This window comes from Elgaria multicarinata, chromosome 6 (assembly GCF_023053635.1).
Source record: "Elgaria multicarinata webbii isolate HBS135686 ecotype San Diego chromosome 6, rElgMul1.1.pri, whole genome shotgun sequence".
In the NCBI taxonomy this organism is placed as follows: domain Eukaryota; kingdom Metazoa; phylum Chordata; class Lepidosauria; order Squamata; family Anguidae; genus Elgaria; species Elgaria multicarinata.
In genome coordinates, this window is record NC_086176.1 from 95,554,409 (window position 1) to 96,131,124 (window position 576,716).

The 576,716-nt window shown below is 42.4% G+C and overlaps 2 protein-coding genes and 1 pseudogene across 2 annotated transcripts; 2 read left to right on the forward strand and 1 right to left on the reverse strand.

Annotated features, from left to right (window-relative positions):
• The first annotated feature begins 34,825 nt into the window (after positions 1-34,825).
• Positions 34,826-75,956, forward strand: EMB (embigin). Its single transcript, XM_063128087.1, has 10 exons — positions 34,826-35,060; positions 50,784-50,876; positions 56,608-56,679; positions 60,969-61,167; positions 61,873-61,961; positions 67,124-67,263; positions 69,534-69,819; positions 71,392-71,425; positions 73,588-73,663; positions 75,264-75,956. Exons 1-9 carry the CDS (start codon positions 34,970-34,972, stop codon positions 73,643-73,645), a joined length of 1,062 nt encoding a protein of 353 aa, XP_062984157.1. The 5' UTR covers positions 34,826-34,969; the 3' UTR covers positions 73,646-73,663; positions 75,264-75,956.
• Positions 75,957-205,576: 129,620 nt separating this feature from the next.
• Positions 205,577-448,781, forward strand: HCN1 (hyperpolarization activated cyclic nucleotide gated potassium channel 1). Its single transcript, XM_063128088.1, has 8 exons — positions 205,577-205,986; positions 253,064-253,487; positions 340,543-340,704; positions 364,781-364,999; positions 397,325-397,471; positions 414,125-414,365; positions 442,496-442,660; positions 447,590-448,781. The coding sequence occupies exons 1-8, from the start codon at positions 205,577-205,579 to the stop codon at positions 448,429-448,431; spliced, it is 2,610 nt and encodes an 869-aa protein (XP_062984158.1). The 3' UTR covers positions 448,432-448,781.
• LOC134400965 (5S ribosomal RNA) lies at positions 349,269-349,381 on the reverse strand (annotated as a pseudogene).
• Positions 448,782-576,716: the final 127,935 nt, after the last annotated feature.

Sequence of the window (576,716 nt, forward strand, 5' to 3'; positions counted from 1 at the left end):
CTGGCCTCTGCCCCACCAGTCAAATTGGCCACTGACTGCTCCTGCTTTTAACCATTATGCTACCAAATAGTTCTCATAAGAACACAGCTCACCTGGCTTGTAGAGGATATATTATAAATAAAGAAGTAGATGTTTGATAGGACTTTGTCAGGACTACATTGATAACCACCCAAGAGGTGGATGTGATTCAAGGGCAAACAACACATCATCAATATTCTTTCTGCCTAGATAGTTTTGTTTCTGAATTTGCATCATTTATCCACACAACGTTCTTGGCATCACTTGGACTACTTGTTCCAGTAAGGTCCCACTGAAATGCTTGGAGCTACGCTGTGCTAGTTATCTTGCGGAGATTAACAGATGAGTTTGAAAGCAGATGAAATCAAGCATATTGATATATTGCTCTGATTTCACTGTTCTTCATTTTCAATCCTCCTCCTTTAAGCCAAATCACTCACCCATTCTCAGATGGAAGGAACCACCCTCCTCTCCTTGAAAAGCCTGACAGCTCTTCTGTGTGGAGCGAGAAGCATAATGGATAACAAGGGCAGTTTAACTTTGCGACATTGAATGCAACATTCATTTCATAAACGGCGTCTGGAACGCCACCTGTCCTAGTTTATAATAGCACCACCATCACTCCACATTCATTCTGCTAGTTGCCAGAGAGTGTTTAAAAACAACAACCCAAATGCATTTCCAATGATCGTTAGTGCTGGAAAAGATTTTTTTTAAAAAAACAATCATTGCCAAATCTAAAAGAGAAACAAACTGATGACAAATTGCATGCATAAAAAATTCAGGCAAACTGCTGACAATAGAACCACTTCAGCAATTTTTAGTGCAGCTTAAAACCAGTCGGTGAGCAGAATTTTAGATGCAGGTGTTATTTTGCTTCAAGAACCACTACAGTGTTTCCATTACCCGTGGCGTTATTGTTTTACATCTCCAGTCAATACTTGGTGGTTATTTTCAACTGCTCTTGACACTGTGTGGAGCAAAACTGAAATTTTCAGAGCAGATTAAAGAATAAGCCTGCCTTTTCTTGAAATATTAAAGCATGGCCTTGTGATAAACACGTTTAACACTGCCGTTTTGTAAGATGGCCATAAACGGTTTTGTTTATTGAACCTCGGCAGAATTTGGCAGTGTTTTATTGTGCGGAAGTGATAGGGTAAGGAACAAGTACTTAGAGAGAGAGAGAGAGAGAGAGAGAGAGAGAGTTGTTACATTGTTTAAACAGGGAATAAACCCTAGCAAACATACAATATAACAAGCTGCCTGAGAGTTATAGTGGATAAAAGGATGCAGCGCCATTGGCCAGGCAAAGCAAAAAAAAGGCAAAGCTTCAGGTCAAAAGAAGGCTGGATAAACACATGCTGTGAAGGCTGGACCAAGACATTTAGCTGCCTGAAGCAAAGTACAGCATGCCCTGCATCCGTTGGAAGCTGGTGGCCTTTGATGTAAGTATGGTGGTGAACCTACCCTGGGTTTCATTCAGAACTCTGAAGCAACTATCCACAGTGCTGAAGCACCTTGGATAGCTCCTTTAGAGTTCTAACCAGTTCTGACTGAAACCCAGAGTGGGTTTACCACCCCATTGATATTGGAGCCACTAGCCTCCACTGCCCCAACAGAATCAGACTGGTTTGGCAACGGAATCTTTAACACTGGCAACATGACAGTATCTTCCACCACACCTGATGGTAGGTTAGGGTGTGGGCGCTGTATTCTGTCCTTCAATAGAGGGGAATGGTGGGGAAGCTCAAGAAGGATGAGTGGGGAGGCTGCCTCTACAACCCCTTCACCCCCTCAGCATTCTCCACCTCACTTTGCCAAATGGTAGGGCTGGCCCTGCATGCAACAGAAGTGGGAGCATTCTACTGTGGTAAGAGTGGGCAGAACAACTTCAGGCTGCCAGTGTGTGTGTGTGTGTGTGTGTGTGTGTGTGTGTGTGTTATATTTAAGTGCTTCTGGAACCCGAACCCTTCCCCATCAGTAACCTGTTGTTATGGTGGAAGAAACTAAGGGAACTAGAATGAACAAAAGGGTAGAATTCCAGTTGGCCTCTTTTACAGAGGGTAGTCCTCTATTCCAGGCATCCCATTCAGGGCTACATTTCAAAGAGTTCTACTTCTGTATGTAAAAAATAATAATAACCTCACTTCAAAAAGCAAATTATTACATGAGGGGGGAAATTAGCAGTCTGCCGGCACAGAGGTATTTTTGTTCTCGTTCTCTCTCTCTCTCTCTCTCTTAACAGGCAGGTGTACTCAGAAATGTGTGTTCCTCTAAGCAACTTATAGCACAGTCCTAAACATGTCCACTCTGAAATAAGCTCCGTTGACTTCAACGGGGGCTTCTCCCAAGAAACTCTGGATTGAAGCCTTAGGATCCTCCCACCTCATTCTGCATGTTGGCCATGCAGAATAAGGCATAAATGCAGGTATAAATGCATGAGAGGTTAAAAAAGAAAGAAAAAGGAAGAAAGCAAGTCTGTGTCAGGGAGCTTCAGAAATCATATTCCCATTTGCTGCTGAGGTTGCAGAACCAGGAGGAAATAGATATGGAAGATATATAGTGGAGGTGTCAGCCCTCAGCAACTATCAGGCTACGTTGGTAGTCTTATGGCCAAAACATATAGGGTATGGGTGTCTGGCTGCCAATTCAATTGGGTCAGAATAGTCCAAACCAGGCAGAGGTTGAAAATCCAGGAAAAAGAGGCTTTACAGCACCAGTTAAGTCACATGAGGAGATATGGTACCAAAGTGTTATCTTTTACAGAGGACAGTCTTCCATTACAACCAAAGCATGGCTTATATTAAACAATTAGAGTACAATAGTGATGAGGTCCAATCCAGTGGAGGCTCATGGCTCTAACCTCAGTGGGGCTGTGGAACTTCTTAGGGTTTATTTTATTTATTTATTTATTTATTTATTACATTTCTATACTGTCCAATAACTGAAGCTCAGGTTTCAGTCTCAACTAGTCAGAACTCTAAAGGAACAATCCAAGATGCTGAACTCTACCACCCAAATGAGTTCAGCACATTGGATAGCTCCCTGAGAGTTCTGACTGAAACCTAGAATGGATTTAGAGCCCCACTGACATCAGATCCCCCAGCCTCTACTAGTCCAGCATAGTCCTCAACATCATTCACTTGCATGGATAGACCAAGCATAGGAGGGTACCTGCAGCAGACCTGAGCTTAGGCTTGCCATGTGTGCTCTATTTGGAGGCTGTTCAATTCCAGTTTAAAGATAAAGACCCACAAGAACTGTTGCCTATCAACAATTAGGACCTGGGCACCAGACCAAAGAGACAGGCACACAGGGCACCTGGTCATAGTCTTCCAAACTATGGTGAGATGTATTGTATTTCTATTTACATTGTAATAACTATTTCTACATTCTTATCTGTACAGGTAAATTAGCATATGTAAATATTATGGAAATTGGCACCTTGTTTTGTCCTTTTTTTGGCAATTCATAAGTGCCCATCCTGGATATGAGTTTGGGGCATAATAGCATCTGAATGTCATGGATTGGCCCTTGGGAGTCTGCTTACAATGCTCCGGCACTGCAGCCTAGATGGTGTCCTCATAGTACAGAGAGCTTATCTACCAGGCTTGCAATGAAAATTGTGGGCAGGATCATAGCTCAGTGGTAGAGCACCGCTTGCTCTGTCCCTGGCATCTCTATTTAAAAGATCAAGTAGCAAGTGATTGGAGAGATCTTTGCTAATTCCAATGTTCCAGTGCATTGGCAGTAAATCTCTCCCGTTATTACCAAATGCTGGGGACAAGCCCTAAAGAAAATCTGTCTCCTCTCCATTATTACCTGGCTTGTGAGCTTCCCATGGGCATCTTATTTATTTACTTGCTTAATGTCTTTTTGAATCTCTCCTTCTATCCCACTCAACGAGTGCTCATGGCGATTTAGAATAAAACCATAAAAGCAATCTATTATAGCAGTGCCACATGAAACAACCTCCCTAAAAACCGATGAAATACTTCCCTTGTCATAAGACAGGGGAAGCTTCTAAAACCAAAGAGCAGGACTAATCACTAAAAGCTCATTGGATCAGTGACATTTTCACCAGCCGTCTAAAGACCAATTTATTTATTTATTTATTTAATTACATTTATATACCGCCCCACAGCCGAAGCTCTCTGGGCAGTTTACAACATTTAAAAATAGTAAACATTAAAAGTATACAATTTAAAACACACACACACACACACACACACATAAAAAAACAGTATAAAAACAACAGTATCCATTTAAAAACAACAATTGTGGGGTCCATTAAAAACAAACTTAACGTTGTTAAATGCTGTTAAAATGCTGTTAAAAATGCCTGGGAGAAGAGAAAAGTCTTGACCTGGCGCCGAAAAGATAACAATGTTGGCGCCAGGCGAGCCTCATCGGGGAGATCATTCCACAGTCGGGGGGCCACCACTGAAAAGGCCCTCTCCCTTGTTGCCATCCTCCGAGCTTCCCTTGGAATAGGCACTCGGAGGAGGACCTTAGATGTTGAGCGCAGTGTACGGGTAGGTTCATGTCGGGAGAGGCGTTCCATCAGGTATTGTGGTCCCAAGCCATGTCCCAATCACGAGAAAGCCAATTTAACTTCCCTGGGAAGGGAGTTCCACAATCAGGGTGCTGCTACACGTAAGGCCTTGGCTCAATCCCCCACCAACTTCAACTTACTAGGAAGTGGGACACATAAGAAGAGAGGCCTCTGCCAACACTGATGCAGTTTAAAAATATATTTCCCTGAATTTGCATCTACTCTTCCCATGACACACATAGCCAATTAATCTGGTGTAGACTTGATATAAATCTCACTTTGTGAGGCAAGTAAAAAAGGGGTTTTAAAGCAAAACAAAATCCAGGACTGACAAATGTTGGGGGCAATGTCATGCATCACGCCCATGTGTGAGGTACAGTAGGATTGCAGTAAATTCCACATGTAGATTGGGCCTGAGTCTCATTTAATAAATATAGGTTCATACAGGAGGAGGTAATCTTTCAAATACTCTGGACCCAAGCCATTTCAAGCCTTAATAAGTAAGAACCAGAACCATGAATTGGGCTTGGAAACAAACAGGAAGCCAGTGAAGTACATGGCACTGTACAAAGCGCAAAACAATAAAACAACTCCCTGCCCAAATGGCTTACAAACATAAACATAAAATTTAATAAAAGGGAAAGGGGGAAAAGGGGGGTTAGGGAAGGGAAAAAATTAGAACCCAGTTTTCAAGAAGAGATACCAAGTGCTTTAGAAAAAAGAAAAAAGAAACGTTTTCAACTGAGCCTTCAAACCTGAGATTGAAGGAGTAGTCCCCAGATGCTCCAGAAGGCAGTTCCTGGAATATGGAGCAGCTAGAGAAAATGGACTAGAGAATATTATATAACCTAGACTTCTGGCTGTCCACTGCTAGAGACAGAGCGCCGGACTAGTTAGTGACAAAGCTTTTATATGACCCAACAATGAAATCCCTGAGGTTCAGAGGAATAAAAGAATGCACCTCTGATCATATGCAGAGTGCTTTCTGTTTCCCCAGTGAATAACCACAAACAACCTGCAGCAGGCTGGCGACCTAGGATCAGGTGAAAGGGTGTGGCTTTTCTGCGGGTTTGTGACCTCTCCTTTCTAACTTTAGAAAGATTCCTGCATTAAGCAGGGAGTTGGACATGATGGCCTAATAACTCTACTATTCTATGATTCAATGGCCCTTTCTACACCCGGCTTTCCCCCCGGGATCATCCTGGGATCATTCCTGTGCATCCAGATGATGCACAAGGGATCCCAGGAGCAGGCAGCGACCATCCCTCCATTTTTCCGGGATTTCTGGGACCACTAATGTCCCGGTTTTACCCGTGGGCACCCGTCCTGGCTTCCTCCCTCCTCCCCGCAAGTAGTGGGGGTCAGCAAAGGAAAGGAGTCCATGGACATCGGGGGTGGGGTACCGAGTGCTGCTTTTTGTTTCTTTGTGTTTTCCACTTACTTTTGCCCTATCCCTAAAAAAAAAAAAAGGGCCGACCCCACTCACCCCTGACTCCTCCCGGCCCGTTTCCTTCCTTCTATTGATCCCCACTACTCACGGGCAGGAGGGAAGAAGCCGGGACGGGCGGCCACACATCCCACGGTCTCAAGACGATCCCAAGACCCCAGGAAGAATCGGGTTTTCCCAGGGAATAATTCTCCCTGGGAAAACCCATTCTCATCCCTTATTTATTTATTTATTTATTTATTACATTTTTATACTGCCCAATAGCCGAAGCTCTCTGGGCGGTTCACAAAAATTAAAATCATAATAAAACAACATTCTAAAAACACAAATACAAAATACAGTATAAAAAGCACAACCAGGATAAAACCATGCAGCAAAATTTGATATAAGATTAAAATACAGAGTTAGAACAGTAAAATTTAAATTTAAGTTAAAATTAAGTGTTAAAATACTGAGAGAATAAAAAGGTCTTCAGCTGGCGACGAAAGGAGTACAGTGTAGGCACCAGGCGGACCTCTCTGGGGAGCTCATTCCATAGCCAGGGTGCCACAGCGGGAGTCCCTGTGCGTCATTTGAATGCACAAGGACTCGGCTGTGACCAGCCCAGATTTTTAGGCTGGTGTAGAAACGTCCTATGATTCTATGACCTATAACAATAACAGACACCATTTGCAGGACCAGAGTGCCAGGCTTGTGCACAGCAGCAAGCAGTGGAGGCGGATTGCTCCGATGTCAGAGGGGCAGTGAATCCGCTCCGGGTTTCAGTCAGAACCAGTCGGAACTCTGTAGCAGCCTCACACCTCGGATTGCTCTTTTAGAGTTCTGACTTGTTCGGACTGAAACCTGGAGAGGATTCATTGCCCCACTGACATTGGAGCCCCAGCCTCCAGTGGCAGCAGGCAAAACATGAACATGAGTAGAAATGAAACCAGTGAGTCCATTTCCTGTCCAATTTTAGCAACAAGCTGCTTTCCAAATTAGAAGTGACTGCCTCATTAATAAGCATCAGAAAGTGAAAGCCTCTTGTGCCCAGATCCCAGAATGAAGAGACAAAACAGCAGCAGCAGCTGGGTTAATTAATGGCAGCAACTTTATTGAAGATTAACTATTAAGAGCTTGGAAATACCCCTGGTTTCCCCCAACCTGGTGGCCTCCAGGTGTGTAGAACTACAACACAAGTCATCCCCAGCCATGGACTGGGACCTAATCTACTCCAAGCAGGATATTGCACTATGAAAGCAATATGAAAGCGGTCTATGGTATGTGTCAATAGGCCCCAACAGTTGTCAGTGTACTTAAAGCAGTAGTGTGGCTCCTGCCTTTTATATGCCGCCTTCATGCCGCTTTCATAGTGCAATATCCTGCTTGGTGTAGTTTAGACCTGGGAATACCCGGGTTCAAATCATGACTTGTCTATGAAGCTGAATGACCTTGGGCCAGTCAGCAACTTGCGCCCTAACCTACCTCTCAGGGTCATAGTGACAAGAAAATAAAGATGGGCGAAACACCACCCTGAGCTCCTTGGAGGAAAGGTGGGTGATAAATATAATAAATTAAACAAATAAATAGTTAAATGAAGCCCATCTCCCAGTGTGCAGGTATAAACCACTTGGCAGTGGAACAGTTGACCATTTCATGCACAGGGCCCTTTGTCTTGGAGCCCAAGAACAATAGACACTTCCTGCACATGTCTTTTCCCTGTCCTTATGGTGACCAGGACCAGATCTTCACCAAGCAGGATATCATACTTTGAAAGCAGTTTGAAAAAAGTATATGGAATGTGCCATGGGCCCCAACAGTTGTCAGTGCACCTCCTACTTTACAGAGGAGGGCTGGCAGATGGTCCTCATATAGGACAGTTGGCCTGTTTGATAGGCTGCCCAGTCTACGTCTGCTTTGAAGGCAAAGAGCCATAAGGAGGGAGAGCAGCAAGGGCTTTGAAGTCGTCCATCAATACAGTAGTTAGCCCTGTGTCATGTCTAACCCTACTGCCCCTGTTTTGGGAGAAGATGTTTCAAGTAATCAATCAGAATCTGATTCAGAACTAGAAGACTCAGCGCCAGACACCAGCCAGCCTGTACCAGAGGGGGAGGAAGCTCTCACGGGCAATTCCCCAGCTTATCTCCTCAAGGCCAAATCCTACACACTCAGTGGGAAGTGAGGTTTCTTCCTGAGGTGAGCGTTCCGACAAGCTAGCTGATTCTAGGGTCTGCCGAAAGCTGAAATGCATGGTGCAGAAGGAAGGCGTGAGAAAGTTGGTTCGATTATGCCAGAACCTGCCTCCGCACCAGGCGCTCCGAAGTTATGGGCATTTGAGAAGTAGCTTCCTATTCTTCTTGACTGGACAATTGTCTTGCTTAAAGCTTCATCCCATGTACCTGCTTCCCTCGGATTATCCCCGTAGCGCTAAGCTTTCGCAGTTGTTGTTGGTTTTGCTACTGAGCGACAGCAATCCTTTGCATACCAAGAAGTGAATTTAAGAGGGGAAATGTAAAAAAAAAAATTATTTATTTATTTATTTATTACATTTCTATACCGCCCAATAGCCGGAGCTCTCTGGGCGGTTCATAAAAAATCATAAAAAATCAATGGATGACCCAATTCAATTCAAATTTGGTATGCTTAAAGCTCTCCCTAATAACTATTACTGTGCCAATTTTGGTGACTTTATCTTTAAAGCTTACGCAGATGTAAGCATTTCTTTAAAATCCTGCTTCTTGCCCCAGTGGCGGCTCGGAAAAAACGCTCAAGAAGCAGGGGCTAAATATGGTGAATTTTTTTGCTTTATTGCACAATTAAGGCAGGATGCCTGGGAGTACTTCACAGTCAAAGCAGATTATAAGGTGGAAAACTTCTGAGTCCTTTGCATGCAATTCGCAGTGATTGCACAGTATAACGCTGGTGTGATAAAGCTCTTAGTTTGCATAGTTTTGCCTAGGGGGATGTTTCTAAGAGGTTAGACTCCCTTCAGGTAGAAGAGATGTTTATTGCTTAATAAAAGCTTTGCGGATTACTTAGCAAGCCTCGTCATTTGCCTCCCATCAAAAGCAGGAGTGTTCTGAGAAACACGACACCCTGTTGGCATACAGGTCACCTAGTCCATCTTCTCCACTATGATGGGATGCCTCAAATGTCTGTATTTACTGTATTTCTACATTTGCACCTATGCATATAATTTTCTATATGCAAATGTTATGCAAATTGGTGTCCTACGCTTTTGCTGAGGGTACCCTCAAATCCAGAGCCAGCCCTGCTGTTGACCAAGCTGTCCGCTGCTGGCACTCTCTCTCTCTCCCAGGAGGATCTCTGTCTCCGTTTGGAATTTCGACATGAGCTATGCTACTTTTATCTCCTGGCTCCGACCCACAATCCCTGAATCCCTGTGGGCTCCAATGCAAGACAAAGGGATGCATTCAACAGGGAACAATTATGTTGTATTTTCACTTCACGGGCAAGTGACATTTATGTTCCTGTTCACTTAGAGGAGAGAGAAACAATTGACCTTCCCCTCTCATTCTGGGCTTCCTGTCATCCGAGCGAGCAGTGGCTATTCCAGAAGAGGCTCGGGCTCAGTCATTAGCTGGGATGTGCCCAAACCTGTCCCTTTCTTTCTACAGCTCTGTTTCCACCTTCCCGCATGCTGGCATCGAATGTTCAGGACACTGATTTGCAATCTCCCCGGTGGAGATTCAAATCGCTTGTTGCACCGCACATGCTTATTATGATTCACCATTGACTTAACGGCACATTATGCTTCCCCGTTCGAAAGCACACACATTTCTCTAAGCTGTGTAATGCTGCTCTGAATAATTGTGGTGCATCACATGCACAATTGGCTTTATTGTGTATCAGCTTGTACATCCAGCCACTGCTGCTTTCCCCCCCCCCCATTATGCCTCCTGTGGATTTGATGAGGGTAATTTCAAACCTACTGCCTTTTCAGGGCATTTATTATCTACAACAGTGAGAGAACAGTATTGCTATGGAAGTAAAAGAGTCAGATATTTGCCACATCTCTAGTTCTTTGGCAGGTCAGGTCAAAAGCCACTTATCTATTGCTGTGTCATGCTGCTCACAAAGGTGGGCAGCCTGTAGCCCTCAGCAGCTAATTTAATGCAGCTATCAGCCTAATTTCAAAAGCATTCTTATCTGCAATAAAAAAGAAAGAAAGGATGAAGCAGTGGGAAAACATGGGAGGATCACAAATGGACAGTGACGGTGGTGTTTTCTTCATGAAGCTTTTAACTACTGAGGCTTCTGCTTCCAGATTGTTTGCAGGATTAATATGGGCTCCTTTACATGGTCCTTCACCCCAGACATTTTTTTTCACTGACTTTCTATACAGTTCATTATACGACCATTAGGTGATGCTGTAGTATAGTGGAATTACACAATAACATTAGATTTCTTTGGCATTATACAGGCCATTCAGAAAAACACACCACTATGGCCTTAGCTAGACCTAAGGTTTATCCCTGGATCATCCCGGGGTCATCCCTGTTCATGTAAATGACACACAGGGGATCCCGGGAGCAGGCAGGGATGACCCCAGGATGATCCCTGGATCAACCTTAGGTCTAGCTAAGGCCCCTTTCTCATTAGGGAAAAAAAAACACATGATGATATTCACAAAGCATGGAAGAGATCCTGGAGAATAATGATGTTGTGTAAAAGACCTGCAAACTACCATGGCTGAGCAATCCTGAGCACACGATCAGAAACATGTGTAGAAAGCCTCAGTGTATGGAGATATTCCCACCCCCATCTCCCACCCCCCGCTGATATTCTGTGAATGAGACAGGTTGTTTGCACATTAAAAGCCCCGTCTGGAAGCATCCAAGGTGCATCAAAATATAACTGCCTTTCTTTGTGGCATCATGGCTCATTTTTAAAGATACAAATCTCTAAACTCTGAAGCAGGGAAAATGAAATGCGCATGGTGCTAGTTTAAGAGCCTGACCTTTCTAGGCAAATATCTGTGGCTCTTTCATTTTATAGCCTCCATGGCATATACAAGCAACAAAAACAAAGCAAAACCCCATGAAAAACATCTGTTCAAACTCACATCCACTTAAGGATACTGAAAACTGAACAAAGGTTTTCAACGTCATCTGTAATTTTCCAGAAGGGCACAAAATAAACTGAAGTATATAAAATGAGCCACTACCTAACCACTATAAACTTGTGTAAAGCCCATGTCGCCATGCACGCTAATAGTCTGAAGGGAAAACATACTGTTCCTTGACTCCCGCTATGTCGGTCCTCAACAAGCTGTATGGAATTTACATTCCTTCAATGCAACCAAGGACTGTAGACCCTCACGTCGTCACACCCGTCACCATTGAACAGTGTTTGCTTCTTCCCCTCAGGCCTCAAACCTAACTCCTTCACTCTTCCCCCACATTTTAAAAACCAGCTTTCCCCAGGGCCGCTTCTTTTCCTCCTCCACTGCCACCTCAGAGCATTTGCCCCCACCTCCACCACCATCCCTGCTGTCAATATGGCCACTCCAAGAGTGTATATACCATCTAGAATAAATATGTACAGCCCCAATTTGCACTGAGCACACTGCACATTGGAAGGGAATGATTAAACTTTCCATCCACCATTTTGTGGACCGCCCAGAGAGCTCCGGCTATTGGGCAGTGTAGAAATGTAATAAGTAAATAAATAAATAAATTTACTTCCAGAAATCTGCCTCAAAATGTGGGAGTTTTGTTTTGGTTTTTGCTTTCAAAAATAATACCCCAAGGAAGTGCACTTAAAAAAAGAGAAGTGAAACTGGAGGATTACATTCTCATCTAACGAACCCATAAACAACCATGAGTAAAGAATCATGTGTGTACAATAAATGCCTTGTGTACAAAAGCTATACGTCATCATAGGCCTATTCAAGGCTTTGTTTCATAGAATCATAGTTGGAAGGGACACGGTTTCTGCTTAAAAATGTCTAACAAAGGAGAGTCCACCACCTTCCATGATTTAGGTTCTAATAAACCAGTTGAAGGTGGGGGTGGGGTGGCAATTTGCAGCCATTGCTTCCATGCCTACATTCAAGGATCATGTTTACATGGATCCTATGCACATCCACCCTAATGAACATAGCCTTCTGTACACACGATCCTTCTGTACACAGTGTTGAAAATCGGGTTGGTAAATCAGGCATATAGGAGCCTATGTGCATTTGAATGTACATACGTAGGCCTCATATACACCAAGCACAATATTGCAGTATGAAAGCGGTATATAAAAGGAAGGAGCCACACCAAGCAGGATATAGCACTATGAAAGTGGTATATAGTATGTGTCAATAGGCCCTAACACCTCAATACTGCTATAAAGCAGTAGTGTGGCTCCTGCCTTTTATATACCACTTTCATACTGCAATATTCTGCTTGGTGTAGATGAGGCCTTAGGTTCCATGCACACATGACCTTTGAACACATGAATGTTAGGGGTGGGGTAGAGCAGGCACTACCTGTAGCACCCACCTCCACTAAGTTGCTTTGTAGTCAAATGAACTTCTAAATAGAACTTATGAAGTCATGAGAAATCAAATGATGTGCACGCATGTGTGAACCAGCCCAGTGTGCTGGGTACTGTAAAGAAATTAATTTATCCTTGCACTGCTTAACTTTTAGAGCATGACATTTAAAGATATCTGTGTTAAGTATAAAATTCCACGAGTACTTACTAATGATATAATTAACGCTTGTGCCTCCCTAGGTATTAGTATGTAGTTAATAGCTATATCTGATCAGTCCCTAGGGTGTATTACCATAAAAAGGGAAAGCCCTCAACAAAGCCTATTAATCCTAAGTTACTCTATGTAAATGCCTGAGTGGTTTTTAAATTGTGTGTGTGTAACACCATTCTATCTGCCCAGAAACCAGGATTCTAGTCTAGGAAGCAGTACCAAGAGAAATTACTGTTGCTGCGTGTGTTGAGATAAAGAGTAAAGGGGATGCTATAGATATTGCCTTTCTGCTTAGTTTTGCTCCCTTTCCTATGACCACCAACCATTTGCAAGCTTCCTGGCTTTGGTTCAGGTTTACCCCATTTTATAAGGCTGGAATGCATCTTCTGAGGCTTGGGCTGTAGCTAGACCTAAGTTTTATCCCAGGATCATCCCAGGTTTGTCCCTGCCTGAGCGCTGGATGCCCTGTGTGGCACTTAGATGAACAGGTTTGACCCCAGGACAATCCTGGGATTAACCTTAGGTCTAGCTGCGGCCTTACTTACTGGCAGTAAGAGCTTTCAGATAAAATATGCTTTTATTTTGGGCAGTTGGGACTCACCCAAAGGAAGCTGATGGCTCCGATGTCAGTGGGGCAGACCAAGGCCCTTTCAGAGTTCTGACTGGTTCTGACCGAACCCCAGAGTGGATTCACAGCCCCACTGACATTGGAGTCACCAGACTCCACTGGCCCCACCATTTTTACCATCCGCCCTGCCCACTGCTGGAATGCAGCCTCACTGTGAGCTGCTCCGAAATGGAATCCAACAGCCCTGGTTTGCAATTTGGACACAGAAAGGTCTTTCTCTACACCTGTTTTCTTTCAGGACTCTTCATTCCAGGGCTTTGTTCCATACAGGGTTTGAAAATGTGTTCTGTAAACTCCTTTGAGTGCTTCAAGTTTTGAACCAGAAGGTGGAATAGGAATATTCTAATGTCACGTGACGTGCTCTCATTAGACCCGTGTACAAACTTGCACACGTTCTAACTAGACCTACACACCTGCTTATAAGGAATTGTTAGATATTGGCAATAGAGCATCTGTGGCTAAGTAAGGCGATTCTTACTCAAAGTAATCCAAACCATTGAAGAGGATAACACCACAATGGCACATTTATTGAGGTTCAGACAGATGCAAATGCACTAGCAAGTTCTGGGGAAATTAGCTGAGCAAGTGGAGGCTTAGAAGTAGTTTCAAGACTGAAAAGGAGACTTTCTGAGACTAAGGGCTCATCTACACCAAGCAGGATATTCCACTATGAAAGCGGTATATAAAAGGCAGGAGCCACACTACTGCTTTATAGCAGTATTGAAGTACACTGCAGGATCTACACTACTGTTTTATAGTGGTAATGAAGTGCACTGTCAACTGTTTGGGCCCATTGACACATCTTCGTCAAGCAGGATATAGCACTATGAAAGCGCTATGAAAGCAGTATATGGTATGTGTCAGTGGGCCCCAACAGTTATCAGTGCACTTCAATACCACTATAAAGCAGCAGTGTGGCACCTACATTTTATATACCGCTTTCATAGTGCTTGGTGTAGATGAGCCCTTAAAGGATACACACACAGCAGGGGAAAGAGTAGAGGGAATCTCTAAAAGCAGTGTACCTTTCCCTGGGCTGGAACTCTTTCCTGTAGACATGAACTGGTGAGCGTTGCAACTCTTGGGCCTCATCTACACCAAGCAGTATGAAAGTGGTATATCAGAGGCAGGAGCCACACTACTGCTTTATAGCGGTACTGAAGTGCACTGACAACTGTTGGGCCCCATTGACATAGACCATATACTGCTTTCATACCACTGTATCCTGCTTGGTGTGGCTCCTGCCTTTTATATACCACTTTCATACTGCAATATCCTGCTTGGTGTAGATGAGGCCTTGGTCTCAGGTCAAGAAGAAAGAAGGACCAGTTGCTTTTGCTCTGGGAAGAGAGACTCAGCAATTTTGGCAGCAATGTAGCACTATGAGGGGGGGGGAACACACCTAGTGGTTTCAGCAGCACAGCCCCATGCCTCACTCTCAAGCCCTGGGGGTGGGGTGGGGGGCTACACTATTTAGAGAAAAGCAGTGACATCACTGCTCACAAGCACCAGAAGTGATGCTACTTGCTGTGGGAGAAAGACATAACAAAAGAGTGTATTTTGAGATAATGGCTGTACTTGCCAGAAACACCCCTTCAACAAAAGGTGACCCTACATGCCAATGACTGTTTTAAAGACCGGTGTCCAGACTATAGTTTAACAATAGGAACTCATTAGCACATGCATGACTAGGAGCTCATCTACACCAAGCAGGATATTCCACTATGAAAGTGGTATGAAAGCGGTTGTCAGTGCAGTGCAATACCGCTATAAAGCAGTAGGGTGGCTCCTGCCTTTAATATACCGCTTTCATAGTGGAATATCCTGCTTGGTGTAGATGAGCCCTAGGTATATCTCTTGCCATCTCGCATTCATATTCTGCTCAATTTTACCCCCACCTTTGTCTCTGGGGAATGGATTTTAGAAGGTCTATTAGAAAATGTATTACTTGACCTAGCCTTGTGTGATTGCTCTCAGTCCCATTCCTGTGCCTCAAGATGGAGTCAATACTGCTCACTGACAAGAGAGCTACTATACTAAATTTAAAAGAAGTAGTAATACATATATGCCTGCATTTGCACATGTGCAAACTCTGATGAACATGTGGAAATTGCACCCAGTAATCCTGCACCACCTGCTACCATATGAATGAATTGGGCTCTGAAGTGTTTCCTATGGATAATTCCATTGCTACCTCTATGAAAAGTTCACATGGAAGCAGAGGCCACGTTCAGACGATCACAGGGGTGAAAGAACCCATTGTGGGTTGTTCCATCACCCCTGTGCTTGCTGATGCAGTGTGGGTTGCCATGTTGTCTGAACCCAGGGCACCGTGCGGTAGGGGTCACTTCATACCCATCTCACAACCCCTACTACGTCATGGGTTGTTGGACGGGTATGATGCCCCACACCAGGTTTGGCGATGGCAACCTGTGCTGCATCATGACCTAGTCACAGTTAGCCCATGCGCTAGTAACTTCCCAATTAGACTACTGCAATGCACTCTATGTGGGGCTGCCCTTGAACCACCCAGAGAGCTTTGGTTATTGGGAGGTATAAAAATGTAATAAATAAATAAATAAATAAAATGACTCAAAAGTTGCAGCTAGTGCAAAATGCAGCCGCTAGACTGCTCACTGGAACATCCTATAAAGACCATATAACACTGGTCTTAAAAGAATTACATTTAAAAGAGCTCCGGCTATTGGGTGGTATAGAAATGTAATAAATAAATAAATAAATACATTGGCTACCTATATGCTTCCAGTCGGAATTCAAGGTGTTGGTAATGATGTTGTGCAGACTTCTACTGTTACTTTCTACTGTTAGTTTTTCCCTACCCTGTGCCTGCTTACCCTTCCCTGTGCCTGTTTGCATTCTCTTCCCCTCCTTATTGTTTTACTATGATTTTATTAGATTGTAAGCCTATGCGGCAGAGTCTTGCTATTTACTGTTTTACTCTGTACAGCACCATGTACATTGATGGTGCTATATAAATAAATAATAATAATAATAATAATAATAATAATAATGACGTTTAAAGCCCTAAACGGCTTGGGACCTTGATACTTGAGGGAGCGCCTCTTCCTATATATGCTTGCCCAAGTTTTGAAATCTGTTGGAGGAGCCCTCCTCTGCATCCCACCAATGTGAGACATACATTATGGTGGAACATGGGAGAGGGCTTTCTCTGTCGTGGCACCCCATTTGTGGAATACTCTCCCCTTGGAGGCCTGACTGGCACCGACACTGGCTTCATTTCAGTGTTAAGTTAAGATTTGGCTTTTTAACAAAGCTTTTAGTGGCTAAATTCTCCGTGGTTATACATAGTTTTAATTGTTTTTATTGCTTTTATAATTGTTCTACCAATTTTATTTATGTTCATATTGTTCTGATTTGATCTGTACGCCACCCTGAGAGCTTAAATAAATAAAATTGTGGGTAATTATTCAAATTACGGTGACGTGACTTGCATGCGCGGGGTGGGTGGGAAGAACCCGCGGTAGGTTCTTTCGCCCTCGCAATTGTCTGAACCTAGTCAAAGCATCCGTGTGGAGAGAGCGCAGGACTCTGGATCAAGCCGTTCACTTTCAGAGCAGTAAGCTGGGAGGTTGGCTGGCCTGCACCCAACACAATAGCAATAAGGAAAGAAATTGAAACTAATTTTGCACTAATTGCTATTGATCACTTTGTTTACAGTCTTATGTGACCTATTAATTGTGGCTGTCAATAGGAACTACACTTTGTGTTGTGGCCTGACTGTTGGGAACTATTCAGTTGATCCAATGGAGGGCCAGCTCCAGAATTGTGGGTACCCTTGGCAAAGTGCCGGCTGGCAGGCTCCTTCCTACATTGACCACCCCTCTGGCTGTGAGTTTACCTTGTGGTGGCAGTGGCTGTAAGTCTAGAGTGGCCGCTTTCACATCACACAAAAAGAAAACACAAGAGGGCACCGATTTGCATAAAATGTCCAAGAGCTAATTTGTATGTATTTGCTCACGTTTAGAAATAATTAGTATAATTAAAGTAGAAATTCAGTACATCTCAGCATAGCAGGGTAGATGCTGTGACCAGTCTGTTTCCGGATGATGGGCGTTTTCAAGGCCCTTTCTCCCCCCTTCCTATGGTCCTTTATCTTTAATCCAGACTTGGGGTAGAAACCAAGAGGTTGTTTACACCTGTGCCAATTCTCTTATGCCCTGCCAATTGCATTGCACAAGTGGCCTCCACTACTTGTGAACCAAACTGCAATGCTTGTGAACCAAACTGAAACACTCATTACTGGACGGAAATAAGTCAATAGAACTTATATAAGGGACCTCTGCCAACCTGCCTCCTTCCAAAAAAATTAGCATTTCCATTCATTTCAGGGCATCCTTTACAAAATGCTAAATCTCCCTTGCATAAACTGTGGGTCCTGTTTGTGCAGTGCAGTTTGGGACCCAACACTTGTGGGAGGGAATCGGCAGGGCAGAAAAGACTCTGCAGGGGTATAAGAGCCCCCTTGGATTCTACCCTTGGATGGTTCAGCCCTTCAAATAGAGGCCACTTTAGAATAGAGGACTGTCCTCTGTAGAACAGGACATATGGGCACCCTAGCTGGTGGTTTGGAAGCTAGCACTCATGTAGTATTGCTCCAGGGCACTGTGAGAATCTAATATTGCCCCCGCCCTCAAAAAAACCCAATGCCCTAAAGCATATCCTTGTCAGGTACACTGGAGCATTCTGGGAAATTTAAAACAGTGACTTCCCTAACCCAGGGCAGATATCAGTCAAACGGATTCTCTTGGAGCCCTGATAGGTGATCGAGGATGCTGGTTGCACATGCTGGGCCCAGTTCAACATATTTTCTTACACTGGTTCATGGTCAATACTTTCTGTTCTTTCCATAGGTTCTTGGTTCAGATTTATTTATTTATTATTTATTTATTTATTAAAACATTTCTATCCCACCCTATATCACTGGAATCTTAGGGCGGTGTACAGATAAAATCAGAACAGTATAAACATAAATTATCTATTTTGTGTACTGCTTAAGCATCTACCCATGAATTACAAGTCAGACTATATCATTCCCCTCCCATGTTGCTAGGATCTCATCACCCCCGAAACAAAAGTTCTGCTCATTCCTTTGACAGGCATTCGCAGTATGCACAGCGCTGTGAGTAGGATTGTACCCCCCTGCCCTGCCCCTGTCTTCTGTGCATCCTAGGTGTGAATGAACCTTCACACAAAATAGACAACTGCAAGCACATAGATCCTTGCAGGGCTTCCAGTAACATAAGGGTGCTTTCAGATAGAGCACTCCTAGCATGACAAATCAGAAGACATTGTGCAGCTATTTTACTCTGGAATGGATTTTCCACAGTCAGAAAAGAAAAAAGATGTAAGAAACAATGGAAAAACACAGGAGGGTTATTTGTAAAATTATGGGAATGAGGAAAGGTGAAGGCCCAATAAAAGCCTCATCAAATATTGTATGTCATCCAGAGACACCCCAAGAGAGGTTAAGCATATATAGTTATATCATAGAATCATAGAATAGTAGAGTTGGAAGGGGACTAAAAGGCCATCAAGTCCAACCCCCTGCTCAATGCAGGAATCCACCTTAAAGAATACCTGACAGATGGTTGTCCAGCTGCTTCTTGAAGGCCTCTAGTGTGGGAGAGCCCATGACTTCCCTAGGTAATTGGTTCCATTGTCATACTGCTCTTACAGTTAGAAAGTTTTTCCTGATGTCCAGCCGGAATCTGGCTTCCTGTAACTTGAGCCCATTATTCTGTGTCCTGCACTCTGGGATGCAGATCTCTGTTTACACCAGAACCTCAGGCTTGGAGGTTAAATTTGGCCTTCTTGGGGTTCCAATCTAGCTCTCCCGGTTGGCCACACCCCTTCCCCAGGTTCCACCCCTTTTCTCCAACCACCATCTTTCTCCCCTATTCCAAACAGTTGAGATGCTTCTCCTAACATTTTGTTGTGGGCAGTAAGATCTTAAATTAAATACGCTGGTATTTTGGCTCCACTCTTTTTGCCTTCAGCCCCCTCTACCAAATGCCCCTCCCCAGACTGTTTCTCCAAAATGGAATCCAGCCCTTGGGCTGCAAGAGGCTTAACACTTTTGGTTCATACCTTCCGTTGAATGCGTGGACGTCACAAAGCAGAACAAATGGATTTGATCCTGCTTCCCCTTCACATGCTCAGTGAATCCATTTTAATGTGAGAATAGGAGCTAGGGTGACCAGTGAATATATTATATTTGGAAGAGGAGGTGGCATCAGGGCAAACAATGTTGAGAGTTCTGATCTAAATGGAATACTGACTGTAGGTAAAACATAATAGGATGTCAAAGAACACTGCTAGGGTCATAATCTTGTGCAGCAGTCTTTTCATCTTCCTATTTTATAGGTGAGTCACTGAGGCTTTTTATTTTGAAATAGTCTAAAAACACAAATACAAAATACAGTATAAAAAGCACAACCAGGATAAAACCACGAAGCAGAAATTGATATAAGATTAAAATACAGAATTAGAACAGTAAAATTTAAATTTAAGTTTAAATTAATTGTTAAAATACTGAGAGAATAAAAAGGTCTTCAGTAGCATCGAACTGGACACCCCTTCAAATAGAGGATACCTTCAAATATCGTATGTCAAGTAGGACACTCGGCCCCTTACACATATTTATTATTTCATTTATATATTGCCTCCCTCCCTCTTGTAAGCTCAAGGTGCCATACATGGTCCTCCTCCTCCTCTCCATTTTATCCTCACAACAACTTATGAGGTAGGTTCGGCTGAGAGTCACTGACTGGCCCCAAAGTCACCCAGTGAGCTTCGTGGCCAAGTGGGAAGTATACCCAGTTCTCCTGAGTCCTGGTCCAACACTCTAAAAACTACACCACATATGTTGATATGCCCTGTTTGTTATAAAGCCTGAACAGGGCTTAGGTCTGTTTAATATGCTGGGCTAGTTTAATGGAGGGGGGCATCTGGAAGCTGGGTTGACCTTAAGGAGGACAGTGCACAGTTAATTCACCATGTCTGAACACAACTCAGTTGAGACACATCCAGAAGGCAGAGAATGGCCTACAGCCGGCCAACTCGAATAACCTACACTTTCTTTCTCCACACCTGCATGGTGCACACCCCTCCACTGCCACCGTGTGGCGATTCACCGATGAGCCAGCCATTTTCAGTGAAGACTTTTCCAGGCCATGACAACCCATTCATGCGATCATTTTAATGTACAGAGGACCTGTGCCTGTTACAGGCTTCATGATAGGCAGAAAACTAGAGGAAAGCATTTAGCATCATGGAGATGCTAGCTTGGAAAACGAACAAAACTCTCTTTGATTTCTGCCTGTCATGCTTAAGCTGCATGGAACAGATAAAGTCATATATCGGGAGGAGAAGTCATTTTAAATACACATTGCCTGATGGAATTGATATAAATACCTTATTTTGACAGTCTGTCTGTACTAATTAGTTGCTGAATGCCTTCAGCACCACTAGAGAGAATTTTTAAAAAAATCTATTACTTTTTTGGTATTAATAAAATTGAATAAATCCTGCCAGGTCCTGGTGAACAGCTGTGGAGACTGACATCCCAATAGGACTTCCTCTCAGGTAAGTGTGAATAGGACTGAAGCTACAGGGGCCTGCATCTTTTATGAACTAACACTGCATAAAGCTCATAAACAGGGGGATGTCAAAATGGGGATGTGAAGTTAGGATGGTGAGGATTTACGTGGGCCGGTAGCCAATATAAATATGCAGAGCGATTAGTCCAGAAATGGGGACAGCGCTTTTAGCAATACTTAATTCTTGCAAAGAGGTTCATGGACTGTCAGAAAAGAGGGAGAGCTTCAAGATGAAGTGGAAGTGCAAAGTGTAACACATTATTTATTGAATAAAGTATTATTATTTAATGGCCAGTCAGAGTAGGTTTAAAGGGTGTGGGTGTGTGTGGGTGGGTGTGGTGGTGGTGGTGGGTAACACACTAGCCCTCACTCCTCCTCCTCATTTATATATTGAAAACATCTATCCCACCTCGGGGAGATCATCTCATATTGGGTGGTCAGGTATCCTAATTTACAGAGGACAGTCCTCTACTTTGGAGAGCTGGCAGAGGACAGTCCTCTACTTGAAGGTTTCCTCTATTTGAAGTGGTTCCAGTTCAATGCTGGTTGAAAGATAAAGAACCATTAGAAGGGAGAGCGGTATGGGCCTTGAATTTGTCCATCAACGTTTAGTGCCCAGACACCAGATTGAGCACCCAGATAGATGTTATGTAAATTGCTTTTTGGGTGATGCATTTCCTCTTTTTTGTCAGTGTGCAAGTAGCCACTCTACACCAAGCTTTCTGCTCCCATTTCTTGCCCTCCAGTCTCTTTGTCTTGGTCCATACAAAAGAGGGCAGGGCTCCTGCAGCTTTAACTGTTGTGAGAAGAGGGAATCTCAACAGGTGCTGCATGCATACAAATGACACCTACAGAAATACCCTTTTCTATACAACTGTTAAAGATACAGGAGCCCTGTCCTCCTTCTCATATGATCACCCTAGACTGCCCCAAGATGACCGATGGATCCAGATGGTTTTCTTCCACAGTGTGGAGCCAAATGAACCCCCTGATTTTCCTGGGCAGTGCAGGTGATGAAACGAGTGGGACAGCAATGGACATCAAAGAGGGCAGGGTTTCTTCAGCTTTAACTGTTGCAATGAAGAGGAAATTTCACTAGGTTCTGCATGCATATGAATGACACCTGCTGAAATTGAAATGCTGTTTTCAAGACATATGAGGTGGCAATATTTCCAACAGTTCTTTTCCTTTGTTTGGCAACTGGAAAATACTTGGTGGTATTTTGTTGTTTATCTGTGTATATATACGTGTGTGTGTGTGTGTGTGTATGATTTTTGAGTAAAACTTGTAGGTTTTGTCCTGAGCTTTTTACATTTGTTTTGGTCTTGAGTGGCCAGGAAATAATTCATCTTGTTTTGACTCTGGTTACATGGAGAACAAACCTATCCATGGAGGAGAAGTCTATCAATATCTACTAGTCATGATGGCTCTATATTACGTCAAGTAATGTGTCCATGAACTCCAGTTCTGGAGAATGTGATTGGGAGGGTGCTATTGCACTCATGTTATGCCTGTGGGGTTCTCGTGGCCATCTGGTTGGACACTGTGTGAATGGTCTAGACAGGCCTACGACCTGATTCATCTTGGCTCTTCTTACATTCTTATGTACTTTTTCATAAATTGCATTTGATACTATAGGTCTGTGACCTCCTGACCTAAAGCCAACCTTCCCCAGCCTTGCTTGCAGAAAGGCTGATAACACTGTGCTATAATTAGTATTTACTTTGCCATAATAGATGGGGTGTCCCCCCTCCCCAGAAGCTATTGTTGTGGAGAGAACAAGCTGTCCTTAGGTCATGTACTGGTCAAAGGTATATTTATGAAACTGCAGGATTACTCCTTAAAAAAACCACTTCTTTCCACTAATTAAAGAGTGGGAGGTCTCTTCAACTGCATCCTTAAGTTAATGTGTAAGCACTGATCAGCAGATGAAAGCATTGTTCAGACTTCTCGCTTCTTCTTTTGTTAATTGACTATTGTTTCCTGAACTTCCAAGAAAGGACCTGCTAATGGATTTGAAGTAGGGTTAAAAGCTACCTCTGGGCATCTTCTGAACACCCAACCTACTCTATGTACATTAGTTAATAATCCCTTGTGTGCAAATACTTGTATTTAATTTAGTTAAGTAATCTGGAAGCTGATTACTCATTCCATATTTTGTATGTCTTATGAGTGTTTTTGTGATGTGGTGGGCTATGTGTGTATAAAGATGGAGCTGATATTGACTTTCTCTACTCTGGATGAAGTCCTCTGGATAAAACTGATCTGGTTAATTAGTACCATCTGATGTCTCTGTATGCCTGTCTGTTTCTCCCTTTCATAAAGGAGGAAACACCTTAGTCTGTGACTCAAGATAGCCCGAAAGACCCTAAACTCTTAAGAGAACGTGCCTCCTTGCAACAGGTCCTACCATCACTGACTACATTTCAAGACGCTTTAAAATACATCCCAGTCATTGCTTAGAGTGACAGAACAAAGTGTGAAACAATCAAGACACTTTTATATATTACAGATGAGAAGACAGTGTGGTGTAGGGGTTAGAGTGATGTATTGGGACTCAGGAGACCTGGGCTCAAATCCTCATTGAATGACTTTGGGCCAGTTGCCAGATCTCATCCTAACCCACCACACATGATTGTTGTGAGGATAAAATATGGCGGAGGAGGACCATGTACACTACCTTGTGCTCCCTGGAGGAAAGGTGTGATATCAATGTAACAAAATTTAAAAATAAAGATATTGACAATGATTCAGTCAATCAATACTGTCTACAGCCCTCTTCAGTACTGTCTATTATTATTATTATTATTATTATTTATTATTATTATTATTATTATTATTATTATTATTTATTTATATAGCACCATCAATGTACATGGTGCTGTACAGATAACACAGTAAATAGCAAGACCCTGCCGCATAGGCTTACAATCTAATAAGTTGTAGTAAACAATAAAGAGGGAAGGAGAATGCAAACAGGCACAGGGAAGTGTAAACAGGCACCGGGTAGGGTGAAGCTAACAGTATAGAGTCAGAACAAACTCAATATTTGAAGGCTATAGGGAAAAGAAAAGTTTTTAGCTGAGTTTTAAAAGCAGTGATTGAGCTTGTGTCTACAGCCCTACAGTCATGTTCCTCTCATGAAAGTGGATATGAGTGCACCACCTCTGTCTTCTGTGTCACATCACTATACCAGTCCTCATCTTTCTCCATCTGCTGGGAAATAATAATAATAATAAGTGAACTTTTCTTCACATGGAGGTGCCTCATGGGATACATCACCAGTCTGATCTACCATGTGGAAAGCAATGCATGTGGAAAGCAATGAAACTGGCAAGAGGGCATAGTTCATTCCCATGTGATGGTAATCGAGGTGAAGGAGAGTACCCTAAAAGCACCATCCAGCCAAAGTGGATGCAGCCCTTTTCATTCTTCCTTAATTTATACTCACCCTTTGGCTTAGGTTAAGGTCCTCAAAGCATTTCCTTCCCCATTCCCTGAAGTCCCATCTATCTCAGTGAAAGAAACTTAAGCACCTACTTAATTTTCTTAATGAGATAATGGGACTTGAAGGCGCTTCACTTTGGCTAGAATGTGCCCGGAGGCTGATTCGACAACCTTAGATAAGATCCGAATCAGTCTGAATCAGCATATTTCAAGGACTGAATATCCAAATCTGCTTGAAATGCAGGCATCGCCTAGGTGGGTCTGCCTAGCCTACCCATAGCCATTTCCCCATCGCCTTTGGGCTATCTTTGCCATCGCTGCCATGCCAATTAAACTATCGAGATTCCATAGCCTCTCTCAGGTGTTACCCCTGTGAAGGGATCTCCACATGCACAAGAGGTAAAGAGGCGCAAGCACTGGTCCCAACCGTGCTCAATGTAGGCTTCCATACATTGTGATACTCTGAGTGATTACGAAAATGTTTCCTTGGAATGACTGTAAGAGCAGTCTTATTTGAACTGGGCCACTATCTGCATGTTTGCAAAGTATGGAGACCACTGCAGAAATGGAAAGCAACCCACTGGAACTTATTTTAGTGTGAGTTGACAGAAGTGTCAGCCTTGATTCATCTTCTTGGGTCATTTGTGGCTAAACAACTAATCTGTCTTTTGGCCACTAGGTGGCACACACACGAAACACTTCTAAAACTCAGATGTTTGGTTCTTGAAATTGATAAAGTCACGATGTGACTTTTATCCATCCTATCTACCTTTTTCTTTTCACCCTCTTGATTATTTCCAAAATTTATGATATCTTGAAGTTCCCTTAAATGTTAAACTGATGCTCTTCTGGCTAGTATAGAATGGCTAAACTAAACGTTCTGCTAATCATGCATAGTGTAGCGCAGCATTTTAGTTTTCCTTACTCTTGCGTAAGTGTACACACCCTTTATTCAGATCAGGACCATGATGCTCTGGGAAACGGGGTAAACTCCCCCCATTTCCCCCCCCCTTGAAATTCTATCCCCACCCAACCCCAGAGTATTAAAAAAGAAAAAAGTCTGGGTGGAATTTTGTGTGTGGGGCGGAGGGCAGGGACTGCTTAGGGGGAAAAGATTTAAACAAGCAACCTGGAGTGCCATGACCCCAAACAAAATCAGGGCCCCATGTGCTTACAGAAGCATAAGGAAATCAGCATGCATAGCTACACTATGCAGGATTAGCAGAACATTTAGTTTCGCCTTGAATTTCATCCAATGGGAGGAATTTATATTGCAATCATGATTCATGATTAAACCATATTGATCCTGTCTGTCTTCCTCAATTATTTAGCATATATTTGTTTATAGGGGTTACAAGACAACTCCTTTTAAAACTTGTATTGATGTTTTAAGCCCTTAGGACTGCATGGGAAGTCTGCCAGGACATTTTAACAGGCCTTTGAATTCGGACAGGAGCCATTTTAAATCCCTGATTTAGAGTTTTTTAATTGCTTCTCCTTTCTTAATAACCCTTCCCTTTTAAGTTTGCTTTGTTCTTTTAGTCACTTGTATATTTGATGTCACAACAGTCTGGCTCCAACAGATGCCAAAAAGAGTGGTTTTAATGGAGTATGCTTATAAATAAATGTCTGAATGGTACTATGTTGCCTTGCAATTTGTATATACACTGGTGAGCTGAAACAGCTTTAACAATTCGCTGGATGTAAAACATTTCATCAGTGCGCAGTTGAGATGCCAGAGAAATCTGCAACAAGTTCAAATGAGTTTGGATTTCTATGAATCTGAGCAGTGGATTTGGAACCGGACTGTTTTTTCCACAAGTCACAGATTTGCAGGTTTTTGTTTTTGTTTTTGTTTACTTTTTGGGGAGATTTGTATGCAAACGCACATAAGCAGGAGTGTAAACAGCAGCAAAATTCTCATACATCCCTAAAAAAGAATCCAGTTCTGTCAATGAGCAGAGAACAGAATGAAGATGCCTGACAATCCATAAAACATAGACAGTGGTTTTAACAAAATCTGTACATCCTTATTAATAATCTATTGATATCAACTGCAGAGAGGCTAAGTATTAAAAACCATATCTCTGGAGGAGGATGTATGTGTATGTAAAGTCTCAAAACGTATGCATTAAAGTGCATCCTACTTTTACGTGGCAATACGTTTAGTGTTCAGAATGCTTGCCAGACTTTACGGTGAATAGTGGGTATTATAAAATGCAAATAGGTGTGAGAGGGTAGGGGATTGGTCCATTTACTATTCACTCCAGTTACAAATTGGGACATCAAAGGAGGGAGGTAGCAGCATGCCATGTTGCTCATCCCCAACTTCATAAACTTTACATACAGTTTTCATAAATCCAATGTGACACCCAGGTGACCAGTGTCCTATTTTGTAGAGGACAGTTGCAGGGTTAAAGCCAAGACATTTGCTGCCTATGGCAACAAAATGCATAGTACTCAAGGCTGGCCAAGTTAATTTGGCACGTGAGGCAGTAAAGTGGCAGTAAAAATACAATAAAAAGAAATAACAATTTTCTGTCTATTCATGATACCCAATAGGAGATGCCAATTTATTTATTTTGGGTTTCCTGGCCTATCTCAGGCACTCATGTACACAACGGCGGTTTCACTGCATTTGTGGGTCCATATCCTTCAACAATAAAAAAGCAATAAACCGCATAAGTAGACGCACGAAGAGAGAAGAGGAGGGTGAGAGGGTAACAGAAATAAAAACTGGATTTTGAAACGCTGAACTCGATAACTAAAAGATGGAATTGCAATGTATTTCAGTTCCCCTATTACAATTCCATCATATGGAGCATGTTTTTCACATCTGTGTTTGCTGTAAACCCTTCTTATACACAGTATAAAGGTTGAGAATAATATAAAGTTAAGGGGGCCAGCCTTTAGCTGATCTGAAGGATACAGCCCCTCCCAACAATGAAAGTAATATGACTTGATGGTTTACAAGGCAGAGGTAGCCTGAGATGAGAATTGGAAGCATGAAAGACTTCTGCACATAACTCTTCCTCAAGCCACAGCATGCATGCTTCTTGCTAAGGTATTGTGCACATTGAGTGTGTTGCGGAAGGGAAGGGAAGGGAAGGGAAAGGATGGGAAAGGAAGGGAAGGGAAGAAGGGATTGCTCTGTGTGTCTGATGTGGAGGGGAATACTTTCAGCGGCTTCTTTGCCAATTATTTGCTCCACAATTGCTACACAATTTGCCAACTATTTGCTCCACAATTCAAGAAGGACGCAGACAAGCTGGAACGTGTTCAGAGGAAGGCAACCAGGATGATCAGGGGTCTGGAAACAAAGCCCTATGAAGAGAGACTGAAAGAACTGGGCATGTTTAGCCTGGAGAAGAGAAGATTGAGGGGAGACATGATAGCACTCTTCAAATACTTAAAAGGTTGTCACACAGAGGAGGGCCAGGATCTCTTCTTGATCCTCCCAGAGTGCAGGACACGGAATAACGGGCTCAAGTTAAAGGAAGCCAGATTCCAGCTGGACATCAGGAAAAACTTCCTGACTGTTAGAGCAGTACGACAATGGAACCAATTACCTAGGGAGGTTGTGGGAATGCCTCCCACACTAGAGGCATTCAAGAGGCAGCTGGTCAACCATCTGTCAAGTATACTTTCAGGTGGATTCCTGCATTGAGCAGGGGGTTGGACTCGATGGCCTTTTAGGCCCCTTCCAACTCTACTATTCTATGATTCTATGATTCTATTAAAGGATGCAATTCTATACACATTTACCTGGGAGTAAGAACACAGGTGCTGTGTGGTACATCCTGGTAATGCACCATCTTGAGAGATGACACAAAATTGGGTGGGATAGTTAATACCCTGGAAGACAGAAACAAACTTCAAAGTGATCTTGATAGGCTGGAGTGCTGGGCTGAAAACAACAGGATGAAATTTAATAGTGATAAATGCCAAGTTCTACATTTAGGAAATAGAAACCAAAGGCACAGTTACAAGATGGGGGATACTTGGCTCAGCAATACTACAAACGAGAAGAATCTTGGAATTGTTGTCAAACAATTTAGGGTGGATTCCTGCATTGAGCAGGGGGTTGGACTTGATGGCCTTGTAGGCCCCTTCCAACTCTGCTATGATTCTATCCCTGGAGGGGGCCTAACTCAGTGCTAAAGTACCTGCTTTGCATGCAAGAAGATCCCAGTTTCAATGCCCATCATCTCCAGGTAGGGCTAGGAAAATTCCTGCCTGAAGGCTTGGAGAGCCACTGCCTGTATACTGGCTTAAATGGATCAATGATCTGACTCAGTGAGTGTCCCAATTCTCACTTAAGTACAACCCCCTGTAGCCTAAGACTGGAGATAGTATTTGTTAGGGCAATTTGCTAAGTCCACAGCTTCTCTACAGAGCTTTCCAGCAGTCTGTCAAGGGTCAAGCAGAAGCTACTTTTCTTAGAAATGACCATACCTGTATACAATGTTTGAGGATTACATCATGTTGAAATATACTTTTAGGATAACTCATCTGTTCCATCAATTTGAATCACATTTTAATGCCTTCATGATTCCCACCCACCACAAAAATCTTATGAAATTAAAATGTATCAAGGAGTCTCAGATAAGGTAAGATTAATTCTGAATTAATACTCCCCTCCCCAAGTCTTAATTCAAAGATGATGATGACAATGATGATGATTTAACCATAATATGACAATTCCCTCCCCCCTCAACTTCACACAGATATATCAGTTGATAGAGCTGGATCCAGAGATCTGCCCATGGAAGGGAGCTGCCTTTCCCAGCCTTTTCTCCCCATTAGCCCCCAGAGCAGGGTTGGGGTGATCCCGCAGAGTGGGGGAGGGCTTTAGTTCAGTGGGTTGAGGGGAAAGAGGGGAGATTCCAGAAAATCAGGCAAAGTCCCCTTTCTGATCCATTCACTGAAGGGGCCTCTGCCTTATTTTCTCTTAGTTCTCCAATCTTCTTCCTCATACCACAACCCACTCCACTCAGCAGGACCCCCCAATCATCAATGGTGTATTTTGGGGCACACCTCTGAGAGCTGGTATTGAAAGAGGAAGGAAAGTCAACTTCTGCTCGCCCCCTTTCATGAGCAGAGCTCTGGATCCAATATTGTGCACATGGACTTCCATGCGCACAACAGGTCATCTTCTGGCTCTTCTGCCCCATACACATCTCCCAAATCTGCTCCAGAGGACCCCTAAATCTCTGGAGCTATTTGGGGTGCATCTGGAGGGTGGAGGGTTTAGGGTAGGAAATTCTGTTTCACCAGTGGTTTCTGTTCCACTGGAGGACAGATGGCATTGAGTCGAACTCACAGTGTTAAACATTTCCTACCCAAAATTATTAATTAACTATAACCGATAAGTGAAACTTTAAGTACACTTTTGAACTGAAGTCATGAAGTTTTACAATCCAAAACTGTGAACGTGAATGTTAGATCTTTATAGCTCATCGCTGTAACTTATCTCACTCTGTCACCCTGAGAGGTAAAGTTTTTGACTTAAAGTCTTCATGTTTGGTTCCTTCCCTAATAGCATCAGTTCTTTCCTTTATCCAGTTCTCTGGTTTCTTAATTATTCCTTCTGCAAAATATCTAATTGTTGACTGCTTGCAGCTTCATGAAAACATCATTTTTGCTTCTTTGTGGGGAAAGAATAATTCCATTCCTCAGTAATTATTTCCAGCACATTAAAAACCATGATGCAAACATTGTGTGGTCTATCATAAGAACATAAGAAGAGCCATGCTGGACTAAATCAAAGGGCCATCTAGTCCAGCACTCTGTTCACACAGTGGCCAAGCAGCTGTTGGCCAGGAACCCACAAGCAGGACACAGGTGCAACAGAACCCTACCACCCATGTTCCCCAGCGACTGTATATAGGCTTATTGCCGCTGATACTGGAGGGTAGCACTTAGCCATCAGGACTAGTAGCCGTTGATAGCCTTCGCCTCCAGGAATTTATCCAACTCCCTTTTAAAGCCATGCAAATTGATGACCATCACTACATCTCGTGGTATGTGAATTCCACATCTTAGCTACATGTTGTGTGAAGAACTTCCTTTTATCTGTCCTGAACCTCCCACCAATCACCTTCAGGGGATGATACCGGGTTCTAGTATTATGGGAGAGGGAGAAAAATGTCTCCCTACCAACACACTCCACACCATGAATAATTTTGTACAGATATGGATGCTCAGACATAATTTGCCTCCTCTATTTACACAGTCTGAGTGTTCAGTTCCTGGTCATGTGTACACCAAGTAATAAAGAGAGTCACTTGTGCTCAGTCCTTACTGAGACCCTTTGCACTGGCATTATTGATGAGATCCCTAAACAAGTTGTTTCTTGTATTGGAAAAGCAGAATGGATCCCAAGAGCTAATAGCATGACAGGGAAAGGTTAGCCTCCTCCCCACTCCCTGCAAAATCTTCAGGACATGTTGCTTTTGTTAGAGATAAATCCTAGCTGCAAAACACAGCAGGCAACATATCAATTGTCTGCTATTTTCTTTCACAAAATGCTCATTCCTTGCTATTTCTGATAGACATGTGGGTTGTTATTGTTGTTGTTTGTGTGATCTTCATGCTGCTAATGTAATTAGTAGAAAATATAATTAGCAAAAAAACCCCGTAGACATAGAGTTAAAGCCATGGATTTTTTGGCCCATAGTGTCTTGCCAGAATTGTCAACTGCTTCTCCCGTCCTCCAACCTCTGTGGGTTATCTCATTGATAAACACAGTGATGTCCCCCAGCTACTTGGAAACCATCTCCTAACCATTAGCTCCCATTTATGAAAAAAATAATAATCAACAACTTTCTCCTGCCCCCCACCCCGCCCCATCCAGATTATTTATCACAAATGGTCAGTCTGAACAAAGTTGTGTCCATTTAACCTGAATGATGTCTGTCCAACATTAGTGTGCATAGTTAATCTTTAGTTTTGCTGCAAAGGGTAGGACATTATTTTGATCCAGATTAACTGCTAGAGGGGAGAAAAAGGGAGGAATACCCAAAACCAAATCTGCCTAAATGCAGATTTGTATAAAATAAGGGCTATTTTGTAGAATGCATAGCATAGCACCAAACCCTGGTCTACACCTAACAGAGAATCCCCATCAACTCCATCATCCTGAATCTGTATTTTACATATATTTTGAACACTGGTTTATCACATCTTAGTTTACATATTAAAAACAAACAAAACAAAACCAAAACAAAACCAGTTGCCTTAACTTGAAAGTACTGTGTTATGAATCTAAATTAAGGGGTAAGGCAAGAATTGCCTTGTAGGGGGAGTTAAATCATTCCGCACATGCTCAAGAGACAAGCATGTTCAGGACTTAAAACAGGTGTCATAGTTTAATCCTGGTGAGCTCTTTTTAAGTCTTGTGAGGGTTTTGACATCCAGAAGAAAGTCCATCTTTCTGTCTGTTGTTACTTTTGGAGAGGATTCTTAAGAACTAGAACATTGCCACTGTCAGTCTTCTGACAATGATATGCAACTTGTCAGTAAAATCAACATCTTTTCCAATGTAATTCCAGGTTGTGATCAGGGACGATCTGGGAAATTACATGCCCATTAATTAATGAGCCAGTGTGGTGTAGTGGCTAAAGTGCTGGACTGGGAGTCAGGAGATCCAGGTTCTAGTCCTCACTCAACCATGGAAACCTACTGGGTGACTTTGGGCCAGTCACAGACTCTCAGCCCAACCTACCTCACAGGGTCATTGTTGTGAGGATAAAATGGAGAGGAGGATTATGTATGTCGTCTTGGGTTCCTTGGAGGAAAAAAAGGCAGGATATAAATGCAATAATAAACAACACTTGTTCAGATAAAATGTATGTGTTTATTTCATTTATACAGAAATTTCAATCCCGCCCTTCTAGTAGAATAAGATATAAAAACAAACAGTAGATTTGATAAAAACACAGAATCAGATACCACAGATAAAACACAACCATTACTGAAAAAGCCTTCAATGACCATTGAAAGCCAGCCAAAGAATGGGCTACCTGAACTCCATGGGGCAAGATGTTTCATGGTGTTGGTGCAGCAAAGGATTTATATTTATTTATTTATTTTAGCACTTTTATCCCACCCTTTATCCAAAAAGGCTCTCAAGGCGGCTTACAAAAATATTTCTTAAGACAGTCCCTGCCCACAGGCTTACAATCTAAAAAGACATGACACAAAAGGAAAGGACATTGGGAGGGAGGAGGGAAAAACAAAACAAATTCAGGCACTAGATTCTTAGTTGCAAAGTTCACCAGCTGCTTCCTTTCCCTCTCCCTTTAATGGTCTCATACAGATCAAGGCATGATGGAGAGGTGCCTGGCTGCTGCTTCCTCTTCCACTGATGGCCTAGGCAGCAATAGTTGGTAGCAGGAGGGAGGAGGCACTCAGCTGGAGATGGACCCAGGCACGATGAAGAGGATGGGACAGATGATTCCCCACGCAAAGATTCTATGAAAAGAAAGCAGGCAAAGGCTGCTGTTGAACAGATGGTGCCTCACAATGAACAACACCCTTAATGAACCTGGGATGGTTTTATTTAGATCTTTGTTTCCGCTCACCTTCTGTGGGCCCATTCATTCATTCCTAAACAGATTTACGAGGGAGCAAGGCCCACATTGGGCATGTATGGTGTCCTTGTGTCCTCTTTTACTGAGGGCAGTCCTCAGTTAAAAGGGCTGCCAGAGGTCTGTCCTCTGTTTGAAGGCACCTTCTCTTTGAAGGGCTGTCTTGTCCAAATCTTGTTTAAAGATAAAGAACCAGAAGTACTGTTGGCCATCAACAGTACTTGGCTACTAGTCCTGATAGCTATGTGCTACCTCCAGTAGGATAGGCAGTGAGTCTATGCAGACTAGTTGCTGGGAAACATGGTTAGGAGGATGTTGTTGTACCCGTGTCCTGCTTGTGGGTTTCTGGTCCACAGTTGTTTGGCCACTGGGTGAGGGTGAACAAATGCTGGATTAGATAGACCCTTGGTCTGATTCAGCATGACTCTTCTTATGTTCTTATCTTCAACACTATGATAAGATGTACTGTACTTCTATTTAAATAGCAATTATTTCAAAATTTGCATCAATGTATAAATTAGCACATGCAAATATCATGCAAATGTTATGCAAAATTGCTGTTCTTTTTTGGGGGGGGGTTTGATGCATTTCCTCTTTTTAGGAAGTTCATAAAGGGTCACCCCAGGCACAAGATGACTTAATTACAAATAAGCATGCACAGAATAGCAACATAGGAAACTGCCTTATATCTGGGCAGATTATTTGCCGAAATATCCCAGTATTGTCTACTTGAACCTTGCACAACCTAGTGCCTTCCTGATGTATTGGACTAAAAACCCCATCATCCCTGGCTGGGGATGATAGAGACTATAGTCAAACACATCTGAAGGTCACCCATTCATTCATTCATTTATTTCATTGCTATCCCTTCCAATAGCCAAGGCTCTCAGAGTGGTTCACAGAAATAAATCTAAAAAAATACAACATAACAAAAACATAAAATCGTTAACATGCAAGATTTAAAGCTAATTTAAAACAGATTTAAAAAAATAAGATAATGTGACCTCATAAAACAACATATTTAAAAACCAAACTAAACAAAAAACACCCTCCAGTATATGGCAAATGCCTGGAAGATGAGGAAAGTCTTAACGTGGTGCCAAAAAGATTACCATGTTGGTGCCTGGCAGACCTCAATGTGGAGGGCATTCCACAATCAGGGAGGCTATCACCAAGAAGGCCTCTTCCTTGGTGTCCTCCTCTGAACTTCACTTGGAGGATGCACTTGGAGAAGGGCTTCAGATGATGAGCATAGTATACAGGTAAGTTCATTCTAAGAGAGGCGCTTTATCAAGTATTGCAGTCCTGAGCCATGTAAAGTTTTCTAGGTCAAAACAAGCATCTGGATTTGAGCTTGGAAGCCTACTGGCAGCCAATGCAAGCAAGCCAGAATCAGTGACAGATGTTCAGTTCAGCCTTTCCAGACTCTGCTATTGATCTGGCAGCAGCATTTTGTGCAATCTTCAAAGGCAGTCCCACGTAGAGTGCACTGTAGTAGTCTAACCTGGAGGCTGGGCAAGGCTGCCTGTCAGCCCCACCCCCTCCATCACCTATTCCCTGATTCTTTTGATCTGGGGATGCCAGCGACAGAATCTGGGGACCCTGGGTGGAAAAACCCCACCGTTCATTTTTTTGCTTCAGGGAAAGGCGGTGGGGTCCTAAACAACTGGAGAAGGGGAAGACCCGTTTGTTTTCCCCTCCCTCTGCGGCTCAAGGGCCCAACGGGGCGAACGATTCGCTGGTGCTGCTGCGGACTGGCTTCTTTTGACGTCAGGATCCTGTTATTAGTCCAGCAGCGTCAGGGCAACGGGAGTTTCAGAGACGGAGAGAGCGCCTGTTGCTGGAGCTGCGAGTCGCCAGTAGGGGCGCTGCGGAGGAAGGTGCCGAAGCCCATTGCGGAGCGATTGCAGGCTCGCCCCGGCAGCAGCGGCAGCAGCAGCAGCAACATGAGCTTCGCGGAGGCGCGCCTGGTCCCGCTCGTTCTATTCCTAACCGCTTTGCGTTTCTCGGATGTCAGCAGCAGCAGCAGCACCCCAGGTAACGCGTTTGCTCCCCTCCCGCGCCCCCGTTTGTCTGGGCGGCTGGAAAGGCTACGCAAGCAGCATCCGGGCGTGGACGAGCCCTGGGTCTCCTTCCAGGGAGCTCAAGTCACCTTGAGAAGATTTGTTTCGAGTCCCCCACCCCACCCCGTCCCCCGCAAAAGAAAGGGGGGAGAAAGTCTTATGAATTCCCCCCCTCCCGGGAGAAGGGGTTCGATGCTTTAGGAGGTGGCGGTGGGCGCTTAGGAGAATTGATCTTCCCCCGGTGCGGAGTAGAATTCACCCAGACTGCCTCCTTTGCGACATTCTGAAACGATCCCGCCCATCTCTCCGTGGCTGAAAGCCACAAAGCGTAGGGTGGTCCTACTTAAGGGTAGACCCATTGAAATGAATGGGACTTAGGATAGTCAAGCCTCACCCAAGTCAAGTCCGTCATGCCTAACCTACGTCATGCCTAAGTGAAATGAATGGGAGTTAGGTTAGTCATGCCGAAGTCCCGTTCATTTAATGGGTCTCTTCTAAGAAGGGCTAACGTTAGATGCTAAGCGTAATTTCCACCTTATGAATATTTATTTATTTATTTTATTACATTTATATACTGCCTCACAGCCGAAGCTCTCTGGGCGGTTTACAGAAGTTTAAAACAGTGAACATTAAAAGCAAGTATACAAAATTTAAAACCATCGAGAACATAAAAACAACAATTTAAAAATAACTATTCTGGGGTCAAAGGCAAACAAACTCAGCATATGTTGTTAACTGCCAGGGAAAAGACAAAAGTCTTGAGATATATTAAAAAATCAAATTTGAGCCCTTTTTTTTAATCGTTACTTTTATATTCCACTATTCTTCCAAGGGATTTAAGGCTGTACACGTGATTCTCGCCCCACCCCACCCCTGGTTTTATCCTCAGATGCGTTTTCTGGGTGAGTGGGGATTTGAAACTGAGTCTCCCCTGGCCTAGGGCAATAATCCAACCACTATGCCAAATGCAACCCCAACCTCCAACTAGATGCTTTCCAAATGCATTGGACTACAACTCCCATATCATACCAGCAGAATTGGAATGATGGCAGTTGTAGTCTGACACATCTGGAGGGCACCAGGTTGGGGAAGATCGGTGTAAGAGATTCCCAATTTTGCAAAAATCTTACTTCCTTTGCCTTAACTAGTTTGTGAAGATTCACAAGTGAAGATTCCAGCAGGTGGTAAAGTAGAGGCAGACAATGGTTGTTGTTTTGAGAAATTGAAGTGTGTGTGTGTGTGTGTGTGTGTGTGTGTGTGTGTGGTGGTGGGACCCGGAAGCACTATTTCCTGTGGAATTAACTTAGCAATGTAAGGGTGATGATTACAGGTTGTGAATAGTTGGCTCTGCTGACTTTGCATACATTTGCATCACAGTCCTCATGTTGACTCAGAAATAAGTCCTGTTGAATTCAGCAGCAGCTGAAACCCAGGTAAATACACATAGGATTAACACTTTAAGCTTTAATTGAATGATCACAGGGGATAACATTTTTGGGGGGGGGTAGTTTTTGTTTTTGCATTTCATTGCGATTTGACACCCCCATTTGACACCCCACCCCCACAGCCAACAGAGGATAATGCTTCCTGCCTTGATGAAATGGATGCCAGCATGTGGAAGCTTATGTCACACAGATGAGTTAGGCCTTAAACATGCAACCCTGTGCATGTTTAGATAGAAAAAAACTCCTACAACTCTCAACATTCCACAGCCAGCATAGCTAAACTAGAGCTGTGTGCAAGTGGACTCTCGAAATTCTTCACCCAGTTTGTGGGTGGAGAAATTGCAGGGGAAATTCACCGCATTTCTCCACGGGAAAGTGAAATTCTCTAACAATTTCACCCAGGTAGGCATTGGCAACCATTGGCAAAGGTTGTAGAACAACTTCTTCTTTTTCCCCTAAGGTGGTTTTTTTTTTTTTTTTTTTTTTTTTGTGGGGAGGTGGGGTTGCGCTGCCAATGCATCTAGCAACAGCATCAACTGTGTTGGTAGCCTGGCCCTCATTTTGCATTCTCCACAATGCCCCATAAACCTAGCATCACTCCAGGGCATTGAGCGGAAGGAATGCCAAAAATAATGTTAAAAATCTCAGAAATTTTCTGAGAAAAAGAAATCTTCTGAGCAATTTTGGCTCAGCTGTAGTTGTCATTCTTCAGGTCTCAACACCTTCCCCAGGGTCTTCCAAGTGTTACATTTCTGAGCGGTGATTTTGGATACATATTGCATCTAATGCAAGTCCTGGCTCCCTGCCCCCCCCCCCCGCCCCTGCCTCCAAAGGTCCTGCAACAGGTGTGATTTTGGAGGGGGAGGGATCTTGCATCCATCTTCAGGAAAAGGATGGAGCTAATTCTGTGCCAAAATCCAACCTCCAATTTCCTGAAAGTTTTCTTCCACCATGAAAGAGGCTTCCATTTTTCTGCCTCATTCTCAGGGCATTTTTATAATTTTGAATGTGTGTTGGTGGTGTTTTTGACCTTACCTAATTGCTTTGAGGTGGCTGAGGGCACGGTCTGTATTTTTTTTTCCTATTACACATCTCACCATTGCTTTCGAATTGCCTGCACTTCCTGATGAGAAAAGGCCCTATGGAAGGGGTGAATTCATGATGTCTTTCCTCTGGGCAGGAAGTGCAGGAAGTCAAGGAGGCTGCACTCTGTGAGATATATGATTGTACAATGAAAGAACAGGATACTGACGCACACTCCACAGCTATCTCATAAGTAAGTTAAGTACAAGAACCATGAAGCAAACCCAAGAGCATTTCTCCGAAATTTCTATTCCTTGGACTTCCTTTTCAAAAGCAATTTGTTTTCTATCAAAGTGAATGAGAAGCGTTGACATTTTCATGGAAGAAATTTTTGGCACAGCACTATGCTAAACATACACAGGATTATGGCTTAAGATGCCCAAGGATTCCTTTTTATTTCCTGCAAAGTATGTTCCCGTTTGTTTGCCCGTGCTCTAGTCAAACAGGCTTTGCAGGTTTTGGAAGCACCATGAAACTCTTGTCCAGTCCAGTCACTGATGCTTGGAGGGGACAGGAAAATGCTGACAACGATAGTACCACACATTCCTTGTGCTAGATATGATCAAGGAGACATGTAGGAGAGACACAGGCCAGAGATAGCCCCTTACCCCTGGACTGGAGACCAAGTCCAACAAGAACATTTTGAAAGAGTTAGGTATGTTTAGCCTGGGGGAAGACAGACAATGAAGAGGTGAAATGAAAAGTTGGCAGTCTTCACATATTTGAAAAGATGCCACACAGATGGTGGAATGCATTTGCTTTCTGTTGCATCCTAGATGGGACACAAACCAATGGATAAAAACTACAAGGGGTTTCAATGAAATGTTTGGAAGGTAGATGGATGGGTTATTTAAAATGAATCCACAGACGGTTTGCATTTCTTTACCAATAAAAAGACAATGCACATACATACAAACATGCTTCAGGAAGAACTTTCTGATGGAATTTGTTGCTTGACAGGGACCAGAGAGCTTCAAAAGGTGCTGGTCACGCCTTCATTAGAGGTTACTAAACAGAGGCTGGGTGTCTACCTATCAGGGATGCTGTAATAGCAGACTTCTTGCATTGGCAGGGGGTTGGACAAGACAACCTTTGACGTCCCTTCCAACTCTATAATGTTATGATAATGTCTACTGTAGACCCCCACTGTGCACTGAGGGCTCCGTAGCACAAGGGCTTGAATGGGTTTCAGTCTTGGGACAGGCCAGACTTTGATACAGGTGCACAGATCCACAAGGATAAAGACTTCTTAATGAGTCCCCTTAGGAAGAGGACTTAGGGTCCAGCAACCCACTGCTTCAACTGTAAATACCTACTCTGCTTTCTTATATTGAAGAGTCCTGACTCAGAGGCAACTTTAAGACTAACAGGTTTACTATAGAATAAGCATTTGTTTACCTGAGACCACAACAACAGATCTTGAAGCACATTTTCTATAGTTGCCCGCACTCACAGACACACACAGAGTATATGCACACAAGGTTCCCTATATTAATCTTATATTCCTCTTGTATTTATGGCCACTTTATCCAACAGTGTATACAATGTTTCTCTATACCCATTTGTGAATGTGTATAAATATATATGCCAACTGAGGTTAACAGTCCACCAAAGCTTCTACCGAAATACATCTGTCACCAAAATTTCAGATGCCTCATGATACCTTTATGCTGGCGCCCCTCCCCATAATTTAACATCGCTGACCCTCTGAACGTTATATTACAGCCCTGTTTGGCACACCCATTGCTGATATCTGGCAACCATTTGCCCCCACTCTGCCCCAGGTTTGCATCATAATGGAGCTCCTAAAAAAAGTGTTATTAGTGCTTCGTGTTTGGAAGCGAATTGAGAAAAGATTTCACTGAATCACTCATTAAGTGATACAAAATAAAATGGTTCCCTCTTTTATGGACCAACATCTGTTAGGATTTGCTACAGTTATTAATTAATTAATTAATTAATTAATGAGCCTGTTCATAAGACACCTTAAACTCTGATGGTTAAGGCTTTTGGTTAAGCAGCAGGGTTTAAGGTGTCTTGTATGATGCGTTTTGCTAAACCCTGCTCACACGCTAACTCCAGTTGGACCATCTGCAGCAGGGTTGGTGGCTTTAACTGTGGCTTAAAGTGTTGTTTGCGATAGCACAGCTTGAGGTTAGTGCTAACCCCAGAGAACCACAGTTTTGCTAGCCATAGAGCCTGAAGTGCCATCTAATAGTCCCACTCTTTCCCCCTTTTTATGTGAATGTTAAAAAAAAAAAACCCAAAAAACAGAAAACAAATCGTGAAAAGGAAAAAGGAACAGAATGCCAGTTTCCGGGGAGCACAAATGAGCAGGGTTATTGTCTTCATGCCCCACTTATGGGTATCCCAGGGACATCCTATTAGCCACAGTGGAAAGTCGGATGCTGGACTAGAGCAGGGGCAGTGGAGGCTGGTGGCTCTGATGTCAGTGGGGTGGTGAATACGTCCCTGATTCAGTCACAACCGGTCAGAACCCTAAAGAAGCCAGCCACCATGGAGAGCTCCTTTGGAGTTCTGACTGAAGCCCAGATTATATTCCTTGCCCCACATCAGAGCCACCAGGATCCACTCATGATTGGTGCAGAAACTCAGGCCTTGGAGCCAAATCCAGTCGTCTCCCCTGCCTCGATTCTAATTTGGCCCTCTGAGGTTCCCTTAATTGTTTGATGGTGTCCTGGATTTTGTGTAGTCCCCCCCCTGCCCCGTTCTATGAGGTTGAAAGGCCTCTTCTAAGCCTCTGACACTGGCAATAAGAGCTTTCACCTAAAATAGACTGGAATTTTATGGTATTTTGTACTTTTGGGCCCAGCCCATTTTGCCTTCAGCCTCTGCCCACCACTGGGATGTGGTTCCCGAAAGTTCTTTGGAATGGAATTCAGCCCTCAGGGCTGAAAGGGGTTCTGCACCCCTGGGACTAGGTGGACCTTTGATTGGTACTCAAAATGATGGGTGGATAGGAAAGGTAATGGAATCTACAAGCCCCATCCCAACCTCACTCCTCTCAATTTTACGCAAATCATGCCCTCATTTGGCTTTTTAAAAATAGTAGCTAAGGGAGCAATCACAGTAGGCAAGGGGCCAGAACCCTCTGTCCAGCCACCAATAATTTGAGGGCTGCCTTTGGTATGATCCAGTAGGGTTTTTCCTCTTAAGAACCTAAGGTGAATCTTGCTTGATAACAGCGGCCAACCAGAACCCTTGCAAGCAGGAGGCGAGTTCAGTAGCACCCTCTCCCCATGTTCCCCTGGTATTCAGAGGCTTAACTCTAACCAGTATAACCTATTTTGTTTCAGTGTTTGTTTTGGAACAGGACGGCTTTTTTTATTCCAAAGGAATGTATGTTAAAATAAGAACTGTGGGTGAAATCGTATCCAAGGCTTACAGGCGGTGTTCTGCCTCTAATGACACATTAATTTCAGCGGCTTTAGCAAAGGCCAAGATAATCTGACGATAATCATTCACCTTGCTGTGCAATAGCCTTTGTGTTAGGCTAGGGCTGCAATCCATAAACCAGGAAAGTATTTGGGTTTAAGGTATTATGATCCCATTATTCCAATGTTAGCTATGCCCAACCTTAAACCACATTATGGGAGAATAAAACACATTGGGGCTTATTCTTGTGCATACTGTGTTTAGTTAATTGGCATGAGCCAGGTTAAATACAAGCTAAACACCATAGATTGTGACTCATGCAACTTTATTGGTTAGAGGGCCTAAATTCTATTATCTTGGGTCTTCACTTTGGGTACGATCCAACCGAAAGTTATCCAAGGACAGATCTCATTTGAAATGAATTGTATCTTTGCAAAAGGTTACAGGGCTGAGTTTCGCTGCTCCCTTCTCTTGTATAAATATGATCAATTCACTTTAGAATAATAATAATAATAATAATAATAATAATAATAATAATAATAATAATTTTATTTCTTACCTGCCTCTCCCTCTGGATTGAGGCGAGGAACAACATAAAAAAATATATAAAACTGATTAAAAACATATAAAACTACTACATTATTAAAATAACAGCCAGGCATGTTAAAATTTGACTGGGTAACCCTACCGGAAGGGAACAGTCTTTGTAGGGTTTTTAAATTCAGAAAGACTGTTGAGTTGGTGGATCTCTCCCGGCAGGCCATTCCACAGTCTGGGAGTGGCAGAAGAGAAGGTCCTCTGGATAATGGTTGTCAGCCTAGTTTTCACTGACTGAAGTAAATTCTTCCCAGAAGACTTGAGTGTGTGGGGTGGTTTGTACGGCAGAAGGCGATTGCGACGACACCGACCTTATACAGAGGGCCTGGCCTAGCACACCCTTCTTAAGCCAAGTGCTACCTCTTGAAAAGCCTGAGGAAAGGGTAAAAACAACACAACTTCTCCCCTATATGTGAGGGAACAAGGTAAAAGGTTTTGGCAAATAGGTTCTATTACTGAGGTACGGAACAGCAGGTGCATTTTTAGATGTTTTTTACACTGTGTAATATAGCAGGTAATCACTCCAAGCTGACACATGGTTTGTGGTAACAGAACACAAAGTAAAGTTTATTGAAATTTAACAAATCTTTAGTATTTCAATTTAAATCAAACCTGCATGTTTTTATATTCAAAATAACAACCCCAAGACCCTTAAAATTCTCACTCCTCACACCAAACACTCTCACGAAGCACAAGCTAGACTAAAACTCCTAGACTAAAACCAAACCTCCCACCAAACAAACAAAACTCCAACTCAATCTCCTCAGCCAACCTATTTATACTCCTCCCCCCTCTCTCACTGCATCACCAGACACAACCACTCAATCAAACATTCTGCACTCACTAGACATACAAACACCAGACATACCTTAGGGACAGAAAGGTGGATATCGCCACAGCAATCCTTATGTCTTTGTATAATGCAAATTTAGAAAGAATTATTGTAATTTAAATAAAAATGCAGTACATCTCATCACACTGTGGGCAGCTGTGACCAGGTGGCCTGTGTACCTGCCAGTTCAGCCTACTGCCCAGCTGTTAACTGTTGATGGCAACAGTTCTTAGGGTTCATTATCTTTCAACTGCAATTAAACAGGCTGTCCACTGTAAAAGAGGATACCTGGTCACCCTGTCAGTTAGCATGCCAACTCTTATCATCCCTTCTCACAGCCTTTACCATGTAATGTTCCAAAACATCTGGTGCTCTCCAGATGTTTTGGAACATTATCCATGCTGGTTTGGGGTGATGGGAGTTGAAATCCAAAACATATGGACAGTGCCAGGTTGGAGGAAAGTGGCCTTAGCCTATTCAGATGACATGACTGGTGCAACCGGTCCCCTGGGGAGCAGGTCTGTCATGGCAGGTTCTGCTTCCAGGGTAGGCATGTTCAGTTGGCCACCTGAACAGGCCTTACGCATGCACATGCATGCTACAAACCCAGTTAGTTTGCTGCATTTTTGCACCCATGATTGCAGACATGGTTTCTCCCTTTCCTTACCCCTTCTGGACCTTAACCTTATCTGTTACAGTCTGTCCTGGGGCTAAAACGTACCTCTTCGGTGTGAATGGGACAGATGGTGGGCAGACCTCCAAGAGCAGTCGGTCTTCGGCAGCGCCATTTTGGACAAAGCAATGCCACCTCGAGCAAGCCCCCTGCATGGAATATCCATGCCAGGTGCCATCTTGGAAACACTTCCCTGCTTGAGGAGGCCAGCCAAGGTGCGCGGCCAGGGGAGGAGCCCAGCCTGATGAAATGCAGCAATTTAATTTTAGTGTCAGGAATTTTTTTGTTTGATTTGTTTAAAAAGCTAAGTATTGCTCTGTGATTATTAATTATCTCTCACACAAGGTTGTCATGGGGATGAACAAGTTGCAGACAGTAAAGCAGTTGTGCAGTACTAATGCTATGGAAATAGTAAATAGGAATAACTAACATAGAACTATACTTACAGGTTAGTTTCTTCACATTCCATCTGTCTTGAGTGTTATGTCAATCTTAATACTCATGTACATATCTACTTGGAAGTAAGCCCCACTGAGTTCAATGGGATTTTCTCTTATATAGTAAATTCACATAGGATTGCTGCATTAATCAACACTCTGCTAGACATTATGCTTCGGAAAAATACCACTAGTGTTACAGGGACTAATGAGTTATTATTAAAAGTTGGCTTTGTGACCTTTAATATTTTTCATCTGAAATATTTTAAAATCTTTAATAAACTTCAGTTTCCTGCATAAAGTTATTGATTATAACATTTTAGATTTTTTTTTAACTGGGTCTCTGTACTTCATTTAAGTGTGTTTGCATTTGTGTCATCTCCTGAATTTCATTTCATTTCTTCATCATACTGTAGTATCACCCAGAAGCAAAACACAGGATGTGGTTATGAAGATGACGAGATAGGGCTATGCAGATAGAAATCAGCTTAATTCTAAATGGATCATATTAAGATCTATGGGACTTGCAATAAGCAAAACATTTGGGGGGAGGAAACTTGCCATCCTCACCCGCAGTCCCCAAAAGAAACCATAGTCACCAAGAATAGGGGTAAAGTTAAGACCTTGTTTGTAAGTAATAGCAAATCATGGTTTAATTAACCATGGTTTGTTGAATTGTGGGTTATTGTTATGCGTTAATCCAGAACCATGGGTGAACCATAGTTTGTTGTTGGGTTTTGAACTGTGGGTTGTTGAAGCCATTGGGTTGTTGTTACATTTGAACCCAGAATTGTGGGTTGTTTATTGGTTGTTTCACCTGGCTACACAGGCAGCAGACAAGAGTGGTAAAAAATAACAACCCAGCCTCTTTACATTGTAGTACTGCAGTTGGGCTTCAGTGAGGGAGCAGGTGAAGGAAGGGGAAACAAACTACCGAGGGACTGAGAAAACAAACCATGTTTTAAATAAACCATGAGATAATGTTGTGTGTGAACCAGTTTTAAGTCTCTATTCCAGTATTTATTTATTTATTTAATTAATTAAAACATTTGTATCCTGCCCTATATCACTAGGATCTCAGAGTGGCATACAGATAAAATCATACAGTATGTAACATGAATTGATGTTATGAAGTCATCTCATTTCCCTCTAGTCAGATCCTTATAATATGTACAGCCTTCTTTCCATCTCCCAACATAATGAACACATTGACCCAGTTTGCACATAATGCCAGTTCATGGGTTGTATAACCCATGAATTGGCAGGACCACCAGAAGTAAGCAAGTGCTCTGTGTCCCATACTCTCACTGCTCCCCCCTTTTCATCTGCTTTCAGCAACAATCCAGGAATACCCTGTCCCTGGGTTGTTTGATGTGACATGTGAACCCAGAACCCTGGGTTGTTGAGGGACAAACAACTTCAGTTTGAACCCGGGGTTCATTTTTGGTTTAAAAGTCTGGATTGTATGTTGCTTAACAATCCTGAGTTCTGGGTTCACACATTGCATCAAACATCCCAGGAAAAAGGTGTTTCTGTGTTGTTGATGAAAGTGGATGCAAAGTTTGCCACACATCAAACTTGTAGAACCATTGTTTTTACAGAAATTGACCTCAGATTCTGATTCATTTGGATTGAATGCAGCAAGGAATTTCTGAAACAGCCACACTGCTTAAAATATATTGTGACTGTCTTCACAGTTTTAGACACATGAGTATAAGTCTGGCTATATAACTCAGCTTCCCCAAGCTGGCAGCCATTGGATGTGTTGGATCAGCTGGGAATGATGGGATGTGTGAGTACCAGAGAGTACCAACTTCATGAATGCTTGTGGTACCTAATTACCTACCATACCCAGCTTGGGTAATTCTTCTTCTTAATGAGAAATGACCAGAAACATGCCAAGGCCTCAAAACAGCTTAGCTCCGTGAGTGAAGGCCAAACGACATGTCATGTTAGCTACATAGCATGTAGCTGAGCTGAGCCTGATAGTTGTGCATGTTCCTGATTCAGATTGGGACCGGCATTGCTCTGGGAGGGGTGGATTAAATCTCCCCCCATGCCCCCCAAATTCACTCATGGGGTGGTGGTTGTTAAAAGAGAGACAGAGAGAGAGACAGAGAGAGAGAGTAAGGGAGTGAGTGAGTTTCCGTTGACTCCAATGGATACTTTTTAAAAACCCTCCTGAAGCCGGGAGGGTTTAATTTTAGGCAAAAATGAGCAGGAGAAAGTTGAATCCTTTCCTTTTTGTGCGCATTGGTCCTGACCTCAATCAGGATGGTGTGCAGTTACACTAGAGGAAAACAAAGTACAAGTCGCAACTACACACTATGCATTTAGTGTAATGTGTGATTTGGCCCTGAGTTAGCCAGGGTCATGCCAAAATGAAAATCCCCATAGGTCCTCCTTCTTTCTCCTTCCTTCGATTGTGCTTTTGCACCCTTGACTCTGGTTCTTGCCCATAAGTTGGGATGTAGGGATTTTAAATCTCTTCTGTCCGTGTTTCGCAGGTGGTGAGGTGTCCTTTCTTCCCTTGTCCACTCATTGACAGAGTTGGATGTTTTTTATAATAATTTCCTTGCGCAGATGTGCTAACCTGCATTAGTTAACATGCATTAGCACGAATGTGAATTTCCGTCAGTTTCCCCCAAAATGAAAAAAAAAAGTGAAAATGTGCACCCCCACCTAAATCCACATTCATCCTATTGGGGGAAATCTGCATTTTTGGTCAATGTGGTCCCCCACCCCATTTTGTATTTTTGTATGATCAAATTTGCATACAATTCTGCAAAGTAAAACAACAACAACCGTCTGCAAGTTTGCAAGACTTGGAAAAAGCTGATCCACTGTGGAATTTGTGGGTCAGACTGATAGATCCATCCTGAGGAGAGAGCACCAGGCTGATTTAATTTCCCAGTATGTTATTGACAAAGGCATCATTGGCTATGATGATCTCAGATAGGTCATTTTGCCTTCCTTCCACTTTGGGGACCTAACCGAGATGATCTCATCTGCCTGGTGCTGGCACAGCATGTTCTTTGCGGGTGGCCAAGGAGAAATGGAGAAGAAGGGAAATGGAGACAGAACTACAGCTGACAGAGGTGAAGGATGCCATCTGCTGTGTGACTCTACAATGCAGGGGTGACGCATTAGTCCTGCTAGCATGCAAAACGGTGTAATGTTGAAGGATTCCTTCAGTGGCTCTTTGGAAAGCATAAGGAAAGTGGATGAGTGGGGAAGAGCGTTGTGGAAATCTTTTAGATGAAAGACGTTTGCTTTCCCCGGATCCTGTCTCCTGTAGATGACCCTCCAGCAGTATTTCAGGAAGCAGCTTGAAGCAAAGTGGGAGGGAAAGAAAATAGTGCCTGGTCTGGAAGGGGAGAAGGGCTTGAACATTAAAGATAGGCATCATCCAAGGGAATAAGCATGACACTGTACAGGCGCTTGGAATTTCTGAGACTCAGCAGAAGCTTAATGCTCCTATCTTTTCTTTCATTTTTATCCAGCCTTTTTTTCCAAGGAGCTTAGGACAGTAAATATCTAGCCAGAGGAGGCTGGTGGCTCCAATGTTCACGGAGTGGTGAATCTGCTATGGGCTTCAGTCAGAACTTGTCAGAACTCTTAAGCAGCTATCCTTTAGAGTTCTGATGGGTCCTGACTGAATCACGGAGCCTCGACTGAATGTGGTTCTCCTTATTCTTTTTACCCTCACAGGAGCTGTGAGAAAGGAGGGAGGTTGAAAGATCAAGACTAGCCTGAGATCATCCAGTGAGCTTCTTTGCTAAGCTTGCCCATCTCTTAAGATCTTCTAAAGAAGCCCTTCTTCAAGGACTCTCTCCAGCAGAGGTCCGCGAATAGGCTGGCCATGCAGCCCATTTTAGACAGGACACTCCTGAGTTTGAAGGCATGCCTTCTTCGAAGAGCTGTCCAGTCCAAATCCAGTTTATAGTTAAAGAGCCATAAGAAGTTGTCCATCAACAATTAGCACCAGGACATCAGACTGAGTAGCACTGAGGCCACCCTGTCACAGTTTTCCCTGCAGTGGTGTGATATTATTATTATTATTATTATTTATTTATATAGCACCATCAATGTACATGGTGCTGTACAGATAACACAGTAAATAACAAGACCCTGCCGCATAGGCTTACAATCTAATAAGTTGTAGTAAACAATAAAGAGGGAAGGAGAATGCAAACAGGCACAGGGAAGTGTAAACAGGCACAGGGTAGGGCAAAACCAACAGTGTAAAGTCAGAACAAACTCAATATTTGAAGGCTATAGGGAAAAGAAAAGTTTTGAGCTGAGTCTTAAAAGCAGTGATTGAGTTTGTAGTTCTCAAGTGTTCTGGAAGAGCGTTCCAGGCGTAAGGGGCAGCAGAAGAAAAAGGACGAAGCCGAGTAAGGGAAGTGGAGGTCCTTGGGCAGGCGAGAAGCATGGCATCAGAGGAGCGGAGAGCCCGAGCGGGGCGATAGTGTGAGATGAGAGAGGAGAGATAGGCAGGAGCTAGGCAGTGAAGAGCTTTGAAGGTCAGTAGGAGAAGTTTATATTGGATTCTGAAGTGAATTGGAAGCCAATGAAGAGATTTCAGAAGTGGAGTGACATGGTCAGAGCGGTGGGCCAAGAAGATGATCTTAGCGGCAGAGTGGTGGACAGAGACCAGCGGACTGATGTGAGACGAAGGAAGGCCAGAGAGAAGAAGGTTGCAGTAGTCCAACCGAGAGATAACCAGTGCGTGAACGAGAGTCTTGGCAGAAGAGACAGACAAAAATGGTCGAATCCTGGCAATATTATACAGGAAGAAACGACAGGATTTAGCTACTGCCTCGATGTGAGGAGTAAAGGAGAGCGAGGAGTCAAATATAAAGCCAAGACTACGAGCTTCCTTGACCGGAGTAAGCGTGACATCGTTGACAGTAAGGGAGAATGAGAGGTGAGGAGAAGGTTTAGGAGGAAAAACTAGCAATTCAGTCTTTGCCATGTTAAGTTTCAAATATATTTTGAAAATATATTTTATATCTATTTTAATTATAGTAATTATTTCTAAACTTGCATTTATACATATACTTTTTATATGTAAATTTTATGTAAATTTGGGCTTTTTTTGGTGATGCATACAGATATTCCCTGGACAAAGTGCTATTAGCGGTAGAAGGTACTGGACTGTACATAAAGAAAGAATTAAACCTCAAAGTTGCCTTGTTTTGGGGGGATTGAGAACATGTGAGTATGTGTCAGTGACCCAGGTCATGTGTCATAGTGGTGATTCCTGGGTTGTTTAACCCAGGTGTTGAGGGACAAGTAGAATTCACAAGCCATGGACAATTGTTGGGATAACTATGGGTTTCTTAACCCATAAACAACCCAAAATGTCCAGGTTTGCATATCATAAAGTAACCCAGGAATGGGGTGTTCCTGGGTTGTTAATTAAAAGTGGAAACAAAGAGTGTGGCTCATATGATCAGCTTGTCCCCCACAGTTCCTGGTTAAACAACTCAGGAAATGCTGCCATGATGTGTGAATCAGATCAGTATATTTTGACTCATTTTGTGCATTTCTCAGGAAATGCAGGAGTGCCCAGAAATAGCTCTTTCCATTCCATTTTCATCATTGTCTTGATTTATAAGGGGGGGGGAGACTTTTTTCTCATACCCAGCCATAATAGAGAGTCACGGCACCAATGTTGCATTTTCCATATTACTCATAACCATTAATTAGTGTTTGTAGCATTTAGCTCTTACAAAATAGTTTTTAAATTCACTGTAACTAAATTGTCAGAAAAAAAGCTATCTCCAGGAATATCCTGAGGACTTCTGTTTTGAGAATCCATGAGGTGTTCTGAATCTCTCAAGACTATGTCATTTACATCTGCCATTTACGCTATTCGATTAATTTCTAGCATTGCCAGTTGATTAACCGTACAATTCTTTAAATGCCTACTCAGAAGTAGTGATGCCACTGAATTTCATACTTAGTTGGTTCATTGGTCAAACCCCATGTGTTTGTAATGTTCTGCTTGGTAGTGAGCTTGGATCTCTGTCTTTGAACTATGTTATTAATTTCAGAATAGATTGCAAGCTTTGGAGCATGCACAGTCTGCATCTAAAGTATGGCCTTTCTCTGCTGTGCTGAATAGGTTGGTTTAACCTTTCTCTTTTAGGAGGATGATGTCACTTTAACCCTTTTGGGAGAAGTTGGCATTTGAGCTCTTCCACACACCAATCATGTTTGAAGAAACCCATATACCATGAGGAATGGTGAATAAATGTTGTGTAGAAAGGCCACGTGGAAACAGCCAGCCGTCGGCCAGGGACCAACAAAGCTGGACACGGTGCAACAGCACCCTCCCACCCATGTTCCCCAGCAACTGGTGCACACAGGCTTACTGCCTTGAATACTGGAGATAGCACATCAGGACACATGACAACACAGCATGACGACACATCACACAATTCTAAACTATAGCTCTCAAGATGCAATTTGATATTACACATGTGCAAGATCTCATATACACAGAATGAGATCTTGAATTAAAGGAGAACTCTGATCCAAGATTACACAGATGAATTCATTACTTTCCAACTAAATAACATTCATTTGGGGTAGATTTGCCTATTACTACTCTGAAGTAAGTCCCAGTGAATTCAGTGCAACTTTCTGACAGATAGATGGGTGTAGGATTGTAGCCTAAACCTCATTTTCTTTCAAATGTTCTACCCATTTGGAGTACAATGTGTCACTGCAGTTTTACGAGATTCTAATTTTAACCCAAGGAAGCTGTTAAAGACCATTCTCCACAATCTGACACTTCGCCACTTTACCACAGGATCAGATGGTGGCCATTATCAAAGCATTTGGAGATCTGCTTGCTATATCTGCATAAAGGGTCCACTCTGTTCTTAGGAAATCTAGGACCTCTATGATACTGAGTCTGTTCAGATGACATGCTGAGCCATGGTTAGGCTGCTAACCCTTTGCAGCAAATAGTTAGTGAGCGTGTTTAAACTGTGGATATGTAGCCACCATGGTTAGGAATGGTTCACATGATGCACTGAGCCATAATGTTTAGCTCAAAATGCTAGTGTGTAGTCTGAACAGGGTCATTGGTGTGTGGATGTGTGTGGGTGCGGTGTGTGTGGGTGCGGTGTGTGTGTGTGTGTGTGTGAGAGAGAGAGAGAGAACACAATTATGTCATCTATACTATTTATAACTACAATATTTTCACTTTTTTTTAAAGCTACTTCTGTGACAACAGAAAATGTCAACCAGCAAAATTCAGAGAGCATTTCCAGCAAACCAGGATTCAGTACAGCAGAATATACCACCCAAGGTAGCAACCAATTTCTTCCTCTTTTTTTGTATAACTACTTTTCAGTTGTCACATGCACATTGTTTATAGCAGCAGGGTTGGGGAACCTAGGACCCTCCAGATGTTGTTGGATGACAATTCCCAGCATCCTTTACTGCTATACAGACTGTGGCTGAAGGGACTCAGAGTCCAAGGACAGCTGAAGGACCATGAGTTCTCCACCACTGCCAAGATAATCTCACTCTTTGGAAGTTTATACCTTTCCAGTTCTCCTGTTCTTCAGAAGAGAAAAATAAGGCTCAGGAATGCTTTTTCGCATGACTTCTGTCTTTTATGAATATTATCTATTTGTCACTCATACCAGGAGAAGTGTCATGGACTGATGGACTTGCATTTTTCAGTCCAGTCAAATACACCAGGTAGCTTTGCTGTAAACATTGTACAGGAAAAAGTGTCATGTGATGCAGCCCCTAGTGAGTACAGAACAGCACGTAGCTAAATCCTGCAATCCGTACACCATTTCAGTTGGAGATTGGCACACTGCCACCATGTCCTCCTTGCCTCTTCACAAATGTAGAAAAACCAGATGTTTTTACCTGGATGTTCACTGGCTTGGAGGCCCCTAGGCCACAACATACCCTCAAGGATGTGAATCAGGAGCCACAATATTTTGCCTCTACCCATTTCCTCATTGCTCTCACAAAGATATTGAGGGAATATGGAGGCCCCCATCGGTGGCAAGAGGACATAAGGTAGGCACTTGTGAATCACCGAAAAAGAGGACAAAAGAGGACTGCAATTTGTCTAAAATTTGCATATGCTAATTTATATGTATACATGTACATTTAGAAATTAACATTACAATTTCAATAGAAATATGGTGCATCTTGTCATAGTGTGGAAGACTATGACCAGGTGACCTGTGTGTCTTGCTCAGTCTGCTGTCCAGATGCTGCTGATGGGCAATTTTCAAAGCCCAGCGCTTCCTTTTGATGGCTCTTTATGTTTAACGTAAACTTGACAGCCCTTCAACATAGAGCACTGTCTTCTGGCAGGCTTTCAAATAGAGGACTGAACAATGTAAAAGAGGACACATGGCCGTCATATGACTGCCTTCTGGCAGGCTTTCAAATAGAGGACTGACCAATGTAAAAGAGGCCATGTGGCTACCATGTGACACAGCAAGCCTACAGCTTCTAGGGAAGGATCTTCACTAGAGCCCCTTCACTAGAGTCAGTGGTGGGCAGTACTTTTTCAGGATACAATGGTTTCCACCGAGGCATACTCTAATGAATCCAGTGGAGGACCTACTGTGTTTATAATGCAATCGCACGCCATCGTCATACAGACTTGCACAGTATTTTAATTGTGGGAGAAGTTGGGGGAGATTGAAAAGTCTTGTGACCAAAGCTGTACCGCTTTGTGACGCACGTTTGTGCCACACATTGCATATTGAAGTGGGAGGGGTGAGCTCTTGCCTCTGGGTATTGTGCGTTTGCGTGTGTGACTCGGCTTACAGAATGCACACCTGCGTTGGTGCAAAGAAACGTATAAAAATGACAATTCAGAGCTCTGCTGCTCAGTACATATGCAGTCAAAAGTAGTTGCCCCCAAAATAATACAGGGGAGGAGGAGGAGGACGATGAGGAAAACGATGTGGGAAGGGGGCTATTCTTGGGTGCCAGCCCCTCGCAAAATGCCCCCTTGCTACAGCTACCTCCCCCCACACGTCTCTCTCCTCCTCCTTTTGTTCCCTGCTTTTTCCTCAGTAACAGCAGCAGTGAGTGGCCATTTTGCTAGGCAGCCATGCGAGAATGAGTGAGGAAGGCTGAGGGAGTGGATGGGGTGGAGGTTTCCTGCCCACAAATCCCATTAAAATCAGTGCAAGGAAAGAGCAGGGAACAAAAGGAGCAGGAGAAAGCATGGATGGGGGAAAAAGGCTTCAAAGCCACTCCTACCAGTAAAAGTTATAATACTGCTCAGTTGAAACACGCATGTCGTTGTAAAGCATGGAAACCTCAGACACCAGAAAAAACGTTGTAAAGGTAGCTTGGTAAAAGTGGTATTTTGACCCTGTTCAGGCGAGATGCTAATCCACTGGGGTTAAGCCCTTTAAATTATATATAAAAGTTTGTTTCTAAATCTGCATTTGTTCATACACATGAAAATGTGCCAGTTTTATGCATGTCAGTGTCCTCTTTTTGGTGATGGACTTGCATTTTTCAGTCTAGGCAAGTGTACTGGGTAGCTTTGCTGTTAATATTGTGTAGGAAAAAGCCTAGAGGGCCTAGAGGTTATTGGGATCTACAGGCCTCTGGGAATACTTTGTCCTTTTAAACCATTTGGTCCCATTTTCGATAAGCCTTTTCACCAAAGTGGCACAGTCCAAAGAAAAGTGTCATGTGTTGACTGTGCTTATTGTGTAACCTGGCCCTCAGTTACATTTCAGGGAAATTCAGATGTTTGTTTCTCAACTTGGAGGCTTCCTGTACAGATTTCCTGTAGCAGGGCAGGGTTGTTGCCTCCAGACTTCCAGGAAGTATCTAAATGAAACAGAGTGTTGTACTTAAATGGTCCTTTGCTCTGACACAGTGGGGTTCTTCTTAAGTTCTTAAACTCCATTCTACAATCCATCGGGCGTCTCTTCCCCTGCGGAACCATTAGCCAAGGTGTCCAACAAACAATTGCCCTTCCAGCCTCTCCTAAATCAAGACGCCCAATACTTGCTCCCAAACGTTTTATCTCATCTACAGGAAGGGAGGAGCTTTATAACAGCAATCCAAATATTATGCAAAATTAAATCTTAAAAGGAACCAGTCCCCTGAAAAATCAGAATACTATTTTTTTTAATGATCTAAAGCTGGATTTCTAAACTAAGGCGGCTTTCTCTGTTCCTATTATTAAGTACATTTCTGTCCTACGCTTCCTCCAAGCCAAATAGGGAGGGCATCAAGGGATCCCCTCTGCAGTGTTTTCTTCACAACCACCATGTCAGGTGGGTTTGGCTGAGAGGTCCAATGTCACCAATTAGCTTCATGGCTGAGTGGAGATATGAGCTTGGGTCTCTCTGATCCTATTCTAACTTTCGAAACACTGGGTTTGTAATCTTCAGATGTGATTGGATGTGAAGCCAATAGGGACATAGGAAGCTGCCTATACTGGCTCCATTCAGCCTAGTATTGTCAACAATGACTTGCAGCAATGGCTCTCCGGGGTTTCAGGTAGGTGATACCAGGAATTGAACTTAGAATCTTCTGCACACAAAGCAGGTGCTCTACCAGTGAGATATGGCCCAATTATTCCCACTGTACCCATAAAGAATACAGCTTCATTCACTGCTGTATTTGTATTCCTTCACACATTTGCAACTTGCTTACTCATGCACATGCAGCATTTCTGATTGGGTGGAGAGGTGCTGATGTACATACAAGCATGTATGTGTAGGCATGATACAGGTGTGCCAATGAATGTGCCTGCCATGGGGGACAGAGCATGCCACCACCCCTCCACTGTACCTGCACTGATTGAATGCCGGCCCTAATGCCTGACAAGGGCTGTAGCTAAACTGAAATTCATCTTCTGAGAGAGGAAGTATACATTATGAAGACCACAGGGCTGCCCCTGAAAACTGAAGCTAGTGTGGTGTGGTAAGTGTTGAGCCAGGGTTGAATAGACCCAGGTTCAAATCCTACTCATCCCTAAAACTCACTGGGGGCCTTGCTAGACGAGGCCTTAGCGCGCCTTGAGACCCGGTTTCCCTGCTGTGCGTCCAGATGACGCACAGGGGAATCCGGGCCCAAGCTGCACTGAGGCCTCCTCCAACGCGCCATAAGCAAAGTCGCTTATGGCGCGCCTTTTTCGCAGCCCCAGCCTCAGGCCGGAGCTGCGAAACGTCTAGGAAGGTCTGCGGCTTTTTGCGGCTACTTGCTCGCGATTAGCCACGAAAAGCCGCGGACCTGGCACAGCGCTCATATGAGCGCTGTGCCCATCGGCCCGGGGGGGGGGGGAAGAGAGGGGCAGGGGGAAGGATGGCAAGGGGGGAGGGCAAGGGGGAGGGCAAGGGGGGAGGGCGGGTGAGAGAGTGCCGCGTGCCGCCGCCCGAGCAAGCAGGTGAGCGGCGCTTGCCTGGGCAAGGCCTGTCATGGGGCGGCATTGCCCGGGCAAGCGCCGCCACCCGAGCAAGCAGGCGAGCGGCGCTTGCCTGGGCAATGCCGCCCCATGCCAGACCTTGCCCGGGCAAGCGCCGCTCGCCTGCTTGCTCGGGTGGCGGCGCACGGCGCTCTCTCACCCACCCTCCCCCCTTGCCATCCCCCTTTGCCATCCTTCCCCCCCCCCCCCCCCGTTTTAAAAAAAGGACTTACCAGTCCGCAGTCTTCGGGCCGCATGCGGCCCCTTTAAACTAAACTAAAAAAAAATGGCGGATGCTGCAGGGATCCGACGTCCCTGCGCGTCCGGCATCTGGAAGCTGCGGCGGTGCGCGCTAATGTCAGCGCGCTGCCGCCCCGCCTCCCTGCCGGGATAAGCCGGCAGGTCTAGCAAAGTCCTACGTGACCTTGGATGAGCCCTTCTCCTTTCGCCTGACCTACCTCACAAGATTATTGTGAGGATAGCAGGGGAGAAAACCATGTGTGCCACTCTGAGCTATAAATAATAAGTCTACTTTCAGCTGCACAATATCTGCTAGAACTTTCCTGCCACCATTTTATGCAGTAGTAGGAAAGCTCACATGTAAAGGTGAATCATAGTTTTGAGTTTCAGATATGAGCCACAGTGGATTCACTTGCTCTCTTCTCATCTTTCACTGTGACTGTGAGGAACTCAGAAGGTTTCGTTTCCATTTCATACTAATCGCTGCTTGTCGTGACAATGAATCTGAAGGTTCATTTTAATTATTGTTATTTGAAATAAGCCAATCTTAGTCCATAGTTTATGACACTGTCCTTGTTTCATGAATCATAGTTAAGATTAACGACACTTTAAGGTTCAGATGCCATGCTTATGCTCCTCATGGCTGTAGTGGTGAAGCGTACAAGTAACTCATGCTCATAATGCTCAACCATGGTTTGGCGTTACGTGCTAACTTGGCCATTGTGTTTCTTGGCCCCCATCAGATATAGCTAATGGGTTGGTCTTGGATCAACTGTGCTAACAGAGGTGGACCTTGTGCGCGCCCCTCTTTTCCACAGCAGCCCCTCCAAGTCCCAGAAAATGCTACACAGAGAGCCATGAGACCTTACAGAATGGGGTTCTGTTGTGTAGGGGTGGGGACAGGGACATCCCCAAAGATTGGGTGGAGGGACCTTCTGCGAACAGAGCCCTTCCTCTTGTAGAAGATCCCTTTCCTTTTGTGAAAGGCAGATCCTGGATCCAAGCCAATGTGTGGAGGAAAACATATAGCATAACGACATCATAATATGGGGTAAGTTGAAGTAGGCATTACAGAAGAGTTGCGAGGAACACTTTAACATGAGGCTGATGTTTTCACTAACAGTCCTGTGTTGTTTCTAAAATGTGTACTTTCTTTGTGTTGGCTTTTTTCCTGTGGGGCGTGCGTGTGTGCGTGTATATATATATATATATATATATATATATATATATATATATATATCTTCCCTGTGTATGTGGTTTTATTTATTTATTTATTTATTTAAAAATCAGATTTATTTAAATAAATTGACAAAAAACAAAATTAACTTCTACAGAATCCTGTCTACATGGATATAAATCCAGTCTAACTTTTTCTTTTTGGCAGATCCACCCACTGCTAAGCAAACGGAGGAGAAAACTGACTTCAAATTCATGAAGGATAATATTACCATAAGCGGTATGTCTCTCATTTTCAACTTTAACATGGGGCTTTGCTAGACCTGCCGGCTTACGCCGGCAGGGAGGCGGGGCCGAGGCGCGCTACCGTTAGCACACCTCCCCCAGCCTTCCACACACACGACGCGCAGGGACGTCGCGTCCCTGCGGCGTCCGCCATTTTTTTTTTGTTGTTAAAGGGGCCGGGTGCGGCCCGAAGACGTTGGACTGGTAAGTCCGTTTTTGGTTATTTTTACGGGGGTGGGGGGCGAAGGATGGCAGGGTGGGTGGCCCGGGGGAGGGCGGGGGAGATTGCGCTGTGCGCCGCCCGAGCAAGCAACCGAGCGGCGCTTACCCGGGCAAGCGCCGCTTGGCTGCCATCCTTCGCCCTCCCCTCTCTTCTCCCCCCCCCCCCGCCGATGGACACAGCACTCCTATGAGTGCTGTGCCAGGCAGGGCCGCGGCTTTTCGTGGCTCCTCACGAGTAAACGAGGAGCCGCGAAAAGCCGTGGAAGTCGCTAGACGTTCCCCAGCTCCGGCCTGAGGCCGGAGCTGGGGGAAAAGCGCACCATAAGCGCATTCGCTTATGGTGCGTTGAAGGAGGCCTCAGCGTGGCCTGCCTCCGGATTCCCCTGTGCGACATCTGGACGCACAGCAGGGAAACCGGGTGAGAAGGCGCGCTAAGGCCTCGTCTAGGAAGGCCCATAGTTTGGCAGCAAAGAATCTGCTTTTTAATAATAATCATAATAATCATAATAACAACAACAACAACAAAAGTTTCTAGCTCATATGAAGGTAAGTTGCAAAGCATCTGATTAAAATTTGTTTAAATACCTGAAAGCCAGGATACCAATGGAGTGGGAAATACTAATGTTCAAAGCTGAGCTGAATTTGTCAGTTTCAACTTTCATATTGACATTTGCATTTTGGACATGAGAATATTAACATCTGCCTAAGGTACATAACACTGCTTCTGGATACATAACTGCTTAGAGGCAGCTGTGGACTCACCCACAAGACCTCGGTTTCCTGCAAACGTTTATTTTTGTATTAGTTCCAAGCCCCATGGTTTTCTTCTTCCCCTTTCTGGGTCACTCCGTGGTGAATCTCTCTTAAACCAGTTTGTCAAGTTTCCACTTTCTGCCAGGACAGACACAAAGGTAGTTTCACTCTCCTTTCTGTTACGTTGAGAACTTGCAGATGTATTTCGTAGACAGAAAGAATGAACTATATGAGGAAGGCTTGCTCAACTTAACCCGGTGTATCTACGGTATCTTATTTCCTTAATTTTGTTTTATTAAAAGACTTATATTCCGCCTTGCTGTCAAACAGAAAAATCCAAAGAGGCTAACAATAATGAAATTAAAGTCAGGCATGCATCAGAAAATAAATAAAATGAATAGAATCTACAACACAATCGAAACTGAGGACAGAATCCAACAAGGCACTTACGCCTCCCCCAATTCCTTTCCACCCTGCCAATTCCCTTCCGCAGTTGGCGAGTTCTGCCAATTCCGTTGCGCAAGTGGGACACGGTCTGCACACAAGGGAGATTTAGCGCTGCCATGGGAAATCTCCCAAAGGAGTGGAAATGCTCCTTTCTGGAAGGGGGAATGTGACCTCTGTCAACCTGCCTTCTTCCTGAAACAAGTATCTCTGCTCATTTCAGATCGCTCCAGAAAGGCTAAATTGTGCATCAGAATTGGCAAGGCGTAAGAGAATCGGTGGGCACATAAGCACCCCATTGGATTGTACCCTAAGTAGCACAAATTAAGTTGTGTGCAGCCAGGGACTTGGCAGGTGCTGGGAGTGATTTTGACCACTCCTGGGAGGAGTCGCTGATGCTTCCAACATCTGCTGAGTCTCTTTCACCATTCAGGGAGAGGCATGGGACTTTGTGCTTCCCCCAGCATGGAGAAAGGCAAAATGGCCAGAGTGAGGGGCAATGACATCAGTAGCAGTGGTGACAATTAGCATATATGAATGTTATGCAAATCACTGTTCTGAACCTTTGGTGGTCCATTTCTTCTTTTTTGGCAATTCTTAAGTGGCCATCCTAGATAAACTCAAGGATCACATTGTACTGTTGAGTTATACTGGGGGGATGGACAAAATGAAAGCTTCTTTTGAGGTCCCTGCCTCTCCTTATGCCATGTCAAAAGCAGGCCACATCCAACAGGGCAGCCATATTCCCAAGTGCAAAATGAGAACATAAGAAGAGGATGAAGCCAAGGGTCCATCTAGTCCAGCACTCTGTTCACACAGTGGCCAACCGGCTGTCAACAAGGGACCCACAAACAGAACATTGTGCAACAGCACCCTCCTGCCCATGTTCCCCAGCAACTGGTGTACATAGGCTTACTGCTTCTGATACTGAAGATAGCACATAGCCATCAGGACTAGTAGCCATGGATAGCCTTCTCCTCCAAGAATTTATCCAACCCACCTTTTAAAACTATCCAAATTCGTGGCCATCAGTACGTCTGGAGATGATTCTCCAGATCAGTGTAGGGGCTTCTGCCTGGTTGAAAGTCACTTTTAGCTTGCCAGTGTAAGAGAGAATTGCATCAATTTCCAACCTGGCAGACACCTCTTCCCATGTGAAAGAAACAGTATACAATTACTTAAGTTCCCACTTGCACAAAAGGATTTATGGGTGTTTGCATTGTTTCTGTAACCTGTACTTTAACCGGCAATACAATAATAGGGCATATTCTAGAATTAGGTGACTTGAGAATGATAAACATGCCCATTACATTTATTCCAGTTTTCTTCTGCAATGTGAAAATGCAGCTCCATCTTTATTATAGCTTTTATAGTCCCTCTGAAACAACATATAAGAGAACGTATAAGTGAACACTTCAAGGCAAGGGGCATAGCTCAGTGGTAGCACATGTGGTTTGCATCCAAATAGCCCTGAGTTCAACTCTTGGCATCTCTAGATACAGCTGGGAAGGAATCCTGTCTAAAACCCTGGACTGCTGCTGCCAGACAGGGTGGGCAAAACAGAGCCTGATGGATAAAGCGTCTGATTCGGTATAAGGCAATCTCCTATATTCCTATGAAACACACTTATTTTTCAAACATAAGTGATAACGATGGGATTTCAATTTCTGGGGCAGGATCTACACTACTGCTTATAACGGTTTATAATGGTTATGACAACTGTTCAGGCCCAGGACACTTTACTTATACTGTTTTCATAATGTTTTTAAAGTGTTATATCCTGCTTGGTGTAGATCGGGCCTGAGTCAATAAATATTAAAGGTTCAGCAAGGGAACTGTTCAAGCAATTTTTTTTTAAAAAAAAAATCATGTTAATATGTTAGCAGTTCTTTTCAACAAGCCACAGTCATTTTTGAATATTTGAAAACCATGATTTCAAGTACGTCTGTCATTCCCCTAAGATTGGGAAGTGATGATAATGTGGAGTAGACATGATTCACTTAAAAGACATTCTCCCTGTTCCAGCAAAAGAGATCAATGGATTGAAACAGGCTTCCATATCGCACACTTTGATCATATGGTTGAATGCCTGCATAGAACAGTTGCTTCCTATTACATGGACAAAGAAAGAAAGTGGAGCTATACATATGGTTTGTCTGGTTGGTTTCATACATGCAGATCGGATGTATGTGTGATAGACGGGATCCTCATATAGTGATGCCCAAATCTGAGTGCTCAGAGAGGAAGGCTTCATACTCTCCTGTCTCCCACAAGTGTCCCTCTGCCCCAAGTGTCTCCCATTAAGTCAGGAATGGAAGGGAGGGAGTGGACGTTGGCGCCGTGGTAAAGATGTAATTTGTGTACCACCGCTCACTACAAGCTAAAGGAGAGCATTACAATATGACTGCCCAGGCTTCCAAGAGATTTCTTGATCATCCATAGGCAAAGTAGATCAGGTGACAAGAATAACTAATATTTCATGGTCAAACATGTGCTGTTTGATTTGAGCATGCAAAGTACTCTGTCAGCCAGCATTCCTCATCACAGGCTCATCTTCATCTTGATTGGCTCAAATCCAAAGAGATTTGATGTAAAACCTACTTGTGACTGATTGTCTATAGATTGGGAGTATGCACCTGGAAGCAGGTAAATTCAGTGAAAGAATTTTTAGGTTACGTGTGTTAGGTAGGACTGCAGTGTCTCAGAAATACAGAGCTGTAAGAACATTCTCCTTGCAAAATTGATCTGGATTTATTTGAAGTCAAGAGTTGAAAAATACCACCACTAAGGGTGTGTGAGTAATAATTTAATATTTTGAATTTCTTTCTTTTCATCAGATAACTGTTGTTTTAATTTGTTTTCCAGCGGAATCTCCCCAAAAGTCAATGACAAAAAATATCACAGTAGTGAGTCCAACTGAACTTGAACTGCTGTGTAGTTTGCCTCTTACCTCTTCCACAGAAATGGAAAAAATTGAGGTTGTTTGGAAAATGGGTAACAAAACCATCCAAGAGGACAGGATCTACAAGAATGAAACTGAAACTAAATGGTGCTCTCGATATACGTGAGTAGCTTTTGAGATTTGCCTGGCGTTGCTGTAAATATAGAGAGGAAGAAACTGTTTCAGATGATACAGACAGGAGCATCTACTTGCCTTCCCCTTAATTTTCCAGCACATGATAACTCAGTAGAGTGTGGGAAATGACTGCTATAAAGCATTGTGTTTGGAGTGAAGTGAAATGAGGGCATTACTATAGAAGATGCAAGACTACTGTCAAGAATGACATCCCCATGTCAAATTTTCGCTTTCTTATTCATAATGTATAGTAACATTTACACTGTGCCATAATGTCAAATATTTCCCATCAGTGCAGCGAATGATGTAAGTATGACATCATGACATAGCATACAGTAAGTGTTGCTACATTTTACCTGCATGAGGAGGAGAATTCAACACAGGGCTGCCATTTTTGATGGCAGCCACATGTCTCCCATAATAGGTAAATATACCAGGAAAGTTCAATTTGTAGTATTTGATCTGTGATGATCCATTCGTACTAAATATTTCAGCCATCAACTGATGAACCTGCATCTGTTTGAATAAGCTAGAGTTTGTCATTTTCCCTAAGTATGAAATATCACAATTTTAGCAATGTTGCATTCATATGATCATCCTATTGTTTTCAGTTTTGTAGTTTAATCTTGCTTTTTTCATCCTATTTTTAATCAGTTCTGTAGTATCAATTATTCTTTTAACTATCCTTTTAAGGGTATACGTCAGAAACAAAGACCAATTGGGAAAGTACACTTGCATTTTTAAAATTAAACAGGAAGTAAATGCTACATTTCGTTTACAAGGTAAGTTCCCAGAATTTTGCATTTTTTATGATCATATTTATTCTTATTAAAAACCTGTGGATTAATTTTGTCAGTATTCAGCTAATAGGGCCCTGTTGATTATGCTGTTATTGGAGCACAGGAATAAAATCTTATAAATAAAAACTTGGCACAGCTAGAACACCTATATAAGTGAGAAACTGTGAAAAGAATTAAAAAAGAGCTTTTCTCTCTCTTTTAAACAAAAAATGCTAAAGCCCAGCCCATATCCTTGTTTATTTCTTATTTATTTACAACATTTCTATACCACTCCATAGCTGAAATAGATTCTGGAGCAGTGAACATAAGAATTAAAACAGTAAAAGATACAAAAAATAAAACAGTATTATTATGCTAAAAAACACAGAATGCCAGTCAAGGAATGCTTCCTGGAATAAGACTGTTTTCAGGAGTCACCAGAAAAAAACCACAGTGTTGGCAGTGCCTGACCACCAGGGGCAGGGAGTTCCACAGAAAGGGGACCATCCCGTTGAAGGCTCTTTTGGTGAACTCCAGTAAGGCCATAGGTCCACAAGGAACCACCAGGAGCATGCCCTATGATGACGTTTGTGTTAGTAAGGGAGGTTAGTAAGGGAGAAGACACTCTCTCAGATATCCTGGTCCCAGGTTCTTTAGAGCTTTAAACAGAGCTTTAAACCTAGGAATAGGCAGCCAGTGCAGCTCCCTCAGTAAAGACGTTACATGCTGGAAAGGGACAGTTCCCAACAACAGCTGAGCTGTTGTGTTTTGCACTAGCTCCAGCTTCCGGAGCAGCCTTAAGGGCAGCCCCACATAAAGTGCATTGCAGTAATCCAGTCTCGAGATTACTAACACCTGTACCACTGTGGCCAAGCTATCCCTGTCCAGAAGAGGCTATAGTTGACAAACCTGCTGAAGCTGGTAAAAAGACACTGTTAAAGATACTGTAAGAGTTCATCTGAGCCTGGCTCAGAATCAAACCCTGGGATATCTGTATACAGTTTGCATGTGCTAATTTACGTGTGTCGATGCAAGTTTAGGAATGGAATGGAAGGGATCCACCAACTCGTGGGAGGTGGTGGCTTGCAGGATGTTCATATGGGAGAAGAATTGATGTATATATGTACACAGCACACATTGATTGATACATGTATTGAATGTCGGCTTCAGGCTAAGCACTATGCAGAGCATAGGGAGAACACAGAATGAAATAACTTTGCCTTTGTTCTGTCCAGATTGGAATGGTTGATTGAACAATATAAATAAATGTGATACATATCTCATCTTCTAAGTTGAAGGCAGCTTGCATGAATTAAAACCAGATTACAGTATGAAACTTAGGCCTTAGCTAGACCTACGTGCTATCACGGGACAGGGGAGGGAAGATCTTGCATTGTGTTTAACGCGAGATCCCTCCTCTGTCTACACGTGACATGCGATGACCTCAGCAGGAGAGGCGTTGCGATGGCCATTTTTTTAAAAAGACCAGCAGTGCACGAACGCTCATGCACTAAAGGTAAGTCCTTTTTGAAATTTAAATTATTTTTCCCGCTTCCCCCACCCTACCCCCGATGGGCACAGTGCTCTTGAGGAGCGCTGCACCCCGTTCCCAGCTCCTCACGAGGAATTGCGCGGAGTCGGGTCAACCCGCAGTACCTGTCAACACATTCTGTGGACTCAGGCTCAGCCCAGGACCATGGAAAAACCAGGGCCAAAGGGGAGGGCTATATCCTGGGGCAAGGGAGGGATGATCCCTCCCTGATCCCGGGATCCCCTGTGTGTCATGTGGATGCACAGGGACGATCCCGGAGTTCACCCCGGGATAAAGCCCCATCTAGTAGCAACTGAAATGATGGGTATGAAGAACATTGCATCAGAAAACTGGAATGGTCCTTCTGCAGGCCCTACTTGCACATCTGTGCAATCTGGCAGATGTTTTTCCTTTCCATTGGTATTTCATCCTTTTTCCAGGAGCTCCCATCATTTTATCTTCACAACCCTGTGAGGTGGGTTCAGCTGAGAGACTTCAATTACCTTCAAGTTGACTAGCTCATGATGTCACTGGTCATTGTTAGGGCCACATATAGGAAGGGTGGCTGCAAATGTGAATAATATGATAAAAGATATACAAATGTTGTGAATTCAAATGTGTTTGATTCTGAGAACAGTCCACGCAAATGTATAGCTGGGATAGAGTAGTGGCTAGTCATATGTCAGGGCAGCATAACCAGAATGGAGTGGGGGGCTGAATTGCTCACCCACCCCAGATGAAGGCCAGATGACATCCGTGGTCACACCCAAGCCTCTCTCAGGATGGAGAAAGGGGTTTGGCTGGAACTGGGATGAGACAGTTCCATGGGATGAGAAAGTTCCATGGACCGAGTGCAGAACAGGCCGGATGATGATGATGATGATGATGATGATGATGATGATTAATTTGTATCCCATCTTTTGCCCAATACAAATGGTGTGGTGTGTCCAGTGCAAGATTTTAGACTTCTTTGTTGGATTTTATGGAGATAGTCTTATAGCTACAAAAAGAAAAAGAAAAAGAAATCCTCTATTTCTGTCTAATTTCCTTACTTCTTGTTCTGTATTTGATTCTGCCCTGTCCTTCAAATCTACCCAGGATTTGCAACAATTTTACTGATGCTGTCCCTTTTTAATGAAATGAGATAGTAATAAAGGTACCTTGGTGTAACATGATAGTTAACTGAAGATGCAAGTTGCTGAATTATTAAGATGTGACTAAATATAGAAAGATGATACACATTGATGAATGTCACTTAAATATTAATGATGTTTTGCCTATATATATATATATATATATATATATATATATGTATGTATGTGTGTGTGTGTGTGTTCTTAGAGTTAAGCAAGTATGTTTTGAAGACCTTAATTTGTGAAAACATTCACTATTAATGCTAGTTCCATGGATCTTTATTTCAAACAACACCCTGATCATCATCTTAAAATGGAGCAGCTTTGCATGGTTAGAGTTTCATTGTTGCCCAGTCAAATTTTGCATTTAAGCTATAACAAAATGGCAGCCAACTATGGGGTTTCAGTTATACAGTCCATCAATTTGGGTTAGCTGTTCAAACCTATTTCTGAGTCTGATGATTTTGCAGCACCGAGAGATTTTTCTGACTAGGATAATATCTCACAATGCATTATTCATTTGCTGGGGTGCCTACTCATTACAGGACCTCATGAGATCCTTCCACAGGCATTCTAGTAAGTCTGCTGGGTGGGAAGTTTCAAGGGTTCTTCAGATTGGGGGGAGAGAGGCATCTATCCCCTCTCTTCCTCTCTTCCTCAGCTGGGAAAGAGCTCTTATGTTGATGCTTGCCGGCAAGATTTCTTCCTGATTTGGAGGGGATGGAGACCCGCTCCCCATTCAAACATTAGTGCCTCATCTACCTAGATGTCATGTTAATTCCCCTCTAATGTGCCTCTGGAAAGAGGGGGTTGAATCTATGTTTTCATGGGGCAGTTTTTAATATCTCAGTGTTGCTCAAGAATGTTTTGTTTTAGTTTTAAAAGCTCCCTTATCAACCTGTGGGGTGGGTTGGCTGGATCCCATCCAACATTTCCAATTAAGATAATACGTATGAACAGTTCAAGTGCTGGGATTCCTTCCTTTTCTGAATAAGTTTGGAAGTGATGAGGAGGACTTGTTTAGCTTCAGCAATAGGGCTGTTCCAAACTGTGCCAAAATGAGAACAAAAGGATGGATGCCTGTGTGCTGTCACGCTCACCCCATTAGGGCTGCCACTTCCACTGATCTCTGGTCCATCACATAGTCTGAGCAGCAGAACATGGCCAAATGGAAATTTCATTAAAATGAGGAACCATGACAAAAAGAGATTGCACTCTGCTGACGAACATTAATCAGACTGAAAAGTGGTAATAATCATCAGGTATAATTTATTTCATGGTTTATTTGCTCAGCTCTAATATATCGGATCCAAGCAATATGTTTAACGTTGATCTTTTTCTCAGCTGCGTGAGCCTTCAGTTATGTGAGCAAAGGAAACACAGTGAGGGCCCTTTGAATTGTTCATACTCAGCTTCATTCAGCCTGATTCCTGCATGCTTGTTTCTTTGGCCCTGGTTCTTACATTCAACTAGGAGTCATGCTACAGTGGAGGATGGAAATGAGGCCACTCTACACCACCATGTAGATAACCTTCAGTGGGCCTGTTCAGAAGACACCTTGAACCCTGCTGGTGAAGGCTTTTGGTTAAGCCGCAGGGTTTAAGGTGCCTTGTGTAATGCATTTTGCTAAACCCTACTCACGCACTTACCACAGTCAGATCGTCGCCTTCAGTCTAAACGGGCCACACAACGTTACAGGCATTGCGCCTGTCGCGGCCACCATTTTTTTTAACGGGCCAGTGCTGGAACACACTTGCGCTCCAGCGAAAATTAAAAGGAAAATACAAAAAGCCCCGACCCTCCTCCCCACCCCCAAGGGCCCTGGACTCTCCCCATCCCGGTTCCTTCCCTCTGATGACCCCTGTTACTTGCGGGGAAGAGGGAAGAAGCCAGGATGGGAGCCTACACCGCCCGCAGTCTTCAGGATTCTCCTGGGACTGCATGTAAAACTGAGGTCTCAGTTATCCTGGGGAAATGGAGGGATCATCCCTCCCTGATCCCGGGATCCCCTGGACACACATTTGGACACTCAGGGATGATCCTGGGATGATCCCTGGAAAAACGGCTGGTGTAGAAAGGGCCATAGAGAGCGGGGCTGCATGTCAAGTATGAAGCCCACCTTCACTCCAATCTTCAATCATTTCACACTGTACACATTTCACATGTATGCATTTTGCCCTTACTTCTCTTTGCCTCACTTACAGACTTGGGACGATTTTGAATGGGGAGAATTGTTTGAACTGTAGATGCTGCTTTTAAAGTGCTGGTAATTTTATACTTGCTAATCCAAGTACAGAAATGATTTCCCAAATCTATGCAAACATTAGAAATAAATGTTTAACTACAAGCTCAGTGAAAATATAATGAAGAGAACAGGCTTGCTTATTATGCAACCAAATCTGAATAACTGTTTATGGCTCATACTGTGTATATATATATACACATTGCAGGAGGTCTGATATGTCATTTCACAAGTGTTCTCTGTTTGTTTGTTTTCTTAGTACCTGAAGTACACATAAAATCGGAGAACGTAATCACTTACGTAGGTTATTCTGTGATCCTGACGTGTTCAGTTGGCGATGAGACAGTCTGTTATAACGCTTCCTTTTGGACTTGGTATAAAATGAACGGAAGTGAAAAGGTAAAATTCCATCTCATTGAGGCCTTAGCTAGACCTAAGGTTTATCCCGGGATCGTCCCGGGGTCATCCCTGTTCATGTAAATGACACAAGATATCCCGGGAGCAGGCAGGGAGGACTCCGGGACAATCCTGGGATAAACCTTAGGTCTAGCTAAGGCCTGAGTGTGGGGCTGGGGGAACACTACTAATTCAGAATATGTTAAAGCAGTACTTTTCTGGTGTAAAGCTGATTTCATATCTGAATTTGAATGGTAATTCATTTGATCCAAATTTTAATGAGCTGGGCTATATATTCAAATAAAATAATACAGGGCTCTAAGAGACTGTGGGATCACAAACCCCTTCTATGCAGCCTAGTAAGGACAGGGTGAGCATTGGATATGGTGGGTGTGCTTGGCTGTGTAAGGAACCCAGTTAGCGATGGGCAAACTCACCAACATCCGATTCGTCGGACACTCACACCATCGCTGACACTGTCCGCCCCCCTTGTCAAGCCATACAAGCTCCTTCGTTTGTGCCTTTGCTCTTACCTAAATGGGACCTTTACGGCCATCATTTACACAAAGGGGGTAAAGGCGTAACTTTTGGAGCCTCTATTTTGGCGCACAACGGAGGCTTCAGATGAGGGTGTATTAGGGTGACCATATGAAAAGGAGGACAGGGCTCCTGTATCTTTAACAGTTGCATAGGAAAGGGAATTTCAGCAGGTGTCATTTGTATATATGGAGAACCTGGTGAAATTCCCTCTTCATCACCACAGTTAAAGCTGCAGGAGCTATACTAGAGTGACCAGATTTAAAACAGGGCAGGGCACCTGCAGCTTTAACTGTTGTGACGAAGAGGGAATTTCACCAGGTTCTCCATATATACAAATGACACCTGCAGAAATTCCCTTTTCAATACAACTGTTAAAGATACAGGAGCCCTGTCCTCCTTTTCCTATGGTCACCTAGGGTGGATGGCTGCTGAGCGCTCATTGGGATTTGCAGGTGCTTGGAATGTGAGTCCATGAATGTGTTGTGGGCACCCAACTGGATCTGTGGGGAGGCAGGTGCTGGGGAGACGTCAGACTCCTGGCCTCAGCCATGCTCCTGCCACACCCCTGCCTCTGCTCATATTGATATAAGATGTGTGTCTAGCTGCAAGAGTCTTTGGATAAGTTTTTTTTTACTCTAGAATAGGTGTGTGGGCTCCAATCTGGCTCTTAAAAGCCCCCTACCTTCCACACAAAGATCCTGATCCAGTTGAGTCCCCACACACCTACTCTAGAGTAAAACTGTGGTTGGAGGAGATGGAACTGCTGAACATAGATTTAAAGAAATGTTTGGGTTTTTTCCCAGAGGAGAGCAGGGAATGATAACTTCTGCCATGATGGGAGAAAGATATTTGGCATTTACTCTCCCAGCTAGAAATTATGCTCTGATCGTCTTCATATTCTCTCTCCCCCTCTCCCTCTCTCTCTGTGTGTGTGTGTGTGTGTGTGTGTGTGTGTGTGTGTGAGAGAGAGAGAGAGAGAGAGAGAGAGAGTGATGGGCTTGTAGTCCAGCCATTCCCCTGCTGCCAGAGAGTTATTCAAAGATCATTGTTTCCAGCTGTTTCCCTTCATTGCTGGCGCACATCTCCAGCTACTGCCTATTGCTCATTCTTCAAGATGAGTTGCTTTCCCCACAACGGAATGGAGGGTGGATAGCAGAGGGGGGGGGGCAGAGGCTGGCATTGCATCCTTCAGGTGTGTGCATTAAAAGAACCCTTGAACAGGATTGGGGAAATTGCATTCAAGCTATCATTTTGGTATTGGCACCAGCAACCCCAATAACAAAAATGGATCCCCGAAAATTGGGTGGAGGCACCTTCCATGATGGGAGCCCTTCCATCTAAGGAAGAGCGATCCTGAATCCAATCCATGGAAAACACTCCATGACAGCCTTTCCCAACCTGGTGCCCTCCATGCAAGTTGGTCTACAACTCCCATCACCTGGCTGGGGACAATGGAGGCTGTAATCCAACATGTCTGGAGATCCCTGGATTGCAGCCATGAGAATATGATCTTACATTCAAATGTCTTGCCTAACCCAGGCTGTGGATCAACTCCTGAGGTTGTGCTCTGTTTTCTTTGTCCTTCTGCTTCTCTATTGTATATTTACACTTTTCCTGCTAGTATATTTCATCCCCATGTCTAAAATTCTACATTTCTAAATTTCAAATGATATAGGACTTCCTTCTCCGGCAGCCTACCAAAGCTTTTAAAACTGGGTTTTCCCTCCCATCAGGTTGCTATTAATAGTACTGTAAACCCAAATAAGTACGGAATTATCCCGGAGAAACAACCCTGCGTAACCAAACTGAATATCTTGGAGCTCTCAGAAGATGACAGTAGCCTTTATGGCTGCGAAGCTGGATTTCCATTTGGTGAAAGCAAAGGGCAAGTCTCCCTCAAAGTCCTCACCTACATGGCACCACTCAAACCATTCCTTGCAATAGCCGCTGAAGTTATTATTTTAGTCGCAGTGATTTTCATCTATGAAGTATGCTCCAAAAGGAAAGAGAGTCATGCCGGTAAGACAAGTGTGTAATGTGTTCCTTTTATTTTTAAAAGCAATATATATATAATTAATACATAAGTTCCTCTTGTGGACATGATGTGAACCTGCTTATACCAAACTAGACTAGTGCTGTGCCAAAAGAACTCTCCCACGAACATTTTGACCATCTTCATTCAATTTGAGAGAAAAGAAATTGCTTTCGAAACGAAATTCAAAGGAGAAGAAATTTCGGAGAAATTATCATGGATTTGGTTCAGGGTTCTTGGGCTTACCTTACTTATAAGATGACTGAGGAGTGTGTGTGTGAGTGTCCTGTCTTTCATTGTATGGCCGTCTTTCTGTTAGCCTGAAGCCTCCTTGGCTTCCCGCACTTCCCACCCAGATTTCAGTGTGAAATTGACAGAAGTGGGGGACTGAAGTGGCAGATGGTCCACTGTTTCCAGAGGCCTGTCAGCTCATGAGCCACAGCAGGAGGTGGGAGGGGTTGTTTTCCCTGGAGAGTTCTCTTGCAGTTCTCTCCCTACCAAGTGGTTTTAATGGGGAGGAAATCACGTATGCCAACTCCAGTCATGGGACCTTTTCAAGGAATGGAGGTGCTTTGGACCCAGTGAATCAAAGGTTATCCCTGCAACACCCCATTTCAGCATCTACTGGTGCATCTATGTCCTTGGAGCAGAGAGGTACATCCACCCCAACCTAATCCCCTCCAACCAGATCTGAGGGTTACATTTGCCTCTTCGTCTGGACCCAAAATAGTCTAAACTAGCAAAGCTGGAGATTAATTTTAGATAACACACTACGTCATCTAACCAACAGAAGTGAAATGGTAGTGATCTTCAAATTGCTAGCACAGTGATCTTCAAATGGTGGGTCATGATCTAAAAGTGGCTAGCAAGATCAGGCCAGATGGGTCATGGCAAAGTTGTTGCTGCCATGTTGGGCATGGAGAAAATTGTGAAAGTGCGTCCCATGTTGCAGGTCTGAGATGGGTCTGACAAATTATAAGAATTTGAAGAACACTGATCTAGTATATGAAGGGCACCCTTAGATGAGTTGTGACATCCAGTGATTAAAGGTAATCTTCCTCCAGTCATTGGATTCACCTCTTAGATGATGAAAGCTGAAATGCCATACTCACTTAGAGTAAGCCCGCATTTTGCTCAATGGGACTTACTTCTTAAGTTATGTGTATAGGGTTGCGTTATAAATTTGGTACTTTCCAAAGTAGACAAAGACTTATCACTAGGGCTGTTTCTACACCTGCCTTTTCCCCCGGGATCATCCTGGGATCATCTGTGTGCATCCAAATGATACACGGGATCCCTGGAGCAGGCAGTGATGATCCCTCCATTTTCCTGGGATAATCCTTAGGTGTAGAAAGGGCCTAGGTCATTACCTTCTTATGTGTAAGTTTTGCTCTGCCTCTTAATTGTGTTTCAGACTGCCACTCCTTTTACATTGTGTCAAAGGGAGCCATTGAGAATGGAACCTACTTGCCTGTTGATTGAATATAATACAGATCTTATATCCTTGTTGTTGAGACAATAAATAAAATTAAACTCATTGGGTTTTCTTTATTTCATAGAAGTCGAAAAAGAATTTGAACAAACGGAAACATTGTGAGTCATCATTTTATTCTGTATTTTTATATAACCTGTTTAAACAGTATAGAGGGATATAATATATATAATGTTTAAACAGTATAGCGGGAAAACCAGCTCCATTTAAATACAGGCGTGTTTGGCTATAGAATTCAGTTGGATTGTAACCACCTCCCATTTCATTTTCATGGGGTGGGTGGGTGGCTCTGTTCTTAATATTTGCCAATTTGTAACTAAGGGTGCACACCTATGTTTAGACAGAAAAAAGTCCTACAACTTCTAACCATGCTGGCTAGGGAATGCTGGGAGTTGTAGGACCTTTTTCTGTCTTAACAGGCATAGGATTGCGCCCTGAATTTAGAAATTCCAAATTATGTATAAAAATGTCTTATGAAAATAGTTCTTGAATAAATAGGTAGTATATACAGAACCGAAAGAAAGTACATAGATAGTTGCCTGAGGTACACAGTACATAGACAGGTCAGAAGAATGGAAGCTGGTGGCTCTGAATTTGGTGGGACTGTGAATCTATTCTGGGTTCAGTTATAACCAGCAAGAATTCTAAATGAGCTATCCAAGGTATCGAACCCATTTTGGGGACAAGGTTCAGCATGGAATCATAGCCCCACTGATATCAGAGCCAGCAGCCTCTACTGGGCTAGTCTGTTTGACCATCTAGCTCAGGATTGTCTCCTATGAATAGTATCAGCTCTCCAGGATGTCAAGCAGAGGTCTTTCACATCAACTTCTGAATGATTCCTTTCATGCAATCTTTACAAATCTCCAGATGTGTTGGATGACAAATCCCACCATCCCCAGCCCTACACATCTGGAGAGTGCCAGGTTTGTAAAGGCTGCATGAACAGAATCATTCAGAAGCTGATGTGGAAAACCTGGCAGGGGATGATCTGCTCATACTTGCTGGGGATGATTGGAGTTGGAGACAAACATCTGGAGGACGCAGGGTTGGGGAAGGCTGTTCTGGCTGATTCTTTTAAGCGGAGATGCAAGGGATTAAACAAGAGATGTTTGGGTATGCAAAGCACGCCCTCCACCACTGAACGACAGTCTGAACAATTAAACATAATATTAATTGATGGAATCTACTGCAGGCTTACAATATAATAAGATGTGATACGAAAGTGTGTGTGTGTGTTGTGGGCAAGGACAAATGGGGAAGAAGAGGAAAGCATTCATTCATTGGAGCAGCTGCTCCTTCATGGCTAGTGGAGGCCAGGTTGGCTTCCCATTCACCCTGATGTTCTTCCTGGGAGGCAAGGACTGCAGCCTCCCAGTGGCCGTAGGACTCCTGGCTGTTGGCAGAGCACAGAGTGTGCCTCCCTTCAGCTCCACAGTCCCAGGCTAACACATCCACGAATGCCACTAAATGTTATTTGCTGGGGAGCAAAAAGGAATCTCTGGAAGCAAAAGTGTTGCACGAGACTGTGGCTTTCTTCTTTGGGCCTCTTGTCACACTGTCAAGGCCAGCCCAAGACATTTTGCTGTTTGAGGCCAAGGACAAGAAGGCTCCCTCCCCATTCCATGTACAGAAGCCAACCAGATGGACTGTGGAAGGACAGCTTCCTTCATCATCCCTAAGGGCAGTGGGGTAATTTAGTGAGTACAGGGCAGGCCCTGTGGCACATTCAGCTCTGTTCCCCAACACTCCTTGTCCCCCAGTAACTGTTGCCTGAGGTGACTGCCTCACCTTGCTAGCAGTGCTCGCCACACATTAAAGAGCTGAGCCACTCCTTTTTTTATCTCATGGGTGGAGAGCGTCCTAGCTCTCCTTGTTTAAGGCTCTCTCCCACCGCTGACTATCCCTCATGGCAAAACAGGCAGCAGTATTGTAAAGCGCAGGGCCTCCCTCAGCTTACCATGCAGGTTTGGGCAAAGGAGAGGGAAAAGGCAGCTCATGGGTTAATAAACACATAATTAAATACCATGAGCAGGAGCAGCTTCATTCCAGAAGGCAGGAATTGCCCTCGCTGTGGCCAGGCTTTGCTTAACCTCTTTATCATCTCACATGTGCCTGCTCTTCTCTGGTTGCTAGGAAATATTAGCCACATGAGAGTGGGACCATGGAAAAACCCAGCCAGAGATGATGACAACTCCATGCCTCAGTAAAATAATTAGTCATGATGTAAGAGACTGAATGTAATGCCACTTCTCCTGTACAGGAAATCGGAAGACAGCAACGGTGTGGAAAACAGTACCACCAGGCACAGAAAAGTTTAAGTCCTTTGTGGGAAGGCGGTAAGTTCAAATTACATTTGAGAGATTCTGGGATGACTGTGAAAAAATGGAGAAAGAGGTAGCGTTGTGCTTCAGGACAGGCTGTTTCCATTGCAGTTTCAGAACATACCCTTCAACCCAGGTTGACCCCATTGAAATGACTAGAAATGCCCGTTATTAGCAAAGGGATGAGTTGATATTATATGATGTCTGGGATTGTTAATGGGGTTTCCTTTCCAACAGTAGAAGGGTGACATTTTATAAATTGCCACCATGATCTCCAGTCAATTGAAAATGGTTACCAAGGACACTTTCCATTGGGGGAGAGGGTGGGGCAAAGAGAAGAAGGGAATGTAAGGAATTCCCGTGTGGACGTGCCCTTAGTCGTATGATCTTTACCAAACTACTCTCTTTCCATTGATCTGGAGTAGGATTTCATCAGCTCTGTCTAAGTGGAGGACTTTTGGTTTTATATTGTTCTCCTCGCCCCTCCCCACCCCACTGCATGCTTCTCAAAATATTCTTACTAATATCCTGCCATTCCTTCTCCCCTTCTCTTCTCACACTTAACCTGAAACCTATCCCCCCTTCCCCAGCAACCAATTTCTTTAATACCTCCCTTGTGCCACAGGTACTCAAAGGGCTGCAGCACCTGTCCTATATATTTAAGAGATGGGCCATAGCTAGAGGGGGCGAAATCCCGATGCATCGGATTGTCCCGATGCATCCACATGATGCACAGGGGATCCTGGGATCAGGGAGGGATGATCCCTCCCTTGCCCCAGGATCTTGCTCTACCCTTTGAGCTTGGTTTTTCCGCAGTCCCGGGCTGATTCCAAGACCATGGAATGTGTGGCCGGGCGTCACGGTTTGTCCCGGATCCTTGCGGTTCCCTGCAAGGAGCCGGGACCCGCGCATGGCATGCAGACCTACTCAGGAGCTCTGCGCCCATCAGGGGTGGGGTGGGGGGAGCAGGGATTTATTTATTTATTAAAAAATATTACCTTTTGTGCAAGAGCACTCGTGCACATCTTCAGTGTCTTTTAAAAAAAAACAAAATGGCGGGCATGACATCCTTTCCTTCCAAGGCCGTCATGCACCGCGTGTAAACAGAGGGGGGATCTCGCAATAAAACATTGTGAGATCTTCACCCTTCCGTCGTGCAATTAGAGGTAGATCTAGCTAAGGCCATGATGGGCATTAATCTGTCATAAGAATTAGGGTGGCCATTCATGAGAAAAGGACAAAAGAGGATTGTGATTTGCATAGTATTTGCGTATGCTAATATATATGTGCAGGTGCAAATTTAGAAATAATTATTATAATTTAAATAGAAATACAGTATGTCTCACCATACTCTAAATGCCTCTGACCTTTGTCCCTGCTTGTTCAGCCTGATGTCCAGATGCTAAGTGTGGATGGGAAACAGTTCTTATGGTTTCAATATCTCTACCCTAGAATTGGACAGGGCAGCCCATTGAATAGAGCCCAGTCCTCTGGCAGCCTTTCAAATGGAGGACTGTCTTTTGTAAAAGAGGACACCTGGCCACCCTACATGATGCTATATTGGGTCAATTGGTCATGCTAAATATATTTATAATATGTATTCTGTTTAATTTAGGCAAGGCAAAGGAAACAGATGGCTATCTGTCACATCAGGAAACTTCAGAGAGATGTAAACGGTGGAACCATAGCTACTCTGCTTCTGATAATGGCCTTTTTAGATGTGTTAAGAGTAAATAATACTGCTTAAAGTGTATTTTTAGTAATGGACTTATCAAACAATGCAAATGTCTTGCCCGTTGTCACATTGTGCTGAACCTGTGTTGTTGTATGCTTTCCATACTCTGTTACACCCATTTGAGCCTTTTGGCTCCAGTTAGCAATAACTTCCAACCATTAGTCTGAATGTGTATGTGTGATTTTAAATATGAGACCGGACATTAGTTCAGGCTGCCACCGATTCTGTTGTATAAGGAAAGTACTGCAGCATCAGAATAATCAATGCCAGCCATGATTCCCAAGCAAAATAACAAGCAAGTTGAGAATTTTATTGAGATAGTACTATAGCTCTTCAGTTTCTTTAACCTAGAACCAATTAATGTAACAAGGCCTGATGACACACATTTTAGCTGGTGAGAAAATTTATTGTAGACCAGGGCCTCCCTTAGAATCTTGAGAATCCCCTCCTTTCTTTTTGTAAAGAAACGAGTAGTTAGCCCTCTTGTTTAGTGAGATTATTTTAATGTACAAATAGTAACTATAAGGCTTGGTAACTAGAAATAAAATAAACAAATAGGCTACATATTTGGAACTTTGAATTGTGATGTTTAAGCCAAGTGAATGACTTGTGAATACTTGCATGAAGTGAGATGAGGGTTCTTGGCTGGTTGAACTCGGTAGAAGTATTTTTTTACTGAGAGTGGGACAAAAGTTGTACATCGAAAACAAGAAGCCCTGATAACTATAACTACATTGTTTATGGCCTCATCAAAAAGGTGAAAGAATATCAACATTCTCCATAAAACAAATGAGTAGAATCACATTTAACGTATTTTTAAATACAATTTGAAAATATTTCCCATTCCTCTGTTCATAGCTACAAATTTCTCCTTCCTGAAATTAATCTCATCTAATTTGTCACGCACAAATTAGACTGGATAATGCCTTATTGGTTACCAATCCATATCTTGTCTTTAGATGTTCGCAAGGATTTTGTTAGTTTGGTATTAAAAACAGATCTATTTTGCTCTTAATGTCATCAAACAAGGGCTACTCCATCAAATAATCTCTTGAGTGTTATCTTCGAATTGTTTGGATGAACAATTGGCATAGTTAAGCATTTTAGGAGACATTGACATGTCATGTCCCCTGTTTCAGAGGTTCTGCATTACCCCAAGGAAGATTCAGATGGGTCACATGGGGAGCTCTTAGCACCCCCTTCTATACTACCCCAACCGGAGAACTTAGCTCTCCCATCAAGTGATTCTGAGGATATCTCACCTGGAGCTTCTCCTGTTCCTCAGCCATGCAGGAGTATAAAAGGGCAGAAACAGACACTGAGCCTTTAAGAACTTTATCCAGCATCAAGCAAGGATGGAACTTCTGATAGACCAGGATCTGCCATCCTTTCTAAGGCCTCAGTTGACTTCAGTCCTCTGCTGGGACAACAGTTCCACGTGGGAGACTACTCCAGCTAGCACCTGCTGCAATGTGCTATCCAAGGTCCTGCCTTGACTCCTGCTTTGTTTAGTGTGATCCAGAACAGACAGTGAGTGCTGTTGTGCAGACTGCTTTCTCTAGGCCTTATGCCTAGGGATGTCGAAGAAATCTGCAATGGGACCAAATAAGTTCAGATTTTTAAGAATCCGGCCAATGGATTCTGCAGTGGACAGGCTTTCCCACTGTCAGGGGGATTCCGTGGACTTGCAGACCATTTTTTCTAATGTTCGGGAATTTTGCACAAATTTCATTGTAGAAAAATATTCTAAAAAAAAAACCTGGCCAAAAATGTGCATTCCCCCAATAGGCTAAAATGTGAAATGTGCATTTCTGAACATATTGTGCATGTGAGAATCCATAGGTAGGCAGATGAGAGAACAAAAGGTGCCTGACAATCCGCAAAATACAGACGGAATGGATTTTACACAATTCATACATCCCTACTCATGGCTAGCCAGGACTAGGGCCATGCTATTGTTCCCACCCAGTATTGAACATGTTCTCATTGAATGTCTGCATTGAGAAAGCTTATACAACAGAAGCTAGCAGACAGTCCTGACCAGTGCAGGGATCTCTGAAGGGCAGGGGCAGCAGCAGGACCCAGTCCTGATGTTCACATGACACCCGCTTTACATGACTCAAGTGTGAAAGGGGCTAGTGATATTAATGGGTAAATTAAGCCTATGGGCCTTGCTAGACCTACCTTATAATGTGTCTGGGAGTCGGGGTGACGGCGCGCTACAGCTAGCGCGCGCTGTCGCCGTCTTCCAGATGTAACACGCGATGGGGCAAGGGGAAGCCCCGTCGCGTTGGCCATTTTGTTTGTTATTTTAAAGGGGCCATGTGCGCTGGAGTGCTGCCGGAGAAGGTAAGTGTTTTTTTAAAAAAAATAAAGCCCCCCCCCCCGCTCCCCCTGATTCCCCCCCGCCTGCTCACTCGTCCTCCCCCCATCCGCCAGGCCTGTCCCGTCCCTGATCTTCTCCCCCCCTGCTTGCCAGGCCCGTCCTTCTTCCCTCGCCCCCCAGCCTCCATCCGCCATGCCCGATGCCCGCTCTACCCCCAGCCCCCATCCGCTTGCCATTCCCTATGCCTGCTCTACCCCCAGCCCCCATCTGCTCGCCATGCCCGATGCTCGCTCTACCCCAGCACCCATCCGCTTGCCATGCCTGATGCCCGCTCTACCCCCAGCCCCCGTCCGCTTGCCAGGGCCAATGCCCGCTCTTCCCCCGCCCGCACACTTCCAATGCTTGCCAGGGCTGATGCCCGTCCTTCTCCCCCCCCTCTCCTGCCGGGTCCGGCCTTCCCCCACGGCCCCTATCTCCCCCCCCCCCCGGGATCCCCCCTGGCCAGATGGGCACAGCGCTTGTATGAGCACTGTGCCCAGTCCGTCGCTTCTCCCAGCTACTCGCGAGTAAGCAAGCAGCCGCAAAAAGCCACAGACCCTGCTAGACGTTCCGCAGCCCCGGCCTCAGACCGGGGCTGCGGAAAAACCGGGCCATAAGCAAATCTGCTTATGCCGGGTTAAGGGAGGTTTTAGCGCGGCCTGACCCCGGATTCCCCTGTGCGTCATCTGGATGCACAGGAGGGAAACCGGGCCTCACACTGCGCTAACGCCTCGTCTAGCAACGGCCCATGTTTCATTCTCTCCTACTGGAATTCATAGACTTCATTGTGTTTAACAGTGGCTGCACTGACCCATTTTAAACTATCTGCCATCTAATCATGGAACATGCAAGTTCTCCAGAACCTTCCTTTCCAACATGTTTGGTCTTACAGAATTGATCTACAGCCTTCTTCCATTCAGTGCTCTCAAGATATGTTGGGTTAGAACTCCCATCATCCCCCTGCTAGCATAATGGGGGATGGGTATTGTTGTCTAAAACATCTGGGGGGGGGCATGAGGCTGGCGAAGGCTGCTCTGTCCATAGTTGATGCGTGGGTAAATATGGAGGGAAAGGAAACCAGCAGCTGGGCTGATGTGAAACTTGCATATTTGCAATATGCTCAGTGCTTTTCAGATCTTGCAGAGAGGAAATTGGAGGAAAATGTACTGTAATTCTAAACTAAGCAAATATGATGCTAATAAGCCATTTATTTCAGTAATAGAAGGACCAAAGTTGAAATATATATCACAGTATTATTGAAGATGTATAAATGTCTTAAAAAGCTATCTATATTATAAAATGTAAAGAATGTCATCTGGTTTTGGTGTAGTTGGCTCTCAAGATTTCAACCTATTCAATGGTTCAAAACTTCTGTGATATGAAGACAATTAAACATATATTTCTGATTTCTGTATATCAGGTGTGTATGTGTGTAAAACTGGAAGAGAGGGGTTGGGGAAGGAGGGAAATAGGAAATTTATTGTGGAAGGTTACATGAAACACACATAAAACAATGTAAGCAGACCTGTTTCTGAAAACAAGCCACTAAACTGGCACTTAAGATGGCTAGCTGAACACATTTTGATGCATGAGGGAAAGGACAAGATGGACCCCCATTCATTCTACATTTAGAAATCAGCTGGTCTGGCTGTTGAATCTCTCACTAGTGTCGTCCATCATGCCTTAGAGCAAGCATCAGCACATTTTGGAAATTCAGGAAATTGTCCTGGGCGCAACCATAAAATGGCTACCATGGGTGGGCATGGCTAGTCACAAGGTACAGGTAACCTGCCCAGAGGCATTCATGGGAAATTAAGATGGCAGCAGCTAGATGCTCCCACTTCACTTGGAAGCAATCCCAACTGTTACTAAGAAAATTTAAAAATTTGTAATAAAAAATGGAAGGACTAGGCTATCTCAGCCAGCAGTAAGGAAGGTGACTGTGGGCACATTGGTACCCACAGGTATTATGCTGCTTAACCTCCCCTTAGGCAGTAGTCTAGTTTATGGGGCCCAGCTCAGTCTGTGTCCTCCCAACAGAAACGAATAGCTTGGGGCTCAGGGGGAACTGCTTGGGGAGCTGCCATTGCTGACCCCAGCATCTGCTGCCTGAGGCATTCACACCACTCTGTGTAACGGTAGGGCTGTCCCTTTAACATAAATGATAATTCTTAAATCTTAAGGAGCTATATAAAAACAATCTAGCAAGGTTTGCTCCAGCTAGGGATCACAGACACGTGGGATGAGGAGAGAAATGGACCAGAAATGTGATAAACACACTTTTCCTCCCCTAACCCAACTGTTTTAAGATTCCTCCTGCAAGAAACGTAAGGAAAACGAAAGCAATCAGACTATGATGAAGTGGAAATTGGCATTTTGGTCTTAGAGAGGAAAATGAAGAACAAAAAGTGTAGTGAAGGAAGCTAGAATAGAATTTCAATTGTAATCTCTACTATTCTGGTCAAGCATAGAAAAGGGAATTTCAGCAGGTGTCATTTGTATATATGGAGAACCTGATGAAATTCCTTCTTCATCACAACAGTTATTTTATGGGTTATATTGACAAGAACGTATATAAGGTGGTTTTTTTTAAATTATCTATATCCCATCTTTCTGCTGTAGACAGACAGGCAGAGAGTTAGAAGAAGGATCCCCTTAAAAGATGGGGCGAAAGCAACTTTATTGCATAGATCTGAAGGCAGCCTAGGGGTTCCACAGTTCCCATCCAGGTACGTACTAGTCCCAGAGATGCTGAACTTCAGCAAGGTTGCTATAACATGTCCCCCAAAAATCAGGTGTTGGGACCTTCTGTGAACAGAGCCCTTCCTCTCATGAAAAGCTGATCTTGGATCCAACCCAATATGTTTAAAAGCTAAAGGATGCCCCCAAAGAGATAACTGGCTTCCCTCCCTTCATTTCTCATCGCAAAGCTTTAGCTTAGTAAAAAGTTTGTCAAAGCTGTTTTTACTCTGATCTTCCTCATGTTTCGTTAAGTGGATTCCTAAATACCCAATTTGGTTTCATTCCATTGATAAGCCAGAGTTTTCATCCCCTTTGCTTGTGTATACAGACATCAATAATTTAAGTGCTATTTTTTTTATCAACTTTGAGTCCTGCTATTTCATTTTATTTATTACATTTCTATAGTGCCCAATAGCCAAAGCTCTGGGTGATTTACAAACAAACAAATAGGCAACTTTTAAAAATACAATATTGTAGATAGTATAAAAACTATTTACATGCTAACATATAAACAGACAATGCACGCACGTGCACGCGCACCTGCAATGTTAACAATCAACAATAAGAAACACAGGACCTTCTGCTGCTAAATGCCTGAAAGTAGAGGATGGTCTTAACCTGGCACCAAAACGATCACAATGTTGGGGTCTGATGGGCTTTGCTGGGGAGATAATTCTACAATTGGGGGCCACCACTGGAATGGCCCTTTTCCTTGTTGCCACCTTCTGAGCCTCCCTTGGAGGAGGGCATTAAATGAAGAACTTACTCAGTAGGATCATGCCAGGAGCTTCTTGCTGTTGGGGCAATATCTTATCAACTTCTATGATTGCTGGTCCTTATGATGGTGGCACTGCAGTCTCTCCATTGAATCCAAAATAATTTACATCCAGCTTATTTTCCCAAAGCTAAAAGCACAAACCCCAATTTTTAAAACAGCACTCAGTCATAATCCTCAAATCCTGAGCTAAAGAAAAGAAAAGAACAAAAGCCATAAATATGATGGACAATGCAGGCATTGTTATTATTATTATTATTATTATTTTTATTATTATTATTATTATTATTTATTTATTTATTTATATAGCACCATCGATGTACATGGTGCTGTACAGATAACACAGTAAATAGCAAGACCCTGCCGCATAGGCTTACAATCTAATAAAGTTGTAGTAAACAATAAGGAGGGAAAGAGAATGCAAACAGGCACAGGGAAGTGTAAACAGGCACCGGGAAGGGTGAAGCTAACAGTATAGAGTCAGAACAAGCTCAAAGTTTAAAAGCTATAGGGAAAAGAAAAGTTTTTAGCTGTGTTTTGAAAGCTGTGATTGAGTTGGTAGTTCTCAGGTGTTCTGGAAGAGCATTCCAGGCATGAGGGGCAGCAGAGGAAAATGGACGAAGCCGAGCAAGGGAAGTAGAGACCCTTGGGCAGGCAAGAAGCATGGCATCAGAGGAGCGAAGAGCACGAGCGGGGCAATAGTGTGAGATGAGAGAGGAGAGATAGGCAGGAGCTAGACCGTGAAAAGCTTTGAAGGTCAACAGGAGAAGTTTATATTGGATTCTGGAGTGAATTGGGAGCCAATGAAGAGATTTCAGAAGCGGAGTGACATGGTCAGAGCGGCGGGCCAGGAAGATGATCTTAGCGGCAGAGTGGTGGACAGAGACCAGCGGACTGATGTGAGATGAGGGGAGGCCAGAGAGGAGGAGGTTGCAGTAGTCCAACCGAGAGATAACCAGTGCGTGAACGAGAGTCTTGGCAGAAGAGACAGACAAAAATGGTCGAATCCTGGCAATATTATACAGGAAGAAATGACAAGATTTAGCTACTGCCTCGATATGAGGAATAAAGGAGAGCGAAAGGATGGGACTGTAACATTAAGGGACAGAGACTTTTTCCCTAGGGATGTTGCTTTAACCCAATCATCATTCCAAAAGTAAAATGGCGCAAAAGAGTTATTGTCCATGGCAAATACAACTGGGATAACAGCATGGTCTGTCTACTTTATATATAAGAAACTTTCTCCTTCTGTCTTGAATGTACTATACTGAAGCTACAGAGATTTCAAAGTGCTGTGCAATTTCCTCATTGATCAGAAGATGTCGCCTTCTTACCATGATTTGCAAATAACTCTAGTTCTTGGGGTCTCTCTCTCTCTCTCTCTCTCTCTCTCTCTCTCTCATATTTTTGAAGGTGAGATAGCAATCATATATGTAGGTAGGTAGTTAGGTAGGTAGGTATTCACAACTGAATACCTATTTATTATAAATAGAGGTGGAATGCTGCATAGAATGGAACTTCTGAAGTTGGCTCCCCCATGAATGAAGATGAAGGTCCAATCAATGGAGAATCAATGGAGATTTCTTTTATTTTTTAACAGCCCATCCCACCCCCAAATTTGGGGATGAAAAGTGGAGAGAGAAAGAGAGAGAGAGAGAGAGAGAGAGAGAGAGAGAGAGAGAGAGAGAGAGAGAGAGAGAGATTGCTCCCCACTGGGTATGCATCTGTGTGTGCAGTGGTGCGGTTACAGAAAAATAGTTCAGACACAATACAGTATTTCCATTCAGTTTGGGGTGGGTGGGGAATGAAGCATGGACGATGACAATGCCTGCAAGTGTATATAGCTCTTCCTACTTGGGGGTTGTGCTGGTATTCTGTGGGTGTGCTGTCACCTTGCTCTGCTCCATGCATCTAGGCTGTGATCCTTGTGCCACACACCCCCTATCCTTTGAGTTAGGTTCTCAAAATTAACATATTCCTTATTGATATATTTCATAATGCATTTTATTGGGTTAATGTATTCCTTATTTATGTGCAAGTTTATATAATAATTTAATACTTCTGAGCTTCTGCCAACTGACCGTGACTGCTCTTTACGTGGCCCTTGTGATTAGTCTTAGCCAGAGGTTAATGATGTATCCATTGTACACACAACCCTCAGAGGCCTTGTAGAACTCTCTTTTGTCTGACAGCAACCCACACCAGTCGTTTGTCATTTTGGAGTGAGTCATTAATTTTAGCTGACAAACCTGAAGGCAGCATAGGAATTTGTGCACATCCTGTAAGCCACCTCTTTCAGCTGACTTCCCCAATGAAATCACGTTAATTTCTGTTGTCTTATCCCATTTGCCCAGAAGCTCTAAACAATGTGGCGAGGGCTTTGCAAAATGACCCGAAATCTTGCAAGTGCAGGCCGCGATGGGCCTTCCGCGGCTGTCCACCCTGATAAGACCTGTTAAATATTTTATATCCCTCGTCAGCAATTACAGGAGGGGGAAAGGGAGAGATATCACACCGGTCATAATTTATTGAAAGGAAGCTGGAGTTACCTTGGTGCTTGGATCATCCTTATTAACTTACAGCCATTGTTTTGGTTCCTGACGAACAGGGGATTAGACAATGATTAAAGACCTTTTTACTGCCCTATCATGGGATGGACCACTTTTGTTGATTATAATGAGCTCCGATACCTCGTGACTTTCAAATGTCTCTGCTGAGGGTCATATCATGCTTTCAAAGTCTTCATACACACACACACACACACACACACACACACACACACACACACACACGAAGAATTGCATAAAATATTTGTATTTGTGTTTCCCATTCTTAACAGAACTGCTCTCAGCAATCGTGCCATGAGAGTGACAGTCTTCCTACATCCGAAGAGAAATGAATCCCAAGAAGGATGTGGAGGCTTGCTTTTCCTCTGACAGGAAGTTATTTATTTATTTATTGCATTTATATCCTGCCTTTTTTCCTCTAAGGAACCCAAGGTGGTGTACATAATCCTCCTCCTCCTCTCCATTTTATCCTCACAACAACAACCCTATGAGGTTGGGCTGAGAGTCTGTGACTGGCCCAAAGTCACTCAGTGGGTTTCCATGGCTGGGTGAGGACTAGAACCTGGATCTCCCGATTCCCAGTCCAACACTCTAGCCACTACACCACACTGGCTCTTTTATGCTTTTTTATCATGAGTATGTGCACAGTGAGAAGGTAAAATCTCAGAAAAAGAAGAATCTCATTGGGTTTTGGAGGCCATAGCTTAAAATTTCTTTGGCCATGCTATTGCTCTCGTTGCTTAAAGCTCCCTCCACCCCACAAAATGGATGGAATTTCTTTTTTATTGTGAACAACCTTGAGAGGTTTTGTGCCCTGACTGGCAGTATAGAAACAGTTAAATAAATAAGTATTACATAAATACATATTTGGCCAATCGTCTCCCTTTGCCCTGTCTCTGTCACCCCACCATCTTCCACGTGTTTCTGAAGTAGGGTCCATGCTCTACAGATACAGGCAACCCGTAAAATTTTAGAATTTCCCCTCCAACACACGGAAAGCTGTGGGGTGAGGCAACAGGTTAGTTCTGCACACAGTGCATAATCAAAGTATAAAATTTGCTACTACAAGATGTGGTGATGGCCACCAACTGGATGATTTAAAAAGGATTGGACAAATTCATGGAGGAGAAGGCTCCTAGTTATGCTGGTTATATATTAAGTGCAGTATTAGAGGCATTATGGTGCAATAATAATAATAATAATAATAATAATAATAATAATAATAATTTTATTTCTTACCTGCCTCTCCATTCTGATCAAGGTGGGGAACAACAATAAATGATAAAATTCATAAAACTGAATTAAAACATAATATACATTGTTAAAAACATCCTTAAAAACATCCTAAAAACATCTTAAAATTCCACTGGATAGGCCTGCCGGAAGAGATCAGTCTTTATAGCTTTCTTGAGTGCTAGTAGACTGTTAAGTTGACAAATCTCCTCTGGCAGACCATTCCACAGACTGGGAGCAGCAGAAGAGAAGGTCCTCTGGGTAACAGTTGTTAATCTAGTTTTTGCTAGCTGAAGTAGATTTTTCCCAGAGGACCTGAGTATGTGGGGCGGATTGTACGGGAGAAGGCGATCCTGCAGGTAGCCTGGACCCAAACCATGTAGGGCTGTACACCAGTTGCTAGAGAACATGAATGGGAGGGTGTGTAGACAGAATGCTTGACTAGACTCTTGGGCCTTAGCTAGACCTACTGGTCTAGTGGGATGGAGGGGTGAAGATCTCGCAATATTTTTATCGCGAGATCTCCCCCTCTGTTCACACGCGGCGTGCGACGACCTCAGAGGGAGGCGTTGTGCCCGCCATTTTGGTTTTTTTCTTAAAGAATATGATGCGCATGAGCGCTCATGCACAAAAGGTACATTTTTTAAAAAAAATCCCCACTCCCCCCACACCACCCCCGATGTGCGCAGTGCTCCTGAGGAGCTCTGTGCCCCATGTACATGTCCCGGCTCCTCACGAGGAATCGCGAGGAGCCAAGACAAACCACAATGCACACACACACATGTTCTCTGGGCATTTCTGTGGTTCTTATGCCTCTTTCATACACATACCCTGCAGATTCTCTGAACACCACAGTTCAACTATTCTCTATACACATTGGCATCTCTCTCTCTCTCTTTTTTGTTGTATCCTGTAAGCTTCTCACATATCTTTGAGACTTTAGCCCACAGAGGTTGATCCTAACAATCTAAGGGGCGTCAGAGGCTTGTCGGCACTGATATTAATCTTGTTTAGGGCTTCACTTAAACCTTGATTTGAAATAGTAGTTGGAATTGTGTTTCAGATGACAGGTCAAAGGAAACTTTGGTTAACTTTAACCATGATTAATGCTAATGGAAATCCAGCTGTAGAACCCTCAACCAGTAGAGATTTCACCGTGCTAGTGTCATCTAGATTCCAAGACCTATTTATTGATGCAAGCAGTGGGGATATAGGCAAATGGTCTTTTTATTGTTTGATTGTATTGATGGTTTTGTGTACTGTTGTGCCTTTTCCCCATTATTGCATATTTGTGATTTTGCAATCATGGTTTAATGTTGTTACGTGGTTCATTGTGTCTAATATTAGGGGTGTGCATGGACCCCCCGCTCCGCTTCTCTTCCAGATCCGCGATTTGCGGATTGGGCTGCTTCGCTCCGCCCCTGCACCGCCCATGTCCGCTCTGCTCCCCTGCGGAGCTCCGGATCCGGATCGGAGCTCCGTTTCCCCCCCCCATAGGCTTGCATTAAGCTAAAAAAGTATACAACTTTTTTTCTGTGAAAGTTAGAAACCTCACATTTGGCACAATGACACCTCATGGAGGTATACACACGCACGCCAAGACTCAAGGCAATCCCATCATCCCCTGAATTTTGGGGAATTTATGAAAATCCAACACCCCATTCACACCCCTTTCGATAGCTCTGTCAATTTGCATGTTAGAAATCTCAAACTCGCCACCATGATAGCTTATCCAGGGATGCACACGCATGCCAAGACTCAAGGCAGTCCCATCATCCCCTGATTTTGGGGGAATTTATGAAAATCCAACACCCCATTCACACCCCTTTCGATAGCTCCGTCAATTTGTACGTTAAAAACCTCAAACTCGCCACCATGATAGCTTATCCAGGGATACACACACATGCCAAGACTCAAGGCAGTCCCATCATCCCCTGATTTTTGGGGAATTTATGAAAATCCAACACCCCATTCACACCCCTTTCGATAGCTCCGTCAATTTGCACGTTAGAAAGTAAAACCTCAAACTCACCACCATGATAGCTTATCCAGGGATACACACGCAAGCCCAGACTCAAGGCAGTCCCATCATCCCCTGATTTTTGGCGGGGCTTAAACCTGCAGACATCTCAATGGGGCCATTTCAAAGGAAATCCCAACATGCCATGAACTGGGGAGTAGAGATAAACCTATGAATCTTCTTCCACACTTGAAAAATGGATTTGGAACTTCCAAAACTCCAAGTGAGCGCAGGAAGGACTTGTCCCCTGAGTCAAAGCCAGACACACACAACATCCCTGCGAGGCGGGCAGAGGAGGAGAGAGGGAAGGCAGGCAGGCAGCAGACATTTCTGGGGGCATAAGGAAGTGAGCCAAGGATAAGCCAGTAATGCATATAAAATGGAATAAATCAATAAATAAACAAAGGAGGGGTGGAATTAAAAGCAGCAGTGTTGCTCAATAAACAGCAAGAAGAATTTTTTTTAAAAGGCTATATCTGTCTTTTACCAGCAATAGGGGGACGTGCCCATGGGAGGGGGAAGCAGCTGCCAATTTGACTGGTCCTAGTGACCAGTCTTTTAAGAAGCAAGCAACACTGTCAGTTCAACTCATGAAAGCCATTGCTCCACCACGAGAGCTCTGAGGAGTAGAACTCTCACTTCAACTCATGATAGGCATTGCTCCACCAGGTTACTCTCTTTGGAGGGCTCTGATGGCCCTCCAAGTACAGGAGAGAGTGGGGGCACGTCCACATGGGATGCCCTAGGGGAGCTCATCCCCTTTTACCACATCTTTTCAGTTGTTCCCCAAAGTTAGGGTGGGTAGCACTGCTGTGTGTTTCCCATCTGTTAGTATGATTTCAGGTTGTGTTAGTGCATTTGGTGGAGCTACTGTTTTAAAAAAACACTGGGAAAACTCCGTTCAGAGTAGAAAGAGAAGTTTCCCAGAATCCCAAGTTACCCGTTTTGCCTATCCCCTCCTCCAACTTTGGGATCATGTGATCATGACCGGGAGTTGACTCTGCCCCTCAGCCCTTCGGAAAAGGTATTTTTCCCGCTGGTTTTTTTTTAAATTCTAGCACACGAACCACAGCACGCAGAGAGCTGAGAGTAGGCTCAAAATTACCTCCATCCACCACTCTCCAAGCACAAGAATTTTCAGAAAGATAGCTTCAAAAACAACACAGTTATCCCCCTTTCCCTTCCGCAATGCAATCCTATGGGCGAAATGTTTCATGATGGCGATCGGATTGGACCGCGGAAACCGGAGCGCTCCGAAAATGGGCGCTTCTCTTCGCCTTGCTTCTAGGGGTCCACGGTCCGCTTCTACTCCGCCTCTGGGCAAGGCGGAGCAGGCCAATTCGCTCCTGCTTCTACGCTTCTAATCGGAGCGGAGCACATGCCTATCTAATATAGTTGTTAGCTGCCCTGGACTCTTTGTGAAGAAGGGCAGGATATATATAATATATAAAATCAATAGCTCCAATGAACTGCTTAATCATTTGGGGAAGAGAAAATTTCTTAAGAACATAAGAAGTGCCATGTTTAATCTGACCAAGGGTCCAGCTAGTCCAGCACTCTGTTTACACAGTGGCCAACTACCTGCCCAAGGAAAACCCACAAGCAGGATGTAAATGCCAAAGCATCCTCCCACCCATGTGCCCCAGCAACTGATGTATATAGGTTTAGTGTCTTCTTCCAGGAGGGAGACATATGGAGGAAGTGCATATCCCCAAGGTTGGATCCTGATTTGTTCATCATAGTTTGCAGGCCGTAAGTATTCTATCTGTATTGGCACCACGTTTGGGAACTCTGTATGTTTATGCCAAGCCTGGGAAACGTGGGAACATAACTAGGCTCTCCCACCATAATCCTGTAAATCCGCTCTAGTCCTTGTTCCCCTCTCTGCACCCAGTTTTAATTTGATCCAGTTTGATCCCATTTGAAGCAAACACCATTTCTTTATTCAGAGATATTTCAAAGATCAGAGCAGCAACGTTTTGTGCTCGTGATCCTTCATTTTGTCCTTTTGTGCCACCTGTTTCAAAATGAAATTGCACAGCTTTTAATGCCCTGAATAAAAAGCAAACAGCAGTTTGTATGTCAGGGTGATTAAAAGGGAAGGGTTTTCTAAGGGGATTTTTCATAGCCTTGGGCAAAAAAGGAAAAAAAAAGGAATTTATTTCTTCTAATCTAATAAATCCTTGCGTGGACACTTGGGGGCAGTAAATCTTCGCTCTTTTCAAATTTAATCCCTAATTCCTGCTACCGGCTCTTTCAAAACTGAGACAGTCATTGGACCAGCACAGGGAACATGATAAGAAATTACTTCTTTTGGGGGATAAAGCACCACAGGGTTTCCGAACCATTGCTAAATTAAGCCCAATAGCCCCATTATTTGTCATTCGTCTTTGGTATTTACATAAACGCCTCATATTTATGTAGGGCTTGGGCATCTTTTGCACAGGAACAGCTTGGAGGGTTCGAGCTACATTTAGGATGCTAGAACAATAATCATTTCATAAGCACTGAAATTTTCCTGCGCATTATCATGATATAGGGCATAGTTATCATTCTGTGGCAGACCTGCACATATGCCTGTAGGCCAATGTACTCGCTGATTCTAGTACTGTTCAGACACTGCCTTCCTCCACATTGGAAGGGGTGGAATCATGCCTGCTGGCAGTGGTACCAAATGCTTATGTGCCCATTGGCCATGGTCTCTGGTGGCCTGCACTCAGTGTTAATGAGATAGGCCCCTACGCACGTGCAGCTGCATACATGTAGGGGGCTGTTCCTTGCAATTGGGAACCTTGATTGGCTCAAAGATCCCAGTCACGTGGTTGTGCCCTATGCACACACACCTGTACATGTGTAGGATGCTTTCACATGCATGTTTTATGCATGGCATCTGGAGGAACATGAATGGTGGTCATGTCAGTATCAGGGGTGTGGCTAGGAGGTGTGGTACTATTCCACCTGATCCATTTAGTACACACCCAAGGGGAATCAGGGTGTGCTGGGAGTTGTAGTCCAGCACCAGGGCTGGCTGAAGAGATTTTGCTGCCCATTCCACATACAGAATATGAGTGGACTAGTCTTACCTTGCTTCAACACTTGCAACAGGACAGTGTCCTCCACCACACTTCAGGGCAGCAGGTTAGCTTAGGGAATGCAGGACAGGCTGAGTGCTACACGTAGTTCGGTCCTCCAATCCCTCACAGCCATTCCTCGCTCCTCAGCATCCTCCACCTGAGATGATGACTTCATTCTGCCTAATGGTAGGACCAGCCCTGTCCAACACAACTGGAGGACTGATCTATTGTTGGTGGCCTAGTCCCACCTATTTGTGGGGCCATCTGCAGCCTGATATGGCCTTAACGATGGAGGGCAGGTGAGAAGGATGCTCCTCCTCTCCACGAATGTAGAAGCACAGGGTGGAGTTTGTGCACATTTTTCCAGCCAGGCACAATACGTGTCCCAGCTCTGTTTGAGAGTCCATTCAGGTATGAACTTCTGGGTGAGCTTAAGAGACTTGTGTGTCCCTACCAGGGAATTCAAGGAGAAGGAGGAGAAATAAGGCAGGAATGGGACAAAACGGGGACGTTGACAGAAACAGGACAAATCAAGAGACTGGAGGTAGAATAAGGGAGAAGCAGAGAAATGGGAACACAATTGTTAGGGCTGGGAGAGAGAAAAAGAGAATAGTTAAGAGATGGCGCTGCAGAGAGAAAGAGAGAGCATACATGATAGGGTTGTACAAGAATGTTGTTTGTACTCTCAGAATAGTCGAGCAAGTCCTGTTCACAATGCTGGATGCGGACTCGAGCAGGAGAACGTGTTTTCTGAAAATATTTGCAAATTGTCAAGCACCCCGTTGTATTAAAGAAATGTACCATTTTTAATCATACAAGCAGTTCACAACTGCGCCATTTAAAATGGTAGTATATGGAGGAACCTGCAAAACTTTGAAAACTAAGTAATTTCTTGTGCCATTTTCCTGTTCGCCTAAATCAAACAGAGATCACAAATGCCCACAGAAATTGAGGAGAGATAAACTTCAAGGAGATGTTCAGAGAATCTTGGTGAACACAAACGTTGCTTGTTCTCCGATTCCAAGTGCACATGGACTATATCAGAGGGGTGGGTGGACTTCAGGCTCTTGGAATTGAAATTGTTGTTGTTGTTGTTGTTGTTGTTATTATTATTAAAACCCTGAGATACACCAACTGGCAGCTGGTACAAATGACATACACTTAAGGCTAAGCTACCCACAACATGAAATGCATAGCATGTAGCTGATCCTAACTTTTTGCTTTATTTATTGTAAGCATGTGGGGGCCCTGGTCTTCACCATAGTGTGTGGGTATGAAACCTTCCCACCCAGCTGCTTCCCCATGAATACCATGCCTACACACACATACAGAGGGCCTAAGGGGAAAAAGCCTCCATTGGTACCAGTGGAGTCCTCACCACCACTGTTCTTACTAGGGGTGTGATCCGCTCCGATTAGGAGCGTAGAAGCAGTAGCGGATTGGCCTGCTCCGCCTTACCCAGAGGCGGAGTAGGAGCGGACCACGGACCCCCTAGAAGCAAGGCGAAGAGAAGCGGCCATTTTTCGGAGCTCCTAGTTCAGGCGGAGCGCTCCGGTCGCCATCTTGAAAACATTTCGCCATAGGATTGCATTGCGGCAAATAATCGCGCATAACTAGGTTGTTTCTGAAGCTATCGTTCTAGAAATTCTTGTGCTCAGAGAGTCGTGGATGGGGGTCATTTTGAGACCACTCTCACCTCTCTGCGTTGTCTGGGTCGCGTGCTATATTTTTGTGAAAATCGGGTCAACCGCGCGGCTCAAACGGCGTTTTCGGCTTTTCGCCCATAGGATTGCATTGAGGGAAAGAATCGGGGATAACTGGGGGGGGTTTAAGCTATCATTCTGAAAATTCTTGTGCACAGAGAGTCGTGGATGGGGGTCATTTTGAGACCACTCTCACCTCTCTGCGTTGTCTGGGTCGCGTGCTATATTTTTGTGAAAATCGGGTCAACCGCGCGGCTCAAACGGCGTTTTCGGCTTTTCACCCATAGGATTGCATTGAGGGAAAGAATCGGGGATAACTGGGGGGGGTTAAGCTATCATTCTGAAAATTCTTGTGCACAGAGAGTCGTGGATGGGGGTCATTTTGAGACCACTCTCACCTCTCTGCGTTGTCTGGGTCGCGTGCTATATTTTTGTGAAAATCGGGTCAACCGCGCGGCTCAAACGGCGTTTTCGGCTTTTCGCCCATAGGATTGCATTGAGGGAAAGAATCGGGGATAACTGGGGGGGGGTTAAGCTATCATTCTGAAAATTCTTGTGCACAGAGAGTCGTGGATGGGGGTCATTTTGAGACTACTCTCAACTTTCTGCATCGTACGGGTCGCGCGCTAGAAGTTTTTTAAAAATCGGCGGGAAAAATACCTTTTTCAAAGGGCTGAGGGGCAGAGTCAGCTCCCGGTCATGATGATCCCAAAGTTGGAGGAGGGCATAGGCAAAACGGGTAACTTGGGATTCTGGGAAACTTCTCTTTCTTCATCTGAACGGGCTTTTCCCCGTGTTTTTTAACACAGTAGCCCCACCAAATTCACAAACACAACCTGAAATCATATACTAAGCCAAGAATAAGAGATAGAAACACAGCACTGCTCCCCACCCTAACCTTGGTGAACAACTGAATAGATGTGGTGCAAGGGGATGAGCTCCCCTAGGGCATCTCATCGTGGATGTGCCCCCACTCTCTCCTGCACTGGAAGGCCATTAGAGCCTTCCAAAGAGAGTAAAACGGTGGAGCAATGCCTATCATGAGTTGAAGTGAATGCTCACTTTTCAGTGGTGGAGCAATGCCTGTTATGAGTTGAAGTGAGCGTTTTACTTCTTCTCAGAGCTGTTGGTGGCTGTCTTGAACTGGCAGCTACTTCCCCCTCCCCCAGGCACGTCCCCCTATTGCTGGTAAAAGACAGATATAGCCTTTTTTTAAAAATTCTTCTTGCTGTTTATTGAGCAACACTGCTGCTTTTAATTCCACCCCTCCTTTGTTTATTGATTGATTTATTCCATTTTATATGCATTACTGGCTTATCCTTGGCTCACTTCCTTATGCCCCCAGAAATGCCAGCTGCATGCCTGCCTGCCTTCCCTCCCTCCTCCCCTGCCCACCTCGCAGGGATGTTGTGTGTGGGGTGCCCGATTTTCAAAAATTCGCCAAAAATCAGGGGATGATGGGATTGCTTTGAAACTTGGCGTGCATGTGTATATCCCCATGAGGTGTCATGGTGCCAAACATGAGGTTTCTAACTTGAACAGAAAAAAAGTTGTATAATTTTTTAGCTTTCAATGCAAGCCTATGGGGGGGGGGGGAAACGGAGCTCCGGATCCGGATCCGGAGCTCCGGGCGGAGCGGAGCGGAAGTGGGCGGAGCGGGGGCGGGGCGGAGCGGCCCGATCCAGAAAATGGCGGATCTGCAAGTGAAGCGGAGCGGGGGGTCCGTGCACACCCCTAGTTCTTACATCCTTTTAGCCCTTTGAATTAAAGCATTCTGAGACCAAGGAATTTTTAGTTAGAACAAGAACTGAATGGATGTCATACTTCTTCCACAGAAACATCCACTCCTGGCTACCTAATTGTCCTTCATTTCAGCAATATAATTTTAGGGCAAACAAGTGGGGTGGGATCATTTTCTTGCGGCTATTGTTAAACTGTGAGTCTGAAGTATTTGCCAATCTACAGAAAAGAGATCTATCAGTACACCTCAGTCTACCTTAAGCTACAGAAAGGGAAAGAATGTGGCAACTGATGGCACAGATAGATCCATGGAAGGAGACAAGGTGAGAGAGCTTGTATGCTATATGATCAATGCAGACATAGAAGAATCCTGTGGTATGGACGAAGAAAAAGATGGCATGTTAGCAGAGATGTGGTGTACAAAGTCCAGGAGAAGGAAGAACATAAGAAGAGCCCTACTGAATCAGACCCAGCATCTATCTAGTCCAGCATTCTTTACACAGTGGCCAACTAGCTGACATGAGTGGAACAGAATCTTCCTGCCCATGTTCTCCAGCAACTGGTGTATGTAGGCACACTGCCTCTGATACTGGAGGTAGCATATAGCCATCAGTACTAGTAGCCATTGATAGTCTTATCCTCAATGAATTAGTCCAATGTTCTATAGGGAACAAAGAGAAAAGGGGATCAGTTTTTCAAAGACCATATTAAATGTACAACTCTAGGTAAAATAGGTGTATTTTGTTATGATTATCATATAGTGCAGTCCTCTTGTTAATAGAAAAGTAAAACCAGATCACACTTCAGGTTGTGCACCTATGTTTTATGAGCTGCTATACCAACACCCTATGAGAAAGACCCATATTTTCTTGGAGGGTGGAGTGAGCAGGTGAACATCTTCAATCAGGCAATCACTCTTGGTGGAAAGGAAAACCTGCACTCACTGAAATCCCCCTTTTTTACAACCAGCATAGGGACAGGGTGGGCCTCCATCTTTCTTTGCATCAGGTCAGTCTAGCAACTGACACACAGGGGATCCCGGGAGCAGGCAGGCACGATCCCTCCATTTTCCTGGGATAATCCTTAGGTGTAGAAAAGGAAGAAGAAGACGCCAGGTGAAGACCTTTTTATTCTCCCAGTATTTTAACAGTCTATAAATTAATTTTAACTTTGCTGTTTTAAATTTATCATTTAAATTTGTATTTTTGCATTGCTGCTGCTTTTATCTTGGTTGTGCTTATATTGTATTTTATATTATGGTTTTATACTGTTGTTTTATACTTTGAATGGTCTTAAGTTTGTGAACCGTCCAGAGAGTTTCAGCTATTGGGCAGTATAGAAATGCAATAAATAAATAAATAAATAAATGAAGAAGAAGAAGAAGAAAAAGAAGAAGAAGAAGAAATCTGATGTATCGTCAAACCAATCTTTTCTCTGTCACTGTGAACGGAAATCCAAACAGAATGTCTTTAATCAAGTTAGGAGAGAAAATCCTGCTCACATATGATTGCTTCCATATAAAATCTTACAACAGATTGGGTGCTACCATCAGCTTTCCACAAGGTACCGATTCCCCTCTGATAGTAAATCTTCCTGCAGACACCCAAGGCCAGCAGATTTTTATTATCTACAGTGGCAAACGATGTCCCTTATTCCTCTGAAAGAAATATAGTAGACCTGCAAAAGCAAGATGGTATTTAGTTATTATCCCCATTTCTCACGGAGGGCACAGAACAGCTTTTCTGTTCTATGCAATGCACCAGTGCCAATAATAATGAAAAGGGAGGGAAATTCAGGATGGACAGTTTTAGGATATAAACAATCCCATTATAGCTAATGTGTATGTTGCCAAATATTTAGCAGTGCAGCAAAATTCCATGGCCATAACCCCAGACACATTTCTCCAAGCTCTCATAAACAAGATTTATTTTGGACCTCACTTTAGTGCGTTGGAAAGGGCCTAGGTGTGGCTTGGAGCCCTTTGGAGGTCAGCTGCCTTGACTTGGGTCTAAATCAGAACCTCATTGCATCTAATTTGAAGCTTTTCATGTCTCACCATTGTCTATAATGGGGAAATCAACAAACCACTACAACTTAATTGGTACTTTTTGGGACAGAATTGCATTAAATGTATGGACATAGTAACTACTTTCTAATAAATTTCACACAAATAGAAGTTTTGTGCACAGGTACTCCTTAAAAACTGTTTTTTTTAAAAAAATAATCTTTAGGGAATAATCCTATGCATGTTTAGACAGAAAAAGGAAATCAAACGTTAGGAGCTGTAGGGGGGTTGTTTTGTTTTTCAGTCTAAACATGCATAGAATCGCACCCGTGCTTACTTTTTTTGTGGGCAGTTTGTACAAAAATGACAGACATCCTAGAGTGCCCCTAGACAAGTAGCCTGCAAAAGGCCACACACTCAGGTCCTCTGGGAAGGGTTTACTCCAGTCAGCCACAACTAGGTTGGCAACTGTTACCCAGTGGACTTTTTCTTCTGCCGTCCCCAGACTGCCAGAGGAGATTCATCAGTTTAATGCTCTCTCTGAGTTTAAGACAGCCGTAAAGACTAGTCTCTTCTGGCAGGACTACCCAGATGAATTTTAAACCTAAGAATTTTAAGTTGCTGTGATTGCTATTTTAATATCGTATTGGTTTTATACGTTCTTCTAACTAATTTTATGTCTTTTATTGTGTTTGGTGTTGTTCCCTGCCTCGATCCAGAGGGAGAGGTGAGTAATAAATTATTATTATTATTATTATTATTATTATTATTATTATTATTATTATTAGTGCAGGAGTTTGGGGGCAAGGGCATTCTTTTAAGTTTGCAGCGAAGTGATTTGCTTCCTCCTACCCATGATTATTTGGACAATATGTACGAAAATAGCATAAATCACAGATGAAACCTGCAATATTTCAGAAGGCAAAGTACAGAGCTTGGGACGTTTATGATGAATGAAAAATAATGATTTATTTTATTTTGGGTCTTCTTATCTGCTCAGTCGACAGCACCAAAGTCACAGAAACGTTGGCTGCTTCCAGATGGAGGGCTGCTCGCGCTACCAATGAGCCATGCCACCTTTTTCTTGGTTAATGGATTTTCTGCATTAAGAGAAAAGATGGAAGAAGCTGTGGGAAAACACGGGAGGGTTATGCATGGAAGACAACAATGTCTGAAGTCCTCCCTCAACATCATAAAATTCCCTGAATGAGGCAGGACGATGGCATGATAAAAGCCATGTCTGGACACATCCTAAGTAATAGTCGTAATAGTCCAGCAATTGTCAATAGCCAGAAACAGTGGTGACTGGTAGCTCCAATGTCAGTGGGGCCATGACATTGGAGTACTGGCCATGACAGTACAACAATGGAATCAGTTATCTAGGGAGGTTGTGGGCTCTCCCACACTAGAGGCCTTCAAGAGGCAGCTGGACAACCATCTGTCAGGGATGCTTTAGGGTGGATTCCTGCCTTGAGAAGGGGGTTGGACTCGATGGCCTTATAGGCCCCTTCCAACTCTGCTATTCTATGATTCTATGATTCTATGAATCTATGAATCTGCTCTGGGTTTCAATCAGAACCAGTCAGAACTCTAAAAGAGCTTTCCCCAGGTATGGACACCATAGGGCTCAGGGACTATGTGTTCCATCCAATATCAGGGAGGCTCTGAATCTGCTCTTGGGTTCAGTCAAAACTGTAAAGGGGCTATCCAAGGTGCTGAACCAAAAATAATTGGCAGTCATTTATTTATTCATTTATTTATTTATTTATTTATTTTGTACCTCACTTTTCTACCAAGAAAATGCCACTCAAAGTGGCTTACACTCACGGGAACTAAAATATTTCTTAAAATAAAACTTGATGAAAACAAAGGTGAGGATGTTGAAAGCGTCCTAGGCAGAGACATGTAAGCGATGTGCTCATGTTCCCCTGTGTGCTGTGAGGCCCATCTGTTTTGTGCAAAGTGCTCCTTTTGGAGGTGAAGTACCCTTTCTGGATAGTTCCCCATCACCAGAGTTCTGCCTTGTGAGCTCTAAGTGTGCACAACATGAAGCCAGAAATAAAGCTCCATACCAAGCACTGTGTCTGCAATTGGGGGCTAACCACAATCTATACACTGTAGTGGTAATGTGGGTGGTTGTTAATGTGATTGCAGTTTTTTTATATAAAACTCCCCTCCTACGGGAGGGGAATATCTCATGGCAAGTATGGAGATAGTGTCGAGCTGTGTGCTTTCAATGGGAGCATGGCCATGGATTGAAGGGTAAGGGATACATTTTTCCCATGTCACCCACATCCCACCTATGACTCTGCCCCAATGGGCTATCTGTGCTGGCAGATAGAAGAGCACTGGGGTGTTCCACCATTGCATCTGTTATGGCGGCAAGATATCTGGCATTCTGCCAATGTAGCAGGGCATCTAGCAAATCCTAGAACTTCTCAGCCAGTGTTACTAAAGTATCAGATGTTGCCCTTAATTTTCATCTTGCACTTCTCACATCAGTAAATAAATGCATGTTATATTTAAATACATATGACATTTGCATTCTTGTAAACGGATTTTTCATTGTCACAGCAAATCTATTACAAGTAATTGAAGCACAAATGTTGTTCGTTTTTATGTTATCCTCACTCCTGAAGGTTGTATCTTAAACATTGTGATTTTTTTTTAATATAATGGCATGCAAAAATTCAATGAGAACAAATGTTGCAGGAAATCAATGCTAAGTTTGTCAGAAAAGCTAAATATAAATCTCTATATTTCTTTTTCTGCTGTTGGCAGCTGACATCTGTGAAGTTTTCTGTTTTGACCTAAGAAAGTGCTACAATTTATGGTGGGTGGGTTCATGTCTTATTACAAAGATTTAAATAAATATACTGCTGTATGGATTTGGATTTTCCAATTGTCACACATGGTTTATGTGTGAACGCCTAACCAATGGCTTATTGTGGATGTTGTTATGTTGATAAAACAAAACTTGTGAAGCAGCCTACACATAAACAATAAAATACCAATTTTATTGTTCTTTTGGAGAACAATTTTATTGGTCTTTTGGAGGCAACCTAAGGGCCATAGAATAGTTTAGTTCTCCTTACCCCCAAGCATGGGGGATAGAGGTCTGCCAGAGGGGGAGAGATCCAATCATTGGATCTCTCCAACCACTTCCAACCTCCGCAGACACTTCTGTAAGCCTTGTCTCACCAATGTTAGTGGTTTGGGGTTCATACAGGCAAAAAGGGTGTATACGTCAGACTGGGGGAAACCTTAGATCCACAAGTTCCAAATCCCTCCTGGTTTGCAGACACATACCCTTTTCCAATTGGTGGGAAATAAGAAAAAAAGACCCCAGAACTCAAACATAAAACAAGTCAAGTGTTGCTCCTCCCTCCATGACTTTTGTGGGAGCCCAGAACAGCTTTGGAGTTTCCAGAGTCTCCAGCATGGGTAGGATTGCTCTATTAACAACACGTGAAACACAGTTTTGATTCTAGACTTAACTTGAAATATTTCATTAATATTTTTTTATCACCATTGTCCTAAAGCTTCCTTGCTATTTCAAAATTCGTGGACTGCACACCACAGACTCACACACACTCTGCCTCTCAAACCAACTTACAAGTCTTATTCAAACAAAGCCTTTCCACTGAAAGCTCTCAGGCTGTGGCCTCTCTCTCCTCAGGCCAGAAGCTCTTAACTACTTCCTGGTTCCTCTCAGAAATCACAACCCACTCAAGCTGAATCCAACAGTTTATTATCAATCAATATGTTTATTGCTCAATCCACAGATCATTGCAACACATACAAACTTGACATTTTGCTATACTATACATGATAAAAAATACATATGGTTAAAAATTACAGAGCTATCAAAAACATAACATGCGTTACTAAAAGGATAGTAAGATAAGAGCACAGCGGACACACAGAAACCTTTAATTGCTTCTCAATGACATTTCATTTATATCTCTGAATCTTTATAACAACACACACCAATAGTATCTAAAAACTTTGCTCTACATCTATTAGCTTTCACTGCAAATAGTGCAACCCTTTGTATCACATATGGGTTGGTTGAATATAATAAATAACACAGTTTTTCCTTAGCACCCCAGTATTTCACTTTCTTTAAAAAAGGCTCTAAATAACTTTTCCTTATATCTATAAATAAGGGGCAGTCAAATACATAGTGTGTTATGTCCTCTGGAACTGGCTCTCCACAAACACATAACCTGTCTTCTACTGGTATGCCGTGGAATCTCCCCAAAACAGATTATTATTATTATTATTATTATTATTATTATTATTATTATTATTATTATTATTTATAAGAACATTATGAACAACAACAATGTTATGCCTCACTAAGTAAAATAATTAATACTACTACTACTAATAATAATTTAACATTTATAGGCTATTTAATAAGAATCCCCATGTAAGTTTAATAAAACAGAGAAGAACTGTATTCCTCTAGAACAGGGGTCCCAACCATTTTGGATCCATGGACACATTTGGGAATTTGAGAAACTGCTGAGAATACCACCACTAAATGCCTAATCAGTGGATCACTGCTTTGGTGTCTACCAATCACATCTACAGACCTTAGGCTATGTCTTATTCAGCAAAACCTTTTGCTTTGTTTCTATTGGACACTGGAGCATCTTTAATAAGTGATTGCCTAATTCAGCAAACTGCTGGCGATGCAATACAGCTAATGTTTCTTTTGAATATACATTTTGGTAATGTCCAGTAGTTGCTTCTTTTTGTGGGAAGAGGGTTATGCAGATAAATTTTGTATTGGAGCAGTCTTAAATATTCACTGATGTTCATGCTCTTTTAATTAATTTATCTGCTTCATGGAAATTAATAAATATTCAGCGTAAATGGATTCTCCACACTCTTACATTATTGGAAGGATATATCACCTCCTATAATGCAATGGTTTGAGGGACCTTGCAATGCTTTCAATATTTGAATGGGTGGCTTATAGACACGACCTTCAAATGGACACTTATTTGGATATTTGGTCCACTTTTGTTGATTTCTATGTATAATTGCTAGAAAGTTGTATGCATGCCATACAAATCCATGTACATGTTTAGATAGATAGATAGATAGATAGATAGATAGATAGATAGATAGATAGATAGATAAAAACAGTTAAAAGAAATTGGTTGTCTGCATTAGGGATCCCTGCTTTAGAAAACAAAAAGGTTCAAAATTGCTAACAATCAAAAGCCATTGTACAGCTATAATGCCTTTTATTCTATAACGTGTTTTTTTTTCTGGTGAGAAAAAACATGGAAGAAGTAAGTGGTGGGAAAACATGAGAGAGCTAATTGAAGACAGCATTTTGACACACACACACACACACACACACACACACCTTGTGAATGAGGCAAAACGACTGCACATTAAAAGTCTCATTTAGAAGTACCTGCCACGACACAGGCTCTGAACAACAGACCTGGCCGCAGCTACTCCCTGCTCAAGCCAAGCACCACTGCTTGATACGCCTGAGGCAAGGGATAAAACCCACCTTCCTCCAAACTATGTGGAGAAAGGGGTTAAAATTGAGAAGGATTTTAATATATATAAAATAAAACACTGTGAGTTATATCTGCTGAGGTGAATGGTTGTCAGAGTGGGTGTTAAATAAGTAAACTTTAGATGATAAATGCCAAACAGACACGTGAGATTTTTGTGGTAGTTTAAAAACAAAACAATCAAAATTTATTTTCAAAAGTACACAAGCTTTGTTTTAAATAAACCATTTAAAAACCTTTTTGAAACCTGTCATACAATCCTTTCACTCACTCACATACGCGCTTTCCTTTTTCTCACACAATCAATCTTGAACTTTCTTTATTATCAATATTGATTAATATACATCAACTATGTGCACACCACACTCTAAAGACACCACTCTCTACACTGACCCTCAAATTTCTTAGAACTTAAGTACTCTAAACACAGAGAGCACTAAAGACTCTAAGAGTACGTAATAAGTAGGGGTGTGATCCGCTCCGATTAGGAGTGTAGAAGCAGTAGCAGATTGGCCTGCTCCGCCTTACCCAGAGGCGGAGTAGGAGCGGACCGCGGACCCCTAGAAGCAAGGCGAAGAGAAGCGACCATTTTTCGGAGCTCCTAGTTCAGGCGGAGCGCTCCGGTCGCCATCTTGAAAACATTTCGCCATAGGATTGCATTGCGGCAAATAATCGCGGATAACTACATTCTTTTTAAAGCTATCGTTCCGGAAATTCTTGTGCTCAGAGAGTCGTGGATGGGGGTCATTTTGAGACCACTCTCACCTCTCTGCGTCATGCGGGTCACGTGCTATATTTGTTTGAAAATCGGGTCAACCGCGCGGCTCAAACGGCGTTTTCGGCTTTTCGCCCATAGGATTGCATTGAGGGAAAGACTCGGGCATAACTGGGTTGGTTTTTAAGCTATCGTTCCGAAAATTCTTGTGCACAGAGAGTCGTGGATGGGGGTCATTTTGAGACTACTCTCAACTTTCTGCGTCGTGCGGGTCGCGCGCTAGAAGTTTTTAAAAAATCAGCGGGAAAAATACCTTTTTCAAAGGGCTGAGGGGCAGAGTCAGCTCCCGGTCATGATGATCCCAAAGTTAGAGGAGGGCATAGGCAAAACAGGTAACTTGGGATTCTGGGAAACTTCTCTTTCTTCATCTGAACGGGCTTTTCCCAGTGTTTTTTAAAACAGTAGCCCCACCAAATGCACAAACACAACCTGAAATCATATACTAAGCCAAGAATAAGAGATAGAAACACAGCACTGCTACCCACCCTAACTTTGGGGAACAACTGAAAAGATGTGGTGCAAGGGGATGAGCTCCCCTAGGGCATCTCATCGTGGACGTGCCCCCACTCTCTCCTGCACTGGAAGGCCATTAGAGCCTTCCAAAGAGAGTAAAACGGTGGAGCAATGCCTATCATGAGTCGAAGTGAGCGTTCATTTCTTAGTGGTGGAGCGATGCCTGTTGAAGTGAGCGTTTGCTTCTTAGAGCTCTCGTGGTGAAGCAATGGCTGTCTTGAGTTGAACTGGCAGCTACTTCCCCCTCCCCCGGGCACGTCCCCCTATTGCTGGTAAAAGACAGATATAGCCTTTTTTTAAAAAAATCTTCTTGCTGTTTATTGAGCAACACTGCTGCTTTTAATTCCACCCCTCCTTTGTTTATTGATTGATTTATTCCATTTTATATGCATTACTGGCTTATCCTTGGCTCACTTCCTTATGCCCCCAGAAATGCCAGCTGCATGCCTGCCTGCCTTCCCTCCCTCCTCCCCTGCCCACCTCGCAGGGATGTTGTGTGTGTGTGGCTTTGACTCAGGGGAGAAGTCCTTCCTGCGCTCACTTGGAGTTTTGGAAGTTCCAAATTTTGCAGGTTTAAGCCCCTCCAAAAAACAGGGGATGATGGGACTGCCTTGAGTCTCGGCGTGTGTATGTATCCCTGGATAAGCTGTCATGGTGGTGAGTTTGAGGGGTTTTTTTAACGTGCAAAATTGACGGAGCTATGGAAAGGGGTGTTGAATTTTCATAAATTCCCCAAAAATCAGGGGATGATGGGATCAGGGACTGCCTTGAGTCTGGGCGTGCGTATGTATCCCTGGATAAGCTTTCATGGTGGCGTGTTTGAGGTTTCTAACGTGCAAATTGACAGAGCTATGGAAAGGGGTGTGAATGGGGTGCCCGATTTTCAAAAATTCCCCAAAAATCAGGGGATGATGGGATTGCTTTGAAACTTGGTGTGCGTGTGTATACCCCCATGAGGTGTCATGGTGCCAAACGTGAGGTTTCTAACTTGAACAGAAAAAAAGTTGTATAATTTTTTAGCTTTCAATGCAAGCCTATGGGGGGGGGGGAAACGGAGCTCCGGATCCGGATCCGGATCCGGAGCTCCGAGCGGAGCGGAGTGGAAGTGGGCGGGGCGGGGGCGGCCCGATCCGGAAAATGGCGGATCTGCAAGTGAAGCGGAGCGGGGGTCCGTGCACACCCCTAGTAATAAGTCCCCCACAATCCCCTCAGTCATTCTCTTATATATCACTCCTCCCTCCTCCCAAGACATTCTAACTCCGCCCACTCAGGCCAACATTCTAAAAACCACAGACTTACAAACTGCAGACATACATTTGGGAACTCACTTGTGGGGTGTAACGCCACAGTACCCACCATTTCTTTTATATCTTTATTCCATCTGGCCTTAGGATTCCTGAGAAATCTATTCCAAATTCAAGCCTTTGGCAAGCAGTCGTTCCAAACACCACTAAAGGGAAGGCGTGTTTTTTTAATGCTACCAAAATATTTGTGAAAAAGCAATTCCCACTCCCCCTTTCAGCTCAGTCCTTGTTCTAATAACTATAATGGGATTTCTATTTTAAACATATTGTTATCTGCCCTGAGTCTTTGGCTCAGTGGACTTCAAAATAGACAGCAGCCTACCAAAATCTAGAACCAGGCCTCTGCCCTTGTCCCAAAGTGAACAAGAGGAGAGCCCCAAAGCTGCTGTTTTTCTTTGGCGTTTCTTCCCACGCAGCCTGCATTCAATACAATTATCTATTCATTATTCTCTGAAATAATTTGCCTGACATTTTCCTCCCTTGAAATGGAGGCAAAGGGATATTCCTGCGTTTGTGTTGAAAGCGTGTGACAGTTATGAGCTGCGAAAGCTTTGAGGCTGTGCATTTACTAATCTAGGTGCCTAACTTGATGTTTTTAATTTCAATGGTGAGGCATTACATAAAAGAGGCCAGACTTTTCCCTCACAAATCCCACAAAGGGATCTGTCTATGCCTGGCACTTGCCAAAAACCCCAGTATCTTTTGTTTACATGCCTTCCGATAGGAGTGATGTTTGCATGACCTTTAGATGACATTGTCTGTTTCCTACATGCCTCCTGTTCCTTCCACTCATTTTTCCATCACAAAATAGACCCCTTTTAATTGGTCTTTTTTTTAACGGTAACAGTATGTGCTGCCATTTCCTGCTGTGTGCAGGAAAAGCAGCACAATAAAAACTGCCCCTGAATGGGCCATGTGGTTGTTGATGCTTTCTCTTGCTCTCCCTGTGCAAAGAGATTGTTGCTATTGTGGAACAGCAGGAGGCCATAGTGATGATAGGGAAATGCAAAAATCCAGCCATCTATGAGCTGTGATTATGCCATATAACACCTTTTAAAATCAAATTTATATTTTGCATTGATTTAATGATATATGCTGTATTCTGGGATTTGCTACAGCCTACAACTAATGCTATAAAACTGATCTACAAACTTCTCCAGTTAGGATGGATGCCACTTGTAGTGTAGTCATGTGTCCTCTGCTACAGAGGATAGTCCTCTATTTGAAAAGCTGCAAGAGGACCATGCTCTATTTGAAGGTGTCCTATTCCAGTTTTAAAGAGATTGAGCCATAAGAACTGTTGCCCATACAAAGTTAGCATCTGAGGGAGATTCAAAAAGGGGCAGCCATGTTAGTCTGAGGAACGAAAACAATAAAAGCCTGTGCCATAGACTCTTTGTTTTCACCTGAGGGACGTGAATTCAGAATGTAGGAAGTTCCTACTATCACACACACACACATCAGATTGACAAGTCTTGTGCCAGTATGAACCACACTCTGCCCCTTCACGCCATCCCTTTCACAAAATTTATTTGGCAGTGGTGGTGCAGCAGCAGTGGCAGGACAGTGGAACATTCCAGTGGGGCTATAAATCCAGTCTGGGTTTTAGTCAGAACCCACCAGAACTCTAAAGGAGCTTTCCAAAGCACTGAACCCTAGTGTGAAAATGGGTTCAACACATTAGATAGCAGCTTTAGAGTTCCAGCTGGTTCTGACTAAAATCCGGAATGGAATCACAGCATATGTTAATGTATAGGTACTGCTGCAAATTTAGATGATGATGATGATGATGATGATTGAAATAAAGTACATGGAAGATTGTGACTGATCAACCTGCTGTCCAAGTACTGCTGATGGGCAATTTCAAGGCTGCTGCTCTTTCCTTCTTATGGTTCTTTGCCTGTATACCTTTTTACTTTTGTCTTTATACCTTTTACCTTTTCAAATTGAGAACGGTGTTCCATATAAGAGGACCCATGCTACTTTACTGTATGAGCACAGGGCTTTGTCACCTGATAGAGAGACCTGGACAATTTGGCTGATGAACTTCAAAGTAACATCCAGGATATGTGCTCCAGGGTCAGTCTGCCCCACTGATTTCAATGAAAGATGTGACACCATGTGTGCAAAGTGTTTTAATGGAGCTGGTCCCTCTACTGAAATGAACAAGGAGGCCACAGGCTCTGAACACCAGACCTCACGTCTGCCACCACTTATTATGGGGCGACACAGGCTCTGAACACCAGACCCGGCCGAGGCTACTCCCTGCTCAAGCCAAGCACCACCACTTGATATGCCTGAGGCAAGGGATAAAGCCCACCTTCCTCCAAACTATGTGGAGAAAGGGGTTTAAAATGGAGAAGGATTTTAATATATATATAATAATGCGCTGTGAGTTATATCTGCTTAGGTGAATGATTGTCAGAGTGGGTGTTATATGTGTAAACTTAAGATGATAAATGCCAAACAGACACGTGGGATTTTTGTGGTAGTTTTAAAAACAAAACAATTAAAATTTATTTTTAAAAGTTCATAAGCTTTGTTTCAAATAACAACATTTAAAAACCTTTTTGAAACCTTCCATACAATCCTGTCACTCTCACATTCGCGCTTTCCTTTTTCTCACACAATCACTCTTGAACTTTCTTTATTATCAGTATTGATTAATATACTTCCACTACGTGCACACCACACTCTAAAGACACCACTCACTACACTGGCTCTCAAATTTCCCAGAACTTAAGTACCATAAATACAGAGAACACTACAGACTCTAAGAGTACCTAACAAGTCTCCCTGAAAAGGTTTCCTGAAAAGAAGAAGAACAAGAACCTTGAAAAGAACTCTCAATCCCCTCAGTCATTCCCTTATATATATCACTCATCCCCCCTCCCAAGACATTCTAACTCCGCCCACTCAGGCCAACATTCTAAAAACCACAGACTTACAAACTGCAGACATATATTTGGAATTGACTTGTGGGGTGTAACGCCACAGCCCTCCCAAAGGGGAGCTCTGAGTATGTCCTTGATACTCCAGACCCATGGAAAACCATTGGACTGGGTGGGACATTGGATCTCTGTGTGGATGACTACGCTCCACCCTCTCTCTTTCTTCATAATGCTTCCTCTTGACCTACTTTTTACAGTTTACAGAGGCTTTTGTCGTGCTGTGGCTCCGCAGTTCTCCATGTGGCTCCGGTATAACTCCACAATTATACAGAAGACTATATTATAGCTGAGTTATATAATATAGTTTGGTTTGAGCAGGTGCTCAGATCAACGTGATGCTCAGAATTCATTTTAAGCCTAGTCAACTTCCACCAAGGAGACAATATATATATATCAATATTTTTTTAAAGCGAAACAAATTAAATCATCCAGCCATCTGCTACTGGGAATTGATGGGTCAACAGGTAAAATACGAGCTGATCAAAAGGCAGCATTAGAAATCAGCCATCTGTTCTAAAAATGTTAAAACTGCAAGAATCCAGGCCTTATAAAGAGAACGTGTGTGGAGTGATAAAAAAAAAAAAAACACCTAACACAATCCTACTAATATATTAGAGCTAATAAAATGCATTAAAAAACCCATCACCAAATAATTTGTTTAACAAATTTAGCATTTGTGCCTTCTGCAAACTATGTCAACAGCGATTGAGGAATGTGTAGTTTGTTATTCAATGGGGAGGAAACAAACAAAAACTCAAGGTCACCAAATACTATGCCGAGGAAACATTCCTGTTGCTGAAAGTAGTATGCAAAAGTTGGTAACAAGCTTGTGAGTTATGCTGCAGCAGCTACAGTACGCAAGAATGAATGTCAGCATTCTTCTCGCATCCCAATCCTGAATATTTGCACTGGTGTATTTGCTGTGTTACCTTTGGTTTATTCCCTCAATTCTGCCATAACAATATGGCTAGGGCCATTAATCTCAGAGACAGGATGTTTCATTCTAATTATTTATTTGCTGTGTTGCATCTGTGCTTCTGAGCAGTGATACATTTCAGGGGTTACACAACTTACCCAGTGTTCAATTTCCATAGAAGGAGGCCACTGCAGAATTATTATTATTAATAATTACATTTCTACACCGCCCCATAGCTGAAGCTCTCTGGGCAGTTTACATAAGATTAAAACAATTAAAAACTATATACAAAATTTAAAACCATAAAAAACATACATCTAAAAATGACTATATAAACTACTATAAGCTCTCAACTGAACCTAAAAATAGATCCAGAATCTGTTAGCAGAATAACAGCATGTGCAACACCCATTCATATTTGTGGCTTCCCATCCAGCAGGACGATATGTGGAGAAACCAGCTTCTGAGAACAAAAGAGGAGCCATGCTGGATCTGACCAAAGGTCCATCTAGTCCAGCATTCTGTTTCTAAAGTGGCCAATGAGAGGAAGCCCACAGCCAGGGCATGATGGCAAGAGATCCTTTCCCACTATTGCTCCCCAGTAAATGGTATTCAGGGCATTTAAATCTGGACGTTTCATACAACCATCATGACAAGCAGCCACTGATAGATCCATCCTCCATGGATTTGATTCATCCCCCTTTAAAGACATCTAAGCCAGTGACCATCGCTCCATGTTGGAATGGTGAATTCCATCCATGAAAAATATACTGTGTGAAGGCATGCTTTCCTTTGACCTGAATCTGCTGCTAATCTAGTGCTATGAGAGAGGGACAAACATGTCTCTCTCTCTACTCTTTCTCCACGTCATGCTTAATTTTATAAACCTTGATGAACTTGGTCTGGGCAGGAGGCACATGATGCAGCCACCTTGTTGAAGCTAAGCAGGTCTGGGTCTGGTGAGTGCCTGGATGGGAGAGTGCTTGAGACCACTGTTTATACATTACCTTGAGTTCCATTCTGGGAGGGAAAGGCCAGATATAAATGTAAAAATAATTAAGACATGTCCTACCCTTTTAGTTGCCTTTCCTCCCATACATAAAATATTCAAATGCTTTAGCAACCAGCCTGCCACCCTTCAGTTGTTTTGACTGCAAATACTATAATTTGAACATTTCTATAACTGTAAGTGTTTAGTTGTAGAAATATTCATGAAGTTGATTGGTTGGCGATTGAGGACAGGAAAAAAAGGAAGTACTTCTTCACACAGTGCATAGTTAAACTATGGGATTCACTACCAAAAGAGGCAGTGATGGCCACCAATTTGGATGTCTTTAAAAGGGGAAGAGAAAGCTATCAATGGCTACTAGTCCTGATGGCTACATACTACCTCCAGTATCAGAGGCAGTAAGCCTGTGTGCACCAGTTGCTGGGGAACATGAGCAGGAGGGTGCTTTTGTACCAGTGTCCTGCTTGTGGGTTCCTGGTCAATAGCTGGTTGGCTACTGTGTGAACAGGGCAGGATCTCCACTACTGCTTTAAAACAGTTTATAACAGTTTTGACAACTGTTGGGGCCCTCGACACACTCCACACAGAGTTTTCAAAACGTTTTAAAAGTGTTTTATCCTGCTTGGTGTAGATCTGGCCCAGAATGCAAGACTACTTGGACCATTGGTCTAATCCAGCATGGCTCTTCTCATGCTCTTAGTGCATGCATGCTAATCCATTCCTAAGGCATTTCTTTCTGTTCACCACATTTTTTGTACTCTTCAAAATGATTCAGGAAATGATGTTACATAAGAACATTATTTGCAATTTTAAGTGTGACTCTGGCTAACCGAAACAAACAACACAAAGGCAGTAAAACAAATCACTGTGCACACAGAAGTTGTGTATCCAGACAATTCCTTTCTTTTTCTGTCTGTCTTTTAGAACAGGCAGGAAACAGTTCAACAAAAAGAAGGCCAGCTGACCCCATTCATAGAGGTGCATTCAAGAGGTTGCTGATATCAGAAAAATCTTTTTTCTGTGCGACCCAAGAAGAGTAAGCTCACAAGCAGGACATAGTGCACTTTCCTGTTTGAGTTCTCCAGGACCCGGTACTGAGAGGCATACTGGACACCTGGACACAGTCTTCCCCATAATGATGAGAAGTATTGCATTTTTATTTCAATTATAATAATTATTTCTACATTTGTTTTGATGCATGACCATGATCATATGTGCATTTTATGCAAATCTCTGCCCTCCTTCACCCCACCCTTTTTTGGGTGATGCATTTCCTCTTCTTTTTGGCAATATGTCAAGTAGCCACCTTATTTATTTATGTATAAAATACTCATAACCCACCTTTCAGGATAGTGTGCCATCACAAGTTGTCTTACAAGGTTATAAAACAGTCAAAAATACAATTACAGGCATCCTAATAGTCTTCTCAGTGGTCAGCTGGTAGAAATTGCAGATCTTCACCATGGCACCATCTGAGAAGCCCATGGCAGATGAAGATTGCAACAACAATCAATGGACCAGCTGTTGCAATGGTTCCTGGCAGCCAGCATTTTTTCTGGTTCCTTGAACCAACTCCAGGATCAATAGCCTGAAGCTGGAAGCTCTACTGTAGATTCCTTGTGGAGGCCTTCTTAGTGGCTACCTGGTGGTTCTACTGTTCCCCACCATAGCAGCAATTAGATAATTCCATTGGAACCTTTCTTCCCTTCTTACCTGAGGCAGAAAATCCTCTAAGCACCTCCCCTCGCATATGGCAATAAAAACGCAACAGTAATAATAACTTTCAAAACTAATCATTTGTACCCTTTCATGGTACCGCATATCAGCTGCTTGCAGCTGCTATCTAACTCTCCCTAGTAAGGCTGACCCTGGAAGGCATAAAATCATTTGTGCAGTTGTACAGTTTGAAGTGCAGGCACTCATCATGACAGCTCCTTAGGTACATCTTCGTGGAGAATCCACAGTCATGTCCCAAGGTCTATATTTATATCTATCCTGCTTTTCTTATTTATACTAAGGATTTTCTCATGGTCTTGTTATCATTTTGTTATGCTTTGTGGTTATAAGTCATGATAGCACTCTTCAAATACTTGAAAGGTTGCCACACAGAGGAGGGCCAGGATCTCTTCTCAATCATCCTAGAGTGCAGGATACAGAATAATGGACTCAAGTTACAGGAAGCCAGATTCCAGATGGACATCAGGAAAAACTTCCTGACTGTTAGAGCAGTACAACAATGGAACCAGTTACCTAGGGAAGTTGTGGGCTCTCCCACACTAGAGGCATTCAAGAGGCATCTAGACAGCCATCTGTCAGGGATGCCTTAAGGTGGATTCCTGCATTGAGCAGGGGATTGGACTCGATGGCCTTGTAGGCCCCTTCCAACTATATTATTCTATGATTGTGTGAGGATTAAACAACCTTCACATAACCTTATACCAAAGCAAGAGTCAGGCGAGTTTAGCTCTTGCGTAACACCCAATGGCCACACACTGCAACCCCCAATGGCTTAAGATGGCACCAGGTACACGACTCAGCTCATTGTGGGTTAAATAACCCATGATGACTCCAGTGTGTTGCATGAACTGTGTCACTGAGTACAACTTCCATTAGAAATGTAAACCATCTTTCTAAGAAGCATTACCATTTAAAACCACTAGTGTTTAAGAAAAGGAAAGGGATCTCCAGCCTCTGCCTGATTATTTTCCTCATTTTCTGACTTCCTCTGTGCTAACCCATCACAAACAACAGTAAAACTTGAAAGTCTTGTTATTGGGTCATGCACTCACTGCAGCAAGGAGGATCCATCAATTACCCTGGCATTATAGCTGATGATGTCACCATTCCTGCTCTAAAAAAAGTCATAGAGCAGCACTCCACTGTGTTCCCTTTCCAATACACCACTGAGCAAAGTGATTTCTTTTTTGGTGTGGTGGGTAATCTTTCTCCCACTGGTTTACTTTCTTGTACATTATCACTGTAAAGGCTTCACCAGTGCCCTGACTTGACCACAAATAACTGCTGGCTTAGTATGTTTGAAATGGAAAGCAAATGTGGCTGTGAGCCAATTCCCAAGGAGTCCTACGTTTGCAACAAACGTCACACCAAGCCTGCTATTGAAATATACAATACACATCCAAACTCACCAAGATGGATTCTGTGATCAAATACAATAGTGAGAATCAGTCTGCTTTCATTGGTGTTTATTTTTAGCTTTCCTTCCTTTGGATTCTGGAATTTGAGGATAGATAGCATGTTGTTTGCTACAAGATCCATTCTCCTCCTATGAATTGAATAAGAATCACTGATGAATCACTCCGAAGCTAGCTGAAATTATTCATGAGGCCCACTTACATGGAAATGCACTCATAATAAGATGTCGCCGACTGCTGTAGGTTTTCTGCACTGGGTTTGTGCCTGAAGATGGTTTCTTCACTCAGGCCACTCTCAGAAAACTGTAACAAACAACCTTATACTGAAATCTGAATGACAAACTATCATTTTTCATATTCTACATAGTTATTCATAAAGTCCACCACCCACATAACAACCTGATTCACATGTCACAGTGGCAATTCTTGGGTTGTTTAACCCAGGAATTGTGGAAATGAGAGGAATATGCAAATCCCATGTTTAGTTCTGTGATATTCAAACCCAGAAACTATAGGCTACTTATGGGTTAAAAGACTCATAGGTAACCTGACAACAGCCTATGGAAACGTTCGTAGCTGTTATGGGGCACTATTTTCTTTCTTTCTTTATTTTAAAAAATCATGGTGTATAGAGTGGGGGGGGCAGTGGAGGCTGTATGTTGCCCACCCCGATCTAATGATCAGTACAAGACTGGCAAGGCAGTGGAGAACTCAGAATAGGGGAGAAATCTGTTTATCTACCAACAGTACAGAAAAAGGAGCAGGAAGAAGACAGCATGCAACCCTGAAGCTCACTGCTGCTTGTGCATGTCATGATAAAACATGGTGTATCAAGACATGTTAACGTGGCCACTGGGGGTGTCTTTACATTAAGGGGAAACCATGTTGGCCCTTTCTACACCTAAGGATTATCGCAGGAAAATGGAGGGATCATCCCTGCCTGCTCCCAGGATCCCCTGTTTGTCATTTGCATGCACAGGGACAATCCCGGGAAGATCCTGGGATATAGGGCTGATGTAGACGTGCCCCCAGTTTACCAGGGGCATTTGTGCTTCCTCTTTTTTGGCAGACAGAGAGGGATGAGCACATGGTGTGTATGGAATACTTCCCTGCTAAGCGTGCTCTGTTCACTTCAAATAAGACACCGCCATCTAGGGATGAAAGATCCCACTTTTTTCCGATGTTACTACTTTAACAGTGATTCTTCTCATGACAGAATTTTCAACAGATGCGCTGGGAGATGTCCTAGTTGTTCACGATGTTGCTTAAAAGGCCTGCAAACTTTTGTGAGTGGCCAATCACAAGTGTACAATAAAAAAATGGCTCATTTAGAGGAGCCCTGAGTTTCTAGTTTGTGTTATGAATATCCGTTCTTTTAAAACTGGACTGTGGGGGTGGGGAGAATGGAGCAAAATGGCTTTGTAAATGTTAGCCTAAGAGAACTCAGTCCACATCAGCTTGTTAGTTAAGAAGTCTGGGTAGGGTGACCATATGAAAAGGAGGACAGTTGTAGAGAAAAGGGCATTTCAACAGGTGTCATTTGTATGCATGCAGCACCTGGGGAAAATCCCTCTTCATCACAACAGTTAAAGCTGCAGGAACCCTGCCCTTTTGATCAGATACAAAAAAGGGCAGCGTTTCTGCAGCTTTAACTGTTGTGATGAAGAGGGAATTTCACTAGGTTCTGCATGCATACAGATGACACTGCTGAAATGCCCTTTTTTCTACAACTGTTAAAGATACAGGAGCCCTGTCCTCCTTTCCATTTGGTCACCCTAAGTCACGGTGGGATACAAGGGGCACTTACATTTCCAATGATTTTCTTACGGCCAGCCAATTCCTGTTCTCAAGCAGGATCTGCCACTTACGGAAGGAAGACTTAGGCCGTAGCTAGACCTAAGGTTTATCCCAGGATTGTCCTGGGGTCAAACCTGTTCATCTAAGTGCCACACAGGGCATCCAGCGCTCAGGTAGGGACGAACCCAGGATGATCCTGGGATAAACCTTAGGTCTAGCTATGGCCTTAGCCTTTCTGGAACAATCAGAAATGAGTAAAACACTTGTTTCTAGAAGGGAGCAGATCAGGAGAGCTCACATAAGGGAGTTCTGCCTATCAGACCCAACAAGAATTGAGCATTTCAGATTCTTTCAGGTCTTCCTCTGGGAAGCACTAAGTTGCAGTTGCGCAAGAAGCGGGTCGTGCTGGCGCAACAGAATTGGCAGACCCACCACTCATGCAACAGAATCAGCAACATGCAAGAGAATCAGTGGAGGTGTAAGCCGCCCCTTGGTTTCGGCCTACTATGGGTTAAGGAGCATTCTGGAAAGTTAGCTAGAGCATATTCTCACATCATGCTGGGCTCTTGACAGCATTCCTGCCACTCCAAATGAAATCAGTGCACATCTTAGAATATACTTAGCTCTCCCTTGCAGCTCCACATCCATGGGAAAGTTTAGTCACATTGAGCAAGCTGGGTTTCAGGAAAGATATGCATTTATTGCTAGGCTGTATTTTAGGAGACTTACACACACACACACACACTATACAAGATTACTCTTCAATAACTTCCAACCATTTCACATTGCAGCCTAAAACAAATTTACAAATTAACTAAAACATTTTTTTTAAGTTTCTGAGCAGTAACAACATTAATCCTTTAAGAAGATGCACCTAAGAGAGCCCATTTAAAAGCTTGTACTTATGGACCATAAAGGTATGACTTGTAGGGTGACCATATGAAAAGGAGGACAGGGCTCCTGTGTCTTTAACAGTTGCATAGAAAAGGGAATTTCAGCAGGTGTCATTTGTATATATGGACAACCTTGTGAAATTTCCTCTTCATCACAGCAGTTAAAGCTGCAGGTGCCCTGCCCTCTTTTAAATCTGGTCACTCTAGTATAGCTCCTGCACTTTAACTGTTGTGATGAAGAGGGAATTTCACCAGGTTCTCCATATATACAAATGACACCTGCTGAAATTCCCTTTCCTATGCAAATATTAAAGATACAGGAGCCCTGTCCTCCTTTTCAAATGGTCACCCTAATGACTTGGGAGAGAATACCATAAATGTGGAGCTACCACCAAGAACCCCCTGTCTGTAGTGTCTGGCAATCTGATTGATCTTTCAAGTGGGCTAAGAAGAAAGCTAGTCTGCATTACTGATTTTTTTTCACTGAGGAGTCCTTGATAAGCTTCTGAGGAACCTCAAGCTTTCCTGGAATGAGTCTTGAAAACCTCTGATTTATAAGGAAATGGCTGAGAGTATTTTGATGGGAAGAAGCTGATTGGATACTGAAACACAGTCATGATAAATTGAAGGAATCCTGTTTTGGCTTGTGGAATGCAGCTCCTATATTACGGTATGCCATGAGTTCTATTTCTAAGAAGCTAGCAAACCTTAGGAAAAGGGGGTAGGAAAATGACGTATTTATCAAAAACTGTGTATGAGCATTAAAGGTTTTCAGAAGACAGCAAGTTCTGAGGCTGCCAAATTTTTTGTTTGCGTGAAACTAACTGGAAACAGATTCTTTGTTCCTTGTTTTGACAGTTGGGGCAAAAAAGAAAACAAGCATTACCATGATCTAGAGGATCTATAATTGATGGCTTTGGTTCTTTTCACTTTTAAGTTGTGCAGTCTTTCTTATATAATTCCAGTACATTGGAACCTGCAAGTTATTTTAATCCAGTTGGACTGACAATGATTATATACATTCTATTGTAAATAAAGTCAGTAGATATGTTGTTGTTGTTTTTTAAGCTCTGAATTCTTATTTATGTAGCACAAATGGTAGTGCTATTTTCTAACAGGAATTGCTCAGATAATAATTGATTTGAAGTTTCATAAAGATGATCCAACTGTATTATGATGCAGTATTCGTCAGCAATGAGTTAACACAAGTTTAAGGAGGGATTTTCCTAAGAAGCAAAAGAGTACAGAAAGCTGGTAATATGTGTTGTGTTCTATCAGGCTGAACAACGTACAGTGTAATTATGACAAATTATAACTAAAATAACTAAAAGAGCAGGAACAATCATATCTTCCCTGCGAGCTTCCTTATCAAAACCAAATAATACTTCATTTTATATGCAGATAGAGAAAGACCTTAGCACTGCAATCTTATATATGTCTACTGAAAAGTAAATCCTAATGGCCTGGTTCAGACAACATGCTAAACCATGCTGCTTAACCGTAGGGTGACCATATGAAAAGGAGGACAGGGCTCCTGTATCTTTAATATTTGCATAGAATAGGGAATTTCAGCAGGTGTCATTTGTATATATGGAGAACCTGGTGAAATTCCCTCTTCATTACAACAGTTAAAGTGCAGGAGCTATACTAGAGTGACCAGATTTAAAAGAGGGCAGGGCACCTGCAGCTTTAACTGTTGTGATGAAGAGGGAATCTCACCAGGTTCCCCATATGTACAAATGACACCTGCAGAAATTCCCTTTTCAATACAACTGTTAAAGATACAGGAGCCCTGTCCTCCTTTTCATATGGTCACCCTACTTAACCACAAAATGGTTAACAGAATGCTTTGACCTTAATGCATTCCATTAACCATTTTGAGGTTAAGCAGAACGGTTTAGCGTGTTGTCTGAACCAGGCCATTGAGTTCCATAGGGCTTACTGCTAGGTAAGTGGGTTTAGGACTGCAGTTCAAAGGTTTCAAAGTAATCAGCAAAATTGCAGAAGAACAACTACAACCCAAAAAGTCATCCAGCATCTAAAGGCTAATTATAGTAATGGGCATATAAATTGGCTGTGATCTGCACTCACTTATACATGTATAGGCCCTATTGAAAATTACTGGGGTTTACATATAGACTGTTATATGCAGGATTGGTGCCCCTTTTTCAAAGTGCATCTCCAGTTCATTCAATGTAGTTCTGTGGGCTGAAGGCTGCAATACCATTTGTTCAGGAGACATATTGATTATCTCTTTATTTTTATCTCTACAAATGCAGGGTCAGACAAAGATCCTATTACATAAACTAATAGGCCTGAGTCCAGCAAAGCATCGTTCTTTTTGTGTACTTTCCCTAACCCATATTTTTAAACACTTCTTTAGTATTATAGGAAGTTATCCTTTAAAAAAAAAAGGAAGGAAAATATTTTATTTATTTATCACACAAAAAACTCCCCACTACAGCTCCTAAGAATCCTTTCCATAGGGCGCTTGATAGTAGAAGGTCCTCTAGGGGGAGCAATTGCAGGCCCATGGGAAAAGACTCTGTCGTGATCATTGCCAGCTTCTCCAGCCCTCTTTGGGTGTTATGAAGATTATGTGTGGGCTAAAATGGAAGACAGGACCCTGCATAATGGTCCCACTCCCAATGTCCCTGTATGTGCTGGGACCTACCCCTTATTCCTTGGTGGGTCTGAATGGAGGTTCTACTTGTGGATAAAAACAGAGCCCTTGAACATACAGTTTGTTTTAGGGCTTTTCTGCATGGGATTGCAAATCCTTTGTGTTTACTTTCAGTTTTGTTGCAGAACTGAGTTCTTCGGAGCACTACATGAAGACCTTTTCTTTTCCTGCTTTTTCATCACATAATCTCTAGTTGGCACTGTGGTTTAGCAGAATAGTGCAAATGCACAAGTGGAAAAAACCCATTTTCTTTTTCTTTGACAAATAATACATTTCCCCTGCTCTAAAACAAAACTCATCGGAAAAGTTCTTTAAAAACAGAAGGGAAATTGGAGGTCACAACATCATCTGAAGAACCCATAAACTAATGTGAGTAGGGAATGATGAGCTCAATAAATGCCTCTGAGAGAAAAGTTCCCACTCACAGTCAAGTGATTGCAAGTAGAACCCTGCTTGCAAAGATCAGCTGATTCCCCTCAAGCATCCACTATCAAAGAACACCCCAAACCCAATTCTAAAAAAAATCAGTTATCCTTTGTGATGGACACTTACTTGGGAAGAAGTCTGTATTTTAATCTTATATCAATTTTGCTGCGTGGTTTTATCCTGGTTGTGCTTTTTATACTGTATTTTGTATTTGTGCTTTTAACCTGTTGGTTGTTTTATTATGGTTTTAATTTTTGTGAACCGCCCAGAGAGCTTCGGCTATTGGGCGGTATAAAAATGTAATAAATAAATAAATAAATAAATCTGAACTAAATGTGATTTTGTGAAGGTTTGAGGCCTACAGAGGCAAGGTAATAAAATAAGCCCAAAAGGCCTGGAGTTTCCTGTTGGGAGGGGGTATCCCTGAGAGGAGTAGTTTTATTTCTCCAGTTAAGGTTCATTTCCTCAAAGTGAAAACCTTACTTTCTGTTTTGTGAGAGAGGGTATAAAAGAGTGAGACCAAAGCCAGGGACAGACCAAATCCAGACCAGAAACAAAGAAAGACCAGAGCTGATGGAAGATGGAGAAAGAAGCAGTTTAGGGAAAAGAACTTGTGTTTTTGCAACTTTTCTTTTCTTTTAATGCCTTTGTATTACTCAACTCTATTGACTAAATTTCTTTACTGTAATAATTTGCTTATTTTACATTACAAGTAAACTGTTGTGTTAAGCCACAAGTGTCTGTAGTGTTGCTCACCCCATGTCTACAGCCTAAGCCCCACATAATTAGAAAGGGGAAAGTAAAAAGAAGGAAGGTGAAACTCTTAAGAAGGCATAGATCCTTAAAAGTGTTGCTGCAAGACTCCAGGTCATAGATAGAAACCTGACAGAATTCTTTCTGAATAAGCCTGCCATAGGACTGGGATAATCCAGTGTTCTACAACATGGTGCCCTCCCCAGATGTTTTGGACTACAACTTCCATCAGTCCCAGCCAGCATGCCCAATGGTCAGGGGTGATGGGATATGTGGTGCCTCCAGGTATTTGGGAATATTTTGGGGAAGGCTGAGCTACATAGTGACTTTTTTATAACCTGGTCAGAAACTCTCCATTCAGGGAAGGGGGAGTAGGATCATGCTCATTGTTTTCACTCCAGACCTCCTTGCAGTCATGGGCTACGTACACATGGAACCCATGAATTTGTGGATGTCAGCAGTGGGGCAGCTGTGGACACAATCCTGCTCCCCTTCACCACATTCAGCCTACATTGTTTGGACCAGGTTAATAGAGTTACTATTGTCCCCCCTGTCCTCTACTGAGGTAATTCCTTTTATTATTCTACCACATTTTAAAATTTGGAATTTGCATAAATGATACAAAAAAAATAAACTTTAATGTGCATGTGGTTGTTTTTTTGTTTTTTGTTAAAGACATCTGTGGCCGTAGCTAGATCTAAGGTTTATCCCAGTATTGTCCTGGGGTCAAACCTGTTCACCTAAATGCCACACAGGGCATCCAGTGCTCAGGCAGGGACAAACCCTGGATGATCCTGGGATAAACCTTAGGTCTAGCTATGGCCTGTGCTGAGTTTGTCATATAAAGGTAGATAATCCATCAAAGAAAAAGGTTTTTTTAATAGGAAGACACACTTGATCCAAGTAGTGGATCCTAGTTATATTTTGTACTGAATGAGGCAATCAAATCTCCTTTTGTACCTAACATTGTGCGGACAAAGGAATAACTGGTATCATGAAAGGTCAAGGTGGATTGAAGAGGCTAAACTTTACCTCAGACATTACACAAGGTTTTCAGTGGCTAAGATAGGGAAACATCAGATAAACTTTATTCATGCCATTCAATCAAGCAAAGATTAGTGAGCATTCACCTTTAGTTCAATACAAAAATATGCTTTCATTAAGTAGTCTGACAGACAACTGTGTGGTCAAGGACCGAAATGGGAGAATTTCTGGCTATTAATGAATAATAAGGTCTGTGTGTATTTATAGTCCTAAAGACGGGCCTTAGCCTCTTCACTAATACAAATAGGCTCCTTTTGTTATGGCCATCAACAGTCTGATCTCTAGTATATGCCAAGTTAGACTTCAAATTCTTCTACAAGTAACTTGCCTTAGGAACAGGGGGAGGGAATAAAACTAAAATAAAATGAAATAGATAAAATCAAACCATGCTTTGAGCTTTTGATACACACAGACACACACTAGGAAGATCGGTTAATATTTAGTCAAAGAAACAATCCACTGTGAACTCTTACAGAAGCATGATCGTATGGGACTCTTGTGTGGATTTTGGAGATATTCCTAGTGAACTAAGAACCAGTGTGGTGTAGCGGTTACAATGTTGGACTGGGAATTGGTAGACTGGGGTTCTAGTCCCCACTCAGCCATGGAGCTGATTGGGTGACTTTGGGCCAGTCACAGACTCTCAGCCCAGCCTACCTCAGAAGGTTGTTGTGAGGATAAAATGGAGAGGAGGAGAATGGCATAAGCTGCCTTGGGTTCCTTGCAAGGGGAAAAAGGATACGATATAAATGTAAAAATAAATCAGAAATAACTTATGCCCGCAGTGTTTTGCATCACAATTGAAAGACAAAGTGAATGGACAACACTAGTTTAACGTTACAACATTGCAGAGCGGAGTGCTCTCATAACACTCCATCCCTCCCACCTGGTTCCTACCTCTCAGTCAGTCATCATTCCTCATTGGTCTGTTTTTGGGGTTCCTCCCACAGCCTGAACATCGGAAATAGAAGGAATGATACAGGTTCCTTTACTCCAAGGGATGCTTTCTTCTTTTTCTTTTTGATATATAAGAAGATAAAAACATCTATATGTCATGGTGAGCCTCATCCAGTCTACAGAAATATTTGACCTTGTGGGTTCTGAGTCACTCACTCAGATACTCTCTACGCACAGTGATTCCCATCTTTGGGTCACCAGAAGTGGTTGGATTACCAGTGTCCACCATCCCCAGCCAATGTTCCCAGTGGTCTGGGATGACAGGTATTGTAGCCTGTGATGTCACCTGCCCTCAGGTCCATCTGCCTCCACTTTGGGTCACCTGTCCTCACTGACCCACAAGCTTCAGCCCTATATTCTCTAGGTAAAAGAGACACCAAAAATATCCAGTTGCTTTACCCAATAGGGAAATCTTTTCCCTGTTGATAGTGCAGAAAGACGAACAACCCATGGGGTTTTATATTTTTAAAACAGACAAATTAGTATTTATTTACTATTATTACTTATTATTTATTGCATTTTTATACTGCCCAATAGCCGAAGCTCCCTAGACAGTTCACACAAACTAATACAAGATGTGTAATATCTTATAATTAATCACTCAGTTCTTGGTTTTCTCTGCATACTCTACCTGTTCTAACTCCCACTAACCAGATGTACCTTCATCAATCCCTAAGGCCCTATCTATCTGACTTACTGTCTGCTCTGCCCTTATATAAACTCAGTCTCCCCCCACCCTAAAACAAGCCCCTCCCACATTTCACTCACTCTATACCATGCAATTAACCCTAACTTACCTGGGCACTATTTAACACAGCAAACACATATAAACATGACAAATATTGTGATTTTGTCATATAGTTCAACCCTTGTGAATCCAAGGTTGGGAACAAGTGCTCCAGCGAAAATTGCAACGTAAAACAAAAACCCGCTCCCCTCCCTACCCCGGATGGGCATGGAGTGCCTGAAGAGCTCCATGCCTGGTTCCCAGCTCCTAGTGTTTACTCACGAGGAGCTGAGACAAACCTGGGATGGCTGCCCATACCTCCCGTGGTCTCAGGACGATCCCAAGACCACAGGAAAAATCAGGGTAAAAGCTGTCCCAGTAATCCCAGGGAAATGGAGGAATCATCCCTCCCTGCCCCTGGGATCCACTGTGCATCATGTGGACGCACAGGGATGATCCCAGGGTGATCCCCAGGGTAAGGCATTGTTTAGACATGCCCCAAATGGGAGGTAACTAAGGCATGCTTGACTATGGCCAGATCAGACATCTTTAGGAACTAGCCTCAGCTGTTCAAACACATGCCTGGCCACTCCTGAGACCCGGACATCCAAGTTCAGTGCCAAGCCATGTGAAAAGCCATGAATGATTTTAATAAGATTTAAGTGTCAATACTTTTTGAAGGAACAGAGTCGATTTCCATTGAGAGAATTGCCTGAGTCTCAAATGATAATCACATCAAGCTAAGGCAATTGTTTATGTCCTTAAAAAGAAAAGAAGATATTATTTGAAATTTTGTCATTTGATTTTAGAAGCCCATTTTCCCCCTCCCCCTGGCCCAAAGCTGGCATAAACTGTTTCACGTAGTGTAATGATTGAGGGCAGAAAAGCTGGAAGCAAGCACTCTTTATATTTTCAAAGCTGTAGACACTAACGGAAACTATATTTGTCCAAACCAAAGGTCATTTATGAGACTATTTGGAGGGGGGACTTGATATAATAAAATTTAAGATGCAAGGGGAGTGTGAGGTTCTAAGTATGATTTGTGTGTTGTTATAAGTGTTCTATTTGCTATACATGTTTCTTGGCCTTCCTCTAAGGACATCATAACATTAATTAACAGTGCAATATATTAGTTTGCTTCTACTACTCAGAAGTAAATCTCAGTAAGTTCAATGGTGCTTACACCCAGATAAGTGGGTATAGAATTGCAGCCTTAGAGGTTCAGCAGACAAGCATTTTATCACATGCTTGGTACTGCCCACTATGGATATGCACACATCCTTTAGATGGCATTGTCCACCTCCTGCTCCTTCCACTTGTTTTTACGTCACAAAATAGACCCCTTTTAATTCGACTTTTTTGTTATACAGAATGTGCCATGATCTCCTGCTGTGTTCAGGAAACCTGGTGTGATTAAAGTGGCCCCTGAAAGGGCCACATGGTCTTTTTTTACTTCCTCTTTCCCCTCCAGACAGAAAGGGAAGACATGAGGGACAAACACGGGGGGGGGGGGGAAGAAGCGACGGTAAGGAAATGCGATACCTCCTGTGTGATGACGGTCTTGGACTGAAGGAAAAAGAGGGCAGAACCCCCACCAAATGCTACTATCAGTATACAATTCTATACCCGCTTATTTGGGAGTAAGCCCCATTGAACTCAGCTGAACTTACTTATGAGTAGCATGGCCACTTTCACATTGCCCCCAGATAGGAAACACATTGCTAAAAAAGAGAACAAAGAGAACACCTATTTGCATACAAGTTGAACATGCTTATTTATATGCACAGATGCAAATATATAAATAATTATATTACAAATAGAATACATTTCTCACCGTAGTGGGAAAGAATCATAGAATTGTGGAGTTGCAAGGGATCACAAGGATCATGAACCCTCTGCAAAGTGTGGGAAAACCAATTAAACCATCCAAGGGAGATGGCTGTCCAGCCTCTTCTTAAAAACCTCCAGAGTTGGAGAACCCACAACCTCCGTAGATAGACTATTCCACTATTCTACAGATGCTACCGTCAAGGAGTTTTTCCTTATATTTAATCGAAATCTAGGTAACTGTAAGTTATACCCATTCTTTTGGTTCCTAATTTCTATGGCCCTTGAAAATAGTTCTTAATTATCTTCCCTGTGGCACCCTTTTATGTACCTGATATTTCCAGTCTTCTTTTCTCCAGACTGAACATCCCAAGTACCTTCAACCTGTAAAAAGACTGTGACCAGGTGACTTGTGTACCTGCTCAGTCTGCTGTTCAGGTGGTAATTGCTAACCAGCAACTTCAAGGCGCGGCTGCTCTCTGTTTTTAGGGTTCTTTGTCTTTAACCTGCATTGAACTGGACACCTCTTCAAATAGAGGACACCTTCAAATAGAGGAGTTCCCACTGATGCCCTTCAAATAGAAAACTGTCCTCTGTAAAACAGGACACATGGCCACGCTACACATCTAGGACTGTCTCTGGAGAGGCCACCAGTGAGGGAGGAAGCAGCAGCCAGGCACCTCTCCACCATGCCTGGGTCCAGCTCCAGCTGAGAGCCCCTTCCCTCCTGCTACCAACTGTCTCTGGAGAGGCCACCAGTGAGGGAGGAAGCAGCAGCCAGGCACCTCTCCACCGTGCCTGGGTCCAGCTCCAGCTGAGAGCCCCTTCCCTCCTGCTACCAACTGTCTCTGGAGAGGCCACCAGTGAGGGAGGAAGCAGCAGCCAGGCACCTCTCCACCGTGCCTGGGTCCAGCTCCAGCTGAGGGCCCCCTCCCTGCTGCTACCAACTGTCTCTGGAGAGGCCACCAGTGAGGGAGGAAGCAGCAGCCAGGCACCTCTCCACCGTGCCTGGGTCCAGCTCCAGCTGAGAGCCCCTTCCCTCCTGCTACCAACTGTCTCTGGAGAGGCCACCAGTGAGGGAGGAAGCAGCAGCCAGGCACCTCTCCACCGTGCCTGGGTCCAGCTCCAGCTGAGAGCCCCCTCCCTCCTGCTGTCAACTGTCTCTGCAGAGGGCACCAGTGAGGGAGGAAGCAGCAGCCAGGCACCTCTCCACCATGCCTGGGTCCAGCTCCAGCTGAGAGCCCCCTCCCTCCTGCTGTCACCTGTAACTGCTGAACTTTCCAACTAAGATTGTAGTGCCTGAATTTGCTTTCCTTTTCCCCCTCTTCCTCCTCCCTCCCAATCCCCTTTCCTTTTGTGTCATGTCTTTTAGATTGTAAGCCTGTGGGCAGGGACTGTCAAGAAATACCTTTGTAAGCCGCCGTGAGAGCCTTTTTTGGCTGAATGGCGGCATAAAAATCCTTAAATAAATATAAATAAATAAATAAGTCTTCCCAAACAATGGATGAGAGACAATGGTCTATCCAAAAAGGACAAACTGAACACGCTACACATAGCCAACGTTCATTTTTCTTTTATCTACAAAAATAATAATATATGCATTTGAGAAATGGAAGCCAAGTAATTTTTATGTTCCATAAGTCACAGAAACATTACAGAGATTTTTTATAAATAAATAAATAAATAAATAAAAAACATCTTGCTTCTTACCATGGCCTGGGAGAATTTTTATGACGCAAAATGCTAAAAAGTGGATTCCCAAAGTAAATGTTTCACTCAGAAATAATTCTCAGTATCCAAACTGTCACTAATAAGCACATGGGCCAGTGCCATGCATTCTGTATTTTCATTCACTGCCATCTGTTGTTGGCAGGAGCTTTTCTATTTGTTCTCAGCTAGAAAGCTCAAACAAGCTGATTACCTGTAATTCAAGGCAGAGAACAATGGGGAAAGCTGCTAGAACTAGTGTCTAGTTGCATTAATAGAAGTATAGCTTCCAAATAGCGTGAGGTACTGGTTCCCTTCTATTCAGTACTGGTTAGGCCTCATCTTGAGTATTGCATCCAATTCTGGGTACCACACTTCGAGAAAGATGCAGACAAGATGGAGGAGGTTCAGAGGAGGGCAACAAGGACAATCGGGGGTCTGGAAACAAAGCCCTATAAGGAGAGACTGAAAGAACTGGGCATGTTTAACTTGGAGAAGAGACGATTGTGGGGGAGACATGATAGCACTCTTCAAATACTTGAAAGGTTGTCACACAGAGGAGGGCCAGGATCTCTTCTCAATCCTCCCAGAGTGCAGGACATGGAATAACGGGCTCAAGTTAAAGGAAGCCAGATTCCAGCTGGACATCAGGAAAAACTTCCTGACTGTTAGAGCAGTACGACAATGGAATCAGTTACCTAGGGAGGTCGTGGGCTCTCTCACACTAGAGGCATTCAAATGGCAGCTGGACAGCCATATGTCAGGAATGCTTTAAGGTGGATTCCTGCATTGGTCAAGGGGATAATAATAATAATAATAATAATAATAATAATAATAATAACAACAACAACAACAACAACAACAACAACAACAACAGCCCGCCTCTCCCTCTGGATCGAGGTGGGGTACAACACAAATGCAAACACCATAAAATACATATAACTAATTAAAACATTCAAAACTAATACATGATTAAAAGCAGCACATTATTAAAAGACATCTTAAAATTCAACTGGGTAAGCCTGCTGGGTTGGACTCAGTGGCCTTATAGGCCCCTTCCAACTCTACTACCCTATGATTTCTACCAGTAATTCAGTTTATTTGCATTTTAGCAATGGCTAGGATTTATGCCAGGAAGGAAAGCCACTGAAAACAATAGTTTCAATAATATGCCCATGCACACCCACACCCACACGGTGCTTTCCAAGTATATAGAGACATAATAACTCTTAAACTGTAGTCTGCAGCCCACTAGAGGTCTCTGGTGTGACTTCAGATGATCTCTGATGCAGTGAGCATAATGATGGAAGAAAATGCTACATGCCTTTTCTAGAGCAAATGGTAGCAAAAGCCAGATTTAAGCTCAGATGAATTGGGGAAGTTTTTGAAAATGAAAAGTTTGGAAAACATCGTGTCATGATGCACTGAACCTAAGTCTAGGCCTAACTTGTCACTTACTGCAGAGTCAAGACTGAGGACCAATATAAATGTGATGCTTAGCATAGAGTTTGGCGTGCACTGCTCATTTTTCTTTTACAAATAGCCGGTTTGTGTGGTGGTGGTGGTGGTGGTACCAGATCAGGACCATAGTGTATGTATAGGGGGAAGAGGTGCTTTAACCCTTTGTACCTGCCGAAGGTCCAACCAGAATCGGTCCTCCTAGTGCCAATTCCATTTTTTTCGAGGGTCCTTTAGCATGGGCCCCCTCCCTCAATGAGTCTACCTTCTCACCACCATGTCACCAGTTGTGATTGCTCTTCATCCTCTTTCTAATTATTCCTGCCACTTATTTGTTTGTTGACAGGAAGAGAGCCACTGAGGAAGGAGGCAGTGGCATCTCCTGATCCTCCTTCTAACCGCCACTGCAGTCTGGGCCAAAGCAAGTGGCAGGTGAACAAGCAGGTTGCAATGGTGAAGAGGAGGAGCAACTCGAGCAGTTTTTCTCTGTGGGCCCCTGCTGGAGTGTGGGACTTCAGTTGTTGCCCGACCATGCCTACCCTTTACTCCAACCCAACTTATTTACAATTGTAGGCATTAATGGAAGCTTTTGTCCGACTGTGGCTATCAGGTGGAGGAGCTAATTCTGGGACTACCAGAGAGACAAAGGGTTAAAACTTCCCTTTCCCCATGCCATGGTCCTGATCTGGCTCTGTCATCCCCTATTTGTGAAAGATAAATGACCAATGCAGCACCAAACTAAATGCCTTGATTAATTCGGCCTTGAAGAAATGGGGCATGAGAACAGGTCTGATTAGTGGAGTAATATAAATAGTAGAGTAGTGAAAACAAATTAATTGAAAAGTCCAGTGGAAGGGGAGGGTCAGGCTACACACATGCATACAGTAAAAAGAAAGGATTCTTAATTTGGTGGAGTATAAAAGTTGGCTATGGAATACTGGGGCAAATGGGGTGACTGGTGTCACTAGAACAGAAGAAGGCTTCAGAATACCATGCTGGGAAATAATGTACCATAAACTCATCTATGGTTCTGCCTTAATGTGTGATGTGGATGACCTATGCGGTGCAAGCTGTAGGCTGCGGAGGAACACAGTATTCCAGTTTGCCTGAAGAAGTAAAAATCTGCCAACACCATTTTGCCTGGTTCGTTTATTTGGCCTTGAAGGTATTCCACCTGTCTGTGTAAACCACAGAAGTGACCATCAAAATAAGAAGGGGGGTAGCAGATAGGAATGTGGCGCTTAGAATCCCAAAGTGATGGGAGAAGAGAAATAGCCAAGCTGAGTTTTTTCTCTCTCCGAAACTCAAATATACCTGTTATATAACTGACCTAGCTACGAAGTCAGTGCACTGCTGCGCAAGTTGCATCCTGTTAGAGAATTTGGGATGTGATTTTTTTTTTTTAAAAAAAAAACACTCCTTATTTCAAGAGATGGAGAAGAAACAGTTATCTTTCCGATGAAATTAACATTCCATTGTCATCACGCCGTGTGTTTTGAATAAAATCTTAGCGTGTGTGGAAATGACCATTCTTGAAATATATGTCAGTAAAGAAGCAGATAGTTGCTATGATAGACAATAACCCTTATTGAAATCTGCAATCCAAATAGATGTCTAATATGTTGCTTTTCTATAGAACAATTTTAGAACAAGTGGGCTTTATTCATAAATAGTCAACAGCAACAACAACATGGTATGATGCCTAGAGATGTTGTTTGTGCCCCTCCATGCGTCAGCCATTATCTGAGCTACTACAGCTTAACAGAATGTTCACAAACATTCTAATTTGTATCATAGGTCTTGATAAAAGTGTTGATCTGTATCTCTTCCTTCCCATAAACCTTCCTCCACAACTCTAGTAAGAATATAAAAACATACCCATGCTGGATCAGACAAATGGTCCATCCAGTCCAGCATTCTGTTCGCAAAGTGGCCAACCAGTTGTTGACCAGGAACTCACAAGCAGGAGTGCAACAGCATTCTCCCAACCATGTTCCCCAGCACCTGGTGTACATAGACTTACTACCTCTGATACCGGCAGTAGCACATAGCCATTGGGAGTAGTAGCCATTGTCTTCTCCAGGAATTTCCCCAACCCCTTTTTAAACCCATCTAACGTAGAGGCCATCACTACATCTTGTGGCAGCGAATTCCATAGTCTAACTGTGTGCTTTGCGAAGAAATACTTCCTTCCCGCCAATCAGCTTTATGGGATGACCCTGGGTTCTAGTATTATGAGAGAGGGAGAAAAATGTCTGCCTATCTATGTTCTCCACACTGGCAGTATCTACACTACAGCTTTATAATGGTTTATAACAGTATTGACAACAATTGGGGCCCAGGACACGTTCCATATACTGTTTTCAAACCACTTTCAAAGTGTTATATCCTGCTTGGTGTAAGTCTGGCAACCATGTATAATTTTGTACACCTCTATCATGTCTCACCTTAGCCTCTCCCCCGCCCCAAACTAAACAATGACTGCTGTTGTAACCTTTCCTCATATGGGAGATGCTCCAGTCCCTTGATAATTTTAGTCTGTGTTTTCTTTATTTTGTAAGGAAGAAGCAGAAGCAGAGGAGGAGGTGGCAATAGCCAGCACCAGCAGCACATTTTCCCTGAGATGTTGGTCAAATGATATAATGATCACCTAGGGACATTACATCAATCTTAAAAGTATAGTTTTAATCTAGCCCTAAGGACAATTGCAAATATTATGATTCTAACCATGGAATATATTGTGGTACCCAATGCCTCATGCTTGTGGAAGTCTGTATCCAGCTGCACCACTTCAAACTTCAGGTGGATGTCTCAGCTTTTGAATCCTCATGTATACAGAAAATCAGCTCAAAGAGAATGGGTCTAACCTAGTCTCTCTCTCTCTGACTTCTAGAGCCTTTCCTCACAAGGAATTTATTATGTGCTCATGATTCTTCACTCACAGTAGTTTGCAGGTGCTTTACATGAAGTTGTCACACACACACACCAGGGCCTCTCCCATGCCTTACAACCATTTTAGGGCCATGCTAGACGAGGCCTTAGCGCGCTTTGAGACCCAGTTTCCCTGCTGTGCGTCCACGTGACGCACAGGGGAATCCAGGCCCAGGCCACACTGAAGCCTGCCTTAATGCGCCATAAGCGAATTCGCTTATGGCGTGCCTTTTCCGCAGCCCCGGCCTGAGGCCGGGGCTGCGGAACTTCTAGCAAGGTCCGTGGCTTTTTGCGGCTACTCGCTTACTCGCGAGTAGCCGGGAAAAGCCACAGACTGGGCACAGCACTCAGCACTGTGCCCATCGGGCCAGTGGGATCCCAGGGGGGGAGGAGATGGGGGGGAAGTCTGGACCGGCAGGAGAGGGAGATGGCGTAGGACGACACGGGGGACACGGAGGGAGAGGGAGGACGGGTGACATGGGGGACGGGGAGGGAGGGCGAGGAAAGAGTGGGCAGGAGGCATGGGAAGGGATCAGGACCGGATGGGGGGGTTTAAGTAAAAAAAAGGCTCTTACCTTCTCAGGAGTCTTCGGGCGCATGTGGCCCCTTTAACAAAACAAAAAAAATGGCCGACGCTGCAGGGCTTCAGGAGTCCCTGCGCATCAGCCATCTAGGAGGCGGGGCGGGGAGCGTTAAAGTTAGCGCGCCGTCGCCCTGCCCGGCCTGGTCTAGCAAGGCCCTTAGTGTTTTGTTTTGGGTGCCTAATGCGGAAAGTCTGGTATTTCTATGAATAGTGACACAAAACCCTGATGTATGATAATTACGCTACACTACAGTGCCATCTACTGGTTGTGTAATGGAACATATAGAAAGGCAGAAAAGGAAAAACCTGGCGGGCGGGGAGTGTAGAGGAGTCCATCTTAATCCAACAAAAAATCCAGAAGCAGATGTCTTGGTTAAAAGCTACATGTAGAGTTTCTGTGTGGTAGGGATATATTTTTTTATGAAAGAGTATTTAAGCATGTAAGGTGCTACCTGTACTCTGAAGACTCTAACTGGCAAGACTCCAACTGTGAAGGGGCATTAGGCCCAAAACAATTACTTGGTTTGCTTGATTTTTAGAAAGACAAAAATAGGGCACCAGTTGAATAAGAATCGAAAAATGCATAAATGCTACAGACCATACAACTGTACAAAAATATATTATAATGAGTGACAAATCAATACAATAGAAAATAACTATATGGCAATGTACAAAGTAAGCAGAAACAGGCTGAGTGTCGCACAGGTAATTGAACAGAAAACACATGTCCTAGAAATTCAGCATTACACTAAAGCACAAATGATAAGGTTTTACAGATGGGCCAAGGTTTTACAGGAACCTGGTTCAGTTCAGTTTCGCCATCTAGTACTCTGAAATATAATTCCTTTCTACGTGGAGGTTATATTTATACAGGCCTAGCATCACCATCTGGTATCCTGCCCTGATCCCTCCCACACAGACCTTAGTACTTAGTACTAGGCAACCAGGTGGCTTCCATTCAAATTTCCCAGAATGCTCTGCAGCATTGTTACATCAGGGGCATTGTGGGAAATTAAAACTGTGACCACCTGATACTGACCAGAACAGCACTACAACTGGTTAAGACCACCAGGAGGGCCCCCCACTTGCTTAGGAGGAGGCCAATCAGAGAGCATTAGGCCAACCAGAGGGCATTTGGCCTAGGTTTCCTTTCAAGCCTGGAGCCAACCCTGCATTTAGCTTGACTGTCAAATAGTGGCAAAGAGTCATATACAGCAGCACTGGAATAAGAGGGTAGAGCCACAAATAGCCACACTGACACTGGGTGCTAGAAATGCATGGTTTTGGAGTTGGCACTGCACTGATTCTGTAATTTTATCCAGGTTAACATTCCTCACAGCTGTTCAGAACTCTTACTCAACATCCAACTCAAACTTTTTAGGGAATAGTTAATTGCGAATTCTAACACTATTTTGTTTTGATATGTAAGCAGGTCTAAGAATCTCTCATCAGCTGATTTATTTTTACTGAGAATCAGCAATCCTGAGTAATGCATTTAATAGCATATTCATGAGTTGTCATAACAAGGAAGCAACTGCTGAGGTGACTTAGAGGCGTTTTTAATGTGAAACTACAGCTCACAGAAACTACAGCTCACAGAAGGTGAGTGGACATATTAGAATGTATGGTGCTGATTCTCTCTAAACAGCAAATCAGCTCACTCCCCAAGGATAGAGGGGAATGTTGGTTTTTTAAAGGTGCTCCTCCTACAAGGCTGCTTCTCCACAGTGGCTGGGGATAACAGGAAGAATGAGCCCCATCAATGGAGGTGATTCAGTGGTGCTAAGCCGGTTAGTATTCTAAAGGAGTTATCCAAGGCCCCAAAGTCTGTCCCCCAAATAAGTCTGGATAGCTCCTTTAGAGTTCTAGCTGGTTCTGACTGAATCTCGGACTGGATCCACAACCCCACAGAAATCAGAGCCATCAGCCTCCATGTATGTAAATGTGGCAAGTTTTGACAAATACTGTAATAACATTCCTTTTTTCCTCTACTGCTGACATCTATTGCTCCTCCCTGTCCTCACCACCACTGCCACCACCTTTGTCTGAAGTGAAGTGAGAGGAAAGTGAACAAGCATGTTGAAATGGAGGAGCAACTCCAGAGGCCTCTTTTCAGTGTGCCCCTGCTGGGATGTGGGCCCTCAGTATGTGCCTGACTATACGTACCCTTGATGCCAGTCCTGACTCTCCATTATCAACTCATCTACCAAGGAACTCCTTTGCCTCTTCTTGGGAGTTCCCTCACATTCTAGAGGATCCTAGGGCATATTTTTGAGTGTAGCCTGAGTTCGCATGCCTGCTATGAACTGAGTGTGTCCTCTGGGACACACTCTATGACTCCAGAGGAATCCTTTTATCTGACACCATTTTGTGTGAAGCACCAGAGGGCTCAAATTGGAGGTTCTGGCACTAGAGCCCAGGGCCATTGTTCTCTATACTACCAGGGCCATAATCTATACTCCCTCAGCCAGAGGGAGCTATTAGCCTTATCTTTGCTGCTCTGCACTGGCACCACAATCATGATCAGGAAGATGGGGAAATGGGGGGGAGGGTGCTGGTCGACAGCTGTTGGCCACTGTGTGAACATAGTGCTGATCCAGCAGTGCTCTTCTTAAGTTCTTAAATTGGATCCAGGTGCCAAAACGATCCCTACTGGTCTCCTAAACTAGTCTTTTGGGATTCCCTAGATGGTCCTGCCTCCATCACCAACTCCTTCCCCCAACCAACTATCCCCCAACCCCTTCCATCCCAACCAACTTTCATCCCAACCAACTATCATGTAGTGGTTGTGTAATTTCTGTTGTGTAATTTCCCCCCATTCTAAAAGGTTGAAATAAGGCTTAGTTACACCCGGTAAGAGCTTTAAGTGAAACTCTGCTAACATTTCACCACCCCACTTTTGCCTCTGGCTCTGCCCACCACTGAAATATAACCCCTGAGAGGTGGGAATTTGGTTCTTGGGGTGAAAAGGGCTCTGCTCCTCTGAGATAAAGGATTGCATGGAACTGCCTCCTGCCACACCTCCATTGCAATGAACAGGGAAGCCCTAATTTCTGGACTTGGGCATTAACTCATAACTACATCTTACACTGAACCATGTCAATAATTACAGAAGCATTAATCTATTGGGACTATTCTTTTGTCACATGTGGTATTTTGCTTGTGGACGCCACAATAGGCAATGCCATCTTGCCTTGCACCCATTCCGATTCCTTCTCATTGTGATTATTCTATTGCCAATGTCATGCAAGACTAACAAAGAACTTCCCTTTTCAGTGCAGATAATCTAAAAGAATGGGCCTGATTTGAAATTGTGTCTGCTGCAGATGGTAATCAGGCAGACATAACTGCTTTAGAGTGACTGAATTGCCATCTTTGACGGTAATGTTGGATCCAAATGAAGTTGACATTCAAATGCTGGATTTTGTTGACAGCTCAGAGAATATTTGTTAAAAAATTCATCTGCTGCCTTTTAAATCTTCCTTATCATTCTTGGGACTCTCTTGGAGCTAAAGCAAAAAAAGAAGAGGGGGAGAGAAAAGAAAAGAAAGGGAAATCTTTATTCTTTGCAACCAGTAAAGCGTTATTTCATAGAGAAAGCTTTGGGAATAAAGTTGATGTATTTATGACGATTAGAGTACAGACTCTCTAGAGAAGAAAATAATATGTCCACATAAAATGGGTTAGTGTATTACAGAGCTAAAGCTATAGTAGTTCACTACATGTGCATGGCATTCTTCAGAAAGCTAGTCTGCCTGTGTCAGAAAAGCCCAAGAGTACTGAATGTTATGAAGCTGTCTTAGAATGGATGAGACCACTGGTCTATCTAGTTTAGTAACATGGTGACCTCTCTTGGTGCCCACTAGGCTCCCTACCTCTCCTAATTTTAATTTTATTTTCACACACACACACACCCCTGTGAGACAGACATTCTGCAAAGTGAACTGCTGTTCTCCTGCACCATCTTTATCTGGGTTCAAAGGTGTGGCTTTGTGGAGTTCACTTCTCAACTCTGCTGTGTACTTAGGTTCAGAACAAGCTACTGTTCTTTTAGTGTCACCAGTTTGCCTTATGGAAAAGGAGTGTTTTCTGATTATGGCAGCCATTTTAGAAATGGACAAGCCCTCGCCCAGAGCAGCCATTTTGTGTGGGCACTCACGCTCTCAAAATTCCAAATGGATCCTCTGACACAAAACCAGAGACCCCTCTGTCAGCAATTACCCAATGCCCCAGGAAATTCTGAACCTACTGAGATTCTTCTAACTAGCAATTGATTGACCCTGGGAACTTCTATATGCAAAATATTTGCTTTACTACTAAGGCCTTAGCTAGACCTAAGGATTATCCCAGGCAAATGTAAGGGTCATCCCTGCCTGCTCCTGGGATCCCCTGTGTGTCATTTGGATGCACAGGGATGATCCCAGGATGATCCCGGGATATAAGCCTGGTCTAGCCATGGCCTAAGTTATAGCTCCTCCCCATGACTTAAGCTTTATGATCAAGTGCAGTACAAATGGATAGTGAAGGTAGTCCGATAGTCAAGTGAGCTAGGCAGTGACAGGTTCAAAGCCAGCAGGAATCTGATTGTTATGAACTGCTCAGAGAGTTTTGGCAGTTGATTGGTTTAAGATCCAGAAGAACTAGAACAAATTGTCAACAGTGGGTGTGAGGTTGTATAAAGCTGGGTTATCTTTGATATTACACAGGTCTTTTCCTGCCAGGACACCAGTGCCTATAAAAGCTGCATGACAGCAGAAAATTCTGCTGTTGTAGTTTTCCCCATCAAGTTATCTGTTAATTAAATGCTTCACCTGATGAGATTTTTCACCATGAACATGTTCATTTATTTTTTGCATTAAAAAAAAAATCCTTCCTCCAAGGAGCTGAAGATGACAAAACTCCACCTATGGATGTTAGGATTTTGTGAAATCCATCCTGCATGTGTTTCATGGATTATGTAGTGCTGTTCACTTCAGTGGCCATTCAGACAGATTTGATTTCTTTTCCCGTTATATGGAAAAGTACGTAAATAATACCGTAAGAAAGTTCGCAACAATTTACAAAATTTATTGTAGTGCATAACATTTAGTGCATTGGCCCCCATTCCATTCAACTTTTCCCTATGTATATTTTCCAACATGGCATATGTCTCAGGAGAAATTTCCGTATTTCCCAGTGAATAAATTTGTGTAAATTTCAGGAAAGTTTCCAAAAAATCCCAAAGTCCACAGACTTCTTTCTCGAATTTCTCCAGCATCCTTACTCCCACCCCCAACTATCCTCCTATTTTATCCCCAAAACTAACCTGTGAGAACCCTGAGAGATAATGACTGGCCCAAGGCTACCTAGCAAGCTTCAAAGCTGATTGATGCTTTGAGCCTGGGTCTCCATGGTCCTAGTTTGACACTTTAACCCAGGAGTAGGTGACCTCCAGGTGCTTTGGACTATGGCTCCCATTATGTCCAGCCCTGGTCATGGGATTATAGGAGTTGTACCTCATATATGGAGGGCACCACTTTCATTGGTTGCTGCATATTGGGGAGAGGAAACATGTTAGCATGATGAGGTCACTTCACTACCAACGAGAGCAGTTGAACAAGCTGAACTTAAACCCAGATAAGATGAAGATGTTGTTGGTTGGTATAAATCCTGACTCGGGAATTGAAATTCAATGTGTTCTGGAAGGGGTTGCACTTCCCCTGAAGGACCAGGTCTGTAGCTTAAGAGTAGTCCTTGATCCTACACTGTCTCTGGATCTTCAGGTGGCATTGGTGTGAAGGAGTGTGCTTGCACAATTACAGCTGGTGTGCCAGCACTTTCCTGAACTGGTCTAACTTGGCAACAGTTATCCATGCCTTGGTTACATCACATTTAGGCTACTGCAATGCGCTGAATGTGGGAAGCTGAAGAGTGTGCGGAAGCTTCGACTGGTGCAAAATTCAGCAGCTAGGCTGCTAACCACCAGTGCATGGTATCAGGACCATATTACACCTCTCTTGAAAGACCTGCACAATTTCCAGGCTCAATTCAAGTTGTTGGGTTGAAACCTTTAATGCCTTAAACAGCATAGGACCTGCGCCTTCTCTGCTGTGGCACCCTGGCTATGGAATGAGCGCCCTGGAGAGGTTTGTGTGGCACCTATGTCATACTCTTTTTGACATCAGGTAAAGACCTTTGTATTCTTCCAGTATTTTAACAGTTTATTATCTTAATCTTTTAACTTTGCTGTTAAATCTGTATAAATCTCTACATTGCTGCTCAGTTTTATCCTGATTGTACTTTTATATTGTACTTCTATATTGTGCTTTTCATATTGTGGTTTCTTTTATACTGTGAATTGCATTTGATGGTTTTAATTTTTATGAACCACCGAGAGAGCTTTGGCTATTGGGCAGTATAGAAATGCAATAAATAAATAAATAAAACGTAAGTGCCTGCCTGTCTCACTATGGACCTGCCTGATTAGTACAATCAGCAGGAGAGGCCCTTTTGAGGCCTATTTGATGGGCCCACATGAAACAGCCTTCTCCTGTGTTGCTCCCTTAAGAACAACAACTGGCACCACTCCATTGGTTTTTAGAAAGGGCGTGAAGGCACATCTGTATAATTTAGCCTTATAAGTTATGTGGTTGTTTCAATGTTTTACTGTTTTCCGTGTTCTTGTTTTTATTGTGTTAAGGGTTCATTGTTTTATTTTGTTGTACACCTTGATGGCTTTTTACCAAATTAGGCAATATATAAATGAATAATAAGAATAAGAAGAATAAGAATAAGATATGCAGCTGCTGCTTTCTGCAGCTGCCTCCTGGCTTTCTCCTCAGCATCTACGTGTACTCTTTTCAACAGCCCACAGCAGGGAAGAAAACACTTCAAGGATGCATAGCTAGCTACAAGGAACCATGCACTGTGGTATAATTGATGTGTTACATTGGTTCTTCCATTGCACAGAGTGAGATTATTATTATTTTTGCTCCTGTGCATAATGAAACTGTCACATCAAAGGCAGAGAGTAAATTGCAGGCAGTGCCCTCTGGGAGTTCAGAGGGTGCAATTGGTTGGATGCAGTCAGTCTATAAATGCAGGCAATTTTGGAAAGTGTGTGTTTGTTTAATAGACATGTTACACAATCAAATGCATAAAATCTTAAACAGTGTAGGAACTGGGTATCTAACACAGTGGGTATAACTCAGTGGTACAGCACATGCAGAAGGTCCCAGGTTCAATCCCCAGCATCTCCAGGTAAGGCTAGGAAAGAATCCTGACTGAAGCCCTGGAGAGCTACTTCCAATCAGTGTTGACCGCAATAGATAGACCGATGGTCTTAGCATAAGGCAGCTTCCTGTATTCCCATGTTTTTAGCAACATGTCACTTCCAACTGATCCAGAAATGACCCAAATGTACCAGATCATCACTCATCTCTCAGTTAAGTTAATACCTCTGGGTTAGATCAAGTGGCTTTGGGTTTTTTGTTTTTCTTTAAACTTTTAATTTGATGTCTTGAATACCTGACTGGGTCCAGGGGTCCAACGGCCTCCCCTGCATCAGACACAGCTCGACAGGCCATGGTGCTCTTGTAGGCCCACAGGTCGAACGCCCGTGCAGCCCAACCAGCACCCAGCAGCCATCCACCCTTGTCCAGAACTTCCATAGCTGCAAACAATTGAGGCACCAGAAAAAGTCTTCATTTACATGGGAATTACACAATTTCCAGAGCCTCCATTGTTGCACACAATGGAGGCTCCAGAAATTGCATATTGAGTAACGACCCCATTTACACAAGGTAGAAGATACACAATTTCTGGAGTCTCCATCATGGACAACAATGGAGGTTCCGGACCAGGACAGACAGGTTCGCAGCCACATCATAAGCTTGCTGAGCTGCAGGGAAGCACGTGCAGAGCTGTGAGCGCGGAGTGGTGGCAGAGGTGGCTTGGCAAACGTCCATCCTTAAATTTGGCCTTCAGTAATACCTACCCTTGTTCAAACCTCAGGTCATCTATGAGTTCACTGGAGGGCCTCATGTAAGATGTTCTTCTCCCCATGTTGTAATAGAAAAGCAATAATACAGACCTAGTGTTGGGGCTTTGTGGATTTTTGTGAAGCAGTAGGAAAATGCCTCTAAGTATTAAAGTGTTGTACAAAAGAACAAACATAATCACAGAAAATAATTGGATGAAGGATTGTGAATCAGTATTTCACTATGGGTTGGTTCCACAAGAACTGAGACTCATACACTATAAGACTGCCAGGAAACAAATTAAGAACAGGTTAAAAGAGGATGACCCTCAATTAGACATGGAGTGCATTTTTTTAATCCATCATTTTCTTGGTGGCACTTTTTCTTTTTTAAAGAATGTGCACTCTCTAAGATTGTTGGCTTTAGCTTTCTGCTTCTTGAGAGAAGCTGTTCCAGTCATCCAGTTTCAGATCATGGGTCTCTTCAGACAGGGGTAGGGGGGTGGGTCGAGTTTCCTTACTGTTGCTCTCTTCCTGGTTGTCTTCCATATTTGAAATGAGCACAATTACATGGAGAATTGAGCAACCTGTACATTTCAGTGAGACAGCACCCTCTAGTGGGCATTTCATAGTGCAATCTCAGAAGAGTTGGGTTTTCTGAGGTTTATTTTGTGACAGTAAAACTGAAAAAAAGGAATGGGAGACATGCAGGACACTGACTGCATCATCAAAAAGACCAGCACTCTGTTCACACAGTGGACAACCAGCTGTCGGCCAGGGATGAACAAGCAGGACATGGTGTAACAGCACCCTCCCACCTGTGTTCCCCAACAACTGGTGTATATAGGCTTTCTGCCTCTGATGCTGGAGGCTGCACTTAGCCATCAGGACTAGTAGCCATTGATAGCCTTCTCCTCCAGGAATTTATCCACCCCACTCCCACCCTTCTATGTAAATTGTGGACACAAAACAATTACATCTACATAAATTGCAGCCACAAAGTGCTATATAGCCCCAATTGTCATAGAAGTAAGTGCTTTACAGTTGCAAATGGAGTAAAAATTCACATATAAGATGCCCTGCAAAATCCAGAGTAAGTTCCTAGCAGCTGCCTGGATTTCCACCCTGGCAAACGCCATTTCCAGAGCAGATGTGAGGGGTTTGCCCATCCCTAATTAGAACCAATTGTAGGGAAGCAGTTTTCAGCTAAATTTTAGGAGAAACTTCCTAACGATAAGAGCAGTTTGTCAGTGAAACAGATTGCTTGGGAGATGTTAAACAGAGACTGGATGGCCATCTATCAGGGAGGCTATGGTTGCAAGATCCCTGCACTAAGCGTGGAGGTGGACTTAGGAAAGGATATGGAAAGGAGGATATGGAAAGGAGGACAGGGCTCCTGTATCTTTAACAGTTGTATTGAAAAAGAAATTTCAGCAGGTGTCATTTGTGTATATAGGGAACCTGGGGAAATTCTCTCTTCATCACACCAGTTAAAGCTGCAGGTGCCATGCCCTCTTTTAAATCTGGTCACTCTAGTATAGCTCCTGCACTTTAACTGTTCTGATGAAGAGGGAATTTCATCAGGTTTTCCATATGTACAAATGATACCGCCTGAAATTTCCTGTTCTATGCAATAGTTAAAGATACAGGAGCCCTGTCCTCCTTTCCATGTGGTCACCCTAAATGGATTAAATGAGCCTCAAGCCCTCTCTCTTTTCTCTTGCATTTGGCAGCATATGATGAGGGTTTAATCAGATCCTGGATTTCCTTATTGTTGATTTTTAAAAAATTGTTTAGATGTGTGTGTGTTATCTGTTTGCATGTAAAGAGTTTTTAATACCATGTATAATGGATGTATAGTTATTTTAGAGAGCAATCCTATGACCCCTCCTACACACACATCTCTCTGCCCTTTTCCCATCCCCCTCACAGCCAGCGCAGAGAGAAATGTGTTGGCTGCTTCTCCAAGGTTGCAAAAATTACCTCCGTGGGAAGACAAAGCGGGTATTCCAGTGAGCAGGGTGGGGAGGGGACTGGGCAGGCTGATTTACAAGGAATCCTCAGGCCTCCCCAGTCTCTTCCTTCCCAATGCCCCAGCTAGATGGGCAAAAAAAGCCCATCTAGCTGAAATGCAGAGCAGGAGGAATGTAGAGGTGAAGATCACCCCCCCCCCACTCCTACTCTTCATTAGATGGATGTAAGCCTTTGGGTTCAGAGGCTTACAACCATCCCCATAGGAGTGCATCCTTAATCTTTGTAAACTGCTCAGAGAGTTTTGGCTAATGGGCGGTACAAAAATGTCATAAGTGAATGAAATGGGTGAAAGACCTCCTGAGTCTGGAATTCTATGAGCCCTGCTTATACTACATTCATATCACTTCAGGTCACTTCAAATGCAATCCTTTAAAAATGGCATCATTTGTATATTTATATACAAGCAGTTGGTCCCTATGAACACAGTTCATGGAAATAAAATAAAATCTAACAAATGGTTTAATTGAGTTTATTGAAACATTCAAAGTGTTGCATCTTTTATCTTAACAAACTCCCTTAAATACAATGTTCTTGGTGTAAACTAAACTTTGACTGGGTTACTTTTAACTGTAGGCATCCCTTAATCCCTTCATGATTTGTTTATTGGCCATATGTTACCGGCATATTATTGTACTTAGGCCTACACCTGTGTTTATAAAGATGTACAGAGATTTATTTTGTGGTTAATATTACATTTTGTTCCTATTTGCAATTCATTGTTTTGATAGTGAAAATAAAAGTTTATAGTACATTGTTATAGAAGATAGCCTAATCCTTAAAAAAAAAAGCTTTATGGGCATAAACTCCAAACTTTGAATTATAGTGAAAAATCATTATTGTTTTTGGAATCTGTGCATCAAGAGCTTTCCAATGAACTGTGTTTCATAAGAATTGGGCAACAGGAAGGCAGAAAAAAGGGTTGACCAACTGACTTCTGACTTTTAATTTGTTAGTATCCACCGTCGATTCTGTTATGCAAGAGGTGGGATTTCATTGTGTATGCGGGACCCATTGCTTGCACAACAGAGATGTAATGCTTCCTAGAGGAAGCCCTTAAACAAGAGGAAATGCTCATTTCTGGATCACGACAGGTCAGCTGAGCTCCCTTATGTGAGCTCTGCTAATCTGCCCTGGTCCAGAAACGAGCATCTCCACTTGTTTCTGGCTGCCCCTGAAAGTGCTAAATCTCCGTTCCTCAAACAATGGGTGCCATTTGTGGAAGGGCATTGGTGGGGTGCTACAGAATCGGTGGGTTGTAAGCACCAATTGGCTACTGCCCTTTGTTCTGTATTTCCCAGGCTGTCATGTAACATGAGAAGCCTGTAGCTACTCAGGAGGAGATCATGCTGCAGTTATTCTGCAGATCAGCATTAACCTGTTGGGAACAATGCAACCTCGTCTGCAAGTTACAGGAAGGGGGCAGTTTTGCAGTTAGTTAATTCATGGGAATTTAGACTACAGCCAGTCTTACAATCTCTATAGTCTATAATGCGGTTTCCTGTGATTTTTTTCCTTTTGCTCCTTTCGCCCCTCCCCCTTCCATTGCTGGGAGTGCACTTCAATATTACTATAAAACAGTAGTGTAGATCTAGCCCAAGTCTTCTGAGCCAGATGTACACCAAGCAGGGTATAGCACTATGAAAAGCGGTATGAAAGCGGTATATGGTCTGTGTCAATGGGCCCCAACAGTTGTCAGTGCACTTCAATAAAGCAGTAGTGTGGCTCCTGCCTCTTATATACTACTTTCATACCACTTTCACAGTGCAATATCCTGCTTGGTGTAGATCTGGCCCTGGTTTCTCAGGGGTAATGGTGGCTAAGACATATGGAAATGTATCAATTTCATATAAATGAAGAGATCAACCCAATGACCTCCAGAACTTCGAAGCATAATGTAGTAGGATTTGCAACTCTAAAGCTGGGTGATGTTTGTGAATGACTGAAATCTCCCCCACCCACCCCGGTTTAGATGGCTTTGCTACAGTAAAAATATCTTCGCACTCTAAATCTGCAATTATTTTCTCTTAGGCATGTCTTCCTCATAAATAAATGACAGCTTTCTGACTAAAAGTGCTTTGAATCAAAGATCCATTCTTTCATCCAATCCAAAAACCTTCTTGTGTTCTCAGCAGGAGCGGTTCCCCACTTCCTCCTATTTTCTTCTCCTATCCGCATTTGTTTTATTTCCTGGAATTATCCCCCTCCACACACACACTTCAGCTTTGATTACAGACTGCTGCCGTTTTCTCCCTTCGAGTGCCCCGCACAGACAAAATAATTTAGTTTTGCTACTTGCTCTGAGAAGCACAGTACATTAAGTGCGAGACGAGACTAGGTCGGTGCCAAACACAATTTCTTGCAGAGAGGAAATGCAGAAGACTTTATGTGAAGAGTTATTTATTTATCGGATTGATTTAAATAGAACATCCACTGTGGCAAACACAGCCCTAGAACAGTTTGATGAATACATTCAGGACGCTGAGAAAGTAAGCCACACTTCTCTCTCCTGTCAATTCTCACGTCTTTCAGAGTCAGAAACCTATTCTTATGAGTGACAACTCAGCTACATACCCTTTCCTGCTTCTGCAACCAGGAAATCTTGGCGATTATTGCTAAATAGCAAACTGTCCATCATTGTGATGGGCGGGATGTGGTGAAAGGGGTGTGTGCATGTATTTATTTATTACATTTCTATACAGCCCATTAGCCCAAGCACTCTGGCCGGTTCACAACAGTTAAAACCATAAAACTCAACAGCACGAAAAACATTAATTTAAAATGTTAAAACCGAAGTATAAAACAGTATAAAACCAAAGAAAAAAAGCAGTGCAAAGCTCTAAAACGACGACAACAAACGTAAAAACAACAAAATCTGAAGGACTAAATTGTCTGAGAGAATAAGAAGGGCTTCACCAAGCACTGAAAAGAATACAATGAATGTAGGTGCCAGGCAAGCCTCTCTGGGAAAGCCATTCCACAACCAGGGTGCCACAGCTGAAAAGGCCCTCACCTTAGCAGGCACTTACTTCACTTCATTGGGTGTGGGCACCCAGAGGAGGGCCTCTGAAGATGATCTTAGTGTCCGGGCAGGTGTATATGTAGGAGGAGATGATCCTTCAGGAAACCTGCCCTAAGCTGTTTAGGGCTTTGAAAGTTGATATTTTAAACTTTTGTAAACCGCCCAGAGAGCTTCATCTGTGGGGTGGTATATAAATGTAATAAAATAAAAAATAAATCAATAAAATCAATAAAATAAATATTGGCACTTTGGATTGGATCCAGAATTGGGATGGAAGCCAGTGCACATCACAAAGCACTTGTATATGGGGAGAACTCTCAAGACTTGTAGACTGCCTTTTTATCCTATATGCACACACACATGCACACATTAGACCAAACTGTGGGATCTAAGTGTAGCACTCTGAGTGAGTGGACAGCAAGGTAGCTGAGACAACACAATCCTATGCACATCTCTTCAGATGTAAGCCCCATTGAATTCAGTTGGCCTTACTCCTAGGTAAGTGGGTACAGGATTGCATTCCTGTATGCATTTTTTGCCCATGCTGATTTCTACCTTGAGAATAAAATATCTCCCTCTCCACTAATAGTTTCACCATTTCTTTCTTATGTATAAATTTCTTATTTTTTTATTTATGTTTCTATACCACCCAACAGCCAAAATTTTTCATCTGGATAATGTTATCCTATGTTCTGTTTCTTGGTCACACTTAAGGTGCAGTGGCATGTTGTGAGAGGGGGAAGGAATTGAGATCATAGAATCATAGAATAGTAGAGTTGGAAGGGGCCTAAAAGGCCATCGAGTCCAACCCCCTGCTCAATGCAGGAATCCACCCTAAAGCATCCCTGACAGATGGTTGTCCAGCAGCCTCTTGAAGGCCTCTAGTGTGGGAGAGCCCACAACCTCTCTAGGTAACTGGTTGCATTGTCATCCTGTCTAACAGTCAGGAAGTTTTTCCTGATGTCCAGCCGGAATCTGACTTCCTGTAACTTGAGTCTGTTATTCCGTGTCCTGCACTCTGGGATGATCGAGAAGAGATCCTGGCCCTTCTCTGTGTGACAAACTTTTAAGTATTTGGAGAGTGCTATCATGTCTCCCTCAATCTTCTCTTCTCCAGGCTAAACATGCCCAGTTCTTTCAGTCTCTCTTCATAGGGCTTTGTTTCCAGACCCCTGATCAACCTGGTTGCCCTCCTCTGAACACGTTCCAGCTTGTCTGTGTCTTTCTTGAAGTGTGGTGCCCAGAACTGGACGCAGTACTCTAGATGAGGGTACGAATTTCCTTTATAATCACATGAAGAATCTCTACTGCACATGACTTTCCTATCCTGAGTGTGAGGGAAGTATAAGCATTATACACTGTGTTTTGCAAGACCACAGGACAAATGCAGGGTCACACAAAAACTTCAGGCAAACTAGAGGCATGTCTATACCTGCCTTTTTTCCAGGGATCATCCCGGGATCATCCCTGTGCATCCAAATGACACACAGGGGATCCTGGGAGCAGGCAGGGATGAACCCTCCATTTGCCTGGGATAATCCTTAGGTGTAGAAAGGGCCTTGGTCTCCAAACTCATGATTGCATTTTTCAGTGCCTTTAGCTCCCTGAATAACCGCTTATGTTTCCTCTCTTTTGGAGGCCTGCTGCCTTCCCTGAGAAATGCAGAAGTAAATAAATGGACACATTACTCTACACACTTAACTAATGGGTTCAGAAAAGGGTTTAAAAGCAACAACATCATGAAGTTGCAACATAACAAACTATTTTATGGAACTACATGTAACATGCAATTGTGCCTCAGTCACAACCACAGACAACCGAGGAACAGAATAAGAAAAGCCAAAATATCACATTGCGATGTGTGTAGCGCCACCGCCACCCCCTCAAGAGAATAATATTTAAGCAGAATATTAAGTTATAAGGAAGAGTGATTTGTGACTTGGACGTTTTGGCAGACCTTTCTTTTGAGAGGGATACCTCATTCCGCAAGGAATTAATGTAGAAGCAAAGGAATATATTTCAGTCCAAATGCATCAAGTCAGACTAGATTGTTCAACCAGTCAAATAGGCTCTGTGCCGCTTCTCTAGGAGATGACGTTAAGCCAGCTGCAGATGCTGATTACCCATTTGGCAAAGATGATTTGGTAATTAAAGCTGAGATTAATTAACTCATCAGGATAAAATAAGGACAGCTAAAACAGTTCTACCAGGTATACTTCCAACTAGCTCCGGAAGGCCTTTGTGATGAGCTGAGGGAGGAGCAAGAATGCTAAGCCATCACGTTGGCTCATACATTGCAGGGGCACATTTGCTTAAAATATGAACAAATATGCATTTCATGTAAGTGTGGTTTCTCTAGTCTCATTTTCAATGGCAATGGCCCATTTAAAAAATTAAATTGGAGACGGACCATATCCCAGTGGTAGCAGAGGACATGATTTCCATGAAGAAGGTTCCATCTTTGGCAGCTCCAATTTAAAAAGAAAAGAAAGCCAGGATATTGTAGCAGGTGGTAGGAAAGATCTCCCTCAACCTGAGACCAGGGGAAACTGCTGCCAACTACAATGAGCAATACCTCCTAGATTGGGGTCCCCAACACGATGCCCACAAGGCTCTCCATTCCTTCATCCCCTGCTCTTCCAAAAAGTTTTAATAAAAAAAAATGTAAAGAAGGTTAGGACTCGGGGTGTCTGTGCCGGAACCAGCCGCTGAGCAGCTGTTCAGCATGCAGGAAGAGAAAAGACAAAGGGGGAGAGAAGGAGCCAGGCTTTAGGCTAAGAGGCAGGAGAAACAGCCGGGTAAAGAGGAGGGAGACAGAAATAGGCTTGAGGCTGGGAGTAGGGAGAAACAGCAAGATAAAGGGGTGAGTGGGAGAGAAAGAGCAAGGCTAGAGATTAGGAAGGGAGAGAAAGAATTAGGCTAGGGATGGGGTGAGAGAAATAACTAGGGTTGTGGGAGAGAAATAGCAAAGCTAGAGGCTGAGTGGAGAAAGAGCAAAGGGGGCAGGAGAAGGTTGGGTGGGCCATGAAACAACTCTTTCCATTACCCCTGCCTTCCCAGCCTCTAGTCTCACTATTTCTTTCTCCCGCACAGAGACCTCTTGACCAGCCAGGCCCCCACAGCAGCCATTATGTGGCTCGTCACATCCTCCATGGGAGAAATTTTGTGGTGGTGTCCACAGCATTTCTTAAATTCCCAAATGTGCCCATGGGTCCAGAAAGATTGGGGATCCCTGGCCTAGATAAACAAGTAGTCTGCCATAAAACAGATTCTTATGCTCTAATCTGAAGTATACTGCTTTTGTGTCATGTAGAATTGAACAAATCAGTCTGTTTCCAGTTTATGTTAGTTTCACAAATCATAAAAAGTCAATTCTGACCAATTTCTGCATCAGTCTGCAATTCATACAATCATAGATCATGGAATACTTGGGAGTGGAGTCCTACCCACAAGCAGGACTCATGTCCTGCTTATGGGTGTCTGTGAGCAGGTGGTTGGCCTTCTGTGTGAACAGAATGCTGGACCCTTCAGTGGACAGCCCCATCTATCTTGGCCCTGTGGGGAAGAAGAAAGAATAAGGGGACAGGAGCAGGCAGAAGAAAGATCATGGCCTGCTCCTGTTGGAGTCTTCCCTCACCCCCACAGGGCAAACTGTCATCTTGGCCCTGTGGGGAAGAAGAAAGAACAAGGGGACAGGAGCAGGCAGAAGAAACATCATGGCCTGCTCCTGTTGGACTCTCTCTCTCTCCTCCCCCCCTCCCTTCCTGAACTTCTGTTCCTTGTGTGTCATGTCTTTATTAGACTGTAAGCCTGAGGGCAGGAACTGTCTTTTTTGCTAAGTGTAAGCCGCTCTGAGAGCCTTTTTTGGCTGAGGAGAGGGGTATAAATATGATAAATAAATAAATAATAAATAAATAAATCTATGTATGGATTTTAGCAAATGCTTATACTTCAGGGTCTTTTTCATCTGCCACTAGTTCTCTTAGGCCTAATCTACACCAAACAGGATATTGCACTATGAAAGTGGTATGAAAGTGATATATAAAAGGCAGGAGCCACGTTACTGCTTTATAGTGGTATTGGTGACCTGACAACTGTTGGGGCCCATTGATACATATACCTCTTTCATACTGCTTTCATAGTGCTAAATCCTGCTTGGTGTAGATTAGGCCTTAGACTACTTTAAAACCTCCTAGTGGCTTGATATAAGACGCTTAGGCATGAGATGAGCACCAAGACAACAGATAAGATGAACTATTAATTTATTACAGGATATTTTGTACATAAGGAAATACTAATATTTACTTATTTAAGGTTCAAGAGACACTGTTGCTGTTAAAAGCCTCTAAGGATCTCAGGCCAAATTCCCTTAACCTCCACCCCAGCCAAATATACTTAAAACCTTGGGTACAGCCTTCCTCTAACTCCCAAAGCTCCTCGTATTGTAACTGCCAGGATAGTTTATCTGGGTTTTTACTGCCTGCTTGTGTAACCTTCTTCTGGCAAGGTCTTAGGGCAACCTCCTGGCATAACATAATCACTTGCTTCCTATTTCTGCGCCAGGTGCTTATGGTTTTCCCACAGAGAACAAATAGCTTAGGATTCAGGCCTTAGCTATTCACTTTCTCTTCAGCTTTCTCCTAGTTAGGGTGACCATATGACCGGATTTGACCGGATTTGACCGGGGTTTTGATGACAAATCCGGGGGGAGGGGAAATCCGGATTTTTTTCCAAAGAGCAGCTCTAATGGGAATTAACAAAAATGCTTATAACTCCGTCATTTTTTAAGATAAAGACATGAAACTTGGCACAATGGTAGCTCTTAGGAAGGGCTTTAGTCATACCAAATTTGAAACAGATCCGTTCATCCATTGATTTTTTTAGGATTTTTTTTTAAACTGAGGTTTTAAAATTATTACTTTTTAAACTGTCATTTTTAAAGATAAAGAGCTGAAAGTTGGCACCATGATAGCTTTTAGGTAGAGCTTTAGCCATACCAAATTTGAAACAGATCTGGGGCCAGTAGCAAACCTTGTTAACAACAACTGCAGCTTGCAATGAGTGAAGATACAGTCAGAAAAGATATTTGAGGGAAGGGGAGAATGTAACACACAGAGTATAGCAAAAGCTTCAAAGTACAGCAAAACCTACAAAAGTAGGAGTGAGTGAAGTTAATTTCAGATACATTGAATCTCTCACTTGTTCTTTATTTCAGTGATTTTAACATTAAGATGTTATGTAGAACAGATTTGTCTTAAATGTGTGCTGTAAAATCAGACATGTGACCAAGGCTATGTTCGGGTGGGCACGCCCCCTTGGTACTGGACACGCCCCCTTGGGGGCGACCATGTTGTCCTCCTTTTTGGTTTCCAAAATATGGTCACCCTACTCCTAGTCCTTCTGTATCACCACAAACCAACCTGCAGACTGTCACTCTCACAGATTACCAACAGACTGACTCATAAATGTCAGTTATCCTTTCCCAACTGCTCTTTTCTACCTAGTTAGAATCCCCAGCCAATCAAACTTGAATTTACCTTACTTGAACCCCATCCATAAATACTACGATAGTGTCTCTCTCCCCCTTCAGAATATCATTAAGCAACAACTACATAGGCCTTTGACAGTAACAAAGCAAGGCCTCAGGCTTACTAAGTGCGTCATCAGACGAGCATTTTACTGCACGCTTGTTACTGGGCACTCACAGTATTTTGCAGGTCCTTTTGACGCCGCCGTGTGCGTCCATGCGTCTCCTGCCCCTTCTGCTTGTTTTCCTGTCACACAAAAAAAAGACCTGGAAAATCCGACCTTTTTGGCTGTAGTGAAACCTCCTGCCATTTTCTGCTGTGTACTGGAGAAGCAGCAGGATAAAAACGCCCACTTAATGAGCCATATGGCCATTGTTTACTTCTTCTCGCTTCCCCATGTAAAGAAAGAGGACGTATAGTGGGACAGAAGCAGGGGGAAGTGATGGTAAGAAAACGTGATTCCACCCCCACACCCCCGTCTGATGATGGTCTAAGATACACTATAGCCTCTGAGAGGCCCCCTAAAGTAATCATTACAGAAGAACAACTGTTATATACATGGTATTTCTTCACCAAGACCAAAGGTGTGAATGGGCTGTATTTTGCCCACTCCTGCTATACTAACTTACCTAAGAGTAAGTCCCACCAAACACAAGAATGTTAAGTTCTGAGAAGACATGAATAGGATTGCACCATTAAAGTCTTTACTTCCTCCTCACTTTCCTTTCTTCTGCCACTTAACCCAAGCCTACTTTGTGCATCAATACACATTGATTTTTAGCCCTTAAAATGGCAATTCAGCACATTGTCATTGTACATAGAGCCACATAGTTTTGCATCATATCCGAGTCGGATGCTTCCACTGCATAATCCATCATAGTTTCTTCCAAGGCTACCACATCTGATTGGATAAGTCCTTTAGTAGAAACGTACAGTCGCTCAAGCTTAAAATACAGTTAATGTGCTTACTAGTGGTGTAGAAGGAAGCTTATTATTCTATATAATATCATAATGGAACTGATAGGAAGATTTTTTAATGACTCATAAAAGCGGAAGTACAGCTTTCTCCTACAAAGAACTGTGTTTGATGGAGCTTAACAAGTGAAGCAGGGATACCATATGAGGGGAAAAAAACCACCCACCCACAAGTCAGCATGAATAATTCAGGAAACTCAACTCCCTGTAATGCATTTGCTCATTGAAGCTGTGTACAAGCAAGGCTTACTTTTACAAGTTTTCTATCATTTTCTTGTGAGTTCCATATCAGTAGAGGAACCGTATATTTTAAGTAGAGCTGTGAACAAATGACCTCTCAAAATTCTCCATCCTATTTGTGGTCAGAGAAATTCGGGGTTGGGGGAATGAAAATGTCATCAAATTCCACCAAGGAAAGGAGAAATTCTCCAACAGTTTCTCACAGGTAGGCCTCACCATTGGCAGGCATTGAAGTACAGGTTATTTTCTTTCTTTCTTTCTTTCTTTCTTTCTTGCAATGCCTCAGCAAATGGCAAGAGCAGCCTAGCCCACATTTTACATCTTCCGCAATGCAGGTGAAAGGGAGGCAATATTATATGCAGCTTCAGGAAACAGAGCTTCGGCTATGGGGTGGTATATAAATGGAAATAAATAAATAAATAGGTGGAGCTAGTGCTCTGTCAAAATCCATCCTTAAGTTCTTGAAAGTTTTCTTCTACCACAAAAGCAGCTGCCATTTTTCTGTCTGATTTTCAGGGTATTTTATCATTCCTTTTTAGTTTATTTTTGGTGGTATTTTTGAGAGGATGTGTTTTAACTTTTTTGTTTTATTTTTCTACTCCATTGCTCTGCATCGTCACAGGCTGCCTCTGCTTCCTGATCTGGAAAAGCCCTGTAAGAGGAATTACCTCATCATTATCTTCCCCGGGGCTTTAATTGAAAGCTGGGGAGGCTATAGGCTGCTGGACAGATGATTGTACAATGAAAGACAGGGCACTTGTGCATGCTTCTCAACCATCTCATATGGAAGACAACAGAAGAACCCTGAACCCAACCCTTGAGAATTTCTCTGAAAGGTTCTTCTCCTCCAAACTTATTTTCAAAAGCATTTTACTTTTGATCCCATTGAATGAGAATGGTCAGAAAAAATGTGAAGACTTTTTTTTAGCACAGCACTAATTTTATTGACTTTGTTTGGATCACAGCTTTTAAAGCAAGTGGAATTTTGTGATAGGGAATGCCAGCGAGATAATGAGAATGGCCAAGGGTGTATTTTTTTTGGGGGGGGGGGAGATGGTCAAAAGAGGTGACCCCCACCTCCCAGTATTCAATGCCTGAGGCAGCTACCTTACCCTACCTTATAGAAGGGCTGGCCTTGCCACTACCGCACTAGACATTTTAACAATCCTTGGATGGGGAGAGAAGAAATTCCAGTGGCAGCCAGGTATGTACATACACTGGCAAAATGCAACGTATGTTTATTATTAAGGCGCTACATGAGTCATGCCATTACAGATTGCCATGCTAACTCTTCTGGAATCATCTGATATGTCATAATACTCCAAACTACATTGTTTTATTTTAAAATATGTTGAAAAATGCATCTTTATCCCTCCCTATGGGTAAAAGTTTCTCTTTTAAAAACAGAAGCAAATAGCCTATCATTGTTTATCACTGAAGTATAAAACATTTACTATAAAAATAGCCCCAGATAAATTTCTCTTTACTTTGCATAATTCTCTGGAAGCAATGCAATAGAACCTTTGATCCTAAATAATAATCAAAAGGAATATTATAGAAGACTCTTTTTTTAAAAAAAAAATGATTAAACTGACAGTGTGAGTGTTTCATCATTGAGGCAAAATATAGGAAAACATGATTAAAATTTAAATCACACAGAAAAATAGAGGAAAGTATGGCAAACTTTGGTACAAATATCATTCTGTTGTCTTGCCAAGTTGATATATTGAAATATTTAAAGTAGGGTTGCCAACTAGCTAGAAAAAACATTAGCAGACTGAGGTGAGCCAAGAGCTGGGAACCAGGTGCCACAGCACAAGTCAGTAATGGTGACCAAACAGGAAGTCAGGACCAGAGAACAAATCAGGAGGCTGGTTTAACGAGCCAACCAGAAGTCAGGACTACAAAACAAATGAAGGGGCAGGATTGAGGAGCAACCTAGAAGTGAGGACCAATCACAACCAAAGATACTGGAGCACTCCAGAATTCAAGAAGACGTTATTTCACAACTGGAAGAGGAAGTCCCTGATGCTCCTAGCTCCTCCCTCCCTAGGAGGATCCAATGGCCAGGCTGGGTGGGTGGAGTCAGTCCAAGGCCTGAGGGCCATTCAGTTAGAGTCTTCCCAATGCTACGCTCAGAGACTGTGGAACAGGGAAGGATGGCATTTGAATCTGTGACCTACTGCATGCAGCGTATGAGCAGTGCTACCTTGATATTTTCTTCCCTGTGCTTGATAAATCACGTGTCTGATGCAAGGGGAAAGCAAATGATAGCTGAACACACTGTTAAAGGTTCACCATCATGAAATGAAGAGTTGATCCTGTAAGCTGAGCCATGAAACAAAGTTCTTGCCAACTTTATTATTTTTCCTTTGTTACAAGAGCTTTTTCAGCTGCTCAATTATATATAAATGCCCTTAGATTTTGAGATAAATTCCAGCAACAAAAAATACCATCAGAAGCCCTACTGTGAATATCACAATGACAAAAATGAAATTACATATACAAAACAATCTCTCATGCAATTTTCACTGATTTTTTTCTCTCTGTATCACAGATAAATTGGATCAGCTGAATTTTGTAATAATATTACAGCTGATGTGCTGCTTTCTGTAATGTTTTTCATCTGATGCTCCATGGATTGTTTTTCTTTTTGTATAGGAAAAGTTATGGATAATGTAATAATAATGCACTTTACAGTATGCTGAACCTTGGTTATATATTAAATAAGCCTAACAGAGAAAAGTTTTTAAAGGGTTTTTAAAAGAATTTTAATTGTTTTATTTATTTATTTATTTGGGAACTTTCTATATTGCTTAATATATTAAAATTCCTAAGCAGTTTGCATGAAAATACAACATAAGATTAAAACAAGATGAAAATAATAATTAAAACGGTTAAGAACATTTTTTAAAAAAACCATTACATCACCACAGAAATAAAACAGGTTGGTAAGAGAGTTTTATTGGTCAGGCAAAGTCTGTGTAAATAAGTGTGTTTTCCAGAAGTATTTAAACCTTTCCACTGTTTCTGCTTTTCAGATCACACACGGGAGCGTGTTCCAAAGGGTGGGTGCCACCACTGAGAAGGCTTATCTACTGCCACAAGAAGTTCTTAGATGTCAAGTGGATATAAAGGATCAGATAAGGATTCAAGGAGTTAACTTTGTTAAACATGATTTAAATAATAATAATAATAATAATAATAATAATAATAATAATAATAATAATATATTTATTTATTTGTTACACGCCTCTCCCTCTGGATCGAGGCGTGGTACAACACAAATAAAAACGCCATAAAATACATACAACTAATTCAAATGTTTAAAACCAGTGCATCATTAAAAGCAGCACACCATTAAAAAAGGCATCTTAAAATTCCACTGGGTAGGCCTGCCGGAAGAGATCAGTCCTTATGGCTTTCTTAAATTCTGGAAGACTGTTAAGTTGACGAATCTCTCCCAGCAAGCCATTCCACAAACTGGGAGCAAATAAAACACTTTGGCTGATACACAAGCAAATCTTAGCAATACATTAGTGTAGGACAGACAACAACTAAGAAAAAAGGGAACAAGGCAGTAGAAAGTCAGATTGATTTGGATTTAAAGTGTTTCAAATCAAGAGCTGATGCACATATTCATAGCAAAAGGCTTTTGACCATAATGTGTGTAAACTGACTGTCAAATTTCAGAACTCAAAGAGGGAAACTGAAACACACACCCCCAAACAAAGAGAGAATGGCCTGATTTACAAAACAAAATCACTTTGAATTCCAGTTAGGCTTGAAAATAAGTTGAGAACATTCTAAGCTGACCTCACTCCCCCCGCCCCAACCACTTTCTTATCCCAACAGCACATCTTCCAGAATACTGTTGTCAAGTGTGTGCTTTTCACATCACTTCTGGTGGGAGGTAGATTCAGGGGGAAACAAAAAGACTGGAGCTCACTAGGGTTGTGAGGATGGGGAGGAGCAATGCTTCAACAGGAAAAGGAAAGAGGAGGTTCTCCCCTTTGATTTTTAATATCTCCATCCTTCATGGCAGTTGCCTTCTCAAACTTTCAGAGAATGGTCCGAGCTATACATCCTTCCGTCTTACTATAAAAGAGGGGTGAGCAACCCTGGATGGTTCAGCCTCTAGTAATGTCACTTGTGATATGATTTACAAGAAGTTTCAGTTAATTGTTTGAACTTGTACTCCATCACTAGTCTCATACTGCATTGTGCAGCACAATGATTGACCGATTCCAGATCACACACTTGACAGATGTAATGATAAAAATAATGCATGATGATTATTAACGTCCTTCCGCTGCAGCAGCCAAGAATTCCATATAAAATCAGTTTCATGGTTGCAGATCAACAGACATTCAAGCAGGGTGTGTTTTTTCCCCCTGGAGGGCTTAAGCAGAGCTGCACTGAACTTTCACAAGTGAACGCTTCCTCTGTGAAAACAGTACTTTCAGTCAACTCACACACAAAAGAGCTGGCTGTAATGATTCATGATCCCAGTGTATTTTGACAGTTAATAACAAGCTGTTTGAAGATACTGCATTTTGCTGCTTTTGCTGAACATTTTTCATGAAGGACTAATTCCCACCTTTTATCCCTGTTTGATAAAATCAAACAGTTGATTTTATCAAAATCAACTGTTTATGCTGGAATGGAAACCTTTGATAGAACATCTGAAAGAGACAGAGAAAAATGATGTATTTGTTTGTGGATTTTAGTATTAAGATGGGAAAAGGGGAGGGGAAAAAGAGAAGAAATAAACATGATTGTACTAATTGTAATTAAAGAATTAGAGAGAAATGAAGTGTGATTCTGTGAATCCAATGTATGAGATTCAGATAAGTCGTAAGAAAGAATTGAATTTGATTGACATATAAATGGTAATTAAGAAATGGTAATTAAGTTAGCATTTCTGGCATGAAGAAGGCAAAAAAATGTACTTTAACCTTACCCTTAAATGTTTTTATTGTAAGTGTAGTTGTTTTATGTATACCTTTGTTCGTATGTATTATATGTGGTGTCTGTGTTGGTGATGTTTAAAATAAATTAAAAAATCAAAAGTAAAAAAAAATCAGTTGAAAAATAGTCCTTGCATGTCTCTCTTTTTCTCCCTTTTTGTGTACATGCTTTGGCAGTATTTTGCATCTAGTTTTGACCCTCTTTTTATTTGCTTGCTTTCAAGCAGCCCCCAAAAGCCATCACCTCAATCCCACCCTTATGGATCATCTCCACTGTTTTTCACAGCCTGTTTGCCATCCTGTTTTCTGCTTCAATGACATCCTCCTCCCCCTCAAACTACAGCTTGCTAGCTATGTGATCCCAGTCGGTCAGGCATCACATAAATCAGTTTGATAATACAAGAAAACCAATCCAGAATGAGGGTGATACATCCTGCCACCCACACTCTGACTTGGCATTGTGACAGCACTGTGCCAATCAGATCTGGCTATGTGACTCGGTCACAAAGCCAGTTTTATATTTGTTTTTGTTTTTATTTAAAAGATTGATACGCCACCTTTTATGGAAAATCCTCCCAAAGAAGTGTACAAAATTTTACAATAAGACAACGATAAACACAATATCAAAACAATAAAAGCCAATAGTGAGTGAGGGCAGGACACATAGGCCTCAGCTAGACCCACAGGTCTAGTGAGACGGAGGGGGGAAGATCTCACAATATTGTTATCGAGAGCTCTCCTACTCTGTTTACATGTGGCGCACGATGACCTCGGATGAACAAGACATCCGCCCGCCATTTTGTTTGTTTTTTTCTTAAAAGAGAAGAGTGCAGGAGCACTCGTATGCAAATTGTAAGGTTTTTTTAATTTAAAACAATTTTCCCGCTCCTCCCCCCAATTCCTAGCTCCTCGCGAGTAACTGCGAGGAGCCGAGACAAACCACAATGCTCACCCACACGTTCCGCGGCCTCGGGATCATCCCGAGACCGTGGAAAAAGGGGGCTACAACTGTAGGGACATATCCCAGGGAAAGGGAGAGATTGCACAGGGACGATCCCGGGGCAATCCCAGGGATATCGCCCCGTCTAGCTATGGCCATTGTCTTCAATCTCAATCGGTGTTGAGAAGGGAGCCATGCTACACCCATTTCTTGCATTCATTTTAGTCTGTCTCAGATTTCTCCAGCAGCCCTGGAGCATCATCAGACAGAGGGAAAATTGTGTTTCCCTACCATCACTTTGGCCTCTTGCTGTTCCACAATAGGGATGAGCAGCTTCCTTTTCCTTCACATGGGGGAAGAAACAAGAAGCAACAACAACTACAGGGCCCATTCAGTGGGCATTCTGATCACATTGCTTTTCCTGCACACAGCAGGAAGTGGTGGCAGCTTTCATTTAAAAAAAAAAAACAGATTTATTTGGACCAGAACGAGTGGGAGATGGCGTCGTCAAAAGGACCCGTGAAAAACCGAGTGGCCAGTAACGAGGGTATGATAAAACACTCATCTGATGATGCGCCTATACTGCTCTTAAGAAAAAGTCTGCCAACTCCCTTGCGATCTGTTCCAATATTTAGTCCCAACTTCTGTGACAAATATTATGTCTTGTTTGCAGTGCAGATTTCACAGCTCAGTTTACTGATTGCTGGTACCCTAATGAGACTGAGTTAAAAGTGTCACCCTTTCATTTCAAGCATTTTATTTTTTCAGAACAGGAGTGGGGAACATCTTTCAGCATGGGGGAAAATTCAATGTCAGATAAGCTTTCGGGAGCCACATTCCAGTGGTGGGTGGAGCTGGTGTCGAATTGCCAACGTACGGTAGTTTAAAGTTTTTACTGCCAATAACTATTTATTTATTAAAACATTTGTATCCCACCCTATATCACTGGGATCTCAGGGTGGCGTACAAATAAAATCAAACAAACAGTATTAAATAATAAATATACACAGCTAAAAACAAATGAAACCATTAACCAAGCTAAGACCAGTGTAAAATTTAATAATAGAAACAATTAAAACTATGAGCAAGCTTGGTGAATTTACCCATCAAAGGCTTTGTTAAAAAGCCATGTTTTAACTTGGCACTGAAATGAGGCCAGTGCCGGTGCCAGTCGGACCTATAAGGGGAGAGCATTCCACAGCCAGGGTGCCACAACAGAGGGCATGTCTACACCAGGCTATATGCTGGGGATCACCCCGGGATCGTCCCTGTGCGTCCACATGATGCACAGGGGATCCCAGGAGCAGGAAGGGATGATCCCTTCATTTCCCCGGGATATTGCCATACACTTTTTTCATGGTTTTCCTCACAGTCCCAGGCTGATCCTGAGGACTGTGGGCGTTGTGGCCACCCATCCCAGCTTTTTCTTTCTTCCCCACGAGTAGCAGGGGTCATCAGAAGGAAGGAACTGGGCTTGGGAGAGTCCAGGGCCATCAGGGGTGGGGGGAGTGGGGTCGGGGCTTTTTTTTTTTAAAAAAAGAACAACAACACTTACTTTTTCGTTGGAGTGCAGGTGCGCTCCAACTCCTGCCTTTCTTTTTTTAAAAAAATGGCAGGCATGACATGCTGCTTCCTCCCTGGACATTGCATGCTGCGTGTGAACCCAGGGGGACAATCGCACGATCAGAATATTGTGAGATCCTCCCCCTTTTTCTCCCCTGGTGTAGACATGCCCAGAGAAAGCCCTCTCCCACATCCCACCATAGCGTTTGTCTCGGGTTGGTGGGACAGGCAGTGCAACTTTTTAGAATGGAGAAGAAACTGTACAAAAGTCAGAAATCACCAAGCGATTGGTAGTTGGGAGAACAAGGGTGGAGCCAAGGGAAGGGGTGTGGCCATCTGGGGAACTGCAGAGGGCTGGATTAGGCTCCCGGGCATGAGGTTCAACATCCCTGGTTTAGAAAAAGAGGACCTAAAAATTGCTCAGTGTTTTGGCATGGAAACTCTGGAGCTACATTGGTATGTAATGGAAACATATTTCATCTGAAGAAGTGCATAATAATAATAATAATAATAATAATAATAATAATAATAATAATAATAGCAATCCTATCAGAGCTGAAAGGATTATTTTTGCTGCTCCAAATACAAGCACAGTATTAAAGTGGACTTTCATGTTTTCACACATTTCTGTGGCCTCATCTACACCAAGCAGGATATTGCACTATGGAAGCAGTATGAAAGCGGCATATAAAAGGCAGGAGCCACACTACTGCTTTATAGCGGTATTGAAGTGCACTGACAACTGTTGGGGCCCATTGACACGGACCATAGACCGTTTCATACCACTATATTCTGCTTGCTGTGGCTCCTGCCTTTTATATACCACTTTCATAGTGCAATTTCCTACTTGGTGTAGATGAGGCCTGTGAGTGGGTAAATCGCTTCTTCCAACTCCAAGAATAAAAACAAAAACAGAATTATAATGACACTCACACAAACCTATTACAGAGAACACAGTCTTCCTTGGGAAGATTACAGAAGTGGGATAAATCATGGGTGACTAGGGTCGCCTTGAGCTATGGAATATTGTGGAATCAGTGACATTCATGCTGTTTCGTTCTGATCTGTAGGTTTATATTCTATCAACGAAACACTTTCAACTTAGGAGTGTTAAAGAGTCGTCTAAATTACATACCAAAATGCACTGAAAGTTTACGTTAAGGCTCCTGCCTCAATGTCCCTGTCAAGGAGGCAGAAATGACATCGATTCTCTCTTACATGTTGTGTTTGCTTACAACTTAGAGCATAGCTAGATGGGGTGATATCCCGAGGATCACCCTGGGATCATCCCTATGCATCCATATGATGCACAGGGGATCCTGGGAGCAGGGAGGGATGATCCCTCCCTTTCCCCAGGATCTCGCCCTACACTTCTAGTCTGCTTTTTCCACGGTCTGCTTTTTCCACGGCAGAACGTGTGGGCGGGCATCGCAGTTTGCCCCAGCTCCTCGTGAGTAACTGTGAGGAGCTGTAAGCCAGGCATGGAGCACAGAGCTCATCAGGAGCTCTATTCCCATCGGGAGTGGGGTGGGGGAATGGGGAAATTATTATTATTATTTTAAAGAAAACCTACAGTTTTGCACACAAGGGCTTGTGCACTCTGTCTCCCTTATAAAAACAAACAAAATGGCGGGAGCGATATCCTTTTCCTTCCTGGATGGTGCGTGCATGAGGGCAACGAATCTCACGATCATAAAATTGCGAGATCGTCTCTCTCCAACCCCCTCGTCTAGTTGAGGCCTTAGGCTCCATCATATCCAATAGTGTCTCTCCACTGACAGAAGGCTTTCTGCTCCAGGGGAAGCTTCCATTTCCCCCAATTTGCCCTCCCCTTTGCAGCCCCTGTGACCCTGATATTTGCTGCAGAGGACTGGAGAACCTTTTGAAACAGCATGGCAAATGTTGCAAGGGAGAGGGGGAATCGTTGTAAATTTCCTCCTTCCCCATTCTCCTGAAGGATACGTCCAGAAGGATAAAAGACCCCACTGTCCGCAGAGGGATACCATTGCATGCAATCCAGAAAGCATGTCTTCACTTTTACTACCTAGGTTTAAACAATGGGACTTGCTTCCTTAATATGCTTGGTATATGTCACAGTAGCACTCTGATATCTTATTTATTTAATGCATTTTAAAAAATTGCTCCCCTACTCATGAGTAGGGATGCAGGAGATATTTGAGGTGGCCTAAAATGACTTCGATTTCTAAGAACCCAACCTGTGGAATCTGCTGCTGGCCACAGCCTCCCCAAGCTGCACAGAGTCCACAGACTCAGATTTTATTTTAACTTTCCCAAAATTTATGAAAATTTATTCGCAGGAAAATACACAAGTGTCTCCTGAGATATATGTTATGTTGGAAAATATATGCAGGGAAAAATGGAATGGAATGGGGGAAATATGCTAAATGTTATGTACTAACAAATGTTCTGTAAATTTCTGCAAACGTTCTTATGGAATTATTTATGTATTTTTCCACATAACAGGGGAAAAAATGAATCAGACTGTGAATGGGTGCTGGAACAATGACACTGCATGATCTATGAAACACACAAGGGACGCATTTCATAAAATCTGGACACCCCTATTCATGAGTGCTTGAGAAGATTGATGACACAACCATAAACCGATAAAATGCAAAAAAAAAAAAAAAAAAAGTCATAAAATACAGACATTACACTAAACAGAAGAATCCTCTAAAATCAAGAAGCGGGATTCCTCATTCAGAGCATTTTATCAATCACCTAAAGACAAATAATATAGGAGCCAACCTACGTTTCCTGGGAGGGAATTCCTCAACCATGGTGCAGCTACAGAAGAGGCCCTGCCTTGAGGCCCTGCCAATCCTACATTCAGGGCCTCAGAAGACAAATGAAGGCTCTGGGCAGGTTCATACCAGAGGATGCATTCATTCATTCATAGAAACATAGGAAACTGCCTTATACTGAGGCAGGAACTACACTACTGCTTTAAAATGGTTTATAACAGTAGTGACCACTGTTGGGGCCCAGGACACACTCTGGCCGTTGCTAGACGAGGACTTAGCCTGGTGCAAAGCCCGGGCTCTCTGCTGTGCATGCAGATGATGCACAGGGGATCCTGGGGTCAGGCCGGGCTAAATCCTCCCTTGACCCGGGATAACTGGAACTGCTTGTGGTCCGGTTTTTCCGCAGGGGGCCCGGGGCTGCGGAAGGTCTATCTACTTCCGGGGCTTTTCCCGGCTGCTCGCTTACTCAGCCGGGGGGGGGGGGAATCACGGGGGGGGGGGGGGAGATGGGGCCGGGTGGAAAGAGCGGCAGGAGAGATGAGGGGAAGAGCAGAGCCAGGGTGGGGAGATCACGGATGGGGGGGGCACGGAGGGGGCATCGGACATGGCGGGCGGGTGATCGGGTGGGCATGGCGAGTGGGCTGGTGAGCAGGCGGGGGGACATCAGGCATGGTGGACGGGGGGGGAAGAAGTACGGGGTCAGGACAAGGAGATCGGGGACGAGGGAGCGAGCGGGGGCAGACATGGCGAGCAGGGACGGTTGAGCAAGCGGGGGGCGGACATGGTGAGCGGGGACAGGTTTAATAGGGATAAATGCCAAGTTCTACATTTAGGGAATAGAAACCAAATGCACAGTTACAAGATGGGGGACACTTGGCTCAGCAATACTACAAACGAGAAAGATCTTGGAATTGTTGTAGATCACAAGCTGAATATGAGCCAACAGTGCGATATGGCTGCAAGAAAGGCAAATGCTATTTTGGGCTGCATTAATAGAAGTATAGCTTCCAAATCACGTGAGGTACTGGTTCCTCTCTATTCGGCCCTGGTTAGGCCTCATCTAGAGTATTGCGTCCAGTTCTGGGCTCCACAATTCAAGAAGGACGCAGACAAGCTGGAGCGTGTTCAGAAGAGGGCAACGAGGATGATCAGAGGTCTAGAAACAAAGCCCTATGAAGAGAGACTGAAAGAACTGGGCATGTTTAGCCTGGAGAAGAGAAGACTGAGGTGAGACATGATAGCAGTCTTCAAATACTTAAAAGGTTGTCACACAGAGGAGGGCCAGGATCTCTTCTCGATCCTCCCAGAGTGCAGGACACGGAATAACGGGCTCAAGTTAAAGGAAGCCAGATTCCGGCTGGACATCAGGAAAAACTTCCTGACTGTTAGAGCAGTGCGACAATGGAATCAGCTACCTAGGGAGGTTGTGGGCTCTCCCACACTAGAGGCATTCAAGAGGCAGCTGGACAACCATCTGTCAGGAATGCTTTAGGGTGCAAAATCTAATCGTTTCTTCTGATGGTGGTTTCCCATTTCCCTTAGTAAACACGAACACTAGGAACTGTTTCCAAATTCCTTCGAACTCATTTATTTTAGTTACGCCTTTTCTCCACTTAATATTACATGTCAGTTTATCATTAATGGCTATATCCCATACTACTTTATACCACTCCTCAATAGAATATTCCCCTTGGATCTTCCAGTTCCTAGCTATCATCAATCGTGCTGCAACCAACAAACTCGATATCAGCTCTATAGTTCCTTTTCGACACTTTATATCTTCAAATAGTGACAGCAATGCTATTTTTGGTGTTTGTTCTATTTTCATTCCCACTATTTCTTCAATTTCTGAGAACACCATCTTCCATAATCTTTGTACATATTTGCATTGCCACCACATATGTAAATACGTTCCTTTTTCCCCACATCCTCTCCAACAATTTGCTGAATGTTGATCACTTATCTTGTTCAATCTAACCGGGGTTAGGTACCACCTCCATAAAATTTTAAAATAATTCTCCTTTATTCTTACTGATAAACTTCTCAACACTCTTTGTTTCCATAGTCCCTCCCAGCTCTGTCGCCCTATTTGTATCTTCAAATCTGATTCCCAAATCACTTTCTCTGTATTCTCTCTAAACTCCTTCTCTAACAATATTTTATATATTTCACTCATTAATCCTTTTGAAACTATACTACCTCCTTTTCCTTTCTCCTTACTTACTACTAATTCTTCAAACCTCGTCATCTTTCTGCACATTCTATTATCTTTAATCCACTTTTTATTCCATTGTTCTAATTGACCATATTCTAGCCAAGATAGCTTCTTCTCCTTTAACAAATTTTCCATATCTTCTCTTGTTTTAATATCTCTTACCCAATCCTTTAATTTTATTTTATTTTTCTCTTTTAATATTTTACATAATCTACCCTTTAGATCCTCTGGGAAATTCTTTAACATTATTATCGGTGCTAAGGGAGAGTTGCTCGGAAGCAGCTTCCCTTTATATTTGCTCCAAATTTCCCATTGAGTCCTCAGGAGTGGATTATCTATACTTCCAACCCATTTTCTTCCTCCATCTTTAAAAAAAACATTCTCCAGATTCATCTCTACCTTACTTATGATTTTTTCTTCCATCCAGTATAAATCTCCTACTCCCATAATTGCTTCTACAACATGTCTTAATCTATTTGCTACGTAGTATAATTTTATGTTTGGGAGACCCATTCCCCCCTTTTTTTGGCTTAGGTACCAATTATTTTTATTCACTCTTGCTCTCTTTTCTCCATTACAATATTTATTAATAATATTTTGCCAACTTTTTATCTCGGTTTCTGATATTTTTATAGGTAGCATCCTAAATACGAAATTAATTTTAGCTAGTATCTTCATTTTTATCAAAGCTATTCTCCCAAACCAAGATAAATTTAATCTTTTATATTTCTCCAATTTCTCTAATACCTCCTTCTTTAACCTCGTTAAATTTTCCCTTTCTAAATTCTCTAGATTTTTTGTAATTTTAATTCCCAAGTATTTAATCTCATTCTTAACTTTCAATTCCATCCCCTTAAATTCCCAATCCTTTTCTTCCTTCTTAGTATAGTTAAACAACATCATCTCTGATTTAGACCAATTTATTTTTAACCCTGTAATTTCCTCAAATTCCCTCAACTGATATTTAATTCTTTCTAATTTTCTTAATGGATTCTTAATGGTCAATAAAGTATCATCCGCAAACATGTTTAGCTTTATCTCCCTTACCTCTCCAATTCCTTCTAATTCTTTATCCTCCCTTAGTGCCTTCGCCAAAACTTCCATAACCATTACAAAAAGGACCGGCGAGAGCGGACATCCTTGTCTTGTTCCTCTGGCTAGTCGTATCTTTTCAGTAAGTCCGTCATTTACCACCACTACCGCCGTATTTTGGGAATATAACTGTTCTATTACATTTTTAAATCTATTTCCAAATCCCAATTTATCTATAATACTCTTTAGTGCCTGCCAGCTCACACAATCAAAAGCTTTAAAAATATCTAATGCCATAATACCTGCCTTAATATTTGCTTTTTTTATTACATTTATTACATTTAAAACTCTACCCACTAAATTATGCATATGTCTTCCTACCACAAACCCACATTGATCTGCTCCTATATATTCTGCCAAAAATTTATTTAATCGTTTGGCCATAATAGATGTAAAAATTTTAGCATCCTGATTTATTAAAGAAATAGGTCTATAAGAATCAGGATTAGTCAAATCTTTATCTGGTTTTGGGATCAGAATTATCACTGAATGTTCCCATGATTCAGGTATCTTCTCTCCTGATAATATCCTATTATAAAGTTCCATTAATTTTGGAACTAAACAATCTTTGAAGACCTTATAATATTCTGGACCCAAACCATCTGCTCCTGGTGATTTACCCACTTTTAACTTATCAATAACTTCTTCAACTTCTCTTTGAGTTATTACTGACTCCATTAACTCCTTATATTCTAATTTTATTTCCTTCTTTATAAACCTTCCAATATACTCCTCCACCTTTTCTTGTTGAATTTCTTTACCCTTGTACAATTCCTGATAAAATTCCTGAAAAATTTTTATTTTAGCTTTCATTGCATGACAATAATTCCCTCGACTATCTTTCAACGTTTCTATCCCATTCCTCCCTTTTTCTTTTTGTGTGAGCTTGGCAAGCAGCCTCGAGTTCTTATCACTGTTTTCAAAATATTCCCTTTTCATATACATTAAATTCTTTTGAATCTCTTCTATATTTAAGTTTTCTAATTGTTTCTTCTTAGCTTGTATTTCCACTAATTTATATTTATCTTTACTTCGCCAATATCTTTCCTCCAAGTTTTTAATTTCTATCTCTAACTTTTCCTGTTCTGCACGTTGTTGTCTTTTTAAACTACATGTTTCTCTAATACAGATTCCTCTTGCTACAGCCTTCATGGTGTCCCAAATGACTGACCCAGCTGTTCCTCCTTTTTCATTAATTTCCCATGCCTCCGACAGTTCCTTCCGAATTTTATCTACTATTTTATTGTATTTCAATATCTTTGTGTTCAACTTCCATCTATATGCCTCTTTATAATCTTTCTTAACTGTAAATTCTAAACTTAACAAGGCATGATCGGTTACTTTTATTACCCCCATTTCCATTTTACAAATCCTCGTTGCAAAGTCTTTTGAAACAAATATATAATCTATCCTGGAGTATGTATGATGAACTGGGGAAAAGTATGAAAATCCAGGCCTATTCCCGTAAAGTAAGCGCCACGAATCTAAATAATCATTTTCTTTTACTAATTTATTCAATATAGTCATATTGTTCCTCTTTTCAGCATTAGTGGGATTTGACCTGTCCCTTTTATTATCCATAACCATAAAAGGGACAGGTCAAATCCCACTAATGCTGAAATGATCCCGAGGTGGGGGGTGCACTTTTATGTTAAGAATGAAAATGAAAATGTTGTAGTGTGATAAGGCATATGTAATAGTTTTTGATATTTGTACTCAACAATTATTCAATATGTATGAAGCAGATATTTGATGTATTTCTTTTTCTTATTGTGTTTGTTTCAAATTATTTTGGAAATGTTCATTTATGTTTATATAGTGTTGAAAATGAATAAAAATTATTAAAAAAAAAAAAAAAGGGATGCTTTAGGGTGGATTCCTGCATTGAGCAGGGGGTTGGACTCAATGGCCTTGTAGGCCCCTTCCAACTCTGCTATTCTATGATTCTATGATTCTATGAGGTGAACGAGCGGAGGGCGGACATGGCGAGCGGGGGGAGGACGGACGAGCGAGCGGGCAGGGGAGGCATCAGACATTGTGTGGAGGAAAATCGGGGGCAGGGGGAGTGGGGAACCCTTTATTTTTTAAAAAACAAAGCCTTACCTTTCTGTTGGTGCGCTCCTGTGCACATGGCCCTTTAATAAAAAAAATGGAGGACACGACGGGGCTTTCCCTTACCCCGTTGCACGTTATGTCTAGCTAGGGGCGACGGCCCGCCACCGGATTATCAGGTAGGTCTAGCAAGGCCCTGTGTTTACAATTTTCCAACAGTTTTCAAAGTGTCTTATCCTGCTTGATGTAAATCAGGCCTGAGTTAGACCATGGGTCGATCTAGCTCAGTACTGTTGACACTGACTGGCAGCAGCTCCTTAGGGTTTCAGGAAGGATTCTTTCCTTGCCCTACCTGGAGAAGCCAGGGCTCGAACCTGGGACCTTCTGCATGCAAAGCAAGTGCTCTATTAAACTAAGTTATGCCCCCTCCCTTACTATCTAATTCACTTAGATCTATAGTCCCTCCTTCACTATTGAATTTTCAACCAATTCATGTACTATCCAATATTAGTCATAGTCAATTTATTTGTATACCACAATTTTCACAATACATTGTTCTCAAAGAGGTTCAGAAAGAAAAAGAACAATACACAACCATCCAAATTCTAAGACGTTGCCATATAACATTCACTGAGGGCCTAATGCTCTGTGTGGTTGACAGAAAGGAAGCCATCCAGCTCGCAGCATGCCCCAGACAACATGGCTAGCTGGGGCATGCTGGGAATTGTAAGTCTATTTTTTCCTCTCTAATTAAGGGGGCATAGGATTGCACCCTCAATAAGAGGTCATCTTTCCAACGTATTAACATTTAAATCAGCACAGAACATGCCAGTAGGTCAGTTAACAATATCGAATTCTTATTAGAACACATACTAACACTGAACAATTCACTAACCAGCTCATGTTAAGAGGCCTCACCTTAAGATACCTCATCCACATCAAACTCTCTCTCTCTCACACACACACACACACACACACAAAAAGGAAAGGAAAGCCCACAAGTGGCCCATCCTCAAGTGGCAGGGGGAGACCCTCTCTAGAGTGTCATGTCCTGAGCCATGAAAGGGCATCCTCATCCCCATGGCAACACCCATCCTGTCTGTGTCTTGGCAGCGGAAAATCCGGTGAGGCAAGTTGGAAAACACTTCTCCCTGGGCCGATGTCCCCAAGCTGTTGTGGTAACAGCACAGACACCTTCACACACACCAAATGGAACAGCTGCTCCCCTAGGAAGGTTTCTAGGGCTGGGAATGTGGCAAAGCAGGTGGAATCAGGGAGGAGTTGGAGCTGCTGCTGGCAAACACGAACTCTCTGCCCACACCATCCCTGCAGGCAGCAGCTCCCTTATGAAGGTTCGTAGGGCTGCAGGTGTGGCCGGACAGGTGGAAACGATGTTCAGAATCTTGACAGTCAATCCGTGCTGCCACTAGCAGAGCTCTAAGAGAAAGTTCTCAGGGCCTCCGGGCAAGTATTGTGCCAGCTAAATTTGTGCAGTTGGCAGGTAATAAACCGGATGGTTCCCTGGAGTCAGCTTTTTGATTGTAAAGCTCCTTGGGCAGCAACCTACCCCCTTGTACTGTGTAAACTCCCTTGCATGTTGCTGGGGCTCAATATAATAAACTATACATAAGGTAGGAAAGCAGATACTGCACCTAATAAAGCGGATATAGTTGGAGAGGATCATCATGTTCACATGATTAAAAACACTGTCAGCCTGCCCCCTTTTTCTCTCTCCTTTTTTTCCTAGTTTGTAAAGCTACACCAAATATGGATTTGGTTTTAGGGTTCCTCCTTGGTCAAAGTCTGTCTGAAGAAGAGTATTTAATTTTCATATACAAATGGCAGAGAGAGAGAGAGAGAGAGAGAGGTGGGGAATCAAGGGAAGTCAAATTGGCTGTATGCAAATAAACTTCTGAGCAAAACAGGTGGCAAATTATTTTGCCTGTGAACTGAGATGTTGCCGTGAGTTTGATGTGATTGAAAGTGACGTGCTGGGCTTCTGCTGCACATTTAGTGATTACTTGCAGTTGGTCATGTTTACAACAAGTCATAAGGAATGTACAATATGTACATTCTTTGTGTTGCCTTGCTGTTCTGTTTCATATTCCCAGGCGTACCCAGTTTCTCTTTGATTAAAAACATTCATTGGATTTGTGTTTAGAGCCATCCGTGGCTAGATGGATGAATGGTGGATGTTCCCTTGGCACAATTGGATGGCCAAGGGGCTGCCTATATGTCTTCAAAGCCTTGCGGTGCCTGCAATTCGGCGCTGCATCAGTTATATGATGCAAGCACTGATTCGCAACCACCACGGTTTTCCCCCCGGAAGCTGTCTGTTAGAAAAGTCAGGGACTTTTCCTGACTTTTCCCTTACAAATGAGGTCATCATGGTCCTTCCGCCGTGTGACCTCATGAGCCAGGAGCATTTCATGGTGGATGGCAACCAGTGATTGATCACCAAAAACTGGGAAGGGGGGGATAGGATCCAGTATCCGGATGAGTGCCAGGAAACCCTATACTCGTTCCTGCCCCCACCTTGCAGCAGAAATACGGTGAGTTTCAGGGGGAAATAGCAGCTGAGCAACGCTGTGAAGATAGGCCCCAGCTTTTTCTTCTGCATTTCTGCTATAAGTCAAAGTATTAGATGGAGTAGCATTCTAGTGAACATCTGGGTGCTTATTTATTCATTTATTCCATTTTTATCCCACATTTCCTCCAAGGAGAAGAAGGGTGATGTACATGTTTCTCCATTCCATACACACAACAACCTTTGAGGAAGTTTAGGCTAAATGATGGGAAGGGACTGTTTTTATTTTATTTTCTGTACTGTATGCTTTAATGTATTATGCACCACCTAGAGAACTTCAGTTATTGGGCAGTTTAAAATTACAGTATATAAATAAATAAAACTGTCTTGCCATCATTTTAGAGACCTAATTCTGCATTATGGCTGTTTTACCAATCCCTGTGCTGTTTATTGTTTTGCATTATATTATATATATTTTTCTTTTAAATATTTGTGTTGTATTTTATATTTTTAACTTTTTTGTTTTAAAATGGCATTTTAGTTTTTGTTTTTGTTTTAAACTAGTTGTAATCCAGTTATTTGGTGGATTAGAAATGTACCAAATAAACAAACAAATAAATCAGACTGATGTCGCCAATGCCCTGCATCGCTGAGTGGACAGGAACCCAAATCTCCTAATCTGATATTCTAACTATCATACGTTTCAGTCTTAGTATAGTTTTGAATAAGAGCATAAGAAGAACCATACTGGATCAGACCGAGGGTCCAGCTAGTCCAACACTGTTCACACAGTGGCCAACCAGTTGTCGACCAGGGACCAACAAAGCAGGACGTGATGTAACAGCAGCCTCCCACCCATGTTCCCTAGCAACTGGTTCACACAGGCTTACTGCCTCAGATACTGGAGGTAGCACATAACCATCAGGGCTAGTAGCCGTTGATAGCCTTCTCCTCCAGGCAATTCTTGTCTGGCAAGATAGGGATCAGGCATCAGTGCAATGTGGAGGGAAGCAGGCAGGCCTATAAGTAGGATTGTGCTGCAGCTAGGGCCTTCTTTTCCTGCCCCGTCGGGGTGGGTGGGTTCCTTCTAGAGTCAAAAGTGGTTGTGTTGTCTTGGGGTGGAGAGGGGCCACCATGTATAGATATCTAAGAATATGTGTATTGTTTTAAATGGCTGGTAGTGGCTTCTATTGATTCTAAAGAATGTCATACTGGCAGGATATGTTTAAAACAAGCACAGTCCTTGGAGATTTCCATTCCAATCTAGTATAAAGGTGATGGAATCTCTGGTTGTGGTGCTCAGGTTGTGATCCTCATTTTACTTTCCTCCATGGCCCTTTCTTCACCTAAGGATTATCCCAGGAAAATGGAGGGATCATCCCTGCCTGCTCCCGGGATCCACTGTGTGTCATTTGGATGCACAGGGATGATCCAGGGACGATACCAGGGGAAAAGCAGGTGTAGAAGCGGCCCATGTTTCTCCAAAAAGGGGATTCTGAATTTCCATGGGTATTAGGGAGGTAAGAATCATTCTGTTTATCACTGAAAGTAGCAGAGGCAAAGAGAGCAGTGAGTTCATTCAGAGATAAAAATGGCCAGGACAGAATTACTGATGACATTTCACCAAAGGTGAAGATTAAATTGATTTTGGCTCTTCCTTGCTTAGGGTGGAGCCCTCATTCAGATTTCCACTTAGCCATGATGCTCACTGGCTAGCCCTGGGCAAGTGATTATTTTTCAGTGTACTCTAGTTTGCAAAGCTGTTGTGATAATAAAATGAACAAAGCAATGATGATACAGTGTCGGGTGTAAACTAGGATATTTTGTAGATATTTATAAATAATAATAATAATAATAATAATAATAATAATAATAATAAACTTGAGAAAGAAATTTCAATATGGAATTGAATGGAACTGTTGCAAACTTCTTAATCTGAGAGTTGCTTCATACATTGCTAACCCTCTCCCCAACTATACAGATTAATCATCTATGTATTCAGGGTCGGTGCTACCATAGAGGCCACTCAGGCGGCTGCCTAGAGCGCCAAGCTAAGAGGGGTGCTGGGCACCGCACAGCACTCACGCGCGTTGTTGGCTATGAGCCGGCCCAGCCCAGCCCGAGGATTCAGCGTGGCCTGGGCGGGCAAGATGGTGCCCTGCGCCCGCCCAGCCAAAGCGAAGCCAGGGATGCTGGGGGGGGGACCAGTTCCACGTTCGGACTTCCACCTGGAAGCATCCCTCCCAGAGCCGCTCTAGCTGCCCAGAAGCCACTTTCCCAGAGCCGGGAGGCCGCTGCCGCCAGAAGAAGAAAAAGCATGTGGCAAGCTCGACCCTGGCCCAAGCCAGCCTCTGCCTTACTCCCGAGGAAAGGGCACCAGGTCGCCTCGCCTCTCTCCTCAAACAGGCCGTGATGTTCAGGCAGTAAGGCAAGCGGGACTCCCTCTCCCTTCCCCCAGGAAAGCTAGGGACTTGTGGACTCCTCGCAATGCAAACTCTCCTGCTTCCCGATCCTGCACACGTGGATCAACAGGACTTGCATCTGGGAAAGCGTTGCACCAGGAGGCACCAGTGCGTCCCGATGCACCTATGCCTCCTTACTCAGAAGCCTTATTCCCCCGAGTAAACGTGCGGAGGGGATCAGGACACTAGGCTACATGGCTGGTTGCGTTCACACGGAAGTAAGTCCCGGTGAATTCCAGACAGCTCGGTCCCAAATCGAAGTGAGCCAATCCCAGCTCTCCACTCGGCGCACACATTCGGACTTCCGCGCAATTTGGGTGTGTGTGCAAGTAGTTCACCTTGCCTAGGGTGCAAAATAGCCTGGCACCGGCCCTGTATGTATTACAGGGGTGTGTGCATGTGTGTGTGTGTGAATAACTTGATATAGGACAGAGACTATCAGTGCAAAAGGGAAGCCTCCTTTCGAGATTCAGAAGAAAATCCCCCTTTGTTCATTACCCAGTTTGTTTGTGAAACAGCGAGTTTGCCTAATGAAAGATGCTAATTCCCTCATTTTCTGCTGCTAACTAGACTGTACATCCCACTTTGGTTTAGTGTATGTCAAAAATCAGAATGCCATCATTAGGAAAGCCTCATTCTGGTAGTTTACCAGAAGCACACTAAACAATTCAAAGGCAATGCATCATAGAAATGACATTTGGTTGTGTATTCTGAAGTAGCTCAGACTCTCTTCAGCATTAGCAAGAGCAAAAGTTCTTAACTAAAAATGGAGCTACTTATGCCAGGCTTGGCATTCTTTCCTAATTGCAAAACAGTAGTAGAGCTGCAGGGGGCAGGAAAGAAAGCTCCCCAGTTCCAAGATAGATTCCACATAGTGGTGTGGAGCCTGTAAGTCCGCCCAGAAAGAGGAGAGCAGATCTATGCAAAATGGCAGCTTGGCGATGGAGCAGGAGGCCATGCGCTGTTCGCTAGGCACCTGCCGACTGCCCGACAGCTCACCGCATGCAATTGGACAGCCCTGCAGGTCTGGCAAGTGCCATACAACCAGGGCAATGGTAAGCTTGCCCATACCTACATCATGTCCTGCTTCTGGGCTTAATGCTGGACTAGATAGGTGTGGCGTTACCCACATTTCTATTCCCTTAGGTATGTCTGGAGAGTATGGAATGTCGGACTGAGTGGGTGTGGCTGGTGATGCCGTGGAAAAGGGGGAGGAGTATATAGATATATATGGGGGAGCTGAGTGGTCTGAGGGGTTGGGTTGGTGATTGTGTTTGGAGGGTAGATGTGTTTAGCTGTGTGATTTCTTGTCAGGAGTTGTGTGAGGAGTGAGTGAAAATAAGATCATAGGGACTAAGGATTGTTATTATTAGATTTGTGACTAATTTTTGTAAACTGCCCAGAGAGCTTCGGCTATGGGTCGGTATATAAATGTAATAAATAAATACTACCAGTATTCTTAAGAATAGACAGGAGTTAAATAGAATTTTAAGGAACTAAGAACTGTAAACAACAATAAACATTTTCTTTATTTTGCTGCCATAAAACCACGTGTCAGTTTGGCTGTGTCTCTTGCTCTATTGGTTCATAAATAAACACTTTACATTAAACCTTCAGCCTGCTATATTCACAGAAAGGCCTTTTCCAAATCTCCTTACCTTTTCCCTCTGCTATAAGGGAAAGGTTATACTTTTCTTTTTTATTTATTTATTTATTTATTTATTACATTTTTATACCGCCCAATAGCTGAAGCTCTCTTTTTTACCCCTTCCTCAGGTATTTAAGTGGTGGTGCTTAGCCTGAGGGAGGTGTGCGCATCAAAGCCTTGTGTGTGAGTTGGTGGCGTCACAACAGGCCTTTGGTTTGATCCATTAGGACTCTTCTTACCTTCTTCCGATGAGGAACAGAGCACAGTGCCCGCAAGGGATTCCCACCTACTCTACTTACACCCTTGGTGCCAGACTCTCTCTCTCTCTCTATATATATATATATACCTTTATCTCATTCAGGATGTTTGGTACCCAAAGAGATCAAAGTGTACTATTCAACTACGCTATTATTTCATTCAAAAATAGAGGCGCTGCAATCAGTGCGCTGCGGCGCTGCTTGGAATGGCAATGCGGTGAATGGACAGAAATAGAAGCAAAGCCTTGAACACACTCGTTAGATTGGCGGAGCACATGAATGCCAATTCCCACCTAATTGCCAGACATCTGAATCTGGGATATGTCATGGAAAATGGATGCGAACTGTCCTGTCTGAGACAAATGAATAATCTTCCTGTCATTGTCATTGGCAGATCACTAATGTGTGAAAGATTTGAAGGGAACAATCTGGCAGAGCCTCCTCCTACACAAGTCCTATCGAAAGGAATACAACTCAGAAATGGAAATGTTCCCTCTGTCCCTGTTTAGTTTACCAGGGACATATTCTATTTTTGGAACCTGGCCAAAATTGCTGTCTCTATTTTGTAGTTGTTGTTTATCTTTGGGAGAGATTTTGGTGATGCTTTTTTTTAAAAAAAAAAAAAATTCTTTCTTTTTATTCAGTTACTTCCAAACGTGCATGCCAATGTTCAGGGTGAAACCTCCCAATGTGACTCACACCTTACTCAAACACAGGCAATCCTGTGCAAGTTCAGCAAAATATTATATTAAAAAAATCACTAGCCATGCTAAAATATTAATACAGTGATACAACAGCAAGTCCAAACAATACAGAGCACTATATACAGTAATTGAAAGCAGATTAAAACACAGCATTTAGGTTACAATCCAATGGTCCCGGATAGGGTGTCCCAGGGCCATAGGATTTGTTGGATATTCCCCTCCAAGGGCGGAGAGAGAAAAGTCCAATTTTGGAGGGGGACATCCAACCTTGGGCTCCAACCACACCATCACCCGGCCACCATGGAAACATTAGAGGCTGTCTTTTTCTGAGATTGGAACTCCAACATTGAAATAAGGACTGTCAGGGTTCCTTCCATCTCCTGGACCCCCTGAGCAACTCCTTAAGGATCTCTGTCTCTACAAGAGTCCCACCGGCCTTCTTTTGGCTTCCCCTTTCCAGTAACATGGGGTTTAATCTGTAGACATGGGCACTTGAGGTTTAACACAATGGTTTTAATACAACTAAATTACAAATATAAGTATTTAGTCAATAGAGCTCAGTGATACCATTAAAAGTTGCAAAAACACAAATTCTTTTACCCTAGCTGCACTTAGGCTTTTCCAGCTGCTTCTTTCTCTTGCTCTCATCTTTGCCTGCTCTCCCTGGATGGCTCTCTCCTCTCTTTTTACACCCTTTTCCCCTACAGAGAAAGTACTATTTGAAACTTAACTGAAGAAATAAATCTTAACTGGAAAATGAAACTACAGCTCTCAGGGATACCCCCTTCCAACAGAATAATTCCAGGCCTCTGTGGCCTGACTTTTTTACTTTGCCTCTGTAGCCCTCAAACCTTGACAGTGACAAAGAAAGCATGCTGGGGCTAACTGAGGATATCCCAATAGAAGTTGCAGATCTGCAGGATCTGCAGAATTTGTGGCTCCTAGACATACCCCTGAGTCTGTCACTGATCTATGCCAATGCTGAAACTGGTGTAGATAATTCTTTCCCATTTTCAATTGCCTCCCAATTGGTTTCAATGGGAGAAAAATTACCAAACAGTTTTGTTTTTAATGACCCTGGGAAGGAAGGGGTAAGTAGAAATGCTTCTCCTTCCACTCTTCCACCCTGCTAGCATGATCCCATCAGGGATTTGAATATTTTGGAGGCTCTGACATTGGAACTCTCCAAGCCGCCGTCTATACGACAACGGGATTGCTCCTCATTGAATATAAACCCAATTTTTCCTTGATTTGAATTTAGGCAAAGAACATCACACTGCCGCAAGAACAGTGATTTATCTCCTGAAGTGGTGTTGTTGTTTTTGTAGTGCAGTTATTAATGTGCACCTGTGCGCATATGATGCTTCAATGCTACGAAGGAGAGTGGAGCAAAGCTATAAATTTTATCTGTGGACCTCCGCAGATTCATATAAGAGAAAAACTGAGGGGGGGGGGAGGAACGAGGCAGCAAAGGAGGACATGAGAGGGGGGGGGAAGCAGTGTGTTGCGAAGGACAGCCCTCCAAAAAGAAAACAGAGGCTTTTCTCCAAGGAGCAAGAGGGGGACTGAACATGTCTCCTCCCTCTGGCTGTCCATTCCCCCCTCTTTGTTTTAATATTATAAGCTTTACATGCGGAGCTCCGCAAAATCATATAATTTAAAATGAAAACAGTGGGAAGGAAAGCGGGAACCAGAGGTAGATGCGATTGGTGGGAAAGTGGGAAATCGGCCAATCACTTTGTACTGCCCTCAAAGCTACGCCCACATGTCAAAATGTTATTTAACCCCACCCCACCCCAACTACACATAAGTATAACGCGGTGCAAACTTGGACGTTGATCCAAAAGTCGCAGTAAATCGCAACTATGAATATGCACATTATCGCGTTAAAACCCCAGTGCTATGGCGAAAGGACAGCTGCGTCATGTGTCCTGAAATATGAATCTGCGCGTGTCAAATGGGATAAAGAATCCGTATAGACATCCCCCAAGAAATAGTTTAGATGGCTTTGTAAAAGAGCAAGAGTTAAAAAGAAACCAGAGCACTCCAAATGTTAGTTAAAAACAGCTTGAAATAAAGTCTTGAAGGCCCATTTAAAAACTGTTAAAGTGGGGGCCGTGTGTAACTCCCTAGGGAGGATGTTCTATAAACCCTGAAATAGTAATTAGTAACAGTAATTCTGTTCAGAGATGCCTGCTGCAATTATGCAGAAGATTGGGTTATAAGAGTGCAACTTTCTCAGGCCAAACCTACACCAAGCAGGATATAGCACGATGAAAGTGATATAAAAGCAGTGTATAGGAGGAAGGAGCCACACTACTGCTTTATAGCGGTATAGCACTGACAACTGTTGGGGCAACATTGACACAGACCACTTTCATAGTGCTACATCCTGCTTGGTGTAGGTCTGGCCTATTCTAGCTCTATTTTCTTTAGCCATCAATCCAAAATGTTACCCTGCCCGTAAATGCCTATATAGAGCAGTTATTGTCCTGCCCCCTCCAATATTTAATGTTCTTTAAAAAGCTGTATTGGGGGTTAATTAGGATCAGGAGGACCATAGAGCTGGGAGAGGGGTTTAGCTCTACCCCACACACCTTTTTTCCAATGGAAATCTTCCTGTATCTCACCCATTAGAGAGCACTTATGGTATGGGGTACATACATAAGTTTACCCTAATGGACAAATAGCAGCTGCAAAGGAATAGAGAATGGCTTTCCATCAGGAAAATGACACTGTCCAAATGACTTAACTCCGATCCACCAGCTTCTCTCCCAATCCAAAATCTAACCCTGCTACTGTTTGCAACAACTGAGAAAGAGATGATCACCTATCGCCAGCATCTTACCTAGTTTTGCCCTAAATCAGAGTTCCTTCTAGTGATTACATGGATGTGGCAAGTACATAAGGCAGTCCCTAACTGTGTATGAAATGCTAAGCAGGGGCGAGCAAACTTTTTGCTGGTAATGGAGGGGGAGTTGTGCGATTGGATCGGTGCCATCTCATTGTATGCCTTCCCCAAACACACACTGCTCAGGGATCAGCTGAACACGGTGTATGACTCAGCTGTTCCCAACGCCAGTCAGCTGAGCAGCAAGGAAGATGGGTAAATCAGCTGAGGAGTGGGAGGGCGGGCATGGGACCAGTGGGCTTTGGGTTGCCCATATGTGTGTGCTAATGGATATGCAAATAGACCTTTGTTTATATTCCATTCATTTCAACTGGGCTTATGTAGGAGAACTTCCAGTGTGATTCTATCCAAAATATTCAAGAGGCTAAGGAGAAGATTTCTGAATTCTCAGACTAAGACCAGAGAGAGAGAGAGAGAGAGAGAGAGAGAGAGAGAATACTTTCCCTGCTATGATTTGTGTATTAGCGACATGCCAGCATCTAGAAACACTCATTCATCAGTGAGCAAAACTGTTATTTAAAGCGACTATCTACTTGGCAGAGATGAATTATTCATTTCTTTAGCTAGCTTGATAACAAACTCCTCTCCAGACAAAATTGTTGAGATGTTAGTCTTTTTTAAAATAATAATAATAATAATAATAATGACTACATTTCATAAGAACAAACTGCATTCAAAATTGCTTTTCTTCTTCTTCCTTTTGTGTGTGAAAACTATATTATTATCATTATTATTGAATTTTAAAGACAAACTGGTATCTCATCATTTCAGTGATAATTTGGGTAAGCATTTCTGTGCTGTTGACTACTATGTTTACAGGTAATAACAGACAGTGCTTAACAACACAAAACTAGGACAATGTCTTTGTTACAGCAGCGCTCCCAAACAGGAAAAGCAGGGTGCAGTGATAATGTAGATGCTGATTTACACCTTTATTCAACCCTTTCTATGAGACATTTCTGGGCTGTGTTCACAACAAATCAGCAGTGGAAGCTGGTGGCTCCAGTGTCAGTGGGGTTGTGAATCCGCTCCAGGTTTCATTCAGAACAAGGCAGAACTCTCAGGTGTCTGGAGTAGATTCACTGCCCCACTGATATTGGAGCCACCAGCCTTTACTGCAAATCAGTGAGGTAGCTTAGGCTGAAAGAGAACAACTGGTCCAAGGTTAATGAGTTTCATAACTGAGCAGGTATCTAAACCCAGGTACCCCAAGTCCAAGAGTTTAGCTACTACGGCCCTGGCAATAGAAATAGGCAACTGACATTTAACACATGATAGCTAGTACAGGAATGAGCTACTTGTTTCCCTCCAGATGTTTTGGCCTAAAAGTCCCATAATCTCTCACCAATGGCTGTGTTGAGTAGGGCTGATGGGAGTTGTAGGCCAAAACATCTGGAGGGACAGTTGCCCATCCCTGGCTTAGTAGATGAAAAGTGATTTACTTTAATGAGGCATGGTATTAGCTGGAATGTTTTCCAAGTGTGACAAAGAAGCAGTATGACAAAGAAGCAGTTTGACAATGGAACCAGTTACCTAGGGAGGTCGTGGGCTCTCCCACACTAAAGGCCTTCAAGAGGCAGCTGGACAGCCATCTGTCAGGGATGCTTTAAGGTGGATTCCTGTATTGAGGAGGGGGTTGGACTCGATGGCCTTATAGGCCCCTTCCAACTCTACTATTCTATGATTCTATGGTTCTAAGCAACCAATATTTTTTTAAAGGTTTTCTTTTATCATATCTATGAATTTCAAAGCTAGTAAGTTTCTCTATCAGTGTTGCAGAATGCCAGTTTGAAATGGAAGGAAGAGTCCACAGATTCAACTTGGAAGCAATAGTCATCGTAGCAACTCCTAGGAAGTATTAAAAACCCAGTATTTTGATAGGATTTTTTTTTGTCATTTTCTTGACAGCTTGAGAGCAGTACTTGCTCATCTTAGTCTAAAGCAGAACTTCTGATGATACATCTGATTGTATTGAATACCTCTGTGCAAATGCTGTGACTCAAATGACAATCTAACCATGTGTGAATGTAGGTTCCATGAAGACTTTCAGTCCTCCATGGAGCACTGAATCATGTCTGCCAAATAGCCCTTCCAGACCTAACTTTGGTCATCCCAAGGCTACTGCAGGATTGTGCATAGCCATATCAGGGAGAATGGTGAAACCAGATGCTATAACTCAAAATTATAATTTATAACTGGAATATGTTGCCTTGTTTTCATATTCTTTCGTGGGAGAGCATCTGGTTCCCCAAGATCTAGATGTTCCTCCAACAACCAATCATGTTCACTCAGGCCTTAGCTAGACCTAAGGTTTATCCTGGGATCGTCCAAGGGTTGTCCCTGTCTGCTCCTGGGATATCGTGTGTGTCATTTACATGAACAGGGATGACCCCAGGACAATCCCAGGATAAACCTTAGGTCTAGCTAAGGCCTCAGTCTAATTTGTCTCATGAGGCTATGAAATGACTGAAGCTCCTTAGAGAGATTTATCATAAAAACATATGATACATAACTGTATATAAAATTTATAAAAAGTATTGCTTGTTAGATTTTCAGACCTATCTTTGAAAATCAGTATTAAGCCCTGGTTCTACACAGGTCACCTCTTGGTGGGAGTAGTTTTGGTCATCTGTCCATAGATTTTGTCATTAAAATAGAGTATACGGTATTTGCACCATCTGCTCTTTCTTTATAGAACTCTGTGAAAAATAATCCTTGCATGATTTACACCTTACATACTGTTATTGTAATGACAGCATTTTCCTGAGATACACTGCCCTTGGAAAAGCATCTCCAGGTAGAATATGATACAACCCTGATCAGGTGTATGCTATTGGATATATTTATATTCACTTTTATTTTTTAAATATAATTTTAAAGAACTGTTTGCTCAGTTGTTCAAAGACAAATAGAAAATCTGATTGAAATGGTTCCAATAATATCAGTGGCATTGCTGAATAGCATTGCTGGGCTACTCCATGTTGTAGGTGCAATGCAGCTTTACACATTTGTGCAATGAGCAAAAGGAGACACTGATGATTTTACAAGATCACCATATCCTAATAAAAGTCATGATAAAACTAGCATTCATGGAGGAGAAGGAAATCAATGACTACTAGTCCTGATGCCTCTATGCTACCTCCAATATCAAAGCCAGTAAGCCCATGCACGACAGTTGCGGGGAAACAATGGTGGGAGGGTGCTGTTGCATTTATGTCATGCTTGTGGGTTTCCCATCAACAGTTGGTTGGCCACTGTATGAACAGAATGCTAGAGCAGATGAACGCTTGGTCTGATCCAGCTTTTGCCCTGGCCATTCAGAGTGAGGGCAATGTGACAGAAGAAACATTGCCCTCACTCTAATTGGACTTTATTTGCCTTTTCACAACACCAAATCTGACTGATTAAATGGTGTCATGGCATCACCACATTTACTAATGTGAAGATTAGAATGTCAGACTAGAACTAAAGAGACACATTTCAGAGAAGTCCTCAGGGACCACATTCCAATGATGATGGTGGTGGTGGTGATCTTCCTCCTCCTCCTCCTCATTATTAAAACACGCAAAATTGTATTGGTGCTGTATACAATGAAAACACACATACACACAGGACAGGCCTGTCTGCAGATTCACAAACTAATAGACATGTTACAAAATGAGTGGGGAAGGAGGAAGGGGGAGAGTGGAGACATAAGCAAATGCACCTTTAAAAGGGCAGGTAAAACTAGAAAAGGTGCAGAAAGGGGCAACCCAAATGATCCAGAACTGCATCCCTTTGGGGAGGTCTACAATGATTGGGCCTTTTTCATCATCATTATTATTATTATTATTATTATTATTATTATTATTATTATTATTTCAAAAAGCAACTAAGGGAGTGGGAATGATAGAGGCATATAGCATTCTGCATGGCATGAAGAAAGTGGATAGAGAGAAGTTTTTTTCTCTCCCTCTCTCATAATGGTAAAAATTGGGACCATCCAACTGTTTAAATGTCAGAAGGCTAAAAATAAAAAAGTGTCTAGAACTCCACTTCCTTTTTCAAATGTAGGGTTCAAAGATGTGGAGGATGGAGAGAATTGGGTTCCTGAGCCAGTCTTGTATAGCCATGTTACTCGCTTAACTCTTTTCCCTCATATTCCGTTTTAGTCCTGTCTATGGCCACAGCTAGACCTAAGGTTTATCCTGGGATCATCCAGGGTTCGCCCCTGCCTGAGCACTGGATCCCCTGTGTGTCACCTAGATGAACAGGTTTGACCCCTGGATGATCCAGGGATAAACCTTAGGTCTAGCTATGGCCAAAGAGTGCCACTCCTTCTGCTCTACCATCTTCAGCTGCCCAATGGTCTCCTGTTCCCTTAAACCAGGAGTGAACAGAATGCTGTACTAAATGAACTTTGGTCTGATCCAACATGGCTTTTCTTATGTTCTTATGCCTCTCTCTTCAAATACCTCCAACGTATCTTTTCAAGAAGCCTTTGACTTAACCACTTAGAGGTCCTGGCCAACTGAAATGGCATCAGAAGTAGGGGTGCGCACGGACCCCCCCGCTCCGCTTCACTTCCAGATCTGCGATTTTCAGATCGGCCCGCTTCGCTCCGCCCCCGCTCCGCCCATGTCCGCTCCGCTCCGCTGCGGAGCTCCGGATCCGGATCGGAGCTCCGTTTCCCCCCCCCATAGGCTTGCATTAAGCTAAAAAAGTATACAACTTTTTTTCTGTGAAAGTTAGAAACCTCAAGTTTGGCACCATGACACCTCATGGAGTTATACACAGGCACGCCAAGTTTCAAGCCAATCCCATCATCCCCTGATTTTTGGGGAATTTGTGAAAATCGGGCACCCCATTCACACCCCTTTCGATAGCTCCGTCAATTTGCACGTTAAAAATCTCAAACTCGCCACCATGATAGCTTATCCAGGGGTACAGATGCACGCCAAGACTCAAGGCAGTCCCATCATCCCCTGATTTTTGGGGAATTTATGAAAATCCAACACCCCATTCACACCCCTTTCCATAGCTCCGTCAATTTGCACGTTAGAAACCTCAAACTCACCACCATGATAGCTTATCCAGGGACACACACACACGCCCAGACTCAAGGCAGTCCCATCATCCCCTGTTTTTTGGCGGGGCTTAAACCTGCAGACATCTCAATGGGGCCATTTCAAAGGAAATCCCAACATGCCATGAATTGGGGAGTAGAGATCATCAACCTAATATGAATCTTCTTCCACACTTGAAAAATGGATTTGGAACTTCCAAAACTCCAAGTGAGCGCAGGAAGGACTTCTCCCCTGAGTCAAAGCCACACACACACAACATCCCTGCGAGGCGGGCAGGGGAGGAGAGAGGGAAGGCAGGCAGGCAGCAGACATTTCTGGGGGCATAAGGAAGTGAGCCAAGGATAAGCCAGTAATGCATATAAAATGGAATAAATAAATAAATAAATAAATAAATAAACAAAGGAGGGGTGGAATTAAAAGCAGCAGTGTTGCTGAATAAACAACAAGAAGAACTTTTTTAAAAAGGCTATATCTGTCTTTTACCAGCAATAGGGGGACGTGCCCAGGGGAGGGGGAAGCAGCTGCCAATTTGACTGGTCCTAGTAACCAGTCTTTTAAGAAGCAAGGCTGTCTGTTCAACTCATGACAGCCATTGCTCCACCACGAGAGCTCTGAGAAATAGAACTCTCACTTCAACTCATGATAGGCATTGCTCCACCGGGTTACTCTCTTTGGAAGGCTCTGATGGCCCCCCAAGTACAGGAGAGAGTGAGGGCACGTCCACATGGGATGCCCTAGGGGAGCTCATCCCCTTGCACCACATCTTTTCAGTTGTTCCCCTAAGTTAGGGTGGGTAGCAGTGCTGTGTTTCTATCTCTTATTATTGGCTTAGTATATGATTTCACAGGTTGTGTTTGTGCATTTGGTGGGGCTTTTGTTTTAAAAAACACTGGGAAAAGTCCATTCAGAGTAGAAAGAGAAGTTCCCAGAATCCCAAGTTACCCATTTTGCCAATCCCCTCCTCCAACTTTGGGATCATGTGATCATGACCGGGAGTTGACTCTGCCCCTCAGCCCTTCAAAAAAGGTATTTCCCGCCGTTTTTAAAAAAATTTCTAGCGCACGACTCGCACCACGCAGAGAGGTCAGAGTAGTCTCAAAATGACCGCCAGCCACGACTCTCCAAGCACAAGAATTTTCAGAAAGATAGCTTCAAAAACAACACAGTTATCCCCCTTTCTTTTCTGCAATGCAATCCTATGGGCGAAATGTTTCAAGATGGCGATAGAAGCCAACCGCGGAAACCGGAGCGCTCCAAAAATGGGCGCTTCTCTTCGCCTTGCTTCTAGGGGTCCGCGGTCCACTTCTACTCAGCCTCTGGGCAAGGCAGAGCAGGCCAATTCGCTCCTGCTTCTGCGCTTCTAATCTGAGTGGAGCACATGCCTAATCAGAAGTATACGTAACTGAGATGAACTCAGTTGAGTTACATATGTTTTGGGTTCCATGCCCTTCCCCTGTTACCCTCACCACATTTTCTATTACCTGCCTCATCACCCATATTGAATATTAAAATTGTAAGTTCCACAGGACAGGGAACTTACAAATTCTTTTGTTTGTTACACTGTAAATTGATGTGTTGTTGTTTATTCATTCAGTCGCTTCCGACTCTTCGTGACTTCATGGACCAGCCCACACCAGAGCTTTCTGTCGGCCGTTGCCACCCCTAGCTCCCCCAAGTTCAAGTCTGTCACCTCCAGAATATCATCCATCCATCTTGCCCTTGTCGGCCCCTCTTCCTTTTGCCTTCCACTTTCCCTAGCATCAGCATCTTCTCAAGGGTATCCTGTCTTCTCATTATGTGGCCAAAGTACTTCAGTTTTGCCTTTAATACTTCTCAATAAATACAATCATTTCTATTTGCATGGGTGATAGAACTGTGACTTATGGGGTGGGGGCTAACCCGTAGCCACAAGAAATTATATATCCAAAGTGGAGTATTGGCTTACACATGTAAACCCTGCTACACGTACAGCAGAGCAGACGGGGGGGGGGGGGATACATGTGCATAAATGTATATGTGGGCAAATCAGATCCCTGTAATCTTTCCCTCAAAAATAGAGGAAAATGAAGTCTATTGATACACCTTGCATCACACAACATCTCATATAAATATTTGGGGACAAAGGCTATGTTTGAATCATCACATCTTTACTTCATGAGCCGAGATACGTATGAGGCTTTTTCCTATGCATGCAGTCCTGTCACTTCTCCTTTCAGGGTGCAAGTAATGAAACCATGAAGTCTCAAATTAACCACACTTTCCCAGTTAATCCAAACATGGAAACCACAGGTAGTATCCTGTTGTGCTTGTGTACTTGCAGGACCTACCACTTTAGTAATAGGGCTTTGACACTTCTAAAAATAACTCCAAATGAGCAGAAATGCTTGTTTCCAGAATGGGGCACATCACCAAAGCCCTGTTGCACAAGTGGTAGGTCCTGTGAGTGCACTGGAACCAGCAGAGGCAAAGAAGCCTTGTTGAATATTGCTCAATGGTTTCAAAACAAGTCAGGAGATTAAACCATGATTTCAAGCTGCTTTAATATCATGGCTTGTTCTGAAGGTAGTTCAGACAAAATGGGAAACAATGCGCCATTGCAGGGCTAGACCTACACTACTGCTTTATAATGGTGCTAAAGTGCACTAAGAACAGTTGAGGCATAATCCACATTCCATATACCGCTTTCATTGTATTATTTTCTGCTTTTTCTTCCACATCCATTATGATTTGAAACAATGGGTAGATCTGCCCAATGCATCCTGGTTTGATTGCTTATGTCATGAAGGGAGGAGGAAACGGGCTGAGTACATAAGTACATTTATTTCTCAGTTTATTAAACCAAGAGGTGATCATCTGAATGGGGCCACACAGCCATGGGGTTGCCATGGTGCTTGGTTTCTGGATAGTGAGCATGTAAACTGGCTTTTAGAAATAACCAACTTTTGCCTTCTTTTCCCACATTGATCCTTATAGTTCAAGTGAAACAATTCTGGCAAGAATGGTTCACAGTCATCTCACAGCTTAGAAAATTGAAATAGGAAAGAAAATATAGCTAAGCAAAGACTTTGTAACATGAGCAGCTCATAGACCCTTCTTGAATGCTAAATGGAGCTTGACAGATGGCTGAAGAAGCCTAATGTTGAGATGGAGAAAGTAATTAAGGACTGTAGGGACCTGCAAGTATTTGGAAGATGCAATAGTGAATCATCAGTAAAAAAACAAAACCCAGAGCCGAATGACATATTAGCTAGTGTGATGATATGGAAAGGAGGACAGGGCTCCTGTATCTTTAACAGTTGTGTAGAAAAGGGGATTTCAGCAGGTGTCATTTGTATGCATGCAGCATCTGTTGAGATTTTCTCTTCTTCAACACAGTTAAAGCTGCAGGAGCCCTGCCCTATTGACCAGATACAAAAGAGGGCAGGACTGCTGTAGCTTTAACTGTGATGAAGAGGGAATTTCACCAGTTGCTGCATCCATACAGATGACACCTTCTGAAATTCCCTTTTCTAGGGGTGTGCACGGACCCCCCGCTCTGGCCCGCTCCGCGCCGCTCCGCCTATACTCCGCTCCTCTTCGCCGCGGAGCTCCAGCTCCGAATCGGAGCTCCGCAGTGGAGGGGAGTGGCGCCAGGTAAGGCCGGGAGAGGAGGGCGGGGGGGTTACCGGGCCCTGCCACCGTCGCCACCCGTGCGGCGATGGCGGCAGAGCCCGGTAAGGGACCAAGGGAGAGGGGGGCCTTACCTGCCTCCGTCCGCGGTCCGTCACCGTCTTCAATTGAGCCACAAGCGGCCCAGACTTCCTGTTTGAACCGCGGGCTCAATTGAAGACGCTGACGGACCGCGGACGGAGGCAGGTAAGGGAGAGGAGGGCGGGGGCGATTACCGGGCCCTGCCACTGTCGCCACATGGGCGACAGTGACAGCGGCAGGGCCCGGTAAACCCCACCTACCTTTCCGGCGGAGCTCCGGATCGAGGCGAAGGATCCGCCTTCACCTCGATCCTCTTCGCCACGCTCTGCCGGCCCCCCAATCCTCTTCGCCTCCACCTTAAGGGCAGGCGAAGCCCCCCGCTCCGCTCCTGCTTCTCCGGTCCGATTAGAAGCGGAGCACATCCCTACTAAGTAACTATTAAAGATACAAGAGCTGTGTCCTCCTTTTCATACAGCCACCCTATATTAGCCAAATTATATTCAAGAGTATGAGTTGGATCTAGACTTAGTTTTACCTAGAGCAGACCCATTAAGACCAATGAAACTTAAGTTAGGGCCTTGCTAGACCTACCTGGTAATCCAGCCTTCAGGCGCGGCGAGCCTGTGCTACAATTAGTGAAATTCCTTTGTTTTCACAGCAGTTAAAGCTGCAGGAGCCCTGCCTGTTTTGTATCTGGATGCATACAAATGACAGCTGCTGAAATTCCCCTTGAACTGTGACTCATTTATTTATTACATTTATATCCCACCTTTTTACCTCCAAGAAACCCAAGGCGGCATACATAATCCTCTTCCTCCTCTCCATTTTATCCTCACAACAACCCTGTGAGGTAGGTTGGGCTGAAAGTCTTTGACTGGTCCAAAGTCACCCAGTGGGTTTCCATGGCTGAGTGGGGACTAGAACCCAGATCTCCCAACTCCCAGTCCAACACTTAGCCACTGAGCCACACTTTACACTTGGAAGTAATGACCTAACCCTCTAGTTATCAAGTGAAAATCCTGTACATGTGAAACATCCTGACTTTGGAGGGTTAGGGGAATTCATTGCCCACCCAGCCCTGGCACACTCCATGGTTACACCCTATCACCTGCAGAAGTGACTGTATTGCTGCCAGAAATGGGTGCCGTACCAAAATCCTCGTTATTGTTCTGAGAAACAAGGCATGCAGGGACTGTGATTTATTTCCCAGCAGAATCAGCCATACTAATAACTCTGGCATGGTTGCAGCAATAGCAGGGGAGGGTGCATAAATGACTTTGGTAGACCACATTTGGCCTACATGTTGGCCCCTGCTGTCAGAGAGCACGGGCCACATACAGAACAGAAGTACACATTCATTTTGGGATGAATTACAGTTTGAACCAAATGGGCCCATTGAGTTTGATTTCCATTTGTTCTAAGACGTACTCACAGATGTAGGAATGAGAATAGTTTTCATTACTCCCATTCACACCAGCTTGTACCACTCAGGAGTGGAGAGACATATTTGACTCTGGTGGTGGGAGTCGATACTCATGTCCACTCATGGTGACCACTATTCCCTCCGCCCCAGATTTCATGGAGCATCTGAGTTATTTTGAAAATAAGAAAAGCAGCTGCCAGGAACTACTTACAAAGTCAACTTTTCTGCTGGCAGGGCTGCAGACAGTGGCAAAAAATAGTAACAAGGAGAAAGAAATCCAACAAAATGAATTGGGATAACCAAACAAAAGTCCAGTAAACAGATGATGAAATGGATGTGATTTGTATGGATGAATAATGAAGCAAATGCAATCTTTACAGACGAAACTCAATGGCATTGCAAAAATACCCCCCCCCCCGAGTATTGCACACCCCTAACACCTAAGCCTAAAAATAAAATATTGTGATTCCCAGACTTATCTTCTGCTCCGCTAGGCTCATGGTCCCAGCAATGTTACAAGGACCTAAAGCTGCCTCCAATTGATGTAAAGAGCTCTTCTTCTAGGCCTTCTGGGCAGAACATTATGTAGTTAAAGAGAGCTTGGCAAGAGAAGGAAGAAGCAGGCCCAATGACAACCCCCTTCTTTCTTTGAAATTTATTTAAAATACATTTATTTATTTATTTAAAATAAATGCCACTTCTCATCCACAAAGCCTCACAAAACATGTACATACCATCAACAAAATTTATAATTTAGATTGTAAGCTTTCCTTGCTCAAAGACTTACAATCTAAAAATATATGGCATTCAAGGAACAACAGATGGGGAGGGAGGAGGAAAAAAATAAGTAGTCTTTCAGCAGAGCGGATGGATTGGCCCCAGTTTTCCTCCCATCTCTCTCTATGGCCTTAGCTAGACCTAAGGTTTATCCCAGGATCATCCTGGGGTCATCCCTGTTCATGTAAATGACACACAGGATATCCCAGGAGCAGGCAGGATGACCCCTGGATGATCCCGGATAAACCTTAGGTCTAGCTAAGGCCCAAGTTGCTGGGTTTGGACAACACAATAACCAACGGTCATTTAAATGGTCGACAATTGGTTATTTAACCTACTGTGGGTTATATTGTTGTGTGGCAGGAGTTCTTTAACCAACGGTTGGTTATTTGGCCAAAATAACCAATGCTGTGTAGAATTGGCTATTTGAACCACCTTTGGTTATTGTGTGGTGTGGAGGGCACCATTGGCTATATCCTTGGCAACCGTTGGCTATTTCATCAGCCACAGAGTTGCAAAGCAAGAGAGGCCAAAGTCCAGCTGGCAGGATAGATTTTTGACAGCAATGGCTGATGGGATACTAGCAGGAGGACTGAGGCAGGGAGGGAGATGACTGAGTCAACTCAGCATGGAGAGTCAACTCAACACTGATCCTAATCCACACCATGGCTGATTATTATCATGTGGTGTGGGGAGTATCCCCTAGATAAACAACTGTTGAGTTGATTGTTATTCCATTGTCATGTTGTAGAGGTAGAGAAAAGGAAGGTGTTCCAATAGCAAACAAGGCAAATCTGCATGGATCTTGTTCCATTATACTATGGCAAGAGTCACTGCTTGCACATTGTAGTTAAAGCTGGCACTGCAGGAAGAGGGCTGTAATGAAAAGATGGCGATTTCATTTTTAGTACTCTGCCCTATTGGTGTTTATAGCTTCTATTGTACATCTGGTTTTTCAGAGGATCTCCATAACTATATAGATTTGCTTCTTGTAAACCTCTGTAAAAAAAATGTGTTTCTGCAAAGCAGTTGGACTGGGAGTTCTGAACAGCTGCAGAATTTGACAGAAACTGAAAGAGATGCAGCCAAGAATCCTTGATGATTTATTGGCTGAGCTTCCCCCCTGCTGCAGAGTGGGATGGGTCGTGGGGGTCATGCTGGGTTTTTAGCACTCAGAAAGCATTTTTAGGAGTTGCTGGGGAGAGTTTGTTGAAAATGCTGGCAGACAATTTTTTTAAAAAAAACCATAAACCAAAATATGAAATACTGGAATAATAGCAAACATTATAAAGCATTCCTTATTGGGTAATAATTCAGTTTAAAAATCCTTTCAGTTAAACATGTTGTTAAATTACAGGTGCATCGTTTAGGCAATGTGCATATTGTATGGTAAGAAGATAAGAGCCATGCTGGATCAGACCAAGGCCAGATCTACACCCAGCAGGATATAGCACTATGAAAGTGTATGAAAGCAGTATATGGAGTCAGGAGCCACACTACTGCTTTATAGTGGTACTGAAGTGCACTGACAACTGCTGGGGCCCATTGACACATGCCATATACTGCTTTCATACTGCTTTCATAGTGTTATATCCTGCTTGGTATAGATGTGTCATGGGCCCCAACAGTTGTCAGTGTACTTCAATACCACTATAAAGCAGTAGTGTAGATCCTGTCCAAGGGTCCATCCAGTCCAGCACTCTTTCACACAATGGCCAATGAGCTGTTGACCAGGGACCCACAGCAGGATATCATGCAGCAGCACCCCCACCAATGTCCCCAGCAACTGGTGTAGATAGGCTTACTTCCTCTGGTATTGGAAGTAGTATATAGCCATCACAACTAGTAGTCATTCATAGCCTTCTCCCCCTCTGCTTAGTTCCTGCTTCACCTCTACCTTGGAGCTGGATGGCCATCAGTGGTAGAGGGTAGCTCTAAGTCCCAGACTGTTCCATTCTCTAGAATAGACACATGGAGTCTAGTCTACTGAGGCTATCATGCAACTGAACCTACCACTCCACGTTACAAGTACCCAACGAGCAACCAATCCCATCCACATAGAATGATAGACTAGTGTCTCTTTCAGGTAGTTTAGAGGCCTGAAACTCCAGAATAGTGTTCACTTAAAAGAAGGGTGTAGAACCTCTTTCAGCCAAAAGGGTTGAATTGCATTTCAGCACAGATCTCAAGGACAGCTTGGGTGGGGTCTAGGGTAAGCTTTTCCCCAGCCTATGAAGTTGAAATGCCTCTCAAAGGAGCATAGGAAGCTGCCCTGCACTGACTCAGATCATTGCCAATATTGCTAAACCAATATTGTTGATACTGACTGCCAGCAGCCTTCCAAGGTTTCAGGCAGGATTCTTTCCTAGTCCTATCTGGAGAGGCTGTGGCTTGAACTCTGCATGGAAAGAAGATGCTCTACCACTGAAATGCAGCTAAGCCTCTCCTAAGGGTAGTTACTGGCAGTAAGCAAGGCTGGCTCAAGACATTTTGCTGCTTGAGGCAAAGGACAAGATGGCACCCCCTCCCATCTCATGTACAAAAGCCAGCTAGACTAGCAGATGTATCTGTCTTTAACACTGTTAATGGGACAGCATCTTCCCCTGCATGTGAAGACAGCAAGCTAACTTAGGGGGTGTGCAGAGCACGCCATATGGCAAACAGGCCTCTCCAAAGGCTTGCTGCTGCTACCACCTCCCAGCATCCGCCAACCTAAGGCGTCTGTTTCACCCTACCTAATAGCAGGGCCAGCCCTGGCAGTGAGAGCATTAAGCTAAAATTTGCTGGTATTTTTGGCCCAAACTCCAATTTCACCCTCTGGCTAAAAAAGGTTCTGCACCCCTATCTGGAACATCAGAAGCTCAGAACATTATCCTCAGAGGCTCCCTGTAGACCTGGGCAAGGGTGCCACAATGATTTAGGGGAAGACCATATGACTCATGAAGAACCATGGTACTCACTGGAATTGTAGCTAATGTCCCACAGAAATGTCTTCATAGCATCCCAGAGTTCTGATAAGGAAGCAAACTGAGCTAGAGGTACCCACGCTCATGGAAGAATGATAAAAGAAATGCTAGGCAGGCGTGCCATTCTAGCTTGCAAGAAATGCAGCAAAACAATATTTTAGGGGTGTGCACGGACCCCCCGCTCCGCTTCACTTGCAGATCCACCATTTTCCGGATCGGGCCGCTCCGCCCCGCCCCCGCTCCGCCCACTTCCGCTCCGCTCCGCCCGGAGCTCCGGATCCGGATCCGGAGCTCCGTTTCCCCCCCCCCCATAGGCTTGCATTGAAAGCTAAAAAATTATACAACTTTTTTTCTGTTCAAGTTAGAAACCTCATGTTTGGCACCATGACACCTCATGGGGATATACACACGCATGCCAAGTTTCAAAGCAATCCCATCATCCCCTGATTTTTGGCGAATTTTTGAAAATCGGGCACCCCACACACAACATCCCTGCGAGGTGGGCAGGGGAGGAGGGAGGGAAGGCAGGCAGGCATGCAGCTGGCATTTCTGGGGGCATAAGGAAGTGAGCCAAGGATAAGCCAGTAATGCATATAAAATGGAATAAATCAATCAATAAACAAAGGAGGGGTGGAATTAAAAGCAGCAGTGTTGCTCAATAAACAGCAAGAAGAATTTTTTTAAAAAGGCTATATCTGTCTTTTACCAGCAATAGGGGGACGTGCCCGGGGGAGGGGGAAGTAGCTGCCAGTTCAAGACACTGACAGCCACCAACAGCTCCGAGAAGAAGTAAAACGCTCACTTCGACTCAGAACAGGCATTGCTCCACCACTGAAAAGTGACCATTCACTTCAACTCATGATAGGCATTGCTCCACCGTTTTACTCTCTTTGGAAGGCTCTATGGCCTTCCAGTGCAGGAGAGAGTGGGGGCACGTCCACGATGAGATGCCCTAGGGGAGCTCATCCCCTTGCACCACATCGATTCAGTTGTTCACCAAGGTTAGGGTGGGGAGCAGTGCTGTGTTTCTATCTCTTATTCTTGGCTTAGTATATGATTTCAGGTTGTGTTTGTGCATTTGGTGGGGCTACTGTGTTAAAAAACACGGGGAAAAGCCCGTTCAGATGAAGAAAGAGAAGTTTCCCAGAATCCCAAGTTACCTGTTTTGCCTATGCCCTCCTCCAACTTTGGGATCATCATGACCGGGAGCTGACTCTGCCCCTCAGCCCTTTGAAAAAGGTATTTTTCCCGCCGATTTTTTAAAAACTTCTAGCCCGCGACCCGTACGATGCAGAAAGTTGAGAGTGGTCTCAAAATGACCCCCATCCACGACTCTCTGTGCACAAGAATTTTCAGAATGATAGCTTAACCCCCCCCCCAGTTATCCCCGATTCTTTCCCTCAATGCAATCCTATGGGCGAAAAGCCGAAAACGCAGTTTGAGCCGTGCGGTTGACCCGATTTTCACAAAAACATTGCACGTGAACCACAGCACGCAGAAAGTTGAGAGTAGTCTCAAAATGACCCCCATCCACGACTCTCTGTGCACAAGAATTTTCAGAACGATAGCTTAAACACCCCCCCCCAGTTATCCCCGATTCTTTCCCTCAATGCAATCCTATGGGCGAAAAGCCGAAACGCAGTTTGAGCCGCGCGGTTGACCCGATTTTCAAAAAAATATAGCACGCGACACGGACAACGCAGAGAGGTGAGAGTGGTCTCAAAATGACCCCCATCCACGACTCTTTGAGCACAAGAATTTCCAGAGCGATAGCTTCAAAAACAACGTAGTTATGCGCGATTATTTGCCGCAATGCAATCCTATGGCGAAATGTTTTCAAGATGGCGACCGGAGCGCTCCGCCTGAACTCGGAGCTCCGAAAAATGGTCGCTTCTCTTCGCCTTGCTTCTAGGGGGTCCACGGTCCGCTCCTACTCCGCCTCTGGGTAAGGCGGAGCAGGCCAATCCGCTACTGCTTCTACGCTCCTAATCGGAGCGGAGCACATCCCTACAATATTTGATCGGACACACAACCAAATTAATCTTTTGTCGTCCTGAAAAATGTGTTCTTGGCTCACTCCTGCACTTGCTCTTTTACTTTGGTTTTATGAATTACCTTAAAGAATAGGTTTTAGTATGCAGTATGCCAAGGGATAAATGAAAACGTCTCCGCAATTGAAGGTTTCAGAAGGATGTACTATTCCGACAGACCACAATAACCAGGAATGGAAAAGTGAATAAATTGCATGTGGGTAGACTTGGAAAGATCCATAAAACATAGGAGGGATGGATCCTGAACATAACTCCAAACTGTGATAGCTCTGAAAATCCTTTCACTCTGGTTTTTACTTCTGCCTCTTAGCTCTGTCCTGACCCAATCATCCTGTTAGCCCCAATACATGGCTTTTTCATTGTTTTCCCCACTCTTTGGACAAATTGTGAAAATGTGGCTCTCCATTGTAAAATCTAGAGGTATATTTTATTTATTTATATTGATTTTTAGACATCTGGTTAAGGGTTAATAATTAAAGCCAACACACACACACATGTGCACCCACCCACCCACCTGAACCTACTGCAAAACAATAGATTTTCATCATATGAAAATGTCAGTCCATGCTTTCCATCCTTTGAAAACTTAACTCAGAATTCCAAAGGCCAGTCTTAAACAGATACATCCTACAACACTACCAAAAGATGACCAGTCTTGGACCTTGGGCAGATGATAATAGGAGGGAGTCCCCTGGGAAAGGTGTCCCCAACCTGGTAGCTTCAAGATGTTTTGGACTTCAACTCGCATCATTCCCATCAATGGCCATGCTGGCTGGGAAAGGAAGAAGTTGCAGTCCAAGAAATCTGGAGGCCCCCCAGATGAGTGAAGGGTGCCCTAGGAGGTATCCACCAGAGAGAAGAATGACTATCTTCATGTCCTTGCTAACTGAATCCAATGCATAAATCAACACAGTTAAGAGAGCAACACCTGTGGGGTGTTAGCTTTAAACTAGCACCTTGAACTGTGCTTTGGGAAAGGACTGAGAAACCCTCACATAACCCTGAAACAGACAACTGTTTAGCACTTGCATAACCCACACTCGCTGACAGCTTTGTAGCTTTGCATATTCAAACTGATCGTCGCACATACCTCAACTTCACCATATGCCATAGCCTCACTGTAGATTAAATAAGCTAGAGTGGGATTTAATCTCCATTTCCTGCCAGAGTTCATGTGCAGTTTCTGTAGAAAGGCAACATTAAACAAAACTAAATTTAAAAATAATTAAAACCACTACTGTTTTTTTTCAAGGGAGATGTCATGAAGGAATCTCCCTTTGAGGAGGAGGAAGAGGAGGAGGAGTTAGAGCTCCCAGAGACAGACAAAGAGCCACCCATGGAAAGAGACCTGGGGGAGGCTATACCATCAGAGGATATGACTGTGATTTTATTCTCATAGGAGGAGGGGCAGAGACTGACCCAGCCGCTGAGAGCAAGATAGCCTCAAGTGGCAGGCCAGTAGGTCTTCTGTGAAAAGAACTCTAATGCACTGCAGCTGAGCCCTGGGTGGGGCTCATCAGGCTGTGGTGATATAAACCTCCAGTGTCTGCCTAGTGAGTGCTGGAAACAATCTTGTTGTTTCGGTGCCAGTGTCTGCTACCTTGTTGCCGGGATCTCACCCTGTGATTAATATTTTATGTTACTGACACTTGGTCTCCTGCTTGACTCTGCTTCTGGACTGTGTAACATATCTGACTGCCTGACTGTGTTTTGACCTGTGCCTGTTACCTTGACTATTCCTGCCTTAACCTGACCCCATGTACCTGACTGCTTGCCTGTGCTTTGACTTTTGTCCATTACCTTGACCATGGCCGTTGCTAGATGAGGGTTTAGCCCGGGTTGATTCCCAGGCTCACCCCTGTGCGTGCAGATGATGCACAGGGGATCCCGGGGTCAGCCCGGGCTAAACCCTCCCTTGACCTGGGATAACCGGATCCACTTGTGGCCAGGTCTAGCTGGTTCCGTGGCTTTCCCTGGCTACGCGGCTTACTTGTAAATAGTTAAAGCTGCGCACTGCGAAAAGCCGCGCTGGGAAAAGCCGCGCACTGGGCACAGCAATCCATAGGAGCGCTGTGCCCATCGGGCCGGGGGGGATCGCAGGGGGGAGAGATGGGGGCTGGGGGGAAGAGCGGACCCAACAGGAGAGATGGGGGGAAGAGGGGAGCCAGGGTGGGAAGATTGCGGCCGAGGGTGGTGGAGGGGGCATCAGACATGGCGAGCGGGGGACGGGCGGCTGGGCGAGCAAGCGGGCGAGCGGACGTGGCAAGCGGGGGTCGGACAGGCGGGCGAGCGGGGGGTGGACATGGTGAGTAGGGGACAGGTGGGTGGGTGGGTGAGCGGGGGTGGACATGGCGAGCAGGGGGCGGATGGGCGAGCGGGGGGCATCAGACATTTGGGGGGGAAACAGCACCATGTACATTGATGGTGCTATATAATAATAATAATAATAATAATGAAATTGGGGGCAGGGGGAGCAGGTAAGAAGACTTACTTTTTCGTTTGTGCGCTCCTGCGCACACGGCCCCTTTAAGGTAAAAAAAATGGCCGACGTGACAGGGCTTTCCCTTACCCCATCACATGTTACGTCTAGCTAAAGGCGACGGCCCGCGCTAGCTGCAGCACGGCCTCGCCCCTACTCCCCACAGGATTACTAGGTAGGTCTAGCAAGGCCCCACATCTGCCTTAGCCTGAACCCCATTGGACTGAAGCCAGTGTGCTTGAAATTTGCCTGTTTTGTTACCTTGCTTTTTTATTAGTCCCTTCCCTCAGAGTCTGCTTCAGCCAATACTGAACATTTGCATATCTGTCACAAGCTAGGTACATTTCAATTGAGAGTCAGGTTATTATCGAACTTTGATGCAATTCCTAAACAGGGAAGTATGAATTTTGTTAAATCCACTCCATCTGTGTTTCACAGATTATCTGGCATTATTCACTCATTGATGGAATCAGATGTTCTTTTACCAGAATTTCATTCTATTTGCATTATCTGCACTCCACATTAGCTAATGTGCATTAGTGCTCATGCAAATCAGCACAACCTCCCCAAAAGTGAAAAAGGGGTCCCAAACATCTCCAGAATCCATGTGATTTGGAACAGAAATCTAAACTTATTTGAATCTATTGTAGAATCCATTTCTCTGACATCCCTACTCCAAGCAGTATTTCGAAGCAAAGATCACCATCAACTAGCCTTTCACAGATATTGAGTCTATCAGTAAGAAGGATTACATTCTTGAAATATGCTGTAATTTTTCTATGGAGACATCTATTTCTTGGTGTCAGCACTGAGTGGCAGGTGACCCATGTGGCTGCATTCTTTTCAGGCACATTATTTTTTTTGCCAGCAAGGGCACTTTGTCGCTCAGTGAACCATTCTGGTCTATGAGGGGTTGGGAAAAATGTTTGTACGAAGAAGAGATTTTCTATAGTCCAATGGTCAAAGGGCTGATTGGATCTGTTTGGATGCCTGTCATGGCACATTAAGTGATTCCACCATCTAAAGTTTCCACACTGCCCAACTCCATGTCATACAGAACCAAGCCTTGTGCAGATAAACAGAAGAAGAAGAAGAAGAAGAAGAAGAAGAAGAAGAAGAAGAAGAAGAAGAAGAAGAAGAAGAAGAAGAAGAAGAAGAAATCTCTTCTGGTGAGAAAGTAGCAATCCTGACACATGGGTTACCCATTATTTTATTTTGTAAGATATTAATGATGCCATCTTATGCACACTTAATTGGAATTAAGCTCTACTGAACTCAATGGGACTCATGTCCAGGTAGGGATGTGCTCCACTTCTCCTCGGACCGAAGAAGCAGGAGCGGATTGGGGGGCTTCGCCCCCCCTTAAGGCGGAGGCGAAGAAGATTGGGGGAGCCGCGGAGCGTTGCGGATCGGATCGAGGTGAAGGCGGATCCATCGCCTCGATCCGGAGCTCCGCAAAAAAGGTAAGTGGGGTTTACTTGGCCCTGCCACTGTCGCTGCCACCCATGCGGCAACAGCAGCAGGGCCAGGTAAACCCCCTCCCTCCTCTCCCTTACCTGCGTCCTCGGGCTCAGTTGAAGCAGCCGTGGGACCACAGACGGACGCAGGTAAGGGAGAGGGGGGTTACCTGGCCCTGCCGCTGCCGCTGCTCGTGCAGCGATGGCAGTACAGCCAGGTAAGGGAGCAAGGGGGAGGGGGTCTTACCTGTGTCTGTCCGCGGTCCCACAGCTCAGTTGAAGCAGCTGCGGGACCGCGGACGGACACAGATAAGGGAGAGGAGGGAGGGGGAGTTTACCTGGCCCTGCCGCCACCGCCTCCCGTGCAGCGACGGCGGCAGACCCAGGTAAGGGGGTGGGGGGTCTTACCTGTGTCCGTCGCGGCCCATCCCAGCTTCACTAGAGCCCGCGGCTCGGGGCCTACAGTTCCTGGTTGAGCTGTGGGCTCTAGTGAAGCTGGGATGGGCCACGACAGACACAAGTAAGGGGGAGGAGGGAGGGGGGCCTTACCTGACACCACTCCCCGCCACTGCCCAGCTCTGATTCAGAGCCGGAGCTCCACAGCGGAGCGGAGTGGCCCCCAGGCGGATCGGGTGCAAAGAGGGTCGGGGGGTCCGTGCACACCCCTACATTTAGGTTGAATGCAATTAAGTTGAAACCTTGAGCATCTCTGTATTGTTCTTGCAGCAGTGAAGACTCTATTGCTAACTCCCTGACCTGGTGTGAGTGTTTCAGTGCATGAGAAATCCAGCTGCCCAGGGAACAGTGCTGTCAGAATTTTAGAAAAATGCTGGGCAGACAGCTAAAGGTCGCAAGGATGCTAGGTCTACATTCTAGACCTTGACAGGGCTGCTGATTTTGCTTCTTCAAAAGTTGCATGGAATAAAATCTTTGTGGCATTGCCTGAGGGAAGAAACGAGGGTCACTCTCAAAGCTTGGCTGTGACCAGACAATCCCTCATGACAGTTTTGAGGCATAACAATCCCTGTACCCCACTGTAAGTAAGCCTAAATACGTGGAGCTGAAATGAATATACATTCTCTCCTTCTTTACTTCTGCTTCCATTTTGTTCACCTTCCTCTGGTGTCTCCCTGTGTCAAATTTTACATTGCCAGTGTTTCAGTGAATGGAGCTTCATAGAACACTATGTGCATTAGTGGTGATACAGACATGTTTTGAAACACTAACCTGATCTCCATAGGCGACCAGGGATTCCATTCAGGTGAATGCATACATTTCATGGGGGCAAGTGAGCAGGCTAGCAGAGGAGAGCTTAGTACTCTGCCTCTCCTCTGTGCTCAGTATAGAAATGCAGCTTGCTGTCCCTCTCCCACAAGCCCCCAGCAGGCTAGCAAACACTTTTACAGGCTAGTAACATTTGTGTGCTTATTTACAAGCATGTGGTGATATTTAAATTATCAGTATTATTGTTCTTGAAGTTCCCGGGCTGAAAACTGTTAAGAACTACTTGAAATCAACAGGATTTGTTTTGTGGTGAGCATGGTTAAGTCAGGGCTGCAAAAGACTATCAAAGGGGCCTTATGACCCATTCAACCCAATCACAGGACTTAGGGTGGCCATGTGATTTTTACAGAGCACTGTCCTCTATCTGAAGTCCAATTCCATTTTAAAGATAATGAACATCAGAACTGTTGTCCGTCAATAGTTAGCACCTGGACTATTGAAACACATCCTTATTAGCAAACTGCCAACCAGGACCAGGACAATTGCAATGCACCCCCTGACAGTACAGCAGGACAAGCATCTAAATAGTTGCCTTAGGTATGCATGGCAGTATATACTGTGGCAGTTGCTAGACGAGGAGTTAGCGCGGTGTGAGGCCCGGTCCCCCTGCTGTGCATCCAGATGACGCACAGGGGATCCCGGGGTCAGGCCGGGCTAAGTCCTCCCTTGACCCTGGATAAGCGGATCCGCTTATGGCCTGGCTTTTCCACAGCCCCGGGCTGAGGCTGGGGCTGCGGAAGGTCTAGCAGGGTCTGTGGCTTTTCCCGGCTGCTCACTTACTCGTGAGTAGCTGGGAGAAGCCACACACTGGGCACAGCATTCCATAGGAGCGCTGTGCTCATTGGGCCGGTGGGGTGTAAAATCACGGTGGGGGGGGGAAGATGGGGCCGGGGGAAAGAGGGACCCAGCAGGAGAGAGGGGGGGAGAAGAACGGGGACAGGCATGGCCGATGGGGACAGGGCATGGCGGACGGTGGGGGAGAAGAACGGGGACAGGCATGGTGGACGGGGGACAGGCATGGCGACGGGGGACAGGCATGGCGAGCGGGGATGGGGGACGGGCATGGCGGGACGGGCATGGCGAGCAGGGGGAAGACGGGCGAGCGAGCTGGCAGGGGGGCATCAGGCATTGTGGGGGGGGAATCAGGGGCAGGGGGAGTGGGGAACCCTTTATTTTTTTAAAAAAAACCCTACCTTTTCCGGGGGTGCGCTCCTGCACACGCGGCCCCTTTAAGGAACAAAAAAAAAATGGATGACGCAACAGGGCTTCCCTTGGCCCCGTTGCATCTTACATGTGAACAGGGTCTACAGGCCGCGCTACTTCTAGCGCAGCCTGGCCCCTCCTCCCACAGGATTATCTGGTAGGTCTAGCAAGGCCCTGTATGTCAGTATAAATCATTACTTCAAACCTGCAGGAATAGGATATCAGTAGTGAGGAAATGACCTCACTGGTTCCGGTCCAGAAACATACATCAGACCTGGACTAATTGTCTGGATGCCAATCTGCATAGGTAACCCATACTTGTTGAGAATGAACAAAATACCCACCAAGACCTGGTTTGTGTCTATGCATAGCCTATGTAGCCATCACGGGAAGGAAGGCCATCATGGGAAGGCTTTGTAGTTCCATAACTAGGAAGCCTTCCTTTAATAACCAGCTGCAGTTTTATTTGCACTTTGTTTCTTTTAAAAATGTACTTTTAATGTGTTTTCATTCTGTTTTAATTCTTTTATTCTATTTGTCCACCACTCCGAAGTTCTTGAATTGGGAGTGATATGTAAATATTGCAAATAAACAAATAAATAAATGGTGCTCAGGCATGGGTGGTGACATAATTTATTTGACCTAGCAAGGACTGGTTGTCACGGCCACCTTTTTTTGTCAACAATGAAGATGGGTGGAAAAAAAAAATTTTCTGATCAATCTTTCCCAAAGACACTGGGGAAACCTCAAAAATCTAGGACAGGAATCTGCAGATGTCTGGAATGGGAAGGTAACCCAGCATGCAAAGTGCCTTGCAAAGGTTTTTTTTTTTTAATCCAACACTAGTGCTGGAAATATTCATATTAAAAGTGGGGGATAAATGTGTGGAATGAATCCATTTATAAATAAATAGCCTTTGGGAACCATGCCATTATGTTTCTCATTATTTCCATTTTATAGACAGGCAGGGAGGTTGCTCAGATAATGGACCAGCACTTAGTTACAGACCATTAGCAAGGTCAGACTAGCTAACTGTAATATAAGCTGGGATTGCATTCGGATATCCAAATCTATCTCCTTCCAGGTTCAGCCATCAGAATGCATTGGCTCTAGTCTTGTAGGGGTGGGCAACTTGTGGCTCTCCAGATGTTTTAGCCTACAACTCCATCATCCCTCACTATTGGCTATTCTGGCTAGAGCTGATGGGAGTTGTAAGCCAAAGTACCTGGAGGCCACAGTTGCAACACATTTCTGAGATATATATGTGTGTGTGTGTGTGTGTGTGTGTGTGTGTGTGTGTGTGTGTGTGTGTGTGTGTGATTCTTCCTGTACTGCCGGATCAGATGTGGACGAATCTTCCACACAGAGCAGCCTTAGACACAGCTATGTGGAGCAAATAGCATCTTGATGTGGCACATCCATGTTTACAGGTGTCGCTACCTAGTGGCCACTTGCATGAATATGATGGCACATTTTTGCATCCAAGACTTGAATGTGCCAGATGTTGCTTCCCCCACGTGGTTAGGTCCATCGGGTTGCTGTGCCTGATGGGTTTTATAGCTTCTGAATCAGCCCACAAAACAACTGTGCTGCTCTTTCCAATAACTTCCTAATGTCGTTTTACTACCGTCTCTGCCACATCAGTAACTTCTACAGTCCAATGCCTAAAGTCTGCTACTTCCCACCATGTCAGAAGGCATAAACAATTACAGCCTTGAAAAAATACAAACCTCAGTGATTTCTCCTGTGACTCAGCCAGGCAGCTTAGAGATGTCTATAGATTCATCTTTATTATGAACTTACGGTGTTCCTTGAGTGACTATAATCTTGATTCGCCCAGTAACATTCCTGCAGGCATTTCAGTAGAAATAGGAGAGAATGGTTGAAGAGCAGTTCCTAACCTGGAAAGGTTGTATAATAAGTGTAACAGGAAGAAGAAGAAGAAGAAGAAGAAGAAGAAGGAGGAGGAGGAGGAGGTGGAGGAGGAGGAGGAGGAGGAGGAGGGAGGATTCCTGCATTGAGAAGGGGGTTGGACTCGATGGTCTTGTAGGCCCCTTCCAACTCTGCTATTCGATGATTCTATGATGATATGATGATGATGATAAATAGATTTTTATATTGCCCCATAGCCGAAGCTCTCTGAGCAGTTTATAATGAATAAAAACCATTCAAAATACAGTATACAAAGTTTAATTTTTTTTAATAAAAAACACACAAAACAGACAATAAACACACAAAGACAACATATAGCTAAAACAACTTTAAGAAATTAACATCTAAGACCCTCCTCTGGATGCCTATTCCAAGGGAGGCTTGGAAGATGGCAACAAGGGAGAGGGCCTTCCCTGTAGTGGCCCCCAATTATGGAATGATTTTCCTGACAAGGCCCGCCTGGTGCCAACATTGCTATCTTTTTGGTGCCAGGTAAAGACCTTTCTTCTTCCCCAGACATTTAGCAATTTATGATGAGCTTAACTGATTCCATATCTGTTTTTAGGTTCAGTTGAGCACTTATAGTAGTCTATATAGTTGTTTTTAGATGTATGGTTTTGTGTATACTGTATGGTTTTATGGTTGTATATTGCTTTCTATTTTTTTAATCTTATATAAACTGCCCAAAGAGCTTCAGCTATGGGGCGGTATAGAAATGTGATTAATCATCATCATCATCATCATCATCATCATCATCATCATCATCCATAAAACAAATCTAGGACCTGATTAAATTATTCATATGCTGCCAAATGCCTGGAAAAAAAAGGAACAATGTTAGTGTTGGCCTCATCAGGGAGATCATTCCCTAACTGGGGGGTGGGTACCACCACTGAAAAGTCCTTCTCCTTTGTTGCTGCTTTCTGAGCCTTCCTTGTAGGAGGCACTGAGAGGAGGGCTTTAGATGCTGAACACAGTGTACGGCTTGGGAATGCTGGGAGTTATAGGACTTCTTTTCTCTCTCTAAACATGCATAGGGTTGCACCCCAAATGGCCTAGCAACACCTGTAGTTCTAGCTTCTGTATTCTGGACCAGTTGCAGTTTCCAAATCGTCTTGAAAGACAACACACATAAATAACCACTCTAATTCCTAATTACCATTGTATGATGCTAAAATAAGTAAAACTCCTTCAAACAAAGTCTTCCATTACCCCCTTTAACCCAGACTGCATTGGTCTGGCTGAGGGAACGTCATGCTGGTCTCATTTATTCCTAGGGGTTGGCAAACTCACTCGCATCTGACTCATTAGATGTTTGCTCTGTCACACACACCCCAACCCCCCACTGCTCATTGGGCCATGTGAGCTTCTTTTGGGGCTCAGAACAGCCCAATGAGTGCTCAGCAGCTGTCCGCCCTAACTGCGCCCTTCCCCCACGCTGCATTAATGGTGGCCGTAAAGGCCCCATTTACGTTAGGTAAAGCCATCTCGCATCAATGGGACCTTTATGGCCGCCACTGACGCAGTGGGGGGAAATGCACAATTTCAGCAGCGAGGGCAGTGAGCTGGTGAGAGCTCGTGGGGGGCTAGCAAATGCTTGAACATGGGTCCATGCTTGCTCCGCATGCACCCGACTGGGTCCATGGTGTGGGTGTTTGAGTGCACAGGAGTCCCTCGGACTCCTGGACTCAATCAGGTGCTCATAACATCCCTACTTATTTCACCTTTTTGTTGAATTAAGAGTACATATTCTCTGCCTACGTTTTCACAATGATCTCTCTCTAGACACCCTCGCATGTACTGCCAACGAAGTGATTAGTAACATTCAGCGGTGCAGGTTCAAACTGGCATCCAAGCGGGAATCTTGACAGGAAGCTTGATATGAAGCTGGCATGCTGCCAGATAATATGAAAATCAAACACAATGAAGCAAAGACATCTTAAGAGGTGTCCAGAGTCAGACTGTGTGTGCATTGTTCTTCTTAGACACAAAAAAGAAATAAAAGGTCAAACATGCCAAAACCCTTTGGCAAGACAGCATTTGAGAGAGAGATCTAAAATGCAGACTTCAGTGGTTGTTTGCCAAGAGTACAGCCCCAAAGCAAGCCAAGACAGGGTGGCTTTTTAAATTATTATTAATACCGCATAGTTAAAACTCCTGAAAGATATAGATGTGGACAGGCCTGGATGGAGTATGTTTTGTTTTATTTTTTTCACTGTCCCATGCCAGAGGCTGCTTTGGGATAAGGAATGAGGTTAGTAAATCAGGCAGCTGGCCCAGATGTTTTAAGCAAGCAAGACATGCCACGTATCACTGGAGGATGGTTCTCCTTGGTCCAGCAGTTACTGCAGGCTGGGAGGGTTTATTCACCTCTCTCTTTTTTGCTTCCTGATTAGGGTTGCAAAAACAGGATTTGCAGGAAGAGGGTGGAGAGAGGGTTGCCAAAGCATCTGGCAATAAACAATGCAAATGCAGGACAATATGTGAATGGAAGAGCAAATAAAATGAAGAAATGCAACTTTTAAAAGCCTGTGCCCAGAGTGTCTTCTTTTATCTGCTTTGCCTGGTTTACCAGCTGTGGCCTCTCCTGGACAGGGGTAGCTCTTTGTGGTGCTGGACTTAAAATTGCACCGGAAGCTGGAGCTAGTGCAGAATATAGCAGCTCAGCTGTTGTCAGGAGCTGTCCCTTTTCAGCATGCAGCTCCTTTGCTGAGGGAACTGCACTGGCTGCCTCTTTGCTACCGGGCTGGGTTTAAGGTCCTAGTATTAGTGTACACAATCCTAAATAACTTGGGACCAGGATACCTGAGAGATTGCCTTCTCCCTTACCAGCCCACCCAGTCACTGAGGTCATCTGAGGATATGTTTCTTTTAGTTCCATGTAGGCTTATGGTCTGACTGGAGTCCACCAGGAGAAGAGCCTTCAGCGTAGTGGCCCCCTTCCTCTGGAATTCCCTGCCTTTGGAGGTCAGGCAGGCACCAACATTGTATTGCTTCCGGCGCATCCTGAAAATGTTGTTTCAGGAAGCTTTCCCTGAATGACCGGCTGCAGTTTATCAGAATTTTGTTATTTAAAATATGTAATTTTAAATATAATTTTTTTTATTCTTTTATTCTATTTGTTTTTCACTGCTCTGAAATCTTCAGATGTGGAGCAGTGTATAAATATTGTAAATAAATAAGTATGTGCATCTGAGGTGACCAGAAGTGATATGAAAGCAGTAAAAGCTGGGTTCATAGAATTATAGAGTTGGTTTGAGGACCTGCCTTCCAGGAGGTGGAAGATCTGCTTGAGGAAGGTTCCTCCACATGAAAGGGGAGATGAGGTCCCCCCTCCTCCCCACATCACACTCATCCCGGTCAGCAATATCTCCTGACTCTCTGTGTGGCATTCTTATTTATGTGTTATTTTATTCATTTATTGCATTTTTAAGGTCTTTGGGCAGTTCACAACAATTAAAACCATAAAATGCAAGATAATAAAATGCAGATGATAAAAAATACAATTTCAAAGGTTAAGAGTTTAAAATTACCATATAAAAATAATAACTAGACAAAAACTAACAGCAGTGTGAAAATGTTTAATACGATAGTAGCTATAAAACAAACCGAAAAACTAAAATGCCTGGGAGAATAAGAAAGGTCTTCACCTGGCTTCGAAACAAGCAGAATGTAGGGAACAGGGCAACTTCTCTGGGAAGCTCGTTCCACAACCAGGGTGCCACAGCAGAAAAGGCCCTCTTCTTAGTAGCCAGCCACTTCTCTTCCTTTGGTAGGGGCTCCCAGAGAACGACTGCAAAAGACGATCTTAGAGTTCAGGCAGGTGTATATGGGACGCAGTCATCCTTGGGATGGGGGAGGGCAGGGGTTGGAAGGGCTGCCCTGGGAGAAGACGTGGGGCAGTCCACTTACACCAGTGCAGTTGATCCAGTGTAAATCTGATTCCAGTCCATAGGGTTGGATGAGGTCTTGGGATTCATCCAATTCAACTCCCTGCCAGTGAACACTGGTGGCTCCTATGTCAGTGGGACACTGCATATGCTCTGGAGTTATCCAACAGAACCAGCCAAAACTCAAAAGAAATTATCCATGGGGCTTCTGCACATTGGATAGTTCCTTTAGAGTTATGAATGAAAGCTGGAGTAGATCCACCAGCCCATGGACATTGGAACCACTGGACTCCACTGTCCCCTGCTCAGTGTAGGAATCTTGCAACTGCAACATCCCAGCAGATGGCTGTCTAGCCTCTTCTTAAATACTTCCAGCAAAGGAGAGCTCACATCCTCCCCAGGCAGTCTGTTGCTCTGTTGAACAGCTCTCATCCTTCCGAAGATTCTCCTAACCTTTGGCCACCTGCTCCCCTGCCATCTCAATCCTGCTATCTTGAGCAACTGAGAACAGGAACGTCTCTACATTAAAGGACATTGCTTTGTTTAGCCAGAGCTGTTGTGGTTCCTGGTTCTCACCTCCCTTCCTCCCTGGCATGTGTGCAAAGGAGTGTTTTCATCCACTGTAAGTCTGCAACCCTCAGCATGCTTATTTGGGAGTAAGCCCCACTGAACACAGTGGGACTTGGTTCTGAGTAGACACTTGAGGAACTACTAGCACAAACCAACAGAAAGAAGGAAAAATATTAAAAAGAACCACACTGGATTTAAACCTAGCACAGCTATAATCTAGCATAAGGAAGGGTCTTGGTCTTGTGGTCTTAGAGAAGCCTCTATGTCCCTGTAGCACACCTACTTGGGAGTAAGCCCCATTGAGCTTAAAGGGGTGCTCTTGGTGAAGTGGGAGATCAGATCTGCCTCCCTTTGTTGCAGGGAAAGTCCCGCCTCCTGTCTGCCTGGTTTATTGCATGTGTAATCCATAATAACAACCCTTGAAGTGGAAGGGTGGGGATGTATCCTCTTTTACGTAAAACAGTCCTCTATTTGAAGGCCTGCCCAAGAACTGTCTGTTTCAGGGGCTGTCCGGGCCAAGTCCAAGATCCAGAATCATCTGAAGAAAGAACCTGGCCTTTCAATTGCCCATCATCAGCACCTGGACAGCAGACTGAGCAAGGGCACACAGAGCTCACCTGGCCACCCCCTTCCACCCCAGGGTGAGATGTCCTGTATTTCCATTTGAACTAGAATAATGATTTCTAAATTGGGATCTATACCTCTGAATCGGCATATGCAGATTGTATGCAAATGGGCGCCCTCTTTTCTTTTCTAAGACGAGTTTCCTCTTTGGGGGAGATTCGGAAGTGGCCACCCTAACAGGGATCAATAACGGCGCAAGCGGGCGCGTTTTTGAGCCCCGGCACCTCTCTCCCCCTCCCCTCCCCTCGCCCGTTCTTCTTTTTCTGGAGAGTGAAACGCTGGCTCAGGCCAAGCGGCTCGTCCCTCCTCCTCCTCGTCCTCCTCCTCCGCTTCGCTCAAGGGCTCCGCCGGGTCGCTCAATGTCAAGCCAAGGGAAGCGCTAGCGAAAGCGAGGGGCGGCCTGGCCGCCGGCAGAGGGCGCGCCAAGGGAGCCGCCGCCGCCGCCTCTCCTCCCTCACGCGCTCGCGCTCCCTCCCCACCCCTCTCCCGTCGGTCCCAGAGCGAGAGCCCGTGTCTGCTGGGCTCGCAATGCCAGGAGCGCGCGGCACAGGAGGATGAGGAGCGGCTGCTGAAGGGCGGCCAGCAGCAATCGCCGCCGCCGCCGCCGCCGCTGGAAGGGGGAGCACGCTCGCCTGGCTGCCTCGCTCGCTCCTCCTCCTCCTCCTGCTCCTCGTCCTCGTCTTCCCCGCGGGCCAGGAGAAGCCGGGCAGGCTGGAGCGCTCTCCTGGCCGTTGGTGGGCAGCGGCATGGAGGGCGGCAAGCCCAGCTCCTCGCCCGGCAGCCGGGACGACGGCAGCCCCAGCGCCAACGCCTGCTTCCAGGCGAAGCCGCCCACAGACAAGGCGCCGGCGGCGGACAAGGCGCTGGGCAGCCCGGGCGCCGGCGGGAGCCTCAAGGATCATGGCAACTCGGTGTGCTTCAAAGTGGACGGCGGCGGTGGCGGCGGCGGCAGCGAAGAGCCCATGGTGGGCTTCGACGACGCCGACAGCGCCCAGCGCCAGTACGGCTTCATGCAGCGCCAGTTCACCTCCATGCTGCAGCCCGGGGTCAACAAATTCTCCCTCCGCATGTTCGGCAGCCAGAAGGCGGTGGAGAAGGAGCAGGAAAGGGTTAAAACTGCAGGCTTCTGGATCATCCACCCGTACAGCGACTTCAGGTGAGGGGCGCCTCGTCGGATGGCGGGGTGGGGTGGGGTGGGGGAGGCTCAGTTTGGGGGAGCAGCAAGGAAAGGAGGCGTTCAGTCGAATAAAAGGGGTTGGGGTTGGGGAGGCAGGTGCCAGATTTGCCAAAGCAAAGCTGCTGCTGCTGCTTTTTATTCTTATTATAATTATTATTATCATTTTCCGAAGTGCCAACAGGGCGCTAGGCGCTGCACAAAAGCTGGATGTCAAACCCAGAAGCCTGCAGGCTAAGTTGAGACCGCTGGGAGCATTAGATGTTGCTCTCTCCTCCTCCTCTGTCTGTCTGTCTCCAACCCACACTAACCATGTGCCATATAAGAAGAGTCCTGAAGAATGCCTGCAACTTCAGCAAAAATACGCTTCCAGCTTTTTAAAATCCCACATACCCGTTTCTTCTCCTCCACACCTCAAAAGCCATCAGACCTCCGGTAAGGAACAGGCTATGTGCCGGAGGTGGGCAGCGTAGGAAACACAGGTTAGGTCCAAAGCGCCTAACTTCTGATGCCCATTTCCAGCTGCCTGTTCCTCCTGCACTACAGTAGCCCAACTTAGTCTTTGGGAAAACCCACTGCCCTTTATCAATCCTGTGCATGTCTCCTCAGAAGTTATTCCCATTGTGTTCAGTTGGGCTTACTCCTAGGTAAGTTGTGCACAGGATTGTAGCTTTACATGCTCCCCTGGTTTGTGGGACCTCCAGGATATGAACCTATTCCTCTTTCAGGCTCCGCTGGCTGACTTGCATGTTCTCTGGCCCATTTTTCACTGCTTTTGATTCTCTCCCCAATCAAGAACAGATATGAAAATGTTCAAGCTCTTTAGCACAAACTCTGCCATAGAGCCCCCGGCGGGTCTAGACTTTTCCTCCCGCTTAACTCTGCAGAACATGACAAAATGAACATCCCAACTTGTCTGCACTGGACCCTTCCTCAAATAGAAGAAGCCCAGGTAATACATCCTGCCACTCTCACCCAGGTGATGATGTGTTGCTGACCTTCAGAGGCAGAGTTCAGATTAATTTGCCGTTAAAAAGAATCCCCAGCATTCCCTTTCCAGAGAAGTGAGATATAGGAGAGTCCTGACCTCTAAGGTTGCTAGAAGTTTTCTGGGGCGTTTGTGGCATTTCAACAATACAAGACACTGAACCAGGGGGAAAATAACTTTGCCAGGCAACGCACAAAGTGTGAAAAGTGGCTCAATTCTCTTCCCCTAGCCCCCCTCGCCCACTCTAGGGGGCATTTCTTGGTTTATCATCTCTGCACAGTATTTGTTTTGGGAAGGGAAAAACTAGCAGTTGTTGACTGTCTCAGATGAGCTATGTGGAAAATGGGGCATGATAAGTCAAAATCAAGATACGCAGTTTTCACTCAAATGCAGAAATTGCTAACACCTACAGATATACACACCCACCCTTTCTGCTAATTTAAAGTCAGGGCAAATAGTTATTCTTCCTCGAGCTATCTAAGAAAGGCAAACACACACACACTATGCTTCATTTTGAAATGGTGATGAAAGAATTACTTCCATGTTTCCTTGGATGGTGGTGGGTATAGAAACAGTGCAACTGACCTTGACTTCAGCCCTGTGCAGATGTTCTCTTCTATGCATGAGTGGTGGTGGTGGGGAGTTTGTAATCATGCTAACTGGGTTCACCCCTTTGGCATACCTGGATGTATTATCTGCAAAGCGGTGTACATGTGTAGACCCCCATAATTTGATCTGGATTTTTTATTTTATTGATTCAGCATATTTATATGGCCACTCATCAACTTATGTTCTCTGGGTGGCTTGCAGAACCAAGAATGCAATACAGTGTAATGATTAAAATACAACAAAAACAGTAAAGCCCCCTCCCCCTATGTCTTTATGTTCTAGCAGTCATTTGTGATTGGGGCCTATATGTGTAATGTGTGGACAGTAGCCGTGTCAAGGGGGTGGGGCCACTCTGGTGCAATTGGGATTCCCACCATCCTTCTCACATGCAGAATACCTTCATGGTGCTTGAGGTTCTTTGCTGAAAATATTCACTTCCTTCATGCCCTAGCCGTGCTGCTCTATATCCCAAAAAGACAAGAAAAGCAACAAACCAGGAAGACAAAGGGCATTTAGAAAGGGACAAAGAAACAGGACTCTCAGCTTCGATTGTGTGTGTCTGCTTGTGTGTACGTAGGTGGCTCTGAAAATTAAAGCCGTGCCGTCCAAGTCACGGTATAGCATGGGAAGTTTAGAAGCATGTATACGCCAGATTCAGCCTCTTGGTTCAGATGTGCACCGCCTTTTAGCTTACTCTGATATGTATGCACAAGCTTTTTTGTCTGACAATAAATGTAGTTTCACTCTCTTCCTGGATACTTTTAGAAGAGACTATGCTATTAGCTTGATAAAAAAAAGCAGAAACCTGGGGTGGTAGGTCAGATTAGATGGATTGAGGACAACTGGGTTTTTTTGCTTAATGATTTCTGGACAGAATGGGGGTTGTCCTTATTAATTTACCTGACACTTGAAAGTCATCCAGAGAGCAATATCTCCTTGAGCTATACTATTATGCGCTGGAGAGTGATGGAGGTGCGGAGAAAGAACATAACTGGTTAGAATTTCTTTCTACACAGTCCCTAACTGGGAGCTATCCAGGGTGTTGAATAATAGGCTTCTGGAAATCCCAGCTTTAACCTTGAGATCCATGTCCTTGTCGTTTCCAGAGTGTACATGATATCTGTTCCCAGTTTTACTGTAGCAAATGTAGTTTTCCCTCTCGTATGTGTGAAATAAAGCAGAGGATACCAAAAGGGAGAAGCAATATTAAGTATTGGTGACCTTCTGAGATGTACCATTAATAGTTCAATTGGAGTGCTCTTCCATATTCATTTAAAATCTCTATATAACCAATGCAATGTTATTGTAATGGTAAAATCTATTTTTTAAGACTTTGGGATTACTTTATTCAAAGATGCATAGATATAGATATATAAAAGATGCAAATGTGAAAAGCATTTGTATCAGAGTTTCTAATTACAAGATTTCACATATGTTTAGGATAGATTTTTATACAAATATTTTGAGAAATATAAGTAAATATAGAGCATCATAGCATATTGCTTACTATAAAGGACTGTCTGTTCTAAAATCATCTATTTAAAAGGTTTTATAATAAATTTTGGGTTGCTTATGAATGCTATGAGAATATGTATGTGACTTCTCAACAGGATCATACAACCGCCTGGTAAAATGTGTATGCATTTGTGAAGGTGATGGAAATGAAAGGATTTCTAATTAAAAAATCTTTGAGCATTCATTGTTGATGGTAATTCATTGGCTCTTTCTAACTTTCAGTAATCTATGATAGTGCTGAGAGCATCATGCATACAAGTCAATATGTCCATCTGTTTTTATAAAAGCCAAATTTAAGAGGAAAGCCTATTGAAGGGTTGTGTTTCACAGCATTTCTTGAGAAAGGATGTATTTTAATGCCCTGATGGTGGCTTTGTTTCCTCCCCCCCCCACCCCCGATATTTTATTGTGCGCTACCTTGAGCATCATTTTTATTGGAAAAGTGGGATGTACAATTTTAAGAATGAAGGGTAGCAGAATGTTCTTGAGATGGTAGACAATAGACAGTTCTTAAAGAGCATGATTATTCCAATGAGCTTCTGTACTACTGGACAACTGACTGAAAATAATAGAAGCAAACAATTACATGAATAGAGAGGCAGACAACCGATTCACAGTTGACTTTTTAAATTTACATAATTGTCAAAAGACAAGTTCATTGCTGCCAGATGTGAATGCACATGTGTGTGTGTTTAAATGGCCGCATTTCCATGCTATAAGCATGGGATCAGTACACAGATCCTTTCCGATCACTGTTTCGTAGGTTATTATGGCCATTTATGCATCTGTGGTTGTGTTTGTAGATTATGGCAGCACATTTGTATCTTGTCTGCTTTTTAAAATATCTGGTACAAAAACCCCTCAAGTGTAAATTGGTTCTCTTTTAATCATTTGGAGATCTGCTCTGGGAAATAATCAATTGTTTAGGAAAATTTGCGCTGACTATATAAAGTTAACAGAGGTCAATACGTTGTCACTATCTATTTTCCAATAAGGAAATTGACTCACTTTGCCAGTGTGGTGTAGTGGTCAGAGTGTTGGACTGGGACTAACTAACTAACCTCCCAGGGTTTTTATGAGGATAAAATGGAAAGAAGGTGGACCATGTAAGCCCACTTGAATTCTTTGGATAAAAGGTGGGATATAAATTTAACACATAAATAAATACTGGCTATTGGGCAGTATAAAAATGTAATAAATAAATAAAATAAATATGTTTATTTCTCTTAATGATATTCTGGCGAATTTCACATGCAGTCTTTGTCTACTCAGAAAGAAGTAAGTTCCACTAATTTTAATGGGCTTAATCCCTAATAACCACATATAGGATTGCATTGGAGTGATGCAATAGACTTGTCTTCATGACGATCAATAGTCCCATCTGAACCTATTGGTAGGAGGAACCTGAGTTCCTTTTTACCCTATAGATATCTTTTGAGAGCCACTCTGTGGTTTTTGGTTTTTGTGTGTGAAATGGGATGTAGTATTCATTGTGTAGTTCCTGTGTTTGTGCATGTGCGCGCACACATTCCTGTGTGTACGAAGGAACGGCATTTAGATGATTGTCGTTCTCTACATATTAGCAACATTAACTTGATGCATAAATGCAGGATTAGATTTTACACATAACATGTAAACCAAGGTCAATATTACGCTTATGTACCAAATAGGCTTTAATAGAAATGAACTGTTTCTTGCAGTGGCATTTGGTATATTTAAAATTGGCAGTGTGGGTCTCTATGATCACTACCCATGAAAGGTACTACCATAATTATGAGAAATGATGTCTTGGAAAGAGTAGAACATGAATATGGAGTGTCTTTGGACAGTAATTGGGAGTGCTGAAAGGAGGATTTGTAAATCACTCGTGTGTTTTCTTTCCATGGTTCCAGGTAAGGTCTAAAGTGGTAACTTACACATTTTTCTTGAACTGGATAAGGATTCAGAACTTGGACATTCTCTCATGGAGGAGATGCATGAATTACCATTTTTGACATTTCCTGGAACAATGGGAAGGGGATATATCACAGATCGTAACTTCTTGATTCCTTCTGTGGCCACAGACTTCCCTTACTAGCATTGGGTTCCATATACGGTTTGAAAGAGCTAACTTTATAATTTCCAGAAATGGATTAATATTTAACAAAGTATCTCAACTCCATTTTGGTATTAACGTTCACAAAAAACGTTAAGCCATGGCAGTTAAGCATTTTGAGATAAACATTAAGACTTAGCATGTTGTGTGAACCATTCCTAACCATGGTGGCTACACATAACCACAGTTTAAACACACTCACTAACCATTTGCTGCAAAAGGGTTACCGGCCTAACCATGGCTTAGAATGTTGTCTGAACAGGCCCATTATAGAATAATTCTACAGGACATTGCTCTCGGAAGCCCCATTAGTAAGTTCGAAGAGAGGCATTTTAATATTGTAGAAAGAATTTGTTCCATTTTATTTGACCCTTCTGATTTGCGGATAGAGGAAGAAGAGAGGAAATAACAACTGAAATACCAGAGCTTGGGTAAACTAGGGCCTCTTTATTTAAGATTGGGTAATTCACCCCTCCCTGGATCTGCATGTGAAAGTGTGGGAATCTAATCGCTCTGTCTCCTGGGAACTAGCCTGCATTATGGGCAAGCCACTCGGCCAAGCCAGGAGTTAGGTAAAACACGTCTCCTTTCTTATGCTACACATGTGTGCTTGAAGGAAACCACCCCGTTTCACCCCTGCTCAGGTCACTCAACTCTGAGTAGGTGAGACAGTGAGGTCCCTAGAGGCAGGCTGTATCCTGGGTCAAGGGCTGCTCAGCCCTCAGAGGACCATGCCTCAGAAATTGCCAATCGCCATAAAGGTGCCCAACAAGTGCTCACCAACCTCTTCTGATTCCTGCCTCTGCTTTAGCGCCCTACCCTCCAACTGCCCTTGATGAAATCCCGCAGACCCGCATGCAGATCCCGCGGGAAAATGTTGTTCCCTGCATCGGACAGGTGAATTCTGTCTGCCCTATAAATTTCCCCTCTGGACAGTAACATTTTAGGATGGGAGAGACATGCCTCCCCCCCCCCCGATCCTGTAGGAAGAGCCAAATTTCCCTGTTGGCCTTGGATGGCAGATCCCATCCCTGCCAAATTTACCTATTGACTGTCATCATTGTCCTATTTAAACTAAGGGATTCCCCCACCCTCAGGCCTCTGGCACTGAGGGAGCAAGTTTTATCACACAGTACAAATATCTGGCCATCCAGATATCCTCCAGGTCTGCCCTAACCTGTAAAATTGGGGACTTCTGCTCCAGGAACCCCATTGTAAACCCCCCCAGGTGGGCACCACACCTGCGGCAGGGCAAAAACCAACCAGACTAGACTGCCTATGGAGGAAACACCACCACAGCATGCCTTGCCTGCCACCCCACTGGATTGAGCTCAACTGACCGAGCCCAAACTGCATGCCAACAGTTGATCGCGTCAATGCCGTGCCATACCTGCAGATTAGGCGCCCCGTGGGCCATGGTTTCCCTGCCACTCTGTCAAAGGGACACAATTATCACCATTGAATCTATAGTAACTGCACCCATCTTCCTTTCAGAATGTACGTTTATGCATGCCTAAGACTGCCATCTCTCTATGGCCCAGATCTTGGCATCCCCCAGCCTTGCTGCCTTGGCTACTGTATAAATAGTATTGGTTAAGGAGCAGCCTGTCCCTGTGATAAAACCCAAGTTCTTTGCCCCAGAGGGTGAAGTAGAATATCAGATTGCTCAAGGGCATATTCCCTAATTTGAGGCCACCACTGGTGTTATCATGGTGCTTTGTGCCCCCTGGCCAGGTGCATGACTGCTCTGTGATTAACTGAGCATCAGAAAAATGGACAGGTCCTACCAGCTCCCTCAATCCAACCTACCCTTCCAGCTTCCTTCAAACATGGAAATTTGCCATGCTGTCTGCAAAAGGATGGGCTGGCTAGCCTACCTCCTAAGAGTCATGTGAATAGCCCCCTGTGGTGCAGTGTCACCCAGAATTCCAGCAGACAGTCAACAAGGATGGGCCATAAGGCCTGAAGATCCTCTTTCAGCTCTTCCAGATCCCAAAGCACACTGAACATAAGATCTTAGTAGTGTCTGGCCACAAGGGCGAACTTCAGGAACCAGAACATCTGGCTGTGTGACAAGGTATTGCCAACCATTATCCAGCCCAGGAATATGGCAGACAAAATTTGAGATCAATTGAAGGTGGTCAGGAGATGGCCGTGACCAGCCCCATTCCCGAATTTCCTTAGATGACAAAGAATTAACTACATGAACAATGGCCAGACATCAGGCCAAGATGAATAGTGGCTAATAAGAAACTTGGCCCAAAGCCCAATCATTACTGCAAAAGGAAAGAGCTTTGGGAAGCCAAATCTCAATATATCAAAACTTCTATCCTAGTCTCAAGCCTAAATGTGTATGCATTTAGCATATACTAAATGCATACAAACCGGCCAACCTGCTGTGCATGGTGCAGCATACTTCCCTTGTGCCAAGCTGTCATTGGTAGAACAGAATCCTGGACTTGAATCCTCCAGTGCTGGTTCCTTTGCAGGGACGTGGCTGCCTGTAATGCAGCTACCTGATGCTGAGCCATGTGGGGCCATTGATATTCTTGGGCTGAAACTGAAAGTCAAAGATTACATAGGCCTGTCCCCTAATCTTCCTGAACTGAGCATAACTCCCTCAGAGTGTCAGGCAAGAGGTGGCAATAATCCCTTTCCTCCTTTCAACAACCTGTAAGTGAGCCAAAACCACTGACTGTTCTGGGTCTTCCTCATCAGGTGAAGAAGAAGCAGGCCTATTGAAAGACATCTTAGGAGGAGGGCACGGAGCCTTCTTTCTCACCTTGCCATCCTGCCCTTTGGGACGCATATAACAAAAAGGGGGGCTAAAACAAAAAAATGTGCTGTGTGCATGCTACTCGCACATCATTATTTAAATTTTCTGAGCTGAAACTGAAAGTCACAGATTACACAGGGCTTGTCTCCTAGTCTCCCTAAAGTGAGCATAACTCGCAGCTAATGTCGTGTGCACAGAAGTAGGAATAATCCCCTTGCTCTTTTCAACCCCCTCTAGGCAAGCTAAAACCACTGAGCCATCCGAGTCTTCCCATTAGGTGAAATAGCAGGGTGTGCATCCTTCCCTCTCTCTTTCATGCCACCATGCCCTTTTTGGGAGGCATGCACCTTCCGCACATTGGCCCCGTTCAGACAACACGCTAAACCATGCTGCTTAACCACAAAATGGTTAATGGAATGCATTAACCCACCCCCCTGCACTGAGCGAGAGTGGGGAGCGTCCAGAGGGAGGAGGTCCAGAGCCCCATCAACCATCTCCATGTGAAGCTAAAGGTGGGGCATGCTGGCGGATTCTCTTTAGTCATACATGTGCGCAGTACAAATGGGATGGCTGGATCATCCAAGCCAATACGGTTGCGCCGGGCCTGACACGCCAGAGTGACCCATGCCATGGTGCGGTAGGGCCCAGGCTCTTAAACCTGAGTATCAACTGTGTGTGTGCATGCGCCCATTAAAAAGGGAGCAAGTGGTGAACAAAGGAGAGTTGCCTCCCTTGTCCTTCATGAATTTTTCTAATTCCCTTTTGCTCAAGTTGGTGGCCATCACTACAACTTGAAGAGGCATCAATTTCTTTCAATGTCCAGTTTGAGGTCCTGTTTTTTTTTACCTAGCCTGGCCCTATGCCGCTTTGGGCTTTATATCTGGAAAACCATTTCCTCCGGTATGAACTTTTCCACAATTTACGATCTTCATCTGAGGACCTGTTTTGGTCCCATCAACAAAAGAGACTAGGTTGCTGCAAATAAAGAACAGGGCAGCAGCCTAGTTATAGAATATAGTGAGGTTATACTAGTCCCTTTATAGCTTGTTCTCCAGTGCGCAGTGAATACGCTTTTGTTTTGTTCATCATTTGATGGTTATTAGGGAAGGCTAGTAGCTGGAGCTACTCCCAGGTTTTTCTGTTGCTCTGTTTTTGAGTTTGTTGATGATTAAATTGTTTCTAATTATTGTTTTGTACACTGTCTTGCAGACCTTATGGTCGAAAGGTGGTCTATAAATATTTTAATAATAACAACAATGAGAATGCTCTCTACAGAGGAAAACACACAAAAAGGAGCTACATAAGGAACATCTCACAATTTTGGATAACTAGACATTATAGAGGAAATTGTGATAATGAACATGTGCTGATATTTCAGTTTTTGCCTTATTTTACATTAATTAGTAACTGGCAGACGTTCAGCCGTAAGTACATTCTCTCTTCACATGCTTTAAGAGTCACAAGGGGTGTAACACCCACTGCCTGCAAACTTCTGCTTCCAAAGTAATTGTGGGGGAAGAAAAGTGGACTTAAACTAGCGATGTGTGAATCAGCAAAACCCGAGATCACTGAAGTTCTCCGGATTCCATCTCGAAGCTCGTTCTGACTCAAGTCCATATCAGATTTCAAGCTCCCCCCCCCCCTTATCACATGAAAGAACCCATGTGTGTTTTTGTACACATTTCCCCAAATGTTTGTGCGCTTTTGAATGTAGGCATTCTTCTCACATTGATTATTTCATTTTTTTAATGGTTTCATGCACTTTTTTCAAATGTATGCATGCAGTTGAACACATGTTTTTGGGCCACAAATCACATTGCAAGCTTGGAAATGTACGGACTTCAACCATAGGTTGTGTCCAAGTCCATCTTTGGTACGGAAGGTGCAAACTGGGTAAATGTTGATCAAAAACAGACTGAAATGAATTTCTCATACATCCCTAACTCAAACCGAGTAATCCTTTGGGACTCCAAGCTCAGCTTCTTTTTTCATCCCCTAACAAACGCTTCATGGATGGAATAAATTTGAATGGAATCCTCCTCACAGCTCTATTTTTATTTGCTTGAGAGACTTCTGAGCTGCTTTCCAAAATACATGTTTTCCAAGGTGGCATAATACAGTGACCTCTTTTTAAAACATCATCATCATCATCATCATCATCTTCATCATCAAACCCACAGCAATAAGCCCATTTCAGGCCAACTATCCCATGATAAGTTCTAAATCCCTTAGAACTATCTAATGCAAGCATTCAGCAAAATAAACATTAGCCAGCCCTCTTAATTAAAAGTTGACTGAAATTAAAGCATCTTTAGGGCATGCCTAAAAGAAAGTAGGGGAGGAGCTAATTATGCAATTTTGCTGCGTGGTTTTATCCTGGTTGTGCTTTTATACTGTATTTTGTATTTGTGTTTTTAACCTGTTGGTTGTTTTATTATGGTTTTAATTTTTGTGAACCGCCCAGAGAGCTTCGGCTATTGGGCGGTATAAAAATGAAATAAATAAATAAATAAATACTGCTCAGAGGAAAGGAATTACGTAATTTATGGAAGGAAGGAAAGGAACCTCTCGTGCAAGCACTTGAGTCATTGCTGTCTCCTAGAGGGACGCCTGCTTTTGCTGACGTTTTCTTGGCAGACTTTGTAGCGGGGTGGTTTGCCATGGCCTTCCCCAGTTGTGGCTACCTTTCCCCCAGCTAGGTGGGTACTCATTTTACCGACCTCAGAAGGATGGAAGGCTGAGTTGACCTGAGCCGGCTGCCTGAGAACCAGCTTCTGCTGGGATCGAACTCAGGCCGTGGGAAGAGTTTCGGTTGCAGTAACTGCCGCTTACCACTCTGCGCCACACGAGGCTTTACATAAATATGGGGACACCACCAAAAAAAAAGTTTCTTCTGTCCAACAACTGATCCTAATGCTCAGGCAGGTTTATATGAGTGTGCGAGCAGTTCTTAAAATAACTTGGTCCCAAACTGTTTAGGGCTTTGAACTGAGCTTGGAAGTGAATAGGCAGCCAGTGCAGCTGACGCAAGATGGGTCAAATATGGTCCAGCACTTAGCCTTACAGTGTCCGAGCTGCTGCATTCTGCAGTAGATGAAGCTTTTCAACTATTTTAAAGGTAGTCCCATGTAAAGCACATTACAACGGTCTAGTCTGGATGTACTAGAGTCTAGTAACTAGCATTCCAGATAGCTATGTGCTACCTCCAGTGTCAGAGGCAGTATGCCTATGCGCACCCGGGGTACATGGCGGGAGCATGCTGTTGCAGTCATGACCTGCTTGTGGGTTCCCCATTGACAGGTGCTTGGCCACTGTGTGTGGAGAATGCTGTACTAAATGGGCCCTTGGTCTGATCCAACATGGCTCTTCTTAGGTTCTTATTATTTATGAGTGCTCTTGCTCCTGAAGCATAGAGGTGAGTGGTGGTGCTTCTGCCAGGTCAACCCAAGGGTTCACTTAATATCTTGTAACTGAGGATGCCTGACCTCAGGATGAGCTGCTTGGGTTTTAGATCTACCCACTGCTGGCTGTTGCTCCTTGCACTGGGAAATGGGGTGAGGAAGAAGAGATGGCTATCTGTACCAATCTGTAAGGGTCATTTGTGTTGGAGAGAGTTGGGGTATGTGTGTGCATGTTTATGTGTGTTTTGTGTGCATTGTGGGAGATTGGTTTTGTGTGTGTGTGTGAGATCAAATGAATAATATGAGAGGAAGCAGCATTGTGCAGAGAGGATAGAATAAAGGAACACCTTTCCTGCTTCTGCCCCCTTCCCTTTATGGCAAGTTTCCACTTTTAAAATTATTAGTACTCAGCATAGAACGAAGTACAAAATATTAAGAGGCAAAGATGAGAATTACATCATGTAAACTGATCATATATTTCAGGAAGCACTTTAGGAAGTATTCTGGATTAATTTTGTTTTGGATGCAGCAGTATTTTGCCTTTCTAAACGTGAAATGTTGCCTAGTCCAAAACACGAAGAAAACAGACATCTCTGTTTTACAGTGACTTCTGTAGTATTGTGAAAAGATTGTTGGGTAATGTAGTGGCTATTGCTGGGTTGCTGGGTTTTTGTTGGTTTGTTTGTTTGTTTTGACATCCTGCTAGGCCTTTTCTGGTTAGTATCGTGTGTGTGTGTGTGTGTGTGTGTGTGTGTGTGTGTTGATTTGTAGCAAATTTAGTTTGCCTATGTTGCTGAGGTACTGCTGAGTTCCATCATTAGTTCATGTTCTGTTGAAACAAAATTCTGCAGATGTTAGTATCTCCTTTGAAGACCAGTTTTTTTATCCTGGTTTCTTGAAGAGCATCAAAGTCATGTAGCACTTTGATGACTAACAGATGTATTTATTGCATAAACTTAGGTTGGCTTCAGGGGGGGGGGTGTTTGTGTGTGTGTGCACACATGTCTTTTTCCCCACACATGCACACATACTGAACCAGAGAGAAGTGTGTGTGTGTTAATGAAGTGAGGCCAAAAGGCCAGTGAGAACATGTCATTCTACTGGGAATTAAGGTCAAATTAGCAAACCATTATGTAAGTAGCATGATACATCTTTGTCTGAACACTTCCATTTATTTCTTCATGATCCTGTTGTGACACTGAGGCTGTGCATCTGAGATTTCCTTCTTGCCAAGGCAGCCTTGCTCTTGTAACCTATGCAGGTATTTTGGTTTCAGACAAAACAGGCACTGGGAGCAGCTTAATTGGTTTTCTTTGTATTGTCTCTGAAACTTTGCAGACATGTCCTTGGTAAGAGACCATCACTGGCTCCACTCCCATGTTTAAAGGATAGTCATTTAGACAACTAGAATTTTATACTAAGAACTTGCCCAGAAAACAAAAATACTTAACATACAGTATATGGTTATATGATTTGTACTACAAGTTCCATCAGCCTCAGCCATAATGACCCATGGTCAGTGGTGATGGGATTTGTAGTTCAACACACCAGGTTGGGGATGGCTGTCTTGTACTGTCCACAAAGCCTACAATTGCCTGTTCTGACTGGCAGCCACTGTCCAACAGGTCTCTTAGTCCTGTTTCCAAATCTATATAAATAAAAATGAAAAAGACCGTTCGTTACTATCGTTATATCTCCGAAAGTTCCTCACCGATTGCTTTGAAATTTTGACACAGCGTTGCGTTTGAATACGCGAGCGTTGTTATGTAACTATGTTCTCTATGGGGTCAAAGGTTTGTCTTAAAATCGAAGAAATAGGCCTCCTCAAAACCAGTCCTGCTGATCATTGTGACATCACCAACCAGTAGGCCAATCCGCTGCCTCTGCCTCCTCTCCTATTTGCATGTACTCTCGCAATTGGCTGAGTGAATATAGATGTCACACCTGTGACAGTTACACGTTCTGAAGAAAGGTAACTGCCAGGAGTTTCCAGTAACCTCCTCACTGTAAAAATATGCTTTTATATCTCCGAAAGTTCTTCACCAATTGCTTTGAAATTTTGACACAGCGTTGCGTTCGAATACGCGAGCGTTGTTATGTAACTATGTTCTCTATGGGGTCAAAGGTTTGTCTTAAAATCGAAGAAATAGGCCTCCTCAAAACCAGTCCTGCTGATCTTTGTGACATCACCAACCAGTAGGCCAATCCACTGCCTCTGCCTCCTCTCCTATTTGCATGTTCTCTCCTATTTGCTCTTATAGGTCATTGTGACATCGCCAACCAGTAGGCCAATCCACTGCCTCTGCCTTCTCTCCTATTTGCATGTTCTCTCCTATTTGCTCTTATAGGTCATTGTGACATTGCTAACCAGTAGGCCAATCCACTGCCTCTGCCTCCTCTCCTATTTGCATGTTCTCTCACAATTGGCTGAGTGAATATAGATGTCACACCTGTGACAGTTACACATTCTGAAGAAAGGTAACTGCCAGGAGTTTCCACTAACCTCCTCACCGTAAAAACATCCTTTTTAAAAAACCAAACAGCAGGCCAATCCACTGCCTCTGCCTCCTCTCCTATTTGCATGTTCTCTCACAATTGGCTGAGTGAATATAGATGTCACACCTGTGACAGTTACACGTTCTGAAGAAAGGTAACTGCCAGGAGTTTCCACTAACCTCCTCACCGTAAAAATATCCTTTTTAAAAAACCAAACAGTAGGCCAATCCACTGCCTCTGCCTCCTCTCCTATTTGCATGTTCTCTCACAAAGCTTGCAGTAAAAAAATTACTGAGCAACGTCATAGAAGGAACAATCTTGACAGGACCTTTCAAGGTGAAGATGTCCTCATTCCTTGCATTCCTATGATTCCAACAGATATGCCATTTCAATTTAAGAGATTGCAATTCCCAATTCGATTGGCATTTGCAATCACCATCAACCAAGCTCAGGGCCAATCTTTAGAATTGTGCGGTTTAGATCTAGAAACAGATTGCTTCTCACATGGACAATTATATGTTGCGTGTTCTAGAGTCGGCAAACCAGACAATCTCTATATCTACACAGACAATGGAACAACTAAAATATTGTATATCCACAAGCATTGTGAAATTAAACATATTAGAAACATCCACTTTGTCTTTTCTTTCTTTTCAATTTAACCAGACTGAGCCACAGCAACGCGTGGCAGGGTACAGCTAGTAATAATAATAATAATAATAATAATAATAATAATAATAACAACAACAACAGCAGCAGCAGCAGCAGCAGCAGCAACAACACAATTTATTTCTTACCCGCCTCTCCATTTTGATCAAGGAGGAGAACAACAGTAAATATAAAATACTTAAGGAAATATCCCTGATTAAAGCTGGAGATGAACTGAATATGGGACCTTTAACACATGCAAGCATGTAGCAGTTTATTATTGAGCTGTGGTGACTTCCCTATAGCAAACAATTTATTTATGGCTTAATAAAAATAATTTTCTTATAAACGTCATGCGTATTAATAAGTATTTTATCCTTCACTTATTCTCACCTCTGAGTTTCAAGATACTTTGCGATGTTGCTTCTCTCTCCCACCACACATTGATATACTTCTGTTTATTAACTGCTAAATCTTGCATTTCTTATGTACACTGGCTGGTGGTAACGCCATGGAAGAACTCCCTTTTAATCAAGCTCCCAAGAACCACGTAACTTGTGCCAAGCATCCACAAGTGTCCCCCATGCATATTGCTTTGGGATAAAGCAGTGGAAGCAGCTGGTCCCCAAAAATGTTTCTTAAAATTCCACTGGGCATCTGCATGCACTTGTTTGAGCCTAAACCAACTTTTCGGATTTTGGTCTTTTAAATTTAAAGAAGTTCTATCACTCATTGCAGCAGTTTTCTTATGTCAACATGGATGTCTCACATCTACCTATTTAGAGGAGTGCAAGGGGAGACAATGGGTTGTATCCAATGTTAATCCTACACAGAGTAGACCCAACTAACATTGGATTCAATCCATTATCAAATATATATATATATATATATATATATATATATATATACACACACACACACACACACACACACACACACACACACACTGTATGTATGGTTTTGACAACTGTTTTACTATTGCTTTCTGAAATAGCCTTATATTCATATGCTGCATTTGGATGTCAAGATAAACCCTGGTTCTTCATGGTGGGAGTGAGCCTTGTGTCTCCACAGCTCATGTGCTCCCTGCTCACCTCACTTTCTCTGGCGCAGTAACAAAAGAGGAGTTTAGAAGCTTCTGCTTCCATGTTAGATTAATAAGAGTTTAGCATGTCAGACTATGGGTTATGAAGCTGCCTTGTTTCAAACAAATCATTGTTAAGAATAACCACAGTTTGTCAACTCCAGATGCCACACACTAAACTGTAGCTAATTTAAAATGGAATCAAAAACTTCTGAACTCCTTGCGATTGCATCAGCAGAGGAGAGAAGTAAAGCATGCAAATCCTGTGTGTGTGTGTGTATAGCTAGTCTAGTTCCCATAAGGATAAAGATAAAGTATGGTTTATCATGATGTTCAGGCACAGTTTCCTACATCAACTAGTGTGCAGAACAATATTTAGGGAAAAAAACACTCTGTTCAGTTCAGAAAAGGTGGTAATTATCTTTTGCTTTGCAATAACCGTATGTACTGCAAGCCTATTTTAACTTAGAAAATCCCTCTTGCTTCTGTCCTGTTGTTTTTTTCAAGGAGAGAAAGAAGAGTGAGGTCTGCCTTCAATTAACATTTCTAGAATGTATTGATTGATATTGCACGACTAAAAATGGCCATGATGTTATAAATTAGGCTGAGACCTTGAAACAATTTACACCTGCAGACGTTCCGTTAATTTCAGTGGGATATATAGCAGGGATAATTGTCTCTTAAGGGCTGCAGCCTAAGTAGCTAACCTATTAGTTAGTAATAAAGATAACTGAACAGATCAAACAAGGATGGATATCTGTACCTCTGGATCTCCACGTTTCCCTGAATCTGCAAAAATTGAGACTTAATTCTCTCCTACATTGCACAGATTTTATGCAAGTTAATCTAAATGCCCTCAGGAGCAGCAAAAAGCTGATGCATGCAGGCTTTGCATACGCTTTTACACAGATATGTGTACTGCGTAACACCGTGATGCATTTTGTCCTTCCAGTACACAAACCAGTTACAGCAGATCTGCCTGCACAACCCTGTTTCTGGATGGAAATTGTGTGGGCTGGAAAGGGGCTTTGATATATAGGTCTGAATTAGGAGAAAATAGTGCTAAGAGAGGATTGCGAACATTTGTGGTTCTCTACATGTTTATGTGGCATTAATTTATACATGCTTTTGTTATTGCTAGTTACCATGATCTCCAAACCTCTTGCTTATTCTTCTTTCAGAATGCTGAGCTTCCATTAACCTCCGTGGCTGAGACTCTTGAATAAATCTATATACTATAAATGACCTTGCCAGGAACATACAGACAAGCATTTTAAGCACTTGCTGTATTTCCCAGCAGGTCATTTAAGGTTTCCGACAACCTTTGCAGCTTCTGGGAAAATAAGCCTGGCTCAAAAAATATTCTCTATACAACATTCTGCTCCTAAACACACACACACACACCATTTGATTTCGCAGATGTCTGTCATCAAACATGGATATTCCAAAATATGTAGTATGCATTGGTTCAGTGCAAGTCTAACACCAAGAAGGCTCTAGATACTTTCCAATCTGGTTTCGGTCCTGGTTTTGGGACAAAAGACAGCACTGGTGGCCATGATGGGAGACAGAAAGGGGGAATGCAACCAGTTGATTTTCCTTGACCTCTCAGCAGTTTGTGATACCATTGACATTCCTCCTGGACTAGAGCTCTGTAGGTTGTGGATAGGAGACGTATTGCAGTGATTTTACTGCAATATAGACCTAAGGTTTATCCTGGGATCATTCAGGGTTTGCCCCTGCCTGAGTGCTGGATCCCCTGTGTGTCACCTAGATGAACAGGTTTGACCCCTGGACGATCCAGGGCTAAACCTTAGGTCTAGCTATGGCCACAGTGGCTGGTGTCAGAGAATTGAATTGGGCGACTGCTCACTTGAGGGAATGGTATTAAAGGAAAAACTGAAGTACTTTGGCCACATAATGAGAAGACAGGATACCCTGGAGAAGAGGCTGATGCTAGGGAAAGTGGAAGGCAAAAGGAAGAGGCCAAGATGGCAAGATGGATGGCTGATATTCTGGAGGGGACAGACTTGACCTTGGGGGAGCTAGGGGTGGCGACAGACGACAGAAAGCTCTGGCGTGGGCTGGTCCATGAAGTCACGAAGAGTCGGAAGCCACTGAACGAATAAACAACAAACAACATGTATCACCCTGGCATTTTTAATGTGTGGTACCACTGGGTACTGTCTTGTTGCCAATGCTATTTAACATCTAAATGAAGCCCTTAGGAACATTAATGAATTTTCTACACCACCCTGTGATTTGATAATGAAGGGTGATATGCAGACATTTTAAATAAATCAATAAATGAAATATATAAATAAGCACCACCAAAACCAGGGAGAGGAAAACTGTTCTGCTAAAGAGGGGTGGTGCTGATCTCTAAGAGGAAGGGGGAAAGGGGCTTCCCAGGATTTGGAGAGCAGCCTAGATTGGCATTTATCACAGCTAGCTAGCTAGAGTCTCAAATCTGCTTATAAGGGTGTGTGAGAGATAGGACAGTGTGGTGTATATGTGGAGTGTTGGTGAGGAGGGTCGCCAGGAGGGATGACTGTAGTGTCTGTATACAAACATGTGCATTTTATAGGACATGTGTGTGTATGAGAGAAAGAAAATTAATGCCAGTTTGCTGTTATTGCTAGACAGTCTGCAAAATTATGTGATATGAGATCTTCTTTTGTAAAACCTCTTCGTGCTGTGAAATGAGTCAGGCAGCCGATATTGTTTCTGTTAACCGAACAGGCAAAAACTGCATTTGAAAAGAAATTGCCTGCTGCTTTAGTGTTAGCGACATAGGAAAGTTGTTGTATCTAAGGTCAGACTGTTCACCCATGTAGTCCACTATGTTCTGCACTAGCTGGTAATAACTCCTCAGAGTCTAAGGTAGAAGTCTCAGCCATCACTTGCTAACTGGAGATGTCAAGAATTGAACCTGAGGTGTTCTGTGTGCAAAGCATGTCTTCTACCACTGTGTTTCCCCACTGTTTACTAGCAGCAGCAGTATCACCTGGCTCTGCAAGCTATATTATTATTATTATTATTATTATTATTATTATTATTATTATTATTATTATTAGCTGTACCCTGCCACACGTTGCTGTGGCTCAGTCTGGTTAAATTGAAAAGAAAGAAAAGACAAAGCGGATGTTTCTAATATGTTTAATTTCACAATGCTTGTGGATATACAATATTTTTAGTTGTTCCATTGTCTGTGTAGATATAGAGATTGTCTGGTTTGCCGACTCTAGAACACACAACATATAATTGTCCATGTGAGAAGCAATCTGTGTCTAGATCTAAACCGCACAATTCTAAAGATTGGCCCTGAGCTTGGTTGATGGTGATTGCAAATGCCAATCGAATTGGGAATTGCAATCTCTTAAATTGAAATGGCATATCTGTTGGAATCATAGGAATGCAAGGAATGAGGACATCTTCACCTTTGAAAGGTCCTGTCAAGATTGATCTCAAACTATAACAATTGCCACTTCGTCTATAGTTGGAGCATTGAATCTTCGCACATGTTCTCCAGCAGGCGTTTTGTCAGCATGAATAACAATCTTGTGTGTATCAGATGGCATCATGTCAATTGCTGTTTTGAACAAATGTACTAAATTGTTTTTTTCGTGAAGTAGCTGTTGCAGTTTTGAAACGATGGACCTTTTTATGCCGGTATAAATTCCGCAGCGTGCATTCAATTCATCATTGCCATCACCAATGAAATACGTTTGTAGGAATTTATGTTGACTATCTTGAAACGGAAGGAAGGAGCCGGCTTTATGATAAATTTGTCCTTTGACTTTGAAAGTTGGCATAAATGGAGCTGTGATGATTTCTGCGCCGAACGACATCATTTGGAAGCATGAGTTGTATTTCCTGATGTTAGATAGGAAATGCTTTGATTCTGCGGTATATCCGGCAAGCAAAGTTTGTAATGGCTCTGGTGGTTCTCCAAGTTGAGGCAGTTTAATTTTTCCAGCAGCGCAACACATTCCTTTTGTTTCTCCATTAAATTTAAGAGCCTTGCAATAAGGACACACTTCAGTCACAGTGCCGATGAGAACATGCCGCCTCAAACTATAATCATCAGCTGGGTTGTACCGGAATGCAAGGCGATTGTAATCGTGTGATTGTTTACCATGGAGTCGTGTTTGACGCTGATGTGCTGTTTCTCGTTGACGTCTTTCAGCCGCTCTCAGCCTGTCGCGTTCATTCTGTTGAGAACAAAGCAGATCTGAAGCTGTAGAACGCGATTGCCGTGCTCACAACCGTGCATCCTCAAGTCTGGCTGAACGTTGCTTGGCTGGTTCCTTGGCATGTATCTGAGGCATTCTTTTTCTTTTTTTCTCGTTTGCTGATGCCCGTTCTTCCTCAGTCTGATTTGCAATTTCTCGTCGCAGTGCTTCCGCTCCGCGAGTACGACGACCTAAGTGTGATCTTCTGCGAGGCATTATTTGGATGAAGTAAAGCAGATTGTTTGGTTTTTTAAAAAGGATGTTTTTACGGTGAGAGGGTTAGTGGAAACTCCTGGCAGTTACCTTTCTTCAGAACGTGTAACTGTCACAGGTGTGACATCTATATTCACTCAGCCAATTGTGAGAAAACATGCAAATAGGAGAGGAGGCAGAGGCAGCAGATTGGCCTACTGGTTGGCGATGTCACAATGATCAGCAGGACTGGTTTTGAGGAGGCCTATTTCTTCGATTTTAAGACAAACCTTTGACCCCATAGAGAACATAGTTACATAACAACGCTCACGTATTCGAATGCAACGTTGTGTCAAAATTTCAAAGCAATCGGTGAAGAACTTTCGGAGATATAACATCTGTTTCGAACGGACATTTACATTTTTATTTATATAGATTATTATTATTGCAATTCTAGCAGTGGACAGGCTCAATTCAAAACCCAAATCAGGCATCAAACCAAATGAAGTTTGGATTTCTGAATACATCCATTGTGTGTAGGATGTGGGCATGGAATGGTTTCATTCTGAACTATAATGATACAAGTACACAGGAGTATAACACTGCAGAAACAGACATCGGCCATTTAAGAAATGCAGTAGCAAGGCTAGAGCCACTCAAAAATGCAGCTCTGCGAGCCTTCCTAAGACCTCAGTTGACTGACTGCAGTTTTTTGCTTGGACAACAGTTCCTTATGGAAGAAGACTCCAGCAGCACTTCCTACAGTGCACTCTCCAATGTCTTGATGTCACTTTTGCCTTGCCTGACGTGACCCAGAACAGACAGTGAATGCTGTGCTGCAGTCTGTTTCCCCTGATCCTTATGCATTGTCATGATAGAATCACTTAGAACAACTGTTTAGTTGCAGTACCCATATCAATATGTTCTCCAAGACTTTCCACTGTAACAGCTCCCTGGCAGACTTGCTCAAGTGAGTTGATAAGCCAATACACTGCTTAGAAGGGGGAAAGTTCAAAGTGCCAATCTGGGAGATGCTACCAGAAAAGACCCAGCCCAGGTGCTAATATGGGATGGCACATCACTGCTTTGCTAGCACATCTTTCCTCAGGATGTGGAAAACACTAGAGGCTTGAAAGGAAGGAAAGGAACCTCTTGTGCAAGCACTGAGTCATTACTGACTCTTGGAGGGACGCCAGCTTTCGCTGATGTTTTCTTGGCAGGCCTTATAGCGGGGTGGTTTGCCGTTGCCTTACCCGGCCGTTATTACCTTTCCCCCAGTTAACTGGGTACTCATTTTACCGACCTCGGGAGGATGGAAGGCTGAGTCGACCTGAGCCGGCTGCCTGAAACCAGCTTCCGCTGGGATCTAACTCAGGCTGTGGGGAGAATTTCAGCTGCAGAAACTGCTGTTTTACTGCTCTGCACCACACAAGGCTCATCACTAGAGGCTTAGGAACAGCCAAAAGATATGCCATTGGAATGACTGCAAATATAAATATACACATTTCTATATATGCTCAGGAAGTCTTGGGTAGAAGAGTTCTGATAAAAGCAAATTAATTTGTTCAAAAAGAAATGCAGTGGTGAATCTCCCCTTCTAGGAACGCTCTGCATCCTACCCCATATTGTTCAAGAAGGCCCTTCAACCCTCCAGAAAATTGGGGATGGGCTTTGGGGGGGAGTGCAGGCCGCTAGGGCGGGATTGGGCAATATTCATTCTGTTCATTTAAGAGCCAAGTTAATATTTTGGGGAACAAAGAACCACTTTTAATATATTTATTTATTCATTAGATATTTATAAGCTGCCTTTCTGGACCAGATCCACTGACGCTAGCAAATAAAGTGCAAGTATAAAAATAAAAATACAACAATATAATCTTACAATAAACTTTGAAATTCAAAGAAGTACAATAATATATGACTTGCCAACACAATTTTCTCCTGAACCCTCTGAACTGTACTTATCTAATCATGTAAAACTTTTGAGAGAAATATTTAACCTACTTTTGGTTTGGGAAAAATATAAATGTAGAAGAGTACAGGAGGCCACTTATTAATTGTCTGAAGTCTTCTAGCCACCTATTTTTCTGGTTCTGTTTTCTCCAGAGGCAGATTTCAATTTTGAAATTCATAGTGTGTTCAATGCTAATTCCTAGAGGGCTTATTCTAGACATAGCAAAGTAAGACAATGACAAAAACTGTTGGGTATCATTGGTGCCACTTCAAGGTCATCAGTACACAGTTTTTCTATGGTATATTGTAACAGAGGATGAGTATAATGTACAGATTACAACAAATGCTATTTCATCCATGGAGTAGTAAGTCCAGACAAAATTGAAACTTGACTCTCAGACCCAATTTGGATGTAATGCCTAACTATAGGCTAAACAACCCATAATTATCTGTGACTGTGCCAGAATTAGTGCACTGCCTCCTATGTGCTCATCACTTCTGCTTTCTACAATGGGGCGCTTCTGGTTTGTTGTGACATGCAAACCTGGCACTCTGGGTTGTTGAGGAGGGACAACCCAGAGGTTTAACTCAACCACAAACCCTGGTTTAAAACCAGGGTTTGTTCCTCCCTCAACAATCCAGAGTGCTGGGTGCATACATCCCAGCAACAACCCAGGAATACCCATTCTTGGGTTGTTGCTGTGATGTATGAACCCGGCACTCTGAATTGTTCAGCAATCTAGAAAGAAATTGAAAGTGGTGTGCGCGTCGGAGGCCATGCAGCTGGCACTCGTTTGCCCTAGCACAGCCACAGCTAACTGTGAGTTGTTTAGCTCATACTTAGCTTTTAAGTGCAAACTGATGTGGCTTGTGTGCCTGGATCATATTTTATGATACTGTACTTAGCTGGCTGTACTGCATTCCATCCTAAGCCCTTATATGATGTATCTACTGTTACTTTCTACTGTTAGTTTTTCCCTACCCTGTGCCTGCTTACCCTACCCTGTACCTGTTTGCATTCTCTTCCCCTCCTTATTGTTTTACTATGATTTTATTAGATTGTAAGCCTATGCGGCAGGGTCTTGCTATTTACTGTTTTACTCTGTACAGCACCATGTACATTGATGGTGCTATATAAATAAATAATAATAATAATAATAATAATAATAATAATAATAATAATAATATAGCAAGTCTTAGGGACAAACTAGACATGAGCCATCAGCTAATCCAGGACAAATACACCCATGAAAAAGCATCCCCCTCTATCTCCATACATTTATATCCAATGTATATATCCAATGTACCGAAATATCTTACCTAACAATTTCTAGGGCTGTGCACCACCTTGGAACCCCAAGTTTGAAGCGGATTGGAGTGATTCAGACTTCCAAATCACTGATTCCAGGCAGTTCAGGTGAAGGCCGAGGCGGACGGAAGCCAAAGCCAATTGGCTTCGAAGATTTGGACCGCCTCAGCACTTCGGAGCCAGCCCCACCCCCCACCAGTCTCCTTACCTGCTGCCTCCGTTGCCATCTTGGTTCTGGCAGCTTCCAATACAGTTTAGTACCTCTGTGGTCACAAACTACAGTGGCTATAGAGGTACTAATCAGCAGAGGCCGTGTGATATCTTAAAATTGGGCGGCCTACTTCCGGTCATTTCTGCCAGTGGCACCAGAAGCCACCAGAAGAAAGATGGCAGCAGCGATGGAGGCAGCAGGTAAAGAGACTGGTGGGATTGGGGGTGGGGAGCCTTTTCTGGGTGCCGGCTGCACAGCCAGCACTCAGAAAAGTCCAAGTCACCTCAGAGGGCCCGAATCTCACCTCGGCTTAGGCGCTGAGGCAGGTCAGTTAACCCCTGAGGCAGCCCTGAGGCAGACTGGGGCTGTTTCGGGGGCTCCAGATTAGCCTCTGAGGCGGATCGGGGGTGGGGGGCTGCACAGCCGTAACAATTTCTATATCCTACTATAGCTCCACCAGAGAACAATTGTCATATAAACAATACACCTCAAGCTAATACAAAATTCCAGATCACAAACATGACTTTATTTATTTTTATTTATTGCATTTTTATATTTATTTATTTATTGCATTTTTATACCGCCCAATAGCCAAAGCTCTCTCACTTTGCATATTTGAGGGAGAGAACTTTTTGTTGAACAGCTAAGCAAAGGACATTGAGTGGTTAGTCCTAACCAATGTTAGTCCTGCTTAGAGTAGACCCATGGAAATGAATGGGAGTTAAGTTAGATTGAAGAACCTTTTTCTGCCCAAGGGCCAAATTCCATTGTGCAGCAGCTCTTGGGGCCGCATTCCAGTGGTGGATAGGGCCAAAGAGAAAAGGAGCAAAGTCCTCCTAGAAAACAGAAACCCACAAGTAAAGCTCTTGCTACCTGCAACTAAGCAGAAGCATTTCAACCTTTTAGAATGAAAAAAAACACAAAAACACAAATGCCTTCTCTAAAGCAGGAAAATCATCAAACAACCAGTGGTTGGAGGAAAGGGGTGAGGCCGGGGGAAGGAATCCTAGAAGGCTTCCAAACAGCCCCTAAGCACGACTCCACACTTCCAGTGACAGAGGGCTCAAAAGCGCTTTATTGATTAGTAATCAAGGTCTGGTCTCTTGAAGGCGAGCAGACAAAGAAATTGGGAATTCAGCACAGCATTTGAAGCATGCAAGGGGCAGTTCTCAGTAGCAGCATGAGCCAATCAGAACGCAACCTCTAGAGGGCAGGATTGGGGCCTCAGGCCTAAAGTTCTGTAGCCCTGAGTTAGACTAGGGTGACCATATGGAAAGGTGGACAGGGCTCCTGTATCTTTAACAGTGGCATGGAAAAGGGAATTTAAGCAGGTGTCCTTTGTATGCATATAGCACCTGAAATTCCCTCTTCATCACAACAGTTAAAGATGCAGGAGCCCTGCCCTCTTTTGTATCTGGTCAAGAGGGCAGGGCTCCTGCACCTTTCACTGTTGTGATGAAGAGGGAATTTCACCAGGTGCTGCATGCATACAAAGGACACCTGCTGAAATTCCCCCTTTCTATACAACTGTTAAAGAGACAGGAGCCCTGTCTTCCTTCTCATAAGGCCACCCTAAGTTAGACTGACATTGGATATGAGCCATAAATATCAAAAGTGTTTTTCTGGTTTTCATCCAAATCTTGGAGACTAATTGCAACTTGGAAAGAACTATGCAAAAGCCAGTGACATCTTTTGGGGTTCTTTTAAAAGGCGAACCACTGACTGTGGAGCCCGTCAGCCATCCCTCGGAACACAGCTCAGGAAAGCTTTGGGAGCAAAGGAACTGAGTCATCCTTAGCTAACCTCACACAATTCCTGAACTGAGTTCAAAATTGAGGCATAATTTTCTCATATGCTCTCTGTAACCTCCCCAAGTACCTATGACTGTAGATGGGGCTATGGTTGGAACTGCTACGAGGCATTTATTTGTTAATAAAATCTTTATCTAGCCTCTCCACTTAAAAAAAAATACTGCTCAAAGCAGCTAAATACTTTATAATTTTTTTAAAATAAAACTCATCAAATAAATGCACATATAATAAAAACACATCAAATTAATTTACCCCTTTTAATGTGACATGAAAATGATGGAACTGTGAATTCTGAAAGGAACCTTTATTTATTTATTTATTTATTGCTATGCATTTGAAATATTGATTCTGTTCTTCCTCTCATGATATTTCCTGAGAGAATTTTTGTAATGTTTTGGCACTGGCTTAAACCTCAGAGTGGACCACAGCAAAAATCCCAGTTCCAGTGGCCAGTATTTAAAACAAAATGTTTCTCATCTGTTTCCACCATACCTCAAGAAAAGGGGGAATAATTCATTTCATTCATATCCAAATTTAGCATTCACTTTGGCTGATTTTAATCATGCTTTCACAAAGGGTTTTCTGGTTGATGTAAAGAAGAGATAATGGGCATGGTTAAACAATGTATCTGTCCTGACATGCAGATATAAGAAAAGTAATGAGATGGCTAGAAAATGGGATTGAAAAATCTTTTATTCAAGAGAGGTGTTGTATTAAGTGTTCGGAGCAGAAAAACTAATATTTATTTAAGCAATAGCAAAAATAGGGAGTTCTTTGCCATAGTGATTTAGTAGGTTTATAAAGTGGTGGTAGAAGAGAGTGTGATTGATAGAGCTGCTAGAATCAGCAAGGAAAAGAGTACAGAAGCTGCTTAATTTGCATATACATGGACTGGAGGCATAGAATCATAGAATAGTAGAGTTGGAAGGGGCCTATAAGGTCATTGAGTCCAACCCCCTGCTCAATGCAGGAATCTACCTTAAAGCATACCTGACAGGTTGTTGTCCAGCTGCCTCTTGAAGGCCTCTAGTGTGGGAGAGCCCACGTCCTCCCTAGGTAACTGGTTCCATTGTCATACTGCTCTAACTATCAGGATGTTTTTCCTGATGTCCAGCCGGAATCTGGCTTCCTGTAACTTGAGCCCGTTACTCCGCCGATATATAATGGAGTGTTGCCTGAAGCCCTATTCACGTGTTATGCCTGAATAGGGCACACTAACACATTGAAGAGGCATGGCAAGTTGGACAAATATATTTTCCATGCTAACAATGAACTGCAATCCCATTCTAATCACTCACCACAGTATCATACATACAAAGAACCCTGCACAATCAGATAAAAGGCATATCTAGTTGAGCATTCTGTTCATACAGTGGCCAACCAGCTGCCTGTGCAATAGCTATAGTCCCCCCCAGCAGCTATAGCTCATTTTACATCCTGGAAGGAATATATAACTGTCATGAGTAGTAGCTATTGGTAGCATTATCCTCCTTTATCTCAACCATGATCTTTTGATCACCTCCCTATCCCATGCAAGTATTTAGGATCTGGCAAAAGTAGCTGCCACACTGCGTTCCAATGTCAAAAGATTCTGAAGGCATGACAGCTTCACGGATTCTGGGAGGGATTCCCTTCCCATTAATTAAAATATGATTATGGCACAGTAGCTATTGGAAACTCAGGCTGTAGATTTAAGTATTCGTATTGAAGTGAAGCATGAAAACAGTGAGTTTCAGAGCAAGGCCTATAACGTTACGTTATCATCTGCAGCACATTGATGTTCTCAATATGCTTGTGGTGATGAAATTCGTTCTGTTTGTGAAGTCGCTGACAGACTTGTTAGGTGTCAGTTTGGGAATTTAAATCAGTTTGTTAAGGATTCTAAAGGCTGTTCTGTCTTAATGATGAAACTTGGAAAACTCCAATTATGTATATCTCTACAAAAATCTGCATAATGTTTTGCACTGATTGCTGTGATATGATTATCTAAGCGTATGCTTTTAACTTACATTCCTTTTTTGTTATTAAAAACTGGGCAAATATAACACAGTAGAGCAAAACTGAATGACCTGGTTAATGCAATAGCAATCCCCCCCTTTTTTTTAATGTGTTGCAAGGCTAGAAACAGAAGACGAAAAGAAAATTTGTGAATCAAATGGCTTTTACTTCTGAGATGGAGCTGCCCAAGCTGTGAATCCTGCACAAATGGGAAAAAATGAGATGAGTTTTCAATGGAGAAAGCTTCTTATTAAAAAAAACCCAAACATATCCAGCTTATTTAATGTATTGATTAATAGAGGTGTGCACTCTGCCCTGGAATTATCTGGTAACCGCGAACATTCGCAGAGCATTCGATCTTCCAATGGAAGTGGGTTCTCCCACACTAGAGGTATTCAAGAAGCAGGTGGACAGCCATCTGTCAGGGATGCTTTAATGTGGATACTTGCATTGAGCAGGGGGTTGGACTCGATGGCCTTTTGTTGCCTTCCAACTCTACTATTTGATGATTCTATGATCCTCCAGGATTTCTAGGGATCTGATCTACAGATTCCACAGTAGACCAGCTTTCCTTAAACATGTGGATTCTGTGGACTTGCAGACCGATTTTTCACTTTTGCTGGGAATTTGTGCTAATTCACATTAACTCCTGTGCATTAGCACAAGTAGAATAAAATTCTGGTAAAAAAACCAAAAACCCTGCTAATAAGCAGATGACAGAATGAACTATTCTTGACAACCCATAAAATACAGATGGAATGGATTCAACAATATGTGGAGATTTCTAGAAGCAACACCTTGATTTAGAAGCAATGTGCCTTGCAAGTATCTGGTTATTATTAGAAGGAAAGAAAAATGTTTGAACATGATGGTAAATCGACCAGAGAAGCACCAAAATGATAAAAATGTAAATATTAAGGCTGCAATGCTATACCCAATTACCTGGGACTAAGCCCCATTGAACTTAGTAGGGCTTGCTTCTGAGCAGAGATGTGTAGGATTGTGCTGCAAGATGAGCAACTGGCAGAATAATTGCAATATTTGTTAATAGCTAAGAGCATTGTAGCTCAATACGTTAATAGCTAAGAGCATTGGCTCAATACATTTCCATTTTTATTAGGTTTTCATTTTAATTTTTGTTGTATCAATACCATTTCTATTACTATCTGTAAAAGGGGCCTTATTAGAATATTAGCTCTCTTTGCTTTTCTGTGTGTCGTGCTATGGTGATATTCTATTCAACACACTGTCCTGAGAGAAGGATTTTTTAAAAATAAAATATTTTAAGTCAACTAGCCATTTGATTTAATCAATTGATCCATTCAAAATGTAAAATTGGATTAAAAGTGCAGTAACTTTCAACTCCAAGACATAAAGGGAAATTTTAGTTCTTAGGAATAAAGTTATTTATCAATGAAATGAACAGGAAGACCAGCATTGGGTCACAAGTGATGGTGACCTAAGTTTCTTTGAGTGCTTATTTTAAGAGCAGCTTATCAGTACTTGCAGCTATGGACAACTTTTGTGAAGGGAAACACTTTCCATTGTCACCTTTAGCCTGTACTTCATGTGTCTGAAGCAGAAAGACAGCTGTTGCAGTGCTGCATAAAGTCATTAAGGAACTGGGAATACTTTGAACTCTCAGGGATAAGAGAGAATTTTTGTTCCAAAAGATTTCAAAGAGTGTTGCCTGCAGAAAACGTTTGCTAAAATGTATGTTGTGCTAGTTGAAAAGAATAGTGTAAAATAGCTCTCCTTTCCTGATGGTTCCACACATGCATATGATATTATGGTTGTTATCTGCCACACAAAAGAATTTAAAATAATATGGGTATTCAATAATATCATTCAATGCATCTTGTATTTTGCACAGAACACAGAGAATTGTTAAGCCAATATTAGTTGGACATGACAGGTACTTATGTAGTTGTGAGGGTTTACAGAGTGATGAGCCCAAATCAAGTGGTGGCAAAAAAATATATGCATATTTTCTGGCATGCCTCTTACATGTGACAATTTCAGATGAATGGCTTCCTACCTTGTAATGAGGCAGAACAGAGCCTAGGCGGAAAACTATTATGTAGAAAGTGAACACATGGTCCTTGGACGCACTGAAAAATTGGAAGGAACATTATATTTGTCTCTTTACGTTTGGCTCTTTGCATGGGTCACATATGCATGAGATTGGACTGTACAGATATTCATCTAATCAGAATACTGAGCTTTGGATTTGTTTGTAGGTTCTCTCCCTCAAATATTTAAATATCTTTCTCTGTTGTTGTTGTTGTTATTATTATTATTATTATTATTATTATTATTATTATTATTATTATTGCACCATCTATGTACATGGTGCTGTACAGCGTAAAACAGTAAATAGCAAGACCCTGCCGCATAGGCTTACATTCTATTAAAATCATAGTAGAGCAATAAGGAGGGGAAGAGAATGCAAACAGGCACTGGGTAGGGTAAACAGGCGCAGGGTAGGGTAAAACTAACAGTATAACAGTATAAAGTCCAAACAGCATCAAGTTGTAAAAGCTTTAGGAAAAAGAAACGTTTTTAGCTGAGCTTTAAAAGCTGCGATTGAACTTGTGGATCTCAGATGTTCTGAGATGTAAAAAAAATATCAGATTATGAACTGTGACTCTAATAAGATGTTAAAATGGACCAGATAGTATTTTATAAATTAGCAAACCAAATTCTGCTATGACTTTCCTTTTACAAACATACTTGTATGCATGAGCATTTATTGAGATAAGTTCATGCTTGGTCAGCTTCTACTTAGCTGACTTCTTTATCATCATCCTCCAGTAGAATTGAAGCTGATACTATGTTATGCCCTTTTCTGCAAGCAGAGAATTAACTGAGAAAAACAAGTTGTATAAATTTGGATTCTTCAGGCATTAGTTAAAATTTCCAATAAACTGACTAACCAGTAAATGCATGAATAAGAAGGAAAAATAAGCTGTGTGCAAATACGTTCTAAGAAATAATGTTTTGTTCAAGTAAATGCAGCACATGGCTGACCAAGGCCAATTCTACACTTATTGTGATTTTCTAAATGATTCATGAGTTGTTTCCCTAGTTCCATTTCCAGTCAATCATTGCTATTTTGAAAAAGAAGAAAATTAACAGAAGCATTTACAAATCTGAGATCAGTGCTTAGCTTTAGGGATAAATATTTCAAAATGGAAGCTAAATGCTTAGGCAATCATGATATTTGTAAAGTTAAAGCTTGCAAGGTTGAATTGATAACCATTGAGTCCCTTATTCTGTACTCTGGTGTGCTTTAAAGGAAATAGTGGGCAGAATTCCAGATGTGTCTCATTTGTCTTGATTTTTACAATATAATTATTAGATAGAAATTCTAATAGCAGAAATAACATACAGAGGCTATGAGCACCCAGCATAAACAGATTAAAAATCTGTTCTGCCCAATCACAGGAGAGCTGGATCAGCCCCTACTTTTAGCAATATTGAGGAACATTGTCCTGAGCGGCTTGCCTCTCTGCTTGCTGAATGGGCTGTTCTGAGCATTTGCATCTTTTGAACATACTCATTATGCACTCAGGAAGCCACAGAGCTTTCAGGGTACCACAACAGCCCAGGCAAGCACATCAGTGGACACGCCATCCTTGGAAAGGGAGTAACAAGTAGAGGGTGACTTGTGAGGCTACAAGAATTGTCAGAAGGGACCCCTCTATCCCTCCTTGTTCTCTAACTAGAATTCAGTGCTTTGAAATGGGCATCTAACAGGAATGTTGGGAGAGGTGGGGTTCAATGCAGGGAATCAGTGCCCTCTTGCCTGTATTATAGCATTACAGCTTTGGCTATTGGGCAGTATAAAAATGCAATAAATAAATAAATAAAATAAATAGCACCATATCTGGATTATACCAACATTTTACTCTTACGCACATGTCCATCTCAGAGTCCAATACTTCCTGAATCCTCACCTTCATCTCCGCTCCCTTAATGATAAGTGGTGGAGGAGCTAGAGGAGATTTAGGGATCCTGTATAGAGCTGTCCTTTGAATGCTGCCTGATACCTTTGTCCTATTTTCCTGGCTCACGTTGCTGCTGAATGCTGCTTCCTCTCCCCATGCCCTTCTGCTTGAAGTTTTCAATTTTCTTGCAAACTGTTTGATAGTGACACACATCTATCTGTGTACATGTTGAAAAGACTAGGTTTTCCCCCACAATAAACTACCATCTACAATCTAATAGCAACTTCTCAAACTGTAAAATGTACAGATACCAGAGTAAAACACACACATGTATGTGTCACAGCTACTGAGAGAGGCATAGGAGAAGACAAGAAAGAAAGAAAGAAAGAAAGAAAGAAAGAAAGAAAGAAAGAAAGAAAGAAAACCCTGTGTGCCAAAGTCATTTAGGAATTTGATGTGTTTCTGCCTGGAGCCTGTTGACGCAGGAAGAGTAATTTTTCCTTAAACCGAATGGGAGGTAGATAGACATTTGGTGACATTTTGCTCTAGATTGTTTGGTTGTTCAAGACAGAGAGGGAGAGAATTCATATTTGAGCTACCCAAAGGCAAATTGTGCCAATCTTCTGCTCTCTCCCCCCCCCCCCCCCCCGCCCTCCGGTAAGACTCTATTGCAGATAACAGGACTATATCTACATAAGTCTGGGCATAGACTGAGAGTTGCTGCAGGGACCACAGATAGGCTGCTAAAGTCAGAATGTAAAGAAAAATGCAACACGCAAGGTTTCAGAGTGAAGAGTACTCCTTTTCAGAATGCTGTGCTCCATATGCATTCAGCTGTGAAATAATTTGATCAATAGGGAAGGACAGTATAATACTAACAAACCCCCAGAAATAATTTGAATGTCAGTGCAGATGAACAAATATGACATTTTACCAGTTCCTTTTCTTTCAGTGTGGTATTGCGATAATAGGCCTACATTCCTCAAAAATGCAAGTTTTTAAAGTAGAAAATCGTTAGATGATAATACATCTTTCCCAGTATATTTCCCAATAGCAGTAGTTGTGAAGTAGCAAGACATGCCTCAGAGTTTGATGATGCTTCATTGGGCACGTGTGTTTGGCAATGTTTCCATGGTATTTATTGCTCAGTGGGGTGGGGCTAGGGATCCCATTAACTTCAAGTTGGTAGGCAGTGTGTGTTTTTCTCAGGCCAGCAAGAAACACAAATTTTGTGGAATGCCAACAGAGAGAAAGCAAGAGGTTTGCTTTGATCTAACAATAGGGTAAAACAATTTGGGCTTCTGATCTAGTGAATGATGCTTGTCAAGTGCAAGAATTTTATTTCAAAAAAGGATTAGAACTGTTGTCCATGTGAGCTAGGTTAGCTAAGTGTCCTACTGAATGGAAGACAGTCTCCTATTTTAACTTGTACTGTGCAAGTCTGGTTTAAAGATAAAGAACCATAAGAAGGGAGAACAGCAGGTGTCTTGAAGTTGTCCATCAACATTTAATGCTTGGACAGCAGATTGAGCAGGTACCTGGTTTCAGTTTTCCCCTTTATTTATTTCATTTTATACCACCCCATAGCCAAAGCTCTCTGGTTTACATAAAAAATCATTAAAAATACATTATAGTGAGATATATTGTAGATCTACTTGAAGTATAATAATTATTTCTAAATGTTCATCTATTCATATTCATTAATACATGCAAAAACTATGCACATCTTTTCCTTCTTTCATCCTCTTGTTTTTGACGTTGCATAAGTGACCAACTTAATATGAGCGAATGTAGCAGACTGACTAAATGGCTGAGTCAGAAAGTCTGTAGTTCAAATTTCACCTCTTCCATGAACTCATAATGGTCATTATCTCTCAGCCTAGACAGTATGGGGATATTGCAACCTCTATAATATGGGGATAATAGTACTTGCATATCATAGTTGAGTGTTGTAAAGGTTATTTAGACACCTCATTAGCATTTTGAAACTCTGAAGCAATATATTAATGGAGAAAAGGGTGACCCAGGTGGTTACCAGGATGAGAAGGGACCAAGAGGCTCCATGGCATTGCCAATCTCCAAAAGAAGAAGGGTAAGAACCAAAGTAGACGATAACCATTGCTTTTCACCAAGTTCATGGTGACAATCTAAGGCACCTCATGGCCTAATCCCTACACTCAGCAGAGAGAAGCAGTTGACCCTATTTTTTGTCTTTCACAGATGAAAAGCAGTTTGAAAATATTTGTATTGCAGTTACAGGCCGTGAAAACATTCTTCTTCCAAACTGCTTTTAATTACGGATGGTAGTGTTCTGTATTACAGTGTCTGCTATTTTTAATGTTTCATTTTTTTTAGTTGCTATTGATTGATTTTTGTCAGAATGTGTCTTGTTTTGAACTTCTGCAGCAACGGTATTTTTAATGAATTAAAATTGTGTACAGCTTGGGTTTTTTATTATACATTATTGGTTAATTTTATGGGATTGAAGTATCAGCTGTTCTGAGAGGAGGGGACTTCACCTGTCTCCTTCCCCCCTTCCTACCAGCCCCCTGAAAATGCTTCACAGAGTCAGAAGACCCTGCTGAATGCGGTGAGCTATGGCATGGAGAAGAGGTGGGATTTCCAAAAGTTGGGTGATACAATACTGTATACAGTTCTGATCACCACACCTAAGAAAAGATATTATAGAGGTGGAAAAAGTGCAGAAAAGTCAACGATTGAGGGAAGGTTACAATAGCTGGGATTGTTTAGCTTGGAAAAAAGAAGGCTAAGGGAAAACATGACAGAAGTGGAGAACCCAGAGTCATCCCATGAAGCTGATTGATGGAAGATTCAGGACAAATAAAAGGAAGTACTTCTTCACACATTATGGAAATTATGGAATTCACTACCACAAGATGTAGTGATGGCCACCAATTTGGATGGCTTTAAAAGGGGGTTGGATAAATTCCTGGAGAAGAATTCTGTCAATGGCTACTAGCCCTGATGGTTATGTGCTAACTCCAGTATCCAAGGCACTAACCCTGTGTGCACCAGTTGCTGGGGAACATGGGTGGGAGGGTGCTGTTCCATCATGTCCTGCTTTGTTGGTCCCTGGTCGACAGCTGTTTGGACACTGTGTGAACAGAGTGCTGACTAGATGGACCCTCGGTCTGATCCAGCATGGACCTACTTATGTTTTAATGGTGATGGGACCTTCCACATAGTCTTAATATGTTGTGAGCTGCTTTGGGGTGGCTTGCCTAGTGAAACAGCATGCAAATATTGAAATGGTTTTTTCTAAAACGCTAAGCAGTATTTATAAGAGGAGAAGGAGAAGATTAAAAGATGTGGCCACTCACTTTTTTTGAGCCTATGAGCTGGATTGTTACGAAAGAGTTTTGAATTCATACTTGCACTCACATTTCTGCTCAATGTGCAGTTGATGTTTGAGTCCTCAGAAGCAGCTCATTTTAATTTGCCATGAATCTTTACTTTCGTAATCAAGAGCTTGACCTAATCTCATGGCACCTCATTATGATTATTTAAGCCCCAAGGAATATCTGAATCCAAATGAGGAAGGATTCAAATTGTGCAATATTTACAACACACTGCACCTGCTAAACCTCACCAGGGGCCGTGATGAATGACAAATATTTCTATGACCTGGCCCTTCAGAGTCCAGAATAATGGCTGAATAGTAGCCTTGAGTTGTTCCAAAGTGTCTTGGTGCAAAACTTGTGTTCCGGGTTTAATTCAAATGGGACTACTAATCAGGTCTTGATCTGTGGAATTTGAGCCTGTGAACCATGCAAGGCCCTCACACCTTTAATTAGAAAGTGGTCTTGAGCCCCGTGGTGTTCCTAGAAAGTGACTCCTCTATATCTTCATACTGTATGCTGAATATGACGTGATGATGAATAAAACTATAAACCTGGAGCCATCTTCAATACTCATATTGAAAATGCTTTCCATTTGTTTAGGATATTTGCTTATTTAGATCATAAACTGACTCAACAGCTGTTGCTTCAAGGATTAGCAAACTATTTGTGATTCTTATTTATATTAATACATTTATATCTTACTTTCCATCATGGAATTCAAAGTAATATACATGGGGTTGCCAGGCAGTCTTCCATCCAGACATCAAGGTGGATTGATTTAAATCAAGACAATTTAAACCACTGATATATAGCTCTTACTCCCAGCTAAGTCAATATAGGATTCCAGAATACGGGAAGATGCACAAGGGACAATTTTGTCTTGACTTTTTCTTTCCAGTGTTACTCCTTCCTGCTTCACTCTGTATCTTGGCCCAGTTTAGCCCTCACAAAAAACAAAGTAGCAAAATGCCCATGACTGATAGGTCAAATCAAAGTTTGAGAGTTATCAGGCAGGAAAACAACCCAATTTGATTTTTTCTAATATATATGAATTCCTTTTAAGCACTGAGTTCTTTTTAATTCTTTTAAGCATTGTTCCAACCTGCTAAATTGTCTTACTGCCTTACCTAACCTGTGTCTTTGCAAATGTGACTTTAGTTGGAAAACCCAAAAACCCAGAACTTTCAGGAAGCAAGAACTGTTATTTAGGCTGAACTGAGCCATTTTCATGACATGAAAAAACTGAAATTAATGTCCATGTTTGATTGGTAGGGGACTTCATTTTTATGAGACTGTAAGTGTAGGTTTTATTTTTGGGCGCAAAGATTACTGCAGACGCTGACTGCAGCCAGGGAATCAGAAGATGTTTACTTCTTGGGAGGAGAGCAATGACAAATCTTGATAAAATAGTTAAGAGCAGAGACACCACACTGACAACAAAGGTCCGCATAGTTAAAGCAATGGTATTCCCCGTAGTAACCTATGGCTGCGAGAGCTGGACCATAAGGAAGGCTGAGCGAAGGAAGATAGATGCTTTTGAACTGTAGTGTTGGAGGAAAATTCTGAGAGTGCCTTGGACTGCAAGAAGATCAAACCAGTCCATACTCCAGGAAATAAAGCCAGACTGCTCACTTGAGGGAATGGTATTAAAGGCAAAACTGAAGTACTTTGGCCACATAATGAGAAGACAGGATACCCTGGAGAAGATGCTGATGCTAGGGAAAGTGGAAGGCAAAAGGAAGAGGGGCTGACCAAGGGCAAGATGGATGGATGATATTCTGGAGGTGACAGACTTGACCTTGGGGGAGCTAGGGGTGGCAATGGCCGACAGAAAGCTCTGGCGTGGGCTGGTCCATGAAGTCACGAAGAGTCGGAAACGACTGAACGAATAAACAAGTGTAGGTTTAGCATGTTTATTTTGAGATTTAATTGAACAATACAATTTTTAAACTTAGAAAGAAATGTAGTATTTTATTTTCTCTCCCATCAACACAGCATCATTGTGAGTCCAGATTTTAATATTCCCTTTTTACAATTGGGAAAGCAAGGCTAAGAGAGAAAGCAATTTACCCAAAGCAAGTAGTCTGTTCATGTCTCATAAGAGGCTTGAATTAGTTTTGAGCTCCAAAATGTTGTCTACTCTGTCTTCTCAACACAATCATAGCTCTAAATTATATACCTTTTCAAAGTATTTTCTTCTATACCTTGGTCAAAAGTCATGTATAAGTGTAAGGCTGCAATCCTATACCCAATTGTCTTGGAATAAGGGTCATTAAACTCAATGGGAATTATTTCTGAGTAGTACGTATAGGATTGCACTGTAAAAAGGCACAGACATTACTGAGGTAATGAATATGGAAGGCTTTAAAGCACTACAAAAATGTGCTTTTTAATGATTAATCTAAGATCTGAAAGATCATTTTCCCACTATAAAACTATTTGACTGGGACAAGAAATTGGCTCAATTCTTTCTATGCTTTGAGTTTTAAATGTAAAGTTTGGGCTTTCTGAAAAACAACAACATTATAGGAAATTGTTCTGACAACCTTCCTGCTTGTGTTTAAAACAACCCACACACACACACATACACACTTCACTAATGTGAAGTGTTTTGTATTAATATAATGCTTCTTGGGGTTCTTCAACTTTTCACACTGCAGTGAACTTAATAGCATCAATTATGTGATATTTGTAAAGTCCTTGAACTTTGATAGGCAATGATTTCACATTACCTATGAGTGGCATTGGTTGCTAATGAGTTGTACAAATGCAGGTGAGTTGCACTACTGTGTTTGCACATATAGTGTTTGAAATGGAGATTTGCACATTTTCCTTCATGGGAGATCATCTTTTGAGTGAATGCTGCACTAAAATTCATGAAATGCAGAAAGGTTGTACAACTGCCTTGAGGCTGTCTGGCATAGTAATATAGGTTATGATGGTGTGCCAGCACTGCAAATAATTCATCCATTTGAGGTCCTGTTTTTTAAAGAGGTAGTTTGTCTTCAACATATTTAAAATGGCTGAAATTCACCTGGCTCCATTACAAATGCCTCCCATCAAGCTGTGTGTTTAATTTTCAATTCCTTTGTGCAGTATTTTCAGTAGTTCAGAAATACTTTTTGTTCATTCAGGTTACTGTAATGAGTGAATGTGTCCATAGGTAATGCGGTTTCATTTCCGTGGACATTCTCCTAATTTGGCATTGCTGATGTTACAATTGCTGCCTTTTCCATTTGTTATTCTTTGTGTGTATTGATGATGTCACATTTTATGATTTGTAGTTGTCATTTTATTGTAAAGTGCTTAAAATACACTACTTGGGTATAGCAAAGCAGGGTAGAAATTACTTAAATTAAAACAAAACAATATGGCCCATGTACCTGGTGCAAGGACGGGCACTTTATTCTGCCTACCTAGGTGCTTTCTTGGGCCTTTTCTACACCTGCCTTTTCCCCCCTGGGATTGTCCTGGGATCATCCCTGTGCATCCACATGAAACACAGGGAATCCCAGGAGCAGGCAGGGACAATCCCTCAATTTTCCTGAGATAATCCTTAGGTGTAGAAAGGGCCTAGGACTGGGTGAAGGTTATCTTCTATGCCACTGGAGCCAAATCATATTGACAGATCATAGTATATTTACAAATGAAATATGCCATTATTATATATGCCAAGAAGTGCACCAGACATACGATATTTTTCAATCCATCTATGTAACATTCATGATGACCACATCCAATTATGTGGAAGAGTGTTCCACTGAGCATAGGTGCTGCACTTCCACAGCAGATAAGAGATATATTCCCCATGTTGTATGGGCTGCAGACTGGGAGCCTAGAAGCCACCAACCTATTAAAAATTCTTTTTTTATGGGTGTGGGGTATATATTTCTTGTCTATCCCTCATCAAACATATTCTGCTGCATTTGCATTTGGAGAGAATCCAAGAGTGAGTTTCATTAGGCTGCCAAAGTGTTCACGATTAACAGCAGGCACCGGTTCATTTTTATGTAAACACATTGATGGGTTTTGACAGGAAGGGTGGGAAAAATCCACTAAATGCCACCTATCCTTTCAAATGTGCCATTGAATGATCAGCTCATTCTTTAGCACAATGCTGAATTTATTCTATATGCCAGTCATAGGGAAGGAAGAATGGCAGAATTTGAACATGTTTATATAAAGGATGTTCTCAATAGTAGGAATTCTCAGCCTTTGTCATAATGAGCCTTCCTCATTTATATATAAGCAAGGTGTGTGTTACTCAATTGTGTTATATAAGCACTGAGTTTTAGAATTGGTTCAGAATTCAAAATCCAGGCATTCATTTTTACATATTCAATTTAGCTTTGCCAGAATGAGGCTTGAGTCAAGAAAAGCAACTTACAGTTTTCATGTTACCCATGAATACCAAGTCTCAGTTTTGTTTTGTTTTTAAAAAGAGTTTCTACTTCTTAAGCTTTACATAACTCACTGATTTGTTCATACCACCTTTCAGTCCCTATTTGGCCCAAAGGAAGACCCCCAACATAGAACATAAGCTTTAAAAACAATTACATAGAATACCATTAAAAAAAAATTAATTAAATCATCAGATTGATCAGCAATAAAAATGAAAGAGATCATCAAATCAATAATAAAAACAGAAATGAGCAGTAGAATACAATCTGTCAATAAGTCTGCTCATTCAATGGCCTTTTGAAAAAGATGGTCATTGCTAAAAGCCAGCACCAAATGTGCATTGCAAGCATCTCTTGAGGACATTCTGAAGGACTACCATTATCAAGAGAGTCCAGCACCCTTTAAAACACAATCCTATACTGATCTAGGATTGAATTGCATGGGGCTAACGACTAGATAAGTGGGTATCGGTCACTTTGGTTTGGTCCACTCATGCAGCAGAATAAGGTGGTGGAATCCAGAGGTGACTGTACCATACTGTTTCTGACATGGTGGGGGATGCTACTTCTTTCTTTTCGCATGTACAGATCACAAAAGAAGAGGACATGTGTTGGGGAAAAAGGAGGATATGGATTTGCATTAAATTTGTATATGCTAATATATAGAGACATAATTGCTCTAAATTAAATAGAATACAATACATCTATTTCATGTATTGGGGACAACTGACCAGGTGGCCCGTGTATGCCTGCTGCTCAGCCTGCTGTCTGAGTGCTATGTCTTCCTCTGGACTTCGACTTCAAAGAAGGGACACCTTCAAATAGAGGATTTTCCTCTATTCGGTAGGACACATGGCAACCATACACATAAGGAAGAATCTATCCCTGTCCACTCCCTGTTGTACTAGTTTGCTTATGTTATTTAATTAGCTTTAAAAAAGGTGAGCATTAATAAATGTGATTCCACGGCCCATAGTCTGCCACCTCAAGATGCTTGCACTTCATTCTGCTGAGGCCTTTATTTTGCTTCTGAAGTTTGTGGCACTCAAAGAGGGGCAATACAACAATACAGAAGGCAGCAGTTGGAATTGACAAGATAGAATAATGCTGACCAGCACACAACTGCTAAAACATTAAATGATATCAAAAGAACTGAGGTGGTAAACAGACATTTTATATAACATAGGTGAACAAACATTTTATATAACTTCTCATATATCAAACTTAAGAATATAATGATAGTTTACAAAAACCAAACAAATTGTTTTTCAATAATCAAGCAGAAATAGCTTACAAAACTAAACAAATTGTTAACAATAACCGAGTGTTAAGTTGTCGTGATATTCTGACTCTGAGGAAGCAGTTGCAAAACAGGTGGAAGAAGCCGGAGTCCTGTAGCTTAGTTATTGTGAACTATTCAGTTATCACTCTGTTTTTGTAAACCATTTGTGCTCAGTTATTGTTAACAATTTGTCTAGTTTCATAAACTATTTATGCCTGATTATTGCAAAATAATTTGTTTGGCTTTTGTAAACTATCGTATTCCTATGTTTGATATATGATAAGTTATATAAAATATTTGTTCACCTATGATAAGTTAAATAAAATGTCTGTTTACCAACCCTGTTCTACTCAAAGAAGGGCTCCTTTAAGAATGCCTATTATTATTATTGTTGTTGTTGTTGCTGTTGCACTTTTATGCCACACTTTAGCCAAAAAGGCTCTCAAGGCGGCTTAGAAAAATATTTCTTAAGACAGTCCCTGCCCACAGGCTTACACTGTAAAAAAAAAAAACCTGACACAAAAGGAAAGGGGACTGGGAGGATGGAGGGGGGGGGGGAAGAAGCAAATTCAGGCAGTAGATTCATCTACACCAAGCAGGATATTCCACTAAGAAAGTGGTATATAAAAGGCAGGAGCCACACTACTGCTTTATGTTGGTACTGAAGTGCACTGACAACTGTTGGAGCCCATGATGCATCTACACCAAGCAGGATATAACACTATGAAAGTGGTATGAAATCAGTATATGGTATGTGTCATGGGCGCCAACAGTTTCCAGGGCACTTCAATACCGCTATAAAGCAGTAGTGTGGTGCCTCCCTTTTATATACACCGCTTTCATAGTGGAATATCCTGCTTGGTGTAGATGAGCCTTTAGTGGCAAAGTTCAGCAGCTGCTTCCTCTCCATCTCCCTCTAATAGCCTCATAGATCCAGGCATGATGGAGGGATGCCTGACTGCCTGTTCCTTTCCCTCTGATGGCCTCAGCAGCGACAGTTGGTAGCAGGAGGGAGGGGGCTCTCAGCTAAGATATTTATGAATATCTTAGAGGCAAATTTCAGTGACTGATAACAAAAAAATATTAGTGTCGTGTTGAAAATTTATCCCCCCTTTTTTTTCTCAACCATTGTCTTTTAATTTGATAGAAAAAATACTTTTGAAAAGTAGTTCAATAAAGAAAATCATTTTGGACAAATCCTTATGGGCTGGATTTGGGTTTCTGGTGTTTCCCTTCCTTATGAGGTGACCAAGGAGTGCACACAAGGGTCCTGTTTTTCATTGTACGGACATCTCTCTGGCAGCCTATACCTTCCTCAGCTTCTTACACTCCAGTTAAAGCCCAGGGGAAGAAGTCATGAGGTAATTCTTCCAATACGGTATTTTCAGATCAGGAAGCGCAGGCAACTTAGGAGGCTGCAAAGGCATGGAGAGTTGTGTAATAGAAAGAAAGCTTGCGGAAACCACACTTGGTCCCTTACAATAATTAGGAAAGGTAAAAACAACAACACAAAGATAACTTATAAAATGCCCAGAGAATGAGACTGAACAATGGAAGCCTCTTTTATGGGGAAAGAAAGCTTTCAGGAAATTGAAGATCAGTGTTTGCCCAACACTCGCCCCACGTCTTTCCTGGAGCTAGACACAACACTGTTTCCATCACACGTACATTGTAGTGGATGCAGCATAGCGGCCAGCCTGCCAACACAGTTGATGCTGTTGCCACTTGCAGTGGTAGCATAAAAAACAAACAATCAGAAACTCTTACAAAAAGGAAAGAAACTGTGCTACTACCCCTACCAGGGGTGAGCTCTACCTGTGAGAAACTGTTGACATTTGGTGAAACTGACCCCCAGTTTCTCTGCCCTCAAAAGGTTGGAAAATGTTGAGAGGGCATTTGTGCACAGCTCTTAAAAAAATAAAATAATTCGGAGGGTTTAATCCCGACCCAATGTATGCCTCCCAGAGAGCTTTTCGATGAACAGGGATTACTGGTGGTGGAGACAACAACTAAAATTTACTCCTGGTTAAAAGATGATGCAATCAGCCCATTAATAAATACAATTTATAAGGTATGAGTTGCAGTCCTGGGCATGTTTTGCTTGAATAGTTACAAAGTAATTCAGTCCATTTATCTTCCGAATGCTTGCTGTGCCAGGTTGCTTTTACAGGTCTAAAACTGGCAGAGACAATGGCAGACAGAACCGAAGGTCCACAGGCTGTATCTGGTCTTTACCTTAGTCAACAGAGCTTGGTAGCTCTATGCTCTGGTAAGGAGACTCCACATGTTATGCAACAGACTTGATTTCTGTTGGTATACCTGTGATTCCCGCAGCAAATATAAAATGTAGATGACATAGCTGCCTATTTAAATTCCGGCTCAATCAGTTTTTCCAAGCATAAGCATTTAAAGCCACAGCTTTATCATTTATACTTCATATATTTTCTGCAGCAAACCCCAGTATATCTGCTACACTCATATTTGCTGCATCATGTTGAGTCACATTTCCTTTCAGGCTAATTCCATATGTGAATAAGCAGGAGGATTGTCTGGGTAAAAAGCTGTACTTGGTCAAATACTGATCATAGACCTTATGATGCAATGCCAAGATTGGTATATGTCATAGTCATTTATTTCAGATGAAATAGGTTGGATTTAGACAGATCTACACCAAGCAGGATATAGCACTATGAGAGTGGGATGAAAGCAGTATATACGAGGCAGGAGTCACACTACTGCTTTATAGCAGTATTGAAGTGCACTGACAAGTGTTGTGGCCCATGACACATACCATATACCACTTTCATAATGCTTTCGTACCACTTCCATAGTGCTATATCCTGCTTGGTGTGGCTCCTCCCTCTTATATACTGCTTTCATAGTGCTATATCCTGCTTGGTGTAGATCTGGGCAAAGACAGTCATGCTTGATTTCAGTGGAAAATGTTAGTCATGACTAACTTAAATCCCATCAATTTCAGTGGGAACAAAGTATAACTAACTTATCTTGAGGGTTATATATTATTTATAAACCCTTTTGTTCACTATACCAGTGAACTAGCAGAATAGCAGCGGGTCTTAACTATGAAAGTCAGCAAAGACCAAATTAACTTCAAGACAGAGTCTATTTAGTTTGGTACAAAAATAAAGTATTTTACTGATAGAAAATAACACAGTTTATGGCAATACAAATTTACACCAACATACTCACACACTTGGTCATACAGATTACAGCAGGGCTCACAACAGCAGAGAGAGAATATTTTAATCTGGTTACAAAGCTCCAAAACTCTCTTTATATACACTTCCCTGAACAAATGATGAAACCACTAATTGGCAATGGCAAGACAATTAGACTTTTGCATCATCCCAATAATTCAATAAAGTCCACCTGCAAACTTGACCTTTAAGCTGATTGACTGATGCTGAGTCTTCAGTTTCTTCCAGGTTTTACAGGCTTGTACAAAGATATGGAAATCACAAAAAACCAGTCCTAATTCAGGACTCCAACACCCCTTCTTTTTTGGGTTTTCCACTATTTCACCACGTTACAACATTTGTACAGTTAATCACATTTTTAGCCCTGCCTGAAACCTAACGTTTCACAAATCTCCCAATGTTTGATGGCTCCTAACGGTTTTGTAAAGACGTCTGCCAAATTATTCTGGGACTCACAGTAGACTATGTGTTTTAAACTTTAACAGTCACTGGCTTCACCACTGGGACCTTAAAGTCCTTTATTGCTGGATCAGTCAAGTAACTTTACCACTCACCAGCACCATACTTAGCCTTTTTGTAAATCGCCACACAACTCTTGCTTCTTGGAACTTCCATGATTCTGGTTTACTTCCAAACATCAACATTCCAACGTTGCTTTTCTATCATTTGCACAGCCAATGCCAATTTGAATCACAATAGCACAAAAATTCTCATCTGACCTCTGCAGAAAAATTTCTCCAGTGCTCCAAGGTTCGAGATACCTTAAGATTCCCTTAGACACTCCAGGCTGAATTTGTTTTACTACATAGAATAAGCACAAAGAGTAAAGCATATGATTTCACAGTAGAGAAAATGACGTTAGAGTCCCTCCCTATCCTGACTAAATTCCTTGGCGACTAGTTTCTAAGAAACTCTGTTTACAAGCGGCTTGCTGTTAAAAACTTCTCCTCAGTGGCAAGTTAAAGACTTCTGTCCCGGAGGCAAAAAACTTCTTCTCCAAAAATCTTGTTGACTCGAAGACTAAGAATTAGGCTCACAGCTCATATTTCAAGCATGTATTCCAAGCCTATTGTCTTTGAGACCTGCGGGGGATCTGCACCTCCTCCTCCTGTTGCTCCCTGTCTTCTGGCTTGGTCTGAGTTGCTACAGGCGTTTGCCTGCTAGAAGAATCTAAATCTAGTAAAACTGACTGATTATCTCTTGAAGAAATATCTCCTTCTCCACCTTGGCTCCTGTCCAGGATAAACAAACCGTTTTTTAAACTGGCAGTCCCCTTCAGTTCTCCATGCCTGGAAATAAAACATTTCCCCTCCTCAAAGGAGACAGAGAACTTTTTCTCCATTAGATTTGACACACCTAAAAGAGAATGACTTAAGTTGGGAACAAAAATAGCATTAGCAAAGCTTTCGTTAAGGACAGGAATATGGCAAATTCCTTCTCCCTTCACTTCCTGCTTTGAGCCGTCAGCAAGGAAAATAAATCTGTTAGACGTGACTCTGAAGTCCAGGAAGCTTTCCATTCTAGTAGAAATAACGGAATTACAAGCTGAGTCTATCAGCCAAATAGCTGAGCTTCCGTTTCCTTCCTCCTTCGACATCTTGCTCACTCCGGCTGTAACGAGCTGTGCTGACTTCTTTGAACAAGAAGCATTTTTCCAGCGATGCTCAGAAACTTTCTCAGGTTGTAATCTCACTCTACAGTCAATTTTCTTATGTCCAATTTTGCCACATTTCCAGCAAACAATTGTTTTTTGTGGCTTGTGCTTTTTAGAAACTGAATAAGCAGATTCAGTCTCCTCCTTTTTCACAGTCCCGGTCTTAACCCCTTCAGAACCAGACCATTGTTGAAATGAGTCTGCCTTGCCGTTTGAGCTCACGGCTTCTCTCTTGGAATGTCTTTTCTGTTGTTCTTCTAATAATTTTCCGCACACATAATTCAGGGTTAAATCACGGACGGTTACTCCCTCTAGGGTAGTCACCAACACGTCCCAAGACGTTGGTAAGCTAGACAAAATAATAGAAGACTTCATTTCCTCTGAAAGAGTCAAGCCAGCCGATGCTAAACTTTGGAATATTTCTCTCAGCTCCTGCAAATGTTTGCCAATATCTCCAGATTCTTTTAGCATCGTCCTATACATTCTGCGTGTTAAATTTATTCGAGAACCTGCTGTATCTCTTACATATACTTCACGCAATTTTGTCCAGATCACATGAACAGCATCCTCTCTATTAACATAGAATAGCTGATCATTCCTCATACAGAGGATTATGTGGGTTTTAGCTTTCTCTGCATTTCGATTCCACTCTCTCAAATCAGCTGCACTTAAATCTTCACCGGGTGGGTCTGTAACCACTTCCCACAGCCCTTGGTTTCTTAAACTCATTTCAATCTTAAATGACCAAGTAATATAATTTGTGTCTGTGAGTTGTTCCATTTGTGTATTCATTCCTATTTGAAGTGCCATAACTGCTAATTGGTTGTTTTTTCAACCCTTTTGTTATTTGAATTTCCTTTTTGGGAACTGACCGGCTTAACAACCTCAGAATCCCTTTTCAAATTCAAAAATAGCCTTCTATCAGACAGCGTGTGACTTTGCAAGACAAAAGCTTTACAAAAAAGCCTCTTCCTTTGTCAAAATCCCAACGTTCTTTAGAAAAAGCAACGCTCCAGGGCAATTAGTCAACGCACGGCTTCTCTGTCTTATCAGGTCCTACTGTTTCTCTGTTAAGAACTAGAATTATGTCCAGACTGTTACTGGGCCCATAACCTCTTGAGGGTTATATATTATTTATAAACCCTTTTGTTCACTATACCAGTGAACTAGCAGAATAGCAGCGGGTCTTAACTATGAAAGTCAGCAAAGACCAAATTAACTTCAAGACAGAGTCTATTTAGTTTGGTACAAAAATAAAGTATTTTACTGATAGAAAATAACACAGTTTATGGCAATACAAATTTACACCAACATACTCACACACTTGGTCATACAGATTACAGCAGGGCTCACAACAGCAGAGAGAGAATATTTTAATCTGGTTACAAAGCTCCAAAACTCTCTTTATATACACTTCCCTGAACAAATGATGAAACCACTAATTGGCAATGGCAAGACAATTAGACTTTTGCATCATCCCAATAATTCAATAAAGTCCACCTGCAAACTTGACCTTTAAGCTGATTGACTGATGCTGAGTCTTCAGTTTCTTCCAGGTTTTACAGGCTTGTACAAAGATATGGAAATCACAAAAAACCAGTCCTAATTCAGGACTCCAACAACTTAATCTTTATCCAATCCAATATTTTTTTCATCAGCACATGCAGTATAAGAGAAGTACACTAGAATAATTATTTTCCCTTAATCCTCTTATTCTCTGTTGTCAAGACAGCATATTAATGGAATTATCAGTATTACAATCAGTTCTCTTGTAACTTTAAAAATCTTGGCATAAAACATAATTAAATGCCTAAAATAAATTAACTGCGCAACTTTATTTTGTTCAATAATTGTGTTTTCTATTTCTCTTAGGTTTTACTGGGACTTAATAATGCTTATAATGATGGTTGGAAATCTTGTCATCATACCTGTTGGAATCACATTCTTCACAGAGCAGACAACAACACCATGGATTATTTTCAATGTAGCATCAGATACTGTGTTTCTGTTCGACCTGATCATGAACTTTAGAACTGGCACTGTTAATGAGGACAGTTCTGAGATAATACTGGACCCCAAAGTCATCAAGATGAATTATCTAAAGAGCTGGTTCGTGGTTGACTTCATCTCATCAATACCAGTGGATTATATCTTTCTCATTGTAGAAAAAGGAATGGATTCAGAAGTCTACAAGACAGCTAGAGCTCTTCGCATTGTGAGGTTCACAAAAATCCTCAGTCTGTTGCGTTTATTACGACTTTCAAGATTAATAAGATACATTCACCAGTGGGAAGAGGTAAGTTTCTCTTTTATATAGTTATTCATCCATCTCATACTTATAAATAAATAAATGTGCTGAGATTCTTGTCAATTACTGTTTCTTTTGTACTACAATATTGTGTAGTACAACACTATTGAAAACTAAGTAGCACTTCAGCATAAACGTATTCATGTTATGGGAGGAGGGGAACTTCTCCAGAAAGCCTGCCATGAACAAATGAACATTCTTCATCAGAAGAACTGACATAATACTAGTACTATAATACATTCATGCCACTATTGCAGTAGCAAATATCCTATTGTATGATGGTTGTAATTTTTCCATGATCAGTATGAACTTGTATTCATGATGCATGTGTGTGTTGAAGTAGCAGTCCTATATAAGTGGGTAACACTGTCATTCGGCTTTTCTCAGTGATTTCTCGTGAACCTTCTGCTTTAAATTATCTGCATATAGGATTCTGAACAAGCCACAGTGGTACACAGTTGCCTCACTGTTACTGTGATTAATCCTTGGGAAAATCTAGCAGGAGCAGGAAAATCTTTCCATCAATATACAGGCATTGGCAGATAGAAAGGACAATTGATGGCACATGAAATGTAATTAAATGTTTGCCATCAGCTCTAATGATGAGACAAGATTTAGTGAAGGACTTGAGTGAGAAGGCTCACCCCAGTTTATTAATTTAACTAAATCTAGTTACAGACATGATTCTTCCCCCACCTCATCCCCAAATCTCAACAATGCAGAGAATTCAGTATCTACCTATGGAAGTGGTGTTTTTTTTCAGGGTAGTGGGTTGCAGGAAAGGGTTTGTATGGTTATTTTATTTCTCTGTTGATGTTGTTATGCTATGACTGGGTTGCATGACACAATACACCATGGTGGGTTATGGGCCTTATTCATTTCAGAATGACTTGTCGTGTTGTCTGAACCCACTTAGAATGCCTTGGACGTAGTTATCGAAACATGTTGCAGGGTTTGGACAACGTGACAAGCCACTCTGAAACAACTATGGCTCACAACCTATGCGGCTTATCGTGTTGTGCAAACCCAGTCTATTCCTGCAGTTTTCTGTTCCTATCTATTGTATTTTAAAACTACTTTTAAAGGAATTTGTTATTACAGAGAAATAGCACCAGTCAGTATCCCTAATCCACATTGTATTGTTCTAATATGTATAATAAGAATTCTTATTCTTATTTATTGTACATTGCCTTGTACAATAAAGGTACTAAGGTGCTTTGCAAAAGGAAAAAGAGCAGTTCCATTCCCTCTTTTCTGGATCCAACCATTTTATAGCCTTGAGTTTCTGAGACAGGAAGGCAATTTGTAAGTTTTATAAACAAGGATTTAAGATTAGCCACTTTTAGGTTTAAAGTGAGGGTACCTTTTGCCCAGCAATCTGTGAATTTAATTGGAATGCATATGTGTTATCTCTGGCCTAATCTACACCAAGCAGTATATTACACTATGAAAGCAGTATATAAAAGGCAGGCCCACACAGAGCAGGATATAGCACTATGAAAGCAGTATGAAAGAGGTATATGGTATGTGTCAATGGGCCCCAACAGTTGTCAGTGCACTTCAATACCGCTATAAAGCAGTAGTGTCGCTCTTTGCTTTTATATACCACTTTCATATCACTTTCATAGTGCAATATCCTGCTTGGTGTAGATTAGGCCTCTGTTTTAAGAACTGTTTTAAGTAGTTCCACATACCTTGGAACTTCTTGCTCTGGCACAGACAATGGTGATGGTGAGGAGGAGCAGTGGATTTCACTGGCTACTTGCTTATTGGGCTTTTGCGTGTGAAACAAGCAAGTGGTAATGATGATTAGACAGAAGGAGAGGAGCAACAGAAGCTGGTGACCATGGTGGTGAGATAATAGACTCTACGAGGGAGGTGACCGATAAGGGAGGGACCACTGAGGTGACTTGCCCAAGTCACCTTCAAAAGCTTTGTTCTGACTGAGATTGTTGAATTTTTAGGCTTAAGCTCATTCCATCCCATTTCTGCATGTTTCTGAAGTTTTCTTAAAAGGGAAGTGTGTATGGAAATTCACTTTTTGTGCACATTTCCCCCAAATATAGACATTTTCCCTAGGTATTTTCCATTGATCTAATGCATTTTTATTTATTTAAATTATTTATTTAATACATTTATATCCTGCTTTTTTCCCCTGTTGCAAGGACCCCAAGGTGGTTTACACACTTCTCCTCCTCCTCTGCATTTTATCCTCACAGCAACCCTGTGAGGTAGGTTAAGCTGAGAAACAATGACTGGCCCAAAGTCACCCAGTGAGCTTTATGGCTGAGTGGGGATTAGTAACTAGATCTCCCAATTCCCAGTTCAACACTCTAATCAGGACACCACACTGCCTCTCTTTTCTCTAATATGCACATTTTGGTGCACATATTCTTCTTGACAAGTAGCAGCAGCATTCTCGGAAAAGTGTGGATTTCACTATGCACCTCTCTTGGCTTGCTTATTAGATTAGAAGGTGTGAATTTGGTAAATTTGGATAAAGAACTCAACAGGACATATTTATCACCAATCCTTAGTTTATTATGGTTCCTGTTTTATACCTAGTAATAACCAGAGGGTAAGGTCCTCCAGATCAACATCTAGATCCATATCTAGTCTGAGGAAAGTGGGGTTTGTACTCTTAGGCCTCATCTACACCAAGCAGGATATTGCAGTATGAAAACGGTATATAAAAGGCAGGAGCCACACTACGACTTTATAGCAGTATTGAAGTGCACTGACAACTGTTGGGGCCCATAGACACAGACCATATACCACTTCCATACCACTATATCCTGCTTGGTGTGGCTCCTGCCTTTTATATACTGCTTTCATACTGCAATATCCTGCTTGGTGTAGATGAGTCCATAGTCACTGCCTGATTCTTCAGGATGAAGCCATTAAGTGCATTCAATTCAGGGTTATTTCTACCAAGTTGTCAAAAACAGTTTAATTAATTGCAATTTGTTGCATATTTATTTTTAATTACTCTGGGAGCCCAAAACTATGAAAATCCATTACAGGTACCACTTTTTAGGAAATCATGGACTTGGAAACCAAACTGCCACCAGTTTCTCTTTTCTTAAAAAATAAACAAAGCTCAAAACCAAAGTTTGTGAGCATCAGTTGCAATACGTCCCTTTTTAACATATTCACATAAACGCTGTCTCTGGTTTCCATGGGACGTTGTGATATATGTCTGTGTTTTATCTGCTGTCTCGGTTTATATGCCACATCCAGGTTAACCTTGAGGTCAAGCAATTCGTATGAGACTTGACACTCTCCTCCCCCGATTTCAGTCTACACCTCTATCCCGATCCTTGGCAGCTTCCTGTAATCCTTAAAACCACATATCTTTTCACCAGCAATTTTGACAATATCTTATTGCTTCTCCATTCACAGAATAAGTATGGTTTACCCAATATAAGTAACACTTCAAAAGACAAAATTGCACCCCAGTTACTAACCCTTATGACAAGTTGTGGCCTGATGGAAACAGAAATAGGAGACTCTTACAATCTCCTGAAAAATGTATTTAGTAATCATAACAGTAGGCTGTTTGAAAGGGCAGTATCATTGGGTAGTTTGAAGGACAAATAACACTGGAGCCCTAAGTGATGGGTAAGTGATGGACTTGACATTGATAAAAACAAACACACTATCTTCTTGAACAAGGCTAATGTTGATCTAGTCTATTATTCTGTGCCCAGCAGTGGGCAGTTAGATACCTCTGGAAGTTCACATACAGAGCATAGAGCGGTTTGGTTTTCCTCTGCTGTTTGACCCCAGAATCTGTTGGTGTTTGGAGGTGTACTGTTTCTGGATCTATTATTATTATTATTATTATTATTATTATTTATTTATTTATTTATTTATATAGCACCATCAATGTACATGGTGCTGTACAGATAACACAGTAAATAGCCAGACCCTGCCGCATAGGCTTACAATCTAATAAGTTGTAGTAAACAATAAAGAGGGAAGGAGAATGCAAACAGGCACAGGGAAGTGTAAACAGGCACCGGGTAGGGTGAAGCTAACAGTATAGAGTCAGAACAAACTCAATATTTGAAGGCTATAGGGAAAAGAAAAGTTTTTAGCTGAGTTTTAAAAGCAGTGATTGAGTTTGTAGTTCTCAAGTGTTCTGGAAGAGCGTTCCAGGCGTAAGGGGCAGCAGAAGAAAAAGGACGAAGCCGAGTAAGGGAAGTGGAGGTCCTTGGGCAGGCGAGAAGCATGGCATCAGAGGAGCGGAGAGCCCGAGCGGGGCGATAGTGTGAGATGAGAGAGGAGAGATAGGCAGGAGCTAGACTGTGAAGAGCTTTGAAGGTCAGCAGGAGAAGTTTATATTGGATTCTGGAGTGAATTGGAAGCCAATGAAGAGATTTCAGAAGTGGAGTGACATGGTCAGAGTGGCGGGCCAGGAAGATGATCTTAGCGGCAGAGTGGTGGACAGAGACCAGTGGACTGATGTGAGACGAAGGAAGGCCAGAGAGAAGAAGGTTGCAGTAGTCCAACCGAGAGATAACCAGTGCGTGAACGAGAGTCTTGGCAGAAGAGACAGACAAAAATGGTCGAATCCTGGCAATATTATATAGGAAGAAACGACAGGATTTAGCTACTGCCTCGATGTGAGGAGTAAAGGAGAGCGAGGAGTCAAATATAAAGCCAAGACTACGAGCTTCCTTGACCGGAGTAAGCGTGACATCGTTGACAGTAAGAGAGAATGAGAGGTGAGGAGAAGGTTTAGGAGGAAAAACAAGCAATTCAGTCTTTGCCATGTTAAGTTTCAAACGACGATGAAGCAGCCAGGCTGAGATATCTGAAAGACATGCCGAGATACGATCGTGAACATCTGGAGAAAGTTCCGGAGATGAAAGATATAATTGTGTATCATCGGCATACAGGTGATATTAGAGGTTCCATTTCACCAGTTTAGCAAATGGTCATTGATGGATATATTTTCTTAGGAACAAAACTAGCAACTAAGCTAGTGGACATTAACCACATCCTGGAGCATTAAATTTCATCAGTAATTTATGCCTTGTATGAAAATATATCCCTTTTGTCATTCCTGACTGAACTACCAATCAATGTTACAGGGCCAAACTGAACATTCTGCTAATTACATATAGTGTAGCTATGCATGATAGGTTTCCTTACTCTTTTGTAAGCATGCAGCCTCGATTTAGGGGTGGAATTTCAGGAGGTAATGGGTAGGGGAAGATTTAACAACCCTTCCCCTACCTGAGTACTAGGATCCTGATCTGATTCAGGGCTGTGTGCACTTACGGAAGAGTTAAAATATATATGTCATGCATAGCTACATTATGTTTTCTTTGGAAACCGAATCAAACTCCTGGGAATTTACACCCCATGCATCTTGATTTGAACCTAAATCATGCTTTCCCCCCCACTGCTGCACTAGAGAATTCTTGTGGCAAATTCAGTGGCATAGCAGCGCATTGTGGGGTGTGCGGAGGAGGAGGGGGATGTGACCCCCAGACGTTGCCCACTCCTGTTTTACATGATTGAATTTTTAATGGTATCTTATAATTTTATGCTGTAAGCTACACAGAGAATAACGTTGTTGGGCAGCTTTTATATCAATACAGTAAACAAATAAATAACCCTCGTGATGATCCAGTGGCGGTGTGTGTGTGTGTGTGTCTTGAAATTGACTCGCCTTGCTTGTGTCCAGTTATCCACATGCCTATTGCAGTGATGTAGGATTTTGCTAAGGAAAAACAGTTGGGGTTCCCAAACTGGTAGGGGCACCATCTGTACTTACAGATGTAGGGCTCTTTTCTCACTAATGGCAGATACGTGCTGCTTAGATGTGTCTGTGTGTGTCCAGCGAGCACGTTCCTCTTATCACCCCATGTGCTTATTGAATGGGTGTGTTGTACTATGTCATCCCTGACATTACACAATGCTGCATAGTCCTAGATGCCCTACTGCATGGTTCTGTCCTGATTCCTGTGGTACTAAAGTGCAAGATAGTGGACAGGTGACCAGGATGGACATAGGTTTATGGTTAGAAGATTTTTGTTGTTGTTGCTGCCCATAGATTTAATGCACTATATAGTATAGTACCTATATTCTGCCCTCCTGCTTACCTCCCACTTATATCAGTCTTGGCAGGCACTATATGACTCTGAAACTAAATCTCTCAACTGCACTAATATAAGCTTAATTTTGACATTCTTATCATTTTAGTATTTCACAGTGATATGCTCCGATAATGTCATGGGCATGCCTCCAGACTTAATGGAAGTGGCAAAAAGATTGCTAGTTAACACCTTGATATATCCTGTAATTGCTATACCATATTAAGTATTACAGGAAACTTAAAGGGAACATATATTCTCAGAGCAAATAGCAATATTATGTGCATTACGCTGAACTCATTGAAGACAAATTGGCTTTTATACCTCTCTCCTTCACTGCAAAATTTCTAAATTCAGAGCAGTGTTGGAGATAGAAGTGTTGACAAATAAATGCTCCAGCAGTATTCAAGTTATAGATGTCATAGGCCCCCTTCAGAAGGCACCTTAAACCACGGCTTTAAACATGGTGACTAAGGTTTTTTGCCTTATTCACTGTGGATAAAGCCATGGTTGAAAATGTCTTCTGAACAGGGGCATAGTCGAGTTCCTTCTCCAAAAAACAAAAACGGATGAACAGCTGCAGTAGCCCCACCAGTAGTGATAACATCTAAAGTCTTTGGAATGGACATTTTATATCACAGGGCCCTCAGAGCCTTCCTCAGTCACCGATGCCAACAAGAAGAGCTTAGATCTGAAGACTCAGCGGTAGGTGAGGTGAAGAGATGCCCTAAAACATGCATTTTAAAATGACCCAGCACTCAATATAGAGCAAATCAAGGCAGAGATGGAATATTGAGTTATGGCAGTTCCCATAGATTTGGGGGATTTTCTAGTGCAGTGGTTCCCAATTGGTGGTCCGTGGACCCCAGGGGGTCTGTGGCATCATTCACATATTCACCATTCATTTCTGGAGTCCACTGACGACAAATTCCTACCAGAAGTAAAATATAACTTCACTGAGCACCTGCAACTAGCTTCAGAGATTCCTTCCCTGCACCTAATCCTGAAAAATCATGGATAAGGAATCCTTTTGAATGTGGTGATGTACAACTAACAACTCTATCTGCGGAAGAGCAAGATGCACTTGTTGACGTGACTTGTGATGGTTCATTCAAATCATTTTTCAAAGAATATAGACTGGACCAATTCTGGGTGAAGGTTTTTCCTGATTATAAGAAGTTAGGTGAAAAATTGTTGACGTACCTAGTTCCCCTTTGTTCCACATATCTTTGTGAACAAACATTTTCAACATTTTGTTATGTGAAGAACAAGCATAGAATTTGGCTCGATGTTTATCCAGATTTGAGATTAAAAGTAAGAAATATTGAACCGGATGTTGAAGGGATTGTTCAGGACAAAAAGAGGTCATGATTTCTCCTATCACATTTAGGTTTAGTAGCTGCTAGACATGTCATAATTTGTCCAATTGTAAACTAAACATTAGTAAAAATAAATTTGTTTATATTCCTAACTAAATCATTATCATTTTTGCATGGTAATACCACAAATATCACAAATTTTATGGTCTGTTTTTTAGTATACCTAAAATCCTTTGCTTATTAGGGCCTACCCCTTATTTTCTCCAAAAAATTGCTTTGCACAGATAACTACCATAGAGGTAACAAATTTTTCAAAAGTAGGGGGGCCATGGCTTGGCATTTGAAAAACAAGGGGTCTGCAGTACTTAGCTAATTGGGAACCACTGTTCTAATGGCATCCAGAGACATAGACTTCAAGATATATTTATATATAGATGCACAATCCATGCAGGGGTGGATAAGATTAGGAATGCACCATCATTAATGCATTTGGATGTGATATAATAAAAAGGCAGAATGCCAATATTTTTGGTACTCTATTTGATATAGGTAAAATAAATAGATAGTAGAGACTGCATCCTCTTTAGTATAGATATGATAGATGCTGGAAGTGGTGAGGAATACTACTTGGCTTAATGCATGAGTATGCTTCTTTAAAAACAGAGTAGTAAGTCCTCTGTGAATGTATTGCTTCTAAATCAAGTCATTCTGGTAAGTAAATTAGGCTGATAAAGATTAGTTCCTCAGGTTCCTCAGCTTCAGCTATTGGGCGGTATAAAAATGTAATAAATAAATAAAATAAATAAACCTTGACATATATTCACATAAACAAATGTATCAACCTTACCAGTGGCTCACTTAACATGCTGATTGAATATCTTTGCCTCACTGACTCACACTATTTCTTCTGTATTGGGCAATTTCAGTGGAGTATTTCTCTTCAGAGTTAATTCGCATTAGGCAGATGGCACAATAGGGAAAGACAAAATCAGTGCATTTCTCAATGTATATAATACAATTTAAGGTGAAAATTGAGTAGAATTATGTGGAATGTGCTTTTATTTATCTAATCCATGTTCTCAAATACACAGAGCAGTGAAGAGTAGAATGAACAAGAACACACACACACACGGCTGTGGTTGATTTGAACTGTTAAAAAAATTGATACCCTTAAATTGTCTAGCATAGGTTTGTGAGCCCAGGATTGCTTCAGGATATGAGTCCTTCTGCCTATTAAAGTAATCTAGGGGGACAATGGGGGACAAGAGCAATTGTATCCAGGAGGAACAGTATAAGAATGAGGCATTTACAGTGGCTCCACTCTGCAGGAATCCTGGACAGTGTTCTTCTTCAATTCTTTTTTAAAATACAACCCAAAATATGTTTATTTCAAAGACTTCTTACCAAACTTGACTTTTACTTGGCTGTTCTATAAATAGTGTGCGTGCGTGAACATGACCTGGTTTTACGAAAGGATTAAGATATACTTTAAATAAATAAACTGAATGAAACTTCTATTTTGAAACTCCATAGCTCATTGTGGCGTCACCAGCTTCTGTGACGTCTATTATTAAACCTCTCCTTCATTGCCACCACCCTATTCTTTATCTTCTAAAAGAATGAGGGAATAATAAACCTTTGTGTGTGAGTGTGTATTGTCCACCTGAAGTAACACATATGAGTGAGCAGACGTGGTTGTTAAACAAAATAAAAATAAAGTTTATTCATATAGATTTTTTTTTAAAAAAAAACACTTTAAGATTATTCTACTTTATCCACATACATCTAACTCTCTCCACCTCCCAGGGAATACTAATCACCTCCAAATCCTATAACCCCACTTTCCTAATACTATCCTGAAACAAGCCTCTACTAAACCCCACTCACTCCTACCTTCACTAAGGCCATGGCTAGACCAGGCCTATATCTCAGGATCGTCCCGGGATCATCCCTGTACATCTAAATGACACACAGGGGATACCGGGAGCAGGCAGGGGCGACCCCTCCATTTGCCTGGGATAATCCTTAGGTCTAGCTAAGGCCTAACTCCCTAACCCTGATTGACTCCTCCAACTCCCCCCAAACTCCTTAACTGTCTCTCACTCCCCCTCTTCTCTCTCCATTCAAATCAACAAACTAATCAGACGACACCATTCACACTGCTCACTATTTTAACTCCCTGCTCCCACTTACTTACCATTTCCTGAAAATAAAAGAATTGGCCATAGCAAATCCAAACCTGAACCAATCACTTAAACATACATGTATAAACAATAACATAAACTATCATTTTGTCACACTCATCAACTCATTTTATTATTGAAACTCTTCTGCCAATCTCTTAAAAAAAAATATGGGAGCAAACATTAATGATCAGCAAGATTACTATTGAAAATAATGTTTCATTCAGCTTGAATTCTTTGTTATTTGTTATTTGTGTCTTGGTGGCCTATATACATTTCTCCACTCACAGTCTCTAGCCTCACTATTTCTCTCCCCCACCTCTTTACCTCACTGTTTCTCCCTTTCGTAGCCTCACACCTCTCTCTCTCTCTCCCCGCTCTATTCCTTTGTCTTGTTTTTTCTTCCTGCCTGCTGAACAATTGATGAGTGGCAGGTTCAGGAACAGGAAGGATACCTTCTCACCCAAACATATTTCTTCTTCTTTTAAATTTTTTTCCCCAGGGGGACAAGAGCTATGTAGGCACCATTGGAGGTGCCTGCTGGTGCCATGTAACCATTGGGTGACACACTGTGGGATTTCTGGGATAGGGAGTGATTTCCTGATAGTTAGAGGAGTCTCTCTGTGTTTCTGAATGAAATATCCACTTGAACTTTGGGAGAAGATAGCTAGGTGTGTGTGTGTGTGTGTGTTCATGTGAGAGAGAGTGCATCAAGAGCTTTTAGTTGGAGTTAGCTGAATGCAGTGGATGCAGTCTGGGAGGCTACCCACATTGCTATCTTGTTGGTCTGCTTTGTTGATGCACTTTTCTGTCAACATTAGGGGAGCCATATTCTAGCTCAGCAAATCAAGGCAGCTTAATCTGAATTTTATGCAAATGGTCTGCTAATTATGTAGTATATTGGGAAAGGATAACAGCATCAACTGTGTTGGTTGGCAGGCCTTCATCTGGCATCCACCACAATTCAGGTATGAGGGGAGCAGTACTGTAGCTCCAGGGAAGACGTGGAGTTCGTGCTGGGCCAAAATCTGTCCTCCAGTTTCCTAAATGTTTTCTTCCTCCATGAAAGAGCTGTCCGTTGTTCTGCATCGTTCTCAGGATGTTTTATTGGTTATTTTTGTGGTGTTTTTGAGCTCACCTAATCACTATGAGGTGTCTGAGTATGTTGTGGGCATGTGTGTGTTTTTCTATTATGCATCTCTCTATTGCTTTGCAGTCTCCGAGGCTGCCTGCACTTCCTGATCTGGAAAAAATCCTTTATGATTTCTTTCCCCTGGAGTGCAGAAAGCCGATGAGGCTACAGGCTGCCAGAGAGATGAGTGTACAGTGAAAGATATGACACTGCTTGGCCACCTCATAAATAAGGTAAACACAAGAAACTCAATCCCAACCCATGATAATTTCGCTGAAATTTTCTTCACTATTGGATATGGTTCCCCCACTCCCCAAAAAGTAGTTCTTTTCTAGCAAATTGAAAGGGAATGGTTGAAAAAAAAATGGGAGAACTTTTCAGCAAATCACTAATTTGTATCCAAGTAGGCAGGGTTTAACCCTAGCCCATGTTCATGTGCTGCTTGTATATCATAAAAAAAATATTACAGAAACACCTTATGTTTTCAGCACACTCTTTTCCAAAGAAAAGGAAATTAAACCTGTAGTAATGTCATGTTACTGTTTCCTAATTGTGGAGCTGGGATGTGTGCAACTATATACAAGTCACAAAGATGGGATTTATCTATTTAAAATATTTATATCCCACCTTTCTTCAAATTTGAAGGTGGCTAACAACAAAAGTAAAACTATATATTAAAATTAAAAAACATAAATTCCAAAAATATTAAGACACTAAAACAGCAGTAGAAAAGCAACCATAGTAACACTATAGCAGCAGTTTAAACCGGAACAATACAACAACCATCTACAAACCAAACACCTTCTTTAAAAAGAAGGATTTTAACCAACTTTTTGGAGGCCATTGAAGAACAGACAAGTCATGCTCTCCCACACTAGAGGCATTCAAGAGGCAGCTGGACAACCATCTGTCAAGTATGCCTTAGGGTGGATTTCTGCATTGAGCAGGGGGTTGGACTCGATGGCCTTATATATATACTATTCTATGATTCTATGTCCTACTTGGGAGGGAGATTCAAGAGACCAGGCACAGCCATGGAAAAGGCCCTCTCTGTGGTCCCAACCAAATGTATTTCTGAGCCCATTGGGATACAAAGGAGAGTCTCCAAAGATGATATCCCTAGGCAAGCAAGCTTTTATGGGCGAAAGCAGTCCTTTAGATATTCAGTCCTAAGCTTTTTAGGATTTTAAAGATTGTCATCAGCATTGTGAATTGTGCCTGGAAACAAATTTGAAGCCAGTGCAGCTTTTCAAATAAGAGAGCTGCACACTTTCTATATTTGTCCTTTGTTAACAATCTGGCCACCACATTCTGGATCAAAAGTAGTTTCTGAGTGCTCTTCACAGGAAAATAGGAAGCTGCCTTATGCTGAATAAGATTATTGGTCCATCTAGCCCAGTATTGTTGACAATGACTGGCTCTCCAGGGTGTCAGGCAGGATTTTTTCCTAGCTGAGCTGAAGTTGCTGGGGATTGAACCTGGGGCCTTCTATATGCAAAGCAGGCCCTTTAGCACTGAGCTAGGGGGGGCTCTCAATGGCAGCGCTATGTGTGGCACATTGCAATGATGTAGATGTTATATAATTCAGGCATGTATCACCATGGCCGAATCTGCATTATCCAGGAATGAGTGTAGTTGGTGTACCGGATTCAGCTGGGCAGAGTCTCCTCTGGCAACAGCCAACACCTGAGCATTCAGAGTCAAGCCTCAGTTTAGGAGAACCACTACACTACAAACCTGCACTCTCAAAGGGAGTGCAATCCCATCCAATACTGGTTTAACCCCAATTCCTGGGTCATGTCTATTGACCGTGAGCACCTTAAGCTTACAGTCTTAAGCTTCAGTTTGTTTGCCCACATCTGGTCCATTGCTGCGTTTAGGCATCGGTTCAGGATCTCCATTGTCTCCTTAGAATGGGAGACAGAGTAGGAGACAGAAGAGATAGAGTTGGGTGACACTGGACTCTAAATTCCCAGATGAACTCACACAGAAATTTAAGAACATAAGAAGAGCCATGCTGGATCAGACCAAGTGTCCATCTTGTCCAAGATTCTGTTCACACAGTGACCAACTGTGGACCAGGAACCTATAAGCAGGACATGGATGTAACAACACCCTTCCACTCATGTTTTCCCATCAACTGGTGTACATAGGCATACCTTTCAGGACTAGTAGGCATTGATAGCCTTCTCCTCCAGTAATTTATCTAATCCCTTTTAAAGCCATCCAAACTGGTGGCCATCACTACATGTTCTGGTTGCAAATTCCATAGTTTAATTATACACTGTGTGAAGAAGTACTTACTTACATCTGTCCTGAATCTCCCACGAATCAGCTTCATGGGATGTCCCTGGTATTATAGGAGAGGGGGAAAATGTTCCCTATCCACATTCTCCAAACGATGCATAATTTTGTACACCTCTATCATGTCTCCCCTAAGTCTCCTTCCCCCACCCCAAACTGAACAATCCCAGCTGTTGTAACCTTCCCTCAGAGGAGAGATGCTCCAGCCCCTTGATTATTTTAGTTGCTCTTTTCTGCACTTCATGTAGCAAGTGTATGTGTGTCCAGTATGTGGAGCTATTTTAATACAGTGTTCAGTAAACAGGATGACACAGAAACTGAGGCTTAATCTACACCAAGCAGGATATAGCACTATGAATGCAGCATATGGTATGTATCAATGGGCCCCAACAGTTGTCAGTGCACTTCAATACCACTATAAAGCAGTAGTGTGGCTCCTGCCTTTTAAATATCACTTTCATACCACTTTCATAGTGCAATATCCTGCTTGGTGTAGATTAGGCCTGAGTCTAGGCTGGTAGCTATTTTGAATGAACTGGAACAAACAGAAATCAGCTTAGCAATGCTCCCATCAATTGATCTTTCCATTTTGTCTTGTGTGTAATGATGTTAAGATACTATGACATTGACCACAGATATCTGTGATACAGTTAAACTGAAATGTGTGATGTTAATCCAATGGTATCTATCATATATTTTGTTACACTAGCTTCTGCTTATTCTAGCTGCAGATATACTTAGGTACTCTCCAGTCAGCTATTTGCACAAAGCACAATATGCCAGCAGACATTAATTTTGCAGTATCCTTCTGTCATCGAACCTTCCTTCCTTCCCCACAGTTGTCAGAAATATCTTGGAAAACAGAAAGTCTTTTCTCTATGCTTAAAGGCAAGAGTTTTGAAATGTCAGTGCTAATGTAGAACATACTGCTGACTGTGTTGCTCAGGGTGCTCTGATCCCTTTTCCAGGGCTGAAAATACAAAACAAGATTGGTTTTAAGGTGACAATGTCTTGCTTGACTAACTTATTGAAAGATGTGCTTACAAGGCTTCTCATCTTGATCTTGAGGAAATGTGACCCAAATACATTTGTGCATGCTTTTAATATTTGCTTAGAGATACTGGATTGTAAGGCACCGTATCTCTGATGAAAATGATCAAATGAATACCTGTCCTGTCATTCCACCCTCTCATCTTTCTCAGGAGAAAATGATATTATCTTATTCAGTAGTGTGCCTGACAATACTTCTGTCAAATGGATGTTAGTGTCACTTCTTGGAAGTATAACCATGATTGTCGATTGATTGGAATAGCATAGATTAGGTGAAATAAAATACATGTAAAATTGGGCATGCAATCCAGTGACTCCCCAAACTAGATACTGTAGGATTTCTGTGGGCACTCCCCCAGTCCAGTTTTTGAACCAGGTGCTTTACCTCCCCTCTAATTTTCTATACCCCTAGGGAAAACTGACACCATGGAAGCTTAAAGCTCGTTTTGACAGTAGCAATAAATCAAATTAAAGCTATATTCACACATACAACCTGATCCACAAGTGTTGACAACTTGCTGGATTATACCTACTAGAAGAACCACTGGTTCACCTTGGGCAGGGTGATGTGTGCCACTTTTCAGTCCAAGTTCCTTCTACAAAGCATAACTTTTTACACGTTCACCCCATAATACAGATGCCCTGAACCAGCTCCATTTTATGTCCATGGAAGGATTGTTTTCCATGGCTGCCTTGATACATGAGTCTGTCCAAATGTTTGGCCAAGAAACTACCAATGCTCAAATAGTGTGTTCAGCAAAGAAGGAGCCACCTAGCAGTAGAGGCGAGGCAATAAGGCACTTGTATTTCTAAAGGAACAAGATCTGGAGTATTCAAGTAGCATACACAATGTGACAAACATTTGCCCCAGAAGTCTTTGCAAGACTCCTGCCTGATAAGCTTCCTTGTAAATATTTATCCAAAATGAAAAGATACTGGTCTTCCATATTCCTCTCCTGAACTGCAAAACTCTTCTAAACTAAAAATTTCATAAAGAAGCAAATGAAATATTAAACATAATCAATTATGTTTGATTCTAACACAGGCATTCTAACAAAAGCATTTGTACTGACATGCTGTAACTTTTCACTGACATGGGAACCTGTATATTGTTCAGGAGACATGACAAAAGCAAGGCTTCCCACCTATACTCAGAAAAAAGCAAAAAGTGGTTCAGAGTTTGAGAAAACAGATGTCTGCTTATGTGACGTATTATTCACATGCCCTGCTTATGACATAAATGAATGGAAAATAACAGACAATATTACAAGAAGTAAACAGTACTGAGAAACACTTCAACTTTAAAATAGTTAGACGATAAACCTGTGAAGGAGAAGGGGATGTTATCCTGTTTGAAGGAAATGTGTCTCAGCATTCCTGACAAAATAATGGCCTTATCTAGACCTAATGATTATCCCAGGCAAATGGAGGGCTCATCCCTGCCTGCTCCTGGGATCCCCTGTGTGTCATTTGGATGCACAGGGATGATCCTGGGACAATCCCGAGATATAGGCCTGGTCTAGCCATGGCCAATGATAAAAATATATTTATTTTCCAAAATCATGGCTGGGAATATATTTTTTTTTGGGGGGGGGGGAATTAACTAATCATTAAAGAAATCCAATTTTTGTGTGTGAAAGAAACATAAGAGATTCTGGTGCCTTTTTGTTTGCCTCTAATCCTGTAGCCATTTTCTGGTGCTGCATTTCAGCTATGTGCCTGTGGCTTTGGGAAATGGTGAGTGAAGGCCTTCCTCCTGCTTCCACCTTGCACCAGTGCATTTTGCAGGGAACTCTGGCTTGCTGTCAGCTGCACCTTTTATAGGTGCTTCCCCTTCTGCTTTGCATGCAGAAGATTCCAGGTTTCAATCTCTGACATCTCCAGAAAGGTCAGGCAGGATATAATATGAAAGACACATGCCTGAAACCTTGGAGAGCCATTATCTTGGAGAGTGGCTACCTTGAGAGCCCTTTTATTAGACAATAATAGGCTAGATGGACGAGTCTGTCCTGGTACAAGGCACTCTCCTATTCAGTTCTTGTTATGCTGCCTTGTGAGGGGAATCTGTCTATGGAGAGTCATTGAACAGCTTAGATTCTGATGTAGTGAAGGAAATTCTCCATACTATAGACATGTCAGGCCTTTTCAGGGAGGCACTTTCTCATCCTTTGAGGATGATATTGAGGGCAGTATCCCATGGCGACATTCTACAAACCCAGATGCTGCCAGTGGAGCTCCACTGAATCATGCTGTTGTGCAAGCGGTTGCCCATTATGCTTGCGCAACCAGTTGTGTGAGCAGTTGAGCAACTGATTGCATGGCGTGTTGCACAACACATTGCGAAAGGGTTATGCAAATACTCGCACAAATGTATCTTTAGTTGGATCCTTCTTTTGTGCATAGTTCAGAACCTACTTTCCAATAGTGCAACATCACTTGCGGTAACAGAATGACAGTTGGATATTACCCTGAGAATCATGTCTCAGGATCAGATTAGCTTATTACAGTAGAATATTGTAAGCCATTGGCAAAATATTGAAAATAACAATAGGCCTCATGCTAAGGAACCTTTAGAGCAGATAGGGCCATCCAGGCCAAATTAATCTGTGTTGCTTACACATCCATTCATCCAGATGTTTGTTCCACTTAATTACATATTTGAATATGATTTCTAAACAGATTTTCTTAAAGTACACATTTAAAATATATTTTGATACTTTTTAAAGCCAAAAACTGCCTCAGAACATTCTAGGGCCACAGCTAGACCTAAGGTTTATCCTGGGATCATCCAGGGTTCGCCCCTGCCTGAGCACTGGATCCCCTGTGTGTCACCTAGATGAACAGGTTTGACCCCTGGATGATCCAGGGATAAACCTTAGGTCTAGCTATGGCCTTAGATATGTGAAAGCTGGAACTCCGATCTGTACATTAGTCTAGGAGGTGTGGAACAAGTCAAGTCTTATTGGAATTCAGAAAAAAATGAATTCCTTGAGAATCTCTAGCTGAGACCAGAGAGAAGCTGCCTTGTATTTATTAATTTATTATTGTATTTTTATACCACCCAATAGCCGAAGCTCCCTGGGCGATTCACAAAAATTGGCAGTTCACAAAAATATCAAGTCTCTTGGTTGATTGAGCATAATACTGTCTACACAGGTGGCAGGCAACTAGGTAACCATCAAATATTTTGTCTTCTACCTTGACCCAAATTTCTATTATGTTATTTAAAAAGAAAGAAATGTTAAATAAACTGCAAAACTGGGATAAAGAAAATCCCTTAATTCATGACACCCCCTTTCTATTTTGAATCAAATCAGATATCAATATCATGAACAACAGCTCTATTTTAATTTGTTTGATGAAACTGAATAGCCAAATGATCTGCCATCATAGTAAGGATGAGCAAGAAACGCACATGGAAACATCCACAAAATTCAGGCTCTTACATAGAACTTGGCACTATTTTGAAAGTGTGCCCTTTCCTATTGTGTTCTTTCCTTCCATTCAGGTAATAAAATTTTGAAATTCAATTTCAAGAAGTTGCAATAAAAAAGAATTTCTGAAAGATAATTCTACATAGGATGCTTTTTCCCCATGGATAATTTAAAGAATAAAATTTATTGAAAAGCTGGTTATGAACTCTTCCTCTTTAGTTGAAGACATGCTGGAAAAAATGATCAATAACCTCTAATATAGTTTCTGTATAACCTTGCAGAGCTTTTTGCTTTAAATCATTAGATGACAAATCCACACAGCTCAGACTGCATTATTTGTTCTCTGTGATGAGGAGAATCACAGTGACCCATTCTTTGTAGGCAATAGACTGGAATATTTCTTCCGCAATAACTGTATGCCCCTTATTGAAGAGGCTCCAAGAACATCTGAAGAAACAAGGGGCATGTCTAGACAGGGTGATATCCTGGGGATAGTCCTTGTGCATCCACATGAAGCACAGGGGATCCCAGGAACAGGGGGACGATCCCTCCCTTTCCCCAGAATATTGCCCTACTCTTTTGTCCTGGTTTCCCCCGTGGCCTTGGGATGATCCTGAGACCACAGAAGGTGTGGCTGGCCTTCCCGGTTTGTCCCTGCTCCTCACGAGTAAACACGAGGAGCCGGAAACTGGGCACAGGGCATTGGGAGTGGGGTGGTGAAGTGGGATTATTATTATTATTATTTTCAAAATATACTCACTTTTCGATGGACTGAGGGGGAGGATCTTGTGATTAGCATATTGTGAGATTCTGCCCCCTCCGCTGGTAGGTCTAGACATGCCCCAGGTGGAAGTGATCCAGCATGCTGGGGTGGAGAACCTTAGGCCCGGGGGCCAAGAATGACTCTCCTGGGGTGGTGTCAACACTATTATTTATTTATTTATTTATTTATTTATTTATTACACTTATATACCGCCCCCATAGCCAGGGCTCTCTGGGCGGTTTACAGAAATAATTCCTTCCCATCATTGATCATTTGGTGGTCTCCCAGCTTTTGTGTATTTTCCCCATTCTAAAATGGCAATAAGACATTTAAGCTACAATATATTATTGGTCTCAAACCTTTTGCCTTTGGCCCGGAGAACTTCCCTGAAATTGAACTCAGACTGAAAGGGATTCCTCACAACTGCAGTATGGCAAAGCTCTCGCTTCATTGTTCTTTCCATCTTCAGGATGAGGGTGATGTTCAGCTTGGGGGAATCTGGAATATAAACTCCCCCAGGTACAAAGCCTCGTATGATTGAGAGTTGGTCCCTGCCCATTTGGATTCAGATTTGGCTCACAACAGAATTTGCTTCCAGCCCTCACTGCAAGAAAAATAAATAAATAAATACATCCCAGAACCTTGGGGAATGAAAAGGACATCAGCAATGGGAGGGTTTGATAGGGACAGAAAGGCCTTCCCAGGCCACTCTTATTACAAATGATGCTCCTGGATATGACCAGCTGATCAACATAACATCTTTCATCCCTTGCTTTAAAGCAATTTGGGAGCCAAAGGGACTTCAAATCCCATGTCCTTTAACATTTACAGTTAAGGAGAGGCCTGATAAGGCTACTTCTATCCCTGCTACCTGTGACCTTTCAAAAGAAAGGAAGGACTTTGTGCTTGAGAAATACTGAATAGCAGGCCTCATCCACGTTTGTTGTGTTTTTCGTGTTCTAGCAAGCATTCAAAAAGACTCAACATTGTGGGTTTTGAGTGCTCACAAAGAATGCTTGTCAAAAAGAAAAGGGGAAAAAAGAGTGGTATCAAAGCAACCCTGCAATGTCTGAAAGCACCCAGAGTACTGCTAATATGCCACTGTCTACAAGTATATGGGGTAATATATGCTTCCCTGACCTGGTGCCATCCAGATATTTTGGTCTTCATCTCTGATCAACCCCAGCCAGCACAGCCAGAGATCATAGAATCATAGAATAGTAGAGTTGGAAAGGGGCTATGAGGCCATCGAGTCCAACCCCCTGCTCAATGCAGGAATCCACCCTAAAGCATCCCTGACAGATGGTTGTCCAGCTGCCTCTTGAATGCCTCTAGTGTGGGAGAGCCCACAACCTCCCTAGGTAACTGGTTCCATTGTCTTACTGGTCTAACAGTAAGGAAGTTTTTTCAGATATACAGCCGGAATCTGGCTTCCTGTAACTTCAGCCCATTATTCCGTGTCCTGGGTGTTGTAGTCCCAAATATCTGGAGGGCAGCAGGCTGGAGTAGTATTTGCAGAAGTGGATGTCACACAATTCAAAGTTAGTCTAGTTGTCAGAGGTAGGACAGTACTGCAAGATATTAAAGTTCCAGTCTCTTGTATTTTGTAGCCTCCTATGTCATAAATCTTGCCCTTGCAGTCACATGCTGAGAATTCTGCAAGGGTGGTGGTGGTAGTATTGGTAAAGATGTTATAAAGTTCCACCACTCATATTTCAGTTTGTTTTTGAAAAGGTTTACCCAGTTTGCACTTTCCAGACTGAAGAAGGACTCAAAGCCAACTGCAGTTGAAGTCCATACATTACCATGTTTGCAATGTGATTTGCGGATCAAAATAATAATCAGACAGCATGTGTACATTTGAAAAATGTGCACTAACATGCTTTAATTAATGGGAGAACAAACACATACATTTCAAAGATGCACACAATTGATGTATACATGTGGAAAAATATATGTGCAAATACACACAATTTTTCATGCAAATAGAAAAAAAAAACTCCTCAGCTCCCCCTCACAGTCTGATACAGACTTGAATTGGAATAAGCTCCAGATGGAACTTTGACTAGCTTGAGATTTGCTGATTCGCACATTCCTAGTATCAAGCAAGTACTTGGACTGGATGGCCTACAAAAATCTTCTGCGACACTGTGATTCCATATGCCTGTGATAACAAAAGCATGCATCTCCCCATCTTTCATTTCATGAGATATCCCACATGAAATGAATCTGTGACATTCAAAATTTCTTCTGAAATTGATTTGAATAGGCACAGAGCATCTTTAATAACAGATTCTTATAATAACCCTGCAGCAATTAAAGCAACTCACTGACTCCTCTCCGATTTCTGTCTGTGTGTGGAATGGAGAAAATACCCCCAAATGATCCAACAAATAACTGTTTTTTTCTGCACATGCTAAATTTGGTGACCATGGATCCTCTATAATAGGGCCATTTCAGGAAGAGCTAAAAGCATTACGGTGCCTGGAACAATTATGATGCGTTTCAATCAGTACTTGTACTGCTTAATGGTGTTCTCATTTTAATAGCCAGATATTATCATTGGTCATTGCTCAGAATAAAGAACAGAAGGGGGATCTTCACAATATTACTTTAAAGAGAACTTTGCTGAGTCAGTGCTTCTGGCAATTGGGGATTCAGGAAGTGGCTCCCTAATAGACAGCGGGGCTTCCTGTACGAAATATGTGGTTTGCTTAGATGATGCCTTGTCTTAATTTCCTACCTTTTTAAAATCCCTACTGCCATTTAGGTGAGTACAACCTCCCCCATATCTTGTGTGTGTGTGCGTGTGTGTGTGCGTGCGTGCGTGTTTGCATGTGTGTGTGCATGCTTTGTATCCAGCAGTGCCCATCTACCAGAAGAACAGATACAACTGGCAGAAAAGATTTTCCCTATCTCCTGCGGCCTTCATGCCCTTCCAATCTGCTCTGGAGGACCCTATAGATCATATTTGGGCAGCACATAGGGGGTATAGAGGAAGGAAAAGTGCCTTTGCATGAGTGGAAGTTGACTCATGTGATGTTGGATGGATCTCTCTCTCTCACACACTCTCACTCTCTTTGCTCTTCTACACCAAGCAGGATATTCCACTATGAAAGCAGTATATAAAAGGCAGGAGCCGCACTACTGCTTTATAGCAGTATTGAAGTGCCCTGCAGGATCTACACTACTGCTTTACAGTGGTACTGAAGTGCACTGACAACTGTTGGGCCCATGACACATCTACACCAACCTAGGGTGACCATATGAAAAGGAGGACAGGGCTCCTCTATCTTTAACAGTTGCATAGAAAAGGGAATTTCAGCAGGTGTCATTTGTATATATAGAGAACCTGGTGAAATTCCCTCTTCCTCGCAACAGTTAAAGCTGCAGGAGCTATACTAGAGTGACCAGATTTAAAAGCGGGCAGGGCATCTGTAGCTTTAACTGTTGTGATGAAGAGGAAATTTCACCAGGTTCTCCATATATACAAATGACACCTACTGAAATTCCCTTTTTAATACAACTGTTAAAGATACAGGAGCCCTGTCCTCCTTTTCATATGGTCACCCTACACCAAGCAGGATATAACTCTATGTAAGTGGTATGAAAGTGATATGTGGTATGTGTTAATGGGCCCCAACAGTTTATTTATTTATTACATTTTTATACCACCCAATAGCTGAAGCTCTCTGGGCGGTTCACAAAAATTAAAACCATAATAAAACAACCAACAGTCTAAAAACACAAATACAAAATACATTATAAAAAGTACAACCAGTTGTCAGTGCACTTCAATACTGCTATAAAGCAGTCGTGTGGCTCTTGCCTTTTATATACCGCTTTCATACTGCTTTCATAGTGGAATATCCTGCTTGGTGTAGATGAGCCCCCACCCCCTCTATGTGTGTGTGTGCGTATGTGTGTGTGTGTGTGTGTGTGTGTGTGTGTGTGTTGTGGAAAACTGAGGGAATCTCGTGAGAGAAAAAGCAAATGTTAAGAAATTTTACCATTACCAATGTATTTAAAAAGTCAGCATTGGCGAGTGAAAAACCCCCCTGCTAGGAAAGCTCTGTGTTAGTCAAGCCGTATCATTTCCTGGTCTAATAACCGCCTCTTCAAGAAGATGTTTTAAGGGGAATTTGCAAATGGAAAAAAGTCCTTGACGTGATCAGTGTAATTTTTTAAAGCACCAGTGCTTCACTTATCCTTAAATTGTCCTTGAGAAACCTTCTTGAGAAGATGGTTTTTAGACAGTCAATGATGTGGCTTGACTGTGGGTGACAGGTAACCAACAGAACCAACATAGAATGTTCTGAAGGCAAATAATCTATAAGAACTGCAGTTGATACCTTGTCAAAGCCTGAGTGAACAGTCATATACGTTCACTTTAATCTGTTCGACTTGTAGTAGGACATTTTAAGCAAGAATCAGACTTATCAGTACTTTATCAGATCATTAAACTAGTTAAGTAGTGTGCCAAACCTATTCATCTTTGTTCACAAAAAATATTGTGGTGATAATGTTTCCTTGATGACCTCAGAGCTTTCTGCCAGGTGCAAAGTGGTATATAAATAAATACTATTTATCATCACACATGCTTCCTGCTCTTTGTGCCAATAGCTTAATGTCCGTAGCATTAAGCCTTTCTTGTCCTCAAAACAATCTTTCAAGGTAAGTGAGGCTGAAAGTTATGACTTACCCATGGCTGAACTTGGGTCTCCATAGTCCAGGTTAACACTTTTGTCTTTAATTTTTATTAGAGTTACAGACGTGGATCAAGACATTAAAAAAAATGACAATTCGTTACTCTGTGCAGTTCCCTGGAAATATGTAATTATCCTTTGTAGATGAGACCTTTTCTGATTACCAGTCATCATTTGGCTTAATGCCATTCATAGTCCAGTGAGTAGTGCTGGTTGCTTATGGCACATGTATCAAAGCCTTATTAAATCCACTAATATCATTCTGTGCTTTCCTTGCCCTTCCACTTAAGCACTTACTGCTCTATGTTGTCATTTTACAAAAACCGTCATTGTGTTTGTTCAATCCATTCATGCATATTTTTTAACATTCACGTTCAAGAGGTCATAGATTCCCCCCCCCCCCCGATCAGAAAACAAGTATGGGAAGTTCAGTATCAGCACTAATTAGGCTTAGCCTTGCGATTTTGTATGGTATTGTCTAATGTTCCTGATTTGCTTACTGTATAATCTCGGTACACTGTATTTCTTCCTCCATAGCTTTCATGTAGCTATCACCATGAACAGCTGGCATTTACTAATTAAAAATATCAATCTTCAGTTTACTGTACTGCGTTTTAGGATTAGTGCAGCAACTTAACAGAGAGCTCAATATAACGGAATATTAAATAAGTGAAAAAGGACCTTAGTGTTGAATTATTGACCCATTTCCCCCATAAAGTTTAATTACAGATACATAACTTAGATTTGTTTGAATATGCATCTCATTAATGAAACAAAGAACAGTCCTTGGTGTTTAGGTTTTTGTATTTTAAACAGAGATGCAATCCTCCATACAACTATGCTGGAATTCTCCAAGTTTTCTTTAGCATGATTCTGGAACATGGAAAACTGCCAATAGTCAGACTATTGGTCTATCTAGCTCAGTATTGTCTACAACAGAAGTGGGTAGAAGGTAGATCTCCAGATGTTTTGGACTACAACTCCCAGAATACCCTGCCAGTATGGCAACAGTATGTTTTTGATTGTTTTAAATTTTGTTTACTTTTTAACGTTCATTCTTTTTAACTTTTGTAAACTGCCCAGAGAGCTTTGGCTATGGGGCGGTATATAAATGTCATAAATAAATAAATAAATAAATATAAAATAAACTGGATTAGGAATGCTGAGAGTTGAAGTCCAAAATGTATGGACATCTACTTTTTACTCACCCCTGGTCTACACTAACTCACAGCATCTCCTTGGGATTTCAAACAAGAAATCGAGACTGGTTTCTCCTACTTGGAGATACCTTTTGCATACAAAGCATGTACTGTACCACTGATCTATGGATCTTCCCAGTCTTGAGGCCCTTTGCCCTATGGTGGTGAGTAAAGGGAGCCCCTTCCCCATCAGGAAACCATACAGCACACTTTCCACCTGTATTCCCAACAGAGAATACAGTAACGGAGCTGACATAGCAAAGAACTGACTTAGGCCCAGGATTACCAAAAGCATAAAGCAAAAAGAAAAGCATGATTTTGAACAAATCCAGTATGTGGGGAAGCAGATGGCTGAGTGGCAGGCAGGGTAATGATATTAACAAGAACATGAGGTCTGAGGGAGAAGAATGCAGTTGCAAGAAAAGTTAGGTTCTCGCTTTACATTCAAGCCGACTGCAGTATGGAAAGGCAGCCCAAGGGTAAATATACAGAGGACTCTGTTTTGTTAATCTATCTTGGTCATTATGTTTTGGGTCCCTTTATAAAAATATTGTAAAAAGGTAAAAAACATCACCACCAAAGGTGCTTTTAAAAAACAGCTTTGGGGGTTATCTATTTATTTGTTCAAATGGGGGTTTGAATGACTTAATTGTCTGGAATTATTTATGTGTTCAGGAAGAAGATCTTACAATTCATCAGTCACAAATTTAAAATAGCCTTGCCAATAAGTCTTGGCTGCCCACTCATACCTTCATTTAATTATTTGTGGCACATCAATGTCATTGGAAATTTGTGGGGAGGGGATCTGACACAAGTCAGATCTCTACAAATTTATAGATGCCTCCCTGCCCAGTCACCTTGAAGGACCTTTTCGTCGCCACAGGCTTCCTACGAGTCTGATTTTTTTAATTTATTTTTTTAATAGAACAATTTCTTTCTTGCAATATTTTACCAGGATGGGAAAAGCTGTGAATCAATGAGAGGACAAAGCAGTACCGACAAAGTGTCGGAGCACCGCATCAAACTTGCATGTGCCTCTTCAAATAATAGTGACATTTACATTCTTGCAACAGAAAAAACATAGCCACGTAGATACAAGAGGCTGGTTGAAGTAATACAAGGGACAAGATGTTCTGTTCTATTGCTGCTTTGCTAACAGATCTCTTTGTAACGCATAGCCTAACTTCTATTGTATCTCGTTGCTGTGAAATTATATGTGAAATGTTGCAAATGGACAAGGATTAGAGGAGGAACAAAGGCACAAAGAGGACCCTGGCATTTGGGCAGAAGGTGAAGCCAATATTAAAAAGAAAAAGATCAATTGTTTCTCTGCATTATTTGCCCTTTGAGTTTAATAGTGTACATGCCATACAAATTGCTTGACATTTTCCTTCTCATTGTGTTATCAGCATGAAAATGGTAAAGGTCCAGCTAAATCGGGTAGGATGCAAAACAGAATATGGATCAGACAAAATTAGTGTGTAGAAGGAAAATAACTGCTTAGATTATAATTATTTTCCATATTGTGAAATCTATTACCCTAAGAGATTTACTTCAACCCAGTTTGATAGAACTGAGGATCTCTTTAGAAATCAATGGAGGTGACTTTAATCCACGTCGTCATGCTTTTCTACTGATTTTCAATGTAGAGAGTTATATCTCTCTGATTTTCTCATTATTATCTTTTCATGTGGAACTATGCATTTTAAATACCGAATAAGGTTGCAATCCTATGCATAATCAGGCAGAATAAGTCCAGTCAGGTTGGCTGGGGAATCCTGGGAGTTGTAGGACTTTTTTCTGCCTAAACTGTTGTTTTATACTGTTGTTTTATACTTTGAATGTTTTTAATTTTTGTGAACTGCCCAGAGAGCTCTGGCTATTGGGCGGTATAGAAATGTAATAAATAAATAAATAAATAAATAAAATAAAATAGATTAAAAACAAGAAGGCATAGAGAAGCCAGTAGCAGGCTGACTTTCCCCCCCAGTGTTATATAACTATTCTAGCATTTATTTTTCCTACTGTTATATAACTAGGAGAGGCTAGGAGTGGCTAAGTGTCTTGACTTGTGAATCAGGAAGACCCTAGTTTGACTCACCTATACCATGAATTTACTCAGTGCATTTATTGTTATTGAATTGGATCCTGAATTCTGCAGAGAAGAACACCATACACTGGATAATTGTGCAGACAAGGTATGAGTACGCAAGCTTTGTTGAATCCCCCTATCCTATGCAGTCCCCTATGTTCCTGCAAAACTGTTCCAGATTCTCCAGAATAGTGCAAGAGGTAGGACTGAGGGCTACAGGACGAAAGGGAAATTGGCAAAAATGGCCATCCTGTCCCCTTCTTCCAGTAGGGAGTGCACATTGGATCCCAGTTCCCTCCAACATCAGAAGGAACCCTTCCATTCATGCTGGGGCAAGTCTGAATCCAACTGATCATCATTATGATGATGATTCATTTGTATATGAGTATATCTGCCCGGTATACCCTAAGGTCATCTTTAGAGGTCCTACTCTGAGAACTCCCATGAAATGAAGAGAAGTGGGTGGCTACTAAGAAGAGGGCTTTTTTCTGTTATGGCCAGGGATGTGTAAAAGAGTGATATTCGTATTTGCTCAGATTCTCTTGACATTGGTTTGGTGCTTGTCTCTTCAATTTACATCTGTAAGTTTTATGCAAACAGGAAAATTGTGCAAAACGTACACAATCAAATGTGAAAGTTGTGCAGTAAAGTCTCAAAAGTTGTGCAAATTTTCTAGGGATGTGCTTAGAATCGGAGAATCAGAAGCGAATTGGCCTGCTCCGCCTTGCCCAGAGGCGGAGTAGAAGCGAACCAGGGACCCTTAGAAGCATGGCGAAGAGAAGCGGCCATAGGAGAAGTGCTTCTCTTTTCGTGGAGCGATCCGCCCGCCATTTTGGATAATTTCGCCCATAGGATTGCATTGCGGAAAAGATTATGGCATAACTGTGTTGTTTTTAAAGCTATCTTTCTGAAATTTCTTGTGCTTAGAGAGTTGTGGCTGGGGGTCATTTTGAGCCTTTCTCAGCACTTTGCGTGGTGCGGTTCGCTTGCTATAGTTTTTTTAAAAATCGGGTAAAAAAAGCAGGAGAGGTACCTTTTTGAAGTGCTGAGAGGCAGATTCAATTCCCAGTCATGATCACATGATCTCAAAGTTGGAGGAGGGGATAGGCAAAACGGGATACTTAGTAACTTGGGATACTGGGAAACTTCTCTTTCTTAGTCTGAACGGATTTTTCCCAGTGTTTTTTAAAACAGTAGCCCCACCAAATGTGCAAACACAACCTGAAATCATATACTAAGCAAATAAATAACAGATAGGAAACACAGCACTGCTACCCACCCTAACCTTGGTGAACAACTGAATAGATGTGGTGCAAGGGGATGAGGTCCCCTAGGGCATGTGGACGTGCACACTCTCCCACCCTGGAGGGTCATCAGAACCCTCCAAAGAGTAACCCAGTGGAGAGACTGACGCTAATGCCTGTCATGAGTTGAAGTGACAGGTAGCTTCTTAAGACTGGTACTTACTTAGGGCCAGTCAAAAATTGGCATATCCCCCTCCCCCTGGGCACGTCCACTTTCCTCTTACTGGTAAAAGACAGACATAGCCTTTTTTTAAAAAAAATCTTCTTGTTGTTTATTCAGCAACACTGCTGCTTTTAATTCCACCCCTCCTTTGTTTACTTATTTATTTATTTATTTATTCCATTTTATATTTACACCCCATAGCCCAAGCTCTCCTGGCCTTTCCTCTTCAAGTAAAGTCAGGCAGGCTTTCATTGTGGTTCAACTCCTTATTGTTGTTGTTGTTGTTGTTGTTGTTGTTATTGCTATTAATATTAATTAGTACTGCTATTATTAATGTTACTATTGTTGTTGTTGTTGTTTAATAATGGCTGTGATCACAGTGCAGTCAATCAACTCTGAAGCAAGGATCACAAAGCTTTACTCTTATCCTCCTAGCCTCCTAGTTATGGGATGCAAAAGAAAAGGCATCTCTCTGTGCTGCTCCTGCCTCACAGGGATGGTTTGCATTACTGGCTTTGAAACTATCCTTGGCTCACTTCCTTGTGCCCCCAGAAATGTCTGCTGCCTGCCTGCCTTCCCCCCGGGATGCTGCTGTGGTGGGGCATCTGCCGGGACTGACTCCCCCATACTAGATCTATGGCATATCTCTGCCTGGCTCTCTGCCCGCCTGTCCTCCTCCTCTGTGACCACCTCACAGGGATGGTTTGCAATGCGTTACTGCTGGCTTAGAAAGAAACAAGCCATTCTTTGCTCACTCCTTGCGCCCGCCTCGCAGGGTTGGTTTGCAATGTGTTACTGCTGGCTTAGAAAGAAACAAGCCATCCTTTGCTCACTCCTTACGCCCACCTCACAGGGTTGGTTTGCAATGCGTTACTGCTGGCTTAGAAAGAAACAAGCCATCCTTGCCGCACTTCCTTGTGCCCCCAGAAATGTCTGCTGCCTGCCTGCCTTCCCTACCTCCTCCCCTGCCCGCCTCGCAGGGATGGTTTGTGTGTGTCTTGCTTTGACTCAGGGGATAAGTCCTCCTGCGCTCACTTAGACTTTTTGAAGTTCCAAATAAATTTTTCAAGTGTGGAAGAAAATTCACATTTAGGTTTATCTACTCCCCAATTCATGTTGGGATTTCCGTTGAAATGGCCCCATTGAGCTGTCTGCAGCTTTAAATCCCTGAGATACTGGGGTGTCCGATTTTCAAAAATTCCCCAAAAATCAGGGGAGGCTTGGATTGGCTTGAGTCTTGGCATGCATGTGTATACATGCATGAGGTGTCATGGTGCCTAACTTGAGGTTTCTAACGTGAAAATTGATGGAGATATAGAAAGGGGTGTTTGAATTGGGGTTAGGGGTGCTGCGTTGGAGGTTAAAGCCCCCCCCAAAATCAGGGGATGATGGAATCTGCTTGAAACTTGCCATGAATGCGGATGTGCCTGCTTCCAAGTTTTTATCTGTCAAAATGTTGGAGAACAGTCCATGTCTGAAAATGGGGTGTCCGATTTTCAAAAATCCCCCCAAAATCAGGGGAGGCTTGGATTGGCTTGAGTCTTGGCATGCGTGTGTATACGTGCATGAGGTGTCATGGTGTCTAACTTGAGGTTTCTAACATGAAAATAACTGTCTTGCTCTTGACCAGATAGAAAAGAGGTCAGGGCTCCTACAGCTTTAACTGTTGGGATGATGTGGGAATTTCACCAGGTGCTGCATGTATACAAATGACACCTGCTGAAATTCCCTTTTCTATATAACTGTTAAAGATGCAGAAGCCCTGTCCTCCTTTCCATATGGTCACCCTAATTACATTACAAGGTAGTTATGCACTGTTTTTAATTCTATGTTTAAAATTGCTATGAGCATTATGCAGCAATATGCAAATACAGGCCTTTAGATTTGAATATGCATCCCATTGGACACACATTAATGAAAGTGCATGACCACTATTTTTATAGGCCACGTAAAGGGATTTGTTTAATCTGCTCTATTTTAAAAGCGATATTAACCATGTGACACTGGGTATTATGGCTAAGAGAACTAGATAAAGACATTAGAGTAATTAACCTCCCTGGGAAGGGGGAGCTTTTGAAACTTAAACATACTGTATTAAAAGGTAGATAGTGTTGAATTATCAGCAGCTGCTGGATAAAGGCGAATTATCTCATTATCATTTCTTAAAAGTATATTAGACCTATTTCAGCTCTAGTTTACAAGCCAGGGCAACTATGAGGACCTGAGGCCTCTTTTAGTGCTGGTGTTGAACTTTAGCTTATGGCTCCAATATCTAGACTTCTTGCTTTATATCCTTTAGATTTTTAAACTGTTTTATAAGATAAGTTAGTTAAAATCACAGAGCAATATACTCTCTCTTTTTTTCAAAACAAAAAGGGTTAAATATTTTCCTTTTCATCGTAATATTTTGCCTGTGGAGATGGATGAATCTGTCAATTTTGGTTTCTCTCAGTTTCCCATTTTTACAATCTTAAATGTGGTTTGTCCCAAATTTTGATATATATATTTAAATGTTTGCGTAAATATTCATAAACATTTTATGCAACATTTCCCCTAATATGTGCATTTCGTATGTCTATTTGCCTAATTCTCCCCCATCCTTACCTATGGGTCCGAGGGGTGGAGTACAGTCACAGGCTTCCATGCCCAAATAGGTTCTGCTCTCAACAGACACAGGTACAATGATAAAGTGGCATTATTATTATTATTATTATTATTATTATTATTATTATTATTATTATTATTATTATTATTGCAGGAACATTTCCCCAGGGCAGTGTACAAAACAAAACATTTGCTACCAACAACCACATATAACCTTCTGGTAGCAAAGTAGCATACACAGACTTCCACATCCCTCAGCATCACAATAACAGTCACAACCAATGGGATTAAACCACACAAGGAAAGTATCAGAGGGGAAACCAGTCATGGCTTCATTGACAGTGCAGGACTAGGGGCGCCCTACCACTCCTTGGAGAAAGCAATACTTTTCTTCTCAACTCTAGGGTGACCATATGGGAAGGAGGACAGGGCTCCTGTATCTTTAGCAGTGGAAGAGAATTTCACCAGGTGCCATATGCATACAAATGACTCCTGCTGAAATACCCTTTTCTCTACAACTGTTAAAGATACAGGAGCCCTGTCCTCCTTTCCATATGGTCACCCTACTCAACCCTCTCTGGTAGCTCACTGTTACTATTGTGCCTGCTGGGCCAATAGGGTGACCATATGGAAAGGAGGACAGGGCTCCTGTATCTTTAATAGTGGTATAGAAAAGGGAATTTCAGCAAGTGTTATTTGTATGCATGCAGCATCAGATAAAATTCTCTCTTCATTACAACAGTTAAAGCTGCAGGAGCCTTGCCCTCTTAACCAGATACAAAAGAGGGCAGGGTTCCTCCAGCTTTAACTGTTGTGATGAAGAGGGAATTTCACCAAGTGCTGTACGTGTACAAATGACATCTGCTGACATTCACTTTTCTGTACAACTGTTAAAGATAGAGGAGCCCTGTCCTCCTTTTCATATAGTCACTCTATAGACAATAGCACAGAAATACTCTCCATGGTAAAAGTTGGAAAGTCCTTTTTGGAAGTGTGACTCGGGGAAGCAATCCCCTGAAAGTTGTTTTGATGACACACCTATTCAAGCTGCCTCCCAGACAATGGAAATAAGGAACCCACCCCATTCTTTCCTGGCCAGGATGGGAAAGCCCTGCCATTTTACTGGGCAGTAAAGCAGCCAGACCAGGTTCAGTTGCACCTGTTTGTGAAGAAGGAAGGAGCAGCTCTGAGCATCATCAGTCTTTATTTGTTCTTTGCTTTGTTTGCTAATTTGCTTGCAATGTTTTTCAAAAGAAGGTGTGTGGGGAGATGGGGGGGTGTAGAATTGAGCCAACCAGGCAGCCCAGCAGTTGCAACTATCTTCAGCCAGCAATCTGGTACAACAGATGTATGTGTTGGCACTTTTCTTATTTGTGGTCTACAGAAGTCGTTCAAACAAAACAAAACAAATCCCATGTTTCTCTGATGCCAGCCTATTATTATTATTATTATTATTATTATTATTATTAGTCTACTTGTGGCCAATTTTTTTTTAGGATTTTTAAAATAAGAATTTCCATCCTGGAGCTGATGTTCATGCCAAATATGGAGACATATGCCTCCTTAGTAAGCAAAATATCCTCGGTTACCACTAGTTGTGAATGCATATGTCCTGTTTATCTGCTGTGTCTGAATGAGATAGTGAGTCTATCTATATCTCTTTCTTGTGTATGTCTGTGCCTATGTGGGGTGGGTGTGACAGAGAGAGAGAGAGAGAGAGAGAGAGACCACCAGGGTCTTGATAAACATCTTTGGGCTGCAAAAATGGGGTTGTCAAAGAGCTGGCGGGCCAGAATTGATGGTTTTGTTGTCTAAATGTTGTGCAGGATTGAGCTAACTGTACCTATGCCTACGTTTAGGCCACATATGCCAATACCTTACTTTTTAAAAAACATTTATATCATCATCATGGCCTGTACTTATTTTTTTAGACTTTTTAAGAAGGCGTAATTGCATGTCAACAAGAATATGACCTTTTGCTACACTGTTCTCTTCCTCTGGTTTTGTAAAACCACCTGGGTTACACTCAGGTTAAATGAGTTTTGCCATCTTACTAATACAAATCTCCATTAAGGCTAAATGAGCCTCTGATGGAAGCTGAAGATAACTTGCTACTTAAAGACTAAAGCAAAGAAAAAGAAAAAGAAAAGAAAAAAACCTTGACAAGAAGGAATATAATTAAATATGATGCTGGACATGGCCTAAATCCCACTTTCCTGTGTTATACAAATAGACATCTATGCCTTACACACTTTAGATGCAGCATTTATATTAAAGCAATATTACTGATTAACGTTTTGTGACTTAATATTCATGTTTTGTGAGGCCTGCAGGAAAAGCTTGAAGTTTAGAACTTTCAGCTCAAAAAATTGAGACGGGGAAGGAGCATCCCTCTGGGGGCAAAATTTCCATACTCTTACTGGTGGGTGGCAGCATTTTCCTTTCATTGGTGTTTAGCAGCATAGGCACAGCTTGTCTTAGCAGCTGCCACCTAATAACTACCATCCCCCTCCCCAGAATTCCTTGGGGACAGCATTGTTGCAGGACATTTTGAGAGAAAAGGAAGTCCTCGGTAGCAGCTGCAGTTTTTGTGTGTGGCAGTCACCATTCTTCCCTCGCTTCCCTTGAATGGTCTAGAAGTTCCAGATACTACATCTGGGGCGTTCTGAGAACAAATGCTGTCCAACAGCCAGGAGTAACACCAATGAGTTTTGTTCCAACCCTAAAATTCACCCCTTCCCCCACCAGTTGCTCAAATGCTACATCACATTTATGGTGGGGTTGTAAAATTGTGGGAGGTTTTCTAGTCATAGAATATAATAGTAGAGTTGGAAGGGGCCTATAAGGCCAATGAATCCAACCCCCCTGCTCAATGCAGGAATCCACCCTAAAGCATCTCTGACAGAATAGAATCATAGAATCCAGAATAGAATCTTAGAACTGTCATAGAACTGTCCAACACCAGGAGAACAAAGGAATTATGTAGAATGTATGTAGTTGGTACTGGGAGGTCTCCTTTTTCTTTTTCAGCTAGCTTCTGCAGAAGGAATGAATTGTATTTGTCTGACTTGGAATTGTCTGATTCTTGCTTCACATTAGGCTTCTCCAGAAGAGCTATATAGGAACTATATGCAGAGAGTACCAATGAGGAGGATTTGTCACTCCCAAACCACTTCTTAGGGTCCTACTTCTGGCCCCTGTCCACCAGTTGCTAACCTCTATCTTTGAAAGTGATTTTGACAGGTTCCATTTTACCTCCTTTCACTCTACAAGGAGGTTGGTCAGGAAGATGATAATGGCTGACATAGGCCTTATCACACAAAGGTCCCTTCACTGCTTGTTCTTTTCCCTACTGTATTCATCATTTTTTTCTTCATAGTTGAGAGAATAGTGGCCAGACAATCAAGGAGGGGAGACTTTGTTGAAAAAATAGGCAGGAATTCAAGCATATGAAATGTTGTGGTTGGACTATTTACGCTCTGCTTGGTTGAAGCTTCCCTAAAAGATGTTGTAGAATCTCCACAGCTAGGCTTTTCTTTTAGTCAACACATCCTGAATAGTAGAAAATAGTAGAAATAATAGTAGAAAGAGGGGCTTTAAACAGTTAATCTTAAGGTGAGGAGTCATGGAGGGTCTCCCCCAAGGTGTTAATAGAAGTGTCTACCCCAACCTGGCATTGGCCCAGGCTGGTGGGAGAAGCTGGAACTTCTAGTCCAACACATCTGAGGTCCAGGTCAGGGAAGACTTCTGTAGTGAGGATGTGTTCTAGCACTGAGCTATGACCCTTTCCTAACTACGAGATCACTAGTTTGCATGATGTCATTTAATGAAAACATCCTGCTTCAGCTTGCTCCAATATCTACGAGCTCACTCCGTGGTCTCTTGTCCCTTAATAGCTGTTGATACAGAACAGTGAAATTAAATAGCTGCTGGGTACAAAGCAATTAAAATATTCCACTTTCATCTCAATAAAACTAGTCTGTTATAACATTAATAGTGCATTTTTCTGCCATGTAATTAAGAGTAGAGTTTACTTGCCTCAAAGAACAATTTTAGCCAAGTGTGTTTATTATCTATATCCATGGTGGCCACCTTTTCATGCTTGCGAACATTGGATAGCTTCCATGTTTCATTTTATCCACCAACAAAAGACAGCATTAGCAATTTGATACCTATAATTGAGATGCTATCTTGAAAAACAAAAGCCTTGCAGCAATAATTTAGCGTTAGTGTTCTCAGAGCAGTCGTCCAGAATGTCCTTCTGTGTACAGAACTTTGTCCCTATCATGACTTTGTGTTACATGGATTGCTAAAATGAAGCATGCCATTAAGTGACTTTTTAAAAAACCAAACAGTGACATGATGCTGCTATAAATGAACAGTTTTGATAAGCCTGCTATAGAGCACTGTCTGAGCGCCTTAGATTTTCCCAGCTGGTGGAACTGTTGATAGAAAAATGCCTCTCAGACATACATCTGTCAAGCTCCAGTCTTTGTGTTGTCCTTAAAACCCAATTGAATATAAAATCTTACATGTTTTTAAGAGTATCATCACATGGGGGGGGGGAATCATGTTTCCTTACCGCTTCCCCCCCCCCCCGCTTTTGTCATTTCTTACTTCCACCTTCTGCCCGGAAGTGTTAGGGAACAGATTCTTGTTCTCTGCTCTGACAGGAAACGCCCCGACAAAATGGAGTCCGGACAGCAGTGGAGGCTAACAGTTTATTTAGTTGCAACCAAAGGTGCGACGAGGTCGAACCCTGAAATGGCGGCAAACATCAGGTTATATATTCTCTAAGCACCACCTCTAAGATAGTGGAGGTCACGTGGCTAATAAGGCGGAGCTCTGCAACTTTGCATACGTGGCAGCAATAACATACAGCGCGGCACAGTGGAAAAAATACAAAACACATTTCTCTTTCCCTCACAGAAGGGAAAGAGGAAGTAATCAAAGACCACGTGACCCATCCAGGAACTGTTTTTATTGTGAAGCTTTCCCTGCACACAGCAGGAGATTGCAGCACATACCGTTTTTTAAAAAAAGTCGGATTAAAAGGGGTGTATTTTGCGACGGAAAATGAGCAGTAGGAGCGGGAGGTGGACAAATTTGTCTAAAGGATGTGTGCATATCTATACGCGGGCAGTAGCAAGCATGCTTGTCTGATGATCCTCTAAAAGTCTTACCACTCTAGAGAAAACTTGGACTTTTTGCTGTTTGGCAATGTGTCAAAGTATGTACGCGTATACACATATACTCATGGTAACACTTATTTCTCATTCAGTTCTTCACTCGTCTCTGCTTGGACCTGTATTTCTTTTTTGCTTGGGCCAGAGGCTTTATTCCTTCCCTAGGCACTTTTCAGGCTGGAGTCATGCTAATTTAATCTCTTAAGAACACAATACAAACACACTGCATCTGTTGTGAAGGGTGCACGAGCAAAGGATAAGCCCTTTCTGTATATTTAAAGGGAAGTCAGCAATTCATACACATATCTGCCTTTCATGACTAATGTGCTCTGTGGGTAGCATTTCCTTTTTTTATTTTTTTGCTTTCTTTTCCCTTCTGCTTTGCTTCCCCTCTTCTCTCCTTGAGCCTGCGTCTTCATCAAGTTATGTAAGTCTCAGGATTTGTAAACTGGCGTATGGTGCTTGTTGGCCGTCTCTCAATCGCCTCCCACGCTAAGATCATCTTCCCGGTAAGAGTGTAACACATCAGGCAAAGATACTCTAATACCATGAGCCTCTCCGTTTGGCCAGGTCTTCAATTATACTTCTAGGATTCTGTGACCAAAAGCAGCTTGACAGATGGTAATGATGAGTATGTGAGGGTGGGAGTTTGCAGTGCAATGAACAATGTAGACTTTGCTCTTAATGAAGATCTATGAAGAACATTGTCAGTGTTTTGGTGTTAAATGAAACTGTAAAAGCTATACAGTGTGATCCCAACAAGCTCATGCATGAACTGAAGGCACTTCGAATTGCACAAGGGGGATATCTCCGATGTTTGCTCCTCCAGGTGCATATCCCAGTGCTATTCTATGTCAGACTTCCACAACCTGGTGCCTTCCAGATGTGTTGCACTAATAACATAGGACATCCATAGTGGATCAGGCAAAAGTTGAGAGACCAGCATAATTTCAAATGGGCAAAGTGTACATACAGCATATTTGTAATGTTCCTCCACATCAAACACCTCGTCAACTAGCATCTCAGGAAAAATACTATGCCAAACCATTTTTTCTTTGAGCTGCTATTTTTTGCTACATAGAAGCATAGAATAGTTGAGTTGGAAGGGGCCTATAAGGCCATTGAATCCAACCCTCTGCTCAATGCAGGAATCCACCTTGAAGCATTCCTGACAGATGGCTGTCCAGCTGCATCTTGAATGCTTCTAGTGTGGGAGAGCCCACAACCTCCCTAGGTAATTGGTTCCATTGTCAGACTGCTCTAACAGTCAGGAAGTTCAGCCAGAATCTAGCTTCCTGTAACTTGAGCCCATTATTCCATGTCCTGTGCATGGAAACATCTTCCCCTGAATGGACTCAGAGCAGACAGGGACAAGTGAAAAAAAATCTTCGTATTTATATGAAGATCCAGTAGGGATGCTCAAACAATGCACGGAGGCATATGTGACAACAACTGTATTATTATATGTATTTCACCCTTCAGAATAGATAGCCTTAGGCAAACCATTATTCCTCAGACACAGCCCCTCTCCTTTGTAGTGTGAGAATGAGATTGGTTTACCTTATAGCAGCCTTCCCCATCCTACACCAACTTGGGAATACTACTCCCATAAACCATAACATTGGCCTTGCTGGCTGGCGCTTATGAGTGCTGTAGTCCAAAACATCTGGAAGGCACCAACTGCCTTATAGGGTTGTTGTAAAGATTACAGGGAGAATGTAAGCTACATGTTTCCAGTGTTTGGAGGCAGAGGCAATTATGATGATAACGATTATGAGACATGCCCTCACCCCCTACCCTAATCAGCTCTTTCCAATAATAGCCGTGAGCTTGGTTTCTACTTTCCATTTTCAAGATTTGCTCTTTTAAACATTGGTAATAGCAAATCAATTGTAATTTCCCATGCTCTTAAAAAGAAGTTTCTCCTTCCATGCTGATTTCATTTATACTCTTGACTACACTTTCCAGTTCCTTACATGATTTAAATATTTGATGTTAAAGCTATTTTACAAACAGTAATTTACAGAGCTGTGTGTTGTGTGGGTGTGTGGGTGTGTGTTCACATACAATTTCGTAGCCCTTCATAGACATTGATGAGCAGTAACAATGAACGTGGATGGGGATGGTGGTGGAGGGAAAGCAGCACTGGGATTGAATTAGAGCCCACCGCTACAACTAGAGAGGTTTTGCATATATAGTACATGGATGGCTTTCTGCAGATGTTCTAGGCACTTTGCCACTTCTCTTCGTCATCCCATCATTTTACCTCTACTGAGTGTATCAAAGGAACTCTTTAGGTCCACCTGTTTGCAAGCACATCAGCAATGATAGGCTTACAGATATTCTGGCCATGGCTAGGCCAGGCCTATATCCTGGGATCGTCCCGGGATCGTCCCTGTGCATCCAAATGACACACGGGATCCCGGGAGCAGGCAGGGACGATCCCTCCATTTGCCTGGGATAATCCTTAGGTCTAGCGAAGGCCTCCGTGTGTGACTGTAAATGTGTTGTAGCTCAGTGGGAAAGCACCTGCTTTGTATGCAAAAAGTCCCAGCTTCAGTACCTGGTATCTCCAGGTAGGGTTGGGAAAGATTCCTTTCTGAAAGCCCGAAGAGCTGCAGCCAGTCAGTGTTGCCAATACTGGGCTAGCCATGTCAAGATTTTATACAAGAGTAATACATCTATAAGGGGCTGATTTCATGGCTAGGGAGGGATGAGTGAGGATCCCTCTGCTGATTCATCCTGACCTCTCAGGTGTTGATTGTGCTCTGATGCCTTTATCCCTCACTCTTTTTTGCCCTTCAATTGTTCCATCATGATCCAGAACTGCTCCGTACATAGGAGAAGTGATGTCTCTTCCTCTGCAACAGCCTTTTCTCCAAGACTCCACCTCCCCCCACTTGTGTTTTAAGGTCTTCAAGAAAAAAATCACCACAGTCCTTCTCTGAACATCCTCTCTTGCCAAGTTGCACATCTATGGTATTCCAAACTTCTGGGCCCAAAAGTCCTCATTCCTCTCATGCCCATCTCTGCTTTGGCAGATCAGAATGTCTCATGATTTTATGCTCCCAAACATCACCAATCAACTAATCAATTAATGATATCTGCAAGCTTCCAGTAATGTCACGAGTATATCTGATAGGGCAGACAAATTTGCCTTCGCATGTAGCAGGTGGATGTTCAATGAACAGGGTAATTAATTATTAAAAGAGGAATCTAGATATCTGATGAACTTAGTTTTATGCCAGTAAGAGAAAACAACTTGAACTAAGGCAAGTAATAACACACACACACACACACACACACACACACACACACACACGTCAGAATGAGCAGTCAGGAAAATGACTAAGAAATAATTTTGCAAAAGACTGAAGTACTGGTACATTCGTTAGAATACTGCCTTTATGGTTGCTCTGATGTTTGCACAAGGCCTACCCCCTTTTTGTAATTAGCAGATCAAATATCAGTATAAAACAGATGTCTGGAAAAGCATAATACCTTTCACCAGCTTCTCTTTCCATCAGGTCACAAAATACTTTGAGCCTGCCTGTAATTACTTGAATCAGTCAGATTTTCAGCATGTATTTAGGTTCATCAAGCAAAATTATGTAAACAGGATCCTTTCTTTGAAAATGTATTACCAATAGGTAAGGGCTGGACGAAACATGAGCCTGAGTGGCCCCAATGCTGATGTTATTTAAGTTATTTATGCACATGATTACTTATGTTCTTTAAGTACATAATTACTAATTTGCACTTCTTGCAAACTACAATCTAATTTGCTCCTTGTCCTGTGCCACCTCCTGACATCCTGAAAACATCTTCAGGTCTTGAATTCCTAGGAAATGCTCACAGCCTTTGTTTGCTGGCCTTACTCCTTGGCCATGTTCAGACAGCACACTAAACCATAATTTGGCATTATGAGAATGAGCCACAGGAAACATCGCATCCCCCAGTTCAGCAGTGGGAAAAGTTTGGAACATTTTAATTCCAGTTTAGAGTAACTGCAGCTTGCCATGTCATCTGACCCATATAAATTTTGGTTGATGTAAAACACAGTGCCGGATGGGGTCCTGACACTAGAGGAACAGGAAATTCTCTTAAATCTCTTTTTAGAGAAAAGTGTGGGTTCCTTAAGTAGATTTTCTTTAATGTTTGGTTCTGGATGCATGAACTGGTGGAGTCATAGTATTTGTGGCTTAGGTGTTAGAACATAAGAAGAGCTATGCTGGATCAGACCAAGGGTCCATCAGGTCTAGCATTCTATTCACACGGTGGCCAACCAGCTGTTGACCAGGAACCCACAAGGAGGACACAAGTGCAGTGGCAAACCCCCGCTCCACCCCATGTTTCCAACAACAGGTGTGCATAGGCTTACTGCCTCTGCTACTGGAGGTAGGACACAGCCATCAGGAATAGTAGCCATTGACAGCCTGCTCCTCCAGGAATTTACCTAATCCCCTTTTAATGCCATCCAAATTAGTGGCCATCACTACATCTTTTGCAAGCGAATTCCATAATTTAACTATGCACTGTGCAAATCTGTCCTGAATCTCCCACTAATCAGCTTCATGGGATGACCCCAGGTTCTAGCATTTTGAAAGAGGAAGAAAAATGTATGTGGAGGTCGTACTCTGGTAGCTAGGGTTTTTTTTTTTCTTGCGTGTAGATTTTCTCTGTCCCTAGTGCATAAAAACAACAATAGCAACAACATTTGGGGAAAATGTGTGGGAATGACTTTAAAACGTGTAAGGGAAATGTTATACATAGGAGCCCAATTCAGTAGGATCAATAAACACTTGTAATGTACTCTGAGAAAAGCCTATAAGGGAGCCTATGATAAATATGCTGAAAAAAGGCGAAGAGGAGTGGGGGGAAAGCCTACATTAATGTGTTCTGCAATTTTTCAATTAATTCGACACAGCAGGAGTCTGCATGCATATGATGTTGGCTCAATATGTATGCACTTCCATTCTTTTTGCATGATTGCTTCTTTAGGCAACTGTAATGTGAGAAATCAGTTTCTCTTTTGGGTTTCAATTTCCCCCAAAATCTAAAGAACTAAACTGAGTCTAAAGAACACACTTAAAAGTATGTACTCTTCAGATGCAGCTGTATGAGATGCACAGGCAGTCAGCAGTGAAATCTTCTCCTCACCACCACCACCACCACCAACATTGTCTGAACCATAGTGAGAGAGAGGCAGGTGAATGAGCAGGTTGCAGTGGTGAAGTTTGATTCTCTTCTCTAGCCCTGCTAATGGGTAGCTTGTGTTACTAGGGTATCCATCATTCATCCATCCATCCATCCATCCAGTGGGGCCGCACATTTAGTCCCACCTGAACCTGCTGCTCATCCCCAACCTTGCTGCGTACTCCATAACTTCTTCAGGAGGGGGAGCTTTGCATAATTATGGTTCTAAATTGTGGTGGAAACGTTATGAGTATTGGAGGCTCCCACTGCAAGCATTGTACCAAACGTGGTAGCAGTGGGAACAGAAGGAATGATGTGACCTTGGGGGCAGGCCTAGATATATGGCCATGCTTTCCCTTTCACCCTGAATGACCAGTTCATGAGAGGAACGTGCACAGCTGGTGTACCAACCAAAGTTGATAATGAGAGCTCCAGGCCACTAAGGCCACCTGGGTTTCCAGTGACAAAGATGGGTCCAGGAGCACCCCCAAACTATGGACTTGCTCCTTCAGAGGGAGTGCAACCCCATCCAGAACAGACAAACACCCCAATTCCACCAATCCACAAGGCCTCTGTCTTATCGGGATTCAGCTTCAGTTTGTTGTCTCTCATCCAAGCCACAATTGTATCCAGGTACCGGATAAGAATGTGCACAACCTCTCCCAATTCAGATATTACAGAGAAATAGAATCATAGAATCATAGAATAGCAGAGTTGGAAGGGGCCTACAAGGCCATCGAGTCCAACCCCCTGCTCAATGCAGGAATCCACCCTAAAGCATCCCTAGGTGCTTTAGGGTGCTAGGTGTCATCAGCATACTGGTAACACCTTGCCCCAAATCTCCTGATGACCGCTCCCAACGGCTTCATATAGATATCGAATAACATTGGGGACAAAATGGTGCCCTGTGGCACGCTACAGTTCAGCTGCCATGAGGCTGAAGTGCAGTCACCCAATACTATTCTCTGGAACTGACCCCGCAAGTAGGAGTCAAACCACTGCAAATCACTGTCTCCAACTCCCAACTCATGAAGACCAATGGTATCAAAAGCTGCTGAGAGATCGAGAAAAAGTAACAGTCGCACACACCCTGTCTCTTTCCTGAAGAAGGTCATCCATCAGGGCAACCAAGGCCGATTCTATCTGAAAACCAGGCCTGAATCCAGACTGGAATGGATCCAGATAATCAGTTCCATCCAAGAGCACCTGCAGTTGAGACACCACTACTTTCTTGAACATCTTGTTGAAAAATGGGGTGGGGATGCAGTGCCAGTGCTTTTTTATTAACATGGATGCTGACGTCATCTGCCATCCCACCCGTAGACTGGAGTACCTGAGATCCATTAGGTATGCCTTGGGCCCTGGATACCTCTCTCATCATAATGCTACCTGGTAGCATCTGGTGATGTGTGAAAGCGCCTTCTTCATTCCTGCCCTCACATTGTGGAACTCGCTGCTGAGGGAAGCTTGGTTGGCTTTGTCTCTGCTGTCCTTGCACCAGCAAACAAAGACGGCCTTGTTCGAACAAACCTTTGACCTATAAGCTGGTCTGTTGTGTTAGGTGTTGTTTTTGTTCAGTAACTTGTGTGTGTGTTTGAAAATGTCAACCCAGTGTGCTGCAGGTGTAAAGAAGGCAGACTCCATGTTAGGCATTATAAGAAAACTAACTGAGAATAAAACAGCCAGTATTGTACTGCCCTTATACAAATCTATGGTGCGACCACACTTAGAATACTGCGTACAGTTCTGGTCACCACAGCTAAAAGAGGATATTATAGAGCTGCAAAAAGTGCAGAAAAGGGCAACTAAAATTATTAAGGGGCTGGAGCGTCTCCCCTCTGAGGGAAGGTTACTATAGCTGGGATTGTTTAGATTGGAAAAAAGGAGGCTAAGGAGAGACATGGTAGAGGTGTGGAGAATGCATGGTGTGGAGAATGTGGATTGGGAGACATTTTTCTCCCTCTCTCAAAATACTTGGGGTCATCCCATGAAGCTGATTGGTGGGAGATTTGGGACAGAGAGAGAAGGAGGGAGGGAGAAGTTCCTCAGATACAATTTGGCTTTTATCTTGAGGAGGAGATGACTTGCATTGACAGATCAATTATCAAGACCTGGATTTTTAAATTTTATTTTAAAGATATCTTCATAGTTTCCTGTGGAAATGGCCAAAGGCAAGGTCTTTATGAAAGCAGATAAAAAGGGTCCGTATCCTCCATATATCCATTTAGGGTCCCCCCCAACCTGCTGTAATTTCTTCTTGGACATCTGGTAGCAGCTTTAACTAATGCATCCACCTGTCCCTTGTTTGTTCAATAGGGGATGATATTTTATTTCTGCTCATAATATCCCTTCCTTGAGATTAAATCAAATATATGTATGTATGCATTCCTTTGAATGCTTATTACAGTGGCACTTATTTCCCCCCGCAAGACCTTGACAATGTACATTAATCCCCCCCTCTCTCTACGTTGATGCGGGACGGAGTTGTTGAGAGCTCAAGCTAACATGACAGCTCAAGCTTCTTCCTTTTAATGGCCATTACTCAGTTTAGCAAAATGTCAGTACAGCTCCAGTAAAAATGCATTACAATATTTCATTCAGCAGCCAGAGCACACTTGCACTCCAGAGCAAAAGTAAGTAAGTAAAAAAAAAAAAAAAGCTCCAATCTCGCTCCCCACCCCACCCCCAATGGTCCTGGACTCCCCCCCCCATCCTGGCTCCTTCCCTCTGCTGAACCCCACTACTCACAGGGAGGTGGGAAGAAGCTGGGACAGGTGCCCACACCACCCATGGTCCTTGGGATTGTCTTGGGACTGCAGGAAAAACCATGATAACTGGGGTCTCAATTACCAAGGGGAAATGGAGGGCTCATCCCTCCCTGCTCACAGGATCCTCTGTGTGTCATTTGGACGCACAAGAATGATCCAGGGATGATCCCTGGACAAAAGGCCATTGTAAAAAGGTCCAAAAGGTCCAAATAGGTCATAGCACCTATAATGTGGAATGCATGTTACTTTGGCAGGCTTTTGGCACCATATCCGGCGATACCGTTTTAATTAGATAATATGGAATTGTTATTGGAATTGGTGTTCTCTTAGTGTAACGTCTTTTTGAGGATTGTGGCATAACAGAGCTAAACCTTTTAGTTACCTAGGGTGGCCACTTACACATCACCCCCAGAAACAGGAAATGCATCGCCAAAACATAGGACAAACGGCACATATTTGCTTAAAATGTGCACATGCTGATGTTTATGTGTAGATACAATTGGAAAGAATTAATATAACGTAAATAGAAATATAGTTCACCTCAGAATGGTTGGGAAAACTTGAAAGGTGACCTGTGTGCCTACAGAGTTTGCTGTCCAGGAGCCAACTGTGGAGGTGCAACTTCAAGCTACACTTCTTAGGGTTCTTTATCTTCAAACTTACCTTGAACCGGAAAACCTTTCAAATAGAAGATGCCTTCACCTAGAGGACCATTCTCTGTAGAATAGGACACATGGCCATGCTATCTTACTTGAGACAAGTTCTTCCTAAGAGGATGAATCACATTTTATGTGATTCAGGAAATGGGTGAGTCCCTACTTCCTTCATGGAAACAGGCCTTTAGGAGAGCAGGAAGGTTTGTGTAAGAGTCAGGTAACACCCGGCTCCTTTCTTATATGCCACTCTGCAAGAGTGGGGAGACCACCTCACTTCACCCCCTCCCTGTGCCTCACAGCTCAGAGTAGGTGAGGCAGGAGGGTCTCCAAAGGCAAACCATATCCTGACATGGGAGCGTCACAGTTTCCTAGGAGCAAGTCCTCCAGATATGCCAATCACGAAAAGGTCCCTATTCTGATATTGTCACTTCCTGCACAACCTGCCACTGGAGGCGGCCAAGCCTCTACGCAGGCACCCTACCGAGAAAGCTTAATAAATTGGATTAGTAAACCTTGTAAAAATATAACAGCAATCCTTTCCAATATAAGCATCTCAGAACCAAATGGTGAGATAAAAGTGTTAAATGCAAAATATATGTGATTCAGGCAATTCTGATGCAACTTCCATGTGCAGTTAATTGCAGTTCCTATTGTAGCATCTAAGTGGTTTGTTTAAAACATAAGAATAGCCATGCTGGATCAGACCAAGGATCCATCTAGTTCAGCATTCTGTTCACACAAGGGCCAACCAGCTGCCCCATTGGAAAATTGAGAATGAAAGTGAGTGAAGCGTTCTCTCCCACCCTACTATTTTTTTAAAAAATCAGTCTTTTGGTACCTGAAAATCGCTTGAAAAATGAAAACTTGGGCAGTATATTGATTTTTTTTTTAGTGCTACAAGATAAAAGGCTGAGGCATTTTCCCTTGACATGTATGACACATTTCCATTTAGTTCACAGGGGACAATGTTAACTAAAAAGAGGAATGCAATTTGGGAGGAAGAAAAGCCTCTGTCATGCTTCCAAGCAATGCAAAATAAAGTGTGAGATTCAGAAGCTTTTTAAAACGGTTGGCCTCTCTGTTAGACAGATTCCCTTCCTCTTTACGGTGTTAGTGAAAGTACATACTAGCAAAGCTCTAATATTCTGGAATTCTAGGTCAGCCAAGCAAAGATAACTATCCATCCAAGCTGTAGACTGAATGAAAGGAAGATTAAAAGGAAGTTGGAACTTCAGAACTTTAATTTAGGTCACAAACATCTGTTCTCTAAAGAAAGAATGGTGGAGTTCAAGGCTTAAACAACAACAACAAAAAGCTATACACAAACATTTAAACCCTATTAAAGTTTAATGCTGTGAGTCAATGTTAAAATGTCAGCAAAGTCAGAAAAAGCATCTTTTCTCTTTCTTCCAAAATTGGATCAAACTGTGGAATTTTAGAAATACATAACAATCCTTGTAGGTTAAGAGCATTGTCATGGGATAGCTGCTGATAAGCAGGACAATTGTTTGTCTCCACAATAGTTCATGAGAAATGTTCCCATTCGAAAATGCATTTGATTTGGACGGGGTTTTCCTCCATTTCCTCATATCCATCTTCTTTCAACACACCATCATTGATAGAACACAACATTATGGACAGACTATTATAATGTTATACAGCATTTGCGAGGGACACTAAACTCTCTTAGGCCTTAGCTAGACCTAAGGTTTATCCTGGGATCGTCCCGGGGTCATCCCTGTTCATGTAAATGACACATGGGGATCCCGGGAGCAGGCAGGGATGACCTCGGGACGATCCCGGGATAAACCTTTGGTCTAGCTAAGGCCTTAGTCATGAAGCTACTCCAATGTTCAATGCATTTATGTCGTAGCTGCTGCTGAGCTATGCAACAATTTCCTAATTGTAGCTACATGCTACATTAAATATGTCATGTGCAGCTCAATTGATGCCAACGGAGGATTCTCCTAATTTTTTTAACCACAGCAGGGGGGATCTAGGGTGGGAAGATTTAAACTTCCCCAAGCTACATAAGTGGGCAGGGGGCACAATCTGGATCAGGACCACCACACACAGGTAGTGGAGGTTTAAGTCTTCCCACCCAGCTGCCCCGCCCCCCCCCCCAAATCAGGAGGGCTAAAATAACGAGGGACTCAATTGGCATCAGTGCAGAGTGCTGTGATACTGAAGCTGAACAATGCAGTACTAATGGGGACAGATTTTTAAATCAGTACAGGATAAAGTAGCAAGCTGGACTGAAAAAGTTAAATGTAAATTGAATGTACACCATCCCTTTTCTTAAAATCGCCAAGTGAATGAACACTAAATGTGTACAGCCACTAAATGTGGCAATAAGGGAGGGATGTTGGCTAAAGTAATCAGTGAATTACATTTCACTAACAGAGCAATCTTAGATGCGTCTTCTCTGAAGACACAGCAAGGAACAGTATATTGTTGCTGGGAACAGTATATCGTTGCTGTGTGCGTGTGCGTGTGTGTGTGTGAGAGAGTGCAGCTTGCTTTATATTCCCAGTGATGCTGACAATTTTAGTCATAGGAATGCCCTCATGCATGCGGTTTAAAGATTAAAACCATTGTGTTTCCAGAGACTGCAACTTGGAGAAGTGAACTCATATATTAAAAAGGGAACTGTGCCCCATCCAAACAATGGAATGTCAGTATTAATAATTTGACTTTGCTGCAGAAAATGTGATGCATTTCACAGTGTCAGGTATTTATAGAATTCAGCCCCTCTGATGCAGAGCTAAGGCAATTTAGGATAAATTCTCCTGGTGCGCAAGATCTTTTGTATGGAAAGCTCATCAGAATTTTTGAATTGCAACAGAACCTAATTAAAATGGAAGCTAAAATGCCCTAGAACAGATAGAAAAATACAGAAGACTAAACACATAATTTCTACATATATTTTATTACACATATCACAGAAAATGGAGGAGCAGACAAAAAGGTGGCCTTCTATAGTTGCTGCAAGGCTAAACTTTCATCCTGAGCCTTCCAGGCAAGCAGCAATTAGTTGACAAGTCTTTTTAGAGCTTCAAGGCTATAGTAGTTAATTCACTGAATCCCTTTACACAGCGACTTACTGCAAAGGCAGAAGGAGTAATTGACAGCCAAATGAATTGCTGCAGCGAATTAAATTGCAAGAGCACGGGAGTCTGCTCCTTCATATTGGTTATAAATTAGAGGCATGCACTGACCACAAGAGTCAACTCAGGCCTTAGCTAGACCAGGCTTTATCATGGGGTGAACTCTGGGATCGTCCCTGTGCGTCCACATGATGCACAGGGGATCCCGGGATCAGGGAGGGATGATCCCTCCCTTTCCCAGGGATAGAGCCCTCCCCTTTGGGCCCGCTTTTTCTGTGGTTCCGGGCTGAGACCGAGACCGCTGAACGTGGGGCCCGTTGCCGTGGTTTGACCTGGATCCGCGCGGTTATTTGTGCGGAGCCGGGAGCCACACACAGGGTGCAGCGCTCCTCAGGAGTGCTGCACCCATTCGGGTTAGGGTGGGGGGAGCGGGGAAACTAAATTAAAAAAACCACTTACCTCCAGCACATGAACTTTCATGTGCTGCTGTTTCTTTAAAAAATAAAAAATGGCGGGCATGACGCCTCTCTTCCTGAGGTCGTCACGCCTCATGTGTAAATGGAGGAGGGATCTCGCGTTAAACACAACTCAAGATCTTCCCTCTTCAATCCTGGATTATAAGGTAGGTCTAGCTAAGGCCTCAGACCCTGATTTGGCACTTTGGAAAATGGCCCTATTCTGCTTGGACTGATGTGGAGTCTGTCTGCTTCCGAGTCAGGATTCGGAAATATAAGGCTTTGTCCCTTGCATTGGTTGTCATGGGAAATCAGAAAATGGCTATAGCTCTTTATTGTTTGTCAGAAGATGAAACTTGTAGATGTGTTAAGTGCTTAGAAAGGAATTACACCAGGTAAATAGGTGCAGTGGTTTTCATACTTTATATTTTTGATTGGTTTATTTTTTTTAAGGGAACTGCCAATAACAGGGTTTTTTTTAATTCCTTGGCCAAATTTGATGGCATTAGCAGCAATTGTTGCCCTTTCTGGGGGGATAAAGGCTGCTGCATTTCACATTAATAGGTATAGAGATGATTGTGCAACAACAACTTTTACATTTTGAGAGTATCTAAGAAGGGACATGCTTATTGTGTTCCTTGTGGGCCATTCTTTTGAAAAAGACAGACAGCATAAGTAAGAAAAGTGCAAAATTTCAGAAAGGTAGAAACAGTGGTTTATGTAGAAGAGGAGTCTTTAAATTTGAGAGGGGTGGATGATTTGTTTCCTTCATAATATGGAGATCCCTTGAACTTGGCCAGGGCTTGCAGAACCAGCTCCTGCAAGCCCCAGCTGAATCCCTTCCATACCATTCACACCTAATTTGGGAAGCGAGCCAAGCAGGAAGGAAGTGCCCTACTCAACCATGGCTTCTCCTCCAAGCCCAGCCCATGTCCCTTTTTCCATGCTGAAAAAAGAGGGGAAGTGGGTGGAATGAAGCCAGATAATGGGCCCCACCCATTTGATGCCATCTGGCCCCCTGTTTTTGGTTTGGCGGGGGGGGGGAGGGAATCCGGACCAAAGCATTTTGTCCACCTCTGGTATAGAGACTCCGAGCATGGCTAAACCTACCAGGGCTAGCGCGACAGAGGGGGGAGGATCTCGTGATATGGTGATCACGAGATCTCCCCCTTTGTCTATACGCAGCGCACGACACCCAGGAAGAAAGAGGACGTCACGCCCGCCATTTTGTTTTGTTTTGCTTTTAATCGAGAAAGAGTGTAGGAGCATGCCTACAAAAATATAAGTGTAAAAAAAAAAAACACCCGTTCCCGCTCCCCTCCCGGATGGGCACAGAGCTCCTGAGGAGCTCCACATCCGGTGTCCGGCTCCTCATGGTTACTCATGAGGAGCCAGAAGAAACTGCGACGCCCGGCTACATGTCCTGCAGTCTTGGAACGAGCTTGGGCCACAGGAAAAAAACAGCATTAAACTGTAGGGTCATATCCCAGGGAAATGGAGGGATCATCCCTCCCTGCCCTCGGGATCCTCTTTGCATCATGTGGCGCACAGGGATGATCCTGGAGCGATCCCGGGGCTAAACCGTAGTCTAGCCATGCCTTCTGTTATTGAGGTGGCTTAAACAACGGGCACTTAAACATTACAACCTCTGCATAAGAACACTAAAACATAGAAGTGGTTTTTTAGTGGTCTCCATGTGGGGCTGAAATTAATGCTGTTTCCAAATATTCTTCCACATTTTTTCAACGACATTCATTCAATTTGATAGAATCCACCTCCCTTCTAGAAATAGCTTTGGCCTGGATGAGTGTTGTTTCTAAAAAAGAAAATGTTTTAAATGTTAGTTGTTTTATGTTTTTAAATATTGTATATTGATTTTTAATGTTTAGTCTTTTTAATCTAATCTTTTAAATTTTTGTAAACCACCCAGAGAGCTTCAACTCTGGCGTGGTATATAAATGTAAATAATAATAATAATAATAATAATAATAATAATAATAATAATAATAATAATAGAAGAAGAAGAAATAGTAGGCCACTTTGCAATATTTTGGGGATAGGGTTCAGCACCTTGCATAGCTCCTTTAGAGTTCTGTCTGGTTCCACTATGGAGTCTCTGCCCCACCAAAACTGGGGCCGCCAGCCTTCTTTGCATACTGCTCACATACTTTGCTGCTGATCTTTTTGTGCCTGCTCTTAGCTTATCTCTTGGCTCTTTCCATGAGCATCTTGACCTAGTCAAATAGATTTGAAGTAACAGCCCTGCTAGAAAGTCCCTGTATTCATATACCTGTCCTTCTGGATCAGTCTTGCTACTGCCTTAGGCCTTGGAGAAGATCCAGTAAAGGCTTAACCTAGATGAACCCAGTCTTGGCAGCATTTTCCACCAGATACACTCAGAGTGCTTTCATGTACAATTTAAAAGCTGGGTTTGCCTCTGAACAATAAGATCCCATTGTGTTTGCCATCCTTCCTGATGACTATATTGGCATGTGATCGTTATCATGTGGAGTGGTACTCTTCTCCTAAATGAACATTAGGAATGTCTACTGTCTACTGTCTCTGTGTTATGTTATCTTTAGTGGTGCCCGGGTGGTTGCTGTGAAAATGAATCCAGGACTACAGCAGGGTAAAAGCATCTTAATGAGTGGGGCATTTGAAGTGAAAAATCAGCTTACAGGGGGAAAGTTATGCGTTTCTTCTGCTATCACTGCTGTGCTAGCTAGGGGAAGGAATGCCCTTTACAAATGAGAAGGAGCTGTTGATTCAGCATGACTAAATTGTAAAGTTGACTAAATTGTTTGGACTTGGGTAGGTCTGACTGTAAGCCTTTGATCTAAAATAGTCTAAGGTGGATTGCTAGGCCTCTGCAGACTTTAGCAAGGTCGGTGGAAAATATTCATTTTCATTTCACTAACATACTACAAATGTCTATGGATTTAATATCATTTGCTTCTGAATGGCTGTTTTCACACTTTGGTTGGTGTTGGGAAGATAGACAGTTCTGGCACAAGCCTCAATGAGCTCTGTAGAACATTGGTTTGGTTTTGTGTCTTTTCTAGAAGGCCTACTGTTGAGGTGTTCCAGATGCTTATTAGGAATGTGCGTCTGTTTAATTGAAAGGGGAAGAAAAGAAGCGAAACATGGAAGAACCCCATTTGTATTTAATCAGATTTAATAAATCCGAGCGAACAAATTCCAAATTAAGATTTTATTTCTTCCAGGTTTCTCATTCAGAAAAATGGTGCTTGCCTGAAAATGGCTTGTTGAGGTGGGAGGAGGGGAGCTAAACCAATACCAAGGGCTCTTAGGACAAAAAAGTCCTCAGCTGGCTTTGGTGGGCTTTCGTTCAAGGCCCCTGCCACTGCAAAGCACCTCCTCATTAGACATTCCTAATGTTTATAACAAAAGAGGGGGGTACATATGTCAAACGTATGTGAGTGTTTGTTTTCTAAGCTGGACATAACCACACACTGCTCTGCATGATATATATTGGCCTCTTGAAATTGCCTTTTCATACAAGAAACAAAAATCAATAACATAAAGTACTAAGATTATAAATATTGCAGGAACTTAAATATTTAAGATACTTAAGTAAATGAGGATCATGTCTTTACTAGAATTATTTTAGGCCTAAATATTTGTGACACTCAGCTACTCAAAACAGAATGCTGACCAATGCCCACATCTTCTCGTGCCCTTAACTTACACCTCTCTATTCTGTTGCTATTCCATTCATTTCACAGATAAGAGAGGTATTATACTAAGCAATATTCAGTCTTTCAAACTGAATACAAATGACTAAGAGCTTTTCTACATGACACATTTATCATTCCCTACTCATGGTTGTTGATGGGTTCTTTATTATGATGATTTTTAAAGATTTTTATTAATTTTTCATAACTACAAATATATGAACAATACACATACATAACAATAACATCAATCTTCAATATTTAACTACACGTTATACTTATTATTACCTATTACATTAAGAAGTGCACCCCTTCCCCAGGGATCTTATTCTACTTTCCAAAATTGCATTGAATCTTCTGGAGGTGTTCTTCCTCTCCCTTTTCATAAAACAAATTCTAAAAACAGTTTCCATATCTCTTTAAAGACATTACTTTTTGTTATTCCTCTTCTTACTCTAATATCACATGTTCGTTTATCATTAACAGCGATATCCCATATTTCTTTATACCAGTCTTCTATGTGATAATCCCCTTGAACCTTCCATTTTCTGGATATCATTAACCTTGCAGCTGTTAACAAATTCATTATTAATTCTTTTATCATTTGAGTACATTTATTTTTTCCATACATTGATAACAATGCTACGCTTGGTGTCTCTTCTAACTTCAATCCAATTATTTCATTTATCTTTTTAAACACCATTTTCCATAGTTTTTGTACATATTCACAATTCCACCACATATGAATATACGTTCCTTTCTCCCAACATCCTCTCCAACATAATGCCGAATTCCCCTTATTTACTAAATTTAATTTTACTGGTGTTAAGTACCACCTCCAAACCAACTTATAGTAATTTTCTTTTATCCTTACAGACATACTCTTCAGCACTCGTTGTTTCTATATCCTCCCCCAGTTCTGTTGTTCTATACCCTCCTTCAAATCATTTTCCTATACCATCCTAACAGAATCTTCTTGACCTTCCGTTTCCAACAGTATTTTATATATTTCACTCATTAATCCTTTTGTTGGTTTATTTTCTTCTTTTTCTTTTTCTTTTTGTAAAATCAAGTCCTTGAATTTAGTATTTCCTCTGTTGATGGGTTCTTTAGACGATGCTGTGAGCCTCCTATTTTGCTTCTGTTTTAAAACAATATTTTTTAGGGCAGGGAAAATGTGATGTTACATGTAAAAGTGAAAGAAAACACTTTTTTCCACTTGTGTATTAGATTATTCTGCTATACCACAGTGCCACCTGAGGTTATATAGCAGGAAAGCAGGAAAGGAAGTGATCTTCAGGTAGTGCTAGGATTTTAATTCTGCAGTGAAACTGAAAGCAGATTCAGTGGATTAAAAGCCGTGTGTAGAAAAGCTCTCTGTATTCTCTTCTAAGCTTCAGTTTGTCAAACATCATTCATAAATGATGTCATGCATCAAGGAGAAACGTGAGTAGCAATGTTGTCAAAATTTGTGACAAGGGTAGTATCCATTGTTAGTCCTATGTGGAGAAGACCCATTGAAATGAATGGGACTTAACCAAGGATGAGTATGATATTAATTGAAAAGTGATGTTGCAGCCAAGTGTTTGCTATTCCAGCACAATCATTGCTCAGCTCCAACAATGTGTGATCATCAACATTCAATGGTCCAAAATATCTAGTAAAGTTTTGCACAGCGGGCAGAGAAACACACTATGTGATGCCATTTCATTCATGTGAATTAGGGGAGGTAGAACTAGTCATAGAGCTGCTATTTTCTGTTGCAACCCTGGTTTGCTTGTTTGTTTGTTAATTCTACTTCTGCCCTAAGAGAGTCATTCATTTCCTCAGCCCTCATCAATGTTTTCTTTAATACTTTTAATGGCCTACCATTTGGGTAAAACTCACTACTGCTGCTACTTTTCTCTCTCATCAGAGCTTCATTATCAATGAACTCATCTCATTATCTTTGATTTATATATGCTTTGATGTTCAAAGTAGCGTGACCATGAGATTTCCTACTCTTGTCCCTGATGCTACAATAGAGCAGGAATTTGGCTTAGTTTTTACTGAGTTTAACAAAGGAAACTGACTTGAACTGAGTCACACCATCATTCCACCTAGCCCATTATTGTGGATACGGACTGGCAATGGCTCTCCAAGGTTTTAGGCTGCATTCCTTCCTAGCTTGTCTTGGAGAACCTTGGGATTGAATCTCTGTGGTGAGATGTATTGCATTTCTATTTAAAATCTATTCTTTCTAGACGTGCAGCCAAACATCTAAATTAGCATGTGCACATTTTATGTGACTCTAATATGTCCTCTTCCACCCAGTCTTTTTGGCGATGCATAAGTGGCAACCCTAATAGCTCATGAGTAAAGCAAGGGTGAGCTTTTGAGAGGTAGACATGAATAGACACCAGTGATGTGCAGAAAGAGAGGCTTCCTCAAGATGTCTCAGGGCCACTGGCTTCTGAACCAGTTCTGATACTGGGGAGGAAACAAAACTACTTCCTCAACATCAGATGGTTTATAATCTACTTGATCATATGTTCCACGCATGGAAGCTGGGCTGGAGATCACATGATCATCCACGGAGTAGGAGGCATATCATTTTTCTAGTGCAACTTGTGATCAGATATTTTGGTATACAATGCCCATTATCCCTAACCAGCATAGCCAATGGTGAGGGATGATGCAAACTACAGTCCAACAACATTTGGAAAGCCACAGGCTGCCCACCCCTGCCTTGGTGCTACCGTCTACAGTTCCTATTATGGCAATGATACACTTGATAGAATCAAAACAATCTAAGTACACAACTAAGTGTACTTTGGATTGGTTTCACATACTCCCACTCAATGCTGTATAGCTCAGAGCTTTTGAACCTGAGGATAATTTTGAAAGCAATTTGTGATATGGCTTGGGAAGTCTGCTTTGCAAAGGGCATTATGCATTTATTCATGTAAATTCGTTTTTGGGCTGCATTTAAGGGTGGAGCCTTCCCAAGGTAGCTAACAACAGAAAGGAAACAATTTACATTGGGTTCTTGAAAGCCTATGGGTGACCATGAAATAGCTTTTGGGATCCTAACTGGAGTGCATCCCATCAGGATAAAGCTATGTCATGAGTGTAACTGTTTACTGCTTTGAATATTGGCTCAGAACAAGCTAATGGCCTATGACATAATGATAGGCTAACATTCATTCATCTCTTTGAGCTTCCAATTATGCTTTTTATTCTCCCATGTGTGTTTTGCCCCTAAATATGTTGTTGTTTTGTATCGTTTGCTTTTCTGACATGGATAATGAACATTCTGAACCTAGATTACCTAAGGGAGACCTACATGATCCAGAGCACAAAATATGTATGTTGATTAATGGAACAGTATGTAAATTGTGGCATTTAAGTAAATGCTGTCATTTTCTATGAAATGACAAGGTTACTGTCACCTTGTCATTTCAGAGAAACACTTAAATAAAAACAGTTTTCACACAGTGTGTAATGTCATAGTGTAAAAGTAATGCTGTTTCGAAATGGGGTCTTCTGCTCTCAGTAGCCTTGTAAAGGAACAAAGACCCTTTTGTTTCAATAGATAAGAGAGTTGTACAAAAAACACCCCATTAGTGTGAAGAAGACAAAGAAGAAGAACTCTGATTACTCCTCTGATGGGCATATGGAGCCTGAAGCAACCATCCCTAGAGGGCACCTTGATTAGATATTGGTGAGCCCTCATGGCTTGTGTCTGATTGACAGAAGAAACTGAGGCCACAGCTAGACCTAAGATTTATCCTGGGATCATCCAGGGTTCGCCCCTGCCTGAGCACTGGATCCCCTGTGTGTCACCTAGATGAACAGGTTTGACCCCTGGACAATCCAGGGATAACCCCTAGGTCTAGCTATGGCCACAGTCATCCCCCACATATGGATACCCCCCCACTCTGAATGTTGCATCTGGGCTGGGGTCTGGTGAGTTAGTAACTGAAGGTACAACAAAGAGACAAGCCAAACCAGAGTTCATAAACAACCCTTTTCACTTTCACAGTAGCAAATGGCAAAGCCAGGCAGAATAGACAAAAAGTGTTATGCAGAGAAAATAGTCAAATGCAGGTGAAGGTCACTAATAGAGAGGGGTCCAGGAAGAAGACAAGGTCCATAGGCAAGGTAGCAGGCTGGAGCTAGGGTCAAATATTGACACTGACCCTGTTGAGATGACTCGCTAAGCCATAGAGGTTAAGCATTTTGAGCTAAGCATTATGGCTTAGTGTGTTGTGTGGACCATGACTTAGGGCGTTACTAGACGAGGCTGTAGTGCATGTTACCTTCCGCAGTCGTGTCGAGGCTTCCAGATGACGTTCACCAGGATCCGTTGTTATCCTGCGGTGAAGCCTCTTTATCCCGTCTTTAAAAAAGTGAGTTCTGGTGCGCCTTTTCCTGCCGGCCCGCGCTAATTTGGAGTAGGTGTGGGAGGATGTGAGGTCACTGCGGTCCGCACTGGTCAGGAAAAGGCGTGCTAAGGGGAGTGGCCAGCGGCTTCGGTCAAGCCGCCTCCGCCATTTGCGCCCAGCCCGCAGCTGGGGCAGCGCAGCTGAGCGGCTTTTTTTTTTTATTCCCACAGTGACAGTTTGCGCAGGACCGGAGGACCGGAAAAGTGGCTGGTGTGCTGCTGGGGATGAGTGGGGAATGTGCGCCTGTTTTTTCTACTTCAACCTCTGCGTGGGTCACTTTTCGGAAAGGCCGGCATCCCACAGTAATGGGAAGTTGGTGACTCCTCACGGTGGGCAGCCACAGCGGCCGCATAATGGCGGTGCTGTACGCTGCGCCGAAGATGTAAAGGCTAGCGGGGACTGAGGGGGACGGTCCAGGCATGAAGGGCTGTGTGCCTGTTGGTGTGGGTACGCGGCTGGAAGAGGGCACAGCTGTTTCTGGGCTGCTGCCATGCCTACGCTCAGATGTGGGTTGGGTCCGTGGGATGGGGGGGAGGGCACAGAGGCAGTCATCCTCACCGACACTTCAGAGGCATGATGGGAGATGTAGGCACAGAGTGCCAATGCAGACGACTGACCTTGGGTCATATTACACCCGCCACGACCCCCATCAGGAAGTGACCGCATCAATGTTGACCCTTAACACCAGCACTCGCTGGTGCCTGAGGGGGCTGGTACACAGCAGCAGCACCAGCAGCAGCAGCACTTCAGCTGGCACTGCCGCTGCCAGTGCCGCCACCGCCGGTGCTGCAGCAGCATCACTGATGGCTGCGCAAGTGATCTACGCTGTTTGCGGTCTTTCGGACTTGCGCAAACTGTGCGGCGAGAAAAAAAAACCCACGGAAATCAGGCCGGTGTGGCTGCGCAACCGTGCTCGAGGCGGCAGCAGCACAACCGGCGCAAACTTCCGCCACAAATCTAAGGAAGGTGTGGATCATGAGGTGTCACGGCTGAACGGGAAAATCCGCTTTCACCGCTCCTCAACGACGGAACACCCGGTAGGTCTAGCAAAGCCCTTAGTGTTTCATGTGGACAGGGCTCCTGTATCTTTAACAGTTGCATAGAAAAGGGAATTTCAGCAGTTGTCATTTGTATATATGGAGAACCTGGTGAAATTCCCTCTTCATCACAACAGTTTAAGCTGCAGGAGCTATACTAGAGTGACCAGATTTAAAAGAGGGCAGGGCACCTGCAGCTTTAACTGCTGTGATGAAGAGGGAATTTCACCAGGGTTCCCCATATATACAAATGGCACCTGCTGAAATTTTCTTTTCAATACAGCTGTTAAAGATACAGGAGCCCTGTCCTCCTTTCCATATGGTCACCCTAGTCATGTGAACTATTCCTAATCAAGATGGCTACATATTATAACCATGGTTTAAACACGCTCACTAGCAATTTGTTTCCAAAGGGTTAGTAGCCTAACCATGTCTTTGCGTCTTGTCTAAACACTGAGTTGTTTGTTGAACTGTGGGTTAGCATGATGTCTGAACAGCTTCATTATTTTCAGGCACTTTTGTGAGCTTCTACTGGGTTTTTTATTCTGGAGCAGGCAGAACATGAATCCAACCCAAGCTTGGATTCATGTACTTTGATTGCAGAGAGACCTCCTCCTGAGGAGGGCCCTCTACTTGTGAGGAGCCCCTTTCCTTCCAAACAGACCACTGCTGCAGCGTGGCTCTTCATTGAGGCTCTCTAAGTTGGGCCTGCTTCCTCTGGTGCCACCACTCACTGGGACTTGTGGGGTGCTCAGCCTCCTCCTCTGAGGTAGACTGCCCCTCTTCCTGAGGAGCTGGGACCTCAACAATAGAGTGACCAAATGGAAAGGAGGACAGGGCTCCTGTATCTTTAACAGTTGTATAGAAAAAGGAATTTCAGCAGGTGCCATTTGTATGCATGCAGCACCTGGTGAAATTTCCTCTTCATCACAACAGTTAAACCTGCAGGAACCCTGCTCTCTTCACCAGATACAAAACAGGGTAGGACTCCTGCAGCTTTAATTGTTGTGATGAAGAGGGAATTTCACCAGGTGCTGCATGCATACAAAGGACACCTGTTGAAATTCCCTTTTCTAAACAACTGTTAAAGATACAGAAGCCCTGTCCTCCTTTCCATATGGTCACCCTACAAGTCAACAAGATTCTCCACATGCTCAGGCAGGGCCTGGGCATCATCATGTGTGGGGCCTCTTACTCTTCCTCCTCAGAGGAGTCTCTGAGGATGGGGGCATGTCAGCAGATCTGAATCCACCCCTCTGCCCCAAACTATATATTTAAAAAATGATTCAGGAGTCTCCTAGCTGCAGGAAGCAGTCACTTGCAGCCCTAGATCAAACCCCAGGGATCCCTGGTTGACCCTGCTCCCTGCTTGAGCTTTTGCTTGTCATACAGAGCATTTGCTGGCAACCAAGGATTGTGGAGGCTAACTTTGCCACTGGTGGGTTGCAAACGCCCACCTCTGCCAACGGAGTGTGCCAAGAACCCTTGGACACCCTTAGTGGGTGATGGGGCATTTGCCTCCCACCAGTGTTTTTTTGGGGGTGCAGCCATTTGTCTCTCTCTTGTAGATCAAGAGAGAGTGTTCAGTGTTTCTACTGAATTGCAGTGGGTGGAGGAGAGGCAGAACCCCAGAGGCCCCTCTGGCAAGGGTTTTTGTGGAAAGGAATGTGGTGAAGGATGGGCGTTTGCCCTTCATCAGTGGTTTTCAGATATGCAGCATTTTTCAGAGACCTCTTTCCTTGAAGCTTGTGGGGTTTAAAGAGAATGGGGTTTGGTGGATGGGAAGGAGGAGAGTTTGATGGGGTAGGAGATGAACCCAGGAATTCCTCTACAGCTTACACTTTTATCTTAGGTGGAATGGAATTTGGGGGTTCATCATGTTTGTTTCTTCTTTTGAGGCACACAACCATGCAAAGCTTGCATCTGGGACTAAGCTGAGCAAGATTTGCTGGCATCTCTAAATTTCTTAAAAGTTTTAAATGACACGAAGGGAGGGTGTGTGTTTTTTCTTTTTGTTTTTAAACCATTACTTTTACCCTAACAGGTAAAGTAGAGAATTGGTCTCTGAAGCTCTCGGCTTGGCTCATCACAGGCTGCTTGTTATCCCTGGATGTACTAGAAATACTGGATGTTTGCTAGGTTTTGTACATTTTAATGTCTCTGTTAAGCATTTAAAGATCCAACAACTCCCAGCATGCCCCAGCCAGCATGTAGACCTCTTTTTTTGTCTAAACAAGCATAGGATTGTGCCTCAAAGGTGTTCCAGTATTTCTGGAAGGCTGTACGGGAAGAGACGGCTGTAGCTTTCCTAAGAGAGAATCCCAGTGAGCCGTGCCATTATTTTGCCTCACCATCTTCACAGTTGCCGACTATGCAGAAATGATGTGCAGCGCAACAAGATTGTGAATATGCAATGAAATCAAGATGGTGGTATTAGACAGATAAACAATACAGAAATCATTTTACTGCTGTGCTCAGATGTGACCTGTATTCTGTCAAAGAGAGAGCACTGGCATACCACTCTCTTCCTTAATGTTGGAAGGATTGACAAAAGTAGTTACGGCCCTTTAAATACAAATTAGGAAAAAATGAAATGGCAGTAGCACCAATTATATATCCTGAAATATCCCAGACACAGGAGGATAATTTCAGTTCAAACTCTTTTGTGTCTAAAAATAGGTTTATGCGTCTGTGCGGGAAGGGAGGGGAGGGGAGATGTGACCAGTGTTCTGCAGGACACTCTTTGGCGCTACTGGATGTAAAATATTCATGAAAGATTGCGTGCCTATTTTTTCTCACAATTGTATCAAAATAGCTGCAAGTCCATCTATAGAAGGACATATGGTTTCCCCCCATTCTTTCAATAAAAAGCCATTTGGTTTTGATAAGTAATACAAATTTGGGAGTGGAGAAATAATTCTAATATGATTGTTTCCTCCCAGTACATTTCCTATCTCAGGCAGATGTCAAGACCCCTCGTATAATTTCAGTAAAAACATCAGCTCAGCTGTAGCAAAAGACAAATAAAATGCTAGGAACTAGTAGCATCATAACCAGTAGTACATATGGGACCGGCAACAAAATGTCGCATTGTATTCTCTTCAATGGAATCTCCTTGAGTGTACAGTATTGTTCAGGGTTCCTGCTGGTTATTCTCTCTTAGCCGGATATGCCACTATTCCCCTTCCCAGCTGTCTTCCATTTTTTCTTTTCCAATTATCACTCTATATTCACTGTCTAATGAGTATACGTAGTCCTCATTGGGCTGGGGTGTGTGTGTGTTGGTATCCTTATTATTATTTATTTATTTATTTATTTATTTATTTATACAGCACCATCAATGTACATGGTATCCTTAGGTTCCTCTCTCTGTTTCTCTCACTGGCTGGGTTCAGGCAACATGATCACCCACACTCAAGGGTTGAGTATGTGTTGAGTGCGGAATGTCATTGAGCCATGGTTTGTTGTTGAACTGTGGGTAGCCAAACACACACATTATAGTCACGTCCCTGACTCTTTGTAATTGTGGGACTTCATAGTTGACTATCTCTTCCAGAAGATCTGGCCAACTAGAAGGAGCTGCACTGGTAATGACCAAATTAGTTAAATGAAGATCCAATTTACTTAAATAAAGATCCTCTTCTCCCAGGCATTTTTAACAGCATTTAACAACGTTAAGTTTGTTTTTAATGGACCCCAGAATTGTTGTTTTTAAATGGATACTGTTGTTTTTATACTGTTTTTATGTTTTTTAAAAATTTTGTATACTTTTAATGTTTACTATTTTTAATTGTTGTAAACCGCCCAGAGAGCTTCGGCTGTGGGGCGGTATATAAATGTAATAAATAAATAAATAAATAAATAAGAACACTCACTTACTATAGGAAAGAGGGGTTGGAGGCTACGATTATTGAAAGACCTCAGAAAATAGATGGAGATTTAAAGATCCCTTTCTGTGGGCTGGAGAGGCTGATACTGTAGCTGGAGGCGGGGAAGTGTTGAAACTGCTTGATTGAAGTGGTGCCTGGAAAACATGTCCTTTTGAAATGAGGCTTTTGGTGGGTTGTCAACTAGAGCAAAGCACGCACCTAAGCGCCAGGCCTACAGCTAGTCTGAGTGACAATGTGCTGTGGAGAAGTGACTGAAACACAATATCCCATTGGGGCTCTTCTTCTCTGGGTTTGTCCAAGGGTGAGTGAGATTTCCTGACTTTTCCTCACTCTCTGGGGGAGAGATCATCTGGACTGCTTGCAGTGGAACCTTGGGGTGCTAAGAGTACAAATCTCCTGTGGCAAGGACTGAAGGTGTTAGAGAAGACCCTTTAGCCACAGAACAAACCGATCCCAACTTGAGTTTTTATGTAGTTTAGACAAAAGGACTGAGATCAGGGGGACTATAAGTATGACCCAACAGCTACATAAAAACTCTTGAGTGTGTGGAATGGCAGTTTCCTGCCTGTGGACAAAAGGTTTGACTACTTTGCTTGACAAAGCCATCAAGATGACAACATGGAATACTTTATGCGAATGGGTGCTCTGTTCAGCAGATGGGTTCCTTAAGAATGCATCTCTTTCAGACTTTGCTGTATTTCTTGCTCTGTACCACAAATGTCTTTCCTGCCTAGTAGGAGGCAGAAATCATTTTCAACTGGGCACATGCATGAGATCAATGTAATATTCTGCCTGTCATTCTGATCGGTATGATCATGCCAAGCTTCACCTTTTGTATGTGTCCTGGAGCTACTAGGTGACCTCCTTTTGCGAATGTCAGAGTTTCCTACCTAAGATGAGGCCAATCTTGTCTTAAAGACACCATGCCTGTTTTAGTAATGTTAGGGTAGGAATTGCAGGGCCTGCTCTGAAACCAAATGGTCTGCCAACGCTGGGCTTCCTCTGACCATGCCAATACTTCACTCTTGTTTTTCAGTGGCCCCATTTCAGATACAGTCATGTTGTCACTCATCACTTGACTTCAGCATTAGACAGGTGGTGACTAGTTAATTGTCCAGGGTCTTATCACTAAAGGTGGGGCTCCTATGAGCGATTCCACTGCTACTGCCATGCTCTTTAAGCCAATTGGGACTAAAATGACAACTATCATGGCCAGCTGGTCAGAATCTTTCCCACTATGGTGAAATATGGTGGGTTTTTTCTATTTAAATCATAGTATTTTGCATAATCACATATAAATTACCATATGTAAATTTTATGCAAATTGGTATCTTACACAAATCGTCCTCTCTTTTGGTATGCATTTCTTATTTTTAAAAGAATTATTGGGAATGGGTCTCCTCTCCAGATATTAACCAATGCTATGGGGATACTGGATGAAGTGGCCCAATTTCTGTTTTAGTGAAGTTTTTGTATATTTTTTTTTTTTTTGTAAAACATTAGATTCAGTGATATGTAGCTTTCTCTTAACAGGAATATTAAATTGAACACGCTCATTGGGACACACAGTAGTAGACTCAACCTGATTCTCTGCTGAAATTAGATTGTTTTTGAATTTTTAAAGCCATTAACTGCAAGCTGCTTCATAGATTTTAGAGGTGGGAATTGATCTACAATATCAGCCTTCCCTAGCCTGGTGCTCTCCAGATGTTCTGGACTACAACTCCCAGTATTCTTGACTATTGGCCATGCTGCCTGGGGCTGATAGTAATTGAAGTCCAAAGCATGTCAAGGACACCAGTTTGGGGAAGGCTGTGTGATACCATCATCTCCTTTGCTGTTCTTAGCACAGCACCTTCTGGTGTGTACATTCACATATATAAATAAGTCACATATATAAATAAGTCACTCTGTGATGTTAAAAAAGGCAGGGAAAGATTCTAGGCAAGATGGCATCACTCCCAAAAAGGAGCATCTGAATTTTGCTTTGGTTGATGCGTATAGATATTTCTCTCCATTTTGTGACACAGGGCTCATCTACACCAAGCAGGATATTGCACTATGAAAGTGGCATGAAAGCAATATGTAAAAGGCAGGAGTCACACCAAGCAGGATATGGTGGTATGAAAGCGGTATATAGTCTGTGGCCGTTGCTAGATGAGGAGTTAGCGTGGTGTGAGGCCCGGTCTCCCTCCTGTGCATCCAGCACAGGGAATTCCGGGGTCAGGCCGGGCTAAGTCCTCGCTTGAACCGGGATGAGCAGATTCGCTTATGGCCCGGCTTTTCCGCAGTCCCGGCCTGAGGACAGGGCTGAGGAAGGTCTGGCAGGGTCCGTGGCTTTTCCCGGCTGCTCGCTTACTCATGAGTAGCCGGGAGAAGCCATGGACTGGGCATAGCACTCCATAGGAGCGCTGTGCCCATCGGGCCGGGGGGGGAATCACGGACGGGGGGGATGCGGAGGGGGCATCGGACATGACGAGCGGGCAGGGGGTGGGCATGATGAGCGGAGATGGGGGACAGGCATGACAAGCGGGCAGGGGATGGTCATGACGAGCGGTCATGGCGAGCAGCGGCGGGCATCGTGGATGGGGGGAGAAGAAGGACAGGGACGAGCATGGCGGACGGGGGGAAGAAGGATGGGGACAGGGCCTGGCGGATGGGGGGAGGACAAGCGGGGGGGCATCAGGCATTGTGGGGGGGAATCAGGGGCAGGGCGAGCGGGGGACCCTTTATTTTTTTTAAAAAAAAACCCTACCTTTTTTGGCGGTGCGCTCCTGCGCACATGGCCCTTTAAGTGAAAAAAAATGCAAGATGCGATGGGGCTTTCCCTTGCCCCATCGCGTGTTACGTCTGGAAAAGGGCGACGGCGCATGCTAGCTGCAGCGCGCCATCGCCCCTCCTCCCAGACGGATTATGTGGTAGGTCTAGCAAGGCCCTTAGTCAATGGGCCTCAACAGTTGTCAGTGCACTTCAATACCATTATAAAGCAGCATTGTGGCTCCTGCCTTTTATATACCACTTTCATAGTGCAATATCCTGCTTGGTGTAGATGAACCCATAGAATAGAAGAGAGTATAATGAGGAGCACTTCCTGACATGGCCACTGTGTAGAGTCTGAGCATAATGTGAACCCCTCCCCTTGGCATCTGTGGAGCCAGGGGGTCCAGGTATGACTAAACACCAATCATTGTCCAGTTTATAAAGGCTGCATGGTGCAGCCTTGCCCCACTTCCTGCCTATGCTGCCATCAAGCACGGCCCCTTAGAAATGTCCCGGGGTCCTCCTTCCTGGTCACCATGCAGTGGTAATGACAGGAAGTGGGTTAAACAGCCCACTACCTACAATCACAGTTTTTATGTCTAAGAGATTATGAATTATTCAGCAAAATGATCTATGGCAATTTAGTTGTTAAGTCTGCATACTTTGATTTCTGTCTAAGGAAGCTCACCTCCCAAAGGTTCGTGACTTGCATTTAGGCTCCTGCAGTTGAGGTAGCATGTGGTTGTGCACAAAAAAGCCCAGTTGGGTGCATGTTGTTTGTGCACATGGTCAATTTGCAAAAGGCACTGAATCCAGCTATTTAATGTAGATTTCCAAAACCATGCCATGCTCAATTGTTATGTGACCTAACTATGTTTTTGTCCAGCATGAATGTACAAGTAATCAGATACTTGAGAAATTGCTTTCTATAATAAAAATGTATGGGTTTCTGCATAACATAATGGCTGGGCTCACACAACACACTAACCCACCCAGTGGAGGTTGTTGTTGACCTGTGGGTTATTGTGCTGTCGGAAAGCAGCACATTTTCCACGGGTTTGCTCATTAACCATACAGCATGGTTTGTTAATCACCCTCAAATGCGCTGCATTCAGACAACATGATAACCCATGTGGGTTAGCCTGTGTGAACCCAGCCAATAAGTATATTTGATGTTATTAAAATACAAGAGAATCGTGTTAGTTTCTAAACATTTTGATGAAAGAGTTCCCAGCTCTCTCTTAGTCCCGGGTGAATTGATGAAACCTCATTAACATACTTAATAGATTATAAACTGTAGATTTACAATCCTAACTGTGAGTGTGGTTGTGTGATGATTTTCCTTCTCATCACTGCATGGTATTGATAGAATGGAACTTTATTTTGTGAAGGCATCCTGCAGGCATTCAGTTACCTCAGAGGCATTTGCAGGCCTAAAACCTTGGGATTTACTCCAATTGAGACCCCCCCACACACACAAACACACTTTTTTATCCTCTCACCCATGGGGGAGTAGGGTGACCATATTTTGGAAACCAAAAAGGAGGACAACATGGTCGCCCCCAAGGGGGCATGTCCAGTACCAAGGGGGCGTGCCCACCTGAACATAGCCTTGGTCGCATGTCTGATTTTACAGCACACATTTAAGACAAATCTGTTCTACATAACATTTTAATGTTAAAATCACTGAAATAAAGAACAAGTGAGAGATTCAATGTATCTGAAATTAATTTCACTCACTCCTGCTTTTGTAGGTTTTGCTGTACTTTGAAGCTTTTGCTATACTCTGTGTGTTACATTCTCCCCTTCCCTCAAATATCTTTTCTGACTGTATCTTCACTCATTGCAAGCTGCTGTTGTTGTTAACAGGGTTTGCTACTGGCCCCAGATCTGTTTCAAATTTGGTATGGCTAAAGCTCTACCAAAAAGCTATCATGGTGCCAACTTTCAGCTCTTTATCTTTAAAAATGACAGCTTAAAAAATAATAATTTTAAAACCTCATTTTTTAAAAAAATCCTAAAAAATCAATGGATGAACAGATCTGTTTCAAATTTGGTGTGGCTAAAGCTCTACCTAAATCCTTTCATGGTGCAAAGTTTCATCTCTTTATCTTTAAAAATGACGATTTTAAAAATAATAATTTTAAAACCTCAATTTTAAACAAATTCCTAAAAAATCAATGGATGAACGGATCTGTTTCAAATTTGGTATGACTAAAGCCCTTCCTAAGAGCTACCATTGTGCCAAGTTTCATGTCTTTATCTTAAAAAATGACAGAGTTATAAGCATTTTTGTTAATTCCCATTTGAGCTGCTCTTTGAAGAAAATCCGGATTCCCCCTCCCCCACCCGGATTTGCCATCAAAAGCCCGGACAAATCCGGGCAAATCTGGTCATATGGTCACCCTATGGGGGAGGGATTTCATGGGAAAACAGTGTGGGGAGGAAAGTTAAAAATCCCTTCCCAGAGTGCACTGCTCCCAATCTAAATTACTCTGCAGTTGGAAAAAAAAATCAGGCTCAGCTACACAGAAAGTACAGTTTGGCCCTTAGTTGCTGCTTTTTCCTTCCAAAGAGACTACTGAAAGAAGGTAACAACTTTATAGGACTGATAAATATGTGAAACTCTTACATTGAGTCTTTAGTAAATGTCTAGATATAATGGCTGGAGTGCTTTTAATAATTCCTTTGAAAAATAAAATATTGGATGGTATCGTAAAGGCTCTGGCTTTAAACAAGAAATTTTCTATAAGAGATTCTTATCCTTACAACATCCATATTCATAAGAGATCCATTTTTGTATCTAACACTATGTTATGACCCAAATGGAGCATCTTAACAATCAGCCAAATGAAATATGCATTATTGGATCCCAAAAGTGCAATAAAATTGTGTGAAATACCTGTGCAGTGGTGGTGTTCTTAAATCCCAGCTCTTTGCACAATTACAAAATAATAAAATCTGCAAGAAAGGGAGTTTATTGAGGCCAGAATTATGTGCATATGGTTTTTGGTATTAGTTATGTGACTAGCAGGCAGGTTTTGAATTACACAGAATCTGTTAATCAGCTTTGCTGGTAAGATCTGCTGAAAGAGCATTAGAGTCGTCCAGTCAAGAGACAAGAAAGAAAAGCCTAAATTAGCCTTGAACCATTTCTAGGGACACTCAGAACAACCCTCTGAGTTCAATTTCTCATTGGGTGAGAAGCAGACTGGTTATTCATGAACAAATTATTCAATGAACTCAATGGAAATTTGCTGTTCCCTTTTCTTCTGTAAGGTCTACACTCTTTCTAATCTTAGCCTTGATATGTAGCTGCCCAATTCCATTAATGTATAGGATTGGTCTGATCCATTGTTGACATTTAGATTGGAGTCAAAATGCTGAAGGGAATATCTGTCCCCATATGAACAAATTAGCCTCTTCACAGGCTCCATTGGTCTTATGAAGTTAGGCCCAGTTCAGACGTAATATGAAACCATGTTTGGTTTAACGGTAGTTTGCTCTGTAAAACTCTGGGTTGTGTGGTTTTGTCTCCCACCACTTTCCTGAAAAAGTATACAAGGAGGAACATGTGGGATCAGACCATCTAGTCCGGTGTTCTTTTCACACAGTGGCCAATCAGCTGCCCACAGGAAACCCACAAGCAGAACATGAGTGCAACAGCACCCTCTTGTCCATGTTCCCCAGTGTACTGTTTCTGATACTGGAGGTAGCATATAGCCATCAAGACTAGTAGCCATATAGCCTTATCTGCCAAGAATTTGTCTAACCCCCCTTTAAAGCCATAAAATTGGTGGCCATCACTACATTTTGTGATACTGAATTCCATACTTTAACTAGTTCCCTTTATCTGTCCTAAATCTTCCACCAGTCAGCTCCCTAGGATGCCCCTGGGTTCTTGTTAGGATTGCACCCAAGGAAGCCTCATATGAGGAGGAGGCAAACTTACAAGAAGTAGAGGGTGTTTCCTCCCCCACAGCCGGGACCAGAGACCGGTGCACAGTTGGAAGGGAGTCGTTCAATGGAGGGGGATGCAGGTCCCGTGGAGGAACCACGGGCCAGTCAGTCGCTTCCTCTGCCTGTCTCTCCTGAGGCTGAGTCAGAGACGGAGGTGGTTTGCCCACCCAGCCCCCGCGAAAGGAGACATAGGAAAAGCGCAGAACAAATGCAGGTGGTCAGGCGAAGTATGCGCCTGCAGAACAGGCAGGGAAAAGACGCGGAGCTGTAGTAGGGGGTTGGGTCAAAGGGTGGAGGAATGGGGCACAGCTGGGATCTGGGTGGGGTCATGCTGTCAGGGCTTGAAAAGGGAAAATCTGGCCGCTGGTTCGGTGTAGCAAACGCCTTTCGTTCCTCCGGTTGCTACTGTGCCCCCACGCCTTGCCTCTTGACCGTGACTGTGGATTCCTGACCTGGACCGGCTTGATTGACTCCGCTTGAACGTTTATCCCTGGTATTTTGGACGACTGACTTGGCTTTTGATATAGGACTGGACTTGACCTTCGCTTGCTCTTGGCTCCTTGACACCAGCACCCTCTGTTTGGTTCTTCGACCCGGATCGGTAGGCTTGCGCTTCAGAACTTGTCTCTGGCTAGAACTATTGGACTCTATGTAAAGGACTGTGGCTCTCTTAAACAGCAGCAGTCCCCTCCTGCATTCTTGGCCAGAGATTTATGGCTGAGTAATTGGCAATAAAACACTAAAGCAATAAACCATTTAGCAGAACGCTTTGACTCGCGCCTGGTCACTGAAAGTTCTACTGTTATGAAAGAGAGAGGAAAATGTCTCCATATCAATTTTCTCCACATCATGCAAAATTTTGTATAACTCTATCATGTCTTCCCTTACTTGCCTTTTTTCAAGCCAAACAATCCCATCTGTTGCTCCAGCCCCTTGATCCATCAGTTTATTGACACTTTCAAATAACTCTAAAGGGTTTGTGAGACAGGACCTACCTTTGCAGAAGTCATGTTGATTCTTTTTCAGCAGGGCTTGTCTTTCTATATGCTTACTAAGTGTAAAGTCACATTTACCAGCAACTAGCTGCACACAGAAGTCTGAGATGTCTTCTCAGAGTGTCAACCGGCACCCCAGACACTTTAGCTTTCCCTTATAGGGAAGGTATTCCTGGTTAGTCACTGGCCTAATCTACACCAAGCAGAATATTGCACAATGAAAGTGGTATGTAAGAGGCAGGAGCCACACTACTGCTTTATAGCGGGATTGAAGTGCACTGACAGCTGTTGGGGCCCATTGACACATACCATATACTGCATTCATACCACTTTCATAGTGCTATATCCTGCTTGGTGTAGAGTAAGCCACTGTCTTCTCCCATATGAGCCTGCTTGGTTCCTAAGATCTTCTGTAATTGATATGTTTTTTATTGTATTTTACTTACTGTATTTATTTATTAAAACATTTATATCCCATCCTATATCACAAGGATCTCAGGAAGGCTGTTTAATTTATTTTAATTGGTTTTGTAAGCCATCTTGAGTGCCTTTTTTATATATAGAAAGGTGAGGTAAAAACAAAATAAATAAATAAATGCCAGAAGCTCCTCCAAAGCACTATTTTGGTATTTGGGGGGTTGAAGTTTAAAAAAGTGGCATGGCAGTAAGTCAACTACAACCCCTGCCCCTCACCCACTTTCCATGGCTCTTTTCCTGATTGTAATCTCCCATAGCCCAGTTAAATCAGCAGTGGCCAAGCAAGACATCTGTAGCTCTTGTCAGGTGGCCACATATGAAGGACCTACAAAAGAGGAAATGCATCACCCAAAAAGAGGACAAAAGGGGATAATGATTTGTATAACATTTGCATATGCAAATTTATATGTATGGATGCAAATTTAGAAATGATTACTATAATTCAAATAGAAATACTTACCATACTATGGGAGACTGCAACCAGGTGACCTGGGTGCCTGTCTTTTGAGCCTGCTGTCCAGCTGCTAATTGTTGATGGGCAGCAGTTCTTGTGGTTCATTATGTTCAAACTGGAATTGAACAGAAGTGATTCTTTGGCAGCACTTCAGATAGAGGATAGCCTCTGTAAAATGGTATACCTGCCCCCCTCCCCATGTGTTGCAGTTCTCTGGATTGGGCAGATATCTGGAAAGCCTTTAGGTAAACTGAGAACGAAGATATTAAAATAATCTTGAGTTTCTGGATGAGCAATAATCATTTAAAAAAAGAAGAAAAATCTAGGTTAAATGTTAGAAAATCTGCAGTTATTGTAAAGCAAGCTTAGGAAAACAACTAAGCAAAAATAATGGCACAGAACTATAGAGTGAAAATACTCCTTTAAGAACAGGTTGTACAAAATCAGTCAAAGTGGCACACTTGGACTTTCTGTTGGTTTATTCTGGCTGATGTAAAACTTTCAAAATGGTGACATGGAGACAGGGCAGTATATGGGTTGAAAGAACATAGATAGCTGTCTTATCAGGTCACACTATTTGTCCGTCTAGACCAAAATTGACTGGCAGTAGCTAGGGTTTGCCAGTACACCAATAGATTGAGTTTTCATATTTGTAAAGTGTGTGTGAGTACGTACATATAGGTGCATGATCTAATGTTGGCCTTCATAACATGGTGAGCTGTACAGTTGTAGTCAGTAATCCTAATCTTATCATCTGTTTTGGGCTTTGAACCTCCAGTGCACACATAGAGCTCTCAAAGGTTGATTCATTTTAGTTAATTTTAGAGAAATGATGCAGAGAATGTGGAGAATGAGACATTTTTCTCCTTTTCTCATGATACCAGAACTCAGGGTCATCCCAGGGAAGCACTTCTTCACAAAGTGCACAGTTGGAATTCACTACTACAAGAATTGATTATGGCCACTAATTTGGATGGCTTTAAAATTCCTGGAGGAGAAGGCTATCAATAGCTACTAATTCTAATAGTTATATCCTACCTCCAGTATCTGAGGCAGTATGCTCATGTACACCAGTTGCTAGGGAATATGCGCAGGAGGGTGCTATTCTACCTCTCGCCTGCTTGTGGGTCCCTGGTCGACAGGTGTTTGGCCACTGTGCTGGACTAGATGGACCCTTGGTCTGATCCAACATGACTCTTTATATGTTCTTGTGATGTTTATCCAGTCCTTTGGTTAAGTACACATAGGACTCTGGATTGGAATTAATGAATGTCTTCAAACCAATGTGTTTGTTTGCTTGTTCGTTGTTTGAAGCATTTTTGCCTGTCTATGTGAGCTTCCAGAATGGCTTTCATGCAATCAACAAAACCAAGATAGTCTCTGCCTGCAGGCTTACAATCTAAAAGACGTAACACAAAAGGAAAAGAGGATGGTGATGGAAAAGTAAAAAAGCAAAGCAAAAGCAAATGCAGGCACCAATGCTTTAAATTAAATAGCAATTCTTATAATGACCAGCCAAGAAACAGCACAGGGAGAAGAAAACCCAATGGAATTGGTCTTTCAGTAGAGCTGATGGAACAGCCCGGCCTCCCATCTCCCTCTGCTGCAGCCTGATTAAATGGCTGCTGTGTGGTGACAGTAGAGGGAGAAGCCTGATGGAGCTGGTCCTTCCACAGGGCCAATGGAACAGTCCTGCTTCCCTGTTCCTCTTCCTCTGCTACCATAAGAACATAAGAAGAGCCATGCTGGATCAGATCAAGGGTCCATCTAGTCCAGCACTCTGTTCACACAGTGGCCAACCAGCTGGACATGGTGCAACAGCATCCTCCCACCCATGTACCCCAGCAACTGGTGTACATAAACATACTGCCTATGATACTGGAGGTAGCACACAACCATCAGGGCTAGTAGCTATTGATAGCCTTCTCCTCCAGGAATTTATCCAACACCCTTTTAAAGCCACCCAAACTGGTGGCCATTACTACATCTTGTGGTAGTGAATTCCATAATTTAACTATGCACTGTGTGAAGAAGTACTTCCTTTTATTTGTTCTGAATCACCAATTAACCACCAATCGGGTTCTAGTATTTTGAGAGAAGGAGAAAAATGTCTCCCTATCCACATTCTCCACACCATGCATAATTTTATACACCTCCATCATATTTCCCTTAGCCTTCATTTTTTTCCAAGCTAAACAATCTCATCTGATAGAATGGTCTGATAATGCTGAGGATTTTGTTCTTGTCTCAATAGCTCATCCTCATTTTCCTCTCATTAAGTTTCTCCACTTTCTGGCAGAAGCTGGATGAGCCCCTTGTGAGACATCTGCTAACTTAAGTTTAGTGCAGCATGAAAGAACCCCACTGCCACTCCCACTCCCATCTGTGTGGGCATTTCTACCTGAGGCTTTTAGTTTGCACTCATGATTGGTCACTCACAGTGTTTTGCAGGTCGTTTACATGACATTGTCAACCTCCGGGGTCCCTCCTGTGCTTTCTGGACATTATAACAACATTATTCTTAGCGGGAGGAAATGTGATAAGGGAACTTACCGCACAATTCTGGACTCCCGCTATATCACAGCTATACTACAGCACCATCTAATGGCTGTATAATGAAACATATAGAACATGTCCACAAAGAAAGCACCTGGAAAAAAACATGTGTACAGGGAGTCTCCATAAGAAATCTGGAAGCAGAAGCTCTGGTAAGGATGTGGGATTTTAGCTCCGTGTGAAGAAGCCCTATGTTCCAGAAACAGGAAAGGTTGTCTCTCATGTGCTGGAATTTTTTTAAAAACCAAAGAGAGAGTCTCTGGCCTTAGCTAGATCTAAGGGTTATCCCAGGTAAATGGAGGGGTTGTCCCTGCCTGCTCCCGGTATTCCCTCTGTGTCATTTGGATGTACAGGGTTGATCCTGGGACGATCCGGGGATATAGGCCTGGTCTAGCCATGGCCTGAGATGACCCTGATCTTTGCTGCAGGTAGACCCTGCCTATCCCAAAGTTCAGCATGATATAAAAAACACTTCCAGTTTTCTGTGGTTGGTGGAGAATTCAGAGGAGGGTATCTGTGTCCTTCTGAGCAGTCTGCCTTGCCAGGACATCAGGCAACTGGCCTCTGACAAATCGGTGAGCAGATCTGTGGAGTTTTGCTCCAAAAAATTGTTCAGTTACCCTTGTGCTCTTCAAGAGGGAATATGAGCTTACATAATAACATGGGTACCAGTGAAACCTACCACCAATGATGTGTTCATAGGAGTGGTCCAGGATCCAAAGGATCTAATTTAGTGCTTCTAGTGCAGCCTTCCCCAACCTGGGGCTCCCATCAGTCGCAGCCAGAATGGCCAATGGCCAGATAGGATGGGATTTACAGTACTATACATCGGGGGGGGGGGGGGGAGGGCACCAGATTTGTGAAGGTTATTTTAATGAATAGCAGTCCCCACACTGCTTGACAAATTGCAATTGAAACTGAGAGGCAGATCAAAAGCAGTTTGCGATACAATATTGGCATCTTGTCATTCAAAGAAAAAGAAAAGGTCAAACATTCCAGCTTAAACCCTTTGCCTGAGCTTAGCAGCTCTGTATATTTCAGTTTGTGTTTTTTGTTGATTGGACTCGTGAAAGACAATACTGTTGGTATAGGCACGTGATGTGCTTTGATGCCGATTAAAATATGATATGATTTATGTTGACCTTTACTTACAATACACTAAAGAAAAAAAAAACTTTCTGAAGTGTAATTATCGTACAACAATAACAAGTGCAGTGCAGCCTAATCTTGACTAATGATTTGCTTAACCTCTGGTGACAACTGGACAGTGCAGGGTTGAAATCTAACATCTCTGCTCATGCAAAAGAGGGACTTCCCTCATTTCTCACTGAAGGCCCCCACCCCACCCCACCCCACCCCCAGCTGCTGCAGTGTGTCTCCCCCAACCTCCAGAGCAGATTTGGGGGACTATAAGGGGAGGGGGAATCACCCCCTCCCCATTCTGCTGACAAAATCCGTTCCATCATCAGGAGGGGCTAATTGGATACAACCCTAAGTCAATTCATTTTTTAAAAAAAGAAAAGCACAGATAAATAAGGCCAGCAGAGGACACAGAAATGATTAAAAAATATGTAAAGACTTCAATATGAGGAAAGATTTAAAGGATTACAGCTTGTCAGAGAGGAGGGAAAAGAGCTGACATGATCAAAGTGTATCAGAATAATGAATGGCTTTAGAGGAAGTAAATAAGGTTATTTATTTATTATTTGCTTACAGTATTTTGAGTCTTATATTTATACTAGCTTAGTTCTTGTTTGCCCTTAATAATAGAAAAGGGAACCAGATCCAAACAGCCCATGGCCACTTGCATTTCCAATAGCACTTAATTTATTTTATTTATTGCATTTATATCCCACCTTTTTTCCTCCAAGGAACCCAAGGCGGCATACGTAGGCCTCCTCCTCCTCTCCATTTTATCCTCACAACAACAACAACTCTCGGGCTGAGAGTCTGAGGCCTTAGCTAGACCTAAGGTTTATCCCAGGATTGTCCCCGGGTCATCCCTGTTCATGTAAATGACACACAAGGGATCCCGGGAGCAGGCAGGAATGACCCCGGGATGATCCCAGGATAAACCTTAGGACTAGCGAAGGCCTGAGTCTGTCTCAAAGTCACTCAGTGACCTTCCATGGCCGAGTGGGCACTAGAACTCGGATCTCCCGACTCCCAGTCCAACACTCCAGCTACTGCACCATACTGGCTCTCATTGGTTCTCTCTTAGGCTGAGAACCGTGGTAAAGTTTTTTATTTAAGAAAGCTGGATAAGTATACCTTTATCAGCCAACCATCGGGTTCATGAAATCAAGACCTATTACCAGGGAAACATGTGCAAGTCGTTACAAGTATTACAAGGAATCAACATTATCCTATGAATGGTTACTCATCTGGAACCCTCTTTTTACAGGAAGAAAGCCCTCTACTGCTGAATTGGCACTCAGCATATCCTTCATTGGTATAGTGAGTAGTCTTGAGAATGTTTTATCACAAACCACATTCCTTAATATTCCTACAGTCCTTATACTAGATTGAGGGATGAGTCCCTCTAGACCAGCCTTCCTCAAATTGGTGCCCTACAGATGTTTTGGACTTCAACTCCCATCTGTCCCAGCCAGCATGGTTAATGGTCAGCAATCCTGGGACTTGTATTCCAAACATCTGGAAGGGGAAGGCTGTTGCAGACAGTGACCTGGTTTAGAGATTACATGACATTACATGAATCTATGGCCTTGGGCTCTTGCATTCCATCCCCTTCCTCATCCCACATGTCCAAGGCCTAATCTACACCAAGCAGGATATTGCACTATGAAAGTGGTATATAAAAGGCAGGAGCCACATCAAGCAGGATATAACACCATGAAAGTGGTATGAAAGCAGTATGTGGTCTGTGTCAATGGGCCCCAATAGTTGTCAGTGCATGTCAATACCGCTATAAAGCAGTAGTGTGGCTCCTGCCTTTTATATACTGCTTTCATACTGCTTTCACAGTGCAATATCCTGCTTGGTGTAGATTAGGCCCAAGAAGAGGGGTTTGAAGCTTTCACTGCTGCTTTTAGTGAACTGTGTCTTGTTGTGTGGATTAGAGCAACAAACTGTGGTTAGCATTAACTACAGTTAGTTTAAAACAAGTCAACTTTAAACTAGAATGAAGTTGGCTTATTTAAACTAACTATAGTTAGTATTAACCATAGTTCCTGGGTTGGATGATGCAGGGAGCTATAGTTAAGTAAAAAGAGAAGCAAAAGCTTCCAAACTCCTTCTCCTAGTCATGTGGGAGGAGAGGAGGGGGAGTGTGTGAGCCCAAGGATCGTTGGGATTTATTCCTGTCGCACTAATATTTAGTGACTTAGGCCTTTGCTAGACCTACCTGAAAATTCGGGACTGATGATGGGAGAGCCCGCAATGCAACTATTGCAGGCTCTCACCATAGTGTACACCTCAGGCGCAACGAGGTCAAGAAAAGACCTGTTGCATCCGTCATTTTTGTTTCTTTTAAATAGGGCTGGATGCGCACGAATGCTCGTGCACGGAGGTGAGGGTTTTTTTTTTTAAAAAAAAGGTTTCCCCGCTCTCCCCACCCTGCCCCCGATCTCCCCACCCTGCCCCCAATGGGCGTAGCTCCCAGCTACGTGTGAGTAATCGCACGCAGCTGGGAGAAGCCACTTCAAAGGGCCATACACTCATGGTCTCTGGTTCAGCCCGAGACTGTGAGAAAAACTGGGCCAAAAGTGGTGCCCACTATCCCGGGGCCAGGGAGGGTTGATCCCTGCCTGAGCCTGGGATTCCCCTGTGCGTCATCTGGATGCACAGGGGCGATCCCAGGTATCGGCCCGGGATAACCCTTTGTCTACCTAAGGCCTTCGGATGCAATACTGTGATCCTTGAGAGAGCATCTCAGGAACATGGGAGTTTTTGGATTTCTTTTTCCCGAAGTTATAGATACTGCTTTGACCTCGGAAGGGGGGCTTCAAAATCTGATTTCTCCCCCCACCCCCTCACAGCCACCCCAGAAAAAACCACAGTGCTTGCTTTCCAAAGTCACAAAAGCAGCTTCAGTTGACTTTATAGATGTCAAAAAAAGGAGTGTTCTGGTGGGAGGGGATGGGTGGCCAGGCAGGATCTACACTACTGCTTTATAGCAATATTGAAATGCACTGACAACTGCTGGGGCCCATTGACACATCTACACCAAGCAGGATACAACACTATGAAAGTGGCATGAAAGTGGCATATGGCATGTGTCAATGGGCACCAACAGTTGTCAGTGCACTTCAATACCACTATAAAGTAGTAGTGTGGTGTAGTGGTTAAGGTGTTGGACTGGGAGCCAATGTGGTGTAGTGTGGTGTAGTAGCTAAGGTGTTGGACTGGGAGTCGGGAGATCCGGGTTCTAGTCCCCAGTCGGCTATGGAAACCCACTGGGTGACTTTGGGCCAGTCACATACTCTCAGCCCAACCTACCTCACAGGGTTATTATGAGGATAACATGGAGAGGAGGAGGATTATGTTTGCCGCCTTGGGTTTTTTGGAGGAAAGAAGGTGGTATATTAATGTAAATAATAATCATAATTATAATCATAATAATAATAATAATAATAATGATGATGATGTGGCTCCTGCCTCCATATACCGCTCTCATACCACTTTTATAGTGCTATATCCTGTTTGATGTAGATCTGACCTTTCCAGCGCTAGCCCTGCCTGTATCCTCAGCAGGATAGAGAGGCAAAATCACCTTTGTCATGTCTCCCACCCTGCTCACAGCAGCCTTGCAAAGCATAGGATACCCAGAAGCCTCTGAGATTGGAGGCTTCCATTTAGCGGTTTGCAATTTAGTGGGTTGAACCTTAAACCATTGTTAAAAGTGATTCATGGATGCAGCTTTTACTTAGATGCTGCGTTAACCTGATGTGGTATTTGTTGGCATTCTTATTCTTGCAGCAATACTCAGTAAAGTTCTTCACTGGCAGTGTTCACAAGAAATGAGAGCAAACTCATGTTGTGTCAGTCTTCCATCAAGCAAATAGATGTTTAAGTAAACTTAATTAGGATCAGACTGTGAATCTTCTTAAAGAAAATACTCCAGTTGAATGATTTGTGAATCAAACTTCTGTCTGTTGCATCATGTATTTTATAACATCGGCATCTAACTAGAGTGCCTCTGCAATTTAGAGGTCATATTTGCATGGTGCATGAAAGCCATAACACTTCAGTAATGGAATAATATTTCTACATATCCCTTTCTCTGATACCAGTCTGGAGGATGCATGTTTTTATTTTTTGCTCCTTTAGAAAGATTTATTCAGTAATGGCTACAGAACTGAAAATAAAGAACAATAGTTAGAAAGGATAATATTGGTAAAAACATGAAGTTAGGGAGATCTTACTGTTCTCCGTAATGTTGGATCCAGATGAAGTTAGTCATAATTTAGTCCCATTGAAATCAATAGGTCCTAAGTTTACCTCTGATTTCAATGCAAGCAGTAAGATGTGCACATAGCAAGTTAACTCCCTTTTGTTCCTTAACATCTGTTTGCTGTGTGTTAATTGAACACTGGTGTTAATTGAACACCAAGGACCTAATGTAAAGATGACAGATGATATGTGAGTATCACCAAAAAGCACTTATCTGTGTTGGCACTCTGCAGCAAACACCATATTAAAAGGATGTTAGCAACATAAATATGCATGTAAGCATAACTGCTACTTTGGCATATTACACTGCATGCACATATTACATGTAAACTGGCATACGGGGTAAGAGCCTTTTATTTAGTACATCTGCTGAGTGAAGCATTAGCGGAGTTAAGTTCTTTCCAATGTTGCAAGGCTGCATTCTGTGGCCAAATCGACACCAAGCAGGATATTGCTCTATGAAAGCAGTATATAAAAGGCAGGAGCCACACCAAGCAGGTTATAGCACAATGAAAGTAGTATATGGTATGTGTCAATGGGCCCCAACAGTTGTCAGTGCACTTCAATACCACTATAAAGCAATCGTGTGGCTCCTGCCTTTTATATACTGCTTTCCTACTGCTTCCATAGTGCAATATCCTGCTTGGTGTAGATTGGGGGCATGGTTAGATGAGGGAGATTGGGGGTATGATCTTGCGATTTTATGATCGCGAGATTGTCCGCCTCATCTACACACAGCACGCAGCGGCGCACTCACCATTTTGGATGTTTTGTTTTTGAAGGAAAAGGAGCACATGAGCGCTCGAACGGAACAGTGAGATTTTTTTTAAAAAAAAAACACCTTGCACTCCCCCCACCCCCGATGGGCACAGAGCTCCTTACTTGCAAGGAGCTGGGACAAAACAGTGACGGTGGGCCACATGTCCTGTGGACTTGGGATCATCCCAAGACCGCGGGGGAAACTGGGATGGAAGGGTAGGACAATATCCCAGGGAAAGGGAGGAATCATCCCTCCCTGCTCCCAGGATGCCCTGTGCGTCATGTGGTCACAAAGAGACGATCCTGGGGCGATCCCCAAGATATCATCCCATCTAGCCATGCCCTGGGTCTACGATCCCTGGTCAGAAAACCTGTTTTGCATGTCAATTGCTGCAAAGATAGACTCTACTCCTTCTGGAGAGAACCCACCGCCACCTACTTCTGCCTTCATCAAAATTAGGCTTCTTTGGCTTAGGGAATTGAGAGTTGCAGGGTGGGTTGGGAGAGCCAGATGAGGTGCAATCACATTCCAGTTCAATGAAGGGTGGGGACTGAACCTGCCTGTAATTGGGCCACTCTAATTCAAGCAGGGGTGCTCTCGTTTTCAAGCACTACTGTTTGGAATAATGATCCCATACCTAAAGATGGGTTGCAGGTGGCAATCAAAGGCAGATGTGGCAAGGTAGCACTCAGAGCAACACATGAGAAGAGTAATTATCATGCTATCCCCAAACTTTTGAGTACATCACTTGAAAATAAGGAGCAGCAAGGGGCCAGAAGAAGCAAACTAATGGTGTCATCAGAGGGCAGCGCATACCTGGCAACATTTCAAATATGAAAATAGGGACATGCCTGGTCACTATTGCCTAGTCACATACCAAGGGTCACTGTCAAACCCTTCTCCCCGTCATTATAAGTTGCTTATACATTTCTTTGCTGCCTGCTGTATGCTATTCATTTGATTTAAAATAGTCTGTCCTCTGTGATTAAAAAGACAAGAGAGCATTTGTTCCTTGGACTCTTAATATACTTTGAGTTAAAGAGGGCAGGGGGAGTTCTCCACAGTTGAAAATACTATAGCGTATGGAATGTCAAGGTGAATAGTGCATAGCTCCTTAGTGTCCATGTGCACGGGTAGTTACTTGCATGCACACTAGAGTAAAGATGGATGCCTTCTACCCTCTTTCAGAGTTTTAACTTCCAGAGATTTGAGGAAGGGAGCTAAATTATGAGGGATAGCCCACATAGTGTCACCCATATAATGTTGCCTCCACCCACAGTATTGTTTCAGTAATGTGTATTATACTCATTGGCCTGGTTCAGACAACACGGTAAACCATGCTGCTTAACCTCAAAATGGTTAATGGAATGCAAATACATTCCATTAACCATTTTGTGGTTAAGCAGCATGGTTTAGCGTGTTGTCTGAACCAGGCCATTGACTTTACCACAGAGGTGAAATATGGTGGACAACAGTGTATTTTCTCCTTCCTTAAGATCGTCATGTAGATTCAGAAGAAGGGCTATGGTAGGGCCGGCATCAAGGGTAGGCATGGTTGGGCACCCACCTGCCATGTCTCCCCCTCCCAGCAGGTGGGCTCTTGTCAAAATTCCCCTGGACTTCCTATTCCTTTTCACTGCTGTGACTTGCTTTTTCACCTGCTTCTTGCACTAGACCGGAAAACAGGGTTCGTAAGGAAAAATAGATTCCGCTGCCCATTTTCTCAGTGGCTCTCTGCCTGTCAGGCAAGCAAGTAGTAGCAATGATGGGAAAGCGAATGGACAGCAGCAGCAGCAGCAGGTGACTGGCGATGAGAAGGTAGACTCACTGAGGGAGGGGCTCCTTGAAGGTGTCTTGCCCAAGAGCCCTCAAAAACCTGGGGCTGGCACTGGACAGTGATGTATGTATTGATGTATGGAGTTCAAGAATACACCTCAGTATAACAGCCTAAAAGGACTGCAAATTTGTGTATGTGCCTTATGTCTGTCGCTATTGTGGGTGGCTGCTCACACTTTGTGCGAATGAACATCGTACTCCTCTTCTCATCTGCATTGGCTATGCAACTTACGCCCCCACTTTGCACTAATACTGTGGGTGTGGGTGTGTTTGTGCGAGTGGGTGTTTGAATTGTTTTGGGGTCGGGGACATCTTGGAGTGGAATAAATGTTCCATTGACCAAATATATCCAGATTTGAAAAGTCTTGTATGCTCACTTCCCCCCCCCCTTTTTCTTATTTGGAAGAATGATTAGTCCCCCGTCCCCCAATTGTACTGAAAATTAACCACACACATCAGGACCTATTTGATCACACAACACAACCCTCGAGGCACAACCAAAAATTGTGTTCAGCAGCTTCTTTATAACTCTTTTTTCACAGATGAACATAGCAAAGTGTTACAAACTATCTAGTGCAATATGACCAGACTTGACGCTGCTGACGTCAACGAGAAAGCTCGATTTGTCTTCAACAGGCATTGAATCAGGCCAACTGTTAGCTTATCGATCTTTTACTGAGAACACCAATATCAACAAGAGCTACTAAGTTGACATCCTGGCCATCTAAAGTACAAGCTGAATTGGCTGAAGCTGCTGAAAAGCTTTCCTCAATAGTCTGTATAGTTTCTGTTGTATACGTGGCAACGTGCAGTAGGCATGGTTTGGAGCATTTGGAGCACACCTGGTAATGGGGCAGGAGTAGAGTGAGGCCCGGACTCCTGTCTGCCTCTCCCACACCATGTTTGGTCAACAGCTGGTTGGCCACAGTGTGAACAGAATACTAGACTAGTTGGACACTTGATCTGATTCAGCATGGTTCTCCTTATGGACTGCAAGTTTCAGTAGAGAGTTTAAAGGACTAGATGAGGGGTCGGAAACCTTTTTCACTCCTTGGGCTGCCTTCCATCATGGGTAACATTCAGGGGGTCTGCCTCCCCTCCTGATTCCCCCTCCTGATTGGAGAACAGCTGAGCAGGGCTACTTCAAGCGCTTCAAAGAATCGGCACTTCAAGATATTCCAGGCATTTTGAGGCAGCATCTCCCAAAAGAGTTGGCTTCCCTCTCCCCTCACCTTTCCTGAGGGACATGCCTTCAAGGACAGGAAAGTGCTGGTGGTGATAGTGATAGTTCTGGGAAACTATCTTCAATATAATTTCTAAGGCCACTGATCAGATAATCTTGCCAGAACCAAGCCTGGCCCTGCTGTCCCTGCCCAATGCTCTAAACATCTCCCTTACCCATAAAGAATTGGTATTTATCCTCCTTACGGCAGCTCGTTTAGAAATCGCTAAACATTGGAAGGATCCGAAGGGCCCTACACTCACTGGATGGAATGGGAAAGTATGGGATATAGCCTGCTCTGAAAAATTAACCTACCACTGCAGAGTTTTGTCGGACCAACTTAGCTATGACTCTTTCAATGAAATATGGTCTCCTCAATGGTACAGATGTGGCATCCAACTCTGGTTTAACAAATCTTCCTCTGACCACAGTAAATTGAAGGAAACAAGCTCGGTTTTAGCATCTACAGAAATCGTGTTTGTGTATTTATTAGAAATGCTGTCTGACTTGTATGTTTTTATATATGTTTTTAACTTTTTTAACCACTTTGTTAAATAGAGTTTAAATATATATTATGTCCGGGAAAGCCGCCAAATGGCTTGACAAAGAAAGATAAGACCAGCCGGTAGCTAGGTAATGAAGGTGTTTATTTACAGAAGCTAAACAGTGCAGGGAAAGGAGGGGAAAACGGGGGTTTGACAGCAAAAGTCAAGGAACAGGAACAGTTCAAGGAGCAGGCTTGTAGAGTAGTCAATGTCCAGTCCAAAGTCAAGGGAGCGTGGCAAAGAGGAGATTTGATAATGCAGTCCAAATTCAAACACAGCCAACAGTCAGCGACAAACCAGTAACACAGTCCAGAGTCAGGGGCAACAACAGGCAAGACGTAGTCACAAACCAGTCCAAGGTCGAAGCAGGAATCCAGAGTAGGCAGACGTGGTCATGGGGTCCGGGAATCAAGACAGGAATCAGAATCCAGGCGTTCAGGAACAAGGCACGAGGTCACAAGATCCAAGAGCAAAGGCTTCCGCCAGAATGCTCAGATAATCTCTGACAACTTTGCAGGGCTCACAGCTGCGCTTTTATCCTTAGTCAGAGTGCTGAGTCATGGCCTCTCAGCTGATCCCTAATTGCCTGGTGTTTCTGGTGGAGGCGTCTGGTTGCCTTCTCCGCCCGCAACTGGCTGAAACCAGGCTTCTCCGCCTCCTCCTCAGACCTCTGCGGCTCCTCCATAGTCTTTGCTGGCATCAGGCCCTCAGAGCTAGCAGAGGTCCCAGCTGGCCTTGGCTCTTCTCCCTGAGGCTCTGCCACAGTCTCTGCCAGTCCAGCCTCCTCACTACCTGAGCTGGGCTTCTCGGTACTAGGTCCAGCCTCTGCCACCTCCTCCTCATCTCCTGACTCCATCTCTATGCAGGGCATGACATATTATAGGAAAGTGCTGGTGGCCAGGGCGAAATTGGGCTGTATGGGGACTCCAGTGACCCAGATATGGCCCATGAGCTGGAGGATCCCAAAGGTGGTATAGAAAATTATCTGACTTTCCGATGTTCTTCCAACATACATAGGCTCTGTTCCAAACTTCTGTTGAACATGTGGAGATTGGGGCCAGCATGTTAGATGATGATGATGATGATGATGATGATGATGGTTATATTTATTTGTATCCTGACTTTTGCCCAATACTGGGCCTCAAGGCAGCCTTACAAAATTTAAAACATACACATTTTAAAACCTAGGAAAAGAAATGTACATTTTTTAAAAAGAAAATTTACAATATTAAAACATTAAACGTTTAAAATACACAACAATTTTACAAGTCCTTAACATAGATGGAGGACCAGATTATTCTCCAAAGGCCTGCCAGAACAAATAAGTTTTTTCCTGCTTCTGAAAGCACATCAAGGAGGGAGCCAGTCTAGCTTTCCCAGGAAGAGAGTTCCAAAGCACTGGAGCAGCCACCGAGAAGGCCCTCTCCCATGTTCCCACCAGGTGTGCCTGTGAAGATAGTGGGACTGAAAGATGGGCTTCCCCAGAAGATCTCAAAGCAGGGGCAGGCACATAAGGGAGAATCCTTAAGATTCTCTCTTTTCTTAATACATTGAACACCCTTCTGAAAGGGGCTAGTATAAGGCAGCTCCATATGTTCAGTTACAATATATGCTAATGCTATGGTTCTTCAAAACTAATTAATGTTATTTATATATTTATTTTATCGTGTTTCTATATTGCCCCCTAGCTGAAGCTCTCTGGGTGGTTTTCATAAGACAATTAATGTAAATAGACCTTCTATTAAAAAACTATTATTCCAGGTATGTAGTTAATCTTCATGGTACAGTGTCAAAGGTAGCTAAGGGAATGTCTTCAAAGGAAATTTGTTCCCAATTAGTGGGAGCTACAAACATTTTACTTAGATAAAACAATCACCATCCAGTGTCATTAAGAATCATTACTAATGCAAAGGCATACGTTTTTCAAATTAAGCTTCAAGATCAGAGTGAGCTTTGCAATGTTCAAAGTATTTTAGGCATGAAAAAGCACCAATGTGCTTCCTAATATATACCTAGGAATAAAGAGGGGATCATTAGCCAAGTGTGAATAAAACTCTGATAATCGTGTAATGAACCTCTTTGACTTCAGAGGGCCTTTTCATAACCACCACCAGAGCTACTGATCCATGCTCTTGCTAAGGACGTATTTAGCCAGAAGTTATAAAGGGCATACAATATCATTCTTTTTAAAGAAAAGCCAAGATGGTGTAAGGAACAAAGTAAGGGTTCTTAGTTAGAAAGCATGCTTTCCCAGATTTTACATATTATCAGCAAATGGGGGTACAATTGATAACTGAAGAAAAAATGAGAGTGATAATGAATATAAACCAATTAGTTAAATGCCAGCTCTAGGTGTTTGGTTTTTTTTTTAAAAAAAAACTTTTAACAAATGTGGGTTCTTACTAAATTAAATTTATTGAACTGAAAATCCTTAGACAAATAAACTGGATATTACAGTATTTCAGTGTAGCTGGGATAGTGTGGATATTTAACAGCAGATTTCTGAACTCTGTAGTTTATGTAACATTTATTTATTTATTTATAGTAGTTGTTATTGTTGTTGTTGGAGGAGGGGGGTTCCAAAATGTTTAATTGGATTTTCTGAGTTGAGCTATACATAACTATGACAACTATACCATCACTAGAATCCTCTGATGGGGAGCAACATCTATTCAAGACTGTAGATTGTGCTTTTTATTAAATTATTTTAGTCTGCTATTAATGACAGAATTGGTTATATTGAGATTATTTTTAGTTTTGCAATGTTAGGGCATTGATGACTACATTTTAAGGTACAGAGAATAATTTGCTAATGGTTCAGGGAAATGAGAGACTTACCAGTTCAGAGTTGGTTTCTTTAACCAAATGATAATCGCCCCTTAAACCCATATTTTAGAATCTATGTATCAAAAAACATCTCTATACCACCGTTCACCAATAGATTTGTACACAAGTGGCGTGATTTTAAAGGTGCTCAGCACCTGCAGGGTCTGACTTTGAGTTAAATAGGATTTGTAGCTGGTGAGTGTCTCTGGAACATTGCCAGGTTTATCTATGGCCGTTTCTACTCCTGCCTCCCCCCCTCCCGGATCATCCCTGTATGTCCAAATGACACACAGGGGATCCCAGGAGCAGGCTGGGACAATCCCTTCATTTGCCTGGGATAATCCTTAGGTGTAGAAAGAGCCAATGTCTCGACAGAACCCTTTAATAAAAAAAGATTTGGCACCTACAGTTCTAGGAGTTCTGCCACACATTCTTAGCTTTGAACTTCTTCGCTTTAGTTTGACCTGCTTCCATTCCAGGTATTAACCTCTTTCTGTGTGCTGTTGTACAGATGGGTTTAACACATGACGTTAGCCATGTAGCTCAACCCTTAAGTAGAGGTGGCGTTTAATCCTTCATCCCCTTAGTGTGGGGCCAATATGTATAGAAAAAAAATAGCTGGTTTTTTGTTTGTTTTTAATGGACTTGTAGCAGGGAGCAAAACAATAACATATATATATAAACTTTATATATATTAACTTGGATATATATCCCAAGTATATATGTATGTATCAATCATTATATATTATATATATTAAAATGTTCTGCCACAAGGTGTCTGCGGGCACACCCACCCACCCCTGCATTTAATGACAGAGCTTTGTGACCAACATCACACATAGCTTGGGCCTCAGTTATTTGAAACTTTTTCTAGAGCGTTTTTCTCTGTGCACATGAAGGGTTGGATTGCACAACGGGCAACTATTCACACAAATTCTGATAGAAAACCCATTACCTTCACAGGATAGAATAATGCTTGTGAAATATATTTTGAGACTGCTGCTATAATTACATTTCACCATAGTAGAACATTTTGCTATTGTATTTAATATGTTATAGAGTTTAGAAGAACAATGCTGATTGTTCTGAATTCAGCATCAGCGCTCTCACCTGGGTCATGCTCCACCCCTTTTAAGGGGACAAGTTTTTGATGCACTGACTCAGCAAATTTTGACAAACCACATGGCACCAATATGCATTTTATCTCCAGTCAGAAATTGTAGAGTAAGGAAGATACAATCCACATGGAGGAAAGGGGGGAAACACAATAAAACATTTTATTTATTTATTTATTTATTTATATCATTACATTTATATCCTGCCTTTCCCCCCTCTCACAAGGAGCCAAGGTGGTTCACATAGTTTTCCTCCTCTCATATAATCCTCATAACAGCCCTGTGAGGGAGGTTAAGCTGAGAGTCAGTCACTGGCCCAAAGTCACTCACTGAGCTTCATGGCCAAGAGGGACTAGAACCCAGATCTCCAGAGTCCCAGTCCAATGTTCTAACCACTATACTAAACTGGCTCTCATATATCACCTTTCCTCCAAAGCTATGTGCCTGGGTGGTAGAGCACGTGCTTTGCATGCAAAAGGTCCCAGGTGCAATACCTGGCATCTCTAGGGCTGGAAAAAAAATCTTGTTTGAAAGCCTGAAGTGCCTCTGCCGGTCAGTGTTGACATAGTTAGATGGAAAGGTGGTCTGACTCATTGAAAGGCAGCTTCCTATATTCCTGAGTTGGAAGCTTCCATTCCACCATATTTTAGAGTATGCAGGCAGGGGCAGGGGCAGACTATTTTGCGTCGTAGGCAAGGCAAGCTACTTATACACACACACCCAAAAATTTGCCAATTTCAAATTTTAAGAACAGATGTTTTGTAGAAAAAATAAAAAGCACAAAACTTGAACTTACTATGTTTTTTTCTTAAAACAGCTAATTTGTATAAAACTGTGACCCTTAAAGGTCAGTACTGTGCCCCTTTGATGTCTGTGCCCTAGGCGGCTGCCTACAGTGCTGGCCCTGTATGCAAGGAACCCTCTCCACACCAATAAACAGTTCTGAAGAATGGACACTGTCCAGGACTCCTGGACCTTGAAATCCACCCAAATGAACTGAATATGAAGCTTAGAACTTGACCAAAACTCCACAGTCTTTATAGAAAGGTTGTCTTTCTCTGTCTTATCACTGTCTTACTAACGTGGTGTAGTGGTTAGAGTTTTGGATTGGAAGTCGGGAGATCTGGGTTCTAGTCCCTGCTTTGGGTTCCTTCCAAGAAGAAAAAATACATGATATAAATTAAATGTATGTATGTATGTATGTATGTATATATATGAGGGGCCCAGAAAACAGTTTGAACTGCTCTACACAGCAAATGATCACTCCACTTGCATATGACTCAAGAGACAACTCAGTTGAATGTTCCTGGTTTTGATCTATGTATATTCTTTGTCATTTTACCTACAGATTTTCCACATGACATATGATCTAGCGAGTGCTGTGGTGCGAATCTTCAACCTGATTGGTATGATGCTACTGCTTTGCCACTGGGATGGTTGCCTTCAGTTCTTGGTACCATTGCTTCAGGATTTCCCGCAAGATTGCTGGGTGTCCCTAAATGGTATGGTTGTAAGTATTGTTCATTTTTCATTGTGTTTTTTTCAAAAGTTCTTTTCAAACTGTTTTGATGCCTGTTAGTTCAAAATTGCAATGAAGAAGGGAATGCCTGAAAAGCACGTCGTTTTCAACCATAGAAATATACGTATGGAAGTAGACCAGAACATCAGTAATAAGATGAATGTGGATTTCTGGTGCTGGAATTCACTATCACAAGATGTGGTGATGGCATGGAGGATAAGACTGTCAGTGGTTACTGAATGCTATGTCCCACCTCCAGCAGCAGAAGTAGCATGCTGTGATGTTCAGCTGCCTTATATGCATTAAATGTAAATAATTGCAAAGTTATTGTTTACATTATGCGTAAAGTTCCAGGAAATAAGTAGGCCTCAATGTACTTGTACTTACAGGATTGGGTAAGTAGAAAGTAGAAGAATGCCTGAGTGCTGATTGGATGATGGAGGGAGAGTGCTTGGATTGGCTGGTTGTATAAGAGTGGGAGGAGCTGGAGAAATGGAGCTCTCTATATAGAGAGTCTGAGCTGACAGGAAGACATAAAGGTGTATGCTTTAAGTCTGAAGTGGATAATTCTATGAGAGTAAGGTGTATGATCTATGACAGAAGTGTAGGATTCTGTGGAAGAAGTGCATTATTATATGAGAAGAAGTGTCTGATTCTGTAGTAGTAGTGTGGATGGTTATATGAAGACAGTGAGAGCAGATACTGGATAGGAAGGATTGGTGTGGCGTATTGTTGAGAATATATAGTAGAATTCCATAGTGGAACCTTTTAAGAAAGAACTGACAGAAACCAATATGCTTAGAAGCTTTGTAACTATATGCATTGCAAACGAGGAAACGATTAAGCTTATGTACACACACTTACTTATGTTAATAAATTCCAAGTAATTTCAAACAACTGTTGTGGTCTATTGAAGTGGGACTGAGGAGAGAACAGTTAATGGTGGCAGCAGAATGAGAAACTGAGGGTTGGGTTGCCGGGTTGTGGAGCTGTGGGGCCTAAAAGTATAAAGGCAAGACAGGAGCAGCAGCAGTAGGCCTAAACCCTCACATGCATCATCAGCACAGGGTGGGGGGGATTGAAGTAGATCCTGAGTGCTAGTGGTGTGGATAGTCTTGTCAAGTAGCCTGTGGGTGGCACGGGTGAAGGCAAGACGTCACACATGCCTCTGAAGTGAATACTAGTTGCCGGGTATAAAGCAGCGGAGAGAGCTAGAGCACTCATATTCTGAGACTGTTGTTTTACTTGAGTTCTGCTTTTTGGGTTCCGAGAAGCATCTGGTTGACCACTGTGGGAAATCAGAATACTGAGCTAGAGAGGCCTTTGATCTGGCTCAGCATGGCACTCCTCGTCCTCCTCTTTTTCTTGAGCAGACAATGGGCAGTCTGCAATTGAAAAAAACTGACTAGTAGTCATTAAGGTAAAAAGAAGATAGAAATACTTGGCAGCTGTATGAAGAGCCCAAGTAGATTGCTAGTAGGGATGTGCTCCGCTTCTAATCGGACCGGAGAAGCAGTAGCGGAGCGGGGGGCTTCGCCTGCCCTTAAGGCGGAGGCGAAGAGGATTGGGGGGCCGGCGGAGCATGGCGAAGAGGATCGAGGTGAAGGCGGATCCTTCGCCTCGATCCGGAGCTCCGCCGGAAAGGTAAGTGGGGTTTACCGGGCCCTGCCGCTGTCGCTGTCGCCCATGCGGCGACAGCAGCAGGGCCCGGTAATGCCCCCCGCCCTCCTCTCCCTTACCTGTCTCCGTCCGCGGTCCGTCAGTGTCTCCAATTGAGCCCGCGGTTCCAGCAGGAAGTCTGGGCCGCACTTGCGGCCCAGACTTCCTGGTGGAACCGCGGGCTCAATTGAAGACGGCGACGGACCGCGGACGGAGGCAGGTAAGGCCCCCTCCCCCTTGGTCCCTTACCGGGCTCTGCCGCCGTCGCCGCATGGGCGGTGATGGCGGCAGGGCCCGGTAACCCCCCCCCGCCCTCCTCTCCCTTACCTGCCTCCGTCCGCGGTCCGTCAGCATCTCCAATTGAGCCCGTGGTTCCAGCAGGAAGTCTGGGCCGCACTTGCGGCCCAGACTTCCTGGTGGAACCACGGGCTCAATTGAAGACGGCGACAGACCATGGACGGAGGCAGGTAAGGCCCCCCCTCCTCCTTACCGGGCTCTGCCACCGTCGCCGCATGGGCGGCGATGGCGGTAGGGCCCGGTAACCCCCCCCTATGGGGGGGGACCGGAGCTCCGATCCGGAGTTCCGAGCAGAGCGGAGTGGGCACAGGCGGAGTGGGGGCGGGGCGGAGCGGGCCGATCCGAAAATGGCAGATCTTAAAGTGAAGCGGAGTGGGGGGTCCGTGCACACCCCTAATTGCTAGTCATGTTCTTGCCCAGAGTAATTGCTAACTTGCCCACCAGTGAGTGTGCTAGACCTGTGTTATTCTTTAAGAGATTTCTCCATCAGAACATTATACAGTGTAAAATTTGGCTACACAGACACATACACACACACACACACACACACACACACACAAGGAAACACTGAGTGGTACATAACTTTTGAAAATATATCTGAAACATTTTCCTCATTTGCGTTGACTTATTACTTGGAGATGGCACTAAATAATTAAAGGTATTTCTCTTGTGGAAGATCCTAGAAGAATCTGAAAACTGGCTGCTCTCCAAGTAGAATGTTTAACAATCAGTTATGCTCATGTGCTCATACTAAATTTGGGGTGATTCGTATTTTAGTGCAGTGAATCCTATTTTGGAGGACTGGAGAAAGTTCAGTACTTTCAAATAAGAAGTAGTTTGGAAATAATGTCTTCCATGTGTAGAACAATGACCTGTTTTCTTTTACCTGTCAAGTGGTGATCGCTAATGGATGAGTGGTTCAGAAAGAATGTGAAATCTCCATAACTCGCCTACTTTTGCAACACTATATTATTGGATAACATACCTTTGTAACTGAGCATGAGTGCTATGAACCTTTATAACCTTTATAAATGCAGCTGGTTGACGATACAGTTAACACTGTTATTATTCAAAGCAACTATTTTATATTTTCGCAAATCCCAAAAGTGCGAAACTGTGACAAGTTTCTTTTTCATCTTGGCATACCCCACAATAATTTGACATAATGAAGTGCTGACATAAATAACTATCACCTGTCAGGATGGTTATCCTGATCCTTTCCGTAGTTGGCATACGTATTGTTGTGACCGTCTTGCGTAATGGAATGACACATCCTTAAGTCATTATGCATTCTCATAATGACTTAAGTAGAAATGTGCTATATCCAATAACTGCAATCATGCCTTTGTACTGTTCTATAAGCAGAAGCGAATAAACTAGTGTAGAATCAAGCATGGGACCAGCTTCTTCTTTGTTCCCTTCTCCTTTAGTTATTGGTACAATTGTAAACTGTTTGCCACCTCAGAGAAAGTTCCTTGGATCTATATATATTTTGGGGTTTTGATGTGGTTCAAGGTTATTATCGTGGCCATTCTAGCAGATAATCTGCAGGGAAGTGCCTTGAGAGTGCATGGAGTCATCACTAAGCTTGTGGCTGGGAGGCATTCAATGCGGGTAAACTTTTCAAATCATCCCTTCCCCCTTATAGAGCCATTTCAGTATATGCAAGCATGATGGCTCCAAAGAATTGATTGTGCAACTCAGGGCTTTGCTAGACGAGGCCTTAGCGCGCCTTGAGACCCGGTTTCCCTGCTGTGAGTCCAGATGACGCACAGGGGAATCCGGGCCCAGGCCGCACTGAGGCCTCCTCTAACGCGCCATAAGCAAAGTCACTTATGGCGCGCTTTTTTTGCAGCCGGAGCTCAGGCCGGAGCTGCGAAACGTCTAGCTACTTCCGTGGCTTTTTGCGGCTACTCTCTTACTCGCGAGTAGCCGCAGAAAGCCACGGACCTGGCACAGCGCTCATACGAGCGCTGTGCCCATCGGCCTGGGGGGGAAAAGAGAGGGGCAGGGGGAAGGATGGCAAGGGGGCATGGCAAGGGGGGAGGGCGGGTGAGAGAGCGCCGTGCGCCGCCGCCCGAGCAAGCAGGCGAGCGCCGCTTGCCCGGGCAAGCGGTGCTCGCCTGCTTGCTCGGGCGGTGGCGCACGGCGCTCTCTCACCCGCCCTCCCCCTTGCCATCCTTCCCCCCCCCCCCCGTTTTTTAAAAAACCCTTACCTTCTCCGGAGTCTTCGGGCCGCACACGGCCCCTTTAAACAAACAAACAAAAAAAAAATGGTGGACCCTGCAGGGCTTCCGTCGTCCCTGCGCGTCCTGAGTGTGGAACCCTGGGCGGCGCGCGCTAACGTCAGCGCGCTGCCACCCCGCCTCCCTGCCGGCTTATACCGGCAGGACTAGCAAAGCCCTAGTGGATGCATGTATAATCCCCTTGAAAAGATGTCACTTCACGTGAACATCTCCTAGCTTTGTACATGGCAGTGGCTTTGTACACTGTTGAGGCATTTGTAGCGGACCCTTTTTTGTCTCGTGTGAATGGCCCTTCGTTTTCTCTAAGTTGAATGATCGCCAAGGCTGTGATTTTTAAACTGAGTATACTGGCAGAAGCTATTACAATGTTACATTGTTTTTGAGTCTATTCTTACAGTAGTTTTGAAACTGCGCCCCCAAACCTATGAGTAGATTTTCAGATTAGTGGTGAGATGGTTGTACATTACACAAAATAAAAAATGTCCTACTATACCTTGGCCACTTTCATTGTTGAATCTTGGAATTTAAAACATACACAAGAGCTGAACTTCACTGAATTGTGGATCAAATTAAGCACTGTCTTCAAGATATGTAATTGCTACTGGCATAATCCTTAGTAGTAGTAGTAGTATTTAAAGAAAACACGCAAGTTTGGTTATACGTTACTGATTTGCTCAAACTGCCTCATGTCAACACTGAACATAAGAACGTAAGAAGCGTCATGTTGGATCAGGCTAAGGGTCCATCTAGTCCAGCACTCTTTTCTCACAGTAGCAAACCAGTTGTTGACTAGGGACCAACAAAGCAGGACATGGTGCAGCAGCACCCTCCCACCCATGTTCCCCAGCAACTGGTGCACACAGGCTTTCTGCCTCAGATACTGGAAGCAGCACATAACCATCAGGGCTAGTAGCCATTGATAGCTTTCTCCTCCAGGAATTTATCCAATCCCCTTTAAAGCCATCCAAATTGGTGGCCATCACTACATCTTGTGGTAGTGAATTCTATAATTTAACTATGTGCTGTATGAAGAAGTACTCTTCTTATCCATTCTAAGTTAAAAAATAAATACATTCTGAGCAAAAATATATTCCTGCACAAGCTTCCTCCCTTTTTTTGGTTAGCATTTTTCTTTTAAATATTGTTGTCATAGCCTGCTGTGTGACGCTGCCAGCCTCACAGCATCCAAGGGACCATAAACATGCAGAAACATCTTTAATGATAAGTGGCATGTTTGCTGACACCTCACAAGTGCAGCTTTCCTGAAAAATAGTGACATATCTTCAGAAATGTAATTACTCTAATAAAAAGTAGGTCACTGAGTTGCTGACTGGCATGTCTTGGCAATCTCTGTGCAGTCAGTGTTCCGCTTTGTGGCTCCTTCCTCACATATATTGGAAACTAAAAAGTGCGTATTTCCCACTGAACTGCTGAGGAAACCAAGTGTCGAACCAAAGGAACAAAAGCACGGCCAAATCAGCAAGTCGGAGTGAAAGGAACAGATTTTGTATTGTGTTCAATAAAGAGCCACAGAAAAGGCAGCAAATGTAATCACAGCACAATCACCTTTGAAACTCAGCGAGAACTGGGAGTCTAACCTTAGTTTGCAACTCTACACATACTTATGTGGGAGTGCACTCAGACGAAACCACTGAGATTTGCTTCCAGAGAATGCCAGTAAGGCATTAAATCTCCAACATGCAAGCAAATCTCTGCATTTATGTATTTGGTGGTTTTGCTTAATATCAACGCAGCTCCTCTTTTCAATCTTCCTCTGCAGCCTAGAATACCACACTGACTTTTTAATGTCATGGTTCAGCATTTCAATGAAGAGAAAGAAATGGTAAATTAAATGAGGCTTTTTTTGATTCTGGCCAATGTGTTCTGTTGTTGTACTTGACCCATTCCATTCATGATTCAATGCCTATTTATTATTATTATTATTATTATTTATTTATTTATTTATTTATTTATATAGCACCATCAATGTACATGGTGCTGTACAGAGAAAAACAGTAAATAGCAAGACCCTGCCGCATAGGCTTACATTCTAATAAAAACATAATAAAACAATAAGGAGGGGAAGAGAATGCAAACAGGCACAGGGTAGGGTAAACAGGCACTGGGTAGGGTAAAACTAACAGTATAAAGTCAGAACAAAATCAAGTTTTAAAAGCTTTAGGAAAAAGAAAAGTTTTTAGCTGAGCTTTAAAAGCTGTGGTTGAGCTTGTAGTTCTCAAATGTTCTGGTAGAGCGTTCCAGGCATAAGGGGCAGCAGAAGAAAATGGACGAAGCCGAGCAAGGGAAGTAGAGACCCGTGGGCAGGCGAGAAACAATGCGGAGTTGTCACCACTGCTGGGCCGAGCACTGGGGAGGAGGTAGGAACGGGGCAGCTGTCCCTCTGACCTCCCTCTGGCTGCCCCGTAACTCTCCCCCCTCCCCAGTACTTGTATTACAGTGATATATGTTTACTATAAAAGAAAAGGGGGGCTGTGGAACCATATAAGCTCTGGGGGCTGAATCCCTCCCCTCCGACATCATTGGGTCTCCAACCAAAGTACCATCTGGAACTGTTCCAGTTGGCGCTTCGGCAAGGGATCTGGCTTTGCTTGTCCTTCACTTACTGCATGAGCGGAAGGTGAAGGACAAGTGAAGCTCACTCAGCTGGTGCTTGCATAAAATAACATACAGTTGTCCAAAGAATATCCAAGAGAGGCTTATAATGATAGTTGAAGAATTGCATGGGGGAATATGAGTAGTTAGAGTAGCGTAGGGTTAGAGTGGAGTAGAAAGAAACCGAACAATTATACTTGTTTTCATGGAACTGTATGTAAACATAATCAGATATACTGTAGAATACAACCAAGGCCTATCAGATGCATAGCCACAAAGCTGTATATGGCATGTTGGGCATGAGTCACAGCCCAGAATGTGTTTGATAAATTTTGCAGCTCCGACAGTGCAATCCTGTGCATGTTTACTCCCAAGTAAGTTCCACATGCGGCCAATGTGTATATAGAATTGCAGCTTCAAGTGGCAACATGGGATATAACAGGGATTGTAGGGGTCATAGCTCAGTAGTGTAGAATACGTGTTCTGCATGAAGAAGTTGAGAGATTCAGTGGCTTGTATTTCCAGTTCAAAGTATATTTGGTGGCAGGGCTGTGAAAGACCTTTGCCTAGAGACCTTGAAGACAGTATTGGGCTGGGGGGAGGGGAGGGATAAATGCTGTGACAGCAAAAATCACTTCATATATTTTTGATAGGCCAAGTCTACAGGTTGAAAGCCCATACGGAATTAAGAGTATAAAACATTTTGGAGATAGTGGCCTCATCTACACCAAGCAGGATATTGCAGTATGAAAGTGGTATGAAGGTGCCATATAAAAGGCAGGAGCCACACTACTGGTTTATAGCAGTATTGAAGTGCACTGACAACTTTTGGGGCCCATTGACACAGACCATATAGCACTTTCATAGTGCAATATCCTGCTTGGTGTGGCTCCTGCCTTTTATATACCACTTTCATACTGCAGTCCATCCCACTATCATGTGGTTCCAAAACTATTTTAATAACTTGCTGTTATATCACAGGCACATTGATTTTTCATGCAGTCTCCATCCTGCCACACAGGCCGTTTCTACACCTGCCTTTTTTCCTGGGATCATCCCGGTGCATCCAAATGACACACAGGGGATCCTGGGAGCAGGCAAGGACAATCCCTCCATTTTCCTGGGATAATCCTTAGGTGTAGAATGGGCCACAGTGTTGCCCTTGCTATGTTCTTACACATTCTTGTCTCCTGCAAAAGCAGCTGATGTTACTGGCCAGCACATGTGTGCATGTTCGTATGTCCCATAATATCACTTCTTCCAATGGCAGATATTTCTTTCATCCACATTAGTATGTCTCATGATAACCTTTCTTCCAATGGCAGGAATTTCTTTCAGGAAGCAATTGTGTCTCAAGGTCAGCTGCAAACATATATAATAACTGGCTGTATCTCTACCAAATATTAAGGCAGTTATTTGAAATGAGCCATGTTGTCTGTGTCTTTTATAATCATCACTTAGAGAAGAGGTGAATCTTTAGCAAAGAAGAATTGAATTTAACCTGGAGGTGGATTTGTGCACCTGTGCAAGCTAAAAAATGTTCTAAGACATTTGATGAAGAAGAGATTATTTCTAGTTGGAGATGAGAGGTTTTCCCTAATTCTCTTCCTACTTTGTTCTTGTTAACTCCTGCACACCAGTACATCACACAAAAGGGATCTTGATACAAATGGATGTACAATCAAAGATTGCTTTGTTGTGATGTTTTATCAATGTGCACAAGTGCATGAGATCATTGTTAAAATACAGCACCCGGTATTCCCAGGCGGTCTCCCATCCAAGTACCAAGCAGACCTGCTTAGCTTCTGAGATCAGATAGGATCAGGTGCGTTCAGGATAGTATGGCTGTAGACTTGTTAAAATACTGCAAGCAACAAAAAGGAATTTCGATGTAATCACGCAAACAGTTGCATCAAGATTGAATTTAAAATGTATGTAACAGGATTAACTTCTGTTGTACCTTTACGACTGCTCAATTCAAAGGGTTCTTTGGCCACCAGAACTTCTTATACGGAAATCCCAATGGCCATTGTGGAAACTTTGCCTATTCCAGTGACTCCAGGGTCAGGGGTAGGGATGATTGTTTTGCAATGCAAATGTGAACGTTTCATCCTCTCTCATTCTATCCCATTTTGAACTGGACTACGGCCTTTGCTAGACCAGCCTATATCCCGGGCTGATAACCGGGATCGCCCCTGTGCGTCCAGATGACACACAGGAGATCCCGAGCTCAGGCAGGGATCAACCCTGCCTGGTCCTGGGATATAGCCTACCCCTTTGGGCCCGCTTTTTCCCATGGTCTCGGGCTGAGCCCAAGACCGTGAGCATGCGGCCTGTTTTTGCGGCTTTTCCCGGCTCCGTGCGATTACTCATGTGGAGCCGGGAGCCACACACGGGGCGCAGCACTCCCCAGGAGCACTGCGCCCATCGGGGGCAGGGTGGGGGAAGAGGGGAAACCCAATTTTTAAAAAACAAAACAAAACACCTTACCTTTGCATATGAGATTTCATGTGCTTCGTTCCTTTAAAAAAAATGGCGGATGCGACGGGTCTCTCCTAGAGCTTGTCACGCCTGATGTGTAGACTAGGGCGACATCCCACAATACTTGCATCGCGGGCTCTCCCCTCCTCCGTCGCAGACTTTCCAGTAGGTCTAGCAAAGGCCTTAATGTACCAGATTTTGATTAAGAAAAATAAAAATGCCCCATTTTCTGTTTCTGTGTGTACCAAATTTACACTGTCTGATTTACAAGTATTAATAAACTATTTTAATATCCCTTTTACACTGCAATACTATATATGCCTGGGAGTTATGTCTGAGTACAAATGAGTTTAATGGGGCTTATTCCCAGGTAAGAATTGCCGCCTAAATCAGATGACGAGTGATGTTCAAGCTTCTCTTTGTGTGTGATAATCTGGGGAATAAACAAGCATTCTATGTGAATTCTTATTTTTCAGATATGCTCTCTTTCTTTCATTTTAGTGATTGCTAAACAACTCCCTCAGGATAAATGTATCAGTTAGATGCATCAAGATTTAAATATGCTCCTTTTGCAACAGCTGTGGCTAGTTATCTCACACATGTGACTGTGATATAGGCATTCAATCCACAAAACCCTATTCCTGTGCAAGTCTCCTTGAAATGACTGAAGACTTTACAGAAACAGTGCAATGATAGATTTCTCCTTAGGTTGTAGTCCGGAGAATTGCAATGAAATGCAAGCTTGGCTGTTCTGACAAGGCCTGCAGTAGCAGGGTGCCATTTTTAATATAAAGAAAATGTTGATCCCCAAAGCAACATAAAGTGTGGAAGTGTTATGATTAATGCAAAACATATCAATGACAAGGAATGGTGAAAATGAGATTAATCTGTTATGATTGATGAAGAAAATAAATTGTTGCTCTGCATGTAAGATTTTGTCCTTTCTCTTTCTCTCCTCATACCCTGCTCTCTCATAGTGTTTGTGTGCATGTGTTTCACATGGACACTCTTAAACATACATACAATTGCTGCTCATGCTTTAGGAAAGTCAAGTTCTGCCTTTTAAGATATTTTCACCCTGTGGTTGGGCAGCTTCTGGAGGCAATCTTGTGCATCATGACAAGAAGGACACATTTAGTTCTCCTGTTTAGAGTTTGATGATAAATGTATCACACAAGCCTACACAACTGGTGTGGTGTCCTATAAAAGGTGAACCTATTAGCCAAATGTGGCAGCACCAGAGGCTTGACAAAACCTCCTAGTTTCGCTGCCTGAATGCCAAATAATATTAAAAATGCTTGACTTAGAAGGCCATATTATATGGCTGGGCCACAAATGATGCAGGCCTGGTGTTGTGTATTATCACACTTTAATTCTTTATATTTCAAACCTTGAATGTTTCTGACAGAAAATGTGTTGTCCCTGAATGTGAGTCCGCTTCATTCTTGTTTTTGTTTTGTTGTTGTTGTTGATTTTGTTTTAAAATTATTCTGTAAATAATATTATTACCTTCAAGGTATTATGTAGCGTATTTCTAATAGCTTGTTCACTACTGACATAAAACTGAGTAACAGATTCCTTGAAAAGAAGAAATAGTCATAGTAGCAATAACAATAATTGAGTCATGTCCATTTCATTATTCGACGATGGGTTTACTCTTCCCTACTTTTTACTGCACAGTCCACTTTCTGATGTGGGGAGTTTCCAAAAGCCATTAATTAAAATTAATGTGTTGATTAATTTGGAAAATTGCGTGCAAATACTGCAAAGCAATGATGTGAAACTAACAGGCTTTCCATATCCCCCCTCTGTAAGTGGGGAGACATCCTTTGACTTATAGGGGAAATTTTATAATGAATTTAACACCTTTTGTCAATATTATGCAACAACTTTTTTTTTCTCTCTCTTTGATCAGCATGCTTCAATGTGTGTGCAGCCACTGTTGACTTTCCGTTCTCTATCTTCCACACTGACAGAAAATAAATTGAAATTGGGTGTAAGGAAGGTCCAGAATACTTGCATCCTAATTCTTATTTTGGTGTTCTTTGTGTCTGACTTGATTGTTAGTCATTAGATAAGTCACCTCCCTTCACCTCTCCATCAAATCTCACCCTAGTAGCAATTGATTTAAAATCACTATTAAACCTTTGGAGGTATGCATATCTCTGATTAATAGTCTACTATCTGTCTGACTCTTGTCTCGGTGTTCGGTGTTGTGTGGCTGTGCTACACAGACACCCACACACAAGGATTCACTTTCAGATTTCGATGAAGTGCACTCCAACAAGGATAAAATAGGCAGGTGGTAAAGCATGTGGGACCCCTGAGGCAGCTTCTGGGAACCAAGGCAGAGGTGTAAAGAATGATTTTCAGCTGTTACCACAGGTTCATAGCAGCTATTTGCCTAACTTGGCTGATCTGATCCTCTCAAAATGAGGTACTGTGCCTAAAAATTCCATCTAATTTGCAAATAAATAAATAAATAAATAAAAATCTTACAGGCATCTCAGACTTTTTTTTTAAAGCACCTCAAACTTTAAAAGACTTCTTGCATAACTGCCTTCCCACACACACTGTAAATTTTGACACAGTTCAACCCTCAGAAGGAGCTATAGGGCCTGTTCAGATGACACTTCAGGCTCTGTGGTTAGCGAAACTGTGGGTCTCTGGGGTTAGCACTAACCACAAGCCATGCTGTTGCACACAACATTTTAAGCCATGGTTAGATCCACTAACCCTGCTGCAGATGGTCCAACTGAAGTTTGTGTGTGAGCAGGGTGTAGCAAAACACATCACAAAAGACACCTTAAACCCTGCTGCTTAACCAAAAGCCTTAACCAGCAGAGTGTAAGGTGTCTTCTGAACAGGCCCACAGTACCTTCGTATTTCCTCTGATTCTCTGATTCTACTTAGATATTATATTTTTAGAAGTTATAGCAGGATTTGTCTGAAGTGGTCTGAGGTGAAGGAACTCACTAGGTAGGTTCTGAAGCAAAAAAATAATAATTCTGTGCACTACCCTTGTAGATAATGTTTAACTACATGTCCTGTGACAAGGAAAGGTTAACTGTATGTCCTGTGACAAATAGTGGCTTATATGAAATCAATGATAAATGAATAGGGGAAAGTCTGAGGGTTTTTTCTTGACTATTGTTTGTAGTAGCTTTCATGTAATTGATTCTAATTTAAAAGTACAAACAGAAGAAGAAATATGGAGGTGTGCTAATGAATTAAGTATAAGGAATCTTCAATTCTTAATCATTGTCTAATAAAGGACATATGTTTATCTTTGGCTTAGTCAAACAATGCAGTTGGGGAATAATACACAGCTTGTGATTTTAATGATTCAGGGCTTGTAATTTTAAATAATTCATTCTTTTCATTAAATAAATGACAATTCTTCTGCAGAAGAGATTCTGGTTGTATTACCAACATCAAAATTTAAGTTAAATCTGTGGAATTGCTTTGTATTCATTTTTATAAAACCTTTAAACTCTGCTCTTTTTTTAGGCATGGGTAGTCCCCCAAGGAGGCAAGAAACAAATATATAAAATAAAACTTCTTATTATCTTTCCATTATTTTCACTTTACATCTAGGCAGAGCTGTTTACATTTATTTATTTATTTATTTATCAAACTTATATCCCACCCAACAGCGGGTGGAAACAACACAGATTAAAACAAAATTTTGGATAAAACGTAACATAAAAACATGTCAATCAAAAACACAATTAAAAACACAATGATAAAGGACATAGCATGCATACAATCAGTTAAATTCCATTTATAAGCAGAGCAGCTTACATGCCAAAGGCCTACCAAAATAACAACAACAACAACAACAATGCTTTGACTGATGACAAAATGACAACGGACAGGTAGCCAACTTAGCCTCCCTTGTCAAGAAGCTCATCTAAATAGGAAATCTAAGAAATAGATCAAAGAACAGGAGCCACACAAATAAGATGTCTGACTCAAAAAGACTGCCCAGATTGGAAGGTATTCACTTGTCTTATAAAAGATGACATAGTTGAAGAAAGGCTGACCTCATTGGGAAAACAGTTTCCCAATTGTGAAGCTATAATGACAAAGGGCTCTATCAGATGTTTATCTCTTGGAAAAATGCTATTTGGAATTGAAGGGAAGGCTGACAAGGCATGCTGGACCCAGATCATATTCTTTTAACGTAATTGATGGCACATCGAATTGTTCCTGAAAGCTAATATACAACCAGGACATCAGACAGGGCATGGGACTCAGTATTTTGTTTTATTACCCACCTATCCTATGTCTTGAGCCACCATATTTTACACAGCCTACATTTTCAAAGAGTTTTCCAGAGCTTCCCTTGAAATCCATGCTTCCTTTCGCAACTTTTCTGACCTGAATCCAGAATGTGTCCTATTTTGCCTTTCTGTAAGTTACTTAAAGCAACAAAATCCACATCTTTTCATTTTTAGAACACCCAGTGTAGTTTCCTTTTAAGAAGACGAGCAGGTGAGTTCTATACTTGCTCTGCAGCATAATTTTGTAACGCATCTTGTAATCAGAAAATTGTGGCTCAGACGCAAATAGATATTTTGTGTTGCAGCTCATAAAAGCTCATAAATGATTGCAGCTCATAAATGATTGGTAAGCATTTCTGCACTTATAGAATTACCTTTATTGCGGTGCGGAGGTCAATAAATAACGAGACAAGACATGTACGGTTGGATTTAAATAGGGCCACATTTATTAAAGATCTGCAAAGGTGGAAATCCTATTGGGCATCCAGTATGGCCTGTTTACAGGCCCTTCTAAGTTGGGCCAGCCATTCATGGCCCGTGGATTGGCGCTGAGCCATTCGTCTTTCCCATGGGCCTGCCCCTTGTGGGGTAGGGAGACCTTCTGGTGTCACCCCCAGCCCAGGCTGCAGGGCTCTGGGTGGGTGAGAAGGGTTGACCTCAAAGGTAAGCCTTATCCCCCTAGCTAAGCCATGGGGCTCAAAGCTGGGAGCCCTCAGATCTTACCAGTCACCCTAACAGTGCCTATGAATGCTCACCATTCCCAAATCCCGCTCTGAATGCCCGTACCTAGCCGCCTATTAGCAAATGTGACCAAATTAAGAATCAGACAAATCAACCTATTTAATACTCCCCCACTGTCTTGCAGTGAGGAGTAGGCAAAAAAACTCATGAACAATTCCGAACATGAGTAAAAAGTTCCTACTCGGCCCCCTAATGGCAACCAGGAAGCTCATACTGCCTACAGGGAGGGAGGGAGGGACGGAGGGAGCCATGCAAACACAGAGGAAGCTGGGAGGGTTGAGCTCTCTTTTATAGCTTCAATAGTCCCCTCCCAGCCCGGTGGCCCAAACAGTGCAGGCACATCTCATTCCTCTCCCCCACACGCAAAGGCCTCTCCATGCCTAGGCTTTGCCGGGCATGGCAGAATGGCACTTCTATTAATAAAGAAGCATTGCTGAACCCAACCAATAAGGCCTGTGCCAGTGACAATGCCCATAGGCCACTTACTGATTAAAGGACCCCCCTGATGCTGTGCCGCACACCCATCATTTACATAATTACCTGTGCTGCAGTGCAGGTTAGTGTGTCATCTGCACCCAGCATGTGGCACTGCAGCAGTGGCTTTATACCCACCCTGTAACCTTTACCGCAAGTCATGGGTTGTAGGAAGGGTACAGAGCCACCCTTGATATGCTACGTACCAAGTTTGGACAATATGCCAGCCTGCCCTGGTGGTAATTATGTAAATGATGGGCACATGCACAGCCCCCACCAGGGCAGGGGGAGAAGCCACAATGGCTCTCCCCTCCACCCCCATGATCAGTCGAGTTGGACTGGGACCATTTGGGCTATCGTGTCCAACCGCTTTCTCAGAGCAGGAATCCAATTTAAAGCATCCCTGACAGATAGCTGTCAGTCTCTGCTGTAATATCTCCCATGACAGAGAGGTCACTACCTCCATTCTATCACCTTCCTTGGCAGTTAGTTCCATTTTCTTACTGCTCTGACTGTTTTGGAGTTTATCCTGATGTTCATCTGAAATCTGCCTTCCTGTAATTTAAGCCCATTATTTCATGCCCTACAGTCTTGGATGACAGAAAACAGGCTTTCTTCTGTGTGATAGCCCTTAGGGTACTTGAAAAGTGCTATTGTATCACTGTTCTCAAGGTTAAACATAACCAGTTCCTTCATCTTTTGTCATAGGACTTAGATTCTAGTCTTCTGGTTATCTAGTTCCCTGGTTATCTTTGTGGCCCTTCTCTGAACTCATTCCAATTCATCTGAATCCTTCTTAGAGTGTGGTGTTCAGAACTGGAGGACAGAATATTCAAGGTGAGGTCTGACCAGCACAGAACAGAGTGGAACTATTCCTCCCCATTAGTCAGAAATTATACTTCTCTTGATGCAACCTAAAATTGCAGTAGCCCTTTTTGCAGCCACATCACAATGCTGGCTCATATTCTGTTTGTGATTGACGAGATCTCCCAAAATAATTCCTGGGGTAGAGACAGAAGGGCCTCTCCTACTGCCAGTCCAAGGCATACCTGTAATTAACATGGATTTCGCTTCTCATATATACCATTTTATTATGCCTGTAGTGGAAAAAGTGGATAGAGAGAAGAAATGGGGGGGGGGGGGAGGCATGCAGGGAGCACAGGTCCAGGACTTGGTCTTGGGTTCTCCCACACTAGAGTCATTCAAGAGACAGCTGGACCACCATCTGTCAGGGATGTTTTAAGGTGGATTCCTGCAATGAACAGGGGGCTGGACTCGATGGCCTTATAGGACCCTTCCAACTTTACTATTCTATGATTCTATGACTTTCTTCAGAGCAGTAGCGGTGACATGGTCATCTGGAGCAATATGGCAACTGGTGGATCCTCCTTGCTGTGGCAGTGAATGAAATGCCCTTATCTCTGCCTTCCCTCCCTTTCCTCTCCCCACTCCCCCACCACTGACATTTAAATTGTAAATCAGGGATAGGATCAAATCATCTGTAAAGTCCTTAGCCACATGCTTAACCTGTAGCCATCTCAGTAGATCAGTTTTCTCAAACTGGTGCACACTTGTCGTCTTGGACTACAAGTCCCAGTATCCCACAGCCAAGATGCTGGGAGTTGTAGTCCAAAACATTAGGAGGGCAGCAGATTGGAGACGTCTGCAGTAGATTCACAAGAACAACTCCAGAGTTCAAAATTATCCCTGTGCTCATTCAGTCCCCTGGTTCGAGTGTAGCATGTGCATTAAGCATTTTACCGCAGTGAAGTCCCTAGGCAATGTAAATGTAAATTTCCACAGAATTTATTTCTACACAGAGAGTACCCTATCACCCTGTGGTTTCCATGATATATACTTGACTCTTTCTCCAAAATGTGTTGTTTATTTTAAGAAGTGTGTGTCCGCTTGGAGCTATTGTCCCTATCTTATTTAGGTTTTTGTAAACAGCTTCTTTTACCTTGGAGGTTTCAGTTGCACTTCTTGGAGGGGAGAGAGCATGCTGTGGAGTAGCCAGTCGGGTTTATATCACTTCACTCCTTCATCTGTCTGTCTTCAAGACTTGTTACTATATAAAACTTTGGTATCATCTGTTTTTATTGTGTTATCAGATCACCACTGTTACCAGTTCAAATCTTTGCTCGTCCGTAGCTGTTCAGCAGTACTCTGTTGTAAAATGACTTGGTTACTAACAGTGTCAAATCTTTAATATTTTTATTTATTAAAGAGGACAAGAGAGAGAGAGAGAGAGAGAGAGAGAGAGAGAGAGAGAGAGAGAGAACACTATTGCCTAAGATGCCATAGGGAAACATTTTACTTTATTTCATTTTAGTTAAATATTCAGGGTCCATTCAGGGTAAGGTATTGTTTATACCTTACCCTGAATGAACCCTGAAAACAAAAAGTATTGTTTTTATTCTAAACATGTTGTTGTTGTTGTTAATAAAGATTTATTATTTATTCCATATTTTTTAAAAAAAATCTAAGCATTTTACAGAGAGATCAAAATAGATACAAATTCATGTATATAAAACATTTATAAAAATATGATGACATCATGCAACGAATCAGTTGAAAAATATAGCATCATGATGACAGCATTCTGACAGCTTGAACCACTTATGGCACAATCGTATGCATGTTTAGGCAGGGTGGGGGGACAGGTGGAAGTCCTACAACTTCCATGATGAGAGTTGTAGGATGTTTAACCATGCATAGGATTGTGTCCTTAATTGGCTAAGCCAAAAATGAAAGAAGTTAAGCATCCAAGACAGCTCAGAAGGAAGAAAAATGAGTTCTTAGGATGCAAAATATTTATTTGCAAGAAGCCCAACGCATTTCAGCTTTTTCTCTATTATGTCAGTCACCATAGACTACTACAGGAGACAATTATTTTGCTTGAGGAAATTCTGCAGACACTACCTTTTAACAACCCCCTGAAGGAGGCCTTAGAATAAAGAACAGGTTAAAACGTGTTGGGCTTCTTGAAAATAAATATTTTGCATCCTGAGAACTCATTTCTCTTTCTTTGGACTTCAATTAGCTAAGATCACATAGTAAGGAAGAAAGCCCATCTTTATGTCTTTGGTTTTTTAAAAAGCAGCTGATGATCAGGCTGCAAATATTAGTGGGAAACATGCAAAGGAGGTGGGTGGCATTCATTCCCACCAAAGAAATTCTTTCTTGCCAAAAACATTCACGTGAAAACATAAACCCAAAGCAAGGGCTTCTCTACTTCGCACGCTCGTGTTTGGTCACTCATGGAAATTTATGGGTCCTTTGCATGATGTCGTCCACCTCCGGGACTTCTCTTGTCTTTTGTGACCAATATTGTGTCTTTTTCCCTTAACAGGAGAAATGTGGGATTAAATCTAGGGAGTGCAATATTGCTGCATGTAAGCGCGCAATTGCGCTGCCCCGCAGTGCCATCTAATGGCTGTTTAATGAAACATATAGAACTTGCAGACAAAGGAAATCCCCCACCCCACCCCCGTAAAAAAAGCTGATCTTGATCCCACAAAGGATCTAGAAACAGAAGCCCCAGTAAAGCTGCTGGGCAAAAGCATGGTGTAGAGAAGCTCGAAGCCAAGCCACACATGGGACAGAGGGTTGAGCTGTAGGCATCCCATATATACGCAAACCAAATCTGATCTTCACATGCAACAAAAATGAGGCGGTTGCAGGCGAAGGAACTTGAGTAGCCTGCACCACTTCAGATAGCAGGTATGGGATGGGTCACATGTTTGAAAGCCCCCCTATGTTAGAAAACCAGCACAGCACACCTGATATAGTAGTTTTCTGTTCACAGGGATGTTTTTTTAAAAAACATGGGAAGCACTTAAATGTGGTATCTGTCATCCAAATCAACCTTGTAGAGTGAGTGGTAGCACTGCTTTCTGTTGCACAGGCAGACCTCAGTCTTCAAATGGGAAAAGGGAAATTGCTACTAGCACCAATGAACTTGTATCTAATTGCTACAGATAGATGAATGCAGCTGCCATCTCTATTTGGGGTCCCCATATGCCAGCTGAATTCATTAGCACGTGGCAAACCGTGTACAGGGGTTTCCTTTAGCCTGTGGAACAATTTCATTTAGGCATAGTGACCATACTGGGTTGGATCCAGACCTAGCTATGCATTGAGTTGAAATCATTGAAATTATTATTATTATTATTATTATTATTATTATTATTTATTTATTTATATATATAGCACCATCAATGTACATGGTGCTGTACAGAGTAAAACAGTAAATAGCAAGACCCTGCCGCATAGGCTTACATCATAGCTAAATGAAGTCCAGTTGATTTCAACGGGTCTACTCTAAGCATGGCGGGGTCTGGATGCAACCCGTTGTTTCAGTCACTCTGTTTGGAGTTCAGCTGTTTTATGTCATTGCTGTTCAAAAGAGTCACTTTGGTTAGATTTGAATTTCCTATACTCAACCTTTATGAATGCGTTATTCAGAAATAGGAAGAGAATGTAGTGTCTAAGTGTGGGAAGAACTGTGTGAATCCTAGGCTTATTTAGCTTGGGAAAAAGAGGCTAAGGGGAGATCAGATAGAGACGTACGAAATTATGCATGGTGTGGAGAATGTGGTTAGGGAGACATTTTTCTCCCTCTTCGATAATACTAGAACTTGAGGTCATCCCTTGAAGCTGATTGGTGCGAGATTCGGGACAGAAAAAAGGAAACACTTCTTCACTCAGCACACAGTTAAACTATGGAATTCACTACCACAAGATGTGGTGATGGCTACCAATTTGGATGGCTTTAAAAGGGGGTTGGATAAATTCATGGAGGAGAAGGCTATCAGTGGCTACTAGTCCTGATGGCTAAGTGCTATCTCCAGTATCTGAGGCAGTAAGCCTGTATACACCTGTTGCTGGGGAACATGGGTGGGTCCTGCTTGTGGGTCCCTGGTTAACATCTGGTTGCCCACTGTGTGAACAGAGTGCTGGACTAGATGGACCCTTGGTCTGATCCAGCATGGCTCTTCATAGGCTGTCATTTTTAATATGAGCACTCATATATGGTTTGTCATGAGCATATATTAGGGATGTTAGAGAAATCCACAACAGAACCAATTGAGTTTGGATTTTTATGAATCCGACCCATGGATTCCACAGTGGACCAGCTTTTTCCCTGTTGGACAGAGTCCACAAACTTGTCATAACCTTTGAAAATTTTGCACAAAATATATCGTTGGAAAATATGCAAAAATAAAAAAGCCATAAATGTGCTTTTTCACCATAGGCTAAACAGTGAAAATGTGCATTTGGGAGGAATATGCACATTTGCACAAATTCAGAAACTAAAACTAAAACTTAAAATCTGATTTTGTCAATGGGCAGATGATAGAACAAAAGGTGTCTGACAATGTGCGAAACACAGACCAAACAGACTTTGCACAATCCATACATATAATAGTTCACATTTGTTATATTTCATTGTGAAGACCCTGAATAGAGATGACCTTTGCTTTTTATTTATCTGCTTTAACTACTTCTTGAGATAGAGAAAAAGCAGTAGAAAGAAGTAGTAATTACTGTTTCTTCATTCCTGTAGCTCTGTTCGACTTCTCCCATTGGCAATTGAATTTGAACTGCTAGATAGACAGGGCTATTTTATAGCTTATTCTTATGAAAAAACGGTGGCATTCTGAAATACTAGAGCCACAGATATCTTTTTCATCTCATTCTAACAGGATTTTTTCCCCAGTCTTCTTTAAGTGATCCCTTAAAAGATTGCTTTGTTCATGAGCACTGCAAATCCTTCTGTGAGAAATGTACAAGATTCTGATATAGAAGGAAACAATATTCGAAGCATTTGTCCTCAAATATCACTGGAAACAGCTATTAATTTATTTCCCTTTTTGCTGCAAAGCAATGGCATCTGCTTTGGGGCAATAATAATTCTGCAACCCGCACTACCAGTCTCTGACAGCTGGAACTAGTCAGCTGTATCAAGAAGAGGGAGGGAGGGAGAGAGGGAAAGGAAAACCCCATCTAGGCAATAACCTTCAAGCTTCAAGATTTCTAAATCAATTTGTATCTGAATGTGGAGGTATGGAGGAGGGATGATAAGACTTGCCTAAGGGACAAAACTGCTGTACGGCAATAGAGCTGATTTGCTTGACAACGAGAGCATCTCCTAGGAATAACCTCATCAAACCCAACTAAGCTGAAAACACCATTAAACAACAGATGGTTACCTGATGTGGTGGCTGCCTTTTATTTTTGAGAACTAAGCCAGAGGATAGTGAATGCACATTTCCACCTGTGATGGTACATTAATTATCCATCCCCAAGAGAACAAGTGTTTCCATCTGTTCTGGTCAATTGCACTAGAGGGCAAGGCTGAGGGTTAAGGATAAACTTAAGATTGTTATACGTGATGGAATACATCAGGGATGTCGATCCTCTTTCAGGCCAAGGTCTGAATTCAATTTTGGAGGAAAGGAGGCAGGGCCAGGGGAAAGGTGTGTGGCCATCTACGGAACCCCAGACAGCTGGATTCCAGTTGTAGCCCTAACCGGAGAGGCTGGATCTTGTCTCAGTTATCAATGCTGACACCCAGGCTAGATACGTTTAATGCACTCTACATGGGGCTGCCCTTGAAGGCAGTTCAGAAACTTCAACTGTTGCAAAATGCAGCTGCTTGGGAGTTGGGGTGATGCAGTCAGGTCTCTTCTGGTAGGCCTACCCAGTCAAATTTTAAAATGTCTGGCTGTTATTTTAATAATATATTAGCTTTATATGTTTTTAATCAGTTTTATGTATTTTATAGTATTTTTGTATTTGATGTTGTTTCCCGCCTCAACCCAGAGGGAGAGGCGGGTAAGAAATTATTATTATTATTATTATTATTATTATTATTATTATTATTATTATTATTTCCAATGGCCCCTCAGGAGGCCTCCTGTCAAATGTCAGATTCCTCCCTTAGTTAGGACTAATTTTAGCTGGATGGGGGGCTTTGTGTAGGAAACAGCATGCTTCTGACTAAGGAAAGCACACCAGACCTTTAAACACAGGAAATGCACTGTATTTAAATACAGTTTACAGAGGAAGACTTCTAAATTAAGGCTTAGACTTGGTAGACTAATTGCAAATAATCAGTGATCACTGCTTTTTACAAATGTGAAGATTTCCTAGTGTCCTCAGGCTTGATTATGTCATCAATCCTTGGATAAACAGCTTTAGTATTTGTCACAATTACTGTCTTTAATAGTTTATTTGCTCTCTCAAATTAATGTTATTCTGTTTAAATCAGTTTAAACGGATTACTACTAATCTGAAGCCAGTGATAAACTCACAGTCAAGTAAGAAATTAAATGCCCCCCCCCCTTTTAAGGTAGATAGGGGATGTTTTATTTTTTCTCCTTTGGGGAGCAGAATAGGTGGGAGGCATTAATGCTGTGTTTTGCAGAAACCTTTGGGAGTAACAGATTGAAAACTGTTTTAAAAATAGACATGGAAATAAAAGTTTTGCAACCCTGAACTGAACATGTTTCTTCCAATGTCAGGGCCAAACTACATGTTATCTTGCTGATCCATGTTTGAAGTTCCCAACATTCCAGGCAGAATTGTATGACTCCTATCCTTTAGGGTGGATTCCTGCATTGAGCAGGGGGTTGGACTAGATGGCCTTGTAGGCCCCTTCCAACTCTGCTATTCTATGATTCTATGATTCTATCATCCTTCCTCATTGGGTATGCTGGCTAGAACTGATAGAAGCCATAGGCCCAAACATCTGGAGGGCCACATGTTGCCCACCCCTACTTTAAAGCCTTAAATGACTTGGGGCCAATTTACTTGAAAGATCACCAGTGTCGTCCTGGCAACCCTTGAACATCAGGAATGGCAGCCCTTGTCATTTGGCTGCCATTGGGGGCAGTTAGATTGCCAAATACAAGAGACAGGGACTTTGCTGCAGTAGTCCTGTGCCTCTGGAGTGAGTTGCCATCTGAGCTCCATCGTTAAAGGCATTTAGGAAAGCTCTGGTTTATTAGGCTTTTTCTTCATTGTGTTTTATTAGAATATTCTTGGCTTTTTCCCCCAATGAAATAATTACGTTAGATTTTAGTACTGCCGAAATATTTGTTATTGTGTATGCTGATTTTTTTTTTATATTTGTCATTATATTATTATATGGGATTTTATTAGTAAGCTACCTTGAGAGGGCTTTTGTTAAAAGCCATCAATTTTTAAACATAAAACATTGTTTTCTGCTGGGCCAGTCTGAATGTTTGGCGCAGTCATTTTTTTGCACTTTCAAAGGGCAAAATCATCCCAAAGATCATGAGGGAAATCTGAACATTGCAGTGGCGGAGAGGGGAGCAGGCCAAATGTTTGAGTGCATGATGTTTGGAGGGGTTTTGCTCTGAGAGGTCTTTCCTTTCTTTTTAAAAAGTGTTAATTCTGAAGGCAAGCCACAGCTCACAGTACCCAGGAGAATCTGAGGCTGCAATTTTAAAGCAAGTGTCAGCTGAGCTAAGCTTGGCTTTAGAAATAAGAGGAAGGGAAGAGGAAGAAGAAGGAGGACCATTCAGCCACCATTTATAGTGCCAATGGAGGCTTTTCAGTAAATGAAGTCTTTTCGGTGAAAAAAATGTAGGGGGGGTAGTCCTCCTCTCTCTGGGGAGGTAATCTTCTTCTCCCTCCCCAAGTATGATGATCCCAATCCAAATTGAACTTACACTAGAGTAAATGAGAGGATAACCCTGAGCTACATGCTTTGTGATTAGCACAACGTACAGTTTGGCTCTAACAGGTTTATTATGGCATAAGACAGGGATAAGCAACCTGTAGATGTTTTGAACGATAACTCTCATAACCTCTAGCCAGCATGGTCAATGGTCAAGCATGATGGGAATTGTAGTCCAAAATATTTGGAGGGCACCAGGTTGGCATAAGATTTCATGGACTGAAGTCATAGTATATCTGTCTTTCTAGATATAGAAAGAATGCTTTATAGCCTTGAATATCTTCCATCCTTCCTTCTTAATGGACTTAAAAATATAACTTTGGGAGGGGAATCCATTGTGAAAAAGTCTTTTGTACAATCATAAAGGCATCTGACAGCCTCTCAAAGAGGATATTTAGGATCATTTACTGATAATGAATATCGCTTTTCCATTTATGAAGAATAGATTACAAGGATGTTCCTTCAAGATAAATAAACTGTTATCTTCCTGTTTTATAATCCCAGACTCTTATACTCAAGCTGACTCAAGCCTTTTCTCTCTCCCTCTCCCTCTTTTGCAGAATGATTCTTGGGGAAAGCAATACTCGTATGCGCTCTTCAAAGCCATGAGCCACATGCTTTGCATTGGGTACGGAGCCAGGGCCCCTGTCAGCATGTCGGATCTCTGGATAACCATGTTGAGTATGATTGTGGGGGCCACCTGTTATGCCATGTTTGTGGGTCATGCCACAGCCCTGATTCAGTCTTTGGATTCATCACGGCGTCAATATCAAGAGAAGGTAATTTTAAATATGACCCCATTATTTCTGAGGCTGATCGTTGCCAGGCTGTCTTAAATCTACATGAAGGTTATACAGAAGACGTTCAGGCAAGTTGACTAAACTAGTGGCTCTGTAGGGTGGTGCTCAGGCACTCCACCAAGAAGAGATGAGATTGCAGATCACTGCCTCTTGGAATGTCTTTGTAATGTGGGACAAGCCAGTGAACTGCAAGCTCATCATAGCTGGTAAACTGCAGTCTCACCCTTTCGCATGAATAGTCACCACAGCAGATTCATGTTGGCATCATTACCTAAGCTATTCCCTTTAGTCTTCACCCACAGCTTATGAATGATTAAAATTCCAACCAAAAATAAATATTTCTCTTCGGCTTATTAATTAATCCCATGTGTTTTGTTTAACCACCTCTACTAACTGCCTGGTGCCACACAGATACACTGCCCTGTCAATCTACAGATGACTCCAGTTTGTTGTTTAGGACTCACTAATGCTGATTTTGAAATGAAGACTTAATTTTAGAATAGCAAATTTTAATTGAGAGTAAAAAAAAAACCCGTGCAGTGTTGAGTTGTTGTTGGGTTGTTGTTGTTTTTAAAAAAGACAACATTTGATATGGGGTCTAAATCAGAACAATTCAGGCTATTGAATTTAAGTTCTTCCACCTGCAGAGATGGATTTTAAGCCTTTTTCTTGGGATAACAGATGCTGCAAAAATGTTCAGGCCTATAATCCATTTCTGCAAGAACAGCCAGGATATAAGCATTTGGACAGATGCAACTTCAAAGCTCAGGTATTCAAGAAGACAGCAGATTTTCTGTGTCCCTTCAGATGGCAGACAGAGTGAGTTCATAACCCACAGTGATCTGTATGGGTGTGGATGTGGGTGTGTGCTGACACACACACACACACACACACACACACACAGAGGAAAAGGAAGTAGTACAGATAGTGTGTTATATCCAAAGGTAATCTTCATTGATTCCCCTATAGCCTTCTGTGTCCTATTATAATCTGCTCCAGATTTCGAATAGGCGAAAAAGCAATTTTTGCAATCACTCAGATTCACTGACCATATCTTGCATTCATTTGCGTGCTTTTCTCGCTTTGGACAAACACATTTGTGTGCATTTTGAAATGCGCATTTTCAAAACAGCACACCCAAAATGCCCACTATCCCACCATAAAGTAAAGTGTAAAAATGTGCATTAAAAATAAAAATCAAGTGCCAACGTGTGTTTGGGAATTTGGGAATATTTTGGAAGAACATGCTGTCCTGCTTTTATTTTGATTCAGGGTCACTATCATGGGAAACATTAACAAAATTCTTGTACATCCCTGTTCCAGAGGACTGGAAGTGCCTGAGGAACAGTGGGCAAAGTGTTACTGGGAACTGCAGTGACTAGAGGGCATCAATTGATATCACTTGCCTGCTTCTGCCAGCTGGAGCATTCTAAGCAGAACTCTGCTCAAGGGCTGCTCCTGTTGGCAATATGAAAACTGGACCCAACCTATTATCAAGTGTTGAAGAGTCCAGATAGTTAGTCTTCTCTAAGTCACCTTTTGACTCTTAAGAAGTTATTGCTTGTGCAGCTGCCTCCTGAGACCCACTCAGTGATTGATCCTGTTGTCCTGTCGTATGCTACTGTATGATTAATGGATAATAGATGAATAGTCAAGAAAAGGGCATTTCCTTCCTTAAGAAGGTCACAGTAAAAACTGCAATAGGCATAGATTAGAACAAGGGGGAACAGCAGCCAAATATTATATATGAAATAAATTTTGCTTCAATGCCAGTTACACGTAGAAATGCATTAGGTTTTTGTTTTTAAAGTGGGGAATAAATGTGGGCCAAACATCAGCTTTGAAGGATGAAGTGCATTGCAGTTCAAGCAAGGGGAAGCTGGATATGGGTGGGGGAAGAGGCAACAGCTATTGTCGGATCAACAAGGTAATATGAAATTTGATGAGGGAATAAGCTGAAAACAGGAAGGTAATATGAAACATTGTGTTGTCGGAAGGTTCAGTTGATCTAATACTAAACGGGAAGGGAACAGAAGGGCCTAAAGCAGTAGGCAATTTGACAAGATCAGCAAGGATGAAACATGACCTTAGTATCTGAGTTGGGAAAGGGATGCAGTAGTGAAAAGCATCTTTTGGATATCATCTCTTTCTGTGTACTTGCCAGAGGGTGGACGCAGAATTGTCAAAGACTGGTGGGCTTATTTGACTGTGTTTTCCAAGTGTACACATCAGTTGTACACATCTTTGAAATGTACACGTTCTTCTTCCGTTGACCAAATCATATTTGTGGGCATGTTTCAAAAGTATGCATTTTTTCATGTGCAGTTTTCAAATGTATGTATGCTGCCGTACTTTTTTTTTTGGTCTGTGAAACTCATTGCAAGTTCGTAAATGTGTGGCCTTCAACTGCAGATTGCATTCAAGTCCGTGTTTGGTATAGAAGGTGTGAACTGAGTTAATCTTGATAAAAAAATGAACTGAAATGAATTTCTCATACGTTCCTAGGCAGGAAGACAGCCATCTGAAAGTGGGGGATTTAACATCTACCCATTTGTCATGGTTGAATCGCTCACTAACTGTTGAGATTTCAGTAGCTTCTCCCCTCTATAAGGGTGAGGGGCATACCCCCTGGAGACCAAAGGAGCCTAGTGGCTTCCAAAGTGCTCTGGGGATTTTCCAGGTACTCTGACTGGTATGACCTTATGAGATATGATAATCCCCAAGCACCCTTTCTCTCTTGGCAGAGCTAAATTTTGCTCATTGCTACACTTTGGAGCTGAGGGCAATGAAGCAAGCGGGATGTCGGCTGGATCACAAGTGGAGAAAGACTCTTGCTGAATTCGATCAGACACTGTTTAGAGCTCATTATTGAGCCTATGGTATGGTGGTGAGGATAGCAAAGAAGAAGTATTTTTCCACTTCTGTTGTATCCTCACAGCTTCATTCAGCAGAGAAGCTTCAGGTGCTGAATCGGTTATTACAAACCGACCCTGAGAGGTGATAAATTTGCATGGCACTTTGAAGATAGAGTTGATGGTATCCAGCATGACTTCGAGTCCTCTATTAGTGCGGTTCCAATAATAGAGATATCCAGTGCACCATCTGATTCATCTATATTGGATGAGCAGAGGGTTGGACTCGATGGCCTTGTAGGCCCCTTCCAACTCTGCTATTCTATGATTCTATGAGTTTTGGTCCAGAGAATTTCAGCTACTGGATAGTATAGAAATGTAATAAATAAATAAATGAGGGACAACAAACTGAAGCGCAATCCAGACAAAATGGAGGTACTGTTAGCAGGTGGTTCATCTGCCTGATTGAATGGTGTTCAACCTGTCCTGGAGGGAGCTTGCATTCCCCCTGAAAGATCAGGTGTGAAGTTTTGCTCCATTATTGTCATTTGAGGCCCAGGTGGCCTTGGTGGCCAGTAGTGCCTTTTATCAGCTTTGGCAGATATACCAGCTGTGACCCTATCCACCAAGAAAACATTGTTTTTTGGGGGGTAAATTAAAAATAAAATGGGGAAAAGAAACTGAAATAAATAAATAAAATTTTGGCTGGGACATTTCAAATTAATCCAGGTCTATTAGCATTATTGAGGCGCATTTTGGAATAGTTTCATTTGATAAAGAATTTCATTTTGTTTCAGTATGTTTACCCTAATATTTTTAGGTAGAAATATGAAGCGGTTATTAAGGAATCCACTGTGTGCATGGAATTCTGTAAGAGTATGCAGGTGAAGTGAATTGATCCACAATTTTGTCTATCAAATTCCTGTCTTTTTATATATCCTTTAAAAAGAAAAGTAATTTTATTGAGTTGCAAAAGTAAAACTTTTTTTAAAAAAAAACCAGAAGAATATTCTGACTGATAATGGTACATAATTTAGTTTTATCTGAGAAATTTTGCCATTTATATGAAGGACTTACCTTCCATGAGCCAACAATAACAGACGAAGGCAATGATGATTACGGTGATGCATCAGGATAATAGAAAACAGTACACAGAAGTGACTGTGGGGTTGTGGAAAACTGATGACGAACAACTTAGAGCCACCAACTCTTTTTTTGTTTAGAGCAACCCTGCCCAAACCTGGTGTCCTCCAAAGATGTTAGACTACAACTCCCATCGAGAATGCTGGGACTTGTAATCTCAAACATCTGGAGGGTAGCAGGTTGGGGAACGTTGTCCTATATTCTTACCAAATACAGGGCCTGCACAATACTTTTCTCTCACACACAACTCCCATATAGCGGCACAATTTATGACAAAAGAGAACTATTCATTACAGATGTAGAACCAAAGCATGTGTCAGGCACTTTCTGTTTTTGGTCAATATCATTCCTTTCAAAGAGCCAAAGTCCCCCCCCCTTAAAATGTGTTTGTACAAAATATACTGTTCACTCTCCACAATACATCATCTCATCAAAGTGACAGAGGAGCAGAAAAGCATTAGTTTGGCCGCCTTGAATTCCTTTCAAATGAGATTAGTGTGCAATCCTATACCACTTGGGAGTAAACCCTAGTGAACTCAGTGGCATTGACTTCTGAGAAGACATGCAGATAAAAGCGTAAACCAACCTTCCCCAGCCTGGTGTTCTTCAGATGTGATGCACTGCAAATCCCATGTTATGTGTTATGGGGAAGACAAAAATCATTTTCATCATTAATTTTAAAATAATCTTTACAGATGAAAGTATTAGGTGTTGGCTCCATCTTTAATCTCATGCTACTGAACACATAAGAAAAATCCTCTATGTTAGTCCCCAAACATCCTATATCTGATATTCAATAAACAAACAACCTATGCCATGTGTTGAAAACTAGTTTTAACGTCTGAAGTACTGTCTAGATCAGGTATTCAAGATTCACTAATTGTCACTTCATTTGGCTTTAGACAGTCTAATTAAAGTGATGCACCTCTTTTGGAATTCCTTGATGGATCACATGTCTTAATGATGGAAAACATACTTTAGAACAGATGTGGGCAGAAAATAGATCTATCCTGATGTTTTGGACGTCCAATATTCCTGATCACGGCCAACGCTGGTAGGAGCTTTTACAATGTGGAACTCCAAAACATCTGGAGACCTACATTCTGCCTGCCCTTGCTCTAGAACAACCTTCCCCAGCCTGATGCCAGTCAGATGTGTTGGGTTGCAATTCGCAACATGAGCAGATGTTCTAAAAAAAGAGAAGTAGGTAGCCCTAAGTTGTTCATCATCAGTTTTCCACATCCTCATAGTCAGCTCTGTATATTATATTCTCCATCCTGTCCTTATGGTTTATCTGCTTTGGGAAAATGAGAATTTCACTTGCACTTTCTGCCTCCTTAGGGAGGATGTGGCGTTAAGGCTTGTGAGCCTTAACTCCCAATTTCCCTGCTTTTTGGTGCTTGGTTGAAAGCTCTAGAGCCTTAACGCTGCTTTGTAAACCGTAGTGTTTTTTTTTATTATTATTATTATTTATGAAGCTATATCATCTATGTACCCTTTCTGGTCTATCTGTATTAGATTTTGTATTGTGTTTAATGAAATACTGTTACTATGAAGTATTAAATAACTACACCCCAAACATAATTGTTCAGTTGATTATATAAACCACCAGAATTTAAAATTAAAGGTATAGAGTTACCTCTCCATCCTGGGGGGCCACAGCACACTGTCTGTAATGCCATACAAGTAATTTCTGATTAACAAACATGATTTTTACATACCAAATGTTTTGAAAAAAATAATATGAAAAAATGGATGTTAGAATACTAGTATTGGGAGACAACTTAATTATTCTTCAAACTCAAACGTATCAGCTATTATTTTAAATAATGTCTATGTTAATGTATATATTAATATATTACAATGTACATATATTATGTATGTTGTTCAGGATTTTAGGGTGTTTTAGTTGCATACTGTTGCATATTATAGTTTTGCAGCCCATCTGTGAGTACCGATGTAAGAGAAAATGTAAATTTGTAGAAATATTTATAATCCATTTAGGGTAAGCTATGCTAAGTGCAGTCTTTCCAAGCTGTGTATGGAGGGTGAATTAATATCCATATGTTCAAACCCAGATAGCATTACACAACTTCATTTTTAAAAAAATACATGAGCAAGTAAAGCGTTAAATTAAATTTTCATTGAAAGTTTCCATATAAGTAATTTCATAAACAAATTTAACACTGAATAATGTTAAGTTCTCTCCCTTTTTTTCTTTTTCTTTTCATTGCAAATTGCAAGTCTTTCTCAGAATTTAGTCCATTCTGTAACATATTTGGGAGGAAATGTTCAAACACTGGTTTTCTCTCTTAAAATGATCTTATGCTGCCATTCAAAAGATGTATTTTAAAGAGTCATGTCTAGTGTGCCATAAGCAAAGATTCTTTCCCCCACATTGCACTGAATCTTTAAGAAATCAACATTTCTGTGCTAGCGGTAATTCCATATGTCTCTTCAAAGCTGCACTATTTAGAATTTATTATTATTATTATTATTATTATTATTATTATTATTATTATTTCACTTCTATTACAAAATGTTAAACCCTTAAATTACAATATAAAACTTCATTTAAAAATCATTTGCAAAAATTTAACTAAAAATCCCAGGATCAGTTAAAAACTCACCATCACTTCAGCTGGATTTGTCAGCTGTGGCTTGTCCTGGACAGCAATAAGTTATTTTTATTTATTTATTTATTTATTTATTTATTACATTTTTATACCGCCCAATAGCCGAAGCTCTCTCGGCGGTTCACAAAAGTTGGCCACAGTGGTACAGGTGCTATTAACCTCAAGATGGGATTACTGCTGTGCACTGCATGTGGGGCTGCCCTTAAGGTTCCTCTGGAGGCTGGTACTAGTGCAGAACACACCAGCTCAGCTGTTGGCAGGAGCTGCCCTCCCCTTTGGCCCCGGATTTTCCGCAGTCTCGGGCTGAGCCCAACACCGCAGACCGTGTGGCCGGTTGCTGCGGGCCTCAGGAGCGCTGCGCCCATCGGGGTAGGGTGGAGGGAGCGGGGAAAGTAATTTAAATTTTAAAAAGGACTTACCTTTTGCACACAACCATTAGTGCGCTGCTGGCCCTTTAATCTAAAAAAATGGCTGGCGTGACGCCTCTCCTTCTAAGGTCATCATTCGTTGTGTGTAAACAGAGGAGGGATCTCATATTAAACACAACACAAGATCTTCCCTCCTCCGTTGCGGGATAACAGGTAGGTCTAGCTAAGGCCTAAGACTTATACTTCCTCAGTAATATCCAGTGCTGAGCCATGAGAACTGATGGTCCAAACTATCCAACACAGCATGGCCATTGAAATCCAGAAGTACATAATGCATAGTCTACCTGCACACGATGCCATTTTATTCTTGCATGGTTTGGTTGGGTTATCTTATGCTTTGTTTCTTGTCTATTAGGCACTATGGTATTGATACAAAGCCTATTAAACCTGAAGTGATGGACAAAAGCCATCAGCTGTTCCTTTTGCTATATTACTATTCATTTTGTTTCCTCCTATGTTCTTTGTGGACCTGAAAATGGAATGCACTCATTGAATGAGTATCATGCATTCCTCTAGGAAGGATTGTTCTCTTTTGCTTGCAGATTGTGATGACCTAGGGTTATAAACAATAAAACTGAACTGAAACAGAAACTTTCGCTTGCAAATTGGATAACTGACTGTTTCAAAGACCAGATGTTGCTGCCTGTTCAGTCAGCACATTTCTCCATGTTAAAAATAGGCTTATTTCCTTGTTAATGGTGATTTGACCAAAAAAGGATATAAAATCATCAGGCAAATAATTAGCATTCGTATGATAAAAGCAGGCTGGGATGTTTTTTATACTTTAATGCATTTTTCTTGTCTTCAAGTCCACATAATTTCAAAATAAGCTAAAGAAGAGTGCTACCGTTTGCTTTTCTGGACTGCATCAATCAGTACTTCTGCTTGTATTTTCATGCTGCAGAATCAGTTCTTTGAGCTGGAGAAATAATCTAAGAAACTCAAAATGATAATCTCTTTGATGCTACCAACCATAGATAAATAATCCATTATGTATATTAGGACACAAAAATTAGGATAGCTTATATGATGCAAATGCTAGAACTGCTGAACTGCATCAACCATAGCCCAGTATTTTTTTTCTTTAATAGTTGAGAATCCATAGATCCATGATAATAGTGATGATTTAGAACTTTAAGCCCAAACAGCATTCTCCCCCACCGCCCAGCCTGGCAGTGTACAAGAATAACAAAAACATTAAAACAAATTCAAAACTAGATCAAATTAACAGCACAGCTTATACTGAAAACCATTAAAGGCAAAACAGGGAGCTAACTTCTGGTTGACAATCCAAATGGCCAGTGGACTGGTATAGGGTAAAATGCTGGCCCAAAGGGCTACATGAACAAGTTGCTAATTTTAAGAACCTATAGATCAGGAAGTATGAATTAACATAACAGCTCACTGTGGGATAACTTCAGGTGGCCGGAGAAGATCAGGACTAGGGAGCAGGTAGTTGTGTTATGCCAAGAGGCTGTCCTAAGATCTTGCCAGAAAATAAGCCAGTAATACAATGGAAGGAGCTTTGAGGCCTTGCTAGACGAGGCCTTAGCGCGCCTTGAGAGCCGGTTTCCCTGCTGTGCTTCCACATGACGCACAGGGGAATCTGGCCCCAGGCCGCACTGAAGCCTCCTCTAACGCGCCATAAGCGAAGTTGCTTATGGCGTGCCTTTTCTGCAGCTCTGGCCTGAGGCCGGGGCTGCAGAATGTCTAGAGACTTCCGTGGCTTTTTGCGGCTACTCGCTTACTCGTACGAGCGCTGTGCCCATTGGCCAGGGGTGGGGAAGAGAGGGGCAGGGGGAAAACCGGACCCGGGGATGGCAAGGGGGGGGCGGGTGAGAGAGAGAGCGCCGGGCGCCGCCGCCCGAGCAAGCAGGCGAGCGGTGCCACCAGGGCAAGGCCGGGGACAGGGAGGAGGGGCTTCGTTTTTTAAAAAAACGGACTTACCTGGTCCGGAGTCTTCGGGCCGCGCATGGCCCCTTTAACCTTTAAAAAAAATGGCGGACGCTGCAGGGATCCCGACGTCCCTGCGCATCCCGCGTCTGGAAGCCAGGGCGGCACGCGCTAACGCCAGCGCGCCATCGCCCCGCCTCTCTGCCGGCTTATCCCGGCAGGTCTAGCAAGGCCCTTGGGTGTCAGAGGAAGACTGTACCAGAAGCTGGAACTGGTTGTAATGGTGTTTGGCTGGGGTGGAGGTTTAGGAATTTGACCTGAGGAGATGATGATGATGATGATGATGATGATGATGATTCTTACCCCCTTCTCCCTCTGGATCAAGGCAGGGAACAACATTAGATAGAAATACCATAAAATACATAAAACTGATTAAAACATATAAAATTAATACAATATTAAAACAACAGTCAAATATCTTAAAATTCGACTGGGTAGGCCTGCCAGAAGAGATGAGTCTTCTTGAATTCAAAAAGACTACTAAGTTGACTAATCTCTCCCTGCAGGCCATTCCAGTCTGGGAACGGCAGAAGAGAAGGTAAAAGTGATAAAAGAAGTTCCTAGAGGCTTGTAACATAATTGGTATTTTAACATAATTGGTGGCAGAAGCAAAGGAACTCTGAGTTACAGTAGCAGAGAATTCCTTAGGGCCAGAAATATAAGCATTTGTTCCAAATAATAATAATAAAAAACACCATGAGTGAAGGAGCAGTTTCCCTATAGTTGGTAGCTACTAGCTATAGTGGGGAGAGGAAATCTCGCATACTTACTTTATGGGATTGTTGTCCAGGTTGCAACAAGATGTATGTGAAATTCTTTGAAAACTCTCAGAAATGTGCTGTATAAATGCTATTTATAATTATTATTGTTCTGCCTGACATACGTTGTAACAGACTCCAGTGGTTGCAGATTGACAGATGACACAATCATTTTTCACTCCCTTTGTCATGGGAATATACCTGCAAAGTGTTCTTTTAGCTTGAGTTATGAATTAGCTTTCTCATAGGGTTCTACAGGAAAATGCATAGTAAGCAGACTACCACAGCAGCTTTTTTTCAGAGGCACATTAAATCTGTTTTGTAGGAAGGAAATTATGTGGGGAATCTAACTCTGCAATCATCTTTGTCTTTGTCCCTGCAGTTGAAGTCCTATCTTGTTATACAGGCAGATCCCCAATGAAAAATGAACCGACAGTTGCAATCCTTCTGTTCCATGTTTGCACACTATTTTAGTACATTTTATAATTTTTTAAAACCATATTTCAAGTATAGGACAAATTGGGTGTCAGCTGAGTTTACAACCTTTGTTGAATCATGCATAGTTTTAGTCTTAATGGCCAAATTCAGTTGTAGGAATCAACATCTATTTTTCACGACTGTATGGGGTTGTGTTCTTGGGAGAGATGATGCTAGGAGAATTTTTATGGTTCCAAGAACAGAGAAAAAAGGGTTTGTAATGAAAGTTATTTAATCTTCTATCCTGGCTACAATACCACAGGGAGTAACACGGGCTCCATTGCCCCATTTCCCACTACCCATTCTAAATAAAACTCTCCAGCCAGAAAAGAAATATAAAAACACGAACATTTAGATATCCACCATTGACATGTGGAACCTGATCTAGTGAAGCAGGCTCCTTTTAAAACCACACCCTTGATCTTTCTACCCTGAGTAAAATTTAGCTTGGTATAGAAAAAAATCCAGATCGTGTGTGTGTTTGTGGGTCAGGATGAGATAATTTTTATAGTTCCTATTATTGCTAACCACCCTTAATGACGTTTTCTTGGTGGAAAAGCACTCTTCCAAGTACTTGAAAGGTTGTCACACAGAGGAAGGCCAGGATCTCTTCTCCATCAACCCAGGCCTCAACTGCACCAAGCAGGATGTTGCAGTATGAAAACGGTATGTAAAAGGCAGAAGCCACATCACGCTGAATATAGTGGTATGGAAGTGGTATATGGTGGTATATAGTGGTATGGAAGTGGTATATGGTCTGTGTCAATGGGCCCCAACAGTTGTAAGTGCACTTCAATACCGCTATAAAGCAGTAGTGTGGCTCCTGCCTTTTATATACCGCTTTCATACCACTTTCATAGTGGAATATCCTGCTTGGTGTAGATGAAGCCCCAGATTGCAGGACACGGAATTATGGCCTCAAGTTACAGGAAGCCAGATTCTGGCTGGACATCAGGAAATCTTCCTGACTGTTAGAGCAGTATGACAATGGAACCAATGACCTAGGGAGGTTGTGGGCTCTCCCACACTAGAGGCATTTAAGATGCAGCTGGACAGCCATCTGTCAGGTATGCTTTGATGTGGATTCCTGCATCATCATCATTATTATTATTATTATTATTATTATTATTATTATTATTATTTATATAGCACCATCAATGTACATGGTGCTGTACAGAGTAAAACAGTAAATCGCAAGACCCTGCCACATAGGCTTACAATCTAATAAAATCATAGTAAAGCAATAAGGAGGGGAAGAGAATGCAAACAAGCACTGGGTAGGGTAAACAGGCACAGGGTAGGGTAGAACTAACAGTATAAAGTCCAAGCAACATCAAGTTTTAAAGGCTTTAGGGGGAAAAAAACGTTTTTAGTTGAGCTTTAAAAGCTGCGATTGAACTTGTGGATCTCAGATGTTCTGGAAGAGCGTTCCAGGCGTAAGGGGCAGCAGAGGAAAATGGACGAAGCCGAACAAGGGAAGTAGAGACCCTTGGGCAGGCGAGAAACATGGCATCAGAGGAGCGAAGAGCACGAGCGGGGCAATAGTGTGAGATGAGAGAGGAGAGATAGGAAGGAGCTAGACCATGAAAAGCTTTGAAGGTCGACAGGAGAAGTTTATATTGGATTCTGAAGTGAATTGGAAGCCAATGAAGAGATTTCAGAAGTGGAGTAACATGGTCAGAGCAGCGAGCCAGGAAGATGATCTTAGCGGCAGAGTGGTGGACAGAAACCAATGGACTGATGTGAGAAGAAGGAAGGCCAGAGAGAAGAAGGTTGCAGTAGTCCAACCGAGAAATAACCAGTGCATGAACAAGCGTCTTGGCAGAAGAGACAGACAGAGATGGTCGAATCCTGGCAATATTATACAGGAAGAAACGACAGGATTTAGCTACTGCCTCAATATGAGGAATAAAGGAGAGTGATGAGTCAAATATGAAGCCAAGACTGCGAGCTTCCTTGACTGGAGTAAGCGTAACATCATTGACAGTGAGAGAGAATGAAAGACGAGGAGAAGGTTTAGGAGGAAAAACAAGCAATTCAGTCTTTGCCATATTTAGTTTCAGACGATGATGAAGCAGCCAGGCTGAGATATCTGAGAGACATGCCGAGATACGATCGTGAACATCAGGAGAAAGTTCCGGAGATGAAAGATATAATTGTGTATCATCGGCATACAGATGATATTGGAGGCCATGAGATTGAATAAGCTTACCCAAGGGCAACATGTATAAAGAAAACAACAACGGGCCAAGCACCGAGCCTTGCGGAACCCCTACTGAAAGGGGAAAGGAGGAGGACGAGCTGCCATTAGCCAACACGCTGAAAGAGCGACCCGCTAGATAGGAGGCAAACCAGTTATAGACAGAGCCACAAAGTTCAAGGTCATGAAGGGAATCTAAGAGAAGATCATGATCAACCGTGTCAAAGGCTGCAGTTAGATCAAGGAGAATAAGAATGGAATAAAGGCCTTTAGACTTGGCAGTAAGAAGATCATTGGTGATCTTAGTAAGGGCTGTTTCAGTGGAATGCAAAGGACGGAATCCGGATTGAAAAGGATCTAGAGCAGAGTTACTAGTAAGAAAGTCAAGACAGTGAGAGTAGACCACAAGCTCCAGGATCTTTGAAACAAAAGGCAACAAAGAGACAGGTCGGTAGTTAGACAGAGATAGCCTATCAAGAGTAGGTTTCTTGAGAATGGGAGAGACTGTAGCATGTTTAAAAGCAGAAGGAAATGAGCCAGAGGACAGAGAAAAATTAATAATATGAAGCAAGGAAGGGAGGATAGCAGGAATAAGATTTATAAAGACACAAGAGGGAATCAGATCACGGGAGCAGATGGAAGTCTTCGAGGAGCGTAGTATTGTAGACAGTTCATCCGCTGAGACCGAAGGAAACGCAGAGAAATTTGCAGGAGGAACTGACAGATGAGGAACAGGAACTGGAAGAGGAGTAGAGCTGGCCAGATCAGAGCGAATAGTTTGGATTTTAGCATTGAAAAAAGAGGCAAAATTATTAGCAGTCAGAGAGGCGGGGAGAGATGGTGGATTAGGCTTCAGGAGAGAATTGAAGGACGCAAAGAGCCGCTGAGGATGCCTAGCATTTGACTGGATCAACGTTGAGTAGTATTGCTGTTTGGCCAGTGAAATGGCAGAAGAGAAAGAGGAGAGTACAAATTTGTAATGGACAAAGTCCGCCCAGTCCCTGGTCTTACGCCAAAGGCATTCAGCTGCCCGGGAGCAAGAGCGAAGGTAGCGGAGGAAAGAGGTGAGCCACGGTTAGGGTTGAGAAGGGCGAGATATCCGAGTTGTAGATGGAGCGAGATTATCAAGAGTTGAAGATAAGGAGGAATTAAAGGAGGAGACAGCTGAGTCCAAGGAGACAGCTGAAAAGACAGAAGGAAGAGAGGAGGCTAGAGACTGAGAAAAAGCCTCATAGTTGATAGAATGCATGTCACGACAAGAGCGAGAAGCGGGATGTGAAGGAGGAGGATTGTGAGAAATATTGAAAGAAACTAGATGATGATCTGACAAAGGAAAGTCAGCAGTAGAAAAGTCCAAAACAGAGCAATTCCGAGTGAGAACAAGATCCAGGCAGTGTCCAAGGAAATGTGTGGGTACTTCAGACCAAAGCTTAAGATCATAAGAGGAAGATAAGGAGCGAAATCGTAGAGCTGCAGCGTCTTGAGGGTCATCCACATGGATATTGAAGTCACCCAAGATAAGAGTAGGACAGTTATCAGAGAGGAAAAAGGACAGCCACAAGTCAAAATCAGAGAGAAATTTTGAGGACGAGCCTGGGGGGCGGTACAGAACTGCAACCCACAGTCGCAGTGGAGCGAAGAGCCTCACCACATGTACCTCAAAGGAGGAGAAACAATGTGAAGGTGGAATGGAAAGAGGCTGGAACTGGCACAAGCTAGATAATAAAAGACCCACACCACCACCCCGACCCTCTGGGCGACTCGAGTGAGAGGAGGAGAGTCCTCCAAGATAGAGGGCAGCCGAGATGGCAGTGTCATGGGCAGGAAGCCAGGTTTCAGTAAGAGCAAGGAGGTGGAGAGACCTAGAGATAAACAAGTCCTGAATGACAGGGGCCTTAGAAGCAACAGAGCTGCAGTTCCATAAGGAACACGAAAAAGGCAGCTGGGAAGGGGGGAGACACCGAATAGGAACTAAGTTGGGAGAGATGAAATTGAGCAGGGGGTTAGACTCAATGGCCTTATAGGCCTTTTCCAACTCTTCTATTCTATGATATAAATTGAATCAATAAAAACTTGCTTGGAAAGTTACACAGTGGCAGTTATTGGTGGATAGTGCCCATTGATGGTTTGCCATCAGAATTTGGGCAAGTGCAAAGCACACAGAAACAAACAAGCAGAACTCTGAAGTGTGTCATCCAGTTGTGAATTTGGACCCAGGCTTACCATAGCCATTGGGAGTGTCAATTGGAAGTTATCCATTTTTTAAGTATTACTGAACAATCTTTTCTAATTACATGAAATGCAAGGACAAAATACAAGGAAGGTGAGAAAGTGAGTTTGTTGTGTCAGCTTAGTTATGATAAATGGCTACATGCAGTTTCTCTTATGTAAAAACCCAACGGAAAGTGTCTCATTAATAAGTAGGAGAAAGTGACTAGATAGTTTAGCAATTCAAACCTAATATGGTACACATAAGTGATTATAGAACGCTGTCATATATCCCTGGAGGAAGAAAGTTTTCATTAAAGACATACAGAGCTTTAGACCAACACTTAAAGTATGTATAAATAAAATTCATTTTGAAATTATATATCTGCATATGTAAAGATGCTCACTCACTGATTATCCTCCACTAATGCAGGCGCCTTAGATAAGCTTAAAATCCCGTGATTGTAAGATGGTGGCTAATTACCCAAGAGCTTGATTGCCACATAATAAGGACCACAGGAAAGGAAATTAACTAGCTACAGTTGTATGGGAAGAAAGAAAAAGGCAAAGTGTATTTTGGCACTGAATTAGTTGCAATAATCTGGCTAACTCCAGTTGCACAAAAAGGCCTCATACTAGTGGTCTGTATGAATGAGGGGTGTAACATTTGAGAAACTAATTCACACAAGATTGCTCTCCTCTCCCCATGAACTAGAAAATTGCAGTTTTCAATTTTCCAGTTGACAGAAGAGAAGCTGAGATCTTTTGTGAGTTAGTCACCCTGATGTTATGCTTCTCCTGAAAGTAGGCAGTTCATTTGTAGAAGTGAGCTGGCCTCAGAACTTCAGGAATCGCTCACTATGGGCATGTCTACATAAGATTTTTATCCCGGGGTTGTCCCTAGGTCATCCCTGTGCATCCACATGATGCACAGGGGATCCCGGGGCAACCAGGGATAGCCCCTGCATTTTCCTGGGACCGTCCTGAGAACGCAAGAGGTGTGGGCACCCATCCTGCCTGGTGCCTGCTTACTTGCGAGTAAGCGCAGCAGCAGAAATGGACATGGAACCGTGTGGTGTGGCTCCATGCCCATCAGGGGAGCGGGTGGCAGCAATTTGCAATTTCGCCACCCCTGGGATGGCAGGGAGGGGATTTGGGTGCCAATTTCAGGGGGAAAGGGTTTTTTTTTGGGGGGGGTCTTACTTTTCATTGGAGTGGGACCTCGCTCTTGCACAACTGGCCCTGCTGCTTTTTAAAAAAAAGACAGCTGTGACATCCTGCTTGCTCCCTGGGCATCATGTGCCATGTGTGAATCCAGGGGGAGGATCTCACAATCAGCATATCATGAGATCCTCCCCCCTCCCTCCCTAGGTTTAGACATGCCCTAAAGCAGTCTGCTGTTTATTTCATGCTGGCCTCATTGATACGGGACAGTTATTCAAGCTATTACAGTGAAGTTGCTTAAATTTGGGGTGGGGGTGGTAAGTTTGGATTTCACAAAGCATAATAATTTGGCAATCCTTAGAATAATCATGACATCAAGATTTTCTAGGACTATACTTCTATATGGGTCTTGTATGTTCTGCCTAGCACTGCATATAGAAATCTAGCATGTAAAGTTTGTTGTGAACCATCCAGAGAGCTTTGGTTAAGGGGCAGTATAGAAATGAAATGAAATGAAATGAAATAAATAAATAAATAAATAATATATAGAAGGCTAGTCTAGAACTCTAAGGCTCCTTCATTAGTGGAGAATTATCAGTGACTGAGCATCTTTACATATGCAGATATATAATTTTCAGTATGAATATTATTTATACGTATGCATTTTGGGTGCTCTTTCTCATATATATATATATATATATATATATATATATATATATATATATATATTAGCTGTACCCTGCCACGCATTGCTGTGGCTCAGTCTGGTTAAATTGAAAATAAAGAAAAGACAAAGCGGATGTTTCTAATATGTTTAATTTCACACTGCTTGTGGATATACAATATTTTTAGTTGTTCCATTGTCTGTGTAGATATAGAGATTGTCTGGTTTGCCGACTCTAGAACACACAACATATAATTGTCCATGTGAGAAGCAATCTGTGTCTAGATCTAAACTGCACAATTCTAAAGATTGGCCCTGAGCTTTTTTTGATGGTGATTGCAAACGCCAATCGAATGGGGAATTGCAATCTCTTAAATTGAAATGGCATATCTGTTGGAATCATAGGAATGCGAGGAATGAGGACATCTTCACCTTTGAAAGGTCCTGTCAAGATTGATCTCCGACTATAACAATTGCCACTTCGTCTATAGTTGGAGCATTGAATCTTCGCACATGTTCTCCAGCAGGCGTTTTGTCAGCATGAATAACAATCTTGTGTGTATCAGATGGCATCATGTCAATTGCTGTTTTGAACAAATGTACTAAACTGTTTTTTTCGTGAAGTAGCTGTTGCAGTTTTGAAACAACGGACCTTTTTATGCCGGTATAAATTCCGCAGCGTGCATTCAATTCATCATTGCCATCACCAATGAAATACATTTGTAGGAATTTATGTTGACTATCTTGAAACGGAAGGAAGGAGCCGGCTTTATGATAAATTTGTCCTTTGACTTTGAAAGTTGGCATAAATGGAGCTGTGATGATTTCTGCGCCGAACGACATCATTTGGAAGCATGAGTTGTATTTCCTGATGTTAGATAGGAAATGCTTTGATTCAGCGGTATATCCGGCAAGCAAAGTTTGTAATGGCTCTGGTGGTTCTCCAAGTTGAGGCAGTTTAATTTTTCCAGCAGCACAACACATTCCTTTTGTTTCTCCATTAAATTTAAGAGCCTTGCAATAAGGACACACTTCAGTCATAGTGCCAATGAGAACATGCCGCCTCAAACTATAATCATCAGCTGGGTTGTACCAGAATGCAAGGCAATTGTAATCGTGTGATTGTTTACCACGGAGTCGTGTTTGATGCTGATGTGCTGTTTCTCGTTGATGTCTTTCAGCCCCTCTCAGCCTTTCGCGTTCATTATGTTGAGAACAAAGCAGATCTGTAGCTGTAGTATGCGATTGCCATGCTCGCAACCGTGCATCCTCAAGTCTGGCTGAACGTTGCTTGGTTGATTCCTTGGCACGTATTTGAGCCATTTTTTTCTTTTTTTCTCATTTGCTGAAGCCTGTTCTTCCTGAGTCTGATTTGCAATTTCTCGTCGCAGTGCTTCCGCTCTGTGAGTACGACGACCTAAGTGTGATCTTCTGCGAGGCATTATTTGGATGAAGTAAAGCAGTTTGTTTGGTTTTTAAAAAAGGGGGTTTTTTACGTTGAGGAGGTTAGTGGAAACTCATGGCAGTTACCTTTCTTCTGAACGTGTAACTGTCACAGGTGTGACATCTATATTCACTCAGCCAATTGCGAGAGTACATGCAAATAGGAGAGGAGGCAGAGGCAGCGGATTGGCCTACTGGTTGGTGATGTCACAATGATCAGCAGGACTGGTTTTGAGGAGGCCTATTTCTTCAATTTTAAGACAAACCTTTGACCCCATAGAGAAATAGTTACATAACAACGCTCGTGTATTCGAACGCAACGCTGTGTCAAAATTTCAAAGCAATTGGTGAAGAACTTTTGGAGATATAAAAGCATGTTTTTACGGTGAGGAGGTTACTGGAAACTCCTGGCAGTTACCTTTCTTCAGAACGTGTAACTGTCACAGGTGTGACATCTATATTCACTCAGCCAATTGTGAGAGAACATGCAAATAGGAGAGGAGGCAAAGGCAGTGGATTGGCCTACTGGTTGGCGATGTCACAATGATCAGCAGGACTGGTTTTGAGGAGGCCTATTTCTTCAATTTTAAGACAAACTTTTGTCCCCATATAGAACATAGTTACATAACTACTCTCGCGTATTCAAATGCAACGTTGTGTCAAAATTTCAAAGCAATCGGTGAAGAACTTTCGGAGATATAACGTCTGTTTCGAACTAACATTTACATTTTTATTTATATATTTATTCCCAGCACCATCCTCATTTCCTCATTTCTTCTCGGTATGCCATGATTATCTCAGGAAGACTTAAGCATTGTCTCCCATTAGGTCCAAAGTGGAAAATATGTACCAGGCCACCGTCAAAGCACTGTGATTGCAACATGAACCTTTACTTTAAAGTCAGTATGATGTCATGGTTAGAGGATTGGACTGTGATCTGGGAGATCTGGGTTCTCATCCCTACTTGGCCATGACGCTCACTGGGTGACATTGGGCCAGTCGCTGACTCTCAACTTAACCTATCTTATGGGGTGATTGTGATAATAAAATGTAGAGAACAAAACCATGTAAGCTGCCTTGAGTTCCTTGCAAAGGGGGAGGAGAAGGTGGGATATAAATGTAATGATAAATAAAATAGAAATAAAAGGGGGTGTTTATTTATTTTTTCTGTAAGTACATTTGATCCTGTATGGCAGCACTTTTTTGAAAGCTAACGCAAGAGTTATTGTTCTACATTTGAACAGAAATGCCATTTAGCTCTACTTTTGATTTCCTACCAATTTGGACAAAGTTCCCTACTGATTTGGGCTCCTATATAAAAGAAATGGTTGGACTGGAGTACTTACATTTAAGCCTGTATAGACTCACTGTTGCTTTAGAGCTAGATAACCTTTCGGCCAATCTGAGTGGCTCGGAGTTTTCCGCCCCGTGTCTGCTTCTGTTCAATTTCCCTTTCCTCATTCAGTATTGGACTACCACCACAGCAACAAACAAGAGAGTGGAAAGGACTTACCTCTTTTCTCTCTGTTGCCAAAGTGCCGCCATTGCCATACAGACCCAACAAATTAGATGGGAGGGAAGTTGGGAAGGGGGCTGAAAACTTATGGTGGGGAAGCAGCTTATTTCCAAAGTCACTTTCAGAAGTAAGTTAAGCTGATTTCTGATCACTGCGGAGGTAATTGTCAGGGCTGGGCCATGGGGTGCAATCTGGGGCGATCATAGCCTTAGGCTACTTCTATGACTCTTCTATTTATAGTGGATAGAATGACTGTGAAAATGTTGAGTCTTCTTAAACTGGATGCAAGCAGAATGAGCTTATCCTTTGCTAATTTTGTGCTCAGGTTTCTACACAGCACAAAAGCTAATCTGCTGCCCATGTAAATCAACGCCAATAGGCAGCATGTCACCATTTTGTTTCACCTTGCATGTCCCTTTTTCGGCCAGGAAGGCTATACACTTGGAACTGACAAGCTAATGATAAATGTGCCCATCTGTTAAAGATGGTTGGATGCCCTCACCTTTGTTACCACAGAGAGAAATACAGTTGTTATTTTAAAGTCTGTAAGCTCTCTTCTGCTTGCCATGTCTTCCTGTTCATTCCCCCGCCCTAGACACCCATGCTTATAAATTACCCTCCTAAGAAGCTTTATGTCATTTAATATATATTCAGTAATTAAATACTACATCTCAATAAACCACTATACACAATTTCCCACTATTGTTCCTTTCAGTTACAGTGATTGAGAAGTTAATTAAGTTTGAGTGAATTTTCTGAAGGAGATACATATTTTTGGTCTGTTCCCATCAAGTCAGCTTTTTATTTTACTTTAAAATAAAACCAAAAAAATAAATAAAATACATATGAATAGTTCCCTAGAACACAATGAGTACAACTTAACTTATTCTTATATAACAGAGCCTTAAAATCCACAGGAATTAATTATGAAATTTGGTAGAGGCATTGGGACAGTCTCTTCAGATATCACAACCATCCATGTGGGTAGATCTCTCCCTACCCCCAAGCAAATAAATGTTGTAGGCTCTATTCTGAAACACTAATTAATTATATTCTATTGACCAAGAGAGTCCAGTGAAAATATGGTGAACCCGATTAGCTCAATGAAGATTTCGTTAATTGGATTTTAAAAATCAGGCCACTACTACTACTACTACTATTATTAACATACATTTCTCAAAACAGACTCAAGGGCATGTTTTACGCCTAGCAGAATTTTGCACTATGAAAATGGCATGAAAGCGGTTTATAAAAGGCAGGAGCCACACCAAGCAGGATATAGCACTATGAAAACGGTATATGGTATGTATCACTGGGCCCCAACAGTTGTTAGTGCACTTCAATACCTCTATAAAACAGTAGTGTGGCTTCTGCCTTTTATATAGCACTTTCATACTGCTTTCATAGTGCAATATCCTGCTTGGTGTAGAAAAGGCCCAGGTGACTTAGAATTAACACATCAAAAATTTAAAACAGCTACAACAATTATCCATTAAAATATAACCGCCCATTAAAATAACTAAATCATCAGTGGCATCCATAAACAATTCAACTGATGCATTAAACACCCCATCACATGCCATCAAATACCTAGGTATAGAGAAAAATCTTCACCTGGGAGAGATTTTTGTGCCCTCTTCTGTCATATCCCTGGTGTGCTACAGTTTCTTTTAGAGATGTATGAATCCTCCTTTGCTCTCTTTGGATATGCTGGGTGATATATATTTGATAAGGATATATTCAGAACTGTTCAAGTAGGCATCCCAGCAAGCTATGGGCCAGCAGTAAATAGATTCAAAACAACCTCTTATTCATACATCGGCCCAATACCACAGAGGAGTACCAGGATCTCTTCTCGATCATCCCAGAGTGCAGGTCACAGAATAATGGGCTCAAGTTAGAGGAAGCTAGATTCCGACTCGACATCAGGAAAAACTCTCTGACTGTTAGAGGAGTACGACAATGGAACCAGTTACCTAGGGAGGTTGTGGACTCTCCCACACTAGAGGCCTTCAAGAGGCAGCTGGACAAACATCCAGGTATGCTTTAGAGTGGTTTCCTGCATTGAGCGGGGTGGTTGGACTCGATGGCCTTATAGGCCCCTTCCACCTCTACTATTCTATGATTCTTTGATTCTACCATATGGGATCCAGCTGTACAGACCTTTATTTCTCACCCCACTAAACTCAGAGTAAATTGTGGGTATAACAACTGTCACATAAACCTTGTAATTCAGTTTGTTTGTTTCATACCAAACAACATAAGATCTAAAGCCAGGTATGCAAATGTGGTTTGTTCTCACTGATGCCAGGTGATAATCAGCTGAACATTCTGGAATTCAAAGGCTGCCAACTACGTAAATGTTGAGCATTGTACTGCTAGCTTACTCCTGGTCACAACAATGCTAGCGACTACTTGGCCAGTTGCCACTTCACACACAAGAATGTCCAGGTTCACAATCAAATCAAACATCCCCAAATTGGGGAAAGCTGCCTTAACCCATTGTCTTCAGATCTAGGGATGTACAGATTTTGTAAAATCCATTCCATTTGCCTTTTGTTCCATCCTCTGCTCATTGAGAGAGTTGGATTTCCCCCCCTCCCCGGTTTCCTGAATTAGTGCAAATCCCTCCCAATGCACCCCCCCATGCACAAATCCCCCCCAAACAAAATGTGTATTTTTTTAGTGCTTTTCTTTTTGTTTTTTCTTTCTTTTGTTTTTTCTTTATGTATTTCTATAGCTAAATTTGTGTAAAATTCCAGAAAGTAAAAACCAAAGAAAATAAAAAGGTCTTCAAGACCGCAGAATCCATGTGATTTGGGAAAACATTGTGAACCGTTGAAAATTTATTATATTCAACGGTATATAAATGGCACAAATAAACAAATAAATAAATAAATAAAACAAAAGTCAGCCTGCTGTGGAATCTGTGGGTCAGATTCATAGAAATCGAAACTCGTTTTATTCTGTGGCAAATTTCGCTGACACCCCTATTCATTTATCTTTTGAGAGGGCCTACTATCTTCTATATTGTTTTTAGCACATCTGACTGCACTACTATATACCAGGGCATTGGCACAGAAACAGCCAACCACTGGCCTCCCTTGTGATGCTAATTATAATTGGCATGGCCTAAATTCATTGCCTGAGGTCATTTTCACCTATCCCCCACCTACTAGGACAGCACATACCTAGGGCCAGTATTTAGCTTTTAAACTCAATCACTTAACAAATAGAAATCCATCGTGTGTGTGTGTGTGTGTGTGTGTGTGTGTGTGTGTGTGTGTGTATATACAATTCTGTTCAGCACCATCATTTCTCATGGTTGTTGCCATTTTCACTTTCCTATATTAAGCACATGGGCGATCCTCCCCAATCGGAAACATAGAACTGGATGCCTGAATGCATAATTGAGGGCAAGCAATGTAAATTAACCTTTTGCAGTCAGAGTGTTGAAAAATGGAATACCTTTTTGGCAGTGCTGGAGATGTCTGAGAAAATGTATAAGAAGTTTAGGTCCAGTTTTAGGCCATATTTTTTCTTTCTTTCTTTTCTTTTGGTCAAATAAACAAAATCTTGGAACTAGATTTTTTTGACTGTACCTGTTCACAGTGGTGCTGAACAGAATTGAGGGGGGAAATTCACATAATCTCTTTTTGTGGAAACATTGAAGCTACATAGCTTCATCCTCAAAAGCAAAGCTTGAGAATACTTTGTGCTTATTTGGTAAACTATTAATTGAGATAAAGTGTATCTCAGTGGTTAGGAGACTGAGTTATGAGCCAATAATACTCTAGATATAATGACATCTCAGATATGACCTCACTTGGTGGTCTTGTTCAAACCACCCTTCCTTATCCTCAGCCTTTGATCTGTCATATGGGGATAATTCAGGAGGATTCTATAAGCAGAGGGGAAATAGCAGGGTCTAAATTTAATAATAAATGAATAAAATAAATAACTAGTGATGGCTTACAATGCTAGCAGTCAGGGAAATAAATGCCTATGTAAACAAATTTATCTTCAGTTTTGGGTGGAAGCACTCCATTAGGGTGACCATATGACTGGATTTGCCCAGATTTGTCTGGGTTTTTGTGACAAATCCAGGAGGGGAGGGGAAATCCGGATTTTTCAAATCTTCCCCAGCCAAAGAGCAGCTCTAATGGGAATTAACAAAAATGCTAATAACTCTGTCATTTTAAAAGATAAAGACATGAAGCTTGGCACAATGGTAGCTCTTAGGAAGGGCTTTAGTCATACCAAATTTGAAACAGATCCGTTCATCCATTGATTTTTAAAGAATTTAAAATCTAATTAGAAGAATCTAATGTTACAATTATGGTATAATGCTATGCCATTTTAGCAGCATTCCCCAGCCAGCATGGCTGCCTGGAGAAGGCTGGAAGCTGTAGGACTTTTTTCTGTCTAAACTGGCATATGACTGCACCCATATTGTAATTAAATGTAAGTACACTAAAGACAAACAGAATGTGGAATTAATTTGAGCCACACAAAATTCCTCCCAAGTAAGAGAGATCTGTGCCTTATTACAGACTGAGAAGAAAACTAGTTGGTCGAACTGATCTGGGTAAAGTTTTCTTTCCTGATGCCTAGTAAAAGATAGGCACAACTCCAAGTATGTAAACAGAAAAACCGACAGTCAAGTACCTGAGATAAAATTATGTTATCACTTCAGCACTGGACACTCGTATGTCATCTACACCTGTGGCAATCACTAATGGATTTGAGGAAGAATGGAGCTGAGGGTGAGGCTAGAATGCATCGAAAGGAAAAGAGTGGTGTTGGAAGAATTAACCAAGCAAAACCTAAAGCCTATCACATGCATTGGCGATAATGGCCAATATCACTGTCCCACTGCACAGATTAAAAGAAATAATGCATGTGACTTTGGCAATGTTCTGCTTAACTCAAACGTTTTATCACTTTGGAGTTTCCAAGTTCAGGGTAACTGATGGTTAGAAATATATAAAGAAAATTAGAGGTTGGGGAAAAATTGAAATAGTTCCAGGATTCAGGCTAATGTATAGTGGAGCTGCAAGGATTTATTTTATTTTATTTGCCTAGTTACTGTGTTGTGTACAAGACCATATGTTATACATAGAGAGACCAGAGCTGTGTCCAAATTTAGGTATAGCTTTCTTCCCCCTTGTAAATCATGGAATGACCTTGACCAAAAAGGTCAAGCTGCTTCACTCCAGAGAGCTTTGGCTATTGGGCAGTGTATAAATGTAATAAATAAATTTAAGTTAAAATAGACTCAGATGTTCTTCAAAAGATTTTTGTTTCAGCTGGCCTTCTGTAAAACAATCAGGGTGGCACACACAAATTTAGCAAATTAGATTTTATAATTTCCAAAGGCCTTCTGACTGCTGCAAGTAGAAGTACTAAAAAAACATCCCTGCAGTAACAATGTCTGTATTAGCATCAATACGTATAACTTAGCATAAGAAAATTTTGTGCAAATCAATGTTCTCTTTCCCCCTCTTTTTTATGCATGCTAACACACCACCATACCTGCATGTTGGTGGTCTCCCACGTGTTGGAGCATGTAACACCTGTACTGGTCTGTTTTTGTTTGTATTTTATGCTTTTTATGGTTTTAAATTTTGTACATTTGTTTTTAATATTCACTGTTTTTAACTTTTGTAAACTGCCCAGAGAGCTTCGGCTATGGGACGGTATAATAATAATAATAATAATAATAATAATAATAATAATAATAATAATAATATACCATTTCATTTCTGGGCCCAATTTAAAGTGCTGGTGCTTACCTTCATTCGAGGCAATGTTATATATCCCCAGCATTTTCAGGAGCCCAGGAGTGCTTACTGAATGCTGATTGGAGAGGGTGAGGTCACATAGTCTCTAATAGGCATTCACTAAGAACTGCTGGGATCATCCAAAAGCTGTTGTTTGTTTGTTTTGTTGTTGTTTTGAAAAACTAAAAAATAGGAAGAAGTGCCCGTAGCAACCAGCTACACTTAAAAAACGGTATGTGGAAATCCTGAATTTCCCCCTTCCCTGCAAAACAGCAGAAAAAACATAAAAAGGGAGAAAGTTCCCCAAAACACAAAACAATGTAGAGGCAATTAACTAAAGTGTCACGTACTATAATGCTACCAATGCATTTGAAAAGGTGTGCGATGAACTTAGGCCACAGCTAGACCTAAGGTTTATCCTGGGATCATCCAGGGTTCGCCCCTGCCTGAGCACTGGATCCCCTGTGTCTCACCTAGATGAACAGGTTTGACCCCTGGACGATCCAGGGATAAACCTTAGGTCTAGCTACGGCCTCAGTTGCCTTATAAAGGTCAAAGTGTTGCATAACCAAGCAGTGGGGGGAGTGTTAAACTGATTAATGATAGAAGTACAAATACTGTGGTCAGAGCTTAATGACTAAACCAAATATTACCTTCACCTATGAATGATGTTACAGGTTTTACATAGTGCTATTCTGGGGTTGGGTGGGGTTCTCAAGTTTTATTGGATGTGTTGCAATATTCTGTGAGTTTAAATTATTTGAATATGTTGAATTATCAATAAGTGTTTAACTCAAACAAGTAATACCAAAAGATGAACTTGAGGGCAGCTTTTCACTTGATATTTTGTACTTGAGTATAGATGCGGACACGAGCGCTTCATTTTAAAATATACAAAAGCAGCAGGACCAAGAAGGAACAAATAATGGTAGCTGGGATTGTTCCATATTGGTGGCTCTGTAGATGGAAGTAATACTGTTCTGGTGAAGACCCAGGGCCTTGCTAGACCTAGGTGAGAATCCGGGGGAGAGGAGGGGAGACCTCATGTTATGAATAACGCGAGATCTCGCCCTCACAGACGCGAGCCGTGACCAGCTCTGGAAGAGAGCTGTCGCGGCTGCCGTTTTTTTTATTTTTAAAGTGGCAGGAGGCAGGAAAGGTAAGTAGTTTTTTTAAAAAAAAATTCTCCTTCCCCCCCCATCTGCGATCTCCCCCCTGGCCCCATTCTCCTTCCCCCGCCTGCCCCCCCGCCCATGATGTCCGATCCCCTGCCCGGGCCCCCCGCCCGCAATTCCCCCCGATGTCCCCTGGGCCATGATTCCTCCCGATCTCCCCAGCCTCCGTTTCCCCCCCCCATGTCCCCACTGTAGCCCTGATGTTTACAGGAGTAAATCCGGTAGCTGGGAAAAGTGGCGGACCTGGCTACATGCCTGCGGTCCCAGTCTCAGCCCGACCTGAGGCCGGGACCACGGGAAGAACCGCGCTACAAGCAGCTCCTGTTAGCATGGTGCCAGGGCGGCTCAAGGCCTGGCTGAGGCCGGGATCCCCTGTGCATCATCTGGACGCACAGGGACAAGCACGGGCCTCGCACTATGCTAACCCCTGGTCTAGCAAGGCCCCCAGTGTTCAAATGAGCTCTTAAACCTGATGGAGTGGTCTAATCCCTAGGGTGAAGTTCTAGGAGGATTTTACGGGATGCGACTCTGGTTGGATTTGCCCTCAGTTGAGATCCTATAGGAGAATGGATGGCCTTAGGTTGGCTGGTGTAACAGGGATTTTAGGTTCTTTACATTAGAAACATGAACCTTTACTCCAGGATTCAGAGCCTTCAGCATAGTAGCCACCCTCCTATGGAATTCCCTGCCTCTGCAGGTCAGGCAGGTGCCAACTTTGTATTCATTTCGGCGCCTCCTGAAAACATCATTATTCCAGGAAGTCTTTCCTTAATGACCAGCCACGGTTCACTGTACATTTTGCTTCTTATAAAATCTATTTTAAAGTGTTTTATGTTGTTTTTATTTTATTTTATCTTGTACACCACTCCGAAATTTCCAATGGGGAGCAGTAAATAAATATTGGAAATAAATAAATAAATAAATAAATAAATTCAATGGCTAGCATCTAGGGATGGGCAAGTCAGTCGATTTCAGCTTCTCTCCGTTTCTCATTTTTCCAGTCTTAAATTGGGTTTGTCCCAAATTTGTGTTTTTTTTAAAAAAAAGTTTGCATGAAATTGTATTGGCTTTTTTGTGCACGTTGATCCTAATACCTGCAGTTTAGTATGCGTTTTGGCCTGATATATACATTTATTGCAAGCAGTTTTTTCTAGTATAATTCATGTTGTAGTCCTATTTCCCCATATATACACATTTGTGTGTGCATGTTATAATTGGAGAACCCCACTGTGAACTTCAGAGAGGTGTGAATTCCAAAAGAATAAGTGAGTTTCGGTTTTCACGGTAGTTTGAAAGTGCAAAATTGGGAAAAGGTGCATTAAACTGTGAACTGAGCACACATTCACCCATCCCTACTGGCAAGCCACATCGCCTCAGATAGATTGCAGGAAACTGCTTCTGCCCTTAACTCAGTTCTTGATGGATGTGAGAAACAGGAAGTCTCTGGCCTGGACTGCCCATCCAGTAAAACATTATCAGGTGGATCCAAGAGTTTAGTCATGGAAGAGGCAAACCCTTTCCCAATTGCCACTTCTGAGTATGTTAAAGGGAAACTAGACCATCTCTATTTGTATAGACTGGAAGAAGTTTGAGCCAAATGAATAGTACCTGCAGATTTACACTAGGAATCATCATCATCATCAAATTTATTTCTTACCCGCCTCTCCATTTTGATCGAGGCGGGAACAGTAAATATAAAATACATAAAACTGAATTAAGAACATAATATACATTGTTAAAACATCCTAAAAACGTTCTTAAAACATCCTTAAATTCCCCTCGATAGGCCCTCCGAAAGAGATGTTTAGGAAATGTTTATAATACTTCAGCAAAAAAAAAATATTTATATATAATACCTTAAAATATATATAGCACCTTAAAGGGTGGAATCCTCTCAAGGTGCCATACGAGATACAAAATGTACCAAGTGGATACAATAAAAATCAATATTCTATCAAAATCCATAAAAATAGAAATTACCAAGAAATGCCAATAAAACCAGGAATTACCAATAAAACCAGCAGCCCCAAAATATCCAGTAAAAGGAATGTAACCTAAGGACTAAGAGTTTAACATATTCAGTTATTTTACTAACCCTTACATAACCTTGGTAATATGTCTAATGCTTCTTTCAGAAGGGCTGGGTTTATCCTTCTGAATTAGCTGGGCGGGGTGGGTGTGGGTGTCGGGGACCTCACCGCAAAACTTGGCTCCTCTGTACAAACCAAGAGCAGCCAGCTATCCATCTCCAGTAATTAGTACAATATCAGCCACAATGTCCTGACAGCAAATACGCCGCTTTTATAACATCTGGTGTTGAGGACTAAACAGTGACCTTCCTCAGAATGACCTTTTGGTTTAATCCCTTTTGAAAATAAATCTTATTATGGATGACTCAGCAAATGGCTTCACTGTGTTTGCTGTTTTACAGCGTGCACTTTCTAAGCAGAAGAAAATGAGGTGTGTTGCATTTTAATGCTTTCATACCTCTGACATCCTTGTGTGCCATTGTGGTTATTATTGTTGTTATTAACCATTTTAGTGACTACACGATCTGCTAGAAACATAATCATGGAACGCTAAAATCTATGGCATTTTTTGTAACCATGGACTGGAACGGGGTTGACCCTTCAAATGTCATCAGATTGTTAGCATTAGTAGCGGTTCGCGGGGGGGGGGGGGGCAGCGTTGAAAAGAGAATGCCACAGCCAGATGCTCCCAATCATATTGTTCAGGACAAACGTTATGGCAGCTACTGTTAATTCCAGCTACTGCTGGGAGATTTTGCTATACCACATGTCAGATGCGACTTCTTTTATGTAACTTTTGTGCATTGAGTTTCTTGCAGTTGTAGCTTGTTCTGACTTAAATGTAGAAGGGGGTGAATGGATAGAATAGCATTATCAGCATTTTACTATGAGCAGACAAGGTTGCATTCCATTTAAGGATCCCAGTTATTTCAATAATGCACCTGTTAAATGTTTTGAAACTCTTGGGACTGTAAGGAAAAAAATTGTGCAAGGAAAAATTGAAGTAGTGAGAATAAAATTGGACGATACAATAAGAACAGAAAATTGTATTGTAACAGGTTGTAAAAGGGTATAGGGCACTATTATCTGAAGATGTATTCAGTCCAGTAGAAGATAATTTCGACTAACTTATTATCGGAATGTAATGAAAATTATAAAATCATACATAAACTCCTATGGAAACTCACTCGGAAGGGCAGATTTCTATTTGTGCAGGACCAGTGCCTGGAGGCTCTAATGGGCTGGATGAGGGCTAATAAACTGAAGCTTAATCCTAATAAGATGAAAGCTCTGTGGGTTGGTGGTTCCCGAGCCTTGAGACTTTGGTACTTGAGGGAGAGCCTCCCCCTATATATGTCTGCCCGAGATTTCAGATCTGTTGGAGGAGCCCTCCTCTGCATCCCACCAATATGAGACATACCAAATGTTGGGATGTGGGAGAGGGCTTTCTCTGCAGGGTCTTGCTATTTACTGTGTATAATCTGTACAGCACCATGTACATTGATGGTGCTATATAAATAAATAATAATAATAATAATAATAATAATAATAATAATAATAATAATACCTTCTTCTTGGACGCCCAACTAGCACTGACGCTTCATTTCGGTGCCAAGTTAAAGCATGACTTTTTATCTAAACCTTCAAGGGCTAAATTTCCCATGGTTACACATAGTTTTAATTGCTTTTGATTGTTTTATTGCTTTTTTTCCCCTACCAGTTTTAACTTAACAATTTAATCCGTTTTTTGCTGTGTAAATTATTTATGTTTATATTTTTCTGATTTTATAATAATAATAATAATAATAATAATAATAATAATATATTAATTTATTTATTTATTACCCACCTCTCCCTTTGGATCAAGGAGAGGAACAATACAGTATAAATCAGATACATAAAATTATGTAAAAGAGCATATAAAACCAATACAACATCAAAATAACAATCAACACATCTTAAAAGAAAATAGTTTAACATGTATCTGGGTAGAATGCCGGAAAAGGCTAGTCTTTAAAGCTGTCTTAAATTCAGAGAGAGTGTTAAGTTATCTGTACACCGCCTTGAGATCCCAGTGGTTATAGGGTGGAATACAAATGTTTTAATAAATTAATTAATAAAATAAATAATGAAAGCATTAGAAAAATCATTTATAGTAAATAAATCTGTCTCTTATAATCTTTCAGGGTAAATAAAAATATTTAGACAAATTCAGTCCTGTCTAAATACAGGCATTTGGAATTATTAGATGCTTTATAAGACTCAGATGTTGCAATTAAGCAACAAGATGCATTCTATAGAAATTAGGCTGTTCCCAATGTAACAAAAATTGTATTAGGGGGATATAGTAGAGGTTGTAAAAAGTATGCATGATCATGGTGTGGAGAAAGTGGACAGAGAGAACAGTTTTTTAGTCTTTCTGTGCACCAAGGACAAGCAAGTCGTATGTTGCAAACTGAGACTACAACTCTCATATGCAAGAGCAAGGTGCATTTCTGCCTCTAGGGGGCACTGCCATTGAAGCAGACACTGAAAATGATAGTGATAGCTATAGCTCAGAAAATGAGACTGATTAAATTTCTTGCATATTCATTGAATCTTGGTCCCCGCCTTTTTCTCATTTCTTTTTATGGGTATGGAGTGCTTTATGTCTGCTTGTCACTGTGGAGGACTAGTGGAGACATAAATAATTTCCTTTGATACTAATGTTGATGGTTTCTTCTGGGGGGTGTTTAATTGTTTTTTGCCTGCTCCTCATAAACTGGTAAAACCAAAGAGGTTCGTTACAGTTCAGGAGTTCGTAGCTCCATTTGATACAAAAAAAGTAAAAATTTAAAATTCAATTTGTAATAATTGTTTGAATACACTGTACTTTTAATATACCAAATGTGATAATTTTATGCCAAACCAACTTGTACATAATTACATTTTATGTTCCTAAAGTAATAAAGTGACTTTCAATCTGTGAAAAGTGCTAATATTGCATTAAAAAAAAAAACAGGGAAAAAACACAGGTTTTTTCCCCCATGGCTTCAACATTTCCAGAAATTTTACATCTCTAGGTGTGGTAGATATAAGAGTGTGAGAATCCATAGGTCCATAGTAGAGCAAAATGTCTCAGGTTCAGTTCCTGGCATCTCCAGGTAAGGCTAGGATAGAGTCCTACCTGAAACCCCTAAGTGCTGCTGACCCTCACAGAAGACCTTACTGAGATAGGTGGATCAAGGGACTGACTTGGTAGAAGGTAACTTCCTGTGTTCCTGAGAGCCAGGGAATCCCCAATTCAAATACTACCTCATTCATGATCAGCAATAGAAGAAATGTTTCCCTGAAAGATCATTTTCCTGATCTCTTAAAGCTGCATTGTAGGTCATTATTTCTGTTCAGCGGAGGCCCTGAAAGCTGGCAAGAGCTCCTACAAACTGTGCCCACTCTAAAACATGCCACCAAATCCTCTGTAATATGCTAATGTTCTCCAGCATATGTACAGGGATCCACTGGCAGACAAAGTTGTTTCCCAAAAGCTACTTAAAAACAAAGGCAGCCATTTGGGTCTATAAGAAAATCTCCAAAAATCCATGGATGGGCAGTATCTTTCTTAGGACCAACCAAAATAGAAAGGTAGGAAACCATGTTACATAGCAAAAAAATGTTTAATAGCAGAGTGTGTTAGCAAAAGTTGTTCTCAGGTTATTAGCGTACAACCAGAAGCTGTCTCAAATACAGAGTCTCAAATACTTTCCTTTCACACTTTTTGCTAATTGCTATCCATTAGCCTCTTCTTTTATGGTGTTAGTGATTCACTCTATATGGCTTATCATCTTATTTTTTCAGATGCTTTGGCACTGATTATTTCCCCTTTTTTACCTTCTAGTACAAACAAGTGGAACAGTACATGTCATTTCATAAACTACCAGCCGATATGCGTCAGAAGATACATGATTATTATGAGCACCGCTACCAAGGCAAGATCTTCGATGAGGAGAGCATTCTCAATGAGCTCAACGACCCACTTAGGGAGGTAAGGAAGTCAACAATGTTGCATGATCATCTGGGAAAGGTTTCTCTTGTCAATCTCAGCTGAGCTGTTGTCAATCTAAGCGGAGCTCTTGTCAATCTGGGCTTCTATCAATTCTCATTTGACATCACGGCACAGGAGAACTTTACCAGCATCACTGGTCCTTTCTACACCTAAGGATATCCCCAGAAAAATGAAGGAATCGGCCCTACCTGCTCCCGGGATCCCCTCTGTGTCATTTGGTTGCACAGGGATGATCCTGGGATGATCCCGGGATAAATGGCTGGTCAGACATGCCCGATATTTAGTGCTAACAGACAAAGTGAAAAGTACCCTGAGCGCTAGATGGTATTTACTTATGAGATATGTATCGTAGGGATGTGTGAGTCAGCAAAACTAAAGCTCATCCATCTCAAAGCTCAATCCGACTTGAGTCCATATTAGGTTATGGAGTGTGTGTTTTTCCCACATGAAAATCCATGTGTAATTTCATGTGTATTTTTCCAAATGCACACATCAGTTGTGTGCATTCCATGAAATGTACAGATTCTTCTCCCATTGATGAAAGCATATTTGTGCCCATTTTCCAAAAGTACGCATGTGCATTTTTTCAAATGTATGCCTGCAAATACATTCCACAGACTGTGATTCACAGAGAATTTGATGCTGGGAAACCACAGACTGTGACCACTGATTGCATCTGAATCTGTATTTGATCCAGAAGGTGCAAATGGGGTAAATCCTAATGAAAAACAAACTTGACACAAATTTCTCATACATCTCTAGGTGTGTGCTTCTGTTTTATTTTTTTTAAACAATGTGATAATAAAGTTGCTTCAGGACATGTTGGTCGATGCCAGTGAAAAGGAGCACCTCCAGGGATAACATGACCCCAAAACTGGGCATTACACGTGTCTGGAGGACACTGCTTGGATCTGCAATTGGGTACAAGTTGTTCTATTTCCTCAGATGGACCCTGTGTTTCTCTCCCACAAACACACCACCTTTACTGTCATGGAGGGCAGTGGGGGGGGGATGAGGATCACACAGGGCTGAAAAGTTCAGTGAAGCCACCACCCCATCTTCATTCTTGTCGTTGTGAGTTAGCAGATTTTGGGAAATGGTGAGAGACCCACTGTTCCATCCTACCCAACCCCCTTAGAATTGCTATGTAAAATATCTAATATTTCACTAAAATCACCCTCCTTTCCCCCTAGACCAGCTGGTGGAAAGCATTATTAAGTCTAGAGTTGTTAATAATCTGAGGCCCTCCTCCGAATGCCTCCTCTAGTGTGGCAGCAAGGAACAGGGCTTTCTTGGTGGTAGCCCTGCAATTATGGAACAATCTCCCCATTGAGGCCTGCCTGGCACCAACACTTTTGACACTAGGTTAAGTTCTTTCCCTACTCTCTGGCATTAGATAGCATATGAAAGGGTTTTCAGTAGGTCCTGGGATTTCTTATTGTTGATTGTTAAAAATGGTTAACAGTTGATGGTTAAAAATTGTTTGTGTATATGTGTGTGTGTGTGTGTGTATGGTGCTTATATGTTGTATATGAATGGTTTTTATATTGTGTTACAGTATTGTTTTTATAAGATATTATTAATCTTTGTAAACTACCCAGAAAGCTTTGGTTACTGGGTGATACAGAAATGTAAAAAATGGAATTAAATATAGAATTGAAAGGCTTTCTGAAAAAGAATCGGGGAGTTCTGTAAGGATGTAGAGCCAACTGTGTTTGTAGCCTCCTATACAGACATGAAGAGATTTTTTAAGCGTCATTTGGGGTTATGTCCCATCCCCACTTTAGGTATTCTGAAATTATTCAGCAATTAATGGATTTTGTATCCTACACAAGGTTAGTTTTTCTGCCTCTTATCCAACTAATGGCCCCTGCAGAGTAAATGCCTTCTTTGTTGACAAGCGTATACTATTAGCATTATAGAAATGTCATGCTCATTAATTGTAAGATTTAATATAGAATTACAAATGCTAAAACTTCCACATCTAGAAGTGTTTAGCTCTACATTTTTAGCCTTCTTAAACGAAGTTTTCTATTTATCAGATAACAAAAGTTTATTTCTCCTGCACATCAAAAGAGACAATTCATTTTGTTTCGAATGGCACCTAGAAAAAATACCAGTGAGCTAACAATCACTTCGCAGAAAACAATTTTTAAAAACAGCAGCAGCAACAACAACATGAAAATGAAATGTTTTCTGCAAGAGGTGGGCAGCTGGAAATCTGGGCAGCAGAATGGAAATTATTATGCAAGATTACCTCTAGCAGGTCACTGCTGCTTTTGCTGCAATTATATTGTGATTTCGGCTGTTCTTAATGTTTGTACTTGGTGAAATCATTTTAAATGGAGTTCCACATCAGACACTTCATTCAATTCTTGAGCTATAGCAAATGCTCATGACAATGAACATTTATCACTGCTGGGGGATTTCATTTCATTTCACTGAGAAAAAGGAAAAGCCAACCACAGGAACAAGTTATGAATGACGGGGGAAGGTGAGATTAATGGATGAATCAAGTTACTTGAGACCAAAGTCATACTCCAGAAGGTGACCTCTGATTAACCCCAGAATACACTGTTTTCAAGCATACTTTCACAAGGGCAGGTGGGGAGAAGTGTGTCATGTTGTACTGGTTGACTGTAGGACCACACCCAAAGAAAAGTAACTACCCATATTTGCCATCACTTGCCCTGCTGCTCTTCATAAAAAGAACATAATACTCTGTAGAACTGGAATATCAAACATGAGGGTGTTGGAGAGGTTGAGGCCAGACCTACACTTTGATCCTTTCTACGCCTAAGGATTATCCCAGGAAAATGGAGGGATCGTCCCTGCCTGCTCCGGGGATCTCCTGTGTGTCATTTGCATGTACAGGGATGATCCCGGGACCATCCCGGGGGGAAAGGCAGGTGTAGAAACAGCTCTTGTGTCAAGTCTTTATGAATGTGGAATAAAAAGCAGGAAATCACACTAAGAAAATGGTATATGGAATGTGGATTGTGCCCCAGCAGTTATTGATGCACTTCAATACTGCTATAAAGCAGGAGTGTAGATCTAGCCTGAGTCTGTTTCCAGACTTCAACTTGTTTTCCTTTCTGAATCACACAACCTGGAAAAAAGCCGTTTCTCTCTGTTATGCAGCTCTTCTGATCTACCTTCAGTGAAACTCTGCTAGCCAAGAAACTGCTGGCAGCTGCTCATTCTACATGGATGGACTGGTTTTAAATTGATCTGAAGGGCCTTTTAACTGACCCTTAACCAATCGCTTTTTCCTTCAGATTTATTTAGTGCATAACTTTATCATAACATTCAAGTATACCTGAAATAAATGTCCAGATTGCAGATGTTCAGTTACATGTAGGCTCTTTCTTTGATTGTAAATGCTGAAAAATAGGTTTGTATTTCCTCCAAGTTCTTTATAGCAATTAGCGATTATTATGGCAAGCAGTGCTTGGAACCTCTCAGCATTGCTAAGTGATGGTAAGGTGGAAAACGGACACTCATGCACAAACCCAAACCATCAGCTATTCATTATTAGAATAATTGTAATTATGAAAAACATAATGAGAAGGCCTTCCCTTTAATGATATGCATACCCAACTTAAACTATCAGCTTGTGTGTGTGTGTGTATCAATATTCTCTAATAATTAGCTGGATCCCTACCAGTTTGGATGCAGAATGGAGCCACTAAAAGTAACTCTACCTGGAGCCATGAACTCCTCTTAAGTAGTGGAGATACACTGTAATATTTTGCTGCAGATCCCCCCCCCCTGTGTGTGTGTGTGTGTGTGTGTGTGTGTGTGTGTGTGTGTGTGTAAGAAAGAGGGGGAGAGTGTGAGAGAGATATTACTACAGGTATGCTTGCATACTGTATTCTGTACACTACCCATAGTAGCTAACTTGGCATAAACAACAGCAACAAACCAAAAAGCCCTGGAACCATCAATGCCAATGGAGCCATGTTGCACTGGCAGCAACATAATGATTTGAATCCTAGTGCTTGCACAGGATCATCGCTTAGAGAGTGCAAGAGGGACAGCACCCCATCCCTTGTGCTTCAGACCACATGTAATTATTCCCCAGCAGCCTCATTATCTCTGGGCAGCTCACTGATAAGAGTGGCTGTTGTTATATACATTTAAATGACCCCAGGTGCTAGGTGTGCATGCCAAGACACAGAACCCCTTGCTTCAAAAGCAATATGTGTGACTTATGCTAACACAGCTATAGTTATGAGCTATTAAAAAAAGGTCAGCAAATGCTCTTTTCCAATCTAACCTTGATTGTATCCAAGTGTGAGCCTTTACTGAATCTTGCCCCTATTACAGTCTCTTTTAAGAAATCTGAAATGGCACACAGTATCACATGTTTGTTTGATACCACAATGGCTCATAGGAATAAGTTGCTGATATGCTATCTGATATTCAAGGTAACAATAGATTAAGAATTTTCTTGCCAAAATATTTGGTGTAAAAGAGGTGAAGTATATCCAACAAGTTGAAAGACTTCAGCTTCTGCTTGTATGAAATTTTAGTAATTTGAACAAAACAGGCTATTTTCTTCAAGGTAATAGTAGAAATTTTATTTGTTTGCTTATTAAAACATTTCCATGTACCCCTAATAGTGGTTGACAAAATTTAAAAGTTACAGTTGCGTAACAACAATATAAAACACTCAGCCAAGGAGAAAGGGACAGTCTGCAATGAACATAAAAACATGGGGCACCATGTATAACAAAAGCCTGCGGGAATATAAAATGGTCTTCCTAAATTTCCTACATTTAAAGTGGATCGACATATTTCCATGTGCTATCCCATCAAATATTTTTATGGGGAAAATTTCAAATTGTGTTTTGTTCCAAAATGAACAGAACGTGAAGAACGCTGCCTAATTTGTTCCAAACGAACAGACTATTTTTCACATCCAGCAGCAACTAACTTGGTCCTTGCTGACAAGTTGGAATCAGATGAATGGCCTGTGGATGGCTCAGTATCAGCAAATGTGTGCAGCCAAATATTGACTGAAAATGTCATTCCAAAAGTATAGCTACATAAGTGCTTCCAAGGGTTTCTGGATGATAATGACAGGACTGATGGCCAAAAAAAAATCTTAACTGTATATAGCTGCACCAGTAGGGATGATGATGATGATAATTTTCTGCCTCTTCTTGAAACAGCACAAGGAAATATTAGAATTTAAAAAGTGTTACTGGTTTGGTGTTAGATAGAGTGACCATATTGAAAGGAGGACAAGTCTCCTGTATCTTTAGCAGTTGAATTGAAAGGGGAATTTCAGCAGGTGTGGTTTGTATGCATGCAGCACCTGATGAAATTCCCTCTTCATCACAACAGTTAAAGCTGCAGGAGCTATACTAGAGTGACCAGATACAAAAGAGGGCAGGGCTCCTGCAGCTTTAACTTTTTGTGGCACACAGTGGGTCAGTTCTCATGATTGCTTAACCCTCAAATAACCCCCACCAGCCGGGTTTACACACACAACAACCCCTGATCGGGGGATGTGTATGCATAATGGCTGCCTGCACACACCACAGCAACTTGAGGGTAAATTAGCCCTTGATGATCTGCCATGTCGTTTGAACAAGGTCAGTCTGTGCTCGGACTAGAAGTGGAAAGGAAGCAATGAGATGACTTTGCTCTCTGCAGGAAATCCTCTAGACAGCTAATGGCGAACAGGCATCTGTTGGAGTGTTGATGCTATAGACCTTCATCTTATGCTCGGCCTCTATGTGCGTAAATAATCATAGAAACGTAGCAAGTCTCCAGTGAGCTCCTTCCAAGGAAATTGAATTCCAAATAAGTGCTGGAACCCCTAAAACGTCTCACCGTTTGGTAGCTGGCTGCATGTGCATAACAATCGTTTACAGTAAAATGCATTCAGGCTAAAACAAAAACCAGGGAGCCAAACAACAAATACAAGGCAAAATTCAACAAAGCCTCATGCCTTTCCAAAGGGAAGTTCTTATATGATAAATGGGTTTAGGACTGAATCCAGATAGGCTTTGTCAGAAATAAGCTGGACCACAACACCCTTAAATGATAGGATTTAAGCCTCCTTATGACAGCATTAGACTATTCTGCACATGTATAGTAAACCTACTGTTTACCGAAGGTTTCATTCATCGAAGGAAACCTTGCAGGCACAGAAGACTTCTTCTGTAAATGGATGCTTTGAATCCATCTTGGTGGGTTCAGCACAGTGGCTTCTTGAAAAAACTGTTCATAGAATGGCCAGGTATTTATTTATTTATTTATTTATTACATTTTTATACTGCCCAATAGCCGAAGTTCTCTGGGCGGTTCACAAAAATTAAAGGACAAAAATTAAAGGTATTAGGACTAAAGGAATTTGACTTGATGTACTTTGGTTTAACTAGGTTTGAGATGAAGCCATGCACCAAAGAAGGACATATTATCATAATACTAAAACCAGTACTAGTTCTCACAATACTTACTTTACGTATGGCATTTATTATCACAAAATGCTGTGGAGGCTACTGGGCTAGATGGATTTAGAGGGGGATGGGCCAAATTCATGGCGGAAATGTTTATTAATGGTTGTTTGTCATGATAATGAAATAGGACCTCAATGTTTAGGGGCAATACTGTCCTCAAATATGCTAATCAGTGGTAGTGGCTGTTACCTGCTTGCTCTGCTTATGGGCGGAATTTCCAAAGAATGTGGATGGTTACTAATTAATAATTACTATGAGAAACAGGATCTAAAGTAGATGCACCTTTTGTCTGATCCAGTAAGGTTCTTAATAAGAACATTAGAAGAGCCCTGTTGGATCAGAACAAAGGTCCATCTAGTCCAGGGCCGTAGCTAGACCTAAGGTTTATGCCAGGATTGTCCTGGGGTCAAATCTGTTCATCTAAGGGCCTTCCTAGATGAGGCCTTAGCGTGCTTTGTGGGCCGGTTTCCCTGCTGTGCGTCCACATGACGCACAGGGGAATCCGGCGGCAGGCCGCGCTGAGGCCTGGTCTAACGCGCCATAAGCGAATTCGCTTATGGCGCACCTTTTCCCCAGCTCCGGCCTCAGGCCGGGGCTGGGGGAAGTCTAGTGACTTCCGTGGCTTTCTGCGGCTACTCGCTTACTCGCGAGTAGCCACGAAAAGCCGCGGACCTGGCACAGCGCTCATATGAGCGCTGTGCCCATCGGCCCGTGGGGGGGAGAAAGAGAGGGGAGGGGGAAGGATGGCAGGGGGGTGGCAAGGGGGGAGGGCGGGTGACAGAGGGAGCGCCGCGCGCCGCCGCCACCCGAGCAAGCAGGCGAGCGGCGCTTGCCCGGGCAATGCCGCCCCATGCCAGGCATTGCCCGGGCAAGCGCCGCTCGCCTGCTTGCTCAGGCGGCGGCAGCGCGCGGCGCTCCCTCTGTCACCCGCCCTCCCCCCTTGCCACCCCCCCTTGCCATCCTTCCCCCCCCCCATTAAAAAAACCCACTTACCTTCTCCGGCTTCGGGGCCCACGTGGCCCCTTTAAAAAAAAAAATGGCGGACGCTGCAAGGACCCGACGTCCCTGCGCGTCCGACGTCTGGAAGCCTGGGCGTTAGCGCACCTTGGCCCCGCCTCCCTGCCGGCATAAGCTGGCACGTCTAGCAAGGGCCTAAGTGCCACACAGGGCATCCAGTGCTCAGGCAGGGATGAACCCGGCATGATCATGGGATAAACCTTAGGTCTAGCTGCGGCCCAGCATTCTGTTCACACAGTGGCCAACCAGATGTTGACCAGGAACCCACAAGCAGGACATGAGTGAAACAGCACCCTCCCACCCCTGTTCCACAGCAACTGGTGTACATAGGCTTACTGCCTCTGCTTCTGGTGGTCTAAGCCATATTTGAAGAAGAAAAAATGGAGAAAACACCTTGATCAGAATTCAACTATCTAAAATGATTTCTAGGCCGCCACTAGGAAAGCTCTTAAGGTGTCATACAAGATACAAATCACACAAATTTGGATACAATAAAAAAAATCCATTGAAATGTTTCAAAAAAACCCATACAAATAGAGATTGTCAATTGAAATAATTTAAACTTATCAATAAACATGTTATTCAACTTGAAAATGATGCTTTCCCTCTTTCCAGTTGGCATTACCAACATTCACAAGTGACACTCTACAACTTGAAAGGTGTTCTAAGCACCACTTGTGATGAAGCTTTAACATATAGCTTAGTACTAGTACCTATGCAGATCAGATCAGATCAGTCCCAGGTAAACATTATGACCTGATTGCTGCAGTTCTACAATACAAGTTGTAACGCTGAGAGCAACAGCAGCTTGGCAAACCTAGCTTGTGAGAAAGAGGTTAATACCCTTTCTGAGCCATTATTTAAAGTTCAGAGCTGGCCTATTTTTAGATAGTGGTGTGAGAAGAAGTTGGCTGAAAATAGATACAGATCATGTCTCCTTGTAGAATATAGAACATTGGGACACTTCATTTTCAGAGAACATAATTGGTATTTGGGATATAACCTCCATGCTTTCAACCTTTTGCGCATTGGAAAATCGGGATTTGTTATAGAAACCACATACCTTGTGTGAGCATTCCTAAGAACACAGAGCACAACAATGGTAGCTTTAGTTAAGATGCAGTTTCATTATCCCATTTTGGGGGCAACTGAAGTCAGGCTTTCCCCAAATTCCCATCTAGTTGATACGGTTTGGGCATAGGTACTTTCAGTCTCTGTAGCATCAGAATATATTTCCCACTGCAGAGACCAGTCACCAACCCTGGCACCTCCCATATGTGTCGGACTGTGTCTCCCATAGTTCCTTTGCCTATGGAATTATGGGAGTTGCATTCTAACACATATGGAGGGTACGAGGCTGGGGAAGGCTAGCTTAGGTAAATAAATGAAAAATAATTCCTAGCAATATTGCCTGTAATGTCCTTATTTCATGCTTAGGAGGTCATCTTTCTTAATTGGGATTTCATTTATTTGTGGGTTGGATGCCAGCAAAAGCATGTCTCCCTGACGGTCAGAATGTGTGAGCATGGCTGACCCAGAGATTTTTATAACAGTCTGGTTGTATCACCTGGCTCATGCTGGTTTATTGGTGTTAATTAGGCTTTCTTGGCTGGCTTCCCTGCGGTTCCCTTCTTTGGCCAGAAATGGTTGGTGGTACACAAGCAGAATCCCTGCTAGACACCCTCAGATTACTGGTTCAAATCCCATTGCAAGCTGATATTGCTCCACTACAAACCATTTTAACAGTGTGATGAGAGAGGAGATAATTCCAGAATAAACTTCTATTGTGAGTGCAGGACTATAGTCACAATCCTTCTGTAAAATTCCGTTCAAATGCAGCTTTTATCTGTCCAGCTCTGACATTTTAAGCCCAACCTATCTTCAGACTTCTAACATCCTCCCATCAGCCCTTTGGACAGTAAGTTCACAAGGTCTGCCATAAATCTGCTTTGACTGAGACCAGGAGAGTTTCCCCCCTGCCACAGTAGAATGGTAGCATTTTATCAAGTCAGAAGGGATATACATCATCTGAGTCACCGGCTCGTGTAATGCTCTTAAGAGAGCCTGCTCAAATGCGATGAAATCAACAGGAATTAAATGCATTGACAGAAGTGGTGATTAAGAGCCATGCTCGTTTAAAATAATTCTAGCCACTTCTTGGCTAAGACAGTGGAGTCTATTTCTTATGGAAATCATCTTCACTTTATAATTAATTTATAAGGTGAGGAGAGATAATCAGAATTGAAATGCTGTTCGCCATTAAATACATGACAGGCTGTATAGGCCGGTAAATTACCCAGTCTTGGTTTTGCTCCTTTTGAATATTCTTTTTATCATCTCTTGCCACGTGAGATGCTTAAAGAAATGGAGTTAGAGCAATGAAGCTGCCAATATAGCAAGGAAACTGGAATACCCCCCTCCCAAAACAGCAGAAGTTCAGAGGAGCAATGCCTGGGAACAGGCCAGGGAGGATGCAGAAGCAGAAGGAAAAGGGCTCTGTGACCATTTTCATGGCCCCGAGCTTCCACAGAGAAAATAAAACTTCACAAAAATTAGCCACGGTACTAATATATTCAACTGAAGATTAATTTTGGCTAGTAGTTCAAAAAGTCTGTTTTGATCCTCGATTTGGGGGTTAAGCCTCTTTTAGTTTCCTTTAGATATAACACTCAAGTAAAGTGTTTGAATTATATAAAGCACCTAAGTATGGCACCCGAGCCTTTGGTGTAGGGATTCTTCACACGCAGAGCTTTATCGAAAACCTGATTCATGTTTCGGATTGGCATATGGGTGGTTCAGTTATAAATTATCTGTTATGAGATAGGAGGGAGTGTTATACCTCTCTTCCTCCTTTGATGTATCCAGAAACTGACCGAAACTGACCAAACAGTTAAGCTATACAAAAGTGACTTTCTGGTCTGATTTGGACAATTAACTTAATAGAATTTAGTGTTTGGGGGTTATAGTTATGATAAAACTCTTTATCCCACGGACAAAGAAATGGGCCTGGGACAGGCAGATATGTATTAGTATAGCCGATTACGACCCTGTTCAGATGACATGCTAAGCCATAGTAGTTAAGCATTTTGAGCTAAACATTATGGCTTAGCATGTGGTGTGACCATTCCTAACCATGATGACTCCATAACCATGGTTTAAAAATGCTCACTAACAAACATGCTGCAAAAGGGTTAGCAGACTAACCATGGTTTAGCATGTTGTCTGAACAGGCCCTATATGATTAGAAACAAGTAAAATCATCATGTTTGTGGACTATGCAGTTTCCATTTTGGTATAATTTTATACAGTTTACTATATAATTATTTTTTTGCAATTACTATTTATACTTTGTAGTATTGATTAATTATTTTATTAAAGTTTATTTAATGATAGCACCATCTTAATTTTGTACTTTGCATGTTCTCTTAAACCCATTTTTCTTTGTGCTTTGACTTTGATTTAAGACCTTTATAAATAATTATTGTTGTTTTTGGTTTCCAATTATATAAAAGACACAAATCTATATGCTACAATTTATATTCATATTTGTGGTGTTGCTATTATGAAGCAAAAGTGTTGAATGCTCCTCAGGCAACTGTGAAATATTCCAATCGTTATATAGATTTTTTTTTAACGTTACAATTTGTGTAGTGAAGCCTAGGATGCTCATACAGGCATACATTAGAGTGAGAGAGCAAGGGAAGGAAACTCACTCTGGGAATGTCCACAATTGGCACTAGCAATGGGCAGACTGTTAATTATCCAAACACTTAATTGCTTATCTGAACTCTGACATGAGTTTAGTCTCAGGCTTTTCATTATTAGTCGCTTCTGTCTGATAGAGGATAGTGTCATCTTGAGCAGTTGGGAACCAAAATCTGAATGATACTAAAATAGATTGCTATTCAGAATTATTTCTTGCTATTCAGGGTGCAGCTTGCCAGAGCTGTCTAAAGACTGGCACACACTTTTAATGTCATTGGAGCAAATTAGCTCTTTCTGCCTACAAATCTCATTTTTCTTTTAGACAATAAAACATTCTGAAATCCATCAGTACACCCATGTATTCCAGTAACTCCACATGAATTTCCAAATGGAACACCCAAATCCTTCTGGGGCAGAATTTGATGGCATCCCTGCTTCTATATTTAACCTGGTACTAAAGAATTTAAACTGATCTTATAATATCTAAAAGTGATTGGATTTTATTCAATACATAGTGATGCACATTGTATCAGTAATTGGTAGCCTTTAGAAACAATAATTAAGATAAAAATCAGATCTCTTTATTATAGTCCATGACCAAATTGAGAACACAAGATATACAACACACACACACACACACACACACACACACACACACACACGGAAAGAGAGAGAGAGAGAGAGAGAACAAGAGAGTATACCATCAATGCTAGATAAATCAAGAACATTTAACTGGGCTCTGAATTTAATTGCAACAGAAAAAAAAACTTAACACTCCTTTCATTCAAACAGGGCTAACATTGGATGAACAGATGCATAAAATTGCCTCTGACAGGCAACTTATAATAGAGGCATAATCAGTTTTCTCCTAATATTCTGTTAGAAATTACAATAGAGTAAGATGTGCATTACAGTCTCTAAATCCCCTGAATTCACAAGGACAATAAGTTTGCAATGAAAAACCTTCAATGAATCTTCTCTCTAACATGGACAAATTTACTAAAACATGTCCAAGTGATGCATCATTAGTGGATTTACCCTGTCATTATATCAGAATTGTATAATTATCATTCTAAAAATGTTTAGAAAAATAATAATTCTAATTATTGTAATTCTAAATAATAATTCTAAAGAATATTAATTAAATGAACACAGTCAATTAAGTCTTCACTGTGAATGGACCATCCTACAGGTTAAAAATAATGGGATTCAAATACACCTGGCCCCAACCTTGAACCCTCCAGATGTTTGGGGCTCAGATTCCATCAGCCCCAGCCAACATGGCTAATGGTTTGGAATGCTGGGAGTTGTATTATTATTATTATTATTATTATTATTATTATTATTATTATTTATTAGTATTATTATTTATTACATTTATACAATGCCCCATAGCCAAAGCTCTCTGTACTCCAAAGCATCTGAAGGGCACCTGATTGAGGAAAGCTGTTCTAAAATATATTATTTAAGGAAAATTCCCAATAAATTACAACTGGATGACATCCCAAATCTCTCTAAATTACTGATGAAATCTACGTGTAAGATTACATATCAGAAAATAATATAATTTTAGTAGAAAATGCCATTACAAATGAAACGCAAAAGTGCCAAAAGAATAGTGCTGTGTAAAATCTGTATCAAAATAGTGTGATGCCATCAGGTTCAACTAATAGCCTTCTGAATGCAAAGATGTAAAGTGCAGTATGAGTGATTAACTGTGAAGAGCTCTTGACGAAAAAAAATTAAAATGTTAAGGTGTCAATCTAGCTTCTAGTTCCTGGACATAATGTTCAGTACATTTTCCTATAATAGTCTCATCCTGCTTGTCAAGATTGATTCTTTCTCCTTAGTGGGTTTATTATTATTATTTTACTGCTTCCTTTGTGATACTTATTTTCTGCAGATGTATTACATGTATTTTTATGCTGCCTTTCTGTAAAAACTACCAAGGGCCGTCAGTATATAACAGCTCAAATGTTGACAGGTTTCCCTTGGGTTTCTGACATATACTCTAATGAAGCCTTTCCCAACCTGGCTGGGGATGATGGGAGTTGCAGTACTGGAGGCCACCAGGTTGGGGATTCTGCTTTAATGTCTTTTAATCCAAAGAAAGGAACTGTGACTGTTTGAAGTTCCTCCAGCAAGACTTCCTCCTTTTCTTAAACTGCGGATGAAATTTAGTTTGGGGATATAGTATGAGGCGAATATTCTGAGAGTCCTCTACCATTCCTGCCATCAGTTTCTTTTCTCACTTCTGCCTTCCCATAATTACTGTGTGTAGGTGAGGAGAAGGAAACTGTGTCTGAGTAGGGTGAGAATTTTTGCCAGTCACACACACACAAAAAGGTGTTTCAGTTGAGATTCTTCATCACCACTAGAAACCCTGGAATCTGTAATTTTAATTCTACCTGACTGAATGGATTTTAGAACTTGAGTGGGGAGTGAGCTTTCCGAACTCCCATGTGGGACTCTTTAGCAGGGAGGCTTTCAGCCCAGCCACATGGAGCTTCTCTACATGAGCAATTTATTGCACACTTGTGAATGTCATTCACGGAACTTCGCAGTCCTTTACACAATTCCATCAACCTCCAGGACATCTCCTGCAGTTTTCCCTGGTAATCTCGCTTTTTAAAAAATCAGAGATAATACAGTATTTAATTTATCACAGGATACCCCCAATGTGTAAAGCCATTGTAGAGCTGTACTTCCAGCACTAGATGGTGCTTTATCATTGAACATTATAACATTGCCAAGAGGGGAAGTTTTCAATTCAAAATCACCTGGTTGTTATCTAAAGGAGCCAGTTGTAAACAGAGAAAGACTCCAGAAAAAGAAACCCTGGTAGGGTGTTGTTTTTTCGTAATGTAGAGATACCCATGGCCCCTGGGCATTCCAGGAAGAGTTGCTGGCTGAAAGCCTCTGTGATAGGATTCCTGCCATGCTGTGATGGGGCCTTTCTAGATCATCATCATCATCATCATCATCAGAAACAAGACTCCTTGGCTACCTCCTACATTTAAAGGGCAAATGGATCCCCTGTGCACTCTCCAGTGAGGAAATTCTCAAAATTCTCCCTCTCCCCAGCCTCTTTCACTGGAGTATTAATTTGCCCCCACCTCTCATGAATTGATAAAAATGACAGGCTCAAAATCGTTGGCACATCAATACTTTTCCCCACTTTCATCCCCCTGCACCTCTTTAGCTCCAAACTGTAGGCAAAGGGACTAAATTGACTGAAATCCCACTGCTTCCACTTAACCAGTGTGTGGGTTGCAGCCATCATCACAAATTAATCACTCCCCAGACTACTTTTATCCACCAAGCAGGAACAGTGAAAGTAATATTTACTGCTTGTTTGTGGTTTAAAAAAAAAAGTGCTTTGCAGAGGTGATGAAATCCCATTGGTCTTACTCCTTGTTTAGGTCAGCATGCAGAATTTCTTGCAAAAGGGATTATCATTAGTAGAATCAATTCTTGAATTATACACACGTACATACTGTTCACAATCCATGAGGCACATCTGTGCAAGTGTCCATTAAATTCATGTGGCATGCGGAAGAGCACTGCTGTTCTCTTACACAGTTTTCATTCATTTCAGACGCACATGCACAGGAGAAATTCCTACTGGTCTTTTTGCAGTGTTTTCACTTAATTTACCCCCCATTTGTGGAGCACAGTGTTTTTCAAACCATGTTTGAGACAATGGTGGGATTCCTTGAACACCTTTCAGGAGGCTCCTACAATAAGAAGATTAGTAAGGGCAAAACATTTCATAATCAATCCTTGCCCTACCACGTGTAGCTAGTCCACTGCAAGCTCTAAGGTCTCACTCTCAGTTCATTTGAGGCAACAACCAGCACCCTGCATGAACGGAGTGTGTTCCACAGAACATGTCCCAGAATCCTTTGCAGCTCAGTGGAGTCTTCATTTCCAGGACAAAGTGTTCAGAGGCAGCAGAAAAATCTGTGTGAGTAGATTTTTAAAAGTAAATTTAAAGGTAGTTTGAAAGCTGCCGGTTTGTTGCTTCCTTCTTCTTTTTACACTAGTACAGCTTTTATATCTCAGTAGCTCCACTCCTGTTTTTCTTTTCTCACTTTTTAAAATAGATGCACACACTTCCTGCATTTTTCATGCTAGCACAGAAGCCTTGAATGCTTTCTGCTCTTGCCACATAGACCAAAGCTGGTGCACTGAGGAGCATTACAGCTAAAATCAGAGTCAAAAGAGAAGTGCTTTTTTTGGGATGGGGTGGAGGGACTCTTGATCTGTTTTGTTTTGTTTCAGTTGAGCCAGTTTCAGGATATGTTGAAAAAAATATTGCTGGCAGCAAAGCCTCTTCTCTGTGGGAGAACTGCTGCCATACACACACACACACACACACACACATACACACACACACGGCACTCACAGGTTAGTTGCATTGAGCTCAATAGGGTGACCTCTGGACTATGTGTTTTCTTAATCTCTTCGGAAGAATGGCACTGTTCACCACGAAGCAAGCTATACCTACTGCTACTAAGTGTGTTGCCACAGATGGTATATTTATGGTCCCCAAGCAATTAGGACATGGTACCTCTTTTAACTTAACACTTGGCAGCACTATGAAGGACTTCTCCATATATTCTTGTCTTTCCTTTTTCTTTTTGCTTACATATAGGAGGAGAGCATTTTCCTGCTCTCTTTTGCTAATGGGCTCTACAAAGCAAGGGATATTATGGCAAAATTGCTGAAAAGCCCTCAGCACCATGTCTATACGTGGGGAGGTGGGTTGTGTTGGGGGGATAACATCTAAGTAGGGATCATAAATCTTGTACTGATTTCTAAACAGTGCTGGCACACAGTACAGTATAGCCTTTATTGTGAAGGTTTCTCTGCTAGGTACCACCATGTGTATAGTTTTGTGCCATTAACTAGCTAAACCGGTAATGGAGAAATTAGAATGGTTTATATTTCAATACAAAACAACCGAATTTGCACTTCCTGAACTACATGGACTAGAACATGTTAAGTCTTCAGTATTCAACTTGTCTGAATTTTGCGATGCTGTTCTACAATACGTACAAAAATGTATACATCATGAAAAATTGCATTAAAAAGGCATGCACTAGGGGAGATTGCTTGCAAAAATACATATATTAGGGGAAATGCATATGAATTTGTATGCATACAAAATTGCTCATGAAAATGTGTACAAATTTTCATTTGGACATTTTTTTAAGGTTCGCAAACTAATGTGGAGATGGAATGGAATCAACATGTGCTTTAAAAAAGTGAAGATTGTAGAAATGGAAAAAGGTAGCTTTGTCCATCTCTAGGCTAGACTACATTGCATCTGGGTCCTCTTCTGTAATTCTGTACCTCAAGCCTTTTTCTAGTCAATTTCCTTCCACCTGAACATGCCTTTATGGTGACTCCTGTCATTCTCTTCCAATTTCAGGAGATTGTCAACTTTAACTGCCGCAAGCTGGTTGCCACAATGCCTCTCTTCGCTAATGCTGACCCAAATTTTGTAACAGCCATGCTGAGCAAGCTACGATTTGAGGTGTTCCAGCCTGGAGATTACATCATCCGAGAAGGGGCTGTGGGGAAAAAGATGTATTTCATTCAACATGGGGTCGCTGGTGTTATCACTAAATCCAGTAAAGAGATGAAGTTGACAGATGGCTCCTACTTTGGAGGTAAGTACAAAGGAAATGCATGATCTAATATGTATGGAGAGAATGAATGTGGATTAGCTAAACATGTTTGGATTCAGAAAGGTTATGAAAACAACATAGAACATCTGCTAGACAAGTTTTCTTCTGGAGGGTATGGAAGCAGGATGCAATAACTGAAATACTTCTCAACCAAAGGTTTTCTACAACAGTCATTTTTAACTTGCCAAGCAGACCGCGCATGTGACTGCCAACCTCATATGAGGCAGTCGCAGAAGATGGCCCTCAGAGGATTTAAGTGGCGGGCTGGAGCATAGGGGAGGAGGTGCTTCCTAAGCCAAATCGGCCCATGTGAGTTTCCTTTCTTTGGCCCCATTCAGAAGACACCTTAAACCATGGCTTTAACCATGGTGGTTAAGCCAGAAAGCCAGGCCGTGTTCAGAAGACACCTTAAACCATGGCTTTAACCATGGTGGTTAAGCCAGAAAGCAGGGCCGTGTTCAGAAGACACCTTAAACCACGGCTTTAACCACAGTGAAAAAGGCAAAAAGCCTTATTCACTGTGGTTAAAGCTGTGGTTTAAGGTGTCTTCTGAATGGGACCTTTTTATAGTACTTTTAACTATCTCCCACTTAAACTTGCCAATTTCCTCCTCTGAGAAAAGCAATATTGCAATAACTTCCCTTTGGGTTTGATCATAGCTGTGATTAATGACAAATAAATGTTTTATATACTGTAGAAGAGACAAGGTGCACAAAGAGCCAATTAGCATAATATCATTTTGTATGGAAATAGCTTTTTTCATCTTTGAGTACTTCCATTTTTATTAAACCTTAGAGAGATAGGATCACCATTTCCCATCAAATTTCTTAGCTATTTGTGTCAAGACATTTTAATAGCTTCTAACCAAGGGAATGGAACATTAGAACTGACAATCTTCCCACCCATCCCCAACACTATCTACTAAGCCCAATTTCAGTAATAAATTGAATAAGTGCATGTTTAATTTTTAACTCATGCTAGACTAACCTTGAATGCAAAACATTAATTGGACCATCATTTCCTGTACAGAAACCCATTGAAATGAATGGCACCTGTGTACTTCCTTCTCTCTCCACTTCTGTGAATGTGTTTTGGGTTTTTTTAAATGGCACTGTTTACATCAGTGACTTGACTATGTCAGTTTCTCTTTATGCTAGACATGTATTCTCTCAAGTGTTATTAAATGATAGATTTCACCCAAGGTATTTACATTCCATTGTGGATTTCACATAATTGACAACTTATTGCAATCATTCATTGTTTGCCAACATTCAGGTTGCAATAACTGGTACATTTAAGGGCTCCATTTGTTGTATACATTTATATTTGCTGTGTTGCAAAACCAGGATTTCCTAGTTTAATGTGTACACATGTGAAAATGAAGGATAAATATGAAATTAATTCAGCTATAATGTTGAATAGGGCATCAGATCTTATATTATTATTATTTTTATTTATTTATTTATTTATTTATTTATTTATTTATTTCTACATTTATATACCACCCCATAGCTGAAGCTCTCTGGGTGGTTTACAAAGATTAATACAGAATGGGAAACAAGTAGGCCAAATATCTGGACAACCACAACTCCCATCATCCCTCACCATTGGCTGTGCTAGGGTTGATGGGATCTGTAGACCAAATCATCCAGAGGACCATAAGTTCTCCACTTCTGTTATAAGTGATGATAAAAACTGTGGACGTAAATATGGCAATACTGCGTAGGAGGGTTTCAAATCTACCAGGCCTCCCCACCCCCCACCCCCCGGTGCAAGCAGCTGCTCACAGATAGGTGACCCTCTTCGAACATCCACAGTTTATGAGTAGATTCTGGGGCTGGGGCTAGCCTGGTGTTTTGGTGCTATGGGCATGACCAGTAGTGCAGTCATGGTCATGATACGCCCCCCCTCCCCGCTCCTTAAAAGGCATAAGAGGAGCTATCTTATCAGATAATTAAATTCAGATTTATGCTGGATTTCTTTACTATTACAGTTGTTAAATTAGCATAACAAAGCGAGCATGATTGCATTGTCATCTGTGATTGTGTTCATGAATGGATTGATCTGTTTTTACCTTGTATACATTTGGGCTCTGCATAGTGATGTCGGGCTTTCTGGTACCAGTTGGATATCGTGGCCATTTAGCTCCATTGTTGAATATTTTCCCTATACCTCCTTTTCTCTCTCTGGCCCTTTCTACACCTAAGGATTACCCCAGGAGAATGGAGGGATCATCCCTGCCTGCTCCTGGGATCCCCTGTATGTCATTTGGATGCACAAGGATGGTCCCGGGAAAAAGGCACGTGTAGAAACGGGGTCTCTCTCTCTCTCTCTCTCTCTCTCTCTCTCTCTCTCTCTCTCTCTCTCTCTCTCTCTCTGTGTGTGTGTGTGTGTGTTTGTAGATAGGCAGGTATTCATCATCTATTTACATGGCATTTTAAAAAAGAACAGCTTTAACAGGTCACTTTCCCAGGCCAGTGTAAAAATAGAAACTAATGAAATAACAAAGAAAGTAGAAGTAAATGGAGGCGGGGTAAAGAGAGGAAGAATTTCATGTACACATACTTTGGCTTAGTTACAATAGGGCAGTTTTCCCCAACCTTGTTCCCTTCAGATGTGTTGACTGCAAATCGTAGCATTCCCCATCATGCCAGCTGGATGTTGTAATTCAACTCATTTGGAGGGCACCAGGTTGAGGGAGGCTGCAGAAGGGTACTGAAACACACACACACACACACACACACACACACCTGGGTCTATGTCTATCTGTCTGCTGATGCATCTGATGAAGTGCCCTGCCCTACAGTTTAAGGAAACTTAAACTATGATAATTTGTTAGTCTGAATTTATTCATTTTGTATCCTACTTTCCCAATGACGATAGTGTACCCACCATTGCACAACCCTGTGTACAACCCCGGTAGTGTGAAAGAGTAATAATTTATTTGCCACCATCAATGCCCTGGATTAGGTCTTCAAAACTCTTTCTGAGATATCCATCTAGCAATCCTCCCACTGGATCCACTGCTCCTAGCTCTGTTGAAAACCAGGGAGCTCCTTTGACTCTATACAATGGGAGAGGGATACTGAGGAGCTATTGTGTTAATCCCTTCTGCCATTTCCCCATTCCAGGGGTCAACCAGGACTTCAACAGGACATTTAAGGATGCAGTCCTATGCAAGTTTAGACAGAAAAAAACTCCATGTTGGCTAGGGAATGCTGGGAGTTGCAGGTCTTTTGTTTTTCTGTCTAAACATGCATAGGGTTACATGTTAAGTCTTTTTGCCTTTTGTCAGAATAATTCCCATTTATTTCCTGTTAGTTAAAATGCCTGAGGTATGTATATAGGCATATCCCCTTGCATTTAATAGTGCAAAGACGTGTAACGACGTTGATTTAGAATTTGACAGAACAGCAATCTTATCAGCAGGTTAGCAATAGGCCCTATTTTTACAAGTATAGAGTGCTTTCAGATAAGTACTGCAATTATTCCATGCCATTTCCTGCTGTGTGCCATTTACACCTGCATCCTGTCACTGCTTCATAGGCCCACACTAGACGTAACATGGAGTCACCTGATTTTTTCGGTATGTTTTTAACCAAAAGCAACCTCATGTTTAAGCAGGTTAGAGGAGCTCTTAATGGTTTCCTCTCATCTATTTTTGGCTCAGGTTTACACACACACACACACACACACACAGAGAGAGAGAGAGAGAGAGAGAGAGAGAGAGACCTTCTTTTCCCCACATAGAGAAAAGCAACAGAGGAAAGTGATTCTTGAACAAAAATGCAGGAAGAACGGTTAGCAGCCCCTCCCCACCATTCAATATAACACCATTTCCATATAATTACCATTCTATTATATTTTATTCTTTTAAGTATTTGTATTTTAATTTATATTTTTTACTCTTCAATGGCACTTTAGTTTTTAACTGTTTGTAATCCACACAGAGAACATTAGTTATTAGGCAGATTAGAAATATAATAAATCATAAACAAATTCTTCTACTTAAATGTGCAGCAATAGCAAGAGCAGTATTTAAATGCCATACAGTCCTGGTGACTGCAGCGTGTAGGTAGTGTGTAGAAGGAGACAGTCTTTTAACACTCTGAAAGTGATATCCAGCATCTTGAACTGGGTTCATTAGTACATCATATTTGTTTTATATGGTAAAAAAAAAAAAAAGATAGAGCTCATGTTAGCTATTGTGTCCATAGCTCAGTGGTAGAGCATTTGCTTTGCATGCAGAAAGTCCCAGGTTCAATCCCTGACATCTCCAGCTAAGGCAGGAAAACACCTGCCTGAATTCCAGCCAGTATTGATAAATACCAGGCCAGATGGTCTGACTCAGTATACAGGAAGAGAAGGGAAACCCCATGAGGGAGTGAAAAAACAAGTCAAAGGCAGGGGCGGGACCAAGGATTATCTTGCAAAATATTATTTGTATGAAAAAAAAATTCATACAATTTTTGTATGAAAAAATTGGCACCTTCATTAAAAAAAATTCATACAAATAATAATTTGCAAGATTATCCTTGGTTCCACCCCTGCCTTTGGCTTGTTTTTTTCACTGACTCAGTATAAGGCAGCTTCCTATGTTTTTATTCTGTACCAACTGAAGCTTCTGGATGAATTTTTAAGGCCAGCCTCACATTACATGGATTAAAGTAAATTAATCTTAAAGTGACCAGGGTGTGGACACAGCTGCCAGTTGTCTGCCCAGAAGCAAAGCTGGATCCTGGAGTTGTTCTAAACAGCACACCTGTTTCTTCAGTCTAAAGCCCAGTCTAAAACAGGTGGAATGCCTCTAACTAGATGAGCCCACATTCAATCTTTCACAGATTACAGGCACTGATTCAGGATTTCCACAGCTACACCGTTTCATGAAGGCGGTGGGGAAAAGGGATAGAGCTGGGTGTCCTCCACATTCTGGTGGCACTGCATCTTTAAAGTCTGGATGACTTCTTGTGGTTTCATATGGATGTTGAATAACATGGCAGAACCTTTTGACGTCCCATAGGTTGATCTCTATGGAGCCAACCAACCTCATTCACGGCTTCTGAAACCTTCCCACTAGGGATGATAAGCAACACTCTCCAATGTCCATCCTGCACAGGTGGCTCAGAAGGATACCATAGTTGATGGTATTCAAAACTGCTGAAAAGATCAGCAGAATGAACAGAGATTTGCCATACACATACATACACCCACCCACACCCACACCCATAGCTGCTCCTAGTATAGGAAGACCAAAGCAATTTCCCTTCCAAAGAGGTTAGAATCCAGATTGAAAGGGCATTTAGATAATCTGTTTCATCCAAGAGTGGCTGGACTTCTGAGACTACTGCATCTAGTAGTACCTTCCCCACAAATTGGAGACTGGCCATCATTAGTTAAAGCAGTGGCATCCTAAAACAGTTTCTTCAACCGTGGCCTTAATTCAGCTGCTTTCAGCACAAATAGACAGCGGTCAAGGACACATTTCTTGGTTAGTTGGTTGGTTGGTTTTAGTGCACTTTTAAACCACCCACTTCTCTTGGTGGTGTACAATACGTTCAGAGTTGGATTCAGGTTTTTGAGGGTCCTTGGGCAGGACGACCTCAATTCACCCTCCTTCAGTGAGTCCACCTCACCACCATTGCCAGCAGCTGCTATTGCTCCTCATACTCTTTTCTATCATTGCTGGACAGGTAGAAAGACTGTGAACAAGCAGGCCGGGGCATCTACTGCTTCTCCTTCTCAATACCGTTGTCTGAGCCAGAGAAGGAGAAGGGTGACCAAGGAGGCTGCAACAGGGAAGAGGAGAAGCAAGTTCAGGGTTTTTGGTTTTGTCAGTGGGCCCGTGCTGTAGCGTGGGCCCTTGGCAGGAGCCTGATCATGCATATCCTTGATGCCAGCCCAAAATACATTTTAAAGAAAGCATAAAAATGCAAACACATCTGGTAGATCTCACCTCTTTAAAGATTCTGTACAAAGTATTTTTCCCCTTTTTGCTCTCTCAAGAAAACTTGACTAGATGGAATCATGGCTTCAGTCAGAATTAATCCTGTATCAAGTGTGGAGCCTAATCAAAATAAATGGAAGCAATTTTTTCCCTTTGAAATGCTTTGCAAATTGGTCAGAACAATCCATTAAACAAAATGGCAGACTATGGTGTGCTGAAAACTTGAAAGGAAGTCAAGAAATCATGGAATGCAAGAGGAGGAAAAAAACTTGTAAGCCTGAATTTTGAGCCTGGTCATACACATAATGCCTAACCATCATTTGGTGTTACACATGACCCAACCTAGTTTCTTTTATAATCGGTATTGAGAACTATCCAGTTTTGAATTTGAATCAAGAATATATTTACTAAGGCAATTATGCAAAGGAAAATTAAAAATAAATGCTATAGTTAACTATAGCATTTGCTAACTATAGTCTACTCTACACAATCACTGGCATATTGTCGTTCACATAGTGATGCGGATGGAATTTCACACCTCTGTCTCTGCAGTATATTACAAATTAGTGTTATGTTGGTTACCTTAAAATGCAGGTGCACACCTGAATACACAGATGCATCCTAAGTGCACACATGTCTCCAATCCAGCAGTGAACTCCTTAGACATGTGGTTTCTATGCACATAACCCCATGTACATTGATTCCTGCACTGAGCAGGGGGTTGGACTCGGTGACCTTGTAGGCCTCTTCCAACTCTATGATTCTATGATCTATGAACTCCAATGTATGATCAAGGCCCGGAATGGTATCCATGACTCAAACCCACTTCCAGAGGCCTATTACAATAACTAAGTTCCAGGGTTGTGTGGACTTCAGTTAATCAAACATCTCCTGTTTCCTAATGGTGAGCCATCCTGTAAATAGAGCAAATCTCCAGGCTTGTAAGCGTTCATTCATCTTTAAGGATGGTAAACCATTTACAGTGCGGCATTTCCTGGTTGAAAGTAACCCTCCTCCTATCCAGTCTGTCTAATTGATGATCATCCGATCTTTCCAAAGTACAATGTACATCTGTACAAAGACTTCCTAATTGCAGCTCGTTACACTAGATGGGGTGGTATGTATAGAGTTTCCTGACAACAGTGGCTAATTTCTGGTTAGCTTAAAATGGGCGCTAATCTATCACAACGTTTACTGAGTTACATCCTATTACAGGAAACAATCTCTTGGCAAAACTATCAGCTGAAATTTCAGACATGACTGACAATTAGTTTGGTATTAATGAGTTTTCTCAAATCCCACGAAGCATTGCAGAATTGCATTATAGACTTCATTTTGGAAGTTGTTAAATTTAAAACAAACAAGCTTAACTGGGGTAGGAAAATAGAAAATACCATTCCAATCCAAATCAGTCCCCTGTTGTGCCTCCGATATCGTTATCAGGTCTTACTCTCCCAGTAATGAGCTTCCCTCCCTCCAAAAAGGTATCAATATTACCAGGAAAACTATATTTCCCAGTGCTCCTCACTGGCCCTTGTTGCACAGTCACAGCAGCAAGCCATGGAGGAGGAAAGAGCGTCACCAGCTGATAAACAAAGAAGGTAAATGGACAGGAGAGGAAAGGAATTTAGAGACGCATTTATTGATAGCAGGGAGGAAGGACGTCTCCGACTTGAGGTGAGCATTACGAGCCACCAGGGCTTGTATTTCCAAATTCCATGGCATCACTTGAAATTTCAGAAAGCTATTCCTGGACACAGGCACTATTGGTCATGTAACTACTTGATTTGATTTGCAACCATTGTTAATGATCTTTAGAACTGTAGGGCCACAGCTCTGGCCTTATGGTAAGGGTTGAGGTTCTATGGTAAGGACAAATTGCATTACACCCGGGATAGGCAATGCAGTGCCTGAGGGCTCCAATGCACCTACAAGCACCTTTCTTGACACCCATTAATGTGCCCTTCCCCTCCCACATTAATAATAATAATAATAATAAAATTTCTTACCTGCCTCTCCGTTTGGATCGAGGCGGGAAGCAACAATAAATATAAAATACATAAAACTGAATTAAAAACATAGTATACATTATTACAACATCCAGAAACTTCCTAAAAACATCCTAAAATTCCACTGGATAGGCTTGCTGGAAGAGATCAGCCTTGATAGCTTTCTTCAATGCTAAAAGACTATTAAGTTGATAGCCTTAATATCAACTTAATATTAAGTTGATATTACTTAATGTGGAATGGCAGGCCATTCCACAGTCTGGGAGCAGCAGAAGAGAAGGTCCTCTGGGTAATACTTGTCAGCCTGATTTTGGCAGACAGAAGTAGATTCTTCCCAGAGGACCTGAGTGTGTGGGGTGGATTGTATGGGAGAAGGCAGTCCCGCAGGTAGCCTGGACCCAAACCATGTAGGGCTTGTTCCAGATAAATAACACATTATCTTACCGGCTGCTGGAATTGCTGTGAAATGCATTTCTGTTGGTGCTGAAAAAATGTGGGCTCAAAGGGAGTTGTTTATTGTGTTGGGGCTTAGCCTCCCACCTCTGCCTTGTTCTGAGTCTTTTCAGCTGGTTATTTGACCTTTGCCATGGCAGCCATTTTGTGGGGGTGCCCAGGACAGCTTCTCAAATTGTCAAATGTCCCCATGTACCAAAATGATATTTCTTTATAGCTGTACCTAGCAGCTATAGCTTTTAAAAAATGGTTTACTCTAGAGGAGGGACAGGGGCCCTGATCTGGATCAGGACACAATGGATGAGACCCAATATGGGACCAGACTGGATTGGGCACCCTGCAACTGCAATTTCCATTGCAAAATATTGATCCATAAAGCAAATGGATCACTATTTTTCAGTAGAAATTGCAGGCACATGACCCCCAATCTAGATGTCACCCATAGCAGGGTGCATGGATTAAAGCCCCACCCACCCCCATGCTAACATCCCAATCCAGATTGGGCCCCTGCATTTACTCCAGAGTAAAAATGAGGGGCATGGAACACCCTGATTTTTAAAATTATATTTCTTCCTTTCTTTTTCCATTGAGTTTCTCATTTTCAATTTCAAGTTTGCCTGATCAGAGAATATTAAATGCAGCCTTGTCAAAATTAAATTCAATTAATAACAAAACCTTTCAGTTTAATATGTTGTGTTAAGGAACATAGGAAACTGCCTTATGCTGAGTAAAACCATTGCTCTCTCTAGCCCAGTATCATCAGCACTGCTGGCAGCAGCATTCCAAGGCATCTCCAGCCCTACCTGGAGATGCCAGGAATTGAACCTGGGACCTTCTGCATGCAAAGTATGTGCTCTACCTCTAAGCTACAGCCCTTCCCTGGGTTTTCCATGTTCACTCAAACTCCAAAACACTGGGAAGTTACAACTTTTAAGGGCTGTACCCTTAACAGATGTGTTACTAGGTATGGCATTCTATGCTGGGGCTGGTTCTAGCTTCATAACTACTTTTGAGCAGGATGGCACCAATGGCAGAGTGGTGGACCTCAGTCCAAAGTTTCTCGATTCACTGGAAAGGTCATGGCGTCTATGAAACTGAAGCTCTATCATGCAACTTTCCTAATACTTTTGTACAGCTGCTTCTACATTGTGATCAACAAGAGGTTAAGAACTATGAGAGCAGAAGTGTGATGTTTGAGTTATTCTTTTAAACATCTACCTCCTGGCTTAATAGACATCATAACGGATTTCTGCTAAAGGCCTTCCTTAACATTGCATCTTCATGCATGAATGGATCACTGAAATGTTTGCCTGATCATTTTAAAACAACACGGCATGTCAATTTTCTTCCCTTTCCTTACAGATAATTTGAGAGCAAAGCTGTTTAATTTAGCATTACCTCTGAATTACCTCCCCACAACTGCTCTAGGATGGTACAGCTGGCTTGTGCCAGCTTTAAGAAGAGCTTGTTCCTGATCAGTTTCTACCGTGGGTGGGTGAACGGAATCTTTGGCTCATTAAACTTTCATCTATACTTAATAAAGTTTTGTAATTTGTTTAGTTCCTGCTCCTTGTTCAATTTCTAACGACAGTTCCTTTAGAGTAGGTGTGCTTAAATGAAACATTAACACAGTAAGAGAGCAAGCCGATGCTGTCTGAGAAGAGCCTCCAATATCAGATGCTCCACTTCTTACTATGCCCTGCTGGAAGCCAGGAGGAGGTGGATGCATCAGCCAAATTCAATAGCTACATTATTCCCAACATGGAAAGGCCATGTTTTCCCAGCAGGCTAGGGATATACAGATATTGCTTAATCTGTTCCATCTGTTTTCTGGATGGGCAGGGGGCTTTTGTTCTATTGTCTGCTCATTCATGGAATTAGATTTTTCTCAATTTCCCAAATTTGTGTTTGCGTTGGACTAAACACAGAATTGAGAAAGTTAAAGAAATGATCCAGTATGGTGTAGTGGCTAAAGTGATGGACTGGGAGTTGGGAGATCCTGGTTCTAGTCCCCACTCGGCCATGGAAACCCACTGGGTGACTTTGGGCCAGTCACAGACTCTCAGCCCAACCTACCTCTTGTTGTTGTGAGGATAACATGGAGAGGAGGAGGAAAAAAGGCAGGATATAAATGTAATAAATAAATAACTAAATAAATGATCCACAAGTCTTCAGAATCCACGTGACTTGGACCACTGTGGAATCCATGGTCAGATTCATAGAAATTTGAACTCATTTGAATCCATTGCGGATTTCTCCAACATCCCTGCTGCTTGACATGTAGCTGTGAAGGATGAGGAGCCAGTCAGCAAAAAGAGGTGGCAACGTGAATTCAGCACTAACATTATTGAATACAAAGAGATTCAAACCCAGACTTCTAAGATTTAAGCACTCAAAGCCCTGGGCCTGGGCAGACAAATCTGACAGTTTCAATTTCTCTCACATTAGACTGTTTTAAATCTCAAGTTCTTTCCATCCCGAATACGAAGACATGCTTACCAAAATCAAACTGAAACAAGATTCTCACCCATCCAAAGTCACTCTTCACTCTGCCTCAGCTTTCATGTACCTATTTACATATATTATGAAAATAATATATGTAAAGTACTGTAAACGTTTGAAACATTCTCTATGAAATCTATTATATTATTAGTAGTTGTATTATTAGTATTAGTATTAGTATTATCATTCACAATTTCACAACAGTATTAGAAATGGTTATATGTTTAAAATACAGATTGCAGGTTCAGTGGGTGAGTTTACATGTCATGCTAAGCCACCCCGAGAACAAGCCACCGTTGCTTGCTTGTTCACTGAACAGCTCACAGTACTCCCAACAGTGACAGTCCAGTGTGGCTTCTTTTCGCCTCAGTCCTCCCACCTGCTTCTGGTACATGTCCTAGCTGCCATTACAGCACAACTCTTCTTGGATCCTTGTATTCCCCATGGCCAAGAGCCACCTTCCCCACTGAACACTAATAGCTGTCAGATCTAAAAGCTGCAAAGCACAAAATCCCAGAGCCTTGTTTTCCTTGTTGAGGGAAATCCCCCCCACGCACACACACACATCGCTACCCCTTTTCTGATCCTTCAAATCTGCACAAAGGGGATTGGAATTTGATTTTATTATTTGGTCCTTTAATTCTGCTCAAATGGGATGAATTTTGTTATTATTTTTCTTCAGTCTCATGCAAGTGTGCACATTCACATTGCATTCTCAACTTGTATAACTTTGACAGCAGCTAGTATAGTATCCAAGCACATGGATATGCTCACTGCACATCTAGAAATGCCACTTTGTCAAGTTCCTTTTCTCAAAACGGACATCAAGCTAAGCTACCCTGCAATCACCCATGGTGACAACCCACCGTAGCTTAGCATGATGTGTGAACCAGGTCAATGCATTCAAAATACATTCTAAAACACAACATAAACGTAAAGTATTTATTAGTACTTTATTTCAAGCATATTTAGAGATGCTCTAATACACACACACACACACACATGAATTGTGCAAATTGTGGCTGAAATTTGTGTAAATTCTATTTACGAAAACAACTCAGAAAATCTGCAAGCTGGCTCAACTCAGTGCAAATCAAGTTGGGCCAGCTCATGGGGAAATGAGCCAAAGTCTGGGAGGTTGAGCTGATGAAAGCTCAGTGACTCCACCTCCCAGACGGATTCATCCGCCATTCCTATTCTAATGATTTTGGTCCCATTCTAGGACTATTTTTTGGGCATACCAGTAAAGAATGATTAAGCACATAGCACCTCCAGTGAGCAACTGTGTAACTCTAATGAGTGATGTTAGTGCTACTACTGCTCTACTATTTCCTTACTGCTTAGATAGTTACTATTTTGTGGTTCTGTTCTGAGAAGGATCTGTATGTTCAGCAATGTGTGCTTCCTGGGTTGACCTGAAATAACTTATTAAAACTTCTCCTTTTAAGCAAACATTACAGTGTTTATTACTTGTGTTTTAATTACTATGGGTTGTATCCAGATTCAGGCATGTGCAATGGAGCTGGCAGTCCCTCCAGCCCCTAGAAGAGGGGTGGGGGACCTTGCTGAATGGGCTAGGCTATGGTGTGCATGTGTGGTTGGGGGACACTGAGTAGAAAGGAAGGATTCCTGAAAACCAGGCAGAAGCACTTTCTGTGAGTGAGTCTTCATGCGTTTCTGAAATAAGACTGAACACCACAATCCACAAATTATTGAAGCCAATATACTTGCCAAACCGGTTATGTTGGGTGATGACTAATCAAAAGAGCCAGTGTAAACCATTTTGCAGTTGTTTGTAGTATATCCTTTCATAGCACCCTTCATTTCATACTATTACTATTATTTTTATTTTGTTTATATGATTTATGACAGTGGTCCAGACAAGCCAGAACTGGATTGTGCTTTCAATTAATTTAAGTTGCTGCAGGCAAATTATGCAAAACTGCTTTGTCCTACCCTGTTATCCTAATTTACAGGAGCAACTGTCATTGTTTTCTAGATCAAGTACTGGTAAATTTTGAACTGGGAACTGGGAGGTAATATGATACATTGTATTATGTACAAAAAAAGAAAGAAAAGAATCTGTTTAATTAGGCTCTGGGTATTCTGAAACTCCCACATCATTATTCACAAGATCAATGAAAAGGGATCAGTGAAAAGTGTTGGGTTTTACTTTGTATGGGTTGTACTTTGTAGTGCAGTCTGTCATTCTGTGCTTACTTTGCATAGTTTATATATTTCTACACTCATGATGCTGAACAAACGAATATGACTAACATTGACCAACGACGTTGATTTTAAACCCATCAGTTTTTTGCTGTGTGATTAGGTTCAAGGAAGCCAATGTGCTAGAGTGCTTAAAGCTTACTTTTAGAGGTGGAAAAGCAACCTTTGAATCCCTGCTCAGCTATGAAGCACATTGGGTAACCTTATGCTGAGAAATAGGCCCTTTCTACACCTAAGGATTATCCCAGGCAAATAGAGGGATCGTCCCTGCCTGCTCCCGGGATCCCCTGTGTATCATTTGGATGCACAGGGATGATCCGGGGACAATCCTGGGATAAATGGCTGGTGTAGACATGTCCATAGTTGCTTGACTAGGTCCCCCACTTTACATTTTTATGGTGAGAATAAGATAAGGACATCTTGTTTGCTGCTCTGAGCCAACAAAATGTGATAAAGACAACAGAGCTGCAGAAATATGCTTACATTTAGATTTCAGAGAGTCTGACGTGCTCAGGGGGGCACCGCAACAGACAGATTTGGGGCTTACTAGCTTTTTTCAGAGCATGATAGCAGTTGTGCCCTTAGTACTGGATCTTGGGGCTGAAGTCTGGGGCTGCATAGCCCAGCCGCTCAAACAACTACAAACAAGGAGATGCCAGCAGCAAATGATGGGGCATAGCATGAAACAAGCGCCCCATCAGCTTGGGCAGGCAAAGAGCAGGGGCTGACACCAGTCAATGCGACATCCGTCATTATTTTGATTTAGTCTGGCAGGCGCACCACTCAGTGAAGTACCTGCCATGTCTTCAGCCGCGCCCATCTTCATTTCCACACATGGGGTCCAGAGGCACTCTAGAAGAATTAAGATGATGGGTATCTGCCTGCTCACCTCCCCCTGAACCTACCAGGCCATGGCAGGAAGCAGAGAAGGGCCCTTCTCCACACCTTTACTAACTCTTCATTTATTTATTTTATTACATTTATATATCGCCCCATAGCCAAAGCTCTCTGGGGTTTTTACAAAAGTTAACAACAGTGAACATTAAAAACAAATATACAAAAATTTAAAACCATCAAAAGCATAAAAACAACAATATCCATTTAAAACAACTATTTGGGGATCGGTTTAAAACTCAGCATATGTTAACTGCCTGGAAAAGTCTTGACCTGGCACTGAAAAGATAACAATGTTGGTGCCAGGCGAGCCTCATCGGGGAGATGATTCCATAATTGGGGGGGCCACCACTGAAAAGACCCTCTCCCTTGTTGCCATCCTCCGAGTTTCCCTTGGAGTAGGGACTCAGAGGAGGACCTTAGATGTTGAATATAGTGTATGGGTAGGTTCATGTCGGGAGAGGTGTTCCGTGTAAGGCTTTAATGTTTAGTCAGGTGGATTTGTTGTTCAGCGAAGTGCCTGGTGCCTCATCTACTCTCTGCATTTCCCCAGAGTTCCCTGTGGGGAAGCAAAGATGGCAGGTGCAGTTAAAGCCTAGGCAGTCACTTCACTGTGCAGCAACACTCCCCTTCCCTCTTTTGGTGGCTTGGTAAATCTATGGCAGGGGGAAAGTAGAGTGAGCAGGGAAGGAGGGAAGGAAGATGGGTGGTGGAGCACCCAGGGGCAGAGCATGCAGCAGCAGAACTGCCAGGGAGATATGTGTGGGGTGGGAGCCACCATGATGGGCGGGGCTGGGGCTTCCAGAAGGCACTTTGTCCTGGTTCCCCAGGATGTAAAAAAAGAAGCTGTCTCTTAAGTATTCTAGATACAAAGGGGCATAGGCTAACATTTAAACCCAGTTTGCCAATGCTTCTGAATATGACCTACTGGGAAGCAACAAGAGGACAGAGGCCGAGGGCTCACAGAGTTCCAAAAGACATCTGGTTGTCCACAAAGGATGCTGGAGTAGATGGACTTTGCCTGATCCATCAGGGCTCTTCTTGTGTTCATTTTCTAACATAAGTGGGAACTACAAACCTAATTCCTTACGATTTCTGAACTAAGAACTACAACAGATGTGGGAGTCTGAAACTATTTCTCTGTAAGGGGGAAGGAAGTACGTGATAGGGAAGTGGCTGATCGAATCCTTCAACCATTGACTTAGCGTGGGGGAAATCTGTTTGCTGGGGGTTCTTAAAGAAGTCTTTCGTCTATAATGAAAAGAAGGATCAGGAAGGGGGAAATCAAATAGTTTTAACATGTCATCAATGAAATTTTGTAATTTCCTTGACATATATGTTTTTAAAGAATGTGCCCCTTATCCAGTGAACCTACCAGAGGTAAAGTAAGGCTTGGCTCTTCGAAAGGTAGACCAGGCTGAGTCCTTTTCTTCCCTTTGCCTTGTGAAAGCTACCATATGGCCTAGATAAATGGCTGGCCCATTTACACAGCAACATAATATGCCTGGTACATGATGAAACATCTACTCCCTGCTGAGAAATTAAAGCTGAAGTCAGCTTTCCTCAGCTGGAAGGATATAATTCATTATAGCCCTGTAATCTGAATTTCTACACCAGATGACAGGAACGGCTTGGCAATGCTTGGATGAGGCTGGACTATAAAGAACATACTTTTGCTCACAAACGTGAAGCACCTTGGCCAATCCATGCAGAACTTAGATAAATGAAATGCAATTGAACACCTCCCCACACACACTTTTTGCATTATTTATATCTCACCTTTTCTCGAAGGTACTCACAGCAGGGTTGTGACGATAAAATGCCCCCCTCCATTTATATACATACATAAAATGCCCCCTCTATTTTATTCTCCCAACAACCCTGTAAGATAGGTTAAGCTGAGTGGCTACCATAAGGTAGCTCCAGGAGCTTTGAAGTTCAGTGGTTACTTGAACCTGAGTCCACCCCAATCGTGGTCCAGCCAACATATTGCACCAGTTAAGTAACATGGAAGTGTAACCTTGGAATTTATTTCTCGGTCAAGGTCAACTTCATTGTTTGGAGCCATAGGCCACCACAATAGACTTAAACAAAAAAACATTATTATTATTATTATTATTATTATTATTATTATTATTATTATTATTATTATTTATATAGCACCATCAATGTACATGGTACATTGATGGTGTACCATGTACATTGTTACACCATGTACATGGTGTAACATCAACAGCACAACCACATATTTATATATGCGTACATACAAATATCCAACAGAAAAATCCTGCTCTGCCGTTTGAGATTTGGCTCATATTTTCCTTGCTGCCAAGGCAATTTTTGCTACCTGGACATAAAAACATCAGTGCCAGAAAGGAGAGCACATGTCTGGTCTAAGAGGGGTCTGTTAGACAGGGACTAGAGAATAATAGAAAGAAATTTATGCCTAGGGTGGTCATAGAGGGAACATCTTAGTAAATAGTGAGAAACATCCTCAACTTCCCAAGACCCACAAATAGAATTTTTTTGATGGACTGGAGTATTATCAAATACCCCCTCCAAAAAGGCAGAAGGCATAATCATTTTTGTCTGTCTCTTCTGCCAAGACTCTCGTTCACGCACTGGTTATCTCTCGGTTGGACTACTGCAACCTTCTTCTCTCTGGCCTTCCTTCGTCTCACATCAGTCCGCTGGTCTCTGTCCACCACTCTGCCGCTAAGATCATCTTCTTGGCCCGCCGCTCTGACCATGTCACTCCACTTCTGAAATCTCTTCATTGGCTTCCAATTCACTCCAGAATCCAATATAAACTTCTCCTGCTGACCTTCAAAGCTCTTCACGGTCTAGCTCCTTCCTATCTCTCCTCTCTCATCTCACACTATCGCCCCGCTCGTGCTCTCCGCTCCTCTGATGCCATGCTTCTCGCCTGCCCAAGGACCTCCACTTCCCTTACTCGGCTTCGTCCTTTTTCTTCTGCTGCCCCTTACGCCTGGAACGCTCTTCCAGATCACTTGAGAACTACAAACTCAATCACTGCTTTTAAAACTCAGCTAAAAACTTTTCTTTTCCCTATAGCCTTCAAATATTGAGTTTGTTCTGACTCTATACTGTTAGCTTCACCCTACCCGGTGCCTGTTTACACTTCCCTGTGCCTGTTTGCATTCTCCTTCCCTCTTTATTGTTTACTACAACTTATTAGATTGTAAGCCTATGCAGCAGGGTCTTGCTATTTACTGTGTTATCTGTACAGCACCATGTACATTGATGGTGCTATATAAATAAATAAATGATAATAATAATAATAATAATAATAATAATAATAATAATAATAATAATAATAATAACAGTACCAGCACTGCTGTCTGGACTTTACCAGAAAACAAGCTTGTTTGTTCCTAACTGCATGAGAAACTGTGCCTATCGTTAGATGAAGTCTCTCTGAGCTCCATAAAACAAATGATCATCGACAGGCAGCTTTTGAGGCTCAAGCTGTTCTTAAATATCACTGTGGGGCATGCCCTACTATTATTGAGAGTTCCCCTTTTAATTTGGTTTGCCTTGGCCACAGATCATCAGTGATAATTAATGGGAAATGAAGATCAGCTAAGGATGTCACACTCATTTTCTGGGAATGGGTTTGGAAAAATATACAAATATACCTAGGAACTGGTATACCCCTAAGCCTTGGCAGATTTGACTGCATGCTGGCTTTGTTGATCAGTTTTTAACCAAATATTGATATGACTTTGCAATTACACTGGGAGGTGTAATTTTGTGTGGGAAATTATGTGGCAATAAGTGTTGTATTGTCAGCTAAGCATTACAGTACCTTCAAGAGTGAATCATTCTTCTATTTCAGTCAGAAAGAGCAGTAGCAAGTGGAGTAAAGGTGGGTGGCAGGAGGGGGGTTCCCTAATGTTTCTCACTCTTGCTCCAGAGAACCCTGTCTACATTCTTCCTCACCATTTCATGGAGTGGCTTCAGTTAAATGCATTTCAGGTAGAGTAGCACCCATCTTAAAGCAATTTCCTGTGGGAGGAAGAATGAGAAATAGCTCGACAGATAGGAAAGTCTAGGATCAAGGCTGATGTGAAGATTGATACAATCTTCCTTGTTCCCTGATGCAATAGCTCCATGCACCATAAGCACATAAGAAGAGCCATGCTGGATCAGACCAAGGGTCCATTCAGTCCAGCACTCTGTTCACACAGTGGCCATCCAGCTGTTGACCAGGGACCAACAAAGCAGGACATGGTGCAACAGCACCCTCCCACCCATGTTCCCCAGCAACCGTAACACACTTTTTAGTTTTTCCTTTGCTCTTGTGACACAAATGTAGTCTGGACTGTCTATTGGTCTAATTAGCATCATGATGGATGGATTTCATTATGGCAGGTGAACTTGTAAGCACATGGAAGTGCAATACACCTTAACATGACATTTTTGTGGGCTCCACCCCTAGGAGCATGGGTTCTGCCCCTTCACTTCTTGACTCCTTCCTTCAGGGCATGAGTTCTTGGAAATTGGTTCCACATTGCAAGATGAGGTTCCAGCTGGGTCCCAGCTCTTCTCACATCGAAGACCACTGTTTTACAAGTAAATATTTGCACTGAGACAATACATTCCTGGAGGAGAAGGTTATCAATGGCTACTAGCCCTGATGGTTGTGTGCTATCTCCAGTATTCAAGGCAATAAGCCTGTGTGCACCAGTTGCTGCGGAACATGGGTGGGAGGGTGCTGTTGCACCATGTCCTGCCTTGTTGGTCCCTGGCCGATGGCTGGCTGGCCACTTTGTGAACAGAGTGCTGGACTAGATGGACCCTTGGTCTGATCCAGCAGGGCACTTCGTATGCTTGCAATAATTTATTTATTTTTTATTTATTTATTACATGTGGCATGTCTGCAATGCAGCTGGAAGACTGCACAGCTGCTGTTGGTACCCTCCCCAACCCACTCCACGCATCCTAAACTTTACATTTCAGGTTCTCATTCAAGTCCTAAGTAACATAAGCTCAATATTCATTTAAATTCACATGCATAACATTTTTCAGGATCACATAAATGTAAAGGCAGTTCTTGCCAAAGGATAGACAAATCTGTTTGTTTCGTTTTCTATAACATTCACATTTTTTTTCCTTTTACATCTGCATGGCAATTTGATTGCAAGCACATTTTGTGATCAAATTTCCTGATATAGCCATTTTTGCAAGCAATTTCCCCTATGCCTTTTTATATGCTATTTTCCCTGATGCACAAACTCTGAATGCCGTTTTCCCTAATGTGTGTTTTCATTTGTAAATCCAAACTACTGCAGTATCAGCACATGGATCCCAAAATGTATTTCCCCATCTAATTGTGGCAAGTAGCGTTTCTCTCAAGCATGTGATCACATTGTTGCCACCCTTTCCGAGACTTGGGTTTAGTAATAATACTTATATATCATCATTCCAAATAGCTCAAAGTATTTTACTTATGCATTATCTCAGTAATTCATACAACAACCCAGTAAGATAGTCCAGTATTATTTTCCCCATATTATGAGAGGGTTGGCTGAGGCTGAGAGCAGTTTGGCTTTGGTTACACTGAGATTTGAACAAAGAACTTCCCAACTCATAGCTGATGCTGAAATCCATATAATACTTGAATTCCATAAAACTTTTTAAAGGTACCACCATTTCTGCCTGGTTACACAAACTGAACTTGAACAAATAATCTCTAGCCTTAGCAACCAGAGACAGAAATAATTCCATTGAGGAATTGTAATCGTTGCACTTATATAATCTTTACATTATATACAGATTACAAGGGTACATCCACTCACTTATTCAAATTTCCCCTTTCCCTATTTCCCCCTGAAATCCCAGTTGCCCTCCCCCATTTCCTCTGCAGGATTCCCCAACAAGCGTTGCTTTGAATGACCCGGATGGAGTGTATCATCTAGTCCATTTACCTGATCTAGGATGATTTCAACATTTAGTATAAGTTATCTATTGTTTTAGGGGCAGGAAAATACAAAAGTGATTTGGCCTTACGTCTGTTCTGTAACTCCTTTCTGTCTTCACTCCCCACCTTGGTAAAGGGTTGTAGCTCAGCAATAGAGCACAGGCTTTTCAGGTCAAAGGACCGTGGTTCAATGCCTGCCACCTCCAATTAAAACAGCACTCTTGTAGGAGGCCTGGGGACAAGACCCCTTCCAGTTAGAGTGGACAGCGCTAAGCTAGATGGGCCAATGTATTCAAAATCAGGTTAGCATTGGCTGCCATCTCTGTCCTAAAGCCCTCCCCTCTCAAGCTTTTATTTTTCCTCCAAATTTTTCCTTTCATCCTAAAAAAATAATTGTGAAGAAAAAAAAAGATTCAAGACACACAGAACATTCACTGCACAGTTCAGCTGACCAGTGGCACTACTCACAGTCGTCTAAGGGCTTTTTTTTTTTAGCTTGACTCCATTAGGAAAAGTGTTGCACACCATGTTTTGTCTAAAGCAAACATTGAGTGGTTTTGTCCAGGAGATTTTCAGGGTTGCCAAGTGAGTGTTGGTGAGTGAAATTTATCAGAAGGGTAGGATGTATTCCCTAGTTGGTGTTGGTGAAAGGGATAAGGCAATTCCAGCTGCCTTTTTTCTTGACTGGGTTTTAGCCATGGTGGACTTTTTTTGCAATCCTTTTCTTTAGTGTTTAAATCCCATAGAAATCAACTCCTATCTGAATTTTGAGTCTTTTACCCTATCACCCAGCCTGTAAATTTTCAAGTTCCTGAACTTAAGAGAACTTCCGTTCATGAATTGTTGATGAACATATAGGGCCTCTTACTGAAAGCCTCAATCTATGCTGATTTTGCTTTGGAAAACTATGATGCCACCTGTTTTAAGAGGAGAACAAATCAAGAGATTCCCATTTAACTCAACCTCTGATTATCATCATGTGAAGTTTGGGCCTGCAGAAATAAACTGAGATTTTTCACATTGCCATGATGCTTTCAGTTTGTTTGTTTTTCCCCTCATTAGGATAGCGATTAGACTTCCTTTAAAAAAATGTTTACTGGTGCAATTGTTTAGAAAGACTGAGTAATTGAAAGAAATGTGCAGACGTGAATGATATTGGTGCATAATTTTCATTGGAACCGAGCCACATTTTTAAGGTTTTCAATGTTGGTGTAAAACTTTGCATGTTCAGTTATGGGGGCCAGTTAAACACTGAAATCAGACAAACATTGCTCTGCTTTTTTTTTATTACTCCTGGACACTTAAAGATGTTTCAAATCCAGTTGTGCAATGCTAGTGTGTGAGTGTGCTTTTATAAGACATCAGTGAACTGTATTTCTGTGATAGCTCACAGAACACAGCTCGGGGGGGGGGGGCTAAGTTCTTGAGCAAGGGAGCTGTGGAGTCCTTGGACAGTGAAGCTCTCTCTCCCACTCAACTAAGCTAAAAACCAAGCTAAAGTATAAACTCCCTTTATATACTCTCCGAATCTTTTTGTTTTCTCCTGCCCAAGTCTAATTTTACTCACCAGATTGGGGGTGAGGCAAGAGCCGGGCATCTACAGAGCTCATCCGAGATGTTTTGCTGCCTGTGGCAAGAGACAAGATGCATCTCCTCCCTAGTCCGTATACAGAAGCTGACTGAATTGGCACTTCAGTATTCATAGAATCATAGAATAGTAGAGTTGGCAGGGGTCTATAAGGCCTTCAAGTCCAACCACCTGCTCAGTGCAGGAATCCACCTTAAAGCATAACTATATTACTTCAACATTGGCTTAGGGATAGCATCTACTTGAGGCTAAAGGCTAGTTTAGGGGCTCCAGGAAGGTTTTAGCTCCAAATGGTTCATGAGGAAGAGCTTGAGGGCCATCATCATTGGCTTCCAGCATCTGCTCTCTGAGATGTTCACTTCACTCTGACTAATTAGAGAGTCGCCCCTGGGGATCTACCAGTTACATGGACTGAGCATGGGCTTACGGAGTATATGATAGGGCTCTGCCTCAACTTTAGGTCAGCCTACTTGGGAAGCTTTCCTCAGGGATTGCAGAGTTCCCTTGTTCAGAAACTTCCCTGAACATTGCCCTTATCACCTTTTTTTTTTTAAAAAAAAAAAACATACTCAGTGACTTTTGCATACATTCTTCAAGTGTTCAGGACCTGGATGAAAAATGGATGAAGTGTGAGAGAGAAACTGAAAGCGCACCAAAAATGGAAGTGCCAAAAATAGCAAAAGTGAAAATAAAATGGGGATGGCTGTATTGGCTGGTCTATTTAACCTAGTTAATCCTTTAGCTTGAGCAGGAAAGAAAAAAAGCTACAAGAATAGTATTAAAAATAGTTACATAATACAAACCTGCATGGCTATAGGAAACCCAAGAACCTAGTGCTTGGATGGATTTCACAGTTGTTGCCTTGTCTGTTATGTTCTGATCATTCTCATGGTTCATCCATTTTGGTACAAGATAACCCAGTCATTGTGTGTGAACACAGGATTTGTGTTTAATTCTGCAATAGCTAGAAAAGCCGATGATGTGCAAATGCAAGGCAAGTCTCACAAACCAACCCCATGTCAAGTACAAAGAACTGTTGCAAATTGCAGTTCTCAATGTGGCGTAGTAAACCTTTCTTACATAAAAGTCAGATCAGATGTGCATCCATATGGCACAACGGATTTAAAGACATCTGCCCTGAAAAGGCTTTCTCCCCCAAAGGAAATAAATAATTAGTGAATAGATGGTATTGCAGAATGCAGAGATGAAATAAGACAGCAGAAGTGTGTGTGTATGTGAGGGTGGAGAGAAGAAGAAGTATTGATATACCTCGCAAGCCACTTTTTGTATGGTTTTTGGATTTCTGCTTGCATGCCAAAAGCAAAACAAAAAGCCATGTAAAATTGTCCTAGCTATTTAATGATTAGTAGACAATGAAGAACTGAAATAAGGGCAGCTCAGGGGAGGTATATAATATGAAACAGAAATAACATGTATTGTTTATATAGCAGTTTTTAAACAATAAGTGCTTTAAATAAATTTAAATATCATAATAAAAATAATATTATAAACATTGTTATGATGTGAGGATGTGGTAGAAATTAACATCAGATGTTCCTTCAGATAAATCCTCTAAAATGTAACATTAATTTTACGCTTCATATTTTAATCTCCTGACGTCTCCAGAGTCCATGCTCATTGCATCTAATAAAGCAGCCCTCGGCAGTATCCACCTCATTGTGAAAGGACTGAAGATATAATTCCCTCTCCGTCCTTTCTTTCTGAAGAACAAGTTCCACCAATGAGTTCTATAGTAATAGATAGATACAAATTCATACCTAATTGGTTTTTTAAACCATGTGCTGTCTTTTACTTAACTGTCAAGCAAGATGGATGATACTCTGCCTCATTTAAATCTCTTCTACATGACTTCTGAATTTTCCACTACGATTTATAAATGAAGCATATCAGATTCTGCTTCTGGGTAGTTTATAGGATGATCCATTTAAATATCCAGTGTTTTAGGATGACCTGATAAACTGGCCAGTCATTTTACAGCATGGCTAATGCTGGCATAACACAGTCATGATTCTTTGCTTAGCCTGCAGCAGAATGAACTGCACCGCGATAGCTACAGCATCAGGGCTCGGCATTGTTTGGCCCATTTTCAGGCCTACACCCCATCTAGGGGGCCAGTGCCAACCCTTAGAACCCATTGGCCCTGATTTTCCTTCTCCTTGCTGTCATTTCTTGTTCATTTGTCCACTCTAAATGAATGAATGGTGACAAGCAAGGAGACCATACAGCTCACCCTTTCTCTTACCCACGATGTGGCTGTGTGACTGAGCCCATCAGGAGTGAGCAAGTGAATGGGCAGTGGTGACAGTAACAAGGAGGAAATTTGGGGTCCTCTCATGAAGGGGATCTACTGAAGGCAACATGGCCAAGACCCCCGCCCCCCAAAAAACTTGGAGTCAGCACAGTTGCCAAGAGACAACCCATGGGATCCCTGGGATCCCTTCTGCCACCCACTACTCACAGTGCCAGCCCCTGGTGACACACCCCAGATTAGCTAGTCACACAAGACACCTATCTGCATATGGCAACCACTAAATGACCTCCTGACACTATCCAACTGAGTACATGCAGGACTGAAGATAAAGGCCTAATCTACACCAAGCAGGATATTGCACTATGAAAGCATTATGAACGCGGTATATAAAGGGCAGGAGCCACACCAAGCAAGATATATTGGGATGAAAGTGGTATATGGTATTTGTCAATGGGCCCCAAGGGTTGTCAGTGCACTTCAATACCACTATAAAGCAGTAGCGTGGCTCTTGCCTCTTATATACTGCTTTCATAGTGAAATATTCTGCTTGGTGTAGATTAGGCTAATGAGACCGCAGGGCTTCCCCTGCCTCCGTGGAACTCTATTTAAGGAGGCATGTGAGGAGAACTTGAAGGCTTCCCAAGAGAAGACAAATTTCTCCACACAGACAAATTTCCCACAGACTCCATGTGAGTCATTGGTATTACTGCCTGTGTGAAGGAACCAGAGTTCTGCAGTAGAAAGTTTTGTCAGCCAAGTGCGGAAGTTACAGCAGCAAGTTTCACTGCAGCCAGCACAGATGGGGCAGATAGTCAGTGTCTTTTAATTTCCATGCAAGTGACAGAACACCACCTCTTTTGAAGCTATACATGCTGGTGCCTGGGGCAAAAGCAAGCCTGGAGCGAGCATAGGATTCACACTAAGACCGTTACTTCCCCCTATGCCCCTGTTTTCTGAGCCATTTTTCATCTTTCCTCATGCAGTTCCTCCAGCATAAAGAGTATTGCTACATCAGTCTATATCTGAGGTCTCCAATGTGCCCACAGACACATCTGTGGGCACATTGCACCTCATGATGTTTGATGATGATGATGATCATAGAATCATAAAATAGTAGAGTTGGAAGGGGCCTACAAGGCCATCGAGTCCGACCCCCTGCTCAATGCAGGAATCCACCTTAAAGCATCCCTGACAGATGGTTGTCCAACTGCCTCTTGAATGACTCTAGTGTGGGAGAGCCCACAACCTCCCTAGGTAACTAATTCCATTGTCGTACTACTCTAACAGTCAGGAAGTTTTTCCTGATGTCCAGACGGAATCTGGCTTCCTGTCATTTGAGCCCGTTATTTCATGTCCTGCACTCTGGGAGGATCAAGAAGAGATCCTGGCCCTCCTCTGTGTGACAACCTTTTAAGTATTTGAAGAGTGCTATCATGTCTCCCCTCAATCTACTCTTCTCCAGGCTAAATATGCCCAGTTCTTTCAGTCGCTCTTCATACGGCTTTGTTTCCAGACCCCTGATCATCCTGGTTGCCCTCCTCTGAACACGCTCCAGCTTGTCTGCGTCCTTGAATTGTGGAGCCCAGAACTGGACGCAGTACTCTAGATGAGGCCTAACCAGGGCCGAATAGAGAGGAACCAGTAGCTCACGTAATTTGGAAGCTATACTTCTATTAATGCAGCCCAAAATAACATTTGCCTTTCTTGCAGCCATATCGCACTGTTGGCTCATATTCAGCTTGCGATCTACAACAATGATGATGATGATAATGATGATGATAGGCTGTCATGTTGCAAAAGGAAATGCTGGCCCCTGTGAAACCGGTCTTTTGTGATGGGCCATGTCCACCATGGCAGCCATTTTGTTAATTTATTTTTATTTATTACATTTTTATACCACCCAATAGCCGAAGCTCTCTGGGCGGTTCACAAAAATTAAAACCATAATAAAACAACCAACAGTCAATGGGCAAGTTTCTCCATGGCAGCCATTATATGGCAACATCCGTGACACTCTTTCAAATTCCAAATATGCCCACTGAGGCTAATAGATTAGGGTCAAGCACACAGAGCTTGAGGATACACTTGCTCTGCTGGCCACATATTTCTTTTGGCTAGTTAATTGCTTCCACTACATCAAGAGTAAATTATTTGCCATTTAACTCTTTTCAGTGACACAATTTTTAAAGAGGTTTCTTAGGCAACTAAAGGGATGTCTTTGTGAATTTTCAGTCATTTTCTTTCTCTCTTGCAAAAGCACAAAGGGTGACCATAAATATAACCCTGAATGCTATTGGTCCCCTGGGAGCAGGCTGCCTTGCACAGGGCTCATGAGTCGATAGTAGTAGCTTACAGCATTGTTTCAGTTACAGGGATTCCCAAAGTGATCGTTGATGCTAACCTAAATTAATTCAGTATGAGCCTCATATTAATGATTTGCACAATGGCTTTCCGTTTTTCATTTATTGCTGATGCTTCGTGCAGACCCGCTGGCATATTAATTTCTACTAAACAGAGTTTGCTTCTATCCAAGCCTCTATTGAAGTGGCATTGAAACATCGAAACGTAATAAATAAATAAATGTAGCATTCAAACATGGCAGTGATCCAAATCAGTGCCAGCTTCAGGGTTTTGAGGGCCCTTGACAAGATATCTTCAACGGTCTTACTTCTCACTGCCGTTATCACCAGCTGCAATGGCTCTTCACCTTCTTTCTCATCATTGCTAACACTCTTTCACTTCATAAGCAGGAGCCAGTGAGGAAACAAATAGTGGCATCTCCTCCTCCTCCTCCTCCTCCTTCTCCTTCTCCTTCTCCTTCTCCTTCTCCTCCTCCTCCTCCTCCTCCTCCTCCTCTCCACCACCACCCTTGTCTGGGCCAGTGTGAGAGGCAGGTGAACAAGCAATGGTGCAATGGGGAAGAGAACGTGCAGCTCCAGGGACTCTTGCCAGTGGGCACCTCCCGGGGTGTAGGCTCTTAGCTTATGCCCAGCCATGCCTACTCTTGATGCTAGCCCTGATCCCAATCTGGAGAATGTCCTTCAAATGTGGATGCCATTTCGAGTGAACTAGCAGTTAGGAATATCTCTGTATTACTTATTGAATCCCCATTTTTCATTTGCAATAAGTCTGCTAATTACATAATGGAAATCCAGGCTTCGCATAACAGAAATCCAAGCTTCCCACAAATTGGTATCCTTTGGACATAGTAATGGTGGTGGGTATCCATCTTCTAAACACAATGGGTTGGATTCTAATTTTCCTTCCACAAGCAGAACAAAATTCACGTTCACGGAGCAGAGCTTTCCTGCCACTCCATTCCCTTTGAGGTCCCCATGAAAATCTGGTCCTGGGGGTGGGTGGAGAACTTTTGGGGTGGTGTTAAATATAGTATATGGGACTGCAGATGGAAGGGGGAGCTGGCAGAAATCATCTTGCCCTCTTATGTGAATAATGGTCCCAGGCCAGTGAAAGCACAGGAAACTGCATGAAACAGCAAAATGCTTGAGACCAGCATCTAATTGGGAAATTATCAAGTACATTTCCCTGTTCTCCCACTCCAGAACAATGGACCTGTGTCTCATCTCTCATGCACTGCTCACTTGTATGGAACAGAGGAAGGGGATGCAATTGGAAACCCTCTGGATGGGAGGGAACATCATTGATTCTCTTATGACAGTAGGGTGGGGAATGATAAAATGAATGTTCACCAAAATCAGTAAAAAATATATAGCTTGTATCAGATCTGCAGGGACTTCATGTGAAACCTGGACCTTAGAAAAAAGCTTGGAAACTCCTTGTGTTTAATAACTTAACTTTTGTGAACCGCCCAGAGAGCTGTGAACCACCCAGAGAGCTCCGGCTATTGGGCAGTATAGAAATGTAATAAATAAATAAATAAATAAATAAAGTATTTTATTTTAGCACAGGTGTGTGCATTGTGGTTTCTATCTTTGCTATCATACTGCCTTCCAGATGTGTTGGACAGCTCCCATAATTCCTTGCCATTGGTCATGCTGGCTAGGGATAATGGAAGCCATAGTCCATCGCAGCTGGACATCACTAGGTTGGCAAAGGCAGTTCTTGGATGAAAAGAGAAAACATCTACATATCAAAATGAAGAAGCAAGTCATTCCCTTGGCTAGAGAGGAGCACAAATCACAGAAAATATTTTAGCTGGGTTTCAACAGTTACCTTTTTATTATCTCAGTTTTCAGCGGCCATCACTAACTATCTGTTCTGTTTTCCTTTTCTGTGTTTTGTTCTTTCCTTCACCCCAGAGATCTGCCTTCTGACCAAAGGCCGCCGCACTGCCAGTGTGAGAGCTGACACGTATTGCCGGCTGTATTCCCTCTCTGTGGACAACTTCAATGAGGTTCTGGAGGAGTACCCCATGATGAGAAGAGCATTTGAAACAGTAGCCATCGACAGGCTGGATAGGATAGGTATGTATTCATTTTCATATTCTTAAGCAGATACAAATCTGTTCCTCTTTAGCATCTAGAAAACATTGTTTTCTGCCATTTTGGTCTCTTTTAATGGTGGGATATAAATAACTATAACCAATAAATGTAATAATGCGATTTGAAGCAAGCTTGGCAGCAAATGTGTATATGTAGAGAGAAGAAGAAGAATCTTGCCTACAAAGTTCTGCTCACAAAAATTGGTGAAGCACATTTTGGCTGCCACACCATGGAATTGCCAGACGTTCTGACACTCATAGGGTGGCAAGAATGATTAGTTTGCTTAGCATTGCCCTTTTTTTGCATACTTTAGTCAGCATGCATGGGAGCTGTCATTTCACTCGTCTGTTACACTGTGTAAAAGGGAGAGGCTCTGCTTACCTGGAACGTATGCTCCCCCCTTGTTCAATGGTATATACAGTACATGACTCTCCCCATCTCTTTGCACAATGCATTACAGATATGAGAAAGAGGAAAGACAGCTCACTTGCTTTCAGTGCTTCTTGTAACATGTAGAACAGCCTACCTGCACCTTTTTCAGCATTTGCTGAATTTCTAAACATTTTGCAAGAGGCAGTGGGTGTTCATAAATACACTATGGCTGTAATCCCACCCACGCTTACCTGGGATTAAGACCCACTGAACTCCATGGGGCTGATTTCCCAGTAGATATGCATAGTATAGCACTGTAGGAGGGATAAAAGTGGTGATACAAACCCTCATGCAGGCTGACATTCCTCCTTAAGCACTCAGGGTTGTATCTGAGTAAGGGCATGTCTACACCTGCAGGCCTTCTGGGAGTGGGGCGGGACAATCACAGGCTTTTCCACTTCTGAGATTGTTTCCCAGGGTCTAACGGAAATGAGTCGTCCGGCGCAGTGTTCTTTTTTAAAAAAAAATAACGGACGTTTACGCAATGGCAGGGGCACCAAAAGTAGTGTGTGTGTGTGTGTGTGTAAAAAACCTTCCGAAAACTGCTAAGAACCATCCCAGGGATGGAGAAAATGCTGTCCCCCCAACCCCTGATGGGCACAGAGTCCCCACCCTGCACCGTGCCCATTTGAGGCGCCCCACTACTCACGGGGAAGAAGGGATGGCCCAGGAGCAGGTGCCACACTGCCGGTGGTCCTTGGTAGTGTCCCGGGATCATGGAAAAAATGGGAAATCTGTGGTCCCAGTTATCCCAGGCAAAGTCTCTGGTTGTCCCTGCTTGAATCCGGGATGCCCTGTGCATCATTTGGATGCACAGGGACATCCTAGAAACTAAGAGGAGCAAAAACACTTCTATCATTCAGAAGATGAGTTAAAACCTATCTGCTGACCAAGGCATTTAATGGTTTGTTTGCTTCCTTGCTTACTTTCTTTTTTAAGTACAATTTTATTATATTACTATTGCTTGTCTTAAAGTTTAGTTCTATACTTTAAACTGCCTTTCACTACTGCTCTATTTGTAAATTTTAGAAGATTGTAGTTATTATTCGGATGACTTTTATTACTGTTGTTTTCTATTCCGTTGCATGTTGCTTTGAATAATTTAATAGAAAAGTGGCTTATAAATGTTTTAAATAAACTACAGGCACTGCAGGTAGACAGCTCAGTTCAAACGTTAAATTTATATATATATTTAAAACCCTAAAAACCAGCATTCCATTAGATGGCATTGTTGATTTATGAATAAGAGATGTGTTGCTCTAAAGGAGAAAGTGAAACTGAAGTTTAAGTAATCCAAAAAGTTTAAGAAAGCTCTCTCATGCTCCATGAGAATGTAAGATTGGACCTGATGAATATTATTGTTTATTAATCACTTACAAAGGCTATCAGGATTATTCTCAAGAATGCCCAGTCCTACACAGACTGTGTGTTTTGGAGTTAGGGTTGGAATAAAACTCTGAGAATGCTTGTCCAGCCAAAATGATGTGTAATAGACCATCATTGACCATATCTTGGGTCTAGTAAATATGTTATAGCTCCTGTATCAAAACAGCTTTAAATTGACCCACTGTGGGACAGATCACCTGCACAGATTCATCATCATCGTCATTATTATTATTATTATTATTATTATTATTATTTTATTGTTATTATTATTTTAAAATACATTTAATCAATGCATGTTATCAAACCATACTTACCAAAAACACACATATAAATATCTACAGCAATGGAAAAGTATTTCTTAATGTTATTTGTTGTCTTACATTCCAGGACCAAGGCAGGATCTACACTACTGCTTATAACGGTTTATAAGGGTTATGACAACTGTTCAGGCCCAAGACACATTACATATACCGATTTCATACCACTTTAAAGGTGTTATATCCTGCTTGGTGTAGATCAGGCCCAAGTAACCTCAAAGGGATTTTCATTATGTATCCCCTGTTTTGGCATAAAGCATAGATTAATTTACTTAGGTCAGCTGTGTCCCATAGTTTCACATGCCATTCTCTTAATCTAGGCCTTTGATGACTCCTCCAGTATTTAGCATATATGAATCTGGCTGTTGCAGTCATATAAAACAACTTCCCTTCTATTTCTTCTTAGAATTATCTCTTTTAATATTGTTAATAAAAAATTTTTAGGGCCCAAACTCAGTGGATAGTATCCAATGTTAGTCCTACATAGAGTAGACCCACCGAAAGGAATGAGTGTTAAGTTAGAATTAAGTCCCATTCATTTCAATGGGTATGTTCTACATAAGGCTAACATTGGATACTACCCAGTTTTTCTTCTAAACTAATAGTAATAGCTTTCGATATATGGTTCCAGAAGCCTCTAGCATAAATAAATTCAGGACAACCAACAATTTTCTAATTGGGATAAAACCAGTGGCATGGACACAACTGCCCAATCCCCATGCTGGCCTGATGCAGCCTCTAGGGAAGACAGTTCCCCATTTCACTACCCCCTAGTAATCTAGGTGATTGCTAAATTCACAGGCATGTACCCTCCCAAACCTGTAAATTCATTGGCAATCCAATTCCATCAGCAATCAATTCTATTTATTTAATGTCAGGATATTCCAAGGGTTTGGGATTGCCACAAACTCATAAGAATATATTAAATCATGATCTATTGTACCTATAAGGAAAACATTTGTTACAAGAAACGTTCACATTACTACTGAAGTCAGTAGAATTGCTTTGGGGCAGTGATTATATATTAGTCCTCTGTAAGACTTCTACAAGGTATTAAGTTTATATGCAGTGACCCTTGTTACACAACTAGGTACTGCATAATATACACTGGGTTCATATTAGTTCACAGACATTTGAAAAGATTACTTCTCCCAATCTGGTGGTCACTGCTTACCAACGTTTGATAATTAGTTCCAGCAAATGTGTTAAACAAGCACATGTATTTATAACTTACATAACACGTTTAGCAATTGGGAAATTAGGACAGCTTGACAAGGACAGAGATGGATGCATTAGCACTTAAAATCTAGTTGTTCCACTTCTCTTCCTTTCTACTGTTTGGTAAATTGTCATTATTAGATTGTAAAGTATATTTGCACATTGCAAGACCATACAATAAGAAAATCAAAATGTCTAAATCATAGTTATTGGCCTTTACATCAGTAACTAGCAAAATGCCCTTTGTTGTGATAGACATGGTGTTTGTGGATTGTTCTTTCTTTCTTTCTTTCTTTCTTTCTTTCTTTATTTATTTATTTATTGCATTTCTATACCACCTGATAGGCAAAGTTCTCTGGGCAGTTTACAGTAATTAAAATTACAGTTCATCAGGTGCAAAACAAAACATCCTAGTGCATGCAAGGATATGTTCTGTGCAAACAGACATGCTGCACACACATAGGCCCTGTTCAGAAGATGCCTTAAACCATGGCTTTCGCCATGTTGGTTAAGCCAGAAAGCCAGGCTGTTTTCAGAAGACACCTTAAACCACGGCTTTAACCACAGTGGCTAAGCCAGAAAGTTGGGCTGTGTTCAGAAGACACCTTAAACAATGGCTTTAACCATGGTGACTAAGGCAAAAACCCTTATTGACCATGGTTAAAACCATGGTTTAAGGTGTCTTCTCACTTAACCACCATGGTTAAAGTGATGGTTTAAGGTGTCTTCTGAACAGGGCCACTGAGAAGGCAAGACCACTCAGAAGGAAGTGATGGAAGCAGGTTTTGCTTATTTATTTCTTTATTGCATTTTTATACCGCCCAATAGCCAAAGCTCTCTGGGCAGTTTACAAAAACGCTTGCATAACAACCATAGTGCCTCCATGTGCATAGTGCTCTCCCCACAGCAGCGTCCCGTGTTCTTTAAAGGGATGGCGGGGGGGAGTAAATAAATTCTATCAATGGCTGTTAAACATGATGAATAAACAGAACCTCTGTGTTAGAAGGCAAACCAGATGCTGGGGAGCAAAAACAGGAGCGGGGGTATTGAGTCCGTGATGTGCGTCTGGGTTTCCCAGTCACTGTGGGAAGCAGGGTCTGGGACTAGATGACCAATTAGTTTTATCCAGCAGGGCTCTTCTTTGTATGTTCTTACAGGCATTTCCCCATGGAAGTGAATGGCAATCAATGGCTTTATATGGGAGAAAATAAAAGGATGTGTTGAAGGACACCACTGCAGCGGGGGCTAAACCTGCTCCGTAACACTGATGATCTTAGTGGCTCTAGCCACTGAGAATCATGTCGACTCCCCCTTTGGATTCTTCACCTAATCCTACACTTGGTTTATATTTCTTGCTCAAACTACAGTATGACATAACCTAGGGGATATAAATTGAATGTAACTGATGCTTGTCTTTGATTATTTTAGCCATTGCTTTAAAACCTTGAGGTATGCACGCGCGTGTGTATGTGAGATATATATATATGTATATATATACCACCATGTCAAAGGGTTGCTAACCTGCATGCTATGTTGTGTCCATTTCACCTCCCCAAAGGAAAGAAGAATTCGCTTCTGCTCCAGAAATTCCAGAAAGATCTCAATACTGGAGTTTTCAATAACCAGGAGAGCGAAATTTTGAAACAGATAGTGAAACACGACCGAGAGATGGTGCAGACTGTGGCGGTGGCAAATTTGCAGCAAATGCCAGCGCTGAATTCTAGCCCTCCCACCACAGTCTCAACGACGCAGTTCAGGACGCAGTCCCCGCCCGTGTACTCTGTGACCAGCCTCTCCCACGGGAGCCTGAATTCTCCGACGCCGAGCACACAGACCCCTCAGCAAGCCGCCGTTTTCTCGCCCTGCGCCTACCCTTCTGCTGTCTGTAGCCCTCCGGTTCAAAGCCCTCTCGCCGGCCGAACTTTTCAGTATGCAACGCCTACAGCCTCCCAGTTGTCACTGCTGCAACAGCAGCAGCAGCAACAGCAGCCCCAACAGCCACAGCAGATGCCTAGCGCAGCATCACAGAAGAGTGATGTCCACAAGAGCACACAAGCTCTTCACAATACTAGTCTGACGAGAGAGGTGAGGCCTCTCTCTGCCTCTCAGCCTTCCTTGCCCCATGAGGTTTCCACTATGATTTCAAGACCTCATCCGACAGTGGGAGAGTCTTTAGCCTCCATTCCACAGCCGGTGTCCGGTTTCCAAAGCACAGGCATCCAGGCTGGCAGCAAAACCACGGTCCCCCAAAGGGTCGCCCTCTTCCGACAGATGTCTTCGGGAGCAATTCCACCGACCCGAGGGGCCGCGCCGACAGCAGCAACGTTGCAAAGGGATTCTTCCACAGTCTTAAACACTGAACTAGAGGGAGATAAACCACGGTTTGCTTCAAACTTATGATTCATGCAGACTATAAATAAAACAAAGGCATGGACATAAACTGAGATAACTCCCAGGAACACTGTTTTAACCTACTTTTGGATAGATCCCAGCTGACTACTATGGAAAAGGAAAACTTTAGACAAACTTAACCCTTGATATCGAATGTACAATATACAGAGAGACATATAGACAGAAGAAAAAAGAAAAATCGAAATGGCCTCTCATGTCTTCCTTTCCTATAATTGGTTAATGAGTCTAAAAAGTGTGGGTTGTAATATTGTTTATCTTTAGCCTGGTTAAAAATGTGGAGAAATTCCTGATCTGATTCTGTGGTTAAAAAAAGAAAGAAAGAAAAGAAAGAAAAGAAAAGTGAAAATAAAATTGACAGTATTATTGATTCCAGGAGCTAAGCTACAAAACGATAGTAATATAACAACAAAATTCACAGAACACACATTAGCTTGGAATTAGCACCTGTGGAATAATAATTTTTAACTTTTCTCAATCAAGGATAATTGAGGTGTTTTTTTTTCCCATTTTAGAGGTCCAGATTACTTTTTGGTGCTTTTATATTCAGGTTTAGATTGAAGGATAAATTGCATCCTTGCTATCTACAGAAGGTGGTCTAGCAGTACTCCTTGTTCTGAATGAAATCTAACCTCCGAATCCCTCTCCTCTTTCAGAAAGCTGAATGGACTTCTGTCTTCATACTGGGGCGGGGAATTAGTAGAGACTCATTAATCCTGCTGTAAATAACTTTTTAGACCCAAAAATAATAACAACAAAAAATAGCTCCTGTGTGGTGTACCATTGCAAAGTATTTGTTTAGAAATTTAGGTTCAGCTCTTCATGCCAAAATGTAACATTTTGAAATTTTACAAAATATAAAATGCAAAACACAACTGTAATGCAATAGCTTGAGACCTACAAATGCTACTTTTACATGCAGTGTTTTTATGCAAATTTGTATGCTTGATCCTGCTATCTGTACTTCACCACTACCATCACTGTTTTCTTCTTTGCCCTGGGTAGTGTCTGAAAATATTCCACGCATGCTTGGAATTTCTTTCTTTCTTTTGCAGGAAATAAACCAAAAGATGAACAAATAAACAAAACACCCTGCACCCCCAAAGACAACTAATAGATTCAGTCAGCAATTTTAGGGGATGGGGGGCAGGAACCAAATGTACCTTCTTACATTTGGAAAATGATAAATGTGGATTGATGATTTCTGCATTTCATTTCCTATAATGCTGACTTTGAATCTGTAGTTAAAGACTAGAAGTGGTTTTATTCTGATTTATTGAATGGATTATTTTGCTGATCACTGCTTCAGTTAGGCTTTCAGGCGTATTCTCTGTCCTCACGGTAGTATCGTAGTTGACTGTGGTGATATTTTTAAAAAAGAAATAAGTATACTATAGCATCCTGTTTGTTTGGGAATGCACGACTTGCTCAGTGTATACTATAATAATTTGGACAACATATTCTACTACGGCATGTAGTGTCAAACTTAGAAACGAGGTTAATTTTTCTTCTAATGTCTGCACAAAAGGAAGAGAGACCGTAATTGAAGGCAGGGTTAAAGTATATGGTTTTGTAAATCTTTTCTTTCATTTGCTTCCTTCATGTTATCGTATGGAGGGTTTTCCAAGTATCACGTGTGCTGGTTCAAGCCCCATTCATACATTTTCCTCCATGCTACCAATACTTGCCACTATAGTGGGTGTGGTTTTAGCATGGAACATGACCATACAGTTTCCTGCTCCCTGCCCCCCAAACATGCAGATGGAAGTTGCAGACATTACTGGGAGCAGCATGGGAGCAGCAATCTCAGAATGGTAACAACAATGTATCTGGGCAATGTTGAAACCAGGCTTTGTTTTGGTCACCCACAAGCCATGCCTGAACTGTGCTGAGCCTCTCTAATCTAGATGATGGCCAAGTGGGAACCACAAGGGTCAGTGTCTATAGCAGAATTTGATAGAGCAACTGTTGGATGTAAATCCCATGACAGTTTATTCCTCTTCCTTGGGATAGTCTTTCCCTACTTCTAATTTACAGTGCAAACCCAGACATGGAGGAATTTGTACAAAACCTGTGTTATCCTCCCCTCAAAGGAAGTCCCTTAGCAAATTGCCAGTGCCTGGGGAGGGTCACGGTTAAACTGTCCATGTCATAATTGAACCACATTCTGAACTATTATGGATACCACATTGTCCACTCCTACAATCAGCAATAGGTAACCTGTGGTAAGAGAATGTGCCCATTAATACTGACGTCACTGAGCAGTGGGAAGATCTAAGTGGCATCACTACATGATGCGGTATTCACAGATGCATTTGAAAGTTGAGCTTGTTCTAATTAGAGCCAGAACACAAGCCACCAGGAACATCTCCTGTGCAAGCTGGATCCAATTCAATGGGATCCATTTGGAGAAGCCCTCAATGGATTATGTTCAAAAGTTTGCAGTCTTTGTAAGTGTACAGAGCCTTTTGCTCTTCAGGAACCTCATTGTCCTCAGTGAGACAATTGTGGAATAGGTGACTTGAGAACTGCTGCCCAAACATTATACTGCCAGTTATGCCTTTTTCTCCAATTATATTTTGAATGCCTACATGAATTAACCACACTTAAAGTTTTTAGTGTATTCCACTTCCCAGCTGAAATCAAGTTAATGATGTCATTTATTCCGTGAATACGATGCTGATGGTTAAATGGGAGTGGTCATGAATCGCATGCAAGGAATGTAACGTTCGAAGTATTATGGGTAAGCTGCAAGACCATTTATTTTTTGGTACAATAGATCCCCGACTTTATTTTAATACTGATAAATTTTATCCAATTTATGATGAGCATATTCTGGTCCTTAAAACTGTTCAAGGTTTACATTTGATAGGAGTATAATGGAGTTGGTAGTGAACTATTTTTATACATATGTTTATTTTATTTTAAGTACTATGAAGAAACATTAACATACATGGTCTTTCAGTGAAACCATTAAAAAACCTTTTTAATGACTTTGTAATAGAGAGGGCAAAATCTAAGGTTTGTAAGCTAATTAAAAATGGTACAGGGTATAAAACTATATACATATATGTACGTATGAATGTGTATATATATATATATTTAGGTTACGAAACAAATGACTCTCATTTCTGTAACATAAAGGATATCCATTGCTATTTTGAGAATTGACCTATTTTTCTCTAAATATAAATAAGCCCGTAAATATGGAACCTTGCATCTGTATAGGATGAAATGTATTTAAGATGATATTGGATTATGTTGCTGCTGAAAAGACAATTCATGAAACTGATTCTTACAATGCCTGTGTGATCAGGGATGAGTTAGATTTTTTTCTTTTGTCTTTGCTCAAAGCCATAAATATATATATATATAAATATTAAAAATTATTAATAAATTGAACAAAAATATAAAACAATAAAAATACGACTATTTTATTTCATCTGTGATATTTCCACCCAAGTATGGCATGTTATTTCAATGTGAACCTATATGTTTTCTTAACTTGTTGAATAAGTAAAACACATATTGGAGTATATAGAATTAGGAATATGGGAAGGTGTTTTCTACTGCGTCAGACCATTGGTCCATCTAGCCTATTACTGTTGATAGTGACTGGAAGCAGCTCTCCAGGAGTTCAGACAGGTGGTTTTTTTAGTCCAACCTGGAGATGCCCTACCTGAAGACTTCCTGCACACAAAGCAGGTGCTCTGCCACTGAGCTATGGCCCTTCCCAACTGTAGACACAATTCTATGGCTACAGCAGACGTGACATTGAACCAGATGCTTGAGACAACCCCCAGCCTCCCACCCCACACACACATCAGAAGAACATGCTGCTTGATGGTCTAAATCGGGCAAATATAACTGGTTCATTTCTTGAGGGCAATATTGGAAATATGGCCTAGAGGAACCAAACGTTCCCTGAGTTATGCTTAAAGGTTTTCACTACATTGGTAAGTATGAAGTAACTTCAAAAAAACAATTCAAATAACCGATGGTTCATAAAGTGCCACAGATATGGCAGAGTGGGGCTGCCTCAGTTCTCACTAGAAATGTCAAATCTCTTCATTCCATACAACACACCCAGTCACAACTGGCATCCTGGCTGGCAGAGAAACCAGTTTCCCAGTAACAAAATATTGCTACTGGAATTTTATGAAAATGAACCTTTTCCCTGACAGAAGCACTCCTCCCTGGAAAGCCCACGAGCATCAACTGTGCATTTATTTGTTTGTGTATTATTGATCATCGGGGAAGTCCCCTAAAAACCTATCCTCAGAAGCCTGGAGACTTTGGTTCCAATACAGTTAAACATATGAAAAGGCCATATATAAATCCAGGCCATTGGTCCACCTCATTTCATTGGGTCTACTCTAAGTAGGAGTAACTTTGGATACAACCCACTGATTCCCCAGCCTTGCTTCCCACGATCCCTGATCTGAAGCATCAGCATACAAAGTATGTCCTCTACCCCTATGGTTCATGTCAGTGGAGGCTGGTGGCTCAGTTTTCAGTGGGGCTGTGGATCCATTCTGGGCTTTAGTCAGAACCAGCTAGAACTGTAAAGGCTATCGAAGGTGCTGTACCCTTTGATACTATCCCCAAAATAAGTTCAGCATGTTGGATAGCTCCTTTAGAGTTCTGGCTGGTTCTGACTAAAACCCAGAATGCATTTACAACCCCACCGAAAGTGGAGCCACCAGCCGCCACTGGTTCATGTACAACTAGGCCATGAATGGCGATGCACATCTTCCTCCATAACCAAAGATGCAAACAGCCAATACAGGAGGGCCCAGGTAAGCATTGTGTTGAGCATATGCACCCACTCCTATGGCTGTCCCATGCTGGACTGGAGTATTTGGCTGTAGCCTTACACATACATTTTTGCCACTTAAATCCTTAATGATGGTCAGGAAAATGTTCAATCACTTACCATAGTAAATCTGTGGCTGGAGAGAGACTGTTTGGATATGCCGTTCTAAGGAATTTGGTACACACAGGCTGGCAAAGTGAAAGCTACAAAATGCATCTCCAGTAATATAATTCTTACGTTTACTTTGCGGGGTTGGGGTGGGGTTGGATGACATACCTTTCTGGAGATCGCTGAGTAAAATAAACAGCAATGTTTTAGTATGAAGAACGTTAGAATGTTAGAAAGCACATCCACTGAGGCATAATGATGCAAAAGATCTATTACAATGATGCATATCGTAAATAAAAGCATCTGTCTTTCCTAATAACCATTTCCCATCATACTGGCTTGCTTTGTGGTAATCATGTGAAATGGAGCATGCCCCTGGAAGTGCCATTGCAGCGCAGCAGCCTAGTATTCAATTTGGGGCAATTTTCTTCTCCAGCTGCAGCCCCCTGCAACATAGCCCATCCTGTTTGGGAGAGTCTTCTGACCTTTTTGGAGGTGTTTTCTAAAAGGTGGAAGGAATGGGAAAGAACATGGTTACAAAATCACTGGATCCAACAAAGTGTATCATATGCAAAGCACTCAGACACAGATCACAGCGTAAGTAAGTAAGTAAGTAAATAGTAAATCCTCTCAAACAGTGCCATCTTCAAAGAAATGCAGTCATATCCCAACACTGAAGTTGTCCTCTGGAACAGTGGCAAATGGGCCTCAGTATTTCGTCACAAGATGCAGTCTGCAGCAGCGTTCCTCAGCTTGACACCTTCCAGATGTGCTGGACTACAATTCCCCTGATTCCCAACCAATTGATAGGCTGGCTCGGGTAATGAGATATTATTTACAAAAGAATGAAAAAATCGTATTCTTGTTGACGTTCCCAGATCTGTTCATGAATTTGTAAATTTCAGTCTTATGCCCTCTGCCTGTTTTAGTCTTATACAAATCCTTGTTCCCCTTCCTTGATATGACTACCTGCAATATTTATTAATGACCTACTGATCAGTAATACAGAAAGGGGATTTCCATAACTCAGATCATATACTGAAAGCGTGATGATGAAACTAAACTCTTGCAACAAGCAGCAAGCAATCATGCTGAATAAGAAGTTATATGGATGGCTTTTTTGGCAAGTATGATTCAGTGACTGGCAGTTGAAATGCAAAGCAGAAGAGGATTTTCTGGGGCAGCTGGAATTGTCATTTCATGCATCACTTCTTCCTGCTTTTTAAAAAAAAAAAAAAAAAAAAAAAACACCTGAAAGGCAAAATACAGTTACATGGGAGACTCTCCATTTGAAGCCAACAATGTGCCTTCTGATATTGAATCTTAAATATATTTGAGGATTGTTTCAAATAGGATATGGTAAATTAATCTCAGGCTTTGGATCTGTTGCCAATGAAAGAGGTTACTTTCACTACAGAAGGCCAGATTGGCTAATTTTCTGTTGCCCTTCTGCCAACAGGTAAATCTGTTTTTATTCAGGTAGGCCTTTGGCAAGTAAGCTGGCCTGAGCTGAAGGCACTTTTAACTGCTTGGGTGGTGTCCATTCCTTATATCATTGTGTTTTCAAATTCTTTCTTTTTATAGTTTTAATTATAATTTTGTTTTTTACCTGCATTTTATTATTAATAAAAATAAAATAAAAAATAGCACCATTTTGGGTGGAAAGGCAGAATGGCAGCTTAATACACAACTAAGGCCATGTCTACATCTGCCCTATATCCCAGGGTAGTCTGTGGATCATCCCTGTGCATCCAAATTATGCACAGGGGATCCCAGGGGCAACCCAGGATGACCAAGGATTTTTCACAAGATATAGGGAACTGTGGAAAATCTGACTTTTCTGTAGTCCGAGGACCATCCCACAGAGCACAGGCCATGTGGCTGCTGCTCCCAGTTCCTCCTGTCATCCCTGTGTGTAGCATGAAGCTGCACAGGGGCAGTCTGTGCCCATCAGGGCTGGGGGTGGGGCTGGGGAGCGGGTTTGTTTTTTGTTTTGCTTTTTTACCTTTTTTGTGGAGGAGAGCAGTTGTGGCAGTGACAATGGTGGCAGTGACATCCTTCCAGGATGTCGCATGGCCATCAAGACGCTAGAGGAGGATTGGAGAAGCAAGTAAGTCCACGATCTTCTTCCCTCCCTCCCTCTACACCCTATGGTGTAGACATGCCCTCAATGGTAAGATCTGGAGAATAGGTCCAAGAATGCCCGTAGAGTGGATTTCATTGCTAAGAGCACACATGGGTTTAATACATCTCTCAGTATGATGCAACTTAAAAACACACACACACATCACCAAATCAAATTAGGATAACACAAGGTTTTAATCCCCACCTAAAACCTGTTAAAAACTAACTATAAGGCAAGCCCTTAATAATGTAATCCTTTCTATTTGTGCATTTACTTCCTTATTCTTCTCACTTGTAATTGTGAGCACAGGAATATGGGACACTTGAATTTTATAGTAAGATATGGAATAAGAGGTATCCATTGCTACTGTTTAGGTGGATGGTGGGATTAATTTTACCCTAGCAAACTGATATTAGGTTCTATGATCCATCTCCCCCCGCCCCCATTCAAACACAGCCTTTATTCTTGGAGCACTATGATGGTATATTGTACTTTCCCCCAAGTTGTCCTCTCCTAAACAGAAATATTCAAAGTCATTGAAAATTTTCAAAGTCAAAGTTCTCTAGGGAGCAATCCTACGTCCTTAGACAGCATTGCATTGGATACTTGGTTTTTATGGACTATTCAGCCGCCTCCAACTTCAACAGCTACTGACTATCAAGATAAGATTTTGCCCCTAGTGAACGATAAGGAATTTATAGCTATCAATGTGAATTGAGAAGTAAATTGAGACTTTAATATAGGTCTGATTCCATACTGCATAGTTAAGGAGAAGGGGACATTCCACTATCACACTTACACTTGGTAAGAAGCTAAAGAAACATTAAGCACAGAAAAGGATTTGAGTAGGAATTAAAAAAAGAACCAGTGTTTTAAACTGTATATTTTATAATTGTCAATAAAGTCACATGTAGGACATGAAATACTAGGAGCCTGTATTTTTTTAAAAAAAATTTTTTTGTTATTCTTTCGTAGCAGTTTAACATGCCTGGACCCTTGCTTAAACAGCATTGGCCAGAAACAGTGGAAGATAATTGCTTGTGTTATGTGTCTGCAAGATGTGGGTGGAAAGAAGTGTAGCTGCTCTTTTGTGCATCCAGATATTAAAATGGGTTTTTAAAATCCATGGACAAATAATTAACCAAAAATTAGATTTAAAGGCCATCTATTTCAACAGGAGAATGAGCTCAATTCTCCCCTATTCAAAAATAATTGGGGATTTGTCTGGATTGTGCCCTGTTCTGCAGAAACAAAAAAAGTTTTCTGGCCTGTAAATTAATCCCTCACCAGCTGTTGATTTTGAACTAAAGAAAAGACGTGGCTTTGCATGAGTTAGAATGGTGCTTAGCTCAATACAGCAAAGCCTTCAAGCAAACTGTCACAGGTGTCAGAGTTGGACACGTCGGGCTTGCCCCAAGTGAAGCCATGCCAGCTGGCTCCTGCCATGGTGCATCCCTATAAGAGAAGGGTCTATACACTCCATTCCCACACATAGCGGAGCTGGGGTGGGTGGGCTGGCCGGCTGGCCTATAACACTGTTCCTTGAGCTGCTAACAGACTCTGTCTTCAAACCATACAGACTGCAAAGCTATATGCTGGTTACTAGGGAAGTCTGCCCCTAGTGGCTGAAGATGTTACTTCAGGGTTCAACAACATGGACATATGAAATTGAATTAAAATGAATTTATGTATTTTTAAAACAAAATAACCCTGAGGTGCTCACCCAAGCACGCATGCCATGTTTCAGGTATCTAGATTTCATGGTCTTGGTGTTATGACAAGGAGCAATTGGCAGAGAGACAGACAGACACCTCTTTTATTATCATGGATTGCTGGCTTTCTTCAGAAACTCAGTGGTACCCACAGAATTGCTGCAGACACAGGGAAATCAGTCTGTACCTGGTCCATGTCGCTTCCACGTATGTTCATCCACAAATCCATTCTGTGCCTTTCCCCATTAATCTCTCTCAGGGTGGATTCTAAATCCACCTGAACAGGGTATTCAGAGGAGGGCAACGAGGATGATCAGGGGTCTGGAAACAAAGCCCTATGAAGAGAGACTGAAGGAACTGGGCATGTTTAGCCTGGAGAAGAGATGATTGAGGGGAGACATGATAGCACTCTTCAAATACTTGAAAGGTTGTCACACAGAGGAGGGCCAGGATCTCTTCTCAATCAACCCAGAGTGCAGGACATGGAATAATGGGCTCAAGTTACAGGAAGCCAGATTCCGGCTGGACATCAGGAAAAACTTCCTGACTGTTAGAGCAGTACGACAATGGAACCAGTTACCTAGGGAGATTGTGGTCTCTCCCACACTAGAGGCATTCAAGAGGCAGCTGGACAACCATCTGTCAGGGATGCTTTAGGGTGGATTCCTGCATTGAGCAGGGGATTGGACTCGATGGCCTTGTAGGCCCCTTCCAACTCTGCTATTCTATGATTCTATGATTTATGTTGAAATACATATGATGAAGTCTGGATCCAGCCTGCTGTGTTTAGCGTTAAATCCCGAAGGTGCATGTTTAGATGGAAAGAAAAGCCTACAACTCCCAGTATGCCCCAGCCAGCCTTTTTCCTGCCTTGCAATGCATAGGAGTGCCTTAAAATACATATTTTGTTTAATTCAGGGATGGGCAACTTGTGGCCTTTCAGATGTGTGGCTTACAGTTCCCATCAGCCTTAGCCAGGATAGCCAACACTGAGGAATGATGGAAGTTGTAGGTCAAAAGATCTGGAGGGCCACAGATTGTCTGCCCTTAGTTTAATTAAGACTTTCCTTATGACGTGCAAGTTTGGGGATTCCGAGTTTGTGGCAGGTGGGGGCTTTGGGTCTGACATCCCACCCTTTTGCGGGGAGAATTTTTAGAAGAGCTTTTATCTCTTGCAATGTTTATAACCTGCCTTTCATCTTCTTACCGGACCGCCCCAGGGCATCTTGCATTATCCACTGAAATGATATTCAATCCATAAAAAGGCTACGCTTTAAAGAAATCATCAAACATCCATACTGTATAAATTGATCTCATTTTGTGTTGAAAGGAATCAGCTTCTTTTGTGGTTTCAATGGCTTGGATTCTAACTAGGATTCTACATTTGGTGGAGCCCTTCCATTCTCTAGTGGGACTGAGACCCAGTGGAGGATTCCACCAGTGGAAAGGGAGAAAAAAAATTCAACAATTATCTCCTCCCCTTACAACCCCCACCTACACTGTTCCAGAGGGTGATCCCATCCTCTGGGAACAGATTTTCAGGGGGCAGAAGCGGTTGCTGGAATTGTTGAAAGTCACCTTCCCACTACTGCTGGTGGGAGCTTCCCCTGAGTAGAACTTTGCTCAGGGGATGCTCCTGCCAATGGGAGCAAACTCCCAGCCAGTATTTTGATACCTCCTGTAGTTAGAAATTGGGGGCAGGTCAATATACTTAAAGCGAGCTCCTACAGTTCATGTTCAGCTGTCTTTGAATGAGCAATGCTTATCTTTTTAACAAGATGTAAGCACTTAATGCCAGGCTGATATTGTACAATAATTTAATAACTCTCATTGAACTTTTGCATGTACCTGCCTTCGATGTTACAAGTCCACTCAGCAGTATAAACTGCAAGACTGCAAATATATTTTAGAACATAAAATAAGACACATTTGGGACTCTGCAACCCAGATGATCTATGTATCGTATATGCTGTGAGCTTCTCAAACAGCCACACTTGCAAAGCTAGAAACAGAAATAGCTTATGATCTCTGGGGATCAAAATACTCCCAAAATAGGCAGGTAAGTAAGGAAATGACTTAGTGTTTTTTGCTCACTGGGCACTTATTCATGAGCTTATCATGCCAGTTAGGTGAATTCATTAAGCCGTTGACTGCATTTCTGGAAATCAATTGGTCTTTTGTCACGATACTGAGGGCAGAACATGGCAGACCATGATTCATCACAAAATGTACTTTCTTTTGTCATTTATAAATTTGTTCATTCCCCTTAAATCTCATTGAAGGCTTCTTTGTGGGAGGGGATGGACGGGGAATGATCCTGACAGTATCACTTGTTGACAAAATGCAGTTATTAGGCAGTCTGGCATTAAACATAAAACCAATCCTTCTTTCTACAGGACACAGAGTGTTGTGTTGTGTTTGTTATTTTCTAATCTTTTATTTCCTAATCTGGAGGGTATTAGCACCGAGTCCAATTATCCTAAATTAAATGGACAGATGTGAGACAAAATCCACACTGCTTTAAAATGTGACACCCATCGTTGTAACATGTGCACTGTGGAAAGGACACAAAGCCATGAGCACTTTTAATTGTGAAAAATATTAGGGGGGAAAAACAGCACACACACACACACACACACACACACAAAACCCTTCTGGTGAGGTGTATTTTGACCTTGGCACATTAAGCCAAGCCCAGAAGAAGTAATGGAATGTTTCGATTGCCTGGAAGACATAGAAGATAAATAGTTGAGAAGGTATGTTTAGAAATGAAAGTGACATTACAAATCTAAATGCGGCAAAATCCATTTGTACACAATTCAAGCAGGGTGCAGAACTCGATCACTTTCACTGATCCCAAACTACGTGAACCAATCAAGCAAAACAACCTGTCTACAACTTCCATCCTCACTACAAAAGGAATCCACACATTCCATATTGTACAATATTGTTTCATAATGCTGTTCAGTGGGCTCCTGTGTATCGCAAGCTGGAAGTATCTTTTGGTAGCTTGAAGGATGTATGCAGTGCACACTGTCCAGTATCACTGCAGATGGAAACTCCTCAAATTTAGTTTCTGCCTCTTGTAATGTCTGTCTGGGACATTTATCTACCATGAGTCTAACTTACTATCGCTTTGAAAGAACAATCTTGCAATTAAAGTCTCCTTTCCTGCAACATTGCGAAACTAGAAAACTTCACTGTCCCACACATATGATCCTTTCTGGACAGAGTTTTATTTGATTTCATTTATGTTGTGAATGAAATCCAATTTGATGAAGGCATGGCTATGTAGTTTTGCTATCTCAGAGGAGTTGAAATGTTTCCTCTTGTGACTGTTCAATAACAGCTTGTCCTGCATGACTTCAGATCTGTTAAAATTAAATTGAAATCTTTTAACATTGCATTTCCCATCTCTTCATTGCTTTCAATCTCCTGGATCCGTTGCTGGTGTAATTTCCCATCAGCCATACCACCTCAGTGTTAGCACTCTGAAAATGTTACATTTATTCAGGGAAGGAAACTTGAAAATGGAGATGTATCTAATACACACTTTCATTTTGAAAGGGAAAAAAATCAGCCAGGAGGGAAACTTGTTTCCTAAGCCTTATTGAGCGATTCATCTAATTTCCTCTTCCTCCATCCCATTACTAACTATAGTCTTTCAATACTGTTAAATGGCATTGATTTCCAGACTTCCTATTGTTTGGCAAATTGTTACAAAGCCCAAGATTAGAAATGTATATCAGAGGTAGTAGATGTTCGAATCAGTTGGAAAATATTTTTGGGTAAAAGCAAAGCATGTCCAAAATATTGCTGAATATTATACATAACATGTACATGAACATCCAGAGTCAAATAGTTAATGCTGTTTAGGAAAGTAGAACAATGGAGGAAATTAAAACAATGCCAGAAATTAAAGAAAATCCAGGATATCACAGGTAAGCCTATGGCACTACAGTTTCTGCAATGAGGCAGTTGAAACTGTTACTAAAGATAATAGGAAATTATAGGAAGATGGAGGATTACCTCTAAAATTAAAAGTAAAAAATGACATTATCGACCTGCATAGAAATTTATTTATTTATTTATTACATTTTTATACCACCCAATAGCCGAAGCTCTCTGGGCGGTTCACAAAAATAGGAGCTGATGGGTAATAGAGAATTTGTGTAGTATTACTTGAAAAATCCTTGGGCAATATCCAATGGTACTCCTACATGGAGTAGACCGATTGAAGTGAATGGGCTAGTTTACATAGAACTACCATGGGATTCTCTCTCATGTGCCCCAACACCCCAAATAGGTAGATGGTGTGGTCAGATCTAGCTATCCTGATCAGAAGCAGCCCAGGGGTGTATGGAAAGCTTCGACCCAGCAAGGCTCTCTCCGTATAATGGCACAGATGCTGAATGAGGGTGAAGGGAGGGTCAGCACACTGCTCACGAAGCAATGCTGTCCATTCCTCAAAGCTCGCCTTCACATTTTAATCATACCTGCTGGATCTGGGTGATTATGCTTCCCCTGCAAGATACTTTGTGCTCTGTGCTTCTTAACATTTTGTGAGATGTCATACTTTAAAATAGAATTTCACACAATTGACCTAATTCATTCTGTGTACAGAAACAGGTTTCCTCTTGGGAAACATCCTTTGGATGCAGCATCCAAAACGATGCTGCACAGACCATCCTTCCCCATCCGGTATGCAGGGTGTTCTATGGAGTGTTTGTTTCTGGAGCCGGTCTATAAGTACACACGCACACACACAGGTGGTTTATGCAGCCCGCTCTGTCACCACTGATCATTGATTCAACCTTGGAAGGGTGATTCTGCTCCCTTCTCCCAAACATTATTCAAACCGTTAACTGTTAAATCTTTATTTGCAGGCAACAAGTACCTGTAGATCAAAGCTATTAAGGGCACAATCCTATACATGTTTAGAGCATCATCAGACTAGCGTTTTATTGCATGCTTATTACTGGGCACCCACAGTCCTATTCACAACTGCCTCCTGTGTGTCTCCTATCCCTTCGAGACTTCTTCCTGTGGGGGGGAAAAATGACCCCGGTACGTCTTTTTTTAATTTTTAGAGACGGAACTTGCTGCTATATCTTGCTGTATGCAGGAGAAGCAGCAGAATTAAGAGCTCCATCAGACGGGGGGGGGGGGATCATAGTCCCTTAACATCGGTTCTCCGCCCCACTTTTGTTGCTCAATACTTCCTCTTTCTCAGGGAGAGGAAAGAAGAAGTAAAGATGTGCACATTGTTTACTTCTTCTTTCCTCTCCCTGAGAAAGAGGAAGTATTGAGCAACAAAAGTGGAGTGGAGAAGTGATGGTAGGAAACCGTGATTTTCTCCCTGTCTAATGGAGCTCTTAGACCAGGGGGGGGGGAAATCCTACACTGGCTGGAGAATGCTGGAAGTTTTAGGACTTTTTGTGTGTGTAAACATGCACAGGATTGTATCCTCTGCAGATTTCAGTGCTCAAGCATTTCTCCAAAATATCACAACACTTGGTTTCTATGGCTAGTTTTCAATGGCGATGATAAAGGCAGATATGAGCTATTTTAAAAATGTTATCATGCAGGACCCTGCATCCAGGCACTGAGTGACCTTGCTTGCAACTGGGCCGGTTTCTCACTGAAATAGTAATATTTGAAATTGGGGAGAGAAAGAAAGAGAGAGAGAGAGAGAGAGACTCTGTATGTAGAAATGCACAGTTCCCTTTGAATACTGATAGAGGATTTATTCTTCTGTTATATTTGCAGAAAATTCCATTCCTCATAGTTGTCCCCATGCCACCACACCATTGAGAAATTCCATCTGAACTATTGTGCAAAATTACCAAATTCCAAATCAAAGAGTCTATCTAGAACAGACTTGCACCCCAAAAAGTTGCACCTTCCCAAAAGGAAAAAAAAATGTACAGAAAAATCCATAGTCTATGGAAAGATGCACTCAAAAAAATGTTTTAAAAAAGAAATTTGTAGCTCAACCTCCGATCATTCAGCTCAATGTTATTCTTATTGATCTTAGAACTCTTGCAATTAGCCAGAATCATGATGAAGGAAAAATTAATACACTGTTATCATTAGGACTACTATCCATGGGGAGAAAGGGAGATTTAAGATCCAAGGACAGCATCAAGGACAGATGAAGGACAACATGCATAACTCTCTAAAAGTATTCATAAACCTATATCTAGAGATGGCATATAATAATAATAAAATAACTGTGACTTCACCATGGACAGACTTCTATCAAGAAAGTTCTAATTCTTTAGAGCAGCATTGGACAGAAGGTAGATCTCCCGATGTTTTGGTCTTCAACTCCCAGAAGCCCCTGCCAGCATGACCAATGGTCAGGAAAGCTGAAAGTTGAAATCTAAAACATCTGGAGTTGACAGAAACATTCCAAGCAGGTGTATTATTTATTGATTTCATTTCTATACTGCCCAAAAGCTGTTCACAAAAATTAAAACCACAAGGCACATTGTTGCCTGTGACCCTTTGCTGGTCGCTGTTATTAAACAGGGTGATAGGCTTTCCACAATTGGGGTGCCACCACTGAAAAGGCTCTCCATCTCACCCTGTTTGGCAGGGACCTGATCAAGGCAGGTACATTATATGGGAGGAGATGATCCTTGCTAGGTATCCAGGCCCAAGCTATTTAGGGCTTTGATAGTTAATACCAGCACTTTGAATTGGGCCAGGGAAATGGACTAGAAAGTAGTGCAGATCTCAGAGCATTGGCATTATATGATCATATCAACCTGTCTCTGTTAACAGTCTCGCTGCTTTGGATCAGCTGAAGCTTCTGGACTCTTTTCAAAGGCAGCCCCAGGTGTGAATAAATAATAATGGGGGGGAAACAGTGGTTTAGACTAAAAGATCAGAAACCTGACTTCCACTTGTGCACATGGTGGGAATGCTTCCTTTCCATATCACACACTGCTCCAAAGGGTCTTGTGGGTTTTAGCTGCTTGGAGAGAAGGTTGGGGCTGCAGCCTTGGGGGAGGGAATATCAAGGTCAGCCCACGTGCAAGTAGAATTACACTTTCACCCACACTTGGAAATCTTTGGATCTAAATCAAAGAACTATTTTTGACTAGAAATGCTGGCTTCAGGTTTTTGAGGGCCCTTGGACGATGCACCTTCAATAGGTCCCCTGCTTCAGTACGTCTGCCTTCTCACTACCATTGTGCCTCATCCTCTTGGTCATCATTATACCACTAACTTGCGTGACAGGCAGAGAGCTATTGAGTATGAAGGCAGTGGCATCTATGGCTCCTCCTTCTCACCCCCACCCCCACTGTATGGACCAGAGCAAGAGGCAGGTGAACAAGAAGGTTGCAGTGGTCAAGAAGAGGAGCAACTCCAAGCAGCTCTTGTCAGTGAATCCCTGCTGGGGTGGGGGAGTAGGCCCTCAGCAGCTGCCCAATGAAGCCTACCCTTGAATCTGCTGCTTATTTATTTATTTATTTATTTATTACATTTAAATCCTGCCTTTTTTCTTCCAAGGAACCCAAGGCGGCATACATAATCCTCCTCCTCTTCATTTCTATCCTCTCAACAACAACCCTGTGAGATAGGCTGGGATGAGAGTCTGTGACTGGCCCCAAGTCATCACCCCATGAGCTTCCATGGCTGAGTGGGGATTAGAACCTGGATCTTCTGACTCCGTCCAGCACTCTACCGACTACACCACCACATGAGCTCTCAGTGTAATCAGTTACCAGCGTAATCCCAATCCCAATCTTTAATTCATCTTGATCGTCCTGTGGCAGTTTGAAATCCATGAGACTTAAAAAAGCTTTGTGTACCCTTTTCTTGTTTATACCTTGCAGTGTTATCACACAAATCAGTCAACCTCCCAGTCCCTGTTAAAACAGATGTGAACACAAATGAATCTGGGGCTGTTGGCTGTTTCTGCACATTCTAAGACCACCATATGCCACTGGGAGTATTGAACCCCAATTGTGCACATGTTCGTGAATCTGTCAGTGGTTGCTATCCACAAGTAAATTTGATGGCACACAGTGGCTTGCAAAGTAATTGTGAGCTGATGGGACCAGCAGTGCATCAGAGCAGGTTCTTGACTCCTTGTTGCAATTTTCCACAGCCTGGTGCTCTCCAGATATGTCAAACTATAACTCCTATAATGTAATTTGGAAATAGGATTCAACACCTTTGAGAGCTCCTTTCGCATTCTGTGTGGTACTGATTGAACCCAGAAAAGCTCTGCGCCTCCACCAAAATCAGAGCCATCAGCCTCCACTGGTCCTAATCTCAATGACACGTCAAACCACCTTTTCCCTTCACACTCCAAGTCTGGTTCTGTTGTCTCTGTGATGTCCTTTTCCATAAATGCTCCCTAATAACTAGTGAAATTAAATTCATTTTTCATCCGCCATCTTCATACCCTAAGCATACAGCTAACGTAAGTGTTCAAATATATGTGCTATTACGTTAATTGATCTAATGACTCAATAATCACTGCTTTTATGGTTGTGGCATTAATTGCCAAAGGCAAACGTTTCAACATATATTTGTTTTCTCAATGACATTTTGTATAAGGGCCAGGAAATAAATTAAAAACAACATTTTTTGGTGGGGGAATGACAAAATTCTCCATGGAACTCCATTATCGCACAATAGCGATAAAACAGTTAAAAGGTAATTTTAAGAGATCATCATCCACTTTTGTTCCACACATTTATTATAATTATTGTTCCACAGTTACCTAGCCAGGTCTCAGGAGCAGAAAGATAAAGATGAATTTACACATTAAAAACTTGGCCGGAAGCCAAAATGAATTAATTGGGAGAAGGAATCCTACCTTTAAAAGGGGTGGGTTAAGCATGTGGGGATTTATTAAAAAGGGGTGATAGCCAGTGGGTGGTGGTGCTCCAAAGCACTTTGGAGAGCTCCTTTAGAGATCTGACTGGTTCTGACTGAAAGCCAGAGCAGATTCACTGTCCCATTGATATTGGAGCCACCAGTCTCCACTGGTAATGGGAGTGGGAGTAAATTTTTTTAAAAAAAAACCCTACGTTTTTGAAGGAGTGCTCGAGTGCTCATCTTGAGTATGTGTGTGTATATATATATATATATATATATATATATATATATATATATATATTATTTATTTATATAGCTCCATCAGTGTACATGGTGCTGTACAGAGTAAAACAGTAAATAGCAAGACCCTGCCGCATAGGCTTACAATCTAATAAAATCATAGTAAAACAATAAGGAGGGGAAGAGAATGCAAACAGGTACAGGGTAGGGTAAGCAGGCACAGGGTAGGGAAAAACTAACAGTAGAAAGTAACAGTAGAAGTCTGCACAACATCAAGTTTTAAAAGCTTTAGGAAAAAGAAAAGTTTTTAGTTGAGCTTTAAAAGCTGCGGTTGAACTTGTAGTTCTCAAATGTTCTGGAAGAGTGTTCCAGGCGTAAGGGGCAGCAGAAGAAAAAGGATGAAGCCGAGTAAGGGAAGTGGAGGTCCTTGGGCAGGCGAGAAGCATGGCATCAGAGGAGCGGAGAGCACGAGCGGGGCGATAGTGTGAGATGAGAGAGGAGAGATAGGCAGGAGCTGGAACGCTCTTCCAGAACACTTGAGAACTACAAACTCCATCACTGCTTTTAAAACTCAGCTAAAAACTTTTCTTTTCCCTATAGCCTTCAAATATTGAGACTGTTCTGACTCTATACTGTTAGCTTCACCCTACCCAGTGACTGTTTACACTTCCCTGTGCCTGTTTGCATTCTCCTTTCCCTCTTTATTGTTTACTACAACTTATTAGATTGTAAGCCTATGCGGCAGGGTCTTGCTATTTACTGTGTTATCTGTACAGCACCATGTACATTGATGGTGCTATATAAATAAATAAATTAATAATAACAATAATAATAATAATAATAATAATAATAATTTGTTATGGAACAGCCAAAATAATGATGACTTGTAGGTATACTTTGTGGGCATCCAAAAGTAAAGCTTGAACAGCAATATAACTGAATGGTAGAAGCAGCTGTGGCCTGTGAAAGAACATGTGGTGTATCTAAGAGGCCAGAAGATGCCACTGAGTAGTGGCCATGGGTGCGGAGGACCAATGCCCTGGCCAGCAGGAGATGGAGGTAGTGGTGAAGGCAGGGCTTGAGGAGTAAGTCAGCACCATATGGGCAGGAGTAAGGATGGCTCATTCTCTCAGTTTTGCTTTTCTACACATTCAATTTTTTTAAAAAAATCTCAAGTTCTTTCTCCCAAGTATTTGTGAATTTTGGCAAATTCTTAGGAAAAATGAACAAAAATGAATTTCTCACCCATCTGCACCAGCCAAATTTAACAGGTGTTCTAACATGGTGAGGACCATGACGTACCTGCCAGTCACATAGCTGTTCAAGTTCTCCTGGCTTGAACATATCTGTACACTACACTCAACATCTAAGGCCTTCCTCCAGGTGCCTACTCCGAGGGAGGCTCGGAAGATGGCATCAAGGGAGAGGGCCTTCTCTGCGGTGCCCCCAATTACAAAACAATCTCCCTGATGCCAACATTGCTATCTTTTCAGTGCCACATCAAGACTTTTCTCTTTTCCCAGGCATTTAGCAGCATGTGAAGAATTTTAATCTATCCCGGATTTATTTTTATGGTTTGACTGATTGCTCAAATTTGTTTTTAGATGTATGTTGTCGCTGTGTGTACTATCCATTATGTGTTTTTAAATTTTGTGTATTGTTTTTGATGTTTTAATCTTTGTAAAAGTCTCCGAGTGCTTCAGCTATGGGACTGTATAGAAATGAATAATAATAATAATAATAATAATAATAATAATAATAATAATAATAATATAATATACACCACTGGCCATTGAAGTTAAAGAACTATGGCAACAGGAAAACGTCACAATTATTCCATTAGTCAAAGCAGTCACTAGTATCATATCAAGAAACTATACAGAAAACCTTCAGAAAGCAGTCATACTTAAAGCATGTTCAATAGTCAGGACATTTCTGAATCAGTAAAAGACAGTATGTCTTGGCAAAGCCCGTCATGACCCTCTAGAAAAACCACCACTAGCAAGAAAAGAGAGGAGGAGGATGAAGATGAGGAGGAGGAGGAGGAGGAGGAGGAGGAGGAGATGGATGGATGAGGAGCCTGTCAGAAAATAGAGATGGCAACCCCGATTCAGCAATATCATGGTTGAACACACAGATTCAAAGCCAGACTTTTAAGAGCAAACTGCTCAAAGCCCTTTGGGCCTGGATAGATGAATATGCCAGCTTTCTTTTTTCAAATATTCAATTAAAATATAAATCTCAAAGGGTGGAATCCAGATTTATGCTGGATCAACTGCACTGGTGGAAGTGGAATATCCAGCCCCCTGAAAATGCTACACAGAGAGCCAGCTGAACGTGGTGAGCTGTGGTGTAGGGAGAGGAAAGATCCCCAATATCAGGAGCCCTGACCTAGTGACCAGATACAAAAGAGGGAAGGGGTCCTGCAGCTTTAACCATTATGATGAAGAGGGAATTTCACCAGGTGCTGCGTGCATACAAAGGACTCCTGCTGAAATTCCTTCTTCATCACAACTGTTAAAGATACAGGAGCCCTGTCCTCCTTTTCATATGGTCACCCTATTTCAGAAAGGGGATTGGGAGGGAGGAAGGGGGGAAAAAGCAAATTGAGGCAGTAGGTTCTTACTTGCAAAGTTCAGCAGGTGCTTCCTTTCCCTCCCCCTCGAATAGCCTCATACAGATCAAGGCACAACGGAGGAGTGCCTGGCTGCTGCTTCCTTTCCCTTGGCAGCGACTCTATAGTGTTGAGTCCAGCTGCCCCCTGCCTCCATTACTGCCTTTAGCCCCTTGCCAGAAAGGGAATCAATCTTAGAGATGGTTGAGTTCTCCCCTCTTTGCCTTGGATTGACATGGAAGTGACTAAATATCTTTTTTTTAAAAAAAGAGCATAAATTGAAAAGAACTCAGATCTTTTTCTGAGCCAACCTAAGACTCGGAAAATAACCTCTGACCTCTTGCAGTGTCTGTGTGTGTCCAGTTTCAGAAAGAAGCCCCTTAGCAGTCAAATGGTAATTTTTTTACAGACAAATGTAATTTTTATAATGACGTTAAGACCCATTTCATAACCCCGTTGCTTATTTTGCTGCCTGGATGGACAGCTGAAGTTTATGTTTCATATCTGTTGACGGGCTTAAAAAAGGTTGAAACAGAACAAAAAGCCAAATATTTTGCTGCGTGTATTAAGATAAAATCAACACTAATTAACGGCCAGCAGTAACTATCGGGAAATAAATGGCATGGGCATTGCTTATCAAAGTTGGTTGCTTTTTTTATGTTATGTTGCTGTATGATTAGCTTTTCATTAATCTTTTTAATATTAGTTATTAGTGTATTAATTTATCTTTGTTTTACTGTTTATATTTAAGAACTGTTTTATGTACCAACATATAGAAAAGTCTATGTACCAAATAAACCCTATTTTGATTGATTGCATGGTGGATGTTACCACCACCACCCAAATCCACCCCCTGCAGGGTATCCTTGGTGGAATCAAGCTGTGTAGTCTCCAACTGTTTGTATAGAGTCTGCTTTCTGGGGCTATGCATGGGAAAAGAACTGTGGGGTGGGGGTGAAGCCAATCCCTTGCAGAGGACTCTTGGGGCTAAAGGTACCCCTGCATGGTGTGACTAACCCCACCCCCACCCCCAGTAGCAGTTTACCTGGGTGCAGCTCTTCAAAGCAGGGATACAACTGCAAGGTCTTCTCCAGACTGCATTTGAATTGACCCCAACAGTCTTTTCTTGCCACTTCCCTCCACCCCCAGCATGCCACCTCACTGGCCGTGGCTGGGTAAAAGTAGGGATGTAGGTGATTTCTGTCTTGACCCACAAAATATGCAATCATGCCCCCTTTGAAACCCCGAATGCGAGTGTGAGTACGTGTCCGCTGAAAGTATTCGCAACTTGTCGAGTATTCGCCTCGTCCCTGAATCCAAGTTCAATTTGCATACATTTCCTCCTTGGACTGAAACAGCCCAGCTTTAGCCTATTGAGGATAGCTGCACAAATTTGGAAATTTTCACAACTTTGGGGGAACATGCGCAAATCTCCTGTGAGATCCCTGCCGGATTTGCTGAAGTTTCCTGTTCGCACAGAGCAAGCGGCTATCACAAATGTCAATAGAGACAAGCAGTGAGACACCACTCCTTCACCCATCCCTAGGTAAAAGTCAACGTAATTGGTTAGATCCAGACTTGGTCATGATTAGTCATGCCTAACCCTCATCCAGCTTTCCTCCAGTCTGGCACCCTCCAGATGTTTTGGACAACCACTCCTGTCATTCCTGACCATTGGCCATGCTGATGGGAGTTGAAGACCAAAACATCTGGAGGGCACCAGGTTGGAGAGATCTGCCCTAACCCTTTGAAACCAATATGACTTATATTAGTCATGACTAACGTGTGCCATTGATTTCATTGGGTCTACTCTAAGCATGACTAGGTTGGGATTCTACCAACTCTTATTTCACATTTTGTTTATGTGAACCATGTGCAGTTTCATCCCCCCCCCCAAAAAAAAAACCCCACTCCGCATTATTTGGAGTAACCAGGTGGAAGAAGTCACTGGCTGAAGTGTTGAAGCCAATGGTCTTTAAAACATTGGGTACAATATGTACAGTACTATGCTAGTCATTTCAAAAGGCATGCCAATAGCAATAGATCCTCATTAAGGATGTTGCTGAATGTTGTGGAGTTTCAGTCCTTAGTGCATTTAATTCCTGTAGAATGACCTTGCAAGTGATTCACTTTTGAAATTGTATAAACTCAGTTAATATTTAAGATTCTAAGTATAGATTCCACACAGTTCCAGGAGCTACATAGCCCTTACAGTCTTCCTTTATTTCAAACACATAGACACATTTCAGTTAATTATAATGAATTAATGGCGCAATCCTATGGCTACTAAATACTGTCCAGAAGGCCATAAGTCTACAGAATCCACACAACTTGGGAAAACCCGGTCTGCTGCAGAATCGGCACGTAGGATTTATAGAAATCTGAATCTATTTGATTCTTTTGCGATTGTCTCCAACAACCCTACCAGGTTTGAACCTGAGATGTTCTGCATGCAAGGCATGTGCTTTACCACTGAGCTATGAATGTTGAGATCAATTATTTTACTAATTCTAAACAAGATGCTTTTAATAAAGTTGCTAATGAGAGTCAACCAGTGTATTTTTTTTTAAAAAAAAACCCTATTATTGCCAGTGAACACATAATATGGAGCTGATTTTAATTATGATAATGGTCTGAAAACTGACATTTGTTATTCCAGTTGCTACTTTTGAATCATGTTAATTAACAACAATGTTCTAAGATGCTACTGGAATTGCTCTCATTTCAGATGCTTGATTTGGTTTAATGGCATATAGTATATTTGTAAGTATAAAGAATATGAGTTTGAGGATGTCTCTGGAAAAACTAGACAGCTTTCTTTTGAATGGTTCTTATTGCTGATCCACGCTTGGTGTCTCATCACGAGTTTAATCAACACTAATGTGGCCATCTTCCCTATCTTACAGAGTCCAATACTCCATTATAGGGCATTCTCTATTCGAAGGACTGTTCAATTCAAGTCTAATTTAAAGATAAATAATCAAAAGAAGAGAGCAGTCGAGGCCTTGAAGTTGCCCAACTGCAGTTCGCACCTGGACAGCAGATTGAGCAGGCACACAAGTAACCTGGTCACTCAGTTGTCCCAACTATGGTGAGATGTCGTGTATTTCTATTTAAATCAGGGGTGGCCAAACCTTTTGCCCCTAAGGGCTCCCTGTGATGATGGTGAGTATCTTGAGGGTCACATCCCTAAGTAACTTGGGGGTCAAACGCACAGGGCTGGCCGAAGACATTTTGCCACCGGAGGCAAAGAACAAGATGGTGTCCCTCCCATTCCATATACAAAAGCTGACTGGATTGGCAGTTTGTTCGTTTTTTCAACACTGGCAATAAGATAGCTTCCTCCACTGCTTCAAAAGACAGCAGCCAGCTTAGATAGTCCAGGGCAGGTCACATAGCCCACAGCTTTCTCTCCTGACACCTTGCCGCCTTCTCCCAGCATCTGCCGCCTGAGGCAACTGCCTCCCTCTACCTAATGGTAAGACCAGCCCTGTAGATGTAGGCACGCACGCACACATACCCAATATGCAAACACTCCATCTGGTGGCCCTCTCCACCACCAGCAATCTTCATTAGGATCATTGCAGGAAAGGGAGAGACTTTAACCTTGCCCCTTTGCTATTAGCAAGAAAATAGACATCTTGATGTGGATTTCTGGGTGGTGAGGGGAGTGATTAGAACCTCTTTCACCATTGCTCGTATCAGTGGAGAAACAGAGGTCTTGAGAATTACTAGGAGCAGGGAGAAGCTATACAAGATTGCTCTTTTGCCAATCTCATTAGGGAAGGGATCAGGTACCCTGGAAATCCTGTTTCTGCTGATGGGTGGGGAAAGTGGGCAGGGCACCCCAGGGATTGTGCATATGGTATAGCGAATGGCCAAGGCTCACAAATGGCTGGCAAGTGTTTCCCACATGTAATTTAAATTAGAATGGCTATTTCTAAAAGTACACTTGTCCTGATGTTATTTTATATGCACATTTTATGCAAATCTGGGTGATACATTCTGTCTTTTGGGGTGATAATGTAAATCCACGCCCTAATCAACAATGAAAATCCATGGCTCACTGTGTGACCAGCCTCCACTGAAAGGTATTGTCCTTGAGGGATGTGAAAGCTCTAACTATGATGGCTCTGTCTATGGTCTGTGATGATTGTTTTCACACATGAAAGTTAGAGTCAGTGGTTGTGGGGCAGGACTGTAGAGACTAGGTTCAAACCCCACTTCAAATAAAACATACTGGGTGGCTTTGGGTAATCACTTACTCTCAGCTTAACCTACCTCTCAGGATTGTTGTGCAGATAAAATGGTGGTGTTTGGGAAGAAACCTGTGTACCTGATGGTTGGATCCAGGATCTGCCTGCTGTAAGAGGATTTGCTCCATGAATGGCTAATTTAAATGAAATTGCAGGCATGTGGACTTACTCCTGATCAGGGCTCTGGTGTGGGAGTCAGGGCTTGTCCTTTTAACCATGCTGTGGTCCCGATGAAGATCCCACACCTTACTCCATATCTACTATTTTCATAGGAAGAAAAAACTCCCATTCATTCCAATGGGAGCATCATTCCAAAGCAAATAGCAGCTGTGCAGGGGTTAAGTGTGTAATTTGGATGAGACCACAGTACAAAGGAAATGGTTAACCCCACTTCTCCCCACACCAACTCCAGATCTGGACTGGGCTCTCCACACCTATGACTTACTTTTCAAAAGCCATTCCCATAATTGTTCACGGTCCAGTTTGCCCTTGAGTAAAAGTCTGACCTGGGAAAAATTAATCCCCCCATCCAAAAAAAATTACCCAATTAATGCAGCTGCCCTTAGTAGATTCATGTCTCCTCCAGGGAACAGAACTAGGGGTAAACATATACCAGTTATTTATTACACCACATACATTAGTGCTCTGATTTTGCATGTATATTAAACCTTTAAAATGGGAAGGCAAAAATGCCCTGCTCCTTTCCGTTTCATCACTGTGTTCTTCCAACATCTTTGTTTAGAATAATGATGGCCCTAAAGGCTTCCACATAATTAATTCTCATACATGAAATTTCCCTAATGTGATTATCTGTTCCTGCAGTAATGAGGTTTCTTCTCCGGCAAATGTGCATGTCATCTCGCTCTCTCCTCCTTGGGCCTGCTGGTTCAAAGTGAAGAAAACACACATATTTAGTCAGAAGTACCAAGGGCATCCTTGCCACACAAAACACCAGGGTGGGCTTAAAGCTATCATTCAAGGAGTTAATTTACCTCACATGCTGATGAGGGGAAGGAAATCACACCCGCAGCAATTTTGTAAATCAGGAATCTCAATCCGGAGTGTCTTGTACGTTGCCAGAGGAGAGCTGCATAACAAGATGCAAAGTAGGGTGGGCCTCGGGGCTAGCACCAGCACCTGGCATGATTGGGCAGTGTCTCACTGATTTTTCTTTCTTTCTTTCTGACCCAGCACACCAAGCAACTTGGGGAAATAATAATAATAATAATAATAATAATAATAATAATAATAATAATTTCTTACCCACCTCTCTATTTTGATCGAGGCGGGGAACAGCAGTAAGTATCAAATACATAAAATACTGATTAAAAACTTAGTATACATTGTTAAAACATCCTTTTAAAAAATCCTAAAAGCATACTAAAATTCCACTGGATGGGCCTGCTGGAAGAGAACAGTCTTTACAGCTTTCTTAAATGCTAAAAGGACCGAGGGGACAGGAGCAGGCAGAAGTAACATCGGGGCCTGCTCCTACTGGACTCTTCCCCCACCCCAGGGCAAACTGCCATCTTGGCCCTGTGGGGAAGAAGAAGGACCGAGGGGACAGGAGCAGGCAGAAGTAACATCGGGGCCTGCTCCTGCTGGACTCTCTCTCTCTCTCTCTCTCTCCTCCCTCCCTCCTTGACTCCTTTTCCTTGTGTGTCATGTCTTTTTTAGATTGTAAGCCTGAGGGCAGGGACTGTCTTTTTTGCTAAGTGTAAGCCGCTCCGAGAGCCTTTTTTGGCTGAGGAGCGGGGTATAAGTATGATAAATAAATAAATAAAATAAAAATAAAAGACTGTTAAGTTGATGAATCTCCTCCGGCAGGCCATTCCACAAATCAAATCAAGCCATGCTTTTAATTTCCCACAATGCCCCTTGTCCTGTCTAGCTTGGCTCAGGTTTCCATTGCACTTATTAGAAAGACAGGGCAGAGTTCAAGTATGATGAAACAGAGTTCAGTCCTGCTCAGCAAGATGGCAAAGTCAGACCAAGCGGGGACTGTCAGGACCCTGGACAGCTCAATGCTGGTTGATGCTTAGGAAGAGCTGTTGTCTTAACAACGTGCAGAGGTCTTCTGAGGCTTTATGAAGGCTGGCTGATCTGGGCCTGCTGTTAACCTCTCCTCCCCTGAGAAGCTGCCTGCTCTTAAAGGGCCATTGCTTATTTCTGCAACCACTGCCTCCTCCAGCATGGGATGGTGATGACTGCATGGTGTGGGTGTGGGTGTGTGCCCTGTGTGTCTAGCAAACCCACATCTTCTGGCCTTGATAACAGTCCTCATCTAAGCCAGAAAGATGATCAAGGCTATAGAATATGACACTTCTGGAGCACTGTAGTAAACTGAGACCCATCTGCGCAGCACTGAGTGCAGCTACCCCATTCAGCCAAGGAAAGGACCCGCTAGAGGACTCTTTGCCAAGGACCCCTCATACCAGGAGCAAGCCCCCATGGAGCTTATGTACCACTAGTACTTGTGGTGTGCAGGAGAAAATTCTGGCAGGTGCAGCTCATCCTGGGAGCTCATCATGGAATGGGTGGGGAGAAAATCTGTCCCTGCTGATTTCCCCCTTTCTATATCACCATTAAAAGGACATGATCTGTTTCCTCCCTTGCAGTGGGTCATACTATGTGATAATGGGATTCCCCATTCATTTTATCACTTGTTTGATGGCACTGCCCTGACCATTGATGTGAATGGGAAACTCTTGAAGGTAAATGAGTCCTCTATGTTTGTGCAAGGAAACATTGGATAAGAGCAAACAGAGCCCCCCTTCAGGAAGTCCATCCATTCAAAGAGCATGTGAGTGGGGGAGCGAGACTCTACATGTTGGCTCCACCCCTAACATTGCCAATACCTACTGTCTTTCCCACCTTAGGCCTCCATATGTTGCTGGGCAGGAGGAGCCTCTGCACAAGCTCAACACACCAGGCTCCCCCCTCAGATGTTCTGCCCAATGTCTGGAGCTTTGGGAGGTGGCAATGTCAGGATACTGATGTTGGGGTAAAGGCAATGGCTGATACCAACAGTAATCCCGTAGGATGCTTTTAAAATGCCCAGTATTACTTTGGCTAACTGAACTTGCACCTTCTGGTAACACACTGTATTTGTTATTTTATTTTTAAATCAAGAGTGATTTCCTCAGTGGAATTTTTTTAATGTATAGTTCAGTTGATGCTTCATCCCATTTTCTCCATTTGCGGCTGCTTTATAATTCTCTATTCATTGATGGCCTTTCCTATTAGCAGATTTCCCATTAGCTTTTATTGCTGAGCTTCTTTTTTAATTGCCACCCATCCATGGCACTCCATTTGAATGGAAATGGAGAGTATGTACATTTCAAAATAAGTCCATAGAATAACAATTAAATAATAGCCTTGTGCAATTCCTGGCATAAGTCTTCTGTTCCAAACAAGGCATAAAACCCAGAGTTAGGGTGAGTTCACATGCATACATTTATTGCTTGAGGACTGCAGCTTTAAGCAATTAGTAACTACATTTCAGTCCTTCTCTTCATCCAGGCCTAAGGGTTTGATCCAGATTTATGCTGGATCAACTGCATGGACTGAAGTAGACTTCCTTGCCTCTTTTCTTCCCATGGAAGCCCTCCTAGGCCCTTGAAAAGCTGTGTAGTAGAGTCAGCAGACTTTGCTCAATGGGATGAGGGTGTTGTTGAGGATGGGGATCCCCAAAAACTGAATGTGACCTTCTGTGAACAGAGCCCTTAATGCAACTGAAGTACATGGAAGATACTGTCTAGTTGGAATGGCAAAAATCCTGTATAAGAGCCACCTTTAGACATCCCATGATAGCCTTGCCACAGATTTAGGATAGCAAGGTTTTTTTTTGAGGGGGGGCATTTAATCTCCTACCTGAAGACACCTGAGATTGTTTGAATACTGCCTTTATTTTCTGACCACCATACAAAAGAAAAGCAAAACAAAGAGAACTGAAAGAAATGGATTTGAATCACAGAATTTTTCTCCATTTATTCTAAAATGATTTTTGGGGCCACTTGGTTTATTTTAAAACAATTTTTAGGCCAGTAGCAAAAAATATAATTTCTTGAGCCCTGGGTGTACTTCAAAGGTCAGCCAAGGTGCTTGTCCAAGAATAACATTTAGTTAACCTTAGAAGGCTGGCTTGCACACTGGAAATAACCTTTATCACTTAGTCGAACAAATGACTCTTCTTCACATTGCTAATAAGAACTAAGCCAAAGAGGCTAACGGGACTGAATGACCATGGAACATTTCCCAAGACGGCCCCTTGGTCTCGCTTTCCTGTTACAAGATAAAACTTTTTGCCGCAAAGCCCAATAACTAAGGTCAACCCATATTATGACCCAGAAAGTGCTCTTAGCAGGTTGGCTATATGCCCAGACACAACATACTAATCACACTTTTGCTTTCATACTCAGGAATAATGGAGCCAATAATATATTAGCTCCTATTTGACTGGCACCTGCTGTCTCGATGCAGGCCAAATTCCTGATCTCATTTTATTTTAGATGAGTTTAAAGGAAAAAATAAGGATGTTATCTGGTCATAGTAATCCAAATTCAGTTTAATGGCAATACTTTATCTATCTATCTTCTTTATTGATCCATTTGGAATTTTGTCCATTACACATATTGTGTTTTTGATGTGCATACACACACACACACACACACACACACACCCAAAAAAAACTTTACACTAGCTCTCAGTATGACAGTTTCACCTTCATAGCCTGAGATCAAAGTACTTGATGGACTCTTTCAGTCCAATGTGTGTTGCTGTCAGATGGTTAAGCTGAGCTTGGTATACCTTTATTATAAGTAGTTAGGACTGTGATCTTGAGAAGCAGATCTTTTAGTGCTGTGGCCCCTAAACCTCGGGATAACCTGCCCTTGGAGAGGGAGATCAGACCTTGCAAGCCCATGGAAAGGTCTGCAGCTGATGCTTCTCTCTGATGCTGGAACTCCAACACAATAGAAGATAAAAATGAGGCATGCTGGAAGAGGGTTTGGATCTGCAGAATCCAAAGCCTTCCAGTTCCACAACAGAATGGGAAAAAGCTACACCAGCCCTGGAACTGGTGCATTTTATTTTACGGAAATTTTTGAGTATGAGAATTTTGTGTATGTTTACAAATCAACCAAAGATGTCATGTTTGCAATCCAGAATACCAGCACGGGGAGTAGATTCCTCCCCTCCACCCAAGAAATGTTTGCAAATTTACAAAGATTGAGATTGCATTAAAACACACTTTAAAAAGTAAAGAAAAAAACATTTTAAATTGTGTGTTTTTCAAAAATGCATGTTTTTTAATGCTTAGTCAATGGGGAAAAGTGCACAGTTATTGTTGTTGTTTTAAAAAATGTACAGAAAATGCCTTTCCTGCTTGAAATGCACACTTTTCCTGTTCAGATGAGGAAAGAAAATAGATTGAAAATGAAAACAGGAGTAAGGTGAAACAAGTTTGAAACTGCATTTCTGAGAAAATGGGTGAGCTTGGAAATTACTACTCCTTCCATTCCTGGCTTATTTCCTTCTCATTGGAATCAATGGGATAGGATGTTTTTAATGAAACACTTGCCGGTGTGATCCATCAGGCTCTAGGAAAAGGTAGTTACACTGCCTCCATTTCTGTCTCTCTCCCCATTGGATCCTATCCTTGTGAAACTCTGAAAAGCCTCATTGTGGGACATGGGCAGGATCTACACTACTGAAAGCACTTTATAACAGTTTTAAAAATCGTTGGGGCTCAGGACACACTCCATATACAGTTGTCAAAACTATTATAAAGCGCTATAAAGCAGTAGTTTAAGAGATGAAATCTTTCCACAATCTTCTTATCAGGTTTTGCAAGCCTGGGATGTGCCAGTGGAAACTATGTGACCTATCAATCCTTTCTATTTCTAAATGCAGTAATTAAGTTACAAGTTCAGGAAACAGTCAACCTCCTTATCTAAGTTCTAGTTAATTGGATATGCTGTTATCCAACTATGGACTGGGTCTTTCTGCTCATCACACTGACATCAAGTGAAACATACTGAAAGAAGCTACACCAGTAGTAATCTGATGGTAGATCAATGCTAAACAGCTGGTGTCTATTGGAGGTGCTCGTAGCAATTTTTACAGAGCTATATTATTACTAAGCATTTTTATTTATTCATTTATTTACTTAGCTGGACATAGCACTGCTTTCAATATTAAGCATGTTTAGGATTGCAGCCCAAGTCTTGATGCCTAAGAAACTTAATAAAAATAATTCACATTGAAATACGCTTAGAAATCAGGGGTAAAATTGCTAGCTGGTGTTTTGGGGACTAATAAGATTGTCTAAGGGTTTCTATATCTCCAGAGCCTCATTATTAATATTATTAGGCACAACTCAGCCAAAACCAAACTCTTTAAAGTTTTATTAATTTTACTGGGAAAGATTGAAGCATGTGTTTTTATTATCATGTTGAAATCAAGGGGAATTAAAGGTACAATCCAGTGCATGTTTGGACAGGTAAAAAGTGCTACATCTCTCAGCATTCTCCAGCCAGCCATGGAAGAAGTTGGGAACTGTAAGAGGGGTTTTTTTTCTGTCTAAGCGTGCATAGCATTGTTCCCTTAAGAGTGCTTAAGGTTTGCTAGACTGTGACCATTCCTTTCTGCTCCACAACCCCCAAATCTGCTCAGGAGATTCCTCAATATTTTGGAGAAGATCTGAGGCACAGATGGAGTTGCAGGGTGGAGGTGGGGATCCATTCCTCCAGCGTCATCTGTTCCAATAGTGGTCAGACACTATTGGATACAAGCCAGTATCTCATAAGAATATAAGCAGTAGCACTGCCATGCTGGATCAGACCGAGGGTCCATCTAGTCCAGCACTCTGTTCCCATAGTGGCCAAACAGCTGTCAGCAAGGGAACAACAAACCAAGAAAAAGTGCAACAGCACCCTCCCACCCATGTTCCCCAAGAACTGATGCACACAGGCTTACTGGCTCGGATACTGGAGGTAGCACATAGTCATCAAGGCTAGTAGCCATTGATAGCCTTCTCCTCCAGGAATTTATCCAACCCCCCTTTAAAGCCATCCAAATTGGTAGCCATCACCACATCTTGTGGTATTTAATTCCGTAGTTTAATTATGCACTGTGTGAAGAAGTACTTCCTTTTTTCCATCCTAAATCTCCTGCCAATCAGTTTCATGGGATGACCCTGGGTTCTAGTATTATGGGAGAAGGAGAAAAATGTCTCCCTATCAACATTCTCCACACTACGAATAATTGTGTACACTTCTATTATGTCTCCCCTTGGCCTCCTTCCCTCCCCGCCCCCGCCCCCAAGCTAAACTATCCTAGCTGCTGTAGCCTTTGTGGCCATTGGTTCGTAGGGGAGATGTTCCTGCCCCTTAATCATTTTAGTTGCCCTTTTTTGCACTTTTTCCAGGTCTATACTATCTTTTTATTAGGTGCAGTGACCAGAACTGTACACAGTATTCTAAGTGTGGTCACACCATAGATTTGTATAAAGGCAATAAGATATTGGCTGTTAGTTTTACCCTACCCAGTGCCTGTTTACCCTACCCAGTGCCTGTTTGCATTCTCTTCCCCTCCTTATTGTTTTATTATGATTTTATTAGAATGTAAGCCTATGCGGCAGGGTCTTGCTATTTACTGTTTTACTCTGTACAGCACCATGTACATTGATGGTGCTATATAAATAAATAAATAAATAAATAAATAAATAAATAAATAAATAATAATAATCTCAATTCCTTTTCTAATAATGCCTAACATGGAGTTTGCCTTCTTTACAGCAGCCACGCACTGAGTTGACATCTCAAGGCTACAGCGGTCATATTAAAAAAAGGGACAGGATTCTGGCATCTTTCATAGTTGTGTAGAAGAGGAGATTTCATCAGGTGTATCTTGCATGATAAGCAGCAGCACTTGCTGTAATCCCCTCTTATACACAAACATTAAAAGTTAAGGAGGCTTGACTTTTGATGCTGGACACCCTACTAAATGCATAATCAACATTCATGCAACTTTCTCTCCTTTCTGATGGTGGCCATTGCATCATCCAGAGGCACACATAACAAAAAAAACCATGCCACCAGCAATTCCAGTCCCCTAGGAACACAAGAACCATTCTCCCAATGGCACATGCACAGGGATATTAGCAAAGACGTTGTTACTGATGCAAATGCAAAAAAGCCTTGAAGGACTCGCTTATATATAATTTACAATCATGCATAATGCACATTTTAAGTAGCTTAGAAATGGATGGAACAGCCTCTAAAAATACAAGTTGTTTTGTCTGCACGCCAACAGTGGTGTAGTGGTAAATTTTGGAGAGCAGTCACTCGACTTGACAGTCCCCATAGCCCACGCCCCAAGGAGACTCCCAGCATTGCAGGCAGCTGTGTTGATCCACATCAACAAAACAGTTTGAGCCATTTTTATTTCACCAAGGAGGAGGTCTTTCATAAAGCGAGTGGGTCTTAAATGCCATTTCAAGACCAACGCCATAGCTAGACCTAAGCAGAGGTCAAACCTGTTCATCTAGGTGACACACAGGGGATCCAGTGCTCAGGCAGGGGTGAACCCTGGATGATCCCAGGATAAACCTTAGGTCTAGCTGTGGCCTCCGTCACCCGCAAGTTATTTTGCATTACAACAGGGAGCAAGATCTCATTGCTAGGAAAATTCCTCCCCTACCTCCCAGCTACTGTGAGGATTGCAGAGGAAACACAGAGGCCTGGAGGGTGTCAGCATCCCTGCTTATATAAAAAGTGCCAGTATTGCATTTCTGTGTTGCACCACTCCATGCCACACATCATTCTAGAAAAATGATGTGCTCTTGCTGAATAGCTGGAGACATACCATGGCATCAAAGAGGTCTGAGGGCCAGTTTACACAGATGAAAACAGAGAACACTGAACTTAAATCAACACCAAACATAGACGGCAGGGTCCAAAATAGGTGGGTAAGTCAGGAGTAGGGGGTAGAAAATTGACAATGCCTATAACTAACTGACAGCAATGCTCAAGACAGGCTCAAGCAATAGCAAAAAAAACCAAAAGTTATTTAAAAATAATAATCAAGGAATAAAGTTTTGAATATATGAAAGAATTTAGGAAAGGATTTGAATGGAAGAGAGTGAGCTTTAGGTAATGGATTAGTATGGAAGGAAGATCACAAGCTGAAAAAAAATACCGATGGATTATAGCATAACTCCTTTAACTAGAGGGTGTATGAGAATTTTGTTTTGGTTCTCAAATTATCCAAACATGCCTCCTTCACAAGCCTGATTGTGAAAAAAAGAACAGGAACACACTTTTGGGGGAAAACGTTTGCACATCCTCAAACTTGCAGTCACATTAGGGGAAATGCTTATTCGTTGAAAATGTGGACTCTGAAATTTCTGTGTGCATTTTAAATTGGGGTGTGTGTGTGTGTGCACTTTTGAAAAATGCCCACAGAAATGTGCACTTTTCCCATTTGAAATGAACACTGATTGAATGGGAAAACAGGTCACAAACAAAAATAGGAGTGAGAGAAATCAAATGCGGAAGTGAAGTTTGGAGAATCTGAATGAATTCAAAATCTCTGACTCTGCCATCCCTACTTTTAACATTCATGGTAGTGATCACTAGCAAAGAGCCCTGAACAGTTCTGTGGTGTATCAATTTGAAATCCTTATCCCAAAGAATTGTGACTGGAGAAGCTTGGTAAAATAATTCACTGTGATTAGAAGCCAGAGCTGTCAGTCACAGAACTACACCCTCTCCTTTCCCCACAGTGCTGTTTCCTTATAAGGAAGATTTGGGGAGAAGGGTATGGATTTTTTGGCAGAAACACTGACCCTCTTCAGAAAAAACAGTAAACCATAGTGGTTAAGGATTTTGAGATAAACATTATGGTTTAGTGTGTCATGTGAACCATGATATAACATGTTGAGTAAACCATTCCTCACCATGGTGACTATGTAACCATGGTTTAAACATGCTCACTAACCATTTGCTGCAAAATGGTTAGTGGCCTAACCATGGCTTAACGTGTTGTCTGATCAGGCTCACTGTGGGCTCATCTACACCAAGCAGGATATTCCACTATGAAAGTGGCATATAAAAGGCAGGCACCACACTATTGCTTTATAATGGTATTGAAGTGCACTGGCAACTGTTGGGGCCCTTTGACACATACCATATACCACTTTCATATCACTCTCATAGTCCACAAGCAGAAGTCCATTGTGTGACATTGGATTTAACTTTTTTTAAAAAACAAACAAACACAAATCTATACAATTAATTCAATAAAATACATAGGAAACCTTCCTACTTCCAAGTAGCATTTATTTCTCTTGGTGATGAGAGATGAAGATTTGGACAGTAGCATCAGATTAGTTTAATCACCGTTTTGGTTTCTTTCACTGCGCTCAGAATGGAGATTCCCAATTCACTGCTCTTACTTTGCAATCCTAAACTAACTTACCCAAGAATAAGCCCACACAATGGTGCTTACTTCTGAGTAGACATAGAATCATAGAATAGCAGAGTTGGAAGGGGCCTACAAGGCCATCGAGTCCAACCCCCTGCTCATTGCAGGAATCCACCCTAAAGCATCCCTGACAGATGGTTGTCCAGCTGCCTCTCGAACATGTAGAGGTTCGCAGAGTTGGTGTCGCATCCATCCACTCTTGAGTTGTATCATCCATCTCTATGAAGCCTTGATACTGCTACCAGGCAACCTCCTGGTTTTGTGTACCCTGCGCTCGGCTATTTTTAGTTGATGACGCTTTCATTACTGACTTGCGTAGATTTTACCATATGCCAAATACCAGAAGAGAGGGTTGGCATTCTTTAAAAGCAGGCAGTGTCTTTTTAATGTGGGACATGGCTTAAATTTGTCCTTAAAGATATTCTTATGCCACTTCGCTTGCCAAGTGAATTCCTAGCAGGAAACTTCCCTTGTTCAAAGGCCTAACAGCTTATGACATTTCGTGGAAATGGGATGTGCAGCATGTAGTCAGGGAGGACACATTTAAACAGCAGAAGAAATCAAGGCAATCCTCTTCCCAAAATATTTCACTCCTCTGCTTCTATCAAGAGATGTCCATTGCAGTATGATTTGGTCTTAGGTAGTTCAGCTCTTAGATAAAATATTTCAAAAACTCCAAACTATTTGATGGATCCAGGATCTGCCTTCGGTAAGAGGAAGGGACCTTATGCTATAGGAAGGGCTCCATTCATGGAACAACTCACCACTTGATTTTCGGGGATCCCACCTCTCCCCCATGTTACAGCTCATCCCATTCATCAGTGTAGCATTTGCAGAGGACTGGGGCTGCTGTGGGAAGGGAGGGAGTGGAGAAGTCCACCTGCCAGCATAGTTGATCAAGCTTATACTTGGATCCAACCCAATGAGTTAATCATATCTAGATAAGATCCAGTCTTAGACATGCATAGAGAAGGCCTATTAAAATCAGTGGGTCTTAAATCAGTCATGACTAATTTGTCCCATGGGTTTCAAAAGGTCTATTCTAGGCATGATTAAATCTGGATCCAATTCTGTGGGTATGTATAATCTTCCACTTTTTAATCATCCATTTTATATATTGTATGGTATTGATTTTGGGGGGAATGTATTGCATTATTTTATTTTGAATCATCCTGATTAGCATAGATTGAAGGGCTGTATAGATAGGGTTTTAAAATATATATACCCTAGATATCTATATAATTTCATGCATTTGTTACCTGTTTGCTTCCAATTCCTATCTGATTATACACTGTGTCAGCAGCAGGAGAGGAGGCAGGTAGCTCAAATTTCAGTGGGGAAGTGATTCTATTCTTGGTTTTAGTTATAACCAGCCAGGAGCCACCAACCTTGCCTGTACTTTACATTGCAGACCACTGGTTGGTCTAGGCCCACATTGTCTCTTATGACAGGCTTCCCTGGCCCTATCAGAGATCCTTTAACTAGTGCTGTGATAAAAACAGAAAAGATAGACAAGAATTTGCTTTTGAAATATAAATCAAAAAGAGAAGATGTGTTGTAGGAATTCTAATTCAGGGTTCTTGTGCTTACCTTACATATGAAGTGGCATGAGTATCCTGTCTTTCACGATAATCTCTCTGCACCTATGTTAGAGACAAGATGTATCTATAAGTCACCCAGTGAGCTTCATGGCCGAATGGGTACAAGAACTTGGTTTGCTGAAAAATGAAGACTAAATGAAATTCTTTCTCATCCCTAGTACTACATAATAGTTACTATGCCAGTGTGATGTAGTGGTTAGAGTGTTGGACTGGATTTTATATTTATTTATTTATTTATTTATTTATTTCTGCATTTATATCCTGCCTTTTCCTCTTGTGAGAAACACAAGGCAGCTTACGGTGGCCTTAGCTAGACCTAAGGTGGCTACTAGGAGGAGGGCTTTCTCCGCTGTGGCAGCCCGGTTGTGGAATGAGCTCCCCAGAGAGGTCCGCCTGGCGCCTACACTGTACTGCTTTCGTCGCCAGCTGAAGACCTTTTTATTCTCTCAGTATTTAAACACTTAATTTTAACTTAAATTTAAATTTTACTGTTCTAACTCTGTATTTTCATCTTATATCAATTTTGCTGCGTGGTTTTATCCTGATTGTGCTTTTTATACTGTATTTTGTATTTGTGTTTTTAACTTGTTGGTTGTTTTATTATGGTTTTAATTTTTGTGAACCGCCCAGAGAGCTTCAGTATAAAAGTGTAATAAATAAAATAAAATAAATAAGGTTTATCCCGGGGCCATCCCTGTTCATGTAAATGACACACAGGATATCATGGGAGCAGGCAGGGATGACCCTGGGATAAACCTTAGGTCTAGCTAAGGCCATAGTCTTCCTCCTCTCCATTTTAACGTCACAACAACCCTGTGAGTTAGGTTAGGCTAAGAGTCAGTGAGTGGCCCAAAGTCATCCAGTGAGCTTTATGGCCGAGTGGAGACTAGAACCCAGATCTCCCGAGTCCTAGCCCAATACTCTAACTACTACCTCAGACCATGTGGAAATCTAAAATGGTACGTTTGCTCTGTCTGATTTTGGGACTGTTTTGTTTTGTTTGAAAAGGTGCAGCTATACCTTTGGTTGGATCCAGATCTGTCATTCTGTTAGCTGAAGGGGACCTTCCAGAGCAGATTGAGAGGGTGCACAGGGGCTGCTGTGGGAAGGAGAGGATGTACAAGTCCCATTCCACTAGCAAACATTTATAACCTCTATCTTGCAGCTAACTCCCAGTAGATCAGATGAATATTACATAAAACATCTTCTATCGGATCAGAATCCTCAGGTTACTCTAAAAGTGGGCAGTTTTTGTGCGGCTGCCATAAGCCGACGGAAATTGATGTTGAAGAATTTTATTGCACCTTAGACTTAGGCTGAGACTGCCGTGTTTTATGGATTTTATGTATGTATTTTATTGTATATTGGGTTTTTTAATATTATTGTGATGATGTTTTCTGTGGTGCTGGTCTATGACCGAAATAAACTAAACCATTCCACTAGCAGTATCTTTCCGCTGGCAGAATGACTGATATGGAACCAACCCATTGACTTTCAAAGGCAGATTTAAATGGCTGCCAGAAGGCATGGCCATTTTTGTCTTGCCAAAGACACATTCCACACTGGACATGGGGAGTTGACACCTTGAGTACCATTTTTGGTGGAAAGGCAGGGTATAATTTTTAAAACAACAACAAAAACAACCCATACATTTGCTGGCTTTCTGGATTATGGCCAATACATTACGAAGATGTTTTTCATTGCAAACACCACTAAGAAAGGTTACAGGTGCACTCACTTCTGCTAACCTGCAAAGCACCAATTGGAATGCACAGTGCTTATTCCGCAGCAGTGGATTAGTAAATTGTTCTCCCTGCCTCTAATGTTTGTACATTCATTTACTCGTGATAGTAAGCACTGAGAAGAGACACCCCAGATCACATTCTTCTTGGCATCTGTGTATTCAGTCATCAGTTAATCACATCCCACACAGCAGCTGTAGGTTCTGCTACAGCAGGAAACCAAAATGCTCGCCTATTACTCAGCAAAACAAAATACGATTGAGGATCTTTTGGTTTCTATTTCAAGGATAAAACGTCTAAAATGGGTAACGTATCTTATAAAAACATTAGCTGTGGTTTAGTCAATTTATCGACATCCATTGGATTTAATGGAAACATTTTGTGTCGTGGGGCAGCCGGGTGAGCCTTTTCCTGAAGAGGGCTGGTGACATTGCCTTATGGTTTACTGTCTATCTGCTGTGACTTGATAGAGCAATATTTGCAGTGCAGTCCTATACATTACGTGGGAACAACTATTTTTCTTTTGAAGGCCTCATGGGTAATTTGCTGGGTTGCTGCATGCCAGCAGTGATTGGGTCCAAAGTCATGGGTGGGTGGGTTGGACAACCTCCTTTTCTTTCTTACTGCCACCCCTTCTCACTATTTCTCCTCCTTCTATTTGAGCATCTCTACACCAGTGAAACGTGGCACGCTCATGACTGGCCACTCATGGAAGTTTGCAGCTCCTTTGGATGATGGCGTCAACCTCCTGCATGTCTTCCATGCCTCCCTCTGGTTATCCCATTCTAAAATAATAATAAAAAAAACACCTGGATATTCCGATTCTTCTAAAATATCATGGGATTTCCTAACACGTGCAGTCGAAGTTGCGCTACAAAGTAACCACTAGAGGGCGCTGTCCCTTTCAAGTATATGAACACCAAGAGGATGGGAAGTTTTCAATTACAGACCATGTGATTAGCAACCCAAATCACGTGGCCGCTCTTCTCTGCCCATTTAATGCAGACATTACAATCGTGCAAAAGAATCAGGAAGCCTAAAGCCTACATTTCTCTACATTTCCCCTTAATGTAGACACTCTCTTTCTTCTTCTCTCTTTTGGACTGTCTCTTCTCTCTTTCCTTCTTCCTCTCTGCCTAGCAGACTGCTAGGGAAAGGACAGATATTTCTTGGCCAGAGGTCTGAGCCGCTTATTTACAGAGTGTTTTTGAAATTAGGCTGATGCCCATTTTGCCCACCCCTGCTATATATGTCTATTCAAAGGTAGGTCCCACTGAGTTCAAAGGGACTTAATACCAGGTAAGTGCATACTGTATGGAACTGTAGTTACAGTGAAGTAAGCACCCTGTCTGAGATCATACAACATCATTCAATTTCTTTGATGTTTTCATATTGACTATATTGAAGCATAATATTGTCTTGTTGAACAATCGAACAATTGCCCCTTTGAAAGGGCAATTTTCAGTACAAAAATTAAATATTGTGATCATCTGGTTGAGCTTTTATATTGTATTTTATATTATAGTTTTATACTGTTGTTTTATACTTTGAATGGTTTTAATTTTTGTGAACCGCCCAGAAAGCTCCAGTTATTGGGCGGTATAGAAATTTAATAAATAAATAAATAAATAATCTATTCCAGTGAACTTTTGTAACAATCAATGGTGGCTGATGCCCATTGGAGCTGATAGGGTGGATGACAGGACAGATGTTCAATATTCTGTTGAGATGGTCAGAGGAGGACAGGAGAAGAGCATGTGTGCTACTCAGCAGCTGCACAGGTACCTGGTTGTGTGGGCTCTCTTTGCCACAGGGGTGGGTGGATGGACAGATGGAGGGCTTCTGCCCCTGCTTTTCTCCCAGCAGAAGCTGGTTTCAGGTAGCTGGCTTGGGTCAACTCAGCCTTCCATCCTCCCAAGGATCTGGTAAAATGACCTGGTAAAATGAGTACCCAGTTAGCTGGGGGAAAGGTAATAACGGCCGGGGAAGGCAAAAGTAAACCACCCCGCTATAAGGCCTGCCAAGAAAAATGTCAGCGAAAGCTGGCGTCCCTCCAAGAGTCAGTAATGACTTAGTTCTTGCATGAGAGGTTCCTTTCCTTTCCTAACACATAAAAAGCAGACTTCAGCTGCCACCAATTACAGGTGGTCTAGTACACCGCTCCAAAGAATCTGTGTGCTTTGGTCGAGAGTCACGGTTTGGGGAGTTTACTATTCCATTCATTTATGCTATTAGCAGTTTTAAAAGTATCTTTAATATATTATATGTATGTTCTTAGAATAAATACCTATTGGATGACAAGAAACTCTATTCAATTTGAGGAAAGAATTCAATTATTCCTCCCCTCTCCCATTGCAACAAAGGTCATGGCTAGACCAGGCATATATCCTGGGATCATCCCGGGATCATCCCTGTGTATCCAAATGACACCCAGGGAATCCCAGAAACAGGCAGGGACGAGCCCTCCATTTGCCTGGGATAATCCTTAGGTCTAGCTAAGGCCAAATACTCTAATGGTGGTGAGTTTCATTGTCTTTATAATTGATGTATTTTGTTTTTGTATTTTGTTAACTTCTGCATTTGGGGGGTTTATAAGATAATATACCATCTCTTATTACGTTTTGCAGTCTGATGAAGCATTATGCAAAACGGGTTTTTATATTAAGCCCACAGCCTGTTACAAGCTTCTTATCAAGTGGTTCACAATCATATATGACTTTTGTTTGTTTAAGTCTATTTACAAGCTATTGTATAAGCCATAGTCTTGTAAGTATTTATGACTTTGTTCAATATACTCTCTTGCTAGGCATTTTCCATTTAATAACTACTTTTGTTTGTTTTGAGCACTAAATACTACGTGCCTTGATACTGTAAATAAAACACGTATCTCATGTTAAGCGTTTCACTATTATAAAATACTTTTGTTTGGTCTGAACACTAAGTAATACGTGCCAGACGTTAATTAAATTGTTTCTTTGAATCTATTACCCCAATGTTTGCTCATATTTAGTATTGCAGTTTGTATGCTGGTGAGCATCACTGTGTCCTGTTTATTTCAACTGCTGCCTTTTATTTTGTATACCTTCTTATTTCAGAAATAATATAATTTGGATGGAAGTTTTAATGTGAAATATACCATTATTTTCCTTTCAGAGACCTTAACATGTGGGACACATCTCGCTCACCTATAAATATATTTGCCCCTTGTGTGTCCCCCCACCCCAATTTATTTATGCCACCCGTGCAGCATACATTTTATTTACAGTGAAATTCTGCTCTGGGGTCTACTTTCTTGTTGCACCAAAGCCTTGTTCAGAAATTTTGCTCATGAATTCAGTGCGTCATCAGACGAGTGTCTTATTGCACGCTCATTACTGGCCAGTCATGGTTTTCCATGGGTCCTTTTGACGACGATGACGTTTGCCTTCTGTGCATTTCCTGCTCCTTCTGCTCTATTTTCCATGACAAAATAAGACCTGGTAAATTTATTTATTTATTTGAGGTGAAACTTGCCTCCATATCCTGCTGTGTGCAGGGAGAGGAAAAGAACCTCTCGTGCAAGCACTTGAGTCATTGCTGACTCCTAGAGGGACGCCTGCTTTCGCTGACATTTTCTTGGCAGTCTTTGTAGCGGGGTGGTTTGCCATTGCCTTCCCCAGTCGCAATTACCTTTCCCCCAGCTAGCTGGGTACTCATTTTACTGACCTTGGAAGGATGGAAGGCTGAGTCGACCTGAGCTGACTGCCTGAGAACCAGCTTTCGCTGGGATCGAACTCAGGCCGTGGGGAGAGTTTCGGCTGCAGTAACTGCCGCTTACCACTCTGCGCCACACGAGGCTTGGGTTTTTATCATGCAGGTAAAGCAGCATGATAAAAACCCAATACCCGCCCAGCTGAAATGGCTTGGACGGAAGCGGCCGTTGCCTGTGGGGAGGAGGAGAATAAAGGCACCGCATATGCTTGGGCGTGTGCACTTTTCAAAGTAGGGCAGGGCTGGGACTATAAGAGCCAACCCACTCAGACTCACAGCCTCTTTCATCTCGGCTCCCAGCCTCCCTCCCTTAAACTAGTATGGGATTAGCCAGTCACAACCTTGGGAAGGAGGGCTGAGTAGGAATGTTCCTGCCTTCAAGGTTTTGCCTACTTCATACCAGAATTGCTAAGGAGAAGGGTGGATAAATAGGTGGATTGGTTTCAGGGATGTGCAGGGATTGGCAATATCAGAAGAGGGGCTGTGAACAACACTCTGACACCTTTTGGTGATTGGCAGATCTGGAGGACCTGCTCCTAGGGAACTGTGAGGCTCCTGTGTCAGGATATGGTTTGCCTTTGGAGACCCTCTTGCCTTACCTACCCTGAGCTGTGAGGTACAGGGAGGGGGTGATGTGAGGCAGTCTCCCCACACTTGCAGAGCAGCCTATAAGAAAGGAGCCGGGTTTCACCCGACCCCTGGCTTTGGAGGGTGCTCGCCCATAAAGTCAGGCAAGTGGCCTGAGAAAGGACACATCGATTCCTGCACTTTCACATGCTGATCCAGGGAGGGGTGAACTACCCATGTTATTCAAATAAAGAGGCCCTAGTTTAACCCAAGTTCTGGTGTCTTTGCTTATTCTATGCTTCCTTCTCCACTCGCAAAAGCCCACGTGGTCATTGCTGCTTCCTCTTTTTTTACCCCAGTGTGAAGAAAGAAGAAACTGCTCGTCCCTATTGTGGGACAGAAAAGTGACGGTAGGGAAATGCAATCCCCTCCCAGCCCGTGTGACCATGCTCTCAATCAATATGTGAGTGGGAAGTGGGAGCCCCACAATCTAAGGACTGTGTGAATCAGTGTATTGAAGGCAATGGCTTTTTTCTGGAAACATTTGCAGGGAAATCCTCACAGCTATGATAGTGATTGAAATATGCTGAATATAATTCTCTTATGGGATTACTACTATGGTATATACATGAATTAACAAGTTTAAATCAAATTTATCCTATTGAATAGAGCACAGGTTGAGTACATTTCAGCCGAGGATTCATTCTGATTCTGCAAGGATGTCTACTATCCCACACACCCTGAACTTAATAGGACTTATTTTTAATGAAACATGAATATGACTAGGCTGCATAGTTGTTAAAATTAGATTCATACAAACATCGTGTTCTAAAAATCTAAACCAAATAAATAAATACACCACGGTGGAATGCAGCTCTGTACACACTGCCCTCACTATAAATTGCAATTTGTTGTTAGCAAAATGATTAGTTATGTTAGTAGCAAAATTTAATATATAAGCACTAGTCTTGCACATCCAAGTCAAAGTCTCTCTTGGATTTGTGTCATTTGATAGAAAGGCTAAACTGAATCATGCATTTAATGCTTATTTTTGGATCTGCCTTCCTATACCATCTGGGATGGGAACATTCTGATCTTAAGCTCTGATCTCCACTGACCCTTATTAGTTAGTGCCTTTGTAGCTGAGCGCACTGACATTGCTCTACGTTATAGCATCTCATGGGCAGGGACACGGCGGACCCATCTCTCTGACCTTTGTCTGCTTATTTCTTCAGCTCTAATATTGTTAGAAATCAATGACTCCGTGTGGTAAGATTGCTTATAGTGTGCATTGATTGATCATATTGATTCAATATTTCCTTTGGAAGGGGAGATAGCATACTCTTCATTTCAAAATCTCACAGAGAGCTTGATTGGAACATGTGCTGAGTTGGGTTTGTGTGTGCACATGGGGGGGGAAGGATTCATAAAAATATTTGTCAACATTGAAATAGTGTGCTACTCTGTGTGTGTGTGTGTGTGTGTCATTGTCATTGTGAAAGGGCTGAGAAATTGGGGCTTTGATTCATAGACCTGGTTAGCACAATCAAAACAAGCCACCAAAGCTAAACCACAATGACTAGTTTAAATCAGTGGTGCATGCTGGGAGACCTTAGCCAAATTACATGTCTGGGTGAAGCTTGTCATATCATGGCTTGTTTGAGGCAATAAAAGCCATCAAATAACCCATGGCCTGTTGTTGGGATATTTGAGGGTTGCTTCTAGGGCTGTACTTCGCTCCAATTCGGATCGTGAATCCAGAGCGGAGTGACCTGATCCACCTCTGCCAAGGGTGGATCTGAATTGGGTTGGGGCAGCTGTGGATTGAGGCGAAGCGGTTCACCTCCATCCAGAGCGCCAAACGCAGGTAAGTGGAGGGGGGAGGGGGCTTACCTGGCTCCACCGCCACAGTCTGTAACTTGCTCATAATATAATCCATGGTCCTATGCATATAAAGCATAATTTGGATAGAAAGCTTAATGGTTATGCCTCTGACGCTTCCATTTAAGCCTAGCTGATGCCCATTGATAAACTATCAATTCACTCACCTAGTCCGTTTTAAAAAAACAGTTTAAACCAGTAGCTGGGTCAAGAGAATGCAATCCAGACTCTCTCTGGTAGATCAGAGCAGGACTCACAATGTTTGAGGACTTACAGGTCCTTCTTGTGCAGCTCTAGAAGAGAGAAGATGACATGTTAGCCACTGGGTTGGAACCAGATTTAGGCACATGGAATTGCACTGGCAGAAATAGCTTTCCCCATACCCTCCTCATCACCACAGCCACTCCAGCCCCTTGAAAATGTTGCACAGAGAATCTCTCTCACACACTCCACCATTGAATGGGATGATGAGGTGGGGGAGAAGAAGCCCAAAGCCTGGGTGGAGACACCTCCGTCTATTGAAGGCATATTCTGGATCGAACCCATTGTATTTCTTGCTGGTCACATCCATTCTTTAGGTGCAATAAACTAGGAATGTCATTGAACTTGTGGATCCATTTCTAATCCCCATGACCGACCATGGGCCTTGGTTTGACAATACCTGTTTTATCTTGAGTCCTTCTGGAATCCAAGGGCCTCCTTTCAAGCTCAAAGGATCTGCTTTCCTTAAGGCATAAATTCATCCTTGTACACTGTACTATATACAGTTATGTAATGATATAATGTTATTTCATTCATTTACTCTGCAAATGCATTGTACAGGAAGAAACAGTGGTGATTAGAATTAAGAGGATTAGCACTCCCTGATGCCTGACTTGTCTAGTCATTGTTCAAATACTACCACAAATAGCATTTTAATTTTATGGCTTCAGTTTACATCTGTAACTTGCTCATAATTTAATCCATGGTCCTATTCATGTCTACCCAGACATAAATCCTACTGAATATAATGGAAATTACTCCCAGGTAAATGTATATAGGATTGCAGCCCAAGTTCCTTTTCCCTCACCGAACCTCCCAAGGAGTTCACTGCGATTAGAAATCAGCACACACTGCTTTCCCTCTCTTCGGTGTTCTTCCCTGATGGACTGAAATCTAGCTTTACCACTTGGCAATTTAGGTGGCTGAATAAGGAAGTACTTTGCTGAAGTCTGGTAGATTTGCAACACCTACCAATGGGAAGAGAATTCTAAATAAATCTCCCCTTCATCCATCATATCCAGAAACATACATGGTTGATTGTGACTTTGCATTGAATTGCTGTTGAAGCAAAAGAAACTAAGGACTCCCTCTGAAGTTGTCATATCAATTCATAATCTTTTAAAAAGTAACCTCCTATTTCCCTTTGGAAATCATCATTGCTTTAATATGTCTTGTTTTTTGTGTGCGTGCGTGTGCGTGCGTGCGCGTGCGTGTCATTTCTGAGTGAGCCTGTCAGTGACAATTACATAGAAACTTTTCTATGTAATACATTTGCCTAAAATGAACCTCAATGGTTTGCTCCCTGGAGAGATGTCCCAGAAGCTATACGATTGCTCAGAATATATATATATATATATATATATATATATATATATATATATATATATCACCATCAGTGTACATGGCTGCTGTACATAGTAAAAAAATAAAATAGCAAGACCCTGCCGCATAGGCTTACATTCTAATAAAATCATAATAAAACAATAAGAAAGGGAAGGGAATGCACCCAACAGGCCCAGTGGAGAGTAAAACTAACAATATAAAAGTAAGGTCAAAATCAAGTTCTAAAAGCTTTAGAAAAAAAGAAAAGTTCTCAGCTGAGCTTTAAAAACTGTAATTGAACTTGTGGTCCACAAATCTTCTGGAAGAGAATTCCAGGTATAAGAGGCAGCGATAGAAAATGGACGAAGCCAAGCAAGAGAAGTTGAGACCCTTGGGTGGGTAAGAAACATGGCATTTGAAGAGCGAAGAGCATGAGTAGGGCAATAGTGTGAGAAGAAAGTTAGGAAGGAGCTAGACCGTGACAGGCTTTGAAGGTCAACAGGAGAAGTTTATATTGGATTCTGAGGTGAATTGGAAGCCAACGAAGAGATTTCAGAAGTGGAATTGGCCCTCTGGTGGCAGAGATAGGGGTCCATCTTCAGATCTCACCTTGGAAACTCCTCCTCCTTTACCACCTGATGTTGGCATTCCAATATCAGGAGTGTGTGAGGGAGGTGGGGGAAGGGGCAGACTGGGGAAAGATCCTCCAACATCTTCCCAACACAGGAGACATTTATGGCAGCCCTGAAGCTGGTGGAAATAATTCACCTCTCATTGCTGTAGTGGGAAGCACAGCCAGTGTCAAAGGTAGGCATGGTTGGGCACCTGCCAATGATCCACACCCTGGGGTGGGCACTAAGAAAAGTCCCCTGGAGTTGCTGCTCCTCTTCATCATTGCAACCTGCTTGTTTACCTGCCTCTCACTCTGCTTCAGATAACAGTGGAGGAGAAAAAGAGGAGTGATAGATGCATTGCCTAGTTGCTCGCTGGTTTTTTGCCTGTCAAACAATGATGAGAAGGAGAAGGAGGAACAATAACAACTGCTGACAATGGTGGTGAGAAGAACATAAGAAGTGTCCTGCTGGATCATCATCACCAGGGGTCCATCTAGTTCAGCACTCTGTTCACACAGTGGCCGGCCAGGGACCAACAAAGCAGGACATGGTGCAAGTGCACCCTCCCATCCATGTTCCCCAGCAACTGGTGCACACAGGCTTACTACCTCGAATACTGGAGTAGTACATAATCATCAGGGCTAGTAGCCATTGATAGCCTTCGCCTCCAGGAATTTATCCAACCCCCTTTTAAAGCCATCCAAATAGGTGGCCATCACTACATCTTGTGGTAGTGAGTTCTATAATTTAACTATGTGCTGTTTGAAGAAGTACTTCCTTTTATTTATCCTGAATCTCCCACTAATCAGCTTCACGGGATGACCCCGGGTTCTAGTATTTTGAGAGAGGGAGAAAAATGTCTCCCTATCCATGTTCTCCATACCATAGACTCACTGAGAATACGGGGGTCATTGAGGGTGTCTTGCCCACGGGCCTACAAAAACCTGGAGCCAGCACTGATAGGGCAAGGAGAAATCAATCAACCCCTACCCCAGAACAGGAAGGAAGGAAGAGGAATACCATTCCTCTCATACTTTCACACTGCTGGCACAAGCCCAGCAGGGCTTTGGATATGTTGGCATATTCATCATTGGAAGTCTCCATGCTTTCTGGTAGAATTGCTCTGTCAATTAAATAGTTCCTGAAATGAAAGATTCCATTTTTTTTGTTTTGGGTATCCTGGTGGGAGTAAATGAATTAATGAAAACAAAATGAACCACATAACATTATACTATTAAAAATGTATCCTGAATGAACTCAATCGCAATTCACAATTTTGTTCTTTCCCTTCTCTGCCCAAATTCCCCACCCCCTAGTATATCTCATAAGAAACCCATTTGTTCAAATAGAGGTAGCCTTAGGGAGGCATATAAACATAGGAGACAACGTCATTTATAATACTGCGCAGTTTCATTATCCATCCTATTTTTCAGAAGATTACGCTTGAACTACAGAAAATTCCCTTCAGGCTGAAATGTGGTAAAGCTGTAGATGGCTTTTCAGAATGATTAGACTGAAATGTACTTTCGGTTCCACCTATGATAAGTGTGCCCTTCATTTTATACAAATCTATTTGATTTGACACATGTATTCCTCTGTGGAGGTCAGGGCAGTGCAAACAGAGACCTCCTCCTTTGTCCTCAAAACCACTCTGCAAGGTAGGTTGGGGTGAAAGATGCTCACCTGCCCCAAAGTTACCCAGGGAGCTTCCTAGCAGAGCTGTTTTCCCTCTTCTGTCCACTCCACCATCCCACATGAAGTCTTATGAGCAGGTGGACTTGGCTTAACCACTAATAAGGAGATGCTAAGGGTCCCTTCAAATGTTTTCTCAATGGTAGGGGGAACAGAAGAACAGCCCTGAGGGATCAGACAATGGGCATGTCTACACCATGCCTTTTCCCTAGGATCAAACCTGGATCACGATGATACACATCATGATGCACATCATGATACATATCATGATACACATGATGCACAGGGGATCCTGGGAGCAAGCAAGGATGATCCCTCCATTTCCCCGGGATTTCTGGGACCACTTTTCCTTGGTTTTTCCTGTGATCTCGGGAGGATCCCGAGGAATGCGAGCAGTGTAGGCGCCCATCCTGGCTTCTTCTCCTTCCCCACTAGTAGAGGGGTTCAGCAGAGGGAAGGAGCGGGGCCAGGGGGAGTCCAAGGACATTGGGGGTGGGGGAGCAGGGTGGGGGCTTTTGTAACTTACTTTTTCACTGGAGCGCAAGTGCTCCTGTCTTTTTTCTTTCTATTTTTTTAAATGGCGGGCATGATGGTGTGATGTTCCTTTTCCCTTCCAGGATGTCGCACTTCTGTTTAGATGGCCAAGGATGATCACGGAAGCAGGAAAGTCCAGGATCACCCCCTCCCTCCCTCTACGCCCTGTGGTGTAGACATGCCCAGTGGTCCTTGATTCCAATCCAGCATCTCATTTGTGGCCAATCAAAAGCTTCAGGGAAGCTCACAGGATATGTCCCAGCAACTACTGTTCAGAGGCACAAGTAGTATCTGTCACAAGATGTTGAAGTGTGAAGTACCTTTTCTGGTACCCTCCATTCCATTATTTCTCTTTGCCTTTCCAGGTTTCTGTTTTTCCTTCCTTCCAACAATCAGGGCCACCATAAATGTTCCTCAACAATAGGATTGGATTATTTGCATTAAAATAAGTGCTCATGTCCCAGATTTGGATCAGGGCTGTGATGCTGTGGGAGGGGGGATTTAAACTTTCCCTCTCCCATTTTCATTCTCATTTTCTATAAGAGAAATGCCTTATTTTCTATAAGAGAAATAAGGAGAAATGTCTTCATTGGAATCAATGGAGGGGAAAGTTTGGAACACAAATGGGAGGGAGGAAACTTAACCCCTCCCTTCCAGAGCACCATAGTCCTGATTCAAACCAAGGCAGTACATGCTTACACTAAAGTAAATAATCCAATATGTGATTTGACAAATGTTTAGTTTGCCCCTCGGACAGTAAGCATGTCCAGTCTTCATTGGGACTTGTAGAGTAGCCCCCTAATGAATTTTGTAATTCTGTAAACCTTGGGATTTCCCTGTACCTGCTGACACCTCCCTGTATCTGGACTTCCACCATTTTGGCAACTCACCTCCATCTAGGAATGTGCGATGCTGGGAATTCTGTTCCGTTTGAAGGGATTCCACAGCATTTCCATTCCAGAAAGTGGTGGCAGACTGTAGCAGATTTTTTTTTCAGATCTAGAAATGTTTTGCATATTCTTCTTTTGGAGTCTCACCATTTGCACAAATTGGATTTTTTTTTGGGGGGGTGGATCTTGAAATTTGTGCAAATCAGGTCATTTTAACACCCTCACCAGTCTTTTGCAAGTATGCAAGAGTGCAGATTCAGCTGTCTGATAAGTGTAGTCTTGCCTTGTCAATTTCCTTGTATATTTCAGCTGTCAATGGAGTAGGTGACATAAAAGGAAAATTGATAAGGCAAAAACTACATATAGGCTTTCTTGGGCTAATCGTTCTTAGTCAAAAATTGCACAAACTTAGAGGCTGTGAAGTAAATGAAGGAGGAATTTGCACAAATTTAGAGGATATAAACCAAGGGGAAATTTGTGCAAATGTAAAGGCTGGGCAGTAAACCGAGGGAAATTTGTGCAACAGGACTGACTACTCCAAGAAGGAGCCACTAAAAGGTAGGAGGGGCAATAACTCCCCATTCTGAACTTGCTAGAGACTCAGAGATGTGTTGGAAGTGAGGAGGATACTGGCAAGGGACAGTTCAACACTTAATAGTGAGAGGGTTACATTGCCAAGTGGGAGATATTGCACCTCCCCCACCCCCGCATTTGGTGCACTTCCTTTATTCACATTCCCACCCTTTTGGTGCTTTTCAATCAGGCAAATGGCTTCGTCCTTTATCTTACTATTATTCTCTTTCCCCCACCCACCCCTGGTCTTTTGGACTATGTGCAAATTAGCCTATATGCAGTCTTGCCTTGTCAGTTTCCTTGTATATTATCTACTTAAGTTTGGAGCTCCCACAATTAAAACACACAAAGAAATTGACAAGGCAGGACTACACATATTGGATAGCTGAATCTGTGCTCTTGCACTCTTGTGAAAACCTGGGGGCATGGAAATACAACCCTATTTGCACAAATTACAAGATCTACCCCCCCCCAAATCAAATTTGCACAAATTGCCAACACCATTAAAAAAAAAAAAAGGAATCGGCATATTGGATCAATTTGCTACAGACTGGGTCAATGGCAGTGGGGGGAAATGGAATGAAATCCACTGGGCTGAAATGGAAAAATGAGCTTTCACCCTCCGAATTGAATTATCATACATCACTATCTCCACCTCATGATGCCATAGTGACATCTTTTACAGTACTTCTGTCCAATATCATGCCATGTCACCAACACAGAATATTACTGTTAGGCTGATGTTGTCATCAGTTCTTCCCAAAGTGGTGACGTCTGGAAGCCATAGCAAGTAGGACCTGCGTCTCCTTTTACAGATTACAGTACTCTGTTTGAACAGCTTGCCAGAGGACCATTCCCTATTTGAAGGGCTTTCCTATCCAATTCCAGTTTAAAGATAATGAACCCTAAGAATGGCTGTGCATCAAGAGTTAGCACCTGGCAGCAAGTTGTACAGATAGGCACACCAGGTCTTCCCCAGCATGGTGAGATGTACTGTATTTCTATTTAAATTATAATAATTACTTCTACATTTGCATTACTCTGTACAGCACCATGTACATTGATGGTGCTATATAAATAAATAAATAATAATAATAATAATAGATATCAGTTAACATGCAAATGTTATGAAGCACTGTCTGCTATTTTGGGTGATGCATTTCCTCTCTTTTTTGATGTTTCCTAAGTGACCAACCTAATAGCAAGTATGTACCCCATTGAGAATTTAGCTGCAGTCCTGAAAGTACAGCTTTTCTGATCATCTTGAAACCCAAATGTATTATATAATTGAGACTCAGGCCCCATCCCTGCTGTCTGCACCAGAAATCATTTGGAGTGTCCAAAATGATTTCCAGAAAATTAATCCCGATTCTGTATTGCGACTGGACCAGCATTCTAGGCCAAATATATGGTGACGGTCCTGGAATGTAAAGTTGTTGTTACTGTTATTATTACAATTTTTAATCATCACACCATATTCATCAAAGCATTTATATAATGTATTTCAGCTACTCAAGACACTTCACCTACAATTATCTCTGCAATTTTTTGCAATTCTTGCCAAAGACGTCCATCGTATAGTGAATGTTTTGTAGCTGGAGTGCTAAAGCTCAGAGAGTATGACTTACCTCTGGTCACCTAGTAAGTGGGCTGACATTCCTTGATCTCATTACACCAATTTGGATCTGCATCATTCTGGAATCAATTGAGATATGACTGCTAGTTATTCAGGGTATCAGAAGTTATATATGGCATGGTAAAGTTGAAGAAGAAACTTTTGGAAGCAGAAAAATATGCATTTTCCTCCTATTACATTACTCAGTAGTTCAAGAAGGCCTCAATATAGGTATGAAGGTAAGATGCACCCCCCCCTTTATGATACATCTTTTGTATTTTTTCTATGGAGGATGATCTTTGTCTTTCCCCCACCCACATGATGTTAACCATTTTCTCAAAGTGAGTATTTTGAGCCAGCCAGGTTTCTATTGAATTGCAGGACAGTTGTAGTAATGGCATGTGTATGTGTCTCTCTCCATGGTCTTGTACTGAGGTGAAACAGAAGCCACATCTGTCTGTGTTGCTGAGATATTTTCGCCCAAATGAGCTGGACATTTTATACTGTCGATACATATCCAGCTGCTTTTGCTGGAAAAACTGCAGGATGACTGGGAAAATGTACTGTTGCAGAAACTCCTGTGGTGCCATCTCGTGCTCCATACAGAAGGCATCATGATTATATGAAATGGAGCACTGTGTCCGGTCCTTCACCTTTGGGTAATGAAGAATAAGATGGTGCACTCAGCAAGGCACATGTTGAAAATTGGAAGCCCATGAGCTCAAAATTCCAGTCAAATAGAGTCACTCTGTTCTTCTTCTTAAGTGATACCCTAGGAAGAAGGCAATGATGGTAGCTCTCATTCTAGCAGAGCGTTGGCTATGAGTGCTGCCTATATGTGACTTTAAGCATAAAAGTGCCAGTTTCACGAAATCATCCAAACTTGCCAATAGTCCCTATTTACCAGAGCTAGAGATGGGGGAGAAACTAGTCCAGTTTGCATTTAAATGAAAACCTGGCCTAATGTTGCACTTTTGCACCAATACTTGAACTGAAAATCTCTTACCCTTTGAAATTCACACTTCACTGAATTTTGCAGCAGCGTTCTCCAAGCAAAAATGGAAACGGAAATGTATATGTTAGGGGAAAGTGTACACAAAAAATGCCTATATTGCTGAAAATAACATTTAAAATGCATTATATTAGGAAAATTGCTTGTAAAAATGTGTAAATAGGCAAAGTTGAGCACAGAAATGTGCTCAATAGGAGAAATGTGCACAATAATGTGTACACAGTTTCGTGTGAACTTTTAAAAACATGAGTATTAAGGTGCCACGTAGTCAGGCTCTGTTGACTGTCATTTTCAGTGGTTACATTCAAACATATTATAACATACATTGGGGAGCAACCATGGATAAGTCACGGTACACATGCTTGTCATGCAGAACAAGTCAGGATCAAGCCCTGCCATCTGTAGCAGAAACAATCAAATCATGGGAAAGACCTTAAGACCCTGGAGTTCCTGCCCATTAGAATGTACTGAACTGGGCTATCCTGATCTGGTTTAAAGTTTTTCTAGTATATCGAAGAGATATCAAGATGAGATATATCTAAGGAAATAGTTTTGTTGGTAATGGCACTCTGTTTGTGTGTTTAAGTGCCAAAAACTGCTCCTGTTCCCCTGGACTTGTGTAGGGACCATCTGCTGGTATCAGCTCTCTGGTTGCAATATGTGAAATCAAACATAAATAAATACAACTTCTGTTGGTGTCAGGATATGTCCAGGGCTGTGAGTCCCACGTGGTTTGACAAACCGAATTGTGCATTACAGATGGGCCAATTTTTTATTTTTATTTTTTGGAAGGAAGGGGCATGAAATTGAAAAAGAAAACTTAAGAACATAGGAAGCTGCCTTAGACTGAGTCAGACCTTTGGTCCATCTAGCTCAGTACTGTTGACACTGACTGCCAGTGGGTCTTCAGGGTTTCAGGCAGGATTTTTTCCTGCCCTACCTGGGGATGCTGGGGATTGAACCTGGGGCCTTCTGCATGCAAAATAGGTGCTCTGCCACTAAGCCACACCCACCTTGTAATGTTTTCTTAGCAAAGCCTGCCTAGTACCAACATTGACAATTTTCCAGCATTTGCTCTATTCCCAAGCCTTGGATGACATATGATAGGCTGTTGAATGCATCAGTTGAATTGTTTATGGACATCACAGATGTTTACGGGGGGAATAGTATGGGTTGGACCCTCTTTTGATGGAAACCTCTAAACCTGGAGGCTTCTGAGTGTCTAGTGCCCTACAGAGCTGCTGGCAGAGGTAGGGATGCTTCAGGAATCTTTGTAACCTCGCATCTCCTCCTCCCTCTCCTCCAATGAGGTCTTCCAAGGCTGCTTTTGTGACTTAAGAAAGCAGGTGTCACACTTCTTTTCATGGTAGCTGCAAGGGGCAGGGGGATTTTGGGAGTCCCCCTCCCAGTTCCTTATGGTAAGTTCTCCCTCCAGCTGTGTGCCAACTCTATACACACTTACAAAGCAGATTCTCTTCGTGGGAGAGGAGAAGGTAAGCCTAGTTCCCACAAGGGCAGGGATAACTTTAGAAGCATGAATTGCACTGGCTGTAATTAAAGGTCCTTAGAATTTTGTGCGCACACCTTGAAAAACCTCCCTCCCTTTTGCAGGTTGCCAAAATCATTCATGGAAATTGTGAAAAGAATTTCTGGACTCCTCTGGGAGATATGGAAGAAGGCCCTCTCTTAGGACTGAGCATTTCCCACCTGGTGCCCTCTGTCCTCTGGGTGGTAATGATGGGAGTTGGTAGTCTATCATTAGCTCCAACTCCAGTAGGACCCTGCTGGTCTGTGGGCCCTTGGCACTTGCCTGACTGTGCCTACCTTTGACACCAGCCTTGTTCAATACATCTGGAACCCATCTGAGGGGAAGCTATGTAGAGCTTTAAAGGTCAACCCAAGGATTTTGAAGTAAGCCCTAAAGCAAAGAGGGACCCATTGCAAATGACAAGAAAGAAGCAGACCATAGTGCCTGCAAAATGCACATGCACGCACACATGCACATAATCAGGAAACATGCTATGACATTTTCACACTAGCTGTGGAATCCAAACTGACTTCAAAGGCAGCCCCATGTAATAAAAATGCCATCTTATTGGTCCTGTTTCTCTTATTCCTTAGGGCTCACGTGGCAACACATGTCTAACTAACTGATTGAGTCAAGAACTTGAAAAGATTTTTTTAAAAATACCACACACAAAAGAAATCGAAACAGTGCACATTAATGGCTCACCGTTTTAGGGGTTCCTTTGATGCATTTTTCTTTTTTTCCTGACATTCTTGGCAACTGGCAGAAGTTTTACATTAGTTCAGAAATGCAAGCAGAATGCCTCATTCTCTTTCTTTCTTTCTTTCAGGTAGAAACTGACATGTTTGTTGAGTAACATGTTTTTAAAAAAAATGCATTTGAAAGGGATGAATATTTTCTGAAGAAGAAAGAGCAAAAGGTAGAATCTGTCTTTTTCTGCACTTTGAATCTCTGGTTCCTAAAAGAAGAAATCCTGTTATAATATTACCACATGATAAAACAGCATGCAAACTAGGACGGGGTGGGCAACTTGTGACCCTCCACATGTTTTGACCTGGAACCCTAGTCAGAATAGCCAATGGTGAGGGGTCGTGGGAGTTGTAGGCTAAAGAATCTGGGCAACAGAAGCTGCCACCACTGATCTAGGATCTATGCTGGAAGTTCTTCTTAGTCACCAGAATTTTATCCTTAAAATTATACCACAAGATATAATTTGGGCATTGTTCATCAGTGCTGTGCCTGCTGACACCACCCATTCCACCCATGGATTGGGGTGGAAGACCTCTATGGAGGGGAGCCTGTTCTATATATGTAGGACCTCCCTGGGCCGGTTCAGACAACATGCTAAGCCATGGTTTGGCCACTAACCCTTTTGCAGCAAATGGTTAGTGAGCATGTTTAAATTGTGGTTATGTAGTCACCATGATTAGGAATGGTTCACACAACATGCTAAGTCATGGTTCACATGACACACTAAGCCATAAAGTTTAGCTTAAAATGCTTAACCACTGTGGCTTAGTGTGTTGTCTGAACAGGGTCATTGTTTCTTGAAGGATGGTGGGTTGCAGGAAATGTCCTCTGATGATGAGCAGAGTGGATGGGCATGATCACTTTGGAGCATGGGATACTTCAAATACAGGGATGGGTCAAAAATCTGCTGGGCCTGCAAGCTCGCTGGATACTCCGTGCTTGACCTTCTTGGGCCCCAGCAAGTGAGCATGGTGGATTTTCACTTCATGGTCCCTGTGATGACAAAGGGGGCACAAGTCTGGGCAGACTTTCCTTTATCCTCCCCCACCCCAATGCTGTTAACAGGGCCTTTAAGCCACCCATCAGCAGTTGGGGGAGGAGAAGGGTTTTTCCCTTCTACTCTGATGGTGGTCACCATTACAGTAGAAGGGAAAAACCCTTCTTCTCCACCACCACCTCCTGTGCCCATCAGACCCTTTCAGGCACCCATGGGTGTGAGGGAAGGGCAGGGAAGTGCACTTTCCGAGCCTCCAGAAAGTGCACAGATTCCTCTGGCCATGCCATTAGCACGACTGGGGGAATTTGCACTTTCCTCTCCCACCTCCCTCACCCATGGGGATCAAAAGGGCCTCTTAAGACAAGCATTAAGAGGCCCTTTCAGACCTGGACGGGCACGGGGGGACGGGACGTAGGAAAAGTGCACATCTGAGGCCTCTGGAAAGGGAGCAATTCCCCCAGCAGGCTAATGGTGTGCCATGGGAATTGAGCACTTTCTGGAGGCCTCGGATGCATGCAACACCAAACACTCACTAGGCCAGCTTGGCTGGAAGAGGGCTGGCCAGGCAGTGCTCAGCGAGGTCACCATTCGCTATCCTGGGCCCATTCTTTATAGGTAAGAAGCAGCGGTACTTCAGAAGCCAGTGCATATGAAACAAAATGGGAGTGATGCAATCCCAAAAGCAGGATCCAGAAGTCAAGCTGAGCATCTCATAGAATCATAGAATAGCAGAGTTGGAAGGGGCCTATAAGTCCATTGAGTCCAACCCCCTGCTCAATGCAGGAATCCACCCTAAAGCATCCCCGACAGATGCTTGTCCAGCTGCCTCTTGAATGCCTCTAGTGTGGGAGAGCCCACAACCTCCCTAGGTAACTGGTTCTATTGTCATACTGCTCTAACAGTCAGGAAGTTTTTCCTGATGTCCAGCCGGAATCTGGCTTCCTGTAACTTGAGCCCGTTATTCCATGTCCTGCACTCTGGGATGATTGAGAAGAGATCCTGGCCCTCCTCTGTGTAACAACCTTTTAAGTATTTGAAGAGTGCTATGTTCTTTCTTTCTTTCTTTCTTTCTTTCTTCCTTTCTTCCTTTCTTCCTTTCTTCCTTTCTTCCTTCCTTCCTTCCTTCCTTCCTTCCTTCCTTCCTTCCTTCAATTCTTTTTGCACAAGCTGAATTTTCTGAATACATTTTACAGGCAATCCATCCTGCCTGTGATCAAGGATGTGTGAACAGAGTGCTGGACTAGATGGACCCTTGGTCTGACCCAGCATGGCACTTCTTATGTTCTTATGTGTGAATGACCAGATCGGCTTCTTCCAAGGATCATGATCTGCAACAACAAAACAACAACCATGAGGGAGGCCTCTGAAAAAGCTGGAGCCATCATAGTTTAAATTCATGTATACAGACGAATCTAGGTTTTACAACGTTGCCTCATTTTAGACCCCCTGCATTGAGCAGGGGGTTGGACTCGATGGCCTTGTAGGCCCCTTCCAACTCTGCTATTCTATGATTCTATGATTCTAGACAGCTTTCCAAAGGTCCTAGCAAAATCCCCGACTTTAACCCATGTAAGAACTTTCTGCAAGTGCCCCTTGCTTCCAGACATTGCTTCTTCCTAATGTTGTCTTTTCTCTTTCCAGCTTCATCTTTTTCCACCACCACCTCCCCTGCTTAAATCATCCATGGCTTCTGCAATGTCATCTTGGTTGCAAAGCAGAGAGAGCGACTCAAATTTATTCAGCATCTTTCTTTCTTTCTTTCTTTCTTTCTTTCTTTCTTTCTTTCTTTATCTTTGCAAAACACTGTCCTTATAGGAAAACAGACTTTTGGTGGAAAGAAAGAAAAAACGTGCCAAGTGAATGAAAGGGTCATGTGACAAATCCATTATAACACACTGGGAATTGCAATGTTTGAGGCAGGGGGAGGGGATTTTATCCTCAGATTTCATTGCATTTCCAACTCCCTGTGGTGCGCGATAATAGATCTGATTGTACAGACTCATCGTTGTCTCACCATTTCTTCCTTTCTGTTCTAAAATCCAACATAAAAATAGTGTGTGAAACTGAGTGTATATGGAACTCTTAGCTTGAATTGAACCCTATCACCTGTAAAAAATCCTGCAACTGAAATTTCTCTAGAATTTGGGTCTTCAAAGTGGTATTTCTTGGTACCCAACAGGCTCCCTGCCTCTCCTGATTTTTACATAATTTCTCAAGATCTTTTAAATTATATTTTAAAAAATTGACCGAGAGGCTGACATGCTACAAAGCAACATGCTGTCATCCAGCACTATTTTATTTGGGTGCAGGAAATTGGTTTTGTGTTTTGGTACTCAGACTCCACACTTGCCCTGTCCTTAGATTCCATAGTTTCACCAGATTGCCTTCTGGGAAATCATAGAATAGTAGAGTTGGAAGGGGCCTATAAGGCCATTGAGTCCAACCCCTTGCTCAATGCAGGAATAAACCTTAATGAATGCTTTCTGACTGGCCACACCCACTATTTAAGAAGCCCCGCCCAAAGCAGCCATTTTGTGATAGCTGACACAGCACTCGCTCAAAATTCCAATGTTACCACTTACCCATAGCGTTTGCGGTCTCCTGCTCCAGGAACATAGCTTTCAATCTTGTGAATTCATGAATTTCCCCATCTGTTGTTGTTGTTGTTGTTGTTGTTGTTGTTGTTGTTATTATTATTATTATTATTTGTATCCTGCCTTTTGCCCAATGCTGGGCCTCAAGGCAGCCTTACAAAGTTTAAAACATACATGGGGGGGGGGGGAACAAAACCATAAATGTTTAAAATACACAACAAAATTATAAGACATTACCATAGATGGAGGGCCAGATTATTCTCCAAAGGCGTGCTGGAACAAAAAAGTTTTAACCTGCTTCCAAAAGCCCATCAAGGAGGGAGCCAGCCTAGCTTCCCTGGGAAGAGAGTTCCAGAGCACTGGAGCAGCCACTGAGGAGGCCCTCTCCCATGTTCCCACCAAGCACGCCGGTGAAGATGGTGAGACTGAAAGAAGGGCTTCTCCAGAAGATCTTAAAGCACGGACAGGCTCATAAGGGAGAATACGTTCTTTCAAATAACTTGGACCCAAGCCATATCTATATCTATGAGGAGAGAAGTCCATGCTGCAGTCTTCAAGACTGCGGGAGAGGCTGAAACAAACTTAAAGGTAATTCTTCCACCAGTAGAATGCTGTGGGGCATGGAACCAACACAGCTGTGTTTGCCGTGCAATCTGCCATACATCCCCTAATCTAACCCTGGATGCCCTGGAAGATTTTTCAATTGCCACCACTGAAGCAAGATACAACTGTCAGTCTGGTTGGCATTTGGACATGAAATGTGGGATCCTCCATCTCAGGCAGTGAAATGTCTTTGGATGGCCACTTGACTTGAGGGTGCCCCACCAACCAGCCGACATAAGAAGTGCCCTGATTCTGGATCAGACCAAGGGTCCATCTAGTCCAGCACTCTGTTCACACAGTGGCCAACCAGCCATCGGCCAGGGATGAACATGGAGGACATGGTGCAACAGCACCCTCCCGCCCATGTTCCCCAGCAACTGGTGCACACAGTCTTATTGCCTCGGATACTGGAGATAGCATACAACCATCAGGGCTAGTAGCCATTGATAGCCTTTGCCTCCAGGAATTTATCCCACCCCCTTTTAAAGCCATCCAGATTGGTGGCCATCACTACATCTTGTGGTTGTGAGTTCCATAATTTAACTGTGCGCTGTGTGAAAAGTACTTCCTTTTATTTGTCCTGGATCTCCTACCTATCAGTTTCATGGGATGACCCCGGGTTCTAGTATTTTGAGAGAGGGAGAAAAATGTCTCCCTGTCCACATTCTCCATACCATGCATAATTTTGTACACCCTATCTTGTCTCCCCTTAGCCTCCTTTTTTCCAAGCTAATCAATCCCAGTTAAATCTAACCTTCCCTCATAGGCGAGATGCTCCAGCCCATTAATCATTTTAATTGCTCTTTTTTGCACTTTTCCCAGCTCTACAATATCCTTTTTTTTAGGTGTGGAGACCAGAACTGTACACAGTATTCTAAATGTGGTCGCACCATAGATTTGTATAAGGGCAGTAAGATAACCCTGTTTGGTATGTTAAATGAGCTGTCGACTGGTCTGCAGATACATGGTGAGGATGTGTGGTCACTCGTTCCCTTGTGATCCACCATTTTGCATAAAACGGCAGCTCGTTCTTTTATGTAAAGGGTTTCCAATGCAAATGGTAGCCCTAAATAAACCCATTTACACAACAGTACAGGTTCAGCCAGCTGGCAGGGTCTACGGACTGCAGTCTGGGGGGCTGAACGGGTGGATGTCTGTTAGACCCCCACCCCGCCCTGGATATCCCCAACTTCCCTACCATAATTAGCTATAATCTTTTAGAGTCCCAACAAAGATCCACAGTGAATGGTTGACAATGCAAGTCCTTGAGCAGAAGCAGTTCATGATGTCACAACCCCAAACCGAAAAAGCCCTGGGAACAGCACACAGAATAAATCTAAACAGATACAGAGTTCTAGTAGCAACGGGAAGCTTCCAGGTGAACAAAGTGTTGCTTCCTTCAAAGTCGACTGCTGGTTCCTCTGGTTTAAATACAGGCATGTGGCCACTAAAACTCAGAATTGGACATTTGATCCTGGCAAGGAAACCAGGCTCTTAGGCTGTTGCTACTTCTTACAGGACGCCTCTGCTCTGGCCTCTTGAGCTGACAACACACAAAAGGAAACACCTACGAAAAAAACTCACCTGCAAAGACCACTTCCCAGTGCCCTTTTCCCATGGAAGACATCTCTGGTAGAGAAGCAGAGGTCTCTGTTAAGGCCATGTCTCCTGGCTGTGGAAAATAGGCTATATCAGTGTCCCACGTCTTACCTGCTCCCAGCTCATGGGCCAGTGGGAGACCTAGTAGAACCAAGGCCCTTTCTATGCCTACATTTCTTTTGCAATGAAGGAGGGGTGATTGCAAGTTTTGCCACTTCCATGATTGGCACACACAGGGCACACCCGAGTGAAGCTTCGTGCAATGACAGGAGTGCTGTTATGGGAGCACATGTGCCCCGTTATGGTGGTTCCACGTGTGTATCAGTAGAAGTGGCCAGGGCTAGGGAGATGGCTACGGGGCACAGGATTTTTTAAAAAATTCCTTGTGAGGTATGTGCACCAGCGCAGATACACAGCAACACATGGGGAGATAGGAACTCCATCGCATATGCGCTCCTGGGCAGAGATACATTTGTTTTAAAAACCTCAGCGGTAAAAAATACCAATACCCCATACACACACCCCTCACAGCTAAGTGGCTGTTTGCTGATCCTGGAACTCACTGTGAACAGCACTGACCTAATGGGGGGGGGCACACCACAAATGTTCCTTGCAATGGATGCAAGAGAACTGGAAAAACCAGTCAGCGATATTCCAGGAAACCTGAGAAGTGGAGCTGAGAACACCGCGGGAGCAGGGGAACATCATGTGGCCCACGAATGATGACTGCGATACAATCCTGGAATAAATGCCTGGTGTAGACATCCTAAGTTCTCAGGCGCCTGGCTGGGCCTGACTCTACAGTGTCCCCTTCTGACTCAGAATCATATCAGAGGCTAGAGCTCCCCCAGAACTGGCACGATGACACGCCAATTGTCCACAGTTCAACGCTGCACTATGCTGCAACTAAAAAGCAGGAGGAAAGTTCAACCCACCACAGTGCTTGCAGAACATGCATCGGATCCAGATGTAGTCAGGGTAGACCCATTCAAATAAACAGGAATTACGTCAGTCATGACTAACTGAAGTCCCATTGATATCAATGGGTTTACTCAAAGTATGACTAAATCTGGTTCCAACCCCAGATACAATTATTTCCTTTTCTTTATCAGAATGTCTATTTCGTAGTAGCCATTTAAATGGTAGCACTTCTCTGACATTTTAATTAAAAGTTAAAATCTGCATTTCAGCTGCCTGACTACAAGCCGTAGTTAAAGCACAACGTCTTTTAGAAGTTCAACTGATTTAATCAGACGCAAGCTTAAGGGGGCTGTAGCTCAGTGGTAGAGTAAAGGCTTTGTATGCAGAAGGTCCTGGGTTCGGTCCCTGGGATCTCCAGATAGCACAAGGGAAACTCTTGCCTGAAACCTTGGGAAACCACTGCTTGTCTGTGTTGATGACAATACTGAGCTAGATGCTCTGACTCAATAAGGCAAAAAGGAAGGACTACTTCACACAGCACATAGTCAGACTGTGGAATTCGCTACCATAAGATGTAGTCATGGCCACGAATTTGGATGGCTTTAAAAATGGGTTGGATACATTCCTGGAGGAGAAGGCTATCAATGGCTACTAGTCCTGATGGCAATATGCTAATTCCAGTATCAGAGGTTATATTCCTATGTACACCAGTTGCTGGGAAACACAGACAGGAGGATGCTGTTGCACACAACTTCTGCTTGTGGGTTTCCTGTGGGCAGCTGGCTAGCTACTGGCTGAACATAATGTTGGACTAGATGGATCCTTTGTCTGATCTAGCATGGCTCTTCTTAAGTTCTTAAGGCAGCTTCCTATGTTCCTAAGCACCATTGAATTCAATGGAGCTTCATCCCAGATAACTATGCATAGGACTGCAATCATGCTAACTGAATACATTGGGTACTATGTATTGCTGCTCTTTGGTGTGTGTGTGTGTGTGTGTAAGCACGCACACACTGACACAATGAAGTCCCGCACTTTCAAAATTTAGCATTGCCCTACTGTGCTCATGCAGATCAGACCTGAAATTGTGTGTTTGGAGAGAATAGTCATTTATGACCGAAAGAATATGCTAGGCAACAGAGTCAAAATTAGCCCTTCTATGCCCCAGGAAAGAACTACAGATGGCAATTTGAAGAAATAAGTCTGGTGGGGTACATCATTGACCTAAACAAATTAATTAAGAGGTCTTTCAGGGTCATCACCTAAAAGGTGACCTGCCAGCTGTTTTTGGTTTTGACCTACAAACATGTTCATTGTCAGGGCAGAGGAAGCGTATGTCCAATCTTCACCAGAAGACCTTCAACAAACAGCTGCAAAGCATTAACCTTCTCCCTGGGACAATCTGGTCCATCAAAAAGCAGCTTCTTTCTTTCCAAAAGATGGAAGGCTCTTTTATATCCGTGATTTTTCTACCTTAACCCTTTGAGACTAATATTGGAAGACATTGGGAGAGTCCAATGATTTCCTTTGTATTCTTACTGAAGTTTCAGATGCCTTAACATCTCGTAACCTGCATTGCTTTGATCATATTGTCTTGTCTATTTCTGAGAATATTTTGTTTATTTCTTTAGGAAGCACACAACCTAAACCTAGATGTGAGTATGAGGCCAGGCCTCTACTCCAGGTCTATAGCTGCTAGCTACCTAATGGTAATTTGTATATTGCTCTTTTTATGACACAATATTTATTGTGTCATTATAGGCTCAAGACTATTAATAGGTTACAGGTTGCCACCTTTATTCCTGTCCTGGCTCCTGAGCCGTTAACAGCTGCTTGATGCACAAAAATGTAACAAGGGATGCACGGAGTTTGTAAAATCCATTCCATCTGCATTTTGTGTATTGTCAGATCCCTTCCATTCTATCATCCACTCATTGACAGAATGTGCATTTTCGGGTGGTGATTTTTATTGACTAAATTTGCATAACATTTTGAAAAGTAAAAAAAAATAGAATCCATGGAACTCAGGAAATGCTGGTCTTCTGCGAAATCATAATAATCAGAAATCATTTGATTCTGTTGTGGATTTCTCTGACATCCCCAATGCCATCAGTATCTCTTCTTTGGGGTTGTTTTACATACATTCTACTTTTCAACAAGATTGCTACATAATTCTGTTCAGCTTCTTGGAAGATTATGTGTTAATCTAGGTAAAGTCACTTAAAAGCATTACTGAAGCGCCACCGGTCTTGACCACCATGTTAAGGAGGGCTACATTTTACAAGATTACAAACGTTAGTAGGCATCTCATATCTCAACAGAATGGTGACTGTTGTGAGGTTTAGCTGTGATACCAGTATGTTGTAGACAGACAGACTATCAATCAATATTGCTGTGAGCCTCATTGACTTCAGCACTTCTTGCTCAGAAATAAGTGTGAATTTGATGTTGGGGTAAATGTCAGGTAAGGACTGTTTGTTTTGCTGGGGCTGAGGAATGCAACAATTCTGTACCATTGAGCTAAGTGGCAGAGCTTCTATACAGGAAAACCTTTATTGGCTTAATTTCTGCATTCAAAGGCAAATGAACAGTGCTGAGGAAATTGAAAACAAGGGGGGATTACAACCTCATGCCTCAACAAATTTAAGATGAGGAAAGCCAAAGAAAAAGAAAGAAAGAAAAAAAGAAAGAAAGAAAGAAAGAAAGGTTCAAGCATGAAACTGTGAACTACCAACCAGCCCTGAGCCAATATGTGAATATACTCAAATATGATTATTTATTTATTTATTTATTTATTTTTGCATTTATATCCCACCTTTTTTCCTCCAAGGAACCCAAGGTGGCATACATAATCCTCCTCCTCTCCATTTTATCCTCACAACAACAACGCTGTGAGGTAAGTTGGGCTGACTGGCCAAAAGTCACCCAGTGAGCTTCATGGCCAAGTGTGGACTAGAACCCGGATCTTCCAATTCCTAGTCCAACACTCTAGCCACTACACCACACTGGCTCTCAAAACATAAGAAGCACCATGTCAGATCAGGCTTATCTATCTCTCTATATCTCTATCTCTATCTCTTGTTTATTTAATCATTATATTTTAAATCTACCCAATAACAAACATTCTCTGAGTGCATTAGAAAGATTATAATAATAATAATAATAAAAATAATAATAATAATAATGCAGTACAATACAACAGGGATGGGCAACCTTTTGGGGCCATGGACACATCGGGCAATATGAGTAAATATCCTAATCATCATCACAAAAGCGCCGCCATGGGAGACATGGTATAGGACAAAATAACCAGCCTACATGACAAGGCAAAGGCAGGGTCTGAGCCCCAAAATACTGAACAACCCTTCTGAACAACCTACATTTTCAGCACCAACAAAAACCTATTCAAAGCAATCCCAACTGCCGGTAAGAAAATGTGGTATCTTTGTTTTTCTTTTTAAGTGTGAGGGATGGACACCTAGGCAGGCACCAAGAAAGGTGTCCATAGGTGCACTGGTGCACATGGGTGCCATGTTGCCTACTCCTGTAATACAGTATCTAGTGCAGCATTCTGTTCCCATAGTAGTTCCCTAGATGAATATGGGAAACACAAAAGCAGGACTTGAGCGCAATAGCACCCTCACACTCATGTTGCCCAGCAACTGGCTTTGAGAGGAATAGTGCTTCTGATACTGGAAGTAATATAGGGCACGTCTAGATGGGACGATATCCCAGGGATCATCCTGGGATCATCCCTGTGCATCCACATGACACACAGGGGATCCCAGGAGCTGGGAGGGATGATCCCTTCCTTTCCCAGGGATATGGCCCTACACTTTAATCCCGGTTCTTCCTGTGGTTCTGGGATGATCCCGAGACTGCAGGAGGTGTAGCCAGGCATCCCATTTTCATCCCGGCTCCTTGTGAGTAACCGTGAGGACCTGGGCAAGGAGCTCTTCAGGAGCAGTGTGCCCATTGGGGGTGGAGTGGGGGGAGTGGGAGTAAAAAATTTTTTTAAAAAACCCTACGTTTTTGAAGGAGTGCTCGAGTGCTCATCTTGAGTATGTGTGTGTATATATATATATATATATATATATATATATATATGGCCATGATGTCCTCCATCCTCCTGGGATGTCACATGCCGTGTGTGGACTAAGTGTGTGGATCTCACGATCATAAAATTGCAAGATCCTTCCCCCTCCCTTTGATGTTCTAGCCATGGCCATCAAACTCATTCATAAGTTATCCTCCCTGCCTTTGTTTAAGGCCCCCCCACAATTTTAAAGCTGTCCAAATTGGCAGTCATCCATACATTAATTCCATGTTACAAATTCCATTAATGTTTGCTGCCTGTTAAAATACTGAGAGAATAAAAAGGTCTTCACCTGGCATCTGAAAGAATATAGTGTAGGTGATTGATGATAGATAGATAGATAGATAGATAGATAGATAGATAGATTGATAGATAGATAGATAGATAGATAGATAGAATAAAGGCATTACAATGTTAGCAGTTTTACTTTCAATTCCTTTGCTCATAATCTCCAACAAGGAATTTAGCCAAGGGGATTTTGTGCCAATGACAAAGCATCCCAACGCCTATTAGATGAATGGCCTCATACCACAAGAGACTGGCCCAAAGGGTAGTTGTGAAGATAAAATGTAAAGGAGGAGGAGGAGGACCATGTAAGCTGCCTTGGGTTCCTTGTAAGAGAGGGATAAAGGTGGGATATAAATACAATTAATAAATGTAATTAATAATAATAAATACTAAAGGCAGCCTAAAATACCTTTAAATAAACAAAAGAAATAGATCTTAACAATTAGTGGCTGTGAAAATGAAGTAGGTGATTTTGTCATGCTTTTTGGATGATTTTTCTTTTACAATATGGCGAGGAGTGCCTTGGCTCTAGCTTCGCAGTAATTAGTATCTGTGCTCGACAAAAGCACAAGAGAAATAAAAAGAGGATTAGAATTATCATCCTAGTTGAGAGCCTCAACATTTGACAAATAAAACGCAATTCTAAAAGTTATTACATTTTGATTTGGGACCTATGGGGCAGCTCCCTTCTGCCCCCATTACAGTGTCAATCAGCCAGCTGATTTTATTGCACGGAATCATCCCTTGTTCTCTTTTCACCAGAAAAGAGACACAGCCACAGGCAGGAAGGGGAGGGGGTGATGAGAGGAATTTGAACAAGTCAATCAAATCAATTCATCTCGTGAACAACTTACAGCAACAATTTTAGGACCTTTGCTCTAATCTTTTTAGCAGCCACAGAAAATAAAGCCACTTGATTAGTTACGTAAGGATCCAAATCTACAAGTAGTTTACACATTTCATCAACCAAAGTTCTATCAGACATTCCTCCCCTACAAAGGTGCAAAAAACCTTTTCCTAGGACTGCCATATTGGCCCTTTCTACACCGTATGGGTGTAGAAGGAGGCGAGGGGGTGATCATCCCGGACTTACCTTCTTCCGGGATCATCCCCCATGTACAAATGGCCAGCATGACATCCAGGATAGGAGGAGGAACATCTCGGCAGTGGAGGCAGCCATTTTTTAAAAAGCGAAACTTAAGGTAAAAAAAGCCCTGACCCCATTTCCCACCCTCCCCCACCCCTGATGGCCCTGAACTCCTCCCATCTTGGCTCCTTCCCTCTGATGACCCCCACTAATTGCAGGGAAGAGGGAAGAAGCCAGGATGGGCACCTACACCACCCGCGGTCCTTGGGCTTGTCCCAGGACCATGGGTAAAACCGGAATAACTGAGCTCTCAGTTATTTTTGTGAACTGCCCAGAGAGCTCCGGCTATTGGGTGGCATAGAAATGCAATAAATAAATAAATAAATAAATAATCCTGGGGAAATGGAGGGATCAACCCTCCCTGATCCTGGGATCCCCTGTGTGTCATTTGGATGCACAGGGATGATCCAGGGATCATCCCTGGAAAAATCCTTTGTGTAGAAAGGGCCATTGTTCACAGAACAATAGATCATGAATGATATCTGTTTGTGGAACCCCACATATACAAAGTCAATAAAATATGGGAATATTTGCAAACTTCCCATCCAGTCATGCAGAAGGCTTTGCTCGGATGACTTCCTTCGCTCTGAATCAAGGAATTAAAACCATAATATAAACACTGCTCACCCTTATAAAGATGGTGATACCTGCTAAATCCTGTTTCATTAATGTTTTTCTCATCTTTATTAGCATCCTGTGAGTATAACCCGTCTCTAATTTTAACTGAAGAAACACTTAAATAAAAGAAAGCCCATGAGAGAGGAAAATGGCCCATCTTTCAAAACAGGAAGAAGTCCAAACATCTCTGTTCTTCTGTTCTAAATAGCAAAGTCTAGTCAAATGGTGGTCAGGCATAGTGATTAACCTTTTCAAATAGAAGAAAACTGTCTGCTCATTCAGTCTGATAGACATTGATGGTAGCTCCACATCAACACAAAGAAAAGCAGTTTGAGTACTAGGAGTAGAATTTAAAACAGCAAAGTTAAAATTAATTTATAGACTGTTAAAATACAGAGAGAATAAAAAGGTGTCTGAAAGGATATAGTGTAGGTGCCAGGCGAACCTCCTTAGGTAGCTCATTCCACAGCAGAGAAGGCCCTCCTCCTGGTAGCCACCTGCCTCACTTCCTTTGGGATGGGTGAATCACTAACATTTGAATTTTTAAGATCTCACATTCTTTCTCTCCCAAATATGAAGAACTTTGGGAAATTCTTATCAATAATAAAATTCTCATCCATCTTCATCAGCAATAGATGACTAGTGTGTTTGAGTGGAGTCTTTGCACATGTCTCTATACATGCGTAGATCCACTAAAGGTAGATCTAGATAACCCCCTTCATACATTTGGCACCCTTGAGAATTCAACACCTCAACAGCGCGTTCTTGGCACATTCCAATGGGCAAGAGAAGGCTCACTGTACATTTTGCATGCACAGACCAACAACCAGTGCTTGAGTTCCAAAGCGGTGTGAGAGAGGTGCTGTAACCCCTTGTTTTTTTGAGCTGCTGTTTTGGAGAATGTTTTGGGGAAATGATTTGACTATGGCCTTAGCTAGACCTAAGGATTATCCCAGGCAAATAGAGGGGTCGTCCCTGCATGCTCCCGGGATCCCCTGTGTGTCATTTGGATGCACAGGGATGATCCTGGAACAATCCTGGGATAAAGGCGTGGTCTAGCCATGGCCTAAGCCTAAAAGTGGAGTGAGTCCATGGACACAACTTACGGATTTCATTAACACCCCGCCACCCACTGTCCTTCTCCCATAATTTGAGTACTGCACACCACACCAATGCCCAAACAACCTCGGTGGTTTCTGTGGACATGTGCGCCATTCATCACATACTTACATCCTCAATAGTGGTTGGGACACATGACACACGGTGTGATTTTTAACAGTCAGATCAGCCCAGGATTTTGACTGGGATTGCTGCATACCAGGAGGTAAAACCTCTCTCCTGTTTGCTTCCTGAAATGAACAAAAGAAAAGAGTCTCTATTGGCATCAATGGAGGATTTCAGAAAGTGAATGGTGGTGGGAGAAGGTTTAATCTCAGGGTGCCATGGACCCAATCTGAATTGGGTCTGGGCACATTTACACTAGAGAAGAAAGAAAGAAAGAAAGAAAGAAAGAAAGAAAGAAAGAAAGAAAGAAAGAAAGAAAGCATAAAATGTAATTTGACTCATACATCAGCAACCATCACACAAGAAGAAGCTGTGATAGATTTTTGTTGTTGTTTCTTTGCTTGATTGCTTGCTTTATCTCCTGCTTGTTGCCCGCCCGGCAGTGAGATTTCTATTGAGGTCACACGATTCTGCCAGGAACAGGAAATTGGAAAACAGATGTTGATTGAGATTGTGTGTTTTGCCACTGAAATGGCATTAAATTAATACTTCTCTGGTTTTCTTTTCTTTCTTTTTTTTCTTACAAGAATATCGCTGCTAGCCTGACAAAATAGCAAGTGGGCAGTGGGACAAATGAAGCATTCATTTTTTAAAAAGTAAATAAAAATACCATGATGATTAATTTTCTAGATTTTGTCTCTCAGGGCCTGTCTAATTGTATTGTGCTGTATCACCATGTAGAACAGAATAGAAACTTTTCTTTGCATCAGCCACAAGCCATTGCAATGGAGACATCATGCATATAACAGAACAGAACAGATAAAATGATCAGACTGAAAATTATAAAATTCATACCAACCACCAAAGACACCATATATAAAGCACTGCTAAGCAAATAGAAGTACCAAACTAAAACTAAAAAAGAGAAGGAAAGCAAGGATTCAGGGCACTGTAGCAGAACTTAATTTTATGGCCACCCCCAAACATCTGGCAAACATTGCTTTCACCCATTTACCTTGATCCACAATAAGGAAGGGTACATATAAATCAAATGAGCACCCTGGGAGAGAAACTCATGGTGGGGTAATGAACAATGTAGCACCTTGCAGATTTTAGGTAGATTAAGCAGATCTCCAAACACATCTGTATAATTTTGCTCCCAAAGTCATAACAGCCATTCTTTGGAGTGTTTTAAGCATTGTGCACAGAAGAATTATATCTGTCAAGAAATACTTTTGTAAGCCACCGTGAGAGCCTTTTTTGGCTGAATGGCGGCATAAAAATCCTTAAATAAATAAATAAATAAATAATTGTTTCAATGCAGGTTGTCTTGATGATCACAGCTGTTACTGATGGCTAAATGACCGATTTTTGAGACCAAACCTTTTGAATCTCCCCTAAATCCATATATCATTAGGACAAATGCCTTGGAAGCTCCACTGAAGTAAAATAAGGTCTTCTATAGTTTACACTTGCTGAAGATTGTCCCATGAGCGACGTGTTGAGATGGCTTTGAGACACGACCATTTGGTCTGCATCTGCTTCCATATGTCTGAACTTCTGCAGACCGAAAAGAATAGATGGCATGTCATTTGAACATTTCCCTGTTTGACATAAGGGACCTTCTGCATCCAAAAGATGTGCTCTACCACTGAACTACACCCCCTCCCCAAATTCTGAACTTGCCTTGTGGCATCTCAGAATCAATACAGCCTTGGTTAACCTGGTGCCCTCCAGATATTTTGGACTCCCATCTTTGGATAGGAGTCCAAAACATCTGGATGGCACCAGGTTGGCGAAGGCTGCAGTAATGCAACAAAAACATCCTTCATATTATAGAACAGATCTAAAGAGGGCGGTAGGGTTAACCTCTTTCAGCCTGAATGCCAAATTCCATTTCAGAAAAGGTCTTGGGGGTGGTCACATTCCAGTGGTGGGCTGAACTGAAGGCAAAAGAGGTGGGGATAAGAGCACCATCATATTTGAGTTTAAGGCTCTTACTGTCAGCAATTAATTCTTAAGGGGGTATTTCAATCTTTTTGAATGGGGAGAAATGGCACACACAAAACTGCTAAACCATTAAATTCTTGGTGGCCAGGAGGATGGGGATGTAGCACCCTGGGGAATCCCAGAGGGCTGAATTGGGACCCCAAGGAGGCCAGATTGGCACCCTGGTCTAAAGTCTCAGGCAAAGCTCCCCAGTCCTTTAACTGGAGGTTGAGTCTGGGATCTTCAGTTCAATCTCTCTCCTCCCTGGGAAAGTAATGGTGGCTGGAGCTGCCACCGTCAAGCATCTCCATGTTGTGTGCCTCTAAGGCTACAATCCTATAACACTTTCTTGGGAATAAGTCCCACTGAATTCAATGGGGCTTCCTTCTGAGTCCACGTTTATAGCATTTCACTACAACAATCTTCTAAGGTTGAGAGGAAGTGATTTAAATATTTCCTCTCCTGCTAGAAGACCACAATAGTGAAGAAGCGTTTTTGTGTCCTGCATTGTATTAGAAAAGTACCATACACCAAGGTTAGTAAGGTGCTCTCACCACTGTCACCTTCCAGAAAAGCCTTCTGGCAAAGGCAGAGAGGGAATATTTAAAATTACACCTGATTTGAGGAAGTTGATATAAGCCAATGATGGCCAGCTGTTGACTCTACAGGAGAAATTCAGTTCCTGTCCTGGTCCTGTGTAGAGCCTTTTTCCTTTTCCTTTTCCTCTTCCAATCTGGCTGTTCATAAATCAAGTTAACCCTTAAGCAGTTCTTTGCAATGTTACAGTGCAGAACAGGTTTCACCCAGTCTTAGCCAGCAGAGCTAGGAGAAGGCTAAATTGGGTTTCAGTAGAAAGTTCCTTTACACTTGCAATGAACCCTGATAAATTTGAAGACTATCTCCAGTTTAATCAATAAAGGCAAAGCAGAACATGACATTGGCTCCCCTGCTATCAGACTGGCTCTGAGCAATAAATTGAGGATGGAGCTCTCCAATTATCAACCTACACCAGTCCAGGAACAGTTTCCCACTGTTCCCACTGCCCCAGACCAACAACAGAGCTTTCCTGTGTCCTTACTCATTAAGAATTTGTTTATATACTACCATTTTACTTTTTTCTTAATCGAGTCCCCTGAAGTAACTCCTGAAGACTTGGGGAACCTCCAAAGTTGTATGGGATGAGCCATGGAATACAGGAAAAGGGGTAATAGGCAGATATTGGGAGGGGGCATAATCCTACGGCCCTGGAACTTGGCCTTTGCTTTGCCTCACTGGAAACTGAGTGTTGCCTTACTGGAAAACAAACTATTGCCTAGCGCCCCAGGCTCATCACACACACACATACCTGAAGGAGACAGGTATCACCCAGGACAGAACACTGATGCTGATTGTATAAAACATTCAGCTCAGCAAAAGACTGGGAGGGGCAGCTGTGAGTGGAACAAGCAACATCAGAGTGAATTCATTCTATAATAACTGTGTTGTACGCTGCACTTGAATGATATTGCAGTGGATAAATCGATACTTGTAATATTTCTTGTCAGCATGACTGTGATTCTATAACCAACCAACTCTGGCATGGCAGCCTCCCCTGTCAATTCCTCTTAGCCCAAAGTGACAAATGAAGAATTCTTTGGTAAATGTGTGCCTGTAGTTCTGGTCAATATCAAGATTAATAATGTTTTGAGGAGACAATGTTAAGCAAGGCCAGCCAATGACAATTCAAAAGTCTTCCATCAGACCTGTCATAAATGCTGTCGTAAGAAAATCCAGTTAATGTTAAGGATCAGAATCCTGCCACGGGCAACCACAAAACCTCCGTATTAAGAAACCTTTCAAAGAAAAAAGGAGGCACTATGAAAACTGCATAGTAGGGTCTGGCAGTGAAGAATGGCGGCTCCAACATCAGTGGGGTGGTGAATCCAGTCCAGGTTTCAGTCAAAACCAGTCAGAACTCTAAAGGTGCTTTCGCTCCTTGGAGAGATGCTTTAGAGTTCTGACTGGTTGTGTTGGAACCTGGAGTGGATTCACCCCCACCCCAACGTTGGAGACTTCAGCCTCCACTGGTGTATGGGGAGAAAGAGGGTGCTTGTGTACATTTTTTTTTCTTTAGAAGCACATCCTTGCTGACATGTTGCCTGAGGCTATAGCACATGTTCAGCAATATTCAGCAAGATCCGAAACGCTACTCTGTGACACATTAAAGCTGTTATTGTTCTTTTAAAAGTAAGAACATTTCTTGAGATTATTTCCCACTTTATCCTTTATAGAGCAAAGCTATCAACAAAGGACATTTACCTTTTTGAAAGTAAAGGGCGCCTGCATCCTTGGTCATACTAGTGAGCTTCACAGAGGAGATGGTGCACTGCTGCTTCATCATTTAGTATTTATTGATTGAAAACATTTCTAATCCAGCCAGTGAATAATGTCTGGGTGTATTACAATCAGTTAAAAAACTAAAATGTAGTTAAAAATATAAAATACAACACAAACATTTAAAATAATAAATACAATATAATGCAAAACAAGAAACAGGAAAGTTATAGATGAAAAAGCCATATTAATTTGTCTACTCTGTGACACATTGAATTTGTTATTGTTGTTTTTGAAGTGTCAACATTTCTTGGGACTATTTCCCCCTTTATCCTTCAAAGGTCTCTAAGGGAGCAATCCTATGGTCCCTAGACAGAGTTGGGGGGAGTTATAGGAGAATATGGTATCCTGGATCTGAGGTAGTGACAGGGCTCTGACTGTGGAACTAGGAATCTGCACTCCCCACCCATTTCCCTGCCCCTCACAGACAGAACCATGCCAGCTGCCTCTCTGAGGTCACAAAGGTGACCTCAGAGAGGAGGTAAAGGGGACAGGGAGTGGACTGGGGAAGCCATGATATGACATATCCCCAGGCCTCCTTGGCCTCCTTTATACCCACTCTAATGTGCCTCCCAGCTAGATGGGCAAAAAAGCCCATCTAGCAAAAATGCAGAGAGGGAGGAGCATGGACATGAAGATCACTTCCACTGCTGCTCCTGCTCTGCATAGGATGCCCGTAAGATTCCGAGTCCAGAGGAGTCTTACGGGCATCCTATGCCGTAAGATTATGCCCTAAAACCCCTAAGTCTACATACAGGTGGTTTGAAATTCAGGATGCTATCTCCCATGCACCCCTTCTCTGAATGCTGCCCTAGTAGCATGTTGGATTACAGAGACTTGGATGAAAGGTCTATTTGGATATATAGGGCTCATCTACACCAAGTAGGATATGCCACTATGAAAGCGGTATGAAAGTGGTATATAAAAGGCAGGAGCCACACTACTGCTTTATAGCAGTATTGAAGTGCACTGCAGGATCTACACTACTGTTTTATAGTGGTACTGGAGTGCACTGATAACTATTGGGGCCCATGACACATCTACACCAAGCAGGATATAGTAATATGAAAGTGGTGTGACAGCGGTATACGGTATGTGTCGATGGGCCCCAACAGTTGTCAGTGCACTTCAATACCACTATAAAGCAGTAGTGTGGCTCCTGCCTTTTATATACCGCTTTCATAGTGGAATATCCTGCTTGGTGTAGATGAGCCCTTCTGCTTCACTTCCCCATCTGTGAAATGGGTTCTCTGTTTGTTTTTGAAATATGTTTGTTACATTCCTATGGCCCATTCGGTTTATTCCCTTCCATGGGATGGGCAATAGGATGTACCTTCCCATCCTCATTCTGTCCCAACAACTCAACCCCGTAAGATTAAGCATGGGATCCTTAGCCCTGTAGCTTCAGAAATGGGTATACATTTTCTTTTCCTCTGGCACCCACTCCTTTGAGAACTGTTTCAAGCCTTTTCTTAACAGGGGTGTGAGGGGGGGAAAGCTGAGCACGGAGCCAGGGCTCACAAGTGTGCAAAACCATTATTGAAATTTGTTTTCCAGTTTCATCTCAGTATTAAAGTTGTTTGGCATTTCTAATGCAAGTAAGTTAAGGCACAATCCTATGAATGTTTAGACAGAAAAAAAGTCTACAGCTCCCAGCATGCCCCAGGCAGCATGGCTGGGAGTTGTAGGAATTTTTTGCTGGGAGTTGTAGGACTTTTTTCTCTGTGTCTAAATATCTATAGGATCATGCCATTAGTAAGTAACTGCTTTAGAGTCCTGTGTCCTTGACCTTTTTTCCCCATCACTTACATCTTTTAGACTTTTGAATGATTAAGAAGTTCATGATCTCATGCTGAGTGTCTCTTTGCTTTTACTGGAGTGCTTCAAGTTAATATGCTTAAGCAACTCCAGTAAAACTTTGGAGAGAGAGAACAGTAGTCACTAATGAAGACAGATGCTTTGCCGAGGGAAACCATTTGGCATCCATCCAGCCATCTGGATCGCACTTGCTTCTTTCAGTAGAGATGTCCAAGAACTGTTCCCTTCTTTCGCTTAACTCCAGCGTGCCCTCCACCTTGTGATGGTAATAGCTCATGAATCAGAAATGCTAAATACTCTGCAATCACAATGATGCTTGTCAATAATGTCAGCTTAATCAGTACTAATGGAACCTTATTTCATTAACTGAGATAAACAGCATGGTCATTGCGTATAATTTTGTTGTCAGAATATGGCTTTGCAGTAATAAATCTTGCTTTGGCCTCTTGAAATAGAATCATTTAGAGCTTCTTTTTTAATTCACGTTTTTATTTCTTTGTGAGTTACGTTAGTGTAGAACAGGCTTCTTCTTAAGGTTGCCCTCCAGAAAAGTTAGACAGCATCTCCCATCATGCTCTCTGGGGATCATGGATATTGTAGCTCAAACAATTCGAAGGGCACCAGCAATTGAGGAAAGGCCTCTTGCAAAATATTCAGGCCATGGGTGTAAATGCTTGAAGAAAAATGAACACAAGCTTTTTTCATTCAGGGTGAAAGGTACACAATAAAGGTATTATATCAGTTGAATTGTAATAGCTTTCCACAAAGAATCCTGGGGGTTTTAGTTTGGTAATTGCTGAGAATTCTCTGTTAGAGGTTCCCAAGCCACCTGCATGGAATTGCAGTTCCCAGGCTACATTGGGAACAGGAAATGGCTGAGATAACACATCCAAGGGTCTAACTAGATGCAGGGGAAGAGTCCTATTCATACACAAATAGCAGTGCATGGCCTTTCGTCGCCAGCTGAAGACCTTTTTATTCACTCAGTATTTTAACACTTAATTTTAACTTAAATTTAAATTATACTGTTTTAACTCTGTATTTTAACCTTATATCAATTTTGCTGCGTGGTTTTATCCTGGTTGTGCTTTTTATATTGTATTTTGTATTTGTATTTTTAACTTGTTGGTTGTTTTATGATGATTTTAATTTTTGTGAACCGCCCAGAGAGCTTCAGCTATTGGGCGGTATAAAAATGTAATAAATAAATAAATAATAAATAATGAGAAAAAAAGAGTAAACAAGACTTCTTCAAATCTGGTGCCCTCCAGATGTTCTGGACTTCAACTCCCAGCAGCCCCAGCATGTCCAATGGTGAAGAATGCTGGAAGTTGTAGTCCAAAACATTTGGAGGGCACCAGGTTGGGAAAGGCTGAGTGAAACCAATCCTTGATCTTTATCTTACCTCAGTTCCATGGCGCTGAACAATTTTATCTCAGCCTGGCCCACTTCCTCTGATGGTGAATTGGGGTTACCATTTTGGGGCAGCCCTGGAGCATTGTAAAGAATAGTCTCACCAGGCCAGCTTTATTGATAAATGAAGGAAACACAAGAATGTCCTGTCCTGTCTAGTTTGTCGCTTACCTTGTAGTTTACACTGCAGATTTATTCCTGAAATTTAATCAATCTGCATTAGCAGATATGTTCAGAGTCTACAATCAATTTATTAATTTATCTATCTATACTAATTCTATATTGCTTAAAGTAATTAAATCTCTAAGTGGGCTACACTAAAATGCATATATGAAAACAACATAAAATAATCATTTTAATTGTTTTATATCATTTTATAATTATATAATAATACGGACTGGTTTAAGATTGGGAAAGGAGTACGGCAGGGTTGTATACTCTCACCTTACCTTACCATTCAACTTGTATGCAGAACACATCATGCGACGTGCTGGGCTTGACAAATCCAAGGCTGGAGTTAAAATCGCAGGAAGAAACATTAACAATCTCAGATATGCAGATGACACCACTTTGATGGCTGAAAGCGAGGAGTTGCTGAGGAGCCTTATGACGAAGGTGAAAGAAGAAAGTGCAAAAGCTGGGTTGCAGTTAAACCTCAAAAACAACCAAGATTATGGCAACCAGCTTGATTGATAACTGGCAAATAGAGGGAGAAAACGTGGAGGCAGTGACAGACTTTGTATTTCTGGGTGCAAAGATTACTGCTGACGCTGACTCCAGCCAGGAAATCAGAAGACGTTTACTTCTTGGGAGGAGAGCAATGACAAATCTTGATAAAATAGTTAAGAGCAGAGACACCACACTGACAACAAAGGTCCGCATAGTTAAAGCAATGGTATTCCCTGTAGTAACCTATGTCTGCGAGAGTTGGACCATAAGGAAGTCTGAGCAAAGGAAGATAGATGCTTTTGAACTGTGGTGTTGGAGGAAAATTCTGAGAGTGCCTTGGGCTGCAAGAAGATCAAACCAGTCGATACTCCAGGCAGACTGCTCACTTGAGGGAATGGTATTAAAGGCAAGACTAAAGTACTTTCGCCACATAATGAGAAGACAGGACACCCTGGAGAAGATGCTGATCCTAGGGAAAGTGGAAGGCAAAAGGAAGAGGGGCCGACCAAGGGCAAGATGGATGGATGATATTCTGGAGGTGACAGACTTGACCTTGGGGGAGCTAGGGGTGGCAACGGCCGACAGAAGGCTCCGGCGTGGACTGGTCCATGAAGTCACGAAGACCCACTCTGGCCCACTTGCATTGGCTGCCTGAATGTTTCCGAGCCCAATTCAAGGTGCTGGTTTTAACCTATAGGGCCTTACACTGCTTGGGACCACATTACCTAATGGAATGCCTTTCCCGACGTGAACCTACCCAAACACTACGTTCAATGCCTAAGGTCCTCCTCCTGGTGCCTACTCTGGGGGAAGCTTGGAGGGTGGCAACAAGAGAGAGGCCTTCTCTTTGGTGCCCCCCCCCCCACAACTGTGGAACAATCTCCCTGAGACTTTTCTCTTCTCCTAGGCATTTAGCAATATGTAATGAGCCTGGGTCTTTTTTTTGGCTCATCGGTTCTCAAATTGTTATAGAGGTTTTAAATGTATGTGCATTTTGCATGTTCTTGTTGTTTTTAATTTTTGTATATTGTTTTTAAGTGTTTTTATCTTATGTGAACCGCCCAGAGAACTTCAGCTATGGGGTGGTATACAAATGCAAATAATAATAATAATAATAATAATAACAACAACAACAACAACAACAACAACAACAGGTCAAGGAAAGCCTGTGTAAATAAATATGTTTTCAAGAGACATTTGAAGAATGCTGCAGTTTCTGCCTCTTGGTGGGGTTGAAGTTGACATTGCTGCACCATCTTCAAAGGCAGTTACACAGAGAATTACAGTAGTCTAACTTGGATGTTACTAATGCATGGGTAACTGAGTTGGGTAAGAATGGAATGTGAGTGAAGGCTACAAAATCTAGCACATCCTGCAAGTTCTGTTTGGGAAGATGTCATACCTCTCATGCTATAAGCCAGATGAAATAAAGAGAATATAAAATACTGCAACTGGCAATCACTTTGATATGAAAATTTGTTCTTTCATGCCATTTCTACTGACTACTGTGTCTTTTATTTACATGTTTTTTCTCAATGAAAGCTGAAAGGCATCAGAACAGTTCCTCCTATCAACTGCCAGACTTTCCTTTCTCTTTATTTATGATTGTGGAAGACAGACATAAAGGATCTGCTCTTACATTTTAGGGGATGTAGTATAACATAAACTTTTAATGATGTGTCTAATTAACTTATCTACAGACGGCCTTCCATGATGCAAGACAACACGAGAAAAACAATACAAGAAAAAATAATAATCAAAGGATTCCAGAGGATCTTGGTGGTGATGAAGTCCATGTTACCCCCAGCATCTAGAATCCTGTCTAAAGAATGGGCGTGATGCATCCTCCTGAAAAGGTAAGCACATGGGAAGTCATCTCCAAAGGGTCCCAGAGATAAGAACATAAGAAGAACCATGCTGGATCAGATCACAGGTCAATCTAGTCCAGCATTCTTTTCACACAGTGGCCAACCAATTGTCAATGGGAAACCCACAAGCAGGACATGAGTGCAGCACCTGCCCACCCATGTTTCCCAGCAACTGGAGTACATAGGCTTACTGTCTCTGATACTGGAGCCATTGGTAGCCTTCTCCTCCAGAAATTTGCCTAACCCTCTTTTAAAGCCATCCAAATTGGTGGTCGTCATTATGTCTTGTGCTAGCGAATTCATTAGTTTAACTATGTGCTGTGTGAAGAAGTACTTTCTTTTATCTGACCCGAATCTTCCACTAATCAGCTTCGTGGGATGACCCAGGGTTTTAATATTATGAGAACAGGAGAAAAATGTCTCCCTGTGCACTTTCTCCACACCAAGTATCATGTCTCCACTTACTCAACAGTTTTCCAAGCTAAACAATCCTATCTGTTGCAACCTTCCCACATAGGAAAGATGCTTCAGTCCTTTGATAATCTTAGTTGTCCTTTTCTGCACTTTTTCCAACTCTACGATATCATTTTTTAAGGTGTGGTGACCTTGCAAATGCATTTTGTGTCTGTCTGGGGAGTCATTGAGGGAGTGATTCGGAGAGGAATCCAGGAGGCAGGAAAATGGTTAAACACGTCAGTGCCCCCCCAACCCACACCCTCACTGTTTTTCTGAGAAACATGTATTCTGAGAAGTTTTGAATGTGTGTGGAATGTACATTGGTGGTGCTTTTGACCTAATCACTGTGAGATGGCTGAGGGTACTGTAGATATTTTTATTTCTATTGCTCATCTTACCATTGCTCTACAGTCTACCAGGCTGCCTGCACTTTCTGATATGAAAAGGTGCAAAGGAAGGAATAAATGCATGATGTCTTCCCCTTAATGGAAAGTGCAGGAAGCCAAGGAATCTATAAGCTGTCAGAGAGATGATTGCACACTATCTTGTTTTAATTGGATTTTACTGCTTTAAGATTTCATATTGTTTTAACATATTCATGGTTTAATTTGTTTTAAATTGTATATTCATTGCTCTATTTTATATGTATGATTTTAACTGTATGTCGCCCTGAGATCCTTGTGATATAGGGTGAGATATAAATGTTTTAATAAATAAATAAAAATAATGAAAGACAACATACACTCCTTTGCCATCTCAGAAGGAAGATAAGCACAAGAACCCTGAAACAAACTCATGAGAATTTGTCGAAAATTTCCTCTCCTTTGAATTTCTTTTTCGAAAGTAATTTATTTTCTATCAAATTGAACAAGAATGGTTGAGATTTTCATGGGAGAAATCTTTGGCATAGTGCTACTCCCATGTCTTGTTGCCATTGTTATTGTTGTTGCTGCTGCTATTATCATCATCATCATCATCTTGTGTGAGTCATTCAATATCCAAAACTTTCAGCCAATGGCAAACACAAAAAACTCAAAACATGTTCAAATAATTGCATCAATACTTTAAAATCAGTTCAAAAGAAAAGATAAATATCCCAGCAGTTAAAATATGGGAAAGCCTATTTTAAACATATAGCATTATACAGATTATTAAAAGGAAAAGAAGCAGAAGTGAGAATTCTTTCAAAAGCCCTTGTGGGATAAAAGAGCCTTTATTTAGCATCCCAAAGACCTCAAAGTAGGTGCTGAGAGGACTTCCCTAGTAAGGGCATTCCAGAATTTGAGGGCCATCACACAAAAGGCCTGCTTGCAAGTAGACACCTAGCAAATCTCAGTATGTGGGGGACAATTGGAGCCGTTTTGCTCATGGGAACTCTAGATCCAAGCTGTTAACAAATTATCAGAGAGAACGGCAAATCAAAAAATATTGACAGCAGGCCTACAATATTGATTAAAAATATATATCTTCAGAGTGCAGACATCAGGGAGGGAAGTGGATTTATCTTCTGCAGGAGGAAATTCTACAACCCAGGCTCTCCCATGGAAAATGTCATTTCACACACACACACACACACACACACACACACACACACACACGGAATGTGCAAAAGAGCTTTCCCAAGTGACCTTGGTAGAGAGAATATGGGAGAAACTCATCTTTTTAGTTTCCTGGCTCCAAATCATTTAGGGTGTTAAAATTAATGACTAGCACTTTGAATTTCACCCAGAAATGAAGTAGTGTCCTGTGAACCTGGGCTTACAAAAACTTAATGTGCTAAAACAACAACAACAACAAGAAGATATTTTTCTATCAATGCCACCCTTTATTCCAGCCTCCATTCTTCTCTTTCTTATGCTCACTAACTCCTGAGAAGGAGTTCATAATAAACTGCTAACAAGATACACATTGTTGCAAACCCAGAAGACATATTAGCCATGGTTGCAACTTTTGGAAAATTCAAGGAGCAGTTAGCAACATAGGAGGCGGCCTTATACTGAGTCAGACCCTTGGTTCATCTAGCCTAGTAGTGTTGACACTGACTGGCAGAATTTTTTCAAACCCCACGTGGAAGTACTAGGGATTGAACCTGGAACCTTTTGCATGAGAACCAGGGGCTCTAAAATTAAGCTAAACCTCTCTCAATAACTGGGGTAGGAGGTAAAGGCAGGATTTGCTGTGGTACCTCAATGTTAGCTCCTTTTTAGCTTAATGAGTGTTTTTAGGGATGACTTTGGACTTTTCTGCATGAGACATGTCTCGCGTGCTCGTTATTCCCTACTCATGTGTGTTTACGGGTTCTTTAGGTAATGATGATGCAACCCTCCAATTTTGCTGCTGTGTCTATAGAATTGTTGTAAACTGCTTCGGGTATTCAGCAGTATAGAAAATAACAACAACAACAACTTTCAGTGAGGTTTGGGAGCAGGAAAAAATGTGACATTTAATTGTGAAAGCAAAAGAAATGGCTTTTTCATTCGTGTATTTCCTCTATTCTGCTATACCACACTGCCACCTAGAGGCTAGGTAGCAGAAAAGCAGGAAGGAAATGCTGCTTGTGTAGTGCTCAAATCTCAATTCTGTGATGAAACTGAAAGTAGATGCTGTGTTAACAGCTGATTAACAGTCTCTAGAAATGCTCTTCACAGCTGTAAGGCTCATTTATTTCAAGCTCATTTATTTCTGTCCTTTAGGTTGTATTTGCCTTCAAATAGGTCAGGAGAACAAGTGGCCTTCAAGATGTTGGAGGACTGCAACTCCCATCAGCCCTCGCTAGCCTAGCCAATGGTGAGTGATGATGGGAGTCGAAATCCAACAACATCTGGAGGGCCACATGTTCCCCATCTCTGGTGTAGGTGATGAAAAGCAAGAAGCAAGAATGTTGTCCACATTTCTATTATACAAGTTATACAATTTGAATTGTTCCCTCGTATATGGTAAAACTTGGACATTATGTTAAGCAGGTTGTGTGAACATCCCTGCATTAACGGACAGACTACACAGCCAGAATGAAAAGATTGCTTTTGCCAAATTTTGCAAAGCTGTCTTGTTGGTTTGGGGTTGTTTTGTATATAAGAGTATCACTTCCCATTTGTGACCTTCGGATGTGCAAAGTGGATTTTAGTGAGAAATGAATTAGGGAGCAGGTTTTTGTTTTTGTTTTTTTAATCCAGTAGATGCTAAGGTTATGAGAGGACACTCAAAATTACAGGCTAGAAGCTCTGGCAAAATGGAAGCAATCAATGAAAGGCCAAAATCAACAACAGATTAACCCCCCTCCTAAAAAAATTGTAATGAAACAATTCAGTAATATTTATAGTCAGTTTGAACTGAAGTCCACCCAATGGTTACAAAGAAATCCATCATTAGCTTGCCTTTTGCCTGACAATTGTCCCTGCAAACATAATCATATTAGAGAAGGTTTTCATTCATTTCTAAAGTGAGACCGGGGGAGAGATGTTTTATGCTAGAAATCCCGTAACTGGCAGCATCACTTGAGATTTCAATAATGCTTTTATTTGAACAGATATATCCTATCACGCTTGTGAATTGGTAATGCCTAATTCTGATAAAAATGTTTTTTTAAAAAAAACGTAGAATGAAGTATATTTCGGAACACAGTTCCGACAGTTCATATTCGCAGGAGGTCATCCCCACGCCATGAATGAATATAGCATATGATTTCAGATTTTAAGGCAGAGGTACAGAAACTCAATTCAGGAGGTTAGATTGGGCCTTCCTGGGATCTCAATATGGCCTCTGGGGTTTCTTTCCACCAACCACCAATTGTTTGATGGTTTCATGTCTTTTAAGCAGGTTGTTTTCCATGTGCTGTGCCGAACATTTTGGTGGAGTGGGGGAAATGAAAACTCGGGCAAAAGAGGCTGGAGGAGGGGCAAACATTTTTGGAGAATTTTCTCCTTGGGGAGGGTGACAGTCCAGGAGCTGGTTAAATGCCCCCCAAATTTGAGTTTAGTCATTAAAACTCAAATGATGGCCAGAACACTGACTCTGCTGGCGCATTAAAACTAAGATGTGTGCTAGCTCTGCTAACAAACTCAAATAGCGCTAGTGGTGTTCTGCTGAATCTTTCTGTTTCACAAGCGATTGTACATTGTGCTTGCATAAGCAGTTGCACAAACACAATGTGCAACCAGTTGTGTGACTGTAATGCGCCACTGGTTGCACAACTACTTGTGCAACACTGCTTGCACAAATGTAACCAGGGCCGGTGCTACCATAGAGGCCACTCAGGCGGCCGCTTAGAGTGCCAAGCTAAGAGGGGCGCCGGACACAGCACAGCACTCACGCGCGTTGGCTGTGAGCCGGCCCGGCCTGAGGATTCAGCTGGGCCTGGGCAGGCGAGATGGCACCCCATGCCCGCCCAACCGAAGCAAAGCCAGGGACACTGGGGTGGGGGTGGGGCAGCTCCACATTCGGACTTCCGGAACGCGCCCAGAAGAGAGAGAGAGAGAGAGAATGTATGGGTGACTGGGGTGCATGGGGTCGTTGAGTGAATGCATGTGTTCATGTGTGTGTTTGTTTGGAGTGAGTGATGCTGAGCATGTGTGTGCGTGCGCGTGTGAATTGGGGGGGATGATTTGGAGGTGATATTGATATTCCTATTAAATAATGCATTTTAGACCCATAGATGTTCCTTTCCAATTTGTTTGCTATAATTGGCATGACGTATTTCGTGCACTTTAAAATAAATTTAGCAGTTTCAAGTTTTGTGCTTCTTATTTTTTCCAGTAAACATATGTTCTTAAAAATCAAAGTTGGCATTTTTTTGGGATGTGCGTGTGAGAGTAGCTCACCTTGCCTAGGGCACAAAATAGTCTGGCACCGGCCCTGAATGTAACTTTAGTTGGGTTCTCCTTCTGCCCATAGTTCAGAACCCAGTTTCCACTAGCGCAACATCATTTGTGCTAATGGAATGACACAGTTGGATTGTGTGTGTTTTTTAAAGACACGTATAGTGTCAGAATTACAAATCAATAAACACTGTTTTACCCTGTTCTATCTGGCTTCATACTCATTGTTTCAAATGCAAGGCTTCCAAACAGAATTCTCATTGTGTTTATGCTATGGAGCTCGATACGCAGCTGAAACAGTTTGTCTTCACTGCCCTCTAAGTGATCCAGCCATCTCTGGAAATGGCAATGAAGAGTTTAGAGAGATAAATATCTACTCCACATGATAATCCTCATGCACATATGTGCTGGGTGGGGGATGGGGTGCTTTCTCCTTATTTCTTGGTTTGCTTGTTCTATTTCATTTAAAGGAAAACACTCATGGCAGCAGTAGATTAATTTCAAAACAACAATATTAAAACATTAAGATCAACCAAGTGAACAGTCAAAAGATAGCTGATAAATTTATCAAAATACATGTGCAGTGAATTAATTTAATTAATTTAAAAAATTAATTTGTAAATTATCTTGCCCATTCTCCCAAAAGCTCAGGGCAACATCCATAATACACATTAAATACTTAAGATAATAGACATCAAATTAAAATTACCCCATACCAGTTCAAGTTCATAAAGATATCTCAAAGGAGGGCTTAAAGGTCTTTCTGAAAATTGGTAGTGGTGGTGCTAGTAGTAGTAGCTGTAGTAGTAGTAGTAGTAAACCAAGCTGGATTTAACACTATTTGCTAGCCTTAGAATCGTACTGAAATTTTATTTTGAAATAAAGTTTTTTTTAAAAAAAAGTCAACAAAAAAAGGGGGAGACTAAAGAAATATATATCACTAATTATCATTCTTAGATCTCGGCAGTTTCCAGAAATCTTATGCCCTGCCAGGCTGCTGCCAACAATGTGGAAGGAGTGACAGAGGCCATTTCACCTCCCATTCCACATAATAATAATAATAATAATAATAATAATAATAATAATAATAATAATAATCCTCAGCTAGATGGGCCTCTGAGCCTGTCTAGCTCCCTTATTGGTAATGGGCGGAGACAGGTGATGGAGTGCTCATAGGATACTGCAGAGCCTTGCAGCTTCTCTCCTCCTTTCTTCCCCGCCCACCAGAACGCCCCCTTTGACCTCTACAAGGTCACCCAAGGTTGCTGTTGTGATCTCGAAAAGCAATCTTAATGGTTCTTTCTGTGGCAGCTGCAAGGGGTGTAGGGAGGTAGTAATGGGAGGGATACAATATCTGATTCCCCCTCCGAAATATCCTATGGTGTGTGCAAGTATGCATTATTTTGTGTGATTGCACAGAGCCAGGAAAAAATTTAGTCCAGATAGGAAATGAATGGAATCTATGATACCATAATACCTTTCTTAAAACTAGGATCCCTTGCTTGTTGCACTTGCTGATAATGTTTATGCATAGCCATAGACTCCCAAATTTTATCAAGCCACTGCTGTTTAGTTGCTTGCTCACAATTACATGCTATAGAGGACTTTTGCCTATGTATTTTTAGAAATGTAATTTGAAAGAAATTAAACAAACAAAACCTGAAGCCAAGCCACCCCATCCTACCCCACCTAGTAAGAAAGGACCAATCACTTCTACTGTAAGTTATTGCACTGATAGAAATGGAAGACAGTGGTAATTTTTATGAAACACTCAATAGAACTCAATCCCTTCACACAAAGCACCGTGAGTGAAGCCCATTGTAAAATGTATCCTAGGATTAGAAGGTGGACCTTTAAGTCACTTAACTGCAGTCCTTCCCATCCCCCCTGCTCATAATAAATGTTTAGAGCAGGTGTTCTGAACTTTATTAATCCAGTGGACACATTTAGAATTTTGAGAGAGTACATGCTCACAAAATGGCTACCTTAGGGAGAGCTTTCCCATTCACAAACTGACTGTGTCAGCGGGCATGACCAGTCACAAGTACCCATTTCCCAAAGGCAAAAGAACAGCAACCTAAGTACAAAGCAGAGGTGTGGGCTGAAACTGAGATCCAAAACAGAAAATCACTCTTCTGACCCCACAGTTTTCTGCTCCAATGCTCGTTTCGTAGAACAAAAACCTGAATGAAGTCACCTGGCCAAGGAACCAAGTGCAAGGCAGAGATAGAGTGCCCCAAATGCCAGATCAGATATTTGCAGGCAGAGAAAGACAAGAGGAATAAAGACTCAGACACCAGAGCTTGGGATAACTAGGGCCTCTTTATCTACATGGGTAATTCACCCTTCCCTTGGGTGAAATTGCAGGAATCTAGTAACACCTTTCTCCAAGCAACTAGCCTACATTTACAGGCGAGCTGCTCTGCCAAAGCCAGGCGTTGGTAAAACCTAGCCCCTTTCTTAAGCTACACATCAGTGTAATGGCAGGGTGAGACCATTCTGCGTCACCCCTGCCTGGTGCTGCACAGCTCTGAGTGAGCTGAGACAAGAAGTTACCCAAAGGCAATCTACATCTTGACTCGAGAGCAGCACAGCCCCTGAGGAGCAGGCTTCCAAACTTCCCAATCACCGTAAAGGCGCCAGCGAGTGCTCACCAGACCTATTCCAATACCCTAAAATTTCCGCACAATCCGGCCCATTCCAAATCAACCTATTTACCCACCCACCCCTAATAATTTCATTCCAGTATGAAGCAGGTGAAAAACCTATACACTAATGCCAATCTGTGGCAGGTAAAATTCTTACTTAGCCCTCCCAAAGAGAGCGACTGGCTAATCCCATATGGGTTGGAGGGAGGGAGGGAGCAAATGAGACAGAGATACAGGTGAGGTCTGCCTTTATAGGCCCTGCCCCACCCACACCACATGCTGCACGTATGCCAGGTACATGTGGAGTGTCTCTTCCACCTTCCCTTCAGCAAATGCTGCCTCCTGCCCTAGACTTCCTGGCAGGGTGGGAATTGGGCTTACCTTCCCAAAGGACAGATAGGGTGGCCAGATACAAAAGACAGCAGGGCTCCTGCAGCTTTAACTGTTGTGATGAAGAGGGAATTTCACCAAGTGCTGCATGTATACAAATGACACCTGCTGAAATTCCCTTTTCTATACAACTGTTAAAAATACAGAAGCCCTGTCCTCCTTTCCATGTGGTCACCCTAGACAACAACCATTTCTCACATGAAAACTAGTGCTGCTCAGAGAAATGCAGACAGACAAACTAAGCAAAACACACACCACACCAACGCAAACAAACAGGCCAGGTCATACACACCGTATTAAACAAACAAGTCAGGCAACACAGAGATAAATAAATATAAATAAATATATTTTATTTATATTTATTTATTACATTTTTATACCACCCAATAGCCGAAGCTCACTGGGCGGTTCACAAAAATTAAAATCATGAAGAGCATAAAAACAACCAACAATCTAAAAACACAAATACAAAATACAATATAAAATATAAACATACTGGCTAAGCATACAGTTCGCTTCCGGCCGTCTTCTTCATGATAAATATAAAATACTTCAGAGAACAGGTGAGGTTCTCTCTCTCTGTCCCAACAAACACACCCTTGCCAAAAGAGAAATGTAATCCCCACCTCCAAGAGCTTGAAGAGCAGGACTCAAGATTAATTCATGTAATTAAGGAGGGAAAACATGGAAGCTGGTGGGGCTTAAAGGAATTGAGTTTTCTATATCTCATCCTTTTCACTAATTAAAAGATCTCACGCAAGAAGCCTATTGCTGCCCATGCTCAGCATGAAATGACTTGATATGGTTTTGTCCATGTTTGGTTGCTGCTGCATGCTGCCAGTATTAAGCCAATCGGGGGGGGGGGGGATGAGAGAGAGAGAGAGAGAGAGAGAGTTAATTGTAGGTTTATTGCCTTCTCCAAGGAACCTGACAGTCATGGATTCAACCTTCATACTCTACATCAGTGGTTCCCAAACTTTTTCAGGTCACCGCCCCCTTGGTTCCACAAACTCATGCCCAGTGCCCCCCCTACTCTACACTATAAAAATCATTATTCAGAATAGCGGTTTTCAACGACCCACTAAGGAAGATAATAACAATAAAATTCAAAACAGTAACAATTAATTGAATATTTATTCAAAATCCAAAGCACCCACTGTAGGCTTGCCGAGGGAGGGAGGGAAAAGAGAACAAACGCCTCTGTTTTGCAGCCGGCGTGGCGGGGCACACCAAGCAGGGTATGTCTCTTCATTAGCGTTTTGGTGCTTTTGAAACACTTCAATTCACCGTTAAAAGGACTCTTCTTAAACGGTATTAATACATGTGTGGATTCCTCCCCTATATGGCTTGGGACCAAACTACCTTCTCCCATAAAAATGTCCCTGGGTTTTAAGACCTTCCGGAGAGGGGCTTCTCGGAAAAGACCACCTCGCGCACGCCCCTGCCACCCCCTTGCCTCTTAGCTCCCCCCCTATGCAATCCCACCGCCCCCAAGGGGGCAGTACTGCCCACTTTGGGAACCACTGCTCTACATGTTACTACAAGTAAATTGCACAGATGCAGAAGATGATGGGATAATCATATGAAGAATCATTGCACAAGCAAATACTTACATGAAAGGCTGAAACCAAGGACTGCTGGACTAGTGCAATGTCAAAATATGGGCTGTTATGAGCCAACTGAGGACAGTGAGACAGGACAACAGATTGAGCTAACACAACTAGACCAGAAATATTCATTATCTCCAGATGTTGGCATGAACAAAACATGGAAATAGGCAAAGAGAGGAATGCAACTAAAAGTATAAACCAACCTTAATGCCTTTTGGCCACCACAATGCCAGCTTGCATTATGACATGCTAATCAAGTGTTTTGTCATCTGCATATTGCCAGTGGGGGAAAAGTCAAATACTACATTCCCAAGAACATCTGTCTGGTCTGACCTAAATCATCATGGTGCATTGAAGCCTGTGAGAAAGAAAGGGTCTGCAGTGCAACCATTTGAGTGTCTACTCAGACATAAAGCTCAGTGAATTCAGTTGGGCTTTCTTTCAGGAAAGTGTGCATAAGATTAGATTCTGAAAGGACTTTAAGTTTGATAGCATTTTCCATATCTATGTGACATTAATAAAAATTGACAGCTGAAAGTAGGCATTTCAAGGGAAGATAAAACTTTCAACTGGAAAAAACAACAATGTCCACTGCCCCAAAGCTATCCTTGAGAATGTGTTAAAGCAGGGGCAGGTAATTTGTGAACCTTCAGATGTTCTGGTCTACAATCCCCATGATGCTTCACCATTGTTATGGTGACCATATGAAAAGAAGGACAGGGCTCCTGTATCTTTAACAGCTGCATAGAAAAGGGAATTTCAGCAGGTGTCATTTGTATATATGGAGAACCTGGGGAAATCCCCTCTTCATCACAACAGTTAAAGGTGCAGGAGCTTTTAAAGCTTTTAAAACTTGATTTTGTTCTGACTTTATACTGTACCCTACCCAGTGCCTGTTTACCCTACCCTGTGCCTGTTTGCATTCTCTTCCCCTCCTTATTGCTTTACTATGGTTTTATTAGAATGTAAGCCTATGCGGCAGGGTCTTGCTATTTACTGTTTTACTCTGTACAGCACCATGTACATTGATGGTGCTCTATAAATAAATAAATAAATAAATAAATAAATAAATAAATAAATAATAAGGAGTATACTAGAGTGACCAGATTTAAAAGAGGGGCAGGGCACCTGCAATGTTAACTGTTGTTAGGGCGACCCTATGAAAAGGAGGACAGGGCTCCTGTATCTTTAACAGTTGTATTGAAAAGGGAATTTCGGGAGGTGATCATTTCCTCTTAAGGAGAGAACAGAAAGGCTTCCTGTCCCTTACTTATTTGCACTATTTATAGGCTGCCTAGTAATCGTCTCTCAGTGGATCATAAAACATAAAATATTGAAATGAAATATTGAGGATGATGGGGCATGCCCATTTTTCCATTACACAAAAAGAATGTCAGCTGGGACAAAATGCTAAAGCAGGGGTGGGCATTTGGTGGCTGTCCAGATGTTTTGGCTTACAACTCCCATCATCTCACATCATTGGCTATCCTGGACAGATGGGAATTGTAGGCCGAAACATCTAGAGGGCCATGCGTTGCCCAGCCCAGTGCTATAGCTTGAGCTGGGACTGGACACTGATGCATCTATTATGAAAGACAATTAATTAAATAAGGGTGCAATCCTATGCATGTTTACCCAGAAAAAAGTTCCAGAACTTCCAGTATCCTCAAGCCAGCCAATCCTAAACATTCATAGGATAGCACCCCAACTGTGGGAAGCAGGTGTTCGCTTGCCACCTCAGTTTGATAACCATGTTGGTTGTCTATAGACCCTTGTCACATGTTGAAGAGTCTTGTTATCTATAGGGTCTTGTCATACGTTGATGAGGATTTTACCACACACCTGCACCCAATGTGAGATTCAGGGATGTGGTAAAATTCTTTCCCCTACATGAGAAATGACTCTATGGTATAATAGCCAGCCCTTGTTGTCTTCATACAATGACCAGAGAGGCTGAGGTGTAATATGTTAGTATTTGTGTTAAGGTATGAAAAGGATCATTGTCAATTTTCTTCTTGCAGTTTGAATTTCCACTTGTTTATTATTATACCCGAATAATATCTCATTGCCTTTTTCATGGAAACTAGAGGTCAATGTCATTTTGGGTTTTTTCATTACGAAATGATACATCTCGTGCCCTGAATTAAGTTTTATTATGAAGGAGAGCAGTTTCTGACATCCAAATCCTGTTTATCAGTTCTAGCTGTGATCTGATGGGCCCAGGTCAGTGTGGTGAGATGATAAAAATCCAGCTTTGAAGTATATAATCCTCTTATTAGTTATATAAGGGGAACAAGGCAGGAAATTTTCCAAATGAGGACCTTAATGGTTTTGTTCCTCTGTCATTCAAACCTGTCCCAGCAATATGAGCCACTGAACATTTACTCCAGTCGAGTCTTTGAAACCATTTTCACAGGTGTCGCTTAAATCTTTTCTTCTCTTCATTTCCCCTACTTGTAATTCAAACGTTCAATCAACAGGAGCCTGTATTATGTTGAATGAGGCCATGGTCCATCAGTATTGTCTACAAGGAGTGGAAGAGTCTCTTTCCCAGCCCTGCTTTCTGTGACTTTGTAACTGGAGATGCTGGGAACTAAACTTGGACCTTCTGCATGCAAAGCATGAGATCTGGAACTAAGGTTGGAACTAAGGCTGGAACTGTCAAACTTCCATTTGACAGCGTTCTGCTTTCTATCCCACGCTAACAACTTTCAGGTAACACTTACTGGTCTAAAATATTCATCATGACAGCAATCCTATACACAGAATGGGCCTGTTCAGACAACACACTAAACCGTGGTAAGGTGACTAACCCTTTTTGAAGCAAATGGTTGGTGTTTAAACTGTGGTTATGTAGCCACCATGATTAGGAATGGTTCAGACAACACTCTAAGCCATAATGTTTATCTCAAATGCTTAAACGCATGGGCTTAGTGTGTCATCAGATCACGCTCACACGTACCTGGGAGCATGTCTCATTGAACTGAATGTGCACAGGATTGCATGTTTAGCTTCATTTGAGGAAAATGTATTTTACTGAGCTCTTTTTAATTGATTTTTCTCTTTTTTATTGTGAATATTAACAAAGCAGAACAGCTCTATCAATTAAGGGCTACATAAGAGTTCCTTTCCCTTCTCTTCTCTCTCTCTGTGTAAATGGAATAGATTCACCACAATGATCACAACTCACCATTCACAAAGTGCTCCCTACTTTGGATCACTCAGTTGACTTTCATATTTGTAAATAGTTAGGAGGAAGGACTGCCTAATGGTCTCTTTTTGTTTGTTTTGCTACTCTAAATCAAGATTAGGGGTGCAGAGCGGGTGTGCTCATCCCTGAAATTCAGAGTGGTGTTCCAATGAAGCAATTCATTCACCCCAATTTTGGGGGTGCCTCTGTCTCCCCGCACCGATAGATTAGCAGGCAGAAACCCACTTTCACTCCATAATATTCTAAAATCAAACTAAATACAAAACAGTGGACAGTTGTGTCCCTTCCTAGTAGGTATACATATAAATTAGCATATGCAAATATTATACATACCTTTCTCTATTTTGTTCTCCTTTCTGGTTATCTATTTCCTCTTTTGCAATAATGTGTAAATGGCCACACTAGCTTAGGTTAGGGTGACCATATGGAAAGGAGGAGAGGGCTGCTGTATCTTTAACAATTGTATTGAAAAGGGAATTTCAGCAGGTGTCATTTCAGACTTTGAACCTCTGGAAAGGAAACTGAAGAACTTTGGAGCCCAGGTAGTTTTCTCATCCATCCTTCTTGGAAGAGGATTAGAAAGGGAAATAAAAATACTCCGGATGAATGACTGGCTACGAAGGTGGTGCCGACGTGAGAGTTTTGGATTCTGGGACCACAGGCTACGCTACTTGGAACATGGACTGCTCGCAAGGGATGGGTTGCACCTCACAAGGGTTGGAAAGAATGTGTTCGGCCACAGCATGAAGAACTTGATCAGGAGGGCTTTAAACTGAATCTTACGGGGGTAGGAGATGTAAACTTCGAAGCAACAATGGATGAAGGCCAATGCACAGAGAACAGCTCCAATAGTGCCCCAAAATAGTGTCCACAACAATGTAGGAACAAAGCCAGACTATAAAACACATGGTCTTCGATGTCTATATACTAATGCCCAGAGCATGCGAAACAAACAGAATGAACTCGAACTCTTATTACATGAAGGCAAATATGACTTCATAGGTATAACTGAATCTTGGTGGGATGACTCCCATAACTGGAATATAGCAATTGAAGGATATAACTTGTTCAAAAAGAACAGAAGAAATAGAAAGGGAGGTGGAGTTGCACTATATGTTAAAAATACCTATCCCTGCACAGAAATACAAGCGGATCAGACTGGGAGCCCCATCGAAAGCATCTGGATTAAAATAAATGGGGCAAGGAATAAAAAGAACATGATAATCGGAGTCTACTACCGACCACCCAATCAAGGAGAGGACGAGGACGAAACTTTTGAGAAACAAAATCCCAGTGTTTCAAGGAAGTGTGATGTAGTAGTGATGGGGGACTTCAATTACCCTGATATCTGTTGGGAGACAAATGCCAAAAGCGGCCCTTCCAAGAAATTCCTGACATGTATGGGTGATAACTTTCTCCTACAGAAAGTGGAGGAAGGAACTAGAGGATTGGCAATCCTTGACTTGATATTGACCAATAGGGATGACTTAGTGGATAAAGTGGCAGTTACGGGAACTCTGGGGGAAAGTGACCACATCATACTTGAATTCTTGATTATGAAGGAGACAAAAGTTTAGTGTAGCCATACACGTACTCTGGATTTTAGGAAAGCTGATTTTAATAAACTCAGAACTATGATAAGTAAGGTCCCGTGGCAAGTGAGCCTAATGAGAAAAGGAGTGCAGGATGGGTGGGAGTATTTAAAAAATGAAATTTTAAAGGCACAGTTACAAACAATTCCAACAAGGAGAAAAAATAGAAGACAACAGAGGAAACCAATGTGGCTCCACAAAAAGCTTAGAGATGACCTGAAAACAAAAAGGGATACATATAGGAAGTGGAAGGAAGGCCAGGCTACAAAAGAAGAGTACAGACAAGTGGCGCAGAAGTGCCGAAATGGCGTCAGGAAGGCTAAAGCTGAGAATGAGCTGAGATTAGTGAGGGATGCTAAAAGCAATAAAAAGGCTTTCTTCAGATACTTAAGTAGTAAAAGACAGAGGAAAGAAATGGTGGTTCAACTGCTTAATGGGGATGGCAAATTGATAACAGATGACAAATAAAAGGCTGAAGTGCTCAGTTCCTACTTTGCCTCAGTCTTCACCCAAAAGCGGGTCTATGACCCCCCTGGAAAAAGTGAAGCAGAAGTTGAGGGGGCAGGATTGCAGTTTGAGATTGATAAACAAATGGTCAAAGAACACTTAATTTCCTTGAATGAGTTCCAATCTCCAGGGCCCAATGAACTGCATCCTAGAGTAATGAAGGAGCTAGCGGAAGAACTCTCAGAACCTTTGTTTATTATCTTTGCAATATCATGGAAGACGGGTGAAGTGCCGGATGACTGGAGGAGGGCTAACATTGTCCCTATCTTCAAAAAGGGCAAAAAGGAGGAACCTGGGAACTACAGACCAGTCAGTCTGACATCCATCCCTGGGAAAATTCTGGAGCAGATTATAAAGAAGTCAATCTGTAAACACCTTGAAATCAATGCAGTGATTACTAGAAGCCAACATGGATTTGTCAGGAACAAATCCTGTCAGACTAATTTGATCTCATTTTTTGATAGGGTAACCTCCCTTGTGGACTGTGGGAATGCTGTGGATGTCATATATATTGACTTCAACAAAGCTTTTGACAAAGTACCCCATGATATTCTGTTTCACAAACTAGCTAAAAGTGGGCTAGATGGAACAACTATTAGGTGGATTCACAGTTGGCTACAGAATCAGACTCAAAGAATATTTATCAATGGAACCTTCTCAAACTGGGGAGAGGCAACGAGTGGGGTGCCGCAGGACTCAGTCCTGGGCCCAGTGCTCTTCAACATTTTTATCAATTATTTGGATGAGGAGGTACAGGGAACACTGATCAAATTTGCAGACGACACAAAATTGGGTGGGATAGCTAATACCCTGGAAGACAGAAACAAACTTCAAAGTGATCTTGATAGGCTTGAGTGCTGGGCTGAAAACAACAGAATGAAATTTAATAGGGATAAATGCCAAGTTCTACATTTAGGAAATAGAAACCAAAGGCACAGTTACAAGATGGGGGATACTTGGCTCAGCAATACTACAAACGAGAAGGATCTTGGAATTGTTGTAGACCACAAGCTGTATATGAGCCAATAGTGTGATATGGCTGCAAGAAAGGCAAATGCTATTTTGGGCTGCATTAATAGAAGTATAGCTTCCAAATCATGTGAGGTACTGGTTCCTCTCTATTGGTTAGGCCTCATCTAGAGTATTGCGTCCAGTTCTGGGCTCCACAGTTCAAAAAGGACGCAGACAAGCTGGAGCGTGTTCAGAGGAGGGCAACCAGGATGATCAGGGGTCTGGAAACAAAGCCCTATGAAGAGAGACTGAAAGAACTGGGCATGTTTAGCCTGATTGAGGGAAGACATGATAGCACTCTTCAAATACTTAAAAGGTTGTCACACAGAGGAGGGCCAGGATCTCTTCTCAATCCTCCCAGAGTGCAGGACACGGAATAACGGGCTCAAGTTAAAGGAAGCCAGATTCCAGCTGGACATCAGGAAAAACTTCCTGACTGTTAGAGCAGTATGACAATGGAATCAGTTACCTAGGGAGGTTGTGGGCTCTCCCACATTAGAGGCATTCAAGAGGCAGCTGGACAACCATCTGTCAGGGATGCTTTAGGGTGGATTCCTGCATTGAGCAGGGGGTTGGACTCGATGGCCTTGTAGGCCCCTTCCAACTCTGCTAATCTATGATTCTATGATTTGCATGCATGCAGCACCTGGTGAAATTCCCTCTTCATCACATTAGTTAAAGCTGCAGGAGCCCTGCCCTCTTTTGTATCTGGTTAAGAGGGCAGGGCTCCTACAGTTTTAACTGTTGAGATGAAGAGGGAATTTCACTAGGTACTGCATGCTCTTCATCTCAAGAGTTAAAGCTGCAGGAGCTATACAAGTGACCAGATACAAAAGAGGGCAGGGCTCCTGCAGCCTTAACTGTTTTGGGAGGAAGAAGGAATTTCAGTAGGTGCTGCATGCATACAAATGACACCTGCTGAAATTCCCTTTTCAATACAACTGTTAAAGATACAGGAGCCCTTTCCTCCTTTCCATATGGTCACCCTAGGTTTATATAAATCTTGTAAAAAAATAAAATAAACCCCAAAGTTTACTGAAGTACAGAAAAATCTTTAAGAAAAATGAAACAATGAAAGAAGAGAGGGCATTAAAAAAAAATCCCAGTGAGGACTGAGCATGTTCAGTGAGCATGGAATGATGATTGACAGTTGGCAGCAAATAGAGAAAGGGGTTTGGTTATGTAATAGGACATTGCAGTGAAGGGCATGGCTGAAATTCAGAGTAAGAGCATTCCTCACTTTTTGTTTTTATTGCAGTTCCCACTCATTGGATGGATTCAAAAGATGTTATTCTTGTCTCCTTTAGCAGCAGAGAGACAGATAAAGTCCTTGGTGACAGACAGATTAGCAGCATCCATTTCTCAGAGGCCACAGTACTCAGATAAAGCCTGTTTGCATCCTGGGACTACAGCTGTGATGGGAAAAGATTGAATTTCTCTTGAATTCAATCAACTTTCCTTTCGTGCATCTTTTAAACCAATAAAGGGGAAGAGGGAAGACTGCCACATTGGAGCTTTTAATTATATAGCCTCTCAGACATGGTATTATCAACAGGTCATAAAATACCAAACTGGTCTAGGAGAGCTCTCGGCTTTGCTCGTGCCATTCAGCAACTATCATCGGAAAATAAACTATTCATTGCAAGGGAGGAGGTTTGGTTTCTGCCCCTGCATTCATGAACATATGGCATAACAAGCAGCTTGAATTCCAGATGCAATCAGATCTTATTTTCAGACTCTTCCTCAACGTGCTTTTGATAAGACTGACATTCTCAGTGTGGTGGGAATGGTTTCAACACACGGGCACTATCTTGAAAACAAACACTTGGAAATGAAACAAGCCTACATTGAAAACTACTTTCACCACATTTCAGACTGTCTCTCTTCACACCGAGATCACCAGTGGTCCACCTTTTAAATGCTTATATCCTGTACTTGCTCACTCTGAAGCATCTTTTCCATGTCACCATAGCTTGGGCACATCTCACTGATGAGGATTTGTTGTGTTATTTAGAGCAGGGGGTAGATGGGATGCTACTGGTAGATGTCTAGGTCATTAGCTATAGATCAGCAGTGCTTTCTGGGTAGTATTCAATGCTGGTCCTCCATAGATAGACCAATTGAAATAAATGGGACTTGATAGTCATTTCAGTGAGTCTCGTCTATGTCGGACTAACATTAGATACATAAGTCTGACTCCCCATTGTTTAACAATAGCAAAACCCAAATGACTTTCCTCAGTTAAATGAAGCAAGTTTAGGCTAACCAGGAATAAAAAGACTGTGAGCTAAGTTCAGTTCTGGTATTGTAAACACAGAGACACCTCTTTTAATGCTGAGTGTATGTGGTTTGGCACCCGACTCCAGCTGGGGGTTCTAGGAAAAAGCAAAGTACGTCTGAGCAAGCCTGAAGTTTGCCCAAGTCTGATTTGAAGGAGAGTTAAGATGTGCCCTATCACTCCCTAAGCTTGCTTGCTTGAATTATATATTGCATCTTGCTTTTCAGACGACTAGCATAATCCTATGCCTGTCTACTGAGAAGTAGGTAGCTCAATGGGGCTTACGCCCATGTATGTGAATATAGTACTGCTGCTTAAATCTAATCTTCCAAAGGAGCTCACAGTAATTAAAATGCAATATACACTGCTGGGGATGGAAGGGTCATTAGATATTTTTGTCTTATGGGAGCAACAGTTACATTTTGCATTATATCTCAGAGCTTTTCTCTTGGACTTTCTCTCCAAACTAGTGAAGACAGCATGAAATTAGTATTAAAATTTATTTATTAAAACATTTCTATCCCACCTATTTCACTAGGATCTCAGGGCAGCATACAGATAAAATTATACAACAATATAAAACAATAAATATACACAGCTAAAAAGAAATTAAACCATTAATCAAGTTAAAACCAGTATAGAATTTAAAAGCAATAAAACCAATTAAAAGAGTTAAAACAATGTGCAAGCGTGGTGAATTTAGGTATCAAAGGCTTTGTTAAAAAGCCATGTCTTTACTTGGAACTGGAATAAAGTCAGCATTGGCAAAATTAGTTCTATGTGCATATTGTATCAAAAATCTTAACTTCGTGTACTTGTTGAAGGGGTCTGAACTAGTGGTGTCTCACCAAGAAAGGAATATTGGGCTCAATGAAAACATCAACCCAGGGTGCAGCTGCTGCAAAAATTCCATGTTGGGGATCATTAGGAGAGAAATAAAAAATAAAATGGTCAATATCATAATGCCCATACACAAATCAATGATGCTCTGAATACTGTATATAGTTCTGGTCAAAGAATCTCCAAAAGGTTGTTGGAAAAAATGCAAAAAAAGGGGCAACCAAAATGATCAAAGGACTGGAGTGGAGCAACTCCCCTATGAGGAAAGGTTACAGTGTTGGGGGCTCCTTAGCTTAGGAAAGAAGGCAAATAAGGGGTACATGATAAAGGTTATAAAATTATGCATGGAAACTGGTTTTATTCAATGAAGCAGAATGGTGGACAATTCAGGACAGGTAAAAGAATTACTCCATCACACAGTGCTTAATTAAATGATGGAATTCACTACCACAAGTTGTAGTGATGACCACCAACTTGGATGATTTATTTATTTATTTATTTATTTATTTATTTATTTATTTATTACATTTCTATACCGCCCAATAGCCAGAGCTCTCTGGGCGGTTCACAAAAATTAAAAACATTTGAAGTATAAAACAACAGTATAAAACCATAGTACAAAATACAATATAAAAGCTCAACCAGATAAAAACAGCAGCAATGCAAAATTACAAATTTAAAACACCAAGTTAAAATTTATTTATAGACTGTTAAAATACTGGGAGAATAAAAAGGTCTTCACCTGGCGTCTAAAAGCATATAATGTAGGTGCCAAGCGAACCTCCTTAGGGAGCTCATTCCACAGCCGGGGTGCCACAGCAGAGAAGGCCCTCCTCCTGGTAGCCACCTGCCTCACTTCCTTTGGCAGGGGCTCACGGAGAAGGACCCCTGAGGATGACCTTAGGGTCTGGGCAGGTACATATGGGAAGAGGCATTCCTTCAGATAACCTGGCCCCAAGCTGTTTAGGGCTTTAAATGTTAATACCAACACTTGGAATCAGGCCCGGACCTGGACTGGCAGCCAATGAAGCTAGAGAAGGACTGGCGTAATGTGGTCTTGTCAGCCAGTCCCTGTTAGTAAACATGCTGCCCTGTTTTGTACCAGTTGACGTTTCCGGACCGTTTTCAAAGGCAGCCCCACATATAACACATTGCAGTAATCCAAACAAGAGGTTATCAGAGCATGGATAACTGTAGCTAGGCTATCTCTGTCCAGATAAGGGCGCAGCTGGTATATCAGCCTAAGCTGATAAAAGGTGCTCTTTGCCACTGAGTTCACCTGTGCCTCAAGTGACAGTTCTGGATCCAAGAGCACCCCCAAACTACGGACCCAAACTACTTTAATAGGAGATAAGGCAAATTCATGGAGGATAAATGTATTTTATTTATTTTTGCGTTTATATCCCACCTTTTTTCCTCCAAGGAACGCAAGGCAGCATACATAATCCTCTTCCTCCTCCTCTCCATTTTATCCTCACAACAACAACTCTGTGAGGTAGGTTGGGCTGAGAGTCTGTGACTGGCCCAAAGTCACCCAATGGGTTTCCATGGCTGAGTGGGGACTAGAACCCGGATCTCCCGACTCCCAGTTCAACACTTTAGCCACTACATGGCACTACTACATATTAATAGATGTATCAATATCTACTAATCATGATGAATTCATATTACATTCAGAGTCAGAGGCAGTATGCTTCTCAATACCACTTGCTGGGGAACATGGGGAACATGAAGACTGAAAGAACTGGGCATTCTTTAGCCTTGAGAAGAGAAGACTGACGGGAGACATGATAGCACTCTTCAAGTACTTGAAAAGTTGTCACAGAGAGGACGGCCAGGATCTCTTGTTCATCCCAGAGTGTAGGACACGGAATAATGAGCTCAAGTTACAGGAAGCTAGATTCTGGCTGGATGTCAGGAAAAATTTCCTAACTGTTAGAGCAGTGCAACAATGGAACCAATTACCTAGGGAGGTTGTGGGCTCTGCCACACTAGACACAGTCAAGGTGCAGTTGGACAACCATCTGTCAAGTATACTTTCGGGTGGATTCCTGCATGTAGCAGGGGTTGGACTAAATGGCCGTGTAGCCCTTTCCAACTGTGCTATTCTATGATTCTTTGAACAGGAAGGTGCTATTGTGTTCATGTCCTACAGTGGGCTTCCTATGCACATCTAGTTGGCTAGTGTGCAAACAGTCCTTTGGTCTGATCCAGCATGGCTCTTCTTAATCAGATTGTCCATACCATGCTGAGCTATAAGCCAAAGCTGAATCAAAGATTTATAGCAGGAGTGTTGAACCTCTTTCAGCCTGAGGACTGAATGCAATTTTGGAGAAGCTCTCAGGGGCTGCCAGTCCTAGGAGCAGCTGAAGGCAAAAGTGGTGGCGCTAAAATACCAGTCTATTTTAGCTTAAAGCTCTTAATGCCAGTAACTAAGTCTTCAACATTTTAGAATAGGGAAAATGCACAAAAGCCAGGAAATCACTAAACCATCAGCAGCTGCGGAAAGGGAATGGGGCCATCTCAGGAACCCTGGATGATGGCCATACTGGGACCTCATATGGGCTGGATTTAACTTAAAGTATTTATGCCAGTAACTAAGGGCATGTCTATACCTAAGGGCAGGTGGATTGAGGATCGCGGACTTACCTGCTTCTATGATCCTCCCCTAGCCTCTGTACGGCTGCACGACATTCTGGAAGGGAAGAGGGATGTTGCAGGTGCCATTTTTAAAAGAGAGGAACTGTGTGCGTGTGGCAAAAAACTAAGTAAAAACAAACAAACTGCCAAACTCCATCCAAACCCCAACCTCTGCCTGCTATCCCAGGGATGGCAAAATTGCTTCCACCCCACCCTCATGGGCATGGAGCCATCCTGCACAGTTCCGTGCCCGTTTGAGGACCCGTGGTTGTGCACCACACCAGCCGCGGTCATTAGGGTTGTCCTGGGACCATGGAAAAAAATGTGAAAGCCCTGGGATAATTGAAAGTCTGTCATCATCCCTGGTTGACCCCAGGATCCTCTGTGCATCATTTAGATGCACAGGGATAACCCAGGATAAATGAATTGCGATATGGCTGCAAGAAAGGCAAATGCTATTTTGGGCTGCATTAATAGAAGTATAGCTTCCAAATCACGTGAGGTACTGGTTCCTCTCTATTCGGCCCTGGTTAGGCCTCATTTAGAGTATTGCATCCAGTTCTGGGCTCCACAATTCAAGAAGGACGCAGACAAGCTGGAGCGTGTTCAGAAGAGGGCAACGAGGATGATCATAGGTCTAGAAACAAAGCCCTATGAAGAGAGACTGAAAGAACTGGGCATGTTTAGCCTGGAGAAGAGAAGATTGAGGGGAGACATGATAGCACTCTTCAAATACTTAAAAGGTTGTCACACAGAGGAGGGCCAGGATCTCTTCTCGATTCTCCCAGAGTGCAGGACACGGAATAACGGGCTCAAGTTAAAGGAAGCCAGATTCCGGCTGGACATCAGGAAAAACTTCCTGACTGTTAGAGCAGTGCGACAGTGGAATCAGCTACCTAGGGAGGTTGTGGGCTCTCCCACACTAGAGGCATTCAAGAGGCAGCTGGACAACCATCTGTCAGGGATGCTTTAGGGTGGATTCCTGCATTGAGCAGGGGGTTGGACTCGATGGCCTTGTAGGCCCCTTCCAACTCTGCTATTCTATGATTCTATGATTCTATGTAGACATGCCCTAAGTCTTCAGAGAGGCACTTCAAACTTTTAGAAAGTGGAACAAAACTGCAAAAGCCAGAACTTTACCAAACTATTGGGGAAATTAGGGTGGGGTCAAATGGGGGAACCCTGGAGGGCCAGATCGGGCCCTCAGTAGGCTGGTTTGGCCTGAAGTTCAACATCCCAATTTATATGGTCAACCAACATGCTCTCTTGTTCAATAACGCTGCTAAGAACTGCATCCTCCCCTGCTTGGAAGCAGGGCTCTAGTTTGATTTAACAGCAAGTGGGAGGCTAGGGGAGAGTAATAGCTTCATCCCATGTACCTGTTTCCCTCGAATTAACCCTACAGTGCTAAGCTGCCATTGTTGTTGTTGTTGTTGTTGCTAGTTAAATCACACCCCGGGCGGCAGTGCTTGTAAGATCCTTTGCATAGCAGGAAAAGGGTTTAAGGGGGGAAATGTAAAAAAAATCATAAAAAATCAACAGATAACCCAGTCCAATTCAAATTTGGTATGCTTAAAGCTCTCCTTAATATATATTACTGTGACAAATTTGATGTCTTTATCTTTAAAACTTACGCAGATGTAAGCATTTGTTTAATTTGAAGCTTAAAAGTATCAAATCCTGCTCCTGTGCCCCCAGTGGCCGCTCGGAAAACAACAAATGATTCGCTCCAAAACTAGAAGCAAAATAGGTTGCTTTAATAGTGCTATAAAGTCTTTTGGCTTTATAGCACAATTAAAGCAGGCTGCATGGGAGTACTTCACAGTCAAAGCAGATTATAAACTGGAAAACTTCAGAGCCCTTTGCATGCAATTCGCAGTGATTGCACAGTATAACGCTGGTGTGATAAAGTTCTAAGTAAATGGATAGTTGAAGAATAAGATGGTAGGAAGAACGAAATGAGAGATACATTGGCTGCAAACTCTCTTGCTTCCACGGAACTTTTAATTCTATAGGCAGGATCTGTGTTTACTAATGTGGCAATAGTATATGCAACTACAATATTGACTAGAGAGCATTGGAATTCTATGATACTAGATACTATTTGAGTGGAGATGGAATGAACAGAGCTTTGGGTATCCACTCTATGCATACCAAAGAGCATTTGCAGTTTTGTTATCTGCGTTTGCTTGTGATAAATTCGGCTCATCCCATAATCGCACTTCAGAATGTATAGGCTGTTCCCAATTGCTGAACTTCACTCTCTCAGCATGGGCAAACGTGGTCCTGTCTTAGACAGGCTGTTTCGGGATATCAAAGGCATAAGTTCTGCAAAAGAAATGAATTGGATGGAATTTGTCATTTTAGTCTAGAGGGTGTTTTTGAAACATTCTACATTAACGTTGTCTGCATTAAGGACTCCCATGGCTGAAGAATAATAGCTGCAGCATCATGCAAAAACATAGGTAGAGATAAAAGGAATCTAAGCTCTATTCCAGAGGGCTTTTTCTTCTTATATTTTAATACTGGTTAATACCTAGCAAGAAGGGGGGATGATGAGCAATTGGGAGAAGAAAATACTAAAAGTATAATGCTTGGGAAGGAAATTAAGCTCACAACTTCTCTGACACACACAAAAATAATGTCTGGTTTTGCATCCCAAATTTTAAATAACTGATATTTCACACAAAATATAAAACAGCTTAACAGGCCATCAATATATTACATATTCATAGTACAACACTAATTTCCAAATCAAGAGGCTGTACAAATATACAATGCCAATGTCCCAAATGAGTTTCCACCAAAGTGGTCCTCTTTGGTGGGGGGAAAATATAAGCAGTAATTACAGCCCTTATTAAAAACATGTTTTCATAATGTTAAACTTCCTACATGGAACCAGCAAATGTTATCTATACAAACGTTGTAATCCTTATCATGTGGCTGGCAGCTGAATGAAAAAGATGGCGAAAAGAACATTCCCTTCTACATTAAAAAATGATTAGTTCCTTCCGTCTATAGCAGCCATTTAAGCAATAGTTCTGTTTATGTCTTTGTGGTTATGGTAAACAGCTTCTATAGAAGGAAGGAACTAACCATCTTTGAATGTAGGAGAGAATGTTCTCCCCCCCTTTTTTTTTGCATTCAGTGTTGTAACTATGTATATGAGATATATTGATGGGCTTCTATTCTGTTGTTCTGAACTTTGCATGAAATATCAGTATTTATATTTAAATTTTGTCATATTTTTATACACATAATTTTCCTTAAACCTATCCTGTTTTGCTGTGTGTTAGTGGTTAAGCACAGACCCATTTTATTTATTCCAAACATTCTTTAGTTAATTTAGGGAAAAATAAATGTTATTTAGTTGCTGCTATTCTAAGACAATTGAGAGTTAGAAATCCTTACTGCTCTATTTCTCCTTTTCATCTTCAGCAGGAGAGGCTGTGGATGTGTTGAATCGGTGCCTGGCTGTGACAATGGACTGGATGAGGGCTAATAAACTGAGACTCAATCCAGACAAGACTGAGATGCTGTTAGTAGGTGATACCGCTGACAGGATGGGGGGTGTTCTACCGGTTCTGGATGGGATTGCACTCACCCTGAAGGAGCAGGTTCGTAGCTTGGGGGTTCTTTTAGATCCATCATTGCCACTTGAGGCTCAGGTGACCTCAGTGGCACGGAGTGCCTTCTACAAACTCCGTTTGGTGGCCCAGCTACGCCCCTATCTAGACAGGGATAACCTGGCTTCAGTTGTCCATGCTCTGGTAACCTCCAAGTTAGATTACTGCAATGCGCTCTACGTAGGGCTGCCTTTGAAGACGGTTTGGAAGCTGCAGCTCGTGCAAAATGCAGCGGCCAGATTGATTTTGGGAACCAGAAGGTTTGACCATATAACACCTGCTCTGGTCCGCTTGCACTGGCTGCCTGTATGTTTCCGAGCCCAATTCAAGGTGCTGGTTTTGACCTATAAAGCCTTACACGGCTTGGGACCACAATACCTGACGGAACGCCTCTCCCGACGTGAATATACCCGGTCACTACGTTCAACATCTAAGGTCCTACTCCGAGAGAGGCTTGGAGTGTGGCAACGAGGGATAGGGCCTTTTCGGTGGTGGCCCCCAGACTGTGGAATGATCTCCCTGATGAGGCTCGCCTGGCACCAACGCTACTATCTTTCCGGCGCCAGGTTAAGACTTTCCTCTTTGCCCAGGCATATGGCGGCACATCCTAATTACCCACATGTTTAGTTTTTAATTGGTTTTTAATGCTTTATGTGTGTATGTACTGTGTTTTAGAGTTTTAAATTTTGCATACTTGTTTTTGCCTCAATTTTAGAATTTCTGTAAACCACCCAGAGAGCCCTAGCTATGGGAGCGGTATATAAGTGTAATAAATAAATAAATAAATAAATAATCTACTGCAAATCAACTAGAGAGCTATCAATAGGCCACAATCTACCTTCTGCTCATCCATTGAAGATTTACCCTCATTTTCATCATATGTTTATTTGTGTGCCACTATTTTTTTTAAAAAAGTGTGCCCAGAGTAGCTCACAACTCATAAATTAACTATTCCAAAAACATAATAGGAATGGCTACAAATTACCATAGAATCTGTAAGTAAATACATAATAAAAAAGTCAAGCAATTTATTCAACTCTGCATTAAAAATTACAACTAAACAAAGGATAGTTTCTTCTCTCAACCATATCTGCAGGTAAAGAAAAGAGGAAGATCATTTCACTGAATTTCTCCTGGGGAAGGATGGACTCTTCAAGTTTTTCAGAGTGGAGCTCACCATCAGCAGTGGAGCAGTGGATCCAGTCTGGGTTTCAGTCAGAACCAGAAAGAACTCTAAAGGAACTACCCAAGGTGTCAAACCCATTTTGTGGATAGGATTCAGCACTTTGGATAGCTCCTTTAGAATAATGGCTGGTTCTGAATGAAACCCAAAATGGATTCACCGAAATCAGAGCCAGACGCCTTCACTGGTTGGCAGCCTGGCTACCATTCCACAATCTGCACTATGACCCAGCCCTGGCATCATTGTGGCAGGGAGCAGCATGGCAGCTACCACCAAAACAAAATAAAATAAATGGTGCAAAATGCTCTTTTTTCTGGGGTGTATGTGAAAAAAATGAGAAATCTCAGATTTTATCGTGGGGAAAAATATTTTCTGTGAAATTTCAGCTTAATTCTCTTTTCCATCCATTTTTCTGGCTCATTAAAGGCTTCTTTTGGCAGGATCCAAAGGATCATGTGGAGAACATCATAAGTACATAAAGCAGAGCCCATCAATTGAAACAAATAAACCACTCTGGCATGTCTGTCATTTCCAATGCAGGCTTATGATAGGAATGCCCATTGTTAGAAAATCTGGTCCCTTTTGATCCAGGCGGTAAAGCAGAGCAGTAAAGTAGCAGTTTCTGCAGCTGAAACTCTCCCTATGGCCTGAGTTCGATCCCAGCGGAAGCTGGCTTCAGGCAGCTGGCTCGGGTTGACTCAGCCTTCCATCCTCCCGAGGTCGGTAAAATGAGTACCCAGTTAGCTGGGGGGAAGATAATAATGGCCAGGGAAGTCAATGGCAAACCACCCCGCTATAAGGCCTGCCAAGAAAACATCAGCGAAAGCAGGCGTCCCTCCAAGGGTCAGTAATGACTCAGTGCTTGCATGAGAGGTTCCTTTCCTTTCTCCTTTGAGCCAGGCAGATCCCCACAGCCTACCTGCAGCCCCAGGCTTTTCCAGAAATCTGGGGATTTTTGTATGTATGTTTCTCTCTCTCTCTCTCTCTCTCTCTCATAAATAGTAAGCTGCACAAATTGTTTTTTCATAATTTGCACACATTCTGAGCATAATTTGTTTAATTTGCACAAATTCTGGCTGTAATGTCCATAGTTTGCACAAATCTGCACAACTTTCTAGTTACACCACCAACAAGAAGAACTTGGGAAATCCATGACCAGGCCCAACTGTATGCAAATTGAGTCAGGCCAGCTTGTGGGGAAGCAAGATAGTGTCTGGGATGTGGGAGGCAAGCTGATGAAATATCAGGAAACTCCACCCACCCTAGGACAGAGTCCTCTGACATTCTAAGTTAAAGAACCTAAGTCAGAAAAAACAGAAACATACGAGATCCTAGTTCCTGTGTATAGTGTTTGTGCATGTACAAATTTAAATTGGCAGCCATCAACTACTGTACTCTGCTGCAAATGCTATTAAAATAAATTGTAACCTAGGAAGTATGCAAATAATAATACTCCTGAGATGCTCTTAATGGAGAGAATATAGTGTAGTAATGGTGGTGGCAGGGAACTAACAAAGAAAAGAAATGAATCGTTAGGTTCCCAGCAAGATAAGTAGCGATTCTGAATGAGATTCAACCATAATATAACCAGTTAGCAAATAGAAATGTGAAAATGCCAGATGAATCATAGAATCATAGAATCATAGAATAGCAGAGTTGGAAGGGGCCTACAAGGCCATCGAGTCCAACCCCCTGCTCAATGCACGAATCCACCCTAAAGCATCCCTGACAGATGGTTGTCCAGCTGCCTCTTGAAGGCCTCTAGTGTGGGAGAGCCCACAACCTCCCCAGGCAATTGATTCCATTGTCATACTGCTCTAACAGTCAGGAAGTTTTTCCTGATGTCCAGCTGGAATCTGGCTTCCTTTAACTTGAGCCCGTTATTCTGTTTCCTGCACTCTGGGAAGATCGAGAAGAGATCCTGGCCCTCCTCTGTGTGACAACCTTTTAAGTATTTGAAGAGTGCTATCATGTCTCCCCTCAATCTTCTCTTCTCCAGGCTAAACATGCCCAGTTCTTTCAGTCTCTCTTCATAGGGCCCCTGATCATCCTCCAAACCCCTGATCATCCTCATTGCCCTCCTTTGAACACACTCCAGCTTGTCTTCATCCTTCTTGAATTGTGGAGCCCAGAACTGGACGCAATACTCTAGATGAGGCCTAACCAGGGCCGAATAGAGAGGAACCAGTACCAATGGTTCCTCTCTCACTATGTATCATTGCAAAGTGGGTTTTGGAAGGGGAATTCCACCACCCTTCAGAGGACAAAGATTCTGAAAGACGTTGCATCACACAATCCTTGAAGGACATTTGCTTCTGAGACGGATTTCAGGTAGCAACATATGTGGAATTCTACCCCCACGGCCTGACACCAATATTTCAAAAGGCACTAACATATACAGGAGCTACGGAGGAGGAAGGGGAAAAAAAAGAAACGGCTTTTGAAACAGCATCCTTTGATTTCAGCACTATCACTTTGGAGGCCCCTTAGAAAGGAACTGTGTTGTTGGTTAATGAGCCAGTTTATTTTAATCTCAAATGGGTATGAAAGAATCAAAGAAAAAAAGTGTGCTATATTCTTGCAACCATCTGCCACCAAAAATCTACCTAAAACAACATCCTTGAGAAAAACAGCCCATCTCTCTGCTCTTTTGGAGCAGGAATGATCAACCTGCATTGCATATTAGAGGAGTTTCTGAATGAAACCTTCATGGTAAACTAGTATTGGGATGAAGGCTTGTGGCTGGACTCAGCAGCTTGGACTGCTGAATGAAGGTAGGTGGCTCCAATGTCTGTGGGACAATAAATCCATTCCAGGTTTCAGTCAGAACCAGCCAGAACTCTAAAGGGACTATCCAAGGTACTATTTGGGGGATGGGGTGCAACACCTTGTGTAGCTTCTTTGGAGTTCTGGCTTGTTTTGACTGAAACCTGGAATGGATTCACAGCACACACACCCCAAATCAGAGTCTCCAGCCTCCACCAGGCACCACCGGTCTTCCCCCACCCCCACTGGAATGTGCCCCCCAACAAGTTCTCTGAAATGGAATTAGGCCCTCGGGTTGAAAGAGGTCCACCCTAGAGTTAAATCGCAGCAATTCTTCCTAAATTTGAATCTCTCTATATAATTAACCATATGCAAATTTTATGCAAATCTGTGTCCTCTTTGTCTTATCTCCTCTTTGGGGGCAATGCATAGATGCTTCCTGCAACAGGGCTGGCCTACAAGCCTCTACGTTTGTTGCAGCCTGCTCAGCTTCTTGACTTGCTCTTTTGGAAAGACAGCATTCAGGCATTCCACAACTCACAGGAACTATGATTCCCTTGATACCATGCAAGTGTGTGTGTGGGGAGGAACATTTGGTTCTTTCTTCTGTGTAGAAAAGAGGATGCAGGTTGCTTTTTAATATTATTTTGCTTTGTTTTGGGAAAGCCCTCTCCCATGTGGACACCCACCTAATCGCTCTCAGAGGTGGACAAATGAGAAGGGCCTCTCTTTCTAATCTTGAAGTCCGGGCAGAATGATGTGGGTGAAGGTGGTCCTTCACCCATATCTTAGTCCTTTACTGCTCACCAAATGCATGTAACTTTTCTGTCTATTTCTATTTCTCCCCAGGAAAGAGCTTCCCTTATCCTCTGAACCAAGATGCCAGCACTGAATAACTCTGTCCTCTTAATAGGTATCCCAAATCCACGAGGAATCACAAACCTTTCATGGAACAGTTGGTTCTTGTTTTTTGCTTTCCTTCCTCTCTTGTAGCCCACTTCTTGCTGTAGCCATTGCCACTTTATTGCCACTGCAACCTCAGATATCAGGGGCAGACAATCTGTTTTCATTAGGTTTTATCACCCTTTGCAAATTGATTATTTCCTCAGGGCCTCTGTAAACCTAATTTGCTTTATGGCAGGCTTTTGCCAGCTGTTTTGTTTCCTATGATATGAGGGACTTTGCTTCTCTGGTGCTTATTTAAATGGAAAAAAATGTTTGGAACAGGCAGTCAAGTGTATTTCAAGGTTTTAAATAAAGGTCTACATATATTTGTAAAATTGAACTGCAGAGTTCCTAGGATTTGATTCCATTATCGTATCAAACAATCCCACCCGGAATGTTGTATATACTTCATCCATTTCATTTCCTTCTGTCTGTTACTCACTTTGACTCACCATTGCTGAGAAGTACATTACCTGTGGTTACATTGGACCTGTTTTAAGCTGTTGCAATCAAATAGTTCCTTCAGCTCTGGTCTAGCTTCGTATCTGAAACTTGAGAGCTCTTTCTTGAGACACCTTTCCCAAATCCTGCCTTAATATGTATTGAATGTATTATTCAAATAGAGCACTCTCTCTATGCAGGTTTAATGGGTCATTTCACAGCAGCCTTCCAAAATAGTGTTGTTCCTGGGAAGACATAATCTGTACCTCCTGCTAATAGCCACATATGCTTCTTGACATTTGAGTCCATTTTTTCCATATCTGAATTGCTGGAGAAGGTAAGACTGAGTCTTTTATTAATTAATTAATTAAATTTATATACCACCTTTTTTCCTCCTTAAGGAACCCAAGGCAACATACATAATCCTCCTCTTCCTCTCCATTTTATCCCCACAATAAGAACCGTGTGAGGTAGGTTGTGCTGAGAGTGTGACTGGGGGCTCATCTAGACCTAAGGGCCTAGTGGCACGGAGGGAGGAGGATCGTGGACTTACCTGCTTCCATGATCCTCCCCCAGCTTTTATTATCCTGGAAGGGAAGAGGGACGTTGTGGGCACTTTTATTATTTTTTTAGAAGTAGAGCCGGTCACGTGCCCCTGATCTGATGAAAACACAAGTAATCACCCCACCAACCTCCATGCCCAACACCCCATCCCAGGGATGGCAAAATTTCTGGCCACCCCCATCCCTGAAGGGCATGGAGGCCCCCGAACAGCTCCGTTCCTGCTTTGAAAGCTGTGTTTACTCACAAGGAGGTGGGAAGAAACCGGGACAGGTGCCCACACCCCCTCGGAGCTCAGGATCTCCCCAAGATCACGGGAAAAATCAGGATAACTGAGGTCTTAGTTATCCCAGGGAAATTCTCTGCCCATCCCTGGTTGCCTCTGGGATTCCCTGTGCATCATACGGACACACAGGGACACTCCTGAGCTGATCCCAGGATAAATGGCTGGTATAGACATGCCCTGGCCCAAAGTCACCCAGTGAGCTTCCATGGCCGAGTGGGGACTAGAACCCGGATCTCCCAGCTCCCAGTCCAACACTCTAGCTACTATACCACTCTGGCTCTCTAATTCAGTATATCCATTTCACATAACTGATACATGTTAATATTTAGGATATTGGCTGTAGGATATTTCCAAAAGGAATAAAAATACAATCCAGACATTAACATACTCCCTTCAGATTATATCAAAGAATAGTGGTAATAATAGATTTAGCACAGCCATTTACATTGTACATTTCAAATGTTCAATCCCCTTCATGTATATTAGCCTTCCTGCAGCTGAGTAGGAAAGGGCACTTATATTATCCCCATGTTGCAAAACAGAGCATATGAATGCACTGTCTCTGAGAGAATAATGGCTTCTGTAAAACCATCTAATGGATTTGAGGCTGACCTGAGATTTGAACCATGTGAGAAACTTGGTTCCTAGCACATATTCATAGGCTTCAAATATATGCTCACCTACCTTGTAGGAAGCCTATGTACCTCATTAGGGCTTATTTGGGGAAATGTGTACCATGTTGCACTATTAAGCACTATGCTCCCTTAGCCCACCGCTATTTTCTAGCTTGCACTAATTTCTCTTGTTAAGAAAAGAAGGTTGTGGGTCATGATGCTACAAACTTATTTATTTATTGCAATTTTATACCGCCCAATAGCCGAAGCTCTCTGGGCGTTTTACAAAAATGGGGTTACACTCCCCCTGAAAGACTGTGTTTACAGCTTGGGGGTGCTTCTGGATCCATCGCTCCAAATGACAGCCCAGATAGATGCGACAGCCAGGAGTGCCTACTATCAGCCTCAGCTGATATGCCAGCTGCACCCCTTCCTAGAGTCGGAAGACCTAAAGATGGTATTACACGCGCTGGTAACTTCGACGCTCAACTTCTGCAATGCCCTCAACATAGGGCTTTGTGCTTAGTCTGGAAACTTCAACTAGTGCAAAATATGGCAGCCAGGCTGGTCACTGGTACACCTAGGGGTGACCACATTACACCAGTTTTAAAATCTCTTCACTGGCTGCCAATTAGTTACCAGGCGAAGTTTAAAGTGTTGGTTATCACCTTTAAAGCCCTACATGGTTTGGGTCCAGGCTACCTGCGGGATCGCCTTCTCCCGTACAATCCACCCCGCACACTCAGGTTCTCTGGGAAGAATTTACTCCAGCCAACAAAAACAAGGCTGACAACTATTACCCAGAGGACCTTTTCTTCTGCCGCTCCCAGTTTGTGGAATGGCTTGCAGGGAGAGATTCGTCAACTTAACAGTCTTCCAGAATTTAAGAAAGCCATACAGACTGATCTCTTCTGGCAGGCCTACCCAGATGAATCTTAAGATGACTTTTATAATAATTTGCTGCTTTCAATAATGTATTTGTTTTAATTAGTTATGTGTATTTTATGGTGTTTACATTTGTGTTGTACCCTGCCTTGATCCAGAGTGAGAGGCAGGTAACAAATAAATATTATTATTATTATTATTATTATTATTATTATTATTATTATTTTAAATTAAAACCATTAAAACCATTCAAAATATAAAACAAACAGTATAAAAGCACAATATAAAATACAATATAAAAATACAACCAGGATAAAATCAAGCAGCAATGCAGAAATTAATACAAATTTAAAATACAGATTTAAAATACAAATTTAAAACAGCAAAGTTAAAATTAAGTTTCTAGAATGTTAAAATGCTGGCATCTAAAAGAGTATAGTGTAGGTGCCAGGTGAACCTCTTTAGGGAGTTCATTCCACAGCCGGGGTGCCACAGCAGAGAAGGCCCTCCTTCTGGTAGCCACTTGCCTCACCGTTTGGCAGGGGCTCACAGAGAAGGACCCCCTGAGGATGACCTTAGGGTCTGGGCAGGTACATATGGGAGGAGGCGTTCCTTCAGATAGCTTGACTCAAAGCCGTTAACTTACATTTAACACTGCAGTTGCTATAGGTAATTCCCCCTGTCCACTAAGAGTGTCCTGTATGTAGAAACAGGATTATCCATATGTTCAACCCATTTCCTGTTCCAGCAGGCTAAGGCTTGCAGGGCACTGGGTAGAACCCCACTTGGCCTATCTGGAAGGCGCAAGACAGTAAGTCACTCAGCCCGTGGTCTTAAGAACAAGTAGCAGGTCACTAGAACGTAGAAGCAAGCAAAACAAAGCTGAAATTAGAATCAGACTGTGGATCTGCAGGACCATGGACAGCTCTGAGTGAGACGCGAAATTGTTTTGATAACATGTAGAGTTTAACTGAGTCCTTAGATCAAGGGCAACTTGTGACATTCCAGACATTTTTTATTTACAGCTCCCATCAGCCTAGCCAGCACAGCCAATGGTGGTGGTGGTGGGATCATAGGAGTTGTCAGCCAAAAACATCTGCAGGGCTACAAGTTGCCCACCTCTGCCTTAAATCAGCCTTCCCTCATCTTTGTCTCTGATGTTTTGACTACAACTCTCATCAGACCCAGCCATCATTACTAATGGCCAGAAATGAAGAAAGTGCAGTTGAAAATATCTGGAGGGCCCCAAGGTTGAGGGAAGACTGCTTTAAAGTAAGTGTGTGTGTGTGTGTGTGTGTGTGTGTGTGTGTGTGTAAGAGAAAGAGGGAGGGAGAGACAGACAGACAGAGACAGACAGACAGACAGAATGTCTGTCCTGTCCTGTCTTGTTCTGATTTATTATTGTTGAGTGGGGTTGGTTCTGCTCTGTGTTCCACATGGCCTAGCTTTGCAGTTAAATTTGGAGAGTTTCTGAAATTAATGTTTGCATTAGTACATGCATAGCTGGCAACAGTTGTCAGTTTGTGTCTTTGTTTCTTCAGTAAGTTACCAATTAATTTTATATGGACACTGATTAAAACAAGAAGAAGAAGAAGAAGAAGAGCCCTCTTGTCAAAAGGAAATCTTGATAGGCATCACAAAACTTTTTCCTTCTTTCTTGGCTGTGATGTAATCAATGCATATATGCCCTTTGGCTGACATGGAAGGAAAAAAAGAATACAGGATTTTGCAGTAACCTGCCCATTCTGAACAAGCTGACATGTTGTTTTTTGTTTGTTTGTTTTAAATGGAAGAATTGGGGACTAGTGACTAGGGCATAGATGGATCAGTCTATTTCCTGCTTGTCCTTGTTTCATGTGTGTTCAATCATAATTTCTTCTGTCTTATTCTCTGGTACTTACACACACACACACACACACACACACACACAAACACACACCACATTCAAATTCTATGCAGCATTTCCCTCCAAAATACGTATTTTGTATGTATTCTTGCACTGAGAACTATATGACAGAATTCAGAGAACTGCACAATCCAAAGGATAACTTCCCAGACTAATCCATCTATTAGTATGGGAAGTGTGAATTGGATAGGTTTTGCTTAAAAATGCAGACTGAATGAATTTCTCCAACATCCCTGCTACTAACATGGGGAATGGGGAATGTAGCCACTAGGGGTGTGAAGAGCAGGTCTGCTCTGCTCCTAAAATCAGAGTGGTGCTCTGATGAGGTGATCCTCCACTCTGATTTCCAGAGTGGCTCTGTCACTCCACCCTGTCAGATTACCCATTGGAGAACCATTCCATTTTTGGATAACCACACTATTATAGCCTTTGGAAAACCAAAATGCTTACAGCTCCGTCATTTTTAAGGGTAAAAAGATGAAAGTTAGCACTGTGATAGCTCTTAAGTAGGGATTTAGCCATGTCCAGTTTGAAGTCGATACTTTCATACCTTGATTTTTAGGATTTTTTTTGAAGTTTGAGGTTTTAAAATTATTATTTTTAAAAAAATGCTGTCATTTTTAAAGATAAAGAGATGAAACTTGGCACCCTGGTAGCTCTTACGTAGGGATTTAGCCACACCAACATGGAAACAGATCCCTTCATCCCTTGATTGTTAGTATTTTAAAAAAAAATATCCCCCCTCAAACCATTCCCCCCCATACATACACATACACACACACACCTGTGCAGGACCTTTTATCCTTTACTTTGCTGATGCACAGTTGTGCATCTTCAGTTTATAAAAATAGAGATCTACTGCATTCCCTGACCATTTGCTCTAATGGGGTGAAGTGTGTGTGTGTGTGTGTGTGTGCTCTCCTTATGATATATAGATATAGATATATTCAAAGCAAATAAACTTGAGTCTTGTCTTCAAAACATAAGATACTATTACTAGCAATAGCAAACTTTTCTCTTTTCTCTTGATTTTACACAACTCCCATAATGTAAACATATGGCATATGGTACCAACTCGACATACATGGATGTGGACTTTTGTTTTTGTAAGAGTTTCTAGTTTCTGAAAGTTCTGCAAGCTGTCTTGAGAGAAGTTGAGGTGCATATGGGGAGTAGAATGTGGACTTTCTCTCCTGCTTCCTTCCTACCACTCCACGAGCTAGCAAACAAATGAGTTCCAGGATGGGGAAAAATGGGTTATATTATTTGCAATCCTTTCCCCTAAGCACTGTGATTGGAGGGGGTTGGGAGGAGACTGTGGCTATTGATTAGCCATGCATGTCAATCTCAAAACTACCCCTCCCTCACCTGTCAGCATCTTTCTAATATAGAAACGACCCCTCAGGAAGCCTAAAAACCTTTGGATGTTTCTGATACCTTAGGAGCTCCGAACAACCTTCACTCCGCACTGTGTGGATCCACCAGTTTTAAAACCATTTAATATTTTCTCCACAAGATTGGACCTCGAGCGGACCCTCAGTTTTGCAGAGCAGAGCACACACCCCTCCTTAGTAGCCACTATGGCATGCCAAAGGAGTTAAACATAGCTTGCAAACAAGCTACATTTAACCACTTTGCTGCTGTGTAGCACTATGGAGCAAATTGCCACCAAATGTCAGGGGCAAACTGGCATTTTTGGCACTCCCACCCCCCATTTTGTGAGGGGGAAAATCCCATGATCGTGCAGCATCCCAGGGGCTGACAGCTGCAGCAAGGGCCTGGGGACAGAAATGGTCCCCAGACCTCCAGAAGTTACCCACCCCTGTACTAACACATCAATGTCACTCTGAGAACAAGATCTGATCACGGGGAACTCCCAAATCATGGGAATATTTAGATGGGGAGAATTTTATAAACATTTCTAAATGTATCCTGGGACTTTGCTTGTCTCAAGATTATTCAGGACATTGTTCAAGAATTTTCTGGTGTGTGAAGAGTGAGTTCATAATGGTATGAGGGACTGTGGGAGTTCAGCTTCTTATGGGGGTAGCAGTCTGATACAGATTAAATTATCAGTAGTATGCAGATTTTCCGCTTTTAGCATAGACATCAGCTGAATTGGATATCCAATATTTCAACATTGGTATAGGTGTGTGAGACATTGCCTGAGGCCATGTCCCTTGCAAATCTATGAGGCCATGAAGGTTTGCACACGCTAGTAGATACAAGTGGGCAACTTGAAACCCTTCAGGTGTTTTGGCCTACAACTTCCATGATCCTTCATCATTGGCTATATTGGCTAGGGCTGATAGGAAATGGAAGCCAACGCGTCTGAAAAGTCACAAATTGCCCACCCATGCAGTAGACAGATAGAGGCCACCAGTTCAGTAGTCAAACCAAATTAATTATACGGAATCAAATATAAAAGCATGCTTGTAAAAATGTAATGAAATAATAAAAGTAACTCAAATGGGCTCCTTTGAAGGCCAGGGGCACATTCAACCTAGATGTTCCTTTGCACAAGACCTGCTAAAATGATGGATCACCTCCAGGTGGATTGTTGACCCAGATTTGCAACATGCGAAGGCAAGCAAACGAAGCGTTATTGTCATTCATCTTTTAGGTTTGGAAAGTCAATATTCTTAAGTGCTCTACTTGGACAACCAGAATGATAATCGTAGGCATCGCTTTGACTTTGCAGTGTCCTCCTCCAACTGATGCCACACACCACTCCTCACTGTCAGCATATTATATTACTTACTAGACTAATAGCATCTTCTGGACCAAAATTTCTCCATTATCATCTGCTCAGCAATCATTCAGTCTTAAGTATCATTTGAGAGCACCCATTTCACTTGAAACGAAGAACTGCTCATAAGGTTGCTTAAGGAAAGTTGACCTTAAAATCCAAGAACAATTTCAGAGAGTTCAGCAAACATGTCTTCCTGAAATTATTTGGCAAAGAATAGAATGGTGAGATTGTGTATTATAGGGCACTTTCTGCCCCCCAAATTGTTTTGTTACACATAGTGGGTGAGATAAGCATCTTAATTTTCCCCTGATATATGAGGAGCTATACTAGAGTGACCAGATTCAAAAGAGGGCAGGGCACCTGCAGCTTTAACTGTTGTGATGAAGAGGAAACTTCACCAGGTTCTCCATATATACAAATGACACCTGCTGAAATTCCCTTTTCTATGCAACTGTTAAAGATACAGGAGCCCTGTCCTCCTTTTCATATGGTCACCCTAGAAGGGCAAAGGGGTGGGGGCAAATTACCAGGCTTTTTTTATGCTGAAAGCTCTTAATGCTAGTTACTAAGCCTTAGGAGAGGAAAGTCAAACTTTTAGGATGCAAGGAAAAAAGGAAAGGAACCTCTCGTGCAAGCACTTGAGTCATTGCTGACTCCTAGAGGGGCGCCTGCTTTCACTGAAGTTTTCTTGGCAGACTTTGTAGCGGGGTGGTTTGCCATTGCCTTCCCCAGTCGTGGTTACCTTTCCCCCAGCGGTACTCATTTTACTGACCTCGGAAGGATGGAAGGCTGAGTCAACTTGAGCCGGCTGCCTGAGAACCAGCTTCCGCTGGGATCGAACTCAGGCCCTGGGGAGTTTTGGCTGCAGTAACTGCCGCTTACCACTCTGTACCACCTTCCAAAAACACAGGTGCTTGGGGAAAGGGGCAGGGCTTGGGTAAAGGGGATGTCCCCATCCAGAGAGCCTGACTGGAGCCCCAGGGGGTGTAGAGTTACTTCAGGCCTGAGGCTCTGCACCCCTGTTTTAAAATTATCATATGGCACGTGAAGGGAAAGGCCCCTACCTGAGACATTTCCTTTCATGCATTCAGCTCTTCCAGCCAGATGGAAAAGGTTAGGGTCTGCCGGGCTTAGACGGCTGCCTACACACCCAAACCCACATAGACGCCATGTTTTCCTTCATGCTTGATTCCTTTGTATTGGCTTCCTATAAATGCAAGTTCTTCCTGTTGTGGTAAGGAAGGTCATGATGCCTTTGTTGTACTTCAAAGTGCCAAGTGGTGTTACCTTCTTAATAGTCAACTTTTCATTTTATAGGACACTTTTTAAAATATGATTCTTGTGTTCCCAATGTGCTTTTCTTTTCTTTCTTTCTTTTTCAGAGGAAAGATCATTGATATAATTTCAAGATGTCAGCCTGCTTGACACTAATGTGACACATGGTATTCTCCAGAGTTCCCACAGTCTAGGGCAAGAGAATACAGGCTGATTTCACTTGACAGTCTTCCCTAATTGATTTTGAGGGCTCTTTGAAGAAGTCCTTTTTAAGACTCATCACAAGGTGTATTTTTGTTTTGTTTTGTTTTTAAAAAACTGATGGATTTCCTCCCTGGAAACCACAATTTCTATTATATCCTTATTTCAACAACAACAACAACAACAACAAATAATAATACCAATAAATAATAATAACAATAATTAAGGAAAAATACTAATAATAGAAATAATAATAATAATGTTGCATCCCACATTCTAAAAAATTAAAGAACTTTACATAAGACACACCTATTTCTGGTCCTTTTAAAATCCATAATTCTGCTCTGTTCCATTGTTCCATAAAATATGTACTTTTTTAAAAAAAACTCCATTTCAAAATACTTATTTCAATATGTATTTCACTATGCATTCAAATACATATTATCCCAAAATACATATTTCAATATGTTATCTCAATCCTATACATATTTACTTAGAAGTAAGCTCTATTGAGTTCAATGATATTGAGTCTCAGGTAAATGTGTATAGGATTACAGGTTCAACGCCAATATTGTCTGGGTCAGAGTGAGAGGAAGGTGAACAAGCAGGTTGCAGCGATGAAAAGAAGGAGAGAGTCCAGGAGATTCTTATGAATGGACCCCTGTTGGGTTATGGATCTTGGACAGGTGCCCAACCACACCAAGAGCTGCCTATTCCATTCTTTTTTCTCTTTCTCTTTCTCCTCCTCTTTTTCTTCACCCTCTCTCTATTCTTCCACCTGCTCTAACTTCACCTTTCCCTTATGTCCTGTGCCCACTTTGTCCAATCCTCATCATTTCTCTTTCTTGCTCTTAACTCTTTCCTGTCTGCCTCATCATACTTGCATTGAACCCACCATCACCTGAGCTCAACCATCATTGGTTGGCCCTGCCAAAGATCCACAGCCCATCCCAACTAACTGTAACTAATTGTTTCTTGGCAGCAATTCCCCAGAGTGGCATGAAATCATATCTAAAAATGCAGTAAAATTAAATGAACATAATTTAAAAATTGAGCAGTGCAAAAATCTCATCTGAGGGCATCACCATGACCAGATTGTTATAATGGATGAAATCCATCTGAAACCATAGATACACTGGAATCCATCTGACATACAGTGAATTTTTGGGGAGATGAGTGATAACCATGTTAATTAAACAGTTGATGTTCAAGTATTTATCTATGCCATTCTTTATTTGCATTAAGTGTTTGTTAAATTCGTGTTTAATTTATTGCACATTTAATTTTCTCAACAAAATGAAGAGTGGAATGAATCTTATTTTGCTAGGTCTTCGCTTTGTCAGACATTTCTTCAAAAGCTAAAACACAAGTAGAGTGATGCTGAAATCCTCAAATTCTAAGCTAATGAGTTACGTCATTAAAACCAATAGGGATAGCTGTAGCTGAATAACTGTGTGTAATACAACTATGCTGATTTATCTTAAACTGTAACCCTCCACCCATTTACTGGTGTCCTAAATTTCAATGGGTCCTACGGATGTGTAACCAGGAACCCTTACGGTGGTAGCTTCTTATAGCTAAGTAATTATGATCAGCCAATTTGTACAGAGATACTCTTTAGGGTTTCTGAGCCCTCTTCAGAAATTCAGAATGAACACATGAAGGGGTTCTCATGAACAAGTGGGTTAGTCCTGACCTTTAGACACTCAGGCACATCCCTGAGCAACACACAATTGGCATCATTTTAAAGGGACCCTACATGTGTATGGATGTGCATGCATAGAGGTCCCTCCACATGGACAATTGGGGTCAAGCAGAGTTCACATCCATGTGGAGGGAGTCCTGTGCACATATATCCATATATGCATGGGGTACTCTTCATATTGTGAATGTCCAGAGGGCACAACCAATGCATGCATCAACATCTAGGACAAGAGTGCACAGCCTTTTTCTCCCCAGAAGTTCTACCCAGAAGACTTAAGTGTGCAGGGCGGATTGTACAGAAGAAGGCGATCCTGCAGGTAACCTGGACCCAAACCATGTAGGGCTTTAAAGGTAATGACCAACACTTTGTACTTTGCCCGGAAACTAATTGGCAGCCAGTGGAGTGATTTTAATGTTGGGGTAATATGTTTACCCCTAGATGTACTGGTGACCAACCTATAGCATCACAATAGGCGAGGAGCAGAGCAGGGATGGAGAGGTCTGTTCATTTCAGGCCTAATTCACTTCCTTATGTTTGGCCCATAATTCCACTCCATACCTTCTGTATAATTGTATTTCTTTATTAAAAAAAATACTTTAAAAATTATGATCTCTTGAATTATTTACCTGCTTCCTGGATGTTAATGCCTGGTCAGTGTAAATGAATGTTCTGCATCCTTTTCACAGCCAAAAGACTGATACTACAACATTGGAAGGAAAAAATGCTGACCTCTTATAATGCAATGGCTTGTTTTGTTGAAATATACAATAAAAACGTCATTTAAAAATTATCTTTAAATGAGTATTGTCTCTCAAAATACACCTTTAAAATATGTTATGTTAAAATTGAGTTGCAATGTTTTGAGAAGTTTGGAATCCAGTGGTAGTTAAGATCCAATCCATGCATTAGAATCATAGAATAGTAGAATTGGAAAGGGCCTATGAGGCCATTGAGTCCAACTCCCTGCACCTAGTCTGAGAGGGGCAGATCCAGTCATTTCAGAAAAATCAAATTACCTAAGCATCCCTAGAGCATAGTGGTCATTCCTACTGCTGTATCGAAAAAGAGGGTGGCAATGTGTTGCCCTCCAGATGTTGATGGACTGCAACTCCAGTCATCCTTTGCCATTGGCTATGGTGGCTGTGGCTGATGGAAGATGCAGTCCAGCAACTTCTGGAGGGCAATAAGCAGGGATATACGAGAATTCAGTTAATTCACTATTCTAAGCTCTGTACATGAGTACAAGCATGTGTCTGTCAAAAATATTCTCAAATTGTTGAAGATATGCTTTCCTGATTTGTGGAAATTTCCTCAGTACCCTAAATCCACCTCACTTCAGTTTACAGAGGAGATTTGCACAAATCTCCATATGGTCGCTGCTTGATTTGCACAAGTTTCCCATTCAGGCAGAGCATGCAGAAAACGTGAACAGGAATCATGGATGAAGAAAGCGGCAAGAGAATGTTCTGAGAATCCTGGTGTTGTTGAACATTGCTCGTTTGCCCATCCCTACCTGTAAGTTGCCCACCCCATCTTAAACTTTCAGGTTTGGGTTGAAAAACTCACTAATAATCTCTCCATAAATTATGTATTGTGCACCTGCCCGATGCTAATGCTAAATTTGCACCGCATACGAAAAGCTGACCTGAACTTCAAGCATCTGCCCTGTAGAGTTAACCCCCTGCATAATGACATTCCTAATAGCTAATTTAAAATCCTAAACCCCATTTTCTCTAACTTGTAGAGCCTTTGAAACTAATGAGCTTCAGAATCATACTTAATTAGAGCCAAGGGATTTCAGAGCCTCCCCAACCAGCACCTTTTAAGCGCTTCATCTTTATTTACATTCCCCAAACTTTGTCCAGTTATGGATCATATCACAAGATTGACACCAGTGAGTCAGCTCTGGGATAAAATGAACTGAAAATTACAGCCCAATAAATACCAGTCCCAAATGTGTATTAGGGGCTGGCCATGAATGATAAGAGATGGCTTGTATTAATTGCAGGCTCATTTACATGTGTGTGGATTCGCTATGCAATATGAGCTAGGAAATGTTAAACGACTTCAGGGAATGAAAATGCTAGTGCTGTGTCAAATTCTGCCCCTTATTTTCCGGAACATTTTCTCTCCCTGATAAAGAGGCATTGGGTTTTTTGTGGGGGGTTTTGGAGAATTTTCTCCTCAGGGAGGGTGACAGCATTTCCACATACCATTTAAAAGTGTACCCAGTAGTTTAGGGGTCTTCTTTCTATTTTTAACTAAAATGGTAGTTGGAGGAGCCCTAAATGCCATTTATTTATTTATTTATTACATTTTTATACCGCCCAATAGCCAAAGCTCTCTATTAGAGTCCATGGGCATGTCTACACCAGGGGAGGGGAGGGGGAGGATCTCACAACATGCTGATCGCAAGATCCTCCTCCTCAGCCAACATGGGCCGTGCAACATCCCGGGCATCGCACCAGTTGCAGTGGACATTTTTTAAAAAACAAGAAGAGCTGGAACGCACAAAAATTGCAAGGTAAAAAACAACAATGACCCTGCTCCCCACCCCACCCTTGATGGGCACGGAGCTCCTGAAAAGGTCCATGACCGGTTCCTGACTCCTCACGTTTACTTGCGAGGAGCCAGGACGAAACCAGGATGGCCACCCACACATCCTGCAGTCTCGGGACAACCCTGAGACCGCAGGAAAAATCTGGCTAAAAGCCGTCCCGGTAATCCCAGGGAAATGGAGGGATCATCTGTGCCTGCCCCTGGGATCCGCTGTGTGTCATATGGACACACAAGGATGATTCTGGGGCAATCCCCAGATAAGGCATCATCTAGACATGCCCCATGTCACCTCACCCTCTCCAATAGGTATTCAAGAATAACTCCAGGGCTCCTGCAAGTGCTGTGTGTGTGTTTTTAAAATTAAAAAAATAGAAAGAAGACCCCCTCAAATCTGCCTAAACTTAAAAAATTGTGTAGAAATCCTGTCCCCCTCTCCAAGGAGAAAATTCTCTGAAATTCTCACCTCTGCCAGCTTCCTGTAACTTGAGCCCATTAGTCCGTGTCCTGCAGCCTGGGATGATCAAGAAGAGATCTTGGCCCTCCTCTGTGTGACAACCTTTCAAGTATTTGAAGAGTGCTATCATGTCTCCCCTCAATCTTCTCTTCTCCAGGTTAAACATGCCCTGTTCTTTCAGTCTCTCCTCACAGGGCTTTGTTTCCAGACTCCTGATCATCCTCATTGCCCTCCTCTGAACCCCCTCCAGCTTGTCTGCAACCTTCTTGAAGTGTGGTGCCCAGAACTGGATGCAATACTCAAGATGAGGCCTAACCAGTGCTGAATAGAGGAGAACCAGTAAGTCATGTGATTTGTAGAGCACTATTTGCTTTGCTGCTGAACCTAAATAATGCTTGTTATTATGGCCGTGGGTGTAATTAAAGGTGTGCAGCCCTTCCCTGTAAATTTATGGAGTGCCATTTGCTATATTCTAATTCTGCCACCAAATCAGAGTCAATTTGGCATAGTGGTTAGATTGTTTGACTGGAACTCAGAAGACCTTTATTCTAGTCCATGAAGCTCACTGGGTGACTCATAATAACCTCCCTCATAGGGTTGTTGTGAGGATAAAATGGAGAGGAGGGAAAATCATGTAACTAAGCTGCCTTGGGTTCCTTGTCTGAAGAAAAGATGTGGAATATAAATGTAATAAAAATGTATTTGGATCTCTGTTTTAAAAAGCCTCGTGCTTTTAAATATTGTACCTAGAAGTTTTCTTTGCTTTTAAAAAAATGAAATGGTGGTTTTCAAAATGCTATCCAGAAAAGAGATATTGCTATTCCATATGGTAGGTGAGATATTAGCTTTACAAAAGACTTTGTTCAGTAATCAAATAACTAATGAGGGCACTTTTTTAAATTACAGAGTTTAATTGGAAAGGTACTGGTAGATTGAATATAGCATAATATAATTAGCAGGAAGGCTGTAAAGAACACCAAATGACTCCTATTAATCTTGAGTCTAAAAATTGATATTTTAGAAATTATGTTAACTTTTAGGCTTAGTAATTGGGGAATATTCCAATAAATTATCAGTTCTGGAATTAAATTAGTCTTCTGTGTGGGTGTACTGATTAATCCGCAAACACTTGCTTGTGTGTCCCGAGCAGTCCTTCTCTACTCCCAAAATTTGGGGCAGAGCTCTGCTGAGCAGGTTCTCCACTCTGATTTTCGGAGGAAGTCCGTCTTTCTGCACAACTGGATTATTCATTGTAAAATCACTCCATTTTCAGAGAACTGAGCTATTATCGGCAATGGAATTAAGAAAAATGCATACACCACTGTCATTTTTGAAGAAAAAGAGATGAAACTTGGCACCCTGGTAGCTCTTAAGTAGGTCTTTAGCCATGCCAAGTTTAAAGCAGATCCCTTCATTCCTTGAGTTTTAGGGACTTTTTAAAACCTTCCCTCTCAAACTATTCAGGAGGAGGGGCCATCACTGCCCCATGCACACTGTTCCTCCCCCCTGTTTTTCCCCTCCTTCTGCTCCCTGCAGTCACAGAGGGCAGAGAAAGAACTCATGGAGGGAGGAGTCTAACCATTTGCAAGTTCCTCCCCCTAAGCAACATGATTGGAGGGGGGACAGGGGGGAGACTGTGGTTATTGGTTAGCCAGAGACGTCAATCTCAGAACTTTTCCCCTCACCCCTTGGCATCTTCCTAATATGGAAGTATTCAGTTAGTCATCCATCAACATGAAAGGTGCCCTCACGTTGCCAAAAAAAAACCTTTGGATACCTATGGATCCATTCGGCACTCCAAATTATCTTCTAACTGCACTGAAGGTTTCCGCCAGTTTTAAAACTACTCCCTAACAACACCGTGATTTTGGAGGTCCTTCGGAGGTCTGTCGGACCCCCAGACTGCTTGCACTATCTGCTGGGGACTCCCCCAATTCATCCATTTCCTTATTTGTAAAAGGCATGACTAGAAGCACAGCCAGGGAACAGGACTCTGAAGGGTGGTGGGAGGGAAGGAGAATCACCCCCTCCCACTTCCATTAGCAGAACTACTTCTTTCAGCAGAAAGACAGCATTGGATTAGGACTGTAGCGAGCCAGGCTCATATCCGCACTCAGCCATTAAGATCAGTAGATTTCCAGGTGCTTATTTCCAGGCCATGTGGGTGCTTGACTCATGGGCCTGCAAATTTGCTGCAGGAGCCTGACTGGGTCTGGGGGTTAGACATGGGGGATTCTGTCAGACTGGTGGACCCAGTTGGGTGCCCACAACATCCCTATGGATGGCATCTTGTAGGAATATCAATGGTTATGGATAGCCAGTGTGATGTAGTGGCTAGAGTGTTGGGCTGGGAATCAGAAGACCTGGGTTCTAGTCCCCACTCCGCCATGGAAGCTCACTGGGTGGCTTTGGGCCAGTCACAGACTCTCAGCCCAACCTACCTCACAGGGTTGTTGTTGTGAGGCTAAAATGGAGAGGGGGAGGAGGACTATGTACACCACCTTGGGTTTCTTGAAGGAAAAGAAGTGGGATATAAATGCAAAAATAAAATAATAAAATAATAATAAGGAGTGGTGGGTTGGTTCCAGATCAGCAATATTTTCCTACTGAAATAACTGCAAAGTGTCTGCAAATTTCTTTACTGCTGCTCTCTTTCGATTTTCAGTTCAGAAGTAGTGTCAGGAAATATCATTCTGGATTGGCCCAGTGGACAGAAAATGAGTGGCCTCAACAGTTACAGCTTGAAATTAGGGAACGGGGGTGCCAATATTTCTGATGTCTTTAAGATAGGCCAGATGGTAACAGCAGGGGTTAGGCAGTGTGGACAACTGGCCAAAGAAGGAAAGACACATATTAACATTCATAGTCAGCTATTTTCTGCAATGCCCTAGAAATGAAATCTCCTAGGGTTGCAACTTATCTTTTCACAAGAGCACGGAAAGACAAAACACTCGTGCCATCTGCTCTCAGCAGAATCCTTCCATACATTTATTGAATCTTTTGCTTCTCCCTTTAAAGGATAATGTAGCAGAGGCTGTTTCTTCCAACCCAAAATAGAATGGTAGAAAACAGGAATAATTGCTTTGGCTCTCCTTAGTAGAGCCTACCTGGTCTTGTTTTCATGAAAGCAACCGCTTTTAATCAAAATTAAGGTCCAAAATACATTTCACTGGTACTGCATGTTATACAAGAGTTGCAAAAATATTTCTGGAGACAAAAAGGAAGCATGCCAAAATGAAAAAAGAACAAAAAAATAACTCTCCCATTGCTTGCTGATAATCTCCTTCCAGCAGAGGGCTGAATGCATGATAGGATGGCCAGGTTTCCTACTTTAGAGAGGGCAGTAGTTTGGGGAGTTGGCAGGGGACAATCCTCTATTTGAAAGTGTCTTCTGTTTGAAGATGTTCCCATCCAAATCTGGTTTAAAGTCAAAGATCCTTAAACAAGAAGAGAGGCAGAGGCCTTGAAGTTGCCCATTAACAGTTAGTACCTGGACAGCAGAATGAGGAGACACATAGGTCATTCAGTCTTCTCTAGGGCCAGATCTACACCAAGCAGGATATAGCACTATGAAAGAGGTATGAAAGCGGCATATGGTCTGTGTCAATGGGCCCCAACAGTTGTCAGTGCACTTCGATACCGCTATAAAGCAGTAGTGTGGTGCCTGCCTTTTAGATACTGCACTGCATTCATACTGCTTTCATAGTGCAATATCCTGCTTGGTGTAGATTAGGCCCTGAGATCTGCCTTCAGTTGGCAGGCTCTACTGTACATCTGCCTTTTGCTGGTAAAAGTGGTCCACTAATGGTCTCACATCTAGGCCTAATCTACACCAAGCAGGATATACACCATGAAAGTGGTACAAAAGCAGTATATAGTATGGGTCAATGGGCCCCAACAGTTGTCAGTGCACTTCAGTACCACTACAAAGCAGTACGGTGGCTCCTGCCTCTGATACACTGCCTCTGATATATTGCTTTCATACTATTTTCATAGTGCTATATCCTGCTTGGTGTAGCTCTGGCAGATGATGATGATGATGATGATGATGATGATGATGATGATGATGATGAAGAAGAAGAAGAAGAAGAAGAAGAAGAAGAAGAAGAAGAAGAACTCCCTCTCTCCCTCTCATATCAATTATTTCCTAATGTGCACCTAAATATGTGCACCTTGGAGAGCTTCTTTACTGCTTGTGACCAAAACCTGGAGCATATTCACCACCCCACTGACATTGGAACCACCACCCTCCACTCTATTAAAGGTTTTACATCAGAGGTAGGCAACCTTATGCCCTCCAAAAGTTTTAGACTACTATTCCCATCATCCGTGACTAAGGGGCATGCTGGCTGGACATTATGGGAACTGTT

What these genes read in the sequence shown, in the direction of transcription:
- EMB (XM_063128087.1), top strand. Translation starts at nt 34,970, where the DNA reads ATGAGCTTCGCGGAGGCGCGCCTGGTCCCGCTCGTTCTATTCCTAACC. An exon ending in GGATAATATTACCATAAGCG is followed by an intron (nt 56,680 to 60,968) that starts GTATGTCTCTCA and finishes TTTGTTTTCCAG; the next exon opens with CGGAATCTCCCCAAAAGTCA. An exon ending in AAGGAAAGAGAGTCATGCCG is followed by an intron (nt 69,820 to 71,391) that starts GTAAGACAAGTG and finishes TTTATTTCATAG; the next exon opens with AAGTCGAAAAAGAATTTGAA.
- HCN1 (XM_063128088.1), top strand. Translation starts at nt 205,577, where the DNA reads ATGGAGGGCGGCAAGCCCAGCTCCTCGCCCGGCAGCCGGGACGACGGC. An exon ending in CACCCGTACAGCGACTTCAG is followed by an intron (nt 205,987 to 253,063) that starts GTGAGGGGCGCC and finishes TATTTCTCTTAG; the next exon opens with GTTTTACTGGGACTTAATAA. An exon ending in ACATTCACCAGTGGGAAGAG is followed by an intron (nt 253,488 to 340,542) that starts GTAAGTTTCTCT and finishes TTTTACCTACAG; the next exon opens with ATTTTCCACATGACATATGA.